The following is a 546,583-nucleotide window of genomic DNA, read 5'->3' as shown; positions in this document are numbered from 1 at the left end:
GACATCCTCATCTGGACGAGCTGGGCACTTACCAGGGGCGGACGGTCACGGCCCCCGTCACCGCCACCACCTTTACCTGTATCCTTCCACCTCCCTTCAGTCCACAGTGGCCACAGCTAGCTACAGATCCTTCAGCTGGGACAGAGTTTAGAAAACTAAGAAAATGCTAGTAGTAAATCTCACACAAAGCTAAAATAAGACCTTGTTAAAAAATAAGAACGATTGAGGAAACCCTTTGCTCTGAGCTTGCTCTTACGCCAGCCCTGGTTCTCTTTTCATAGATTCTTATTACGCATGACTGTAGTAAAGTATCTGTGGAAACAGCACTTTATCAAGTCTTCCAACTCCCTGTTTAAAGGGAGACTTTTCTTCGACATAGTAAGTGATGAGACAGGCTCTACTATGGTGGCCAAGAATGCAGGGAGATGGGTTCCCTGTGCCTTATTCAGGCTCATGCAGAGTTGGAGGTGGATGGCACTTCAACCTGCAGGATGGGGCTCCGACCCAACAAATCCCAGTTTTCCCTGGGCCTCTTCAATTCCCGTGGTGTCCAAATTTGACGTCTCTGATATGTCTACGAATACTGAGTTGGGGGTGGAATCCAGATTCTTCTCAGGAGTGCATTTGCTTTAACTTTTCAATATTACTGAAGGAGCAGGGAAGGGCTGGGTTAAAACACAGGGTCAGGTGATGCCTTAGAGAAACACCTGCATCCCTGACAGGGAAGCAGGTATTCATCCTCGTGTAGTTTCTTCAGGCTCAGGATTAAGCCCTTAGTAAATATAGGGAGGGAGGGAAGGAGGAAGTGAGAGAAAGAGGGAGAAAGGAAAAGAAGGAGATGGGAGGGAGTGGGAAGGGATGGAGAGGAAGAAGGAAGGGAGGGAGGAAAGGGAGGGGGAGGGAGGACCAGATGGAGAAGGGAGAGAAGAAAGTGGGGGCAGGGGCTTCCTCACTGGGAAGAGGGTCCACAAGTCCAGGACCACACACCCAGCTCCTGGAGAAACTGACACTTGCCTTCTCATCCATGCAGACCACATCTACCTCAGCCACCAACACACGGGAGAATAAAAGCACATCAGAATGATAAAAATTAGTTTCTGAAGTGAGCCCTGGGCCCCTGCTGGGGTTTCTAACTCCCAGTCCTATGACTAGATAGTCCAAAAATTAAAAATTTAAAGCAAGATCCTAATGCATTCACCAACTCTGAGTTGCCAAGCAGGAACAGAGAAGATCTGGAAGAACAAGTATTACTCAGGGTGACCTCATGTCTGGCCAATTCTCGCTGTGTAGCACCTGGTCAGGGACCCAGAGATATGAATGGGAAGCATTCTCCCTGAAAACAAATGACCTCAAAAAAAAAAAAAAAAAAAATCCCTGCCACTTCTCACTTCGCTTTAGAAACCTCACTCTCTTCCCATTTGTTGGCAATGCCATCTAGAAAGAAGGCTCCTTCCTCCTCTCTGGGGTGGAGTTTTATTTTGTAGCCAGAGCCCCTGAGTTGAAGTTCTCAGAGCACTGAGAGCAGGACGGGTACAGAACACCTTGGGCTCGGTCACCCGGGCGCAGCGCTGTTCACTGAAGAAATCAGGCAGAGACCAACCCACCACCCACTTCCCTGTGGACCTAATATGCTCTGGAAGGAAGCCCAATAATTCTACCTAATCTACCCAATTTGTGCCTTTGATGTAAGCTTCGGCAGTACATCTGACTCTTTGGCTAGTCGCTAAATCGTTTTGAGCACACGTTAATTACCCAGCATGACAAAGGCGCGGGTCGGCTGGTTTTCCTGGGCTGTGTGTGCCGGGAGGCGCAGGAGTTATTAGAAAAGCTCGGGCCGGCGGGTTAATATCATCCCTTCCGGCATCCATGTGTAATGCCACACCCCGTGCCTGGGCTTTAAGAACTGAAATTAAAAACAGCTCTCTCAAATACACGACAGGCTGACAGTCTTAACGGCCCTGAACTGTCCTGACCGGGGGCAATGACTCTCCTCTGCGGCTCCAAACTTCTAAATCACCCGCTCATGGTAGCTGCTCAGCAGCCCAAGAGCTACGCCAACCACGTCACATCCAGTGGCGGTCAGTGACAGGGCGGGCCAGAGACAGCGCCTTCTCTAGACGGCAGCATTCCTGAGCTAAGTGGCGTCCCGGGAGGTGGGGAGCTCTGAGTGCCGCGTGTGTTTGGTCTGCCCCGGAAAGCATTCCTAAAATCACCTGGCAACTAACTTAAGGTGCATCCGCTAAACACGAAGCGCCTCCAGTCCAGCAGCAGCCGTTGCTGCGGGGCAGCCCACGCGCTCCCCCTGAGCCGCCCCCTCCTCTCCATGTCCCTCTCTGCTTTCTTCCGTGGTGGCCAGAAGATGCTGGCACACCGCCCTCTCGGCCTCGGTCTTCTGACTCGCCTACACTTTCTCCAGCTGCTTGTCTTCCGATCCTCCTCCAACACCTGGAGAAACAAGATCCTGTTCCTAAGCAGAGGAACATCTAGGCCAACCTGGGGGGGACGTCCTCCCAATCTCCTGGCTGGCAGAAGGTCAAGGCTGGGCGTCCCAGTTCTGGGGCTTTCGAGGACTCCCCTTGTTTCTCTGGGCGCTCTGCGCTTGGACCTGCCCCGAGCTCTCCAGGGGAGACTGAGTGAGCAGCATGTCGGCAGGCGCACCGGCCCCGGCCTTTACTTTTTCTCTCTCGGAACAAGGGCCTGTGGACGAGCGATGCTGCGACAGTGTGTGTCCCGCTCAGTTCCGTTGCCTCTTCGTAGGTGGTGCCAGCAGTCTGGCAGCCGCCTCCCTCTTCCCTCTGAAGATGACTTGTTCTCAACGGCTGGTCTGCTCTTGGGAGGCCCGTGTTCTGGGCCCCCGGGCGGGGGGCATGAGCTCTGCCCAGCGCCCCTGCTTCCTGGCCTGGGTAGTCAGGCCCCAAACCTCGTCCTTGTTCCCGGTCAGCCCCCAAGAGTCTCTTCAGCACCACTCGTTATGCGCCGATAAACATTTTCTCCGCAGCTAAAACTCCTTTATGACAAGCCCCGTGGTCAGCCCTTAAAGCTTTCTTCGCAGTCACACGGCGCCCGGGTAGGCGGGCTGTCCTCTGGGAAGGGGTTTCCAGGGGCCGCTGGTGGCAGGAGGGGAGATCTGAGTCCCTTCGCTTCCTGCTCCATCCCACCGGACCCCCCCCCTCCCCAGGCTCCTCCAGCCTCCCGGCCTCAACCCCAAACCTAGCCCCTCCGCTTCCAACAGGGACGACTTCGGGCAAATCACCCACACAGGCCCGCTGTCTCCGTCTCTAAAATGGGCACAAGAACTCCCAAGTCCGCTGCTGGGAGGGTGAAATGCTGGACGCGGCAGCCAGCTCCCGAGACCCCCGGCCCGTGCTGCAGGCGCAGTGGATTTACGCTAGTGAGCCCTGACTCGCTCGCGTGTACGCCGGCCTACTCACCCCGCCGCCGCCGCCTCCGCCGCGCAGGCTCCTCCCAGGGCCTGGGCCTCCAGCTCCTGCGCACCTTCTACCCGCCACCCAGCGGGTGGGAGGCCCACGGGCCTGGGCTTCAGAGGCCACACCTGCGGGTGAGCCAGATACTGCGGGGACGGGCCCCCTTCCACCCCAGCGCAGCCCTGAGAGCTCAGGCCACTGGGCATCTAAGGGGGGGACAGAGGGAGCCTCGGTGGCCCAGGTGAGGGCGCACAGGGCCTATAGGTTCACCCCAGTGGGGAAAGGAGCGCTTCTGCACCTCGCTGCTCTGCCGAGACCGTGGTTCTCAAACAGCAATCAGCCCGAATGAGAACCACCCGCATCACTTGAGAAAACACAGGTCCCGGCCCCACCCACGGCTTCGAGTCAGCGGTCTGGGGCGGGGCCCGAGAATCTGCCTTTCTACCGAGTTCCCCGGGTCGCTGACGCCGCAGGTGCAGGGACCACAGGCTGAGAACGGCAGCCCTACTCCGTGTCTACCTCCGATGATGGCGCTCGGGACAAAAGGTGTCACAGGACAGCATCTCTGTTAAACAACCTTCTCAGGCTTCTGTGAAAGCCAGAGTTCCACACTTCCTGATTCTGCTTTCTCCCGAGTTTGAGAAATACGCCCGTCCCCTGGGCTGTCACCCTCCAAGGCCCACTCGCCACCCTCCCCTCTCTCGTCACCGCCAGTTCACTTTCCCAGGCAGGACCCTTACTCTTGTCCAGGCAGCCAGGAGGAAGGCGCACCTCCACTCCCTGACCTCGCGGAGGGGCACACGAACCCCAGAAGCGCACAGAGCCCCGCACAGGGGTTCGTTCAGAAATGAGCAGTGGGCACTGGACGCGTCTGACCTGGCTCAGTCCCCAAGCTGTTTCCTGGGCAGGGAGACAAGGTGACAGTAAACGTCAGCTTGACGAGAGTTCTTCCCCGCAGACCTGAGAGAACGGCCTGGGAGGGGCAGAGGGGAGAGCCTGCGGAGCTGGGTGGAGAGGAGCCGGGGAAGGAGGGCTCCTAGGAGGCCTGGCAGAGAGGGAAGGGAGTCTTCGTGGAAAGCCTTGGCTGACCCGTGAGAAGCTGGGATTTTACCTCTAAGCAATGGCAAGTCCATGGAGTTTTCTGAGCTGGTGACATTATGAAACTGGCATATCCTTTTTATTTTCAAGATTTATTTAGTATTTATTTATTTCTGGCTGTGTTGGGTCTTAGTTGCGGCATGTGGGATCTTTCTTTGCCGCGCGGGCTTCTCTCTGGTTGTGGCGTGCGGGTTTTCATTCTAGTTGTGGCACGAGGGCTCTGTAGTTGAGGCGCACAAGCTCAGTAGTTGTGATGTGCGGGTTTAGTTGCCCCGAGGCATGTGGGATCTTAGTTCCCTGACCAGGGAATGAACCTGCCTGCGTCCCCTGCATTGGAAGGCGGATTCTTTACCACTGGACCACTAGGGATGTCCCGGCATTTCCTTTCAATCATTCATTCATTTGAAGCACAATCATTAAGTGCCTGGTAGGTGCTGGGGGGACACGATGGTGATTAGAGAGCCCCTCCTTGAAGCACTGACAGTTTGCTGGGGACGGGGGGGAGGTTCTTTTGACCGTGAAGGATGCACTGGAGGGAGAGCCCGTGGCCTGACCCAGGGTGGCCTTTGCTCTCCCTCAGACTGGGCCCTACCCTGCACTGACAGGACCTTGCTTGCCCACACATGTGGACAACCAGATGACACCTGGTGTCCCACTAGCCGGCCCTTGCTGCTCCTCGGGCCCAGGGGTGTGAACCCCAGCAGGGCAGGCCTCTCTCGAGAGGACAGACCCTGGGAGGAGGCCAGGGCCAGGTGGGTCCCCTTTTGCAGTCCAGGTCCCCCCATCCAAGCCAGATCCTCTTGCAGCCGTGCACTGAACCTACCCCTCTACCCTCAGGCTGCAGAGCTGGACCCTCCTGTCACCTTCCCTCAGAGGCCCTCGTCATTGAGCTGCCAGGATGCTTGGCACTAAGTTTAACCTTGAGTTACAGTAGGTTTATCTCCTTCTTCACATCCTCCTCCTCCTGAATGAGTCTCCAACTTTCTAGTCCCATTTTAGCAACCCTGTTGTGCACATGTCTTTCACTGGAAGCAGCCTAAAACCCTTTTCAGAAGCGGACAGGGTATAAATTATAAAAATTAATACCGCTGAAATCTTCCCATTGTCACTCTCTTATTTCTGGACTTATCCGAAGTCCTGACTTGGAGTCTGTGATAAATTCAACAAAAAACACTTTATGCATGGAGACATTTTAAAATTTCTATTTCTGTGAAAGACCCTGGGCTGCTATAATCCTGGATTCACAACTGAGAACTTTTCCAGGGAAATCGGCTTGTAAACATTATACTTCGCACAATGACTGCTTGCACCACCTCACCTAAATCTGAACAGGTATTGCTTAAAATTGGGGGACTATTTTTAGCTAGCTGAGGACATTCCCGCCTTCTCTGGGCCCTTTGCACTTGAGGTGTGACCCCTCCCTCAGCCACAGTCCGGTTCTTCTGGCGATTACCCTGGTTATTCACCCTGGTTGGGTCTCCTGCCTCTCCTTGTGGCCTCCCCCCAAGCCCACCTGGGCTCACCTGGGGAGATGGGACTTGCCTCATCTTCTGGGCCACATGAGAAAGGCAACTGCCACTTGCAGAGGCAACACTGATCCTAATTGTGGGTCAAATTTTGAGCTAAGAATAGCCTTCTTAAAAAGAATCTACATAACTAAATTTATAAAGTGCTGGCAAAAGTCACAGCTCCAGAGAGGTTGGCCGTGTGGCATGATTCTCACCGTGAACAGCATCATCACAACCATTTACATAGATATGCATCTATTTACATGCAGTTATCACTGGCTGCTGAGGTTCCTGTGATTTTGATAATCTTCTTTACACTATTCTGCACGGATTTTTTTTTTTAAGTGACCATGGATCGCTCTTTGAACTAGAAAAAAAACAGAGCTTTTAAAATAATTTTGAGAATAAGAAAACATTGCCTACTGTATATTGGTTGATCTAAACCCCCAGACAGTCCTCAAGTCCAGTTCCCAGGAGGGGAAGCAGAAATGCCCCGACTCCCTCTCCAGAATCACAGCCCCACTTCCTGAAGCCTGTCTCCATCCTGGCTCCTGCCTGCCTGGCGCCTCTCAGATTAGATTAGGTCATCAGGATCTCTCCACATTCTCTCTGCCTCTGGAGTGAAGCCCAAGCTCCCCTCTGGACTTTCCCGCCCACACCCCAACATGAGTGATACGGGTTGAATCATGTACAGCCCCCCAAGGCACGCCCAAGTCCTAAGCCAATACCTGAGAAGGTGCCTTTATTTGGAAATAGGGACTCTGTAGACCTCATCAGATCGACTGGTGTCCTTATAAGAGGAGGAGAAGGCACGCAGGCACGTGGAGGAAGACAGCCAGGTGACCAGACGGGAGGCAGAGACTGGAGTCATGTGTCTACAAGTCGAGGGCCGCCGAGGATTTCAGGGAACCCCAGAACTTAAGAGAAAGGCCACGGACAGATTCTCCCCTGGAGCCTTCCGAGGGACTGGAGTGACCCTCTCGACACCTGGATTTTGGACTTTTGGCCTCCAGAATAAATTTCTCTGAGAGAATAAATTTCCTTTGTTCAAAGCCAACCCAGGACACTGATAGAACGCCCTTGTGTGCCCCACACTCACATGAGTCCCGCAGCCTGCTCTGAAGCCACCTGCACCGCCAGCCCCCATCCCACTGGGCTGCACGTGGCCCTACCGCTTGCCTGACCGTCCCTCTCCTGATGTGCCGGTTCCTGAGGAGCTGGGCCCACGCCCTGATCCCCTGCCAACCATGGCCCCCATGCAGCCAGCACTGTGCACGCGGTAGATGCAGGGCAAATGTCCCCATCTCGGGGACCCAGTGGGACGCAGAGGGCAGCCTCTCCCGCTCTCCCCTGATGCACCACGACGACCTTTCCTTCTAAGATCGGTCTACACTCCCACCACGTGCCCCTTTCCCAGTCTTCCCACGTTCGCGTTCTTAAGGACTCGGCGGCGTCGATTTCCGGCTGGACGGGACGGTGGGGCCCAACCTGAGGCTGCGCTTCTCGCTTCTCCCAGCAGAGGGCAGCCGAGCCCGGGCCCCGCGGCCGCCGCGTGTCGCGGTCTGTGCTGGGCCGGGAGCGGGAACAGGCCGCGGGGACACCCCGGCGCCGTCGGCGGGCGACGGCGCGGGGCTCGGCCCTTCCGGTGGCCAGGGCCGGCCCGCGCAGGGTGGGGCGGAGGAGCTACGACCGTCACCGCGGGACACGGCGACCGCGGCTCGGGCTCGTCTCATCTGGGCGGCGGGCGCCCAGCCCAGCTCGCGTCCCCGAGCCTCGCTCGCTCAGTCCCGGAGCGCTGCTTCCTTTCCTCCTTCTGCCTCCACTCCCTGACCCCGGGCCATCGGGGCTCCGGGGCCCACGCGGCACACCTCGGACCCCGCGTCCTAGAGGCGCGGCCTCAGCCACGTGGTCACGCGCGTCTCCCCTCCCCGCCCCCCCCCCGCGAGGCTGACAGACCCCGACGACGGCGACGGTCCTCAACGTCGTGCAGGGTCTGCGTCCCCAGGACCAGGCCCCCGGCTGCACCCAGACCCGGTCCACCCCGGCGCGCTCCGATTCCTTACTTGCAGGCTTCCTCTCTGGCCCCCTCCTCCGACAGGCAGCACTGCGGGCGACCCCTACCCACACACCGCGGGCGCCAAGGCTGGAGGTCGGCAGACCTGCCCTCTCACTGCCTTTTTGTGACCCCAGCAGTGTTTCTGGCGACGTGGGTTTGACGTGACTTTGCCCAAGTGTTTGCCTCTTTTGTACTTTTTTGAGTGACTTTTTCCCGCCTTGCTGCCAGTAACTACAATGTTCAAGGTACAAAACTGAGAAAACAGACAAGCAAATAAGTGAAAACCTGAAATCCCAGCCTCGGTCATAACCACATTAACATCTTGGTGTCGGTACGGCCACGTCGTGCCCTCTGCGCGCTGACAGATCTGCATTATTTTTCCCCAGTGGGGATCACACCCTGTCGGGACCTCTGTAACCGGCTCTTCCACTCAGCGACCCACAAGAGCATCTCACCACGAAGGCCGCAGCTGAAAACGCACCCGGGGGTCCCGAAGCCGGCGAGGGCTCCCTCCGGGGACCTCTGGGGGGCAGGAGCGTCACAGGCACCTGTCCCCAAGGCTGGCACTGCCCTGGGTAGGTAAGGTCTCTACTGGGAGGCAGCGGCCTGGGGTTTCGGTTCCTCCTTTTGAAGAGACGCCCCCCCCATGCCCGCCCCTTTTCTCCAGCTCCGCCCACCTTTGAGTGGAAACAATTCTGCACTTTTAGAGCACCTCTTCTCTCTCCTGTGACTATATTCGAGAAACACAAAACTAATCCATATCCACACACGAAAGAACATCATTCTTCTTTCTGCATCTGGGCTGTGAAGGATGGGCCTCCAGATCAGTGGTTCTCAACGAGGGGTGAGGGGTGAAGGGAGACGATTCTGACCCCAGGGGACGTTTGGCAACGTCTGGAGACGCCTTTGTCATGACCTCGGGGGCCGCTGCTGGCACCTAGTGGACAGAGGCCAGAGATGGTGCTGAGCAGCCCACGAAGCACCGGACAGCCCCCAGAAGTGAAGAATGAGCCACCCCAAAGGCCAACAGGGCCGAGCTCCGGACCAGAGGGTCCTCAACGCTCTCCTTGGGGCCCGAGAGCCTGGCAGCCTTGGTCGGCCTGTAGCCCCACCCAAGGGGCCATGGCCTTGACTGGTCACTGCTAGGCCCTGTCCATTCGGCCAGGACATGAAAGGGCTGCTGACAAAGAAGGCAAGAGGTTGAAGTCTCCTGAGTGAGCAGACGGAGCAGTGAGGTGGGGGAGGGTCGGGTGCAGGGGAAGGTAATTTGGTAGCCCTGCTTTGCTCATTGTCATGGTTTCCGATGTTCCCAGAGCTATTCAGGACCACCTGCAATTCACCCCTCTTGACTGCAGACTCCCAGGGTGTTAGAGCTCAAGGGAACCGGACACGTTTCTAATCTGACCGCCTCGTTTTCCAGGTGGGACACGGGGCCCCATCTGAGGTGCACTCAAAGCCTCGCACCCCAGTTTCTGCACTTACAAAGAGCAGCATCTCCCTGTGTCAGGCACCAGCTGTGCCTGGGGCTCTTTCACGCACCTCTGCACCACTCACGAGCCTGTGACGGAAGAGTCACCCCACCTCACAGGTGAGCACTCTTGAGGCGCTCAGACTCCAGGTGATTTACCTGAAGCCACAAAGCCAACAGGGGGAGAAGAACATCCACCCAGGCTCCTCCCACCCTAAACCAGACCAGGCCGCTGGCTCTCAAACTTCAGTGCTCAATAGAATCACCCAGGGCGTTTGGAAAATGCTGATGCCCAGGTCACGCCCCAGAGATCCTGATTTAACTGGTTTGGGGGGCGTCTGGGCACTGAGACTTTCAAACGTTCCCCAGGAGTGTCCAACTGCAGCAGTGTTAAGAGAGCCCTCGGGACACACGCCCTCTGACCCACACCCCAAGACCGACGTTAATGTCGGGGTATGAGGTGGGGCAGGGGAGGAGCTGTTGCAAGAAATCATGAGATCCTTGAATGGCTTCTTGGGAACAAGCCCATATTTTGTGTCTAGAAGCCTTAGGATTGGCTTCAAATGGGCTTCCTTTCCACCTGAATGTTGAGGTTCCGAAACCTGGTCAATTTGAGGCCTGTATTTTCTGGCTTCTTCTTCCTCCCTGGATGTTTGGAGAATTGAAATAACAGTTTCATATATTATTCCTGTGGTCCAGGGGCGAGGTTCACCAGCCGTCCCAGCACCAGGAGGGAGCAGACCTGGGAACTGCTGCCTGGGGGTTTAAGAGCTTCAAGGGTGCCACTCCCAGGGATATTTGCATTTTTAGCAGAGACTCGGAAAATGGAGAATCCTTCCTACTAACAACATAGGAGAAGGCGGCATTCCAGACATCAAGAGGCAGGACGGGAGGTGACTTGGCCTGGGGTGGCGGCTGGTGTTTCACCCTTGACCCCAGTCCTCCCAACACCTTCTTTTTCCAAATTTATCTGTTCACTCCTTTTTAAAAAACGAGTCTCAGGTCTGACACAAGTGAACAAACATTACTTAAAACTTTAAGCCGTCTCTTCTTCCCTTGAGTTGGATATAGCATCTGCATTTTTGTCTTTTAGTGGTAAGAGCATTTTGCACCTTACAGAGCACACGAGCACGCGGAATCTCATTAACCCTCACAGCCATCCTGCCGAACGTAGACGATGATCGGCATTTTGTAGACGAGGCTCCCAGAATCTCAGGGGGCTGCGCCGGTGCTGGCGGGCAAGAGGCTTCTGACTTGGGGCCTCGCCTCCCATGGCCTCAGCGGGCGGCCTCCTTCCTGGGGGCATTTGTTGAGTCCGGAAACAGGCGCAGGCCACAGGCATATTGTAGCGCTGCTCCCTGGCTGCCCCTGGAGCGCCTCACTCCTCGCGGCCCCTCTTTGCTGGAGCAGGAACTCCTCTCAGGCCCTCGCTCCCCCGGGGTCAGCTCAGCCACCCTTGGCCTCCCTGTGCCAGCTGTTCTTAAATTGCTGTGTCGGCCGCCCCCAACCTAGGGTAAGTTATGTTACTTTTACCTCAAGACTTCATATTTTCTATGTAAGTTCCCCCATCCACATCTCTGGGCCAATCGTATTATAACACTACTTTTCTCAGCTGGTTGGATGATCTTAATATGTCTTTAGCTCTCCATGGTATTTTATTTTTATTCACATTCTTCAAGCTCTACATAGGACAGGAATATCTACATAGAAAGGGCTGATGCATTCTGCAAGTCTGTGTTTGTGGTGTGTGTGTGTGTATGTGTGTGTGCGTGCGCGTGCCATAACAGCGTGGGTGTGTTTTCACCTACTGGACTGATTCTCAAGCGTGGTTGCAGAACTGCAGCAGCCGCGGTATCGCTGGGAACCTGTGCGAAATGCAGATCACAGAGCTGCGCCCCAGGCCTGCTGACTGGGAGACTCAGAGTCTATGTCTGAACAAGCCCTCTGGGTGATTCTCTTCCTTGGTAAGGTTTGAGAACCACTTATCTTCAGGATAAATCAGTTTTTTATAATCTGCTCCCTAAGATGGAAACTTAGGATTTGCTCTGTTAAGATCGAAACGTAAACAATGAGCCCTGACATTGTTGCAGAGACGTCAGTAGACGTTTTCTTTTTTCAAACTTATTATTTAACTGATAAGACATGCTTATGCACGCGCGCGCGCACACACACACACACACGCACACGCACACACACTCATCTTCCAGCCCTCCTATTTTGAGAGACCTCCTCTTGGCATCTGGCTCATACTCCTGGGGACATTCAGTCATTGAGAAAAGCAGGTCTGAGCCTCACTATTTCACACGAATGTAATTCAAAGAGAATGGCTGAAGAAAGCAAATGATTAAGCCAAAGAAATAAAGCTGCGATGGTGGAATTTTAGGCACCTGGGTGAGGGGTGGTGGTGATAGTAGTGGAAATGGAGGTGAAGATGGTGGTAGTGAGGGGGTATTAGTTTTGGTGGTGGTAGTGATGGAAGTGGTGGTAATGGTGGTGCTGCTGATGGAGGTGGAGGTGATGTTGGTGTCCTTGGCGGGGTAGGTGTGGGTGGTGCAGCTTACATACCAGTCTCTCAGATCATATTACCTGCCTCCCCGACTCCTCACTCAAAAAGTCTGCCCTGCAGGTGCCGTGGCGTGCCCCATGGTGCGTGTGCTTGGACTTGTGTGAGCATGTGTCTGGCCACTTTGGCTTTAGTGCCTCCAAAGTTTACAAAACACCTAAAGCTTTTAAAATAAAAACGGGGGTTAAACCATTTGGATCCTCCAAATTAGAAAGAATAAATGAACCACCCAGCTGCAGTCATAGGCAATTACTGTGCTTCTGAGAGGGCTTCGGGTTAAGAGAATGGAAGAGCTGATTATAAACGAGCCAGGAGTAATGAGGGAGGTCAGAGCAGTCCCTGAGCTCTGGGGGAGCGGCCAGCACTCCGCCCCGTCCCACGCGGGCTGGCTGGAGGCGCAGACCTCCTTCCACCCTGGCCTCCAAATCGGGCTGGGGCCGAGGCGCCCGGCCTATTTGTGCAGCTCCGGCAGCTTCAGAAAGAGAAGGCGGCTGTAAATAAACCCAGAGAAGGGCGAGGAATCGAGGGCAGGAAGGGAGAGAGCAGGAGGGAGGCTCCCCGGGAGGGCAGACAGGAATCAGGACTTCTGACCAGGAAAGACGGAGGGCGGAAGGAAGCAGGGAGCCTGCAAAGCACGTGGCCGTCAGGAGGCAGGTCGGTGCCTCTTCCCACTCCACCCTCAGGAATCTCGGGGCCGCATCTGCGGATCCACTGCGGTCCTTAAGCAGGCCCCCGGCTTGCCCATTCGCATTCTAATTTTATCCTTGTCTTGATTTTTTTTTTGCGGTACGAGGGCCTCTCACCGCTGCGGCCTCTCCCGTTGCGGAGCACAGGCTCCCGACGCGCAGGCTCAGCGGCTCACGGGCCCCACTTGAAGTCTTTTATCTCTAAATATAGTAACCCCGTGAGGGAGGTTTATTACTATCCCGCAGGTGAGGATGTTGAGGAAGAGAGGCCAAGTCAGCCACCCAGCTAGTGCAGGAGCCCAGACTCGGCCCCAGGCAGCCGAGACCCAGGTCCCAGGCCCTGCGCCACCACATGGAGCTGTCTCTTTACAAGCCGTGACGTGAATTCCCACAGACTTACTCCCAACCCAGCCACATATGCCACCAGATACAGGCCGCGACAGCCAGTGAATCGTTCTCAAGTCCAGCATGACAAGCCTAGGTTTGTAGGGGAAACAGTTGTCCTCCAGAGGTTGGGGTACCACTAGGGAGCCCAGAAGTCCCCCCCCAGGCATTGGGAGGAGGCAGGGCTCCTTGCAGCCAGACTGAGGAAGAGCATGAACCCCCCACATGTCTGCGAAACTGCAGACACTGCAGAGAGCTCCTTGGAGGGCTTCTCACTCAACAGCCCAGAGGCCCAGAGGCTTGACATAGAAAGTGCAAGGCCCCTTTAACCACAGGGCAGGTGTCCAGAGAGAGGGCACAACCAAAACTGCAGGTTCTGAAAAAAAAAAAAAAAAAAGCCTGGGTTGAAGACTATTCTAGGTCAACCCAAACCCCAGCTTGCCTAGTGAACTTGGTCAGCTCGTAACAGGAGCTCAGGGTGTAAAGTGCTACAGGCTTGTGTGTTCATCTGTTCATTGACACTCGGACTTGTTTTTAGAAAAGAATTGCAGTAGGGTAGAGAAAGCAAACATAAAAATTTCATATATATCTTTAAAAGACCCAGAAAAATGATTTTTAAAATAATCAAGGGCTTCCCTGGTGGCGCAGTGGTTGAGAGTCTGCCTGCCGATGCAGGCGACGCGGGTTCGTGCCCCGGTCCGGGAAGATCCCACATGCCGCGGAGTGGCTGGGCCCATGAGCCATGGCCGCTGAGCCTGCGCGTCCGGAGCCTGTGCTCCGCAACGGGAGAGGCCACAACTGTGAGAGGCCCGCGTACCGCAAAAAAAAAAAAAAAAAAAAAAAAGACTTCAAGCACTTGGTTCAGCGCCAGACACAATGCAAATTACAACAACGATCATTTATTATTCCTTCCCCTGGGCAGCAGTTAGGCCCTGGCCTAACAGACCATTGGGCAAGTTGCACCACTGGTGTAATTAGATTGGGGTTCGATGTGGGGTTGTTAGATGCCCTGGAACTGGACTTCTGTCTTGGATGACCCCACCCCAGACCTCAAGGTCCACAGACTGTCCAGCTGCAGCTGTCCCTGGTTTCACACGCGCCCCGTAATCTGCACCCACAGCCAGCCACTCTCTCTCCCTGCGGAGCACCGGGTTACCACCGTCACAAAGACTGATGCCAGACGGGCCTTGCACAGAGAAACCAAGGCCTTGGCTTAGGTGAGGAGTTTTCCGAGGCTTCCATTTATTTACTCACTCATTCGTTCATTCCTGTGCCAGGGCTCCCTGCTGTGTACAGCTGTCCCATCTGCAGCTACCCCTCGTCTTCCAACTAACCTTCTACGTTGAGGAAATCCCATGCTGCGAGTCCTGACTGCTCCACACAAGTCAGGACTCAGTTCCCAGCTCCCCTTGCAGCTGGGATGGAGGATCCATCAATCAGACAGGGCCGTGCGAGGCCTCGGTTCAGAGGTGAGTGGTGTGCGGAAACAGGATCGGAGGGCGGGGACGGGTTCCGTTTGGCTGGCACTTGGGAGGCAAATGCACCTGGTCTCAGGTGATGTCTGCGGGGTCGGGGGGCTACCAGGTCCAGCTCCCAGGGCAGGAGGGCCATCAGTGGAGAGAGCGGTGCTCCCCATGTCAGGGCGTGGCATGATCTGAGGCACTGATCCTGGAAGATCAGCCTTGCTCTGTTTCTCCGGCCACTCCATGTTTCTGTGTGTTCACACCTAATCCACACCAATAGTTCCCTTTCGGCCTAAACTAGTTGGGTGCATTCTGTCGTTCACAACCAGGACCGGTGCAAATTTACGGAGCGCCCACCTCATGCCAGGACTGCGTTTTCCAGCCTACTTGGCAGTTCACTGCGTCACCTCACTTAATCCTCGCAGCAGCCTGAGGACGGGCGACGGGCTGAAGAGTAACGCTGCCCTGGCTCACTTGCAGGTCAGCTTGCACGGGGCCAGCAACAGGCCTCCTCAGAGGAGACAGTAATTTTTTGTCCTCACATCTACAATCTGCTCCAGGCCTTTTCTAGAAGAGACTGGAGCACTGAGATGGGCGGTGCAGCTCACCCAGGATCTCAAGGTGCTTCTCAGGCCACCTGGAGCAAGCGGGGAGTCCTGGGCCATCTGGATCCGGCTTCCTCCCTCTCAGTCCAGAGCCTGTGGGTCTGTGGGCAGAGCCTGGGGTCTGGGGAAGAGTGCACCACGTCCAGGCCTGCCCGCCACTGCCCTGGGAGCCCATCTGAATCTGGGGCTGAGTCCATCTCCCAGCTGCCCAAAAGAGATGGACGCTGCCTTAGACTGTATGTATGTGCATATGTGTGTGTGCGTAGGTGTATGTGCATATGTGTGTGTAGGTGTGTGTATGTATATGTATACGTGGGTGTATGTATATATATGTATATGTGTAGGTGTGTGTATGTGCATGTGCGTGTAGGGGTGTATGTATATGTATATAGGGGTGTGCATATTTGTATATAGGTGTGTGTATGTGTATGGGTGTATATGTGTACGTGTGTGTATGTGTGTCTGTGAATATATAGGTATGTGTATGTGTATAGGTGTGTATGGGTGTATATGTATGCATATGTGTATACATGTGTGTATAGGTGTGTGGGGCTTGTATGTGGGTGTATGTGTATCTGTGTATGCATATGTGCATATATGTGTAGGTGTGTGTGTGTAGATGTGTGTATGGGTAGGTGTATAGATGTGTGTGTGTGTGTAAGGTGCTCTTCTTCCGGGCGCTGTCCTTTACTTCAGCTCCTAATTTTATTAAGTCATCAGAGCTCTTCACTGAGTGTTCAGAATATTCAGTTAATCGCGTCTCTATAGAAGCCAGTGCTGGCCCCACCAAAGGGGCGGCCGCACTCCCTCTCTCTCCTTCAGCTGACCCCCGTCCCAAATCAAAGTCACAGAGCACTTAACTCTTTCTGTGAGCAACACTTTTTAACTCCCACAGTTACTACCTTCAGGCCAGAAACAGAGCCTAAGTTCTGGAACTGACAGCTGCTCTTTGTCCTTCACTCACGCAGCACCTGTGTATCGAGTACTCGCTCTGTGCTGGGCGCTGTGTGAAGTGTGAGGACCCTGGTGTGACAGGGACAGGGTGAGCCTGGAGTGTAGTGGTGGGTGGATATTGGGCAGGTGGGGGGGAGTGTGGGCGGGAGTCCCCTATGAGGCCGCCCGCTGAAAAGGCAGGGGCCCTGCAAAGAGCGGGGGAAACGGCCAAGGCCCCAGAGGAGAAGCAGCCTGGGTGTTCCAGGGACCAGGAGAGCTGGAGTGTGGCCAACAGCAGGAGGATGTGAGGACAGGACACAATCTGCAGGGCCCAGTGCAAAATGAAAACGCGGGCCCTCGTTCACAAATTATTCAGGATTTCAGACGGCGACAGCAGAGGAAGAAGGAAGCGTGGGACCGGCGGGACGGCAGATGTGGTGCCTGTGAAGCCGGCCCTGTGTGAGGAAGGGGCTGAGGTGGACGGGGCCGGATCATGAGGCCTTGGGCCGAGGAAAGAGCTGGATTTTATTCTACAGGTCTTCCTCGACTTATGATGGGGTCACATCTCATAAACCCATTGTAAATTGAAAATACTGTAAGGTTGAAATGCATGTAATACACCAAACCTACCGGACATCATAGCTCAGCCTCACCCACCCTAAACGTGCTCAGAACACCTACATTAGCCTACACTGGGGCAAAATCGTCTAGCACAAAGCCTGTCTTACAATAAAGTGTTGCATATCTCTTGTGATTTTCTGAATACTGTACTGAAAGTGAAAAACAAAGTGTCCGGGTACAGAGTGGTCGCAGGTGTATTGGCCGTTGACCCTTGTGATCGCGGGACTGCTGGCGCCGCCCAGCATCATGAGAGAGATGGTCCCGCACATCCCTAACCTGGGAAGAGATCTAAATTCAAAGTTCAAAGTACAGTTTCTACCGAGTGTGTATCACTTTCACACCATCATAAACTTGAAAAATCTTAAGTCCAACCACCACAAGTCGGGGACGGTCTGTACCTGTGATGGAGGCTACAGGAAGGGCCCAGGCCTGGGGGGGTCTGCGTGGGGTCTGTCTTTGAAGCACCACTTGGTGCTGCGTGGGGAACCCAGGAGGCCGGCCTGGCCTGGGGCTGTACAAAAGGAGATGGTGGGAAGACGGCGGGCTTTAGGGAGGGCTGATGGGCCGGCTGTATGCAGCGAGGGGACAGAAGCCCTGGAGTTCTGCCTCATGTTTGCGTTTGGAGAGGCCCATTAGCCAGCCCTGTGGGAATGTGGACGACGGGGCCTCCCCCGGGGTGGCCACACCTCTCTGAACAGATGCCCTTCTCTCCCTTCACAGAAGTCCGATCCCAGCTCACAGCCGGCGACAGTGCTTGCTCGAGACGCCTCGCGGTCGGAGGCCATGCTGCCAGATGCTACATCTCCCCACTAAGAAATCCGAAGACAAAATGTGCAGCCACTGTCCAAAACTAACATGTACAAAACAGCACAGAGCCCGTTCGAGCAGCAGGTGTCACAGCAGTAAACACTGGAGCCAAACGCGTTGGCTCCGGCAATGCTCGTGCGTGTCTTGTCCTGGAAATGGAGTTCATCGAAATTGGGAACTGGGAATCGACAGCTCAGCAAAGCTGCCCTCACCGGCTGTCATCCAGAGCGCTGCCGGGAAGGGCAAGGTTACCACTGCTCGAGTGCCTGGCCCGTGCAGGGGACGGTCAAGTGTTCTGGGGCCATTCCCCACGTTGTCTGACTCAGTCCCTCCCACAGCCTGTGAAGTCAGTAGGCTTCTCCCTAATTTTCAGATGCTAAAAATGGGGCTCAGAGAAGCTGAGTGATTCGTTCAGGCTCACACAGACAATTAAATGGAGCCCAAATTTAAAACTGGGGGTGGGGGCAGATCCTATGAGCTAATGTCCCCTTTTCTGTGCTAATGGCACCTGATTTTTATGGAAACTGGCCGGCCCCAAGAGATGCATTCTGACTGGTCTTGGCCGGTCACAAGACTCCTGTCCTCCTTTGCCACTGTTAGTATGGGGCGAGCCTGGGACCCCTTCTGGCCAATGAGATGGGAGAGAAAGCGGCGGGAACAGAAACTTCTGGCAAAGATTTTCTCCCTGATAGAAAGGAGAGAAGAGTTCAAGGACAGGTCCCCTTGGCATCCTCTGCCTCTCCTTCCTGCTGGTGGACATGTTGTGGGAGGGTAAGGCGTCTGCCTGTGGCAGCCTTTTCAGATCCATGAGGCAATAAGGATAAAGCCAACCAGCTGAAGATGCAATGGAAGCCTGGCACGTGCCCAGGGCCCGGATGACACGGCTGGGCTGTCCAGCCAATCTTAGGACCTCCTACCTCCAGACTCCTGTTGAGTCAGCAGCAAACGTCCAGATGGTCGAAGCCATGGTCCGTCAGGACTTTATTAGTTATTTTCAGTTAAACACCTCCTAAGGTAAACCCTGGGTTGGTCTAACTTCAAAGCCCATGATCTTTTTCCTGTTACCCTCTGATGTTTACACGGGGTCCAGTTGTCACCCAAGGTCCGGTGTCAAACTACTGCACAATAATTACAGAAATGATCAGACTTCGAAACTGAAGAGAAAGCTGCCAGTTTAAAGAAGGACAGGGGGTCAGTTCAGCAAGGTCAGAAATCTGGCTTCTTGGTTGTGGCTTGGCGTGAATCCTAGCATCACGGGACTTCCAAGCTGGAAGAGAACGAAACGATCACCTGGTCCAACCCTGTGCTCCAGAGGACGAAGCTGAGGCTGTGAGAAGCTAAGTGACTCATGCCGAGGCCCGAGGGCAGCATCGGCCCTGGGACGGGAATCAGCACCCCGCTGGCCCCCGCTCACACGACCTCTCCTCGCTCCCCACACAAACTCTTCATCAACTTTGCCCCAAACTCTCACTGGCCAATCACCTCAAGTCAAGAAAAGACTGTCAATTTAATCATATTCTTGCGACAGGATAAACCCCGGCTTCTTTCACACGTATTCCTTGTTGAGTCAAGTCACCAGCCTGTTCCAACGCGCTCAGCAGCTCACCATGCCCAGAAAATGGAAAGAACCCAGAGACACTGGGGGGCGGAGGGGTCAAGTTCTTGGCTTTTCAGATTAAAATCGTTTCTTGAATCCCATCACAGAGATAACTGTCTTGAAGGCAAGTGCCGGGCATTCAGCCGTCAAAAGACTAAGCGCTCAAGGGATCCAGTCAGAGGCGTTGCCATAAACACCGCACTGCGAGTCAGAGGACCACACGCCACGTGAAGACGGCTCAGGCTGCGGGGGAAGGGGCTCGGGTGCGGGGACGCCCTTAGAAGGGGACTGATGTCCAGGGAGAAGGGGCGGGGAGGACAACAGGGACACGAGACAGGCTTGAGGAGATGCAGACCCCTCTCAAGGGGAGTGGGGGGCCGGCACCAGATCACTAAGACAGGACTTTGGAATCCGAGGACAGAGGGCTCGGGCCTCCTAACTGTCTGGAGCTCTGGGAGGGCCGCCCGGCGCACAAACAGAACCCACGCCACCGAGGACTGGGCCAGGAGAGTCGAGGTGTTTTCCTGGAGCAGCGGAAGAGAGGCTGGTTGATAGTCCTGAGTCTCTCTCAGCCTCAGGGAGGCGGTGGAGGTCGGCAACCCTCCCGGTGCCCTGGAAGGCAAGGCCACGGGCATTGCCATGACCAATGCGAGCCTGAGGCCACATGGAACTGTGGCCACCTTGGTGGACACCGATAACGGACAGTTCTGGCCAGGGAATCTCATTAGGAACGGATGTCGACAGTGAAACATGAGAGAAAGACGTCATACCTCCCCAAATGCCAGTGCAAGCAGGGCAGACACTTCCCCTAGGTACCACCACCTCATGTGGTCATTCATTTACTACCACTAAAATGCTACATAACAAACCACCACAAGCCTGGGTGGTGTACATCTCAGGAGCCCGTGGGGTACAGCTCACCTGAAATGTGCCTCTCACGCACCTGCAGTAGCTGTGCCCGACGGATCTAGGATGGCCTAGGTCACACCTGGGGTGAGCCAGCTCTGCTCCAAGAGTCTCATTCTTCTCCTGGGTCAGCAAACTAAGGTAGGCATTCCTAGTATTAATGGCAGAGGAAAAGATCAACAAAGTCTAATCAATGCAAGTGCTTTTGGAGCCTCTAATTGCTTCTCATTTGCTAAGATCCCATTGGTCAAAGCAAGTCACACATTCAAGGCCAGAGTCAGAGTGGGTGGGCACTCCTGATGGGGCGGGGGAGGGATTGGGCCACTCTTGCAATCTACCAACTGATTTAACTGATCTGAAGCACAAAATGGCTGCTAGATCATGAAACTGTCCACAGTTAACCTGTAATTTACCTAAATTACGTTTTCCGCCATTAGACAGAAATGGGACTCAGGATAAAAATTAAGTTTAATTGTAGAAAAGATAAAGTTACACTTTTTGCTCCTGTGATTGGTGACTGAGATTTTTTTCCCACTACATTCTTTAAGCCAACGATTCAAAAGCACCAAAGCAATCAGTAAGTTAGCCTTAAATACTATAAAAGCCAGTTTTCTGAAGACTCCAACCAAACCAGGAAATGATAGCCAAAGTTGATATGATGTTACTTCCAAAAAGCAAACAGAGAGGCAAGGGGACTCATTAAAAATTCCAATTTGGGACTTCGCTGGTGGCGCAGTGGTTAAGAATGCGCCTGCCAATGCAGGAGACACGGGTTCGAGCCATGGTCCAGGAAGATCCCACATGCCGTGGAGCAACTATGCCCGTGTGCCACAACTACTGAGCCTGTGCTCTAGATCCCATGAGCCACAACTACTGAGCCCATGTGCCACAACTACTGAAGCCCGAGCGCCTAGAGCCCATGCTTCACAAGAGAAGCCACTGCAATGAGAAGCCCATGCACTGCAACGAAGAGTGGCCCTTGCTTGCCACAACTAGAGAAAGCCTGTGCAGCAATGAAGACCCAACACAGCCATAAATAAATAATAAATTAATTAATTTTAAAAATTCCAATTTGGCTTACAACTGTGGATTCTGGAACAAAGTGTCCAGGAGCCTCTGACACTCCTCCTAGAATACCACCTTTCTAATGGCAGCCATCTCTGTAATTACAGCGATAATTGCTTCAAATGTAAAATACCACTTATCAGGCTAGAAGATCTGTCTGGGTCAAGACAAAAAATAACACTCAATTGCTTGTTGCCAAATGAATAATGTTTTCATCACTAAACCAGCCCTGGGGTATAATCTCATGTGTTATGGGTGGCTCAATTTAGGACCGACTGGAACACCAAACCCTAAAGACAACGTTCCATGTTGCCCCTCGTACCAGAGGTTCTTTCTCTGAACCTCTTTTTCGCTGAGCTATCCAGAGTAAAGGAAGGGCCACGGCCTCGGGGGGCAGGGAGTAAAACCAGAAGGGACTCAGATGCCACGGGATGAAGGAAGGGATTCCATAGGTTACAAGGTTGTGTCTGATGGGAGACGGGGTCCCCTCCATTTTCATAAAAAGCTTGCTGCACTTGTCAGTGTCTCTGCCACGTCCTGTCAGTTGCCTGTGTGTGTGTGTTTGCCCATGCACACACTGTTCTGTTCCAGTGCTTCAAAAATGTTTTCAGAAACAAAACGTTTGTGTCCCCTTTTTAATTCAAAAAACTTTATTTTTATTTAAGTATCAAGTGTGCATTATATTCCTACTTCTTATACCCTACAGCATACTCAGCAACAGAAATTTAGTTTCCATTCATCACCATACTCTTTACCTCTTTTGCCCTCCCCCCACTTCCCTTCTGGTAACTACCACTCTGTTCTCTAACTACCACTCTGTGTGTTTGCTTTTGTTTGGTTTGGTTTGTTCATTCATTTTGTTGTTTGTTTGTTTGTTTGCGGTACGCGGGCCTCTCACTGCTGTGGCCTCTCCCGTTGCGGAGCACAGGCTCTGGACGCGCAGGCTCAGCGGCCATGGCTCACGGGCCCAGCCACTCCGTGGCATGTGGGATCTTCCCAGACCGGGGCACGAACCCGTGTCCCCTGCACCGGCAGGCGGACTCTCAACTACTGCGCCACCAGGGAAGCCCCGAACCACCAGGATTTTGGCGTCAGCTGGGCCGCTGGAGCCGCGCGGTCTGGGGTCCGCCCTTCTTGGCCTCCACCTCTGATGCCCAACCTCTCCATCGCCAACCTCCGCGCCCCGCCCACACACCGGACAACGCCCACTGGGGACGGGGGGCCGTAGCTCTGGGATCGGGGTATTGGGGCCCTCCGTCTCCCTCCCGATTTCCGCCTTCACATCCTGAAAACTACCCCAGGAGCTGGAAACCCAATCGCAAGCACGGCCCCAGGAGCTGTGACTTGAACCCACGGGGCCGGCGGCCGCACGTGCAGAACTTCCCCTCGCCCTCCGGCCCCAGGAAGGTGGTGTCGAGGAAACCCAGCTCTCCCGCGGGCCTCCTTTCTAAAGCTGACGTTAGAACCGGTGTGTGGGAGGCGCAAAACACCTGAGTTCCCAGCTCTGCCGCGCCTCCAGGGGTGCAGGCTGGACGCCTCGCGATACAGCCAGCATGGGAACTCAGGGTCCCAAGACCGCCCTCCACCGAGTCCCGGCCCCCAGCAGGGTATCCGCCGCCTGAACCCCCTCCCTGTGCCCCCCGCCCACTCTCACCCGCGCCCGGGGCTGGGCTCCACACGGATCCAGTGAAAGGGAGGCATCTTCAGTTCTGGATCCTTTTGAACGACTCCTGTTGGGCCTGCAGTCCCTGTGGGCCCGGGGCGCCCCTCTGGCCGCCGCCACAAACTACTCGGGACGGACCCCTCCCCCAGCGCCGGGCCACACCCTGATTGGCCCAAGGCCAAGCTGATCTCCGTGGCAGTGATTGGTTAGGAGTGGGCACGTGATCCAGTCTGGGCCGGTTTCCTGGCTCCCAACGCAGAGACCCTGAGAGAGAACCCCGTCCTCCGGAGACTGTGATTGGATGTGCAGCTGAGGGGGATGCAGAGACCCCACGGGACAAACCTGGTGCCACCCCACCTTCAAACGCCCGGTGTGAAGTAACACATTGCCTCATCGACTCCGCCAGCTTCCGTCCTGCTCTTCCGTTCCCTCTTCTGGAAGCATCCAGATTCCCTACACAAATGCTGAAAACACCTGGGCGTTTCCAGGAGTCAAGTCCTGTTTGGCTTGTGCCTCGTCTCACCGGGGCATTTCCCTCCTTCCTCACTTGCATGCTCTTTGCTTGACCTTCTGTAGAGAGCAGCTCTTTAGGGAGCATCACAGCTGTCTCCTCTTCCACGCAAATGCCCCCACCACTTAGGGAGAGCCAGAAGCATCAAGAGGCTGCCGTCTCCTGAGCCCTGCCCTGCGTCAGGCTGTGGGCTGGGGCTCCACACGCTATCCTTATCTTCTTCTCCAGGACTGTTATTATCCGGACTTTACATACTTGGCACTGAAGCTTGGAGAAGTTAAGTGGCTTGTCCAAGGTCACAAAGCTGGCAGGTGACAGAAACAGAAATTGAGCCCTTAGTAGGCAGGGCTGCTCCACACACCTGCCTGCCTACCCGCCCCCGCAAAAGCCCTCACCCTGACCTGCCTTCACAGCAGAGGAGCGGGAGTTCGGGGGCTTCCACTGTGTGGAAGGGAGGGGAAGGCGTGTCAGGTACATTGCCACACTCACTGTGTCACAAACCACCAGGTGTCCTCGATGACGTGACAATGAGCTAGGCATCCCTGCCTCTTTGGCTCTAGGCTTGCCCATGTGGCTCGCTTCAGCTGTAGGCACCTGGGGAGAGTGATGTGATGGTTCCTAGGAGACCCTGTCCGTTCCCACTTGATTTCTTGCACTTTTGCCATGACTGTGAGAAAAAGCTTCCCTGGAGCAGCTGGTGCCCCTTGAGCCTGGGCCCGGCATGCACACCTGGAGTAGAGGCATCCAGCTGACCCCAGGCTCTGAAGGGAGAAGCTGAGGCTCCCAGCCACACCCAGCCTACAGCAGCAACTCCCGGTCAGGTGCAGACATTGCCCCAGCTAAATCTTAGCACATGTCACTGAAGTTCTTGGTTGTTGGCTATGTGCATGGGGGTGAGGGTCACATGCGCTCTGTTTGCACCTGTATTTTCATAACTTGTGCTGGTTTGCCACATCTTTGACGAAGGTGTTTTGGCCTCAGAGTGATACTTCTAGAAGACCTTGCGGGTAAGGCACCTACTAGAGCAGGGGTCCCCAACCTCTGGGCCATGGACGGTACCAGTCTGTGGTCTGATAGGAACCGGGCCGCACGACAGGAGGTGAGCGACAGGGGAGCAAGCGAAGGTTCATCTGTATTCACAGCTGCTCCCCCGTCACTCACATTACCACCTGAGCTCCGCCTCCTGTCAGATCAGCACCGCATTAGATTCTCACAGGAGCGCGAACCCTGCTGTGAACCGTGCGCAGGAGGGATCTAGGTTGCTCGCTCCTCATGAGAATCTAATGGCTGATGATCTGAGGTGGTGATGCTAGTGCTGGGGAGCGGCTGCAAATACAGATTATCCTTAGCAGAGAGGTCTGACTGCACAGAGACCATAATAGATCAATTACTTTGTATAATTATTTCATTATAGATTACAATGTAATAATAATAGAAACAAAGCGCACAATAAATGTAATGCACTTGAATCATCCCGAAACCATCTCCCCATCCCCCACCATCTGTGGAAAAACTGTCTTCCACGAAACCAGTCCCTGGTGCCTAAAAGGTTAGGGACCGCTGTACTACAGGACCTGGTATAGAGCAGACACTTGGTAAATGCAGAGACAACGATGACCGTGTTGGGGGTGATGGTAATTCTGTGATGCACTGGGTAGAACCCTGGCTGCTCGGGACCACCCCTGAGCTCCCCACTCCCCTCCACAGAAGGAGAACTTCTTTCCAGAACTTGGTGCTACAAGGAGGCTCAGGCTTTCAACCCAAGTAGCACCTGTGTATCCCAGTCCAGTTCCACAGCAGCTGGCCCAGGCCTGAGTGGCTCTCTCTAACCGTATTTACCTGCTCCAGGCCTGAGTGGCTCTCTCTAACCGTATTTACCTGCTCCAGGCCTGAGTGGCTCTCTCTAACCGTATTTACCTGCTCCAGGCCTGAGTGGTTCCTCTCTAACCGTATTTACCTGCTCCTGGCATTCTGCTGATAAACACAGAAGATACTTTCTCAAAAAAAAATTAATGAGATTATTATAGAAAATAAATAATCATCAATTAAGGAAACTCAGAGAAACGTGGACTAAAAGGAACTGATACGATGGACTTTTTCATCTTGTTATTTCTGGCAGGAGGCCAGGACCTGACAAATACTGAGGTGATATCAAGGAAAAAGAAAAGCTGTCACCCTTCTGTGACCTCCTAGGCTTTCTGGGGGTGGGTTCAGGCCTCTCCCTTCTGTCCCCACTGGGTTTCCCAGTGAGTTTTAGGCCTGGGTTCGGGGTGCTGCCACTGTCACTAGACGGGGGCGTGGGCCACAAAGAGGCACAGGTAAGAACCGGATTCACTCACTCACTCGTGTGGGTGCCAGGCCCCCAGGGGAGAGGGTTCCCCTGTTCTCAGGAAGGTTACATTCAAGTGGGAAAGATAGACCCCAATCAAATAAAGGAAATGATTGCAGGTACTAACAAACATGGGCACCGTGTTCCTGAGAGGGGGTCAGCCCCCTCCAGTGGTGATGCTGAAAGAGGGTGGGGACCCGGAGGGCGAGGTGTGTGGGGACCAGGTCTGGAGGTGGCCACATGCCTTCGGCTCACATTCTAGAACCCCCATGGCCACACCTACCTGCCAAAGAGGCTGGGAAGTGCAGTCTGGTCGTTAGGCCAGAAGAAACCTGCTCTGTGATCAGCTGACGGCCTCTGCCACGCTGCGCGACGCGAGGAAGGTCCACGAAACCGAGGAGGTTGAGCCTGAGAGGATTTGGGAGGGTCCAAGGCGCGTCTTCAAGCGTTGGAAGGGTCTTCGTGTGACAGGGACGAGGATCGTCTTTGTTTTGCGTCACTCTAAAGGGCAGAAGCAGGGCCTGTGGGTGAGCAGAAGCGCTAGGGAGATGGGAAGGGTGAACAGCCATCCCGGACTGCTGGGGTTCGGCACTGAAAGCCCAGCCCAGCCCACCCCCGCCCCAGGAAGCCTGTCGCTGGGCAGACACAGGTGTGTCTGTCCTAGGAGTCCTCTCAGGCAACACTCCCTTCCCCTTCCCCCGCCCACCCCCCCCCCCCCGCCCGCTCTTTCAGATTTGAATTATTGTGCTGTTGGCCATGAGCTCAATGTTAATGAGTCAACAATATATATCAAATAAGGTGTCTTTAAACAGAAATACCACAAAACGAGGTGATGTATTGATTCACTGATGAAAATGTTGTGGCCAGAGGCTCACAAAAACCCAACCCCGTATTTGCCCAGGAGCAATTGTGCAGTATTTGCTAGTTCAATGTTCATGGTGACTTTATAGAAAGCAACTAGCAAAAATAACAAGAATTGACTGTATAGCCACACAGTGGAGTATTTCTTGGCCATAAAAAGAAATGAGTACTGAAACAGTGTGGATGAACTTTGAAAACATTATGCGAAGTGAAAGAAGCCAGTCACAAAAGAGCATGTATTAAACGATTCAATTTTATGAAATGTCCAGAAGAGGGAAATCTATAGACAGAAAGATTAGTGGTTGCTTGGGACTGGGGGAGGGAGGGGAGATGGTGAGTAGAGGAGCGATAACTAAAGGGTACAGGGTTTCATTCTGGGTGATGAAAATTATCTAAAATTAATTCTGGTGATTGGTTGCACATATCTGTGAATACATTTTGGATTGTACACTTTACATGGGTGAATTGTTATGGTATATGAATTATATCTCAATAAAACTGTTTAAAAAATAACCCTCAAGGGTAACTCACAGGCTCACAGGAGGGAGCAAAGCTGGGGGAGGAGGGCATACCTCAGCAGCTTCCCCCTCAGCATCTCCTGCAGCCTTCCCCTGTCTGCCCCTGCCCTTCACAGCTGGGCTCAGCCCTAGCCCCAGGTCTCCAGCTCACACGCTAGCAAACTGAATGCTCTCCTCACATCAGGAAGACTTTCCAGTGGACGTGCTCCGTGGCAGCCTGGGGGCTCCAGAATGAAGCAACTACTCCTCCTCTGATCATTGAAGCACAGTTTGGAAGATCAGTTTGTGGAAATGACAGAGCAGGGGTCCAAGCAGCCTAGAGCAGTGATTCTAGACGACACGACTGTAAGGTCTCTTCCAACCCAGAGAGCCTTGCATCAGTCAGGAATGCTTCTGACCACAAGTAACAAAATACCTGACAAACAGCAGCTAAGAATAAAGAGAGGTGACTATCTCCCACGGCTGGAAGTCTGGAGGTCGGCAGGTCCGAGATGGGTGTGGGTGCAGGTGCTGGACGGCTTCCTAGGCGCCCCTCCACTACCCTCAGCACTGGGCTGTCCACCCTAGTCCTGCCACTTACGGTCACGGGATACTGCCAAGCCACAAGCAACACAAGAGCACACAAAAGCTTTCTTTGGGGCAGAAAAGAAGAAGGTACAAAAAGACCTTTTTCCTTAACTGACGTTGTCTTTACTGGGAAAAAAAAAAGTCTTTGCCAGGAGCCCCGTCAGCAGACTTGCCCTGTGCCTCACTGGCCACAACTGGGTCGCGTGCCCAGTCCTGCAGCAGTTGTGGTGCTGCGGTGATTCGCTTTGAGCTGCAGTGTACCTCGTGAGGTTGGTGTTACTGGACCCCCATCCCTCTCCTCAACCAAACCCAGCTGCTCCCGGCAGGGAAAAATGGGGAAGGAGAATGGCTGTTGGGTGGGCCATGAAGAGCACGGGGCACGTATAATGGAAGGTGGAAGAAAAACCTACCACGTCCTCTTGCAGGAATACTGTTGTGACAGGTTGAGAACCACCAGAAAAGAAAGACTTTGATGCCTGCAATTATGAGCTCTAAACCTAACCAAATTCCACCAGTGGGGCCTGCAGCTGTAGTGCGTTAAGTCCCCAGGGCTCAGGACATCGGGCCCTCGCCTGGATGGTGGCCAGAAGCACACAGCCTGCGGAAGAACGCCGGTGCAGGCACCTGCCTCCCCACAGGGCATTTCCTCGTCCTGAGAAGTTGAAACTTCACTTTATCGCCTTCTTGCCTCTGTTTGCGATGCTTCTGAAGTGGAAAGCATTTCGAAAGTGATCTGCTTGCATGGACACGGTGGAGTGATGGCTCATGCCTGGAGATGTGACGCGTCTGTGATGGGCAGTGCCTTCCACATGTGGGTGTGCGTTCGCAGACACACACCCTAAATATGCCCACCATGTCTTGTGAATACAGCAAAACAGCTGCAACCTTCTAAAAATTAATTGGTTTCTGGATCATTTGCATTTTTTAATAGTTTGCCAACAAAAAATAGCGAGAGGGGAGGGAATTTATTAATGTTCGAAGAAATTCTCCAAAAGGAGAAGAAATGAGCATTCTCAGCGAGACCCAGAGATGCTCATCTAAATCTTAGACTGCGTTGCTTTCCGCCTTTCCCGGGCAAGCCTGTGTGAGGGGGAAATTGATACGCAGCTCTAAAAGGAGACAGCTGCTGTGGACGCCCAGGAAGTGCCTGGGGCTTACATTATTTTATTCGGGGTCTGCAGTACGTTTGGTAACGGCCATTTTCAAGAAGCAACCAATTTCAGGGTCTGCCGTCACAACAGGCGCACTAAAAATAAAGTCAGCATAAACAGATTAAGAAATTGACAGAATAACAAGGCATAAAGAATTAGAATGAGCACACGTGCTCCAGATGACAGCACAGGGCGCTGTGCAGAGAGAGGGTGAGGGGACGGTGACGGCCGAGCTGCTGACTCAGGGCTTTGCACGTCTCCTGACCGCGGGAGAGCTCGGTCCAGGGGGCAGCGGCGCTTAATCTCTTTGCACGTTAGTGGCAGAGAAGGCTCTAAACTAAGGGAGGAAGCCACTGTTGTTGTAGCGATTCCATTGTTTCGTAGCTGATGCCTCCTAAGTGACAGATTGGAAGTGTTGGAAAAAATGAATTTCTTCGGAAAACTGGCATGAGAAGCAAGGAAAAAAACGGATGTGCTAGATAGCAACTTACTGTGCTAATTCAGGGAGGTGGACTTCTGACCTAGGGGGTTCCCGAGCAGTCTTAATTAATCACCTGGCTAATCGCAAAGCTCTGGTTGGGGCTTCTGCCCCCACCCTGCCCCGTGTGCCTGGAAACCTCATTGTTTCCTTCTACATCCCAAGCTGGAAATGTCAGGGAGCCCGGGAGAACCCCCGATTCCTCATTATTTCACCACTCACTAATTCTAAGAGGTTAGCTGAATAGAACAGAACAACAGACATTGCTTTCGTGGGAATATCTTACGGAATTTTTTGGAACATCATTTCCCAACCGAGTTCCCTGGTGTTAACAGGTATTATTAGGTTTGCAAAAAAAAAAGGTGTTCTTAGCTGAAGTAAGTTTGGGGAAATTGCAGGTGGATTTAGCTCAGCAAGTGAATCTGCTGCATCAGGATTCTCCAGAGTCTTTAATATGATAAAGTGTGTTGTTGAATCTTACAGGAGGGATAAAGTAGACAGGTTTCTCAAATGAATTTTATCATTAAAACTGCCCCCTTTGGGGGCTTCCCTGGTGGCGCAGTGGTTAAGAATCCACCTGCTAATGCAGGGGACATGGTTCGAGCCCTGGTCCGGGAAGATCCAACATGCAACTAAGCCCGTGCACCGCAACTACAGAGCCTGTGCTCTAGAGTCCACGAGCCACAACTACTGAGCCCACTCGCCTAGAGCCCGTGCTCCTCAACAAGAGAAGCCACCGCAATGAGAAGCCCACGCCCTGCAATGAAGAGCAGCCCCTGCTCGCCGCAACTAGAGAAAGCCCACGAGCAGCAGCAGACCCAACAACAAAATTTAAATAAATAAATTTATAAAAAGTTTTAAAAAAACCTCCCCCCTTTAAAAATATTTTTTTGTGGAACACCTTGGTAGAACTCTCTGGCCCTGTGTTTTGTCCTAGATACAAACCACATGGTTTTCTGTCAGTTGAATGTCCTAAAGCCAGTAGCACCTCATCCTTAAGCTAGAGGTGGAAACGTTGAGGAAGGAACACAGCCCCCTGCATTTCTTCCTAGCCAAGACCAGTTTTATTTGAAAAAGGAAACATTTTTATTGTTAGTTTTCCAGTTCAGTACCAATTAAGATATCTACAGGGGGTGTGCCTTAAAGAGAGGAGATGATGGCTGTGGGTTCTCCGGCTTGGGGAAGGAGGAGGAAACTACAAGGTCAGGTTAAACCCTGCCTGCTGGCAGACACTTCGCTTGTGCCTTTCCATGCTGTGCTAGAATTTTGGCAGACATTCATCAGAGGTCAATAAAAGTTAAGTAAATGAAATGGGGCTCCGTTGTGGAGACATTTAATCGTTTCATTAGCATACTATTGTGTCCAGGTGCTTTGCCAAGTGTAGAGCCAGTTCTGGATTCATCTAATTCCTAACTGCTGGGAAAATAAGCGAGAGATTCTTCTGATGTTTCCCTTCTCTCTGTGCGGCCCTCCGCAGGCAGCTGGAGGAGGAGAGGCAGGCAAGATGGTTGCCGGAAGGGCTAACCTTCCGTGTTTTCAAAAAACAGATGGGATCTTCTAATTGATCTTTCTCTTGAAGGTTCTCCAGCCTGACTGGAGTTAAGGGGAGGTGAGAATGGGAGGTGGGGTACTGGGGTGCAGGTGGGGGGAAGTGAGGGAGCTCTGGGTTCTCCAGCTTGGCCAGGGTTTCAGAGTCTCTTGGGCATCTGGATCTATGGTCCAGAGTTGGGAGGGTGCTTTTGTATAATAGGCTTCTTGGAAAACATGGTTTGGGGACCAGCCACCTCTGGGAGATCTGTGGATTCATCTGTAGCCAAGCCCCACTAGGACAAGGCTTAAGGGGCTTCAGGAATGTAGAAAAGCAGTCCATGCTGGTTGTGCTGGGGACCCAACAGCCAGCGGTGTCCATGGGGAGGGAGAGGGGCCTGTCTGGGTATCATGGGGAAGAGTTTCAGGGGCTGAAGGCCGGAAGCAGAGGATTTCAGTACAGGATTATACAATGAAAATCAAGACTCTCTCCAGAATAGATGCATACATAGATGGCCAATTAATTTTCAGCAAAGGTGCAAAGGCAATTTAATGGGGAAAGGATAATCTTTTCACTGATTATGCTGGAACAAATAGACATTCATAGTCCAAAAAATGAACCTCTAACCAAATCTCACACCACATACAAAAATTACTTCAAAATGGATCATAGACCTCAATTTAAAGCCTAAAGCTATAACACTTCCGGAAGACAACATAGGAAAAATTTTTGTGACCTAGGTTTAGGCAAAGATTTCTTAGCTACAACACCAAACACATAAAGGTGATAAATTGGACTTTATGAAGATATTTTTTGAGGTCATGGCTGAATTTTATTTATTATTATTTTAATTTTTATTGGAACATAGTTGATTTACAATATAGACTTTATCAAGATTAAAAATTTCATCTCTTCAACAGATGATGCTAAGAGAATGAAAAGACAAGCCATAGACTGGGAGAAAATGTTTGCAAAATACCTACTTGATAAAGGCCTTGTACCAAGAAAAAATTTTTGAAAACTCTCAAAACTCAATAAAAAAAGAAAATAAACAACACAACTAAAAACTAGATAGAAGATTTGAACAGATAATTTGCCAAATTGTCAGATAATGCCAAAGAAGACACACAAATGGCAAATCATCACATGAAAGATACTCAAAAACTTCATTACTAGGGAAATGCAAATTAAAACCACTGTGAGATACCACTACACCCCTATTAGAATGGCTATATTAAAAAGACTGACCATACCACATTCTGGCAAGGATGCAGACAGCAATGAGATATCAAATCTGAGTCAGAAATAATTTGGTTACTTTCTAGAAAAAGTTATTTCAGAAGAGTGCAAAATTGCAAAATAATGGTTAATTTGATGTCAGGAACCTAAAGCTCAGTGTCCTGGGTCAACAGTCCCGGGAGGAAGGGACCATTCTTCTAATCTCCATTTAACAGACAAGTGTACTGAGACCTGGAGAACCTGGATCACAAAATGAGTTAGTGTTGCAACTTCTCTGGTGGTCCAGTGGTGAAGAATTTGCCTTACAACGCAGGGGACATGGGTTTGATCCCTGGTCAGGGAACTAAGATCCCACATGCTGCGGGGGAACTAAGCCCGCACACCATAACTACTGAGCTCACAGGCCTCAACAAGAGAGCCCACGTTCCACAAACTACGGAGTCCACGTGCTCTGGACCCCGTGAGCCACAACTACAGAGCCCACACGCCCTGGAGCCTGCACGCTACAGCTAGAGAAGAGAAAACCCGCATGCTGCAACTAGAGAGAAGCCCGCACGCCGCAGAGAAAGATCCCACATGCCTCAACAAAGATCCTGTGTGCTGCAACTAAGACCCGACGTGGCCAAAAATATATAAAATAAATAAATCTTTTTTAAAAAGTGAGTTAATGTGAAAGGTTCCAGGCAGATGGGTCAATTCCCCAGCCCACGGCTTAACCCCTGCATCACCCCAGCTCCCACTCACTTAGTAGCAATGCCATAAAGACCACAAAAAAGAAACGCCACAACAGCAAGAATGGAGAGGAAGACACTCCACGGACAACCGGCATCTCACTGGGTCACTGTACAGAAATTTGGGTTAAAAAGGAAACCTTGGGAAGTTTGGAAACAGAAGGAGTATCTCTAGGAAGAAAAGTGGGATTTGTCAGTGAATCTTTTTCTGTGCATAATTTAACTTCTTTCTTTGCTACCCTGAACCAGAAAAGGAAAAGGTTAAATATAGACTCTTGAGACACTTCCAGACTTGTGCAAACAGACATTAGGAAGATCGTTGAAAGTTGCAGAAAACTACAAAGTATAATTAAAATTTTGTCCATCGATTGCTATTCGCCAGGTACTCTTATAGAAGTTTTATGTGTGACAGTTTTATTCACTCTCTAAAGGAAGGTATTATTCGCCAGATCATAGAGATGATGGCCTTCAGAGAGATTAAGTAACTTGCCTAAAGTCACACAGCTGGAAAGAGGCAGAGCCAGGATTGAAACCCAGCTTTGTCTGATATCAGTGCCTGTCTATTCCAATCTATTACTACTTCCACCAAGGGACTGACCTCTTGACATACAGGCCTCCTTGGGCAGGTATGTGTCCTGCCTCTGTCCTATTTGTCTTTCGTGCATTCTGTTTATGTGATGCTAAGAAGTACGTGTGTACGGTTTGCTCTGTAATTTCACATGGCTGCCTTGTCTTCCCCCCACTCCCCATCCAGCTGACAGTTCATAAATACTACTTCCCAGGCAGGAATTACAAGCGCAGAATCATCCTGTCTCCTCCCACACTCTTCAGCAGGTTGGCCAGTGTCACTAACCCTAGACAGAAACTTAAAACACAGTGACAACTCCAGCTCCAGACAAGGAAAGGGGCCCTGGCCCCAGCCCCCTCAAGGCTCAAGTGTTTATTACTATCACCTCGGGAAACCTCACGCCTTCCAGCATTGGGGGGTGCTTCAAAACTCTGATCAGTGGTGGAAATGAGGCCACATTTAACAAACAGCATTGTTTTCTGCCAGCGGCAAATACACTTGGCAAGAATGAAGACTTGGAACACGCGGGTGATGATTTTTAATTGGATGGGCCTTGTTGCTGTAACAAAACTCAATGTATTTCTGACGTGGCTGCAGATGCACTGATCTGCCCCGGCCCCGCGACGTGCCCGTGCCTGCGGCGAGGCGCCCCACGAGCTGTGCGGGCCTGGGGAGCAGATTCCGCGTGGGCTCCCCCTACCGGATCAGATGGGCTTGGGTGGGGGGTATGGGTGAGTGCAGGTGGGTGCAGGGCACGGGGACCAAGGGGCTGAGTGGAGCGGCCAGCCCACACTCTCTGCTTGGAGGGTCTGCTGTTTCATGGACAGAACAGACCCTGCCGAGGATCTGCCACTTTAAATCAGGGGTGGCAAGCATCCCACACACACGACAGGGCTGAGCAGGAGGTGAGGAGACAGGAGCCTTTCAATGCTTTGGTTACTGGCTGGAATCACCGTTGTGAGATATTAAAACTAAAACAACAAAACAACCTCCTGGGCGCGGGTGAAAAGCGCATCTCTTCTCCCAGGGGGCAGCTGCCCAAGGTCTCTGGGAAGATGGCACTGTTCGTTGTTTCCCGTTTGTTTTTGTGTTTTTGTTTCTGCTGGGGAGGGTGACTGTCTATGAGCAAAGTAGATGAGACAAGGGTTCTACGGAGCCTTAAATTTTGTTTTCCCTTCAAAACGATGCATTGAGGAAAGAGAAAAGTAGTCGAGTACTCACCCCATGAGGGGATCCTTGACCTAGTTTGAAGGTTTTTCTCAAGAAAAACAATGGCGGACTTCCTTGGTGGCACAGTGGTTAAGAATCCGCCTGCCAACGCAGGGGACATGGGTTCGAGCCCTGGTCCGGGAAGATCCCACGTGCCGCAGAGCAACTAAGTCCATGCACCACAACTACTGAGCCTGCGCTCTAGAGCCTGCGAGCCACAACTACTGAAGCCCATGCACCTAGAGCTCATGTTCTGCAACAAGAGAAGCCACTGTAATAAGCCCGCGCACCGCAACAAAGAGTAGCCCCTGCTCACCGCAACTAGAGAAAGCCCGCGAGAAGCAACAAAGAACACAGAAAGAAAGGAAGGAAGGAAGGAAGACAGAAAATGGCATGGTCTCTCTTGGTGTCCGGTTAAGGTAGGCAGAGTGATCCCTCCCGTGTGTGAGCCTGGAGGGGACCCGGGCCTGGAAAGCAGGTCTGGGAGCCTTGTGAGGCCCACTCTCAGGTGCCTGGCCCCAGAGCTGGGAACAGCAGAGGGAAGATCCTGGCCGAGGGCTACAGTCAGAAAATACCAGACCTCCGTGCTCACAGCTCCAAGTGCTAGGCACCCAGGAGCCCAGTGAGGGAGTAGCCACCACTACACGAGATGTGTCTTCTGAGGACTTTTAGAAGCTGCTTCTAGATCACAGTACAGCCTTACAGGAAAGAAGAGGAGAAAGTCTCTGTAGCATCTGGGGGGGTTGCTGCAATTCCCGTGAATGGTGTCAAGCAGCCATTCCACTCTTCCTCACTGAAGAAGTCCCCCTTTCACATCTGATAACATCAAAAATAATTCAAAATATTTTATGGCCAGCCCAATTACAGTTTCTAATCTTTGTACCAGGTGGTTGTTTAACACACACACACACACACACACACACACACACCTGAAGAAGAAATCTCAGACTTCGAACACCCCTAAACCCACCTGAGCCAGGTTCCCTGGAAAATACCCTTGACGTATACATTACAAGCCCGAAGAAGCTTTGCTTGTAGGCTGGGCTGCATATGCTTCAAAGCCTCTGGTTTTCACAGCCACATATGCTATTCTCTCTTAGGGCATTGCTTTTGTGTAGAAATTTATCATATTTTTTTCATCAGTCCAGAAGTGAATTATTTTTTCTAAATTGAAGAAAATCCTTTAAGCTGTTTTGGACTTACTCAAGCATGTGAAAAGGGTATTTTCCAAGCGTAGTTCAGATGCTTAGTATGTTTTCAGAGAGCCTGAATCATCTGAATTTAAAACTTTGAATTGGGCCTCTTAGCCCAATAGCTAAGCGTCTTTAAAAAGATGCCATTTATGGAGGAAAATATGGTCATGAAATAAAAGATACGGGGAGTTAGTGATCCTGCGGCTTACAGTAATAGATTGAAACTCATAAACCTTAGTTTCTATTCTTGGCTCCGGAAAGACTACGTGTTCACTGCATTTGGCACATGGAGACAACAGGGAGAGAGACTCAAGAACTTGGATATGAAGGAAATAAAGTCTTCCTGTAAAAGTTAAATTATGAAATCCACACATAAGACCAGAGCAAACACGTGCAAAGCCACCTTCAAGAAACACAACAGTTTACAAGCCGGATGCGGGTCAGCCAGGGTTGCACAGGACAGTCACAGAAGGAGCTGTGGCAGCTCATGTTCAAGCAAAGGGAAGACTGGAGCGGGAGGCGGCAGGGTACCTCTGGGCCAAGCCCTGGGGCACTCTGCCAGGTAGGAAGCAGTAGAGCGTACATGGCGACTGGGGTTTCAAACCCCTTCTTTGCCATTTACTAGCTATGTGATCTTGAGCCAGTTACTTAACCTCTCTGAACTGTCGTAGCTTTGTTTGGGAAAATGTAGATAACTGTACTTTTCCCACTGCGTTGAAGGAGGATAAAACAGTAAATGTGTCCAAATCACTTAGCAGAGGGGTGGTGGGTACTGTTGAGGTAATGGTGGACTTGATTACCACGGTGGGGTAATGGTCGGGGTGATGATGGTGACGGTAGAGCAGTGAGCCTGCCTCAATGCGGAGGTGCCAGGATGGGCTGGCAGAGCCTGATGCTGTTAGCACTGCCCACTAGCAAAACACACCAGGAACATATGGGTAGTTGAACAAAGCTGGGTTTCTTGGTACTCGTTGCCATAAGGGAGACGGCTTACCATGGAGAACCTCGGAGAATCTGAGTGAGGGGGGCTGGGGGGGAATCTACGTTAGGATTTGGGCTTGTGTTAGATGATGTTCGGGGCAGTCGCTCTGGATTGGAAACCAGAACGTTGAAACTGGGTATGACTGGGCATCACATTTTACGTAAGACTGTAATTGGTAGAGAAATGGCCGTCACACGCCAGGTGGGAGGGAGGAACATGCCGTTGCTGGTTTAAACAGTGTGCTTATTTTTTTTGTCTGTGTTCAAACATGAATATGGAGTGGCCTTGTTTTCTCTCCATCCTGGTCACAGAATGACCTTGTTCGATGTTGGTGTTCAGTGAAATTGTGTTTGTTCAACAAAAGAACACCATGGCCGAGCTACGAGGGCCAGGCCAGCTCCCAGCTGACAGCTGCCAGGGCCTGCGTTTTTGTTTCTCACCATCCAGCCCCAGAATCCTTGCTCCAGTTCATCGCTCACCAAGTACCTCTTTGATTATAATTGGGTTTCCCACATATGGGACCTGCAGGGGACAACTGTGGCCACATGGACCTGAGTATTCCAGATCCGTGCAGTAATGTTACTGTTAAACCACATGTAATTGCCACTCTTCTAGGTAGAAAGCATTCATTCGAATATTGGTAATTTCACACAGTTGAGCCTAACTATTTCTCACTGTAGCTTAATAAACTGTCATTCTGGAGCCCTTGTCTCCTGTGAGCCCGTTTTGAGAGGAAGGACTCTGGGTGTGCACCATCTGGGGTCTCTGATTCTTTAAGGCAGTGAGCTTGACCTTGAACCACACTCAGAGTTATCAAGGTCACATGAGGCTCTGGAAAGAAGACCAGATTTTCCCCCATGGCACCTTCTTTAATTTATCAGAGCGAATCTGCCTCCATATAAACTTTCGCTGTGTCGGTTGGGCAGCGAACTCACTAACGTGCAGGATGACTGAATCACGAATACACAGGCTTGGGTGCTGCCCACTCTTCAGGGGACGGGGTGGGGGCGGCGGTCAGCGGTGGTGGGCGCTTGCAGGAAACGAGAGAAACATCAAGACACACTACCTGGGCGGGGAGCCGAGAATCAGCATTGAGCTTGAGGTGGCTGCGGTCCAGGAAGGGCGACGTAAGCTGCCGGATGGAAACCACACGCCCGGATCACAGGTTCCTGTTACACGTCCCCAAGCCCGAATGTGACCTCAGTGAAATTCCAGTGGCAACTGCTGCTTTAATTGATACTTTTACCCGGCAGGAGTCGTGGAGCGCGTGAGCAGGTTAACAAATTGAGGTGTACAAAGCCACCTGCGCTTCGAAGGGTTCTATTATAAGGGCACTTGCTGAGGCCAAGAGAAGGAAAGCAGGGATGCTGAGTTCTTCCAGTGTTCTGCCAGGCTGGGCTGTCCCCACCCGTTTGAGCACTTCCGGCCAGAATCAGTTATCTCCAGAATGTAGGAGCAGTTGCTAGAAGGCCCAATGGTGAGCACCTACTTTTCTGAGCCCAAGTTTGGGGAAGAGAAGCATATTAGTCTCTGTGGTTGCCGCTACTAATTGCCACAACCCTGGTGGCTTAAGACAACAGAAACGTATTCTCTTCTGGTTTGGAGGCCAGAGTCTGGATGGAGTCAAGGTTGGGGGCCGCCGGTGGGGCGGGGCGGAATCTGTTCCATGCCTGTCTCCTCACTCTGGAGGCTGCTGGCAACCCTAGGTGTTGCTTGGCTTGTAGCCACATCAGGCCACTCTCTGCCTCTGTGGTCACAGGGCCTCCTCCTCTCCTCTGTGCCCTCCTTCTTCTGTCTCAAATCTCCCTCTGCCTCTCTCTTATAAGGACACTTGTTGGGAATTAGGGCCCACCCAGATAATTCAGAATGATCTCATTTCAAGATCCTTAACTGCATCTGCAAAGACCCTTTTTCCAAATAAAGTCATATTCACAGGTTCCAGAGATCAGGGCATGGACATATCTTTTGGGGTCCACCACCCAGCACACTACAGGAGCCTGGGGAGCAGCCTGGGCTAGCTTCCAAGTGCCCTCCTGCCCCGGCCCTTCATTAATGAATGGCCTGATGGATGTCTCTCAACTGGGCTCGTACTGCATGAACACTGCAGCCTTCTCAATGGCAGGTGTCTTTATCCCCATCCCACCCCGGTATGTGGAATTCCCTCCACTGCAGAATCCACCCCCAACACTTGCATGACCACCTTTTGAAACCTAGCTGCCTGGCCTCCTTCCCTCCTGCCCTTTTCCTCCAGCTTTTACCCTGAATGGGCCTGATGCAAGGTGCTGGGGATCCGAAGCAGAGGGACCCAGAGCACCCTCCAGGACCCAGAGTCTGTAGACAGACCCCCCCTCCTCCTTCCACACCCCGGCGGGTCCCGGGTAGCTCAGCTCACAGGTGGGGAGGCCCCGCAGCATCCCAGGTGCTCTCGCCCATCGTGCTGACACAGATGCGCACTAAGGAGGCTCCTCACCCTCTGCACCGGCTCCTAATTCCTCAGGCAGTGACTAAGCACCTTTCAGTCACAGTTCCAGCCATTAATTTAGGTGCCGGCGCAGCCTGGATGCCCTGTTCTCCTGGAGCACCAAGGCTGTCCGCACAGCCATTGATTTAAGAGACAGTATCACTTGCTTCCAAGTTTATGAGGCAATAAACAGCCCCCGCATATCGATGACGGCCGAGGTGTTTGCTCAGCACATTTGCCCTGCACGTTTATTAGGAGGGCTGCACTTTAAAGCAAATGAAACTGCAACTATTTTCATTTCCTTTGGTGGGGCCGTGCCCCTCCCCCAAAAGCTGTCTTAATCTATTTGATCCCTGGTCCCTCTTCCCGAGGCACAGGGATGCAATGTCACCCGCTGAGACCTGAGCTTGGTCGCTGTAAACTCCCCATCCCCACTCCCCTGGGTCTTGGGGAGGCTTGAAGGGCTCACACTGCTGGGAGGGCCTTGGAACAAGAGGGGGAACGGGGAGGCTCATTTTTCTGAGGGCCCCACCCATAAGGCCAGCTCTCTGGCCTTGTCTCTCCTCCCTGGAGAAGAGCACGCGCGGTACTAATAGAACCTAGCAAGCCGCCAGCATCCACTTCCCACGTAGCACGAACACACCAAATAAAATTCCTTTTCATCTTGAGAAGCTGGGACGCTACAAGGCTGGGCTGCTAGTCCGTAAAGGTGAATCTTCAGAGCATTTACTAGCTGGAATGCCCCGTGAATCCAAACTGGTTTATGTATAAAATATCAGGAGGGTTCGGAGGAGGTGGCGAGGCCGGGTGGGGAGCAGGCAGGAGAGATTGATTGCAAACTTTGTGCCAACTGAGCAGTTCCGTGCATGCCAGACAGCGAACAACACTTGAAAAATGTATTAGATTATCCAGAACACAATGCTGATTTATGGGCGCAGTAATCCCCATCTTGCCATCCATTTTCATAATAGAGAGAGATTAGGACAATGGTCGAGCTGTGTTGGGATTGCTGGCTCGATCCCCACCCCCAGAGCCCTCAAGTCCACGATGAAACACAGGGTAAAATCCAGAGTTAGCACTTTTCAGGGGACATCCTGATGTGGAGAGTTTTGAGATTTGAAGCATTTCTGCATTTGGAATGAAAACTGACTGCATGAGGAATTCGTTTTTTAAAAATCTGATAATACTGATGGTTTAACATCTAACATCACAAAGTGTTTCCTAGTGAGCAGGGGGAGGCAAGTCCCCCAGGAGCTCTCAGGCTGGGTTTAAAATGTGAGGTGCGCGTTGGGAGTGGCCAGGTGACTCACCTCCAGAGGCACCTCATGTAGTAGCTTAGCTGCCAGTGGTCCCAGCTGGACATGACTATGGCCCTGAGCACATGGCATTTGGAGCCATCTGCGTTGGGAAGGACAAGGATGGTGCCTGCCTGGAGAAGATGACATGCACCCTCACCTCTGTCAACGCCTGTCTTTCAGTAGACATTAACCAACACCCAGGATGAGCAAAGCATGGTGCTAGATTCATGGGTGATGCCAAATATGGGGGCCCCCTCTGCTGTCTACTAAGGGCTTTGTGAGACATTTGAGGAAGCAAGTCCAGCATCCTGCCCTCCAGAGCCTTACAATCCCAGCTGAACTGGGACACAGGAACCAGATGAATGACCAAATACGGAGCAAGTTCCCAAACCAAGTAGGTAAGGAACTAGCATCCTGTCGAGTCAGGGGTGGGTGAGAGGCACTGAGAACTGGGGCAGGGGGTGAAGTGTGCTCAATGGGACTTTTCTTTCTGTACAAAGGGCTCCAGGGAAGCACTGGTCATTGGAAGTTGTCTGGGTGGACCTGGCCCATCCCCAGAGCCTGCTCACCAGTATTTTCTGCCTCTCCAGAAGAACCATGACCCCTTAATCTGTCTTCCAAAACCCCTCTCTTCTAGAGAAATCTCATTCCCATGTTTATTGTTCTGAGAAATAGTTTATCTTTTTTATCTTTTCTTCCATCTCTTGCTCATGCCCAAGGCCAAGGCTGTTCAGGGACTCCTGGGCAGCTCTAGAAACTCTCCAGCAAAGTCCACTGTGCCCAAGCAGGGTGGGAGAGCCTGCCTCTCTGCATATCCACTTCATCAGCAGGTGAACCTCTTAGGCCCCTGGAAGGGATGCTCTTGGGGTTGGGGGGATGGTGTTTATTCCTCTACCCTGCAAGACCACCAGCTGCCATAGCTGGCTGGGTGAGGGTCGGCTCCTGCCCATTGGGCTGTGACCACGAGTGAGGAACAGGACGCCTGCCCTGGGGATCGACCAACAGTATAGGATGATGAGATGAGACGGGCTATGCACCGAAGCTCATGGCACAGACAACAGGCACAGACACCAGAAGAGCTGGGTGATAACACTGAGACCCAATTGCTAACAGAGAGCTTGAGGGACGTCTGCCATCACCACCATCAGCACCATCATTATCCCCATATATTCCATCAGTACCATCACTAGCAGCACCATCACCACTATCACCAACATCACCACTATCACCATTTATTCTTTTTGTTTTGGCCGTGCTGTGTGGCTTGTGGGGTTGTAGTTCCCCGACCAGGGAGCAAACCCGCACCCTTGGCAGTGAAAGTGCCAAGTCCTAACCACTGGACCGCCAAGGAATTCCCACCATTTATTCTTAAAGGTGCCTGTGGGCCAGGCCTTTGCTAAGGGCTTTTCATATATCTAGATTAATCCTCACAACAACCCAGTGACTCAGGGACCACTATGACCCCATTTTTCCAGATGAGGGCACTGAAGATTAAAGAGGTCACCCAAATAATAAGTGTCAGAGCAGCAATTCAAGCCCATGTGGCCTGACTAGCCCCATATCAAACTGTCTCTCTTCCCAGGTTAGAGCATCTGGTTGATGCTGGTATCCTGAAGGTCTGACCTGGGGAAATTGAAAAGATGAATCAGTTTAGGTCGTGGGCAAGCTGCAGGTGTAGCAAGAGTGGAGATGTGATAGCTACATGTGTTCTTTGTATAATTCATTCACCACTGATCTGGGTGGAGAAGGCATGATGAGGTCAAGACTTTCCCTGGAGGAGCTCACCTGTGGCCCTTCATGAGCCTCACATGGCCACGTCACTGCCCTTGCCTAGGAGGGACACGAAGGGCCCAGTGGGTGTGTCACTTCTCTGCTCTGAGAGCCACTGGGGGGCCAGGTGGCAGGAAGGCAGGAAGTCTCAGCATCCTTCACCTGATGCCTCCTTTCTCTTCTCTTCCCACCAACAACCTGAATACACGTTACACACGCTTAAAAAAAAAGAAATACCCACACAAGACAAAACCCCAATCCATCTTGCCAAAGCCATGTTCCCTTAGATTTAAAACCCTGTGTAATTTAAGAGATACGTAATTCATGTGTTTGCATTTAAACCATCAAAGTGCTTTCAATAAAGCTATTTGAAATCTTTGGAGCTTTATGAAACTTTAAAGTTCTTTCTTTGAAATATGGGACTCACACACTGCCAAGGATAGAGACAGTCAAATACCAAAGGCTAGGAGTGGGTTCGAAACTCTAAATCCGTGACATTTCACTTTACAAAACCGAATTTCTCATCTTTAACATCCACTTCCAACTAGGACCGCACGCCCCCGACAAGGACCGCTCACACCTTTGCGCGCCCCTCCGCACCGGCCTGCCAAGCGCCCCCTCGGGACCCCGTCGTCTTTACTCCGCCGGCAGCGCGCGGAGGCGGCGCCCAGGGCTCGACGAACCCCGCATGCGCGGACGCAGGCCACCCCGGGGGGGCGGGGGGCGCGCCTCGCAGGGGGCGCGTTTTTTAACGCCACCAAAGCGCCCGGGAGAGTGCACGAGTGTGCGGAACAGCGGCCGCCGAATTTCACGCCCAAGGCTGGTTTATAACGCGGTTTCCTGGGTCGCTCGCCCTGAGGCGCCGAAAGGTTGGCCCGGGCGGCCTGGAATCTGCGCGTGGGCAGCGGCGCCCCACCCCGCCCTGACTCCGGCACAGGTGGTGCCTGGGCTCCCACCAGTCTCCGTGCCCGCCTTCCGCTGCCCCCCCCCCGACCAGGTCCCTACAGAGCTGACCGCTCGGGAGGAGGAAGGGCGGGCGCGGGGGCACCCGTTGTTGACCTTGGCGGGAGGTGCCCGCGGTCCGCCCCGCGCTCCGGAGGCGCGGCTGCGGGGAAGCAGGCCCTGCACCGCTAGGTTTGCGTGATTTAGGGCGGTGGAACCATCCCACGCTTCAGTTTGGGGGCAGCCGTCTGAGTCGTGGGTGGGCCCCAGGGGAGGCGACCTCGCGGGGCCGAGCCCGTGGGCCCGTGGTGTGTTTCTCCCTGCGCCGCCGCCTTGCCCGCAGGCGACTCGGAGGCGCGCCCTGGACCGCGGGCCGCTGCCGCCCTGCGGCAATGGACCGGCCCCAGGCCTGCAAGGGGGCACTGGGATGGGGCCGCGACGTGCATCTGTCGTCCCAACCCCGCCGACCGCAGGGGCAGGGTAAATGCGCTCCGAGGATGTGCCCAGCCCCCTCAGGGACCCCCGCCCGCATCCCGCCCCCCTGCCCTCTCCCCTCTGGACCCCGCACGCCGCCGAGGCCCCCCACCCTCACCCCCATTCCGCCACAGTGGGAGGAGGCACCAGTGTCTCCCAAGGGCCTCCGCGCTCCTGACGCTCCGCCTTCCGCCTCCCCCTCCTCTCTGGCCCTGGGAAGCCCCCTTCGCTTCCCAGTGCTTATTGTACCTCTAAACAGGGGCGTTTTACTTCTCTCCCACCTTCTGTCCTGCTCAGGACCGGCCTGTAACCCCCCACCCCCACCCCAGGGAAGCCAGGACTCCAGGTTAGAGACGATCTGAGGAAGCCGTGCGGCCCGCAGTGTGGACTGGGCCGAAGGCAGAGGAGGGCAGCAGCCCAGGGACACATAACCGTCTTTGGCCTCAGTTCTCGGCAGAATCCTATTTGCTTCTGGTAACCGAAGGCGGGCGCACCGCAACACCCTCCCCGAAGCTGCCCGTCTGGCTTGGTTCTGTGCATCCCAGCTCTGCTCCTGGACTCCACCCCAAACCATCAGCTAGCAAATTCCAAGTGCCCAGGAATGCTTTTTTCTTTTTAATTGTTCTATTTGAGCAGCGGCTTAAGATTTTAAATGCTGGGTCTTTGGGTTCCCTTCCAGAGCAGTGAAGAAAGCCAAGGTTGATGTGACCAGGTTAAAATTGCCAGGCGAGAGGGGCCTGATCCCTGCCCACCTGGCCTGCTTTTGCGTCCCACACCCACCCTCAACCTGATTTCCCCATCCTGTGTGTTTCCCCCTCCGTCCCAGGCCTGGCCACCAGCAACCTGAGTTACTTCCAGGTCACCACACCCAGGCCTGAGTCCTCACAGAGCCCTCTCTGGGGGGCTCCAGGTGGTCTTCCATGACTGTCTCACTCACAGGGGAACTTCTCCTATCCGAAAGGAAGGAGAGCCTCTCTGCCTTCACAGACCCCCCCACTCCAGTTTCCCCACTACTTCCAATAGCCTCAACCCCCAACTACTCCAGCGTCAAATACATGTGACCCAGGTTGACACCTTCCCCTCCCTTGCTCTTTTCAACACAAATCCAGTCTGATCCAAACCCTGCCAATTCTCTCCTTGAAGTGTCACTCAAGTCCACATGATGTTCAATGAAGGCTGAGTCTCAAAGGCCAGGAGTGAGAGGAAGGGTGTTCCAGACAAGGGAACAGCAGATGTAAAGGCAAGGGGCAGCAAGCGCACCCCAGGCTGGGAGCCGGCCAGCGGTCTGGAGTTCCCTGCTGGACGGCTCACCAGGCCACCTGACCTTTGTCTCAGTGGTTTGGAAGCCAGCACATCCCTTTTAGTCCCCTGCCCTTCAAAAACCTCCTCTCTTCTCGGTTCTTAAGTCTGCCCAAGAGCCCTTGGCGTCCAGTTCCATTTCCTGTCTCCACCATTTCTTGAGGAGCAAAGAGCTTCTGAAGTGCCCTCCCCAGGGCTGAGGAGGACTTCCTGTGCACACACCAGAACAAACTCTAGCTCCTCTCGTGCGACACATGCCCGTGTCCCCTTAGCCTTTGAAGGCTGGGATCAGGCCGCTGCCTCTCACAACAGAAGAGGCCCAACCAACCTTTTCCACCTTGACCTCTTCTCAACATCTCCTCAAACGGGCAGGTTTCCCAACCCCTCCACCACCAGCCCCATGTGACCCCCATCTCTGAACCTTGATTCCTTGGAGATTGTGCTCATGGAGCAACAGGGTGTTACTCACTGTTGCTGAACCAAAGGCCGATGATCGCCGGCAGAGAGGAGAGCTCGCTCGCCTGTTTGTGGAGACCATTTGTGTTAGCGTCACGACCAGCAACAGCCCCACCCGGTACATAAACACTGCCCACTACACAAGGCAAGGCCTCTTCCTAGAGCCAGCCTGGGAAAAAGGTCTGGTCGGCACTGTACTTTCCCCTAGGCTTGTGTTTGTGCGAAATGACAGCAACTTCCAACGTAAAAGGCCACGTATGACAACTTGAGATCTAAGGATTCCCATGGCCCAGAACTCTTTACCACGTGCCTGTTAATACGCTTCCAGTTAAATACAGAGATTTTGGTAGCAGCCACCAGCCTTCTGATAAATCACCCAGAAAGGGAGAGGTTTGACCTGGGGCCTTGGGTCCTCCCATCACCAGGGAGATGCAGTCACCACTGCATGGAAGTAGAGCCTGTTCTTGACCTGGTCCAAGTGTTTGGAGGGGACGGTACTGGCTGGGCTCACTCTGCCATCAGTGCCCACCCCACCTGGCTCACTTTCTTCTTCCCCAGCCTGTGAAGTTCTGCAAGTTCTGTAGAGCTTTCTGAGGTTCCCCATGGGAGCTCCTCTCCCAGCCCCAGGGTGGAGGGCCAAATGGTTCAAAGGCTGAAACTCAGACCAGAACTTGCGTCCCACCCTTTAGAGGCTGTGTGATGCAGGGCAAGTCCAGACCCTTTGAGCCTGTTTCCTCCGAGAAGGGAGGAATAACAACCCAGCACCTTGCCTACATCATTACATGTTTAGAGGAGATAAGGTCTGTGAAAGTCATGTGTAAGTTATAAAGCGCTATACAAATCTCAGTTATTAGTGTGGTCCTTCACTTCCTAACGGTCCCCAGGGACTGAAATAGGAGCCCGTAACTTACAGAATAATAATAATAATGAACCATCATGAAATGCTTACTGCTCTGAGGAACAACACTTCACGTGAAGTACTGAATTCAATCCTCACACGGATCCTGTGGGGAGAGTACTACTGGTGTCTCCACGTACAGGTAACGAACAGAGGGGTTAACCACTTGGCCCTCATGGGAGCTCTAGGTCACCAGTTGGCCAGCACAGACATGGTCACTATTTGCAGAGAGTCCATCTTTCCAAGGCTGCATCCTCACACTACACACAGCACGTGTGTCCACACACACACACACACAACACTTCACTTGCCACTTGGGCTCTGTCGCCCCTCGAGGCCTCACTGGGCCGGGAGGTATTTCCCTGCAAGTATAGAGGCCCATCCTGTTCCAGAGGGTCGTGTTAAGAAGTCCGGCTCCACGGCCTGGTAGCAAGACCTGGTCCCAGATGGCTGAGGGGACACGTGGATGGATGAGAGGTCCCTCGGTCGGTCAGGCAGCCTGGCCTCTGAGGCATCTTTTGCCCCCGAACAAAATCGTCACCAGGAGTCACTGCCCTCCCCACCCCCCCTTTCTCACCCTGGCCTCGGAGTACAGACTCTTTGGGGCCCCTGCTGGGTTTCCAGGGCACCCCTGAGTTCACTGCCCTCAAAGGGTGGAGGTGAGGGTCACGGCGAATGCCGCATCTACTCCCCGCCCTCAATCCAGGGGTGGGACCACAGTGCTCAGCCACACGGCCACTCTCCTCACCCCCGTCTCCCCACCATCCCCTAGCCGCCCCCAGGTTCCTATACCTGGACGCCACCGTGGGCGGTCCAGGCCCCTCCAGTCAGCGCTCCTCTCCGTTTAGAGGGAGCCCGCTGCTTCCCAGTTCCAGCCCCGCCCTCCCAGGCAGAGGCCACGGACCGTAGGCCAAGGGCATTCTCCTCAGTCAGAGGACATCCAGCTCTCGGAAGCCTTCCAAGGCACACAGAAAACTCTCTGACCAAAAGGCAGCCCCGTGAGGCGCGCTGCTGTGTAGGGGGTGATATTTTTAAAGCAAAACTCCCCCGACACCTCATGCAGGCGTTAAATCGGAGACATCTCAGGGAAGAGGACGGGCTATGTTAGTAACGACCACGCAAGCACAGCGCACTTTCCGATATGAATTAATTTTTGTAGCGGATTCTGGCCGCTGAATGTCTTCGTTTAAAACATACATATACATGTATTCTGTTCAGTGTTTTAATTAAGCCCAAAGGGGTATACTTTCCAATTTTGGTACACTTCATTTGTTATATTAATGAAAAGCCACTTTAAATCAAGTTTCATGTTGATATTTCATTATGTATGCTGTTCTCACACATCTCTAAAAGAGATTTATGTTATAGGTGGTAACCACAAATACTGGCAGCGGACATGCTGTTAATTTCAGATGTAAAGTTTTCTTTTGAGGTGCAGCAAAAATAAAAGGTTGCGCTCTCCTCCCGGGTGGCTCACTTCCCTAGGAAGCGGCTGCACCTCGACCGGCAACCAGAAGCCAGCAGTGGCCCCAGCCCTCACCCCCTCTGGAGGCCCAGCCCATGTTCAGGCACGTGATGCTCACACCAAGATTCACAGGGCTGAAGGCAGAATTCAGTGCAGGGTCAGAGCCCAAACAGAGGGGATGGGCAGCTGACACTGCCTTCCAGGCGTCAGCAACGGGGCAGGAAAGGATTGGGGGACCTCTGGGACCTGCCCTGATTGTGGCTCAGGCCATCTGCACACACGAGCACACACTCACGCTCAGCAATGGTGATATTGTGCACGGCGCCTCCCCCAACAACCTGGGCGACCTCGAAGGTGGCGCTGGCTTTGCCCTTGGCTTTTGCTGAATGTTTCCAGGTTCCAGGCGCTGTGCCAAGCATGTTAGCCACATGCCATCGCATTGAACCCACGCCACCTCCCTGTGACGTAGACGGCACTGCCCCAGCCCCAAGTGGCAGAGGAGAAAACTGAGCCTCACAGGGCCAATGGGTCATGGAGTTAAGATCTGAGGCCAGCCCCGGGGCCCCTGACCACCGTGTCCCACCGAGAGCAGGTTCTGCCTGAGACAGAGACCTCCAGTCCCTACTGTTGGTGGGATTTTGTGACATAAACCTGGCTTAGCAGCTAAAGAAGAAGGCTTCTGCTGTGGCCTTCAATCATGGTTGCATGCGAGGAGGGTCAGCACTGTCCACTGACACTGAACCGTCAGAGGTTAAGCTACATTCTAGACACGCGTCCCTGCACTAAATCTCACCTCAGTGCTCACAAGCAGTTTGTTCAATCATCTCTCCCCGCCTCAGCAGGCTGAAAGTAACCTGCACAGAAAAATGAAGCAGGAAGATGACTTTTCTGGACTGCCTGGAATCCTTGGGCATGTGATTTAACTCGGACTGCCTTTCCTTCTCTTGTAGGTGAGGGAGGTGATAATTGGGACGACTATGGTATAAACAGCAGTCAGGCCACGCTTCTCTTGTGGCCTTCAATGCCTTACAAACTGACTGATATTATTTCCTGGACCCTCACGATGACCCTCTGCGTCAAGGTGTTATCCTTATTCCTGTTTTACAGATGAGCAGTTCTCGGAGAGGTCAAGTGACAAGCCCCAAGTCAGACACCAGATGTGGGCTGTCAGGGGAGTACAAAGCGGCCAGCAGAAGCCCCATGTCTCTGCTGACTGACACCTGTGATTTACAACTTCCCTAGTGTCACTGGTGGCGGGGCGGGGCGGGAGTGTCCTGGTTGACTTTCTAATGTCTTATGATGGAAAAAGGGATTTCAGAAAATATTCTGCAGCTTAATTTTTTAAGAGAACTTTTAAAGGTAAGGCAAAGATATTATGCCCGGCTGGATGGCATTCAGTACATATGCACTAAAATGGCCTCTTTATAGAAAGTTAAGTCTGGCAGTTAGGTGACTGAAAGAGTATTCCACACAATGTTTGGAATTCATATTTGACTGACTGTAAAAATCGTAATTATTAATAACTCATGATGTAATTTGTTGAGCACCTTACTCAATGTGGCCCGGTCGATCATGTCATCAAGTCGTACACACCTGCCTACCAGCCCCTCCATCCAGTCACACTGGCCTGTTGACAGAGGATCATGTCAAACTCTTTCCCACCTCAGGGCCTTTGCATTTGCTATTCCATCTGCCTGGAATGCTCACCCCTGGGCTTTGCAAACAGAGGCTCCTTCCCAGGCTGCCAAACTCCTGGAGCCCATCTTTCACCATCCAGTTGGCCCCTTGGGATGCTCTCACAGAGCACTGGCTTTTTCTTCCCAGTTATCCACCAGAATCCTGGAATTACGTTATTTCTGTATTTACTTATTTGTTTTCTTTCCATCTCACTCAGGGTTGTCAGATAAAATACGGGATGTCCAGTTAAATTTGAATTTCAGATAAGCAACAAATATTGAATTTTACACTAAAGAGAAATTCATCATTTGTCTGAAACTCAAATTTAACTGGCCATTTTGTATATTTATTGCTAAATGTGGTGACCCTATTCCCACCAGCCCAAAGGCTACAAGAAGACAGAGACTATATGATCCAAGAATGTACTCCCAGGACCTGGATCACAGTAGGTGCTTCGGAATTGTTTACTGAACACACCTAACAAGTGGCTGCTTGGAGATTCCAATCCGACTAAGCCGCCACCGCAGCCCATGCCCTTCCTGATGGCGCACAGAGCAGCCTCGCCCTCCAGTCAGGTCATCACACCCACATCCCCTGCACAGCATAGCCACACCCCTGGCCATCCTTAATCCCCAATCCCCACTGTCAAGAGACCAGGGTCCAGAGCAGATCAGGAAAGGTTCTAGTAAACCATCTTAGGGATACTTAAAACTGGGCAGAAAACAAGAGAATAGGAGGGAAAGGAATTTTAGAAGATGAAACTAGACCATCGATGTATGTGGGTGATTTGGGGGAAGAGGCGGCTGCCAGTGAGATGGGGTGTGTGTGCAGGCAGGGAGGTGACAAGAGGCCCGGGTCTGACCTCATAGGAACTGCGCATCCATTAGAGGTGCCCTTCGCCGTGGAGACCAGACAAATGGGCAGTAGGCCCAGGGAGGCAGGAAAAAAGGGTTGTAGGGATGGATTTTCAACGAGAGCCAGAGAGTTGAATACGTGTAAAGTTCCCGAACGAAGACTCAGGGGCTGCAGATAACTGGCCACGTACCCAAAGCAGAAGCGCATGGGGGAAGGAGGGGGTTGCATACCAGGAGGCCAGCAGCTGTGAAGCCGAAGGATAGGCGGAGTTAAGGGAAGGAGGACAAGGAGGAGATCCTTGTCAGGTGGCGTCTGAGCGACATCTTCCGGACGGTGGCATCTCCTGGCCCAGCGGCCTGGGGGGCTCCAGCTCTGAAGGGCATGGCGGCAGCACCCTCCTGGTGGTGACGTGGGGCAAACGCGGTACCATGTAACTGCTCTTGCAGTGGCCCTGGATGAAAAAGCAGCTACAGATAAAAAAAGCGAACGAGTGAGCATTCCCTGGTGCAGACCTCTGACCCATTTGCCCTAAGACTTTTGTCTGGACCCCCCAAGGCTTGCAGGTTCCTGAGGGGGATGATTCTCTTCTCAGGCCCATGGCCTCTCCAGCCTCGCTCCTGGCCCCTGGCCAGCTCTTGACCTGTGGTCTCTGACTGGTGAACTGCTTCCCACACGCTTGGGGCTGCTCCCCACTTGTCCCACAGTGCCCTCTGGGCTTGACTACGTCACCTCCTCAGAGAAGCCCTCTCTGATACACCGACATGGGAACCTCCTGTTTATCCTCTGTTGTGTCACCTCAGTATTTTCCCTTTACAGTATGGGCTCCCATGTGTAATTGTTTTTTCACTTACCTCCCTGTTCATTGTCTCCCCCACTTTGCTGAGCAGCCCTGAGGGCAGAGTATCTAAGTTGCTTTGTTCACACTATGAACACAGCTCCTGGTTCACAACAGACATCTTTCATCTGTCTGTCTGTCTATCATCTATCGTATTCCAGGCATATATGTATGTAATATGCAATATATAATACATATATCATAAATGCATAAATAATAAATGACTGACTCTGATTGACTCTCCTTCCTTGGACTCCCAGATCACTTTGCCTGTTAGTCTCTAATTTTGTCATGATTATCATTATTTGACTAACTGCCCTATTTCTCATTGAACACACTCTCGCTAGACCAGGAGCTGATCTCCACTCTCTGTCACCGCCCAGGGCTGCCCTGGCAGGTGTACTGTCCTGCCCTGTCCACCTGACCTCGACACTGGGCCCCCCTGGGTTTTTCCTGGTTCTGATTCCCAGGCAACAGGAGGAGAGAGTGACTGTTTACCGAGCTCTTGCCATTCCAGGCACTGAGCAAAGGACCCACAAACATCACCCCATTTAATCTGAGACCCATATGAGAGTTCCCATTCACAAACAAGCACACTGGAGGTGTGTTTAAACACTGAAAGTTTAATTTGCTCAAGGTCTTTCTGACTCCAACACCCGCCCCCTGCAATTTATCCACGTGGAACTGGAAAACTGGGTTTTCTTAAATTTAAAGAATTATTTAAAAGGGCTTAAAAAAAAGGGGGGGGCTTTCTCTGAGCCATCACAAGAATCCCAGGTGTTAACAGTTCTGAACCTTGACAGTGATGTGTGTTTGTAAAATTACCCGTCACTCTCTTCCCTGGAGGCCCGAGCTCTCCCTGCTCCCCCAGCCCCGGCCTGCAGCTCTCTTCCCACACTCTGAATTTGGGGAGCTGCCTCTTGGTGTCTGGAAGGGGCATTTTGTCTGCTATGACCCTGAGCCTGAGCTGAGGCATCCCACCACAGGTCCTGCATTAAGGAGGCTTGTCTGGGAACCGAGGCCGCAGGGCAGTGGCCACCAGCCAGCGGCGGCCAGCCCTGAGCAGACTTGCACTTGTCAGCCCTGACTCGCATACTTACAAAGGTGCTCAATCCCCACGTCTTCCGCTGAAGGCAGCCTAAAGCTGATGGATGTCTGCCAGTCCACTCCACTTCTGGGCATGCAGGAGGATGGACAGCATTGCAGGACTGCCTAGATTTTTCTCTTTCACCAGCAGCGCTCCCTCCTCGACCCAGCTGCAGCCTTGACTTCACCTGTCACAACAAAACAGCTGTTTTAGGTCCTTGGGAAACCAGCCTGGGAGAGCCAGCGAGAGACCCCAGGCCTGAGAGGTTGCCTGAGTCTGCCTAGAGAAGCATGCATGTGCACACGCGTGTGCGAGGGGGTGGGGAGAGTATGCCAGGCAGGTCAGTGGTAAATTCCCGGACCATGTTTTCCTGCTGGCCCGGGAGTGCAGGCTGAAGAGCAGGGCACTCAATTCTGCTCCCATGCCCCCGGGGACCCCCTACTACAGGGGGCTGTGGCTCCAGGCCCAGAGAGCCACAAAAGGCCAGTGGGAGAACATTCTTCCTGAAGAAAGCCCAGTCCATGTATGGGAGTGGGGCCTCTGCGGGCCAGCTTTCCGGGCCCGACAAGGCCTGACAGGACCTGGCAGACAGTGTAATGAGGTTCCACCCAGAGCCGCCTGAAGCTGATGACACACTGGCCCTGGGGATGTGACTTCAGTGGGCAGCTGCCTCAGTGTCCACTTTAGGCAACATGTGAAAGGAAAAGAGAGAGGGAGGCGTGGCCTTGCTCCCTGAGCGATATTCACATTTGTGTCGAAAAGTACAAATTAAAAGAACCAAGTAAAAACTGGTAGCCCCGGGGCTTCCCTGGTGGCGCAGTGGTTGAGAGTCCGCCTGCCGATGCAGGGGACACGGGTTCGTGCCCCGGTCCGGGAAGATCCCACATGCCGCGGAGCGGCTGGGCCCGTGGGCCATGGCCGCTGGGCCTGCGCGTCCGGAGCCTGTGCTCCGCAACGGGAGAGGCCGCGACAGTGAGAGGCCCGCGCCGCGTACTGCAAAACAAAACAAAACAAAACTGGTAGCCCCACCTCCTAGTGATGGAAATTGTTAATATACTGCAGAATATGCTTCCAGATCACGTTCTCTGAGCACGTGAGTACATATGAAAGGGCTTTCATTCTTCTGGAATCTACTTTTCTTACTTAAAAATAAATTCTTCCATGTCACAAAATTTACATCTACATCTAAGTCCCTTGCGTGGATATATCATCATTTCCTCAACCAGTAAGTGGGGGAGGTTGGCCCCCATTAGGCATTTCTGCACAAGTTCGAACTGCCCACACCCAGCTTCCTGGTGTGAAAGGCAGAGACCTCAGCCTGGTCCTTTCCTCAGGGGGGGACTGGCTCCCACTCACACCTGTGGGTCTGATTAGCCACCTGACTTGATTATTCAACTGTGAAACTCAACCCAGGCAGACATTTGAAATTCAAGTTTTCCTGGAGCTATGCTAATAGGTTTAGAGACCTGGGCAGGCTGCTGACCAGGGGAGGGTGACAGCAGAGAGGAAGATTTGAGCTCTTTGAAATAACCTTGGGGTCAAGAGGTCATTTGGTCCAAGTGATTCTTTTTGCAGATAAGGAGACTGAAGTCAGAAACAATTTTATAAAAGATTAATAATCTTGTGGAGAAACTGACAAAGGATACAAATAGAAATTTTCCAAAAGACAAAATATAAGTGAGTTAAGAACATATTTTAAAATATTCAATCTTGTTGACAAAGAAATGAAAACAAAACAATAAAAGGTCTTTTTTGTCTATCAAATTTTGGGGGGAAAAAGATAGTGCTGGCTGGGTTCAAGGAACTGGACCCTTTGTACATGTCCATTGGGATTTTCAAAGATGTGATTTCCCCGGAGTGTACCTTGGTGATGTGTCCAAATAGCTTTAAATAGCATTATCCCACTTGATACATTGTTTTTACAGGAATTTATTCTAGGAATTTATCTTAATTAATTAGAGATAGTCAAAAAGATTTATCTTCTAGGATGTTCATTGCAGCATTTTTTATGGTGGTGAAAATTTGGAAAAAGACATAAATGTCCAACAACAGGGGACTGGTGAAATAAATGGAGCCCTAGGCAGCCACTAAGATTCAAATTTTAGAAAAATTACTGACATGAAAAGGCTCATGATATAATAAATTTTAAAATTTGCTTATAAAATTCAACACTTTATTCAAGTAGATATTTCTGAGTGCCAGAATTAGAGGTAATTTTTATTTAAAATTTTTATCTCTATGCTCCCATACTTTTCAAAATTTCTACAATGGACACATTCTTTAACCTCTTATTTTAAGAAAAGGGCACGGAAGGAAGACTGGATTATGGAAGGGAGGCTGCAGGGGGCGACGGAAATCAGTATTTGTGAGGTTATGTGCTAACACTGCTGCGCCCCATTACCAGTAGCTGCGGGGTCAGGGGCTCAGTCAAGGCTGTCCTTCACGCCCGGAGCCCCACCGTGCCCAGCACCCACACAGTGGCTCTGGGTCCTGCACCCAGGAGTTCAGCCTGTCGGCAGGCACTGCAGAATAAGACAACGGTGTTCAAGGTCAAGGGCAGCCTGCAAGCCTGTTTGTACCTGGTTCAAGTAATGAATAGACCGTAAATGGATTTTCGTTCATTCGGGTGGTTTCTGGTACCTGGTGCCTCTGCCTTGTTTCCACACCTTCTTGTTCCTGGGACTATCTAGAGTTTCACTCTTCCAACATCCCAATTCCCTGCCCCAGATTCAGACGAGGGAGAACCGGGTGGGAAGTACTTTCCACTTGGTTTCCTCCTCCCCCTGCTGGGTAAGACTCGCCCTCCCTTCCTGACACCGAAGGGCCAGCTCCCAGTTCCCAGGGCCTCCCCACGAGTCTAGGTGGAAAAACCGGGCAGGAGCCCTGAGCCGGGAGCAAGGGCGGAGGATGGGCTCATGGGGCACTGGATGGGGACATGGGGCAAAGGCGGCAGCACAGAGGACCCGGGAAACCTGCGATGGCGTTACACAGCCCCAGGCCAACCGGGGCCACCTCTCTCCGAGCGGTAGGGCAGGTGGCACCGGTCCGAGGACAGGTGCAGGCCAGGCGCGTTTGAGGTAAAGAAGCGGCAGGGGTTGGCGCTTCCACATGACTCCAAGTGGTGCGGACCCCCGGCAGGTGGAGGAAGACCACACCGAGAAGAGTTAGAGAAGGAACATTCAGGGACCAAATTCTTCCTAAATGTAAACCACGTTAAAAACAGGAGGCGAGAAACCCGTCTGCCCTATGAGAAGCATGTTCCTCAAAGGAACTCCTCCCGGTTAGTCCAGCGGGGACAAAACCTGGGCCACCGCCCGCTGGAGCTGCACGCGCTCCCTGCCAGGCGCCGCCAGGCCCTGAAGTTCACAGTGAGGGGACTGTCCCCACCCTGGCCCCCCTTCCGGATACGGTCACTGACGCAAACGCACAGCTGGACTACGTGGCGAAGCCTGAGGGGTGCTGTCAGAGAGAAAGGGCAGCGGGAAGGGGAGGAAAGCCGCCTGGGAGGAAGAGGCAGCCTGTCCACCCCCGAGGGGAGCCACCGCCTCCCCGGCTTTTGCCCACGTCTAGCGGCGTCTACGTGAAGCCACCTAAGGGCTCAGTTGCTAACCAAGTTCCAGCAGAGGGCCCTTGACTGCCCTCTGGAAGGCTAATTCGTCCCCGGATGGGAGCGTCTGCGGGGCCTGCGGGACAGAGGCGCCGGCAGCGCACACAGGGCGGCCGGCACGGGGCTGCCTTCTGCCGGGTCTCTGAAGGTCGCTCTGCGTTTGATTGACAAGTGCCATATGTCCCAGTGCGCAGGGCTCTGGCCTCTCCTCTGAGCTCTCTCTTTTTCGCGTCTTTTAAAAACAGGTTCCTGTTTGCTTTGATTTCATACATGAGATTTTATCGGTCCCTGTTCTGCAGTGGGAGGAAGTGCACGAGTCCTAACCCTTCGACGGCACAAGGGCTGAAGGCCAGCGCCACCCGCCCCCTCACCCACCCAGCCCAGCTCTCACGGAGGCCCCCGCCCCCCAAAAGGGCTGCTCCCCTTGGGCGGCGGGGGTGAGAGGCCTTGCGAACGCTGTGATGGGGCCTGGAAATCCCAAGGCCTCCCCAGACTCAGCCAGCTGCAGGCCCCGATGGGACGCTGCTTTGGCCTTTAACTTGAATAGCCAAGCCCCCGGGTGGCTGCTGAGCAGCGGGCCCCTCCCGGGACGCCCATGGGAGGGCCTTTCCCCGCCTCCCCCACCCTTGCGGCCGGGATCGCTGCCCTTGCTTCCTCGTCCCTCACAGCCACCACACACTGCACCCTCGGCACCTCCGTCCCCGTCCTCACCTGGCTGGCCTTCTCTCCTCCAGGCGATTCTGGAAACTTCTAATTGCTCTGATGAGTCTTAGAGGCACGTTGAACATCCTGGCTCTCATTTCCTCACTTAGTCTGCGGGCTGGGAAGGCTCGGCTGGAGGACCAGCTTGCTCCCGAGGGGTAACTGCAGGGGCAGGATGATTAGAAGCCGTCAAAGCTGTCAGGGAACGCAAGTGACGGGCCCGTCGCCGCGCTCTAACGACTGCCTGCTTGCTTCACTTTGTCAAGAACACCCTCATACGCACGACACTCCGACACCTGTCTGTCCCCACGAGTCCTCTGGACCACGTCTTCACCCGCTGTCAGAATTCTACTCTTTAGGATTCTCTGAGTCTTCCCCAAATAACTTGCTTTCTCCCCCTTATTAGGGGGCCCCATTTGTTCTGTCATCCACGCACTCTGCCCCCACCTCGAGTCCTGAGCCCCATCCAGGAGCTCCCGAGAGCCCCCATTACCACCCACGCCGCCCTCCCAGTGAAGCACCCGCGCCCGCAGAAGCCTTGTTAACCCGAGGAGCTGCCTGACGCATCGGCAGAGAAAGAATTCCTTCTGGCCACACTTCACCTGGAGCACAGTGTGTCCCTCCCCATCCGCTGAACCGTGAGAGCCCCGTGGGCAGAGGGCCACACGGAGGGGCACACAGCTTTCACAGTCCACTCTGCCACAACGCAGCCCGTCCCCTTGCCAGTGTCCCTCCACTGCCTTGGCACGATTCCGGCAGGAAGGTCTGAGTGGGCACTCGTCCAGGGGCATGGCTGGCGTGTTCTCAGCTGCCACCCTCCTGTGGTCTCTGCCCTTTCGCGGAGCCTGGTTTTCTTTCTGTTGATTCTGTGAGCCACCTGATATCCTTCTAATAAATCGCATCTCTGCTTGAATTAGCCCATGTCGGTTTCTGCCACTGGCAACCAAGGGCCCTGGCTGGGCCCATAGCTCCCTCCCAGGGTTGCTGGAAGCATCGATGGCCTGGTGGGGGAAGCACGGAACGGTGGCAAGAGTACCCAAGGGTTAGGTGTCCCATCTCTACCCTCTCCAGTGCCGGGGCAGACTTTCCAGTTCCAGGTTCATTACTGAGGTTTTCCTGCTACTGGTATTACTAACATTTCTGGTCCCTTTGGGTTGCTGCAGACTCACGAGTCAGGGAATGCTGAGGAGACTCCGTTTACTGCACAGAGTTGCATCCATCACCTCCCTCCACGTAGCAGTGAGTGCTATTCAGAGGGGTCTCCTTGGGAAGGCTTGGAGCTGTTCATTACCTGTGGTCACTCAGACCATCCCTCTCAAAAGAAACTTCGTTGCATCATCAACGCCCTCCACGATGTCCTCCCCTGGTGACACATCTGCATTTGTGCCCTCCCGTCTCTGAGCAGGGCCTGGCCATAGTGGCCACCACATCCTCGGGCTGGGCCCAGAGATTGGTCCTTCTCGAGAAGACAGATCCTCCTCGCTTCCAGGCACTGGAAAGAGGGCTCTTTGTTCTGGGGAAAGCCAGGGAAACCCCAGCTTACCAATGGCCACAGGACACCTTTTAAGAAAGAGGAAATGTTCCTTTTTTCCCTCTGTAACAGTAAACTCAATAAACAAACAATAAGCTCATGAGAAAACATACAGCTATGAACTGGGGTCGTCCCACTCTCTTAACTATACTCCTTTTGCAGGATTTCCTTGGAGGACCTTCCTGCTTCCTCTGAGAGCTTACCTTTGATCCCCAGGGACCAGGCCTTGTGTGGCATGACTCTCAGCTCCCGCCCCTGGGACTCAGGTCTGGAGACAGGTGCCAGTGTGGTGCTGGGCGGCCTTGGGCACACTCAGGATCCGGCGTTCACTGAGGGGAGGATGAGAAAGTGGGGCCCCGGGGGCTCAGGAGAGGCCTGGGAGAGCTGGAGGAAAGCCAGGACCGCTTAGGTTTCCTATTACTAAACACCTCTAATGGACCGAGGTCATTTGTGAGGGAGGACCGTTGGGGGGCCACTGTGAGGGAGGAGTGAGGGCTGGTGCCCTGCGCTGGCTGGGGGCTCCAAACACCAAGCCTGGCCCTGGAGTGTGAGCATGTGTGGTGAAGCGAAGGTAAAGAGCCGTGAGGACAGAAAGCCGGGCCGGCTTTCAGGCTCACCACCTAGTGACACAGGAGGCAACCTCGAGCCCGGGGAGGGTTCAGAGGCCCAGCGCCCGCAGTGACTCAGGGCGCTGGGGACTGACTAAGGGGGAGGCACCTGGGGGTGAAAAGGATATTTTCATTACCTTTGAATATTTAAAAGTATGGCATATACACACACATTGTACCAACGTCAAGTTCCTGGTTTTGATACTGAATATGGTTATCTAAGATGTAACCACTGGGGAAACTGGTGAAGGGTACAGGGGACCTCTCTGTACTGTTTGTGCAACTTCCTGTAAATCTGTAATTACTGAGAAACAGAAAGTCATTTAAAAAGATATGGGATAAAACTTTTCTTAATGAAAACCTGGCCATGTCAGGTCACAGAAGTTAGCTCCCACAAATTCCAAAAGGGAAAAATAAGAGCCGGGACATAATTTTCTACCTGAGGCTGTTGGAGTGGAACCACTAGTTTCCCAGGAACTGGCCAGGGCTGGGCATGGGGGCCGATGGAAAGGCTCTAGGAAACGTTGGTGGAGAGCCCCGAGTTGGCATCCATCCCCAGGGCCAATCTGCAAGGGACACTATGATTAGTAAAACGGGGATATTTCTATAAGGGCCTCTCATGGAGGTGGCGGCAGCAGTTAGAGAAAGGTTGCAGCACTCCGGCCAATACACACAGACACACGTGCAGACACACCCAGGCACCCAGACACACATTACCACACTGCCCAGCCACCTCTATGGCTGTACCCCCTACCCCTCACCCTAGTGTAGGGTGGCAGGACAAGCCCTGAATTTACTGGCAAAAGGCCAATGTCCGCGAATGGCCTCCAGAAGCACCCTGAGTGCTGCACTTCGGAGCACAGCAGACTTTTATGGCTGTGTTCTTTCCAACATGGCTTCAACCCTCTCCTTCATGGCTCACGGAGCCTCCAGTGAAACAAAATTCAATTACAGAAAACATAAAGTTTCCTCTTTACTCCTTTGTGTGAGGCTGAAATCTTTTAATACAGTTTCTAACAAAATCCACCTCAAATCCAATAAATTATGGAGAAAAATAGTTGAACTTATAAAAAGATTCAGAAACCTACAATAAGGGGGCTTATGTGAACAAGCATTTTCCTGTGAAATTGATCTTCTCCCAGAAAGAAGAAAACTTTATATTCTCAAAGACACTAGGGAGGGGTTTTCCCTGGTGGCGCAGTGGTGGAGAGTCCGCCTGCCGATGCAGGCAGGGGACGTGGGATCGTGCCCCGGTCCGGGAAGATCCCACGTGCCGTGGAGCGGCTGGGCCCGTGACCCATGGCCGCTGAGCCTGCGTGTCTGGAGCCTGTGCTCCGCAACGGGAGAGGCCACAGCAGTGAGAGGCCCGCGTACCGCAAAAAAAAAAAAAAGACACTAGGGAGGAAATTTCATCTATGAAAAGAGAACCATCTGAAATGTTTAAAATACTGTTTCTAGAAGTAAAACATTACTCATTGTTTCTTAGCTCCACAGGAGCAGTGAACAGTGTACTGGATGTTACAGAAAGCCAAACTAATACCTCGAGAAATTCTCTGAGCCCTCAGAAGAAAATATAAAGAGGTGAAAACGACGAATAACAAGGAAGATAAAAAGGAAGATCACAGAGTATCTGTTGGGGAGATCGCACAACAGGTTTTCCAGAAGGAAATAATGGAGTAGAGAAGAATAAATAATAGAAGAAAAATGCTCCGATACAGAAATTTACATAAGCCATAGTCCCCGACAGTAATGCAAGAAAACGAAAGATCACTAGCAAAGAGAAGAACAGGGGGGTAAAAATGAAACCACTTTCAACCGAAAAGAGAGCTCCCCTCGCCCCAGAGCATCCGCGGCGGAGGGAGGAAAAGAAACAATCCTCACCACGCAGCCGTCAGGGCTGAAGGAATATTCCTGCGAGAAAATGGATAACTTGAATGTATCCTACAAAATCAAACAGAAATAAAGGTAAATATTCCAACGAAAAGGTAGGAAAATAACAAAACAACCCAGAGGGAAGAAGGGACGAGAAGCTGAGATTCACAGCGGAGCGAGCAGCCCGGGAAGGAGGGCAGGATGGCGCCCACGCGGTAAGGCAGTGGCGGGGGCTGCAGGTCCCGAGGCCAGGAGGGGCAGGAGGCGAGCAGCCCGAGTAAGGGGAGGACCTCGCGGGCTGGGAGGAGACCCGCGGGGAGAGACGCGAAGGGCGGCCCCATCTCCTGCCGTCGCGGGGCTTCTGGCGCGGAAGTGAACGCTCGCTGGGCCGAGCCAGCGGCGCGGGGCTCTCCCGGGGCCCTGGCGGGGGACGCCAGGCAGTGCACCGGGCCGGGCCCGCTGAGCAGCGTCCGCAGGCCGTTCTGGGGCGCCCTCCCCAGGTGTCTGCGCCGCACGCGGAGGAAGCAGGGGCTGTAAACCTAGGCGCTCACCTCGGAATGTTCCGGCGACTTCGAAAGGCTGGTCCTGAGGCGCTGGTGGCGAGGACCAGGGCCGGCGGGAGAAGGCGGGCCGTGGCGGGGGAGCGCCAAGTGGCGCCTCCTCGCTTGCCTCGGACCCCGGCCGTCGTCGCGGCAGCCTGAGGGCACTCCCGGACCCCAGGACGCAGGCCACTGTGGATCCGGCTTAAGTGGCCCAGCTTCTAGATCTATCCCCTGACTCAAGACCGATGTGCCAGAGCGTGCGGGGGTCCGGTTTCCACCGCCGCTGGGCCGGAGACCGTGCGGAGCGGGCGGCGCTCCGGAGCGCGTGCGGCCCCCACGTGGGCTCCACTACGCGGGACGCAGACGTCAGAGGCCACCTCCCACGGCGAGAACACTGCTGATTGGCCAGTTGGTTTCCTTGATCTGAGCATTTGCGCGGAGCGGAGTAGAATTATTTCTGCCTGCCCGCCACGAGGCCCGACTGCTGGTCAGGCAGGACTTCCCTGGTCGACAGTGACGAACTGTGCCCTCACCAGTCTTCTGGGGAGCATCTTAAACGGGGGCCCGGGCCCAGCCTTGGGAGGCTGGGGGAGGTCTGAAGGGGTGCAGCACATTCTCCTGCCGGACGGCGAAACACCCTCCCCGTGCCCTTGACCTTCCCCTCGCCGGAGCGCGTGGACACAGAGCATCTCCTCCTATTGGCGGGTGGTCTGCAGCCGGGACTCTGCCCTTGGCTCTCACACCGCCCTCCTGATGTCCTCCACCTCGGGATTCTGCTTCTCCCTGGCTTCTCCTCTTCCTCCCCAGTTTCTCCCTTCACCGCTCTCGTTCTGAATCCTGAGCCCGGCCCTCACGTCTTCCCAGTCAGCACACTCTCCCCTTCTATGCAGATGACACCTACACACCTTCACTCCAGCCTCTACTCAGGCGCTGGCTTCCAGACCTCATGTGCAACTGCCCACTAACTAGCCACCCTAGCATGCTCCATAAGCACCACAAACTCAAGAAGCCCCTGCATTAGTTTCCTGGAGCTGCTCTCACCCAGCCCTCAGCACTCCTTGCTGGAATACTGCAAAACCCCTCATGGTTTTCACCCACCGGTCTCAGATTCTAAGCTGAGGCTCTCATTACACTGTTCCCGAGTTTTAAGTCTTTCCGCAGCCCATTAAGGCCAGCTTTCTCAGGGGGATGCAGAGCTCTCGTGGTCCTGTGCTCGCTTACCTCTCTAGTCTCATCCTCGTCACTCCCACCCCTCCTCTCCCTCAGGTCTCTTCAAAACCTGCAGTTGAACAATTTTGGATTTCTTTTAGGTCCCAGAATGCCCAGGGATCTTTCATGACTCTTTCCTATATGATGAGCCCTCTGCCTGGAAAAGAACCTTTTCTTAGCCCTGCTCCAACTCAGGCAGTTTCCTACAGGAAGCCGCCTCAGGTTGCTGGCTCCAAGCCCGGCTGGGTTCTTCCGTTGTATCCTCTGCCCATGACTCTGCAACACACATCACACTGAATGGTTCTTACTTACTAACTTGTGGCCCTCTTTAGGCACGTGATGCAATGAGAAAGCGCTATGATTATTAAGTGCCTAACATGTGCTAGATGGCAGGCTCAGGCTTTGCCCACTACGTTATGTTGAAGGGAACGGCAGAGGCATGGAGGCAGATTCAGACCGGGCTGCGGCAGAACACAAGGAACCCTGCTCTTCGGTAAGACCCGCCGGGCCTGAGGCAGCACATGGCTGGCTCTGTCTCCCCCCTGGCAAGTACTGGGCTGGGTTGTGTCCACCCCCGTGCCCTTGCAGGGTGGGAGGGTCAGAAGCCCTCTGTCCTGGAGGTGAGGAGGGCTGGAGGGCGTGGGGAGCTCGTCAGCAGCCGAGCTGGGAAGGCAGGCCTCTCCCGAGGATGATGGGAGCCCTGTGAAATCCCCTGGCAGGGCTGCACCAAAGCTCGGTTTCCTATATGCTTTTGAGAACAGAGTAAACAGACTTCTCACCTCCACCTCCATAAAGGAAGCCAGGCAGGAGGCTTTGGGAGTGTTCTCCAAAAATGAAAGTTCAATTCCCTGGACAAGCGCAAGAACTCGAAAACGATCTACAGGCACTTAGGAATTTCACTATTTAACATCGGCCCTTAAAGACAGATTCTGGGTGCGTGGCAGATGCCAGTTTGTATCAAGATTTGATTGCTCAGTACTCTGAGCCCCCAAACTAATATCGAATTTAATTTCCAAAAACAAGGCCCACCAAGATGCAATTCCACTAATTAACAAAACCCTTCTTTTTCCAGATGCATTCCGATCTGTTACCCACCAAAGCAGACATCAAATGTTAAATGTGGGCAGAGGGGATTGCACATCAAGAGCTGGCTGAGAGAGGCCTTCACTCCAAGCTCCCCTTTGGAATTGAAACTCATCTCGATAAATCACCATGGCTCCTCGCCATCAGGAGTCTTCTCCCTTCAGATCTTATGGCCAAGAGAAGTACTGGCCATATGTTCACACCATTTGGTGAAAAATACACTGAACCAACAAAACAAGCATTGCACTTATTGGGTAAACTTTTTATCATGCTAAAAGTGTATTCATCTTAAATGTGCAGATGTCATGTCATTTTTCCTCCCCTTGGGAACAAATAACTGCTTGTATTAGACCAGCATTTTTAAAGCTATGATCCAAACATAAGCAGCTGGTGTCCTCCCCATATGTCCCTTGTCACTTTTCATTCCTCAGGTGTCCTCTTTTGAGTCACAACGGGTGACTGAAAAGTCAGACAGGAAAGAAAAAAATATTATGAAATTAAAACCCTCAATGTTGTCTGGCAGGGGCACCAAAAAGGTCACTGATTGGTAGAAAACTCCAACAGCCCCCCAGCCAACCTAAGAAACCACAAAGCTCAATGTTGTGCCAGTCCCTACTGGACAGGCCCATTCCCTGGATGACTGTGGATTTCGATTTAAAGCCACCTGGGGTTTGGTTCATTCTAATTTCTCATAAAGTATCATCTATGAAAAGCCCATGGGCCCAACAGTACTTTTGAGGAAATATACATTCCAAGTGTTATGATGTATTTGAAAATCTGACATGTCTTGGGAATCTGTCCTTGGCAGAGTATCTTGTGTCCAGTAGGGACGTAATCCTGAGTTTCTAACAAGAAACCTTGGAGGTGAGAAGGGAGGCCCAAGGCAGGCTTGGAGGACTGAGACCTGTAACATGGGTAGCTTACACCAGGGAGTGGGTGATAATTATGTTTGTATCTCAACACAAAACATACAGATGAAGCTCTTGAGGACGATGAAGATGACAGCAGAGAGAGGCTGTTGAAAGGACCTGTCATACAAGGACAGAGCGTTGCCCAGAAGTTGCTGATCTGGGTTTGAATTTAGACTGTGTTCCCTTGAACAGAGGCATAGATGTAAAGTGAGCATATGACATTGTGTCTTGGTCATGAGACTTTACAAAAGACACCCCCATCCCCCTGCTTCAATCTGTGGCTAACATACTTCATGGCTTCTGTTTTAAAAGTCCGTGTCTCCTCTGGATGTGGCATAAAGCTGAAAACATTCTTGAGGCAAATATACTTTCTTGGAACGGTTTTGTTCCAACTACTTTGTGTGTCAGCCTCTGATTCTGTTCTGCGAGAACGGATGTTATAATGTTCTATACTAAGGCTTCTATAAGGAACAACTAATAGCTATGAAATTCTTTCAAGTGCAAAAAACATCCAAATGTGAAGTAATTACCACTTACCAGTAAGCAGTGTTATAAATGCTGCTGGTTCCTGCCTGAAGGAATCGCTTTTGTTTGGACAAGGATATCTTCAAGGAGCTGAATCCAAGTTTAGGTTCCATAAGTCTTTGGGAAAATCTAGTTTGTTGAACATACAGATCCAGGGCCAGCTAAATACCAAATTTATGCAGAAGATCAAAGCTCAGGCTTCATTTATTTACCTGACCTTAAGCTTACACGGAAATGAAGAACACCCTTAATTCCACTTCTATATCCCACAGATATATGGCCCATCTCCAGCTAAGTGTGAAGACTGCAGTCTTTTTTCTCTAGGGAAGCTCTCTGCTGTGCACATCAGACGAAAAGGAATAGCAAAGAAAACACTGTGATTGGCCACCTGTGATATTTGACCCCTGAAATATGTTATGAGCCACTTTTCTTTTTTTTTTTTTAGAAGGACAGGACAGGACAAGTTTACTGCATGACTGCACTGTATTCCAGAGATGTGCTTCTTCCCCCAGGCCTGCAGAATGAAAGGTGAGGTCTCCTACCACCTCTGGATATCTGACAGCCAAAACTGACATTCAGTAGAGAAATTATGCAGAATCACCCTTGGCACTAAACACAGCCAATCAATAGGCTAAGCTTTTATGGCTTTTACCAGAAAACCAAAAACAAACAAGTCACACAAACTGTGTGACTATGAAAATGGAACGATTCTTAGACCAGATTTTTAAATTATGCGAAATACGCTTTCGGGCACTCACCAAACGGAAAGTGTTTTATGTATGTTTGTGATTAATATACGGTAATCGCTTAGGTTACAAGACCTTCATACAATTATCTAATTTAATCCTCACCAATCTTGAGGTGGGTGTTACACCCACATTACAGGTGAGGAAGTGAGTTTCAAAGAATCTAAGTACCTTGCTGAAGGTCACGGAGAAGCAAGAGAAGATTCCGTGACGTCTCCTTCAGTGAGGACATCTCAGTTTCAGTTTAAGAAATAAGAATACACTGAGGATAAGCAAGGAACATGGATGTTTAGAAGTCAAGCATGATCCTCGGCTGATGCAGTGATTTCCCAGAGCTCTGCAGCACGTGTATATGGATTAAAAAAAAAAATGTCCAAGGTTGGTTAAGTCAGGAAATATTGAGTACTTGGGGTAAACAGATTTCTTTTTTGTAGGATTTCTCAGTCTTTAATGTGATACTATGGATTATAGATGCCCAAGAGGGGAACATGTGAGGAGTGGTTTTTTTTTTTTTTAGATCTCCTCTGCTTCTTAGAATATACTTTAGAAAAAAGCTGGGGTAAAACTTGAAAAAGTCCTTGAAATCAGATTCAGGAAGAAAAATTAGTCTCATACTTTGGGACACATTGGATGTTCTTCCCCCACCTTCGCCTCAGGGTTTCATATATTTAAATCCCAAGTGAATGAACTTGACTTTGGCATTTGAGGGGACTGCACGACTTGGATCATCATTAAAACAAACGTACGGCTGGAAATCAGCCGATAGAAGCATGAAACAGAGTGACTGGAGATGCGCGTGGGCGCGTGTGGCGGTTTGTGGAACTTAAGAACAAAAGAGCCCTTAAATAAGGTCTTCTTGTATAGTTTTAGTCAATTCCTGAACTTCCAAGGGCTGATCACGTAAGCTGGGATCACTGGGTGCCAGGCTATTGACTCTGGCTTTTTCCCCTCCACTTGGGAACGTACAAGCACCCTCGTGTGCAGAGAATCAGGAAGGGAACCAGAAGCTTTAGAGTCACACTGTAGGGCTGGAAGGGGCCTCAGAGACCGGCTGTCCCACTGCGTTTTCTAGAGCTCACAAGCATGTGGGTCAGGCCCCAGCTGAGAGCTGACTGAGTTCTGATTTTAGTCCAGAACTCTTCTTATACCAGACCCCAATTCCCACAGCTAGATCCTCACTTCACTTCTTAGTCAACAAAATGTACTCAGTGTTCTCAACGCATAAAAGCTGTATTTGGAAGATGAGTTTATTTCTGTAATTGTCTGACAAGAACGACCAGAACATAACTGAATCAGGGTCTTGGCTCATGAATGACCCTTCAGCACCTAGAACAACAGAGCTTGGCACGCAGCATGTGGTCAGTGCATTTCTGCTGAATTAATGAATAACGTGACATCTTAGCAGGTTATATACTATCACCATGTATTGGCATTTTTAAAAGCTCATTTGACTCTGAGGTTCTCCAAGAGAGCTGACGGGATGGCAGAGTGCGGGCATATCAGGCAGCTGCGCTCAGCTCCCCAGATAAGGAAGTGAAACAAAACTCAGCAAGAAAATGGGCTGTTTGAATTGTCACTTTGGCTCATTTATAATACTTTCTTTGCTTCCTTGCAGGTGAACAGATATGGGAATCTGTACATGGTGTTTGATAAAAAATGAAATATTTCCAGCAGGTTTTAAATGGATGATTTCAGGGCTAAAGCCATTTTCTTTTCGTAAAAGAGGTAGTTAATAGCTTACATTCTTTATCACCAAACTGCTCGTACCCCCTTAAAAGAGTCGTTCTCCATTATAACTTTACAAAAACTGCCTAACTAGTTTTTGAATAGGCCACATTCACCAATAAAACCTGATTCTATTATCATTCTCAATCTCAAACAAAACACTTGAATAGTTATTTCTGCACACATGCCACCCAGTAATATCTTATGTGACATTAAAGAATTCACTCAAATACCAACAGATTCAACTTTATAGCACCATTCCAAAATACTAAACTTTCTTTGCACCTTTATTTTAATCTTTTTTTTTTTTTTTTTTTTGGTACACATTTAAAGTATGGGCATCCTGTAAATTTCTGAAAAGCCTCATAGGAAAAAAAAAAACAACTCATTTTTAGGACAAAGCAATAACTCAGTTTGTAGGCAAGATGATCTCAGGCAGGTTGTAAGTTCTTCATGGGCTTCTGTAGTCTTCATTCTGGGGTGAAAATGTAGAAAGGATGCTAAAATCTTCCTGGATTATTATAGAGATTATGCTGTGTATCGTATGTAAAATCTTGTTGCTCAGACTCTAGGTATCGATAACAACCATGACAACAACAGTCTTTTGTAATGATTTTACTCTTTTGATTGACAAACTTCAAAGTTTGTGTATACCTTTTATTCATACTCTGTAAGAGAGAAATTAGAATAATATTGAATTCCCTCTTACAAATCTCCATATTTGAAGGTTGGAGCACTAGAATCTGTTCTTAGCAAGCAGATGTATTTAAAGTAGAATTATAAATGGGTTTTAAATTCAACATATATTTGGCTGCCTTATTATATAAGAAGACTAAGTAATGTGGGAGTTGCCAGATGATGAGAATGCTTGCAGAAAAAATGTTTTCTTGTAACACTGGAGTCCTGTTTCACACTCTGATGATAACTGAGCGCTCTCGTCTAACTCTTCCATGTATTATCGTGAGTAATGTGCGCCCGGGTAACAGGTCTGGCGAATGGACTTGGAATTTCTGAGTCTGCTGAGATTGTAAGGTGGTGCGAAGAGGTAGAGTCAGAAGGGTGTCCACTAACAGCTGAACTCTGCAGCCGTTTCAAAGAAATTGATTGTTACATGATAGCAGTCAACGACCCAGGAAGAAAAAGTTTAAATTAGAAGTGACAAGTATTAAAAAGCTGCTGTGCACCGGGTAGGAAGGAATATGAGGATATTAATATGCCCTGAAATAGAAATAATCACTTTGCACTATGTACACCACATACAATATAACATATTCTTTTTAACATTGCACAATATAAATATTATACACGGTGGAGTAAACTAATGCAAAATAACTTTGAGGCACACAAGAGAAACATGGAATAGATTGAACTCTGATCGAAATTAAGATGGGGATAGAAAAAGGCAGGGTGTTAACCTGGCAGGCCAGTGAGCTCCTGGGATCTCACCTCAAGGGCCGGCAGCCACCTCCCATGCACACTGAAAATTCTCATACCTCAATGTTGTTAGAGTTGATCGCTTCAAACAAAGACTAATTAGCTAAATACTTCGAGAAAATCAAACTGTTGCTCCCCACTCTCAAGTAGGTAACCCTTAAAGGTCCCTCCCGACCTCAGGGTTTCTTAATGAGGGGCTATGTTAGTACACGGCTGTTTTCCCCCTATTTCTTGTTACTTGGTTACTATGAAACCACTTTAAGGAAACTAGAACAGTATTCAAGAACACCCATCACAGTGCTTAACAAGATTTAATGTACATTTATTCTTAACATGTGGAACATATAAAGATTTTATACTGAATAAATGATATTCATTAAGCCAGAGGAAAAGGAGGAATTTACATCAAGTTTTTTTCTTTTTTTTTAAACTACATTATCTTGAAATACAAATGTGGATTCTCTTCACTGAAAAATCTTTGAAGTTGTGTTTCTTCCTTTTAGTTGTATTTTTTTCTTTTTGTCTGTACTGGTAACCATTGTCTAAATCAATCCATATGCAACCATTTCCACACCTTGATTCATGAAGCAAATTGTGATCAGCTGCTCTCCCGAATAGAGCATGACTTTATACATACAGAAACTTGTACATTACCCTCTTTTTTTTTGTTTTTTTTTGTTTGTTTTTGTATTTTTTCTTTTTTTTTTGGAGATATGGCCCTAATGAAAAAATATATAAAATAAAAATAAAAAATTATTTAAATCTACCATCACTTCGTAGTTACCACATCATGAAAAAGAAACTAAAAACTCTGTACTAAAAAAAAAAAAAAAAAGGAAAAGAAAAAGAAAAGAAAAAATGAGGGTATGTTTAATGTACAACTTCTATATACATCACAGCCCATAGGCAGTAAAAAAAATATTTAAAAAATGATTAAAGGAATTGTGAAGAACTGTCATGTGGAAGGTCAAACAACAGACAGCAGACATGACGGTAGTGGTGAGGAAGCAATTTCTGTCAGGTATGTGTTTTCAATCTTAACTTAAAGAAACATTGTTTTTGCTCCTAGCCTAACGTAACCATTTTCCTGTGGAGAAACCAGTATCATTTCATACTTTGACTGCTGACTGACACACCTCCGTGAGCCCCTATACCTACATCTCTAGAAGTTTCTATTGCACAGAGCTTTGGGCGATGGGATGCAGTTTTTATTTTTTCATTATTTGAAGAATAACACAGCTAGGAAATTGATAATTTTTCACCTTTTTGCCTCAGTGTGGTGAAATTTTCCCATCTTAGCATCTTTTACCCTAACTTTTTTCTCTAAAGTCAATTCGCTTCCCAAAAAATGCAGTAAGACATGGAAAAGCACATTAAAAAGAAAACCGGTGAAAAACAAAAAGTGACCTTTGAATGCACTAGACAGCAACTTTGGTTAAAAAAAAAAACACAACAAAATAAAAAAAAACCCAAAAGGATGTACTTATACACACAGATGGCAAATATTAATTTCATAACTGTTCGAATTAATTATCTCTTTAATTCCCAATTGGTAAATAGTGGATGGGGCAGAGGAGCAAAGATTTTCTTTCCATCTTCCTACACTGGAGAAACAAGAACAGAAAACAGCCAGTTATACGGGAGCCTCTAGTCTTCACTCACACATGCTGCCTTCTCACTGATGTCATAACTGCCCAATCTGAAACAGTACATCACAGATGACAGACGCAACCAGAGAGTTCAGGACGGCTGATATCGAGATATCCAGCAATCGACCCTCGTGCAGAAGGAACTCTGAGCGGTTCTCGTCCACTCTGGCCATGGCCAGCAGAGCCTTGGCCGCCCTGCACATCATGTCCACGCTAGGGGGCTCTAGAGGCGGGGGCTGCATGTGCATGAGGTTATGCTGGCTCTGCTGATACTGGGCCATCGTGACCCCATCCTCTAGGAAGCTTATCAAGTTCCCGATGCTTCCTTTCTGCACAGCTATTGCCCTTGCAGCCAGCGCGTCCCCTTGGGCAAGGTTCGATAAAAGCGCCATGGACATTTCTCGACAGACTGGGTTTTTGCGATCCCCAACGTACCTAACTAACGTGGCATAGAATTTCTCCTGACGACTAAATGGAGGCGTAGCCAAGATCAGGTCCACATTGTTGTCCTGGATGCTGAGTTTACAGAGCGTCTCCAGCACAAGTCTCTGAGGCGACAGGACAGAGTTGGGTCCCACAGTGGGAAAGGGGTCTTGTGCCTCTGCTGACGGGCACACCATCCAGTGCAGCAAGCCATCCAATATTGGCAGGCAGATGCTTTCCGTGTAAGCAGACAAGTCTAGCTGCCCAGAAATGTTGGCCAAGGTGACCAACGTGTTATCCCTTAAGACCTCGAGGCAGTCCCACCACCACTCATCTTTGCTGCAGGCCACCCCTTTGTCCTCGTCTTCCTCCTTCTCATAGGTCTGCGGCGCTCGTTTTCTCTCGGGATGCTCGTGGTGAAGAAGAATCAGCTTCCCCAGGATCAGCACCAAGCCTGGATGTTTGGACATTTCAGCGTCATTCCCAGGCACAAAAGACAAGCTCCGGACAATATTCGACACGCAGATGCAGCGCTTAGCCAGCGAGTCCTGCCAGTGCGCGACGGTGCAGAGCGGAGCCTCGTCCCGGCTCCTCGGCTCGTCCTCCAGCAGCTTGATATTGCGGTGACTTTTGGCTTGATGGATTCCAAAGGGAAACTTACTGCTTTCGGTTTGGGTACCAGGGTTTGCGTCTTCAGGAAGAGCCCCTGGCCGAGCAGACAGGACGTCATCAATGGTTGCAATGATGCTCTTCTCTTGCTGCTCTTCAGGATCCCCTTTGCCTTCTTGCTCTTTCTTTCTACCTGTGGCGCTTAAAGGGGGAGGTGGACGCCTGCGAGGAGGAATTTCCATCTTGCTCTCAAAGTGAGTCTGGATGTGCTCGGTGGTGTCCCCACCACCGAGCTGCCAGTGCAGAAGTCCACTGCTGAACTCCTGAACACGACCCAGCTTGTCAGACCGGTCGACGACAAACAGGTTGTTCTTTTTGACTATCTTTATTGGCAGCTTGTCGAACTTACTGGCTTGCCTGGGCTTCTCCTTTGGATCCGCGGTGGCATCGGGGGAGGCCAAGGCCGTGCTGCTCCTGTCCTCAGTCTCCGCCTTCCCACCGTCTTCCTCCTCGTCTTCCTCCTCGTCTTCCTCCTCATCCATACATTCGGCATCTTCTTCCTCTTTCCCAGAATCGTCGGCCAAGGACTGGCTGTCATCTCTCTTTACCACATTGTGATCAAGTGCTTTTTGGCTGGGGTCTCCCACTTCATATTCCATAAGAATCCCGAAAATGTCAATCAGGCATTTCCTAAAGTACTCTACTAAAAGTTCGAGAAATCCGGACAACTAGAGAGACGAGAAAGAGAAGAGGTACCACGTCATAACCTCAGGTGCGACTGAGTGGGTGAAAATCCTGAGAGCTAGCAATGCATTTGCTATGAGTATTTTCACGTTTTGATTCCTATTTGGCTAGGCCAGGAAAGAGAAACCGTATGTCAGCTAGAACTACCTTCCTGAATTTTTCATTATTGATCAAACCAACATTTACCATCTTTCTTATTTGCTGTTTACCCTCTTACAGTATCAACATGAAAACTTACTTGTTATTTTCACATTTCTGATATTGTCAGTGAGGGAGTGCTCTGCTGTTCTGTACCTTTGTTTCTGATTTAGACACAATGCAATCATGACTAGAAGAGTGGGAACGTGGATTTTCTAGACTCATTTACCCAAACTGAGTCTGTCCTCTTATTTATCTAAAACTTTGCTTGCCTGGATTTTTATGGTTATTATTCTAGGATTTTATGGCTATTTTTGTCTTAGGTGCCATAGGTTATTCTAATTTACATTCTCCATATATTTGGGGGAGAAGATAATTTCAGCAATGTAGTAGCTCATAAACACAAATCAATTTAGTCCCTGATAAATGAATGAGAATGTTTCACAGAATGCACTTTTGTATTTTAGCTATTCACAACTCCAGCTGAAAGACAAAAGCCACTATGAGAACCATCTTTGTTTCCTTTAAGCAAATGTTTATATCAAGAAAACCAACATACTCCATGGTTGGCAACTGGCCTGATCCCCTCTCTCAACCCCATGCTGCTGCATTTAGGAATGATAAAGGGTAAGTAAGTGAACAAGGATTTCTTAATGACAGATGTTATGGAAATCAACCATAATTTCATATCCTGCTGTAAGTTTCCTGAAAGTGGGTTTGAAACAATTATTAAGAAGTAAGAGGAGGGCTTCCCTGGCGGCGCAGTGGTTGAGAGTCCGCCTGCCGATGCAGGGGACACAGGTTCGTGCCCCGGTCCGGGAAGATCCCACATGCCGCGGCGCGGCTGGGCCCGTGAGCCATGGCCGTTGAGCCTGCGCGTCCGGAGCCTGCGCTCCGCAGCGGGAGAGGCCACAACAGTGAGAGGCCCGCGTACCGCAAAAAAAAAAAAAAAAAAAGTAAGAGGAAACCCAAGGACCAACCAGACAGTACTTGCCTTTAGGGGATGAAGGCACAATTTTTCAGGTGGAGGTTTGGATGTTGCCCCCCTCCCACCCCGCCCCCAATTTAAAGCTTAGTTTCTTCCCAGGGCAAGGGAAGAGGGAAAATTGCTGACGCGATTCTGGTTATGAAAAAGTGTGCTCAAAAGCAGCTAGTTCACCCAGCGTAAGGATGAAAAGTTATTCCTCTAGCAAAGGTAGTATATATTAATACTTATTTTCTGTTAAAATGGATTTCATGCCATGTTTATAACCTTATTAATATACTTGCTATCAGCTGAGGAATTGCCTTTCAGGGCTCTAATGAGGACTTAAATGAGAGAAGAAAGAGGAAGTGGAAGATTCTGGTCCTAGTTCAGGAGAAGCAATGCAATTAGATGTTTTGGCTTTTTTCGGCAAAAGCAGAGTTGTTCATACACAGAAGGGAAAATAACCTTTTCTGATTTTTGTTTCTAAATATTTCTTAAAAAGTCTGTAGCCCAGCGGACTCTTGGGCCTTTTCCCTCATCCTCTGCTCCCTTGCTCTCTCCCAGCTATTATGCTGGAAGCTACTTGAAGACTAGAACAGAACAAAGGAGGGTTTTTTATTTTATTTTTTTAAAGTAGTAGGCTTGTAAATGACTGCTTCAAAATAGCCTTGAGGGAGGCAGAGAAGGGAGGGAATGGACCAAGAAACAAGTCTGGCCATGACCTCATTACTATTGCAGCAGAATGATGGGTACAAAGGGGTTTCTTAAACTGTTTTCTCGACTTCTCTGTAATATTGGTTTGGCCAAAAAGTTCGTTCGGGTTTCCATAACAGACAAAACCCAAACGAACTTTCTGGCCAACCCAATACTGTACATTTTCTGTAATATAAAAATTCTTTTTAAATTTTACATTTCTTTTTAATAAAAGAAAGATGTTAGGTCCCCCTGGAAAATAGGGTAATGTCTCACTGCTATCTACTGTATGGTAACGTCTCATCCAACACTGACTACAGCCATAACTTTATGTTACATTTGGATTAATTCCCACTGGCCTGCTAATATTCATTCTAAACAACAATTTAATTTTACCACTATTGTCTATTCCATATACATACACACACGTGCACACAAGGTCACTATTTTCTTATGAGAAATATAGGTATGTGTGTATTTATACTGAAGACTGAAATAAATTATTATTCCAGACAAAATTCCCAGACGACTACACATTGATTGATGTTGGTTCATAACAGCTGCAATGATAAAAAAATGTTAGCTGGTGAGTGCTAATTACCTGAGGCATTAGCTTAAGAACTATGCAGTACTTCACTTTCTTATTCTAATTTGGTCCTCAGCTGGAGTGGTGCTGGCTTACCTGGGAGAGATTGAAAGTAGCGACAGTGCTGTCATCATATAGAAGAATATTAATAGTGTCCAAAGCCCAAGTACTTTCAGCCAGAAGACCTGACTTCAGGGACATCATCACACGCCAGGCCTCAGGAGTAACTAAAAACGGGGGAAAAAAGCAAGGATATGATTAATGCTAATCTACGCATGAAAGAATAGAAAATGACAGAAGAATAAGAAAAGGAAGCAGAGTGTTAAGTTAAATACTGATTTTAAACAAATGTTCTGAGGGACAGTTAAACGTGGTCATTTCAGATTCTTAGGTGGAGGTGACAGCCGCACTAAGAAACTTCTGTGGTTGAAGAGCTTTTTGCTTCGCAGGTTAAACAGAGGTGGGAGTGAGTAAGCATGAATGAGCCTTTCTGTACGTCTTCTTTTGCTCGGTTCACAAACGTCTCAAGGTGGCGTCTTCCGAAGGCTGGTGAATACGCAGAATATAAGCAGAATTTAATTCCCAAGCAGCACCTTCTCAGATACAAAGGCTTCATTCTCCCGTGCTGTCTTCTGTCTGAGCTCCTGCCCACACAACGTGCTGCTAAGTATTAGCACTTCGACGGTTCAGGTTTTTCAGGAGGTTGGCTTGAGCCGGAGCGATAAAGAGGAAAAGATCTGTAAGATCTGTCAAAAGATGGGGCTGGGAGGAGAGGCCCATCATGTGCCTGAAATTTCAAGGGAAGCCACATCTCAGGAGACCGGCGGCAGCACGTGGTTCCAGCAGTCGGAAACCCCACAGCAGCAGCCAGCCCAGACGCCAACAGCAAGCTTCTGTGTGGGGTCGTGGGTTTCCACCTTTATTTTAATTCCATCTAGTTTTCAAATTTTCTAAGATAGGCACATAATACTTTTGCAGTAGAAAAGGCAAGCTTTCATTTTAAAATAAGGAACGTAAGTTTCCCTAGGTTGGTATAACATGGACTAAGAAATTTTTTTAAAATTTAAATATATATATATTTATTTAAACATCTATACACACACACATAAACACACAAACACAGGCGTATATTTCTACATATATATTTCCATACGTAACATGGTGCTCAGGGTCTATCTCTCTCTCGCCTCCAGTACCCTTTCTATGTAGAACTCCTTACTCCCCACCCCCCATGTACATCCTTCATGTCCAGTGATTGAAAACATCCTTAATAGCTTTCATTTTCTAATCACTGCAAATGATTTCAAGCCAAGTGATTCTGAGATTTTTGGAAAAAAATTTTTATACAACTGAACCCTATTATTTCCTTTGCTGTGTTAAAAAGTACTTCAAAAATAATGCAGAAAAACTCTGGGTACTCCCAGATACTCCGAATCTCTATTTAGTATTCAGAACGCTCCGAATAGGATGAATAAGTGACATCAGCGTTCAACGGAAGGAGTTCCTCGGCCGCTATCAGCAGTGGTGTACGGGTTACAACAATTCTATGTATCACGTCACATGAAGTTCCATACTGCACATCATGCGTCTATCTACATAGCACCGTCAGTTTTCTGTTTAGCTCCTGGGGAAACTCACTGCATGTTGTTGCCAAAATTACAGAGTGACCTGCCGTCAAGTCTTCTCAGGCCGCCCTAGTGTTCCATCAGCCTGGCAGCTGTTGTATTAGGCACACATGGCAGAGACTAAGTGTTTGGCTAAGATCAAACCTTTAAGCCCAAAACACAGTCCACAGTCACTGAGGAATCCCTGGTCCCTCACATGGAGCTCTGCCCTCTCACACAAACGACACTCACACGTAAAAATGCCATTTTAACTCTCGCTCTTCTCTGGCACTACTGCTTAACTCATATGAGCGGCTTCCAACTGTAGCTCCTGCACAAAAACACGTCCTGATGGTTTGTAGTCACAGAATGGCATCCCTTGGAGATTAAGCAACTACATCCAACCTAAAGTTAAAGTTCTAGATCACAACAGGAATTCATTTCAGGAGCAGAGCCTTGGGAGTACTTACCAATATCTTTTGAGGTAATCTTCCGCCTTTGTTTCAAGACGGGCTGTGATGCTTCCACAGAGCCAGGAGGAAAGGTAATCTCCCTTCTGACTGGGGGCGGCTGGGGGGCCGGCCCCGTGACCTGGGCCGTGGGGACGGTGGGCATGACCTTCTGCATCTTCATGGAGGGGAGGAAGGGGGACTTGCTGGGAGACATGCGGCTCTCCAGGGAGCGCTGGAAGGAGGCGGGGCTGGGTGCCCTGGAGATATGATTTGGCAGCGACGGTGGCGTCTGGTAGGATGACTGAGGCGGGCGCGTGATGGGCTGCATGGAGGCTGAAGAGGACATGTAAGGCTGACGCTGGCTGACGTGAGAAGGCCACTGGCTCTCGTGGTTTATCCTTTGATCAGGTACCATCATGTCGTCCGTGCGGTTCATGCCTGGGTAAGGAGGTGTCTGTGCAGGGCCGCCGGGGCCTTGCCTGCTCTGGTAGGGATAAGGCATATCGTTGCGTGTCGCCCACATACTCTGCTGAGGCCCTTCGCTGGAAGACGACTGCATTGGGCCGCCCATCATCTGAGGTGGGATCCCGTGAGCCTGTATCTGCCCCGGGCCTTGCATCCTCTCTCTGGTGTAGGGGTACGGGTACTGTCCCTGGATGGGCCTCCTGTCGGGTCCGGAGTAGGAACTTCCGTACTGGTTATACATCTCTTGCTGCTGGTTGCCGTACTGCATGTTGTACATGTCTCCCTCGTGGCGTTTGGCTGGAGGCCCATACATGCCATCCATATGGCGCTTGTAATTCTGAAAATTCACACAAAGACAAATCACACTGATGTGCTTTTACAGGTAAAATCACACACTTAAATCATGCAAAACAGTTATTACCTGGTGGAATGTTCATTTCAAAATGAATATGGGAAGCTCCCACAACATCTACGGACTAACAATTTACACACTAGATTCAGTATTGCATAAACCATGTCACATACTCTGAAGGAGCTTCCGCGGTTTGTTTTCACGTGCTTCAAATTCTCTGCGGGGGGGCGCGGGGGGGGAAGCCTTCTCGCCTGGTTATTTTCCAGGGCTGCAATTTGGGGAGTGTATGGTTTTGGTGACCCCCACAGAGGCAGTGCCGAACAGGGGCTTGGGGATGCACTGGGGTGACTTCCGTAGGTAGAGAGAGACCTCATCGGAAGGGACTGAGCCCTTTGAGGGCCAGCCCGAAGGGGTCCTGGGTTAAACAGATTCCTTGGGCCTAACTTTACAGAAAAACTTCCACACAGAACCTGGCTCTTCAGACGGGACCTGTGCCCCCTGACACCTGACATTCCATGGCCCCGTCCCGACTTCCAGCTTGTCTGGGTCACATTCTCCACGAAAGCCTCTGAGGACAGGGCTGGTGCAGCCCTGCTCCTAACTCTCCTCCCCAGGGATGCTGGGGGTTCCAGCACTTGATCAGGGTGGGAAGCTCCTGATGAGAGGGAGGGAGGGAGATGCTCATATGTTAATTAGCGTTCTTTCACTTTACTTGAAAACTGTTTAAGATCAGTTGGTTTGATAATACAATTCACTGTAGAAACATGCTCCAATACAATTAAATAAATGTTTAAGATCCCTTCTATTTTACAAGAGGTCTTAGACCTGAAGAGTTGTTTAGAAACAGTAAATTCCTGTGTCTGAAAAGCCATAGCATGTTGCGCAATCCTCTGCATTGGTCGTGATAACTGCAAGGTTACCTCACACACTTCACCACCATCTCTGAGCTGCAGCGCTGTGTAAACAGCATGAACCTAACACCTATCCTACAAAGTGAAAATATGCGGTCATTAATCTCTTACTCTTAAAAACAAATCAACTTTCACTATTAGTATGCAATATTTTAAGTTGTTTTCCCTACATATCCTCTTTAAAACATATCGACAAATTTCTGTGCTAAAATGAACACACACATGTCTAAACCATACTTGAACTTGGGCTTATTATTTACAAGGATGAAATGTCCTTAACTTCCTACGACATGTTATATTTTCAAGAGCTATTTCTAATTTGCTGATTTCAAAATCCTAGGAATATTTTTTAGCAAAAACAAACATAACCTGATTGTTATATGTCATTTTTGTTATACTTCCTAAAACTGTCCAGAAGTAGTACGAGTTTGAATTTTAAACAGAAAGCACAGAGATGCATGCCGCTTGCCAACTCACCGTCTGCTGTGGATACAGGCCCGGCTGGTGTCCTCCATATGCTGGCTGTCCTGAGGGAGGGCCTTGGCCTGGGTACTGTTGCCCGTAAGGTTCATGCCTAGAATGAGGCATTCAAAGAGAACTTTACTTACCATGGACCTCAGGCCAAGGGAGGAAGGAAGAGTCCATTTCTGGAAACCCCACTGCACCCTCCCGACAGGCGCTGGGAGCTGCAGCAGCAGTTCAGCTCCCAGCAGAAGGGGTGGCAGCACCCACTCTGGGGACGCTGCCGATCCCTGGCCGGTGGGTGGGAGGAGCCCCGCTGGACGGCGCCACCCTCCGCCTCTGAAGAGAGGCCCCGCCCATCCACTGAGGGACGGGGAGGGCATGGCACAGGCTGATGTGAGGTATTAACGAGGGCAAGAAATAACAGGAGGGGCTTGCCTGGTGGCGCAGTGGTTGAGAGTCCGCCTGCCAATGCAGGGGACACGGGTTCGAGCCCTGGTCTGGGAAGATCCCACATGCCGCGGAGCAACTAGGCCCGTGAGCCACAGCTGCTGAGCCTGCGCATCTGGAGCCTGTGCTCCGCAACAATAGAGGCCGCGACAGTGAGAGGCCCGCGCACCGCGATGAAGAGTGGCCTCTGCTCGACGCAACTAGAGAAAGCCCTCGCACAGAAACGAAGACCCAACACAGCCATAAATAAATAAATAAATAAATCTAAAAAAAAAAAAAAGAAATAACAGGAGAACCAAAGAATCAAAGCAGTATTTCTAGGAGTACCAGAACATTGGCATATAATGGTGGAAAATGTTTATATGTCTTACTTTCTCATCATGAATATAAAATGTGCAAGTTTTTAAAGGGATACTTCAAAATCAATCCAAATGATACTAAGTATAGACAAAACTACTCAAAATTTCAAAGTCCTATGACCCTAAAAGGCTACAAAAAAGAATAACAGGGATGATTTAAGTACTTCTATTAAATCTTAAAATGGGAATGAGCAACACATTTATTTCATATTGAGAAATTATAAATACCATAAAAATAGCATGTTTAAAGGAGCAATGAATCGAAAACTTAAAAACTAAGCTGGTGTAGTTAGTATATTGAATCTTGTAAGAAAGAGAATACTTGGACTGAATATACTCCTAAACTGGTCAAGGAGTGAGAATAAGAAGGAAAATAGATGAACTTTTAGAATATCACATGTAAAACAGGTACATGGGAAGCTTTTGCTAATGACACGGATATCTAGAAGGTCGCTTACACTTAGGAAGAGAAAAATATAATTGACATGGATAAAATTTCAGCTGAACAAGTAACACTTTTCAGAAGAGAAAACTTAATGAGGTAAATCCTAATGTGGTAGAGCCAAGATGACTATTAAACCTCGGCCATGCACTATTCCAGAAAGCATTCTAGAAGACATAGAAAAGCATACTTGCTTGGGTTCCTTTAAGAATATATGTCCCAGGGTGACTGTTCTCCGTTCAATCCCATCAGCCTACCCCTCACCCCCTACCCTCACCAAAGGCTTTTCCTGGACCCTCAAAAACAAGCCAAACCTCAGTAAAACCCTGATCCAGTACACTAGGCATCACACAATGGTAACTGAGTAAGGCAGACTTCACAAATAAACCTTCACTAGGAGGTCAGAATAAGAAGTCGAGATTCCTGAGTCACTATTAGAAAGTACCACATGGCTCTGAGCGTGTGAGGCTGTGTAACTCAAGAACCAGGCTCATAGAGAATGCTAGAAAGAAACCTTATTTGGTAAAACAGTGATTTTTCAAACCTTTTTTCCTTTGTGTTAAACCAGGGACACCTCACTACCTAACCTACAGCACGTGTACTGAGGAAAGGGGAGCAGTGTGGACGGAGGCCTCGCCACATGAGATTCCAAGGAAACGATGGAAACCATTGCCTGTCCTGAGAACTGCCCACGCAGCGACAGTTAGAAAAGGAGCCTTCTACTGCACCTCCGCTGGTTTTCTTTAAAAATGTTAAATTGAAGCCTTTGTTTCTGAGCACTTCTCCGTTAGGGAGGTAACGAACATCCCAACCAAGGGAAGGGGCTTCCGTGGTTAAGGACCAAGGTCAGGAGCCTTCTTCACACAAAGAAGTCCACCCTAAGCCACTATTTTAGGAGGCAGCTTCCTCTCAGAGACATTTCAATGACTTTCCTTCTATCTTATTAAAATAATCTGGGCCAGTAGTGCAACCTTACTTGCCATTTTAATCTCAAGATGCTGTCCTGAAAAAAAAAAAAAAAAAAGCTGCCTTGGCTTTTCTCAGAGATGTTTATTAAGGAACAAAGTATTCCCTCCCTGTTTAAAATGTTCACAGTGGGAACAACTGAAAAAACAACACCTGGAAGACCTTACCAAGAACCACTACCACTGAGCCTGCTGGCAGCCCACTGTGGCACCACTGCCTGGACCTCGGCCTCTGGGAGACAGGCTGGCGCTGAGGTCACAGGAGGAGCCAGGTGTGGAGGCTCGAGGCGGCGGTCTCGGTGTGGTGACAGCCCTGGCTCTTGCATCCTGAGAGAGGAGACTCTTGCCCTGGCCGGCCCAGCCCCAGCATGTTTCTAATTTGTGCTTTTGGGCACTCGCTAATAAAAATACAGCTGTACTTGGTGGCCCGGGGACAAGGTCCTTCTCCCCAGTCCTGTTACAGTCGTCGACTGAAGGCAGCCATCTGACGCACGCAATCCTTTGAAACTCCATCGGCTGCCCGGGCTCAGAAGTGTGTGTGTGAGGAGGGCCGTTTCTAGCGAGTCACCTCATCTTCATCTTAGGAAACACTCACCTTCGATCGTAACTGGCTCCATAGGGGAACTGCTGCCGCTGCCCCATGCCCAGACTGGACATCGCTCCAGACGGACTCTGGTTATACATGTCCTGCATGCTGCTGGCGGGCATCTGTCCTTGCGTCATAAACGGCTCACTACTTCCAGGCACTGCAATATTTTCAGTAACAGACGAAAAATTAAACACTTTCAAAAGCCAAAGGGCCCAAACATCCCTTTCTAGTCATTGCTATTATCCGTACTATGACAGACAACAATACCGATGAAAGAGCATAAGGTCTGGAGTCAAGATGGGCCCTGTTGGGGCAGGATTCTAAGATGGACCCTGAGGTCCCCCTTCCCCACCCCCGTACACACCTTGTATGAGTCTCTCCCTCTGAGTGTGGGTAGAACCTACGAATGTGATAGGATGTCACTCCCAGGATTATGCTACATCACAGGGCAAAAGGGATTTCCCAGATGTAATGAAAGTCACTAATCAGCTGGCCGAGCTAACCAAAAGGGAGAGCACCTACGTGGGCCCTTTAAATCAGCATCTAGAGGTGAGAGACGAGCAAGTCGGAGACACTCTCCCCCGCTGGCCTGAGACGCCCATGTGTTAGGAACGACGGAAGCCTCCAGGAGCAGAGAAGGCCCCAGATGACCGTCAATAAGAAAACGGGACCTCAGTCCGACAACTGCGAGGAAACAAATTCCACCAACAACCTGGACAAGCTCAGAAGAAACGGAGTCCCGGCTGACAGCTTGATTTCTGCTGTGAGCTGAGAACCCATAGAAACTGCGAGGGCATACGTGTATGTTGTTTTAAGCCACAAGTTTGTGTTATGCAGTAATACAGGAAGCAAACACAGGCCCAGATCCATACTTATTTGGGTAAGCTGCTGAACTTCTAAGTTTAATTCCTTGTCTATAAAATGTGGTTGGGAATATCATCTCATGGAATGGTTGTAAGGAAGAGATGAGATATATAGAGAGAGTTACTTCCCTTCCCTTTTAGGAAAAAAAAAAAAAAAAAAAGTGAAACCCTTAACATAACCACCCATGCGCTGACTCACTCTAAAATCAGGATGAAGAAAATCACTAGGGAGCTAAGAACAGCTCAAGGAGGGATGAGATACAACTATTTCTAACAAGGGGTAGAGTGTCAATTAGGTCAAATATGCAAATTAGCATTAGCTCAGAGCCTGAAGGAAATTGAATTGGGTCAGGCCCAGAAACTAGCCTGTAGGCAAATTAAACATTTTAATGCGAATCTTAATTGATATACAGTACTACCACCACCTGAAGGTTACTTTTATGTTCCATGGGATAAAAGCCGATTAAAATTTTGTGAGCTGATAAAATTTGTTTGGCTGGTAGAGAGGTGCAAATAATGAAGCCTGACACTGGTAGAATGTGTTTTGCTTTGTAAGGTGCTTTCACATACTTTATATCTTACTAGATCTTAAATCAACCTGCAGTAGAACCAGTTTTGAGGTTACTTTCCATTTTACAGATGTAAAAACAGACAGAAAGAAATAAGGGAGATAACTAAAGCTAAATAACTTAATTCCCTAACATAAAGAGTTCTTAAAAATTAATAAGAAAAAAGACAATCAAATTAAAAAATGGGTGAACACGTCGATGGACATTCACAGGAAAAGACAAATAAATGGCCGCTCAATATATGAAAAGATGTATGATCTCATTTATAATTAAGGAAATCCAAGTTAAAACAACTGTGAGGCTTTCCCCCTCTCCCAATCTGATTGGCAAATATTAAAACCACTGATAATAATCGTGCTTCGTATGGGAGGACCCACATGCTCATGTTAAGAGTATTAAATTGGTATAAGTCTTGCCAATACCTGCTATGATAGGCTGTATTTTGGTGAGCCCCCCAAAGCAGCATGCCTCTGGGTGTTCCGTTCGTAGCTTGTGAAGCCCCACCCACTAGGAGGCTGGGCACCGGCAAATGTGATGCAGCAGAGACTCGGGAGCGGCTGCAAGTGACGCTGCACTCTTGGAGTGCTCCTTCTGGAACCTGTCTACCATGTCACGAGGCGCCCAAGGGGCTCCACGGAGAGGCCCCGTGGAAAGGCTCCACGGAGCAGGCCCCTGCCAACAGCTCCAGGAGCTCCCAGCAGAGCCTCCAGGTGACACAGCCATTCAAATGACACCCCAGCTCAGCAGAGCTCTCCGTCAGGCTTCAGTGGACAGCGGCCCCTCAGAGCCCCAGCTGAGCACGTGTCGAGCCCAGGGCCACCCCGCCCATCACAGGCTGTGAGACAGAATCAACTGTTGTTGCTAAAGCTACTAAGTTTGGGGATAGTTTGTTACCACAGTAGAAGATACTCAGTACATGAAAAAAGAATTCTTATCCTTTGATGCGGTTATTCTCCTTCTAGGAATCTATTTCACAGAAACACTCTTACAAGTGTGAAAAAACAGCCATACTTCAATAATCACTGCATCATTATTTATAATAGCAAAATATTATGAAACAAACCATCCATTGCTAGAGCATTAAAAAGAATAAGTAGGACTGTATGCGTAGATGCTAATAAATATTCAACATACGCTGTTTGGGCTTCCCTGGTGGCGCAGTGGTTAAGAATCTGCCTGTCAAGGCAGGGGATACAGGTTCCAGCCCTGATCGGGGAAGATCCCACATGCCGCGGAACGACTAAGCCCGTGCGCCACGACTACTGAGCCTGTGCTCCAGAGCCCACGAGCCACAACTACAGAGCTTGTGCTCTAGAGCCCACGAGCCACAACTACTGAGCCCACGAGCCACAACTACTGAGCCCGCGAGCCACAACTACTGAAGCCCACGCACCTATAGCCCATGCTCTGCAACAAAAGAAGCCACTGCAGTGAGAAGCCCGCGCACCACAACGAAGAACAGCCCCCGCTGGCCTCTCTCCGCAACTAGAGAAAGCCTGCGTGCAGCAACGAAGACCCAACGCAGCCAAATAAAAATAAAAATAAAAACACGGTTAAGTTAAACAATATATAAATATTCACTTATTGTTCACTTACAAGCAGTTAATCAATCAATCCCTCAATCAGTGATGAATTAAGTGAGTAGGTGGGGAAGGCAGGCAGGTGGACAGGCGGGGCCGAGGCTACTCAGGGCTGCTGAGTCTTAGACTGGGCTCTTTCATCTACTCCACCAGCACACTACAGGTCGGCAGCAGGAGCGACAATACCAACACCAACGACAGGAAGCGTGATGGCCACTGATGTTGGTCGTTCAGCAAAAAATCAGAGCGCCACCAAGCTCGCCGCCACGGTACGGTGAACCGAGGAATGGAAAACTTTATTATACAGGGGGTAGGGCTGTGAGAAAATATGTTTCCTGTGGGTTTTCTGCTTATCTGCTTTAATTTGATACTAAATATACCAGTACCGTAAGGTAGCAGGTGAGCTGAAATAGACTGGGGAAATGCGAGGCAGAGCTTCCCGCTGAACCACCGTACCATTCACACAGTTGATGAAAACACATTGTAGAGCTACCTAGTATCTAGCCAGGTAAGCCAGTCACCCCCCACTCCCATGTTTATTTTCATTATAAAACAATTAGCGGCGTACGGAAACAAAAGAAATAGAACTCTTGCTGTCTGACATAGCATATGGGTAGGATACTGGAATACTTCACAATAACTTTTGAAACCACATTCCAAAACTTAATTATTTTTTCCATGTTATTGTCATATTTTCAGAGTCTAAAAATGTTATACATCCACCAACAGCACTAACAACATGTTCCTTCTAGTGTCTCATACCACTAAGGAAGACAGCTAACGCCAACACTCACAAAGCTTTCGAATTTCTGAGCTTATGGATTTACTGCATGTTCTGCAAAATCTTTACTTGGAATAAGCAGCTCGTAAACCTTTTGAAAGGAAAAATTATAGATTACCTCGCTTTGTATAACAGATATCTGAAATACATATGAAATACAATCTCATTTGTTAATTAAATGGTAATATGCCCAACATCTAAAAATTTGAGATTATTCATTTTTATTTTGCATTGCTCTGTAATACCTGTGAAAGCCAAGGCTTCGGGCTTTATGTTTCTCTCTACTCAAGACAGTATCAAGAAATTCATGTACCCCAAACATCTAAATACAGCAAAAGTACTATTATTTAAGGGATCCCAGAATAAGTACTTCCATAAAAATATTATTCACCATTTTTCTGTACGCTTTTCAAAAAATATTCATATCGTGCCTCAATTTCACAGGACTCAACTGCATCTGGAAGAGTGCCAACAACACTTGGCACGTGGATGCCACTGGAGGAGCTGAAACGGGCTTAGATGGCTACAGTCTCGGGGCTACGGGAGTGCTGGGGGCTGATACCCACCGAAGGAGAAACCCACCCTGCGTGTTTGCTAATGTCAGTGAGAACTCTCGGTGACCTCGTCCATCCTACAGCTGTCGATACCACTTCTCTGCTTAGTTCTCCAAGATTATACCTAATTCCAACGCTCTGCCCAGCTCCAGACATACACTCCACAACTTATCGCCCTGACTTATCCACAAGTCAACTCGGGATTTCCTTCTCTAGCTTGTTCATTTCCCAGATGTCCACACCACAGGTAGTAACAGCCAACCTGATTTCCCTCTCTCTCCCAACTGCCCACACTCAGGTGGTAACATCTTCACCCTCTCAGTCACCATCACTTGGTTCTTCTCCCCACGTTCAGTCCATCAGCACATCCTGTTGTTTCTACCCCCCAACATATACACCGGGTGGTTCCACTTCTCAAGCTCCCTGCTGGGGTCTGACTCCAACCCATCACCTCTCCCTGGATTATGACAGTGGTCTCCCCATCTCCGCCCTCACCTCTCTCCAATATGTTCTCCATAAATATCCAGTTATTTACTTATTTATTTTTAACAAAAAACCCAGTCACCTCACTTCCTGCATAAAACCCCAAACTCGTCAACATGCCTAGGAAGGCACAAAGGCTCTGCCCCGTCGGCCTCGACGTGCTCAGCTTGCCCCCTGCTCTCTGTGCCCCAGGAGCCTTGCACCTCCTCAAACACACCAGCCCCGCTCCTGCCTCGGCCTCCCCAACTCCTGGCTCCTCCCCGACTCACTCCCGCTCCCCAGGTCTCAGCAGATAACCGACAGCTCCTCTGAGCCCTCTCCTCCCCGCCACCCTCCTTAGGAGATGCCCCTCCTTCCATGACCTGCACCCAACGTCATTGCTCTTTGTGTCCTTTCTTGCCTGTTTGTTTCCTTCCTTCCATCAACCACCATCCTTAATCATATATATGTAGTTTAACTTACTTTTTGTTTCTTGTTTGTAGACCGTCTGGTTTACCAACCTGGCACTCAGCCCCATGCCCAGGTCATGCCATGACGACCATGACACCAAGTCCAGGCTGCACTGGGAGCACGTCTGCTTACAGTACATACCAGTCACTCTTCTAAGGGCTGTGTTTATGTGCATTAACTCAATTAATCCTTGTGGCCCATTATTATCCCCATTTCTAGATGAGGAAACAGATGTACAGAGATGCTAAGTACTGTGCCCAAGGCCAGAAATTTAGTAGGCTGGGGAGCTGGGACTCAAATATGTCTCGAATGGATCAGTGAATCAGTCATGGGATGGCAGACAGAAGAACACCCTCTGGACCAGCTCTGCACAGAGGCCCCTCGGCACTTACCTTTTCTCATTCCTCCAAAGGGGTCCTTGTTGGGCTCGTAGGGCATCCTGCCCATCACTTCTGGCATGCTCATGCCCTGCTGGTATGGGGCGCTCGGAGTCATGGAGTTGCGTTTTGGGAATGATGAATCACTTGCGTCTGAGAATGGGTCGTGCACACTGACTGTACTGCTTCTGATAAGATGAGAGACACGAAAGCTTAACGACAGAGCATTAGTCACCTCCAAACACTTACTGAGAAAATAAGCCAACCTTGAAATCTGTACCTGCAAAAACCATCCAAAGTAAATCATATGAATAAAACACTATAGTGGTAGTCAACATTTACAAAACTCACTAGAGAACACCATTGCCTCTCTCTATAAAAACTTTGCTCCAGAAAAATGAAAATAGACAAATCTGATTTTGTATGGCTCTCCGAGATGTTTCAACATACCTTGCACCTTGCATTGGGGTAATCTGTCCATGAGGGGTGGAGGCCGGAGTAGGTGGCTTCAGGTCACCTGGAACCTCTGCCATGGAATTACTGCCAGTTGACTGGGGAGTCTGCGGACCTTGCAAGGATCCTGAGTTAGCTGATAGTAGTAGTACCAAGAGAAAATGGGGGAAAATCTAGAGGTTATCAAGTAAGCTCATCCTTGATAGTTATTGAAAAAAAAAAAGGAAAGAAAATAAGACATCACCTTATGTAGAGGTAGTAACAATATCCATTGCTGGTAACAATGTAGCAAAATTAATTGCTCTTACATTGTTTACAGTGAAAATTAGTAAAAGCTTTTTTTTGGTAAACTATTTGGCAACACACTTCAGATGTGAGCCATAAAATATATTTATACCTTTTGACTGGGTAATTGCTTTATCCCAAGAAAATGATCTAATATAAAGAAGGCTTTTGGCAGAAAAATGTTTATTTCAGTGTTGTTTATAATGGAGATAATCTGAATATCTGAGAATAAGGAAAAATGGGATGAAAAGTTTGGTATATCGATTTGATGGACTATTGGAAAAATTATCTGGGTCTTAGGCAATGAGAAGTGTTTACGTTGTAAAGCAATGATACAAATTAATACAGAGCTTTATATCATTTCAATGCCTTCTCAATGTCTGGATATGTCTATGCTGTCATTAACAGTCATCTTTAGAGCTATGAAATCATATTTGTTATTTACAGAACACAAGTCATATTGGTTTGGAGTTCTTTAATGTCAGTATCAGAGTTACAAGACTTGGCTTTAACTATAATTACATTATAATAACAGAGCTCAGAACTGAGCAGATCTTTTAAAAACTTAAGTGGGATTCTTGCAGATAATTAACCCCACCTGAAAACATAATATTTTAAGGGCTCTTGCTTTATCATTGATCACAGTCTTTAGCATGTTAGATGTTCAATAGATACTGGTTTCACTTATTAATTAAACAACTACTAATTGAATGAATAAAGTGCTTGCTATATTGTAGGCTGTTTTCTACAGCTGGATGCAGCACCGAAGACGGAAAAAGACAAGAATTCCTGCCCCCATACAGTTTACATTGACTACTTTCAGAACGGTAACCCTAACAAACAGAATTAATGGCTGCTTGTAAACAATAATATTGCGTATATTACTCTCCATAGCTCCTCTCCTATGAAGTTCCAAAGGCTCACCACAGCTACCACCACCCACACTTTAGAGGAAATGGAGTTGAACAAATCACTGGAGACTACGGAGTGTGCTACAAAGGCGTAAGAAACAGCAATGAGCCTGTTGCTTCTCCTCAGAAAGCCTCAGCTGAGCCCAGACTTTGCTAGCGAGGCCAGGTCTGCCCGGTCCTGGGTCCTGGCCGTGTCGAGAATGAACACTGACGACTACGCTAGCCAACGGGGAGCTTGTTCCGTAATATCTCCCCTGGGTGCCCAGGGCTGGAGTGACTCAGGGACGTTCTCACAGGTGCCAGGAAGACTAACTTCAAAAGTAGGTATCTTCTTAGATGTAGATACCTTAAAATAAAAACTTACCAACTCATGCTTACAAACGAAATTTTGGTAAACCCCTGGAAATGCATATTTAAAAAGGAGATATAATAAAAGAAAAAAGTAGAGTCTTTTACAAACGTATAAGGATAATCCTACACATATGACTGCACCGTAGAGCTGGCAGGAGGAGTAACTGGTTTCTTAAATCAAGAAGCAGATTGTACAGCAGTTTGTACATCTTCCGTGGAACACGGCTCACAAGGCTGTGATCTCAGAATGACCCTTATTTACAAGTATTCACATCTACAGCTAATGAGGAAAAAAAAACAGGAAAAGTTCTCCCCTCTTGCCAGTGTTTTCCTTTCCTTTTAGGAAAAAAAAAAAAAAAGAGAAGGCAGCCAGGAGGCTGGCTCTCCAGGATATCCCTACCTTGTGCCAGAAGTTACAGATGTATACTCGAGAGTAAACAGTGCAAAGGTTACTGAAGGTTAAGTGCACCCACACACTTGAGACTGTACAGCCAGACTCCTAGCTGGGAAGATAATTTACACAGCATGAACCCGGTGCCCCAGCTCTGGCTGGGGTTACGGGAAGTAGGGTGGGGAGAAGAGCAATAGCTGATATGTCCCAGGTCTACAGCGACCAGAGGTCACCCAGAGGGCACCTCTGTTTATAACCCGAGCCCCTTTCTCATTTATCTTCCCACTGAGGATTCCCTAGTTGGATCCATGACAATCCATGACAAGTTCTGTGACATCACCCGTCAGCTAATAATAGAAATGCAGTCAGCCACCTGCCAGCAAAGATGGATGGGTTTTTGGTTACAGACTTACTAACTGAAAGTGGAGCTTCCTGCCACCTCCCCGCACTCCTCCCAGGCGGGTCCCCTCCCCGCCCCTCCCCGACTCTAGCTTACAGGCGGGCCCAGGCCACCTGGGGAGGCGATTCCCGTGACTGTTCATTAGATCTCCACAAACTTTTACAGTCTGTTATAACAAGAGCCCCGCCGGCACCTCAGAGATGCAACCACACCCCCAGTCCTTGCTCAGGCTTCATTCAGGAGCCTTCCTTTGGCTGACTTACTCTAGTCCCCGGAAGACACAACCTGGATCTCTGGCATGAGAAACCACACAGCCACTCAACAGTGAAGATCCTGGTGCAGCCCCCAGGGCTAAGGGGTGATACCCCTCAGGGGCTGACAGGATTGAATTTCAGATCAGTAGCAGCTGCATCAAATCAAAACTAGAATACAGAGGGATGACTTAGAATGCTAAGTCATTAGCATTTAGGATTTAAGTTGGTTCAGAATGACCATTTGAAAAAAACCGTCTAGAACGTTTCTTAGGAATCTTTTAGTTGTTTGCCTGGATGTACTGGTAAGGAATAAACTACAGTTATGTTCTTATGGGAAAAACCGACTTCAAAGAACACAAACGTTGGTTGAAAATTAGTTAAAAAAATTTTGTAGTATATGAGGCCCTGACATGGCAAATACCTGGGAATAATTTGTTTCCCTTCTCTGACAATAAAAATGTTTCAGAGGCATCTTCCTTAATGATAGATCTGGAATCAAAGAGGCCACAGTGCACAGATGCTGGAGGAGATGCCCGGTCTTTGGTTGAGAGGCTGATGTGACTCACTGCCCTACTGCCCAGTCCGTGTGTCCGTCTCTCTTGCTGAGCAGTGTGCAGAACACGTGAGCCAAGCAGACTGGCCCCGTGCACCCTGCACGATGCCTTCCAGGCCTTGCACCGGCTGAATGGCTAAACTCAGGAAGCTTTCCTCCCCTGCCTCCTGTTTCACAGGACTTGGGCTCCATCTGGACCACTAAGAAGAACGTATTCTCAGAAGTACATCTGCAATCCAAGCTCCTTTGTGCAGTTAAAGCGATAATGTTGCCATAAAAACGGTAGTTTAAAAAAAAAAAGGGGGGGGAAAGGAAAGAGCTGACTGTTCAGAGAACAGGCCCTGTACTTTCTGAACCATCTATACCTCAGCAGGATCTCTTGTACCGAAGCTGGTGCACACTGGGAGAGCTATTCTCCATACAGAAGTGCAGACCATTCAGTGACATGAGTTCTTTCCCGGCAAATAAAATATACTTTTAGATCTGTGCAGACATTGCCACTTTGGTCCCTACACCCCACCGGGTTTTTATTTTGGAAAAATAGTTTCAGAGCTGTTCATAGGCAGCTTGTTAATGTTGTGAGATTTTCGAAATTAGATTTCACAGTTTTTAAAGTACACCATAACTGGCAAAGGCTGTGAATCTTTAAGGGTGGGGTTAGAGAGGAGGACTTCTCTATTTGTATTTAGAACCAACAGATCTATAACTAGATATGCTCATTACAAGTGCACCTTGGGCCTAAAAAGTATTTATTTGAGATCTCTAAGTGGCCTTAGATATTGGCATCGCCATCCAGATATCAGCTAGAGGGAATAATTAAAGGAGAAACAACTCCTTTCTTTGGCTCACAGATACCACGTCCTATGTGTAAACAGTTTACCTATTACAGTGCTACTTTAAACACAGGTGTAGTAGGTACATCTACCTCTCTAATGCTAGAGCCAGATGTCTGAGATCAAGGCCCGGTTCTTCCACTCACTAGCAATAATGGGCCAGTCTGCTTAGATTATTTATTTATCGAATTTTTGAATTTTATTTATTTTTTTATACGGCAAGTTCTTATTAGTTATCTATTTCATACAAATTAGTGTATATCAGTCTGTTTAGATTTTATGTGCCTCAGTTTTCTCAGGGATTTTAGAACAGTATCTTTATCACAGGGCTAACATGAAGATTAAATGATAAAGCACTTAGAAGAGCGTCTGGCACACTGTCAGCGCTCAAGAAATACTGGCGATGAGCTATGATCATTTGACTGCAGAGCAAGCCTCTTCTGGGGGAAGTGGCAGGTACAATCAGCCCCATCTTGTATGCAGGGCAGTGTGACTAAGCGTGGACCACCCCAGGGCTTGGACACGGCCAGAGACAGACAACAGAATGATCAAATTTAACTTGAGCGAGGTCACCACCCAGAACTAAGGATGATGCAAGTTTCTTCCCATCTCTAATATCGTATTTATCAGAATATAATGATTCAGTAATATCAGATTTGAAACACTAACAGGCAGAACAAAAGCTAGCGGGAGAGCTGAAAGAACGGCAGGGTCTCCAACAGCTGAGTGAAGAGATAGGAGAGAAGGCAGGTATCATCAATATGATTTTGCTTATGAGAATTTAAGTGAATCACCATTATTCCTAAGCGGTATTTTAAGATTCCTGACCTTGGGGTCAAAGCTAACTGGACCACTCTTTCTCAGAAATAGGGCTGTATAGACCTTTATCATGACAGTTTGCTGAATTCCCTACAAGCAGAAACTTGCTTGGCAGGGAACATTAAAAACTAAGTCCAAATTCCATTTTGTTAACGTACAAATCGGAGTGTCTCTGACAGAGGCAGAGCTGGTAGAAGCTGACTGTTAAATCTGCAGAGTGGCGTTTCCAGTATCAGCACAGGTTACTGGGGAGACTTATTTTGACGGTTAGATGGAATATTTTAAAATAATTGTATAAGGAATAAAGGTATAAAACTCAGAATTCCAAAGCCTACTTTGACTAAAAAAGGTAAAGCAAAAGAACCGTGCCTTCGAAGTGCTGACCAGAAACGACAATACCCCAAATTTTATTCTTTCTTCCCTTAAGCACTGCCAACGGGGTCTAATTAAATAGACAAGCCAGAAGAGAACACCCCTGGCTCTCTAAGATCCCAGTTTGCTCTGCTTGCTTTACTCTGAGCGGCCTTCTTAGAGCCTGGGAGGGGCTCCATGGGGGCGGGGTCCCCGGCTCGCCCGCCGCTACAGCTGCAGCACCACCACTTACCAGGAGAGGGCGGCTGGAGCTTGGGCTGCTTCTTGGTGTCTCCCGTGCTGAAGACTTCCGGCGGGGGCTCCTCCCCTCGCTCAGTCTTGCACTCAAAGGCAAACAGGTACTGAATATACTGCTTTTTCAGGGAGCTCGCTGCACTGCTTGAAGTGCCAACATTTAGGTTGGTTGCCAGCTCACGCCACTTCTTGTTTTTATTAACCTGGCAAAAAAAAAAAAAAAAAAAAAAAAAAAAGGCAGGATCATTGGTTTGCAGCAAAGTGGCTTGTTTAAAGCCAGGAGACAAAAGAAAAGCACTTAATGTCCTGTTTTACTTCTTTTGTTCTTCACTTGCCTCTTTTAACTAATCCTCGTTATTCCCACTCAGTAGTGCATAGACAGCATTTACAGTTATAAAACCATTAAGGAACCTGCTGATAGCTACATAAAAAGCATTGCTCGTGGAGATTCTTCTGCCTGGTGCATCTTCTAATGCCTCACACTCTTCCAGAGCTGGTGCTGTCCGGCCCAGCGATTTACTCTGAGCAAACGTACGCCCTCACTCACACTCATCCCCATACCGCCTCTTATTTTTTTTTTTTTAAAAAAAAGAAGGGTGTCTAAAAAACTAACATAAGAAGCAATAACAGAACTATTTTGCAAGTTAAGTGTCTGAGCCTTAATATGAAAAACAATATCTTCTTCCAACAGCCGCAAGCTTCCGGAAAGACGAGCCTATAATTTTGGTCCGCGCCCAGCCTCTCACGAGGCTTTCTTGTGGTGTTGGGTGAATAAGGCCCCAACCAAATGACCCCAACTTAAAAGCCCGGCCGAAGCCATCAGCCCTGTCTGAGCTGTGGAGGCACCAGGTCGCTGACATGGTAGCACCTGTGGGCTTGGGAAGGGGTGCACAGGACTACCCAGGGTTCCCAGTCACACTTCGGATGGAGGGAACACAGCTGCAAAAAGAGAAGAGAAAAAAGGAAGGAAATCCTCAAATGTTACAAAAGAATTTGAGGAATTACTTTAACCTTTTGATTCCCACATGGGAACACAGTTACATGACACTGAAACACGAAGGACACGTGAAGGCCTGCAAATACTTGGGGAATATTTTGCCTTTAGACGTTTCCTGTGTTAAGTAGCACAGGTTAAGGGGACAGTGAGTTTTAATGAAATGTTCAATTTTTGGATTCAAACTTTTTCACAAAGCTCTTTATGTCCATTTACTTAGTACTAAATGGTGCACGATAAACCACGGAATACTCCTGGGAATGCTTAATGCCATTTTTGTTACTTAACGCCAGGCTGCAACAAGCAGGCTTGCAATTGCTTCCCAAACAGTAAGCAGAGCGCTGCCTGATATACCCTGAATGAGCTGATCTATCTGTGGCTGCAGCACCTATTCCAACCACATCTGATGGCCACCAGGTAGAGCGCAAGACAGGGTGTGAGCAGCAATGCTGCCAAGGAGCTCATCACCACTGTGAATCACTGCTACGTTCAAGCAGCTTCATTAGCTAAGCCAGCAGAGTCCTGCTCACAGACCCAACATGGGAATACACACTACTGACAGAGTGAGGTGTCTAGACAATCCCTACGCTGCTGCGATGGGTGACACCCAATTGTTTAGCGTCCTGGGGATTCTAAAAAAATCTGTCAGGGGGTCTAGGTGTAAAGAAAGAACGGTCAGGGGAGTCTATGCCCATAGGAGAAATGTCCGGGGTGTCTAGAGAGGAAAGGTTGGGGGGGGTCTATGCTCAGAAGGGAAAGGTCAGGGGTGTCCAGGTACAGAGGGGAAAGGTCAGAGGGTTTAAGTGCAAGAGAGAGGTGTGTATCCTGACCTCTCCCTTCACTGACCGCCACTCACACCTGGTCTGCATCCTATGATTTACCATCTGATCAGGCAGTCTGGAGTCAAGCTCTGATTGCTTCAGTTGTAGGCCTCAGGTCTCAGGTGGGAGGAGGCACCTCAGAGAGGGCTGAGAACAAAGGCCTCTCCTGCATCCCCAAGAGCTGTGTGGCACCGAGACCAGGGTGGGCCCTCGGTGATACCTGTGGATTACATGACCCGCCTTTGGATAGCGAGGCCCCGCACCACCTGAGGCCCGAGCAGCTACTTTCATTGATCTGGGTGGGAGCCCAGGTATTGACAGGTTTTAAATTCTCCCAGGTGATGCTAATGAACAGCTAGGTCTGAGAACTACGGGCAGAAATAAGGGCTTGCGTTTTGCAATCAGACAGACCTGGCCTCACCACCTAGCCTGAGAATCCCTGGGCCACAACATTGTACAGTCGGCCTTCCGTGTCCCTGGATGATGCATTTGTGAATTCAGCCAACTTCAGATTCAAAGTATCAAAAAAAAAAAAAAAATTCCAGAAAGTTCCAAAAATCAAAACTTGCATTTGTACCAGCAAATATTTAGGCAGCATTACATTTTATTGGATATTGTAAGTAATCTAGAGATGATTTAAAGTATACGGAAGGTTGTGTGTAGGTTATATAAATAAGGGACTCGAGCTCTGAGGATTTTGGTATTCGTCGGGGTCCTGGAACCAATCCCCCATGGATTCCAAGGGACAACTGTACTTCATCTTGTTACATCTCTTCTTCAGGGCTGATGACCTTGCATTTCACGGGTATTGAGAAAAAAAGTGACAAGAAAAAGCACAGTGCCCAGGACGCAGTGGGCACTCACCCCTTAGGACACTTTCCCCCATTCTACTTCGGGACATGGATACACAAACCAGACCCAATGCTAAAAACTGGGCTGAGACTGGTGAGGAAAGTGTGGCCTCTAGGGTACAAAATTGAAAGGGGAATTGCAGGGGAGGCATCTGCACAACCCCAAAACGAGCGCCTCCTGGAGTTCTGCACTCCGGGTGCCACTTCTGCCCATGCCAGTCCCAGCCCTGTGAAAAAGGGACAGCACTGCTCTTCTTGTCGCCCAGGTATAGTGGACGTGGTCTTAGAAGGATGACTTAGTTTTCTTGCTAAATTGCTCTGGATAGAGGGAAACAGTGAATTTTTGATTTATATCTAATCTAGACAACTTAGTCATCTGCAAAACATTTTTATTTACTATGAAATTCTGACAGATTCAGTAGAATTCTGGAGCTGTCAGGGACCCGAAAGCAAAATCTAGCCCAAATGTCTCATCTTACAGATGAGGACTGAGATCCATATAAATGACTGAGGTCACTCTGCGAGTGGGCAGCGGATCCAGGTCCCTGGCCCCGGCACTCTCCCCCTGCAGCACATGAACACGGATCCCAGTAAAGGTGACCTTCCCAGGGGCTTCGCTTTTTCTTTGTGAGAAAAAAATTCGAGTCTGTATATTCAAAGAAAGCTGCTGTAAGAGCTTATCTATAGCATCTCCTCATTCATTCATTCATTCTCACCTGTGCCAAACCTCCAATCTCTTTAACGCAGACATAGAGTCGGAACAGGTCCAAGGGCTTCTTGCCCACCGCAGGCAGACTTGAGACCGGGGAGCCTCTCTCCTCCATGAAGGTGAGGTATCGGTCTACCCACAGCTTTCTCTCTGGCTCATTCCCCAATTCATACACCTTTGTGATCTTTTCGCCAGTGGTGGTGGATGAGCTGGACTTCTAGAGCCCAGAAGGAGCATTTGGAGATGGGGCATGGGTGGGCAGAGGGAAAGGGAAGAAGGTGAGAAAAAAGTAATGAGCTACCAAATACAAGAAGAGAAGAAATTTTAAAACTACTGCTATCACACAACAATTAGGAATGAAGGCTACTAGTTCAGGCACAAAGTATACATTGTCTTAATTAAGAATTTACTTTGACTTTAAATAAAGGGCCCAAACTCCCCCTTTTATATACTTGAAAAACAAAAAGGAACAAAAACTTTCTTTTACTTTATCGATATAAGCGTTGAATCCCAGAAGGCAAGATTCCAATGACGCCTCGCGTCATGTTTAAAAACAAAAGGGTGCTAGCTCATTGAACGATCACAGTGAATTTAACATTTCACACCTAATGTTATAGAGCCCTAGAAAACTACATGGACTCCTACATTTCCTTGCCAAAATGTGGATGGCCGACGTGTGTCTTCATTAAAACTAAATCATATGGAGGAAGAGCAAACACGTGGTACTTGCTGAAAAATATAAGGTAGGTCACATGTCACAGGACCCAGTGGTGTGTGGGCTCTTTGTAGACTAATGACCAGCTGAAGCTCTGGCGTTCGCTCGTAACCACCTGCTTTCCCGACTTAAGATTCCTTGAACTTCTCTGCCAAGGTCAAGGGGCTGTTTAGATAGTTTAATACATTTCTTAAGCAGCCACGTGTTAATCACAAAGACATGTGCTGTTTCATACTCCCAGCATATCTATGGATAAATACACACGTTTACTTTCATGTGCCCATTTGGTTTATACTGATGCTCTAATTCTTGGTCTTTTATTTTTCTAACTATGTATTTGATTCTAAAATGTCAAAAGTTGCTGTTTCATAAAGAGCCCAACTGTATATTTTTCCTTTCTTTTATGTCTGTATTTGTAACGCTATTTGTGCACTTGTAATATCTGCAACTCCGGGATCATCGTGCAAAACCACTTGTAAAGTCTCGATAATATACTTCATTTAGTCATGTTTATTTACTAGGTCGTCATTTGCAGTGTATAGCTCTTATTTTAGATGGAGTTTTTCTTAACTCTTTTCCACTATATTTAGCTCAAGATAATTTTAAACATACTGCTGAAATGGGGGCAGTGGTGGTGGTAGGGCCTGAGAAAGGATGCTTGAGAATGAAACTAATCAAGCTGGTGAGTGGCAGAGGTCCCTCCAATTAACATGTAATTTTCCCAAGCTGTTCTGGCTAAAATTTTAAGCCTTCAGCTTTAGAATTATTGAAGCATGAAATCTTTACGTAAAATATATAAAACTGGGTAATACAGTTGATGTAAATAAAGAAAGTAGAGTGGTAGGATAAAAAAAATAATGTGATCTTTTAGAATTTGACGCTGAAGCTAAAGAAAGTTACTTTAGATAAGAACTTAAAGTATGTATACATGTTCCTATATATGTCTATAAACTCATGTACATACCAGATCATGGAACATACTCCATAACCAAATAAGCTTTTAAAATTTATTTACCATATTCTCACACCCAAGGAATATCTGACTCGGAAAAGAAACTGTTCTAACACATTTTACGCCACGTTCTCATACTGGGAACGTTTCAGAAACTTCGTCATCATTAATGAGGTAGTTAAGAACAGAGGTTTCCAAATCATAGTTTTGAAACTTTGTCTTTATTGGGAGGTACACTGAAAACAATGGACCCAACCTTTTTTTAAAAAAATAAAAATTTGAAAGAAGAACCAGAGGAAAAAAACATTATCACCTAAAATCAATTAAAACCACCACCATGAACCTCCCCCTTGCATTTCATCTGTGAAGAACTGAGAGGAAAAGTCTGAGATTCCATTTAAAAATAAGAGATATAAAATCAGTCGTTTCAGTTTACAGTCACTCTAGGTGCTCCGCCAACATCCCGAGTAAAAAGATCCAGCTGCTGTTCCCGGCCAGGTCCTCTCTAAACCCAAACTGTGGAAGGGCTCCAGGAGAAAGTTAATCGTGGCCCAAGCAATGAGACTGTGAAGTGTTTGTTCCTATCTATGAAAGAAGGGGATTCTCGTAACCTGAAACCGGCCTAAAGTAATGATTTACTTAGTTTGACTATCCATATTTTAACTTTTCTTACCTTTCTTTGTTAAGTGAACTTAAGTTTAATTAACTTCTACATATCTCAATTTGTTCTCATAAAATTAGAAAACCTTAATGAAGATAACAGTTTTTAATAACTGTTTTACTTTTCATAGTTTTTAGATCTTCAAAAATGCATTTTATGGTGCCATAATGTAAAAAAATGCATCTGTGTGAAAAGAAAGTGGTCAAGCCTCAGTTTTATGTTAGGTCCTAGAAGAGGCCTCCCCTGATGCCGGCTCCCTGGTCTGAATCATCATCGCAAGCTTTATTTGTCCTTGGTGGCACCTGGCCTCACAGTGCACAGAGGCCTATGTTTTGCGTGGGATTAGCTGTCTGCCCTCCACTCTCCTGACTAGACTTTAAGTTCCACAAGGCAGGAAGTGGGTTGATCTTGAATCACCAACAGTGACAGCACACTGAAGGTACTCAGTGCATTATTTGCTCTGAGTGAATACTCAAATGGACAAGAAAGGTCTGAAAAGTCTAGCACCATCCAAGTAAGAATTAACAGCTGATTAAAATATTCTATAAACAGGTTTTCGGTGAGTGAAGTGCTAAGTGAATGTGGACACAATCTAATAAGACTGAGAGCTGAGAAGGGATTGGTGGGCAAGTAACATCTCCATTCCCAGCTTCCTGGGCTGCACACTGGCCCATTCCCAAAGTTAGTATTTGGGTGCCCAAACAGAGAAAAAGGACATTAAGAGAAACAAAAGCCCTAGGAAATAAAGACTATACACTTTATCCCTGATCAGGCTCAAAACATACTTTTTTTGGTATGTTATCATTAACATACATTAATTATGATGTGACCTTTGAATAAACGTCATTTACACTCTACCCATTGAACAATGGGCAAGAAAACTAGCCCCAAAGAACGCTGGTTAACTTTTTCAGGCCACTAGCACCACCTCATATTGCTCTGGTGTTGTAAAAATTGTATCCTACTGCATGAAACAGTCGTGGAGGCAAGAAAAAGAAATGGAGATAGCTGAAAAATTACAGCAAGACATTATTATGGTGCCACAAATGTTTTCCTTGCATATAACTTAATTAAGTCTATAAGTACACTTTTCCTCAAGTCTTCGAAGCAGATTTACATTTCAGCAGTCTTTACCATATGCCTGGTAATATGTGTATATGCATGTGTATGTGCAAATGTTTATTTTTATTTTAGAATGTTTTGTAACAAAACAGCGCTGGTCCATGGCACACTGTCAAAGCACAGAACATCTCTGTTATTTAGTCCATTTCAGGCCTGCTATTAGATAGGCTTTATTAGAAACACTGTTAGGAGCAATTTTAAGTACAAATTAAAGTTGTATCTCAGAAAGAGAAGTTAAATACTCTTCAATATATATCTGCAGTGATTTGATAGCAGAGATAAGTTTAGGTCCTGCATAACAAGCTCCTTTAGTTCCTTTCTTGAATGAACATCTCATTAGAGGGTGGTGCTGTTTTTTCAACACAGAGCAATCTCTAACACCTCCCACTACCTCAAACCACATCTTCTGCTGTTCCCTTGTTCTAAGACTGGAGCCAGAAGTTTGCTTGTAAATTCTTAAACAAAAAAATGGCTATGGTACAGGGAGAGATAATGTATGTAGAAATATTAATGAAATCAACAATTCAGTTTTCTTTTTTTTTTCATATTTAAGTAGAAAGGAGGGTTTTGATAATAGTTTCCTACAGGACTTATTGGATAGAGATAATGTGACTAGTAACTTAAAATAAATATCTCAATCATTCTTTATAATTCAGAAATCAGCAAGATGGAAATTTTAAACCTATAATATGGTCTATTAGTAGCCTTTAATAAGTTATTATTCTTAATTATTATCTTAAGGTTTTAAAGATATTTTCAACCTCTGAAATCTTCCCCTCTGAGCCAATAAACAAATGTTTTTGAAAAGTTATAGCTGGGGTTCTACCTGTTAACTTGATAGTATCACTGATTCAAAAACACTTTTTCTATGATTAAAACAAAACACCAGAGTAGATCATGGGACCGCCCCCCCCCCCCCCAATGTTGGCTGCCTTCTGAGACTCAAAGCAAATAACACAAAGATATCAGAATTAAGGAGCTGCACTCTCTCTTCCATTAGCTCTGCTTAATCCATATTAGAAGCATTTTTCATTTCATCTCGGTGGTTGAAAAAGCGAAACATATGTCTACAAAGGAGGTAACAGCGAATATTGCCCTCTCTTCTTCTGAAAAGGAAAATGCTGGTTATACTAGAGCTCCACATGAATTTTACAAACATTTACTGGAACTAACAAGTCTTCAAACCTTCAGCTCTATCTGCTTAAACCAGAGAATGGATAATTAATAGCAGCCTCCTTTGGGGGTTTTGACTAGATTGCCAGATTCTGCAGTCAGGGTCTTCTTCCCTCCAACTTGCTTTTCCTGAGCTGTGCTCTTCAATACATTGTCTTGCAAAAATTAGCGCATTAATTAAGCCTGCTTGGCAAGTAATTGCATGTTAAGATTTTTTTTTTTAAAGATCTTTTGATTCCTTATATGAATGTAAAATAAAGGTTACGACAGTGCCATTCTTCTTTTTTTTTAATGGCACAGAATTAATTTCTTTAGTAGGAAAATAAAGGCCTAGCTCTACAGACAGAAGAATATTAAGGCTAAAAAAATTCCCCTATGTGCACATTTCCATTTTTGTTTTTTAAAATATCGTATGAAATCAACACTTAATATCAAGATTATGAGCAGGCTTGTGCAGGATATAATTTTTCTATCTCAACTGATTCTAATGTAGGCACACATTAATCTAAGAGTAGCATTCCAAATATTCACATGCACTAACATTTCTACAACTTTTCTGTTAATTTCTGACAAGCAGATTGAAACAAGGCCTGGCTGATGATATGCTAAACTGTGCCCAGAGTGTAATATTTATATTTTCAAGATAGGCAGTTTTGAAATAAGATGTTTCAGACACAATAGCCCATGAAAGATTTAGGCCAAAGGCCAAACTTATCATATACTCCATGGCTGCTATTAGTTCCCATGTAAATGGACAGTTAACTCATTTTAAAGATCTTCTATAAGCGCACAACGGATTCGACATTTAAACAAAGTCATTGCGTGAAGGAGTTTGGACCCAGTAACACAATCACATGCTTCGTATAGAGACGCTTCTTTGTATCAGTGGTTTCATTACCAGCAATCGACTTATGTACGATGCGCATAAACTCTACTCACTTTGTTACTACTATAAAGAAAAGCCTTTCATGGATAAATTATGAAGAAAAAGTCTTATAAAACAAATAAATAAGCAAGCATTAAAATAGAATTAATTATCAAAAAACCCCCAAAAAAACAAAAAAAACAAAAAACCAGAGCCACTTACAGGGCTTGATGGAGTCTTTGGCCAGCCTGGGCTGCTAATGCTATCACTTTCATCTCCATGAAATGAGGAGATGCTAGCAGAGCTGGGGGACATTGGGGAAGGGACTGGCAGGTTGCCGGGGGTTGGGGGCTGAGAAATACCCTGAGAGCTGTAGCTATCCTGTGGTAGAGGAATAAAAAAAAAAAAAAAAAGACAAAGGTAGGGCAAACTTTATTTAAAATAACAAAAAGCACATCCAGTTTAACAGACTAATTTTTATATATAATAGATATATATATATATATATAAAGACATGTACAAACAAACACACAAAACCACACACATATAAAAGTATTAAAACAACATTCTTAATTAGTATAACTTGGTAAGTTTGCTGGATGCTGGATAAGACCACTGAGCCACCATGCTTACTTCAAGCTTACATGGAATGCTAAGCATGGGTTACCCCTTATGAAAGAAAGAAAGGAAAAAAAAAAAAAAAAGCTGTTCACCTTATTTATCAAATAAGGTAGGAAAGCAAAATATTAAGTATGTTGTTGTTGCTAAGGCGGCCAAAACAGGAAGCTACAAACTGAAGGCAGAGAAAATGGCTTCAAGTACCAACCAGGCAAGATCCCTTCCTTCTCCCCACCCCCGAAGCATTTCTCTGGGTGGGTCCTGTCCCTCCACCCCTCTCCCCCAGCCACGAGTTAAATGCCATAAGAACTAGTAACTTTCAGATCCACACCATGAGGGGGGCGGGGAAAGAAGACTGCAAACGTTTCGCACAAGATGGAGGCATGCGGAAGAGAAGAGACCAAATGAAAAAAAGTGAGGAGAGAGCCACACGGCAGCTGCAGCGAGCAGACCCCACACCGCGTGCAGAGGAGAGAGGAATACCTTCGACTTGCTCTCCGGCTGTGCAGTGCCTTCTTCTTTACCATCTGCTTTGAGAGGCAGGGGCAGTTTGGATTCACCAGGAGACATCATATCTGCAAGACCCATAGATGCTAATCGAAAACAGGAGAAAAGAGTTTGGGATTATACATGATGTGTCAGGCTGTGCTCCCGCTAACACAAGCTACTGAGTGATGGGGCACCCGAATTTCCCTCCAAGGAAGGAAAGAAAAAAGGAAAAAGAAACTGTAACTCAGAGAATACTCATTTCTGAAATCTAAGTAGCATGACATTCTGGCAATCCTTTTTTATCTTAGGGGGAAAAAAAGCAATCATTTACTCAAGACCTAAGCCACTGAAAGTCAACTTTTATCAATATTATTTTTTCAAAATTATTACAGCTTTAATAGAGTAGGTGCAAGTAGAAATATGCCCAATGTCTAAATTGCTCATGGGGGATTCAAATGCTGGATATGTCTATTTTCACTGGTGGACTAGAGGATTTACTGCTTTCTTAACTTCCTAAATTCACATAATCCATAGTCTGTAAAATCATTTACCACTTTGTATTGTTTCATTTGAAAACCGCATCTATTACATATGGCATAGGCTACAATAACGGAAGGTGGTTGTAACAGATGACTTCAAAAACAATAATCAAAAGTAATTTTTGAAGGAGAGGATTTCTAATTATTTTGCAATGGGGCTGGTTTCCTTTCATTCTGGTGCAGTGCACACATGGATCAGTCCTCAGCCTCAGCTCAAATGCCCAGGTTAGACACCCACACCAGCTCAAGTCAACCCTACGATCCCAGGCAAAACTCATTTCCTAGCTCCTGGCTCAGAAATTCAATCAAGTTCATTTAGGCTTTAGAATGAAAGGTTCACCAAAGAACAACGGATTTACACGCATTTATTGCAAACACTACTAGATATTTCCAAGTCAAAAATATGGATTTAGATTTCCTTTTAAAGGAAGAACAAGGCTACAGTAGGGAATCAGTGCAGATATCCGGGGAATAACAGCTGAATTTCTACAGAACCCCACTGTGCAAACCATCTGCACAGCACTGGGCTGTGAGTGTCACACCACACAGCTGTGTGAGGAGGCAGAGTGAGGAGAGGTGGAAGGAGAAAAGGGAGAGGGGAGAGAATCACGAGCCTTGGAAATGAGTGAAAAACCGAAAACATTCCCATTTCAAAATAAAATAAACCTTGAGGTTTTGTGAACAGGACCCATTTTACATTCTGCAAATCAACGCGCTGGCCTAACCACGGCAGTGCACATGCAGCATAATGTGGGAAAAAAAAAAAAAAAGCTTTAAAAAAAGGCTCCACAGATTGCCCACTACAAAATGATTATTGCACATATTCATGTATTACTATGTTTTAGAAAATAATTAGTTTTAATTACAGCAGTGAGAGAGTGAGCAGGGCTCTGGCGAATTAGCTGGCAAGCTTTGTGGTGCTAATTTGCTAATATCGTTAGCATCACTGCAGGTTGAGACCAGAGGTCCTGCCAAAAAAGCCTACCCAGGCACGTGCCTGTGAGTTTACATCAGCACACTCAATGATGCGCTCTGAAATGCCTGTATTTTCCATGGGCACATTGGCTTGTTTTTCAAAGCCCATTTGCAGCTCAGTCAGCCCTTGAAGTCATCACCACACACACAAATCATAATTGGGATGTTTTTCTTTTCCTTTTTTTTTTCCAAATTACTTTCAATACTTAGACTTTAAGAACTGGAACAAAAAGCTTTTTCAAGTGATGCAGCTGCAGAGAAAAATCTATTGGGATCAGCTAAAAATGCTGTTATTTTTGTGAACGTGTGAAACCTCAAAAAAGCAGCTGAGAGATATTACACCAAGAAGACAGCCTCGTGCAAAGTAGCGGATTGCTTTCGTGCAGTTTTACCCCTTGCGTCTAGTGAGATAGGAACCAGTAAATCTATACATTAAGAAACCCCCTTTGTAGAAGAAGAGATGGGGAAAGAAAGCAGGATGAGTATGGAAAGAGGGGCTTCTTTATGAAAGCCCACAGGTCCTTGCTAGGTATTCCCAGAGTGGGTTCAAAGGGACGACAGCCACACAATTTCAGAGAAACTGGCAAAGCCATGGACACACGGCTTAAGTCCTGCTCCTCCTAAGGTTGTAACAGATAGTTTGGTAGCATTTATAATAGATTATGCCTGAATATTATTTTTGAAAAATAGTAATTTCTTTCTAATTCCTTCTTCATGCATGAAATGTGTTAATGTACATAAAAAGCGGGTTTTTTAGCATAAAGAACTAGGCCAATATTGTATTATGATAATTAATGACAATTTACAGTGATTTAAAAATCACACTTAGATGAATATAAGCATGTATATTGGTTTGAAATTCCCCAAACTTCTTCATTTCCTATTATATATTTTAAAATGGGCATTCGGGGGATGCAAACATATTTCGAAAATTACATTGCTGGGACTTCCCTGGTGGCGCAGTGGTTAAGAATCCGCCTGCCAAAGCAGGGGACACGGGTTCGAGCCCTGGTCCGGGAGGATCCCACATGCTGCGGAGCGACTAAGCCCGTGTGCCACAGCTACTGAGCCTGCGCTCTAGAGCCCGTGCTCGTGCTCCGCAACAAGAAGCCCACGCACCGCAATGAAGAGTAGCCCCTGCTTGCTGCAACTAGAGAAAGCCCGCGCGCAGCAATGAAGACCCAACACAGCCAAAAATAAACAAACAAATAAAATTTTAAAATTACAATGCCATATTATTTTGAGAGATAAATAAGTATAGAATATAGGGTAATAGCTTTACTTACGATGTAAGTTTTATTTTACTAGATGGATCATAAGGTCTTTCCTTACTGTGGCTTTTACTATTCCTTTTGTTAAAATGCTTACTTTTGACTTCTTACCAGAATTCTCAATGAATACTGCAAAGAGCCATATGCTTTCCAGGGCACTGTTACTCCAGGGGCACTATTTTTTTCTTCTTTCCCAGAAGAGAAAGACCACCAATATTATAAGGATTTGTTAAATTTGTTAAATCAAGTCACTGTTCTTCCTCCTCTTGACATCAGTAATCCAGCATGTAAAGTTCAGACATAAAAAGGGGCAGGAGAGAACTTTCTGACTGCACAAAGTGCTGTGTGAGTACTGCAAATACATTTCGACTAGTAGCCTCTGGCTTTACCATTGGAATTTAAGAGCTAGAATGACTTCTTGGAGTAAGTGCGGGTCAAGGTCCTAAGGCAGTTATTCCACCTGGATTTAATATATTCAAAAAGAACATAAAGAACATATGGTGCAAGTAAAACGGGCCTTAAACATCCATTCCTACTCTCCCAGCTTCCTTTCCTTAGTCTCCCTGCCAGGCTGCAAAATCATTCCCAGAAGATGGTAAAACAGGACCGGAAACACACAAACAGATCTTTTCTGTTCATGGTAAATAACATACCATACTCCGTAAAATATCTTATTCCTTGTTTTTGAAAACACAAAGGGTCTACCTACGTGTATACATTTGTAGATAGTCATGACTATTTTTATATGTGGCAAATATATAAAGAATACTCTTAACACATACAAAGGGTATGAGAAAAGCTCAGGAGAAACACTTGTCTCTGGCTGGATCAGCAAGGCCTTGAAAGAATCCCCCGAAATTTCCCTATGCTGACATACCTCCAAGGGGACAGTGCATGGCCACAGTGCTGCTCATTTACTATTTGTAAGTTATTCAGATGGAAATGCCGTATACTTTGTACAGTGACTTCTGGTGAGGCAAACTTAGAATCACAGACAGTAGATATGTTTTCTAGCATTTAGATTTCTTCTTGAAGGCGACAGTTTACATGCAGATAATTATACGACTAATGGATATTATAAAATGAAACATAACTAAGTACAATGTAACAACACAAGTATTATATAAGGGTATACTTAACAAGGTTATACATAATTTATAATTTTTCCCATAGTAATACATAATTCTAATCTTTTAGTCTAACTACATATTTTTTAAAAGCTTCTTTAGAGGGAAACAATCCCCACTGCTCACCATCCCACTTCTCCCCACATCTGAAGTGAAGAAAGAGGTGCCACCTTCACAGTCACACTGACTCCATTTAAATAATTACTTGCTCACTGAGGCTTGTAACAATTTGTCACTACACAGGAGGACTGTTTTTGGCCCTGCACACTGCCTACAGCACAACCATCTGAACTCAGCAAAGGGGATGCTGGAATGCCGGCTGCACAAAGCTGCTAACTGAGGTTCATAAAACCCCACTGGCCATCATTTGTATTATCTGCACTTTCTCCAAAAGTGTCCTTTGTTGGAGAAAACGCTTTGCTGTTGTCACTGGGAATTTATCTCCATGAGCCCAAACCAAGTAATCTGAGGTGGTGATGATCCAAGCCATTTCTGGCCCATCTCTAGAAAAGTCAAGTGTATGCCTTCAGACCAAAACTCCTATCAGGAGCCACAACTGTAACAGTCTGGGTTCCTTTGTCATTCCTGTTTCCCTCAGAGATTGTAACACAGTTATAGCAGATTCACATGTATCTATCAATAGAGACACAGTAAATGCTAAATCATCAATATTCCTTGGAGATGCTAGATGATTACTTTCTATCAGGTAGTGTTTTTGACTTAATAAAACTGGAATCAAATCACATAAATGGGTAGAGGAAAATTTGGTAAATTATTAAAAATTCAATACTTCAAAACGCACAATGCAATAAAAAAAATATATATACTACTAGTAGCCCATACAAAAGACTGTGAGGATAGACGGCCTTTCACTGAACATTTCCTCTGTATGAAATAACAAACAGCTGAATTATCTGAATAATAATAATAAAAAGAAACCCTCTCTGTGAATCTCCATTAAACTGGTTATTCCTCAGGAATACATAAATCTTCTTAGGCAGGGTATCTATTTGTTGTTGGTTATTTTTTGTGGTTCTGGGGTCCAAAGGAAAAAAGGGAAAAATGAGTATTGCTAATAGTGGGTGAAAATTTATTGTGTAGTTTCAATGCTCTGAAGTAATTTTATTTCAGCAAGTCAGACAAAACACATCATGGAATAACCCCAATACACCATTACCTCGGACAGTGCTGGGAAGGGAAGGGGAAGCTTCTAGCTAATAATTCAAGCTTTTTATCTTTCATTTCAAATGTAAAAACATCCACCTCGGGGCTTCCCTGGTGGCGCAATGGTTGGGAGTCCATCTGCCAATGCAGGGGACGCGGGTTCGAGCCCTGGTCTGGGAGGATCCCACGTGCTGCAGAGCAACTAAGCCTGTGCGCCCCAGCTGCTGAGCCTGCATTCTAGAGCCCGCGAGCTACAACTGCTGAGCCCGTGAGCCACAACTGCTGGGCCCGTGTGCCACAACTGCTGAGGCCCGCGTGCCTGGAGCCCATGCTCCGCAACAGGGTTGGGATGGCGGGGACGCTGCAGTGAGAAGCCCGCGCACCGCAGGTGGGAGTGGCCCCTGCTTGCCGCAGCTGGAGAAGCCCGCCCGCAGCAACAAAGACCCAATGCAGCCAAAAATAAAGAAAATAAATAAATTTAAAACAACAAAAACAAAAACATGCACCTGCTGGGATGAACGCCTGCTTAACATCAGGAAGGGCTGTTGGATTTATTTATTTAAAAAGCTTCATTTTCACCAGTACTATCTATTTTTTCCTCTTCCATAAACTTTTAAAGAGAAGTAATCAGGAAATGGCACTATTAAATTAGACCCTAGAAACCAACAACCCTAGAAGCTCAGATGGGATGCAAGCCCAGCCTCTAGCTGACTGTCGTTCCTGACAAAGAAAGAACAGCTCCTGGGGCGTCTTTCAAAGATGGAGAGGTCAGAAAGGCGGCGAAAGGCAGAGGAAATGAAAAAAGGTAATAAGAGGGAGCCCAGCCTCTGACTCCACAGTGTTTTTCTAACACATCATAAAGCACTGCTGGACGCACAGCTGGCTATGCAAAGCTCTGTAGTAACTAAAGGAGGGAATCCTACCCAAAACATCGGTGCCAGAAAAAGTTAACAGGTCAGGTGAGATACGGCATCGTTTTCTCATTTGAAGAGCAGTGCTCAGCATCACTAGATAGGGGGCTTGTAAAGGGTGGTTCGGGACCTTGGGGGCCTAAGAACGTGGAGCATTTGCACAGTCTTAGACATTTTTGTTATTTCCACAAACTGACAGCATACTCTTACTCCACTAATCAGATGGGATTTGGTAAGAATGCAATTGTTGAGATCATAAAGTGTGCTGAAAAAGTTAAACATCATGAAAAATTTAAAACAATTCATTTAAAAATGTATAATTTCTCAACAGCGACAGTAAACAACTATTTTCATGTGTAAATTTAAAGGTGAGTTTTCCTAAATGAAAAAAAACTGTTTCAAACACCCCCTTGTCCTGCCCTTCAATCATTTCCTCTGAAATATGAATTTTAAATGCTTATCTCTACCACTATCAAATGGAGATAGACTTTGTCACGGAATCTTCCAAGACTCCTAATAATGCCCAAAGACAAAAAGAGCTTAGTGTATATACTTTGCAAGCAATCTCCAATGACACTTGAAATATGTCCACATATTGCACAAACACAGAATGAATAAAAACAATTTACATAAAATGTAATGTAATCCTCAAGTCTTAATAGATGGAGCAAGTACCCAAGCAGCAGAGAAGTAGTATTTTCCCCCTTTTCACCCAATGATCCGACTGCTTGAGTTGCTTTTATACTCTCAGTGGTACCAGCCTAAGAGGAGAAGAGGGAAGGGGGAGGACAGCCCTCAGAAGCACAGAGCTGCCAAGGTTACCTGTGGAGCTGTTCACCATATTGGGCGTCATGCTGTAGGGGGGCGCCTGCGTGTTCATCAGCCCAGAGCTGTTGCTCATGGGCTGGCTGTAGGGAGAGCTGGAAGCCATGAGTCCGCTCTGATTCACGCCGGGAAAGCCGCCTTGCCTATATGAAGAGAAAGCACACGCATACGTATCCTGACCACGCACAGCAGCAGCAGTTTACCCCAGCAGTCATTTCTCATAATGGCAGTCATTTATGCAAGGGGTTGCTCCCTTAAAGTAATTTATTTCCTGGACCAAGAGGCTGAACTCTACTGCTAAGTAATTATTTAATATACTATGTAAAGATTCCAAACAATGTAAGTTCCACAGATAATCATGTCTGGTGTTCCAGGTTATAATTTATATAGAGGAGTATAAGCAGGAAAGGGGGAACTTGAAATAAGAACAGGAATTACAAAAGCAAGCAAAATTAATTTCTAACATTTAAAAAGATCTGACTCTTTGTTAACACTACTTAATATCCTCGCATCGAAAACCAAAAGTCGAGAAACAAAAAAACGAATGGGCAGTGTGAAAATGTTGTTTAAAAACTTTTTTCTTTGACCTAACTTTTCTGATATAATGAATCCTGGAGAAAGCATTTCCAAAGCTCCCTTCAACATTCTGCGATTAGGTACTGTTAAAAACACATCAATTTCCCTATATTAAAATTACACAGTAAACATCAGACTTCCACTTCTTTTGCAGGACGTCTCCTGTGACAGAAGGGAAGGGGAGCTTTTAGACTGGCTGTACGTGTCCCAGTAGGCTCCAAGGCACCCCTCCCCCACTGCTGTGCAGACTCATTTTTCTGGTGACTTAGTTTTGTTAGTTTTGTGCCTACGCTCTGCTCTGGGAAAGACAAACTTCTCTTCACTCTTGCAAAGAGGAAAAGGGTATTCTTTGATCTGAAGGAGACAACTGTCACATAATGTCATGTCTCTAACGGCTGGAATGAGACAGGGAAAGGTGGGGAGAAGAGGTTTAATTGTCCCAGGAAAATTACAATGCAAAAAGAAAGATGATGGCAATGTGGCAAAATCCTGAAAAGACTCCACTGTTGTCGTCAAGCTTTTCTTATGTAAATAGTATACATTTAAAAACTTATCAAACTTTCCGCGACTAACGTTTACTCTTAGGAGTAGAGCTGATAGGAGAGGTAAAAATCCCCCGACACGTTGTTTATCTGTTCCAAACTAATTGTAATTACAACCCCTCCACCTCCATTAAACTGTCATTTGGTGGCTCTTAATGCATAAGAGTACAAAAAAAAAAATTTTAAGAGATCCTTTAAGAAATTAACATAAGTCATTAAAAAAATACTATTCTTTTTGTGTAGCTATTTTCAGTGGATTTAACTTTCTGCTTGGTAGAAGAAGTTCCAACATGGTCTATCTGAAAATTCAAAGTACTAAAGATTTGAGTGGTCTTTTCTTTCTTTTACATATTTTACCAAACATTCAGAGAAGTTCTGTACAAACTAACACTTATGATGGTTTGGAAAGAATGTTCCAGAAGTCTGAGAGGCTACTGTTGTGAGTGAAGCTCTGGGAGGGGGGGAGTCTTACTTCTGCCCTGAACCGCAGCTCACCTACCCCCCCTTCGAATAACTAATGCTGGTGGGACTAGACGGCAGTTCATCAGGGTGAGCCCAAGATCACCCAATGGCTTCCGATTAACCCCTAGGTCATCAAATACTTATAACACGCTGCCCAGCAGCTATGAACATACCCCTATATGGTTAGGGTCTTAAACATCAGCAATGTAGACTGTTGGCATTGACTTCACTATCTTAGGTTCTCTTCTGAGGAGTTTCATTCAAAAAGACGATTTAGCATTCGTGTCACTGTTTCAAAGGAGAACAAGTAGCACCTGTTGGGACTGTCCTCTTAACTTCCTTAGCTGATAAATCACATGAAGAGCATCCTTAACTTAGGAACAGGCTGTGTTTTGTGGAGACTACTTCCAAGTCAGTGACTGCTTTGACCTGTCCTTCAAGATCCAGTTTTAGGGGCAGCCTCCTCCAAGAAGGCCGCCCTTATTCTCTGACCTGGAAGCTCTGCCTTCTCCAGACTCTGTGCCTATATAGCTTTTTATAGCTTTATAGCTTCTGCATTTTCCTTTGTATATTAAAATAATTTATGTTCATGTTTTGGCTCTTATAGGTGTATATGCCTCCTGAGAAGTACAAATGAGCACATCACAGCTACTAAAAAGTCTCTGTTAAATGAATGAATTGATGGAGAACATTATCATCGTGAATAGGCATTTTGAAAGATGGCCCCCTTTTCAAACTTCCACCAAATTCAGTTTCACACGTGGTGAAACTAACGTGTGCATGAAACTAACAGTTCCTTAAGCACACTTGTTTATAACTAAGGCGGAAAAAGAGAATCAGAGTATAAAATCCATCAGGCAGATGGTTCCATTAAGTAACCTCAAAGGCCCAACTCTAATCTACTATTTCTCCCCCAAGTCTGCACAGTTCATCCTCAATCACCGTAAGATGGTGCAAGTGCACATAGCAGAGGTTTTAAAAAATATACTTACAATAACAAAAAGTTAAAGATTTAAAGGTCCATGTGGTGGATGTCAGCTGCTGGTTACAACGGTCCTCAATTAAACTATGCCTATGGTTTCAAGAGTCTGGTTGGAAAGCCAGGGCTCTTGACTCTGTCACTAGTGACACCTTCCACTGTCACTGGGATCCAGGGGGAAAGTCACTTGGGCTCTCTTAGCCTCAGTTTTTACATCTGAACATGGAGGAACTGATAATGATAATAACATCAATAACTTATCAAGTACTTACACATATGTGTGGCATGATTTCTAGGTACTTTACACATTTAATTTTTTAAGTTCCTGGAGGAAGGGAGGTGGCATTATGTTCACAGACAGAGAAAGAAAATAAGGATCAGAGAGACTAAATAACTTGCCTGAAGATACACAGTAAGTGGCAGAAAGAGAAGTCCCCAAGCCTGCTTTCAGCCCAGTATGCTGTACACTGCCTCTCTAAGGGCCCTGTAACGACGCTAACTCTCGATGAGACAAAGCAGGCTGTTGTGCTCCTTCCTTTTGTCTACCATACTCCTCTTTTGATGTAGAAAGTGACAAATCACAGCGGTGCTTTCCTCTGGGCTTCCTGGAGGGCTCACACAGTGAGAGGTAGTGGAAGTGGACAGACCAGCCCCCCGGACACCGGCCTTGAGGAGGGAGTTTATCCTGGGTACTACGGGCCTCTTGGGTAGTATCCAAGCAAGGAAGGAGCTGAGAGGGAAACGGGCCTTCCCAGGAGAGCAGGGCACGTGCGGCCACGAGCATAGCACTTGGCCACCTGTCTAAACGGGGGAGAGAGCCAGTCTGTCATCATCACAGAAGAAATCCTATTCATTACTGCTTTGGAAATGACTGCCAAGACTATTGGTAATTTTGAACAAGCAAAATGGGCTTGATACTAAAAAAGAGCTTTCAATGCCCTCTGTTGAATTTTGGAAATCGAGACAATTTGTTTTTTGGAAGGACACATCAGATGGTTGCCTCTCTGACTAGGCCGAGCGCTCCAGCTCACTGTGGTGTCGCTGACAGAAGAGCACTTCCAGGGCTCACAACACAAAGCTGATTTGGTTGGGGCGACTCTACCATTACCAGGACCACAGCCGCCTCAGAGGATGCTGGTCCCTTTCCAGAGGCAGCGCTCACCGACGACCAGCTCTCTTTCTGACCACAGCAACATTTGGAATGCTCCAAATGGAATTAGGAGAGCAAAGAAACAAGTCACTAGTTTCCTGTTTTCAAAGGGAAACAAGAGCGACAAAACAAAAACAGGCAAAAATACAAACTGACATGAGGGAAGTATTTTCAACGTAAAACCCTACCAAGACGTACAACGTAAGTTGTACCTGGAAGAGCAAAGTGCCCTACCTCGATCTTTGGGTCTGTGAACTGCTGGGATGTTGTTTCTAGCGGGTCTATGGGCTCAGATGGTTTTTGTTACGAATGACCGCTCTCCTGATGGCACGGATTCCTAACCCGCAATGGCTGTGGCAATGAATGCCCAATAATGTCTGGGGGGAGGGGGGACAAACATTGGAAAATAACGGTTTGTTGCTGTTATGCTGCTGAGGCAGCTACTGAACTGTGCCCCGTGGAACCGACCGTGTTGGGTGGTGCCACAGATCACAAGGCGCTTACTACCACGCGGCCCTGCGCTGGCCGGGGGCCAGGGGGCCGGGCACAGCCCGGCAGGACTCCCCCAGCTCAGGAGTGCCGAGGTGTGACGTAGGCGGTTGCTACGTAAATGTGCGGACTTGCAGAGGAACCAGAGGCACTTGAATTGGTCTTCAGTTGGGACTAGACCTAAGTGTTTAAGATCTGTCATTCCATGACAAAAAGCAGGTTATTCCAACGAGAATGATTCAGAAGTGGAGCTGGCAGGCGCCCTTCCCTCTAGCACTCCTCGGTCTACACACAAACAAGTGGTTTCTCATAGCTCGTCCTTTTATTCACTTTGGAGATTTCTCAAACATTACATATTAATCTGCCAATAAAGGGCTGGCTTTGGGGGAAAAAAACCCAGAAGCAAATACCAATTTTAAAGTGACCATTTCCAATGCTTCACCGTGAAAACAGAAAGGAGAATACAGCTTCCCACCACAGTTTGAATTTAGCAGGTAAAAATGTCAGTATGAAATCCAATACAGAGTAACCACACATTTCTAAATATCGTGTTTTTAAGTCAACTACGATAAAATTTAAAGTAAAATAAAGTCTGCATACGATTTTCGTGCTTTAAAAGAATACTTAGGCCATATTGTTTTAGCAATCACCACTACTTTTTCTCAATAGGGATAGACTGGAAAGTGTGAAATGTTTATTTTGAAAATGAATGGATTTCTGATACAGCTCTTTGGAGGAGGGTAGGGACAGACAGAAGAAACGCTCTGGAAATAGACACCAGGTGAGTGAAGCCACTTTATATAAAGTCTAGTGGCAAAGACACACGGAGAGAAGCTCCACTCTGAAGAATCCTAGCACTGAAAATATCATTATTGAATTATGCTCAAAAGGAAGATAAAGCAGTGCATGCTTTATTGGACAACGGCATGACTGCCAAACATATGTATCTTTCTCTATACGGACTGTCACTATGGATGTAGTTTAAGTTATGAAGCCAGAAAAGGCTGCTTACTGACAAAATAAATGACACTAACACTAAAACTTGGGGTACTTTCCCACTTCAGCCCAGTAGTTATCAGAACCAGGAACTTGAAACTTTGAAAAGCCCGATTCCAGCAGTTCAACCTCGGAGAGCTCCAATCGTATACACAACATTACATAGGATGCTCTATTTTAATAAACGCAAATAATCGGGTTTATAAACAAATAATTTGCACGTACGTGTCCAGATCACTGGTGAAACAGGCTTTCAACCTAAGTTACACAGCAGCTCTTCCAAAGCAGTACCAAGAGGGACATTCAGTCAAGATTATTTAAAATCTAATATCTGAAGAATGAAAATCACTAGCTTTGCCCCCAAAACAACACAATCAAAACAGAAGTGAAAGCTGTCCGAACTGCAGCCCATTTTCGGTGTGGCTAATCCATCAGTACACCTGTGACAGCAAATGCAACTGCCGTTCTAGTGGGGAAATAATGTTATAATCTCAACAAGCCAGTTGCTTTGGCTAGAAATCAACCCTGTGAAGGTAAAGTGGCACTTATATCATTAAACCAAAGACAAAGAACAAATCCAAGTGCCAATGACTTAAAAATCTGTAGATTCCTAGAAAGATGCACAGCCCACACACTACTTTTTTAAAAAACTGTTGCACCCCTTTCACTCAGGAAGGCGTGCTATAATAACAAAATTAGTCAGAAATACCTTCTGTGTAGCTGACAGTTACAGACATGTGTGCATGATGGGTGTGGGAGGGGAAGGGGAGGAAGGAGCCCACCGGCAGGCCCAGACAAAAGCAAACACGAGTCAAGTAACCAGAGCAGGGAGTGTCCAACTGCAACCACGCCGTGCGGATAAAGGAGAGGTGCACGCACTGGGGGTGCTTATAATGAGGAGGTCAGGGCACGTTCCCTGAGGAAGGGATGCTGGCCCCTCTGAACCCCCTCCTCAGGTGAGATCTGAGGGATGGAAAGGGACTCAATCAGGTGAGGAGGAGAGAAGAGGAGAGGAGAGATTAAGAGATGACAGGGAGAGGGCGGGGGCCAGGTCACATGAGGCTTACGGTTCTCTGGGGTTTCGCCTGTCCCCTAAGAGGAGCTGGCAGAGACTAGAGGTTTAAGCAGGAGAAATGGCAGAAAAGGATGTGTATTTCAAAGGCATGGTCCTCTGGCTGGGGGGCGGCGGGGAGGACGCAGCAGAGGCAGGAAGGACGAACGCAGGGCAACAGGTGTGTGGCTGTCACGCGAGTCCAGATGAGAGAAGGCGGCGCGCGGAACCGGGGTGCGAGTGACGGGGAGCTGAGCGCTCCCTCAGAGGTAGACCGGCAGCACTCGGTGATGAGTCAGACATTGTGGGGTAAGAAAAGGTGGCCCGACGTCCCCTGGCTGCCCGGCTGCACAAGGGACAGGTAAGGGGCCGCTGCTGTGCGGAAAGACCAGCAAGAGACGTGAGCTGCGCTCTGGACACGTGGGGTCTGAGCGGCCAGGAGGCCACGTCGCGGAGGCGGCTGGAGACCCAAGTCTGGGAAGCGGAGGGCGAGTCCTTTCCGTCAGCCTTCCTCCCTAGGCAGGAACGCCCTTTACAATACTTCTTGGTCTGTTTTCTAAGATCTTCCCTGTGTGAACATCACCTCTTTTCAAGGCAGCCTGTTCCCTTAAGGAGAGCTGAAGTGGGTATGACGACAGCAACAAATTAGCTAGAGCAACAATTATCAGTCACTTCCCAGCTATAAATTAATAACTCCCCAAACCCTTTGGTAATCGATACGTTTAAGTTTTTTTTTTTTTCTTCCTTTAAGCATGGACAAAGAGGAATGTAATAACATTCAACGTCTCTATGAAAAAGTCCCTTTCAATAGAGGGGAGTAATGACTTTCTTAGCAAATCCTCCAGAGCCGTCTTTAGTGAGTGTATATTTGCAGATGACTCTTCAGAGCATAGCTTCTCCCACGCGTGTCTCTGCCATGGGCCTATATAACGTGGCGCTGCCCACTGGGCCTCTCTGCGCCTAAAGCACTCTGGTTGTCTCCACCTTTCTCCAGAGAGCTGTATTTTCACCCCTGCATCTCAGTGAAGCTGTTTCCACCAAGCACGGAGGAATCCTGCATATTCCACGCTGAATTTCCTGAAACCCTGTAACATCAGAAACCTTGTTTCCCTTTCTGTTAACTATTTCCTGCAGATTCCTCAAAGGGCTCCAACCTGCTCCCAGCTCTGCTCCTGGCACTCACTCTAAAATGGCACCTGTCGTGCAATTTCAAGATTCAGTACTTCCTTTTCGCTTCAGTGCAGGTAACCTGTTTTAGTTGTTCCTAAAGCAGCTGACTGATCTTCACCTTCTCTCTCAAAGCACAGGAGAACAAATAGAGCTCTAGGCTTCTGAAGCGAGACGCTTCCTTGTCGGAGTGTGAAGAAAGTACAAAAACTATCTGGCTCCTTGAATTTTGGTAATTGCTAACTAAGGATGTTCTCTTCATCTCAAAGTTGATTTTGGTTTGTTAAACCCATTGTTCTGTTCTTACGAACTGTTTACTGACAATCCTACGAAAATGAACTAAAGTACTCCCTTTTGAAGATGCTACATTCAGAGGTTTTGACATCAGCACTTCCTTCAAGGGCAGGGCGTTAGGAAAGCCACAGGGCCAACACCGGGCCCCAAACCTCTCTTTTCCCTGCAAGAGGTGAGCCCGGCACTTTGGTGGGTGGGTGCTGGCACCCGTGGCTTCTGACTGGCCTCTAACAAGACGTAACTGGCACAGTTCCCTTGTCTGGTAAAAATGAGATCTGTTGAACCTTGTGAAAGAGAAACTGGTTGCCTCTGATGTCCCCCTTAGAAAGAAAAAAGTGCCCCTTTCTAACTGCATTATATTAAAGATCTTTAAGAAAGTTTATCTTGAGATCATAATGCCATTAAGACCTCGAATGATTTACAAAGAAGGCTATTCCTTCTCTGCGATAGGAGTTCCCACCTTTGCACCAGGACACTCCCTTCCTGGGTACAAGCCGTTAAGGGAGAGCGAACTGACACGGGGGTGGGTCTCCTTGGAGGTCTGGACACTTGGGACGCAGGCAGCAAATGGGCGTGGCAGCTACCGAGGAGCCAGGTAGCAGGTAGCAACGAGCTGACCCCAGTGCTGCTTTAGGAGGGGACAACTGAGAGGGCACAGGTCTCACATGCATTCAGACTTCTTGTACCTTAATGGACCAGGCTGTCGGCTAAAAAAATAAAATGGAATTTGGGTCCTGAGATCCGCATCTCATACACTTTACCACAGCAACATTCTGTCAGACCCTCTAACAAGGAATGCACTTGTCCAGGGCCGCAGTGCCAGGAAATATATCAATATGGTTATTTCCAACTTACGAAAAAAAATCCTCCTAAAATTCTTACAGATTTTCTGAGCTAAAGGTGGCCTTGGGCCACAAAGTTACTTAATTTATTTCAGCAAAACACCGTTCAAAATTAGGGTAAAAAATGTTGCAAGAAAGGCCTGATAGCTGAGCAGAACTATAGTTCTTTACGTCCACGGCAGGTGCTCTGGCCCGAGAAGCTGGAGGGGCAGGACCCGGCAAGTTCGTACCGGTAGGTATTTAACAATCAAAGGCAATTTAGTAAGAGTTAACTTTTAAAGCAAGGGACGAAACCTTGTGGTTTGGTTTTGCTTTTTAATCTACGTGATGGAAATGGAGTTCAAAATAAGAATGAAGGTCAAGATTAGAAGAGCCTCAGGGAGTTGCTGCCACAGGCTTAACGCTACCAGCTAAGAGGCCCTCTGGGCAGTCGGACAATGCAGCCCCCCACCTATGATCTTCACTCGGTCACCCATGACACCTCCCCAACCACAGACTGGGATAGACCAAGACCCGGATCACAGCCTCTTCATCGCTTACAAACTCTTCTTGTTGCCTTCGGCCCCAAACCCTGCTGAGGTTATGAGATTTCAGACTGAGAACAACTTGACACTTCCTGGTTTCAACCTGAAAGCCTTGCAGGTTGGTGCTGAGGCCAATGGTACTACCTGAGACAAATGTGATCTCAGCACTCCTACCTTTAACAACTCCGAGCAGCTGGGATTGGCTGGGCTGTGTTGCTGATTTTTTTCCAGTGACGGGTGGACTGTAATGCTGATTCTAGATGTGATATTCCCAGTTTGTCCGGTGTGAACATGTGGTATGTGGGGGAAGAGATGTTAGTGGGCCCATGAGGTTAGAAAGGAAGACAAGTGGCCTGGGTGAGTAAACCTGGGCACACACTCCACTGATGGAGGACTGGCCCGGTTAATCAGAGCCCCAACCCAATACACACATCATTGCGAGCTCCCTTAGACGTAAGGACAGCACCCAGCTGTGAGAGGTGCAGACTGGGACGTGGATAGAAGACATTCTGAATTAAGAAGGCAGTTCTAGGAATGGAGGAGAACTTGGAATATCTCAGAGTATCAGGAAGACACTGATATCTGAGAGGATGCTCAGAGGTAGAAAGTGAGACAAAAGATCGCCAAAGCCTGAGTCACGGTATCAGGTCTGTTTAAACGTCAGTTCCTTCTAATTCTATCCAGTGTCCCCAGCTCTAGTCCAGTATTTTCTTCCGTCAGCGTCTATCAGGTACAAAGCACGGGCTCTCCGAGCTTGGGCTTTCCTGCCTCTTCCCTCTGTGTTTTTCACTAGTGCACCTCAGCAGCAGGAATCCCTAATGCAATCCCCAGATTTGTGCTGGTCTTCTACCCCAGGATCACCCAGCAGGTTTATAAAAGATACAGGCTCACAAGCCTCACCTGGCGTGAGGCTGGGGTGAGGGTGTGTGTGTATATTTAAAAATCTCTCTAGATAACAACCAGTGGTTTAAGGAACTTCAGAGACTCGAGTCCATTAAAGGTTTGCTGTACATTTCATACTTCGATTCCTTGGATCTCATTAAACTTTTAAAAAAAAAATCTCTCTTGGTATTTTAAAAATTAGTGTTTTACGACTTTTTGATTTGAAGACTAATAAATGGACCTTATGGCTGCTATAATAATTCTGGAACTCTGAAAGATTTGATTGAAATCATAATCTTAAAATACCAACACAGCAATATGCATTCCAATTCTAAATTTTGAAGGCAAAAAAGGAGCTAAAAATTAAAGCATAGTGTTTAGATGTTAAAACAAAGGCTAACATTTAACTGTAAAAATTAAAACTCTATTTAAGCCTTTGAAATCTTTTCGCTTTGTCTTTCAATAACATGACTTCTCAAATCATAGCTATATTTTAATACCTAATTGTCCAAAATCCAAAGGGCTAAATTCTTAGTTAACACAGATCACTCACAGCTCTTTAAGCCCATGGACCCACTATAACGGAGGTTGCACACACATGCGTTTTCGCCCCTTCTCTTTGATGTGTTAATGCACTATCTCCATTACTGTGTTTCCACATCAGTGCCTCCTAGCCCATCAGCAGACTGAGTCATACTGGCTTCAGAGGAAAAAAATAGAGAAAAAGTGCCTTGCTGGCAAATAGCAACAGGTGAAATGAATTATAAAAACACACCCCCCCCCCCCCCTCCACTAAAGAAGAGTTGCTGGAAGCTGGGGCGGGGGGGGGCGGGGGAAGATGACGATGGTGCATATAAGACACAGGTATAAGCGTCTACGTAGGCCCAATCCACCAGGGTCTGTACGTGCAGCTAGCTGTTCCCAAGCAGAGGAACCACTGCTCAGATTCTCACAAAACATTCAGCCATGTCAACACCAATTGTTAGACTGCTACCGATCAAGCTACCTTATGGTTAAGACTTCATGAAATTTATTCAGTCTGTTAAAGAGTGGCTAAGATTGGAAAATAGTATTAATTAAAATCCCTAATCTCCTACTTTACTAAAAACAAAAATATTTGAAAGCTAATTTCAGTTATCCTAGCCTTTGGTATGGCTTAAGAATTAAGATGTAAGTCTCCAGACTCAGGGTTGTGATATTCAGTATAAAAATTCCCTCCTCAGCAGGAGAAATGAGACTTTTCAAATTGACTCGTTTTTGTTCTTTCTTTTTTTTTTTTTTTAAAAAAACTAAGAAGTCTGAGAGTCGTCCTCTGTCTGATATTAAGTTGGCTCAATGGGGAGTCTTTAAAGGGACAGAAGAGGATGACAGATATTGCTTGTATCAGCATCACGTAGCTGTATGCATTTATCTGGGTAAAAATGCCGACTTCTGTTTCTACTCTTGCACGACTCAGAATCCTTATTTTAACAGCTACACTCCAGTCTCAAGAATGCAACATGTTAAAGCGCCACTGGTGGGCAATCGAAGGGTGAAAAGGACAGAAATTCAAACCCAACTGTGTGCCATCAAGTAAACTGTCACTTCACTTCATAAGGTGTGTGGTTCCAGAAACAAACTACTCACGATGTGCAGGTAGTCTGAGTGGAAACAGCAAAGCGCTCCCTTCCTTTCAGATACAACAAAGGCTGAGCTAAAGAAAAACAATTCAGACTTCGATGCAAGAGATAGGATCTCCAATAAGACACTGATTAATGTTTGCTTTCTACTAGTATCAATAGATTTGCCTTTAGACATGAGGGAGAAGTAAAATTAAGAGATTTTTTAAAAAAGAAAATCTACAGAGACAGCACTAAGTAGAAGGAAGAGCCACAGGCCTAGGAGACAGGGCCCTGGGGTCGACTTTGCCCTGCCTGTAACTAACTAAGTAACCCATGGCAGGTAACTTTGTAGATCTTGGTTTCCTTCATCATAGAATTGAGGGGTACAGACTGGATGCCATCTAAAATCTTTCCAGCTCTAAAATTCTGTTATTGTACAACTGAAATTCTATATCCTCTTGGAACCTATCCTGGTGAAAATATTATCCTAAAGATCTGTGCCAGGACTTTGACACAAACCATCTCAAGTCACCGAAGACTTGATTAAAGTTGAGATATAGGAGGTGCTGGGGATGGCTGACTTCAAGGAATCAAAATCTACCATGGCTTAAAGGTCTAGGGCTTGCCAGGCCTTCTGTAAGTTCACTGAAGTCATGCATCACCCTGGGAGCTCATTTCCAAGAAAAAAAAAAACTCTGGATAACGCTGAAATATCCAAATCCACAGATCAGCTATATTGGGCAGAGATGTCAACTGTCGGACGGTACCAGGTGGGTGCCACCTAGAATGAAAGAATGAATGCAAAACACACTAAATGACCGAGGGAAATTTATTTTACGTGTGTGTGTGTTAAGCATAGAGGTCAATCATTCAAAAAATATGAAGGATTATGTTATAGCCTGGGATTCATGGAAATGCTTCTTTAGAAGCAGTAGGCCAAAGTCTTTCCTAAACTTCTGGCCAACCTTGGCTCGTCTGTACTTGGACAATGTCTCAGAGTCCCTCCGACATGACGCTGCAGAATTGGACTGACGATGAACGTCATCCGCCAGCCCCGACTAGGCTTTTAGTAAGACAACTAGTATTTCCCACTGTCTGTTTCTCGTTACTTCAAAAGAATAGAACATCATCTAGAAATGCTTTAAAACTGAACACAGAAAGGTATCTTCTGAGTAAAAAAGTATATCAAATGTGTATGGGGGGAGGTCCTGGACAGATATTACATATAAATTGCTAACTTCAAATTATCGTATAGTATTACTCAGCTAATCTAGTACCGGAACAGTACGATTCATCACATTCTATTGTAAATTGTCTGAAAATCAAAATGAGGGAGTCCTTTACTCAAAAGGTGACAAAGAAAAAACAATTCATCCATATGATCCTTAACTTATTCACTGCAGCAGCTTTACTCTCACAATGTCACTCTTAAAAAAGGAATTAGTAAAACAGCTTCTAACAAGTTTAATCTGTGTGTTTTTTCCTCTATATTATTTTACATCCAACTAGCTGAAAAAGCCTGAAGCATAATTGCCATAATCCTTCATTTCTGCAGTTAGCTTTCTGTCTCTAATTGTGCGCGCGTGCGCGCGCGCGCGCGCGCGCACGCGCACGCACACACACACACACACACACACACACACACTCTCTCGCTCCCTCCCTTCGTCACTAATTTGTCTTTTTCAGATTCTTTCTTAGGCTCTAGGCCCTTTGGGATTCTGACTTGAGAAAGAAGTCATTATAACCAACTCTGTGAATATTGTGTTTCTGAAAGGCTTGGGCCACTTCTTCCTGACAGTCTGCCATTTAGTGGACTGGCTTTTCAAGTTGCCAGCCTAACTTTACCCTGACAGAGCTATCAATGGGGAAAGAAAACAAGAACAAAAGCAAAAACACAAGCCTGCTGCAATGAGCTGTTAAGTATAAAGCAAAAACATGTTGAAAATCAAATTTCCTAACCCATAGCACTGAAACATGTACTATACATGTCTTCTCACATTCAAGCTTCTACTTTAAAAAAAAAAAAAGGGGGCACAACAGGTTATGTATATTGCAAAGTGCAAAGGAAGGAAGATTTAAAATAGAAATAAAACTTTTTCTTTCTTTTTTAGAAAGAATAGTGTAAACGCAAACGGCAAAATTCAGAGCTAACACAGATGGGGCTGCAAAGATGAGCCTTTGCCAACTGTGCTTCATATGACTTACAAAGAATCCCTCCAACATCTTCCTTTTTCTTAGTTTTAATTAAGGAGGAGGTGTTGTAGTCTAAGGAAGCTCTCTGGATGCTGCTGGCTGAAATGCAGATTTGATCTTCCCGTGCTGGTTAGCTAACATTGATTTTCTGCCCCAGTGAAAGACATTTTACTCTGATGCATGCCATTTAAATTCATTTTACACAGCTGCTTGATGTGGCTTGGCAAGGCACAGCCGAACCGGCTTTGTGGGTCTAAATAGGACCCCTGAGTTGGTAAAGGACAGACCCCACGGATCAGCAGCTGACGCCCTTCTCCCCCCACTGCCACCTTCCTACTAACTCATGAAGTGGCCCTGAGAGTAGCACAAGAAAGGAAAAAAGAGGAAAGACGAGTTCTCCAAAATAAGTATGTTTACCTCATTCTATGCTTAGTTCACTTTTAGGATTATGTTTACAGAATTCTTTATTTGTTGGTCCACATTTAGGGCCATGTTTACAGGATTTAGAACTCTCAATTGCAAAATTATCATGTGCTCTTGTTGCCTAAATAAATGTATATTGAATATAAAGCTATTAAAAAAGCCCTCTGTGTCATGCATTCATAACAAGTAGTGAACACACAGTCCTGTAAGTTTAGTCTTTAAACAAAGCTAGTTGGTTGTTTCCGGTTTTATTTTACAAAATTGTCGTATCTTCCTGCTGAAGCTAACCCCTTAACACTCTTCAGTCTCCATGAGATAATCTTATTATTACTATATGCTAAACGATACTGGTAAAAATAATAATATACTTTAAGAGTATTTACTAACCTAAAGACAGTGACAGCCTGATATTATAGTTTTGTAGTAGGAAAGAAGAGAGACACTTTTTGTTGCTGTATGTAATTCCTGTGTCGAAATTGAAAATAATATGGCAACACTGTGTTTAGAAAAAAAAATTCTGTGTTGCATTATTTGGTTGTATTCTCCTGGTGACTTTAATATTCTAAACCTCCTTGGGAGAAGGAAATAATAGAAATCGTTGGCGCAGATGTCTGCTCAGTGATGATGGCGCGAGGCCCCTCGCAAGTCCTATTAAGAACCTAAGCCCTGCCTCCTGCAGTGGGGCTCCATGGGGCCACCGCACTCTGAATTCAGGGCGAGTGTGGAAGCAGGTCCCTGTAGTGGCAGGAATGACAATAACACAGTCATGATAACAGTGCTACACAAGTCCTAGACGACACAACGACAACAGTGGGGGGACATGACGCCGGAGTAGGTGACTTCATTACTTTTACGTAGATAAAAGTTTTTGTTTCCCTCTCAGGCACGAAGGAAAGAAGCCATGCCGAAGCCATGCAAAGACAGGATCTGGGGGACGGCATGCAGGTCTCCACCAAACTACCACAGTACTGCTGGTGAGAATGAAAAACGAAACGGAACAAAACAAACAAAAAACCCAAAACAAACAAAAATAAACAAAAGACAGCCCCCTCTGAGATGGATTTCCTATTAGGTCTTTCACTCTCTTACTTTGGGTGTTCCTTTCGCAGCCAGATGGCATGTTCATTAACAGTTTAAAAAAATGCCCAGGACCCGCAGCAAGTCAGGGCATGTTGCTACCTACCCGTACTGGTCAGGCTGGTTCATCATGGGAGCCTGAGAGTTGCCATAGTTGGGGTGCTGGGAAGAAAACATGGGGCGTCCGCCAGCCCCAGACTGGCTGGGATAAGCAGGCGACCTAATGTATGGTGGCCTAAAGTAGAACAGAAGAACAACTTCTTTGGATTTGTTCTGTAGACAAGTAGGAATCCCCCTGTCCATTATGTTATTTCCACACATAGGTGTGGAGGTTACAGAATGTGGCATAAAATACTCTGTACCATGCAGCTACCTGGCAGTGGAGCTGGAGAACAATCCTTCAAAAAAAGGGTGGGGGACAGGGCAAAGGAGAGAGAGAAGCAAGATTCTCAGATCCAATCTCAGTTTTACAGTTCTGAAGCATAGCTTTGACTTTGGTAAAAGCCAAAAAATAAACAGTCTCCATTCAAACTCCTGGAGAGCTCTGATGGGTGGAATGTGAAGGTGAGGCTTTGGAATGGTCTACCGATTAGAAATAGAAAATGAAAATGCATGGATGTATACTTATACAGTAACTTATATAAAATTATATATAAACTGATTCAGAAAGGGAGCACAGCAAGGCTTTTTAATCAAACAATTATGCCTTAATCTCTACAGTTATCTTCTTCCCAGATCACTACCCAAGGCTTCATGTCAAATGCAATCAAGTACTTTCTCCTTAAAAAGGAAATAACTTGTGCTTTTTGAGTTGTGACAATGGACAATTCATTTAAACCTAAATTAAAACTTCAACTGGACCAGCCAAACCAGTCCTCACGGACAGGTTTATTAAAACATTCTCTCTACAGCCTGCATAGGTTCAGTTCAGAGGTATAGCGCTGGGGTTCAGAAGATCCTAAGTAATTGTAACGCGGAGGAGAGGGTGGGGGGTGGGGCGGAGGGAGAGGGAGAGAGGGGGAGAGAGAATGTGACTGACTTTCATTTTATTATGTGGAGCAAACAGTGAGACTGGAAGGGTCCCTAACATTCCCGAATAGCAACTTCAGAGGAAAAGCAACAAAGGGATACATTTAAACACACACACACACACACACACACACACACACACACACACAAAAGCTCTTATTTCCCTTTGACAAACTCAGAATCCTCTCTCTTTTCTTCTGAAGATACCGTATGTTCATACATATCTGTCAGTGTCCATTGTTTTAAAACATACCTTGACATATGTTAAACATAATTCAAACATTTTTACATGTGAGTCTTTTAAAACATATTCACTTTGCCTCCTAAATTTTTAATTCAGTTATTTTTATACAGGTCAAGTATTTACTTCAAGAATTAATTTTAAAATTCAGGATTAAAAACAAGTAAGTAGTTGAGGCTAGAGCCTTTGCTCTAGCAACTTAAAGTTTCAGAAATATAATCCTTGTTTTATTAACCACCTTTTGGTTTGGACAGAGAGAGAGCTATGCCCAGAAAAATAAAATACAACATAAGAACGTGACGTAATAAATCTCACACATATACATTTAGACAAACACACACAATACACATATGTACACATACAAAGTTTCTATTTTAATAAAGACTTTTATGGTGAGGTAAAAAAAAAAAAAAAAGGGAGAAGTTCTTTTTGAATGTTTTAGATTTTAGCCAGTTTTTAGGCTCTAGACTTTCCCGCCTAAACCTCACTGTGTTAAGTGGAACCACAAAGACACTCGCCGTGCCACTGGCTCTAGGTTGCTTGGTGCAGTGACTATTCACAGCTGTTTCAAATAACCTCCCACAGCTGACTTGCCCACCAGTGATTCCTTCTTCCATGTCTCATACAACATGATCTATTGTTTACTTCTCTGACCTTTAGGGTACAGAATATATTTAACACAAAAGGAATGGCCAAGCCAAGGGACCCTCTGCTGCTCTCCACCCCCGTGTGAGCCAGGGATGATGCAGCTCTGGGCTCCGCATGTGTGCACACATCCACACACAGACCGCCCTCCCGACGGCATACCTGCTTTGTGCCGAGCTCGCAGCGGCCTGCATCACTGCGGCAGCTGCCTCCTGTGCCTTACGGTTCACGGTTGGCATTGGTGGCCCCATTCCTGGCCCTCCCTGCTGAGACATGCCAGGAGAACTAGGGGTCATGCTGCTCATATTTCCAGGAAAGGGTCTGTTCTGCATCCCAGCTGATGGCATTCGTCCCAGGGGCATAGCACCACACGGCTGGCTTGGCCCTTGTCCATGCATCTGGCTGTTGGCATTGATGCCCATGCCGGGCCCTGGGCCGCTGTAGCTTGCACTGGGCACCCCACTATATGTTGGGGGTCTGGAGTAGTTACCTAAACAAAAATCAAACACAAATTAAAGCCTTTTACTTAATATTTGAACTTGTGAAAACATTCACTGGAAACACTTGGTGTCCAACAGTGTCATCAACACAGAACATTAGTCATTTTCCTCATTAACCCTTTCCCCTATTGGCGCTGATGAGGTTGGCAGTCAAAATACGCGCTCTCTGCACATTCCAAAGGCAAAGAGCCACACAGGACCACTGTAACATGGAGGGAGACCCAGGCTGATCACTGAAACCATCTGTGAATGGACACGGGATGCTAGTGCTGCGTGGTGCTTTAGCTCATCCAGCACCTCGTACTCTTAGCAAAATTTAACTGAAATAAGTATTTCAGCCCCCAGTCCGCAGGTGAACACCAATCTGAGACTGCACCACTACATCGCGACCACACTGGACAGTTATGATAAAGCGTTCAGAAGGTGTAAGAAAACATGCACATGTGGTCAAAATCACCCTTCAAAACCCCACAGGAGGTGTCATGTGGAAATGCGACATTAATCCAGCACAGTTGGCTTTTCTCTGGTGTCTGGAAGACTTCTTTTGTTTGAGCACCAGATAAAGTGGCTGGTTTGCACTTGATGCCACGTCTCATGAAATAAGTTTCAAGCACTGGCATGGCACTCAGCCCAGCGAGATGGTGGCACTATGGGAAGCAGGCAGGGTCCCAGACTGAGATAAGCGTCCAGAGTCTCACCTCCCATCTCTGCTCACATGGGGCACGTGCTCACGGAGTAGAATGGCCTGGACTAGTGCAGTAGTTTTGTTTTCTCTCTCCTTCACACCTTTTCTTTTGATTGAGTGCACATAAACTACATTCAAGTAAATTGAAGGCATATATAATGCCACTTCAATAATAATAATTGCTGAACCATACTATGTGTGAGACATTGGGCTAAGTGCTTTGCATCAATGATTTCATTCTTTTCTCCAATAATTATATGAAATGTAGATACGACCATGACTCCACTTACAAATGAAGAAAGTCAACAGCTAGTAGGTTAGGATTCAAGCTCAAGCAAAATGATTATGGAACCCATGTAATAAACCAATAAAATATGCTGCCTCCCAGTAAGTGACTGTTGAAATGAAATATGTGCAAAAGGATAAGTGTCTGTAGAATATGGATTAGTGTTTCTCCACCTGTCCTTACTACTTTCTGGAAGGATCTCCTCATCTATATAACATAACTGTTCTAGGCACAGGGAATGTAAAGTTAAATACAATGCAATTCCTGTACTCGAGAAGCTCACGACCTAAGTGTGTGTGTGTGTGTGTGTGTGTGTGTGTGTGTGTGTGTGTGTGTGTGTTAGGTGGAGTAGCAGGGGTAAGATGAGAAAAAATACAAAAACAAAAAGATAACGCACTGTGAAAAGCATAAGAGAAAGAAGAATAAGTCTGTGTCGGGTGGGAATATGGGGGGTTGTCCATGGTCGGGCGTTGAGTGAAAGGTTTTGAAAAACCACCTTGGGTCGCAACCCAGGCGTCCGTGTGGGGCAGGCTTTGGGATCTGGGAGAACTGGGGCTGAGGGAAGACTCCCTATATATACTGACCATGTGACCTTATAGCTAAGTCGTTTTAACCTTTCTTTGTTTCATTCTCTTCTCTGTAAAACAGAGATAAGCCTCTTCCATATTGTCTACTTGAAGAGTTGCTGTTAGGATTAAATGACGTAACATGTAAAGTATCTCAAACGTTGAGTGCAAAAATGCTAGGGGGTTACTGTCGGATGGTGATTGAGGCAGTAGAGGGCAGAGGGAGCGCCTATGGAAGAGGTCGTGGACGACGGCACAGACAGCGAAGCGGCAAACTCAAGAGCAAGTCACTGCTGAGCTTCATGGGGCCGCGAGAAGGGGACAGAGGGAAGAGGCCCCCATATACCAGGCTTCCAAGCCCGGGACCTATTCTGAAGGTGAGAAGGAGCTTCTCCAGGTTTTCCAGCAGAAACTGGGTTGGATTAGTAACAATAAAAGCCAGCAACTGCTATTTCCTGTGTGCTAAGCTCAGTTTCGAGCTCTTTGCATTACCTCCTTTAACGCTTACATCAAGCCTAAGAGGTCCCGGTCATTATCACCCTCACTTTAGGGAGGAGCCTGAGGTGCGGGATGTTGAGTGGCCTGTCCCAAGGTCACGTGGCTAAAATGCCTCAGAGCCACAGTCTGCACCCGGGCTGTCCACTAGCCACACCCCTGACTGGCCTCTCAAATACTTAAGGAAAACCACACTTACATCACATTATCATCACAGTCGTGAGAGCAGGTTTTCTCAAGTGCAGACCACCTACAAATCTGCAAGAAGCCCAGACTATTCAGCACTGACTGGTATTTGCTCTGTTAGGTGCCTCACGTGAGCTCTCTTACGTGGCTGTCTATCAAGTGTATTACTCACTGGAGATGGTGTGAAGGTCACTGTTCACACAGACCACGGGCTGGGCACACTTTCTGTAAAGGGCTGGAGACTAAATACTTTAGGTTTTGTGGGCTAGATGGTGTCTGTCAAAACTAAACTGCCGGGCTTCCCTGGTGGCGCAGTGGTTGAGAGTCCGCCCGCCGATGCAAGGCACACAGGTTCGTGCCCTGGTCCGGGAAGATCCCACATGCCACAGAGCGGCTGGGCCCGTGAGCCATGGCCGCTGAGTCTGCGTGTCCGGAGCCTGTGCTCCGCAACCGGAGAGGCCACAACAGTGAGAGGCCCGCGTACCGCAAAAAAACCAACCAAACAGACAAAAGCTAAACTGCCACTGCAGCCCTGACGTGGCTGGGAGCAACACACACACAAACGGGAGCCCCTGCGTTACAAACATGACGGCCGGCCAGAGTGGCCCTAATCTGCTGAGCCCCGCCACAGACCGGTCTTGGGACAAGCTTCTTAAGAAAATGCTCCAGCAACACAGAAAGTGACTTGTTACAGCCAGCAGCTACTTTCCCCTGAATATCCCTGGAAGCCAAAGAAAGGCTGGAGAGGAACAACCGAGCGAGGCACTGGCCGTCCGAGGAGGTGGAATGGATAGGAAAACAAAAGGGAAGGGAAGGAAGGGACAGGAGAGGTTCAACATACATCACCTCAGGTGCCCCCGAATTGCATTGTGAGTTAGTCTTTTATGCCAGCACCTCAAATTTAAACTGCCTTTGCATGAAGATACTCTGCCTTTGCAGATGTAATCAAACTGATACTGTTTTCAAGTAAAAGGTGACCGTTCACTGTTTATCAAAGTTCTTTATAAAAAGTTCTGAGGTTGCTCTGAATTTCCCGTCCCACGGGACCACACAGAAGGTCCCCGTCGGTTTTCCCATCACACTGTCTCCGCGGAAAGGGCCCCTTATGCTCATCCTGGTTGGGAGGGACGCAGAACAATGGGCAGGATGCTGTGTCCTGCCTCTTCCCACGCCTTCTCTGAGCACAGTCCTCGAAACTCTTCTCTGCAGCAGGTTGGAGACTCCCCCCCCACCACCCATCCCACTGACCTCACAGCCCTTCACTTCCAGATTATCTGATAACATCAGTGAGATCCAGCGGTGCCTTTCTGGCTCTTGCTTTTATTAAAAAGAAACAAACTCATTTACACTTTGAACACAAATGATATCAATTCACATATTCTTGCTATTGCTCTGCAGCTAGTTTCCACCCCCCTCAATACCTGATAAGCGACTCATTTGGTAAGAAACTTTATTCAGTGAAAACATACGTACCTTTTGCTTTTGAAGGAAATGAAATGACACTTTCATCTTATCTTACAAAACAAGCATTCACCTGGTTGTTGCAGACTATGCCCACAGTGCATATGAGAGTAAGGTCCCTGATTCTGTGGAATTCTGCTTAGAGGTGAAGTAGAATGCCGTTCATACTTGGAACAGAGAAATACTGTCACTCTGGGTTCCTGCACCTTGGGTTTAACTGGCAGTCAGGGGCTGTATTTTAATGAACACAAAGAAACAACTGAGATGTTCAGTAATCCTCTACTTGACTTCTAGCTTTTTCATTCATTTTATGTACTAAGAAGACAAGAGCTGGGTTTCAATCGCTTTGCTCAATTCAGCAGCTGGTCTTCGTTGCACAGCAGGAAGCATTCTGTAATCGGGTGGAGTATGCGTCAGAGCACAACCACCATGCACACCCATACACGCACGCGTGCACTTGTCCTTAGAAAGGCCCATTGAGTGCTGGGCCCCCAATCTTATTTTTCCTCAATCAGTTAGGCTGATTTCACGAACTGGCACTCAAAAGCACATGTCAAGGGAATATGTTCTAATTATAGAGGCCTCTATTTGGTAGAAGAAATACAAAGTCCCCTTTTCTTCTCCTTGAAACTTTCAAGACTTTCCTCATTAAACTCACATGCCTGGATAAAAATGGTTTCTAAAGGCTTTAAATGGCTTAAGAGGCAGCAACGGATAAAGCGTAGGCTCTAGAAACTGGGTTTGAATACTGGTCTGACACTTCATAGGGGCATGACCTTGGACGAGTTACTTAACCTCTCGGAACATCAGTTTTGCCAGGTAAAGTAACAATAATAACGGGGAATAGGTAGAAAGTGACTAGCTCAGTGCCAAGCATAGAACTACCTAAAAAATGATAGCTATCACCATGATCATCAACAATAATACTATTATTATCAATAAGCATGAATATGATGTTTTCTCCATCATCTTTTGAAAATGTGTGGAAGGAGTGAAAAATGATTCACACCCCCCCACTTTGCCTACTCGATAACATATCTTTCTCCCCAAAATAAACAAAAACCAAATACGTAAGCCAAGCAAAATATGAGAGAAAAAGCCAGGAATGAGAAGCGCAATCTTATTTCCATGTTTCTCTAATAGATTAGTAATTTGTTGGCACTAGCTCTGACAGAAAACAGATGGTTCCAGCATTAAGCACAATGAAGCCTGCAGATGCTGGGCCAGCCCACCTCAGCTGGACGGGTCTTGCAGCCAAGTACGAGAGCCCACAGTTTTCAAGTGGGTTCATCTTGGCACACCAGCTTTGGAAAATTGGTCACCAAATGAATTCAGATTTCAACCCACCAGGAGTTGTATTCAAGCACCAGACAGAGGAAGCCGGAGCTAGACTCTATTCAAGTCACCATCATTATTTTAGAGGATCACAAATAATTCTGTACCTGGCTCTAAATTTTCAAATTTGCTAGTTACAATTAATATTCCAAGCTTACTGCTTTTATTGAATCATTAAATGCTTCCGTTCATTTTACTTCTCAGTTTCAACCATACAACAATTACTTATGAACAACTACTACACGTAAAGTCCTGTATTATTCCCCTTTGCTGTGGAGGGTAAAATGGTGCACAAATCATAGAATAGACAGCTGACCCTGAGTGGGAAAAGAAATAAATGGATAATTAGCTATATACTATGATAAACATATTTGTGAATTAGGGCTAAATTTGGCCAGTAATCATCACTTCACATAGCCATCTACTATATAATATTGTCATGTGTATTGAGGTAGAATTTATATGCATTAGCAATCATATATGCCCTATAACCACCAGCACAGTTGAGACATGGGATATTTCTATCATGACAAAAAGCTGCCATTTTGTGGTCAATCTCATCCCTACCCCTGGCAACCGCTGATCTGATTTCTCTTCCTACAGTTTTGCCTTCCCCAGGATGTCACATAAATAGAGTCACAGTGTACTGTGTCTGGCTCCTTCCACTCAGCACCATGCTCTCCAAATTCATCCGTGATGTTGTACATCCTCCGTAGTTTGTTCTCTTTTGTTGCTGAGCAGTATTCTATTCTGTGAACGCTCGGGCTGTTTCCAGTGTCCGGCAATCACGAATAAAGCTGTTGACATTTGCACACAGGTCTCTGAGTGGATATATGTTTCATCTCTCTTGGTAAACTCTAGGGATGAGAGCGCTAGGTTGTATGATAAGTGCATTTTTAACTTTGTCAGAAACTCCACTACAACACATATGAGAGTTCTCATTGCTCTACCATACATCCTGGATGTTGCCAATTTTTAAAAAATATGAGCCGTTCCAGTAGGTGTGTAGCGGATACTGTTCTGGCTTTACTTTTCATTCCTCTAATGACAAATGATTTTGAGAGTATTTTTCATGGATGTAAGATCCTTGCTGTGCAAAAAAAAGTTACATTTAAAAAACCTTCTTCCCACGCTACCTTTCTCTCAGACTGATCTCACAATGCTGTACTTTCAGCCACTGCTTTAGGAGAGAAACAGACTGAGTGAAGAAGACCACAGATGCAGATTCAAAATGAAAGTGAACTTACCCCAAGTTGCGTTAAATCCTACTATTTGTGGGAATAGCGATAATTTATCTTTTGAACTGATATATGACACCATATTTTTCCTAGGTCAACATGCATTTTAAAAAGTCTTCAAAATGTAAAAATAATATTACATAAAGCTTGTAAAAGAGGAGAAAAGACCTATTACCTTACAGTATGACTTCAGTAGTTTGGGTTTTTTTTTGGTAGTTTTGGTAGTTTTCTTCCCACATATGTTACTTTTGGTGTTTTTTCCCATATATGTTACAGTTTAACTCCTTTAAAAATTTAATTATACAGTGATGCAAGCACAATATAGAAAATATAAAAGCACAGAGAAAAACAGACAACCATGGGCTTCCCTGGTGGCACAGTGGTTGGGAGTCTGCCTGTCGATGCAGGGGACACGGGTTCGTGCCCCGGTCCGGGAAGATCCCACATGCCGCGGAGCGGCTGGGCCCGTGAGCCACGGCCGCTGAGCTTGCGCGTCCGGAGCCTGTGCTCCGCAACGGGATAGGCCACAACAGTGAGAGGACCACATACCGCAAAACAAACAAACAAACAAACAAACAAAAAAACCAGACCACCATGATCCTTAGTGCCATCTCCCAAAGATAATTCTTAAGCATTGAGTAGTCAACCCAATACCCATCAACCATCAACGCAGGGTCAAGAAGGTATACCAGTGTCTCTGGAACACTCTGTCTTCATCCATTTAGGAAACAGTTCTTAAGAGCCTCTAATATGCCAGCTCTGTGCTAACAGATGGGGATTCAGCAACGAGCAAAGCCAAAGAGCTTACATTCTGGTGGCAGGAGACAGGCTAATAAACAAATCTAGAGCATGTTGTGTGGTGTCAAGCGCTCTGAAGGAGAACAAAGCAGGGAGAACTTACACAGAGTGGAGAGGGCAGGTCCCTGAGCCAGTGACAGAGGAGAGCCACGCGGGGAAGGGAGCTGTGTGCGTGCTGGCTGCCTCTGTGTAGAAGCGCATCTTTGGAGAAACCACCGCCGCCAAGGCTGACGTCACACACAGGCTTGGGGGGACATATGGTAAGTCCGATGCCACTATCTAATTTCAGAGCACTGAGTCTTGAGAGCACAGGCCCTCAAGGAGCAGGGGCATAAATGTCTGCGTGTGTGTGGCCTTCAGAAAGGCCACACACACGCAGACATTTCACACACAATGCTCAGTTTCCCCTTCTGCAAAAAGGGCGTGATACGAGATTCTCTATCTCGTGTGATTGCTGTGAGGAAAAAAATATTAACAGTAACTATTGTTGGACACTGACAATGGTTAGAATCTGTCAAGGAATAGAAAGAAACTGTTCCAATATTAATGTAAGATAACTTTTCAATCAGTGAAATTCTTTCTATTATATATTGCATCATATGCCTAATTTTACTTTCAAGATGCACAGATATTAAATTTATTTCTCAAAGTATAAGAAAAAGTAAGTACTCACCTAAAAAATGTAAAATTGTATTATCTTAATTCAATAGCCAAATTTGGCATAAAACAGTAACATCCCTACGGTAAGGAACGAAGGATTCTCAGTCACTGTCGTCACAGGTGCCTGAGCACCTGCGTCCTCCCTAGGCTCAGAGCCGCTGTGCCCTGTGCACACCCACAGACTGCCTGGGAACGGCGCCCCCTGGAGGGAGAGCTCTGATCTGCTTCACCTGACGGCAGGTGCAGGAAGCCTTCTGAAAGGACCCGTGGTACCAACTCTTAAAGATTTGAAAACCGGTCATTTCTTTTCAAACAAACATTTGAAAAAAATGGCAGAGCTGTGAGCCTCAGGAAAAGGCACCTTGCTAAGATGTAAAGTAAAGCTGCACGTCCACATCCTGCGTTTCTACACTGCCATCCACAATTGTCATGATCCAGGCCTGTGGTACAAGTCCACCGGATGACCACGCCCCGCGGGGTGCTTAGTCATTCAGTGAGGGGAGGGGATGCTGGCACTCTGTGTGCTGTTGATTTCAATAAGCAACGTAAAATAATTAGCTTCACACTAGTCAAAATCAGTGTTGCTTTACGTTTTTTCTTTTTCTTTCTTAAAGTTGATTGGTACTTTGTTTTCCTTACTTCTTCCCTAATTCCCAGGTTTTGATAAAATCACGATGATTATCAGTCTGCTAAGAAAAATTCATGCTTAAACCTTTTAACTTGAAGGCTAAATTTGAGCATCAAAAGAACATGGCATTAACCACCTTCTGCTGTAAAATGATCTACTACAATCTGTTTTTGCTACTGTGGGCAAGATAAAGATTTAGAATTTTTTAACAAAGCCGTATAGAACATGGAATTAATACTTTTGTCTAGCAATGTCCATTTAACCATAAAATAAAGGTAACAGGAAGCAGTGAACATATCAGGTGTATTACAAACTGTTTTAAGAAAAAAAAAATGAGTGAAACCGAAGGGGGAGTGATCTGCACAGAAACCAGCCTTTGGAAAAAGCCAAAGAACAAGATCTCCAATTTGCAGCACTGTCCGGGGAGAAAACATGAATCCACGTGGCAGACACATCTCACTTCTGTAGAAGAGAGGCTGAATCTAGTTTAATTTGAGAGTAAGAGCAGAGACTGAAATCTTGGGGTCATGGTGACACCAAGGTTGCCATGGGCCTGCAAGGCACTCTTCAAGTAGCCAGTGGGCTGCCAACTGGTAACATTTATATGTTGTTCCTCTGAACTGGAACAGCTGTAAGATTATTAATGTGCAATTCACTATTTTGGAACTGCATTCATTTCAACTAGGTATCGTTTGAAGTTTGCCTTTGCTGAATCTGTGAGAAACATTTTAATGAATGAAGGAGAAGGAAGAGTTCCGATGGCATCTTATTTATTTTAGAGAAAAACACGTTAAACCCTTCTGAAAAGCCTCTTTGACCAAGTAATTTAGGAATAAAACGTTCTTCAGACTCACCTACTTAGAAGTTCCCTGCTTCCTAAGACACACTATACAAATTAAGGCATAAAACCAAGGCTGAGTCAGTGTACAACGTGTGTAGCTGTAAGGGGTGGCCCAGACACTAACATACAAGGGAGTGATAGGTGGAGGGGAATCTAGGCTCAGAATCCCTGTTAGTTGCCCAAGGTAATACTCCTAATTCCTTGCAAAACTAAGGCTAGACCCTCACTTTTTGCAATTAGTGACAAACATGCCAAAAATACTTGTGGACAGTCTGTGACAGACACTGTTCTAGAGAACACACAAACAAGACAGTGTCTGTCCTTAGGAAATAGAAAGGCTGTGAAGATGAAATTGATTTCCGCTCCCTTTTTCCCATACAAAGGCATTTATTAATAATTAACATGTCAATTACATAATTGCTTTCTATTTATTAGAGCAAGTCTCTATGGCCCTTTCTACTGCAAACTGTTTGTAAGGGTAGTTACTTTACACGTGTCTGCTTGAAGGTAGGAAAGTACTATTTCATCAAGTATACTGCAATTAAACACTTTTACACATTTAGATTGGCTTCATCCCATTAGGGTATTTTGATATCTGTCCGAAACTGACTGGGTGTTTCCTGTTACCGGCGCTCAGGGTCGCCTTTTGTATGGGAGGGGGCATCGCAGCCTCGATGATGGCCTAGCAGCTGTTGGGAGACCGTCGAGGAGCCAACGCACTTCGGGGCGAGGAAAGCCGCCGCTCTTCGGCGCATCCTTTCCGGAGGTGCTTTGGGGCCTCGGGGATTCCGTGGGTGCCGAGAGGGCCGGCCGGGTGGCCGAGTCGCGGGTAGAAAATGCCGGCGGCGGCGCCTTTGTCACCCAGCCCGGCGGAGGAGCTCAAAATAGCAGCGTCGAGAAAACGCGGCGCAGAGAAACGGGAGCCGAAGGGGGAACCCCCGTTAGTACGTTTAATAATTCAGATTTTACAGTATCATATACACTTCTAAAAATTTCTTTTTAATAGTTATGTTTTTCCTTAATCTCTAGTATTTCTGAGGTATTTCCACACCTGCATTCCCCAAATGTTCCTTTGCTCCTTGAAGGCCAGTGGTTTGCCTTTCGCCTCCTTCTCTCTCGGCTCACTGAAGGAACGGCAGGGAAGGAGTACATCTCAGGCCTGGGAAGCGATGCACCAGTGGCTCTGTGAGTGGCCTCTGAAGTCTCCCTCCGTGTGAACCCTGGCTCTGCCCTTAACAGCTGTGGGACTGTGCGTAAATTACTTAACCTGCTCCTTTGCAAAATGGGATAACGTCAAGGGCTTCCTGTTAATTAATAAAAATGGGAAAGTATGTCTGAATTTGAATCCTGGCGTCCCACCGTGTGCCCGGGGCAAAGGTGTGTATGTGGTGCACGCCTCAGTCTCTTGCTCTGTCAAGTGGAGCAATAACAGTACCTGTAACACAGCATGTTGTGAGGACTAAATGAGTTAATAGACAAAAAACACCGAGACCAGGACCCAGTAGTGTTTAATAAACGTTGCTGGTTGTTACTAATACTTTTGAAGAAGCTGCTCCTGACAGCAAAAAGGTTATAGCAAAAAGAGACTGTAAACTCTTTTCCCCTGAGATCTCTTAAAAACGAAACCAGCCCAGAAGAAAGCCATCTAGTTAGTACCAGACATAGAAGATGTGGACTGATGACCCTGTGGGTCGCTGCACAAGCCATTCTTTCCAGACATCAAAACGTGTAACGCGAAGATGTAAGCTGAATATTTTACTAATAATTTGAGTAGTTAATTAAGAGAGAGAGAGAAAAAATACTTCATTCGGGTCTCTGTTTAAAATGATCAACCAAGAGAAATGTAAAGGTAAGAACATTTACTGAACTGAGTGATACAGGTCACAAGCATAATTTCCTGTCATTCAGTGTTTGCCGAGGAGAGGATAATGCAAGGAGGAACACAAACAATTCTGATTTGCACACAGAGCACTGGGACACTGACTGGCAGCCCACAGCACTGGGAGCCAGTCGAGGAACCCAGGAGGGGACACGCCTCAAGGTGGAATGTGCTAGAATGTGCTAGAGATGCCTCTTGGAAGGAGAACATTGCCGAGAGCACAGATGTGCAGGCACTTTTTTTCAAAGTTAGAAAGTGCTGTGTATGGAAATTATCGGCCTTATTTTCAATTATCTCTAATGTCAACCTAAACTCAGCGTTTATGCCTTAAAAAAAAACCCCAAACAAAAACCTTCTTGTCTACATAACCAAAATGTTACGCAGTGGATCCAGTGGGCCGTGTTAACATAAAAGGCCCTGGAGTTGAAGCAAAATTTAGACTCAGAATATGAGAAGTAGAAGCAACTTCCAAGGTAACACCGTCTAATTTTCCCATTTTCTATAGGAAAAGTAAATCCCAGAGAGTAAGCAACTTTCCAAGGGCACACAAGTTTGGGTGAGAACCCTCACAGGTGCAGTTTTCCTAAATCAAGAATCTTGGGACTTCCCTGGTGGTCCTCTGGTTAAGAATCCACCTCCCTAAAGCAGGGGCGGTGGGTTCGATCCCAGGTTGGGGAACTAAGATCCCACGTGCCGCGGGGCAACTAAGCCAGCACGCTGCAACTGAGCCCGTGCTCTAGAGCCCACACGCCACAACTAGAGAGAAGCCTGCGCGGTGCAACGAAGAGCCCGTGCGTGCCACAACGCAGATCCTGTGTGCTGCAACTAAGACCCAATGCAGCCAAATAAATTAGAAAAAAAGAATCTTAACATTCAACGATTCCAAAAAACTGAGGGTTTTTTTTTTCAGAAAATAAATCCATTCTATAGAAATTACCTTTTGTGTTATTACCTAACTCCTAAAGCATAAGTGTTTTCACAGCCGTTCACAAGAGACTCATCAGATAGTCCAAGGCTCCACTTTCCCCTTATTTGAGAGCAGCAGAGGACGAGACTTCAAGAGTGAATTATTTAAGAGTAGAGAAACCAGTTTTGAAGATTACAGGAAGCCCTAGTGAGTGGTAGTGGTTAAATCCCAGGCCTCCAGCCACCCCTAATTCTGAGAATAAGGTCCTGACTTCCAGGATTCTCCAGTTACATTCTGAACAGAAGTCCATATTTTCTGTGCGTACCACAACTTATAAACTGCCTTTCCAACCTTCACTGAAGTTTTCTTCCTTTCCTGATAGCCGAAGGCCCCCCAGTTTTGAAGATACCCACTGAGTGGGTCCAGCGGGCAAGTAGGCGCTTTCACAGCTGAGTGACACGCCCTGCCTTAGCTCCGCAACAAACTACCACATGTCACAACTACCCGGGGGCTGATGGGGAACCGGGAAGACACTGTCAACTGGGACCTTAAATTCCTAGAGCTTACTGGAATTCACAACACGGAACTCCATTTATGACACGGTGTGAAGGGAATCAAGCAAAACCCACGTCTGTATCCACTCCGACTACGTGCACATGGACAGAGGCAGGAAGGGGCCACGGAAAACTTTTGTTTTGGGTGTCTTAATATCGTTTTCCCGACAAGAGAAATAGCTGGAATGTAAAATGACAGAGCAGCATAAGGCAAGGCGACGGTGCTACACTGATAGTACTGAAGGTGTTTAAAATCCTCCCGAAAGAGATCTTCAGAAAACAAGACAATTTTCAAACCGTGAAGCAAGGAACGCTTTTCTGAGAAACACCTGGTAAGAAGCCGAGAAGGTGCCTGGCCTCCTCAAAGAATCGTCCGGCCTGCCAGGCACTTATTTGATGGCCGGAGAAGCTCAGAGGTCCTCAACGCAGCACGTTTTCCAGACGGACAGAAAAGCTCTCAGAAATGTTAAGGCTTTATTAAGTCAGGGGATCCGACTTTGTTGTGGAGGTAGCGAACATTTTACTACGGTTTCCTACCGGGCATTGTCTTCACTCAGAATATTCTGGTATTTTCAGAAAGGAGGAAGCTCTGGGAATTGTGCCAGGTTAGCTCATTCTCTCTAAATTATCCATTAATGTCTAATTTAAAGAAACAAAATATAAAGAAGGTGCTAATTTCAAATGCCTTACTGCCAAAAGTGACTTAGAAAAAAATATATATATATATATCAGGTTAAAAACCCTGATAAAAGGATTCTGCATGTGTAAGACAAAACAGACGCCAACGTCCAGGAAGGCAGAATGAAAATGGTGTATTTGGGGCAAGTTCCACTTATTTTTCTACTCTTTCCTTTTTGAAAGACATGTCCATTTCAGGCTTTGTCCTGCCTTCTAAGAGTAAAACTGGTAATGACTGTGAAAATCAGAACCATTATTTACCTGATAGAGCACTTTGGAGACAGATTAGATGAAGAGAGATGAGAGATTTCATCTGGAGACACATGAAAATCCTTCTGAGTAGTGAGAATATTGTTACAAACATAATTACAGAGAGGGAGGGGACAAAGTTAGAATACAACATAATGAAACCTAGGTTTTAAATCAGAAACTTTTTGAGGACAAGCATTTAGAGCTACGTTGCAGAAACAGGCTTTACTCCTTCATTATTAACAGCACACGTATGAAGGGCACTTACCGCAGTGTCTGATGCATGAATGCTTAATGAATAGTTGCTATAATTATTCTTCCCATCACTACGGGCAACTGAAGGACTGTGGGTTTGCATTAACCTCACAAATCTGTCAGGTAACAAATAACTGGATCTTAAGAGATGTTTATAATGTTAAGGTCTTGAAGGACTAACATATTAACAAAATTTCTACAACCTACTGCAGTGCATTTTGGAGAAACTTTTTTACCTTGTGGTCCATACTGGCTCATCTGTGGACCGTAAGTCCCACTTGAGTTACTCTGCTGAAAGCTACTGATTCCAGGATGCATCTGGCCTCCAGGAGAAGGATGAGGCGACATGGATGGTCCTGTCTGTTGAGGTCCATATTGAGACATCTGAGGGTTTCTTTGTGTGCCTGCCATAAAACCTAAGTGAGAAATAAATGGAAATATATAAATGCAGGTGACAAAAGTGAACATGGAATTGTGTCAAAGGTAGATGGGAGAAGACTGGTGCTGTGGGATTCCCCTAAAGAACATCTAAAGACATCTCAAACCCAGTGTGGAGGACGTGAGAGGGCCCAGGGGGCTACCCTAGTCCTCACTCTGAGCTCTCACTAGAGTTCCTGGGAACCCAATGGACTGTGGACATGAACTAGGGAAGAGGAGAAGAGGGTGAACAGGCCAATAACCTTGACCTCTCCTAACCTCCATTCTTGCCTGGCGGGACATATGCACGCCCCTCAGAGCCTCGGCTCACTCCCCGATCTCTGGGCCACGTGTCCCCGCTCACTCAAACATCCCACCCCTCTCTCAAGCCCAGGCCAGCACCCAGCTCTCCCCTGCACATAACCATTTTTCTCCCCTCTGATCTCCTGGGGCCACAATTGTTCACCGTGACTCCTATAGTCCTGCCGACTTACCACCTGATTCATACTACCCCTCGGGGGGGAACTGCACACAAGTGGAGGGTCTGAAGTGTCCTCTGCTTTCCAAACAGACCCTGACTTCCTTCCAGTGTGCCACCCACGATTCCTTCCTCCCGCCCTGATGTCCTACGGTGTGATGGATCCATTGGCACGTCTGTTGCCTCTACTTCCGAAATGTATCTTGGGTCACTCCTCTTCTCCATTTCCTCATCTACAAAAGCCAAGCCGCCCAGCTACCATCTTCTCTCCCACGACCAGACATGGTCATGGCCTGGCTCACCCCTCTCAGCCCTGCCCCGTTTTTGTGCCTTTTGGTTCACTTTCACAAAGCCGCCAGAATGACTTTTCAGGAATAAAAAAGGAAATCAGAGCGTATCTTCTCTGTATAACCATCCTGCCACCAGGCTTCTCATTAGACCTGGAACAAAATGCCCCCATCTGACTACGGTCTGTGGGCTCTTTTGTGGTCTGGGGTTGCCTTTCTCACTTTAACCCCACTTCCTATAGTTTTCTCTCCTTCTCACTACCCTGAAGTCCACTAGCCTTCTCATGCTTCCTAGAAGATAACATCAAGCTCTTTCCCTTGATAGAGCCTACTCTCTCCCGGTGCCTCTTCCGAGAGCGTCCTACTGCCGGTTCCTTCCTGTCCTCCAGGTCCACCTTCCCTGACTGCCCTGGCGGCGCCATCCTTTCTCCTCACGTGCTTTTCATAACATGTAATCATCTTTATTTCTGACTCACTTAAGCTCTCTCTTCCCCACTAAAACATAAGCCCCATGAAGGCAAGGATCACGTATGTGCTGTCTGCTGTATTCTCAGTGCCCAGCAGGGCGTCTGGCACATAGTAGGTATCAGAAACTATGTGCTGAAAGAATGAGTATTAAACGCCTCCCGTGCTCAGAGTGCCGAGCACAGCACAGTAGGTGCTTAGCAGGTAGTTGGACAAATGGGTAAAGAAAATACACCTTTCGGTTGTGCAGGACTTTTTATAAAGTCAAGGTACATCGCCATCATCAGTAGTTCAGCCAAACGTAAGCAAGTACATAGAATGAGCTGGGAAAACGCATTTAGACCAAGAATACCCCACATCAAGACAGATATCTAAGAAAAAGACAAATCATCAAACCAGAAAACTAACAAAGGGCAGTTTGAAAAAAAACCTCCCAGAACCCAGGAGCTGGAGTTGCTGAGAGTTCACAGGTGTCAGCTGAAGGCTTTAGTACAGGGTGAGTGCAGAGAGGGGGCAGGTTTCCACCTACTCCAGAGGAGAACTGAGAACAGTGGCTTGAGAAAGTCTCCTGAGGCAGCCGGAGGGGAAGATGATGCCTGCCTCCAAGGTCAGCTTAAACTTAGGGGGTTAAACAGAGTAGGGCATTTACAAAGGCCACGGTTTACATTTCAGTAAGAAAAAGAAGAGATCTTCTAACACTGCTTCTGTCTAAAGAGATAGACATAAAATACAAGTAAGTAGAGCTCTTCCTTATTATCCTATTTCATTTATTTATAAAGATAAAGTCATGTGAAATTGGGCTCAATTGGCAGCTCCCAGATATAAATCATCATAGAAAATGTTTGCTTTTTCAAATCTGAAAACAAACAGAAATCAGAGTGCTAAAATTACTATAAATGATTGCATCTTAAGATGTAACATGAAATATTTATCTAAGCCTGACTATAAAATTCTCAAGAGTTTCATATAGAGTCCTGTTTAATAAAAAAAAGTGTTTAAATTCCATACAGATTGTATACGTTTTTCTTCCTTTCTTTCTTTTGAGAATGGCTGCTTTCTTCTTCATTAGTTAAGGAAAATAATACATGTCCGTTTTTTAGCATTAAATTTCACTTCAACCGAGAAAGTGTCCATGCTGAAGGATTTAGAACTGCTGGTAACACAGCACATCCTTAAGTTACTGCTGCCTCTTGAACACTTACTATAAACTTAAGGTTTGTTCAAATGACTTCTAAGAAGAATTCTTATCTGGGCAAGTTATTTATTTCTGACTCTTTATTCAATCCTTAAAAATATGTATATATATATGCCACGATCCACTTCAACTGTCTCACTCATTACTGGAATTTTGCAGAAAATCAAGTTTGTCAAAAGGCTCATGAAGAGGTAGAATGTTAAAGCTAATCCAAATGGAATGCGTAGCAACATCAAATTCCAACAACAAGGTTCTGTGGAGTATGGAATCCACCTCCTTCCACAGAAATTAAAATTGGAAAGCTATTTTTTTCTCTGTATGCTTTTGCAATGGCACCACTTACAAGAGGTTTCTGAAACCTTGTTTTATATTTTTGGTGAGACTCATCCCTTTCACGTATTCCCCAAGACAATGAAAGGAGGTGACATAATTTCACTGACTCTTTTCTGAACTACAAGCATCGAAAGGCGGTCAACTGGGAATAGAAGGCCTACATTATAGCTTTGTTTGTGTCGCTAGCTCAGAATCTGGTAGAGTAGACAGATATGTAAATAAATATACTGCAGTGTGTGAACTGATCAAAACTAGCTCTGTGACCTTAGGTGAATCATAATTTATCTGAGGCTCAGTTTCCTCACCTTCAAATGCAGGTGAGGTTGCTGCAAGAACAACTGAGACCGCACATGAAGATGTTCTATAATCTGAAATGTATACACAAAAGGAAGACAGTATGGTGATAACTTTCTGGTTTATAAACTGCCACGAGTATCTTTTAACTCCTGAATACCCCACGTATTCAGGTGTAGTTTCCAACTAGCAATGAACAAGCTGGTTTTTATTTCTACATTTGTTTTTTTATTTAAATATGTGGGATCCACAGTACTCCAGTACTTGTGTAACTGTCTACAAATTCCAAAAGCTTAAAAAAAATATACCCCATCTCCTACCACTGAGTTCCCCTGGTCAAAGACAAATGGTTTTTTAATGTATCCTTTCAGGGATATTTTATAATTGGATTGTGTTAGATTGTGTATTCCTTTTATCATGAGTAAGGCTGAACATTTTGTTTTACAGCAGTTTTGACTCCTTTTCTACAACTATTTATATCATTTGCCCATTTTTCTGTTGGCCCCTCTACGTCTTGACTAGGGGAGCATTGCATCTTGCAGATTCAGCTGTTATTACCAAATAGCTGTACGGTTCACCAAAACTCTTGCACCTGCAATCCTATGAAAATCTGGTCCTTCGGTGTGATTAACACTGGCAAAGGCCATACGCAGTCTTAGCAGGAAAGCCATATGATCTGACTTGCATTCTCAAAAGCTAATTCTGCCATAATATGCAGCAAGAAGAAAGGACTGAAGGAGAGTAAGGCTAAAAGTTAGGAGACCAGTTAGGAGGTAGGTAAAGTGATACACAATATATAATCACAATGAAATGCCAGCAATAATCCTACTAAAAAGGCTTCCGTTATGGATATAACCATATTTTTAAGAGGTTATTGAATATCATCATCATCTAAACAAACTAATGAAAAATTAGAAGACAGAAGTTAATGAAAAAAGAAGTATTTCTACTTTTCATCCTAAAGATAGAGACCTACATGTGCATTCTTTGTTTCCTCATCTATATAATAGGGACAATTGTATCTACCTCATAGGGTTGCTGTGGGGATTAAATGAGATGATACATGTAAAAAAATTTATAGTAGTGCCCGGCACAGAGTGAACTTTCACTAATCACTAGCTATTACTATCATTATATATTCAGAAAAGGAAAGCAAGAGAGGCAGCATGCTGTGACAGCAAGGGAACTGACTAGGATGTCAGTCGTGGGCCTTCCACATTTGCTGTGCAGAATGCAGCAATTAACCTAGCCTCTTGGCCCTCAGTTTCCTCACCTGTTAAATGGTGAGAGGGAAGACATACGATATTTGTAACGGCACTTCTATCTCCAGTTCTCTATGATTCTGGCTTAAACTTTTTTTGTGTGAAAAATCTAATTCAGGTCTCAAATTTGCATGTATATTTATTTGTGGGATATTCTTCATTTCGTTTTATTTTAACCTTAATTTTGAATGAAATAAATGCTAAAATGTTTCCAAATATCAAAGTTCAAACAATAATTTTCTATTTATGGTGACATATTTGATTGTATTTTGCTTCCTTTAGAAAGTTATTATAAAATGGCAGCTTGTAACACCGTTTATGAACAGAAAAACTGAAAGCTGAGAGAATGAAGCTGTTTTTCTCTTTTTTTTAAAGTTGTGAAATTTTTCTAGTTATAAACCATCTGAGTTTAGAAAACCTAACTATCTAGTAAGGAAAATTTAGAAAGTATAAAGTGAATTTCCCATATATTATAAAAGTATGTTGAATTTCTAGATGTATTATGGAGTTATATGCCCTAGGTAAATAATCTAACGTGGAAAATTCAAACTTTGGAAAAAAGTACTAATTTAGATAATTATTATTTACATTATATAAAAGAACTTACTGAAAAAAAATCTTAGAAACTACATGAAAATGATTTGTACATTTCATCCATAAAATAAATGCATAGAAGGCTTATATAAATGGATTTACTATTTTTGAGTCCTTCATTACATGTGTATGCAATCACGAACACTTGTACAACCAAACTCCAGATGAAGAGGCGCAAGCTCTATTCTGAGAGAGAAGGTAATGTAGTAATAGGACACACACACACACACACACACAAACATACACACACGCACACACCATCTGTTTGAAATCACGTGTGGGTTAGAGGCTGCCTCCACCATCCACTGTGTGGACTCACGGGTTCTCTTGTATGAAACAGTGAATGCACTTCCTGTCCTGGCTTCCAAGATCATTCTGAGAGTCAAATAAGAAAAATGTATGTGACTGTGCTTTTCTAAACTGAAAAACACCATGAAAATGCTATACAAAGGCATTACTATTGCCTTTTTAGTGATGCTACAAGCTCTTCATTCACTGTGTGAGTTCTGATCTAAGCTATCATACTGGTAACTCAATCCACAATAATGATACACAAATCTTCTATCAGCATGCCCTAATTTTACTCTGGCATTCATGGAGCTGTGGTAAGAATAAGAGAGCATTAAAAAAAAAAAAGTAAAAGATATGATCCTTGTCCTTGAAGAATTACCATTTAGTTGAGTAGAAAATAAAACCTGGGGACTTCCCTGGTAGTCCAGTGGTTAAGACTTCGCCTTCTAATGCAAGGGGTGCAGGTTCGATCCCTGGTTGAGAAGCTAAGATCCCACATGCCTCGTGGCCAAAAAACCAAAATATAAAACAGAAGCAATATTGTAACAAATTCAATAAAGACTTAAAAAAATGGTCCACATCAAAAAACAAAAATCTTTAAAAAAAAAAGAGAGAAAGAAAGAGAAGAAAACCTATCAACAGGGAAAAATGATAAACTAAAGTCACAGAGCAACCGAACGAGATTCCAGGCAGCATCCTCGGTGCTGAGGATGTAAACCATGAGCAAAACAGTGTCTGCCCTCGTGGACCTCAAATCCTAGTGGCAGAGACGGCCATCTAATAAACAACTAAAAGTTAAGTATGAGTATAAAAAAACAGAAGTACAGGAACTCTGAGGGTATAAGAGGAGGACCCAACTTAGACTAGGGACAGTGAAGTTTCCCCAAAGAAGTCCTATTTAAGCTGAGACCTTAGCTGAAGTTAGGATGCAGGTAAATCAAACTAGATCCGAATAAGACTAAGACTATGTCTGACTGGTGAAGTGGATGCCACAACGTATATTCTTGGAAGCCAAAGTTCCTGCCTTCAGCTGAATCCTAGTGGTCACTGGGCACCCTTTTGTTTGGTCAGGTCTTGTGAATGGTTAGTTTAGCATTTACAATCCCTTTCTTGAAGGCTTCCCCTAATTCTGCTGCTAAATGTAAAGAAACCACAGGAAAAGGCAGCATCACCCCTCTACAACGGCCTGCCCTCTCACCTACGGACACTGACATCCATGTCCCATCTTTATGGACTTTCCTACTTTCAGAAGGAAATCTCTTCCTTGCATCCAAGGCAGGGCCTCCACTTTATGCTCTGAATTCCGACCTTTCTCATCTCTCCAGGGATGTTCAACAGTGTCTGTTCAAAAACACTAGTCAATGACTCTTGATTGTGAAGCCAAACTTATCAGCCCAGCAATCAAGTCTCTTCAAAATGTGACCTGACCTATTTCCCCATCATGGCTACATGGTCATCATGGCGACCCCACTCTGATTCGATCACTCCCACTTTTACCTCCCTGCAGGCACCAGGTTGCTTTCGACCTGTAAATATTCACACATTCACTCAGTTAACAATTATTTATTGACTACCTCTCATGTTCCTGGTAATGGGCTATTCACTGATCTAATAACAACAGTTGACATTTAATGAGCAGATATTATGTGCTAATGGCTTTGTTCATTACTTGTCCTTTTAAACTTCAAAACAACTATGAAGACACTGAGGCTCACAGAGCTTAATTCGCTGAAACCACTTTCAAACTTTTTTTTTTAACCACAATCCATAGTAAAGAAATATATCGTATACCATGATTCAATGTGTATATGTGAGTATGCACGTGTTTATATATTCACATTCAGTATTCACACACACACTGTACCCTTCACAAAACAACTTCTACCCTGATTATGTGCAACGTTCTCTGATATTTTATATTTTTTTTCACTGAAAAAACGCACGACTGAGCGGCGCAGTTTGGGAACAGAATGCTAGATTGTGTCCTCTACCGAACACTGGTTCACAGTGTGCCCAGGGGGCCGTCTGCCTCCACGACACTGACGTGCTCCTATCCTTCCTGGCTCTGTCTCCTGCTGCTTCCATGGCATTCCCTGGCCTTCCAGAAAAGCAGACACTTTCATATGCTGTATGTTAGCTGAGACAGAGAAGTTGTCACACTGCCATCATTTGCTGGGGTGACTATCTTCCCCCAGATTGTGAGCACCGAGGCTTTAAACAACACACTCTCTTCGTGTCTGACTCCTCAGGACCATGCAAAGTGACTGGCAGAGAACTGGAACCAAATAGTACAGGTTTTTAATGAATAAGAAAACATCTTCATTCAGAACCCATTTACTGTTACTTTGGGAAAACAGCTTAATAACTGTGATGGTCTGGCTCCTTGTTTCAGAGTGAGTATATTCAAGTAATCATTTCTGGGGAAAGGAGGACAGCTATTCAAAAAAAGAACAACTGAGGGCTTCCCTGGTGGCGCAGTGGTTAAGAATCCGCCTGTCAATGCCGGGGACATGGATTCGAGCCCTGGTTCGGGAAGATCCCACATGCCGCGGAGCAACTAAGCCTGTGAGCCAAAACTGCTGAGCCCGCGTGCCTAGAGCCCGTGCTCCACAAGAGAAGCCACCGCAATGAGAAGCCCGCGCACCGCAATGAACAGTAGCCCCCGCTCGCCTCAACTAGACAAAGCCTGCGGGCAGCAATGAAGACCCAATGCAGCCAAAAGTAAATAAATAAAATAAATAAATTAAAAAAATAAAAAGAAAATAAGGGGAGAGATCCCCCTTCCCTCAAAAAAAGAACCACTGACAGCTGATGGCCCAGAAGCACTGTTATTTCTATCACCTAAATACCTGCCATGTGCATTCGCTCTGTCCGTCTCCACGGTCACTGCAAATTCAAATTTTAGCTTCACCACTTATGGTTAGGTGACTTCAGGCAAGTTAGTTAACAGCGAAGCCTCAATTTCCTTCTCTGAGAAAGATGGATGACAACGGAGCCCACCTCATAAGAGTAAATGAGAAAACGTTATGGAAAGCGTACAGCTCAGTGCCTGCACACAGAGCAGAGGCTCAGTAAGTGACAGGTATTATTATTCATATTATTTTTAATACAATCCACCATTTATTTCCCAGCTGAATGACTCCAAGTTTTCAAACTAGCCTCCCTTGCCAGGCTCCCCTTCAAACCATTCACTGCGGCTAAGTCAGGAAGTGCCGCACATCCCTGGACCGTGCTGAATTCACCGAGTAATAAATGCCGCACCCTGTGGCCTCCTGGCAAATGGCTTGGTGCCTTTCCCCAGGTAGCACACAGCTCGGTGTCGCTGTGCTGGCCTGCCAGCTCTGCACCTCCTCCACCAGAGCCAGTTACAGCTGATGGGTAGCGTTCCCCACTCAGCGGACTATCCAGAAACCAGTGTCCTTTCCCTGACAGCTAGTTCCAGAAATAACTGGCTGCCCATGTTACTCGGCTCAGAGGACTGAAGCTTGTCAGTTTCAGGCCACTTAACCAACAACTCTAGTACTGCTTAGCTCTGAGCGGCGTAAGACTCAGTGTACATCCTTCCCAATCCTGCAGAGTCCCTGGAGTTTGCCTATTAAGAGAGGGAGAGTGGGACTGGGGAGCAGAAGGAGCAGGGAGAAGGAAGAGAAGAAAGGTAGACAGATACACAGAAATAGATATGAGTCCTATCAAGTGCCTGAATAGACTCGATATAAAGAGCAAGGATCTTGATTTCTGTTTGTTACTGGATCACGAGCACGTATGATAATCACTGGCTTGATAAACATTTATGCAAGGATGAATCAATCCATTAGGGTTTTTTGTGGCGTTTGAAGGGAGACCAGAGTCTGAAATAAGACTTTTCTCTTTCTGGTTATAAAGGAAAACCCCCGAGACCTCGCCCAAGCATCAGGGCGTACTGCTCTTCTGCTGGGGGCTTGTCAAGGAGCTCTGGAGCTCATGTGAGACAGGCCCCATCTTGGCCAGGCTCGTTTCCACCACCTAGTAAGAGATTTACAACTTGTCCTAAAGTTTATTGCAAAGGCACATGGGTTCACTTAGATATTTAATTACAACTTGATAATTTTTTTTTTAACTTTCTGGCTATGCCACACAGCACGTGGGATCCTAGTTCCCTGACCAAGGATCAAACCCGCGCTCCCTACACTGGAAGCACGGAGTCTTAACCACTGGACCACCAGGGAAGTCCCCACGGTTTGATAATTTTCTGAATGCCATTTTCCATGTATCCAATAGCTGAAGGCAGGACCTCATCTGGAGTTATTCAGTCTGCAGGTTGAGAATGGTTTTCATTAGGGTCATTCCCCTACAAATATTTATATTATTAATCAATGGAAAATTCCTAGACAAACAATCTGTTCTAAAGATTGCATGGCAGTATAAGTCATGTTAAGTCTAGGGAAAATGCTACTTCAATCTTTATACAGAGGCCAGCATTAAAGACTAATTAAGCCAAAGGTGCTTTTCTTTTTCTTAATGTGTTTTTAAGGAAACACATTGCTATTTTGAAATCTTAGAAAACTGGCCTAACAGAGAATTGGCATTTCTAAAATGTCTATCTATGTTATTATCAGATAAGTGGGTTTTCAAGACCTTTTAAATATTTTCTTCAACACCATACTATCTGTGGTTTATTAAGTGGGTATTTTTCCACTTAATATCTTTAAAAATGCTATATGATTCTCTTATTTGAAAAAAAGAAAATTCTTAGAGAAAAGAAAACTCCACTGTGACTATCTAAACCTCAGCAGATCAAACAGAGTTTGATAGCAACTGATTCATGTAGTCCTTATAAACAAATCACATTTTCCATATAAGGGACGAAACGAATACAGAATGCTTTTACACAGTATGAATGAAGAAAAACTCTTCACTGGAGAGACAGAGATACAGCTTATCTTTAGAAGTACTTTAAAAATTCTCAAAAATAGAATGAAATTATACTCAGGCCTTAAGGCCTATCTGGAGGAGATGCTACATAGTAAAATACAGAGGAAAGCTCCATGAATCCAAATAAGCAATGACAGGTTATCACAACTCCACAAGAGTCACTGATGGGTCAAAGGACCATCCAATGAAAATGCATCCCTAAGTTGAAGGCTGTTACAAAACTGATTCAGAAAGGAAGTCACATAAATAATGGAGCAAACACAGGGAATTTCAGAAAATTAAACTGGAAGGCATTTTAACATGGACCTGAGCCTCCAGCTGTACATCCTTTCCCTCTTGGTGCAAGACAACAAACTCTGCAACGTAATCACTGGAGACCTTAAATCCTGTTAGAAAAAGCAACGTTAAGCACAAGGCCCAAATCATGGTTCATGCCACCCATGGAAGAGAGCACAGCACAGGAAGAGCCAGAGTGCTCAGGCTACTGCAGGAGAGCAATCGTGCGCAGTACCAACTACACGCAAATGTGATTCCTTCGTCAGAGGTGCCTCTTCGGCTGGCAGAGCTCCAGCGCCGTCAGGACACCCACAAAACACCCAGGGTTCCATAAGCCACCAAAAAGCCAGGCGCGTTTTCCTTTGGCACGTGGACGATTTATTGTCATGTTGGCATCTGTTAAAAATTCACAGAATAACTGCCTTGTTTCTTCAAGGCAGTTCAATAAAAGATGTTTCTCCACATGTGTGAAATAATGGTCACACGCTGTACCACCTTAGCAGGGAGCCTCCGACTATAAACACAGAGTGATTTCTCATCACAAATCGGTGTCAGATTCCCATTTGGAGAGAAAAATAGATTTTAAAGAATATTCTTGTTACATTTTAATATCTTCGGTGTTTATTTGCCTGCCTGCTTCTCTTCACAACATGAACTGCTCTGAGCAAGACAGAAACTAATGACCCATTCAAGGCTGTAACCCGGGCCCCCCAGTGTTCTCCCAGCTGTGCTCTCAGGTTAACTGGCAGAATCGCTCCCTCTTCCTTCCCTGCCACTACAGCGCCCTATATTCGGAGGCACAGACGACAGCATCTAAGTTCTCCCCATCCACGCCCACAAAGCCCTCTCGGCTACTGACATCATCCATCATCAGGAAAATGAGAGTCAGGGGAGGGATCAGACTAATTACCCAGATGGTAGATGGGGGCAAAATACCCGGCCTTCCCTCGTACAATTCTTTGGAGTTTTAGCTGCAAAAGTCCGCTTCAGTGCTGAGGGCAAAGCCAACTGTGTGTGTCACTATGTGCTGGAAGAAGCAAAGAAACCACCTTTTAAGGCTTTCAACCCAGGTCTCACCTGAGTCATCCGTGCCTGATGCTTAGGCTTATTATCAATATTTGCACAGTGCTTTGCAATACATAACTTTTGGATACGAGGTTGCATTTGATCCATACAACATATCCACGGGATGCTCTGATCCCCATTTTACAAATGAGGAAGCAGAGATTTAATTAACCGTCCAAGGTCACAAAACCAGGTAGTGATAAGTCTGCACCTAAACGCAAATCTTTGCCTAAAGATTAAGATGAGGAAAAGAATGTACTGTAAGAGGCACTGGAGCTCTGACACTGAACAAGGCCACATGGTCCTCACAGAGCTCTCGCTGGGAGAGAACTCCACTGGTAACCCCAGCAAGGGGTCCTGAGTACCACCTGCCTGGGTGGGACGGTGCCCGGCCTGTGGGGCAGGCCTTTGTTCTTTGTTCTCTCAGTAAACGCGGACTGGACTCAGGGACCTAACAGGTGCCAGGCTGTTCGGAGGACATGAAGGGTGAGTAAAGATGGGCAAGGGATGGGGTGGGGTGGGGGTTGAGGAGTGGGTGGGTGGCAAAAGCGTCGGAGAGGAGCTTACGTGAAGATCCCAGAAGGGACTCAGTGTAGCCGGAGACTGTGAGGCAGTGGTGTGATGGGAGCGAAACCAGACAGGGAGGCTGAAAGGGATGAGAAGGGGCCTAGTAACCAAGTGCATCAGTAAAGCCTTTCTCCGAAGGCAACGGCAAGCTCTTCAAGGCTTTTATGAAGGGAATGACATGGTCTCACCAGTCTTCTGGAAAGATCATTCTGGATGCAGCATGGAAGTGGAACGGACGGGAGCAAAGCTGAGACAGGAAGAGTGGTTGGGAGGATGCCCCGGTGGCCCGGGCAGGGGTCGTGACAGTGAACGCCAAGAAGGGGGGGCCTGTGAGAAACAAGCCAGGGGTGGGGGTCGCAGAATGGGATGACTAGTGTAGGGCAGATGGGAGAGAAAAAGACATCAAGGATGCCTTCTAGCTTTCCGGCTTGAGAAACGAGGCAGACAGCAGTGTTTCACTGAGGTCACAGACCCAAAAAGCACAGGAGAAAACATGTTCTTAGAAATAAGTGCACGCAATACACAGTGCTGAATTTACCTAAGATCCAGATATTCTCAAACACTTTCACTGAAGAATAATGAGCCAATTACAAATGAGTGTTAACCATTAAAAGCAAGCTTTAACTGGCAATTTAAAAAAATTACTGCACATACAAAAGTAACAAAACTTTGCTTCTTTTAAAGTATTCTGAAATTGAGACTGATGATTCTTCAATGAATATACATCGACTTTTATTGTACGTGATACTTGTTTTCTGAGCTCTTTGGTGAACAGATCTCTGGATAGTAGACTTAATAGGAATTCAACACTAACCCTAATACAATTCCTAGACTGTTATTCCCTTCATTACTGACTAGTTTGGCTTGGTCCACAATCCAGCCCAGAGGTAGAGTTCTGGGGCTGAAGAAATTAGAAACAGCTTTGTAGATATTCTCTCTTGTATAGTACCTCCCACTTGAGTTTATTTTCATCTGTCACTGATTATATAAAAGGATCCTCAATTAAGAGCAGAGGCTAAATTAATTGCATCTGGGGGTGGGGGCAGACTATCATTAATGCCTTAACACGTTGATCTACTATGTTTACTCGACAATGCTTGAGGAAAGCTCTATTTTCTCTTTGCCAATACCCTTGTCCTGAAAGGCAGCATCTTTTTATATTTAGTATGCTCATGATATAAAGGATAAGAACACCTTTATATGCAAGAACAATTAGAAAGGTAGATTAGGAGATCATTTTCGGACAAGCAGTATACCTACTACCCTGTGAGACATCTCAGCACCTGCGACTCACTGTCATACTTGAAACTGAGACTCTCATAGAAAGAGCAACAAAATAATCTCTGTAGTTTGCAGAAACAGAAAAAAAAAAATCCTACTTCCAAGTCCTGAACAATTATCTCGGTGGTCTCCTTCATTTCTATACTTACTTGGCTAATCTGTCCTCAACAATTGAGTTAGGTCAATTAAGATGATCAAAAATAATTTTTAAAATTTCAAAACTGGTTTTTGGTGTAGATATCACTAGGAAATAAGCTAGTAGCGTTAAAATTTTTTCCCGAAGTTTTACTTATTTCCATCTAAATATTCCTGGGTTATAAAGAGCATGGCTGGCCCCTGGACAATTCACTTAGTGCAAGGCTCCAGGTGCGAGCACCCCAGCTCAGACTGACATCGGGTCTGTATGGTTGTAGAAATATGCCTGGGAAGAATGGAAGACAGAAGTGGTAGCTTTAATCTGGTGCAAGAGAGAGAAACGCCCTATGCTACAGCAAATGACCTATAATGGGAAAACTGAAAGAAGACATATCAATATGGTAAGCTTTCTTAATTTCAGAATGAGAAATATTTTGTTCTATGGTTGTCCTGTGCTCTGAAAAGATTTGACAGTTCTGAATGGCTGTGAAGGCTGAATTACTTTCTGTTGTCCAGCTCAATCTTTGCTGAACCTCTATTATATAGGAGGTGCTGCTGTAGACACAGGGATGCAGAGCATAAACGAGATTCAGTTCTGGCCCTCAAGAGTTCAGTCTAAGCTACAGTAAGACACTGGATTTATTTTAAGAGATCTCTTTCTTGCCCTTGGCATTAAAAAGGAAGAGACAGACTTGCCCTCAGCAAATAGAATGTGCCTAGAAATTTAATAAGGAATTCTATTCAGATGCTGAAAAGAAGCTAACATACCTCATTAAAGAGGGAATAAAATTATGCCAAGGCAGTTAACATTTGGGATTAATAACAGAATAAAAATATATAAGAATAATGAAGACATATTCTATTCAATCAATCTACATAAAATATGTAAGTTTGAAACCTTATACTTTTGAAGTACACAGATTCTGATTCACCTTCTCATGGTAGCACACAAAAAGAACATCTAAATGCCTGAGCTCACCCCATCTGCTACACACTTTTTCTGGATAATGGCACTGTTTGTATTTATCAAACTGGAGCTACTGATAACTATCACTGTGAATATCAGATTCCAAGGATGAGAATTTTGTGATTCACTTGACGTACAGCTGTCAAGGACTAAGTTTGGCTGGATTAAATACTTGAGATATGTGAAACTGCAAAATTTTGTTATTTTTTCCTTGTCCTGCAACTATAGAGTAAATACACAACTTGTCTAGCTTGTCTAATTTGGGCACCACTGATACAGTAACAGTTGATTCTCAATTAGCTACAGGAAGCCTGTATACTTTGACTACTGCTCTGTTTAAACAGTTGAGAGGAAGAAAAGGTTGTCATGTGGCTGGACAAGAATAAAGGCCGGGGGTTGGGGAACTCAGTAATTCTGGAAGATTTCACCCAGGATGCCCTCCGTACAGATCGGACGGTCACGGAATGGTGCCAAAGAAGTGCCTCCAGTGATAGAATACGTTTTCTAGCACATCACAGTCCGGTAGCAGCATCAGTTCTGCTTGCAATCCATGTCCAAAAGGGAAAGTTCTTAGTGGTTCTGCTTTCAGCATATCTCAAGGACTAATTAAATCCTCATTACTACCTTCTAATTATTCAAATACTATGGGATTACACTAAGGAAGTCCCTGCTGGCACACTAGATGAAAAGGGTTAAATAACCTATGTTGATTTTGAGAATCCAGATCTAGTTCAGACCTTCAGAAAACCACTAGCATTAAAATGAATATTTAACTAGACACCACTGTGAAAATTAAAAGGGAATTCAATTAAAAGCTTTTCAAAAAATTAATTCTGAACCTCTCTACATCTGTCCAAATAAATAAGCCTTCTTGAAACATTTTCACCTAATTGCTAATCCAATAAACTAGAAGGGCATTTGCTAGTTTCATGAAGCTTAACATTTTACAGGGGTTAAAAATGTGATCATTTTGATGTTAATAATAATTATGCTTATTTATCTACTCAGATAATTATTCCACACTCCCTCCAAGTCCTCTTGGAAAACAGGACAACCCACTAATAAGCCATTTCCTATTGCTCTTTTCAAATTTTAAGATATATATGCTAAAGAATAAGAAGGATAAAGCTAATCTAAACATGTTAGCTACAATTTTCTTGTAAAACGTATTTCAGTATTTTAGGGTTATCCTAACTGTTCCTCCATTGCCTTAGTTCATATAATTCACAGTACTGTATTTGATTTTCTGCGTGAGATGCTTTAATAGCAATTCTGTATGTTGTTATATGAGGTCTACAGAGAAAAGATGTGGTTTAAAATAAAAACCAAAGGCAAATGTGTTACAGAATACTAAACTGACGTTTTAAAAAAAAAGCAACCCAAAACTTATATCAGTAATGAAGAAGTTAAAACCAAAGAATCTGAACTAATTTTCTTTATTCAGTTAGTAAGAAGCACCACATACTATGCAAACAGGAGAGTACTAAATCAAGTTTTATAGTGGAAAGTACATGAAATGTAGTGACAATACTACAGAAGAATAAAGCGGCCAGTAAACATCCCAAGTGTCTCCCTCCCTTTTGTAACTTATGAAGGCCATATCCACATGTACCTTCATAGATGGAGAAAACTACAGAAACTCAGTTATTTTCACCTACGTACAATGTGGGGAAATGAATTTGTGACTGATGTCCTTTGACACACTCGACACCAGAACCACCAGGTGAAGAGGGTATTGAGCTGAAGAGGGGGATGGGCACTGCAGGGCCTGGGATCTGGACAGGGCACGGACTCTGCGCTCAACCTCGGGGAGACGGCATGGCCTTGCTGTTGTCAGTGCTCTTCAGACCCCAGGACAGCCTCCGATTTGCAAACTTCTCCTAAACAGGGTATGTAGTTTATTAATAAATGTTCTTCCTGAATGGGGATACAAAGACCAAACACAAAGGAATGAGAGCAGAGCAAGAGATCAGCTTCTTGGGCCTGCAGGAACCTAGCTCCAGGGCAGTTTGTCAGCACTGCTGTCCCCCACGAGGACTTTGGAGACGACCCAGAAAACTGCACCTCCCAAGGAAAGTAGGCTGCATCTCTTGTTCTGTGCAGTTGTCTCTGGGCAAGTGTGTTTCTAGATTCTCTGCCATTAAAGAAAATCTATCTCCTGTGGGTACATTAAAGAAAATGTGTATAATTGTGGACTCTTACTCTCTTATAATCTTACTTGTTAAAACAAAGTAAGTGTAAAAGGAAGTGTTTAACTTGGTTATTTTAGCACTCAGCAGTACAGAAGCTATGTTCTTATCTTGTCTATCAAGGTCCATGGTTTCTGAGAAAGAATACATTTTTTAAAATAAGATGCTAACTCACCAATGTATTTTTTTTCCTCTCTGCTTCTTTCATTACTTCCTTAAATAAGGGGAGGGGGCAGATATACAAACTGTAAAGGTATAAATGAAGTTAAATTACTTTTCAATACATGGGAATCAACACCGGGGAATTTTCTAGCAACGGTTTTCTTAGATTTATTTTGCACTATATATACTGTTGGTACATACCAAATGATGGTAAAACAAGGAAAAGGTTTTCATTATCGTATCAAATCATTAAAATGTGTCATTTGCCATTAAAATATCTGATCAAGTGTCATTAGGTAGGAACTAACGTTTCTTCCTAGATTTTAACAAATAACAAAGCCATTTTTAAAAAAAGTACTTGCTACCCAATTGTAGAGGAAATTTAACTCACGCGTGGCAAAGTATCATCCAACAGTCATTTTTAAATAAGTTTTCCTTCTCAGGGGTTGTCCGACCAAAAAAAGGCGCACAAGGGATGCACATGGTGCAGACAGCACAGTCTCAGGGGAAGTTGGAGGAATACGTTCATAAAAATCAATTCAGACTTAGCAAATCATAAAACTCATTTTTGCTATTTGAAGGAAACGGTCATTATATTAGCCAGATTGTTATGTATCCACTACTAGTTACCAAAACCGCACTATACATAAGAGGGGGGAAAAAACCCCAAACATATCAACATAGTGGTTTCCATACAGTGACACCAGAGGAACATCCTCAATTTTGCCTTGCAAATGTATGAAGTTAAAAGCTTGATTTAACTACATTTCTTGTCATCTCGTCCTTCATATTTGGTTTTCTACATTTTAAAATTCCTTAAACATTTATCAGGAGGAAGGGGTTGGAAAGACACTGGAGGATGTGGAGGGGGGGGGTTCTCTTTTTTAGTTCTTAGCAGTAAAGGTTAGAACTGTAGGGCTTCCAAATAAGGTATCTCTTATCTTTTGATCCTTGCAAAATTAGCAGAATTCTCGCAGTAGGAATGATGTTTCAGGGATATGGTGAAGATTAAATAACAAAAATCTTCATTTTAGCCCTGGGTCTGGCCTGAGTGGGCTTTCAGTGTAGGATAATTTCTTTTATCCTTTTTTCTTCACTTCCTTGACCAAGCCACACAAGGTAGGTACAACCCACAGCCAAGAAAAGGAGTTTGGGGAGAATTCCCCCTGGCTTGGCTTTAGTGCTCTCTCCATGAACGTCTGTAATGTCTTCTAGACAACCAGAGCCATATGAGGAGTTAACACAGAACAAGCAATTGATAGAGAGGATGTGAGATGCAAGACTGATTTACAGGAGGCCACAGTGGAAAGTTTAGAGAAACAAATACACACATCACACAACTATTTAAACATATTATAGCATCGTTATAAGGCAGGGGCTGCCCAAGTATGGTCCTCAGATCAGCAGCATCAGCAATACCTGGGAACTTGTCAGAAATGCAGACTGTGAGCGCTCCACACCTCAGACCTACTGAATCAGAAACCTGCGGGTGTGGCCTAGCAATCGAGTGTGACAAGTTCTCCAGACGATTCTTGTGCACCCCAAAGTTTAAAAACCATGAACTATTCCATTATTAAGACATATTGCAGTATTTTGATAAGGGAATTAAAGTATTAATTATACATTAAATTATAATAAAAAAGTTAAATATGTAAAGGTATTAGAAATGAAAATTTCATTTTATTCTTACTAAACATTCATTTTAACGTGAATGATAGATAGATAAGGCTAATTCATCTTTTCACTGGTATTACTTTCTAAATAACACATTGCTGAGTTTTTAATATGTAAAATAACTGAAACTTTATACTTATAATTCTAATTAGGAACAAATCGTCGTCTTTACAACCCATACAGTAACAATTATAAACATCAGGGGTCAGGAGCCTTTAAGTATCAGCTACCAAGCCAGCAATTCCTGTCTTCTGGGCGGGTGTGAGAGAGGAAGGGGAGTGAAGGAAAGTGGCGTCTCCATGGGGTGGGGCAGATGAGCCTTGACCCACAGGCAGTGGGAAGCGATTTGGCAAAGCACTAGACGGTGCGGCAGGCTTCTAAGGCCCAGTCTACGCTAATCTGGATTAAAATCACCACCTCCACCATCAACAAAAGTAGCTTTACTTCTGAAGGGGAGAGAGAAGACAGAAGCAAACAAAGGGAGGCCTAAGGCTTCAATCAAGGCAATAACGTGGGGGTCCACACGCAGAACTGAGTGAAAGGTCAGAGAGTTTGCAGATGTGGGACAACCTGATTGTCCAAGGGCTTCAGGAGTAGCTCACATTCTTTTCTCTGGCTCTGGCACTAACGTGCTTCTGAGGATGGGAAGGTCATACAGAACCTCTGCGGTCCTCATGTTCTTTATCCATAAATTGAGGTGAACAGACTCTATAATCTTTCAGGTCAGCTCCAGTTCTAAGATCCTATAATCCTACAGTACAAGGTCTTACTATGTGTTTAAAATTTTACTGTTAAATATCATGGGACAAGTAACTAATCCAACCAGCTAAACAGACACACATACTCAACAATACTTTTTTACCTCATTAGGACCAATATCCAAATTGAATCATTAACAGTCATTTTTACACAGCTAGATCATTTAAATATCAGACTATAGTCATGTATGAAGTATACTTCATGGTTCTATGTGGACATATATATTCTTTGGGTCTTGAGCTGCACTTTGGTAAAACCACCCAATCTGCAAGAAAGCATCCTTCTTTTCAATATTTATTGTTACATGTAGGTTCTTATTTATTACTTTCATCTGATAAGGAAACATAATATCCTTTTAAAAATTATTTATAAGGAGGTGCATAGGTAAGCAAATTCATATAAGCCTTATATACTCAAAACACAAAGGTATGTAAGATATGAATTGAAGACCAACCTCTTTCCTGTGGCATTGGTGACTGGCTCAAGGCAGGATGAGAACTGGATTCTGACTGGCTCCCAGGTGGCTGAGGAGGCATCTGACTGCCTGTAAAACACAGGAGGGGAAGTGGGGATACAGAACCCTCTGCATTAACATTGCAATTGTGCAAAACCAAGACACGGTTAAATTTAATCTTCCTGTTCACAAAAGTATGGCTTCACAAAGAAAATTATATAGCTCGAAGAGTGATATTTTTACACATTTTTGGTAAAACAATGAGGAAACAGGCATAAACATATTTATCGAATTACCTCCTGAAAAGTTCAGTTTCTTACTGTATGAGTCCCCAAATTCACAGACAAGTCAATCTGTAGCTGAAATCTCCTGACACACACTTCGACAATGCATTTAACAAAATCCAAGATTGATGAATTAAACTCATCCTCCTGAGTTTAGACTAGTCTCTAAGTGGGAAGGCATGAATAGTGGCCAACAATTTTTCATTGGTAATATTTATTCAATATAGTAATATCAAGTGACTTCTAAAAAATCTTTATAAGTCAGAGATTTAACAAAAACTTAGAGGAAAATCTCAATTAAAAAACACTACTATAAAATATAGTGTACGTTATCACTGAAGAAGAAATATTATTCTGTATCTCTTTTGATCTTTATTGCTAATAAAGCAATATTTACCATCTATTTGATTTCCATTTATTTAATTTTTGCTGTTTGTCTCTTCAAATTATAATGTAAGCTCCTCGAGCCAGGAATCATGTCTTTTACTCCTTTAATCCCTCCATTAGCATAACAAATATTTAATAAATCTTTGTTATTGAATGGTCCTTAATCTGAGAATATGAATTAAAGCAAAGGATATTTACTATTTTATTAATTAAAGAGAGACAGTGAATCATGTGAAGGCTAGAGACAGGATTTTGAAAGTTAAGAATCATCAGAGCCACCTGACAATCTCAACTCACTTTCTGCCTCAGAAGTTTAGATACATTTCTGAGACTAAAAGTATTATAGAATAAAAATGGCAGTTGAATTTAGCATAATCCTCAAAGCACTGTTTAACCATTCATTTACTCTTGGACACCTGTAGTAAATTAGTATTAGTACCAAATAAATAACTATAAAGTAAAAAACACCTACATTCTGGGTGACAGCTTGAAGGGTAAACACTGCCATCAACATGGCTACAGATACACAAAGCATATGAGGACCATGCTATTTTTATCTTCTAACCTCCCCCTTTGCTAAAATAAATTGGAAAGACAGAAATACACACAGACACAGACACACACACATATACATACATATCCATATATACTTGCATATATATATCCCTACATAGCCCTCTGGTATGGCAGTCTGTGATCATGCTAGATCAGGTGAACTGCTCTGACACCATAGGACCCACTTCTTGCATAGTTCTGTATATTGCTAAGAGGAATCACAGTTATTGAGTAGAGAGGGAAATTAATGTACTGAAGATTACCACCAATTCACCTCAGCAAAGGTCGTGATGCAGAGCCTGGTGTTTTACACACAAAAAAACCCCTTCTTGTGTTTTTACCTGATGACGTATCTATTAGGCCAGGCAGCCTGAGTACAGACCAGGAAGAGAATGGTCTCTGAGGACCACCCCTCATTAACTGACTCTAATAACAGCTGTATCTGTGACAGCCAGAGAGGCAGGAAGATGATTTTCTATCTAGATAATAGGTATAAAGGGTTGTTAAAATACAACTATAAAAAATTCTCAAACTGTTTTTGGGAGTTTAGTTTCTCACTTTTAGAAAAGAATGTAAAACTTATGAATGTACTTGAATGCTGCTGGGTACAACTGCCACTTTCATTTTCAGATAAAGTGAAAATCAAGAGCTGAATTTATAGACACTGGAAAATGTGCTGTGAAACCAGTAGGAGTTAGAGCCACAACTAGATGATAAAAGACCTAGACAAACAGCAAAGAATTTGTTTACCCATTCATCATTTACTCTTAGACATCTGTAATAAATTAGTATTAGTACCAAATAATTAAATATAAAGTAAAAAACACTTACATTTTGGGTGAAAACAACTTCAAGGGTAAACACTGCCATCAGCTTGGCTACAGATACACAAAAGTTGCTGTATGTCCACTCAGGGTCATGTGGTTCCTATGAAATACCCTAAGGCCCCCAAGCTCCAGTCCATTTAGAAACTTAAAGGACTCTGCAGCCAAATACTGACTTTCTAAAATGTCACTGGGGAATCAGCTGCAGTAAGACAGTAAGCGCTTACATTATAATGATTGTTTCTGCATGACAGACTGGATTCATAGACTCATGACAGTAAAAACAAACAGTAATTCTACGTTAATACTGGACACCACTACTTACACTATGCACGCCCCAGGCACTGCTCTTATATACAATATTTCAAGTAAAAATAAAAAAGGCTGTAAGAACTCTCATGAATTCCCAAAATACTTCCATATCCAAGCAGCACTACTGGTTGTCTGGTGCAATTCTAAGAGAGATCTCTCTAAAGCAATGAGCTATCTACTCATTTACTAAATCCACCCTTTAAAGAAACAAACGAGAGCCTTTTCATGGTAAAGCCAGACTTGCCCAAACTGTTTAAAATTCTCCATTTGCTTTCAACCCCTATCTTTCCATCAGTAGCTGCATAGTTACTAAGAAATAACTTCATCCACCATTAGCACAGGTATAACCACCGTCACAGCAGGGGATGAATCAGAAAACATGTCTGAGAGACATAATACAGAAGGCTCATTTCTGTCCACTGTCCATATAAAGAAGAAAATTTAGAGCCCTTTGAACCAACTGAATTGACTGAACACCTCCAAAACCATGGATTTTTATGATACATGTTTGACGTAAGTAAAACCTCTTGGTAATTATTTTAAAAGAGAATGTTGCCATATATAGTAAATAAACCAAATTCACAAGAAGGCTTTAACATTAAAACTGAGTTTTTAAAGAAAGCCCCGGGCTTCCCTGGTGGCGCAGTGGTTGAGAGTCCACCTGCCAATGCGGGGGACACGGGTTCAAGCCCCGGTCCGGGAAGATCCCACATGCCGCGGAGCGGCTGGGCCCGTGAGCCACGGCTGCTGAGCCTGCGCGTCCAGAGCCTGTGCTCCGCAACGGGAGAGGCCACAACAGCGAGAGGCCCGCGTACCGCAAAAAATAAAAAAATAAAGAAAGCCCCATTTTCCCCTTAGTCTGTGTCTATAACGATGTAAGCACAATGGGGGGAAAAAACTGGAAAACTATCCTGTGAGATAGAATAAATTCCACCACTTCACACTGATGTATTCACTCTCCAGTGACTATGTACACAATATTGTCCTAAATTTTGGTGCAACAAACTAAGAAATGAAACATCAATAAGTCACCTGAATTTCTACTTTTGCTGACTTAATACTGTGAGCACAAGTCTATACTATAATTTTTTACAAAAAAGCTCTATGTTTAATGAATTTTAGACTTAGAGAAAAGTTATAAAGCTACACAAGGAGCTGCCTTATATTCCTTAATCCACCTCCCCTGTGTTCATATCTTATAGAACCTTTATATAATTATCAAGAGGAACAAGATGGTACAAGCTCATTAATTAAAGATATTTGAATTTCACCAATTTTTCCACTTCACGTCTCTTTTTCCATTCTAGGGTCTCATATCGCATTTAGTTGTTATTTCTCCCTAGTCTCCTTCAGTCTAATCAGTCTTTCCTTATATTTTATGACCTTGATGCTTTTGAAGAGTACTGACCAGTCATTTTGTAGAATGTTCTTCAATTTGGCTTAGTCTGTTATTGTGTCATGATTGAAACTAGGTAGCGCACTTTGGTACCACAAAAGTGTCACGCCCTTCCCAGTTCATTCTACCAAGGGGTTCATGACATTGATGTTTCATTGTGGTAACCTTTACCTTGATTACTAGGCAAAGCTGTTGTCCACCAAGCTCCAATAAAAAGTTACTATTCTGCCCTTGGTAATTGATAAGTATCTTAGGAGGTATTTGAGACTATGCAAATCCTGTGTCTCCTCAAACCTGCATCCACTAATTTTAGCATCCATTAGAGAATCTTGTCTGCAACATTTATTACAGTGGTGTTTGCTAACAGTGATTCTTTATTTCCCTCTTTCCTTCCACATTTGTTAATGGGAATCTATTACAAGGAAGAACTATCTCTTCTTCTCTACTTGTTTATGAATTTATTAGACTGTTTGTATCCAGACTCAGTGTGTTAGACACACTACAGAATGACTTCCAATGAGTCACACTCTTCTGTAATCTCCACCTCTTCACTGAGGGCAGAACCTGTGACTTGGCTTCTAGCCAAAGAATATAACAAAAGCGATGGGCTATCATTCCTAAAATTATTTTATATGGCAAAGTTAAAGCGATTTTACAGATGTAATTAAAGTCCCTAACCGGTTGACTTTGAAAAAATCAAAAGGGAGATAACCCTGTGTAGGCCTGATGTTAAAAGAGGACTTAGGGCTTCTCTGAGCTGAAGGAGGCTCCTGATGGCCTTGAAGAAGTAAGCTTCTATGATGTGAACTGAGCCACATGGCAAGGACAGGCAGCCTCTGGAACCTGAGGGCCTCACTTCTGCAACCACTGGAAATGAATTCTTCTAACCATCTGAATGAGATTGGAAGCAGACTATTCCCTAGGTGAGCCTCCAGATGAAAACGAGACCATCCAACACTCTGACTACAGCCTTGTGACCCTGAGAGGCTGTGACTGGACTCCTGGCTAGAGAAAATGTGAGATAATAAATGTGTGCTGTTTTAAGCTGCAAAATTTGTGATAATTCGTCAGAAACCCACACACTTGTGGATTAAAACCCAAACTTGCCATTATTTTGTTGCTCAAATTGTTCCAAATTCTTATTTTAGTTTTTTCAAATCCTTATTTTTGGAATCACAAGATTTTCCAGGCTCATCTCTTTTATTGGAGGATGGTGTTCAGAGGCTAAGATCTGGGCATTGGGTCTGCGCATTATTCCTGGGGACTTATTGCTTCTAGGCCCTCTCAGTGAACAGAGGTAGGAAATGTGTATGTACACTAATGCATACATATATACTCTGTATCTTAGTATTTATTTGTGTGTGTATATAATCCTGAGTTTATGCAAATACCTCTAACTCCAATCCAAAACTAGAGGGTACATTTTACCCTTCTCCCTGTCCTTATTTATAAGTCCTTTCTCCAACATTAAGAAAAGCAGCTCTCATTATCTAAATCAATTTACATATTGTTCAATTCTGTTCTATACGCAAAGTAATTTCAGAATTACTAGACTATATCCTTATGAAAAACACCGAGTCATTTGTTAGGGCTTGTATTTCATTTTGAGTTCCCTTCGCATACTGATTGGTTTTAACTGTTTTCAAATTTAGGGGGTATGTGAAATACTTTTATGGTTCTAAGAGTCAGAGCTACACAAAAAGACATATGCCCAGGAGTCACTCCCTCCTCGTCCCTGCTACCTTCTTCCCATTTCTCCTTCTTCCTACCCCTTTTCCCATCTGCCCTCTATAAATAACCAATCCCTTTAGTTTTTGGTTTATCTTTATCTTTCACATATTTTTTTTGCATAAATGAGAAGACAGCTGTATATTCCCTTATATTATCTTCTTCCTTATGTGAAAAGTTGCATATCCTAGGTTATCTTTCAAGCTTTGCTTTTTCACTTAACAGCATGTCCTGAGAGTACTTCCTATCAATTTATAGCATTTTCCTTATTTAAAAAATAGGTACATAGCTCTCCTTTTTGTGAGTGTTCCATAGTTTACTCAACCACTTTCCTATGTATAGGCATTTAGGTTGTTTCCAATCTTTTGCATATGCAATTCTGTACTGTTGGAGGCCTATCTTTAGGGTAAATTCCTTGTAGAGGGATCGCTGGGTCAAGAGGTTCTGTATTTTCCAATTTCCCTCCATGACGCTTTAATTGTTTTGCTATTTGTTGGTCTGTGAAATATTTCTATGGTTCGAAGAGTCAGTTATATAAAAAGACATATGTACCTATGTACAAAAAGACTTACATTCTCACCAGCAATGTCTGAAGGGCCTGTCTCTCCGTAACTTCGCTAACAATATGCTGTCATTTAAAAAATGTTTGCCAGTCTTTATGTGAGAAATGGTATCTGAGATTTTTGAATCTGCATTTCTCTAATTCTGAGTTTGACCACTTTTTCATGTTTGGGGGCTATTTTTATATTTTGTGAATCTGTTGTTCCTGTCGTCCCCCCATTTTTCTACCTGGGTTTTTAGTCCTTTGTCCTGAAATTTTTAATAGTTCTTTATATGTCAGGGATGTTAGCCCTTTGTCTGTGGTATAAGTTGTGAATATTGTCTTCGAGTCTGTCAGCTGTCTTTTGTTTATGGTATATTTTATAATGGGATTTTAAAAAAGGTAATCAAAGTCATCCTTTTTTTTTAATAATTTATGTCCCTCCTCTTTTTTTTTTTAATTAATTTATTTATCTTTGGCTGCACTGGGTCTTCGTTGCTGCATGTGGGCTTTCGCTAGTTGTGGCAAGCAGGGGCTACTCTTCGTTGCAGGGCGCGGGCTTCTCATTGCAGCGGCTTCTCTTGTTGTGGAGCACGGGCTCTAGGCACGCGGGCTCAGTAGTTGTGGCGCACGGGCTTAGTTGCTCCGCGGCATGTGGGATCTTCCCGGACCAGGGCTCGAACCCGTGTCCCCTGCATTGGCAGGCGGATTCTTAACCATTGCGCCACGAGGGAAGTGCCTCATCCATTTTTATTTTTATTGTCTTTGGGTTCTAAGTCATAGTGAGAAAGCTTTTCTCTGTGCCAAAGTTAAAGAGGAACTCAGTTTTTTTCACGTACACATGTGTTTTCATCTTAATATACTGGGGACTTTTTTGTTTGAGTGGTAAGAGGTATGGATCTAATTTTATCTTTTGTGATGAGAACCTTTTAAAGTCTACTCTTACAGCATGTTTTAATGTCTAGTGAGGCTGGTCCTCCCCCAACTCCCATCCCTGCTTTTCCTTTTTCAATGTTTTTTTAGCATGTTTGTTTTTTCTATCTGAAGTTTAGTATCAACCTATCTAACTATATAAAATAACTTGTTGATATGTTTACTGGGATTACACCAATATTATAAATTAACAGAAGGAGAACTGATGACTGTTGGGTTCATCGTATTCAACAACAGGAGATGGCTTTCATTTGTTCAAGTCTTCTTTAGTTTCTTTCAGGTACAAAGAAGTTTTGCAGCACATTTTATGTTAAATTTATTCCTGTGCATTTCACCTTCTTTGTTGCTATTACAAATAGGATTTTTTTTTCCTACCAGTAGGTCTTCTGTTTATTGCTTGTGTATAGGCTACTGCTTTTTGTATGTTAACTTTATATCCTGCTACTGCACTGAATTCTTTAATAGTTTGAGTTAATTTATCATTGATTCTCTGGGGTTTTCTAGGTTTACTATTGTATCATCTGTATAGAGGACAGTTTTACTTCTTCTATGCTCATTCTTATGCCTTTGAGTTCTCTTGTCTAACTGCACTGGCTAATGTCTCTAGAACACTGTTGAATAGCTGTGGAGACAGTGGTCATCGTTGCCTTGTTTCTATCTTAGTGGAAATGTCTCTAATGATTCCCCTCACTACATAAGATATTGGCTTTAAAACTAAGGCATGTGCATTTTACCATGTTGAGAAAGTGTCCTTCAATTGCTATTTCCTTGAGTGTTTTTTTTATCATGATTGGGTATTGAATTTTATTAAAGGAAATAATATTTTTCTTTATATTTGTTTATATGGCATATCATATTAATGGAGCTGTTAATATTGAACCAATCTTGCATTCCTGGAATAAATCTCATTTAGTCGTGGGGCATTATTTTCCTAATGTACTACTGTATTTTCTTTGCTAATATTTTCCTTAGAATTTTAACACTAGGATAGGGTTTGAGGGAAATTATTCTAATTAAAAATAGCTTTTAAGAACTGAATCAAGATAATCATCAATTAAACAATTTTATGAACAAAACATTACCATTTTAGTATGTAACAAATTGGGAGAACAGGCTAATATGTATAATTTTGGTAAATTAGCACACATCTAGTAATGTGTAACTTACAGTGGATGGAATGAGACATGAATATATTACAGGTTCATATACTTCATAGACCAAGATGGTGGGGCAGTCAGTACTCACAAGTGCTAAGTTCTGTTTCTTACAGGCAACACAGTCTTGACAATCCCCATAGTTCTTATTTTACTTCTCTGTATTGTTTGTCTCATCTCACCAGAATGTAAATTCCACGAGTATGGAGAATTCTATTTTTTCCCTACTATATCCCCTGAACCAGACATATAGTAAGCATTCAATAAATATTTGTTGGGCTTCCCTGGTGGCGCAGTGGTTGAGAGTCCGCCTGCCAACGCAGGGGACACGGGTTCGTGCCCCGGTCCGGGAGGATCCCACATGCCGCGGAGCGGCTGGGCCCGTGAGCCATGGCCGCTGAGCCTGCGCGTCCAGAGCCTGTGCTCCGTGATGGGAGAGGCCGCGACAGTGAGAGGTCCACGTACCGCAAAAACAAAAACAAAAACAATAAATATTTGTTGAATAAATAAATGTGTGGTTGATTACTCCAGAAACCAAGTGCAGACTAACAGTTAATTAGATCTTTATAAGCTCTCAGTAATCATGTAGTTTTATCTTATTATTCTAGATCAGGAATAGGCAAACTTTTTCCTGTAGATTGCCAGATAGTATAAATTCTAGGTTTTGCAGGCTATACGTTCTCTGTCTCAACTATGCAACTCAGCTGTTGTAGTACAAAAGCAGCCATAGACAACATATAAACAGAGGAGCATAAATAAATCTTTACATACAAAAACAGGTGGCGAGCTGGATTTGGCCCGAAGGTGGTAGTTGCTGACCCCTATTCTAAACAGTAATATCATTAAAAAAACATTCAGGAACACCTGCTCAGAAAGTCAGTAAATATCGAATGGTATTTATTAACAACAGCAATGACTTAAAAAGCTGGTACACTCTCCATACTTAGTAAAGAGGCCTCCATAAATAAATGTCAGTAACAGAATTTGATTTATGTCCTCTTCAAATTAGATCTAGTATAGGATGCACTGGATTCCCCAGCACTTAATGCAAATGCAGGTCTAAGACTTAAATGGCAAGTACATTTAGCAGATATATTTTTAGAGAAGTGGTTCCTTGTAGTTTTTTTCTTCCAACTTTTTTTGGCCAGACCAAAACCAATAAACAAATCAGAGCTATTGATCAGATGTAATCATGTTTAAGTTATACTCCACCACTGTTGTGTTGGGGTAGCAGAGAATAAACATGAGATGAGTAGGATTTCTACATTAATCATTTACTTACACTAAAATTTCCCTTGGTTAATTCCTTTCTAAATTACTACAGCATACAACTATAGAAACTCAATAAGAACAAACACACTAACTCTGAACTACAACAGCCTCTAGCAAACAAATCATTCACCCTTTTAAAAGTAACATTGTGCTATCTCTAAATAATACTAACTGACAAAGAAATACCCAGAAATCCTATTTTTCAAAAGTTGTACTGGCCGGAGAAAAAGCATTTCTTCCCTTCTCACTGTTGTAGCTAAAAAAAAAAAAAAAAAAAAAAAAAAAAATCAACCAACCTAAGATGGATTTAGTTATCCAAGATGGAATAGTGATATAACTAATCAACATGGCAAATCTGGAGTTTTAATGACAGGCACTAGTTGATCTCAAATTTACTCCCAGGAATCCATTCTCCCCCTCCAATTTTACTACATTAGCTGACATTGGGCAAAAGTGGATAAAGACAGAGCAACATCTGGAATGCATATTTATTTGTCTTATCAAGTTCTTATATAAATTGGAGATGGTTTTACTTGAATGTAAAAAATGACATAAAAAACCACTCTGTACTTCCCATATATAAGGCAATGTCCTAAATGATATTCCTCCATTAGTAGTTCAAGAGGATTGGCGTCTTAAAATTAATATGAAACGACACATTGAATCATAGAAACCTGAAGGACTTTGTTGGCCAATCCTCCTCAGTAAGGGTCTTTAGGGTATGTGGGGATCATGAGGCGTTCAGTGACAAAGTCTTGGATCCTATTCATAAATTTCTTGAAATTAACAAGGGTAAGACAGGCTTGTTAGAATACGTAGGGCAGCTGTGGCCATTGTCGAATATTGAGAAGAAACGAGGACTGTTTCCAGTCACTTTGCGAACAATTCTACTATGACTAAGTTCTTTCCCTGGAATGCTGCTACAGAAATCAATATATATTACATAGTTTTTAGCAATTAGCAACTGAATTATTCTTCTGCTCTTCAAGAATTCTTGGTGGTGTCACTAACTTTAGTGAGGAGCTTAAAAATAAAAAGCAACACATTGTAGAAACTACTGCTACCCGTCACCAATACATCACAGCCCTGACCAACTTTCATTTTGCACTTCCCTCTATTGCTCAGTTCTGCGCATCCCAAACTAAGACACTGGGTTGCTTTTTTCTAATATATCCTCATACTTTCTTCATGTTATGGAAGTCAGCTCTCTCTCAAGCAGAACATGAGACTCTCTCCCACGGTCTGACTTTACAGGTTTTCTGTATGATATATTTCTTTTCTTCTTTTTTCTAATTCTTATTTATTTTTATTTTCTGCTGCACTGGGTCTTCGATGCTGTGTGCGGGCTTTCTCTAGTTGCGGCGAGCAAGGGCTACCCTTCGTTGTGGTGCATGGGCTTCTCATTGCGGTGGCTTCTCCTGTTGCCGAGCACGGGGTCTAGGCATGTGGGCTTCAGTAGTTGTGGCATGCGGGCTCAGTAGTTGTGGCACATGGGCTTAGTTGCTCCGCGGCATGTGGGATCTTCCCGGACCAGGGCTTGAACTCGTGTCCCCTGCGTTGGCAGGCAGATTCTTAACCACTGCGCCACCAGGGAAGCCCTGGATGATATATTTCTTATATTCTGCCAGTCCCTGGTAAGAACACTGTAACTTCTTTCCACAGTAGAAGCTATTCCTTTCATTTCTAAAACACAAAGTACTGGTTAGGATCTTCTCTTCTGCCATGGTAAAAGACAAACATGATTTTGTTAAGAGATGGCAATGGTGGATTGCACGGTGGGCTCCATATCTATGGAAATCACTGAACATCTTATCTAAGACAGTATCCAAACCAGAGTGTGATTAGATAGTGCAGCTCTGCAATGCAAGCAGCAAGGATTTCACTGGTCATTTCTTTAGTAAACTTAAATACCTGCATAATGCCTAAGAGCAATGGTGTAAGTGAAAAATGAGTTTTCAATAATCCATAAATTCATCGAATGTCCTAGTCTTAGGCATTTATTTAGATAAGTTAGAAAATCCACAAATTATTTTGAGTATAGCATCGCTCTGCCAGTGCCTTCTATTTCATTTGCTTCAATAAAGGGAAAAAAATCTTTCTTACTCAGATTCACAAAGCCAGCTGACTGCCATCAACTCCAGTGTGCTCCAAAGCAGACATTAAAAATATGGAATCTGGGGCTTCCCTGGTGGCGCAGTGGTTGAGAGTCCGCCTGCCAAGGCAGGGGACGCGGGTTCGTGCCCCGGTCCGGGAAGATGCCACGTGCCGCGGAGTGGCTGGGCCCGTGAGCCACGGCCGCTGAGCCTGCGCGTCCGGAGCCTGTGCTCCGCAACGGGAGAGGCCACAATAGTGAGAGGCCCGCGTACCGCAAAAAACAAAACAAATGAAAAAAAAATATGGAATCTGCTCAGGGTGCAACTTAGAGTGAAGGGTTTACTGAAGGGCTTGACTGTGGACTCACAGCACTTACTCTTGTTTGGTGTGTTTTAAATAGGATCTCGCTCTTATCAGGAGGTGCTGTATCAGGGTACGGAAGGTGGGAAGGCAGCTGTGAACAGGCTGTCAGCACAATTCTTTACTGTGAACCAACTCAATCTCAGATTACAGCAGTATAAACCAGAAAGTGACGTTTTCACCTACCTGTACCCTCCAAATGGAAGCAGAGAACCACAGCAACCTGGTCCCCCGACTTTAAAGAGTTAGCGTGAACCTTGGATGACAAACCTTTCTATGTCTTACGGCTCAAAAGTTCATTCAAAACAGGGTTAGATTTTCATCAGTCCTTACCCAAGATACTGCAAACTGTTGATGTGTCACTGGGTCCTAAAAATATAAATTAGTACTGCAAAGGCATACTCAACTTGTATACTTCTAAGGCATTAAGGTAATGAGGAAATTCCCAAGATGCCCCGAACATGACAGAACCCTTACGAGAGCCAGATCTTCACTCTAAGCAAGCAAACCCCAGCTGGATCACGTTTCCAACTATTTCCCCCACTGTAGTCTGAGGGTTATGAGTCTTCCTGTTAACCTTACTGCTGAAGTCCAACTTAGAGTAGCTGACAAGTGAAAAACAAAGCAAATATGATGCATTCTACGTAAGAATTATGCCTTTACAGGGCTGTACTACAAACTCTTTGGGGTTTTTGTTTGTCTGCTTGTTTTTATTTTGTAAACTTGTTATAAGACATTATTATCTCACCTAGCCGACTGGATTCAAACCAGAATTTTCCCATTTGCCCTCTGTTAGTAAGTACTAAAGTTACCTAACGTCTTTTCACACGGAAGCCAGTCGGATAGCCTCATCACCTGACACTCATTAAAGTCCTTTTGGGTAGACACTTTTCTCCAGAGAACTTGAGGCAAGAAACTCACTCTCTCACAAGGTGCACGACAAGTCAGGGAATACAAGGCAGAACAGACTTCTAAACTCTGCTCTTTGGATCTCTAAAATCTTTGATTCAAGATAAACCAGAGCCCTAAAACACTTAGCTACAGGAGGAGATTTGCAGCCTTAAAATATACCATTCTTAGTTTGGACTGTTCCTAAGAGACCTAGAAGGGGTGGGAGAGGTGTGGTGCCTGATTTTACGGCGGTATGACTCTCAGTCCTGTCCTACAGCTGGCGAGGGCCCGAGCAATGTGGCTTAATCCGGCTGCCCCCCGTTCCCAGTGCTGTTCAGTTCAGACCTTCTTTACTCCCCTACCAACTCTGGTGACGTGAGTCAACAACCGTTCTTTTGCGAGACAAGAAAAAAAGCCACCAAATGAAAGACAAAACCTTAGAGAAAGTTTATCAACTTTAGTTAACTTTCAGTGTGAAGACATGTATAGGAAATAGGTAATATGACCAAAGATGTGATTTGGTTGAAAGCGGGAGCCACTTCCATCTTTGGGAAACTTGAGGATCTCAGGAGGTATCCCTTATGAACGTCAGAAATGCACGAAAATATATAAACGCCCATACTGAAAATCTGCTCAGTGTCTGTGTTCAAGCACCCTCATAAATATACATCCTCCGCAACAGCTTTGGAGCTAAGGTACACAATCCAAAAGTCTCTGCGTACAGAAAAATCTCGGAGGAAAGAGAAGTAGATTTGTGTTCAGATATAACATAGCTGGTCTGTCCTCCACCAGGAAGCCTAGATCCATAGCGCTCTGTCACCTGTAAGAAACAGGCAGCTTCTGAATCATGCGAAACACCAGACATAAAATGCAGGATGGCTACCAGCCACATCTGTTCTAATCCCTGCTTTGACGTAAGGTACGAGGCAGGGGAGGGGTTAATAAAAACCAAACTGAATTTCCCCCTACTCTGACCCATTCTTATGCCTCCTCAATATTTTTCCTCTTTCTAAGACTCCTTTTCTGTTTGAGAAGCTTACTGTTTGGCTGCCTTCTGAAGAAATGGGTATAGTGACGGATGAAAGACTTGTATTCATCGTATAATTCAGAATAAGGGAAAAAACTGACTGCTGTGCATTTAAGATTCTAACAACCTGGCAATTTTGTATAGTCGTTTCCCCCACCCGTTCTTTTGAAGAAATCTGCTTTTATTTCGTTAATAACTAACCACAGTTGCAGCAGCATGGATCCGATTAGCAGTTCTTACGGTACAAAGGGGAGAGGGAAAAAAAGCTGTGAACAGGGTTGCCAATTTGTCCACCTGGGCCCCCAGGAGAAAGATTAGATGAGGCGCCTGCCTGCTCCCTTTTCTCCTACTTGATCGCTGCTCTATACTGCCTGATAGACACAAGCCTTTTTAAAGCCAAGGCACTTTCTTTCCTTAAATAACAGTTTCACTTGCCTCCATCCCCTCTTGTCACAAATTTCTCATCCTGGGTCCCAACAAGTCAGGACACCTCTCAAGTGTAAACATAAGTAGCTGTGGAAAGTACCACACACGGATGCTCACCAGCGCGGAGCTGTTGTGCAGCTACCATAGAGACCCACAGAGGAGTGTCCTTACGCCCTGCAGGGAGGGGGCCCCCGCTCGCATTACCACCTGAACCATCCCCCCGCCCCCGCCCCCGTCTGTGGAAGAACTGTCTTCCATGAGACCGGCCCCTGGTGCCAAAAAGGTTGGGACCGGTTCTAAGAGGCATAGCCAACACTTTACACTACTTTATTATTTTAATTTAAAGGTCCTAGGGGTAGCCAAGTGGGGGAGGCAGCAGTGATGTGCTCAGGGCTACGCCTCTTAGGAACAAAGGATGGCCAGGGCTGCCGGCAAAGCAACACTCTAGAGGTGACTGCAAAGGGGCCTCGTGGGCAAGCCCAGGTCACGCAGAGCCTGATACAGGGGCCATTCTGAGAGGGCAGGATGTCCATCGACTGTGGCAACACAGAGACAAAGGAAGGCGTTCTGGATCATATCCTCATGTATTTTTAAAATGTATTAATTTACTTATTTTTGGCTGCGATGGGTCTTCGTTGCTGTGCGTGGGCTTTCTCTAGTTGTGGCGGGCAGGGCCTACTCTTCTGTGGTGCGTGGGCTTCTCTTGCTGTGGAGCACGGGCTCTAGGCGCGCGGGCTTCAGCAGCTGTGGTGCACGGAGTTAGTTGCTCCACGGCATGTGGCATCTTCCCGGACCAGGGCTCGAACCCGTGTCCCCTGCACCACCAGGGAAGCCCTCCTCATGTATTTTTTAATCTTTCTTTTATTTCAGATTTTAAGTAAATGTTCAGATATGCTTTGGAAATGTATCTTTTTCACGAATAGACTTTTTTTTTTTTTTTTGCGAATGCGGGCCTCTCATTGCTGTGGCCTCTCCCGTTGCGGAGCACAGGCTCCGGACGCGCAGGCTCAGCGGCCATGGCTCACGGGCCCAGCCGCTCCGCGGCACGTGGGATCCTCCCAGACCGGGGCACGAATCCGTGTGTCCCCTGCATTGGCAGGTGGACTCCCAACCACTGCGCCACCAGGGAAGCCCTAGACATTTTTTTTTATCTTCTTCTACTTGTCACTTTCAAATATCTGGAGCCTATTACTCATGTGTTGCTGAAGGCCAAATTCTAGTCACTAGCTAATATTTCAAACTCCATGTTTATCCAGCCAATGCTGATAATGGCTACTTGGGAAACGGGAGTATTATCTGGGTAATGACAAAACTCTCCCTGTAGCCAATCTAATTGGCCATTTTCTTGGAAGATACGGTTAGTTATTAATAATAGATATTTATTAAAAACAATGAGATAATGAATAAAACTGGATATCAGAGAATCCCAGAAATTTGCTACAATACTTATGTGACACAATTTCTGTGTATGATGGATTAGAATCAGGCAGGGTCTACATATGTAGAGGTCTGGTTTAAACTGACAAATCTTGGGACCACTAATTCATGTTCTGTTTTTGAGGGGAAAGAAAGTAGAATAATCTTATCATAGTGGAATCTCTTTCCAGAGGGAGGGAAATAGAATGATTCCATAAACTGTGAAACACAGATGCAGAAAGATGGTTCCCAGCGTATAGGAGGAAAGGTTATATAAGTTATAAATTTTAGTACTTTCTTTTCTTGAATTCCTGTTTATTCCAAGACAACTGTGAGCTCTTTGATTTGGCCAACATTTTTGGAGTGCCTCTTACTTGTCAGGCACTGTTCTTGGCACGGAGGATAAAAAGGAAGCAATGATCACTGCCCTCAAGAGGCTCTGGGGCTATTTGGAGGACCCTAGACAGTAGGACAGAGAGTAGGACTCTCTTTGGCATGGAGGGATAGGTATGACTTTGCAAAGGGAAAGACAATGAAGTTGGGTCTTGAAGGATAAGTAGGAGTTTGCCAGCTGGTAAGGGGCAGGATGGATATTCCAGGCAAAAGGAATTCAATTCTAGGAACAAAGATCTGACACAAAATCACTCTTAGTAGAATTGAAACAGGGACTAACCTAGTTCCCTCTGTCCACTTCCAGTAAAAAGCAATGATGCAACATAAAAAAAGTATGCACTTGGGTTCAGCTCTCTAAAAATACATGTTTCGCCTTTTTTTTTTTTTTTTTTTACAATACGCGGGCCTCTCACTGTTGTGGCCTCTCCCGTTGCGGAGCACAGACTCCGGACGCGCAGCCTCAGCGGCCGTGGCTCATGGGGCCTAGCCGCTATGCGGCATGTGGGATCCTCCCGTACCGGGGCACGAACCCGTGTCCCCTGCATCGGCAGGCGGACTCTCAACCACTGCGCCACCAGGGAAGCCCTTGCCTTTTTTTCAAGTAGAATTTAAATGACATGATTCTTGGATTTTGTGTGAAACAGAATTAGGAGAACAACTGTGAAAATAAGGGATTCTATTACTAACGGAATTAGGCCTGAGAATATAACAATTATTTTATCACAATAATTTTTTCCCATGACATTACAATTTCAGCTGAATCAGACCCTAGTTATAGAAAGAAAAAAAAAAAGCAATACGCAGCCCTCAAAAAATGAGCTATTTATCCCTAAGCTTTTCTATGACCAATACATACATGATCATAACTGGGAATACTAGCTTCCTTTTAAAACATGCCTTTGGAACACTTCAAGGGAAGTGTTAGGCTGTAATGGACACAGTTGGTCTCTTCCACGTTCCAGAAACTCTTTCTTTGCATTGCTTCTAGAGCACCACACTCTCCCTATTTTCCAGTTCTGCCACTGGCTGTTCCTTTTCCTATTCATGGTCTCTACATTTTGGAGTGCCCTAGGATTCAGTCCTCAGAATTCTTCTCTCAGTATTTCTCAAGCCTTGGCTGCACGTAATAATCACCTGGAGAGCTTTAAAAAAAGTACCTGGAGTATTCCAGTCAGAACAACTAAGTTGGCATCTCTGGGGTCTGGCCTACCACCAGCCTCTCCCAGGATGTCCTGTATAGCCAGAGTTGAGAACCACTGACCTTTACTCATTCCCCAGGTCAGCAGTTCCCAGACCGCAACTTCAGCTTCAGTTAGGAACGTGGTGGAAACGCCAATTCTCCAGGTCCACCCCAAACCTACTGACTCAGAAACTCGGTGTGGGGTCCGGTCATCTGTGCTTACACAAGCCCTCCAGGTGATTGTGATGTAGGCCAGGTGTCCTAGGTGATCTCATCTAGAATTCTAATGACTCACAAACTGTTCTCTCCGGCCTAGATCTCTCCTCTGAATCCAGAGTCTTCGTATAACCAGCTGCCTATTCAAAATCTCCCTTCGGACGCCTAACAGGCGTGTCAAAGGTAACACCTTCAAAATCAAACTCTAGATCTCCCTACAAACACCTGTTCCTTCCTTTGTCTTCCACCATACAGAACCACCATTTACCAATCTCTTGGGCCAAAATCCTTCTGCCCCCGCTACTGCTACCCACACATCCAGCCATGACCAAGCTTCCCCTAGACTACTGCAGTGGGGTCTCCTAACCAGTCCAGCGGCTTCTACCCGTCCCCTCTACAGGTCACTCGGCAGCCACAATGATCCTTTTACAGCCTGCAATGGATCACGCCAACCTCTCTGCCTTCTCTACCATCACACTTAAATTCCTAAATTCCAATCATAACCTACAAAGCCCGATATAAGCCGGTCCTGGGTCACTCTCTAATCTAACTGCCTACCTTTCTGTGTCCCCTGCCCAGCACACCAAACACATTACTGACTCAGGGCCTCTGTACTTGCTCTTTGCTCTGCCTGGATACCTCACTCCCAGATATTCACATGGCTTGCTTTTCACCTTCATTCACTGAGCCTCTTGTTCGAATATTAATTTTTTTTAAAAAATTATTTATTTATTTTTGGCTGCCGTGGATCTTCGTGGCTGCGCACAGGCTTTCTCTAGTTGCGGGAGCAGGGGCTACTCTTCATTGCGGTGCGCGGGCTTCTCATTGTGGTGGCTTCTCTTGTTGTGGAGCACAGGCTCTAGGCACAAGGGCTTCAGTAGTTGTGGCTCACAGGCTCTAGAGTGCAGGCTCAGTAGTTGTGGCACACGGGCTTAGTTACTCCGTGGCATGTGGGATCTTCCCTGATCAGGGCTTGAAAACATGTCCCTTGCATTGGCAGGTGGATTCTTAACCACTGCGCCACCAGGGAAGCCCTCAAATATTAATTTCTTAGAGATACATTCCCTAATTATTGTCATCTAAAGAAGCAATCTGATTTTTCCCCCTAACAATAAGCTATATATTGGATTGGCCAAAAAGTGCCTTCGGTTTTTAAGTAAAAATAAAGGACACATTTTTCATTTTCACCAAGAACTGTACTGAACAAAGTATTCACTGTTTCGTTCCACTACCTTCTGCCACTTTTCAGTCAACTTCACAATTCCATCTTCCCCAAACTTTTTATCTTTTTGAGCAAAGAACTCTTCCAGGTGCCTTTTACAGTCTTCCAGGGTATGGAAATTTTTTCTATTAAGAGAATTTTGTAAAGACCGAAATAAATGGAAATCTGTAGGTACAATGTCTGGTGAATGTGGTGGAGGAATCAGAACTTCCCAGCCAAGCTGTAACAGTTGTTGTCTGGTCATCAGAGAAACATGTGGTCTTGCATTGTCCTGATGGAAGATTATGCATTTTCTGTTGACTAATTCTGGGCGCTTTTCATCACGTGCTGCTTTCAGTTGGTCTAACTGGGAGCAGTACATGTTGGAATTAAACGTTTGGTTTTCCGGAAGGAGCTCATAATAGAGGACTTCCTTCCAATCCCAACATATACACAACATCAACTTCTCTGGATGAAGACTGGCCTTTGGTGTGCTTGGTGGTGGTTCACGTCACCTGCCCCACGATCTCTTCTGTTCCACATTATGGTACAGTATCCACTTTTCATCGCCTGTCACAATTTGTTTTAAAAACGGAACGTTTTCATTACGATATCCTTTGCTCTTTGTAAGACCTTATGCCAGAGAGAATTATGTCCCAACCTCCAACAAAAATCCCCATGCCTAAATCCCCAGGACGATTTTGAATACACTACCTTACATGACAAAGGGAGCTTTGCAGTTCCTAAATTAGGTTAACAATCAACAGGTCTTAAAATAGGCAGATTATCCTGAATTTCTGCATAGACAAAGTGTAGTCACATGAGCCCTTAAAAGCTGAAGAGCAAGGCAGAGGGAAAATCAGAGAAATCTGAAGAGTGAGAACGATTTAATGTTGCTGGCCAGCTGATGGCTGGGGCCATGTGTCAAGGAAACAGGGACCTCAGTCCTACAACCACAAGAAACTGAATTCTGACAACCTTAGTGAACTTAGAAGCAGATTCTTCCCCAGAGCTTCTGGAAAGCTACACAGCCCTGTCAACACTTTGATGTTGTAAGACCCTCAGCGGAGAATCCAACCACACAGTGCCAGACTTACAACCTACAGATCTGTGAGATAATAAATGGGTGATGTTTCAAGTCAAAAAAAAAAAAAAAAGGAATGTTTTCATTACATTTAAGTAGAGAATCGCATGCTGAAATACAGTCAAGAGGTTTTTTTTTTTGCTTAACTTACACTTAACCCAAACATCAAAGCAATGAACATAACCAAGCTAGAGCAAATGGTTTTCAACGCTTCATTTGTATATTTTGAGTATGTCGGCTATCTCCTGCGTGGTATAGCGTTGATTGTTCTCAATTAATGTCTCAATTTGATCGCTATCAACTTCAACTTGTCTACCCGACAGTGGAGCATCGTCCAGCGAGAAATCTCCAGCATGAAACTTTGCAAACCACTTTTGACATTTGATCAGTCACAGCATCTTCTCCATACACTGCACAAATCTTTTTTTGCGTTTCAGTTGCATTTTTACCTTTCTTGAAATAATAAAGCATAATATGCCAAAAATGTTGCTTTTTTCTTCCAACTTCAATATTAAAATGGCTACACAAAAAGTCACCAATTTTGATAAGTTTTTTTAAATTCACGCTGATATGACAGCTGTCACATACAATCTAACAAAACTGCTTCGAATGAAGTTAAAGACAATTGAGTGCTACTACAGCCATCTTACAGAAAAAAACGAACGAACCTTTTGGCCAACCCAACACTGTTTTGTGTATTTCCTGTCTTTCTCATTAGAACTTAAGTTTCATGAGGACAGGTCCCTTTGTCACTCATATTCAGTGTATTTTCTCCAGTTCTAGAAACATGCCCACAGCATAGGATGCATTCAGCACTTTGCTGAATTAATGAATGAAAGAAGAAAATGAGCAGTTGGGCTAATGGGCTTTCCTCAGGATATCACCTGATGACCCAATAGTGAAAGTGCAACATGCTACTTAAAAAAAAAAAAAAAAAATTCAATGAATTAATCCATTTGGCATCCTCAGCACGGCCACATTCTTGGCATTCAGCTATACACATTTACTGTAGTTTCCAAGTACAAACTCCTATGTCACTTTCTGTTTGGAAGGGAGAGTATCAACGCTAACAACCCCTGGTTATAGCATTTATAAACAAGCAGATGTGGGTTATTGAAGATTAATGCACTTTAGGATTGGTGTCAGCATTCTGTTTGTCTCTTGCCGAAACCAATTCTGTTCTTCATTAGTCAATACCAACCTGTATCGCCCTGTTATGGAAGAGAAATCAAAGGTGCAAGGGTGTGAGCTGAGAATAAGTGATGAAACTGACTAGCAGGAGACATAACGGCTATAATCAATCAACACATCATAATAATCCTGGCTCCAGGGTTATCAGAAAATAGGTAAATAAGCATGACACTCCTTGTAAAATGGTTTTGTTCCTTTCACAACTACTATTTCTTCCCTTTAGAAAATTGAGTAACACATCAAAAGTTTGTGGAATCAACTTTAGGAACATCTTGACTGTGAGAACTATTTGCTTTATCACCGTTTTCCAAAATGTAGCTAAATGACTTTTGAAACTTTTACTTCTAGGCTAAAGTTAGTCCCTAAAAGCTTTTGTGCCCCTTCCTTCCGATTCCTCATTCCCAGTGAAGACAGAAAATACAGCAGTTCGATGCCAATAGCGTTCCAACAGCGGCAGCGCAATGCTGGTTCAAGAAGCAACAGGGCTTCCCTGGTGGCGCAGTGGTTGAGAGTCCGCCTGCCGATGCAGGGGACACGGGTTTGTGCCCCGGTCCGGGAAGATCCCACATGCCACGGAGCGGCTGGGCCCGTGAGCCACGGCCGCTGAGCCTGCGCGTCCGGAGCCTGTGCTCCGCAACGGGAGAGGCCACAGCAGTGAGAGGCCCGTGCGTCGCAAAAAAAAAAAGAAGCAACAATACTTAGTTAAGCACAAGTCGAGAACAGTGACAGTCCATTTAGCTCAAGAAATGAAAACAAACAGTAAACAAGGTGTCTGAAGTGCTTCTTCAGTGAATAACGTAAAAAAAGAAATCGTGGAGAAGTGGGAGTGGACTGCTGGATCCAGCACGTCAGCACATTCATTACTGCGGATCTTACAGAGCAGGATGAGGCACAAAATATGACCTTGATGACACAGGCTTTCCTACATTTTCATATGCAGAAGATCAAAGAAAGGGAATGGAAAATGAGAGGAGAGTTTAAACTGAACTGCCTGACTTAATTTTAACTAAGAGGGGGAGCAAAACCAAGTGGGACTGTGTATTTTGAGAAAATCCCCGTGCTCTCATTTCTGAATGTGAGAGGAGGATAAAAGGCTTACTTTGAAATTTGTTGGGATGGAAGAACTGGAACGATTTCTACTTTTGGAAAAGAAGGAGCCATACTCATTCCCCAGTTTATCAGGATACCTGCCTTGGGTCAGGAGGGACCTCTAAAGGGCAGGGTAGCTAAGAATCCTGGAGCAGCTGCTGCAAATGCAAGGGTCTGGCTGCAGGTCAGCAGTGGGGAACCTGCCCTTTAGAAACAGCAGGAGACCAAGGTACAGCCAGGATCCTGGCTGAATTTTAAATTAGTATCTTAAAGGGGGAGGCTCTAATAACCAGTAACCAAGCCACAGAGAGCTGCAATGGCATCTCTCTAAAAGACAAAATATATTGTTGCTTTTTTTAAGTATTGCTAAGCATCATTTGGAAAGGATCTGAAATTACTGCTTTGTATAACACACAAATATTTTACTTTGTAAGGGAAAAAAAATACTGGCTGAAGTTCTCTTTGGTTTGTAGAAGTGCTGAATCGATGTTTTCTGGGCTGCCACAGATTAAAAACACGAATATATCAATGGCATTTTGTGTTTAAGAATTTTTTTTTTTCCTGCACAGCTTGCCAATAAGCAGCATGCATCTTCCTTGCAACAAGCTGTTGCAGGATTTCTACTTCGAGTGAAGCCAAAAAAGAACACTTGATAGATGTTTCAAAACAAGATTACCAGGTAGGGTGACTGTGCAGACTTTCAATAAAAAATTTTAGAGATTCTACTGTTATCATGAAAGGAAACTGGTTTAGAACCCCTTACATATAGAAATTAGCTCATAATTTGACCCTGAGTTTTATTAAGCAAGGATAAATTAAAAAGTGAAAATTTTACTTATTTAGGATGGGTTGGGCTTGAGCCCTAAGAGTTCTAAAAATCCCAGGGGAATGGATTAAAAAAGAGAGAGACACTGATTTACACCCTCCGGTGTTCATTTTTTAGGTACTAATCTTGACAAATTAGACCAGGAACTATCATTTCCTCTCACTAAAATCCTTCCTGTTCACTCCAGCCTATGACTAACTCCTAACTGCAATTCATTTTTCTCTTTCCCATTATAGCATCCTTCCAGAATTTGCTTGTCTGAATGTCAAATTAAGCAAGAAAATTAGCTTTTTTGACCAGAATATCTTCTTGTTTGTATCTGCAGCTATACCAGCTCCTACAGGAATCTACTTAGGTCTCACTTTCAAAGCAGAGGGTAAACCAGGTGAGCACTTATACAGAAGAACTCTAAACAAACCACAACGCTGTCCGAAGAGTTATTTTCCATATTTAATCTAATATGTGCTACCTTTTTTGGAATTCATTCTTTTAGTGTCTAAGATTTTCCTGAGGGGCACAAATTCATTATGGTTAGTTGGTACGCTGGATGTATCGCTCACCATCTGGGAACTGACATGATAAAGCTTCAGAGAATCAGGCTTAACCATAAAGTAACTGGTGCTTTATGAAAGTGGAAGGGCTATCTCTGGCAAAGCCATTTCTGCAGGCTCTTAAAACCTGTGGTCCTTTTCAAACTTATTTGCCAGGTATGAGTCTATGTTAAGTAAAGAGGGACAGAGCAGTTCCACCTGGGGAGGCACATGGGCAGAGATGCTCATGGGGGAGGCTCCAGCTGGCTGGAGAGGGAGGGAAAGGAGAGCTTCTGGGGTTGGGAGGCATGAATGGAAAAAGACTGGAGCAAGGAGGGCAGCTCTTAAAAGACTGATGAAAGACCACTCTTCCCTTGCCCTTCTTCTTCCTTTACATCTCTCAGCTCTTAGAACACCCTGACCCACGGCCTCGTGCTCTCCTTTGGCCAGCAGTCAATCTGGGGAGGGGCAAGGCGGGAGGTGAGACACCTCCAACAGCAAAGCACATAAAACTTAAAAGGAGGGAGTTTTACTCTCATATTTGATGAAACTTTATTTTATTTCTGTCCATGACAGCTAGGAAAATGTTGACTTTGATTGGTCTTCTCATAATAAACACCTAATACTATGCCAGAAAAAGAACGGTTGGAAAGAAATGTCTCCTCATCACGACACTACTGTGAACACCTAATTTTCTATCTGGGGTCCTAGCCTACAATAATCAATAGCCCTTCAGCTGTCAGATGAAAGTGACTTAGCTCCGCCTAAAACTGGACTTGGCACAAATGCCAAATGCTAAAAAACAGAGTGGGGAAAAATCTATTCAGGAATTTACAGGTTCTATCCTTACTTAGATCTTTGATAATAAAACCGATGGACTAACCTCAACAGTCTGAACATTTAAAGTTTTTATAGACAAAACTGTTTATTAGGCCATGAACAGTTACTATCCGCCTGCCTAGCAGCACCCCCACCGGACGTTCACCTTTCTGAATATCTAAACACTGTTGCTGCTTAGAGCAGGTGGAGGAAAAAGCTGACAAAAGCCTTCGGCCAATAAAATAAAAATAAAAACCGTTCAGCTTATTTACATTTTTGCTTTGTTAGTAAACTGCAGTGGTTGGTTCTGGAGGCAAGACAAGTGAAATTAACATCCACTAAATCTTTTGGCAACAGCAATGCATTCTGCCGTTGTGCTGTGTCAGCCTCCACTATGTGTTAGGACGAATCAGGCCCAGTGTAAGACCTACACAATACACTCAAGACCCAATAGTTTATTCTCCTTAAATCAAGGTCAATAACTCTCGGCTGTAACCCAGGAAGCAATGCAATGGGATCATTTATTAGAAGGGAAACAAAATGTTTAATATCATACATTTCGGAATCAACTGCGCCCTACGTGAGATTTGCTTTATTTAAATGTGTACATACATGCACACTAACAATTAGAAAGATGGGGATATTTCATTTCTGTTTCTAAATATAAATATATCAAGAGGAGAGAGAAATGAAACATTAAGTAAAAACCCGGAAAATGTACAATGGCATTGAACGTACAACGTATACATTTCTGTTCTCAAATGCTTGTTTAGATTAAACAACCAGGCTGAATCCTTTCCCTTCTAACCATAGACAGCTGCAATGCTGGAGCCCAGTAATGTGCAAACAAAGGGAGAGAATCCATGTGGCTACTTACCACAGAAAATCTCCATCCTGCTTTTCAAAAGAACGCAGGAAGGAAAAGCCCCACTGAGTTAGGGAGGGATGTACCAGGGCTGATGTGCCGGTGTATCACAGTAGTTGTTCCCATGACACTCACAATGTTTGTGAGGCAGCATGATAGGAGGGCAAATTTGCAGTGGGTGGAGGCAAGAAACAGATTCAGCCGTTCGGGATGCTTTAGTGGGCTTTTGTTCATCTACCTCTGGGATACTTCTCATTATCTGTCAATTTTATTTACCAGAGTAGAGATGGAGAAAGACGGTTGCACTTTTTCAAAAAACCCTGGGAAAGCAACACCAGGAAGAGGCCGCACAACATTTTGGCTTTGCCTCACCCCAGCTGTCAGCTACACAACAGCTGCTCATTTTAACAGTGCCTTGCTGGAAAGACAATGAGTGAACGAGCCAATCTGTGTGACGCATGGAGAGGCACTAGCAAGATATAACAGGAGTTAACGGGAGAGAAGTAAGGGCAGGAAAATCAAGTCAGTGCTGGGAATGAGAGGAAGGAAGGGGGAGAAAAGAAAGCAAAAGGCTACAGACAGAAAAATAAAGGGAAATTCCAAACAGATGTTCCCCCGAAAAAGCAGTCTGAGTATCATGCCCTGGGTGAGAAACCATGTAATCTTTACCGGACATTTGTATTTCATTGGTTCAGACTCAGAAGCAAACGTAGGTAGATCGGAAATGATCTCAGACTCTAAGGTACAGACCGACGAAATTTAACATAAGGGCTAGAGATGGGAAAAGGAGGAGGTGAGACTACTCAATCAGCCTAAGGGCTCCTTTATTCTCTAAGGAAGGGTGTCTGCATTTAGTTAAATAACAACCCCCCAAATAATCAACGTTACGATCGTCTCTAAAGTGTGGTTTCATTATTTATGACAAAGTTCACAAAAATGTATTTAAAAGAACTTTTTAAAAGAAGGGCATATAGGCTAAACGGAGGGAAAGAGAAGACCAAAATGTTTTTCAATAAAACCTGCATGGTTTTTAACAAATCCCCGTAAAATAACACCACATAAAATGTTTGATGAGCGTCTACCAAAAATGTATGTTTGAGTGTCCCTGAGCTTAGCTGGGGAACAGAGTAGAGAAACAGGTGGTATCTGTACTCAAGCCACGAGGATGACTACCAAGAGGTCCAGGACAAGAGTGCTGATAGCTCTGCGGCTCCGCTGTATGAATTACAAAGGGTGCCCCTTCCCCCAGGAGAGCAGCCGGCACTTCACTGCCATTTACTCTCCCGGCCCATATCCCTGGTCCAGTGAGCAATCTGCTCAAGTGCATGTGGCAGCCCTGGCTGGGAACACGGAGCGGGTGGGACTCATGTCGTCTCAATACATGCAGAAAGTGTGAGAAATAACCCAGGATTCTGAACTGCAGCTATTGGTAAATTTTATGCTACACTGCCTGCCTATCACCTCACGCAGAAGTCTACCTGCCTACGATCTGAGCGAAGCAGGGGTTTCAACGCTTGTCTTCTGTCCCTTCTTAACCTTCTCAGACCCAGCCTCCCAGAAGAGCGACCGCTGACCTATCTGTTTTTTTCAGGTCAGGAGAAAAATGGTTTCAACTTTGCGAGAAAATACATCGCGCTTCCATGGCTAGTTCTAGCGGTCCTATCGAATAACCTCAGTACACACAGCAAATCATCACTGGAAACTTTATATACGTGTCTTCTGAATGGTACAAGAACACTACCGGATTAACAACCAGAAGACTTGTAGCCAAAACCACCTGTGCTGTTCCGGACAGTAATGATCGTGGACAAGTCTCTACATCTCAGCGTGAATAATAACAATAACCGAAATCACAACAATCATTACCGTGCACTGAATGCTTACCATGTGCCTGCTTTATATGTATTAACACATTTAATCTTTACAGTAATCCTATGAGATGTGGTTATTATCTTTACAGATGCAGAAACTGAGGCATAAGGAGGCTCAGAGGCTTGTCCAAGGTTACACAGCTGGTAAGTGGCAATAAAACGACGAGGTGGGATCAGATGATTAAGAGAGTCCATCCAGCTCAAATGTTATCTGTCATTCCACACCTGGGAGAAAGGTGAATAAATGCCAAAACTGCTCACCAGATTTTCTAAGAGTTTATTCCCCTTAGAGTAACACTGACATTAAAGAAATGTTCTATTTGCCACGTTTTATATAACTCTATTACTCTTCAGCTTTACACTCAGCAAAGATAATTCTGGATTTATCTGAATAGCGTGCCTCTGAACACAAGTGGAACTTTTACTATGTAATTTTATCCCTGTACTAAATTTCACTGAATAGTTTTATCAAGCATCGTGTAGAGTAATATAGGCTGCAATGTGATGAAATGAAACGTAGGCCCCGGCCCTGGGCAGTCAGAATTTCTGACACAAGTTTACAAAACAAACTATTAGCCTTAAACATCATTTCCAAGAAAGCTGAAAGCTTTCTATTAAAAACTCACTTCCCCAGGAAGTCAGCAGAGAAAAATCACATTCAGGTCCTCCCCTGAAGGTACTGTGAAGGATAGGCCTCATTTGTGACAGGGCTAATAGAGGTCATCAGAATCGTAATCCACTGACCAACCTTACCCTGTGCAAAACACAACTAAGTACCAGGCTCTTAGACCAATTACATCTACCTCTAATGTGATATCACGTACCCAAATTGAGCTCTTTTGTTGGGTTTTGTGTGTTCTATACAGCACCAAAATCCAGAAAGTGAAATAAAAGTTTCAAAATCCCCACCTGGAATGATAAGTATATGTATGAAAATCATCAGATGGTGAACTACCCATGCTAGGAATTTTAAATGGAAAACTAAAATATCTTGATGCCTCAGAAAAGTTTTCATTTAAGTTATTAAGAAAAGTCCTTTGGATGCAATTCAGAAAAATGGAGTGGGTTCTTTGACAAACTTAGTATTTTACATATAACTTTCCAGTGTTAATTAGGTAGGCGATACCTCAAAAACCATCTCAATATCAAAAACTGCCTAAGGAATTCTGAAATACATAGTAGTCATAGCTTTAAAAATATTAAAAGCAGGTAAATCCAGGTTTTATTACAATCATTATGAGGACAAATATTTTTGAAAGAAAGGTAACATCAAGATGCCGTCAATAAAGTGTATCAAAATTATAGGTAGTTTAAAATATGGATCCTAGGCACATCACATTTAGTCAAAAAAGCTAAGTGGAGAAGGCCACATATTGTATTACTGGGGTGACCATACTTCATGATTTGCCCAGAATCTTCCTGGTTTATACCTGTTCTACTTCAATTATTAATAGCAACCCTTAAAAGCTCAAAGGTGTCTCAGCTTGGTTGATAAATTATATAGTCACTTTAATATGATACATTTCTATAAAGCTCAAAACTAAATAAAACTAACAATACGTACTCTATGAATGTTTGTAATAAAATTCTTTAAAAACTCCAAATAATCCAAAAAGAATGATTTAAAATACATTCAGAGAATATCTGAGGCTGGGGAGAGTTATAGGGCTGAAGAAAAGGAAGGAATACACAGGTAGAAACAACACTGGCAATACTCCAATTCTTAAATTGGATCGTGAGTCATGAGTACTCATTTGAGTTACGTTTCATAATTAGCATTTTTCATATGTTCACACATATGTTTATACACATACAACATGTATTTAAAATATAAAAGGAGCAAAATAGTAAAAAGGGTTAAAACTGCCACCCATGTTTTTAAGATAACAGAACAAACTAACAGGAAATTTATCAGCAATTCAATATCAATTCTGATTAGTAAAAAGTACTTTTCTGGCAGCCACCTGCATCACGCTAGCAAAATTTACACAGAAAAAAGATTACACCTACTTTGCAGATAAAGGAAAGCTAGTTGCTTGGTGGGTTTGAATGAATGATGTTTGATATAAGAAAGACAGCTGGGATAGGATGAGGCAACTTACAAATAAGTAAACAAATACATAACCCCAAGCACATAATAAAGGAAGCAAAAGATACAGAAGTAGTATGACTACTGAAATAGCTGAATGCAAGAGGTTAATTGGAACATGCACCTCTTATATAAAAATTAGAAGGCAAGAATTTGTATAAATAACAAGGCCTTGAATGTGTGCTGGCAAATTAAGACAAGACGTATAAACACTAAAAATATTTTAGAAAATAACTGCCATGGTATAAATTAAATAGAACCCTAAAAACTAAGGCTAGTACTACCAATAATCTCACTTTCGTGGCACTTATCAACAGAGGAGCTTATTTAACAGAATCATCACAAAACATATGCTAAGAGAATAAATAATTTTCTGGCATAAGCTAAGGAAAATGTGCAAACTGAAAATATCAAAGTAATTGCTGATTTTATTAATTAGGTGTTTACAGTCATTAGTCAAGTATATTTAGGAACTGGGATGCTTGTATACTTTGGTGATAATTCATAGCTATGCTCCTAACATGTGGTCCCATCATTAGGTTTTTAAATAGTAAAAAGAATAATGGTATGCATGTTGTTATTGATGAACACTAGGTCTGTATTTACTACAGAGTAAAATAATAATCATTTAGAAATGAGTACCTGGAATACTTGCAGGAGAAATTGGGCCAGATCGTGACTGGTTGCTTCCTACAGGAGAGCCGACAGGAGAAGGCGATGGGCCCCCAGGGATGCTGGAGAGATGGGGAGATGCGTGTGGAGAGAAAGGCGACTGAGCTGGGTTGCTCTGATCCCCTTGGCTGCTCGTGGACCCGGATGCACTGACTGCTGAGCTCAAAGTTGCTTCCGTTCCCGTGGGGAGGTCATCAATGGAGCCAGACAGGTCCTAAGAAAGAAAGACATAGCATGCATTTATAGAATAACACATATTTGGACCAATACCTGTTCAAAATACTATTTGAAAATCATAACAATGCCCCCTTCAAAGTTTTTCTAGATAACGCCCAAAATTCAGAGCATGGCCACTGGTTATTAGAAGACTTTAATGAGGTCTCTTGTAAGTTGAACCCATAGGATCTGATCTATCGCTAAAAAGTGAGTAAAGTTGTACCTCCCTTTCATTAAACTATCCTATAGCTTTCCTTTAAGCTGTCAGCATCTAGTCCAACAAACCTGTCAAAGAGTCACAGGAAAAGCACTTTATGTGGTGATGTACCATCCGAATGGAATGCCTGATTCGTAAATGATTACTTCAGTAAGCTGAAAACTATAGGCTTTGGATCCTCCTATTTAGAAATCAACATTGGAGGACTGTCTGAATTTCAAACTATGATCTTCTAACGTAATAGTCAAAATTGTAACCAAACCTTGTGGTGAGAAATTCTTACATTTTAGGTAATTGCAAAAGTGCTCTTATAGTAAAAGAGTGATGTGTATTTTTATCTCATATTGTGACAATAAATCCCTTTGAAGTTATGTTGGCAGAAATGAGTCCTAATGTTATAACTTACTTTTTATACAGCTTTAAGCTAAACAAACAATCTTTAAGGTCCTGTAATTTTATCATAACAACCTCTAGGCAGTTATTAAAATCCTCATTTGACAGACACAGAAACCAAAGATCAGAGAGTCAAGGTTATTGTTACTCGTTACACCACTGAGGACAGGCGACATCTGCTAAAGATTATGAAGGGAGGTTGAGAGAAGAGGAAGGAGGAAACTGTCTTCCACACTCTCATCAGAGTGAGAGGACAGAGTCTTTACTCCGTCTTCCTCATGGCTGTGGCACTAGGGCATGTGCCATGGCCCCCACCAGCAGGAGTCAGTACATCAGTGCAGGCCTGCCGCAGTGGCTGGGCTCCCAGATCACTAAGTCTGCAAACCCAGGTGAGACCCGGAGCTAGGTGCTGAATGAGCTCTAAAGACTGAGAGGCAGGATAAAAGATACCTGTCTTGATAATCTAGGACTAAATACTGCAGAATGGGATCAGAAATACCAGGTTATGCTACTGTCTGCAAAGCATATTCAACACTAATTGACATCTTCCACTCATGCAATTTTATTAATGTTTAATTTTACCTCACTGCTTACTACTGGGACTGCTAAAACTAGGGCTTTGGAAACTGGTGGAGGAAGATGCTTAGGATCCGAAGAATGAATCTAGACCAGGAAGTACAAAGGGGGCCAGGTAAAGCAGAGCTGGTTAGAGCTCTTCAGGGTACCCCAAAATGTCACAAAGCAAACTCAGAATCAGGATCCTAGGCTCCTGGAAAGTTTATCTGTTAACCATCTGTTATATAATTAACTTCTTTTATTAACAGCAAAATTGCCAATGATTAAAAAACACGTTCTAAAGAAGAGCTGATGAAAATCTCACAAAGAAATGAATGTTACAGAAAAACAAAAATTTCTTATGCTAAGAAGAATAACATTTAAGTAAAACAGAGTAATCTTCAATGTCATATAACTGAGCTTATAAGTAAGAAACATTAATAGTAGCAGGTGATTGAAAATATCACCTCCTAGAAAAAGTATCATCTCCAAAATAAAATGGGGCAAACTGAACCACATTTTCGGAATTCAGAGAAAAAATATATAAACATCTCTACTTAGGGCGCATGAGATGCATGATTTTGCACATGTTCAGCTGGTAAAACATTGTATTCAGCTTGATTACTGGGTTCAACAATAGTTCGATTCAGACTTTCAGAATTTTTTGTGAAGCCAGGTAGAAACAGAGGAAGATTATTAAGCAAGTAATATGCTACATACAATGTAGAAAGTATTCACACTTCAGCAATCAAGGCAATTATCTGAGTTCCTGGAAACAAAACGTAAGCTAATAGATGTGTGCACGTGCACACATGCAGAGGTGCTGAATGCTGAAAGGGACAACAGGACAGGATTCCACCCATTCCTCCCACCCCAGGCTGAATGCTGAGTTGCCTGACATCTGCCCCCCACCCCACCCCCACCGTCTCAGAGCCAGGGAGGGCGGGGGGTCTAGAAGAGTGGCTGGGTCCTGGGTAATTCTTAAAGTACCTGCCCCTAAAGCTATTCCCTTCCTAACCTGATATAACCAATTCACACAAGTGCGAAGGGACACACCTGTGGGCTCCAGGACAAGGCAAGCTATGGCCTGAGGGCTAAAATCAGACCCTACCTATTCCGGCTCCACCTGTAAGCCAAACATTTTTAAATGACTGAAAAAAAATCAAGAGTAATATTTTGTGGGGCTTCCCTGGTGGCGCAGTGGTTGAGAGTCCGCCTGCCGATGCAGGGGACACGGGTTCGTGCCCCAGTCCGGGAGGATCCCACATGCCGCGGAGCGGCTGGGCCCGTGAGCCATGGCCACTGAGCCTGCGCATCCGGAGCCTGTGCTCCGCAATGGGAGAGGCCACAACGGTGAGAGGCCCTCGTACCGCAAAATAAACAAACAAACAAATAAATAAATAAAAAGAGTAATATTTTGTGATATATTAAAAATATTTGAAGTTCACATTTCGGTGTATGTAACATCTTACCGGAACACAGTCACAGCCATTCCTTTTATGTATTGTCTATGGCTCCTTTTGGGCCACAATGGAGACCTTGACAGAGATGGTAGCCCTCAAAGCCTAAAACGATTTACTATCCGGCCCTTACAGAAAAAGTGTGCCGACCTGCGGTATCTAGTATAGCCTCTAATGTCTTTGCCTCTTCCTTGGGGGAAACAAAAGAAGGACAGGTCTCAGCTGAAATGCATGGTGACCCGTGTGTCAGGAACTATACAAGCTTCACCAAGAACAGGGACCGACTCCACATCTACACCCGCCTGGAAAACCTGAGTGGGAGCCACATAGAATTTTCCTCTTTAACGGTATCAGCCCCTGGTTAAGAAGGGGTGGTGGGCTCCGTGTACAGATATACTCTCTAATACCTAACAAATGTATATCATGCATAAATAAGGGTCTATCACATAAGAATCAGTTGGGAGGAAATATGCTTTTCATGATTTCTTTAAAGAAAAAAGATTGGTGGATAACTAGATATAAAATCTTTATCTTCTATTATACTACAATACAGAATTCAACAGAAAAGACAACATAGATTCAGTTTTTAAAGAAATCACTATTTGAAGTTAAATAATTTTATGCAAATCTTTCTTCATTAAAAAAACAGTTACTTTGAAAATTTTAAAATTCTCTGCACTACCTATAAATTCCTTCCCTGTCCTCCCTTAAAATTCCATGTCATGGTTGAAAAAGTGACACGGATGGGTGTTAAGAGAGCTTCATTCAAACTGCAAAGGCATGAAAAACATTTCTGTTGTTCAACAAGCTGATCGAAGAAATATCAAGAGAAAAATATAAAAATGGTGGCTTTCTTAGTGTTCACAAGTCATCAGAATTTCAGTGCTGACTACACCTCAGTGTAACAGAAGAGTAATAAGAAGATATAATTTCTACGTTACTGTTACACACACACACGTAACTTTTATATGTAAATTACAGAGAAATATTCCCGCCCTGCAGACACTTAGGGTACCTTAAAACGTTAATAAAGAAGTTCAACAGTGGTTTAAACATTCAGCCTAGTTAACAAAGAAGCTCTGTAGCGAATACCCCTCTAGAGGACAATTTAGTCAGCAGGGCACCAACTCTATTCTTCTTTTATAAGTACTATCAGATCTATGATGCCTGTGAAGAACAGAGAGACCTTACTGCATCTCATTCTAACCAAGCCACCTTCAAGCTACAGTGCTTCCATTTATCTTGCTGGAAAGCTGGCAGGTAAGGTAATTGCAGGGAGGACCCTTTTAAGGGGCTGGAGTCCCCCTGCCCCACAGCATTCCTTACATCCTTCCTCTTTATTGAGGGAATGACTGCTAAGGCAATGACTTCATGGGCTCATGCATAGTAAATTCAATATTTTGCCATGACAATTAGATTTGGCAAAATCTTGCAATCAAGTTGGGTTTTCAATATCTGACATCACTCAGAATGCCGAATACTTTCCAGCACACCCAAAATAATACAACCCCTACTATCAGTGGTTAGTTTATATTTAGAAAATCAATGCCGCTTTTTGGAAAAGCTTGTTTTACTTTACAATTTAATTTAAATGCAAGTTCCCTGCAAAGACTTTGCCCTCTGTAACCATCATCCTTCCACCCTCCGCCCATGTAAAATTTTCATTCTAACCCAAGTGACAAGTACAAGAGATTTCACTGTGCTTAGAACGAAATGCCACCGGGGAGCAATAACAATCCTATCAGACTCCGACAAGAGAAACACTTTTGAATTAAAATAGAGCACAAATATGTTCCTGATTGACATGATGGGATAGGGTGGGGGAGGGCAGTGACAGAGGAACGTATATAAGAACATGCCAGGAAGGAGCACAGGAGGAATTTTTAGAGATCTGCAAATATATAAAATAGACATACAACATTAAGTATAAATATGTCTGCATACTATATATGATCCTCCCTAAAAATACTTGATGTTCATATATTATGACTTACTACCTCTAGAGACATCTTTGGTTTTGATGGTAATCAATTTATCTGATAAGTTAGTTTACTAAAGGATAAATTCAGTCAATGCTGGTGATGTCTTACTGTCTTGAACTGGGAATAAGTTAGAAAATTTTACTCCCTTGTTTAATTAAATAAGTGGCTTTTTTAAAAAAGCAAATCAACTCCAAAATACTCTCAGCTATGGTTCTCAATACAATTAGTTGACGGTATTAGATCAGCCACTGGTAGAAAACTGCAAAGCGTCACACACACTGGGCATCTCTTGCTCAGAAGTGCCCCAAGAGAGGACGAGGATAAACACTGAATTAGAAACAGAGAAGATATTTCAATCAATGAGACGAGTTCAGGTCTCTTGTTTAAGGATTTTTATACGATACAGCTAATGATTTCTCATTGTGACTTCCCATGGGCTTGAAGCACAGGTTAAAATGGCAGCTCGATGGTCTTTCAAAAAGTCTCTCATGATCTTCAAAAGCAGAAACGGTGTCTCTTCTCCTTTTTAGAATATTGACTATCAAATCCTAGCGTGCGGTTTTTCTTTTTCTCTCTCCAACTAGGCCCTAACTTTCTTAAGGGCAGTGACTCCTCGTGCCAGGTCTGGTGTTAGAGAGGAGCATTTGACTGGTCACTGGTCAATGTCACTGAATTTATAAGCTCTACAGTAAAATACAGCTGCAAATACTGTACAAAGTAAGCCAGCATGTGCACACATTTCTGAATATTCACCATAAACGCTCTAGTGAAAACGACTGAGATCGCCATTAAAATTTAACAATGAATTCTCGGCCCTCTGTTTCCAATTAGCATCCTGGAGGCCAAGCATCCAGCCTCATTAGATGCTTAGCTCTTTGGAAACACACTGTAAAATCACTTCATACCCTCCAACCTTATTTTAGAACTATCATTTCAGACATGGGATACAAATACACCTTGAAGTTGATATTAGAATTGAGCCAATAATTTGACTGACATATGTACACAAAAGGAAAAACCTCACAGTGACTGTTTAATTTCTATGATGTTTGTAGGCTTCTTTTCAGCACAAACCCATGTAACAGTGTATTTCAAAGACGCCCACCAAAGTCCCTGCTGCTTTCATTTGTCTAGACAGCAAATGAGTTAAAAGCTTAGACTTCCTGTCTAAATGAATTAAAAAATGCAAAGGCACAGAAAGGCAGAATCCACAAAGAAAATCCTTCCAAGCACTAATTTTTAGGCCTGCAAAGCATCTTCTTACAAAGTTATATATATCTCCCTTTCTTCTCAAACATGTCCAATAACAAATATTTATCTCTTCGTTATATGTGACAATATATACAATCCTTAGCCTTAATATGTAGAAGGTCAACTGGAAAAAAAATAGTTGATCTTAATTTAAAAAGAGTCACAAGCTCAACAAATGACAAATTCATATCCAAAGCCAGGGATAACACAAGGAAAATTAATGAGTCAGAATTCATTTTAAGGGAGGTAGCCAAGAACCATTTTGGGGGGAAATTACTTTCACCTGATTCATTTGTATTCTTTCTCAAGCAAAGATTCCATTACGGGTAACTCTCATTTTAAAGGGACATATATAAGGATAATCGGCTAATCTGATACTTTACAAAAGCAGGCCTCAGAGTTAAGCATACTATCATAAGCAAAAATTTTTATAATGGTTATGTTTCCTTTGATTTTAAAAAAATTCACACCTAAAATAAAAGCTATCCTCAAAGGTCCTTGGGTTAGAAACCCCTGATATGAGATGTGCTGCCATTCTAAATTTAGAAGTGGTGAACAATGTAAGTATGAAATATGCATCATGTAAGGGAATTTTTCTCCATTGCACAGGCCTCAGGGGGATCCTAAATTATTCTGTTTTTGAACTCTGCCCAGGAAGAGTCTCTGCTCTTCCACTATTAACAGCAGACATTATGTAGACCAGGAATAACAACACATAGACCCGTAACCACAGTATGGGCAGTCTTAAACTTAAAAATAATTTGGTAAGAAAATTTATTTTACAGTTATCTTTTGGTTGTATGGAATTTGGGATTAACACTGTCCTCTTGGTTACGATCCTAGGCTACCCTTTCAGGTGATAATGATGACGTTCATGATCACGATGATTTGATGTTTAGCGATAACAACTGTGACTACCATTCTCCATAGCAGAGATATTATGTACATTTTCTTTCATGAGGAGACTACAGCACCTTGTGAGCTCCAGTCCATTGTTCCTACCAGGCAAAATGTTTTTTAACTGATTTCATTGTCCAAAATAGCCAGGACCCTTCCCGACCTCAAGTCAAGGCCCAAATCAGTGCTGAAAACACTAAAAAAGACTCACATATGAATAAGTGCTGGCCCTTTGTTATTCTAAGGGCAATGGCATCTTAAAGAATATACTAATTAATACAAATGACAGACTACTGGGGGAAAATAAAACTATATAATAAAGTGAGAATACTGAATAATTTTGGGAGAGATATTTGTACTGAGTCTTACCCTTAGGCAGGCATGCCCTCTCTAAGGTTAGCAGATGGAGCTGCGGGGTGGGTAGGTGGGAGGCAGTAGGGGAAAAAAAGGTGGAAGACAGTTTTTACATGTGGATGACATTTTATGTTTAAGTTGGCCTGTATAGGTTGATCGTGTACACTTAAATGTCCTCCTTTCATGGAGTCTCAATGAAAAGAGACAAACAGCTAAACAGAAATTCTAAGGAAAAGCGAACTAACAAGTGTGGAATAAAGAATGGTACGTCTTCAGCCAGCGTACATCTGCCCAGGGGCTGCTGTCTGACACAGGTCCAGACTAGAAGTGAAGGTGTGCCCTGTGGACAGATGGAGGGCAGAGAGAACAATGTGTGAAGGCAACAAACACTAAGGGAGGCCATGCCCCTTGGGAAGGGTGAGGAGATCAGAGAGGCTGGAAAAGCAGAGCGAGAGAGGATGAGGCTGAAGAGGCACTTGTGAGTGACTTCATGTGCCCACGCCAAGGAATATGGGCTTACAGTTTTAGGAACTAGGGGGCCAACAGAGGTCTGAAAGGTGAGTTTTAATATTATCAAACAGACAAAAAAAATACAGTGGGTGCCAAATGAGAATTGTTAAACGTTTTAAGCCAAAAAAAAAAAACCCTTGTTTTCAAATGTTTATGAACAAAGAATGCTTTAAATGTGATTAAAATGACAGGTACCATTCAAAAATAAATTTGTAAAACTTAAAAAAGAATCTATATATTTTTAGCACTGTATAACATTTAACAAGTAAATGAACAAAAAGTGCCTCAATAACTACAGTCCAGGTTAAATATTAGCGTGCTTTCTAACTGCAATAATTTCACGAGTCTACAGTCATCCTATTCCTTTCATTTATATGTAAGAATTAACGGATAAAATGAACTGAAGGGTAATAGCCTTTACCCTTAAAACAGCACAACAGTGTCTAAAAACTAATTATGAGTAACATAATTTAACAGATTATGTTCTTTAACTATATATTCTATTCCAAATCGGTGACTCTGATGACATTTAGTTACAAAGGAGGAAAATCCGCTCATGACATGTAGGGGCAGGGATGTGGGTTTATGGGTTGGTGCTTTACAAATATCAATGCCAGGTATGAAACTATAAGTATGAATGACCCACGTGCTTTGAAAGCAAATGGACAAACTAACAAGATCCGTAAATATGTAAGATTTAGAGTTTGTCTACTGATATGAGGTCTTATTGCTAAAAGTACATCATAAATTTTTATGGCAGAAAAGCAATCAACACCAACTTTTTTGCATCTCTCATGGTAAAAAACAAAAAAAACACGACTATTGTTTACCTAGAAGTACAATGCTTAGCACATAGAAATTCTGAAAATAAAACTTAAAAACAAAAAGGCATGAACCCTCAGGAGACATCTATTTCTTCAGTATATAGCAATGAAATACTTTAAAATAGTAAGACGTATAGGAACTGCAAATAAATTAGCAACTTAAAAAAACAAAAACAAAAAAAACTCACAAATTGTACCAAGTCTACATGGAATAAAGGGAAGTTCTGTCATAGAATAATACTAAAACTTCGGTTTTTTGTTTTTTTTTTTCTTTTTTGCGGTACGCGGGCCTCTCACTGCCGTGGCCTCTCCCGTTGCGGAGCACAGGCTTCGGGCACGCAGGCTCAGCGGCCATGGCTCACGGGCCCAGCCGCTCTGCGGCATGTGGGATCTTCCCGGACCGGGGCATGAACCCGTGTCCCCTGCATCGGCAGGCGGACTCTCAACCACTGCGCCACCAGGGAAGCCCTAAAACTTCATTTTTTGACATTTTCTGCAGTCACGTTGAGCCCTATGAACATACATACTTGTTCTACATCCTTCACTGGATTTTTAAAACCTTTTGTTTTGAAGTGACTTTAGACTTACCCCAAAGTGGCAAAGACAGTACTGACTGTTCTTTCACTCAGTTTCCCTTAACGTTAACATTTTACATAGCAACCATGGCATGTTTATCAAAACTATGAACTTGACATCGGTACAATACTATTAATGAAACACAGACTTAATTTGCATTTTACCAGCCTTGCCAGTAATGTCCGTCTTCTGTTCCAGGACCCAATCCAGGATACATGTCACATTTATTCACCTTGTCTCCTTAGTCTCCTCCAGTCTGTGACAATTTCTCAAATCTTTCCTTATTTTTCACAACCACGACACATTTGAAGAGCACTGCTGAGGTATTTTGTAGAATGTCCTTCAATTTGCGTCTGTTTAATGCTTTCTCATGGTTAGGCTGGGGTTATAGATTTTGGGGAAGAATACCACAGAAGTGAAACCTCCTTCGCAAAGCAACATATAGGGGTATGATATCAACACGACTTAGTACAGGTGATGTTGACTTGGATCACCTGGTTAAGGTGCTGTGCGCCAGGTCCCTCCACTGTCAAGTTGCTCTTTTGCCCTTTCCACACTCTGTTCATGAGGAGGGAGTCACTGAACCCAGCCACACCCAAGGGAGGGCAATTAAGTTCCACCTCTTGGAGGAGGCTTATCAAAGAATTAGTGCATGTATGTTAAAACCACACAGTAATTAGTACATATTTGCGGGGATATATTTGCAACTATGCACGTATCTGTTTCACCTTCAAGTTTTGCCTAATTTTAGTATTTATCTGTCGATCTTGCCTGCAGCACTACTCTAGTGTTCTAATAGTGTTGATTTTCTATTTCCTTCATTCCTTTTACATTTATTATCTGGAATTCTTATGTAGGAGGAGATGTCCTGTCTCCATTCATTTTTACATGGTCAAGACAATTGTCTTATATATTTTTTTGGTGCAACTTAAGTTCCTTTATGATGATTAGGTGATACTCTTATCAACACTAAATGGTAGTAGTACCTCCAATCGAGATTTCATGATCATAAAATATGGGAGAGAGAAAAATATGCACTCTTTGCTTTTCCAGACACAGCTAGAAGCATATAACTTAGTATAATCACTTCGGACAACAATTCGTAAGCATCTTGTAAAGCTAAAGATGCATCTATCTTATGACCCAAAATGTCCACTCCTAGGTTTATACACTGGCACATGCGTATATATACAAGCACAGTAGCACTGTTTCAGTATTGTAATAGTAAAGAAAAAAAATGGAGACAATCTGATTTTCCAGCAATATAAAATCAAGAGATATATTCAGAAAATGGGATACCATACAGCAATGAAACTGAATGAGCTAGAACTAAAAATGTTAATAGGGGGCTTCCCTGGTGGCACGGTGGTTGAGAGTCCGCCCGCCGATTCAGGGGACACGGGTTCGTGCCCCGGTCCGGGAAGATCCCACATCCGCGGAGCGGCTGGGCCCGTGAGCCATGGCTGCTGAGCTTGCGTGTCCGGAGCCTGTGCTCCGCAACGGGAGAGGCCACAACAGTGAGAGGCCCGCGTACCGCAAAAACAAACCAACAAAAATGTTAATAGGAAGCTCACAAACAATACTGATAGAAAACTGACCAAAAATCTCAACGTAGCAATACTGAACTAATACAGAAGAGATGGAACAAAAAGAAAGTAGTGGACTGTTAACCTGGTAGTGGAAATTCAAAGTCTAGAGCAGCAGCAGTTAAGCAAAGCTCAGAAGAGGTAACGAGAGTGGGAGTAGCATTGTCTACGGATTAGAGGGGAGAACAAAACAAACCTCTGCACTGTCCACTCAATTAAGCCTCACTTCCCTCCAAGAGCCGTCCGTTACTATCCTGGTAAAGTCTCCCCCGACATCTACAGCGCCAGAATGAGCTACACAGCTCCTTCCTCTATTATCCCACATCGTGTTTATCAACTACAGAACTTCCCGTGTTGAGTTTTAATGAATTGTTAGCATCTGCTACAATGCAAACTCTGGAGTAGGACCACTTACCTTAAACTTCGGCTTTGACACTGACCCTGACCGTGGGCAACATACTTAACCTTTCTGTGCCTCACTCTCCTCATCTATAAAATGGGGGAAATACTAGTATCTGTCAAAAAGAGTTGTTGTGAGAATTAAATGAGAAGTTATATGTAAAAGAATTAGCCCAGTAGGATCTCCGTTAAGTGTAAGCTATTATCATTATTAACCATAAGGGAGAGGCAGTGGGTTAGAGAGCCCGAACCGTGTGTCACTGGGGATACAGTGCAAGACAACAGTGTTACCGGAAGGAAGTGGCTGAAGAGTGAAGAAGAGGCAGGGAAATGTGCCCTCCCCATGTTTCCTGATCCCAGGGGGTACCGGTGAAGGCTCTGCAGGCTCTAGGAGAACCAAGTTGAGCAAGAGTTAGGAATCTGGTTAAAAAAAATGGAAACCCAGACAGTAGCAACCAAAGAGAAGGGGAATTATGTGTAGAAGAGGTAGGTTTTTTTGTTTTGCTTTTGTTTTTCAGGTGTCCGCTCCATCATTCATAAGCTCTTTAATGAGTAAGACAAAGATGGCCTGCACTGTTTATGAACACAGGTTTTGAACAATAATCCTATCAATGAAGTTATAACAAATATTTGAGTACTGGAAAGTGGTTAAGAAAAACACCCATCATGACTCACTATTTAAGAATCACAAATGCAAAAGTATTACCACAGAGAGACCATTATGCTGTAGAAGAAAGAGTGCTGGCTGTAAGAGGAGTTTAAAGCTTGGTGCCACCACTGATCAGCTATGAACAAGACAATCTAAACTTTTATTCAGTTGTAAAATGGGGATTATAATGTTTATTATCTCAATCACTCAATATAATGAATAAAGCAAATGATATGGAAATTGTGAAGAATATCACTTTTAAAACATAAGATAGGGCTTCCCTGGTAGTGCAGTGGTTGAGAGTCCGCCTGCCGATGCAGGGGACACGGGTTCGTGCCCCGGTCCGGGAAGATCCCACATGCCGTGGAGCGGCTGGGCCCGTGAGCCATGGCCACTGAGCCTGCGCGTCCGGAGCCTGTGCTCCGCAACGGGAGAGACCACAACAGTGAGAGGCCCGCGTACCGCAAGAGAAAAACCAAAACGTTAAGATATTATTTCCTGAGGCTAACTTATATATTAGATACAAGATTCAAATCACTTGTTTTAAAGAATAAGTCAGAAATATAATAACAATGAAATAAATACTAAGGCCATATCAATTCAAATCACAATCTCCTTCCTTAAATTCATATCACCCTTTGTATTAATGCCAAAAAATGTAAAAACAAGAGTTGTTTCATTTCTTCAGTGTTAAAAATTTGAAGGAAGTTTTAAATTATCTTGTTAGGGGCTTCCCTGGTGGCACAGTGATTGAGAGTCCGCCTGCCGATACAGGGGACATGGGTTCGTGCCCCGGTCCAGGAAGATCCCACGTGCCGCGGAGCAGCTGGGCCCGTGAGCCATGGCCGCTGAGCCTGCGCGTCCGGAGCCCCGCAACGGGAGAGACCACAGCAGTGAGAGGCCCGCGTACCACGCAAAAAAAAAAAAAAAAAAAATTATCTTGTTAAACATGGAAAGAGTCTAATAACTTCAATAACAGAAAGTGTTTTTATATTTCCATTGGAATCATTTTTAAGATGCCTGAAGTTTTTAGAAAAAAGTAGAGAATCCAGAATTTTTTTTTTACATGATTAGCCTGACTAGATTACAGATGGAAATGCTGTGTAAAGGCTATTTTTATATTTTAAAGTGAAATTCAATACATGCAACACTCCCCCCAAAGTCAAACTTAAAAACATGCATTTTTCTCATTTTCAGTTATGATTTACAGACTCACTCAGATGAGAGGTTGTTTTCAACTTTGTACAGGGGCAGCTGGTCACTCAACACCTCAAGTGCTAGCACTAAAGGACAGTTTTACATAACAAATCTTCCTAAGAGCATATAACCATTTTATAATATATTACTTCAAAACTACTTCTTGAAAGGCGCTGGTTATAAACCTATTCAGGGTTTCAGACAGAAACTTCTAATACCAATAATAACAACGATGATGGGGATCATAGTATCAGTAAAGAAGGGCCTGAGTTAGGTCTTGAAGTCCAGCATGTTTCACACTCAACCACACTACCTCCCAACAGAGCCATTTGTATGCTAGGCAAGGGTATGAGGTACTGTACCTCACACGTACAGGTTAATTATCCTGTTGCTTGGAGCATGTTCCCAGGCCAACAAGAAGAATAGTTTTCTCTGATGACCACTCTAAGTGGTCTCAGAGACGGCATAAACAAATTAAGATACAGGATTCTGAAAGGCAGAAGGGTAAAATTCACATTTCCTTAGCCTTCTAAAACCTTTGAACAAGGGAGACACCCAAATAACCTGACTCGCAAGCCCATCACATTGCTGAATTGCTCTTTATCCCAGTAAATCATAAGTTTTGAAATAAAATTGGACTTAAATTCTTCATCAACCTAAAAATCCCTGGAAAGTGCTATGAAGCCTCCTTCTGAATCTCTACATCTTACTCCCCTCCTCTAATGACTTACTTTTAAAATGCGTTTATTAGATGTTAGTTTTCTCTTGAATATTTGTATTGTATTGGGGGTGGGAGCTTGCAAGGAATCGGGCTCTGGAACCACAAAGCTGCCCCCAACGCTAGCTGCTCTCTCACTGACTCAGAGGACTCAGGCAAGCGACTGAGTCCCATCAGCCACCACCTCTCATCCGCACGCAGTACAGGGACGACAGAAGTAATGACCTCACAGTGCTGGGTGGGGTTAAATGAGGTAAATGCTCTGCATAAAGCACGAAGCGTGCTGCCTGGCGCCAGATAAGTGCTCATTAAATATTTACTGTAATGTAGGTACACAGTAATAGTGTAGCGGTTAAAAGCATAAATTCTGGAGTAAGAGCAGTTTGAAATCAAGTCCCGGCTCCATCGTTTCTTCACCTAATCCTGGGTAAGTTACTTAATTTCACTGAACCTCAGATCCACCATCTAAAATAGGGGGGAAATATTAATAATGCCATGGTGAAGATTAAATATAATTATGAAAAATAAGTATTAAGCATATAGTAAATGTTCAATAAATAGTTGCTATGTATATAAATGCATATGTACACATATAACCATACACACATTTCAAATATGTATGTTTTTTAAAAAGCCCTGTTTATAATGTAAAATGCATTTTGAATACAGAATAAAGAATTTACAAATGACTTCTAGAAAAATATCTCACTTATAATAAGATGGATGAGTAAACAGCAGTGGCATGAAGGTATCCTTCTGTTCTTTAACAAATACTTAACAGATAATAAAATGTGTGTTAGGAAAATAGTATAATATTAATTGTTAACATAACTAAGTAAAATAGCCTTTGGCATTTCTATAAAATGTAGTGTCACCAATTATAAACACTGCACAAGAAGGAGGGCACTGATTGGAAAAGGTAACCAGCCCAGGTTGTGAAGTCTTGGTTCAAATCTGCGCCATCAGTTCTTAGTGGTGTGAATTCGGCAAGTGAATTAATATCCCAAAGCCTCAGTTTCTTCACCTATAAAATGGATCTGACTCAAAGAGGCGGAAAGAACTAAATGAGTTTAATCAAGAATCCATTTAATAAATATTAGCCATCATGAGTTTGATTTTTATTATGTCACATAGTATCCAGATAAACTTAAAACAATATTTCTTGTTCACATCTAGAAAACTACATGTTAAAATGGCAAAAAACTAGAAACCACTTAAATATAAATTTACTAGTGGGCTATCTAAAACTACATACTAATTATTAGAAATATATATTTTAAGTAATGTAATTTTTATTGAGTGAAAATCAGTAGTAACAGCAGAAAAACAACTACTAGTATCTAATTTATGTAAAACAGTAGAAAATATTTCACGAACATATACATTTTTAACCCTTGATGCTCAACAAAATTTTAACAGTGGTTATTCTATGTGATTGGATCTGGGAGGATTTTCTCTTTCTTCCTTGTACTTGAGCAGTTATTTTAATAAATGCTGAAGTTTTTTGTGAAAGAAATAAAACAAAAGGCAAACCTACAGATTTCAACAGTCTTTAACAAAAGTCCATTTAAATGATGGGAAATAGCTGCAGTAGTAGCATTAAATCATATTAGTATTTTCAGAATAGATGTTAAAACTTAATGCCAAAGTATATGGTAATGAAATAACGAGAGGAAGTTGGACAAATACAAATTATCCTCACATGCATACTTTTCACATTCTTTCAGGCTAAGGTATTTTAATAAAATTTTCCTCATGGTCTTCATTAGCATGTACATGTACATACATGTACATACTTCATGTACATACTTGAGTAGGATGACGGAGGAAAACTTTAAAAATCAAATTTTAGGCAAACGGAATAAAGCAAAAATATAAATATTGGTTTTAATAGTATGGCCTTATGATACAGCAGGCCCCAGCCTGACAACGCAACCGCTAAAAGTGATGAACACTCAACATACACAGACACAGGCACTTTTAGTTAAATGGGTTTCACAGAGCTGGTTCCCCACAGAGGCTGGCATCTTGAACCCAAGGAGTCTCAGAAGAAACAGAAGTCACATGTCTATCAATATTTTAGACAGAATCTAATACAACTGTAAATCTGTCATTGTTGGCAACACTGAAGAAGTAGGACCAGTTAATAGGAAACACTGAATACCACTGCTTCAGGTTTCTCTGTCTTCTATGGTCTAAATAACTCCATACAGAACACTGCCGTCAAAGGTCTCGCTGTAAGAGTTACATGTTCAAAATTATTGATTTCCTTTTACTTCCAAAGAAAACTACAGTTGTAAACACAATTCTCTTTGTGAATTGATGCTTTTAAATCTATTTCATTTGGAAATTGTAAAAGAAAGCAAGCAACCTAAACACTTAAAAGTATCAAAATGGAGTTTAAATAGTAAGCGAAGTATAAAATTATAAGCGGAGGTAAATTTGTTCTACTGAGCTCACTTTAACTTCTAGAATGAGTAACCATACGTGACTGTTTAGGAGTGCCACAGTGGTCCACCAGTCTGTAGAATGTGATATGACTTTCTATGGTTTGTCCTAGTGTTGAATATACCTGTCTCTTCTTGCCTTTCTGTATGCTGTTCTCTTCCGAGTTTTCTTCAACACTGCTAAGTAGATAAGACATCGTATTAAGGAAAAGATGGATTTTGGCTCTGAGGATAAAAGCAATATATTTTTAAAGCATGTATATAAAGATTGGTGAAAACTACCTATGAATTAAATAAAAGAGGAGTGAAGGAAAAATGTAAAACTACAACAAGCATAGCAATCTGTTATGAGCTGAATGAGTGCCAGTTTGTGGGCCTCGGGGCTCGGTAGGATTTCTCTGTACAGTGCCAAACTCCAACAATATTGTTATGGTTAGAAAGGAATTTCTCACAAGAGCTAACAAAGGCAGAAGGTCATAAATAAACCCAGCAGGATTGCCTTGTCAGTTCTCATTATTAGCGCTGCAGGCACTTGCTTTTCTGTGGGCTTCTTGCAGGTTCATTTAAGTGTAAGAGTTCCTCCTTGAAAATTCAGATACTCATAAATAAAATGGTTCTTAATCCAGCAAAGAAAAATACTTGAAAAGTAAGAAGTAAGCAAGTAAATAAATATAGAAAGGACAGAAGCACGGCCAACGGCAGAGCTTAGCCTGGCGTTTACGAAAGCTGGAGCACCTTCAGTCCTGGCCTTCGCAGCCCAGCAGTGACCGACAGGATGCTCTGCTTTCTCACCACAATAACAGTCTGCAGAATTCTATCTGGGCAGGAAGTGAAGCTGAGCTCCTAAACTGATGCTGACATGTGTTATAAACTGAGGGAAGCACAGCTGTGTGATCATTACTGCAATTATGAAGTGACATTTAGTATTAACTTTATTTTACTGAGGATTTTTAACTAGTAACAAAAAAAGAAGGTACAAATCTACTAATGACAGAGATGTTGATTTTTAGCAATTAAAAAATAGGAATGTATTATTGGGTCTCTAAAGATAAACATTACCTTTTGCATAAGGCAAATCTACATCTTAAGAGCTCTTATCAATGCCTCTTAATAGAACAGAAGATTTAGTTTTGTAATATTTAAAACGTGAGCTGCAAACCTCAATTCTTTCTTAATTTTAAGTCCTTGTATTCTAAGAAGGGCTGAGAACAAACTTCCAATTATCCCAATACACATATTAATTCAACAGAGAAAAAACCTGATAAACTTGATTCCATTTACTAAGTCAAAACGAAGACATATTTTTCTTCAGCAACAACAACATATTTCATGGTGTCATTCATTTTCTTTAAAAGGAAAAATAAGATAAGTATCTTTAAGTAATATAAACAAAGGAGAAATATATCAGAAAACTAAATAGAAAATAAAAATCCTCAGTAGTGCCACTATTTAGAGCTAACCAAATTCTAATATTTTGCCGTATTTCCTTCTAGTCTTTTTTCTTAAGAAGAGCAAAACAGCATATCTTTTTTTCCTTTTTATTTATTTTTGGCTGCATCGGGTCTTTGTTGCTGCACGAGAGCTTTCTCTGGTTGCGGCGAGTGGGGGCTACTCTTCGTTGCAGTGTGCGGGCTTCTCATTGCGGCGGCTTCCCTTGTTGTGGAGCACGGGCTCTAGGCGTGCGGGCTTCAGTAGTTCCAGCGCTTGGGCTCAGTAGTTGTGGCTCACGGGCTCTAGAGAGCAGGCTCAGCAGTTGTGGTGCACGGGCTTAATTGCTCCGCGGCATGTGGGATCTTCCCGGACCAGGGCTCGAACACGTGTCCCCTGCATTGGCAGGTGGATTCTTAACCACTGTGCCACCAAGGAAGCCCCAAAACAGCATATCTCTAAGCACAATGTGTATACAAAAATAAATAAGGCACCAACTGACCTGTCATCCTCTATCAAAAAAATGAACATTTTTCCCCAGCTGTTCAGTTTTATAATTTGTGACGTTTTTATGTAATTGTAAATTTTAAAAATTCTAAGTGTCCCACATCACCCCCTTTAAGAGAATAATGAAAGTTTCCAAGAGTAGAAAGTTGTTCTCAGAGGCTAGGATGCTGGAATACCAACTTGTACAGTTACTTAGTCAGTTATAGAAACTCGGCTGTTAAGTGCGGGTGTGTTATAAAGAAAGGTATGTTTGCAGAATTACTTTTCACTGGCTTGCAGCCTCTCATTACCTACCACTCAGGATTATTAGTGTCAAGCTGACGTTGAATTCTTCACAGAGAAAATTCTCCATGTTTGCTTTAGATACTGGCAATTGGTCTATGTCCTCAGCATTCACAGAGGACTGCCCTTGACTAGCATAACATCACTGGTACAAGGCACATGAATAAATGCTGAGAAGAGTAGTTTAAATGTCCAACAGTGGTAAGAAACTAAAACAGGCCTTACTTTACATTGGTGGGGAAAGGTGGGCTTTTCTAGAGAATATTTCTGAAGCAGCTAAGTTACTACGTTAACTGTAGCCTGTATAAGAAATCTGTGCTGTTAAACTTGCAGTGGACTGCAAACGTCATATTACATTTTTCGATTAGTAGCTTTATAACCACGTAGCCCATGGTTGACGATATTAGGCCATAAAGAGTTCTCAGGAACTTACTACTGAATATTCTGTCAACTAATAAATAGTAAAAACAAGGGTCCCAAATCTGACACACTTAGGACATGAATAGTATATAAAAAAATAAAAGGACCTATTTTTAGACTTCAACAGCTAACTCATGCTAGTATTAACCAAACTAGACTTCACCAATTCTTAAGAGTTGTTAGGGCTCATACCCAGTATTTCAGGTACAAATGTGTTATTAGATAAATAATAAAACGTGGGGAGAGCGAAGTTTGACTCCCTTGGAAGAGAAACACTTAAGATGGATTGTTATGAGCTGCACAGGATTTTCAGAACTAAACAAAGCCACAGTAAACATTTACTCCTATCCTGCGTTTTTAAAATGTGAAACTGAGGTCCAGAGAGGCTAAATTATTTATATCAAAACTATGCACAGGTTCTATAGACACAGACTACATTAGAATGCAGGTTTCTAGGTATCTTCGTTAAAACATTACGGCTGACATTGTTAACCTCACTCAAGATTTCAAAGGACAGAGTGTGTGCGCGCGCACGCGTTACTGCTCACGAGAGCGCGCGTACATCTACTTAAGCGTATTTTCTAAGTTATTATTTCACGCTATGTATCTAGGTACCTGCCTCTATCTCAAAATCTCGTTTCACTTAGTGATAAGGATATGACTTTGTCAGTGATAAAAGGAAGAACAACATGCAAAACCATGTAGCAGAGATGTCCCAGGATGTACAACAGTAGGACAGTTTAATAGATCCTTCGGTGATTTAAAACAAATCTTTCATTTTCTAATTTGTACCCTTTGGTGAGCCTCACAGAATGTTTTCTCTCGTTCTCTAATTTCTTGTTCACTCCATCTCCTTGTGGGTGAATCACACTGACACGCACACGCCCATAAACCAAGAGGCTATAAAGTGGCACCTCAGAGGGCAAGAGCCTCCCATGGCCACAGAAAGAATATACACATCCTCTTACCTTGCGACCTGACCTGGGCAGGATGCCCGCCTCCAACACAGCAAAGGAACTCATGACTACATTCAGAGGGGATCCAAACAGTAAGAAGGTAAATGTATTTTAATCACTGAAACTGATAAAGCATCCGATTTTTTCATTCTGTCTGGCGACTACACCCACAGGATTCACAAGAGTGAAACAGAAGAGAAGCAAACTGTGAAGACAGACTGTTTTGTGAAATCATAATCCATGAAGTATACCATCTGTGATCTAGCACAGTTCTCAACCTGCAATGGATCCCCACTGCAATCTGATATGGTAAATATTTTATAGAGTTCTGAGTTCTGAAGTATCTATAATTGTTTTAGGTCTTAAACGTGTGGGGTACAGTGCAAACGGAATTTAAATTCCTGAGAACAGTGGAATTAACTGAACTTTTGGAAAAGCTGGCCCCATGTGATACACGATTACATCTAGCAGAACAGAAGGACAGGAAGAAAAGGGCGAAGGAGAGACCAAAAGAAAATGGGAGAAAGTAACAAAGGGCAGGAGAATATAAAGCACAGTATAATACGCATAGTAAGCGTTGAAGTAGTTCCTGGATGAGTGAATGAATAGAACGACGACTACATGTGCAAAATAAGGCAAACGAAGTAGAGAAAGCTTTGGGCAGACCCGGCTAATCATAAATACTGTTTAAGATTTTCACCTTAAATTGGTAGGCTAAACAGCGGGGCAAACTCTACATATACATTTGGACACGAAGCACCTTTGTGAGAAGCAAAAAATTAAAAAGTAGCCTTCTGGGCAGATGCAGCCCCACAGAACCATGGTGCCTTAGTGGAAGAAAACTGTAGCCCTTTCTCAGGGCTCAGGGGAGCAGGGAGACTCTGTCTCAGCAAAGTGCATCAGCCCGATTTCAACCCTATTATTTCCCTCCAGAAGTGAGTGCTAGGTGCACCACCATGGCGACCTTGCTGGCACCACAGACGGCCACGACTTATCTGGTAAAAGACGAGCCGGGAAGAACCAGCAGTTAGGAGCTTGGGACTTGTGGTCTGACCCTGGTTTGCTTCTTATTTCTAATTACTAGTCATTCAGCCTTACGCATATTACTTAGACTCTCAAACTGAGGCCTCAGTTTCTTCGCTAATAAACTGGTAAAAGTCTTAAATTTATGGTTATAATGATACAAAAGAAAGCACACAGAATAGTGCTTGGCATATAGTGGGAATGTGATAAACTACAGCTATTTTTATCATATATTTTTATCCAAACCCTTTTGTCATTTAATCCTGACAGCAGTCAAATTAGGCGGGGACAACCAACTGCATTTTACACACGAGGAAACAGGCTCCGAGGGTGAGCTGCCTGGGCCATGAGTCCAGCCCAGCTCTCTGACTTCAAAGCCCAAGGTATGCCCACGTTTCCATGTTTCTCTCCTCGTTCCTCCTCCTGGTTATTCCTATTACGATGTCAAACAAAGGAAAAGAAAAAAGCCAGAGTAGAAGAATAAACGTACTCTTAGCAGTGTTTCTAGGATGAAAATCCTTTAACAATCCAAGTGCATCTTCTCCCTCTCCCAGCAAAAACCTCTTAGTTTTGCTTTGATGGAAAATGAAAATCTTCCCCGCTGCAATTAGCTCCCGGACCCTCTACTGGACTAAGGGAGTGGCAAAACACCACCACCAGTGTTCTAACAAGTGGACTAAATGTGATTCATTTTTTGGAATAAAAGATGACCCTGAATCCAGACATAAGCTACCTGTTAAAGACCATAATAACATCATGCAAACAGGATGGTCTTCTGGCCTAAAAATGTCGTTAGAATTAAGACTTTCTTCATTTAGATATTTAATAGAAGCTATTTTAAAACTAATATGCATTATTTGTCAGGGGACAATTTAAAATTCTGATATTATCTACAGTCCTCAGAAAATGTATATATACAAGAAAATATATAAGGAAGAATAGTAAAAATAAAACTGAAACGAGTTGAACTATAATTTCCCTTTTCTCTGACATTCTTACAGGGTAACTGTTGAACTACTGATTTTTCAGTGCGAAGGAAAGAATACTCTTCCATGACACCCATCATTTCTAAAATTTCCTTTAATAGTCATATGAAAAAGTAAAAACGGATGTTGATATAAACTCCTTGAATAAGGTTTGTGTTTTCTTCACACAAAACTTTTAACATTTTAAAGTGGAGAAATAAGATCAGTTTCTGTAGTGAAACTAAGTAAAGAATGGATTACCATTAGCGCCACAGACTCTGAGATATCACCGACTTTCATTCAGACGGGGTCCGCCTTGGTGGGTGCTCAGGGATGGAAGAGCATTTCCAGGGTTCTGGCAGGTTTTTTTGCACGGGGTATCGATTGTACGCGTGCGTTCACTTAGGAAACACATCAAGCTGCACACCTGTAATTTTGTACTTCCTTGTACTTATATTTACATCGAAAAAACTGACTTCTAGACAACAACCACGCAGTCATTTGTCATGACACAGGAGAAAAAAAGCAACAAACCAAAACAAACCCAAACCACCCATCTCTGGAGTCCTGTCTCATCCTGATAGGTCAGCACTGATATGTGCTGAGCTCTTTTTTCAGTATTCTCCCTGAATATATGATCTGCTATCAGGAAAGCAAGAGTCCAATTTAAATGGAAGTTCCGATGGGTAGGTAATGGTTTGACCCCTGACCCCATCACCACAATTGTTCCACTTCTCTAATGACTTCCCTGCAGGGTTCATTTACCAGTTCTGGGTCAAAGACCAACATGCCCACAAGTCAAGGATTGACACAAGCAGCGCTCGAAGTATTTGTTAATAACTGCACCATAAAGACACATTTCATCAATTAAAGACGGTTTTTGAATTTAAATGAAAGTATAAACCAAAAATCACCACAATTTACATTAACCAATTCACAGGTATACAGGTATGGAAGGATACATCCCAATTAAGGTACAGAATCAGTAACACCCAAAGCCAAAGCAGTTCTACCTTAAAAGAACTGTTTTATCTTTATTGCCTTTAGTAGTAGTATATTTGAGAGCACTGTCCACTTGTCTGAGATTTTCCTTTAAGTTTTAATTAATTTGAACTTCTTTTAACTTATACTCCTCATGACTTTAACTAGCATGCTTACAATGGATTAGATAGTGACTCAGAGACGTAAATTTCCCCAAATATGACAAAATCCTGCTTCAATAATCTTTCTGCTTAAACACTACTTTATACTTTTCACATATGTAAACAGAACTACCTGCAAATAATAATTTCTTTGTTAGTTTAAACAAACTTCCTCAGTCAGTAGAGAATATGTTAAAGTTGGTGCAAAAGCTGTAGTTGGACTTGATGATAGAGTACTTATTCAGGATTGAATTCAGTTCTCAATAAAAAAAAAAAAAGACATGTAATTCCTTCTAATGTTTATTTGTACAGAACAGGAAGGAAAGGGAGAAGACACCAAAAAAGCAGGGGGTGGGGTGGGAGAGAGAAGGAGAGTGAGGCCTCAAGATAAAAGAGGAAGAATAGGAGAGGGAAGAAGAGAAAGACAAGGTTCTAAAGAAAGATCGGGGATTGCACTCAAAAGGCAGAGACTTGACCTCAGAGGCTGGATTATGCCAGGGTCATATCTCTCAAGTACGTTTCTTTGGGACTAGTCAGGTGAGGATGTAGGGACAGTGGAGCATGACCCTCTTCAGGCCAACAGTAGCTAAGGAAGCATCTGGAAGACTCTGCTATGATTCCAGCCAGCATTGAACATTTTCCACTTGACTAACTTTGGATTGGGTTACAAGGACTCACGAATGAGAGGTCTGGAAGAGTAAAAATTAAGACAAAAGTCTCCACTGTGAACAACAATATATTCAAAACACAGAAGAAACGCTACAAAGAACATTTCTACATCATTAGAAAAACAATACAGACTCTAAATGTTTTATTTTGCCCTTTAGTATTACAAATGGACACTGCTAAGCAAGCGTTCTTAAGAAATGGGCTTTAGATTCACAGTGTTATAAATACAAGAAGAACAGTTAATACTGTTGAGCATATATACATATAAAGTTACCTTAAAGAGAAAGGTAAACGTCTAGGCTTAGAGTTACCTTCCTTTAATCAGACAAGTTAAACTGATCTAACTCAAAAGAAACTTTACTGATCCAATGAGAGGCTGACAAGCAGTAGAAGCACAGAAAAAGAAAAATCACAGAGGTTCTACAAGAAAAAGCTGACAATGGGAGAAGGAATCCAGACCAACAGATAACGAAGATTATTATGTAATAATGAAGCATGGAAAACAGCATGGAATGCCTATTGTGGAAATGGATGTATCTGGCTAACCTAGTCTGATACTACAAAACCTTCAAATTATTTAACCATCTCACATTCTGATGCCATACTCACAAAGTGACATCTTTCTGTGTAGATCTGCCACCAGGTAGACCACTGCCTTGCCAACTAGGGTGGTCAGTGTCTTCTCCAGAGAGACAGTTCAACCATCTCTTGGTATCCTCCTGATAAAACTGCTTTCTGAGCCTTGCAGAATAGAGAATCAGACCTGGACTTAAGCACATTTGCTAAAGTAATGTCACCCTGTGATGAATCATGAACTACAATTCTCTGGTTAACACCCTGGTCATTTGAAAGTTCTACAAGGAATAGATTGTTAGGCCTACCCACTAGCATTAATTCCGTACATAAACAACCATTATAAATTAGGAAATTTGACTTATTAGAAGTACATTTAATGAAGGTTTTACATTTTTTACACATTTTATTTTAACTCACTAACATCTGATAAGTTAATATATTGTTCTTTCACAGACTCAACTCTCACAGTAGTAATACAGAATTAAATCCAGTTTGTATAGACCAATCATCTAAAAAAATCTCCGACAGAGAACAAAACGGCCCTGAAGATAAGCATCTTGGTGGCATGGAAAAAGTACTGGCTTTTTATTACATGTCCGCTGGTATCAGCTACCTAACCTCTGAGCCTATTTCTTCATTTGTAAAAGTGGCATTATACCACCTGCCTCTTAAGGTACTGTATTAAAAGAAGAAGTACATGTAAAGTACTTTTCAGAGCATCTCGTATTTACTTGTTGTTCAGTAAATGGTAGATATTCTGTCTTGGAGCGTTTGAGTGTAATCTGTTAAGATTGAAAAAAGGAAGAGCCGCCATACGGAAAATTCTCTATATCCTTCAAACCCTAGAGCAACAATGGTCTGGTTGGTCCCATCCACTCTCCTTCTGAAATGAGACTTATTTCTTTAAAATGTATTTTAAAACATTATCAGATTAACAGATGCTTTGTATAAAACCACAAACATCACAGAAGGAACAGGATGAGAGAGTCCTGACCAGACCACTGTTACCAATTTCTTACCGTACCCTCACTTCACATACTTTTTATGAGAAGTTTTAAAAGCTTTAAAACCAAACGCATGTCTACAGTAATTCACAACCATTAGCAGAAGGGAAAACAGAAATGGAGGTTAAGCACAATAGCAATGGAAAGCAAGAGCAACCATCTAATGCTGTAGTGATGTATTTGGAAAAGGAGATTCAGCTTATCACGACTGCTTTGTCAAACCTTTGGATATCTCCAGAAAATGACAGTAAACAGGGACTATCTTTAGCTCCTTTCATATTTACTGTCTTTCTCTCCCCACTGCAAACTCAGTGTTTATTAGCTGCTGGAAACATTTACTATGGTGTCTCTCTCATAAAAATATTTTTCCACCTACAACATGATGCTGGCTTGGGAAGACTATAGCATAGACACTTCAATTTAATTGTCCTTAACTGGACTGTGTGGAAACCAAATACAAATTTTATATGTTATGAAAAAGTACAGAAAGGGTTTAATCAACTATCCTTTAAATTTCTAGACTATCATTTAAGGACTGGCACAGAGTTGACACTCTGGATGAATTAGGATCACCAGATAAGATACAGAAACCAAGTTAAATTTGTATTTCAGATAAACAACAAATAATTTGTTAGTATTAAGTATGTACCCTGCAATATTTGGGACATACTTATACTAAAATTTTATCCATTCAACTGTGTGATCTGTACTTTTTTTTTTTTTTTTAATCTGGAAACCCTCAATAGATGGATGGAAAAAGTCATAATAACTAGGAGATAAAATACATGAGCCCAGTGCCCAGGTCCACCACCAGCTGTGTGATGTTAAGCAGGTGACTTAACCCCTTAGCGCTGTCCTGTTATTCACTACGAAACGGAGACCTGCCACAGCTCCCTTGCAGGGTTGATGTGAGACTCAGATAATAGCAGCAGCAAACACACAGCGCTTATATGTGCCAGGCAGTACTGCAAGTGCCTTTCGTGACTAATTCACTCAATCTTTTGAGGTATTTGCTATTATAATTCCCATTTAACATTTTACTATTATATATTCTTATTATTCAAAGAGCTAACAATGTAAATTCAAATGCAGCCAGGCTCCGGAGTCTATGCTCTTAATTTACTGCTGCAAAAATAAAAATGATAAAATGTATGCAAAAAGATACAAAATAGGAGATGTTCTTAATATTGTTAAATAATTAGAAGGAATTAAACTATGGTAAAAATAAATACGATGATCTCAGCTGGGGAACAGCCTGAGTAAAGAGCCATGGGAGGAGAGACGCAGCCCCCACCCCTCTGCTGTCCAGAGGCTGCCACAGCACAGGGGCAGGGGTGCTCCCCCCTGTAACATTGTTCAAGAAGGCTAAGAATGAAAAAGACCAGCAGCTCCATGGGGAAGAAGCTGTGAAACATCATTTATGAGTTAACTAACCATAGATGGACAAAATTAACCTTGGTGTGGACAAGGGATTTGTTGAGATGGAAAGGAAGGACATAGCTCAGAGAAGCCGAGAAGAGCAAATTAGCAGGGGGTTAAGGACTGAATCAAAAATGCGTACAATAAGCAGTAAGTAGATATTTATTACCAACTCAAGATTGTGAATCTGTGCTAAGGCAGCATGTTGGGGCCACTGAAAGTGATGAGAAAATGAGAGAAATGGAAGAAATAAATATTTCAGATTTTGCTTTAAAGATAATAAAGTGCTTTTAAAATAAAGTTAAATCTGTGTTTGTAACCAGGTTGAAACTTTTGTGTGTGCAAATTTGTTTTTAATGAGAAGTATTAAGAAAAATTACTATTGAAGCCACTAAATATTGGAAAATGATTTTTTTCTTCCAATGACCACAGACCTTGGGGTTTTACATTTATTAATCAAAGTATGTAACGCCTGTGTTCTTATAGAAATAGAGCATTCGGTAAATAATTCTTTTCCTCCAGATGCTTACTTACCCAATCTTAAAAGATATACATACACATGCATACTCTACACTAATATAAAGCAAAAATTGAATATTCTCTGCTTTGACATCACATTTGTTTCTGAATCCAAAGCTGAGATGTACTATACATAATTTACTTTAAGAACTGTTTTCATCAACTGATGGGTTGTCTTTACAGATGTGAACTTATCAGTGTTCTGTTTAGTGTTAGTATCTAGACAAGGAGTTGGCAGCAAAGTTCCTGTTTCACTAATTACATTCTTTTCCAAAAGTTCACCCTGCCTGGGTGTCCAGGTAATTGCAATTAAGTCAGGAATCTGGTAATTAGAAATTCAAGTGCCCTGCCAGGAATAATACACATCGTCTTGACGTGCTGCCCACAAGACCTAATTCACTTGGAAAGGACAGACGCTGATGTGAAGTGGCAGTGTAGATGTTGATTAAGCAACAAGCACTGAAATAAATTTCTCCCCTCACTGTTCTCCCTAAAACCAAATGCATTATATCTCATTTAAACTCCTACAAAGCATTGTGTGAATTTGGAAATAGGTAGTCAAATTCAGAATCACTAATACTCGAAAGAGGTTGCTCTCTCTCATAAAATCTTTCCAAGATAGGAAGCAGATTTCAAGGCCACCACTTCCAGCCAGGCAGCAGTTGGGGTGGAAGGAAACCAACGGTCACTTGTATCTTGCTCTTCAGTATATACCCCAGGCTCTCCACAGGGCCCGGTCCACTGAAAGCAATTCATAAACGTTGAGTAAATGAGCCTCAGAGCCTGCCAACACTCTAATCACGTAAAACTTTTTGTAAAATTCAAGAATAAAGATTTATTTCACTTACCAATTGACTAATTTCCATTACATTAATCAGACTCTATCTTCAACAAATCTCACATTTTATAGTACACGACTGAACATTTGCAAACAGATTCACTATGTGATGAAGGTTTTAGGAAGTAAAGCAAAGAACAAATATGTATCCCAAACTATTTCTTTAAAAAGCAATGACTTAGCTGGGCTGATTATTCTATCCAAACCATTTTCTAGCTAATGGAGTCATTTTACTAGTTTCTTTTATTCCTGACACCACGTAAATGTATTATATAACAAGCTGCTATAAATGATAATGTAAAACTTTCATTTATACAGCAATTTACTATTTTCCAAGCTCTTTCATATTTTCTTATTTGATTCTGAAAAGCTAAAGATATAAAATTAATCAATACATCTTCTCCAAATCCGGTCTTTCTTACACCAAAAGATACTGTTGACAAATGAACCTCTCTCTCTCTCTTTTTTTTTTTTTTAAAAACCCAAAACCCCATTTCCAAGCTGTAGCACGTTTGGTTATCTCATTATGCTGAAACATGATGAAACATCTAGGCAAGATACTCAACGCCCTCCAACTTCTCTCCTACAAAAGTCATTAGCCCCAGCCAAATCTGTCTATTCATTCCTGCCTGTCTGTGATGCTTCCCCAATGGCACCAAGTCAAATGTCCTTCAAGGCCATAGCATCCTCAATCACACTGTACTTTCCCACTCACGGAGCCCTGTCGTGTCAAAACCAGTTAGCACTTGTCATGTGCTTTACCACCCCATTTCTCCAACTGCTGCTCGGGAGAGTCAATGAAGGTTGGAACCAACTCTCACATCCTGGATGCCCAACAAAGAGGTAATGAGACAAGAATCCATGTGCCACAGCTTCTCCTCTCTGATCACAAGGCCTGCTCCTATTAAATATCATGCCATCAAAATGGGTGGCCTTCAGAGTGGTGGGAAATGAACAGCCTAGCACAGGGATCAGCATAAAGTAGTCCAAGGAACAGTTGTTGACAAAACTTTAGAGAAAAGCTTGGTGTCATTCAGGGAGGCATCAAGTGTATCTTAACTCCCTAACCCTACTGGAGGGGATGTAAAGGGGCTGGTGTACAGGGATCCCTGGGAATACATGGAACAATGGTTTCGCCACTTGAGCTTATCTTTAAGTAGTACCTGTCTTGTCATGCTACGTCACTGCTTTTCTTAAGTGCTGTATAACTCATCTTGTGGCCACGCATATTCCCAGAAAGGTATGAATCCATAAAATACTTCACTAAAATTCAAAAAGTTCTGTAAAAGAAGCAAAATTAGTAATTTTTACGCCAACATTAGTAATTTCTCTGTAATATTAGAAAATAATCCTATTCTAGGTATGGAGTACGTTGTTGGCATCATCAACCCCATCTAAAATTAATCCTTCTAAACTTTTGATTCTAGAATTAAGTGCAGTAAATATTTGTTACTTTTTAAAACTAAAGTATTTGTTACATTTTCAAAGTAACTTTAAAGTAACGTTGAAACATCATTAGATTTGCTTCACATCTGCCAGTTTAAATTTCTGGCTCAAGGAAATTCCATTATCAAAAGGACTCTAATCAAATGAAAAGAATTCCTATTTAAAATATACTACTTTTCTCTAAAGTAATTCTGAAAGGAGGCGCGTATGGCCAAAGATAAATTCAAAATATCTTTATGTGGGTATATAATTTTAAGAGGATAAGATGGAATTTTTTTAAAAAGAAAAAAGGTAGTCTGTATTTTTTTATACATTATATCTGGGCCTGATCCACAGAATTTGTAGGAAAAAATACAATAATTCTTTAAAAATTAAAATAAAACTTGATTTTCATAAGCCAAGTTTCTCCTTATATACTCCAAAAATGATTAGTCAAATTTGAATGTCAAAATGTTTTGTTTTTTGCGGTACGCGGGCCTCTCACTGTTGTGGCCTCTCCCGTTGCGGAGCACAGTCTCCGGACGCTCAGGCTCAGCGGCCATGGCTCACGGGCCCAGCCGCTCCGCGGCATGTGGGATCTTCCCGGACCCCCCCCAGGGCACGAACCCATGTCCCCTGCATGGGCAGGCGGACTCTCAACCACTGGGCCACCAGGGAAGCCCCCAAAATATTTTTTTTAATAGCAAGAGAATTTTTTTCTTAGCATTGCAAGTCTATAAAACTAACCAGAATCACCAGCCTTGGTTTTCTGTAACTGGCACACCTGTGAAGATCCCGAAGATCAGAACCAAACATGTTCACTGGAAGAAGAAACTGAAATAATCAAAACCTTGCGACAGAAGCACTGGAAACAGCAATGCAGAGCGTTCTCCACCTGCCCCAGAAGTACACCAACTGAACAGAGTAAGAGTCCAGAGTAAGAAATTACTTCTCTGGCTGTAGAGCAAAGCCTCAGGAGCTAACAATACGAGAAATAAAACTGCTGTTATGATGGCTCACTCTGTTAAAGGTGCTTATCATTTATTTTCAATGTTGTCAGTCAAATATGTTCTATTATACCCCACTTTCACTTCCTCAGAACTGCATTTTTTGAAATTCAAGGTAAGGATACTTTGAGTACATGCAGACAAAACCTTTTCATCCCTAAAATCTGACAGCGTATGTGAGTCAGGTACCTGTGGCAGGCAGAATTCTAGGACGGCCCCCAAGATTCCTAGCTCCTAGTGTACGTACTGTGCAATAATTTCCTCCCTTGGAGTGCAAGTGAGACTGTGAATGTGAAAAATAACACTCCAGTGACTATGTTACTTTATAGGGCAGAAGGGATTTTGCAGACGTAACTAAGGCCCCTAAGCAGTTGACTGTGAATTACTAAAGAAGATTACCCTCAGTGGGCCTGACTTAATCAGGTGACCCCTTACCTTAAGAGAGGTGGGAGAGATTTGAAGCAACTCTCCTGCCAGTAAAATGTTGCGGAGAGGGCCATGTGATGGGGAAATGGCTCATGACTGATGTCCAGCAAGAAACCGGGGACCTCAGAACTAGAGCCACAAGGAAGTGAATTCTGTCAACAACCAGTGGGCCTGGAGGAGGACCTGTACCTCAGATGAGACCTCAGCCCCAACAATACCTCAACCTCCACCTTGTGAGACCCCGAGCGGAGGACCCCAGAACTGGACTGCTGACCCATGAAAACTGTGAGATAAGTCAATGGGTGTGGTTGTCTTAAACTGCTAAATCTGTGGTAATTTGTTACTCAGCAGTAGAAAAGGAATACGTTAGCAATTTTCCTTTCCTTTCCAATCTAACCAGAGGGCACATGTAAGAATTTTTGAATTTTGCCTTTTTTAAAGGTTAGTTTTCTATCCTCATCAAGAGTAGTATAATAAATCTAAGGAAGACAAAAAATTGCAAGGAGATATTACATTGAGCACTAAAGGCTTGAAACTTAAGGTAATTATTCACATTTATATTTTCTTTTTAAAGCAAAAATTTTGACCATTTATTCTCAAGGGTACTTTGCGCAAGTTCTGCAGGTGAATTTACACGACAAAGACAGAAACAAAAAAACACTACCTTACTGGCAAGAAAAAAATCAAAACCATAAAATAAGATAGGTAAACTCACGATTATTCTCTAGTAAATTGATTAATGACCTCTATCTTTTCTAGTGGCACATTATCGAGGACCTGGCTGGATGCAGAAGGAAAAGTAATTACTTGTTACTTCTTAAGGAAATGAGTTGTAGGAGTTGTAAAAAAAGACAGCAAAGGGGAAGCAGTGTACGGCCTGCAGGTTCACACAGCGGAAACTTGACATACTCGCTGGGTACACTAACAAAGGCTTCACTGCCTCCTGACATCTGCTCCACGTCAGAGAGGAGGACGCTACTCTCTAGAAGGCCCTCCTGCTTCCCTACTCATGGCAGCTGAGGGGCCTGCTTCCCAGCAGTTACCTGTGCTTCCTCCTATAAGCATACTTATGTTACACGCTCCTCTAGTTGTGAAACTTAATGAAAAATGGAATCAAGTAATGGACGAATGTGAAAAGAAGGGAGTTGGAAAAATCCTACTCTACTAAAGCTGAACAAACTGCTAAAAAATAGCTGTAGAATTAGGTATGGCTGAGACAACTGTAAGATGTAAGATGGATGCAGAGGGAGGTACATATAAATACATTTTGTGTTAAAATAAAATGTATAACGTATGTATCATTTTTCAATGATTTGTTTTAACCAACTTGAGCACCCATACCTGAACTGGTAACGTCTAGTAAGTAGGCTTATGTGGTGGTTCTTTTCCCTTGCACAGCTCAGTGTGTACAACTATTTTCCACATACCTTGCTCATTAGGCAGGAACCAATTCCACAGGTATAAAAGAAAAAGCCCCAGATTAGGAGCAAAGAGATACTAGGTCTAGTGGATCTGTTGTCCTTGCATGAGCTTCACTTGCTACCTTTATAACATGAGAGAAATGAACTATATAATAATGTCCCCTGTGGCAATAATTTTATAATCATATTTTAAATTTTATAAAATAATATAACCACATTACTTAAAAAAAATTATAACTCATCACCATTAAAAAAAAAAACCAAAAACGGGCTTCCCTGGTGGCGCAGTGGTTGAGAGCCCGCCTGCCAAGGCAGGGGACGCGGGTTCGTGCCCCGGTCCCGGAAGATCCCACATGCCGCGGAGCGGCTGGGCCCGTGAGCCACGGCCGCTGAGCCTGCGCGTCCGGAGCCTGTGCTCCGCAGCAGGAGAGGCCACAGCGGTGAGAGGCCCGCGTACCGCAAAAAAGAAAACCAAAACAACCTTCTATTGGGCAGTAAGTGTATTAAAGGATGCTAAGGAAATTTAAGAAAGCTTTATGTTGTCTCATGTTACAATTCTGTTTCAAGACAGAGCATTTCCAAGGGGAAGAACTTAAATCTAAGGTAAAGAATGGTGACATCACAGTTCCCAGACATCCAACTGTGTAAAAAAGAACAATTTCATGCTATCAACAAATTTACAGTGAGACACTTTACATCAAGTAAACAGCAACAACAAAAGCCACAAACATGATTTGGTTTTTTCTGACCACATTAAACAAAGCAAAACCTTTCAAACTGAGGACCTTGAAAGAATCATTTTCACATTCAAGTGATGATAATTATAGTCAAGATTCAGGCACAATGTCTCAGGATTGAATAATTGCCTACCAGGAAGGAAAAATACTAAACTGCTAGTAATGTTTTTAAAAAGACGTACAAAATTAAATAGGTTTGTATACTACTTTTTATACTACTGACAAGGAAAAAACCCAAGACACCACATCTCCAAAGTGCTGCTGTCATCCTTCATTACGGAGTCAGCTAAAGGTGATATTAACTAAAACATGCAATTTTAAATTAGTGTAACTAAAGCTTGTAAAAACTGTGCTTCGCTGCTGCTGTTTGTTCATAAGTTGCTGTGTTTGTCCTACCTTTGTCCATTTAATTTTAAGCTCTTTGATGCTAACTGCATCTTTTCCTTTACAACTTCCACTTAGCCTTACAAGATGTTCTATAGAAGCAGCCCTTAAATATTATATCTGTCTGAAAGAGTTAGGTAGTTACAAGAGTCTACTTGGGAATTCCAAGGACACTGATTAAAAACATCCATAAGGAAACTTCACTGAGTTTCAGAAGGAATGTGCAAAAGAGGTGTCAATTACACTGGGGGAAAGCCATCAGCTCCAACAAAACTTACTGGAGTAGCAGAGTGTAGCATCTCTCTACAGCTGACATCCATTCCAACAGGCATGCTTTGTTCTAGACAGATCCATTACCATTCAATAACCTGGTTGAAAGCTATTCCCTGATAAATTCTGCTCTATTAGCCGAGTCACACGGGCTCTGAGAAGCTGGACGGTCTGGAGATAATTCAACAATATATAAGGGTCATTTTCTTCATTTTACAAAAAACACAACTTCTGCGATTCAACCTGTATTCTCATTGCTTCATCTACAAGACAAAATAGGACAGCTGGGGACAACAACACTCTCCTACATCATTATCTGGTACAGTAGAATGTGCCTGAAAGCCGACAATGTGGGCAAGGCCTCAGCCTTCAGCTTCTAACAGTCCGTTTCCACAAACTGCTAGCCTGACTGCATTCTTAAAATAATTACCTACTTATTAAATGCACAAAAATAAAATAACGCAAAACGCTAACATCAAATCGTATAAATGACCATGCAGATTACAATGGAGTATTTTAAAATACTTTTGTGAAATACAGATACAAGATTAGACATGGGTGTGACAAAAGGAAACAATACGAAAGGGAAAATACCACACTTTCATGAATTTATTTGCCATAAAAATACCAATAATACCTAAGTGTGCAGCATGTAAAAACTGTACCACTGGCTGCCTTCAATCCTGTCACTTAAGAATTAACTATACACTCTCTCTCACCAATTATATCATTACATTTTCCTGATATATATATAAACATTCTTTTTTTTTTTCTTGCCTTCCTCTGCCTGCATTTACTGAAAGATACACAGGCACAAGAAATCTAGATACCTCTAAGCTAACATTCAAAAGACACAAAGCATGCAATTCAGAATAGTTGCATATTACATTTCAGTATAATCTAACATACAGTATGAATTTAAGAGGTTACAAATCACAAATAAAAACAATTCCTTTAACAATTTTTTTTTTTGCTTAATATGAGAATCTATTGTATATTCTCCTTCCAATTATTATTTACTGAACTCTAAACATTTTTCGTTAATATTTAAATTGATAAAGCAAGCTGCCTGGATCTAGTTTCGTTGTGCTCACTTCTATCTGCTGCTTTAGTGTAAGGCACATTTTCCTTTATTTCACTTTTCCACAAGCCATAAAAAAACTCATTTCTAATTCATCCGTTCGTTCAGCTTAACCTCTCTTCTCAGCAATTAAAGCGCTCTGCGCATCCCTCATCTATCACACAGCCAGCTAAATAATGCATTGCGTCCCCCGCTCATCTTTTATCATCCCAAATGACAGGTATTAGCATATCTCCCCAGTCAATTACAGTGCAGCAGAATAATCACAGCATAATTGGGCGAAAGCCACTCTAATCACCAACCCTGCAAACTCGCAGAATAAAAACTGAGTGGCAGTTCAGACAGGCCTTGCTCTTGTCCATGACTCTAGCCAACAAGCCTGGCAGATCTCCATTTCCTTCCTTTTCAAACCTATCCTTTAGGGAGGTCAACTTCTCCATACATTCTATGTAAAAGAAAAGAATGTACACATACATGTGCACAAGCGGGAACTATTTACAACATGCACCTGCATGTCTTTATAATACTTGTGATTCCAGATGTTTGCACATACTATTAAATAGCACAAAATGAAAAATTCTACTGTCAATCAAAAAAAGTCATTTCATGAATGATGTCATTAGTTCTACTTCATGACTCATATAAGGTAAAACAAAATATTAAATTTTTTATAAATTTTTTATTTACTTTCAAAATTGAAGCCCTTCAAATGTCTACATGGTGAAGATTATCTTCTTCATCCTAAAAATCAGGATTTCCCAGCTTCTTTCCAAAATACTCATTTGTCACAGGAAATACTTTTTAATTGAATATCTGTTGTTATTCTTATACTGCAACTGTATATAATAACTTTTTTAAAACTATGACAATATTAAATACAGGTTAACACATTACCACGAATAAAGAAACTATGCTTACATCTTGAGAAGGGGATTAAAAATTAAATGAGACAAAAATAGGAATATAATGTGAGAAACTTAGAAGAACATAATCACAAATTTAAGATACAATAAATAAACACACATATTTTAAAATTCTGACAAATGTTCAGGAAATTTGTTTGAATACTTTTTATAAGCTTATTGATTTTACCATGATATTTAATGTGTAATATCCAATCTAGGCCTATACCCAATTCTCATTTTATTTTATTTATTTACTTATTGGCTGCGTTGGGTCTTCGTTGCTGTGCGCGAGCTTTCTCTAGTTGCAGCGATCGGGGACTACTCTTCATTGCGGTGCGTGGGCTTCTCACTGCGGTAGCTTCTCTTGTTGCGGAGCACAGGCTCTAGGCGCACAGGCTCAGTAGTCGTGGCACATGGGCTTAGTTGTTCCGTGGCATGTGGGATCTTCACGGACCAGGGCTCGAACCTGTGTCCCCTGCATTGGCAGGCGGATTCTTATCCACTGTGCCACCAGGGAAGTCCTGAATTCTCATTTTAAATAATATGTATTCATTTGCTACTCCATTCTTCACCTCCTCTCCCCCCCTTCAGTGAGACACAAAAAAGTCATCCTGAAATGAAAATTTAATTTGGGAAGAGTGGAGGGAAGTTAAGTGGAATTTCTTATAAAAATGTACATAGCTTCTCAGGAAGCAGCCAATTGAGCGCCTTAAATTGCAATGTGTAGCTAGAAGTAAATGAAATTTTCTGTAGGATTTAATTTACTCTATCTTGATCACATAGAGCATGAGACCTACTATTTCTTGTACTTTTCCCTTCCTCACCTTCATCACTCCTTTTCACATTTCCATCTAAGATCAAAGGAAATCCACACCTGAGGTACGCTCTGGCCTGGAGAGAAGGCTTCCCCTTTCATCTGGAGGCCAGTGCCCACTCGCTGGGCAAAGTGGGCAGTGAATCTCAGCAGCAAGTCTCGGTGACCTGGCACACAGGGCCACACAATCACTGCACACTGCACGGATGCTTTGGCTGTGCACAAATGAATAAATTATACATGGCAAAACCCTCTACTTTGTGATTCAATGGTAACCACACCAGCAGAATTCAGGAAAGTACGAAAATAGGCAATTATTGCAATGAAGCAAACAAGATATACTTATTACTTTTATTATTTAGAATTTGTACGATTTTCAACCACAACTCTGTCAGATAATTCAGTCCTTCAGTACACACAAAGACACTAAGGCAATTATACAATATCAAAAAGCCAACTGTCAAAAGACCAGAGTAAAAGGAGAATTTAGACACAACAAATAGTCTCCCAGACTTTTTGTTTCCTAATCCTGTTGTTTTAAAATTATAATACGAAATGTTTTATTTGCATTATTACTTCAAGAACTCTGCATGTATTTTCGTTGGCATATCTTTGCAAATGTACCCACAGGATAGATTACTTCAGTTGTAAAATGGTAATTTTATTGCTTATTGGGGAATATCTGTTACAAGTATGTATCAGTGACACATCTGGTATGCAAGTATTAATTCAACAGGTTTTTTTTTCAAATCTGATTTTTAAAAATCATATCTTAATATATTCTTTAATTCATATAAATGTTCTACTTGGCTTTAAACAGCTTCCAACATATTGGCTCTTTCAACACCAGTCACTTTGACATTCTCAACTGACTTGCAAAAATTGACATGGCTTGGGTAAAAGCCAGATTTAAGGGAGGAGGAGGGTTTTCACCATCTGAAGAAACAAAACTGGCTTTAAAATTTGGCATAGGAGAGAACTTAAAACACATGCAATCAAAATCATCCCCCATCTCCCCTAGAATAACTTCTTTGCTTCTTCCCAACAAAATCTTAAGCAGCTTGATGATTATTAATATGGTCACAGTAACTCTATGCTAAGGAATTTTCTAGGCAAGCCCAGAGACATGTCTCTAATTATTTGTACACATCCCAATGAACAGGTGTTTCAGGGTGGGGGTAAGGAGAATATATGCACATTTTGATTATTACCAGAAATTAAGTCCTCAAATAAGAGTGCCAAAATAATGTCCCAGCAGAAAAACAGAGTCAGTCAAATGCCAGAATATGCAAGTAAATAAGCTTTCATTCAAGCATAACTCTTCCCTCCCTTAAAAAGATCACTTTTGAGATCCACAGCACCTGAGGCCGTGCTTAATTCCTACCATCTTTTCTTAAAAACCAATGTAAGTCTGACAAAAGCAGAAATGAATTCTGCTAGCCTCCACTCACATTCCTTTATTCACCACCATCAGGGCGAACATTTTTGTACAAATATACTTAGTAGATCTAGCGACCCACGCCATACAGTCAGGAAGTCCATCCAAAGAGTCTGCCCTCTACCATCACCTGACAGAGCATTTGGTCTAGAAGAAGTGGAGCTCCTACCACACTAAGAACCCACGTGGTCATGATGAATATTTCTGATTTTTTATATACTGTCAGAGCCTATTCTGGAAACATCACACATTCTTCATTGGGCTTGTGTGGCTTAGAGTCCTTTCATGCCAATTAAATTCCACAAACACCTGTGATCACCTGATATTTCAACGAGTATGCACATACACACTGCAACTGGGGTAAAGAGCTTTTAAAGAAAAACAGTGTTTTCACTGCTGAATGCAGATCTAAAATGATATAGGAGAGCCCTAATACACTGGATTGAGTCACATGAAATTGCCAACACTGTTGGCAATTTAAGCTGTAAAAATGTCAATACTGTAAGATTCAATCTAATCTACAGCTCCAGTACTGGGAAGACTAAAAATAAGCATTGCTGTAATTCTGTATAAAGGGCACTGGCCTGGGAGGCAGAAACTTGAATGTTTTTTCCTATTTTGTCATTAAATAGGGCTTAAAATCGGTCCCGTCACCTCCCTCAGCCTTAGTCATTGTGAAAGTAAATTGAGATGAATATTTTGGAGTACTTTTCCTCTTTGAGAAAATGATGAACAAATAACTGACCCATGAATCTAAGGCTCTAGAATTAGTCAAGGAGGCTCCAAAGGAAGTTAGGACAGGAGATTAAAGATGGCAGAAAATAAAATTCCTATACTTTGTTTCTCTTTTTTAAATCTTTGCCTGGCTTTATTTCATTGGGAATGTTTGTTTATGGACAAAAAATATTTATATTTCCCCCAACACAATGAGAATAGCTTAAACTAGTAAGCACTCGCAGGGAGAAATCAGAAGAAGAATAAATGAGCACAGAATTGAAGGTTTGACCTAATGAATACAGAAGACCTGTGGCACTTTAGGGCTGAAAAGAACCTTAGTGAGAGCAAGGAATCAATTTTCCAATCTTATACTATGACTTAAAGTAAACTCTAGGTCTGCTCACTTCCACTTAAGTAGTCTTAATTACAAAAGAGCAGAGAAGGGCTGCTGTTCCATATTTCATCCGAATTCAGAAATTAGGGAAGACCTTCCTGCCCCCCACAACAACTGTCAAGTAACCCCTTTCATGGCACTCAAGACCTCAAGACCTTTATAAGTCTGTCTTTATCTCTTAGTGGTATATGCTTTGGCCTTCATAATGTTCTGTATTTTCTAAATTTTATATTTACATAATCCTCTAAAGACAGAGCTGAAAAAGAAGCTAAAATAGCTTTTAAAAATGTAATTAAACATGACAAGTAAAACTGTACCAAAATATTTCAGGTGAGTATAAACAGAACATTTCCCCCAAATCTTTCCTAAAGAAGAAAAAAGCAGATTTATTTAAAAATCAAACATGTAAGTGTTTGAACCACCAGCAGGTGGCAGACTGAGAGGCTGGGAAATTCTCTAACAAAAGAAGGGAAGGACTCAACATGGGTTCCCAAATCCAGACTTGAGAATTGCTATGGATTTTGTTTTTCCTCCTCCAGTCTTTCTTCTACAGAGAAACAGAAAATTCTTTTGCTTTACCAATATATATATATTCTCATTTTAACTTATATTCAATGGATGAAACAGTAAAGAATAAGCTTGGTCCCTTATTCCTCTAAGGATTTCTAGTAGATTTTCATTAAATAAAAAATTGTAAATGCAAAAATAAATCCTTTATATTATGAAAAGTAATATGAGTTGATATGATTATGAACTTCAAAAAGAAAATATTTGCTGGTTTCACTTCAACGACATTGTTACCCTAAATATACTTTTACACCTAACTTATATTCACACCCCTCTTAGAGAGTTAGCCAAGTAAATGCACTAGAAAACACATCCTGGTAAGAAGATGGAAAGAGTTTAGAAGAACCGAAGTTAACATGGCTTCACAAGAAGAAAAAAAAAAAAAAACACAAACATATTAATGTATGCTTTCATGTGGTTACATTAATAAAGAAAGGATATCTGAACAGGTAGAATCTCTTATTACGTGAAGCTAAACATTCTAAATCTGAACTACTATACTCCTAGCCCCCAGGCATAACCCCAGGTAAATCAATGAATTAATGATGCATCACAACAGTCAGAACCAGAAGGATGCCTAACTTCATGACCCAGTTTAAAACTACTCTCAAAATCCAATGGGAAATGCCAACTTTATTTATTTTTTATATATATTTTTTACTGAACAGAACATCCCCTCTGCTTTATGCTACTTTACCAAAAGAGCAAATTCCTTCTGTTCTCTACGAATCTGCTCTAATCCTCAGGATTTTTTATCAATTAAAAAAATTTCTATTCTAATTGTGAAATGTATTATGTTACAATGTCTCTGTCTTACGAATACTTGGAACTTTTATTTTCTAGACCAGCTCTGGCCAACAGAACTTTCTTTCAAGTTGGAAATGCACTTCAGGTACATGCACTATGCCAATATGGTAGCTGCTAACAACATGTAGCTATTGAAATGTAGCTAGCTAGCGCAATTGAAGAAATAAATTTTAAATTTAATTTGAATTAACGTAAATTTAAATAGCCACACAGGGTAGTAACTACCATTATTAGACAGCACAGTTCTAGATGACCAGAATATGCAGTGAGCACTGATTAGGCTTGACTCCTGTCAGATGAACTGATCAGAAAAAAAAACCAGCAAGTGAGCCTCCTCCCACTTTTCCCCAAGGTCACTTTTTTGGTTATTTAGTAAAGGGAGCCCATTCAGAGATGCGCTACCAATTTTGTGTTCTATTTCCCTCTTAGACCTTATGACAAGCAGTTATGACAAGCAGTTAAGACTGCAACATAACCTTTACTTTTATATGAAGGAGGAAAGGAGGAAAATACAGACGATTTTTATAATGGCCAGATGTCAAAATAAAGGAATAAGTCCAAAGGTAACTGAAGTCACTGCCTAATATGATCCTCCACCCAGACAACGGTCCACAATTAAAAGTACCTTATTTTTAAAAAGACAAAATAAATTTCACTTTTATTTTGAAATTTTGTTTACAGATGACTAATCCTTTTGTCATTTATAAGTTTTATAAGTCAAACTGGAATTCTATTCCATTTTGTAGAATACAACAAATAGATTCAATTAAAGCAATTATACCATAGAGTAGCAAACAATTATATACAAAAGGAGAATATAAATTTGCATCTCTTCTAGAATTTCTGCCTGGAATAAGATCATTCCAAAAGTTGTGTCAAGAATATAAGGTCTGGGACTTCCCTGGTGGCGCAGTGGTTAAGAATCCGCCTGCTGCCAATACAGGGGACACGGGTTCCAGCCCTGGTCCAGGAAGATCCCACATGCTGCGGAGCAAACTAAGCCCGTGTGCCACAACTACTGAGCCTGTGCTCTAGAGCCCGCGAGACATGACTACTGAGCCTACGTGCTACAACTACTGAACTTGTGCTCTAGAGCCCGTGAGCCACAACTACTGAGCCCGTGTGCCACAACTACTGAGTTTGTGCTCTAGAGCCCGCGAGCCACAACTACTGAAGCCTGACCGCGCGCTTGGAGCCCGTGCTCGGCAACAAGAGAAGACACCGCAACGAGAAGCCCACACAACTCAACCAAGAGTAGTCCCCACTCGCCGCAACTAGAGAAAGCCTATGCGCAGCAATGAAGACCCAACGCTGCCCCCCCAAAAATAAATAAATTAAAAAAAAAAAAAGGATGTAAGGTCCACAGAAGCAAGGGTTTATTATTCTTACCACTGCATTCCCAGCACATAAATAAACATGTATGTTTATTCCACAGGTATTTGTTTAAATGAAATGCATTAGAATGACAGAATGAATTCAATGAGTGTAACTGCAGAACTAAGATTAGCAAAGATATTTAAGTTAATAGTGAAATAAATCTTGCTTCTTTATAACTGTTGACTTAGCTATATACAACAAATGAGAGGACAAAAGATTTGTGGTCATGAAATTTTTAAGTGATTTATTTAGATTTTGATTAAGATCTCTTAAGAAATTTACGGAAAAGTTATGTTTACATAGTTTTTCTTTTTTAACAACCCAGAGATATTTCATTCATTTCTCTTTTACTTCCCTACTATAAATTTCTTTGTAGAACTCACAAGCAACAAAGTCAAATTTTTAGCCTCTTTCTATGTTTAACAATATAATTATATATATATTTGCTTAGCTGATTTATCGTCTCATTATCACTACCAGCTTTACCTAGTATATTAACGACACAGAAGGCGTACTTCTCTTGTAAAAAGAACCAACCCATGTTGGCTGCCTCGGAGATTCCTGATTTATTATTCTATAGAATTATAAGCTTTTTAATATCTTCAAGTCCTGAGCACAGCTGACGTCAAGATCAGCAGTTTATAGTTTGCAGAACTTTCCTTTCCAAATATCTTTGCTCATTTTTTTATTTTCAAACACCTCTTCTATTCACTGAAATTCTTGTTTGTGAGAAGTATACATAATTTTAAATTAATTAAGCATCTTACTAGACCTGGATAGAAACAACCGCCAAAGTTACACAACTCAGAACCACTAGAAATCAGTTGAAATGTTCAAATTCTAAGTTACCTTTGACTGAGATAAGCCTAATAAAACAATGAATCAGGATTCGTGCAAAATTAAGATTTGTGGAGAAGAAGAAAGAGCGCAGATACTTCCTTCTTATTAGATTAGCTTTAAAAAATTAAGGTTAAAACAGCCACAATAGGCATGACAGTTCTGAATGACTGCAAAATTGTATTCCTGGGTTATAGTTTCACCACACTCATAAACAGAAATAGGTCGTTTGCACCTCTGGGTCCCAACACAGTTAAGTCATTTTCCACTGAGACTAATTCATGCTTATAGACATTAAGTAAATATTAAGTTTGTAGATTTTAGTTCGACTTGGGAGAAAACGAAGCATACAGGAAACAAGTAATTAGATAGTGTCCTAAAGAAAAAGTAAAGAAAGATCAAAGGCACATTAAAGATCACTAAAAGGATCAGAGACGTATATGGGATATAGACACACACGCCACATCCACCAAGACGATGCCGTTAATGTGTTACCAGTGAGTCAGATTTCAGTTATTTTTCCCAGTGTATATAGAAACAGGAGAAAAGATCAATTGCGATTAAGTGTTCAAAAACCTGACCAATACTGAATACCTAGACCTTTTAAGAAACAAGATAAAAATATATTTGCTGACTTACAGATAATAGTTACATGTATGAACACTTTTGAGTAGATATGCAAAAGTGAAAAGCATCTAATTCTTTAAAAATCATTCAATCATGGGAAAAAAATTTCAGATTGTGTTCCCACAAGTTGAATTTAAGGCTACAAAAGCAATCTGCTAGTTTAGCCATAAAACAAATGCAAAGCCTTTACACAGTGGGGCAAGCCATGAGAGCTGCTGGTACAATAACCTTCCACAATCCTGCTGCATACTCAGTATAAGCATGAAGGATTGTGGAGATGAGTTCACAAGAACTGACCCCACAGGTTTATTAAATATGCAGTGAATACTCTGCATGCATGCTGGGTATTTAATAAACAATGAAAAATGCAGAAGACGACCATATGTTAAATACTGCAAATACCGAATTAGCTCTATTTATAATTAGTTTTCTTTTAGTAATTTTTGGTAGATATAGAGGCAAAAAAAACAAACTAAGGATATAAAACTTGAGTTAGTTTACCAAATATTTATAAAGTGTTGATGTCTTTTTAATTTTAATTTATATTTATTTATAATGTAATACCTTGCTAAGCTTATAACCTCTAAACAGTTTTGATTTTGGTAGTATTACAACGTCATTCCACCTGTACTTGCAGCACAACTAGTTTGACTGCACTAACAAAATGCCAAGCATCTAGAAGGGAAAGTAGGAGTCAGGTAGGAGTACCCGTACCTTACGCTCTCAAGTTTTCACCAACTACCCTCCGAAACTTGTGATTTCCAAAGTAATTGATGGCACCTAGGCTGTCCTTCTATACAGCTATATGGGAGGAAAGTCAGGCTCCCCTAGTAAGTACTTCTCACCAGTTTAGTTACGTGGTTTAAGAATTACTAGCAAATACGTACACAAGGCAAGTAAACCTAATAAAAAGAACTACAGGTCTGGAAGACTACGATTCTAAAAATCTGTGACTCCTCCGTCTGTGCTCTATATTTCAGGGCAGCCAATCTATTCCTTGATCTCACCCTCAGCTCCTCTGCCTTCCTTACCCTGCGTATCTGTGATCTTCAGGTCCTGCAGACTTACTTCTTAAGGATCTCTTTCCTCTTCCACTATGCCAACTCTGGCCCACATCATCTTTTCACCTGACCTAGTCAAACCCTTCACTGGTCTCTGGCAAACCCATCCTCCACAAAGTGGCCCAAATCATCTACCTAGGTTGCAAATCTCACCACTACTTGACTTTAAATCTTGTAATAGCTACGCATTTTCTGTAGGATAAAATTCAAATCTTTAACCTTTTCAACCCTAGAGCTTGCCACAGAGGCAGAATTTAACTACTTTTAGTTCCCTCTGAGTTTTTTCATGGATCTCCTCTGACCTGAAAACAGCTCTCATCTCTCCTGTCCTCTCTTGCCTAAATACAAGCCAAGCCCTCAAGCTCTGCCCAGGGATCAACCTCCGAGAATGCCTTCCCACTCAACTCCACCACACTCCACATCCTTGGCATAACTCAGCATGGGGACAACCACACCACAGGATAAACTGTCTGTCTATAGGCCTGTACCTACAAACTGACTGAGTAGCTCAAGGGCAGGAGCTGAGATTTAACCTAGCTGTGATTGGAACATAAGGGTCCAATAAATATTTGAAGCAGGGATAAGAAAGAAATGAATGAAGTTAGAATTATGAACTAAACACAGCATTCTGATACCATTCAGTGGTTGAATTTCACAGCCCCCAACCTGGGGGCGTGGGAATTTCAGTAAATTCTATTCCATGGCTAACTCAAATTTAAAAGTCATTTACTACTAAATACAACTCTTGGTCTCCTATACTATTTCTCATATTCTCCACGACAAAGAAAGAAGGAAAAGAAAATACTACCATAACCTGATCTTAATCCCAATAACAGGGAAATCTGAAACTTTGGAAGACTTTAGGACCTCTCCATTTGATTAAAAAAACACAAGTCCTCTCTGTTGAGCCTTCCAATCCACTTAGGGGAGCTGATGAAACCTACACAACAAGCTACATCAGACTACACACCTTGAGTCCAAAGGCAGTATCCTCCGAGGTCAAGACTTCAACCTGAAATCATAAGGAAAAAAATAATTTAGGCACTATCAAAAGCCTTCTTGGAGTCTAACCGCAGACACCAGAGCACAGGCATGGCTCAGAACTGAGAATTTTGAGAAAGCTGGCGTTCAACTTATGTCAGGTGTCAAGAAAGAGAGATCTGTGAGTCTCTTCATGAGTGGGTATAAATCCAGGTCACTGCCCTGGCTTCCAGTTTTATAACAGGGTGAGCACCTATCAAATTAATATATTTGCTATCACGTTGAAGTGGTGGTAGAAGTTCCTCAAAATGATCTGGGAAGTTAGGAGAATCATGCTTCTCACTTAGATCACAAGATGTCGCGTATACTTTTTGAACTTTTACTGTCGGTGAGGGGAAAGTTATGCTCCATAAAGCAATTTCATCATGCTTGTAAAGCTGCTAGTAATTTCTTGTCTCGTTCACATCAGAGTGGGTAGTCCTGAATCTCGGGAATGCTGCAGAGCAAGACTTCCTGAAAGCAATACTCAGGAAGAGGCAGGCAGAGTCTAAGCAACAAGTTGTGAAATGATGGCAAAACTTCAAAATTGCCTGTCAGTCTTATGCATTAGAAGACAGAGCTCATTAACATGAATTTTAAAAGCTGTGTGGAACAAGACGTGTATTGATAATTACTGTTTTTTAAACCTAATTATTCAGTCTGGTGTATAAAGCGTTTAAGTTTGACTACTACAAAGTACCAGTATATGATGGAAAAGAGCAAGGAAAGAAAGCAACAGAACAAATAGGAATATTTTTTAAGTGTCTGGGGAAGACAGTCGAGGTGGGGGAGTAATATCAGACTACCTGGCTTCACTGTTAGTGGGGTTTTTTGTTTTTGTTTTTTTTTTAATGTGGACCATTTTCTAAGTCTCTATTGAATTTGTTACAATATTGCCTCTGCTCCACATCTTGGCTTCTTGGCTTCTAGGCATGCGGGAACCCAGCTCCCTGACCAGGGATCAAACCTGCACCCCCTGCATTGGAAGGCAAAGTCCCAATCACTGGACCATCAGGGAATTCTCTCACTGTTAGTTTTAAACACCTTAAAATCAGGCATTTGTGGTAGACACTTAAATAGAAAACATACAGGCTATCCAATGTATCTTGCTATAAAAAAACACTGGATTTTTCCCTTGGGGGGGAGAAAATACAGAAAGGAAGATCACTGCAATAAGACTGTCATCCAGTATGAAAGTAAACGGGTCACAGAAGAAATGAGGAAACAAATTGTACTCTCCAACTGCTCTACTGAAAGTGACGCTCACCCACCACCTGGTACCTGACAGAGGTTGGTGCACAAAGCAAGAGAAACGCATGAATGATATTGAGAAGATGAGCAGCCTAGTTTTGATGAAAACCATATGTTGCTGATACCAAATGTGATTTTAGGCTAAAGACTGAAATGTTGGATAACTACAGCACAAGATCATTATAAGATTCACTGACAGCATTTGTGTTTACACTTAGATTTCCAAAGCTAACTGTTAGACTTAGAAACAAGATCTTCTTATAGTTTTTAAGGAAGAAAAAAAAGAACTCAGTTATTTGCAGTTTACATATGTTTGAATTTCCTAAGTCCTGCCTTTCACAACACTAGGTTACTAGCCTCAAATATTTTTACATTAAAACTTCTAATCGACATTGGAAACTTTGGTTAAGGAAAAGCACAAGCAACAAATTCACCAAATCTTAGCTACTATAAACACAATATGACATTTACTCTTGAATGATACACATACTTCATATCTGCATACCTCAGTGTTAGGTACATTCACCCTTGATATGATATTTTAATATGTATAGAATTGTTTTTAGAACATATTGTATGTTTAAATCTGCAAAGATCATCTCCAGAGTGAGTTCTGCATTTGCTTAACACAGTACGAAAAGTCAAAGTAGTAAGAAAATTCAATGGCAAATAGAAATCTATTTAAAGATATGGCTTTAATATATTGGACAACTTGAGATGATAGCAAACCAAAACTTTCAAGTGAAATTTAGGAACTCTCCATGTGGTATGTCAGCAGACAGAGACGAAGACAGACTTTGGGGATTGGAGTAAGGAGGTGGATCTCAAAAGGTCAGCCTCATCTTCTACCCTAGATTTTATCTCCAGGAGGGCTCAAAGTGATGTTTTGAAATTCCCAAGTATTAACCAGTTTAATTAAAGCAACTTTTAAAAATTTATGGTTTGTTCAAAAGCACTATGGTTTAAATACATGTGCACTCTAGTTCAGTATCCTTTATAATTTCTATTCCTGTAAGATTTTAATTGAAATACCTACAGAAGGACCTCTGATTTTTAAAACATGAGATTAACTTCAATTTAATAAAAAAGAAAGATCAATGTCACACAGAGGTTTTCATGTTGTATCTAATAGCATTTTTACCTAAGTTGGAAGGAATCCCCCTCTAGTGGGAGTAAGGGAGTATTTCAACTGTCACACATGATTTTCAGGTGGTAGTCATTAAACTTAACTAGCAACAGAAATCAGCTAAGCTTTTTTGTTCTTTTATCATAAATTTGAATCTTTTGAAAACAGAAGGAGGATAAGTATTTTCTATTTCATAAGCCCAACATCTATAATTCCTATAAATAAGCTAGAAGTAGATTTGTGCTTATCTGATGGGATTTTAGTTATTAGACAACCACCATCAGCAAATTGAGACTACTATGATGTAGAGTCTCAATTTTAAGTTAAAACAAGAATTTACAACTGGAAAAAATCAGTACATTCTAAGTGTAAAGATTTAATAATGTAGTGGGAGGATAAAGTGCTGGTAGTCTGCATTTACTTGACTCATTAACAAAGACTTTCTGGATATTTACTACATGTAAGACATGTGCTCAGTACTGTATGAGATAAAAAGTGGTGAGTTTCACTAAATTATTATTAATTGGGTACAATGTATTTAAACATTCATTTAAAAAATAAATTCAATCCAGAAATGAACAGACGAGATTACTCATGGTGTCATTTTTCTTTTTAATCTTCAGTTTAGGGAGATTTAAAACTGGCAGTATTATAAAATCATCCAGAAAAAAGGTCACAGGTTTATCTAAATTAAAATTAGGACATGATACCCAATGTTCTCCTTCTCCACACAGATGCTGTAACAAATGCCAAAGATGACTCTGAATATACTGATGAGAAGCATACCTGACATCACTGGGAGAGAGAACCTGTCACGGGGTCCTGAGGTATAAGGTGTGAAGGGATTTGTGTGGGCTAACAAAGCAGAGACTTCCTAAGTCCAGGATAAGTCCAGCCCTTACCGTTAAACCATGCTTCTTTCAAATGATGCTACAATCAACACTTCACATGCCTAAAAGGGTTCCATTTGTAGAGAATTTCTAAAACCACTGTGGAAATTCAATCCGCCAAGTTCAGAAGCAGCTACACCATTCACAGTTCTTTCATTCTAATCAAGCAAAAAACCTTCAGTTGGCTTCTCTCTCTCCCAATTACCCTAACAAGCCCTCCCTCTGCCAAAATTAAAATAAAACACTTTAATTTCCAATCATTCTATTAAGAAAATTGGGAAAATGTGAATTCATGAATTTGGAAGTAACAGTGGTTGTACCTTCTCCTTTCTTGAATCACTTTCAAAGCCTTTTTTACTTTCATCTCTAAAGCAGAAAACACAAATATCCAGCAGCATTTTCATGTACACACTGCTATATTTAAAACAGATAACCAACAAGGACCTACTATATAGCACAGGGAACTCTGCTCAGTATTCTGTAACAACCTAAATGGGAAAAGAATTTGAAAAAGCATAAAAACATATATGTAAAAAAAATTGACAAACCTATGTCCCATTTTAATAAAGATTCTAAAATCGGGATCACACTGTCACAAAAAGAAATAAAGTAACAAATAATGATGATTTATAATTACGAGCACAGATTCTTACTCATAATTAAAAGAATGCAAGTCAAAACTTCCAACATTATTCTATTTTTCTCACCATGGATTACCAAAGATTAAAAACTTAGGTAATTATAATATCGACAAAGATGTGGGAAATCACTCAAATCATGGTCTTGCACTGGTAAGAACGTATATTGGAATAAAATGCAATTTGGCAGTATCCACCAAAATGTATACACATGTGATTAGGCGTAAACCCAACAATTCCACTGATATTCAAGTGCAAAAATAAAGATTTACAAAGTTGTTTACTAGAGTTGTTTGCAACACTAAAAAGCTGAAAACCACCACCAACCAAATGTCCATCATCAAGGGGGTGTTTAATAAGTTCTCATACAGCTAAGCAGTAGAATGTTATAATACTGTTAAAAAGGAGGTGTGTCTATCTGTGTAGATAAGGAAAAATTTCTACGATATCACATGAAGTGAAAAGAATCAGAATAGTGTACATAGTAAGCTAACATCTGTGTTAAAAGTAAAAGTGGGAGTCGATTAATATGATTGATACACTTAGACTATTTTGTAAAGATATGTAAGAAATACATCAGTGATTGCCTCAAGGGAGAGACTTATTTTTCATTGTATTTTGTCTCACAATGTAAGGATTTTTTCACCAACGCATGTGTTTTTCTTGTTCAATTAAAAGTAATTAGTTAACAAAATAAGCCAATGATAACATTATAAATTGTTCAATGTCAATAATAATCATAGAAATGTAAGTAAAAGTCTTATGTTTCAAGTTGGCAAAGCTTAAAAGTATAGTAGTCAGCGCTTGTGTGTACAACCAGACCCCTCAACACTTGTGATGGGTATGTAAATAAGAACAGCCCTCCCAGAAAACAGTTTTCCATTATATATCAATAGCCTCAAACATATTCATACCCATTTACCCAGCAATCTATTTGCTAGAGAAATCTTTGTGATCTGATTTGTGATCAAGTGTTTATACATTAAGTGTGAATACTACATCATTATTTGAAATGATGACAAATTAGAAAAAAGTATAAAAATAGGGAATGGTTAAACAAAGTATTATATATGATTGACCATTGCATAACCATGAAAAACTCAACTTTTCAAGAAATATTTTATAAATTAGGGAAATGCTTCTGACATGTTAAAATTTTAAAGTTGGATTAAAAACAGAAAGTTGACATTATAAGTAATCAAATCTATCCATTTGTTCCCTCCATGCCTTCTAGAATATGTGCCACGCTGGAAATTGTCTTGCCCACTCCTGGATTTTATAATATTCATTCATGTTTTCTTTTAGTACGTTTCACTTTTTATTTTTTACATTTAAATATTTGATCCATCTATAATTTATTTTGAAATAACAAGGGGAGGAGGACACGCAGTTTTAATTTGCCATTTGAATAACTGTGATGCAAAATGATCCATTATTTTCTCTAGTGACCATACATACCATACCTTCACCATAATAAAACATTAAAATGATATCAAGTTTGCCTCCAATTCCAGGTAGGGATGGGAAAAGCAAAATTATCTGTGAGGTGTTCAACCCAAAGGCAGATGGGAGTGAGAGGAGGAGAAGAATCTGATGGAATCTGCAATCACAATATTTGTCCACAAGTAAATTACTAAGAATTCAATGATTTTAGAAAAAATGATTTTTGCCTAGATTGATGTTCAAGGGATAAAGATACTATTCTACTTACAAAGATTGCTGTGTCTCTTTTTTGGTTGGTCCGAAAAGACCAATACACCAACTACAACGATTATGCATACGTTTACCTATTATACATTAAGGAGAAGCAGACGTTAATAGATAAATTGTTCTCCAAAACCATGTCACAGGATTTATGAAATGTAGACTGTAGGAAGAAAAGCTCTCCGTCCCCCACCTCTCTTCCTCTCTCTCTCCCTCTCACATAAGCACACAGACAGCTCACCTTGGGTTGCAAAGTTTTAATTTTAGCAAGCAAGGAACTTGTTTTGTCTTTTTAATATTACTATTGTTTATTATTACCACTGCTATCATTATTATTTACTTTTTTGTAATCCATTTAAAAAACGAACACTTAAAAAAAACCATGTAAAACCCTGGCAGCATTCTTCTCTTACTTATTATTCTCCTCATTCTTCTTCTCAGCATGTACGGGCCACACGACAGCTCAAGGACACAGCTTGCAGAAACTGCTAGGTGTTTGGTTAGCTGGTAATAGAACACACAGTGATGCCTTCTACTGTTAAGTGCTCTGAGTAGAACATCCATTCTCTGAATGTATTTAAAATTAACTAAAAACTTGTACCTATATAGGGAACGGATAAATATTAATAAGTTTTAATTATTATCTATACACCAAACACCATTTCTGTTATACTTAATATAGCGTAATACAATTTCAAGACAAACAATGGATATGTTATAATTACACTTTTCAGTGCAAGTGTTATGCTCACATCATCTTCTATACTAGAGTGCTAGCTGTGTCTTCATAACCTGGGCTGTTAAATTTAAAACAAAGGTTGTGAGCATTGTGGTCACACTCCTCTTTCTAATTATGTTCTGTAACTGGGTGAGGATACCTTCACTTAAGATTCACAAAGCAATCACAAACTCACGATATGGCTCAGAGAAGACAGACCTTGAGTATAGAACAGTATGCAAAAATAGCCCCACTCTGCACGTGGAGTCTGTTTCTCTAACCCTTTAATCTGGGCTGGACATGTGATTTGCCTGGATCAACAGAATGCAGCAAGAGAAAGTACAGTGTACCACCTCCAAGTCTAAGACTCAAGAGGCAATGCACCCTTTTAACCATACTCTTGAAAGTCAACCAGCCACCATGTGAACAAGGCCATACTAGTTTGCTGGAGGATAAGAGACGTATGGTTCCGTTACCACATCATCCTAGCCAAGAGCCTGTCAACTTCAAGAAGCGGAGCCATTTAGCAGATCAGTATAGCTAACTGAAGGCGGGAGAATGAGCCCGGCAGAAACCAGGAAAAACACCCGGGCCAGACTGTCAAAATGAAGCATCACATGGCCATCTCTTACCTCATAGCCTTTGCACTTGCTGTCCTCTCCTCCTGGAACACTCTGCTACCAGATCTTTCTATTTACTGGTCCCTTCAAATCACTCACACCTCAGTTTAAAGGTCGCCTCCTCAAAGAGCCCCTCTACCTTGCTGGTATTAACACCTGAAGTTTGCTTATTTATCCCTTTACTAAAATGTAAACTTCACAAGAGTAGGGACCTTGCAAGTGTCATTCACTGTTGTGTGTTTCTTACTTAGAAAAGTGCCTGACATGGAGTAGGAGCCCCATAAATAATTGTTGAACAAATAAATGAGTAGGTATGAATGAATGTGTTGAGGAGTCGTAACACAATGAAAATATGAATACATGTTTATAAACCACAATTTGACACAGCTGTAGATCTAACAAGATTTTAAAACATGCTCCACCTAATGTAAATATATTAAAGTCTTCAAGTTTTCAAGGCAACTAACTGATAGCACACCACTATTCCAGTCTGCCCAGTCTTCCTCTCTCCAAAATAAGCATGTTGTCTAAAAAAAACTGTACAAGAAAAAGAGGAAGCCTTCAAAAATGGGTATTAGTTGTGTGAAAAAGCTTTGCTACTGAGTTTAAAACCTTTTTGAGTTCAAAATTGTTCAATATTAATCTTCTATAATAAAGGGCCATACAGGCCTTGTCTCTAAAGAATCTCTAGTTGTGAACAATCGAAAAATACTGGTAATTCAGGACATGGGCATTTCAGTACAGAAAAATGTCAGGGAGATAATTACAAACCTTCATCTGCTCACTGAAGAGCTGGATGCCTGGGGACACATGAGGCTCAGGTCAGACTGGAAACAACTAACAGAAACCTGAAAAGGCACCTCTTCGGAACAAAGACTGACCCAAAGGAGAAGGAAGGCACCACACTTGTTAGTGACACTCACGTCGCTACTTCGTGTCAAGGGGCACACCTTGACATGAAATAATAGTCACTTTCTGAAACAGTGCTGATGGATGATTACAGAGCTCCCCTGAAGAGTAAATTATCAAGGAGGAACCCTCTGGTTCCACCACAGACAGCAGTACCATATGGCAAAAGAAAATATGAGTAATTTGTTTAAAAACATGGGATTCGAACACGAGAACTGATTTTTTTCAAGTAATCTACTGTGACAAGATAATAAAATAAAAGTAGCCTTACCACATGATCCAGACATCTCACTTCTATGTATTTACTCAAGAGAAATGAAAACATGTTCACCTGAAAACCTGTATGAAAATGTTTATAGAGGTTTTACTCAAAATTGTCAAAAACTGCAAACAATCCAAATGTCTATCAATTGGTGAACGGAGACACAAAACAATGGACTACATCCATACAGCGGAAAACTACTCACCAATGAAAAAGGAATTGATTACTGATATAAGCAACAACACGAATGCATCTCAAATGTATTGTGCTCAGTAAAAGAAGCTAAAGCCAGACTCAAAAGGCTACTGACTGTATGATTCCATTTCTAAGACATTCCAGAAAAGGCAAAACTGTCAGGAAAGACAACAGATCAGTGGTTGCTAGGAGCTGGGTGTGGAGGGAGGAGCTGACTACAAAGGGGCAAAGGAAACGGGGTGATGGGAAAGTTCTATTAAAAAGGTTCTAAGGTTCTACTGGAATACTATTCTTCGCATATCATTGGGTTTTGCATTTCACAAAACAGTAATCCACGGTACTCAGCGAATATTATCATTTCCAAATACACAGACAAGAACTAAAGTAAAACAATATTCCAGTTTGTCATCCTCAAAACGCCTTTGATTTTTATTGTAGAGTGCGCCTTTTTTCTTTTTTGATAACGTGTTCTAGATCATAGGACTGAAATTTTCAGGCGATAATTTCTAGAGATTTCTGAATTATTTGGGAATTGCTAGATTTTTCTTCTGGAAGGGGGGATTTGAGGTTTCTGAAATTTTTTGGTAAGGTAGAAAACAACTTTAGGGTCTTTTTTGAAACTAAAAAGGGATCGTGTCTAATGAAAATCTTTGATATTTAATACGCATAAAATTGCACATAAAATTGAATTTCAACATGAAAACCAGCAAAATCAACTTAAAAATCAAAACTACAGCCAACACTAAAGTTAAATTAGTATGTACAAGTTCAGACAAGAAAATACAATACAACCTTCAGATATGAAGTATGACACTTACCTCTTCATAAGCTATAGCTCAGAAATTTTGAAGTTGTTTTTAAAATTCAAATCTTAAAAAAGAAACCTGTTAAAGGACCACATATTTACATTTATTTGGTAATCCAGCCGTAATAACTCTAAGAGATGTATGAGAAAATTCAGAGTTACTGAGCTTATACCGTGAAAGTGAAACTATTTTCTACATATAAAGTAGCAAAAAGCTTGAAATACAGTCTCAAGGTTGAAAAACTTGGTTTTTAATGTATGAAATATTTACTCTCAGTAGGCCCTTTCAACACTGTTATATTAAGTAGACTCAGTTTTGTTCATACAAAGTCTTTACAGCTTTTTTTTTTTTTTAAATTTAATTTTGGCTACATTGGGTCTTCGTTGCTGCCCATGGGCTTTCTCTACTTGCAGCAAGCGGGGGCTATTCTTTGTTGAGGTGAGTGGGCTTCTCATTGCGGTGGCTTCCCTTGTTGCGGAGCATGGGCTCTAGGCGTGCGGGCTCAGTAGTTGTGGCTCGCGGGCTCTAGAGCGCAGGCTCAGTAGTTGTGGCGCACGGGCTTAGTTGCTCCGCGGCATGTGGGATCTCCCCGGACCAGGAATCGAACCCGCATCCCCTGCATTGGCAGGCGGATTCTTAACCACTGCGCCACCAGGAAAGTCCCTCTTTACAGCTTTTTAAGCAAAAGTGAGTTTTCTGAAATTAAAAATGTACAACCAAACTTAAAATAAAATTTAAAAAAACTAGTTACTTGGCAGTAACATTCATGTCATGTTTCACCAAGAGTTTATAAACAATTTTGGCCAAGGATCTTCAATGGATTTAATTTTTGTCTAGACCAGTGATTCTCAACCAGGAAAAATGTTGTGCCCCTCCCCCCCTCCAATAAGTCAGGGGATGTATGACAATGTCTAGTGACATTTTTAGTCATCACAGTTGGGGGTTAGGCTGGGGTTTGCTCCTGGTATCTTGTGTGTACTACAAAGCACAGAGTAGCCTTTTTACAACAATGACTTATCAGGTCCCAAACTGTCAATGGTACCAAGGTTAGAAACTCTGGTCCAGACATGGGAAATCCCAGCTACTGATATTAAGCACAGGAAGAAAAGCCTTGATTCAAATCTTGATTTTATTAACAGGAAGAAAAACAGTGTTTGGAATGAAAGCTGCCTCAGGTGCTGAAACAGTTACACTGCATTATCATCATGTTCATGGTGGAAGGGCTACAGAACCAAGGTTCCACAAAGCAGTGGTTTAGTACTGTTGAAGTAAAATGCTGTAAGACAAATTTTTCTTCCAGAAAGAAGCTCTCAAGCTCAGTCACAACTCTGCACAGGGAGATAAGCCTACTCATACAAAATGTGAGCTCAATGCCATATTTTATTTTACTTTTTAAAAGGGAGAGTTGTTACCAATTATAATTAATACAAATTCACTTATTTTACAAAATGGGGGAATGGGTAAAAGCCAAAAGTAAAAATAACCTCTGAGATAGCTAAAGCCTGTTAACATATATAGATGCAGGTGTATGCATGTTCATATGTGTATACCTTAGCCTTATCTATTACCTAATTGCAAGATTAGTCAAATCAGACTCACTGCTGTGGCCTCTTCCGCGATGGAGCACAGGCTCCCGACGCACAGGCTCAGCCGCCATGGCTCACGGGCCCAGCCGCTCCGCGCGGCATGTGGGAGCCTCCCGGACCGGGGCACGAACCCGCGTCCCCCGCATTGGCAGGGGACTCTCAACCACTGCGCCACCAGGGAAGCCCCAAATCAGACATTTGATTGAAATCTCACTGAAATCTATTATTTACTTCAAGACTCCCTTTGAAAAACCTGGGGGAGTGTAGGAATTGCATAGTCACTAGGACTATTAGGTAGGCAAAGTATAATTTCACAATTTGCTGTAAACCAGGCAAATGCTTGGAGCAAACAGAAACGGCTCTTGGAGACAGTGGGCATAAATGACTATTCAAATAGGTATGTCTTTTGTGCTGACACTTATTTGGGTTAGGGTTTCTGAATCTAAGACTTTATGATCAACAAGAGAATACTGACTCCTAAATAAAGTTTGATGTACCTATAATTTCAGATTTCTTTTCACCAATGGGATTAGGGGGTATTCACGTAACCATGGAATATGGTGCTGGGAGGACGTGAAAGAAGTGAAATTGTTTTTTATTCAATTTATGTTATACTTTTCTCAAATTCCATCAACTTCTGTGAAAAGTTTGTTTTCTTTTGCAATTATGTATCATTTCTGACATACACAGAAAATTAAGCCTTTCCATTAATTCAGTACTCAGAAAGCTAGAGAGTTAAAAAGCTTGTCAACCCAAAACTCACTTACCAGAACCAACTTAACCACTATTACACAAGACGGTAGCTCAAAATCTAAAAAGAGCTGCTATCTTGGCCCACTGATGATCACCAACGAAGGCTTATGCTAACACTGCATTTGCTCTTCATACTCACTAAAACGTGAAGAGGTGTACAATACCATAAACTGGTACATGACCCTCCCCTTTTAACAAAACACTCAAATAATATTTGATTTGACTTAATTTAAAAGGGAACTGGCAAGTGTCCTACGCAAGCAACTATGATCAAGGTTAGGAACGTCCCTGCTAGAATCTATTATTTTCTACAAAATCTCTTGTTTGTATACACATCACAAGTGAAAATATTGTGCATATTCATCTGCCACAATAAACATAATAACATTATAACCCATAAAAGCAAATAGAAGGATGTTAATATTCAGAACTCCTATTCAAGGCCATTTCTCTTATATTCTTCACGACACATTTCCTAGATTCTGCCTCTACATCAGTATTGATAAACTAACTCAAAATGACATTCCCATAATAGATCATCAAGTTTCCAGAATTCCAAGATTAAGCTGACTTGAATAGGATAGAAGAAACATACCACATAGTAAGCTATTTATGTAAACAGTATCAAAGTAAATAAACTTTAGAAATTACATAGTCCATGGAGTAGAATAAAAAATTTTAAAACCAATTGGCCACAGTTGATTACTACTAGTTGGATTAAATGCATATCTTAATCTATTGTACTATAGTTTTATGTGTCGTTTAGCTTACTTGAAAACGTCAAAGATGTCTAAATTGCAACATTCTACTTAAGACTCCTAGAGAAGGTGACCAATGAGAACACTGAACGATCCCTAAGTCTTCACAACAGAGAAAGGCTAAACAGCAGAAAGGGAATATTCCAAAAAGCCTATGAGCAGGAAAACACAGGCAGGAGATAAAACTTTACAAGCTTAGAGTCTTCTCAGCTTTTTCTTTTCTGTTTTGAATTTGATTTTATTTATTTTTTATACAGCAGGTTTTTATTATCTATTCTATACGTTAGTATATATATGTCAGGAGTTTCCTCAGCTTTAAAAAAAATTTATTTTATTGACGTATATTTGATTTACAAAGTTGTGTTAATTTCTGCTATACAGCAAAGTGACTCAGTTACACACATATATACATTCTTTTTTATATAGTTTTCCATTATGGTTTATCTCAGAATATTGAATACAGTTCCTTGCGCTCTACAGCAGGACCTTGTTGCTTATCCATTCTATACATAATAGGCTGCATCCACTAACCCCAAACTCCCAGTCCATCCCTCCCCCACCCCTCTCCCGGCTTTTAAATAAATGCTGAGTTGGTTTTCCCGCCAAAGAAGGTGGACGAGCATGTACTTGGCCCCAAATAGCCGTTATTACACAAATGGAAACCAAGCGCAGTCTAAGCAGCCCCAGCCTGGGTCAGCCTGACTCCGGGCAGCAGCGGAGCAGCCAACGGCGGCGGCCGCCCCGCCCCTCACCCGCCGGCCCAGCTGAGTTCTCATAGGCCTGGGCTTCAGGCTCCACCCCGCGGCTGTCCTCTGGCACGGGCCCCGCCCAACGTTCGGCAGCCTGGGCTCCGAGCTCTGACCCCGCCCCTCGCCTGCCAGCCCCGCCCTGTTTTTGTCAAGTGGGTTTTGAACACCGGCCCCACCCTGCGTTTAGAGGCCTGGGCAGTGCTCGGACCTTCCTCCTCAGCGCCTTCAGTGCTTTTCCACCATCAGACACTCGTTTTAATCATGCAAAACGAGCTGCAACTCATCCAGTCCTGGAAGTTGGGTGGTGGTGTTCCTTTTGGGGCGGGGGAAGGAAAAGAGTGAAGAGAGACACGCCAGAGTAGGGGAAAAATTAAAGCACACCGATTTTGGCAAGCCGAACTGGAGGAGGAAGAGGAGGTTAGGGAGCAAAGGAAGCAATTTCGTGTGGAACTGTGGCTAGAACTGGCACGGAAAAAACGCTCTTCTGCCTGCGTCAGTCCGGCCGGTGCGTTTCGTTTAAATGTTAAGCTGTGTCAGCAGAAACTTTACAGAACTACGTTGGACAGGGCACTAGGCACCTCCTGCCTAGGTGCCAATTTTCCGGCTTGCAGAAAGCTCCACAGGAGGCGCCACGGGCTCCCCCTCCCAGCGCCCCCCAAGAAAGTACCCGGGGCCGTGCAGTCCCAGGCAACATGGCCACAGAGGCAGGGGCCCTGGCTAGTCAAGCTGGAAGACACCCCCCACTCCCACTCCGCCCCCGCCCCCGCCCAACACACAGGCTCACAGGCTACGTGCGGGGGAGGGGTGGCGGGGAGGGCGGGGCGAAGGCTGCCTGCCGGGAAACCTGGAGTGGTGGGCGGGGCGCGGTGCCTGCTGGGAGCTCGCCTCCGAGAGCTTTGTTGCACAACCTCGCCCCATCGCCCCATCGCCCCAGCCGCCCTGCCCGCTCCCTCACCGGCTCCGCCGCAGCGCCTCGGAGCGGAGACTCGGGGTTCCTGGGGCTCCAGGCACCAAGGGAATTTCTGAACTGGCTTAAATCACTCATCTCCCCCGCCCCCACCTCGTCACCCTTTCGGATTCCTTTTTACTTTCTTCCTAAACGTTTGTCTGTTTTTGTTTTTTTTTCCCCTAATTGATGGCCGAAGCAAACCTCTTGATGTGTCAACTGTTCAACGTATCTTGGTTATGAAAGCGAAAGAAACAAACGCAGAGTTGTTAATTTTTAATGCATAGAAAAATGAAAACAGTAATATTGGGGCTAGTGGCTAGAAAGAGGTTCTCGCTGCTTCAAGTATCTGATACTCTCCAAAGCCAGTCTCTGGCAATGAATAAAAAGAGGTAGATTATTAGAGTGGTGAATGATGAACTCTGAAGCCGACAGGCAAGGCAGGAGGAGCAGCAGGCGGAGGCACGCTAGGGCCGGAGGCGGGAGCGCCGCGGAGGGAGCGGGCTCGAACAAGGGCCGCGCAGGAAGCGGCTCCCGCAGGAAGCGGCTCCCGCTCAGCGGTTGCCAGTGGTCGCCGCGTCTGAAACATCAGCCGTAACATCCTTGCCTTTGAGGGCCAATGTTTAAAGTTTTAGTTTTCCGAATGTATATGTGATTTAATTATCAAATTCTGCAAGTAAGCAGCATTCTGTCACTCATTAAGGTTATGTATAATTTATAGCCACAAATGCCATATTATTTCTTTTTGGAAGAAAATAAAGGAATCACGTAGATCATTAAAGGAAAATATATACAGCATAAACTCACATACCATTAGTGGGAAGAAAATTCTTGAGCTATAAACAAGAGTTATGTGGCGGGAGGTAACAATGGTTTGAGGAAAAAAGAAAACAAAATTAGAGGAACAAGATTAATTTTGAGGAAACTGTTTAAATAGAGTTTTAAATCCCTACTGTGAAGGATTATGAATTTCAATTTGAGTAAGAGAAATGGCTAAAATTAGATTTCATTGTTGTTTATATGAAACCATTTCTCATTTAACCCTACCTAGAAACAGTAACAGAAGAACACGCATGGTGGCACATAGCTAAGACTTAAAGCACTTATAAGCCCTCATTCAAATTTTAAAGTTTGGGGTAATAAAAAAAAGATGATGCTCATTAAATTTATTTTGGATTCCATATTTTTTAGGTCTCAATTTACAATTACATGGTTATAACAACATTTTACCAATAAAAAAGATGTGCCCATGAACATTTTTTAACTTTATATCCCTTATGAAGTGCTGAACTTTTAGCAGGGTGTAAAAGAGTAACATATAAAACACTGCTATCTACAAGGATAAAAGACAAGAATACAGAGAACTATTCTAACCCATTTTAGGTAAATTTCTCATCAGAGAGGGAATGTTCAAAACATTTATATTCATTCCATTTATTTTCTGAATATTATTCATTTTCCTAAAACATACTTTGCTAAATGGTTTTCAATTTTATTTCAAGGTTTTTTAAAACTATAAATAGTTGACATTTCCTTAGTTATACATGCACTATTCCCTTCTTCCTGAAATTTCTCTCTCCTCCTGTCCCCCCTTTCACAGCTACTTTTTGCTCTTTGGCTGCTTTTTAGTTTTCTAAATTATGTCAGTTGGTTGGTAGGTAGGAAGGTATTTATGTATATACGTACTTCTGCTTGCCTGCACGCACATCAGAAGAAAAAGGCAGGAAAAAAATGCTTAAAGGGACATAATGAGATTTTCAGAGAGTTCTAATGAGATACGATGGTTATGTGTGACGGTAGTCAACATGACACCCCAGTTTTCAACTTGCTGGGCTGAAGGATAGCAAGGCTATGTCATTAACTAGCGACTAATGAGTCTGGTTTGGCGCTGTTTATTTTCACATGCTTGTGGTACACCCCGGGAGGAGAGAGCCAGCCAGCTGGCAGCAGGAAGTACAGGTCAGGGTACCTGCACTGAAGACTAAAGAACTTGAAGTCATGGGCAACTGGATGATAGCTGAGTTCATGGGAGCAGATGACTGAGCTTATTATATATAGAAAAGCATGCAGAAATGAGAACAGAGCAGCCTAAACAGAACCTTTATGGGCATCGACATGTAAAAGACAAGTTCCTCCCTCCGCTGATGGAAGTATAACAGCCATAGGCTAGAAATGTTAGGACTTCAGAGTTGCTTTTTCCTCCACAACCAGGGAGAAATAGAAATTAAGAGTTTGGGCTCAGGCAAGACTACCCGGGACTGATTTTAATTCCTCCAAGCACTGGCTTTGTATCCTTAGGCATGTTTCTCAGCGTCTCTGTGCCTCAGCTTCCTCCTGTGTAAAGTGAGTATAATAATGACAGCAGATAGCTGTTATGAGAATTAAATAGCACCTGACTAAAAGTTCGCTTTGATCATCATCCAATCACTCCCCACATCCGGATTTTCAAATCCATCCTAGCCTCTATTCCTGTTACCACTGCCTTAGTTGAGTGCCTCATCTCTCCCTTTAAAACCTAGAATACTGTGAAACTGGTTTCCTTGACACCAGGCTCTTTCCCACCCATCACCGTGCACAGTGCCCCAGTGCTGTCTTCAGCAAACACAGATTTGAATTATGTCACTCTGCTCAAAACCCTTCAGAATATCAAGAGAATTGGGTCTAGACTCCTTACCTTGGGATAAGGGCCCTGGGTAGTCTGTTTCTTATCTGCCATTCAGTTTCATCTCCCTGTACTCGTTCCTTTAATCACCTTTGGTAACTTGCGTGCTGAACCTACCATATTTTTTTTTTCCAGGCCTGTATTCATACTGAACCCTTTACCTTCCCTATAATTTTGCCCTTTTGAAATCGCCATGCTTTCTTCCAATAAGACCTTATTGATCCCCTTCATTAGAATTACTGCACTTTGTACAGTACTGGATTGGATTTATATAATTTTATATGTAATCATACAAGTCTATTTTCCTCTAGATCTCGGAAGGCAAGGTCCATCCATTGTGTACCTATGTATGTTCTACTACCCATAAAACCCCTAAAAAGTGTGCTACCTGTAAAACTCCTAGGAAGTGTGCTACACACATTTAGATAACTAAATTAAGCAAAAACTTAAAAAGAGAGATAAAAGCTAGAAATCAGACATTCTCATACTCTAGCTATACAAATCCTCAGATTAGTAAACAGGAGTAAGGTTGAGACCTGAAGGTTCTCTTTCTCATACGCAGACAGGCAATCATTAAATAACTATATTGGGGTAAGTATGTCCAGGAAGTAGACAGTCTTCTTTACCATCATAAAAAGGGGTCATTTTTTAAATTTACAGCTTATTTTTGACCATTTTTTCCCTACTAAAAAAAGGAAGTTTCCATTTTACAAGTTTAGGCTATAGACATTTGCACCACACAGAAGGAGCTGGGGCTATGTTTACTTTCAGTTTACTTCAGTTTCATAGCATAATCTGAGAAGGTGAGGTGCTCTTTACCTATGGATTGTCCTCTGTCAGATTGATAGAGCTTTGTTTCCAGATGAATGAGGTCTGGTTTCAGGAGAGAGACCAAAAAAGGAGTAAGAAGCAATCACCTAGAGGAAATTTTTATTTTACTGGAGTTTCAGCTAGCATGAGAAATTCCTAAAATAAATACCATCTTTCTACTGACGGATTCCTAAAATGGTGCTAACCAATTACTTACTTTATAAAATTGACTAAATCCCTTTTGGAACAAAAAAGGAAGTAAAAACATACTTTATAAAATCCAATAGTTATAGAAATTACAGCCCAAACAAACAAAAAACAACTTCTGTGGTCCCCAATAGACGGTTTTTCTGGTTGCAGGTATTATTTTTCAGTAGCTCAATAAATGTAAATTATTTCCCCAATTTGCCCTTTGCAAAATTCTCTGTAATCAACAAATGTGGTTTTAAAAATCACCAGAATTGTTGCTAGACTACCATAGGCTTCCACACTAGGCAGTGACAGTAGAAACAAGAGCAATCAACCACTAACAAATCCACAAGCCGGAGCAATTCCTTTGGGGTATGTGCAGGGGTGGGGTGGGGTGGAGGTTGTATCTGGTGTAGATTAGTCTAGAGTCACACTGTCCAGTAGAAATATAACGCAACCACATACGTAATTTAAAGTTTTTGAGGAGCCACATTAAGAAGAGAAAAATGGTGAAAGTAGTTTAATAATATATTTTGTCTGACTCAATAAATCCAAAATATTATCATTTCAACATGTGCTCAATATAAAAATACGTGAGCTGTTTTACCTTTTTTATATTGTCTTCAAAACCTGATGCATAATTTACAGTTGCGGCACATATCATTTTGGACTAGCCCCAGTTCAAGGGCTCAACAGCCATACTGGATAGGTCTAATTATCTTGGAAAAATAACAACAAAACTATCTGGGATTGGATGATGTAGTTTAAATTTATACTGAGGTGGACTTCTTTTTTTAAACTAAAGACATCACTGCATAAAGCGTATCAGTGATTCCTTTACTGATATGGAAACACAGGACAAAACATTCAAGGAGGATCTATAAAGATTAACACTGAAATGTTTCTAATAATGTAAAAACAGCAGCCAAGTGCTCAAGTATATAAATTAGTCAAATGTCTTATGAGAGACAGAAATGAAGAAACCATTTCTAGTGACCCTTCCCTATATCAAACTAGAAAACTGTTTCCATCTGTGAGAAGTCTCCAGTGAATGTCTCTTACAGCTCTATCAAGAGGCTTGGATCAGCCTGAGATCATTTTTGCTGTGTTTAAGGGCAATAAAGATGCAGGAATCCTGTCGTAATCTGCCTTTCTTTCTGAGGGGTGGGACGTATGTAGTGGTAGGACGGGGGTTATGCTGTGACTGGCACAATAAGGACAGGGCATTTCCTACAATTTTACTATCATGACAGGGATGAAAGGAGTGAAGGGAAGACAGAATGACAGCAAATGCAACGTTAGATAGTCAGCACTTGCTAAATTCTAAACCCAGAGAACCAAATGCTTCCATTAGAAAGAGGCTGTTGAGGTGCTTGGTTCTACCAAGGGTGGGTCCCTTTTAAAATAAATCTAATCAGCTCCAGAAATGTCAATTTGAAAATACTCTCTTCCTCATACATCTATCACAGACATTCTTATCACTTTCCCTGAGCAATCTCACTCACTCCGATGGCTTCCAATATCAAACATTGTGATGAATCCTAAATCTTCATTTTTTCTACTTGAGCTCCAGGACTGACCAGACCTCTCCAACTGCACACGGAACAGTCTTGTGAGAATGTCACTCAAAAACCCTGAATTTAGCCAGTCAAAAGCTAAACTAATTTTCTCTTATCATACCACTGATCTCAAACCAACTTCTGTATTTTCTTTGTTCAATGACAAATGACTACCACTTTGCCTGAGCTCAAAACTTTGGAATTCATCCGTGTCTCCTGAGACTGTTCCAATCGGAAATCATCCTGTCATCTTTCTCTTTAATCCAGGCTCTCACCAGCTCTTTATTCTTCAGGGCACAGTTCAAACTTAATTCAACAAACATTTTCTAAGTGCCTCCCAGGTATGTAGCAAGCACTGTGTGAAATATGCTGGATATATAAGAGGTACTTGATATCAAATGTCGCCTCTTCTTTCCCAGTCCTATATCTCAGTCAGGTTAGCCAACTCCTTCTCAAAATACTGAATTACAACGATCTGATTATTTGTTTTCTATAAATTATTTGTTTGTATCTGATTATTTGTTTTCTGCGCAGGCTAAAGCCTGCGAAAGTCCCTAGAAGATACAGAATAACATACTTTGCTATTTATCTTTTTATTCCTGGAATAATACGGAAACAGCACAGTATTTAGTATACAGAAGGTAACTGATAAATTCTAATGAATAAAAATAAATGAAATAAACATTTGGTTTATCACCCTTTAGTTTACAAAGGAGACTTAATGGTTACACTTGTGATACCACCTAAAGGTTCCTATTTAACTAAAAGCTAGGTGATCACCCTTCTATCAAAAAGCTGTTTATTTCAATGGAGTTGATAACATCATCCCACACTGTATTGTTAGAAATCTAGAAGCTCTCATAGGAAGTTTTACATCTATAAAGCCCAGTAGCTGTAACTGGTAAGACAAAAAAAAAAAAAAGCTTATGCTCCGTAACAGTGCAATTACAAGTAAATTTTAATCCATGTAAGTATAGAAAGACCACCACTTATCACTTAGTCTAGCAGGACCCAAGTTACCAGTGATTCATAGCATACCTCCCCTTAGTTTAAAACTTATACAGTAGCTAGTTTACTAACTATAGTAATCAAACTTCTTAAAAAGAAATGAAACTGAGTTTATGCAATTTATCCCAGGAGGGAATTTCACGAAATAATGTTAGGGTAGCTAACAGAATTGACTGTGGAGGACCAGGACTGGAAAAGAGGTAAGAAACGAGGGAGACAGGTCAACAGAAATTACTTGCCCAGAACGCCACCACCAGCATTTACAATAATGGACGCACAACGCTTCCAATATTGCTGGACTCTCAACTTCTGTGTGGTTTAATCAAGCAGGAGCTTATGACTGGCCAAGGCTTAGTCACACGTTCTCTCAACAGCTTGTAAGATCTGGTCTCCTTTGGATTCAGTAGTGAAAAAAACAAAGTTGTTTTTTACTAAGTCTCATCCTTGGAGGAATGACCCCAAAAGAAAGTAGCCTTCAAAAACAAACCAAAACACCCAGCAAATATTCAGTATCATCAAAAATATCATGATGCCCATAGGTTTTCTGTAGGTGTGTCAGCAATGCACAAAGTCAAAGCACTGCTCTCAAGCAAGGTGTTGAGTATAAGATTCCTACAGTGCTGGCCATATACCCATGTGGCTGGCTCCTTTAACTGATTTTCGCCTGTCACTTCTACTCTGTTCAGGTATGCCTCTGAGTTGCCTTTGTGCTGACATCTAATTTTGCTACGGTGCAATCAGTTCCCAGGAAGCACAGAAGAAAATAAGTTCGTGAGATTGTATGCAAGTGCCCCTCAACCTTCGATTCACTCTCACCCAAAAACTTCACATGGTATTTAATGTGAGTGTTGGACACACCAAGCTCACTTTGAGCAAAACACACACTGCAGTTCTTGGCTCATGACGGATCCTGTCTTCAGTGTTAGTTACATAATCCGGTAAATACCTTTTGCCCAACCAAATGAAGCGGATATAAAGCAGTAATAGTACTCCTAGCATTTATTTTCTATCATTAGGCTCAACTGAGGCCTCAATTCAGGGTGCAATAGTTCTGATATTGAATTCTTTTTCTGCCATCATTCCTACGAAATGAATAATGCTGAGTCAATATACTGCAGAAAGTATGGAATCTAAATATTAGGGACTAGAGTTGCTAGTGCCTGGGATCATCTCAGAAGACAAGTAACTTAAGCTGAGATCAAGCTTTGGAGGCACTGACTGCCTCTACAAGGTATAGTGTGCTGTAGGCAATGTCAGACCCATGAGATGACTATCTCAAAAACTTCATACCCTATTTGAAAACACAATCTTTCTACCGTACACATCACCTGAGCACATTCATTGCGTTCGTTGGTAGTTTGCAGGGATATTCGCAGATCTGAAAGAAATACTGGATACTAAGCGAATATTTATTTCATAGATGAGGCAAAGTGGAAGCCCAACAGGTTAAATGACTTGTCTAAGGCCACAAACATAGTCGTTTGAGAAAATCAGACTAAAATCCAGGTCTCTTGACCCTGTCAGCGCTCTTTGTACTACACTGTACTATACCATTCCAATAATGCCTCGATATTTGGTGAGAGCCAGCTACAAACTGAAGAATCTTTAGGTTAGAGTCAACCAATGACCACCAAGACCAGTTGTGTGTCAGCAGCTTGTCCATACAGGTTGCCCTTAGCCTCCTAAATACCTTTCTATCTACCAAAATGTAGGTGGCATCCCTAGCATGTATTCTCTATGTAAGTGACTTTGTTCTGGTTTCTATTCCGCTTGTCTGCTGAAAGTGGAGCCCTTCTAATCTACTTCATTATGCCACTCCCGTATTCCCATAACTGCCTGTCTAGAGTTTTTCAACCTGGACCAACTCCCTCTGGGAATCAAGAAATGACCGGGAGCTGCTGACAAGGAAAACCTCTGTCAGGTGGTGCTGGTACACACCACTACCCAACATGGAATGCCCCACATTCTTGAAAGCTTACTTCTTGAAAAGTTTACTTCTGGACGCATTTTTCTGGAGGCTAACTCTAAACTAAATTAACTAGCCTCTTTCCAGCCCACCTTAGCTTACGACCCTTTCCCCTAGAACCTGCTTTCTACAGAATAACTTGAAACCCTGCATCTCTCACAGCTTTCACTTCTTAGAATTAAATACTTTGTCTCTTTCAAATATATTAATGTATTATTTCTTACTCCATAGAACACACAAACAAGAAGAAATAAAGATAAATTGTAACACAATGAGCATAAGTTAAATATGAGAAAAACAGCAAGGGTTGTTCAATTAATGAATTTAACTAAAAGTGTTAAAAATTGGATTTTTAGGAGCCATGGATTTATAGGAGCCTTTAAAAGTTACACGATATACTTTACTGATGTCTGGATCTCATTTCCAGTGATTCCACTGTTAACTGACTGGAGGGTGACCTGGGTTTGATGAGTTTTTAAAGCTTCCAGGTCATTTTAATTTTCAACTAAGGTTTGAGAATCACTGCCAAAGATAAAGATATTTATTTGTCTTTTTGTTTTTTTGTTTTTTTTGCAGTACGTGGGCCTCTCACTGTTGTGGTCTCTCCCGTTGCGGAGCACAGGCTCCGGACGCACAGGCTCAGCGGCCATGGCTCACGGGCCCAGCCGCTCCGTGGCATGTGGGATCTTCCCGGACCGGGGCACGAACCCGTGTCCCCTGCATCTGCAGGCGGACTCTCAACCACTGCGCCACCAGGGAAGCCCATGTATTTATGAGATACCTTGTATTCTTTTTTTCATACCAATGTGGTATCACCAGACCTATGATTACTGGGAGCTTTTACAAAATTAAACCTTTGCACTTGTACGCAAAGCAGTGAAGAGAAACAAGTGGGCACAGAAAGCAGTTCATTCTGAGTGTGAGGCTGTGGCTCCAAGGGCAACCACGGGCCTAATAAGGCTGTGGGGATCTTACACTACAGTGTCCTCAGATTTCGTAGGTTCGGATTACCGGAATTTTTGATGTTTCAGATGCCACTGCCTTCCCTTCACCCCAAATTCTAGCTCTTTGAGAATCAGTATCCTGATGAACAGTATCCTCCTTCAAACAAAGCAACACAGTGGCTATATAGACCCAATATTTTTGTCCCCTAGATGGGAAACCAATCAGTGGCATCTCATGTGGGCACTGACGGTACAGCTTAAAGGATCAGAAGTAAAAGTGCATCTCACGAATGCTTCAGGTCTGAACACAAGTGATGGTGACTGAAAGACACCTGGGTCACATTTCTCCATGGCAGGGAAATATAACTCCTACGAGTTCTGCTAGCCAGGGCTTCTAAGTCTCTGGGGCAAAGCTCTTTGGTTGTTCTGCCATAAAATGCAAGATCTAGGAATCTGGCTCTACCACAGCATACATGAGGGCACTCAAAACATCTCTCCGTACAGCCTTCCCCTATTGTTCTTTTTAACAGAACAACTGCCTCTCAGAAAGAGAGACAATCCACAGGTTAACAAAAACGACAATCTGAAAGCATTACTGCTATTCATTTATTTAAAAACACATGAAGAGTTAGGGGGACCTGCTGTATAAAGAGTATCAAGACTTTAAAGTGAAGCCAACTTGGCTTTGGATTCTGCCTCTGCCGCTGGTCAGCTGTGGAGCCCTGGTCAGGGTAACTGCTTGCAACATCTAGTCTTTAATGTCTGAAATGGATAAAATAACACCTGTCTTTGCAGAGCTACCATAAGGACTACAAATGATAAATAAGTAAAACAAGTAGCAAGATGCCCAGACCAAAATGGTGCTCAATAAATGAGAGCAATTATTAGATTTTCAAAGTAGGAGACAGAGAGAATAAACAGAAAGACGTAAGTGGCGTCTGCAGTCACAATTACTGAACACTGACATAACGTATAAGCTACCTGCATGCCTATTTTCATCTAAAATACTCATTTCATAAGCTAAGCACCTAGCAATCCCATGAACGTCAGCAATCCCTTTAGGACTCATAATTACATCTCATATAGAATAGTAAAGCCTCAGTAACGTCAGTCTCTCTGGAATGAGCTTGGATGGGTTTCCTAAACTGATCAATACTGTAAACAAATTTAAGATTAAAAAATGACTGCATTGTTTATAGATTTGCATAATCAGGAATAAGGCTAATGATCTTTTTAAAAGCCCTGAGTCGCTCTAGTTGAAAACGGTTTATTTTGTTTTTGTAAGATTACTATCAGGCTAGTAGGACCCCATCTTCCCCACCCCCACCCCAGTGCACTGTTTTGTAATATTTTTCACTCTCTTTATTCTTTCAGTGGTTTCCCTCAACATTTTACCACATAGTTAACTACACACAATCTCTTTACGCTCTGGAGAGTAAAAGGACTGTAGTTGCCATCTTCCTCTTTCCAGCTTACATTCTCTTGTTGAATAACATTTCAGTTCTTTTACTTTTAATTCCATAAATTATACGATCATTATTCGGCTCTATATTTGTGCCTTCTATCTGTTTATTATTCCACCTTGTGTCTCAGGCATTCCTTCTGGGACAATTTTTCTTTCTTTTGAATTACATCCTACAGAAGTCCCTTAGAGGAACTGTAATAAACTCAGTTCAGGGATAAACTCCCTCAGTTGTTGTCTATCTCTAAATATTTTCATTTTTATCACAATTCTTGAATAGTACTTAAAATAATTTAGCTAAATTCACAGTTTGTAGACATTTTCCTACTTCTTCTGGATTCCACAGAACTACAGAAATTTGCTACCATTCTATTTCTTTATAGGTGGCCTGTTCTTTTCTCCAGCTGCTTGTAAGGCATTCTCTATGTCTTTGGTGTTCTACAGTTCAGACAGGCATATATTTCTTATTTAAACTTGGAAATACACTGAGCTTCCTGGATCTGTGGATTCCTTATTTTCATAAATTCTGAGGAATAACAATGCCCTTTGAAATATGCAACAGAGCTATCGATCAAGACAGGGCAATAGAGAAAGACAATAAATAAACTTTTTGGTACTGATGCATTTAAATTCACTTGTAATAAAACACAAATTCTTTGATAACACGCATATTAACATCTCTTTTCCATTTTCTGAAATAAAAACATTCCATCTAGAAACTGCGGCTGTGTGCTTTAAAAGGCTCTTCATGGAAGAGATAACAGCGCAGGCTCCTCTTTAGTCTATTAAAAACATTATAGCTGCTCTGAGAATTTTGAACAAATTAAAATATTTTTCATTCTGATTACGCTTTTTTTTTTTTCGGTACGCGGGCCTCTCACTGTTGTGGCCTCTCCCGTTGCGGAGCACAGGCTCCGGACGCGCAGGCTCAGCGGCCATGGCTCACGGGACCAGCCGCTCCGCGGCATGTGGGATCTTCCCGGACCGGGTCACGAACCCGTGTGCCCTGCATCGGCAGGCGGACTCTCAACCACTGCACCACCAGGGAAGCCCTGATTACACACTTCTTGTTGATATCTTTCCAATGTTAAAAAAAAAAACAAAACTTGAAGACATTTCTTAACAATTAATAACTGAAATAAATAAAAACTGTGTATTTGCTGGTAACGAGCTTAGTTTCTAAGAATGCTCTCCTAGTCATATCCAAAGGACTGCTTAATCAGAACTGAAACTGGTACTTCTTTCCAATGACATACTACCTCTATACTACAGTAGTATTTTTATAAAATAACATAAATTTGACCTTATGCTACAATTCCTTAAATATATTTTTTTCTGTTCAGAATGACAACTTTAATGCCAGGGGGTGGAGGTGGGGTATGGGTGGAGAAGAGACTTATTAGACAATATTCCACATCAGCCACATTACATGGAGCTACTCTCCCCACCAGCATTTGTTTTAATAAAATGGCTTGCAATACACTGAGTTTCTGACATAACATTAATGAAGTGATGGTGTAAAACTGCATATCAATGGTAGAGCGCAGAGATGGTTCCAAATGGTCTTCAAATCAGGTCTTTGAAGTAAGAACCTTTTTTGAGCTAATATGTGCTATGAATTTCTATAATAGTAACACAATGTATCTGTGAACTTTCTATAGAATACCAAGGGCAAAGGACTCTCTTTTGTTTGGATCTTTTGGGGTGGGGCAGAGGTGGTGGGGGAGGGCACAAGGGGGAAGGGAGAATAGAAGAAGGAAAAGGAAGGGGAGACAGGAGGACCAGAGAGGGGAAACCTCAGTAAGTAAGCCTCCTAAAGTAGCAGTGTAGCTATAACACTTAGATCCATGGCATAAGAAACAAAGTTAAAGCTAGCGACGTAAAAACAAGCCCAGAGCTCAATTCTCAGAGTTAGGAAGTAGCACAGGAGAGAGAATTGGGGAAAAGGTTGAAATGCTGGCCACACTTTTAAAAAGCAATTTAAAATATTTGAAATTATTTTGCTAGTCTATGAACTCAGAATACATTATGTTAAAGTCATCTGCTCATAAAACATAGGGTGTTGGGATTTCATCTTTATGGTTAAATTAACTAATTATTGATTCTTCTTGGAAGCTGGTAAAGTGGACTTCCTTGAGAATCAAGACTTTTCAAATGCCATTTTTGGTGAAAATGAATCTTGTGTCAAAAATGACCCTGAATTTTAAAAATATACAGGAAAAATAGGTAAGGAGAAATGTTACTGTTCTAAAGATATTTCTTTCCTATTCTGAGAAACAATTAGATTCTTTTCAGTATCCACTGATGAAGATTAACAAAATTAGTATGCAATATAGTACAAAAGTGTGTGCCTTCTCAAAGACTGCTCCTAACTCAACCACACAGAATTATTCTGACATTAATACAAAGGTGCTTAGTGCACAAAGCCAAATTCATCTTTACAACTATTCTGAATACATTTCTAAATTTAAGGTAACTATCATCTGTGGGTTTATAAAAGAAACAATTTTTAACTTTTAAATTACAACTTATGTTTTAAAATTACAAAATCCTTACTTGGTCTCAGTGTTCCTTTGAGCCTTTATGTCAAGAAATTACATTTCATGAAGTCAAGCAAAATTGGAGTATTTTATCACTTAGATCTCTGTTTCTAATATTTGCTCACAAGAGAAACAAAATGGCTTCACTTAACATTCTAGGAGCTGTAAAATCATCACACCTAATAAACACTTTGCAAACATATAATTGACAGAACAATACAGCACTTTAAGCTCTTTTTGGAGGGGTGGTATATATTTAGTTTTCCAAGCTTGAGACATTTCAATGAAGACCATCATGGGATGTGCCCAAATGTTGATCAACAGCCCTTAGATGAATTTGGGCTATAAAAGGCAGAGAGCCAAAGAAGCTGCAAGGTTATTTACTGCAGGATGGTCGATTCCTTTGTGAAAAGGGGTAGAAACAATAAATGGATGTGCTCCTTCCCTTATCCACTCAGATAAGCCAAGTCTGAAAACTAGGTATCTTCCTAACTTGTCCCCCTCCTTCGCCTTTACAGCCAATCCATTCTAAGACCTGTGGCTCTTCTTCCTCAAGAACCCCTAATTCTGTTTTTCTTCAACTCCAAGGTCACTGCCTAAACCCAGACCACCAGAGTCTCCATTCCAAATGTCTACAACTTCTCCAGAGCTGTTGTGTAACATCGCCTGGGTTGTGCACTAAAAACAGAGGATGGGACCGCAACATTACGCTCCCTAAAATTCAATGCCGCGTAACCTGCAAGGCCATGATGGCCATACACAGACAGTCCCTCTAATCCATGCTCTACACTGCGGTCAGAAATTCAAGTGTACTCAGGTTGTGTCCCAGAGTAAGATAAAATCCCTTGTCAACAGTTTCCCATTGCTCTCTGGATCAAGGCTAAACTAACATGAATTTAAAAGCCCCTTGTGGGGTTGTCCTAGTTTATCTCCCCAGCCTTGACATTTAGTACCAGGCTTCCACTTCCTAGCTTCTTTCCCCAGTGGACACTGTACTACTTGGAATTCCTAGATCAACCCAGACTCCCACGTACCTGGTCTCAGCTGCTCCCTCTTGCTAGAATCCTCTTCTCATTCTGGTGCTTGGCTACTCGTCCTTCAGTTCTTCGTTTACATACATGCCTTCTCTGAGTAATAAAAGATTAACACCCTGTTTCTAGGTAATCCCATGTTTCTTCCTAATGCAACATTTTATCAATTTGCATTTTACCTGCAAATTGTTCTGCCCCACTAAATTATACAGTAACAGACTTGTTTCCTGTTCATTACTGTTTTCTCTACTTGTAGCAGGTGGACTAGATGAATGATCAAATGAACATTTTCACGCAGACCAAATTAAAATATTCCAACAACTATTTCACAATTCTAACAAATGAGTTTAATATTTTTCAAAGTATTTCCAAAAGACAAATTTAACACAACCATAGAAAGTATCAAGGGCTTCCCTGGTGGCGCAGTGGTTGAGAGTCCGCCTGCCGATGCAGGGAACACGGGTTCATGCCACGGTCCGGGAAGATCCCACATGCCGCGGAGCGGCTGGTCCCGTGAGCCATGGCCGCTGAGCCTGTGCGTCCGGAGCCTGTGCTCCACAACGGGAGAGGCCACAACAGTGAGAGGCCCGCGTTCCACACACACACACACACAAAAAAGTATCAACAATGAGGAGCCAGCAAATTGCTTCTGGTTAGATAGCAATATGGTGGATTAATAGAGTACATCTGTATCCTTCTTATAAATGCAAAGATTTGTTCATTACAAGTGCCAACTTTGTATAATAAACTTAACGTATGGAATTTTTTAGCCCTCCTAGAGATTAGGAGGTTTCAGAATCTAAGGTTAAAGGAGAAGCCTCTGAACAATTTTTTTAAGTAGAAGGAATAAAGAATATAAAGATGCCTTTGGCTGAAGTTTCCTTCAAAAATAGAAGTACAGAGATCTTCAAAAGGAACATAAAATACTAAAATTTCAAAAAGTTACACATCTAACTTTTCAAAGTTAAACATTTGCCCCAAGGTATTAAGTGTATCACAATTATGAAATCTATTTCTCATTCTGACTTGGCAGTCAGGAAACTAAAATGGAGCTTTTCTAAGTTCTAGCTATAAATAAAAGCTAACATTTCTGCTGTACCATCACAGCTGATATACAGCAGAGCAGGAATTCTATGGACACAGTTTCATTCATGTGAACCCCCCGTAAATACTTAGAGACACCCTTCCCATCCTCAGACACTCCAGGAGACAGGTCTCTGTTGGTAAGGTGTACTGCTACCCGGCGCCAAACCTCCTCTCCCTTCAGGAGGAATTCAAGAGGGACCCCGGGAGCCAGCGTCATCTCACCCAATTGTCCCTACCTTTTGCAGGATCCACCTTCTTAGAATAGAGGTGCTAATGTAATGAGTCAACCGGCCAAGGACAGTAGCAGTGTCCTGTTCACAGCTAGCATTTAGGTGCTCATAAACCCAGAAATACAAATACTTCCACCTTCCCTGTTTGTTTGTCAATCTAAATAAAAATCCAAATATACTTTAGATTTAGTACTGCATAAAATATCAAACAAGGCTTCCTGGCTTTAATACTCAAGATTATTAAATTGTTAAATACTCAAGAATACAAATTTCAATAACCTTCAAAAACTTAAAACAGGGATCATAAGGTAGCTGGTTCTCATGGTCAGTCTCTTAGGCTACTCGACACCAGAAAGAAGACCTGATCTTTCTAGAGAAGCATAAGCAACCTCAGATAAAATGTGCAAAATTAAAAAAAAAAAAATTTTTTTTACCATCTTTATTGGAGAATAAGTGCTTTACAAAAAAAAAATTTTTTTTAATGTGCAAAATAATCCAGAACCTCATAGCCATCTGCAGCTGGTTAAAACATGGTTCACATGGAACCTGGAGCACCTATCATTTATCCATGTAGACTGGGAGGGACCCTGAACTCTGATTTCAAATCCTGGCTCTGCTACTGTGAGATGTATGAACAGGGCCCTAAGCCTCTGAGCAGCAGTTTCTTCACCTGAAAAAGGACGTAATTTCAACCTGCTTTGCTAGGCTGCTGCAATGAGATCTTTTTAAAATAACCTAGAATATAGTAGGTGCTCAGCCAAGTTTTTAACCCCTACACTCTGTTTCCTTATTATATGGCATTAAGAAAATACCCTTAGAAATTAAATGTGTGCTAAGTTCTGAAGGACTATAAAGAGAGCTATAAAAACGTGTTCTTGCTAATTTAAAATGCCATGGAATGGTGCCGTACCACTCATCCCTAGCCTGGGCGTGCCTTACTAAACATAGGTGTTTGGAAAGAGTGCAAATCCAACATAATTACTGGAGAGATCACCCTTCTCCCCAATATGTTTACAATGGTGGGAAAACTTAAGACCATCATTCCGTATCTATATAGAGTGCTAAATACCAAGAAAATAATCATACACAAAAGCAAAATTAGGACAAAAATTCTGAAATTATTTTACTACTCTAAAGTATGACGTTGCACTCTACTTTCAATGTGTATTTGGTTCACAGTACCTTGGAACATTTTTCATGCACTTTAATATACTCATATCCCCATCACAAAGAGACACAAACATATCTCCATGTGATAACTAAGAAAAGTTTTCAGGGGCAAAGCAGCCGAACGTTCTGGTTCACAGTGGCTTTTCTGGAGTCCTATTCAGCAACATAATATAGAAAATCTCAAACTCCGACTCTGTAAGAACTAGTTAAAGCACATGATTCTGGCTCTGCCTCTCCCTCCGTTCCCCTATGACTTGTCTCCAGTTATGTCCCACCCATTCCAGTGTCACAGCCTTCTCCTTAGCTACTTACTCCCTCTTCCTGAAATGCTGTCATTTTGTATCTTTGCACGGCTAGCTCCTTGTCCTTTGGATTTTTAGCTTAAAGGCTTATTTCCTCTGAGAGGTCTTCCCTGACCATGCAACATAACTTAGCCACCTGCTCACTCACTTTCACATGGTCACATCTAATTCTATGCACAGCAGTCATCACCCTCTGCCATTTTCTGTACATCTATTTGTTTACTGACCACCATCTTCCACTAAAACAGGCTCCCTGAGAGCAGCAACTGCGCTGGTCTTTGCCTGACTCTGTTCCTAGCACCGCACTGAAAAGCAGGTCATAAACGTTTGCTGAAGAGACAGGCCTCTGATGTGGCTCAGGGGCACCTGTACGCTCACAACCTCAGACAACACAGCACCCAACACACGAACATCACCACCAGATGTCCTGGTGCCTGTGCGCTTCCTCCGGCGTTTTGCTTTCCAGCATCAGCGTGTGAAACCAGTGGCAGAAACAAAAGACAGAGTAGCAGCGTTCTGCACCTCCACAAGGGAGCAACTCTGTAGTATTCGTAACTGAGCCAAGAATGATGGTGACGACAGTGATGAGAATCACAGTGTAACAGAAACTACTGGGCTCTTGGTGACCAGGCTCAGACATGGGCTCCTCTGATACAAAAGCACTATTAGACAGGTATGGTTACTTTTACTTTATAGATGAGGAAATTATAACTTAGAGAAATCAAAAGTCCTCTCCAAGGTCACACAACTAGTTGGTTGCATGGCTGGGCTTTACCTGTCCTGGGACATGATTACATGTCCCAAGGGTAAACGGATAAAATGAAGCTCCTTATGGCAACCCTAATGCACTGATGAAGACAGCAGCTTCCTACATCCGAACAGCACACGCACGGTACATGTAAACACAGAGTTCACTATGCATTTGGTCTCCACACAACTGCATACTTTGGGGCCTCCGTGCTACCTCTGGGGCCTCCTGGGTTGGAAGTTACTGGCCCAGGAACATTGTGGATGTGCCACACGAGGTTGAGGGCATCACCGAAGACCGGACATATAAACATTTTTCCTTCTCCCACTCCAAATTTCTTCTGACAGCTCTGCTGAATAACTTAGAACATATTCTCACAACACTCAAAGCCTGCTGAAAGCACACAGAAATCTTTGAAGAGCCACAGACAATCACAGTTGAAGGAAAAGAATGTCTTTTTTCTCTTTACCAAGCAGACTAAATATGGCTTGGAGTTAACCATTTTATCACAGAACCAGAGAAAACGCAGTGGTTACTTTTTTACCTTAGTGTTACACAGACCAAATTTTCACATGCAGTGTTGCTTCTACCATGTTTTCTGACTCAACAACTGAGAACGGGAAAGCAACCCACTATGCTCAGGATGAGGGGAAGCTGGGTATAAGTACTGACTCTGGGGCTGGACAGCTCTGCACCCCTACATTCCAAACTCCCTCAACCTCTCTGAACTTTTCCTACCTTCTTTCAAAAGAGAAAAAAACAGGGAGAGGGAGTCAAAAGAGAAAAGCTACGTCCAGTAAACTACACGCTCACATCACAAGCACATTCAGAGCTTTCTGTCCACAGCGAGAAGAAGAGTTGTAACAATTACACTACAATGGACCTATAATCCACACTCTCTCTGTTTTGAGACCAACAGGATTACCAAAGTAACAACTTCCAAGACGACATGGCTGCTTTAAGCATTAGACTAAAAAAGTAGGAATATACCCCCAAATGTTTTCCCATATATGAATTTACTCACACCCATTATACTAAAATTATGGTGACTTTACTCATTTAAATAAATAAAATGAATAAATCTGAAAATTTATTCATTTTCAGATAAATGATTTCCTGGGATGATGATGTTTTGGCTTACAGTTTATTTGGTATAATTTCAGTCTTCTAAATCTTTCAGAAATAATATATTTAGAATCAAATAACTCCATATCAATTTTCAATAAGAGAATCTTTAGATATTAAAATGCATTCCTTTACGCTAATGTAAACTTAAACGTAAATTTCTAGAAATGATGGGGGAGAGGTTCTTGTGGGAGTACTTGGTACATTGAAAATAACAGTAAAAAAAGAAGTTAAAATACATGTGTTTAACTCTCAGCTCTTCCAATTACCACCTGAACTTTGTAATAAAATATTTTCTACATCCGTTACCTCTTACATAGAATGAGGATAAAAATGCTTGCCATATTTACCTCTTGGTAATTGTGAATATTTAATCAGATAACAAGGCAAAACTTCTAAATGCTATACAAAGGTAAGAGTTAGTGACAATGACAACAATAAAGAACTGTATCTTCATAATAAAGTAAAAGGCATGCCAAATGTATCATTACAATCCCCAGACGTATACAGAACAGGAAATAGATTAAAGTGCTGTAAGACAGATTGTAGGATTCTTAACACAGAACATTAGAGGAAGCTGTAATACAAACATAAACCTCTAAGATTTTGAGGTGTATGTCAAATTCAACCCCTAAATTTTGTCAAAAAGGGAAAAAAATCATGTTTATATAAATGACTGGTATAATATACATAGTAAATCACATCTCTTAAGAACATCAATTTACATGTGCTTGTGAAAACAACAGATTCAAAAATAATTCCCTGGGGGCTTCCCTGGTGGCGCAGTGGTTTAGAGTCCTCCTGCCAAGGCAGCGGACACGGGTTCGAGCCCTGGTCCGGGAAGATCCCACATGCCACGGAGCGGCTAAGCCTGTGCACCACAACTACTGAGCCTGCGCTCTAGAGCCTGCAAGCCACAACTACTAAGCCCGCATACCACAACTACTGAAGCCTGCACGCCTAGAGCCCCTGCTCCACAACAAGAGAAGCCACCGCAACGAGAAGCCCGCGCACCACAACAAAGAGTAGCCCCCGCTCGCCGCAACAAGAGAAAGCCTGCGCGCAGCAACAAAGACCCAACCCAGCCATAAATTAATTAATTTTTTAAAAATTCCCTGGAGACTGAGATTATTGAAAATTTATCTCCCTTAAGTAATGCTAATGACCACGTCTGCTGGGCCAACGTTACCATGTTGCATGCTCTCTATTAAGGACACGTTGCTTTCTGCCCCCAGCATCACATGCCACCATATTTTCACTGTGATTTTTAAGTCGTCATAATAAATTATCAGGGTTATATACTAACATGGCCACTTCAAGTAGAAGTGTGGATTAAAACACACACACACACACACACACACACACACACACACACACACCAGGAAGCCACTGTGAAACCACAGTTCCAATTCAAAAAATTTATTAACAATCATGCAGGAAAAAAACTAATTCAACATGAAGCACTGCTACGGCTTAAAATTCACAGTTGCTAAAAAACTCATAGCCTTAATACCCTCTATCTGTAAAATACACTACAACTTATAAAACACTTTCAATACTTTATTTTGATTTATCATCATTTACTTTGACTCCCCAAACAATCCTTGGAGGGCAGATACTACCCCATTTTATAGTGAACAAACTGAGGGCCAGAGAAATAAAAAATTAAGTCCAGCTCTGACGGTGAAGGCTTGGGCGTTGGCTCCTGAAGTTCAGCATTCTTTCATTTTATCGTCCTGTCTCTAACCAGGTACCATGAAGGTGGTGGGCTGTCGGTGATGGGTTTGTAAGATCACCTTTCTGAGGCTTTGGGGAATGCTCAGAACACTCAGCCCCTTCTGCTTGTCCCAGAATCTCAGCAGGACACTTCTCTCCGCAGGAAAAGGAGATCTGTACCTGGGTTACGGCTCGGCCGTGCAGATGCTCCTCGTGGGTTTTGTGCCACTAGCAGGGAACAGTAATGGCATCCAGATTCTCGTTAGACTACTCGTCATCAACCAAGCTCCTGGACAAAATTAATGTAAATTAAGATTTCTGTGGATGGAAGGTATTCCTATTATTCACGCAGTACTTGAGTCTGATGCAGGGTTAAAGGGTTTAGTCCTGACTTTTGAAAGGCTTAAAGATGCAGGGGAGCTTAAAATGAAGAATCCCAACTGATGTGTGGTCCAGAGGTTTTTAGCAGCTGAACTCATGGAGAGGCCTCTTCTCATTGCCAGAGTGAATTCTTCTTCCGTACAGGATTGCCAGACGTAATAGTATGTTCTGTGTAAATGTGTCCCACGCAATATACAGTACCTACTTACGCTAAAAAAATTATTCATTGCTTATCTGAAATTCAAATCTGTCCTGTGTTTTATCTGGCAACTCTACTTACACATCCGTGACACGGTAACACATTACTAGACTGCAAGCAGGTTGTCCAGCTAATCTGGCGACAGCTTGATAGTAGCTAGTGCAGCATTAGCTATAATTTCATCCTCCAGCACTCTGTCACTGAGCACACTTTCACAAGAACTATGCACTAGCCACAAAAGTGAAAACTGAGGCTCAGAAAGGTTATTATAAAGGGGACTCCCAAGCTGTTCAGTTCCTAGCACAGTGCCCTAGGCTCAGCACAAGGCAGACGCACCACACTACAGGACCATATACTACTTAGCAACAAATACTTAACCCTTGTAGTGCAGCCTGTGCGAAGAGTTACCAAAACTCTGCTGCTTAATTTAAGACAATCTCTGCCCGTAAAGCACCTCATCAGCTGGTTCCTAAATCCATTGGCAGAACAGGATTTAGGTTAGCTATTTACAATCTCTTCCTTTTTCTTGGCCCTTTTTGTACCTTAGGTGCACCCAGAGTTCTTTGTGGTAAGAAAAAATTAAAGGAGAAAGGAAAATGATTAATTTTTCAGGAACTTTTTTGTAAAACATCTCAGCCCAGGGCTTCCCTGGTGGCACAGTGGTTGAGAGTCCGCCTGCCGATGCAGGGGACACGGGTTCGTGGCCCGGTCCGGGAAGATCCCACATGCCGCGGAGCGGCTGGGCCCGTGAGCCATGGCCGCTGAGCCTGCGCGTCCGGAGCCTGTGCTCCACAACGGGAGAGGCCACAGCAGTGAGAGGCCCGTGTACCACAAAAAAAACAAAAACAAAAACATCTCAGCCCATCCTGGGAGGCACTGGCTTCCTACTACCTCAGTAGACAACACGTGCACTTAGAAGCCCCAAGCCCAGGAGAACAGGGTACAGCCACCTCCTCTGGTACTTCCTGGGCTCTCTTTGGAGAGCGACTCAACTGAGAAGTTCAGCGACCTCCTGTTCACCATCCTGCACAGCAGAGGGGTGCCTCAGAGAGCACTCACTGAAAAGTCCATGTGCCCTGACTTCTCTGCCGCTTGGTTCACCCACACATGGCTGGCCAGGTGGGGGCTTGGTGCTCAGGGTAAAGAACCCCGCCAAGGAGACACAGAGACAGAGACAGGGAGAGAGAAATCCAGGGCACAGAGAGGAGAGGGTAGCAATGTCTTGTAACAAGAGGAAACGGTGGAGGACAAATCCTGGAAGCAATTTTCTGTCTCTCAACGGCTGTATGGTCTTGGTCAGGTCACTAAACTTCACTGAAGTGTGATGGACTGGTTTGAGGATTAGAGATAGAGCACGTAAGGTGACCCCAAATAGCTAACAATGACAGTAGCTGTTAGAAATAACAGGCATGTAGCTATCTTTACTTAATGACTCTAAACAACTTTAAAGGACAACAACAACAAAAGCTGTTTCTGATTATCCAAGTATGAGTGTGAGTTTTTACTTGGGAAAAGCATTTTATTAATATAGTTTTGTTTGCGTGTTTGTTTAAATATCATTTCCTCCTTTGGAGGGAGTAAATCAATAAATGTACCTCGCAATCAAATGGCATTCTTTGGAGTCAAACTGCTATTATCACATGTATAAAAGCCATTGGAGCATTCTGCATTAAGCCCACCTATCACCTATGTGTAAATCAGATTTGTTATTAAAAGAGAACGTGGTTAAGAATCCACCTGCCAATGCAGGGTACATGGGTTTGAGCCCTGGTCCAGGAAGATCCCACATGCCGCAGAGCAACTAAGCCCGTGCGCCACAACTACTGAGCCTGTGCTCTAGAGCCCGCGAGCCACAACTACTGAGCCCGTGTGCCACAACTACTGAAGCCTGCGTGCCTAGAGCCCATGCTCTGCAACAAGAGAAGCCACTGCAATGAGAAGCCCGCTCGCCGCAACTAGAGAAAGCCTGCGTGCAGCAACGAAGACCCAACGCAGCCATAAATAAATAAATAAATAGCTATAAAAGAGAACGTGGACCAACATACATGATGAGCAGAGTGCCGGTATTGACGTTACTTTAAACACACGAGCCGTTCAATCCCTTAAGTCGAATGACTCATAAAGGAAAAAAATAAGTCACTACTTCCACTGTCACTGTGTCAAATATTATCAAATAATACTTCTGGAAAAAGCAAACACAGAAATCCATGAACAAAAATTTCCCCAAAGTGGAAATGTGTATCTCTTTTTCTACACAACAAACTTCACGTTCCTTCGTTATCTTTGTTATCATGGTACAGTGGCCTTTTGTTAGCCTGGGACATTCAATAAATATTGATTTTATAATTTGAATAAGTGTCATTCAATAATAACATTAGCTATTCAGTAACGATTTGGTACAGGAAATATTTAACAAAGAGATAACTTTCAAAATTTGCATTTGATTTTTATAAATTTTAGAATGCATTGTCCATATGTTTATCAACAGAAATTCAAAAGTTAATCATGACAAGTCACTAGACTGTTTCAAAAAAAAAAAAAACAACACTTTTTGTTTCTACCCTTTATGAAACAGCAATGGTTCCAATCAGTGCTTGTCAACAGAACAAGTATTATTTCTACCGCACTCAGAAAATTTTGTAAGTTAAGACAGTTGTACAAAAGCAGCCTTGGTACTGTCATTAGATATACAACTTCCTGATGGCCACTTGGAAGAAAAAATATTTTAGAGAATTTTTAAAAATATAATATTAAGACCTTAAAGGTCTAAAATATTTTATATCCAAGCAACATGCCTATCAACAAACTAATATAAAATGGAGTAACACAAACATCTCACAAAATAGGAAATGTTTGTGCGCTAGAGTCACTACACTGTGTGTCTAACAGAATACTTCTGCTAAAAATCTGATAAAAAGAAATTTCCCTTATCTCTTGTAACAGTTAGAATACCCACCACTGAGTAAATCTCAATCCTCTACAGGAGGCATTTGAATTTTAGACCTATTAATAAGGTGTGTCTTTTAGTTCACTGAATACTGTTTTCTTAATCATGGTTAGTTTTCTTTTTAAATCCAAAACATAAACTTGGTCCCCAGAAGAAAGACACTGCGTCGCTGCTCCCACAATCCTTTCTGTAGCTGGTGGCTCACTCAAGTCCCATGCCTGCTTGCCAACCTTCGTGCCACTGCATCACTGTGGTGCCTAGAAGCCTAATGGGGCTTCTCTACAGCTGAGCCGACTCTCCAAGGCCCAGTGGCCTGTGAGCAGAACATGACACGTCTGGGGAGCCAGGACAGCTCCTGCAAGCTTTATCAGTGAACAGGCCCAACAGATGGGAGCCCACGCTGAAAACCTCCCGCTCCAGAAGGCAAGGCCCTGGTGCTGGCCTTCTGTCCTTCTGTTCACTGGGCTCGTTTTCTGATACGGAAAACAAACAGAGGAAGCACAAAGAGGCACACACCAAAATGGAAAACATATTTAGAACATAGCTGGAGAATAGCTGAAAACAAACTAACCATATTCTATATTCTATGGCTGTGAAAATGAAACGAAAGTCATTGGATTTTCAATTTTTATAATTATGACTATGATCTTTTAATGATTTTGAACAAGTTGGAAGGAGCATTTAAAACATGATGAGATGTTAATAGATAACATTTTTGTTTAGTCAGATATTTTTCCCTTGAACCTGCAAACTTAGAAAGGGGCAACAGGAGCTGCCACTGTACCAAATGGCTTTCCCAAATGAAGTCCTGCACAAACACACACAAGCACACTTGTGTCTATATCTGTAACTATTTACCTCTGAAAATCATAAACCCAAAGCTAAAATGTAAGCTTAGTGCAATTAACATTTATATGTTATCTTGTATAGTTATATGTTAAAATATTACATCCCATACTAAACACTACATATGGAATATTTCTGTTGTGAAAAAAATTAAAATTAAGCAACTATGTTTTGGTTATTGTTCAGAACAAGAGATGTATCTTTGTAACTTTGTTGACCATTCTTAAGATACTGTTTTGTTAGGATTACAATTTTGTTACCCGTGTTTGGACAATTTTCAATATTAAGAATTTAAAAACCTATACTTGAACAAACATATATATGAGGAGCAAATTAAGGTAAAAATAAAGAGCAATTTTTACAAGTTTTTGCATCCAATTTCAGTTGGATGCAAATTAGTTTGCATCCAACTGAACTTTTTACCAAAAAAATTCCATTACTGCATCCAATTTCAATAGAAGTTTTGAAGTACCAAAAATGTTTGTGGGAGTGGGAATCAGGACATTTAGAGTAATTACTTTTTATGTTGATGAACACATTAAGTTCCAATTATTCTTAATTAAAGTAAATTGAGAGTCAATATCCTGACACTGTATTCATGAAAATGTCCTTTAAATTTCTGAAATTCAAGATGTATACAAGAAATATAGATTTCCAATTCTAAATTGGTGCAATATTGTCAGCAATCCTCGATTAATATATAGATGGACCCCATTTTCTAATGAATATCACTACAGGCCAGCACAGTAGGGTCTGTGGGGCCTCACCGTCAGGGTTCCAATTCTAACCCTGCCATTTATGTCAGCTGTGCAATCATGGCCAAGTTACTGCTCCTGAGAGCATGAAGGTAAAACAGGACAAATAAGAGTCCTCGTAGGAGTGCTGTGAAAATTAAATTAGTTAATACTTGTAAAACGCTTGCAAAAGTGCCCGGCTCACAAGTTAACCCTCAATCAATGTTACTTATTGTTACCAGTACAGTTTTAATTATTAATCATCTTGACTATGAAACATTATTGGCCACGAAAAGCCATTTATGACACCTAATTATTAAGCACAATAGAGCAAAAACATAAAATAAAAGAAAAATTTATGGAAATCCTCCTTGGCTCTCTATCCAGTTCACTGACTCTATGATTCACCAGACTCCTAAGTTCTTGAAGGACCAAAGCCACATCCTGTTCACGTTTGCACTCCCAGGACGGTAAGCCCAGTGCCTGGCAAGACAGCACATGCTCCTTAAGGGCTCACTGAATCAAAGTTAAGTAAATGCTATTTGTGTAAGAAATTTTACATTACTCACTGTAAAGTTAAAAACCAAATTAATTGGCAAGAATTACACTAAAGGGATAAACTACAAGCTTAGATGTCTCTGATTAAATATTAGATCACTATTTCTTATCACCACCCCACATGGCAGCAGCAGAGAAGGTTCTCAACATATGCGAAATAACAAGAAATACTATTACATCTGCAGCTACAGCCACCACCTCCCTGACTGAGCGTCTTATCTGTGTGCACGCTAATAAGCGAACGGCAAACATGATCTCACCGACTCCTCAGAGCAGCCCTGTGAATGTGTCACCATCTCCATTTTACAGACAAGGTAACGTAGGTTTAGAGATGTTTAGACACAGATGTTCAGTAAATTGGCCATAGTCACACAGCCATCAAGTGGGCCAACTGGGATTAAAACCCAAATGTGTGTGACCCAACAGTCCTTACTAAATGACAATCCACTAGCAGTAAAAATTTAGAATTTCTTCAATTTATGCACTGGCTTTGTGTAGTGCAGCTATGAGAGCTTCCAACAACTTGTAGTCACTGAAGTTTAACATTCAGGAAATAGATAAAAACATTAGCTGTAATTAACTCTCTCTCTGGAATGGAAGAAAGCCAAGTATCCACTACCGCTTTTATATTTTCTAGTGTTGTACAAATTACTTATAATGAGTGGACAGTTTGTGGGGTTTTATTTTGTTTTGCTTTATATTTTGTTTTGGGGGGCGGGGTTTAGCTGTACCATGCTGCTTGTGGGATCTTTGTACCCTGACCAGGGATCGAACCCGGGCCCGCAGCAGTGAAAGCGAGGAGTCTTGGGTTTTAATCTTGTTTAATCACTTTTTTTTTTTTTTTTTTTTTGTGGTACGCGGGCCTCTCACTGCCGTGGCCTCTCCCGTCGCGGAGCAAAGGCTCCGGACGCGCAGGCTCAGCGGCCATGGCTCACGGGCCCAGCCGCTCCGCGGCATGTGGGATCTTCCCGGACCGGGGCACGAACCCGCGTCCCCCGCATGGGCAGGTGGACCCCCAACCACTGCGCCACCAGGGAAGCCCTGTTTAATCACTTTTACTACTGTTATGCTAAGAGTTGTTTCCTTAAAAAAATGGTAGCACTAGCTTTTAAGAAAAGTTGACTGTAGTCTGTGTAAAAGGACCTATGGGTCTTTAATAATAATAGTTAGTTAACAGCTAGTTAACAGCTAGTTAATTACTGAGTAACTGCTATGTGCCAGGCAGTGTTCTAATTGCATTACATGTTAATCTTAGGCAAAGACGAACGTATTATTGTCCCATTTGACAGGCAAGGAAACTAAAGCATAAAGAAATCAGACAATTTGCACAAGTGAGTGGCAGAGCCACATTCAAACCTAAGAGTCTAACCGTCAGTCCTGGCTAACTTGTCTGTAATGTTTAGTCGGCAGAAGGTCTATACTTTGAATAATGCTTAGAAATCATTAGTCAACCAAACTTGGAAACTTAAAATCTTTTTACTAAACAGAAATTAGAATTGAAACAAAATTCTCTCTTTAATAAACATTAGTCATGAACTTGTTTGAGAGGTGCTGCTCACTTAACTAGTTAAGGGGATGAGAGGAAGGTGAGGGTGGCTAACAAAAATCCACCCTGAAATCATGACACCTGAGGGTAGACGAGTAATTCAAACGGGAATTAAGTAACTCTGAAATGAAGGGCTGAGAGCCTCCCTGCTCTCCTCCCTCACTAGTGTGAATCTTGACAGATCAAAGACAAAAGCCTTCCGAGCTTCCCTGCTGGCACAGTAGTTGGGAGTTCACCTGCTAATGCAGGGGACACAGGTTCGAGCCCTGCTCCGGGAAGATCCCACACAACATGGAGCAGCTAAGGCCGTGTGCCACAACTACTGAGCCTGCGCTCGCAACGAAGAGTTGCCCCCGCTCGCCTCAACTAGAGAAAGCCTGCGTGCAGCAATGAAGACCCAATGAAGCCAAAAATAAGTTAATTAATTAATTTTAAAAAAGACAAAAGCCTTCCAAGCAAAGGAAATTTGGTAGAAATTGATAAAAATTGACAGAAAAATAGAAGGAGGTAAGAATACTAGTGAAAATTACCTCGTACAATGGAACATCTCCTCTCAAAATGAAAGTTGTAAAGGTTCTGTTTTGGCTTTGCTGCAGTGAGCCTATCAGTTCCTGCAGGCTGATGCAAGGTGAAAGGCAGGGCACAGTCGACTTTCTAAAGATGATCTGGACGGTATCATGACACTTCGGGGTGAGTTTTCTCGCAGAATTAAGTTTTGCAACAATGTGCAGGTGTTTAAGCTTTATTATCAATATGGTCCTCGGACTATATAAAAAGCATATGCAATTAAACCCAGTATCTGTATAGAAGTTTTAATAAAAAGAGAAAGATTCAAGACACAGTAGTTTTTTATACTTATAAAAAGAAAAACTTTTGTCTATAGGAAGCGGAATACTAAAGTAAATTAACAAAAAATAAACAGCCAATGTAATATAAAAACAGGAGTTAGCTGAGGTCGTTAATGCCCGTTAAATAACAAATGATCCGCTGCAACCCATGTTTAAACATGGGCCAATTAAATATGAGCAGACAGCCTTACAATTCAAAGATTTCCTTCTTCCAGATTCATGTACTGTCTTTTGAACGTGAACATTTACTCTGAATTAAAAACCTTTCTTTACGCTCTATACACAAACACTAAATAAGACTTTGCCAGCTAAGTTTCTCAAAGCTGGGGATATTATTACATTGATTTTAGAAAGGGACAATCCAAAGACTACTATCGATTTAAAATCATTTTAGTAATTTTTACAGAACACAATATTCTCACTGCTCTTTACTCTTTTTTCTTTCAAAGTCTGCTAACCAATAAAATATGTCATGGGCTGCCCTTAAGAGCCACAGCCTGAAAGCATCTCAAAATGTTTAAAATACACCGAAGCTTTCTTTCCATAAGAACTTTTTAAAAAATAAAGCAGTGTTTAACAATAATCTACCGTGTTTATCTGGAAATGAAGGTCTTTACTCGCAAAAACAGTTTCTGAAATACACTCTGTTTAGCTGAGCGAAATCTTCTGATTCCTTTCCAGATCTGTGCTGGAGATGCAGCCAGACAGCAGCTTCCACCTAGCACCTGCACCACCCACAGCTTCCCTCCCTGGAACCTTCTCCAAAGCATTCAGAGAGAGCTGCTTTTCCTCACTTTACTTTCCAGTAACATCACATCATTATGACACACCCCTCGAAAATTCCTAAAATGCCAGCAGACACCAAACAGGTCCAAGGAGATCCAAATCCCAATTTGGAAAATAACTGCTTTGGCGCATTTCTCATGTATCCAGAGTGTCCTTTTCTTCCACAGTCATGTTCAGGTTCCCTTAAAACAGCAGAATAAGAGCCCCGTGGGACAAAAATAAGGATCTGAAAATTGTATTTTGAGAAAAGATTTAAGTAGAAATTTGAAAAGAAAAGACCCAAGGGAAAGCTGAAAAGAGAATTAGTTCCAATGATTATTCAGCTAATGGGTCCATCTCCCATGGCTCACTCCTATTTCTGGAGCTAGGCCGCACTACCGCGGCAGCACAACCGTGCTACACTGTTTTCTGTCTCTAAGCTTTTGCTCTGATACATCATGAAGAGATGACCGGCCAATTGCGAGCTGCTCTGCGCCCTCCTCCCAACTCCAGCCAATGTCTTGTCTGCAACCATGTGAGAGATGGCTGGCCAAAACCTCACCTTTCCTGAATTCCTGACCCAAAGAAACAGGGAGAGATCATCAAATGATTGCTTTCATAAAATGAGGTTTTGAGGTTATCTGTTAACCGAAGCAATATTACTAACAATATATGCAGATGTAAAAGGAAATGGAAGGATGAGAAACAACTCAGAGAGAAGGAAGGCCAATCCTAAACGTCTGAGGGGCACAAGACATAGGGTATCAATAAGGAACAAACCAAGATAGCCTGCATAACCTGGAAAACTCAAGAGCTGGGGATCTCCAGACTAAAATCAAAGGAATTAAATGAAAGTCTGCAAATCCAAAGCATCAGACCACTACCATCCCTATTAGATAAGGGGGGTTCTCTGTAGACATGGAACCAGAAATGTTCAGGGCTCCCAGGGAGGAGACAGCCCAGGAGATGGCAACAGGCTGTAATGAGATAAGGACTGAGCACTGAGACCTGAAACCCCCTTCCCTAATCCAGCTCCAGGATGTCAGCAGCCAAGCGTAGACATCACTCACCATCTCTCCAAGCAGAAGACTTACAGGTACCTCCTCCGGAAAAAAATAAACTATGAACTCCAGAGAAAAAGATTTTCAGACATCAACCTGACGAAGTCCCCAGTGAGAAAGCTGGCTGATAACATGATGGCCCTAAAGAAACGCCTGCCAGTCCACAAGTCCAGCTCACGTGGAGAGCTTCCCAACAGTAGTTCAGTACTTCACACTCGTATAAGAACACTCTTGAGCAAAGCCTCTGGCATAAGAGAGATTATAAAAAGTAAAAAGAATAACTCAGAAGAAACAGAGACGATGCAAGAAATAGAAGAAACATTTTTTTAAATAACATTCTGTTTCAAAGGGAAAAAAAGATATTGCATTTATTGCATGAAACAAATAAAGGATGCTATTAAAAAGCAACAGAGTATAAACACTTTGAAATAAAAAATATAAAAAGAAAAATAAAATAATAATCAGGTTGTAAGATAAAGTCAACATTATCTCTTAGAAAATAATAAAGGAATGGAAAAATTAGTAGAGGGAAGAAAAGATCAATCCAGTTTCCAAATCCAACCAACAGGAGTTTCAGAATTAGAGTAGATAAAGGGAGAGAGAGAAATTATCAAATAAATCTCGTAATTGCCCAGAAATGAAGACTAGTATAAACTTAGTGCCCAGCACACAATTCAACAACTGTGTTGCTGAAGAACAACAGCAACAACAAAAATCCAAAGAAACCCACTTCATTATTTTAGAACATGGGTGAAAAATCCTAACAGCTCCTAGAAGGGATGGGGGAGTAGGTCACATACTAAGAAAGGACCACTCAGCAAAACGGCATCTAATTTCTCAACAGCGACACGAGATGTCTGAAGGCAAGAATGTCAGAAGTTAGAAGGTTTTATTTTTTTAATTCTTAGAGAAAATTATTTCCATCATAGATTATTCTGTCTAGCCTAGCCAAGCTATTTAAATGTGAGCGTATACTGAAGGTATCTTAAAAATACAAGGTCAAAAAATTTATCTCCCAAAAGCACACTTTCTCATGAAGCTACTGAAAACTGTGCACAATCAAATAAGTGATTTAGGAAACAGAAGATCCATAAATAAGAGGCTAAGAGTCAGAAAAATAATGAAGGGACACCCCAGGATACAGCTGTATACACCTAAAAATAACAACCACTCCAAATTGGGATAGGAGACTCTGGCAATTCAGAAAGTATGTCTCTTAAGAGGAAAAAAATAGCGTTGAAAACAAGTATCTGATAGGTAACGACAGGATGAAAAACTGTCTTATTGCTGAGCTGGTGAAGGGTGTGGGAAGAGTTAGTTGGATGTTCAAAGAAAACCAACCATGAGAAAAAAATGAGGCAAATTTTAACTCCAGACAAAACTAAAAGTTACCCAAGAAAAGAAGTGTAATTATAGTAGTGTATACTATGTACATTAATATGAACAATACTTTAAATGATACAATAATGAAAATAGTAATATAGGCTTAACCAAAAGTTGAGATGTAATTACATTGGGAGGATGGTGAAGAGTGGGAAAGAGAGGGTGGAAAGCAAGCTATAATCCTCATCTACGCAAAGGTCATCAAAAAATACCGAATTTAAAAAATAGCATATATTAACGATTGTATGAATGCGCATTTAAGGATATATAGACATATCAATATTTTATATTAAAAAGACAGTTTCGTTTGATTTTTTTGTATCACCGATGAATTACACTTTTCTAAATTTTATCTAGTTTTGAAAACTTAAAAAGGGACATATGTGCCTTTAAGCCATTTTTGTTTTCCCATGTTTGATTCTATACACTAGACATGAAGAAAGGCAGACACTCTCCATTTCCCAATTTCAGTTAAGTAGGCCATTAATTACCTCCCATTCCCTGCTTTACTACCACCCCTCAATAAAACCAAACCAAACCTCATCTGCCCTGTGCATCCACAGCTAATGTGAGTGTGTGGGCAGTCTTAGAGAAAAGAGACTCGCGGTGCCTTCTCACAGTCGGGATAGCTCTGGCATCACACACAGAAGTAGATAAGGGAGGATGCTTGCTAGAAGTCTCAAGAAATTAGACACCTTTTGTTTTTCTAGCCAAGTCATGAATTAAACAAGAACAGTGGGGCTTCCCTGGTGGCTCAGTGGTTAAGAATCCGCCTGCTAATGCAGGGTTCACAGGTTCGAGCCCTGGTCTGGGAAGATCCCACATGCCGCGGAGCAACTAAGCCCGTGTGCCACAACTACTGAAGCCCATGCACCTAGAGCCCGTGCTCTGCAACAAGAAAAACGACCGCAATGAAAAGCCCACGCACCGCAACGAATAGTAGCCCGAGCACCACAACTAGAGAAAGCCCACATGCAGCAACGAAGACCCAGTGCAGCCAAAAATAAAAACAAACAAATAAATAAATGTATTAAAAAAAAAAAAGAACAGTGGTTTCACACAACTGCCAGGATGACAGAGATCTATACCAAAATGTAAGTATCAAAATAAATACTGAGTAGATTTACCATGAAATTGTTTCTTGCAGTGAATGAAAATGACTGAAAGGGGTTATCTCCAAAAACATCCACCAAGATCTATGCACTACTTTGTATGTCGAAGGCTCTTCGATGCTTCAAGCTAAAATCTCAGCTCCTGGCACATGGAAAACGACTGCCCCCTCCGCAATGTACAGTCTCCACACTGCTGCACAGGACAGACCCTCTCCACAGTCTGAAAGGTCTTCCCTCAGCTGCAGAGTAACCCTCCCTGGGTCTCCTACAGGGCCTCAGCTGACAACACAGAGTTCATTCCATGGCACCGCTTCACGGAGTGCCTCTGCCACTCGACCGGACACCCCCCTCAGGGGAAGCCACCATGAATTTCAACTCCGTATCCCCAATAGTCAGCACACTGCCTGGCACAGAGAAAGGAGCTCAATTCTTTTCCAGATATACTAATCAAATTATAACACTATAATTATGGATCTAAGCCTTATTAAAAATTTTGATGATTGTTTAATGAGAAATACTAAACTTTTAAAGATACTTTCTTTAGAGTCTTTTAAATTGGGTGGTTTTAAAAAAAAGAAAGAAAGAAAGAAAAGCCACATTGCATTCAGCATTTAAAAGGAAGAAGGAACTGACTAAAAATAATTCATGTGTGTATTTCATGCAAATCTCTAATGTTCCTGGACCATTACCAAGTGCAAATTCAGGTAGAGCAAGTAGTAATTTCTAATACCCTCAGCAGCAAAGAAAATGAGCAGCAGCGTCCTGTCCTCCCAGCCTCCCATACCTGTCACTGGGGTGGGTAATTTCTCCCCATGGCAGGATATGGAGAGTTTACAGCTGAGTCCGTTTGCCTTATCCTGTATAAGGGAAACACGGGAACTTGACCTAGAAAGGGTAAAAGTTTCCAACTAGGCATTTCAGCAGTTACTTTAGATAGGTACTTTATTATAACATGATATACTATATACTTATCTTTGCAAAGGTGGGATCTCTGTAAATTGAGAATTTTCAATGATACCATAAGCAGAAAAATATGCAAACTAATGACAGAAAGTAAAATTCTTAAATCACAATCAGGTAGGCATTATCAACACTACTAGTACTTTCAGGATTATTCATTTTACAAACTGAGACATAAGCACCGAAGACATTTAAATCTTCTTTCGTTCATCAAGCAATTCAACAGCTAAAAACAAAACCAAACCAGAAAACACCAACAAAACAAAACAAAACAAAAAACAAACAAAAAAACAGGTTTATTACTTTTAACTCAAAAATGTAAATGTACTATCATGTACACTTGAGTCAGCTGCCATCTGGATAAAAAATGGAAAGAGATTTGGAACAAACAGAATAACAGTTTGATTCTGCTATAATAAGGAAGCCTGGAAAAAGATATGTAGCTGGAAAAAGTAATATTATCACATTTAAATATATCCTACTGCAAGGTAGAACTTATGATTCTCCAAAGGAAACAGTTCTTTTTTAAACTAACAAAAGTCTCAAATTAAATTCTTTTTTGGATTATATTAATGAAGATACTCCTACCATGGAACTAAATAGGTTTTTAAGTAAAGATCCATCTAATAAAGTAGCACAGTGAAAATAACTTTTTACATAACGACACACGACAGTCTTTAATAATTTGTATTGCAGAAGAACGAAGATTTTTCATGGTGAAGAAATGGATTCTGTACCATATACTGGGACTTCCATGTTTCTTTCAAAACAACACTAAAATGATGTCTAGCACATGTTTACACAGTAAAACTCAAAGGCAATAACAAAATTTTGCAAGAAATAATATTCTCTCAATATCAGTTTTGAAGGAAAAAAATGGCTGAAAATTTTCCAAATTTGATGATCTGTAAATACACAGATCCACAACAGTCAATGAACTCCAAGGAAAAGACAAAGAAAACTACAGCCACACAGCTATACATATGACTACAGGCATATAATGATCAAACTGCCTAAAACCAGTGATAATTTTAAGGGGGGTGGGTGCACATAACACATTACACAAAGGACAAGAAGACAGACTTCTTGTCAGAAACAGAAAACCAGAAGACAACGGAGCAATATGTTTAAAGTACTGAAAGAAAAATACGGTCAAACTAAAATTCTATATTCAGTGAAAATATCTTTCAAAAATGAAGCAATCATACACTTCACAGAAAAATCGGATGTGGTTTTAGAAATGATAAACTGAACTTCAGTAAAGGCTTGGGGGAGTGAGCCTTCAGTAAAGGCTTTGGGGGAGTGAGCCTTCAAAAGATACCTTTGAGAAAGTGAAAAGATAAGCCACAGACTGTGAGAAAATATCTGCCAATTATATCTGATAAAGAACTTGTAGCCAGGATATATAAAGAACCCTTAAAAACTCAATAAGAAGAAGAGAAAATAATTCAATTTAAAAATGGACAAAAGGGGCTTCCCTGGTGGCGCAGTGGTTGAGAGTCCGCCTGCCGATGCAGGGGACACGGGTTCGTGCCCCAGTCCAGGAAGATCCCACATGCCGCAGAGTGGCTGGGCCCGTGAGCCATGGCCGCTGAGCCTGCGCGTCCAGAGCCTGTGCTCCGCAACGGGAGAGGCCACAACAGTGAGAGGCCCTCGTACCGCCAAAAAAAAGGGACAAAAGATTTGAATAGACATTTCCCCTAAACAAGGTACACAAATGGTGAATGCCACATGAAGAGATGTTCAGTATCGCTAGCTATTAGGGAAATGCAAATTAAAACCCCAGTCACATCCACAAGAATGGCTAACAAAGAAGAGAAAGAAGATAAATATTGGTGAGGATGTGGGGAGGCACATCGCTGGCAGGAATGTAAAATGGTACAGACACTGTGGAAAGCAGCTTAGCACTTTCTTAAGTTGTTAAACAGAAATTTACCACATGTCCTAGCAAAATTCCACTAGTAGGTAACTACTCAAGAGAAATGAAAACATTACGATGTCTACAGAAAGACTCAAAACATGACTGTTCCTGGCAGAAGTATTCATGGTAACCAAAAAGTGAAACAACCCAAATATCCATCAAAAGGTGGGTAAATAAAATGTATAAGTGGTTAATTAAACCTGTGATAATAATAGCAAAAAGGCCCAAGGGGAGAAAACAGTACATTGCTGTAAGGTTCTTACACTACCTGTGAAGTGGTATAATAAACGTTGAAGATAGGCTGTGATAAGTAAAAATGTATATTTGAAACGCTGACGCTACAGATAAAACAACACAACAAAACACAGCCAATACATTCTACGTTCCGGGTGATGCTACCCACTGAGTTGTAACAAACCTGCCAATATCTAACAAAAGGTAAACTAAAAGATAGGAGACTTTTATACCTGCTTTCACTTGGCTTTTTAGTTATCTGAATTTCACTGACATAATATGTCTTGTGTGAAGATGGCAGAGGACGGTACTGAGGGTTGTTTTCTGTTCTGCGTTTTCACGTTTTCAAGGAACAATTTAACCTTTACCCTCTCCAATCTTAGGCAAAATTGCAACACTTTGCTCTCTATCTCCACACAATTAGCCTTTCATGTCCATTAACCAAACAAGAGTATTTACTATACAACATTATTTGATAACCATAATTCACTGTGTTTTAAAATGAGGTATGCTCTGCAGAAAGAAGAGTCAATAATGCTTCCCTTGTGAGAAACTAAAAAGTATGAATAATGATTGCAGGACTCATATGACTTTGTTATTACAAGGTTTATAAAACTAAAGCTCCCCAAAGAGTTTACATGCTTTAAAACCCTGAACTGTAGTCAATCTGAACTTGTTTAGACTGCACATCTTTATCCAGAGTATTAAAAGTAAAATGTACATAGATAGCTTTGAAATATACCCACAGTGAAAACTCGAAATTCAAAACTACAGTTTTTACTTCACTCCTCCCCACACTCTCTGGGGTTTTTTTGTTCTCCTAAAACCTGGGCATTGTCAATCCCTGAATGAATAAAATAACTTTTTTAAGTTAGGTGCCCTTCGGGAAATCACATCTAAATTAATCGAGCAAAATGTTGTAGAAAAACGTTCCATAAGGAAAACTTTTGAGATACACAGAAAACCTCTGTTTAAGCCATGTAAAAAATAACCAGAATGGCCAAGAAGTTCGGGAGTTGGAAATAAAACAAAAAGACACAGACCACAACACATGTTTTCATTATAACCACAAATACACATCTCAATATTTTCCTGTTTTCTATTCATAATCAGAGTAAAGAACTGTCACTAAATGGTTATGAAGGAATTTTAAAATAAATCTGATGTTATAGCTATTGAGGTAAGTTAGTAAATCAAACTGAATCAAGAATAAATGTGTTCATGGGGGCAGGGGGCAGGCTCATTCAACGCATGGTTTTGGAGAGTTAAAAATATAAACTAAATGGAATATTCTTTATGAATTTCATGTGCCTCTAGCTTCTTTATTTAATAGTGGGAACTCTGTGATGCTTAAAAAAACTAAGGTCCTTTTAAAACAACAAAAATTGGTTTCACTGCATAAAAGTAAAACTACGTATGCAGGAAGATGAGCAACTTAGACACTCACTAATAAAATAAACCTACATATCCCAATAAAATGCATTTTAAAGTAATTTATAGGGAACAATAAAGCACAGAATTTGAGAACCAGAATGGATATTAAAACTCATTTAGTTGGCTCTTTATTACATGAACTTATAAACTACATTCACTTACACCAGCACTGCTCAAATGAACTTGCTATGCCAAGAGAAACGTTCTATATTCTGTGCTGTCATTATGACAACCACTAACCACATGCATCTATTTAGCTTTAAATTCATTAAAATTAAATAAAATTTCAAATTCAGCTCAATTGTACCAGCCTCACTTCAAGTGCTCAACAGCCACATGTACCCAAAGGCTACTGTGCCGCACAGCACGCGCCAGACTGGCGCTTCTCACTTATATAACGTGAGGCTACAACAACGCCATACGAAGAGATGCCAACCACATAAACTATGACCCGTTGCCATGATTTTTCTATTTATTTCCTTCAAAGCAATCAAAACACCGAAAAACTCCTGTAAGTTTGAAGTGTCTTTTAAACAGAATTACTTTTACCAGAATTCCTAGGATAACCTCTTGGGTGGGTGGTTTGATAGAAGGTTGTTTTAAAGAGAAGTATCTCTGAACCACAGCCAATTCCATGTCTGATTTCTATAGGTTCCTCTGGGTAGATCCAGTTGAACATGAAGAGACTGCTATAATTCAATTGCTCACCTGAGTCCTAAAGGATTACTAAGGAGAGAGCAAGGGTCTACCTGAAAAGATGTGGCAGAGACAGCCTCCTATTTTAACAAACAGTGGGTAAGCCTCTCTGCTTAGGGGACTGATTTCAAACTACAGTACTCAAGTTTAGGTTCACCTGCTTATTAAATGTTCATCTTCCACTGGTTACTAAGGAAAAATTCTTAATCATGTAGATTTGTATAATTTTATACTCAGAGAGACAAAGGTGAGGCACCAGGTGGAATGGGCAGCTCACTGCCAGCCCTCACTCACTGGTGCTGTGACACTGAGCAAACCACCGGGCTCCCCTGGACCGTTAACTTCTTATTTCTGGTGGTCAGTCCCTAAGAGACTGTTAAGCGCTCAATAAAATTTGAGACCTGCTATTGTTGACTTCATAGATATGAGCTAAAACTCCTTCTAGAATTTCAATTTCATAATTTTTACTCAGAAGTTCTGGAGGCACTCTCCTGTCAAGTGAACTCTAAAAAATTGTCTTGGGCTTTTGAATTGTTACTATTTAAAAATTTTTAAAGTTCAGAGCTCTACGAACTAAGGAATGTAAATCTTTCCCAATCCATTCCCACTCTGTGGTAGGCAGAATTCTCAGATGGCTCCCAAGATGCCTGGCCCCTGATGTACATAGCCTGTATAATCCTCTCCCCATGAGCACAGCAAGGGCCTGTGAATATGTTGGGATGTTAAACCCATGATTAAGTTACATTATATGGCAAAGGTCAGGGACTTTGCAGATGAAATTAAGGTCACTAACTGACTGACTTTGAGTTAATCAAAAGGGAGATTATCTTGGGTGGGCCTGACCTAATCTGGAGAGCCCTTTTAATAGGGTCAGCGACTCCCTCCAGCTGGCCTTGAAGAAGCAAGCTGCCCTAAGTTCTACAGCTGCAGGAAATAAATTCTGCCAACAACCACATGAGCCTGGAAGAGAACCCCACACCTCAGATGATACCCTGGCCCCAACTGACACCCTGAGCAGAGGACTTGGCTACACGGTGCCCAGATTGCTGACCCACGGAAACCATGACATAATAAAAGGCATTGTTTTAAGCCTCTAAATTAGCGGTAATTTATTACATGGTAATAGGAAACTAACACATTCCCAAGCTCTTCCACTGTTTACTGATTGATATATCTCATCCAGAAATTTTCTATGAATACACACCCCCTTTTCTCAATTAACTCTGTGTTAATTTGTGCTACGTGTTATTATTCCCGTTTTAAAGATAAGGAGCTTCCAACAAACACATGAAAGAATGCTCAACATCATTAATCATGAGAGAAATGCAAATCAAAACCACAATGAGATATAATCTCACACCGGTCAGAATGGCCATCATCAAAAAATCTAGAGGGCTTCCCTGGTGGCGCAGTGGTTGAGAGTCCGCCTGCCGATGCAGGGGACACGGGTTCGTGCCCCGGTCTGGTAAGATCCCACATGCCGCGGAGCAGCTAGGCCCGTGAGCCATGGCCGCTGAGCCTGTGCGTCCGGAGCCTGTGCTCCGTAATGGGAGAGGCCACAACAGCGAGAGGCCCGCGTACCGCAAAAAAAAAAAAAAAAAAAAATCTAGAAACAATAAATGCTGGAGAGGGTGTGGAGAAAAGGGAACCCTCTTGCACTGTTGGTGGGAATGTAAACTGATACAGCCACTATGGAGAACAGTATGGAGGTTCCTTAAAAAACTAAAAATAGAACTACCATACGACCCAGCAATCCCACTACTGGGCATATACCCTAAGAAATCCATAATTCAAAAATAGTCATGTACCAAAATGTTCACTGCAGCTCTATTTACAATAGTCAGGACATGGAAGCAACCTAAGTGTCCATCGACAGATGAATGGATAAAGAAGATGTGGCACATATATACAATGGAATATTACTCAGCCATAAAAAGAAACAAAATTGAGTTATTTGTAGTGAGGTGGATGGACCTAGAGTCTGTCATACAGAGTGAAGTAAGTCAGAAAGAGAAAAACAAATACCGTATACTAACACATATATATGGAATCTAAGAAGAAAAAAAAAAAGGTCATGAAGAACCTAGGGGTAAGACGGGAATAAAGACACAGACTTACTAGAGAATGGACTTGACGATATGAGGAGGGGGAAGGGTAAGCTGGGACAAAGTGAGAGAGTGGCATGGACATATATACACTACCAAACGTAAGGTAGATAGCTAGTGGGAAGCAGCCGCATAGCACAGGGAGATGAGCTCGGTGCTTTGTGACCACCTAGAGGGGTGGGATAGAGTGTGGGAGGGAAGGAGATGCAAGAGGGAAGAGATATGGGAACATATGTATATGTATAGCTGATTCATTTTGTTATAAAGCAGAAACTAACACACCACTGTAAAGCAATTATACTCCAATAAAGATGTTAAAAATTTTTTTTAAATAAATAAAAAAATAAAGATAAGGAGCTTGAGGCTAAATGACATGGGAATAAACTAAGTCCTACTGTATGTAGGAAGGAATTTGTTAGCTCTTTACATTAGGCAGCTTATGTAATCTACTCTCAATAAGGATAGGAGGCTCATTTTACCGAAGACATTGCAATTTCAGAGAAGTCATAATTTTTTCAAGATCACAGGCAAGTAGAAGCAAAAACAGGAATGTCTGAATTCAAACTATTTGAATCCTAAGCCCAAAAACCCCCCCCAAATTTCTGTTTTTACTCTGTGATAATTCTTAAATAGAAATAAATTTCTACAAATGTCATCCACAGTGAATTTTAGGATACATGAGGATGAATGAGGACACAGCAGTCTGTCGTTTATACGTATGACTAGCATCAGAGCTTCCCCAGCTAAGGAAACCAGCAGCAGAGAGAAAAGTCAGCACCCAGAGAAAATCAACCATCTACACTTCCACACAAGACACACACTGGGGCAAAATTATCTTTCTCCGCTAGAGATCCAGGAATAGGTAGGATGGTCAACACAAGGCTGAGAGAGAACCAGGTCCAACATATGACAGGCAGGCAGCTTGAGCAAGACATAAACAGTACAAATCTAACCACCACCCACCCTTGGGCCGGAACGGGATACAGTTTTAGCCTAGACCAACAAACTTATTTTGAATAGAGATTTACATTCATCTTGAATATTTTCTGGATGATTTTGTTGACACACGCACACACAAACACAAATAAAATCAACTGAGATATTAATAGCAGGGTATGTTTTTACTTGGTGACCGTTATTGAAATAATTTACAAATAAGTTACACTAAAGTTCATCTCTAAGTCAAGTTGTTTGGAACCTGGAATGCATTCCAGAAGCACACTGAACTGAAGTTAAATTTCTCAGCCCAAGAAAAATTTCAACTCACAAACAGAACCAGTGTTACCAGAAGCTAACCATTCTTTACAACAGTGCTTCCCTCTGGAGCAAAAGTCAGCTGGATGCAGGCTGAGAGCCCTGCTCTGTGTGTCCGGGTTCTACTCACAAGTTGTAAGAGATCTGTTCCCATTCCTTCACTCCAAGCAGGCAGCAAAGAACCTCAAGCCAGAATTAACCATTAACAACAAAAATGAGCCACCACTTACTGAGGTGCTGTACTTACATGATCTTAAGTAACCCTGAGAATAACCTTGTGAAAAAGAACTTTTATTCCCATTTTCAGCAAAACAAACAGGTGAGAAGTCAAAGAAATTGTTCGGATCACAGGGCCAGAAGTGGTAGCAGTGAGATTCAAATGCAGATCCAACTAACAGCAGCAGACTCTATTCTTATAACCACTGGAGGTGACAAGAATTTTGAGATTAGAGGTAATCCTACACTCACACAGGAGATTTCTAAAAACATGTACAAAACCCAAGAGCAAAGGTAATCCCAGTGGTGCTTCTACACCAGACAGAGTTATGGTGATGAAGATGAGGATAAGCATGAAAATGACGTGGGAGAAGAGAAGAGATGATTAATTTATACTTTTCCTTCTAAAACATAATCTCCAAGGAGGATTTACATTTTTGCTAAGGGGCAATGAATAATCAGTTAGGACAAAATATTCTCTACATTTATCCTCTCCAAATGTTTCACATCTTTGTATTATATTTTTCAGACACATTTCTCATCACTAATATTCATTCTCAATTTCCCATTTTACCCTCATTTTTGTAAAATGTTTGTACTGTAAGGGCAAAATGAGCAAAATATTCAAATATTTGTTTCAACTTATAATATGCAATAACTAAAATTAAAATACTGGCTACCAAGCAGCATTACCAATATCAACAGTTTAACAGAATCATTTCCAGGTTATGGACAACATCCAGATACGGTGTTTAAGGGCGTCTAGCTAACAACACGGGAAAGACGGGCTCTGTGGCACACGGGCAGTCCCGCACTCTGACCCAGCGGGCAAAGAGCATGAACAGACAGGGACTGGGAAAGGTCACTGGTGACCTAAGGTGAAAGAAAGGACAATCCTTTCCTAGGACATAATGAAGAGGAAACAAATTCAGTGTGCAAAAATCTACACGCATCTGAATTCTGCATATATCTACTGCAAAGATTTACTTAACTGAAAAATAAATTTTGTAACTGAGCTCCCCATTAAATGAATCAAAGTTCTTTTTGAATCTTACCTCCATCATTGTCAAAATAACCGCAAGTCCCCCAAAACGAGGTTCATACAATATTTACGTTTCAGATACAATTGTAAGTTGATGTTATAAGAAAAGATAATTTCAACTCACTGATCAATTCAAATAATATTAAAATACATTCAGAAAAGTCTAAAATTTAGATTTTCACTATGATAATAATCACAAATACAACATATGCTTTAACCCATACTGGCAGATTAGAAATTTTTACTTCAAATGGAATACATAAGGTAAATTAATATTACTATATTTTAAAGCATTAAAACAAATTGTATGCACCAACTGCACAAATATACACATTCTTTCTCTCCTCCTCTCTCTTTCTTTTTCTTATTCATCATTCAGAGAGCAGTGAAAACCAATCAAAAGAGGGAAGCATCAAGAGGAAGAAAAAGAAAAATCCCATTTTTCCAAATTAATCATTAACCTCACTGATGACAGCTGACTTATCTTCATGACTTTTTCATACCTATTTAATGATATTTCCTATGGTGACTCTTGTCTTAATACTGTGACTGTTTTTATCTAAAAAGTGTATGCGTATATACATGTACATATGTATGTACGAAACTAATTTGTATTCAGTAATGCTTATCTTCAAATGTTCAAATGTAAGATATATTTTGAAAAACAGCAAGAATACTATGACCCTGGGCTTCCCTGGTGGTGCAGTGGTTAAGAATCCGCCTGCCAATGCAGGGGACACGGGTTCGAGCCCTGGTCCGGGAAGATCCCACATGCCACAGAGCAACTAAGTCCGTGCTCCACAACTACTGAGCCTGTGGCTCTAGAGCCAGCGAGCCACAACTACTAACCCACGTGTCACAATTACTGAAGCCTGCGCGCCTAGAGCCCGTGCACCTCAACGGAGAGCAGCCCCCGCTTGCCGCAACTAGAGAAAGCCCGCACACAGCATCAAAGACCTAATGCAGCCAAAAATTAATTAATTAATTTTTAAAAAAAGAATACTATGACCCTTTCAAAGTCCCGCAAAATAATAGGTTTATATATCTCTAATGATGGTTGAGATAAAATCTCTAATCAAGGCAATTTAAAAGTAGCAGGACAACATCATCACCATTAACAAAGAGCAAATACAGAGAAAAAGGAAATGGACTAAGTTATTAAAAGAGCTAGAAAAAGAGGCTATTAAAAGTTACCTATATTTGTGCTCTAATAACTTTTTCCACAAGTTGAAACTACTCCTTCTAAGCATTTACACTATCAAAATAAGAAGACTAACACGATTTTAGAGTCTTGGTGTATTGTGGACAGCAAAATACCAATAAATAACAAAGTATTATTTGCCCACTCTAAAGTCTTAACATGAATTTCCAGTTAAGCAAGAAATGGTTAGCTACAATTTGTTTGGCTGTAGGTCTACCTTGTTGAATATTAACAGTATATACAAATGGAGACTCATTCCATTTACTGGACAGAAAATGGGCAGCATACCCTAAATATCTCAGATACTATGAGAAGTTGTGGTCTCTCTGCTGAGGCCAATCAGAGGTACCATCTAGTTCTGCTAGTACTGCATCAGCAAGCAGTAAATAAAATAAAAACAAAGCATGTAAATATACAAAGAATACATCTCAGTAATTAAAACACAAAAGCTATATACCACCTACATCTTAAAGACGAAATTAAATAAGTCTAATCTGAAAATTCTCAGACCTTAGTAAAGATTACTGAATTTTTGCATAATCTGCAATAAACCCCAAATGTACATTTAAATATGACTTCTGGATAATCAAGGTAACAACAAAAAATTTTTTTTTACTGTTCACAAATTCCCCCCAAAGATAATTAGCAAGCTATAAAGTTATCCATATTTATATAACAAAGCTTTTTGCCTACATTGAAACCACTAAGTTTTTAAACTTAATGTAAGTATTCTAAGCTTTCTACAACTATTAATATATATTCATGAATAGAAGTGCAAATTTAGCTTATTCCTAGAAAAACAGGGAATAATCAACAGTAATTTTTCTTAAATGACAAACACTTTCCACACGGCTAAGATAAAGTAGAAGTGAGACTGAGTAAGAAAGATAGCCTCATCGAGATGAACAGGAGTGCCTGTGTGAAGGTGGAAAACACCGGTGGGTGTCATATTCTTAACAGGGACAAGCCTAGATAAAATTTAGAAAATAAACCATACACTCACATTCAACGTGTGAAAGCACTGCTAAATTTTATTACTTTGAACCATAATTTTCTTTTTTTAAATAAGAAACTCAATCACAGCTGCTCCATGGAAAAAACAAAGGCGGGGGGTGGTGGATAACTGAATTTCAAACTGCTGCTAACCAATGTCTACCACATGGGGAATAGAATACGTATGTAGATGTATATTCAATGACAAAATAACTGTAATGAAATATTCATTTGAAAAGTAATTAAGTATTGCAATTTAAAAGCTAACCTTTCACAACACAAAAATCATCACGCAGCTTTGAGATTAATACATTCTTATGTCCTCTGGTGCTTATTACTATTTAGCACCTCATCCATGTTAATATTTTGATTGTTCGTGTATTTTTCAATTCCTACAAGCTAAATAAAAAAGAATTAAAGAATTAAATATCTGAAACAAAACATTTACAGACCACATAAACCTTAGTAAGTTTTCCTAAAATATGAAAAATAAACCTTTTCAAATAAGAGAATCATACTTCAATTGAAGTTAAGCTGTTTAAAAACATATCTTCTTTCCTGCAAAATCATTAACTCCAAATTTACAGTTTTTACAAGCACAGAAACACACAAACACATACACACAACCCTCTATGACCTGAGTATACATATATGATTACGCTATCAAAAAAGAATTTAAAACCATAAATCACACAAATAATCCTATCCTAATTTTCCCTACACAAAGTATCAAATGAGCCAGCCTGCAGTCTCAGCATAAAAGCATGAAGAGATTTTTTTTGTCAGGGGAAGAAATTAGTAGGATTTTAAGCTTTAATGGTCAAAACAGACTATTAGCTTCCATTTGGTTATTAGTCAAATAAGCAGAGTGGTCTCTAAAGTGTCCCCAACAGATAGAAATAAATTCTCAAAATGAGACTTAGCGCCTGCTTTTCTCATTGGGAAGGGACCAAAAAACAAAAACAAAAACAAAAACAAAAACAAAAACAGCCGATTCAGCATATGCAGTACATCCGTGCAAGTCGCATACTACTGATGTCACAGGGAGCCTTGACAGCTCCTAGCCCTGAGGGGCCAAAGGGTACAAGATGCGGTAACAAGGCATACAGCTGGGCCCAAGGCAAGGCCAGGCGTGGAGGGAGACAATGGGACACAGGGCTCCCACAACAGTAAGCCAGAATGCAGAATCGCTATGACTTCTCCCCAAGACAGAAGAGATTCTGAAATGGCAACAAAAACGTGGTATGCAAGAAGTTCTCATTCAAGTGTTAACGAGAGCTTCTTTCCCCACTTGGCAAGCACCAGTTCATTCTGAAGACAGAGGGAACAGAAAACTGTCCCAGAACCCAGACTTACGTCATGCGTAGTTCATGCTATAGATTATCTGTCATCCCTCTCAGACTGTTAACCTCATAAGCACATTAAATTTCTCTCTTTTCAAAATAAACATGATACAATTCCTGTAAACAAGGAGAATCTCAAATAAATATGTCGAAAGGAAAAGTCTGTTTTGAGGAATTCTGTTTGTTTATACAACAAACTCTTCCATGGTCTTGATGTAATTTAAAGTAGCATCTGATCACTGTTAGTAAATACCGCTCAGAATGTTTTTTTTTAAGTGTTTCTTTATTTTTACTTGTTGACAGTTTGCTTTATTTATTTATTTATGGCTGTGCTGGGTCTTCGTTTCTGTGCGAGGGCTTTCTCTAGTTGTGGCAAGCGGGGGCCACTCTTAATCGCGGTGCACGGGCCTCTCACTGTCGCGGCCTCTCTTGCTGCGGAGCACAGGCTCCAGGCGCGCAGGCTCAGTAATTGTGGCTCACGGGCCCAGTTGCTCCGCGGCATGTGGGATCTTCCCAGACCAGGGCTCGAACCCGTGTCCCCTGCATTGGCAGGTGGATTCTCAACCACTGCGCAACCAGGGAAGCCCCCGCTCAGCACTTCTGTGCAGTACGCGGGACTCTCACTGTTGTGGCCTCTCCCGTTGTGGGACACAGGCTCCGGACGCGCAGGCTCAGCGGCCATGGCTCACGGGCCCAGCCGCTCCGCGGCATGTGGGGTCTTCCCGGACCGGGTCACGAACCCGTGTCCCCTGCATCGGCAGGCGGACTCTCAACCACTGCGCCACCAGGGAAGCCCTGCATTTTTTAAAGAGTCTAAGTATCATTTTAAACACTAAAGATCAATATAACAAGGAAGACTACTCAAATATGCAATGCTTAATTATACAGTATATTTAGGCTTCATATTTTTTTAAACATCTTTATTGGAGTATAACTGCTTTATAATAGTGTGTTAGTTTCTGCTTTATAACAAAGTGAATCAGTTATACATATACATATGACCCCATATCTCTTCCCACTTGCGTCTCCCTCCCTCCCACCCTCCTTATCCCACCCCTCTAGGTGGTCACAAAGCACCGAGCTGATCTATCTCCCTGTGCTATGCGGCTGCTTCCCACTAGCTATCTATTTTACGTTTGGTAGTGCATATATGTCCATGCCACTCTCTCGCTTTGTCCCAGCTTACCTTTCCCCCTCCTCGTATTCTCAAGTCCATTCTCTAGTAGGTCTGTGTCTTTATTCCCGTCTTGCCCCTAGGTTCTTCATGACTTTTTTTATTTTGATTCCATATATGTTAGCATATGGTATTCGTTTTTCTCTTCCTGACTTACTTCACTCTGTATGACAGACTCTAGGTCCATCCACCTCACTACAAATAACTCAATTTCGTTTCTTTTTATGGCTGAGTAATATTCCATTGTATATACGTGCCACATCTTCTTTACCCATTCATCTGTCGATGGGCACTTAGGTTGCTTCCATGACCTGGCTATTGTTAATAGTGCTGCAATGGACATTGTGGTACATGACTCTTTTTGAATTATGGTTTTCTCAGGGTATATGCCCAGCAGTGGGATTGCTGGGTCATATGGTAGTTCTATTTGTAGTTTTTTAAGGAACCTCCACACTGTTCTCCATAGTGGCTGTATCAATTTACATTCCCACCAACAGTGCAAGAGGGTTCCCTTTTCTCCACAGCCTCTCCAGCATTTCTTGTTTGTAGATTTTTTGATGATGGCCATTCTGACCAGTGTGAGATGATATCTCATTGTAATTTTGATTTGCATTTCTCTAATGATTAATGATGTTGAGCATTCTTTCATGTGTTTGGTGGCAACCTGTATATCTTCTTTGGAGAAATGTTTATTTAGGTCTTCTGCCCATTTTTGGATTGGGTTGTTTGTTTTTTTGGTATTGAGCTGCATGAGCTGCTTGTATATTCTGGAGATTAATCCTTTGTCAGTTGCTTCGTTTGCAAGTATTTTCTCCCATTCTGAGGGCTGTCTTTTTGTCTTATGGTTTCTTTTGCTGTGCAAAAGCTTTTCAGTTTCATTAGGTCCCATTTGTTTATTTTTGTTTTTATTTTCATTTCTCTAGGAGGTGGGTCAAAAAGGATCTTGCTGTGATTTATGTCATAGAGTGTTCTGCCTATGTTTTTCTCTAAGAGTTTGATAGTGCCTGGCCTTACATTTAGGTCTTTAATCGATTTTGAATTTATTTTTGTGTATGGTGTTTGGGAGTGTTCTAATTTCATTCTTTTACATATAGCTGTCCAGTTTTCCCAGCACCACTTATTGAAGAGGCTGTCTTTTCTCCACTGTATATTCTTGCCTCCTTTATCAAAGATAAGGTGACCATATGTGTGTGGGTTTATCTCTGGACTTTCTATCCTGTTCCACTGATCTATATTTCTGTTTTTGTGCCAGTACCATACCGTCTTGATGACTGTAGCTTTGTGGTATAGTCTGAAATCCAGGAGCCTGATTCCTCCAGCTCTGCTTTTCTTTCTCAAGATTGCTTTGGCTATTTGGGGTCTTTTGTGTTTCCTTACAAATTGTGAAGTTTTTTGTTCTAGTTCTGTGAAAAATGACAGTGGTAGTTTGATAGGGATTGCACTGAATCTGTAGATTGCTTTGGGTAGTAGAGTCATTTTCACAATGTCGATTCTTCCAATCCAAGAACATGGCATATCTCTCCATCTATCTGTATCATCTTTAATTTCTTTCATCAGTGTCTTATAATTTTCTGCATACATGTCTTTTGTCTCCTTAGGTAGGTTTATTCCTAGATATTTTATTCTTTTTGTTACAATGGTAAATGGGAGTGTTTTCTTAATTTCACTTTCAGATTTTTCATCATTAGTGTATGGGAATTAGGCTTCATATTTTCTTAAATGTGCTCATTCATCATTCCATATGGATGCTATGCAATCATTTAAAATGATGGTACACAACTATATGTGACAAGAAATTATGTTACGTTTTCTAAGCAGGTTATAAGACAGTACATAGATGATAGGACCCTGTTTTTCTAAAAGAAATTAATTACCATGAATGTACACAGAGAAAAAAAATCTAAGATATAGAAAATAGTAATCTCAACTTTATAATGAATATATATATCACCTACATCATTAAAATAACGAGTAAAGCTATTTTTAAACAAAGAAAACTTTCATCACTGAGCTGTAGGCTTCTATCTTATTTTCTAATCTAACTCTACATTCCTTTTTTCATGCAAGAATTTAACACAGTTAAATAAACTGTAAGTAAAACAAAGAGTGGTTTTTAAACACACTAAGACAAACAGAACCTATCAAAATAAGTTATGCCAACTATAAACTAAAGAAACTGACACAGGCACAGATTTCTGAAACACTACCTTCTAAAACTAAAAAATAAAAACAAAATTAAGAAACAATGAGGTGCATTTTACCCTGGTTTTATTTTGAAATGTTAGAAAGAACTGTTTAATTAAGTGGGGGAAAGGAAATTTGCATTTACTGCTGAATTGTCATTTACCCTTTTGTAGTATTTTGAAAAGAGTATATATATATATATATATATATATATATGCGTGTGTGTGTGTGTGTGTGTGTGTATAAAATGACTCTAGGAAATAAATCAGTATATCCATTCCTTTTAGTAAAAACAGTTGACTTATTTTTTATAAGGAAAAAAACTGGCAGGCTGCTCCCCCCACATGATGTTTCTTACTTCATTTTGGAATATATAGAAATAAAATAAATTTTCTTTTCAAAAATGTATTCCTCAGGTAACAAAACCTCAGCCACGTAAGATCAGACAGGGAGCTGTTCTTTAGCCTCGCGTGCCCATTTATTTCTAGTTCAACAAACAACCAGCGAATATTACCTGTGTATGGATTTCACATTCAACGGGAGATAAGAGCTATGCATACAGTGACCTTGCCCTTCACGCCTAATTTCAAGTATTCCCAGTAACACTGCTGATCACCAGGCTTCTATCAAGAGGCCGCTCCAATGGTGACCCTGAGATAGGGAGCAGCGGCAGGCGAAGGGCCCGGCACATGTGCTCCTGGAACAGCTCCAAACCCGTTACCCCAGATGAGGACACAGGCTCGGAGGTGCAGTACTTGTCACCTGGCAACAGCCAGCAAGCAGCTGAAGGGCTGGGCCTGATGCCGCGCGAAGAAGTCACCTCAGCTCCACATGGAAGAGCCAAAGTCACAGTTTTCTAAGTCAGCGTTCACCACCTCCCAAAGGTCCTTACTGGTCACTTCTTTCATTTCACTCTGTATGTTGTATGGAATAGCATCACGTTTTCAAAATGTGGTTTGGCTTGAAATCTGACAGTGAAAGAAAGTTGACTGAACGTAAAAAGTTCTTGGTTTCGATGAAGCCGCCCCAAGGCAGGGGGTGCCCAGCCACGGAGCGTGCACAGGTCCACACGCCTCCTGCGCTGGGCTCTGTTCTCTCTTAGAGACCAAGACATCTCTGCAAGAGCTGTGGGGCTTGGGGCTTCTTTCTGTGACTTCTAGGAGGGCGATTTCTTACCTTTCCTGTGAGAACACAGAAAACTTCAAATTTAGAAATCAACGTTCCATTTTACAACTCTTTGTTCCTCTTTAACAAAGTAAAAAGGTGGCCCATTTTGCAATGGTTTTTCGGAGTGGCACCCCATACTACATACAAGAAAACACAGTGAGGTCTGCTCTCTAGACTTCCTGGTGCTTTTTCATAAAATGCTCAGGGAATAATTCTGCTTTTTCACTGAACAGAATCACCTCTCTAAATTCAAGCCTTAAAAAATACAGGAAAAGTGTTGTGTGCCTATAATTCTAAAACCCTGTAACTTTGCTAAATCCAAATGCTATCCTAGTTTACCAGGCTTTTTTTTTTTTTTCCCCCGAGAGTAATTTGGGGTTCTCTGCCCTGGAAGTACATAAAAATAAATGCAAAGACTAGAAGTGAAATTGTTGCTCTAATTTTTAAGGCTTTAGTCAATAACTGCCCTATGGGCACCGACTCAAAGGAATGGACACCAAACCCACACAAACGAAACACAATTGCTCATAAACAAAAATAGTACTTTTAAGGGCAACATTTTGCCAATAAAACAAGGTTTATGCATATTATTTCTTGCTGACTGAATATAATTACCAAATGAAAATTTTTGTTTACTATAAATTAGGATAAATTATTTTAAGAACAATAATTCCATTATATCCATGCACAAGGGAACTTACAGCGAGTCAATAACGGACCTCGGTCACACAAACAGATGCCACATCACACATGTAGAAGGCCCAACTCCTCATCAGAAAACAAAAAAATTACTGTTTTATTGTTAAGCAAAGAAATTTAGGAATGGTAAAGTTAAATGAAACACTGCTTTTAAAAAAATCTCAACGGTAGTTTAAGACGAACATAATGTTCTCCGTTAAATCAAGAAGTGGATGATCTTCAAAGACAATTCTGAATGAAAATTTAACCGGGAAACATGGGCAGCTACAGAGCAAACCAGAGAAAGAGGCGTGGTGTGCAGACTTCTCACGTGCCAGTAACGGATTAAAGGAGGACCCGGGTGGGGGCAAGGAAGTCAAAAGGTAGACTGTTTCCATCCTGATTTGAGAAAACAAAATGCTCTTCTACCGACTAGAGTGACCTAGCTCTCTTTAAATGCCCTTTAGATCAACAAAGAGCTATCACAAGCAGAAAGCATTATTCACACTCTCCCCACCCCATTCTAAACTCATACCTTGCTTTCTCAGCAGAAACAAAACCTTAATAGCCAAATGCCTCATAGATACCCGTTGAATCACTTCTCACTTTGAGCAGTGCTCTTACAGATTTCACCCAACTAAACTATATACAAAGAAAACTACAGCAGGAGAAATCTAAAGCTTTAAATATTATTTATTTACTGGGGGAATGTGAGGAAGGATCCGTATTTTTAAAACTGATGATATATTTAAAAGGACTGACTCAATGTAGTCAACAACTCTACAACTGTTACAGTTTCTTTTGAAAGACTTCTTGTAAAATTTCAGTAAATTGCTAAAATTTTAGTGAAAATGTCTTGATAATAAGACAATATACATCCACCCTTTGAAGAGGTTTTAAGAATGAAACCCTACACACTGTAACAACAAACAACTCAAATTAGGTAAGACCTTTCCAGCAGAGTGAAGTAATGGTCACTTTCTTGCTTTCACCCTTCACAGACTAGACTCAAAAAGCAGAATATTACACTCAACCATTAAAAAAGAACACAAGCCGGGCTTCCCTGGTGGCGCAGTGGTTGAGAGTCCGCCTGCCGATGCAGGGGACGCGGGTTTGTGCCCCGGTCCGGGAAGATCCCACATGCCGCGGAGCGGCTGGGCCCGTGAGCCATGGCCGCTGAGCCTGCGCGTCCGGAGCCTGTGCTCCGCAACGGGAGAGGCCACAACAGTGAGAGGCCCGCGTACCGCAAAAAAAAAAAAAGAAAAAAGAATACAAGCCAAGAATTCTTATTAATAGAAGAAAGAATTCCATCTTTGCAGAGCATCTTTCCTATGCAAGTCTCACAGACTTGTTTAATAACCTTCCCATAATCTTATTAACAAAAATTTGATAATTAAACTGTGTTTGGGGTTTTGTGTTTAGTTTGAGGCACATATAAGTAGTTCATGATTTTATCTAAGTAAAAATTCCAGATAACAACCAGGCTGGAAGAAAGGCAAGGGGGCTTCTTTATATTTCCTTACCCTTCAAAGTACTTTGCTTCATTAGTGAACTAACTCCCTATGGCTCCTGTCCTCATCTTCTTTCGTGCTTTGCTTCATTAACTGGACTGCAATCACTCCTTGGCTTTAAGAGAACTTCCTTAATAGAAATTACCCAGATTACTGACTTTTCCAAAAGGCGGGGAGCGGGGGGAGAGAGAACTATTATTTGTCAAAACAGGAAAGAGAAATCCAAACTGTAATAAAAAAAATACTGATTATTCAAAAGAAATACTGAAGACATCTGGAGAACATTTAAATACCCCACAACAAGATGGGTAAATGCACGTATATCACAACAAAACATGCTTGCCGAAAGGTGCTTCATAATCTCAGGGACTCTGTATTTCTTCATTTTTCTTCAAAACAGGAATGTATCCATCATAATGGCATACTACAAAGACTCAAGAATTGCTTAGTAAAATGAATTCATAAATTCCCCTTCTCCCATCATAAATAAAACAAATTAGGTTTATAGACTGAATGAGTAAGAACAACTAGCAATAATAATCCATCCAGCGACTTCTGATGCTGAAGTGTACAGTATGCCACAGAATCAAACGAATATTGAGAAATTATTATTATTCATTCCTAGTGTTTTCCTCCTCTTGGTGGAGGGTGGGGGGAGGTAAACAGTTTAAAAATAAAAAGATGCTCCCAGGTGTCAGATAACAGGGTGATGATGAAAAAAAATGAAATGAAAAAAAAAAAAAACAAGTCGATATTTAACCCTTTGATATCAGGAAAAAGACACACCACATTGACAGTGCCATGACCGTTAAAATGCAGTGTTTAGTGAAATGAATGTAGACAACAAGCAAAAGTTGAATTCTGAAGGCGGTGACAAGTGAATTGGAAATCCTGGAACATATTATTCAAACTACTCAACTACATTATTTTGAATGTGAAATACAGTCCTTATGAAAGTTCTCAACATGCAGACCACTTAAAAAGTGAAGGAAGTAGCTGCTTTTAAATCTAAGGCGAAGGCATTGCTACACACAAATTCTCTAACAGAATAAAAAAATCCAGTTGTTTGGGGGACTTGGAAGTGGCTGTGATATGGGCTCAACATCCAGGTTTCACTGGCACCATCGTCTCCATCATCACCTGGCAAATGAGGAAGTCAGAGTTAAAAAGTCAAGAGTCTGAAAATTTCCTATCCTACCCTGAAGTTGTCACCTACTCTCATGCTCTAAATATATAAAATTATCCAAGACTCATGGAAGAAAACACCTCATTGCCCTTTACAATGAAACAGAAGGTAGACAATCCTAAGAATCAGTAGACACTATCTGTACACATTCAAGGGAAATTATTTCCAACACCACAGGCTCAATCCTAACCTATCTGTCACACAGGACATCCAAGTTATGAGAAAGATGCCAAGTGACAGGCCTTAAGATATTTTACACTCCACATCCCAGCTTAGACCTGCACAATGGTGCGTGCAGGCACCCAGAATCCTGGAACTCCACGTGATATGCTCTGCTCCCCGTGGGTCACACCACTGCTCGACCTGAAGTCTGTGCCCAGGGGCCCAGACTCCTCACAGCCGAAGCTAACCTTGATACTGGTGTGTATGTGGGAGGGAGGAGGGGGTACCCAGAAAACATCCTTAATGTAACCACCTCTGTAATAACTATTTCCAGTAAATATAGATCATTGAAAACTCAGAGAAACAGGCAAGTCGAAAGACAGGCAGGCACTTCAGCTTCCTAACTTCTAAAACAGTACTCAAGGGCACAGCATTCATTCACTAATGTACGATTGTCCTTACTCCTGAAATCTTGATTTTCAACCTATATGCCAAAACCATGCAACAGATAAACTGTACATCTAAAATATATTTGTACCTGTGATCTCCTATACACATGTATGAATGAGTTAAGTTTACATGCTAGTTCGGAATGCACTGCACATCAATGATTTATATGCCAAGAACGTGAAAGGCTTAATGTAAATAAGCACATTGTTATTTTCATCAAAATCCACTTTGTAGTAAAAACATGACTACACAGCATCCATAATCTAAAACTGCCCTGCCTAATATGGTAGCTATTAGCCACGTGTGGTTATTTAAATGTAATTAAAATTTAAAATTCAATTACTCACACTAGCCGTATTTCAAGTGCTGCATAGCAACATATGCCTAGTGGCTAACCTACTGGACAGCACAGATACGGAATACTTCCAACACTGCAGAAAGTTCTACTGGACAGTGCTGATCTAGAATACCTAAAAGTTCTTATAACTTTCTGCTACAAATGCTGTAAAGAGGGCAATATTCAGACCCAAAACGCACTCATACTTTTCCTTTTGGGGGAGATTCATTTAATGAAAATCTCATCAAGAGGTTCAGTGGAGTGACAATCTGCCCATCCCTCACCCCAGATTCAAGCCCAAACTGCCGGTCAGTTAGAGAAGCTTAAATGGTCACCAGTCACGTAGTGCCTACTGAACGATGAAGGACAGATGCTGTCCCTAGAGACCACCTCCAGAGGATCACTTCCCACCAGTGAACCAGCACTGGTCTGGAGCAACTTGTGTTTTCCAGCCTATGAAGCTTACTGTCAGACTTTTCATTTGTAAGCGTTCTGCCTCCCAGGTGCCTATCTCCAGAATTTGAGCACTGGCTTCGGCAGAGACAGAAGGTGTGGGTGTGAGTTGGGGAGGGAGCAGATGGCTTATTACAAGTCTACGCAGAAACTGTGTACCTAGCCTCCACGAGTACATGAAAGGGCCTGGGACACATTCAAAAAACAACGTCTTTTTTGTTAATCACCCACTAGGCTCACCCTTCCCTCTCCCCTTGCACAGGCAGTGGTGAGCAAGGAGGCAAAGCCCTCTGTACTACAGAAGTGGGTGCCCTGGTCTCTTCCCCAATACCAGGCTCTCAGCGCATGTCTTCCCCAAGGTTTTGGATGCTTGGAAAAGACTACACCAGTTTTAACTTCCCTAGTACCCAGAACCTCCTCGGTCCTGGACAGCTGCTGATGAAACGTAAAGCATGAGGCATGTGTCAGATACACAGTTGAATATGAAGAAATATGGAAGAAGCAGAGGAGGCCCTTGCATCCGCTACCTGCTCTTTCCAGTTACCATCCCGACGGGATAGGCCATGGCTTCTGTGTCTCATTACCTGAAATCTTAGGCCCCTCAAATGGGACGGCTTCATTTCTAAGATCCCAAGACCGGGGGGGCCTATCTTCTGCCTTGGACGCATGACATTCAGGGCTCTGTTTCTAGGCCCTTCTGGGGATGAACACAGGTTGTTCTACCTTTTCTTCATGTTTATCTTGAATATTCCTCCTGGATATAGAGAAGAAGCCAATGCATATAATCGGATGCAGCAATATTAACTGGTTTACGAAGTATAGATAGATTTTCTTCTCTCATACAGAAAACTTAGGTTTGATGAAAATAAAATTATCTCAGTAGCAAATTATGTATAAATTTCAATATTATAAAGCTTTTATATGTATTATTTCATTGTAAAAGTCATGTATAATCCACAGTAATTTTGAAAAATAGTCCTAGAGCATACATAATAGGAGAAGAGTCCTAATTGTTCTGGATACCCACCCAGCCACTGACCAAGTCTCTTAGGATAGTATTGTGGTTAACATGTAGAGTATGACCTAGAACATAGAGCAGCTCCAGATTTATTATACTTGGATGAATGGCAAAACCAGAATGTCAGAAAGTTCTGCATTTGGTCTATTTAACTTTTTATATTAAGAGCTGCCATGAGATAAAATTCACAGGTGACCAAAAAAAAGTAGGAATTACACTAAATACAATGGATGATAACAGGATCCAAACACCCATTAGCAGGCTTGAACAATGGACCCAAACAAGACCACATTCAGAAAGGGTAAATGTGAAAACTGTACTTGGGTTCAGGTACAGGATAGATGAGACATATGCCTTAGAGGTCGTTCACACCAGAGTGCTGGAATGGGATGCAGCTGTTATAAAACCTGGCCCTCGTAGTATCATGACAGTCCAGAATAAAGCGGGTGGCAGGCTGGGGCTATGCCAGCCATCACTTCGGAGTATTCAGTTTAGTTGTGGATTCGTGTTTGAAGGTGCTTCCACAAAAATGAAGTTTATCAAAGAGTTAAGAACATGGTAGTAGAGGGACTTGAAACCACATAATTGGTGAAATACTTAAAGCAATTAGTTAGTCTCGTGAAAACTCAGGTAAAGTAAAAACTATCTTCAAATATTTGAATAGCCGTGACATAGAAGACAGATTTAGATCTAAGAACGCAGAAGTAGAATACAAATCCAAGAAAACGTTTCAAGTTAATATAAGGAAGAATTTCCTAACAACTTAAATGACCAGAAATAAAATACTTTATGGAGTGGTAAGTTCCACTGCAAAAGGCATTCAAAATTACATTTTAGAAGCAATTCGTATATCAGATAGGGAGGGACATGTATATATATATTATGTGAACTTTTAAGATTCACCATTATTCTAAAGACAAAATAATCAAGAATCAACAAATCATATGTAACTATAAGTAGCTGGTTTCAGACCAAACACATTTAATAAGCGAGAGAATATTACTTATTAAAACTTCAAAAGTTACATTCACTAAAACCTTTACAAAATGTCCTACAGTTCCCCACAACTGTGAAGAGTCTCTCCTTTAATATCACTATGTGAGGGTATAGTATAAGAGAGGGACTAAACAGAAACCTGAAACAAAAGAAACATTTAAAAATAAAGTTACTGCTGCAATTCACAGGAAAAGACTGACCAATTATCACTGTCATATTCAGAGTTTTAAAAAATATGTCATTCATTTTTAATATTTTAAAAGCTTAGTTCCTTCTTAGAACTTTGTCTCCTCTGAAATCTTGCAAGGTCAGTACCACAATGGGTTAAGTCCAAAAAATAAAGAAGCAACAGAGCAAATCTGACTGCATGTTTGAAAAAGCCTATAAAAATGTTACAAGCAAAACAGGAAAGCCTGTGTTAATAATGCATAAACCAAAAGAGAAAAAAAGCTACCCATTTAATGGAATAATGCTTTTATCCTTGCAGTTAAAACGAAATAAACCATGACTATTAATCTAGTAAGACCATGTAAAAATGTAATTTTTAAACATTTACTAAAAGGGGATAGTTCAGTAACCACTCTAAAAATCAAGGCCTTGTGTACAGCAGCATTTAAACGCTAAATACCAATCTCCTGTCTGTGGACGCCATTACCCACCCTGTCGCCATAGCAACGCTAACAGTATGCCTGACTTCAAAGACAAAGATGTAATTTCAGACTTCCAGCAGCCAGAGGGAGTGGTAAGAATATTCTACCCAGGCGGTGTCAGCTGATGATAAATTATAAAAATATCCAGGAAGGTTATGAGGCGGACTGTACCATATATTCTCATATTCCCGGGGGAAGACTTACATTAGTCAAACACACTGGGAGATAGCAAGAGTAAAACAAAAAGTAAACAAGAAAGAATCTCAATGGAATTTGGTTTTTTTCTTTTTTAAAATTACATGGTACAGACTTCTGCCTTCCTTTTCTCTTGCTCCCATGAGAAAATAAAAATAGCTTCTACCATCCCCTTTCTCATTCAAATTAAGAGTGACTGAAGATGTGCATGGCTGTTCCAAGGGACTTGCAAAACCACCTCCATAACTGCTACTCCTACGTTTGTGAAACTCCAGCATTTGTCAAAAATTGTTTTAAGCACAAGCAGCCAGCTAAGGGAGCAAAACTGATTTGTGCACTTCAGCTACTGGAGAACAGCTACCCTAACTCTTGGAGCTTTTTTCCAGCCACCCAATCTAATCCCAGCATGCTCAGGATATTTTTTTAAGCCCTCTGAAGGGAAAATCCTGAAAAACAATTTGCCAATTTACAGGTTTTTGTGTCGTAAAAAGAAAAATACCATAAATAAAGCTGACATACAGTGTTGTTTCATGATTTTGCAGCCGAACAGTTTTTAAAAGCACAAGCCCTTACAGTTGAGAGAGCCACAAAATCCTGAGCGAGTAATTTTCCTACCGGTAATGAAATACCAACGCTGGAGTTAAAAGTCTTTGAAGATTCTCTACAAGGAGGAACTACCAAACTAGTAGGACTTGCTTTTACTTGAAGGAAGTTGTAAATGACTAGACTGGCCAACAGATGAACAGAGGTAGTTATATTATAATGCTATTGTTGTTTTATAAGAATAAATATATGTTAAATTTTCTTTTTGTTAAATTCCGTTGTATGGTTTAGGGCTCAGAAAAGCCCCATTCCCTACCAACAACAGGAGCGCAACACAGCTGCCCCTTTTCAACAGATCTGAAGGACACACCCTGTTCCCCTTCCCTGAAAAGGCTGATGAATGGCCAAAAGGGAAAGATAACTGTGGACTCAAATCAGGGCTGGTGTCAAGATCCTTACCCCCATTGGGTCACTGGCCCACACCCACTCTCTCTAAAGCATAAGGTACAACCACCAAAATATAGCTTAAGTCTAAGTTTTTTCCATGGCTAGTCCTGAGAGCTCGGGGTGGGATATATAGATATATCACGCCGGCTTTAGCGTTCCTCCCCACTAACACTCTGAAGGAACTAGACAGATTATGGATTTATCCTTTTTCTCCTGAAAAACACATCTCCAACTTTATAATGTACTCAAGCCAAGAGGTACAAGAAAAACAAATCATATAAATTTTGCCACAAGAGATAAATTGGAGTGGCTATAATTATTAAGTCATTTATTGTAATGTTTGTATTGTAAAATTTAAGCCATCATCAATCTCACCAATTAACCTTAAGTCCAAATCTTATACCCCAAAGATTAGCAATCTTCTCCCATAAAAACAAACAACAGGAAAACGCCAAATTACAAAACAAAATGTCATTTATTCCTCAAAACAAAATAATAAATTGATAAAATATACTCTCTTTACAACTGAACTATTTGCTTTACTAAATGGCTTTCATCCTACAATATATAATATGCTTACAAAATAATTACTTTTAAAAATTACTGCAAAATGAAGATGGTTCAATAAGCTACTCATTTGGACAAAACTGCTGAATTTATAATTGTGACATTTGAGCAAGTTATAGAAAAAAATAGCCAATCATTCATTTGTGTAACAGGATGCCTAATTTAGGCCCTGGATAATCATCCCAAGTAACATGAAAAAACTTAACATTATAAAAACCCAGAAAACCCATATTTTGGCATCATTATTCATTATTTTCTCAGGAGTATATGTTCATTTATAGAATATTTCCTTTTACAAAATAATAGGGGAAAAGTGATATTCCTTCTTTAATAAATGTTTTCTGCATTATTTAATAATTACATAACCTCATTTCTCCCTCCAATCTTGATAGTAAGGAATGCAGCCTTAAATTTAATCATTATTTCTGGTACTGCATTATCATCGTTTGCTTGTGTCTACCTTTTAAAAACATTTTTTGAAACTTTGTATTCTGCTTTGAGTAGTCTCAGTTTATACAAATGTTTTACTGCAGGTCAGCTCAAACCCTTTTTAGAAGCAGCCAGGTTATAAATTCTATATAAAAATATCATAGGAAATGAAAACCTTCTGTCACAACAGGACTCTTTGAGTTAAAAGTGGCCATGGGTATATTTAAAAGTAAACAAATTTATTTATAATTCATAGGGACACATGTTGAAAGACATCCAAGCTCTTTTTTTAAACACTTTTGTAGATGAAAAAAATCCATATTCTTAAATTTGGCCATTAAGTTATACAGTATCTGGGTCATATTTTATATCGGAATGCCACAGTATAAAAACATTCAGTCCAAGGCCAAAAAATGTATTAATTACATTAAACTTTATATATTTTAATAAGAAACAATGTTTGTAATGTTTATAGGTAAAGTCAGAAGTAAAACTGGCGATGGTCAGTATAATACACAAAGGATATGACAAGATAGTCAATAAAATGTTGGAAAAAGGAAAATATCGAATCTATTTACAACTGTAAAGTCATATTCATTTCCTCTATGATTTGTCCAGGTACCTTTTCACTAGCTTCCATTGCTGGCTAAATATGGTTGACTTATGAATTAACCATTTGCTGAAGTGCCCTATTTAGGATATATACTTTAAACATCAATTAATACAACTGTCTAAAAGAGCAACACTAAAAAACCGGGTGTTTCTCCCCTACAAAATACCACCTGACTCACAACAACATATATTTATTTAACATCACTGAAATCAGTTGAGATGAAAAAAGGCAGAATTCAAAAAGGTATTATTTCCTACATCGATATAATTATTTAGGCATGTCTAGATAGATAGACAGATAGATAGATAGATAGGGTGTGTGTATGTATTTGACTTAAAAGGATATCTTGTTATTTTACCTGCAGTCACGCACTAGAGATGTGTCATCAGTCACACCTGCTTTTTCCTGGATGACTACTAGGGTTCACACAGTTCTCTCAGAAATCTGAAAATCCTTTGTGAAATCTAAGGAGTTCTAAAAAGCAGACTTCACTGCTAGCAAAGTAGATTTCTACCCATGCCTTTGCTTATGCCTTCTTTTTCTTTTCTCTCTCTTCTTTTAGGTGATTTTATTTCTCACTGATAGTACACAAGCTGGAAGGAGCAAGGAAAAAGTAAACTCCAATCACTGCAGCTGTTTAGTTAACTACATTGTTATAGTTAACTAAAAAAACCCATATAAAACCAGTGACCACCATTACATTTTTGAATTATCAATATATTTCAATTGTCTAAACTATTCATCTGTAATTTTTCCTTAGTAGTTAGCCATGAGATGAACCCTAGAGGATTTTGCCTCTTCATCCCCATCCTAGCCCTCCCCCAATAATTCAGTCTGCAGTACTTAAACCAAAAATTACCCGCAGTCATGCACTAAAGATGTGCGAAATGCAATTTCAAAGCAGCAGGAGGGCAAACAAAGGCTAAGAAGTTGACATTTATTGAGCACCTACATAGGTCACAATTACTACACAAGAGGTTTTATATGTGTTATATCTCTGGTGATGCAGAGGGGTCAAGGGAAGTACCAAGCAGTCACACTGAATTGATGGCAAGTGTGAACGTGCTGTGTCAACCATAATATGCATAATTAGGTACACTTTTCAAAATCTGATATCTCAAAACAGGGCCAAAGTCTAGTCAAAGATGACTAGAACTTTATTATTTTGTCTTCATCCCTATAAAAATAGAAAGTGCAAATTAAGTCAGGAAAAAAGTAGTAAAAATAATAAAATTCCTCACGAAGCCACTCAAGAAAGCCAGCATGATCGTTACTCTATCAAGCCAAGTGATCACAAAAGTGCTGGCAAACAGTGTTCTCCTTTTTCTAAAACCACTAGCGCTGATAATATGTGATTAAAAGCCACTTGAATGTCTTGTATAAAAGGTGAATATAATTTTGATATAGCCATCACTGCTCTTATACTTTCAAATATTTAAGACTTCCAGAAAATGACAAATCATTTCCTTGAAATAACACATACTGAAAGTATGAATTCTTCAGATTCTATAGATGGTTCTCTGAAGGTAAAATGAGATAATATGTTAAAATACTTTAAATAACAGGCATCCTGAACACAGACCTGTTTTCTTGTTGATCTCTTATTGCTGAATTGTTATAGGAAAGAACAAACACTAATAAGCTAGTGAAATAATTAAAATTTTATTTTTATTTCATTACAGCTAAAATTTTAAACAAAGGAGGTAATCAATAAATGATTGTTAAATGTAATTGAAATTTTCTGTATAAAGTGAAATCTTGTGCCTTTATAGTGGATATCAACGTTTAGGCATGCTAGCTCAGAAAAGCCTAAATGTAGTAACTATGAAAAGTAAGAACACTTGGGGAAATTTGCACACATTCATATTTATTCAAGGACACTCATGATTTTAATCAAAATTGGTAGAACGGTTTTATTTTTAAAAAAAAGAAGGACTTTAGGTTTAACAACCAAAGTTTACAAGGACACTGAGGTGTACGCAGGAACAGGTATATGCAGACAGCTGCTATAACGGAATGAGCTACAGACTCACTGTAACTCCACTGCTGTCGAACTTTGAGGCAAGTTTCCTGCCATTTTTGAGTCTCTATTTTCACATCTGGGAAACAGAATTTTTAAAAATCTGAATCAAATTAAATACGTAAAAATACACACTTTTTTTTTTTTTTTTTTTTGTGGTACGCGGGCCTCTCACTGTCGTGGGCTCTCCTGTTGCGGAGCACAGGCTCCGGACGCGCAGGCTCAGCGGCCATGGCGCACGGGCACAGCCGCTCCGCGGCATGTGGGATCCTCCCGGACCGGGGCACGAACCCGCGTCCCCTGCATCGGCAGGCGGACTCTCAACCACTGCGCCACCAGGGAAGCCCAAAAATACACACATTTTAAGAACTCATTTATATTAAACTTTTGCTCTGCATGTAGGAAGTGAAATGACTACGCTTTAAAAATGGAAGAAAAAAGTGGGGAGGGCCTTGATTTAAAAACAAACAAACAAGAGAATATCCCTTCAGAGTGCACAGTTATCTCCCTGAGGTCCCATTTCCTCTGCTGGGATTCAAATGTATCACAGAAATTCATGGTGCTTAAAGGGGTAAACCATTTCTAAAATAGAACATCTTTCAAAAACAGCATGTTAAAACTAGATTCCCTGCCCCCTCCCACAGTCACCCTAAAAGAAGGAAAAAAACAACAACACACACACACACACACACAAAGACATAAATTTGTATACTAGTCTCACAAACCCATATACTCAAAATAAGTTTCAGAAAAGAAGAAATTATGAGATAACTAAGGAATGTTCCTCCAAAACGAATTGGTACAACAAGAACAAAGTCTAAATCATTCAAAAGTAAACCAAACAACACAATATAAAGTAACCCGTCCCTACCCAAGGAAAGGAACATTTTAGGATATAAACTTACCGCACTGCCTTAAAAGCAGACATGGTGAGACCAGCCACGAATGCCAATCGAAAAAAAATAATAATAAAGTTTCTTCTATTTCTTGAGACTGTACTCTTGTCTTATTCCAATTAGAGTTAGAAACTCTCTGGAATGATCTGCTGCGTTGTTTATACAAACTCTGCTATGATATTCTTCAAATCATCTCCAAGAATTTAAATGAAATGTAAAGTTATAGCCAATGCAATCATTCTTTTAACATCAATTCCTATTTATGACAGTATTTTAACCCATGTAAAGAACGATACAAAAAATTAAGGCTTTGGTAGCAAAGATGAATTGCTTCCTTTTGGGAGTTTTAGAATTCCAGCACAGTTATTCAGGACTTGCCTTTTAATCTCATAAAATCTCTGGGTATTCTTTTCTCCGCAAACCAACTCCCCACCACCATTTCCCTGTGTTTGTCACCAACACCACCATACCTCCTGGTCATTTAGTTTAAAAACTTAAAAGCATCTACCATTCATCCCTCCCTTTATTTCCACAACTTTCTCCCTCTGTGTTCTCACCGCTATCATTTTTTAATAATCTGACTCAACCTCATTACTGAGATAATACAGTAGCTCTAAACTTGTCTCCCTGTCTCCAGCAGTAATAAAGGCATTTTGAAAAATGAACGCTTTTCATAACTAAAAGGCATGGTACAATTCACTTGTCTTGGTAACCTAAAAGTCCCAGACGTTCAAAAATAGAAGAATGGGGTGGGATGTGGCTTTGAGCAGGCAAAACAGATGTCAGGAAGTCCTGTCTTTAAAGTTCATGTGCTCTACCTAGGATATTCACTAAAAATCGTACTCTGGGCATATTTATTCTTCTTTTACTAGCAGTTTCTAGTAACAACTGAAAATTTTATTTATATAAAACACGACATTTTATAATGGTACCAAATAAATTATTTTATATATATAATAAATATATTATTATTTTGAAGCCAAATTTTCTCCAGATACAGATACTTACAAAAGACCAGCCACATATTTTTAGTGTCAGAAGGTACTAAGTGGCTCACTGCACTCAACCACCCAAACCCAGGGGAAAAATAAAGACTAATGAAGATCCCTACTTACATTAGAAAATGTTGGAAAAGAACAAAGAGTATCAGTATCAGGGCAGGTTTCAGATGGGGGCAGGATAATGCTGTACTGTCCTGTCACTCAATGGCCTCCAGGTTCACTCATTCTAGCCTACTTTGAGAGAAGACATTTACCTGTGGATCAGGTATAGTCTATGCCACCGCCTCAATGAACACCATTTTGTGCTTTGATAGAAAGAGAAGTAGGGACTTCCCTGGAGGTCCAGCGGTTGAGACTCCCCACTCCCAACGCAGGGGGCCTGGGTTCGTTCCCTGGTCAGGGAGCTGGATTGCGCATGCCACAACTAAGGATCCCGCACACCACAATGAAGATCCCGAGTGCCGAAACTAAGATTCAGTGCAGCCAAATAAATATTAAAAAAAAAAAAAGAAAGAAAGAGAAGTAAAATAACAAGTAAAAGTAAGACTTGTCACATAGCATTCTACCCAAATCAAGACAGCAAGCTCCAAAGACTTAAAAGGCACACAGAAACAAACTATAGAAATGCAGGGGGCATTAAAACTGGTTTGGGTTCATTAAAAAGAAATGGTGGTTTTTATGTCCCTGGGTTGCTAATATTTCCACTGGTGGTATATTTCAGTTTAAAAAGCAAAGAGTTATTATGCAATTACTTTACAATATACAAATGTAAACCTGGAGGGTCAGAAGTAAATAGAGACCTCAGGTGTAGGCCATCAGGACCTTCCTTCCACCAGCATAAAATTAAAATCCACTCACACCTGATCATCTTGGTTCAGAAAACTGTCCCTGCTGGGTTCCCACTGGTGCAGTAGGAAAAGGCATTAGACTGTGCATTACAAAGCCAAGATTTCATTGTCCTGCAGCTTCCTTATGTGTCTTTTCTACCCCCCACTTTAGCAGGAGGCCATAATGTTACCTGGAATATGTACTTTTCAACTTCTCACATGGACTTTTCTTCTCCCCAGGCTTCCCCGACTCATATACATCAGACTCCCAAACTGATCCCATGGGGAGAGAGGGGAACCTCTGCAATCCCTGAGATGTTGGAGACGGAGTCCACAAGAAGGCCCACGGCTCCCGCATGACCTAAAGAATAAGGCTAGGCGCTCACCTAGGCAACCCCAAATCCTTAAATATGTTCAAAGGCAAATGGCTCCTAAGAATATGGGAGAGGGGCCACCAAGGGCATACACAAGCTGTTAGTGAAGATTTCAAGATGGCTGCACTTCTCTCATTCAACTTCTCCCTGAAAGCAAAGAGTTCATTTTGTCAGTGCTTTTCTTATATACTAACAAACAAAGCCTTTAACGTAAAATCTAGGAGTCGGAACATGCCCTTTCATTTTTCAGACAAGGACACACACGTCCTGAGAAGTGACATGAATTGCTCAAGACCAGAACCCTGGCTGAGACTTAATCCTGCCTCTGCCATACAGCATCATCATTACAACAGGTCTCCAGGTCAATACATATCATTTTATCAAAACAAAGTCATCATTCCTTCCATACAAGTCATTATAAGCCGTTCACTTTCATTTCTGTGAGAAGGGGGAAAAAAAGGCAAGTGATATAAAATGCTTCTAATGAATCATTTTTATAATGATCTGATAGTAAAAAATGTTACAGTTAACTATTTCTATCAGTCCAGTCTAATAATCAGGTACTATTTAAAACAAGAGAACTCTAGAAAATTAGCTATCAATAAATGAATACTAAAAACTATGGGTTTAATTTTAGAATTAATGTTCTCACACACGCTGAATGGGGACAACATGCACAGAGGCACACAGCACGCAGATCCCACTGCAAACGAACACTACTCTGAACACTTGAAAAAGTCAATGACAGCCCGGTAATGAAATAAAGGGAAAAAACGCACACACCACAATCTAACATTGTATAAAAATGCAGGTCGTATGGGAAGAGACAACAATAGTACCTGGAAACTTTTTTTTTTTTTGAATAGAATGCATTATGAAGAGAAGTGGTTGAGAAAGCTTAGTCACTTTTTTGTGGCTTAAAGCTTTTTTCCCCTCTTTTATTCCGGGCTTAAACAAAGTTCAGTGGGGCATCAAACCGCCTGTTTTAAATTACAGTCTGTATTTTAAAATAGAATGCATGCACGGCATGTTCCTGAAGCTAGGGGGTGGGAGTGTTATTCACGGAAAATTGAAGGCTTGTTGAGTCAATAATCTTCTTTCACACAGTAACAATTTTCAGCTAAAATTTCTTGACCCAAACAAAGGAAAACGAGACCATTCAGTTATTTTACAATTTAGCAAAGGCAAAGAAAAAAGATGAGAAAGAGGGAGACACCTCTAAAATTTTACATTGTGAAGGAAAAATAGAAATTTTTGCTCTCAGGTAAGAACCTTCTCTACATGTATTTATTTCCTCTCCTAAACTGACAGTTAATATTCAAAATAGTTCCTTCCCGTTCAAAAGAAAAATAAAAGCAATCAACCAGTCCACAAATGCTACTCTGAGCTCCTGTTGGTTATGTATCTCTTGTTACATGCTCAGATGTGTGCCTTCAGTTACATACAAAGTGGAAATCTGCAAACTAAAATTTACTTCCCAGCTAACTTGGATAATGTAAAGTAAAATGCATTCAACTCAACATCTTACAATGTCCATGCCTGTATAATCTGGAGGAAGCCCGCTACCCCTTCTAGATGCCAGTGAACAGGAGAAGCACCAGGAAGAAAAGGAGGCGGCTTTCTGGCTCAACATGCCAAGAACTGCCATCTGTGGAAACTGAAACGGCAGGTTAAAATATGAAAAGGTACCTCTTGAATATCACTCGTTTTTTCGTTCTAGCATAAAAAATTAAAATTAAAACTCGAAGGAGCTACGCTGCTGATAACTGTCCTACTGGAGCCCCCATGCCCACATGTGAGAATCCCTCACACACACGGCTCTTTGTGGTTTGTACTAAAGCCCAACACTGCTGCTCACCCCCTTGTGCTCAGAGACGGCCCTCTGGTAAAAGAGGCTTACGTCCAGGTATGGTTCTGCGGCTATTTGCATTCAGACCTGACAGTTACGTGCACCCCAGCCTGTGAGGCCACAGAGGAGTCTCCATGGCCTCTCACAGGTCATCTGAAGAGCCGAAAGGCTGGTCAAAACCTTCCAGTCTCCCATTTGTTACAGCAAAATTTGTATGCTGACTTTCCTATTAGCCAGGAATATCTGCATTTATCATCGCTTACTTAATGAGCCTCATTTATCAACTACAGATCATAGTTATCCTTCTATTATCAAAACCAATATCCTGAAAATCAGTTATGCTTCAGTCTCTCTTCATCTCCAGTTTTGTCTAGTGTCTATTTTTTACAGTACTCCTTCATTATTTTTTTTTTGGGAATTGACAGTCCCATAAAATGGGTTAAAATTCATTTCCCCCATATTTTAAATGGAAAGCTTCAGAATATTATGTACAAAGGTCTACAGGAGGTGCTTAGTTCAAATGTGTTTTTAAAAATTAAATGAATTTCTGAAAATAATGCATCACCACTAAGCAAATACCTCAGCTATAATGAATTTAGAATTATCCATCTATTTCAAGAGGACTGAAAGATCTCAAATTAGAAACACTTTGCACACAAACATTCGAGTTATTTAAAAACAAACTATAGTTCTTTTTAAATATTAATTTATTCAAGATTTCCATATATTTAGCCTGCTGTAACCTGGAAGAAATCCAAACTGGTAAGGTTTTATTGAACATCCATTTACAGAACAAATATTTACGTGGAAGATGGTTCTGAAAGAGAGAGAAACATACCTTCCCACTTCCTACGACTTCTTACCTTGCTCAAGGTTTGAGTATTTCCCCTATTTTCAAAATATCACAAAAATACTCTGGGGGATAAAATTACAGAATATCACATCTTAAAGAAATAATCCATGTGGGAAAATAAACACCTGTCAGAGTCACTATCACTTTTCCTAAATTAGGACTTTCAAGTAAGGTCTTTTCATATTTCTCTCAAACTGAATCCAAAAAGAACTGTCGTCTCCATATAGGATAGACCAGAGACTAAAATTACATTTGCAAATTATGGTAAATCCTAGGTAAGAAACGGAATGTTGTACGCTCCATTTAACACTTCTCCAAGATATCAAAATGTGTCTGTATCTTCAGTTTCAAAGTTATGCAAATGGTTAACTGTGTCTGCAGATGCTCTCGCTGACAAGACACACCCTTCAGAGAACCTCCTGCTCCATTCACCAGGTGCCCACTTTTTAAGACTTCCATGACTTCAAGACTCAACATACCCTGACAACATTTAGGAAACACTGATAACAGACAGCTGATGTCTTCAGCTGCACGCAGGGATTATCACTGCTTGAACACTGAGAGAAGAGGGACAACAGTTTAAATTTCTCTTTTTATTAACTTAGAATTTTTTAAATGTTCAGGACGATTTGAGAACGATCAATCAACAGAAGACAGTTACACTCTTAACCTTTTAATGACAACCACTTAATTCAAGCTCAAGATACAAATTTTAAAAAGTTTGGAAAAAGTTCATTCAGCAGCCAAACATCTAATTCTTACCTGGTAGATTTTAACTTTTGCAAAAACCTGACAACTAACAGGTTAAGATCATCTTAACAATTTGTATTCTTAGATGGATTGAGAACTTGGTAAAGGCAAAACCCAGTTAAAAACTGCTCCGCCTAGCTTTTCCAATAGTTGCTAATTGTTCATAGGAACTCTATTATCAAATCCACACACTTAAAATGTCCCTATTAACATATCATCTTTCATACATGCTTCCAAAGTACATGACCATTTACCCCTAACCCAACATGTGTCATTAAAGATTTATAAAACAAACACACACACAGAAGTATTCTTTTTCAATAAAGGGAAATCATTGCATGCCCTGTTGCTAATACCTAACTCCCAAAGAATATTCTTGGTAATAACAGTTTTTCAACCATTCTCTTTCAGGCTTCCAATATCCTGTTTAACACCCTCTATTTCAAAGAACAACCAGCATATACCACCTCCTTCCTTTCACAAAGGGGAAAAAGAATACGTTTTATCTAAACCTCAATACTTCCTTCTAATTGCAAGCTCAACAAAAGTGCCATAAGCACTGTTCCACAGGACATTTAGGGTTTTTACTAAACTTGGACAGATCAAACCCTTTTCATGTCAACCTCTTTAAATGCTTCCTATTTAAGAAAGAAAGGGTCAGAAAGAGGTTTTCAATGACCTGATGGGCCTTCGCAAAGGCCTTTAGAATATGACTGATCATACTCTGTATCTCAGGTAAACAGAATAACGGACCTGCTATCTGAAATACAAACCGGTGGCAGGTCTCTCTGAAGAAAAAAACAAATAAGTTATTTCTAAACTGAGGAGTATCAGCAACTCTTCAGATCCCTGGAGGAGAAAGCACTATTTGCTTAGAACAAGGAAATTACGGTAAATCCTAGGAAAGAAACGGAATGTTGTACGCTCCATTTAACACTTCTCCAAGTTATCAAAGTGTGTCTGTACCTTCAGTTTCAAAGTTATGCAAATGGTTAACTGTGTCTGCAGATGCTCTATAATAATAGTATAAACATGTATTTACTGTGTTCACTGAAATCATGATTACTGTTTGTCAATTTATTCACTTTTACAATTAAAAATATATATTATGGTGTTCCAGCGCATAAGACTCTGTGCTCCCAATACAGGGGGCCCAGGTTCGACCCCTGGTTGCGAAACTAGATCCCACACGCATGCCACAACTATGAGCATACATGTCGCAACTAAAAGATCCCGCATGCCACAGCGAAGAGCCTGCGTGCCACAACTAAGACCCAGCGCAGCCTAAATAAATAAATAAATATTTTCCTTAAAAAATATACATTACTAAGAAAAGAATGTTTCACACTACTTTTAGATTAATTATACAAAAGTGCCCACTTTTTCTTCTCTTGAAGGTTAAGGTTACCAAAGTAAAACTCAAATGTCATTTTATAATAAAAGAAAATAGTTTTAGGAATAAAACCACCCTGCCAATACAGATACCACATTCATATAATCCTTTAGTATCAGTAGCATATGGAGAACATAGGCTCTCCTGATGTCAATTCAATACCTTGGAAAAGATCCTGTAAGCAATTAAAAGAAAATTCTGCAACTTGGGGAAGAATGTACTGAAAAATTCTTACATAAATTCTATTAGGAAAATACTTACTGAATAAAACATAATAAATACTGTGAAAAGATTCTAGTCTGTTGAGGGTGAGAGGGAGAGGCAAGACAATTATAAAAGTAACTGCAATAGGGCTTCCCTGGTGGTGCAGTGGTTGAGAGTCCACCTGCCGATGCAGGGGACACGGGTTTGTGCCCCGGTCCGGGAAGATCCCACATGCTGTGGAGCGGCTGGGCCTGTGAGCCGTGGCCACTGAGCCTGCGCGTCCGGAGCCTGTGCTCCGCAACGGGAGAGCCCACAACAGTGAGAGGCCCGCGTACCGCAAAAAAAAAAAAAAAAAAAAAAAAAGTAACTGCAATAAAAGGATGACTAGTAAATGCCATAAGAGATGAAAAAGTTTAAAAAAGACTCAACAAAAAGTGTATTAAATCATAGTTTGGGGGTCAGAGTGTAAATTGAGATATACTCAATGTTTATAAAATAAAGGAGTTGATAAGCTATAGCATTTCTTTAGACCTTCCACTGTATATTTTACTTAATGATGGCTTCACTTCGTATCAATATTAGAGGTAGAAAAAAACTACAGAATGTGCTCAAATTTTAAGTGATAATATTCCAAGGAGATAGAGTCAGTTCTTCAAGCTAATTTTTATGTCACATGCTATATGTTAAAATTTGTTAGTAATGGTAACACCAGTGATATGTAAGCTAATGAACCTCAACAGGGAGAAGGCTATATGATTAAGAGGTATAGAAAGCAGTAGACATTATTAAGGAAGATTTGTTCAGAGCTTAGGTCTGAGTGCATTAAGTGAAAAGCAAATATTACTGGTCACGGCACCAAGACAACAAGACGACAAATATTAAGTTATCAGTCATTGGCTTCATGTGGATGAGCTGAAGAACTCGGTCAGATGGAAAACACAACTGCATTAGCTGCTGAAGATCACCAAGAACTTAATGAAATGCAAATACAGACAAATACCAATTTAAACAATGGTGAGAGGACAACTTGCTGAGAGAAGCAAATTCTAGATCTAGCGTAAGAAAATGCCTTGATTTCTTGTAATGGAAAGTTAACTGTATAACAAAAACACACTACAGAAAATACCCCACATGCAGAAAAACATTACAAACTCTATCAATCTAACTCAACTTAAGCAAAAATTTAAGAAACAACTACTTAAGAAGCTTCCTTCTTATAGTCACATACATAATGGATAAAGATTTGATTATACATTAGAATCATTTTTACCACATATTTTTAAACATACAGATAAGACCCACAATTTCCTTGGTTCAAAATTACAAAACAAGAGATTACAAATATGATGGATGGCCTTTAACCTTAAGTAAAAAGACAAAATTTGCATCACTAACACTTGAAAAGGAAAAAACACAGCAGAAATCTACAAAAGACCTAATAAATTCAGACGTGATAACAAATACAGTTTCATGGTACTTATAGAATCAATTTATCCAAGTTAGAGTAAAAATACATATTAGAGCCATACAGAATACCAACAAATCTCTCCCCAAAACTGTAATTACCTTTGTTTTATATAACATATTGATGCAGTGTCTATACCAATAAAAATATATTTCTAAATTCTATATAGAAAAACTTTCTACACAAACAAAACCTGTTGAAAGGAAAGTGGAACACCAAAATTCATTTAAATAAAGCCAATTTTCATCTTAAGAGGTTGGGGGCAGGAGGTTCAGTTAGGTACAACCAACCAATCTACAATTTGTCCTTTATTCAGTAACTGATGCTTCTATGTACTCAGCATAAAACCTGGAAACTTTCCTCTCTAAAAAAAGATTATTGAAATGTTACTGAGTATATGGGTATGGTATGCGCCAAATGTCATGTATAACATTCTTTACAAATGCCGGTTCTCAAATGTTTAGAAGTAACATAATAAATCTTACTTAATGTAAACATGTTTGAAATTCAAATTAAAATCAAAATTAAAATCAGCATGCTATTTATCTGTGAGTTACAAAAACAAAAAGAAACCACCAATTAGGGCGTTTCTTTTTTTAATAGCTTCGTAAGAAAATTTATATTATGAGCAACCTTAAATCCCCTAGGGAAGGAAGTAAGATAAACATTAAAGAATAAAGTTAGCCATTATATGTATACAAATAGAACCATCCAAAAGACTTAAACTGTTGAAGAATATATTGGTTCACTTCCTAAAATACTCTGAGCTCCTTTTCCAGTAATCAACTTTGTACCATCCCAAAACAGAACTCTTCAGTTTTCTGGGACTACCACACTTCATTCTCCCCCAATTATGCTGTACAGTTAGCTGAAAGTCAACCATTGATTCCAAAGCAGAGCAATGAAAAGAAGCATAGCCTAGTAGGTGACACAGAAGTTCAAATGGATATGAAGAAAGCAGTACGCTGCAAACTATTCTTATAGCTACGTAGAAAATCGGTATCAATCTTTAACAAATTCTCCAACCTGTAAAACAGTACACATCACCAGCCAATGACAAACCTAAAAAGTTGGGCTTATCTAAAACACTAAAAATCCTGTGGTAAAAAAGTAGAATTCACTGTCAACCACTGCTCACCTTCCCATGAGTCAATTTAAATTTCCAAATGTTCGGCAAATGTTGCATTTATCAACAGCATTCACGTGCATTTGCGGATGCAGGTGTGCGCGCACGCACACGCACACACACACACACCCCATGCTCACCAAGCTCTGAATTATCTGCTGAATAAAAAAGCTTACAGCTTAGAACACAAGAGTCCATTACCTTTTTCATTCCTTCAAAAACCAAATAACTAGATAATAAATATTCCAATGTGACTAAAAAATGACCACAGTAAATTTTACCCACTTCCCACCATGGAAATAAAAGCTGTAAAAATTAGGGTTTCAAATACATGGGCATCAGATTCAAAGATATTACACATCCTGTAGCCATCACTTACCTTCTACTCTACGGCTACATATAACTTAAAAATGGGTATGGTATGTGCCAAATGTCACGCATAACATTCTTTACAAATGCTGGCTCTCAAATGTTTAGAAGTAACATAATAAATCTTACTTAATGTAAACATGTTTAAGATTCAAATTAAAATCACGGCTAGTCTGAGTTCCTGTCTTAAATATGACTTCTTAATAGAGATTAAGCAATAACAATGTCTTCACATCAAAATATTTTAACAAGGAAATATATATAAAAATTTGTTTGCACAAATATATTCTTTGAATTTTTAAGGAATATCTCATTTAAATGAGGTTGCCCATGGGGGGATAAAAAAAAGAAAATTAAGCACAGGTGAACTACTTAAGGGCATTAACATGTAACCTATAATTTAGCTACTACTCTAGTCAATATATACCCAATAATTTGCTAATGGAAATACTTATAAGCTGTATTTTCCAATTTTAAACTAAAATACTTTCTTTTGGGTGAAAAAAGATTGGGTGACTTCTCGTTACATGAAGTCCCAGAAGAAATTCAAACTACCACTGGATGCTTTATCTCATTCTTTGCCAAATGGGAATTTCCTTTACATATAACTCCTATATAGATACCTCTGTTCTGAATCACTACCAGAAAGCAACAGGCTATGCAAAGCACAACTGTACAAAAGAAACACCTTTCTGCCACAAAACCTATCAGCCAAATATAAGCTTCCAATTGGACTTAGAGATACCTACAACACTGGACTCGGAGACACCTACAAATGAAATAGACTTATTCAGGACTACACAGCTCCTTTGAGAAGGAAACTGTAAAATAAAAATTAATAAATCACAAATATACCTGAAATCCATAAGCTTCTCCCCCAAGTCTCAATATAAAGTAGAATAAACAAAAACCAATGCTCTTTTTAGAAATCTGTAACTCAATGAATTTCCAAATCAGTACATTAATAGTCTTACTGGTAAACTTGATGGTCTTTCTTGTTGTATTAAGTTCAAGTCTTCATGGTTGGGTTTTCCAGGAGCCAGAGGAGGTTGAGACCTAGTTCCATAGCCTTCCTGAGACATATCCTAAACAAACACAAATATAAAGATACATCTCAGTGAGTTACAAGCTTCTTTGGTAATCAAGATGAAGCAAAGGCTTATCACAAAGTATCAACTCATCTTACATTTAAGCAGACATCTATGTTATAATTATCATTTCTGTAACACTTTCTCAAAAGCAAAAATAAAATACAAAAAGGCAGTGAATCATCAAGAGCAAAAATACATATAATTAACAATTAAATTTATTATGCAACCATACAACCTAAAGACCATATTTGAGTTCTGCAGGAAGGTGACAGTCAGTAATAGAAGGGAAAGAAAGCCAGCTATAACCAAACTCTCTTAAACCATAGCAAACCAAAAGCTCATGTTATTATTTAATTCTGATTTTGGCTGAACCGTCTTTAATATTACCTTGAAAATGTAAAATAATTAATGAAAACTTTATTATCAACTGGCTTTTAATATGCCCTCTCAGCAACCCAAAAAACAACACAGTTATTAAGCTGACAGTATCCTGGGGTTTCTACAAAACCAATAAACACTCACGTATAGAATTTCATGTTCACGTGGCACAGTTACCAAAGAACCACAATAAAGAATAAAACGGCAGTGGGGAACAAAACACACTAAAAAAACCTACTGAAGTAGAGAAACTTATCAGTAACATGGCCTTTCTGGCATCCTGTTGAACACTTTTCCAGGAGGAATTCTGCATGGTTTCAGTATTATGCTGAAATATAAACCAAATACCACACCAAACTTACTGTATGTCAGATCTCTAGCTGTTTAACTATGCATGCTCAGTTACTAAACATTCTACCCCCATTTACACCTGAAGTCAAACAGCAGGACAGAGTGTAAAATGCTTATTATAGCATGTCTTAATTGGCACTGAAAGTTGAAGAACCAGTTTCTGATTGGGAAGAAAAAAAAAGAATGGAAAATATCACTTAAAAATAAAATTCTCTCCTTCTTCCCTGTCAGTTTAAGTATGTGTTAGAATTAAAGAAACACAATATACAAGTTCTATTTCCCCTGTTAAATTCTCAAAATATTACTTTAAAAATTAATGTTAATGAGTTGAAACCCTATAAAAAGCTTCTGCTGCCCCACCCCTTTCTCATACAGTATACACTTAAAATGACACAGCTTCTTAAGCCAAGAAACTTTGGACCAATAGCTGGTACTGAAAGTACACAAGCTGTACAAACTAGACTTAACTAGCCAAGTGTTGGTGCAACCTGCCTTTAAACAGGCTCTGAAGCAAAGAGCATGCCAACAATCCAGCATTTCCCAAGCAACTCTTCTTCCTTTTACATAAACCCCCCAAACAACCAAGCAAGATATCTAACCTCTAACAGCAGTGCAGAATGCCCAGTCAGTACTATACTTTAGTAAGAGAATTACACTCAGTTGTCCAGGTTTCTATCTGATAACATTTAGTGAGGTCTCCGAGCACAGGCAGCCCAAGGATATTTAAAAGGGCAGCTCCTCAGTCTGGCTGCTGGCAGAGGTTAACAATTAGAGTGGTGGTGGTTGGGGGGGGGGGGGGGCGGCGGCAAAATCTCTCTCTCTCTCTCTCTCTCCCACACACACACACACTACTTGCTCTGGATCCCAGACTTTCACTTGTCACACGGACTTCCAGCTGCATGTCCTGCAGGTCCCTTTAGATTAACAGCGAGGACTTCAAAATCAAGCCAGGAACAAGGCCTCCGTTCAGGGACCTTCACCCTGTTACAAAAAAACCCCCACGAAGGGGCAGAACAGCCACGCAATGGGCAAACAAACTAGCAGATCCCCACCTGTGCCTCAAACACACACATGTGCACACAAGGTTTACGGGCAGTGCTTAGACACTTGTTTTAGTAAACTGTTAAGAAACAGGAACAGGCTCATATGCCCTATGCTTACAAGCCTTTTACATTTCCTTTTGTTTTCTCTTTGTGGCTAAATGAACTGATTTTTAAACGAGCTGAAAAAGACCGTTACAACTACAGTAAATACACATTTTAATGTGGATACTGTCCCCTCTAAAATAAGCAACACTGAACGAACAGACTATGAAAGCCATCAGGAAATTTTACTATGACTTTACATTTCATTTTTTAAGGCTTAAAATTTTTAAATAATTAGATTCCACCAAAATCTCAAACACTATTCTTAACCACAAGAGGCTTTCCGTTATTAAATACAGCTGGAAATAAAACCAAAACAAAATTTAGTGAGAATCACTGAAAATGGAACTTGTTCTGCTTCAATTTATGTTTGAACATAAGGATTAATTTAACTGAGAGAACATCCAGCAAAGGTACCAGGTTTTAACCTAAAACAACCATCATCTACATATAACTTACACTGGGACTATAAAGGCTACATTTGGCAGCTGTAATAAAGATATAAAAGTTATATATCATAACAAACCTGAGGTTTTTCCCCTTCAGAGCTATACTTATTTTCTGGTAGATACTTATTTTCATCTCAGGAAACGTAAGTAGGAATAAGTAATTTAACAGACAAGAAGAGGCCAATGTCTATTAGAAAATAAGAAATACGTTCAACACCATATTTTATAAACAACAACTAAGCACAGCCTTCATGTTTAACACATCACTGCAGTCTCTGATATTCAAAAGTTTAAACCAGTGCGCACTAGTTTGCACACTAGTTCACACACACAGATTGTCACTGTGACAAATACACAGCTGTGACCATGTAAGAGAGCATCACACTGTGATAATGCTACAACGCAAAGGAGCCACACAAGGGAAGTGTGGTTTATCCTTTCAGAGTCCTTTATCAGTATTATTTTTCTTCATCTCACTCACAAGCTTTTCACCACTGACTGATTCTGGTTTTAACCATCTTTATGCTATAGATCAAAGGTAAAACAGAGACTGACTCACAAAACAAAAAAAGTGTGAAAAGAGCTTGAGATAGGGGCATGTACACATTTGTTTCAGAAGTTTTCACTTAGATGTTACTTTTAACAAATGCCTAGGGACTTCCCTGGTGGCACAGTGGTTAAGAATCCGCCTGCCAATGCAGGGTACACCGGTTTGATCCCTGGTCCGGGAAGATCGCACATGCCGCGGAGCAACTAAGCCCGCGTGCCACAGCTACTGAGTCCGTGAGCCACATGTACTGAGCCTGCGCTCTAGAGCCTGCAAGTCACAACTACTGAGCCCACGAGCCACAACTACTGAGCCCGTGTGCCACAACTACTGAAGCCCGCGTGCCTAGAGCCCGTGCCCCGCAACAAGAGAAGCCACCGCAATGAGAAGCCCGCACACCACAACAAAGAGTAGCCCCCACTCGCGGCAACTAGAGAAAGCCCGCACACAGCAACGAAGACCCAACGCAGCCAAAAATAAATATAAATAAATAAATTTATTTTTTAAAATGTCTAAACATTTATTGAACACCTTGTATGGACCAGTCCCTTCACTGGGTGCTTAACATCTTACGGTGTAAAGGATGACCAGGAAGGAAACACTAGTTATACTGTGCTATTGTGAGGAAGGATAAGATCAAAACTATGTCCTGGCTCTAGTGTAGAGGCCAAGAGCAGGAGTACTTCTGTTTTCTTTTATAATGAAATGAATTAAGTACTAATGGGAACATGGGACTATGAAGAAAATGTAGAATAAAATGTCAAGAACAGGGCTTCCTTGGTGGCACAGTGGTTAAGACTCCGCCTGCCAATGCAGGGGACATGGGTTCGAGCCCTGGTCCAGGAAGATGCCACATGTGGCAGAACAACTAAGCCCGTGTGCCACAGCTACTGAGCCTGCACTCTAGAGCCCGTGCTCCGCAACAAGAGAAGCCACCGCAATGAGAAGCCCGCGCACCACAACAAAGAGTAGCCCCCGCTCGCCTCAACTAGAGAAAGCCCACGCGCAGCAACAAAGACCCAACGCAGCCAAAATAAATAAACAAGTAAGTAAGTAACATCAAGGACACATAAAATATTTGAGGGGCTTCCCTGGTGGCGCAGTGGTTTGAGAGTCTGCCTGCCGATGCAGGGGACACGGGTTCGTGCCCCGGTCCGGGAAGATCCCACATGCTGCGGAGTGGCTGGGCCCGTGAGCCATGGCCGCTGAGCCTGCGCGTCCGGAGGCTGTGCTCCGCGACGGGAGAGGCCACAGCAGTGAGAGGCCCGCGTACCGCAAAAAAAAATTGAAAAGGAAAAATATTCCCATGGTATGAGTTCAAAAGATACAAAGAGATAAACAATGAAAAGAAAGACTGTCTCCTACTTCCCAGGATCCCCTCCACAAAGCTTACTGCTAATAGGTTATTTATCTTTCCACAATCATTCAATGCACAACCAAGTATAAATGTGAATTTAAATCCTTTTTCCTTTAAAAACAACTGGAGCGTATTTGCTATACACAGTCTATTCTGTGGTCCCTTAACAATACATTATATATCCCCTTCTATATCTGCACCTAAACATCTACGTTATTCTCTTGTTTTTTGCTATGCAGTATTGTATTAGTCAGTTCTGTGACTTATTTAACCAGTCCCCCACTGATAGACATTTAGGTTGTTCCCAGGCTCTCCCTACTTCATACAGCACTATAATACACATCCTTGTGCATACATCTTCAGCTGAAATACTTCTGTAGCGTTACTCTCCACAAGGGGAACTTCTGCCAAAGGGTTGGTACATTTAAAATTTTGATGGAGGCTGGCAAAGTGCTTTCAGCAAAAGGAGTGTCAATTAACACTCACAGTCTATCACCTGGCTAAAGATGTTTACCTTAGCGTCAGGGTATTCCCAACCACAGTACAAAAGGCAGCAAACTCAGACCAGGGGAGAGGTGGGAGGACTGGTAGATAGTAACAGAAGAAAACAATTTAGACAAACAAACAGTTGTGGTACTAAGAGGTTGGGGAGGCTAAGCCAAGAAGCTAGCAAACACTGGTTGTCTTTAGAGTCCTGCACAGAGAGCTTCAGATCTGAAACAAAGGCAACAGGGAGCCACTATGGCTTCTAGATCTAGAATGTGATGATTCTCACGTTATTTAAGAAAGGTTTTTCCAATAATCACATGAAGTACAGATGTACCAGAAAGAGAATGATGATGGTACTTATTACTACTGCAATAATCTAAAGTGAGGTGACGAGGATCTGAGTAGCCTCATAGCATCTCACAATATCTAGGTCAGAATAATTTCTCGCTCCTTCTCTCTTCCTGCTTTGGAAACTCCTATCATCATCCCAAACCCTAATGGGAAACAGATAGGGTCCTGGCACGTAAGACACTGTAGTGGAGAGGAGGGTGCAATCAACTCCACAGAGAAAATGCCTGCTGGCCACACAGGGCTGCCAGTCACATGAACTCGTCACTCTGCCCATGAAACTTCCCGTGCTACTGACCTATTTTAGTTTGTAGATACATAAATTTAAAATATCCTTTCCAAAAAGAAAACAATATAAACCTATAAAGTATCCACTTCGAGAATGGACCAAATCACCCCCCTGCCTCCTCAGGAACGCCCTAATGGAAAGAGTACGATCTAGGACAGCTGACGCTGCAGGCAGGGCTCCGTGACAGGTGCTGTGCACACTCCACCTTTATAATAACCCCAGGAGATGGTCCCTATTATCTATCACCTTGTTTTTTACCACGAGGAAACAAAATCTTAAGCAATTTGCATAGCTAGTGTCTGAGCACATTGCTAGCATCTCTACGTGATGGACAAATCTTCATTTCCACCCTAACTGTACTCTACGGACAACTGTAAGCGTTAAGCACTATCATAAGGATTTGATGTAATTTTAACTTTTTAAGGTATTATCCTAGCTTCCACCTATTCTCCTAAATTCCCTTTCCAAAAATTACGAATCTTAAGTATTTTGTATGTGGGATACTTCCAAAACATTCAATTATAATATTATGAATTAAAAAGTATTCAAACTCCCACAAATCTGAATACAAGGCCACTCTACCTACTACTCGTTATCATCAAATAGTCGTTTAAGGTCCACAGGCTGATGGAAAACAAGATAAAGAGACCCATCTTGCCTCCTCAGATTATGTTCGCTTAAGGATCCTCTGCTGGTTCCTCTCTTTCCCTCCAAGGACTCCACGCAGACTCCTGGATGGTGATGATTCCCGAATCTCTCTACTTCAAGTCCCATATATCTTAACTGCATTATGAAGGAGTTCCTTGTACTCAAGGAGTCCCTTGTATGTCAAGAAATGACTCTCTTAACTGTCCTCCTCAAATCTGATCCCCTTCCTTCAAGGGCCACCTGGTCAAGGGCATCACCATCCACATGGACTTCTCAGAGCCATTCCACACCCCTTACCTCTCTCACCATCCATATAGACCTGACACATGACCAGACCTAAAATCACTGTCAAGTCCACCCCCTTCATCTTCCCTGCAGCTGTCAGCTCCTTTACACTACAGCGTCTTGCCCGCCACGCCACCAGAGCAGACTTGCTAAAACACAAATGGCCATGGTGCGCTACTGCCTGGTAAGGCCTCCTCCGTGGTGCCTACAGAATGAGGCCCACAGTCCTTGCTCCGGCACAGAAAAGCTCATCAAACAACCTCCAGCTGCCACCCCAGCTTCATCTTGGCCTTCCCCCGGGCCCACTGCAAGTCCTCAGCTTCACGCACTTGACTGCTCAGAGGCTTCCGCAGGGCCACCTGCCTGCACGTGCAACTCTCTCAGTCCAGGTGGGTGCCCTTCCTTCTGTGTCTGCGAAGCATCACTGTCTTCAAGATCCTGCTAGAAATTAACTCCTCCATTCCCCCAAACAACTACCTCACAACTTCAGATGTATTCTTAAAATACAGCATTATAAATTCTTAAACTATTTGTTTGTGTATCTCCTGAACTGGACTCTTACTTCCTCTTGGGTTCCCAGCGCTGAGCACCGACAGGTACTCAAAAGCCTGGTGCATTACTGACTGAATGCCTTCCAAGAGCTTACACTTAGAATTAGACACAGCAATACAAAATAAATGTATGAGGACAAACATAAAACTGAACAAAACTTGGGCTCATGTCCAAGAATATTTATCATGTTAACAGCTACACTGCCTGGTAGCAATATGCTACAAAACACATTTTGCTGTTTGTTACTGGCAGTCTTACGGCAAAAAGATGACTATAAAAGAATGTAGTAAAAAAACAAACAAAAAAAACTGGAAATTAAGAGGCAGGGAAAAGACTATCGTGATCATCAGTGGTGTCATCAAAAACGAGAAAAATCAAGACATCCTTTACCTCCTAATGATCAGAACAGCAATGAGATATTCTTGCAGGAAAAAAAAAAATCTGATAATGAGTTTGATAAAGCCTGTATATCTAACTACCAATTTATAGGAAATTAAAAAGGGCTGAGGAATACATTAAACCATAGCAAATCAATCAGCAAATCTCAAACTGTGGGAACCTCTACTAGAAAAATGACCTAGTTTCTTCAACAAGTAAGTTGTAACAGCAAAAAGGAAAGGAGAGAGGAAGAGAGGGAGAGATGAAGAGATGAAGAAAGAGGAAAACTATAGAGATGAAAAGGTATCAACCAATTATGAGAGTGGATTTTATCTGGACCTTGCCTCAAACTACCACACAATGTAAATTAAACAGAAACATTTAATCCATTTATGAAACTACTGGAAATTTGAACACTGGATAATTGGTATGAAAAAATATTCTTTAAATGTGATAACTGTATTATGTTTGTGTTTCTTTTTTCAAGCCCTTTATTTTTTACAGCTATATACTGAAATATTGACAGATTAAATGATACAATAGCTGGGATTTACTTCAAAATAATATTGAGGGCGGGGATTGGGGGGGTGAAGGAAGAGCAAATGTACACACAACAACACTGGCCATATAATCGTTGAAGGCTGAGTGATAGGTGTGTGGGGCTCGTTATATTTTTGTCTACTTCTGTTCATTGTTTGAAAATGTCCATTTAAAGTAAAATGGAGTTAATGGTATAAAAGACGAATTCAGGAATCCAGAACTGGGACTGAGGCTGTGGTACTGACTCCGGCTTACACCTGCAAGACCACAAAGCTTCTGAATTGGTCCCTTGCCTGCAATCCTCAATCTCCCAAGAAAGCCCACTATGCGTTGACCATTTACTCTTTCACAGTTTCTTAACCTCTCCCCATTTTATCTTTAACATGTTTGCTGTACTATTTAATCCTAACACTTAACAGTCTTAAAAAAAAAAAAAAATCGGACTTCGCTGGTGGCGCAGTGGTTAAGAATCGGCCTGCCAATGCAGGGGACACGGGTTCGAGCCCTGGTCTGGGAAGTTCCTGGCGCAGGAACTAAGCTGTTGCTCCACAACTACCGAGCCTGTGCTCTGGAGCCCGCGAGCCACAACTATTGAGCCCGTGTACCACAACTCCTGAAGCCCGCGTGCCTAGAGCCCATGCTCCGCAACAAGAGAAGCCACTGCAATGAGAAGACCATGCACCGCAACGAAGAGTAGCCCCCGCTCGCCGCAACTAGAGAAAGCCCGCGTGCAGCAATGAAGACCCAACGCAGCCAAAAATAAATAAAATTTTTAAAAATTAATAAATAAATAAAAATAAATCCTTAAAAGCATTAAAAAAAATCCCTCCATAATCGTAACCAAATTAACCTTCCCAGTTTCATTTTCCCCTAGATCCCCAGGTAAAACCTCCTTATACTGACTCTGACCCTTTCTGGAGCTCATCTCCTGATCAAGATGCCCTCCTTGCCTAAATATGACACTCTTACACTTACTTTGGCTCAGCCTCTTAAAGGCCCAGTGTCCAATTTCACTGACTCCGAAATGCCTTTTCCAGCCACAGATCTCGCCAGAGACCACAAACACTTGAGTCAAACCAACCCAAGCTCAAATTCCAACTTCTGGACTATTCACTAGCTGTGCAACCCTGAACAAATTTTCCTGAGTTGTTTCCTGCTCTGGAAACGATATCAGATTGAGCGGCGCTGAGAAGGCTCAGGGGACAGTGCCTCCTTCCCTCCCAGTGCCTCTGCAGCTCAGGTACATGGTACTTCAAGAACAGGGGCTGAATGGGGTTTCTTCTATATCACGACTGCTATCTTTTAGGATAATGGTAAGTCACTTTAATTCTAAGTCCATATCAATACTTTCCCCTGCATCTTCCTTCACCCTTGCTCCAAAAATCTTTTACATCAGATTAAAAAAATCACAGGACCAAAGCTCATATGGTTTTTTTTTACTGCTACTGGTTCCACAGGCAGACTCTAAGCTTATATTAAAGCCTTATTATCTGTAATACACTAGATATACTGATAAGTCCAAAGGCTAGATTCAGAATATTGTTAATTTTCTATTAACTGAAAGGAATAATTATTTCCATTAAAAAAGAACCATTCTAGAAAAAGAACAGGCTTATCCAAACTACTTTGTTATTTTCTTTCTGATGAGTCTCATTAATATTGATAATAGATCCCTCGCTACCACTGTAGCCTGCCATCAACAAGAATGTCACTATGACACAGGACTTACCTGAGTATACCTGAGGCTGCAGCTGCCCCTACGCCTGCAGTAAAGAGAAACCATGAGAGGACTGGAGATTAGAGAGAGGAGCCAGCAAGAGCAGCTGCCTCTCCTACGTTAATCAAGTTAGGACCCTGGAGGCCACTACTCTGGCATTCAAGACTTAAGAAAATCCTTTATTTTATTTCGGTTTTTGCAAGAACTTCTTCCCAAACTAACAAGGGGTCCAGAGTGAGAAGGGAAGCTACACGGTTACCTAAATTTCACTTCTCCTAAAATACTAAAGAGAAATATGAAGATACTCAAGAGCTAAAGTAATTAAGATTTTTAATAGATTAATTAATTTTATTAAACTCACAAAGCAAATGAGCCACAGTAAATGTTCAGCTGTACTTTTTATAGGGAAAAATAGTGTATGTAATTAATAATAATAATAATAATACACAGAGCAAAAAGAAAACCCAGCTCTGTAACTTATCACTTAAAGAATTTCCTCATCCATAAAAACAAGATAACAGGAACTTATCTGCAAAAGTTATATTAATGATTAAAGGAGGGACTAAGCAATGAGCACTGTGCTTGACACATTTAAATGTTCAATAAATGTCAGCTATTGTTATTTACATTATCTAAAACCACATTTAAGAATAAGAATCAAAATTTTCACTGAACCACTGGAACTTCATCCTGTGACCACGATGCTGCTGACAGCAGCAGCTAACAATTATTAACATTTACTCTTCACCAGGCACTCTTGAGAGTACTTTACTCACTGAATAAACGCTTATGGTCTCGACATCAACTCCACGAAATAAGTACTATTTTCAGATGAAGAAACTGAGGCACAGAGGTTGAGAAACTCGCCCAAAGTCCAAACTACAGAGTCAGAAACTCTGGGTGTACAGTTCAACAATGTGTGTTTTAACAGGCCTTCCAGGAGATTCTAGTGCTCACTAAAATTGGAAAAACCCTGGGTGAACAATTGCAAAGGCCCGTAACAGTGGCCTTAAGACCTGAATTTCAGCCTATCTCTGAAACAAAATGCATCTCTACTGTAAACAACAATAAAGAAGACAGTAAACCCTAGGGAACTATATTCAACCTCCTGTGATAAGCCATAATGGAAAAGAATATGAAAAAGAATGTATATATTTGTATAACTGAGTCACTTTGCTGTACAGCAGTAATTAACACACTGTAATTCAACTATACTTCAAAAATAAATAAATAAAATAAAATAAAACAGAGTTGGGATCAAAACCAAGCCCCACCACATTCAGGCATAACTTGCTGCAGGACCTCTGAGGGTCATTGTTAACATAATATAGGAGGTAACATCCATCTGCCATGCTAGAGTGCAAGATTGGAAAGCTCTGGTTAGTATTTCTGCTCTCCACGGCTCTCAAACTTTGGAAGGCATCAGAATTGCCCGCTGGAGTTAAATGCAGATCCCCAGCTACTCCCCACCCCCCCAAACAGTTTTGGAGTAAGAGAACTTACTTGAGCAAACACTCCAGGTGACTGTGATGCAGACAGTCCCTTTTTTTCTTTTTAGGAAACCACAGGTGTACACGTATCCAACGGCTCCGCCTTACCCTACTTCGAGCTCTATCTTTCCTTCACCTCCCAAGGCTAAATAATGCAAAGAGATATGCATCCACTCCTCTCCTCAAAGTCTAGCACTCTAAGGAAAATCAGTCAGTGGACTGGAGCTAGTTCTGCTATCCTTCCAGGAAAAAAGGTGGTCACTGCCCACACTAGCAATGCAGTTCTAAAAGTAACCCTATGTTTCAAACATCTGCAGATAATCGTCTTCTGGAATACATATACATAGAGCTTGTTACCCTAAGAACTTTTAAAAATCAAAGAAATTGATGAAGGAAGAATTTTACTGTTATATATGTAAGTTATGTTTTACTTTATTTTCTATACTTCAACAAATTGAAATGAGCATTTAAAGACAAATGAAGACAGCTGAGAGTAGCAAAAAACAATCCAGGAAAAATAAAAATTCCTCAATCTCCCTAGTGTCAGAATGTAAATATCAAAGAGAATTGTATGAACAAATATAATGAGCCTCGATGATGCTTCTAACTGCATAACCTATTCTATCCTCAACTTCATCCCTCAGTCCCAATGGGGCGTCAGAGGAGAGAGAAAGTTGAAGGGGTATGAAGAGAACCACATCAGGTGTGAGTGCCAGTTCCTCGCGATATCCCCATCTACAGAGGAGGCGCTTCCTCCCCCACCTGCTCGCCGAGTCTGGGCAACTAGGATAAAGAGCTAGAGAACAAGTCCCGAGTGTTCCCAAGTGTCCAGGCATCCGGTTCAATCCCATGGCTCCATCTCTATTGGAGACGGAGACGGAGCTGGGGGAGAGGGGAAAGAAAAAAGTGAGGAAAAGAACTTTAAAAAGCTCACTCACTACTACAGCTACGTTAGAAACAGGGAATGGTGTGGAGCTTAAATGATTTTTAGACCAAATCCTGCTCTCGTGTTTGAGATTTTTCTTCAGCTTTTCATAAAACGTATCTTAAACAATGTAAGGTTTTCCTCTTCTATCACCACAGCAGACAGTCACAGCCAGCTGATTTGATCTTCTGCACATTTCTAAGGGAGCCTGATGCTCTGACGAGCAGCCTGCGGGACAGGTCGGAGCACAGCCTAACCCGGGGCCAGGCTGCACACACATCCCAGGCCTGTCTGGGGCCTTCCTCTTCTCAGGAGGGAGCTTCCATCACCTTTCCAAAAGTAAATTAAGTACTGAAAATATGGTTATTGCTATATAATTCCTCACTTCCTGGCTTTGTTTTCCTTTAATTCTGGTACTTGAAAGGAAGAAAATTATTTTTAAAATATTCTGAACATGAATATGAATAGCATTATCAAATTATAGTTCAATGCAGTTAAGAGTCCCAGGTACAATCCAAAACATAAAAAGAATAACTACTGAAAGTTTTCCATCAGAGAGCCAAAAATGCTTTATTACTGGAAACAATCTGTGCAAGATGTGAGAATTTTCTCTTCCTTTTCTCCACTTTTAATAAAACAAAAGCAAAGACCCAGGCAAGCATGGTTGCATAGGACCACCCTGATTTTTATAGCAATTAAAAACAAAACATTCATAGCAAATTTTAACATTATCAAAAAGTTTTTCTTCGTTCTCCAGTAGTTTTTCCTATTTGCTTATTTAAGAAGCTTTCAGGAATAACAAGAACCAAAACAAAACACACACACGAATATACACACGGAACTGACCATTCTACATAAACTGAAACTTTTATGGCAGCAAGTTACATCTATAGTATATTCAAAATTAGTGCTACATTTTTAATATACTGCTCTGTCTCCCACGGGACAAAAAAGTAGGAGAGAGGGGAAAAGTTGCCACTTTCTCATTCCTGTCCTCCTAACCTCTGACCCCTACTCTCCCCCCCCAGCCAAGAGCCTTGCCAAGCAGGCCCTGAGCGCCACGTGAGCTCCCAGGAACGTCTCCAACCTGAGTCTAGAAGCAGTTATGCGGTTGGTTACCCAAGCGAACAAGCAGAAATCAGTCTAGGAGTGGGCCTTGCTCCGACCTGAAAGCAACTCAAAAGTTTTCTCCTCAGATGCTCACAAGCTCTTTAAACATAAAAGGAAATCCCCAGCCCTGGTTCAAAGCCTAGGACAACTGCGAGCCTGGTCAGCAAGAAGGAAAGAGAGTCAAATGCAAAGGAAACCCCAGGCTTCACTAGCAATCTCCTTTAAAACAAATAATACCTTTATCAACTGACATCCCAAAAGTTTTTATTATCAAGTTAATTAACAGACTCCTGTGTTAATATCTAAATGCTGGGCAATTAATGGCAGCAAGCTATAAACGTCCTTGTCTTTGCTCTGACAACAAAATCTTATAAAGCAAACGATATGAGTGCTTCAGTAATGTAACACAGGCCTTCTATGCCTAATTTCCTCCAAAAGCTGCAGAATACAAGTGGCTTATAAATTAACATCCTGTTATATAAATAATAAGAAACAAAGATTAGAATAAATAATTAACAATAAAGAAATGTCTGTGCCACAATGCATCACCGTCAATACACTTAATGTAACATCTGAACTCCTTCAGAGACTTCAGTGGCAAGTTATTAATTCTGAAGTATTTTACCCTCATTTCCAATGCTATCACCTTCTTTTCAAAATGATGCCCATTTTCCAAATACTTTGTTTACTGCATCTCCTTTTGAAAAATTCTGTCCACAAAGATGTCCAAATAAAGTGGTATTTTAGAAAATATAATTTAAACACTCGTTTCTACCGACGCACATGTAAGCAGACTTAGACTTCCAGTTGGCTTAACTACTGAGCGATGATCCACTGTTACAAGTGAACTGCTGAGCTAGAACTATTTTCTGCTTTAAAAAAATTATTGAAAAATAACCTTTTACTTCATTCTTAATCATTGAGGAAAAGCAATGAAATTCACCAGTTCCAAGCATAATTAATATGTTCCTTCTAAATGACCTTGACTACTGAACCAAACTTAGAGTCTAGTTCAGTATCATTCAGGGTTGGGCATTACCTCTGTTCTCACTAACAAAGAGTTAGTCCTACCCCAAGATCATTTTTTCTCTCACCAGCAAACTCTTACTCATTCTTCAAGACCTCCTCTGGGACACTTTTACTAGTATCTAGTCATAGCTCGAAAACACACCTCTCCTACTGTACTGTCTGTCATCTGCCCATGTTGACCCTTCTATTCAGCTGGGAATTCCTTCACTTCAGATACAATGTCTTATTAATCACTGGATTCCCAGCATAGAGAACATTCCCAAGCACAAAGGGATTCAATGAACAGTTTATGTTTTGCTTTTCCTGTCTTCTGCAACTTTTCCAATAAGCCTGAGGTTAAAAAAATATATTAAAAAGATAAAAGTTGTACCTTGAGAAGTATACACATTCATAATACCCAGTATTTCTCTCAAGAATCTGAGATAATTCTATCGGCTGGAAAAAAACTATACCTAAAAAGGCAAAGTTTGAAATACTCTCACTGCTTTAAACTAGAGTTTTGTTATTGCTGTTGCAAGACCCTGATATATCCTCTTTAAACTGAGACTTACTTGAATGGAGTTACCTCCTACAAATTTTCTCTAAGGAAAGAAAGATTTTTTTCTAGCTATGGAAACAACAGTGTAGTTTAAAGCCATGAAAAGTGTTCTGCAAGGCTGCCAACTGTCACAGTCCTGGAAAGGAAGCTGAATCAGCACAAGACCAATGTCAAAGGAAAGGGTATTGACAGACAGTCTGGTTTCCATACCAGGCAACTCCCTTCAGGTTACTGGATTCTTGGAACACTGCCCTTGACACCTAGCAGCTGCTTCCGTTAGGAGCAGTGGGTAGAAGGTCTGGGAGAAACGTGTGCCACGAGAGAAACATGATCTCTTCTCCAGCATCTCACGAGAGTGGAACTGAACTAGGACAGGAGTTGAGAGGCAAAAGGAAAAAGACGACGAGTCTATAGGTACAAGGAGGAGAGAGGAAGGTAACGAGAGTTTGCTCTCGTTACAGTGAACCAGGAAACAAACCTACCTATAATACTTTATGACCCAAGAATGACAAAATGGAAACTTTGAAACAAAAAATAAAACCATGAACTTACGGCATTAAGGGAGGTTTTCTCTACTGTACCGAATTATTAAATCTCAGGTGAAGGAGTTTGAGCAAGTAAGCTAGGATAAAAAAATGCTTCCAAATGGAAGCAACCTCTTCAAATAGCTTTTTTTTTTTAAACAAGAATTAAATTTTAAAAGAATCTTAAAATTAACACCTTTTAAAAGCAGGAAATGTCAGCATGCTGAGTAAATAAAATGTTTGGTGACTGGACAGTTCATGTCCCTGTTGTATTAGTTCATCTCTTGGACTACAACAGGAAGAATAAACCAGGCCTACTGTTACTTACTGATTTTTACTGTGTGTGTGTGTGTGTGTACACTTTATTTGCAAACTTAGGATATCTCCACACTTTGGGGTACCTTACTTTTTCTGTTAAACAATTCTGTGAGCATGTTATTTAAAATGTTCGATATTTTCATTGTATATAATGCTGTTATATGGTAATAAATTGCATGGATTCAAACCCTGTTCACAATTTTGAGCTGTTCATACAATATAACTCTATCACTCTCATTTGTACCAGTGGAGTTCATTGTTATTACACACATAGATGCAAGCCTCTGACTATTTCACAAGTCTTCTAATGTAGACACATCTGAGCAATATTTTATTATAAACTTTCTGTCCTTTCCATTACATTTATGGCATTATACTGATGTTTGAAACTTTGTATATAGGTAACTCATTATGTATGAACTTTATTTCAGAAAAAAATAAGGGAGCCTAAGTTATTCATATTGATAAGATTTCAAGGGGGCGGTTAGTTGTCACAAGGATAAGGAAATGCAATGAAATTTAAGGGTGTAAGGTAGGAATGCTAGATTGTCCTATGATGTACAAGAGATTGATCCAACAGATCATCATACCACATCACACATTCATTTCACAAGTCCCAGCATTCATTTAGATTTAAAAACAAACAAAAAGCTAACTATTTGTCTAAGCCTAGAACCCAACTCCATTCTGCATATAAGAACAAACTATTGTTAAAACAACTTTATTGATATACTGAATTTTCTAGGAATAAAACTACCATATATACTGAGGGAAGATTATATTTTGTTTTGGTCGGACTCTGACCAAGAGCTGCTCATCATCTTAAAAGATGACATCTCCACTGACAACCCTGCCTAAGACATCTGAGAGGCTGATACCACACTCCTGCATCAGCCTCATTGTGTAGCTGTCAGGCCCACACTGATCCCACATATACACGCAAGCTTTCATTTCACAAACCTTCAATGTAGTCATGCCCGAGCATTTATTTAGTTAAACACACAATATTTTATTATACACCACTTTCTTTTCACTTTTCCATGTACAGTTAGTGCATTATTGAGAACTGTTTAAAAATTTTGGGTAGTAACATACAGTATCTATGAATTTTGTGTAGGTAACATATTATCTATGAATTTATTTCAAAAGAATAAAGGAGGCAGTAGAAAAGTTTCATTATAGGGACTTCCCTGGTGGCGCAGGGGTTAAGAATCAGCCTGCCAATGCAGGAGACACAGGTTTGAGTCCTGGTCCGGGAAGAGCCCACATGCCGCAGAGCAACTAAGCCAATGCGCCACAACTACTGAGCCTGTGTTATAGAGACCATGAGCCACAACTACTGAGCCCGCGTGCCACAGCTACTGAAGCCTGCACGCCTAGAGCCCGTGCTCCACAACAAAGAGAAGCCACTGCAATGAGAAGCCCACACACTGCAACGAAGAGTAGCCCCCTCTCGCTGCGACGAGAGAAAGCCCGCACGCAGCAATGAAGACCCAACACAGCCAAAAATATAAGCAAATAAATTTATTTTAAAAAAGCTTCATTATAAAATAGGAATGTACTGTCTGTATGTTCTAAATTATTATATTACATGTTTATATGGTTTTAAACTGTATACAAGATATCAAATAAACAACTAGAAAATAGAAGACAGTACCAGTTCCAGGAGTATGGCAGATTGGATACTCTAAGTGCCTATAATTGAAATATCTAAAATACTTGATAACATGCCTTTTTAAATGGATCACAAACTTGGCATGAATGTGACTGAAACGAAGAACACAGAAAGTAAACCAAGAACATGGAAAGTAAGAGAGCAATAGAAACTGACTTCTGTTTTGGGTTTTAACTTTCCATTTGATGACTATATAGGGAACAGGGGAAAGGAGGAATCTAGGGCCCCCCAAAAGGGAGTAAAATATGAGACAATACCTCTCAAATAACTTAGGGACTAAAAAGGGCTACATCCATCATTTAAGAGCATGAAAACTCACTAAAGAGAAAGGAAAAATACCTGTCTTGAACTTGATACTGAGAGGTAGGAGGAATTAAGAAATGACTCCTTTGAGAATTAGCAACCACAGGCTAACCATCACCAGAGTTTCTGGTCAAAATTAACACTTAATGGTGTGCTCTGTAAAACCTCAAGAAGAGAATTCCATTTAAAATGGTCCCAGAGGCCATATGACCTGAACCCACTGATCAATCTTAATACCAGTTGTGGTAGGACAACGAAATATTAGGATGTTAACATCCTGATGTAACACCCTCACTTCATCACCTATGAAGTATACAAACCATGTCAGTCAGTAAGGATGTGTAACAAGCCACCCCAAACTTAGTGGCCTAAAGCCACCAGCATGTATTATGCTCACAGATTCTGTGGGTGAGGAATTCGGACAGAGTACAAAAGGGAGAGCCTATCCTCATCACAATGTCTCTACAGCCTCAGCTGGAAGACAGTTGATAGTCACCAGAAGGCCTGGGGCTGGAACCATTTGGAGGCTTCTTCACTCAAAGGGAGGGTCACAGACCCCTCCACTAAACAGAAGCAGTGACCTAAACACAATCACAAACGAAAATGTTTAACTTCAAGCCTTTGGATCTAACTTGCAATTTACAGGAAACAGAGGGGCTAGATGAACAAATTAAGCCACATCAAGGGAAAACAATCAGACAAAGCCATTTCATAGGACAACTGACTCAGTTTTTTCAACATGCCAAAGGCATGAATGGGGGTGGGGTAAAAGAGAACTGTTCCAGATAAAAAGACTTAAGGACCAAATCAATGTAGTAACCTTGTATGAATTCTGCTTGAAACAAATTAACTATAAATAAGGCATTCTGATGACAACTGGGGATATCCGAATATGGCTAGGTTAGTAAATGAAAAGAACTTATGGTGGCATGTGAATGCTCATTCTATCATCCTGTTTGTCAGGCTATTAAGAACTTTCTAAGCAATAAAACTACAAACTAAAATATGAAATATGATTCCTGATGACTAGTGCCCACAAGCAACTGGCAAAAGCATACAACAATCCTTCTGAGGGAACAGGACACAAACCCAAGCCTCAATAAAACTATTTAAAAAAATGAATGAAGGGAAGTCAGAAAATTCTTAGAACTAAAAGAGAACAAAAATAATGCACATCAAAATTTGAGAGATTTGGGCTTCCCTGGTGGCACAGTGGTTGAGAGTCCACCAGCCGATGCAGGGGACACGGGTTCGTGCCCCGGTCCGGGAAGATCCCACATGCCGCGGAGCATGCGTGTGCTCCGCAACGGGAGAGGCCACAACAGTGAGAGGCTCACGTACCGCAAAAAAAAAAAAAATTTGAGAGATTTAGCCAAAGTAGTACTTAGGAGGAAATTTTTTAGTCATATTTATTTGGCTTTATCAGACAAAAAGCAAGATATAATCAAAGTAAGAACAGAGTTTAATTAAACTTATAAAAAAGAACATGTAATAACGAGGACAGTGACCAAACTTGTTTTGGAAAGACAAACCACTGGCAAGATTAATCAAGATTAATAAAAGAAGGAATAACATTATTAATTAAAATGCTTAACTCTGGATGTTATAAAAATTAAAGAAATAAAGACTATTATGAACTTCAGGTTAATAAACTTGAAAACCTTGATGAAATGGATACGTATATAGGAATATATATAAGTAAAAAGCTGACTCAAGAAGAATTCGATAACTTGATATGCCTATATTCACAAAAGAAATAAGATCAAAAATCAGGAATGGGACAAAAGTTAAAACATCAAGGGCTACACAATCCTTTATGACTTTACAGATGCTTCTACCAAACACTCCAAAAGCAGGTAATTCCAGACTTTAAAGTCTTCCCGTAAGTTTAAAAAGGGGGCTTCCCTGGTGGCGCAGTGGTTGAGAGTCCGCCTGCCGATGCAGGGGACGCGGGTCCGTGCCCTGGTCCGGGAAGATCCCACGTGCCACGGCGTGGCTGGGCCCGTGAGCCACGGCCGCTGAGCCTGCGCTCCATAACGGGAGAGGCCACAACAGTGAGAGGCCTGCGTACTGCAAAAAATAAAAAAGGGACTAGTTTGGGAGTTCCCTGGTGGCCTAGTGGTTAGGATTCTGGGCTTTCACTGCCATGGTCTGGGTTCAATCCCTGGTAGGGAAACTGAGATCCCGCAAGTCACGCAGCAGTGTGGCCAAAAATTTAAAAAAGGGTGGGGGGGGGCGGGGAGAGGGGGCGAGACTAGTGTCTAGCTCATTCTGCAAAACTTCGTAATACAGATAACAAAGCCGCACGAGGATAATTACAGTCCAATCCCTTTTATGAACAGTGATTCAAGAAACCTAAATAAATGTCAGCAGACTGAATTCAGTGATGTGCAAAAAATATGTCACAAGGCTAGGTTTATTCCAGAATGCGTGTTTGGCATAATACTTAAAAAAATGTAATATACCCCAATAACAGATTATAAGAGGGAAAACAAAGTGATCATCCCAAAAGACACACAAAAAAAAACACATAAAATTCAGCATCCATTCATGATAAATTCTTAGCAACCTAGAAAAAGAAGGGAACTTCCTTATCCAACAATGGGCAGCTACAAAGAAAAGAAAAGAAAAAGAGAGTAAACATTATATTTAATGATGAAACGCTGAAAGCCTTCTTTTAGATCGGAGATAATACAAAAACAGACAGTCCTTTCAAATAATGCATTGAAGAAGCTGTCTGAGGAAGGACAAAAGAAGGGGAGATGGGAGTGTTTTTTTTTAAGCAATTAAAAAAATAAAATTTGGAAAACATAAGAGAATCTATAAATGATTAGAGTTAGTAGAATTCACAAGAACTTAAAAGGGTCAATGTACAATAAAATTTAATATACCAAGTTCATTATATTTGTATATACCTGAAACAATGAGAAAATGTAATATAAAAAAAATATAAAATCTATGTTTACAATACCAAGAAAAATATAACGTATATAGGAATAATTCTAACCAAAAAGTACGACAGTTCTTTTTGAAGAATATTATAAAAGAAATTTAAAACTGTCTAAACAAATGAAGAAATGGAGAGAGAAGTCATTCAGGAAGAGGAGGGACAGTGGGGTAGGAATGTGAGAAGAAAAGGAAAATCAGCCCTGAGAACAAGCAGACCGGAGCACCACCCCATAGCACATAAGCAGTGCTGAAAGCAGATTTGGGCAAGGCCACTTTTTGACAACAAAAATGACTACACATCTGCCTCTTCTTACTAACACTGTCTTTCTCTAAGTGACTGGTGCTTCTTTACCAATGACAAAGCCCGGACACACTTAAGTCCTGCCTCATGGCTCAAAATTAAGACACCTAACCACCAAATGCTCACAGCTGCTTTGAAGTAGCCAGTCCAGACTGACCCTCACTCCCCTGATACCTCTTAGAACCATCCAGCACACACCCCAACCCCTACCCTATAAACCTCCCAACCCCACACCTTCCGTGAGGCTCCGCAGGGGTGTGTTCTCCCTGGCCCCTAGTAACCCAAGCCAGGTAAACCCAGCTCGTTCTATTACGTGTGTTGCTAATTGTTCAAATGAGGTACATTTTTTAACTCTTATTATTTTATAAGTATCACCTATTTCACATAAAACAAAAAAGGTACAATGAAAAAAAATCCCATTATAATAACAACAAAAAAGACAAAATTCTTAGGAAAAAGCACAGTAAAAAATGAAAAGTTTATATGAAAAATAAGCAAACACAAATTGCCAAGAGAGCTCTGAAAAGAGTAATGAAGATGTACTAACCCTACCAGATATTAAAACATGATAAAAACAGTACAGTACTGGCGCACTAACAGAAGGACCAGTGGAAAAGAATAAAAGTCCCAGAATAACCTCAAACACTGTACATAAAGGAAAATTTTAAGTTTAAAAGGAAAGATAACAGTAATGGTTAATCTTATGTGTCAAGTTGAAGAGTATTTGGGGATGAAATTAGCATTTAAATCAGTGACCTTGAGTAAAGCAGATTACCCTCCATAATGTGGGTGGGCCTCATCCAATCAGTTGAAGGCCTAAATAGAACAAAAAGACCAGCCCCCCAAGCAAGAGGGAGTTCTCCAGCAGACTGCCTTCAGGCTTCATCTTTACCATCAGCTCTCCTGGGTCTCAGCCTGCTGGTCCACGCTAGATTTTGGACTTTCCAGCTTCCATAACTGTCTGAGTCAATTCCTTAAAATAAAATATCTTCATCCTAACCAACAGGCTAGTTCTCTGGCGAGACCTAATACAAGAAAAGTTACTTAACCAAGTGGTCATCTAGAGAAAAAAAAATTATGTTGGATCACACCTCTCTCCATAGATTAGGATAAGTGAAATGTAGAAATTACTCTATGAAAATACTACAAAATAACAGGGGACAGTTCCTTTGTAACTTCAGAGTATGGAAGGTTCATAATCTCACTAAAAATAAAATCCAGATATCATAAAAGAAAACACTGCTAATTCTGACTACATACACATTTTTTTAAATTCAAAAAACCCTTCTGCATGACAAAAAAAATGTACCACAATTAATGTCAAAAGACAAATGATAAGATGCGGAAGTGAGTAATTCATATCACGGACAGAGGTCTAGTCTCCCTAATATACCTAGTTTTTATTATATAAATCAATTTTTAAGAGACAAACAACTGAATAGAAAAATTCAAGATAAAAAGATATGAACTGACAGTCCAGGAAAAAAGGAAATGTAAACATTTTTACATATATAAAATGTTCAAAATCACTCATAACAAGAAAAATGTAAATTAAAACTACATTATCAGATTGGTAAAAAGCCAGAAGCTTCTTAAAACCATGCTACTGGCACATGGTAGGTACTCTCACACGTCGATGGTGGGAGTATAAACTGGCACAACCCCTAAGAGGAACAATCTAGCAATATTTACCAGAATTACAACTGCATATACCCACTGATACAGCCAGGAATTTATCCTACAGATACACTTGGACATTTGTGAAATGACACATATACAGAGCATCATGGCAGTATTGTTTGAATTGCAAATAACTAAAAATAATCTAAATGCCCATCAAAAGAGAACTGGTTAAGTACTCTTATGATATGTTCATAAAATGGAATGAAGCTATAAAAAAGAATGGAGGATTGCTTTATGTACTCCTTTGGAAAGAACCACAGAAAATATATTTAAGTGGGTAGGGAAGGGGGAATGACAAAGAACAGAAGAATGTTTACAGTATGTTACAGTGTACCAACATTTGTGTAAAAATAGAGCTAACAATTAAAATATGGTATTTTGCTTCTTTATATAAAGAAACATACAATAAACTAATGAAGTGGTTATCTAGCAAAGGGTGAGGAGGGTGGTGAGCTAGGCAAGAGGAACTATGGTGGAGACTGGAATCTGTACCCTTTCCTTGTACTTGTTAATTTTTGAACCATATGAATGTACTGATTATCCAAAACATTACACATTAAAAAATGTTAAAGACACAAAGTGAGGTATCTTAATGGAACCCTAAAATTACCTTTTGTATCAACCACATTAACAAAAGACACAAAGTCATACTTGCTGATTATCTCCTAATACAAAAATCAACAGACTGTGTATGCTATATCTGGGAACAAAAGGAAAGTCTACAGGAAGGAATGTTCTGTCTGTTAGGAAACACTGGCTTCTTACATTAAATACAGTTGAGCTCCTTTGTTTTTTAAATGCATGTGAATTCAGCATTCTAAATTCTTATTAAAATTTGGCTTGATTTTGAAAATATTCTAGTGGTTATTTTTACTTTGTTTTGGGATAGATTTGGGGGGATTATTCTGGTTTTGGAGGTGCTAACTTATCTAAAATGCTAGATCTCATTTCCTAGATAAGCTTTCCAAATCTATCTGAACATCAAATTCCCTAAAAAGTAAAACTGTTCCTGTCAAACCAGACCCTCTGATTAGACTACCTAAATGTCTCTGATTTCCATTTCTTTGTCCCAGAAGAGTTTACTGAAACTTAAACTTAAAAAATATTTAGACATTCTATAGTTAGGGAGTATGAAAACAAGAAAAAATTTCCAATATACTTTGAGAAATATTTGTTTTTCCTCAGAATATACCAAAAAAATGACAGTATTTACATTAAGGAATCATTTTTATATAGTATTTCCTGACATATAATTTACTGAATTCAAGTCAATAAAATAACAGCAGTATCGTTCAAAGCATAAAAGAGGCCTAAACTAAGCACATTAAAATAGTATTCATTAAAATAAGATTTGACCTGTAGTATGCTTTAAATATTTAAATATGAAGGATATTAAATAACTAATTGCCATGTGGAAGAAGTCATCAGTGAATGCTTCATAAAGGAAGTAAATTTTGAACTTGGTCTTGAAGGAAATGACAGGCACTCAGAATCCTTAATCAAATTGGTTTTACAATCAGAGATTCATTTTAGCTCACTGAAGGAAAATGAGTAATATAATCTCTCTATTGAGTCCTCCTTAAACTCTGATGACATGACAAAACATTCTGTCTACAGAGAAGCTCAATAAGGCTCTGAAAGCCCAGGAAAAGCCTGTAACTTTATATATCATAAACCCAGACACCAGTCTCTCTCACTTAAAAAGAAACGGTATTGAAAGGTTATTTAATTTTCCCACATTTTAATAAAAGACCAGACTGAATAACTTTGAAATAATGTACATTCCTACCTCTATAAATTGCTTTATATAAAACCAAAATTTTGAAAACATATGCAAAAAACAAGATTCTACAGATCTTCAATCTCAGCTGTTGTTTTAACATGTTTTCTTTGAAGTCATAAACTCTTTTTGGAGCTCAAATAAAAGTCACATGGGAAAAGACTCCAAAGAACCCAAGAAAATACTTAAGAAATTGGCTGAATTTATTAAAATTAAGCTTCATATATTTATATATGTTGCTTAGCATCAACAACCTCTCCAAGCTGTGTAAGTAGCACTTTAAAAACTGAAGAGTCAATGTCACTGTCTTCCCCTCTCTTCACCACCCCCAACCCACAAAAATGAAAGAAAAGAGGAAAATATAAAATGCAAAGTTACATTTTGACGCTTATGACTGAAAGTGCTATGAAAGCTCTATTTGAATTCAGAGTACAGGTCCTGAGCTCATGATACCTTTTAATATCACTCAGCGACAATCTCTAAAACAAGATGAAACTGAATCACTGTACCAAATGTATATGTACTATTTTTCTACAAATCATGTAAGCTGAAATGCATAGCCCAATAACCTGAAGGAGTATTTAATGAGGCTGATTTAAACTAGAAGGTGTTTAACATACTTAAAAGTACATGATTCCCTTTAGTATTTTAATATATTGTAATTGAAGTGATTATCTGTCTATAAGCTAGTTTAGGAAGAATAACACTGCCAAAGGCAACAATGTTTTGACCCAGTAGCACGTACCATTAAAACAAGAACAAATCAAAAGAAGGCTCAACATAAAAACACCATGTATGTGCCAACTAGATAGATTAAATGATCAATAAAACCATTTTCCTGAATAAGCCTCAACCGAGTGACAGAGTACTTTCTGGAAAGATTCAGAACACAAATGACAAAGAACATGAAATGACTGACATTTTCTGCTGTCACTAACCAGTAATGTAAGAAGCGATTAAACTAGTCATTCTTCTTCCCACCCTTCAATCTCAAACATCCATTCGTAAACAAAGAGTTCAGGTTATAGTTCTGCATTTTCTCAAAACTTCAATTTTTCCCACTGAGAACAGAAATGTTTTCAGTGGGCCGGGAAGACACCTCAGAACAGGGGCCTGGGGACCAGGACTGTGCTCACCTGCTGCGGCTGGTACCTCTGCTGGGGCTGGGACGGCAGATACTGCGCCTGCGGCTGCTGGCTGTAGTAAGGCTGCTGGCCCTGCTGGCAGTAACCGCTCACACCTGGCTGGCCATACTGAGGCGGCACCTGTCACGAAGTCAAGCGGGGCAAGTGAGAAAGTCAAGACGTGCCATTCAGCGAAATCAAATATGGTTTCAATTCAGCAACAGGAAGTGGGTTCTTTGCTAAGCAACTGAATTCGATATTTTTAATATTCTCCCCACTAGATAAATTGGCATACTGCTTTCTACTCACATACTATCAATGAAGACAAAAGACAAAGTATTTTTTGAAGCAGAGTTAAATTATCAGACATCAAAAATTGATAATTTCACAGAAATCCAGTGGCAGGGTCGGGGGGAGTTCCTAATACTGACGTCAAAAAATTGTTTCTGCTAGGGCTTCCCTGGTGGCGCAGTGGTTGAGAGTCCGCCTGCCGACGCAGGGGACACGGGTTCGTGCCCCGGTCCGGGAACATCCCACGTGCCGCGGAGCGGCTGGGCCCGTGAGCCATGGCCGCTGAGCCTGCGCGTCCGGAGCCTGTGCTCCGCAATGGGAGAGGCCACAACAGTGAGAGGCCCGCGTAACGCCAAAAAAAAAAAAAAAAAAAAAAAAAAAATTGTTTCTGCTAGAAAGTCAAAGCAGCATTATGCTAATCCATTCTCATGCAACACTTAGATGAAAATGAACTCCAGTCCAAGCTCACTAATACTTTGTAGGATGCTTGTGGTTTGGGGACATGTTTGTTTCAACTAAGGTCAGAATGCCTCAATGACATTTTAGCAGATACCAGTTACAGCAGCAATTCCGTTACCCGATACTATTTTGGCTAAAAAGAAACAACACTGCTTTATAATAAAATGAAACCCATTTAGAAAACAATACTATGTATATCAAACAATATAGCTATCAATATGAGTTCTTGATGGAAAGATATTCATAGCTATACAAGGATAGTATTTTCCTAGTTGATAAAACGGTTCCTGATATAAAGCAAAGCGCACTGTGCTGCAAATATCCGAGTTACAGACAGAATGACCTAACATCAGTCTTCTCCATTCCTAGTTTACATGAGCCTAAAAAATCCTGAAATCACTGTTCAAACAAAAGTCCTTCCTCATTCAGTAAATACACCACTGATGATATTTTCTGATGTTCTTTCAAATGAGAAATCTATTGACATTTTTTTTTCCCCTAATTGAGAGAAAGAACAGGAGAGGAAAAGAAAAACAAGATATCAGGACGGCAAAAAGCACTCCTGGAATGAGAATGGTGAAGTCACTGTTAACACCACAATAGGGTCCATTTGAGAACTGCAAGAACATGATCCCCATAAGCACACATACTTAAGAATTCAGTCATCAGTCGCAGATATACACTTAAAAAACAAACTGACTATAGGATACTGAATGAGGAAAAGAAGAGAGTGAGGAGGAAAATATTAAACACTCTGCCTCTAAGACCAATTAGCACAGTAATTGGCAACATATTCAATGAAGTAAAAGGGAAAAAATGCAGAAAGCTAAAGTTCATATTCCTTTTGACCCGATCTAGATTATTTTCAAGCTGCTAGCAACGCTGACAAAACATTTGGCCACAATGGCTTACAAATGCCTCTCATTTCGCAGACCCCAAGTTAGTAGAACAGACAAGTTTGTATTGAAAACCATTCAACAGCACAGTTGAATTTTTGCTTTTATTTATTTTACAGCTTGATATCTCATAATGAATGTATGTCCCTGACATAAGCCAAGCCAAAGAATTTCCATAAAATACAACTCCACATGCTAGAATACCATATACTACCACAACACATACCCTTCCGTTCAACACCCATATGTTTGATTTGATATCTAATACTGCATTTCACACAAGCATCTTTGCAGTTTGATTTGAAGCAGTTAGGGTAACACTTTGCCAGTGTTAAAATGACTGTAAAGCTCAGTCAACACAGCCAGCAACTCCCCTGTGAATTGCACTTTAATATGTTGACTTTCTGGTTTACAGAAACCCTTACGCACAATATGGAAGTGTGGGGGGGGGGGCTCTATTTTCTAAGCAAGACAACAAGAGGACATATTGCAGGAGTCTCCTAACACTAGAGAAGCCACGAACTTACTAGATTCTTTTACTATCTATTCCAACTCCGAAAAGTGGGGAAGCAAGCCGGATGCAGGGGAGGCAGGTAGGATGGGTGGGAGTGTAAGCAAATCTCCAATGGATCCATAGCAACAATCTGCAGAACAGAGCAAACGTCAGAGGGGGAACCATCAAAAGCATCTGCTTGGGAGACTTCATCACTGTCTTCCACAATTAAAAACCTGCTTGCTATCCTTTTAAATACATGGTCTAATTATTTGGTACTAACTAACTGGCTAACTAACCTTCTGAGACCCTGGGATAACTGATAGGGCCTAGAGCCAATCAACTGCATTTGGCTTATTGTCCTTACGTGGGAGCCACGACCAAACAGAGATTACTAAGTTCTAGTCTACCTAAAGAATCTCTGTACTAGAAACGTATGAAATCTAAATCCAAGCCCTCCTGTACCTCAGTTGTGTGAATACGATCAATCACATAATGATATGCCTTACATCTCCATCTGCAAAATGGGGCTACCTCCTCTCTGAATTCCTATTAATATTATAACCAGCAATGTTATCATCCTATCTGGAATTCTACACAATGATTATTACTTACTGAACTAAGTTGTAGTGCTACCTCTAAAACATTGTTAACTAAGTGTTATCTTTAAAAAGCAATTTCTAAATATAATACACCTCAGCTGTCAGGAACTACTGTCAATTCTTTAATGGTCAATAATGTTTTTGCTTTAATCAATTTATATGTAGGGCTTTCAAAGTTCTATTATATGATTTTCTGACATCTTAAACCAAACAATCATTATTAAGAAACATAAATGGAAGGGTGGAGCCATAATACATGTAATGCCCCAGAGCCTACTGCCAGAAGTTGTCTGCACAAACCCCAGAGAAACCGTGGTCTCGCACTGCCGGCTTCTCACACGCCATCAAGGCCTTCAGCCACACCGCTCCTCACTCAGACCTCCCATCTTTCACAGCATCTGCTGAGGACCGAGAAACCCACCACACTGTTGTGAAGACCCAAAGGACTAAGTCATGAGGGAAGCATATGAGCTTTTATCGTCTCAAGTTTTGCGAAATCAATTTTGGCTACTAAGAGTCCTTTTGTTTATCTCTTAGTTCTTAACCATATTCAGGGTAAATAAGATTACCAAACTGTTGAATTCAACTGTTCAACAGTTACCAAACTGTTGAAATTTAACCAAGAGTTACTGAGTTTCAGGAACCAAGTGCTGAGAATTGAGGAAACAAAGCACTTCTGTCTCAGATACCACCCATCCCCTAACCGGCCTAACCCACCATCATTTTCATGCCACTTGTGATTTGATTTTACCACAGGGGAGATTATTAGATTTCGTCAGTTACCCCTTTAATTATGTGTTCATGTGTTTACCGTTTGTCCTCATCACTAGACTACACACTCCTACACCCATGGTATGCCTCCTGGAAGGGGGCCTGCCACTGAAATGTTTGTTGGATGACTAATGAATGTTGTTCAATGGATTATTATAACAAGTTATTATTATATAAAACTTTAGTACTCGCTTCGGCAGCACATATATTATATAAAACTTTAATGATGGAACACATTATAAAACTGAAATGACTTATACCATCTAAGTCTTTGATTCAGCTTCATCCAATAGACAAAAACCTCAAATCTCACATTGACAGCAGCAGAGGACCCTCGGCTATTACCGGCTAACCCTCGAGGTCATTACTGCCCAGCCAACGCGCTGGACATTTATCACTAAACTAAACCAAATGGAAATCTCCAGAAAATGCCTAAGATCAGGGATTTTCTATTTGTTATGTAAAAATAAGAAAAACAGAAATTTCTCTCATTTCTAAATAAAGAGGATCTTCAAGTGGAACATGCGCACACACAGTAACAAAATGTTTTATTCCAATTTTCAAAGAAATGTGAATGCTTTCAAACATTATCGGAGAGGGAAAGTATAGCTAAAAATGATTCATTTACTTTAAGTATTTATTTTACGAAACTACTCTGATAAAGGACATGAGTATTAACTTTCAAATCTCTGTGTCATGTTAAATGTGCAGAATTCCAGGCCCCATTTTTCATTTTATTTTACCTTGAACTCTTTGCTCATACTTCAACAATGAAGAAATGATCAGGTTTATATTCTCATCCTTTTCCTATCTAACGAAGTTTGAGAAAGCAGTTTCTCCACTAAGTTTCAAGGTGCACTGCCCTATGACCCAGCAATTCCCCTATGAATACATACCCATGAAACACTCACACGTGTCCCAGGAAGGATATTCCATCCAATACTATTTACAAGAGCCAGAAAGAGGAAGCAATCTAATTCCAACACAGTAAGTAAATGGGAAAAATAGATTTTGCTGGAGTCATACGTGGAATTCTAACCATAAAGTGTACAGTTTAGTGGCATTAAGTAGATTCACATTGTTGTGTGACCATCACAACTATCCATCTTCAGAACCTCACCATCCCAAAATGAAATTCTATTTCCATTGAACAGTAACTCCCCATTTCTATCCCCCACCCCAGCCCCTGGGAACGACTATTCTGCTTTCTGTCCCCATGAATATGGTTATTCCTTTTGAGTCGGGCTTATTTCACTTAGCCTAATGCCTTCAAGGTTCATCCATGTTCCAGCATGAATCAGAGTTTCATTCCTTTCTAAGGCTAAAAATATTTCCATTTTAAGTATATACAATATTTTGTCCCATCGTGGGCAACGGGTGGGTTGTTTCTACCTTTTGGTTATTGTGAATAATACTGCTACGAAAACAGGCATACAAATACCTGCTCAAGCCTTTTCTTTCACTTCTTTTGGAAATATACCCAGCCCATAAGTGGAACTGCTGGATCATACGGTAGTTCTATGTTTAATTTTTTGAGAAACCGCCATACTGTTTTTCACAGCAGCAATACCATTTTTTAATTCCTGCCAGCTGTGCACAAGGGTTCTAATTTCTCCACATCCTTGACAACACCTGCTATTTTCTGTTTGTTTTTGTAATAGCCATCCTAATGGGTGTGAAGTGGTATCACACTCATTATGGGTTTGATTTTCATTTCCCTAATGATTAGTGATTTGAGCATCTTTTGCATGCTTATCAGTCATTTGTTTATCTTACTTGGAAAAATGTATTAAAGTCTTTTGCCCATTTTTTGATTGGGTTGTTAGGTTTTTGTTGTTGAGTTGTAGGAATGCTTTATATATTCTGTGTATTAATCCCTTATATGATACATGATTTGCAAATATTTTCTCCTCTTTTGTGGGTGGCCTTTTTGTTCTCGTGATAGTGTCCTTTGATGCACAAAAGTTTTAAATTTTGATATACTCCAATTTATCTATCTTTTCTTTTGTTGTCTGCGCATTTGGTTTCCATGTCCAATAAATCACCGCCAAATTTAATGTCATGAAGCTTTCCCCTAGGTTTTCTTCTAAGAGCTTTAGAGCTTTAGCTCTTATGTTTTTAGGTCTGACCCATTTTGAGTTAATTTTTGCACATAGTGTAAGGTAAGGGTCCAACTTCCTTCTTTTGAAAGACCTGTTGTTCTTACTCTAGTATATAATTTTCGTATCAGCTTCAGATCCTTTTGCTCTAAGAACAGTTTGGTTTGGTATCTACACTTCCCTCTAGAACTATATTAAACGAATACAACACACATTCAACGAACTGTATAATCTGTTTATATGAAGTTCAAAAACAAACTTTATAGCAAAACTAATTTATAGTGATAGTAATCAAAACAGTGCTTGTGGGATATGGGGGCTGGTGAGAAAGAGGGGTGAGGAAACTTCTGGGGTGATGAAAATATTCTGTATCTTAACTGGGATGGTTGGTTCATAGGTGTACCTTATTTGTCAAAACTCATCGAACTGTACACTTAAGGTCTGAGCATTTCATTGTATGTATATTATAACTTTAAAAGTATGTATATACACTTAATAACGAAGAAGGTATCTAAACTTTTGACCTCACGTTTTTTCTAATGTATTTATGTCAAACCATTCCGGCCTTACTTAAACCTAGATGTAAGTTTCCTATTGGATAATAAAATAGTAACCGTTTCTAGGAGCTTAACAGGGAGTTTTCATACTTTCAATTTACATAATTCCAAAATATTACACAGCAATTAATACTGCAACAATCATAATGAGTATGTAAATTCAAATATTTAACGGAAGTCACAATATGTATAGGAACAATATCCCTTCAACCCAGAATTCTGCTTTTGGGAATTTACCTTAAGGAAAAATATAAAACAAGTGTGCGAAGATATGTGTAGCAAGGAGGTCACTGCACGCCCCTGATACCACCCCCACTCAAAAGCAGGGAAGCAGCCTAAATGGTTAAATGTGCCTCCATAGAGACTGGTTTAAAAGGGGAGGGTAATGATATTTTATTCAATAAAATATTACAGAGTCATTAAAATGAATGATTCTAATTGTAGATAATATGTATTGAATAGCAAGAAAGTCTGTCCCTGGATTTTTGAGGTGGGACTTAAAGGGTAGCAGGTTACAAAACCATATATATATTTTTTTAGTATGAAAATCTGTGTATGTGTGGTGAGTAAAGAATTAATAGCCCAGAAGAATATACATCAAATGTTATGTATCATTTCTTAAACCAACTCTGAGTTTTTCATGAATCTAAAACTAAATGCAATTTATTTTGGATTAATTATTGCTGTCTTTCTAAGAATTATCAAAAAGTATAACTTTAACAGCAGAAAGCTTCTTAATTTTTATTTGTTTGTTTTTCATCATAAATGTGAGTCCTTCCATATAAATTCTACAAAAAAAGGAAGGCAAAAAGCATAGGAAAAATGAGTTCACAACAGCTACATTTTAGTCACTACTGTGGCATATTCTGCTGGCTTCTGATTTTACAGAAAGAGTAAATGCTATTTTCCATGCATAAGAGACAGACTGAAAATTCCCCACAGCAAGGAATTGAGATGCTAAGTCTATGTGTGGCTGAACCAACTGCAGGAGGAAATTTTATTATGTCAACATGTCCAGTCAAAAATAATGTGTTAGAAGGTAATAAATAAAGTTTACATGGTCAAAATCCTACAAATGCTCCACAATCTATAGTCCCTTAAGCTAAGTTCCCAACTGAGACTTTTAAACAATTTAGGTGCTTTTTAAATTCACTTTCTTATTTTAAAAAGAGAAATAAATCTTGTCCTTAAGCTTGTCTAAGGGGGGAAAAAATACTCTGTAACTTCCTGAAATTACTCCTTCATGCTTGAAAACTGAGAAACAATCAACGAATGTATACTGAGTGCTTATTGTATGCACTGTATAGTAAAGCCATAAGTTCCTTCAAATTTTGTCCAGCTTCCCTTGAGTAACAGAAAAAAGACAACGTGGGCTTGGAGGAGTCAGCAAAGAAGTCAAGGGTCAAGCAGTGTCTAAACTCCAGAACAGGCTTGATGACCAACCACACAAACAAGCTAGTTACTCAGCTCTCGTTGCTATGGAGCCCACTTCCATTTTTGTCTATGCCCTTGTACCTAACAGATAACTTCCGGGCCATAAACACTGCTGTTGTTTAACAGACGGAAAAACAACCAACATATCTGGGCTACTTTAGCCCACTCCCTTAGCTTAAAATTTTTTTTTTAATTCGTATCAGAAAATAGCTTTACTTTTTGATTTGTGAAACTAAATTAAAAAGTTCTCATTTGTCATCAGCAATAAATTTTTTCTCATGACAAATTTTGCTTTCTAAAACTTCCTTATCAGGTAACACACTTTACGTTTATAAGATCATAAACAGTGAAAATAATATATATATAATCTCTCTTGGATTTCTTTATAATTATTAATTGCCTACAAAATTTCACTGCTTATTCTAAGTCCAACTGCTCTATATTTAGCAAATCACAGCTTAAGCGAATACTATGTCAGACCAATGTTCTGCAGGAGTGAATACGCTACGTGGCTGTGGGAACTAAATGGTAGTGCCTTTCATGACCTCAATTTCCAAAAGCCGACGATATGTCCTGAACAGCCTTTATTTCCTCTTCATAATCACTGTCATTCTATTACCCACAAATTTATTTATACCCTTCTTAAATTAATTTATATTTCTAGTCTCTTGAGGGTAACAAGTTCTGGAACATTAGTCTCTTGAGGGTAACAAGTTCTGGAACATTACTATCCATTTTGTAAAGTGGTACATCCTTTAGTTTCCATAAAATTAACTCCAAACTTCAAGGAGTGCCCCCTAACGCTAGTACATGGAACTTGATTAACAAATGCATGGTCAATCAATGCCAGCCAAAGCCTTTATTGTACTAGATCAGAGATTCCTTGTCAACTGCTTTCTGCCCCCCTCAGTCCCTTGATTATTTTCACTGCCTTATCTAAACTGCTTTCACTGTTACTCTTTATTGTGGAATAGCAACTAAAATAGCATAAGTGATTCCAAAGGCACAGCAACCATGGCTGTACACAAAAGTAAAATCACTTTTCTACTTACTTTTAAAAAGAAACCTCTAGTACACATTTTGTATTCTCCTCTACCTCTTAACTGCAGATGTTTCCACCTTTTTTTCCAGGTCAGCCAATTAGAGAAGATTTTGTTTAAGTATTCATAAAATGCAGGCATTCACTGGCAGCAAAACGCTTCCTCTCATTTACAACCAGTGTTGAACGAAAGTCTTACTGTACACAAAATTAACACACAAGTGTATAATTGTAGTTTTATGCTCAAGTGCCCTAATTATGCACTTTAAAACACTTTCTTCCCAAGGATCCATCGAAGGCATTTGGTATCACAGATCTGTGAGGTCTACAGTGCACTTTTTTGACAAAAGAGAAGCATAACAAGAAAAAAACCTGCAGCTTCGGAAAGAAAGTATGCATGCAATGTACATGATGATAAATCTCATTCTAAAAATTTTAGCTAGAAAAAGAGTATATTTCCAATGTATATGAATGGGTGAGGGGTCTACTACCTAAGAGTAAAAGATGAATTCTTACTACCTGTTCTTGAAGCAACCAGAACCAGCATACCAAAGCAAGTGGTCTAAAATCTTTCATAAATCATCATGGGGAGAAAAATTCACCTATGAGTCTGCGAGCCTTACTAATATAATAATACAAGCAGAAAAAAACTTAACAGTAAAAGGAGCCTTGCTCGTTTCTAACACAGAAGCTTTGACATCTAGGTTACTAGTATTTACATTTAAAACAAAATGAAAAATAAGTATTTTCCATACCAAACACACGCAGTCATTTTTCAATTAGAGAATCGTAACTATGGAAATGCATCAACATGGTTTGCATGAAGCCCTGCTTCTGTGGAGCTCACGGTATGTACAGAAAGAAAAGAAGGGCTCTGATGGCCATCTATAGAAATAAATAGGTCAACTCTGCTACAGAAGCAACATTTTCTTAGAAAAAGTGACTTAAAAATAAAAACATTTTTTAAAAAGGAAGGAAGGAAAGAGGGAGGGAGGGAGGGAGGGAGGAAGAAAAGGCCTGAGCTGCCTCACAGGGACTCAGTTGTCTCCATTCAAGAAAGCACTTTACCAAGAAACCAGGCACGTGATGTTGTATGTAATGAATACATCTCACTGAAAAGCAACTTGGAGTTTCCATCTTTCTTGTTATATTACTGGCCAAACTGCAACAGGTAGTTGTAACTGGTGAATATAATCTTTGAGTTGTTTCAATTTTTAAAAATATATATAAAAAGATTACAAAATCAAAAGTCAAAACAGTACAACAGTACCTCACACACATATTAGAACAACAGTTTTCTAATAGGACTTTAAGTGTGAGGCTACAGTACGTTCATGTTTTTAAAAACCACCCACTTGGTCTACTCACACGTGGTAAGAACACTGTTGTTTACTACAGGTAAAAAATGGAAAATACTCAGCAGTGCAACTGATGGGAACTTCTTGCCTAGCTGCCCTTCTGGCCAGATTTCATAAAGCACAGAAAGAGAGGCCAAGAGCTTTGCCAACTCTCCCACATAAACCCAGCTGCCAAAATGGATGTGCCGAAAGGGCGTTTCAGAGAATTTTGAAGAGATAACCTTTGCTGAGGCTGCAGGGTCAACTCTGTAACCGCATGACTGGAACATGTGCAGTGAATGCTAGATTGAAAAGACTGTTCTACTGCAGATAACTATGGAGTGGGGGAAAACAGAGAAAACAGGGATTTACCAGAATCAGACTAGAATTTTAAACCAGCCAATGGAGAGACAAGCAACTGGTATCTTCTATGGAGGGGAACTTGATGGTGGGGGGACATGAGGAGAGAGACCGTTCACAGCAGGGTCTTTCTACCTTGGGGATTTTATACCATGCAGTTAAAAACTCCGTGTGTGTGCGCGCGCACACGCGCGAGTGTGTGTGTGAGGTTTGTTAATGCAGTTTTGAAGTTGTTTCTTTTTTCTTTTTTTAATTAAAGAGTCAAAGCAGGGAACTATGTGATTACACTTTTCCAAGAGTCTAAAGTTCATCCATGGAGGGTAAGGGGGCTAGTTGCTTCTATATCCTCTCTCTCCTGCTCACAAAAAAAAGAGAGGGAGGGAGGGAATGATTTTAGTAACTGAGTTTATAAAAATGTGAGTAAAGAAACCACCAAGCCCCTCAAAAACGGATATTTCAAAAATGTGATCCTTTAAAAATATACAGTCTAAGTGTTCTATAAGATACCTTTTAAAGGAGAAACTTGTACTCATTTATCTATCCACCCCTAAACGTAAATAATGTATATGGTGAAAACCATATGAATGAAGAAAAGTAAGAGCGATGGTAATGCAAAAGGGTCAGACTTCTCCATGTAACACGGCCAAAACCCAAACCTGGCTTCCTCTGAGACTTTGAGAATTCAGTAGACTGAAGAATCTAAGAATAGACAGTCCCAGGGGACGAACCAGTATGGGGACCTTTACTGGCATCCCCTCTGAGTAGAGGCACTGACACTGGCTCGGAGGGTGGGGAGACAGCTGCAGGCTTTGTCCTTTGCTACCCAGGGACACAACAGCCTTCAAATTACCATAATTAGCTGGTCATTTGATTTTTTGCCCTTTCAGAATGAACTCATAACAAATAATGAGTGAAAATAAAGGAGTCCTTTTGCACTGGGAGGTGTTCCTACCACTAACCCACCCTCTCTCACAAATCAGTGATATCTCTCCTGAACCCTACCTGCAAAGGTAAGACTAAAGGAAATATATATATGCACATTAGTGGCTGAAAAACTGACTCCTTGCATTTTATTCCCTGGATCATAGTCTGAGTTGGGGGGCCGGGTGGAAATGCTCAAAAATACATGCAACACACAGAATCACATATTTGGATCAATAAGCTATTGTTTTAAACTGAAAATACACACTCATTCCCCCATCCTCAGAAGGCTAAGCCTAATTACACTTTATTGTAAATTATTTTATCATGCGCTATTAGAACTGGTAGAGATTTCAGAGATCACTGGTTCAACCCTCTCCTTATTAAGATCAAGAAGGTAGGGTCAAGGGTTAGGAAACCTGCACAATTTCACCCAGCTGGAGTCTCAATCGGAATTCAACTCTCTGCACACACCCCCTCCCCACCCAGGGCTCATTCCACTCTCCCAGGGTGCTCAGTCATTGAATGGAAGGACTGGGGAGTAGCATGTTAAGCTAAGCATGGAAGACACTCAGGCTGGGGCAGGAAGAGCAAAGGACACTCTGGACACCCTGCTCTGTTCTAGCAGAGAGCAGTCTAAGAACAGACAAGAGTACTGGGGAGCCCAGAGAACCTAAGGGAAGCAGCTGGAGTGGGAAGGGGTTGAAAAAAGGGAGCTCGGTGAGTAAAAACAAAATGGCTACAAATGAGAAATGGACACACATTTTTTTAAGTTTTAAACACTGAAATTAGAAAGGATTAGGATATAAAATTTCTACCAACACAGATATCATATACTCAAGGCAAAAGAGAGGAGGGGGGGAGGCCCTTCATTTTTAGTCATTTGGCACATAAATTTAACCTATATGATAAACTTGTGATATTGGGTAATAGTTTAAAGAGGAGTTTCATTTTGAGGTTGAGACAGTATGAGGAAATGATGCTTTAGATAAAAATATCAAAGCCCTTGAAGTATAAATATATTTCAAAGCAAATGTTTATATAAGAAGAGAAAATCATTTAATTATTTCCCTTGAGATCTGCAATTTTTTTTTATTTCATCAGATGGAACACACGTGCCAAATAGTCCCAAAAGATTGGTCAGGAAAAAATATAGGATGTTGATATTTTAAAATCATTAACAGAAAGACACTTGGGGGTGGAGAGAGGAAGCTTTACCTAATGTAGAATTATCAACAAATTAAATGTTTCACTTCTTTCTCTACCGTCTCTTCTATTTATATTTAATAATTTATTTTAAATCATTAAAATTAGACATTCTATAACCCATTCATTTTGAAACACAACAAATAATCAAAATTACAATTATCCCCCACAAAACTATACTTGAACACAGATGTGTTCTCAGACTGTCCATTCTAAGCACCTCTGCAGGGAAGTCAGTAGACTTTGGGATAATACAAAAGTCATTTAACTATTCTGCTAAAACATGAAGGGGGTACAAAATAATTGTCCTAAGATACAGTCCTCCAATCCAATGGCAAATAAAGATAACAGGGTCAAAATGTTTCTCATTAGACCATATTCTAATCCTACTTTAACTACAAAAAACCAATTTCTTCATTACCTTTAGAAGGAAAAAGCCACACTTCAAACAGTATACCAAAATAATTTTCATTTTAATAACTCCTTTAAATTTAAAAGATGCGTTACACATATTATTGGGGGAGGGGGACGATTTCCAACTATTCATTTGACATATTTAGTTTCCTTTCAAGAACGTTGCTTACAAGACCAGTGGAAGTCCATTAGAGTAGCAAGGTAACACTGAGGTCACGGAGTCTCCCCGAATCAAGACCAGGTATGAGGAACTAGTGAAGAATGGTCATTTTCTAACCAGAGATATTACATTCAATAATCATCACAATCACTTAAAACCTATAGCTATTTCTTACTGCCAGAGAAAAGAAGTAACAACACTAGTATCTAGCCATTTGGTGTTTCCTAAAATCTCTTTCCAATATCCTCCACTCCCCACACTGGTGGGAGCCTAATAAATCTAGAAATCCCTGCCACCCCCTTAGCAGACTATGATTACCCCATACGTCCCAGACAAATCAATTGTTAGGGTCTGGGCGTGCCACCCTGAACAGGTTCTAATCCTCCTGAATGAAACTCTCCATCTGCAGGACAGCCTCCAGGTGGTGCGCCTTCACTGCAGGCTTCTTCAGGGGGCTTCTGCTGGGACACAGGCTGCTTAGCTGGCCACGCCCTGACATGGAGCTGATGTGGAGGCTAAGTGACCTGCCCTGCAACTGGTAAATCAAGTAACTGTGCTTTCAATTTTCCATCAAGTTGTCCTGCAAATAGGCCATATTCTAATTCTACTTTATCTCAACTATTAAAAAAAAAAAATCTTAAATTTCCATTAGAAAGAAAAGGGGTGAGGAATCAAAGGAGCTAAAAAGACTGAAGGGTAAGCGGAGCAACGGCTTTCCAATGTTTTGATTCCAAATCAAAAGAAGAATTATGTTTTATATCACAACCTTGAACACACACGACATCCTTACTACATGTGATGCGTTCATATTTTGTTTATATTCAAATTCCCTTTTTAAAAATTTCTGGTTGCAGTTTAATACACTGCTTTCATGCTCCCACTAACAGATTACAATGAATAGTTTAAAAACACTGCACTCAAGGATGATTTCTTTCAGAGCATCTCAGGGAAAGCTGTTCCCAGTGATATTGTATCAGAATCAATCAGGGTCCATGGATATTGGTTCCTAAAGTTCCTTTCCCCTGACCTGCAGCTGCCATCGATACTCAATGCCACTGCCAGAGAACAAAACCACTGCTGATTTGATTTGAGTAGGTTGAACAGCTGGAGCAGTTCAATAGGAGACAACCAGCAAAGAGAGAGAAGGCAAACTCCAACAGCGCGGGGTAGCAAGCCACGCATGGCGCCTACTGCTCAGAGAGGAGGAGACAGCAGCTCCTGGAAGGATTCAGGAGTCACAGCAAGAACGGGTGAAGGAGAGACAGGAGGCTGAGCAGAGAATCTGGAGAATGAGGGCGTGCCATGTTGAACAACAGGCCAGTGCCAGAGATGGTACATATCAAACGTATTACCGCTGGAGGAAAGAAATGAGATTAAAAGCATGGAATGGATTGAATTCCGGAGGAGGCGAAGAAAGGAAAATGAGTAAATTTTTAAAAATAAAGAGTAAAGAGAAAGGGCTATGACTTCTTTTGATTTTCCACATAGATCCCAAAAGAAGAAACGTGAAACCTCATAGGGAGAAGGCAATATATTTGTCTAGGGGTGGGGAGGGCAGGGAGGACCTTAACTGTGGAAATCCTGACCACTGTGTCCCTGGGGCAATTGAGGCTCCCTAGCAATAAGTGTTTTGTCAGGTTTACATGAATATTCAGGCAAATAATCTCTCTGGGAGAAATACCTGGAAAAAAATTGTAACCATGGGACTTCCCTGGTAGCGCAGTGGTTAAGAATCCGCCTGCCAGTGCAGGGGACACAGGTTCGAGCCCTGGTCTGGGAAGATCCCACATGCCATGGAGCAACTAAGCCCGACAGCCACAACTACTGAGCCTGCGCTCTACAGCCCACGAGCCACAACTACTGAGCCTGCACTCTAGAGCGCGAGTGCCACAACCACTGAGCCCACGAGCCACAACTACTGAAGCCCACATGCCTAGAGCCCCTGCTCCGCAATAAGAGAAGCCACCACAATGAGAAGCCCGTGCACTGCAACGAAGAGTAGCCCCTGCTCGCAGCAACTAGAGAAAGCCCGCGTGCAGCAATGAAGACCCAACACAGACAAAAATAAATTAATTAAAAATAAAATAAATTAAAAAAAAATTATGACTATGACTACCTGAAATTTGCAGTAATGCTCCTAAGAAGAATAAGGAAAGTTAACATATAATCGAAAAAGTGAATGTTCACAAGCAAGACTATTATAGGTAGAGAGGCACTGGGTAAGACGCTACAAGAACAGGGAGCCTGAAGGTGTCTCACAAATGTTCCCTGAACAACCAACGCTGGAAAACAAAAGAAACTGAAGGCAGTTGTATCGAGTTTGCACCTTTAGAAAATACAGAAATTAAGCTATGGAACTCTCCCTCTTGTCACGTTTCCCTGGTACTCTTTTATCATAACCTTCCTTTGTTCTCTACCCCGAGACCTCAATATGAAATCCCCTCTACCACAAATTAGGGTATAAGAGTAATCAGCTCTGATTCTTTTCTCCAAATGACTGACCACAGGAACTACCAGAAAGATGTCATCATAAAAACTGTTCATTGTTATCAGCTAACCACCCCCCAATTCATGACAATATCAATACTTCATAGGTACAAAGCGCTTTTAAACTTCTTTCACACAGATGATCTCATTTAACTCTGTGATAATTCTATGAAAAAGGGTAGAGTTAGTCTCCTTTCACAGAGAACCTTCTCTGTGAAGGTTCTGAGTATGTGGCCAATTGGTGACAGAATCAGTGATAGATGGCTGGTCTCCTGATTCAAACAGACTGCAGTGTTGAAAGAGAAAGATATGGCAAGGCTCCCTTAAAGTCGGTATCTGTGCTTTGTTTTCACAAATGGATTTTGAACTTCTCTATACATTCCATTATATCACATGTACTGATTCAACATTTTATTAAACAATAAAGTACCAAAAGAATCATCCTAGTCTCTATAGAAGACAGAAATACGAATAAGACAAAACCCCTGCACACAGCAGCTTACAAGCAGAAAAGAGAGGTAATACATGTTTACAGTTCAGAATAAACAGGAAGATTTTGAGCAGTAACAGAAGGACAGGAGAGAAGGAAGCAGGTAAATTACACTTGAAGAGTTGCGGAAATGAGTCCTAGAGCATTAGGAAATGCTGCTCAGACCAGAAGTACTGGCCCTAGGCCTGGAGGGAAGACTTGACTCTCAACTGGCAGAGAAGAGAAAAAAGAGGAATCCCTGTTGAGTAACAGAAACCCAGGTGGGGAAGACAGGAACACATTAAGGGTATGAGGAATAAACAGTTCAGTGCAGTGTGAGGTAATGATAGAGAAGAATTTTGATTAATGCCCAGGCCACATTATGCACACTGCAGATCCTTAAACAAAGAAACAAACAAACAAACCAAAAAAAAAAAAACCAAAAAAAAACCAACACTGGCTGTATGAATGGCTGACTCTGTAATAAATTAGTACATTTCATTTTAAAACATAAACTTATGAGTTACCACCCAAGATAATGACTTACAGTTAACTCTCAAATATCAATTGCGAATTGTCCTTGGAAAAATTTTAAGCCCATTAAGGCTTTCCACCTTGTCACAGACACCTTTAGGACGCCTCCTTACATTACTGGCCAAGAACACATCTTTTTCATGGTAACCCAAATAAGCCATTGGTAAGGAGGTAAACTTTCTGCTCTCTGAAATCAAATATTGCATTCCAAAACCATGCAATAATTTTTAAAGAATACCTACCATTTGGAAATTATGGCTGTAATTGTTCCCCTTTAATCAACATGAACAAACACTGAGCATGCCCCAATGGGTACTACTTAGACTAAAATTCCAATAATGGGTGATGAAAGTAGTCAAATAAATACTGAGGTCCACAAACCCATGCAATCCTCAGACTCCCTGAAAAGTGAGTGATACCGAGCTGAAGACAATATATCACATGTGCACACAGTAAGAGAATGCACCTGAATACGGTATAGGTGACACTACCTATATACATACATATTTGTTTATTTGAAAAATAAAACTACTAAAAATTATCTAATTTATTCCAATTTCTTTTGGCATATCATGAATTTCAAATCTGATACATCCAAATTTTCAAATACCATATATCAGACCTCAATCTGGGTCCACGTAAACAACTATAGGGTTACCCTGGTACTAAATAACTGAAATCGGCCTGCGGCGGTCACAGGAGGGCCCACAGAGAGGCTGTTCCAGACCTCACAGCCAAGGTGAGGGTTGGGAGGGAGGCGAGAGGGGAGCAGCTGGGCGTTAGGGGTGGCTCACTTGGGCCCAGTTACAAGTTAGTCACCTGGCAGAGCTGTGGAAAGTCCGGCAGGCCCAGGGCAACACACTGCAACAGTGCAGCTGCACAGACACACGGGCTCCTGCATTTTAAATCCCTTCTAACCTCTACCAAGCCAACAAGACCTCCTGTATCTATCAAGCTTCCAAATTCTTCTCTTTGGCCTTTTTCTCTACGTTAGAAATATGAGAAAACAACCACACAAACTGTTGTCAAAGTAAAATATGTTTCCTGAACAAAATTTACAAGTATTTTCTAAAATAATAAAAGCTTAGTAACTACCATCCGCCAAAAGCCATCAGTATTTTTTCTTATGCAAATTTTACACAAGGTATTTATCAAATAATTACAAAATTTTCTTATTCTCTATAAAGCATTACGTTTGACAATTTAAACACTACACCAACTTATCAGCTCCCCTGCAAAGGCTCTGGAGTAAGCTTCTAACACAATCATACGACATTCTCCCTGGTTTTCTCCCATTATCCTTCATTACCAGCAGTCCAGTTTCTACCCCCTCCCTTCTCTCTCCAATCACATCCCTCTTTCCCTCTGATTCTCCTGACTAATGATAGGGTTATTCTTCACTTTATGATGTCCCCCTCCCCAGAAAATATACTTCTTCTAATTCCCAGACTTGCCCTCGCAGCCTCCTCTCCCCTTGGCGACAATAACCTGCACTCTCTTACCACCTGGCCCCCACCTCACGCCTCAAATACACCAAGGGGGACCTTCCAATGTTGGAAGGGTTCTTCCACTCTGGTGATACTTTGCCAGCTACTGACGCAGAGAGGGTTTGAGATTTTTGTTGTTGCTGTTTTTGCTTTGTTTTCCTCCCATCATTGTGAAAGAGTTGACTCAGCTTTTCCTGCAAGATATGAGAGATTCCCTAGTCTAAAACACAGGAACGTTAAGCTTAACATATATACCCTCCACCTCGCATGCGTATACACGCGTGTGTCAAGTTAATATCTTAACTCACAGCAAGAATCGATGTCCTACTTTATAAGAAACAGTAAGATACAAACCCTCTGTCCCTATAACAGAAAAATTACCTAATATCTTTAAATTCTTAAGAATTTAAGAAGTGTTTAATATGATGTAAGCAGAAGTATTTAATATGATATGAAAAAAAATCAACTTGAACACTTCTCATACTACTTGTTTTGAGGTAGTCATTCCCCAAATATATTTGCCAATGTTATAATCCTTTAAAGTGCTCATCCACCTGGCTTCTACAACAATCCACAAAAGGGGAGCAAATACACGATTCACAGATTGGAAAAAGAGTGTGAAGGCTTAACCTGCTGTACTCTCATCTGGCAGAGTGCACAGGTGTGGGGCACAGCCACAGAAGTGCCTGTAAATTCCACTGGCCTAAGGAACAGATACCGTGTTCATAATTTCTACTGCTGTACTCCACAGCCAAGGGTTTGCCAGGCCAATGCCAAAGTCCAGGTTCCATTTGGATGACATATGGCTTCAGTCAACCAGAGAGATGTTACAACACTGAACAACACAAGCAGACAGAACGAGGATACAAAATGCTAAATTGGCCCTCGCAGAACCAGATTAGCGCGCATTGCTGTCCTCGGAAGAGGATCCGTGTGAGCGTGCCTGTGTGAACACACCTTCCTGAGCCCCTCTCGGCACTGTACCAGGGCACTGTGTCTTGCAGGCTGGTGCACTGGGAACAGGCTGCGCGGACTCTGAAGTCGGAAGCGCAAGGTCAAGCTCCAGCTCTGCCCTGAACGGCTGCGTATCCTTTGTCAGACTGCATTACTTCTTTGCCCACCAGGTTCCTTATGTGATAGTACTACAACACTCCCCCCACCTCACTGAATGAGATGCTGACGTGAAAACTTCCCAAATGGTCAGCCACTCTGTAAACAGTCACAAGATAATAACACGTATCTCACCAATAAAAACTCCCCGAAGTACATCTAGCCCGAGTGGTAAACATCTGTCCGTCCGTTTGGTTGCCCAGGCTAGGAACACTTCTGGTATTTGGATAATTCCTCACTGAGTGTGATAGGAGGCTGTGATGTGGTGATTTAGAGTGAGAAGTACATATTTGGTCTTTGTCCCCATTTCTGGCACTGAGCTCCGAAATCCCTTGGAATTTCCTAAATGTTGAGAGCCTAAAAGGTGTCTTTTGTTATGTTAATGACACTTTCAAAACTCACCTAAGGATGGGGGCTGGTTGCCAGGAGGACCAACCAAGTGATTAGAGGGTCGAACCTTTCAGTCCTAGCCCTTGATTTCTGGGGAGGGGACAGTGTTTGGAGGTTGAATCAATCGCCAGGGGGCAAAGATGTAATCAATCGTGCTTATGTAATGAAGCCTCCCTACAACTCAAAAGGGCAGGTGCAGAGAGCTTCCAGGTGGCTGAACACGCGGAAGTGCTGCGAGAGTGGTGTGCACTCAGAGAGCAGGGAAGCTCCCGCCCTTGCCCTACTCATCTCTTCCATCCGGCTATTCCTGAGTTACATCTTTTTATAACAAACCAGTAATCTGGTACGTGAAACGCTTCTCTGAGTTCTGTGAGCTGCGCTAGCAAATTAATGGAACCCGAGGAAAGGGCTGGTGGAACTTCTGGATCTACAGCCAGCCAATTAAAGCACAGATGACGACCTGGATTTGTGACTGCCATCGGAAGTGGGGATTGGGGGCTGTATTGTAGGACTGAGCCCTTAATCTGTGGGATCTAATGCTATTTCCAGGTAGACAGCATCAGAATTGAGTTAAACTGTACGACACCCAACGGGTATCTGAGAACTGCTTAGTGGTGTGGGAAAAAAAGAGACGCTGTAATTAGTCAGGACTGTAGAGATAGACTCTGCCTCCTAATAGGCTGAAAATACCACACTTGCTTTACCAAACTCACTGGCAACTAGGGTATTGGCATGTGACCCAGGATCAGCCAATCAGATGCACATGCTCTGCTCTTTGACTCAATAGCTAGGAACACAAACAAAGAAGGAGAGCAATACTCAATTTCAGGTGTGTGTCACAGGTGCATGTTTCCAAGATACCAACGGGGGTGACGGTGGAGGACAGGCTGTGCTGCCGTCTACTAAGTGACTGTGGGTGCCTTTTCTGTCCTCATGACCTGGCCTTGGCATTGTCCTCACAGCGTGGTGGCCCATGTGCTTTCCCTTCTTGCTGGCCCAGTTCTTCATCCTTCCTGGCAATTCTGCAGCTTCCCACTAGCCTGTCGATACTTCCTTTTCTGCGTGGATATGCCAAACTTGGTTTTCACTGCTAACAACCAAGAATTCTGGCTGATAGAAGCAATTTCGGAAATGGTAGAAAAGACAGGTAGAGAAGGTAAAGGAGAACTTCGAAGTGTGTAGCACAGCAGAGCAAAAAGGGGAGACACAACATGATACACAGCTGTCATGATACACATGATGAAGGGCAGTCGCTTAAGTCAAGAACAAGAAAAGAACCAAGTCCTTCGTAAGATCTTAGCTAACTCATCAAAAGTCAAAAATAAATATGGTTATGTGAGAAGGTTCACAAGTCACACGTAATGAGATTTCAGAGGCAGGAAGTTCTGATGTACTACATGAAGATCACAAGTTCAGTAGTGGACATGTTCAATATAAACCAGTAATTTTAATATACAGAAAGAAGTTTTAATTGAAACAGAAGTTGCCTAAATGTAGTTGGGGGCCAGTGAGCAAGGAAGACTTCACTCACAGAGAAAGTGACACCTAAAGCAAACAGGGAAGGGGGAAGGTGGAATGGGTAACCTCGGACAGAAGGAACAGTGAGAAACAAAGCATGGTATATACTCAAACTGCAAATACTTCAGTAGACTGATACGCAGACAGAGGAGGGAGGGCTGGTAGAAGATAAGGTGGGAAAGTTCAGAAGGGCCATGCCATTAGGCTAACAAGTCTGGATTTTACATAAAACAGGATTTCACTAAAGAACCGTAAGCAGGAGAGCAACTTATCAGATTTACATTTTATATGAGCGAGATGACTGTGAAGATGCCACATGAAGAACTAACTACACAAAAACTGTTCTTAACCATTCCGGATTCATAGATCCTTTGAGAATATGAGGACCAGGAATTGCACCTACACACATACACAGAAATCTTAATATTGAATTTCAAAGAACCCACAGCCTTCTGAAGTCCATCTGTGAACACTCAGGGGTCCCGGGACCTCAAAGTGAGAATGACCTAGAAGCAGGAGAGAGACAACTGGCAAAGACGCTGGGTGACAGGCAAGAGCAACTGCCCACACCGGTGATGGTAAAGAACTCAACTTCAGAGATTACTGTGAAGAAGGCCACGAACAGAGAGAGCAGAAAAGGTCTGACGTAATTTGCAGGAATTAGTGATCAGCTGGATGTGGGGTGTGAGGGAGGAACACCAAGCATGACTTCTAGAGGGATGACTTAAATGAATGAGCTGTACCATGATTTTATGGGACAAATGGACTCAGGAAAAGACAAGCCAATGGGATACTCAGCACGGAGTTTCCAGGGATACATCCAGGTGGAGATGCCCACCTGCCAATCAGAAATCAGAGCCTCAAACTGAGGAGCCCATAGTCCAGGGTAGAGTCACTGGACCAACATGGAACACCAGAAGCTACATGAAACAGCTACATGCGGCTGGGTCTGGAGGATACGAGGCAGGCCAGAGACCACAAAGGGAAGGCTCCTAGGGTTCAGCATGAAGCCCACAGAAGCGTGAGGCTAGGAGGGCCTCGGTTCAGAGTCAGACCGCCACCACAATGTCATTTTATAAACAGAAACACAAATGTACCAGTTTGTGCATGTGATTTGTCTGCACGGTCACATGAGTGCTATCTACTCCAAAAAAATATACACCCTTTAAATAACTCCATTCAGTGGCCCGTAGGTACAGTAAGAAAATCAACATTATTATCCAGAGATAACAATTCTCAAGTTTTTCAGAGCCCTGACTTCAAAAAGGATAGTGTGTGCAAATAAAAATTTTAAGGATGTCTTTTAAATATCCATATAATTCGGAATAGTCAGTGATACACTTCAGTAACACCAAAAATCTAAAAAGGATCTGCAACCTCCTTTCAGAAAAGCAATTTTTTCAACAGAAGTATTTAGCATGTTATATAAACATGTTATTCGGAGAAACACACAAAATAGGGGATTTTCATCACATTTACTCTATTTGTTAGCCAAAATGTAGCACTCTTGTAATCACCAACAGAGCTGCAGTAAAACCTCTATAATATTAAACAACAACAAAATGTGGCAGTAAGCCATCCTTCTACTAAGAAAAAGAAAACATTCTCAATAAGTACAGCATTCTTCGTGATTTTTTTTTCCCCCTAAGGAAATCATTTTAAACAATAGCTTCCTGGCAAAAGCATGATACTGTTAAAATTTGGGCAAAGTCTGGTATCTCTACTTTGTGAGGAGAAGTTGGCAGGAGAAAAACTATAATAATTTTACAGGTTCCATTATTCTCACACTAAAACGCAGGGTATGAAATAGAAATAACAAAAACATTAATCCAGAATATAGCTCTGAATGGTCATATATCTCTTTATCACTTTGCTCAGCTTTTATCATGGAGAATTATAAACACAATTAATTTTGAAGAAATGGCAAATGGTTCTATACTTTCCTAGGGAATAAAGTATAGATGTCACTAGACTGAAAGATGGACACAGATATGAAGAAAGTTTATGGCACTCAATTAACAATTTCTAAAGTTCTGAAATCTGATCATGCAGTACATACATACTCACAATCATTTCCTAAAAGACTAAAGAATTCTTTCCTTCTACATAATGCGTTTTCTGCTACATGACATACTGAAGCGCAATGGTACTTAATGTCAACGCAATGATGGAATGAGGGAACAATAACAATGAATAAATGCTTATACACTCAAACAGGTAATTTAAAGATGGTCTTTCAAAGTACATGGTCAATTTTAGCAGGTAAAATAAAATATTATATGTCAATTAAATTCAAATATTTAATTGACCAGTTACTACACGCAGGCTACTATACGTTACGCCACAGCAATTAAGTCAAGATGTGGCTCCTGCTCTTAAGGAAACAAAGGAGAAAGGACCAGTACTCAAAGTACTGTACGTCAAGATTCAGTATCTATGACCATGATGAAGCACACTTATGGCATATTCTGGAAACAAAGACATGCTCCACAAAGGAGAATGAAACTGAACTTTGGGGAATGGCCCAAGGTTCAGCAGACAGAGATAAAGAGGTAAAGAAATCAGGACTTCCAAATCAAAAATAATGGCACAGACAACGAAAACTTGATGATCCAAAACCTCTGAGATGCAGCAAAAGCAGTTCTAAGAGGGAAGTTTACAGCAATTCAATCCTACCTCAAGAAACAAGAAAAATTTCAAATAATCAATCTAACCTTGCATGTAAAGGAACTAGAGAAAGAAGAACAAACAAAACCCGAAGTTAGTAGAAGGAAAGAAATCATAAAGATCAGAGCAGAAGTAAATGAAATAGAAACAAAGGAAACAATAGCAAACATCAATAAAACTAAAAGCTGGCTCTTTGAGAACATAAACGAAATTGATAAACCTTTAGCCAGACTCATCAAGAAAAAGAGGGAGAGGACTCAAATCAATAAAATTAGAAATGAAAAAGGAGAAGTTACAACAGACACTGCAGAAATACAAAGCATAAGAGACTACTACAGGCAACTATATGCCAATAAAATGGACAACCTGGAGGAAATGGACAAATTCTTAGAAAGGTGTAACTTTCCAAAACTGAACCAGGAAGAAGTAGAAAATATGAACAGACCACTCACACGTAATGAAATTGAAACTCCGATTGAAAATCTTCCAACAAGCAAAAGTCCAGGACCAGAAGGCTTCACAGGTGAATTCTATCAAACATTTAGACAAAAGCTAACACCCATCCTTCTCAAACTCTTCCAAAAAACTGCAGAGGAAAGAACACTCCCAAACTCATTCTATGAGGCCACCATCACCCTGACACCAAAACCAGAAAAACGTACTACAGAAAAAGAAAATTACAGACCAATATCACTGATGAATATAGATGCAATAATCCTCAACAAAACACTAGCAAACAAAATCCAACAAAAGAATCATACACCATGATCAAGTGGGATTTATTCCAGGGATGCAAGGATTCTTCAATATACGCAAATCAATCAATGTGATACACCATATTAACAAACTGAAGAATAAAAACCGTATGATCAACTCAATAGATGCAGAAAAGCTTTTGACAAAATTCAACACCCATTTATGATAAAAAACTCTTCAGAAAGTGGGCACAGAGAGAACCTACCTCAACATAATAAAGGCCATATACGACAAACCCACAGCAAACATCATTCTCAATGGTGAAAAACTGAAAGCATCTCCTCTAAGATCAAGAACAAGACAAGGATGTCCACTGTCACCACTATTATTCAACATAGTTTTGGAAGTCCTAGCCACGGCAATCAGAGAAGAAATAAGAGGAATACAAATTGGAAAAGAAGAAGCAAAACTGTCACTGTTTGCAGATAGCATGATATTATACAGAGAATCCTAAAGATGCCACCAGAAAACTACTAGAGTTAATCAATGAATTTGGTTAAGTTGCAGGATACAAAATTAATGCACAGAAATCTCTTTCATTCCTATACACTGACAACGAAAGATCAGAAAGAGAAATTAAGGAAACAATCCCATTCAGCAATGCAACACAAAGAATAAAATACCTAGGAATAAACCTGCCTAAGGAGGTAAAAGACCTGTACTCAGAAAACTGTAAGACACTAATGAAAGAAATCAAAGATGACACAAACAGATGGAGGGATATACCATGTTCTTGGATTGGAAGAAACAATATTGTGAAAATGACCATACTACCCAAAACAATCTACAGGTTCAATGCAATCCCTATCAAATTACCAATGGCATTTTTTACAGAACTAGAACCAAAAACTTTTTAAATGTGTATGGAGACACAAAAGACCCTGAATAGCTACAGCAATCTTGAGAAAGAAAAACGGAGTTGGAGGAATCAGGCTCCCTGACTTCAGACTACACTACAAAGCTACAGTAATCAAGACAATATGGTACTGGCACAAAAACAGAAAATACAGAAAAATGGAACAGGATAGAAAGCCCAGAGATAAACTCATGCACCTATGGTCAACTAACCTATAACAAAAGAGGCAAGGATATACAATGGAGAAAAGACAACCTCTTCAATAAGTGGTGCTGGGAAAACTGGACAGTTACAGTTGAAAGAATGAAATTAGAACACTCCCTAACACCATACACAAAAATAAACTCAAAATGGATTAAAGACCTAAATGTAAGGCCAGACACTACAAAACTCTTAGCGGAAAACATAGGAAGAACACTGACATAAATCACAGCAAGATCTTTTTTGACCCACCTCCTAGAGTAATGGAAAGAAAAACAAAAATAAACGAATGGGACTTAATGAAACTCAAAAGCTTTTGCACAGCAAAGGAAACTATAAACAAGACAAAAAGACCCTCAGAATGGGAGAAAATATACACAAATGAATCAACAGACAAAGGATTAATCTCCAAAATATATAAACAGCTCATGCAGCTCAATATTAAAAAAACAAACAACCCAAGCAAGAAATGGGCAGAAGACCTAAATAGACATTTCTCCAAAGAAGACATACAGATGGCCAAGGGGCACACGAAAAGCTGCTCAACATCACTAATTATTAAAGAAATGCAAATCAAAACTACAATGAGGTATCACCTCACACCGGTTAAAATGAACTTCCTCAGAAAATCTACAAACAACAAATGCTGGAGATGGTGTGGAGAAAAGGGAACCCTCTTGCACTGCTGGTAGGAATGTAAATTGATACAGCCACTATGGAGAACAATATGGAGGTTCCTTAAAAAACTAAAAATAGAATTACCAGACCCAACAATCCCACTACTGGGCATATACCCTGAGAAAACCATAATTCAGAAAGACACATGCACCCCAATGTTCATTGCAGCTCTATTTACAATAGCCAGGTTATGGAAGCAACCTAAATGCCCATCGACAGATGAATGGATAAAAAAGATGTGGTACATATACACAATGGAATATTACTCAGCCATAAAAAGGAACGAAATTGGGTCATTTGTAGAGATGTGGATGGACCTAGAGACTGTCATACAGAGTGAAGTAAGTCAGAAAGAGAAAAACAAATATCGTATATTAACGCATATATGTGGAATCTAGAAAAATGGTACAGATGAACTGGTCTGCAAGGCAGAAATGGAGACACAGATGTAGAGAACAAACGTATGGACACCAAGGGGGGAAAACGGGGTGGGTGGGGCGTGGGATGAACTGGGAGATTGGGATTGACATGTATACACTAAAGAGAACCTGCTGTGTAAAAAATAAAGAAAGAAATTAAAAAATAATACTAATGGCACAATAAAAGGTATGGGGCAGGGACTTCCCTGTTGGTCCAGTGGTTAAGGCTCCCAATGCAGGGGGCCGAGGTTCAATCCCTGGTCAGGAAACTAGATCCTGCATGCTGCAACTAAGCATCCCACGGGCCACAACTAAGACCCAGTGCAGCCAAATAAATAAATAATAAATAAATAAAGTGTGGGGCATATTTAAGAAGGCAGGGTGTGTGTAAGAAGGGGAAAGAGAGACAAGGATGGAAGATGATGAAGGGATGGGCTAGCACACAGAGTTCCTGTGCGTGGAATAACTCTCAAAGAATTATCTAACAAGTGACAGGAGTGGGAGATGGAATTCCAATCTGAAGGTCTACTATATGCTGGTCACTGGACCTATATGCTAGGCCCTGGGCCATGTCGCTTCACTCTCGCAACAACCTAATGAGGTAGAGGGCATCATCCTTACTTTATAGATAAGGAGACCAAGGCTACCTAGGTGAGTGATTTGAACATCACACACCTAATAAATAAATAAGTCAGACTAGAAATCTAGAATACCTGGGGCCAGGGCCCCTACCGTAATACATTAAAATGAACTCAACTTGAGAAGTTAACCAATATAGGAATCCAGGGCAAAATGAAATATGACTCTTTGGTATCGCCCCCATGGGACTGAGAATACCATGGTTTTGTTAGAGAAATAGATAAACAGGGGGAGGAATAGCTGTTTCTGAGGAGACTTGGGCAACTTCTTAGCAGGCAGTTGAAAAGGCAAGCCTGGAGATGGGAGTAGGTGAGAGCTAGGAGTCATGGCCTCAAGGGGATAGCTGAAGCTAACTGAGGCCTAAGACTATCAACAAAGGGGCTGTACAGAGACAAGAGGATGGAAAACCAGGCTTATCCTTCAGGATACAATCAGGCAAACACATCTAAATTAAGAAAAATCCTCGGGCTTCCCTGGTGGCGCAGTGGTTAAGAATCCGCCTGCCAATGCAGGGGACTCGGGTTCAAGCCCTGGGCCGGGAAGATCCCACATGCCAGGGAGCAACTAAGCCCGTGTGCCACAACTACTGAGTCTGGGCTCTAGAGCCCACAAGCCACAACTACTGAAGCCCATGCGCCTAGAGCCCGTGTTCCACAACAAGAGAAGCCACCGCAATGAGAAGCCCGCACACTGCAACAAAGAGTAGCCCCCGCTCGCTGCAACTAGAGAAAGCCTGTGCAGCAACGAAGACCCAACAGAGCCAAAATAAATTAAATAAATAAATAAATTTATTTTTAAAGAAAGAAAAGAAAGAAAAATCCTCAAAGTGCTTGAAGTATTACCGTAAAAGCACTGTACAAGATTCCAGTTCATCTGCTAAATAATTTGCATTGTATATTATAGATCTAACCCACGAACCAACTGTAAAGACACAGACTCTACCAAAGCAGATGGTTTATAGATTTCAAATAAATGGTTCTGGATCTTCAATGACATATATTCATATTTTCACCTACCCTAGGAAATACTGTTTCCCCCTTTCAAAAATCAGTCTCTAAATTTTACACCAAAGGTCACAAAAATATACATGCCTAAATTTACGTTTAAAGCAGTAAAAATAGACTAGTATTAGTTACCTTCCCCTCAAAGTATAATTTCTTCACAAGAAGGATGTTTTCTAAGAGATAAGAAACTACTTACCTTGAACTTATATATCAGTATCGTGAGTTGAACCATTATACAATTATAGTGATAGAAAATTTTATACGAGTGGCCTAACCCAGAATTTTCTAATCATTAATCTACAAGTTAATTTTACATGAATACCAAAATTTGTGCCCTGGCCCCATTTATTCAAACACTTTCCCTGAAGCCCTCCTATTTGTAAGGCATTGTGTGAGGTGTCAGGAACAAAAACAAGAAAAGCCATGCACTCTGGCTTCTGATGCAGTTAGACGGAAACAAAATTTCAATGGCATTTTCCACAGAAATAGAAAAAAATACCCTAAACTTTGTATGCAACCACAAAACACCTCAAACAGCCAAAGCAATCTTGAGAAAGAGAAACGAAGCTGGAAGCATCATATTTCCTGATTTCAAACTATGCTGCAAAGCTGTAGTAATCAAAACAGCATGGTACTGCCATAAAAACAGGCCCATAGACCAGCGGAATAGAATATAGAGCCCAGAAATAAACCCATGCATATACAGTCAATTAATTTTTGACAAGAATGTCAAGAACACACAATGGGTAAAGGATAGTTTCTTCAGTAAATGGTGTTGGCCAAACTGGATATCCATGTGCAAAAGATGAAAGTGGACCCATACCTTATAACAAACACAAAAATTAACTCAAAATGGATTAGACTTAAATGTAAAACCTGATACCATGAAACTCCTTGAAGAAAACAAAGGGGGAAAAGCTTCTTGACACTGGTTTTGACAATGATTTCTTGCCTAAGACACCAAAAGCAAAGGCAACAAAGTCAAAAATAAATAAGTGAGACTCCATCAAACTAAAGGGCTTCTGCAGAGCAAAAAAGCAAAATAAAACAATAAATTGGAAAGGCAACCTACAAAATTTGAGAAAACATTTGCAAACCATATATTTGATAAGGGGTTAATATCCAAAATATGTAAAGGCCTCATTCAACTCAACAGCAAAAAAGCAAATAATCCAATTTTTAAAAGGTGCAAAGGACCTGAATAGGCATTTTCCCAAAGAAGACAAGACATACAAATGGCAAGTAGGTAAAAAGGTGCTCAACATCACCAATCATCAGGGAAATGCAAATCAAAACCACAATATCACCTCACAATTGTTAGGACGGCTATTATTTGAAGAAAAAAAAAAAGATATCAAATGTTGGCAAGGATATTCAGAAAAGGGAACCCTGGTAACTGCTGGCAGGAATGTAAATTAGTACAGCCATTATGGAAAACGGTATGGAGTTTTCCTCAAAAAGTTAAAAAGAGAACTACCATATAATCCAGCAATTCCTCTGCTGGGTACACATCTGAAGAAAATGAAATCAGGATCTTGAAGAGGATCTGCACCCCCACGTCCACTGAAGCTTTATTCACAACAGCCGAGATACGGAAACAGCCTAAATGTCCTTTGATGAATGAACGGATAAAGAAAATCACACACACACAGAGGAATATTATTCAGCCATTAAAAAGAAGGAAATCCTGCCATTTGTGACAACATGGATGAACCTGGAAGACAAAGACAAATACTATATGATATCACTTATGTGGAACCTTAAAAAAAAGAAAAAACAAAAAAAGCCAACTTCACAGAAACAGAAGGGAATGGTGACTGCCGGGGGTTAGGGTAGGGGGAAATGAGGAAATATACAAAGTGTGCACACTTTCAGTTATAAGAAAGAATTCTGAGGAGCTAATGTTCAGTACGGTGACTACAGTTAATAATATGGTTTTGTAGAGCTGAAAGCTGCTGAGAAGAGATCTTAAATGTCCTCAAGGAAAAAAAAAAAAGTTAACTATGTGAGAGTGATGAACGTGTTAATTATTTTGATCTTGGTAATTATTCCACAACGTATATGTATACCAAACCATCATACTGAACACTTTTGATAAATACAATTCTATGTGTCAATTATTCCTCAATAAAGTTGGGGGTGGGAAATAAAGTACCACAGAGGGAGGAGGAAAAAAAAGAAACACTAACTGCCAACTGTGAACATGGCCACACTGGAGCTCAGGCTGCAGTCATGGAAAGAGTGGCAGAAGAAGGGAAAGTAAAGGCTTCACTGAGCAGAGAAGTCTTGGAGCAGGAGGAACCACCCATCACACAGTATAACTGGGTAGATGGGTGGGAGCTCCAGTCAAGACACAGCATGTAGGGCTTCCCTGGCGGCGCAGTGGTTGAGAGTCCACCTGCCGATGCAGGGGACGCGGGTTCGTGCCCCGGTCCGGGAAGATCCCACATGCCGCGGAGCAGCTGGGCCGGTGAGCCATGGCCGCTGAGCCTGCGCGTCCGGAGCCTGTGCTCCGCAACGGGAGAGGCCACAACAGTGAGAGGTCCGCGTACCGTAAAAAAAAAAAAAAGAAACAGCATGTAGGAAAACAAAGAGCTGAGACACAAGAGAATGTGTAAGGACAACCACAGCAGCAGGTTCATGGAACATCAACAGTGAGACTGTCACAGTTAGGGAGGAAGCATTCAGTGGTCTTGTTATTTCCTAAATACCTATTTCCCCTTACCAGTCTCTGAGAAGGCTCTATCTTGCTGAATGAAAATGATCAAGGAGTGTTTATCAAGCCATGAAACAAGACAGACTAAGAAATGATGTGTTAATCAGATCAGCTATGACTCCAAGAAAGGATGAAATGGAGGAAGGAACGTTTCTTAGGCCCTTAGTGCTGGGTCCGAGACTACCGGCTTTTTCACACAAAATCTCATTTAGTAATTACAACTCTCTTTTAATAAGGAGGGCATTGACTATTTAAGCAGCTTGCTCTAGATCACGCACCTGTTGCTTAAATCCAGGTTTATTTTATTCCACAGACTCCACCCCACCCTCCCCCTAATACAGCACTCTGGGATCATATGTCTTGATACCATATTATATAAGCATTTATTCATTCGTTATTTTTTCAAATCTAAAAACATGAATAAAAACAGAAAGAAAAACTTAAGCCTTCAAGAATACATAAACCATTCAAACACCAAGAAGCCATCAGAAAAAAAGCACACAGTGATTCCTCAAGAGTGGAAAAAAGAAGTGACTGCTCCTGTAACCCCTACTGAGTCCAGTCAGTCTCAAGTGGCCCTGGAAGGTACTGGCATCGTCATACATAGGACACTACACCCCCGTGGTGAAGCTCCCATAACCTCACGCCACAGAGGGAAGACTGCAGACATGCTGGCTCTCCCTACAGAGAGAGCATGTAAGAAGAAAAAGATACTCTCAAACCAGAATACGTCCTTCCACACAGCGCTTACAAATTCACAAAAGTAGGATAAAGTAGTTACGGACAACAGTGTGGTTGGAGTCAGTCAGAGCAGGACTCTAACGGTGGCTCTGTCCCGTAATCAGGTGACCTTGAGCAACTTACCCACTCTAAGAAAATCTTAGTTCCCCATCTCTATCAGGCCTTCTCCACTACACGCTATACAGTGTTCAAGAGGATTATGCAAGAAATTTGATTTCTAGTCTATCGAGGACCATTTTTTATACTGTCCATTACATAAGTAAGCAAGACCATTCAGTGGGGTTCCCTCAACATTCTGTTACAGCTTCACTTAACAAACATTTATCATCTCCTACATGTCGGGCACTACACCAGCTAGGTGCTGATAAACACAGGAGGTGACTAAGCCCTGCTCTCCAGAAGTTTCACTTTTCTACACCACAGACTATAGTTTATATGGGTATTTATAAGAAACAAAGACTGCACAATACAGAAGAAACTATGAAAGCGGGTTTCGTTTCAAATCTGCTTATACCTCTTCATCAACGGGTGTCTTTCTTTTTTCCAGATTAATGACAAGTGAAAAAAACCACTTAAATTAGAGTTACAGAACTTAATGAGATAAGCACTAAAGCCCTTTCAGATATAATGCTAGGAAACCCAAAGGTCCTAGGTATCACAAAACAAGAATGAAAATCACAAATATAAAACAGGTTCAGACTTATTACGGTTGTTTGTGAGATGTTATTAGGGAATTTTTGAATAGAGAATCATCACTAAATACTGTCACAAGAAAGTGAGGTTTAGTAAAATATTCTAACTCTGGGTCTAGAGTCCAATGTGACACAATTTTTTAAAACATTTAAACATATGTAAAGTGTTCAAATATAATATCCTTAGCAGCTCTTTTCCCAGTTTATGAAGATATACGCTACCATTTTAAGTACTGCTTGAAAAGTACTTCTATTTTTCCCGGCAAAACACGGAATCCACACTTTTCCCATCGTAAGTTACCACACAGTCTTTGACAGGATTTAGTTCAAAGCAAGCTCTTCAATATGTAGCCACTAAAGCACAAGAAACCTTTTAAACTACCGATATATAAAAGACAATGAATGAAATTTAACCTAGATAATTTATTTAATGGCAAATATGTTTACTCCACGTTATCCTAAGCCCTGAAGTTAGGACGTTTCCAGGTGTCCTTGGCCTCTGGCACCAGGCTGGATGCACTGCGTTCAGGGTCAGGCAGGGTCTAGCTATAAACAACCATCAGAATGCCAGCTGGAACTCCCTGCCACAGTCCTGTCTCTTAACGCAAGCCAGGAGTGGGGCTCAGAATGGGGACTTGCTATCATATGATAAATGCATGTAGTTGGGAGAAAGAAGGGAGATTTACTGAAATTCCCAGTGAGACCGGCAGCCCTCTCCAGCCTCTCCCATTATCACCCAACAGAATGCAGGATGGTCATCTCCATTTACAAGGCAAGGCCACGAGTAGGCATTTCAGCCACTGGCTTTTCAACTTCTTCAGACACTGTAATCCAGGATGTTACAGAGCTAGAACTGTCTGGAATGAAGAAAGCAAGTAGGAATGACAGGAGAAGCAGAGTCCTGACCCAACCGGACCAGCAAGAAGACGAAAAAGCAGACAACAACCAGACTGGCTGCCCTCCGCCGCTGTCCCACTCCCCTTGGTCCCTGCTATGTAGGGAACATTCACCAGGGAAATCAGTAATATCTATAATTATCAACTGCTCTATCTTGTACAATGAATATTGGAAAAGATATTTAAATATGCATTTTTAACAGATGTCTAAAGTTCTTAAGTATGAGTTTCCCACTAGTTCTCAGAACCAATTTTCCCCCATAGGAATGCATCACTTTTTTTTTTTTTAAAGAATTTCAATGGGCACATAAAATTTAATACAAAGAAATTCACTTTATAGTTCACTCTAGACAAATCCATCTCTTCACATATTATCTGACTCTTGGCATGCCTGCAAGCCTACTAAATAAAGGCAATGAAAAATAGCATAAAATTAGATCTTTATATGCCCCAACCCCTTGGAGTAGTTAATATACATCACTTTCCTTCTTTAATTTTCTATTTTCAGATAAATCAAATTCGTGCAGAGTAACAGCTTAAAAATTAATTTGAGTATAAAATTTCATTAATATTTATAGGACAGTTGTGCTCCTCAATGTTTATCTTCTAATAATAGAGATTTTTCGTCCAAAAATGTAGTACAAATTTCAAATAAATACTATTATTCACTTTTTATAGCCAGATGCTGAAGCAATGGAAGATGAATGAATTATACCAAAGGAAGAAGATGACCTATAAGAAAAACGCAAAGATTTTTTTTCAGTCTCTTGTCTTTGTAAGAATTATCATTCAGAAAAAAAGCTAAAATTATTAAATCTGAGAATTTGGCCACTCTGAAACAAATTTGAATATGGATTTCCAAATCTTCAAATTCTTCTTGAAAAAAATACATACACAGTATATACAAAGTACATCAATTAAAATGAAATTAAAAATCTCAATTGATAACATAGATAATTTAATGCATTCAAGGAGAAAAGGCTAAATTTATTGTTTAAATCAGAAAAGTTTTATAAACCATCATATGTCTCTCCCTCAACCAGTTAAAATTAGATACCCTGAGTAAAATTTGATATTCCAATAATCACTAGTCTTCACCAGTCTGTCATCTCTTTTATAATGATTTTGCTGAATTCCTCTTCAAAAACCTTTCAATTTCACACTGATAAAACAGAAAATACCATATTTAAAAAGTGAAATTAAAAGTTTTCTCTAGATTCTATTTCTAAAGAGACATCATTTACAGTCCTGAATGGTTTGGTGTGTGAATACTTATTATTTTGCTTTGCTTTGTCTTAAAGCTTTGCAGCATTTCTGCTCTCTAAAGTCAATTCTTCATCATATTATGTTTAGATCCTAAATATTTATCCTAATGTTATAATGATACAATGGTAGCACCCAGGTACATCAGAAACAAATATCATTATAGCAAGTGAGCACTGTGCCAGGCCACACTGAATGGGCTATTCATGTACAGGGGAAGACCATGGTCACAAGTCATTTTCAGATGTCTGTACAGAAAATAAAATGCACGAAACCACATTTAAATGAAGTGACTTCCATGATGCTTGCAAAATCAACTGCATTTAACTTGCAAATAGTATAAACCACTCACAAGAGATCACAGAGTGTAGACAGTTCTTGTAGCTGTTAATTACATTTTAATGTCTATGACAATCCTGTTTATGTATTGGACATACTGTAACCCACAGTTATGTACATATTCACATAAATTACAAAGATATTTATAAAGTAGCACACTTGGGTCAGACCTACAAATTAAATGTACATATTTATAACCTACAGAGAGATTCTGGATAAACATGGCAGATTCAATGCTAACATCTAGTGTCATCCTCTCCTAAAAACAAAATCAACAGTACAGTTTGCTTTTCATTTGTTTTTTTGTTCGTTTGTTTTTATAAAACAAACTCACAAGAATAGGAACAGCAACAAAATTGTGAATGCAAAAACAGATGGACAAGTAGTAACTAACTTAGCCAACACAGTCGACAAGGCAGGATCTTCACAAGACTCAGAAACTGGTGGTACCAGATACCTCTGAGAGCAAAGGGGTGGTGTGCTGGGGGGGGGGGGGGGACGGGGGCAGGGCAAGAGGCGGAGTAAGCCGGTGCCTAAAACAAGGAGGAATAGTTAAAAGTTGACTAAGAAGCAGCACCTCTCCCAATAAGCACAGCACTTCCCTCAACCTAACAGAAGCCCAGAGTACTCCCAGAAGAGGACAAAGAGTGGTTCCAGAACCATTGTTGGAGCAGTACTACAGCAATATCTACTGAACGTTGAGATACCCTCATACAACCCTGCCAAACAGTACCCTTCCCTTGGTAAATCTGAGGCCAGACCAATAGGAAAGATCTAACTATGTACTGGGGTAGGAGAAGGGGTGTCCCAAATTCCCCTCAACAGCCTACCAGGTGCCCCACAGTAGAACTGATGGTCAGCAAGCCCTGCCAAGGCATTCAGACAACCAAGGATTACTGATAGCTGAGGAAAACCTTCAACATGAACTAGAGACCAAAACAAGCCAAAAAAAAAAAAAAAAAAACAACGAACTGGAAGACAATGAAATGCTGCAAAACAGAGTACAATCATTAATATCTCAAAGAGATAAAAGAAAACACCATGAAACAAAAACAGAATTCTATTAAAACAAAACAAAAAAGAATTAGGAAATGAAAAGGAAGAAATGGGAAACAGGAGGAAAAAGGGAGGGAGGAAGGGAGGGACTCTGAGAGGACTAGAAAGAGCCTTAGAAATTAAAAATATAAAGGAATGAAGAACTCTTCCAGAAATGGTAACAAAAAGAAAATGATATAGAAAATAGTAGGAAAGATAAGAAAGTAAGAAGTCCAATAAGTCCAATATCAGATGAAAAAAGTTCTAGAAAGGGAGAAGAGTAAAAAGGAGGGAAGGGAGATCAAAGAAGTAATTCAACTTTCCATGACTGAAAGGAATGCACAGGGCAGTGGAATAAAAAGGGACCCAGGTGAAACTTAAGGACACTGGGGGAAAAGAAGGCCCCACAGACATTAGGGAGTGGAGAGAGTATCTACAGAGAATCAGGAAGCAAGAAGAATGGCTTCAGACTTCAGAACCACAGCACTGGGAGCTAAATGACAGGTGAGCAACTGTTTCAAAATTCTGAAGGAAAATGACTTCCAGAATTCTATTCTCAGTCAATCTTTAAGTCATGTATGAGGGTAAAATGAAGACGTTTTCAGAATGCAAGATCTTAAATTTTACTTCCCTGAAACATCTCGAGAAAGCTGCTGGAGGATGGGCTTCACCAAAATGAAAAAGATGCAGAATCTAGGAAGCCAAAGATCCAAAGAGGTGGAGGGAAACTCCACGATGACAGTAAAGGGAGATCCTGGATAACAAGTGTGCATTAGACACAGAGAGTACCCTGAGAGATTGGTATAAGGTAGAGGTTCTAGCAGAGATATCTCTAGAAGATAAAATTGATAATATACCTGTTGGATCTGAACATCTTACAACAAAAATGGACAATTGTTACTGATAAAAACTTTTAAATGGAGTGATAAGTACATGTAGAAAATTAAAGAAAAATCGATTATTAACTCTAAGAAAAACAAAGAACTGTGTAGAAAAGGAAAATAGTAGTTTACTACACAGCTCATTTCTGAACAGTTTCCCCAGTCTCAGTAACGTAAACAGAACAGTGATCAAATCAAAATCATAACACATCCATACTGGCAGGATGAGCTGATATGAAGGATTCACGCTTGTGGTGAGGACATGGTAAGAAAAGGGAATTAAAAGGTCATCTTGCAGGAGAAATCAACAGATAAATCTTAAAACTGAAAGTAGTAATTCAAGCACATTATTCAAAAATATGGAGGCATCCTGGAAGAATCAGCTAGCAGAGCTCAAAGTAGCTGCCTCTGGGGAAGGGAAATGGGGGAAGGACGGCAGCTACTACTGCTTTTGATGGCAAATATTGTAGAACCACTGACTTTGTAAACCATTTACATCTGTAACCCTGATACAAATAAAAACTTTTTAAAAACTAGGCTAAAAGATTAAAGACACCAGTGGAAAAGATGTACAGTATCATACGCCAAACAAATTTAAAAGCCATCCTTTCTATATTACCATTACTTAGAATTAAGCTAAAAGCCCAGGGGAGGCGTTGAGGGTATACTCACTGCTCAGAGCACACTTCTGAAAGACAAGATAACAATTTGTCAGAGAGCGTCCTCTCCTTATCTCCCTCAGAGGGCTGCAAGATTATTAATCTTCAGAACACAAAGAAGTGGAAAACTACAATTCCCAGTATACCCTGCAGCCCTTTCAATTACTTTAAAGTACATGAGGCTTTGCTATGAGGGAAAAGACTAATTTTAAGAAAATATGGAACTAGTTCTCACAGGACATTTCTAGACTACTGTGTTCTACAGACATAATTTTTCCACTCTCTACTTGAAGAAAAAGAGGATAGAAAATAAATCATCTGTTGGGGTGGAACACTATTTTTTTAGTTACTTCAAAGAAAAATTCAAGATGATGGCAATGAAAGTCTAGAAACACAGAATGTTTGAGCTTGAAAGGATCTAAGAGGTCACAGAATCTCTTCTCCCGTCTTCACGCCCCATCCGCATCCAGTTCTGCAGATGAGGGGCCCAGGGCTCAGAGAGGTTCAGTGACCAACCAAAACGCTCAGGGGCTGTGTGCAGAAAGGTCAAAATGATTCACTTATCCATTGACAATTTAAAACACATTTTTGGTAATTACTATATGTAATTATATCACGAAACTGGGGTATTCATAAACCTAGGTTCCACTTCCTATTTTATACTTTTGGTTAAGTCACTTAATATTTTAATTGCTTCAACTTTCCCATCTGTAAAATATATTTCAGAGGAAAGTTTATGAAAGTGGAATGAATACATTTAAGATTCTTAAAGGAAAAAAGAAATCCAATATAATCTCTCTGCTATCCTCACTATATACAATGAATACAATCACCCCAAACTCAATATATCCAAAATCGGACTCATCGTCCACCTTCTCAAAACTTGACTCTCCTTCTGTACTCAGGCTCTGGGTTAACGGCCCCAAAATCTTCTCTTCCACTCAAACCAGGGAATCTGGATCATCTAACACTCCTCCTCTCCCATCCTACACCTTTGTACCTCAATATAATCAATCTCCATGCCCTACCTAGTTTACCTTCCATATAGATTTTGTCTTAACCTCTTCAAGCTATAACAGGAATACCATAAACCAGGTGGCTTATAAACAACAGTAAGTTATTTCTCACAGTCAAGCCAAAGCACCGGTAGATTTGATATCTGGTGAGAGCCCACTTCCTGGTTCACAGACAACCATATTTTCGCTGTGTTCTCGCGTGGTAAAAAGGAAAAAGGAGCTCTCTGGGGTCTTTTTTTTTTTTTTTTTTTAACTAGATCTTTATTGGAGTATAATTGCTTCACAATGCTGTGTTAGTTTCTGTTGTACAACAAACTGAATCAGCCATATGCATACACATGTCCCCATATCCCCTCCCGCTTGAGCCTCCCTCCCACCCTCCCTATCCCACCCCTCTAGGTCATCACAAAGCACCGAGCTGATCTCCCTGTGCTATGTGGCTGCTTCCCACTAGCTATTTTACATTTGGTAGCGTATATATGTCCATGCCACTCTCTCACTTCGTCCCAGCTTACCCCCTTCCCCATCCCCGTGTCAACTCCATTCTCTATGTCTGCATCTTTATTCCTGTCCTGCCCCTACGTTTTTCAGAACGTTTTTTTTTTTTTTGATTCCATGTGTATGTGTTGCCATACGGTATTTGTTTTTCTCTTTCTGACTTACTTCACTCTGTATGACAGACTCTAGGTCCATCCACCTCACTACAAATAACTCAATTTCGTTGCTTTTTATGGCTGAGTAATATTCCATTGTATATATGTGCCACATCTTCTTTATCCATTCATATGTCGATGGACATTTAATTTGGTTCCATGTCCTGGGTATTGCAAATAGTGCTGCAATGAACATTGTGGTACATGACTATTTTTGAATTATGGTTTTCTCAGGGTATATGCCCAGTAGTGGGATTGCTGGGCCATATGGTAGTTCTATTTTTAGTTTTTTAAGGAATCTCCATACTGCTCTCCATAGTGGCTGTATCAATTTGCATTCCCACCAACAGTGCTGGAGGCTTCCCTTTTCACCACACCCTTGCCAGCATTTATTGTTTCTAGATTTTTTGATAGTGGCCATTCTGACTGGTGTGAGGTGGTACCTCACTGTAGTTTTGATTTGCATTTCTCTAATGATTAGTGATGTTGAGCATCTTTTCATGTGCCTCTTGGCCATCTGTATGTCTTCCCTGGTGAAATGTCTATTTCGGTCTTCTGCCCATTTTTTAACTGGATTGTTTGGGTTTTTTTGATATTGAGCTGCATAAGCTATTTGTATATTTTGGAGATTAATCCTTTGTCTTGTTTCATTTGCAAATGTTTTCTCCCATTCTGAGGGTTGTCTTTTTGTCTGGTTTACGGTTTCCTTTGCTGGTCCCATCTGTTTATCTTGGCTTTTATTTCCATTACCCTAGGAGGTGGGTCAAAAAGATCTTGCTGTAGTTTATGTCAAAGAGTGTTTCTCCTATGTTTTGCTCTAAGAGTTTTATAGTGTCTGGTCTTACATTTAGGTCTTTAATCCATTTGGAGTTTATTTTTGCATATGGTGTTAGAGAGTGTTAATTTCATTCTTTTAAATGCAGCTGTCCAGTTTTCCCAGCACCACTTACTGAAGACACTGTCTTTTCTCCACTGTATGCTCTTGCCTCCTTTGTGGTAAATTAGGTGACCATATGTGTGTGAGTTTATCTCTGGGCTTTCTATCCTGTTCCACTGGTCTATATTTCTGTTTTTGCGCCAGTACTATACTGTCCCGACTACTGTAGCTTTGTGGTATAGTTTGAAGTCGGGTAGCCTGATTCCTCCAGCTCCATTTTTCTTTCTCAAGATTGCTTTGGCTATTCGGGGTCTTTTGCGTTTTCATACGAATTGTAAAATTTTTGTTCTAATGCTGTGAAGAATGCCATTGGTAGTCTGATAGGGATTGCATTGAATGTGTAGATTGCTTTGGGTAGTAGAGTCATTTTCACAATATTGATTCTTCCAATCCAAGAACATGGTATATTTCTCCATCTGTTTATGTCACCTTTGATTTCTTTCATCAGTGTTTTATAGTTTTCTGAGTACAAGCCTTTCGCCTCCTTAGGCAGGTTTATTCCTAGGTATTTTTATTCTTTTTTTGCAATGGTAAATGGGACTGTTTCCTTAATTTCTCTTTCAGATTTTTCATCATTAGTGTATAGGAATGCCAGAGATTTCTGTGCATTAATTTTGTATCCTGCAACTTTACCGAATTTCTTAATTAGCTCTAGTAGTTTTCTGGTGGCACATTAGGAATTCTCTATGTATAGTATCATGTCATCTGCAAACAGTGACAGTTTTACTTCTTTTCCAACTTGTACTACTTTTATTTCTTTTTCTTCTCTGATTGCCATGGCTAGGACTTCCAAAACTATGATGAATAGTAGTGGTGAAAGTGGACCTCCTTCTCTTGTTCCTGATCTTAGTGGAAATGCTTTCAGTTTTTCACCACTGAGCATGATGCTTGCTGTGGGTTTGTCATATATGGCATTTATTATGTTGAGGTAGGTTCCCTCTATGACCCTTATCTGGAGTGTTTTTATGATAAATCGGTGTTGAATTTTGTCAAAAGCTTTTTCTGCATCTATTGAGATGATCATATGGTTCTTATTCCTTAATTTGTTAGTGTGGTGTGTCACATTGATTGATTTGCATATACTGAAGAATCCTTACATCTCTGGGATAAATACCACTTGATCATGGTGTATGATCCTTTTAATGTGCTTTTGGATTCTGTTTGCTAGTATTTTGTTCAGGATTTTTGCATCTATGTTCATCAGTGATATAGGTCCATAATTTTCTTTTTTTGTGATATCTTTTTCTGGTTTTGGTATCAGGGTGATAGTGGCTTCGTAGAATGAATTTGGGAGTGTTTCTCCCTCTGCAATTTTTTGGAAGAGTTTGAGAAGGATCGGTGTTAGCTCTCCTCTAAATGTTTGATAGAATTCACCTGTGAAGCCATCTGGTCCTGGACTTTTGTTTGTTGGAAGATTTTTAATTACGGCTTCAATTTCATTACTTGTGATAGGTCTGTTTATATTTTCTAATTCTTCCTGGTTCAGTCTTGGGAAATTGTACTTTTCCAAGAATTTGTCCATTTCTTCGTGGTTGTCCATTTTATTGGCATATAGTTGTTTGTAGTACTCTCTTATAATCCTTTGTATTTCTGCAATGTCAGTTGTGATTTCTCCTTTTTCATTTCTAATTTTATTGATTTGTGACCTCTCCCTTTTTTTCTTGATGAGTCTGGTTAAGGGTTTATCTATTTTGTTTATCTTCTCAAAGAACCAGCTTTTAGTTTTATTGACCTTTGCTATTGTTTTCTTCGTTTCTATTTCATTTATTTCTGCCCTGATCTTTATGATTTCTTTCCTTCTACTGACTTTGGGTTTTCTTTGTTCTTCTTTCTCTAGTTTTAAGTGTAGTGTTAGATTGTTTATTTGAGATTTTTCTTGTTTCTTGAGGTGAGACTGAATTGCTATAAACTTCCCTCTCAGAACTGCTTTTGCTGCATCCCATAGGTTTTCGGTCTTCGTGTTTTCACTTCAGTTATTTCTAGGTATTTTTTTATTTCTACTTTGATTTCTTCAGTGATCTCTTGGTTATTTAGTAGCACACTGTTTAGCCTCCATATACTTGTGTTTTTTACATTCTTTTCCTGTAACTGATTTCCAATCTCATAGCGCTGTGGTCAGAAGAGATGCTTGATATGATTTCAACTTTCTTAAATGTACTGAGGCTTGATTTGTGACCCAAGATGTGATCTATCCTGGAGGATGTTCCATGTGTACTTGAGAAGTATATTCTACTACGTTTGGATGGAATGTTCTACAAATATGAATTAAATCTATCTATTGGGTCTATTGTGTCATTTAAAGCTTGTGTTTCCTTATTTATTTTCTGTTTGGATGATCTGTCCATTGGTGTAAGTGGGGTGCTAAAGTCCCCTACTATGATTGTGTTACTGTTGATTTCTCCTTTCATGACCTTATGTATTGAGGTGCTCCTATGCTGGGTGCATAAACATTTATAATTGTTATATCTTCTTGGATTGATCCTTTGATCGTTATGCAGTGTCTGTCCCTCCTTATCTCTTGTAACAGTCTTTATTTCAAAGTCTATTTTATCTGATACAAGTATTGCTACTCCAGCTTTCTTTTGATTTCCATTTGCAAGGAGTATCTTTTTCCACCCCTTCACTTTCAGTCTTTATGTGTCCCTAGGTCTGACGTGGGTCTCTTGTAGACAGCATATATATGGGTCTTGTTTTTTTATCCATTCAGCCAGTCTGTGTCTTTTGGTTGGGGCATTTAATCCATCTACATTCAAGGTTATTATCAATATGTATGTTCCTATTACCATTTTCTTAATGGTTTGAGGGCTTGTTTTCGTTGGTCTTTTTCTTTTGTTGTGCTTCCCGCCTAGAGAAGTTTCTTTAGCATTTGTTGTAAAGCTGGTTTGGTGGTACTGAATTCTCTTAGCTTTTGCCTGTCTGAAAAGCTTTTGATTTCTCCGTCAAATATGAAGGAGATCCTTGCTGGGAAGAGTAATCTTGGTTGTAGGTTTTTCTCTTTCATCACTTCAAGTATATCCTGCCACTCCCTTCTGACCTGCAGAGCTTCTGTTGAAAAAATCAGCTGATAACCTTATGGGGATTCCCTTGTATGTTATTTTTTGTTTTTCCCTTGCTGCTTTTAATATTTTTTCTTTGAATTTCTTTTTTGTTAATTTGATTAATATGTGTCTTGGTGTGTTTTTCCTAGCGTTTATCCTGTATGCGACTCTCTGTGCTTCCTTGACTTGGGTGACTATTTCCTTTCCCATATTAGGCAAGTTTTTGACTATAATCTCTCTTCAAATATTTTCTCAGACTCTTTCTTTTTCTCTTTTCCTTCTGGGACCCCTATAATTCGAATGTTGGTGCGTTTAGTGTTGTCCCAGAGGTCTCTGAGATTGTTTTCATTCTTTTTTCTTTATTCTCCTCCTCAGCAGTTATTTCCACCATTTTGTCTTCCGGCTCACTTATTCGTTCTTCTGCCTCAGTTATTCTGTTACTGATTCCTTCTAGTGTATTTTTCATTTCAGTTATTGTGTTGTTCATCTCTGTTTGTTTGTTCTTTAGTTCTTCTAGATCTTTGTTAAACATTTCTTGTATTTTCTCACTCCGTGCCTCCATTCTATTCCCAAGATTCTGGATCATCTTTACTATCATTACTCCGAATTCTTTTTCAGGTAGATTGCCTATTTCCTCTTCATTTATTTGGTCTTATAGGCTTTTACCTTTCTCCTTCATCTGTGACATAATTTTTTGCTGTCTCAAATTTGTTTTTTTCTTTTTATGAGTGGGATTGTGTTTCTGTCTTACTGGTTGTTTGGCCTCAGGCTTCCAACGCTGGAGTTTGTAGGCTGTTGGGTAGAGATGAGGACCTCTGTGAGACCTCACTCCGATGAATATTCCCTGGCGTCTGAGGTTCTCTCTTAGTCCAGTGGTTCAGACTTGGAGCTCCCACCACAGGAGCTTCGGCCCGACCCCCAGCTCGTGAACCAAGATCCCACAAGCTGCGTGGGGTGGCGGTTCACTTGGGGGTTCCTCCCGCCTCCTTGGGCGTCAGTGTCCCCTACCAGTGGCTGGCAGGTACCCTAGTTGTGGGGAGACGCTAACTCGGTGTCTTCCCACATGGCCATGTTGACTCTGCCCTTCTGGGGTCTTTTTTTATAAGGGCACTAACCCCATTCGTGAGGGCTCTGCCCTCATGACCTAATCACCTCCCAAAGGTCCCACCTCCTAATAACATCACAGTGGTTTCAACATGTGAATTATGGGGAGACAAAAACAGTCCCACGCCTTTCCTTTTTATCTTTACCACCACTATACTAATCCACTGGGACCCTACTTTATTTTTGGTCTTTGTGTGGCAAAACTCAGAACAGATCATTCCCTGTCTACAGGTTTTTTCCCTTTAAATCCCTCTTCCCTACCAAGCAGCAGGCAGAAAATGGCCTACCTAAAACGCTAACTTCAAAGGGCCACCCCCTCCTCCTCCTTGGAACTAGAAAGTCTCCATATTGCTTTACAGGATCAAGTCAAGCTTCCCAACTTGGCATTAAGATTTCTCCATGACCCAGCACCCCTCCAGTATCATCCCAAGCAAGCTACCCACAAGCAACTAAGCAAAGGTCCCTATAGCAAGCAAGACTGGCTGGCACCACACACCACTTCCCACCCACCCGTATGCTATTCTTTCTGCCTGAGACACAAGTCTCACCTTTCTTTTTTTTTTGATGACTCTTATTCATCTTATAAAACTTGGCTGATGATCTGATTAAAAATCATCACCTTACAAGACTACAAGCTCATCAAGGTTGGGAAGTAATTTAGTCACAACTTCACCCTGCCAGGGTCCAGCACCCAGGTAGACACACAGTGGGCCTGCAATAATGCAGAAGCACTCATCAATCTTACAAAACAAAAGATGCCAACTCAAAGAACAGTCTACATTCACTGCCCCTTTCTTCATTCACTCCTCAAACCACCGCAATTTAGCTTTTACTAAATCACAGGAAAAAGTCCCTATAGCCACTTCATAATCCTTGTTTCTTCTTGGCCCTTCTGCAGCATGTGGTATTGCTGGCCACTCTGTACTACTCTCTAACAGATACCCATCTCTTTCATAACACTGATACTCCTCTCACCACTTTGTCTTCTGTACTGTACCTTCGGTCTCCTCTTTTGCCACTCACCTCTGAAGTGCTTGTTTTCCCCTTGGTTTGTCCTCAGTCCCCTTCCTTCTATTCCTTTGGCAATGCACCTCCTTTCTTATGGTTTCTACAATGGACCTACCATTGCAATTCTCAACCCAGGTTACACAGGGTCTAGGACCCACTACAGATCAAGTAAAATAAACTCTCTGGGGAAGTATTCACCATGGACACTTGTTAAAATTCCCCACTTGATTCTAAAGGAATGCCAGGGCTCAGAAGCACTGAGCCACACATTAACTTCAGAATGGAACCTCAAACTTCTTCAACACCCACAACCCCCTGACCCATATTTCCAAATGCCCACTGAACACTTCTGTTTCCTGCACACTCCTTTCATAAAACCAAAGTTGATATCCTCCCTCAGATCTGCTCCTCCTCCTGGATTCCTTTATCTCTAAACTGACACCTACATGGGCGCCCAAGCTACACACTGCGGAACCTTTCCCTTGCCTTACTTACCTGATACTCAGTTACTAAGATCCATGTGTTCGACCTATTAAATACATCTTAGGCAGCCCCTACCCCTCAAGCCCTAAGTAGGGTAACTTCCTTATCATTCACCCTTCTTCCAGGCTCCCTGTTCAGTCTACCCTCCACACCACCAGCAATCACCTATCTAGACACAGATTTATAGTTACTCCCCAGGTAAAACTTCCTACAAAAAGAGAAAAGCTCTCCTACTTAGACATGGTAAAGTTCAAATTCCTTGGAATGGTGTATAATACCACTCATATTCACAGCCTTTCTCTAATCTACTTTCCCAATCCAAACTTCTGTCACATTCTCCAACATCTTTAGCCCTGTGAGAATCAGATTACTCTTCATCAACATACCAATCAAGTTTAGGATTATAAAACATTTCCACTGTCAAGAATATGAAACACATACACACACACACTCCTGTTATTCTCATTAAACCTGCTTCAAATGTTACCTTCCTTTCTTGTAAAGCCTTCCCACTCTAGCTTTCACAGAATCAATATCTCCCTCACCTCTGATTCCCACAGCTCTTTTTATAAACCTCTATGATACTAATTACCACACTATATGAGGTTGTTGACATACCTGCTCTATGGCTCTTCAAGTGTTCTCTAAGGGCCTAGAATGTATATCTTTTTCAAAACCAAGTTTTTGTTACATTAGAGAAATTATAAAATGTTGGTTGCACAAAAGGCAAATTACCTTGGCACAAAGGGGGTGCCTTAAATAGACCCAAGGCTTTTTTCTAAAAAGACTCAGACTGTCACAGTCTAGAAACAAAATAGCAGGGGAAAAAAAGCGGATTTCTGTTTTAAGTTCTCTATTCTAATTATGAGAAATACAGAATGCTGTTCCTCAAAAATCAGTTATTGACATCTTAACTAAATATGTTTTGTGGGAGTGACTGAAGACTCCATTAAATGGAAGTTAAAACTATCATTTTGCCAACTGAAGACTGAAATTCTTTTTTTCCCTTACAATAATTCCCAAGAAAATGAAAGGGTAAAACTACTGTCTTCATCTTGGTATAGATGTTAGATAATTAACTTGCAGGAAGAGCAAAATTTACAGCTCTGGACTACAGTAATACTATCATTTTATCTTACTACCTTTTTATTGGCATAAATCCCATTTTTTTAATGGTCTTCTGGTTCCTCTTAGAAATTATTGGCAGTTTACACTAACAGGCTTCCGCCATGTTTCACTTCCAAATCCTACTGTGGCTGTTCATCCCAATCAAAACCAAAATCGATCAATTTTTAAGATTAAGAAAAGGGACATTAAAAAATAAATTATGCAAGTAATCTAAAATCCTTCCAATATTATCTACAATAAACTCTGAGCATTAAATAAGATTATAAAGAACTATTAAGTCATTAAATCTATGCTATACCAACTTTAGAAAATGAAATTTGAGAATATAGCATTAAAAATTGGTAAGAAAGCAAATTCTGCATAAGAAAATGTATCCATAAGTATAAGTGTTTTTATTCACATTCATCTCACTTATGCAATCCACTTAGCCACTAACTCGATGAGCAGAGGTTAAATTCTCAGTCCTTTTACGGTTTATCAGATTCTCAAATCTGCATCAGTACTGTGTTAAAAGCACAGTCTTTCCCTGTGCCCCCCCAACCCTTTAAAAGGTAGAATAGCACCAAACGGTTGAAACAACAACTCCTGCTGCATGCAATTACACAACTAGACAAGAAGGGTGCGAAAGTTTGAATGAAAATATTAGAAGTGACAGCTTTCCACCTTAGTCTTTCTGTGCCCTCTCCAAACTGCAGGGAGCAGATGGTAATTTTCAAGTACATTTAGACCAGGCTTGGAAGGACGACTCAGCGATAAAGAAATAACTGCACATGGAAAAAACCACATGTTTTGCAACCTACAGTTTTTAATCTAGAAAAGCTTTAGTCCCAGTTAACACAAACAGAAAAGCTGCCATACGCATGGCTCCATATAAAACGCTGGTGTATAAATTATAAAATACATTTTCAACAGTTTCCTTTTCACATTTGTACTACAACATGCCAGTTAAACACTGGAATGTTTAAGAAAAAACAACCGAAAAACTAAAATCTAAACATTATTTAAGTCACCAAAGAATACTAACTCTTAAGGGAAGGAGAGCGCTTCCCTGCTCTGAATCCCATTACGGCCAAAATAAATCAGGCAATGGGTGGCAATGCCAATGGCATCAATAGCAGTACTGATCTCCAGCACATCATCACATCAGGTTTACGGCCAAAAGTTTAAAGGATAACAGAGAAGGAATAAATTAGACATTGTTGATTCATTTATATTTCAAATGCAAAACTGACTACAGTAATGATTAAGGATTAGAAAGCTATTTGCCTCTTTTCCTCTTTAAGCCAAATTAAAAAAGAAAAATGAAAATGAAAGCAGTTCCAGAACAGGCGACCAGCACCTTGGTCATGGCTCTTTAGCCCCTCGCTCATCTCCAGCTCCACCTTCAATTTCCAGTTAAACAGAAATTTCAGAAAAAAGCCCTCCCTAACGCTAAGCCCAGGGACGCAAATAAGTAACAGCGCTCACGAGCAGGAGAGCCTGTTGGAGCCATACACCAGAAATCTGGACCCAGGCCATGGCCACACCAGGGCCTCTCCTTCTATCCACTGGGCCACCTGTCCTTTAATTTCAAGTGGCTTATGCCTGGTATTTAAGCTTCAGAGGGCCTACAAACTGCCTCTACATGGGGAGGACAGGGTTCTGACATTCTCCAAAATGTGGGTGGCAGGAAAACAACATACTTTTGTCTTCAGAAAACCTAGGTTCACCTTTTTTTTTTTTTTTTTTTTGCGGTACGCGGGCCTCTCACTGTTGTGGCTTCTCCCGTTGCTGAGCACAGGCCCCGGACGCGCAGGCCCAGCGGCCATGGCCCAGCGGCCCAGCCGCTCCGCGGCATGTGGGATCCCCCCGGACCGAGGCACGAACCCGTGTCCCCTGCATCGGTAGGCGGACTCCCAATCACTGCGCCACCAAGGAAGCCCCCTAGGTTCACCTTTTGACACTTCAAAACTGTATAACCTTGGGAATGTTACTTAACCTAAACCTCCATTTCCTCATCTGGAGAATAGTAATACTCCAGGTACTACTTAACAAGGCTATTATGAGGTTCAAGTGAGATTACTGGTTTAAAAGCACTTAACAAGCTGTACGAACCTTACTAAGTTGATGTTCTAGTTGTTGTAATACTTTTCCATAGTGGGAAATATAAGTTTCCCTCAATCACAGCTGTCACCACAGGATACCCGTAAATTCAACCATAGGCCTTTCTGGGTCATTACAACCTTGGAATGAATTAGTGAAGCCAGAGACGCCATCCTAACCTTACATCACCAGTACTTCAGTCTCTCAACTGCTCAATTTAGATACTGCATCAATCATTTTTCTAGCTTTTCCCCCAAGCGTCTTCCCTTCACATTTTATGCCATAGTTTCCACAAAATGATTGATACATTTTTCATTTAAGCAAAGCAGTGTATTTTTAAGCAGTGGGGTTTACTAGACCTAAGCATTTTGAAGAGCTGACATTTATTTTCGTGTGTGAGAATACACACACACACATAGAAACACACACACACATATATATATATACACAATGCAACAAATGAGCTATGATATAGATATGTGTATGTGCATATATATGTACATATGGGCTATGATGTGTGTGTGTACACACACACATACACACACACACCTATGGCTATAAGAGAGTGAGCCAAATATAAGAATCCAATCTACACACAAAACCCAGTGTGTGATGCTGAGGGGGCAGCACGGCTTAGTGGTTAAGAGTCTAGAGTAGCGCTGACCGGAATGAATTCCAGCTTCTTCACTACAAGTACGGGGAAAGTTACTTATTAATCTCTCCGTGCCTTAGTTTCGTCATCTGTAAAATGAGATAGTATATATCTCATAGAATTGCTGTGAAGTTTAATGAGTTATGTATTGATAAAATGATAGAAACCGCATATGGCATATACTGGGGGATGTTAAGTGTTTATATTAACATCATTCAATGTGTCCTGAAAAGCGTAGGTTATAAGATCATCATATACACATGTATTTGCATTCTATGCATTCAGATTCAGGTTCTATGCATTCAGATACAGGTGACCTTTGAGCAACACGAGGGTTGGTGCATCAAAACTCCATGTGTAACTTACAGTCAGCCCTCTGAATCCGCAGCTCTGCATCCAAGGGTTCAACACCAACCGTGAAGCGCGCAGTACCATAGTACATATTTAGTGAAAAACATCTGAATGTACGTGGACCTGGGATTTCAAATCCGTATTGTTCAAGGGTCAACTGAATATGAATGGATTTGTTTAAGCATACACACATCTTTCCATATGGTATCTACAGAAAGTTCATTTGGGTTAACATTAGGTTAACACATACTGAGTGTTTACCCTATGCCGAGCACTGTTCTAAGAACTCAATAATATATGAACATGTTTAATCCTCATAACAACCCTACAAGGAAACTGAGGTGCAGAATGACTCCTGAACCCACTATCTTACCCACTACTGGCCACCAGTTTACATGAACACGGTTAATCACAGTACATGAAAACAGCAGGTTACATAACCAAAATTTTTCCTTATGAATTTGATAACAGAGAACAAACCACTACAGTCTTTACTTTCATACTGGTATTTTCAACAACTCTTTTTCATAAGAGTACTACGGCATCTCTAAGGATCCCATGAATAAGAGAGCAGTCAGCTACTTCCTATATTATAGAGTCAATTTTAATTTCTCTGATATAAATCAGTGGATTACATACTCCCATCTCTAACTGTGGTATTTTAAACAATACACACACACACACACACACACACACACCCCAGATTTAGGGCTCCATTCAAAATAATGAACTGTTTTGATGAACTTAAAGCTTCATTGTTTTCATCAGTCTTCATATAGCTAACTTATTGCTTGGCTTGATTATTAATACTTCATCTTAATAGAATTATAAAAGATTATTTTACAACTTTTATCAGAAACACTGCCTAAAATATGTGATATCTGTCAAAACAGAGAAACTAAAAATAAACGTAAACTCGTAGCTCGATCAAATGATTATTCATTTGTGAAATAAATACCAGTTAAACCAGGACAAATGAAACACAGAAGTGAAGCTACAGGTCTGTTATACTTTGCGTGCTACAATCTCATGCTTCTATTTTAACATACACTTCCACAAAAGAAATAGCCTAGGGCTTCCCTGGTGGCGCAGTGGTTGAGAGTCCGTCTGCCGATGCAGGGGACACGGGTTTGTGTCCCAGTCCGGGAAGATCCCACATGCCGCAGAGCGGCTGGGCCCGTGAGCCATGGTCGCTGAGCCTGCACGTCCGGAGCCTGTGCTCCGCAATGGGAGAGACCACAACAGTGAGAGGCCCACGTACCGCAAAAAAAAAAAAAAAAATAGCCTATATTCTACAGAAGGTAAACTTGGATGCATTTGTATACATTAATGTTTTTGTAGCTAAAGTTCACTCTCAGTGTAAATTCTGTTGAATCCCCAGCTTTGGAAAATCAAAGATCAATTTCCTCATTAACTTGCTTTTAAAGTGTCATGCACTCCATTTGAAAACTTACTGCTAATTCTTAATATAACTTAGATAATATTATAAACTTGTTCTTCCAAAATTGAACATTATTCCCAGTCTCTCTGACCTATATTCATTCATCCCTTCGTGTTAAATTAAGCTGACACTGGTAGTGTTATTACAGCATGGATTTTTTTAATATAAATTTATTTACTATTATTTTTGGCTGCACTGGGTCTTTGTTGCTGTGCGCAGCTTTCTCTAGTTGCGGCGAGCGGGGGCTACTCTTCGCTGCAGTGTGCGGGCTTCTCACTGCGGTGGCTTCTCTTGTTGCGGAGCATGGGTTCTAGGCACACGGGCTTCAGTAGTTGTGGCACGTGGGCTCAGTAGTTATGGCTTGCAGGCTCTAGAGCGCAGACTTAGTAGTTGTGGCACACGGGCTTAGCTGCTCTGCAGCATGTGGGATCTTCCAGGACCAGGGCTCGAACCCGTGTCCCCTGCATTGGCAGGCAGACTCCTAACCACTGCGCCACCAGGGAAGCCCCTACAGCATGGATTTCAACTTTAACACATAATTCCATTCAATATGAGAAGCATCCACCTAACCCCCTCCCGCCCTGAGCTAGTAGTTTATCACAAAAGCCTTATCAAAGTGGCCCAAATGGACAAAAACTGCCTAGCGGTTAACTGGAAGTTAACAGGACAAAGCAATGAAAGGAACAGAAGCCCATGTTACCATCTAACACATTTTGTTCATTTATTCTAGTGATCCTGTTTTTGTTTTAATTATTTATGGTAATTATAGCAGTTAATGTGTTGTAACATTTTCACAAAAGAAATGAACTCTCAATATAATAAAACCTTCCCAAATCTTTCAATATTTCATCCATGCCCAACACACTCAACACAACAACCAGACTGCACTGCATTAGCTGATTTCCAGAGTCTGAAAGCACTCCACATTAACCAGATCGGGGCGGGGGGGGTGACTCCTCAGTCATTTACATCCGTAAGATCTAAAGCACGGGGAATAGCATAGCCTAGAGTTTCTCAATCCTGAGACAGTTTGCTCCATTCTGACATCTCTCCCAACAGCTGCCTTGGGTCTGGAGCGGCTACTTAATAAGCCTGGACAAATGAACCAGACACTCAAATCTTCAGCGCGCTCTGCTGCTCCATCACCCCCGACCCCTGCCTCCTACCCTCTCAAAGGGTCCTTAAACTGCCTCAGGTATGGGTGGTAAGGATTCTTAATTTTCTGAATTCCATGGAAAATCCCCAAATAAAAATCAATAATGACTCAAACCCAAAGAAAACAGCCGTTTCAAGTTCATTTTAGCTCATTATGGCAATCGTGTTCAATCCTTAGCCGGAAAAAAAAAGAAAGAAAAGAAGAAAGAGGGAGAATAGGGTACTAGTTATAAGCTGGCTTTAGTTCATAAAAGAAAACTGTTAACGTCACAATTCAAAACTCAACGAAGAACCATACGTTTTGTGAAAACATTCATAACAGCGTTTTTCACCAAAAAAAGAAAAAAAAAGTTTTTCAGTGAGCTCTACTGGTAAATTCTTTACAAGTTATCACCTCGTTTAACCGTAAAAACCTATGGAGGCAGATTGATATTATCACACCCATTTTACAAATGCAGAAACCATCTCCCAGAGGTTAAGGGTGAGCCTGAGAGCTCAAAAGCAAACAGGAAGGAGTCCATGTGTCACAAAAGTGACACAATATAAAACAAGCACAACTGTGCTGGCAAATCAGAAGTAACAAGAAGTCAGACATTCCTTCCACCACAAAATGCCCAGGTGGAAGAAGAAAGAAGCAGGCTTCCAACAGGCTCCAGCTGTGCCCTACCTCAACCCACAGGGTGACCTGGAGGTAAACCAAGGCCTCCCTGGAAAGGAAGATTGGGCCCCAAACTGACCAGCTCAGGGATCTACCATCAAGGCCCATTATTATGCCCAGGGCAGAAATAAAGGTCATCCTTAGACACTCCCAGGACTCTGAATTTTAAAATGACAAGACTGTCTTAAAGAATATAGCAAAGTATTTCAAATCACTTTCACACAGACTTTCATCTAGTCTCACAACACCATTACAACACAGGCTGATTTAAGGACTATAATTCCAGTGGGTTAATTAGGACTTAAAGCACAGAGCTAAGCCTGGAATTCTGAAGTTCTTAATTCCTAATCCAGTCCTTAAACTCTGTAAGATTATAAAGTACCACTCTATACCATGGTCCTGGTAATTCCACCTGTCAAACAGATTGCCTACGTGCAAATGATGTGCATGGTACATTCCTCAAGGTAACACTAAAAGTTTCTGGACACTATCCCTCCTATCAGCATTGTAACAGCATCCCCTGCATTTTACAGCAACCTCACAACGGCATAAGGAGGTTTGGGTTTTCAAGCCTAACTCTGTTTGGCAAACTTCTCTTCCTCTGCCTCCCCAATTAAATGGGGAGGAAGAAACATTAAGTATAAAAACTAAATCATAAATGAAAAGGAAGAATCTCATGTCTGGGAAGTCTTGTCTCTGGGTACACTAATGATTGTATCCGAAAGCTCTATAACACAGTAAAGCATAGCTCACAGGCACAGGAAAATATAAGTCATTAGCTATTAATAGAGCCAGAGAGTCAACTGTTGTAATTAAATCATAGTGTAATCTTCTGTATAATCCTGAGTTAGTCTTTGACAAGTTTCCTTGTGGTCAGTTTTGGAAAAACATCTGCTAATGGTAAAATTTTCGGTTCTGAGAGGGAAAAATTACATCCTTCTGGGTGGAAAAGAGTCACAGTCTTAGGAGACTAATTTTTATGAAAACTTTATATTAACGAAGTCCAATTACTGGCTCTCAATTTCTTTTTAAGTTAAAAGAGGCAGAAACAAACTTATGAAAGCTACTACGGACTGAACAAACAAAACATTCTGATTCAAAGTCCCTATATGCTTATTCCAGAGATAAAGAGCAGAAATACAACTTTCCCCAATTAGAAAGGAAATACGTAAATAACAAGTATCTGTACAACTGAAAATGTCCCTTTTCTAGACCGACCTAATACTAAAAGATAACAATACCTCTGTAATACCCTCAAAGAATAAGCAGCTGATCCCAGACCACAGGGATCCATGTACTGACAATTTTGCTAAAGATCATTTAGATAGCTATATTCAAGCCCAGACTTTTCTTAAAAAGCCAGATCAGCTCTGAACATGTGCTGGGGTTATTTTCATTATTTCAGTATTCTGCATGAAGCACTCAATCAATAAATATTCAAATAAATTAACTGTGTAAGAAGTTTACTGTACTTGGTCATTTGAATGCTGAAATAGTAATTTTTAGCAATCTTTGCAAAATTTCATGTTACACTGTGCAGGCCCAATTCAAATGCACTCCTGACACCCTACAGCTATAAATTATCTCTGGAGCTTGAAAGTGAGAGATGGGCCAGGTCTGAAACAGCCTAACAGTTGGACAGTTCCAGCTTAGAAAAGGCAAACCCTGCAATAACCTAGATCCAGAGCCTCAGAGGGAGTCTAATTCACTGTCAAAAGAAGAAAAATCCAGGGGCTTTCCTGGTGGCACAGTGGTTGGGGGTCCGCCTGCCGATGCAGGGGGCGTGGGTTCGTGCCCCGGTCCGGGAAGATCCCACATGCCGCGGAGCCGCTGGACCCGTGAGCCATGGCCGCTGAGCCTGCGCATCCAGAGCCTGTGCTCCGCAACGGAAGAGGCCGCAACAGTGAGAGGCCTGCGTACCGCAAAAAAAAAAAAAAAGAAGAAGAAGAAGAAGAAAAATCCCTTCCAAAATATATTCTTCTTTAAAAAACAGACTCTTTATTGTTATTTCTTATATATACTATTGAAATATGGGAGTGCCAAAAGCAAACCGGAAAACAGAAACTGCAAAATAACAAAGAACAAGCTGAACCCTTAATAACAAAGAGGGGACAACTCCTCCTCCTCAGAGGCAAAAGCTCTGTATCCCCATTCCAGGTTCTGAAGACCTGGGAACAGCCCCTACCTGCTGGGCTCTAGCAGACACAGAGCCCAAAGCAACTGACTCTTTCCGTGTGTAACAGGAGAACTCAAACACCAGGGCCTGTCCATTCCAACTCCAACATGCTAATAAACTATATGACCACACAGAATGTGTACAAAATAGTGCCCACTGTTGTTAATAAATATTTGTTAAACAAATATGCAAAGCTGTAGAGATTCATACAACGCCTTGTTAACCCGTTATCTGTGGGTGGAAGGATTACTGCAGAATTGTTATGTCTTTATATTTTTCACATTACCTGGACATGCTACAGAAGACACCTATCATTTCTCCTGTCAGAAAAAAAATAAATAACCATTTTCCTTTTTTAATTTTTAATTCAGTGTGGCTTCAAAGAAGGGATGATAAGCAAGTTTAACATCTTCAACCAGGTCAGTGGCTTTCAAACATGTCTATTCAGCCCCAGATCATTTAAAAAAAAAAAAACAGAAAGAACAGTTGCAACGACCAGCAAAACTACTTATCTGTCATGTGCCTTAAGGGGTAAATGAACTACACAATTCTTTCTACACAGAAGAATTGTGAAATACTAGGTCTAACTTTAATTTTCAGAGAGAAAAAAAAAGTCACTTAAACTTCTTGTATGTTAAGTATTTATCTGTGGAATTATACTAATTACAATGGGGAGCCACTTTGTGATTATTAAAAATGCTATACGCTTAGTCTAAGGGTTTATTACTAAGGGTTTCCATCTCGCCTATTCTGCCTCACATTACTTTTCATCCTTTTAGGCTTTTATGTCTTGTAACTCCAATCAAATCCCCACCTGCCTGAGGACAGAAACTTTCTCACACTTGGTTGAACACTTTGCACAGAACAGTGTTCAATAAATTACTGACCAATAAACATTATCCACTTTCTAGACTTTAGCTATCATTTTGACTACAAAATCAAAAAAAGAACTCAAAGGCAACAAATAAGCTCAAAGAAGTTTCCTAACATTACAGTATTTGGTGCAGATCATAAAACAGGAGGAAACAATGTTCACACCAAACAGACTATACGTATCATTTTACGAATCATCTGTTATAAAATGCAAGCAAAATTTAAATATTCTAAAACTCATTTCCTGTAAAGAAAGGCTGTTGAATTGCAGATCAAAAACTATCTGAGAAAGTTAAATAACAAAAATTCCACTTCCAAACAAAAATTAATCCTGAGAGATTTTCCCCTTCAAAATGCAGTTTACCTAGAGTCCTAATTTTTGATGATATAGTAAAAGAATACTTTTTTAAAAAGCAGATGACCAGCCAAAGTTGAATTCTTGGGTTTTGACTGTTATCCTATTACAAGAAAAGTAACCCTGACTCTCTGACCCTCCAATTTTACTTCTAGAAATTTATCTTAAAGAAATAATCTCACAAGCATACAACTGTAAGATAGCATTCTTTGCAACATCATTTGTCATAGCTAAATATTGGAATCAACCCAAATATTCCTCAATCAGAAATTTGGTTAAATAAATAAAGATATATCTATTCTAAGGAATACGGTGCAGCATTATCTAAATATGGATAACGGAAACAGGTAGAAAATGTCTAAGATATATTAGGCAAGGCAAGCAAGTGGTAGAAGAATATGTATAATATTCTACCATTTTAAAACTTTATTTAGAAGTACATATACCAGGGACTTCCCTGGTGGCGCAGTGGTTAAGAATCCACCTGCCAATGCAGGGGACACGGGTTCGAGCCCTGGTCCGGGAACATCCCATGTGCCGCGGAGCAACTAAGCCCATGTGCCAGAATGACTGAGCCTGTGCTCTAGAGCCCACGAGCCACAGCTACTGAGCCCGCGCACCTAGAGCCCATGCTCCACAACAAGAGGAGCCACCGCAGTGAGAAGCCCACGCACCTCAATGAAGAATAGCCCCCGCTCGCTGCAACTAGAGAAAAGCCCGTGCGCAGCAACGAAGACTCAACGCAGCCAAAAATAAATAAATTAAAAAATTAAAAAAAAAAATAGAAGTATATATACCAGACTGACCTCCGAGAAGTGAGATTTCAGAGGATTTTTAGCCATTTATTTTCTGCAGTAAGCATTTCAAAAAATGTTTTAATCTTCTACAAAAGTAATTTGTAGTCAGGAAATTAAAACTAGTGCCCCATTCACCCCAAATTTGAAGTCTGTCGTTTCCCCGGAAATAAAACATATCCATTTGCAGCTATATGTACCTCATTTACTGAAAACTAATACCACATGCAGCAACAAGACTGGAAATGGTCTTAATTCATTCAGCCTACTAAACCTCTTGAAATTATGAATATAGAGGACATTAAAAATAGGATTGCTTTTATGGATTTCCCATCCTACAAAATTAAGAATTCACGATATGAATTTACAAAAGCCACTTGTACTTTAGAAACAGTTCCTCCAAAAGAAAAATATTTATGCAGTGTCTTGTGGTGAAAATTCAGTCCTGAATAAGAATGTTGGAGTTCAAAATCACCAAAACTGTCACAATCAAAATACCTAAGTTCATACTGACCAGCAAAAACAAGCCTCTCCAATCTAATCATAAATTGTTCCAGCATTCTGAAGGTTTTCCACCACTGTGTCCCATTTTTTTCTATTTTCAAAAAAAGAAATGATTCGAAATGGGAACGTGGCAGTTATGTACAGTGAGTATGTAAACTGGCAGAGTTCTCTGCCCCTCAACTCAGAGACATGCAAGCAAGAATTCTCTCCCAGTGATAGGCAGCCCTGTGTCGAGGAACTAGGTAGGTGCTAAAATAAAACCTGTTCTGTGCTACCTGTTCAAAAACAGCTCTGCAAGGATACTTCAAGTTCTGACAGACGCCACTTTGTACAAAAACATCCACAGGAGTATTACAAAAAAGACAGCAGTGGACTTCCCTGGTGGCGCAGTGGTTGAGAGTCCGCCTGCCGATGCAGGGGACACGGGTTCATGCCCCGGTCCGGAGAGATCCCACATGCCGCGGAGCGGCTGGGCCCGTGAGCCATGGCCGCTGAGCCTGCGCGTCCGGAGCCTGTGCTCCGCAACGGGAGAGGCCACAACAGTGAGAGGCCCACGTACCGCAAAAAAAAAAAAAAAAAAAGACAGCAGTGATATTTTAGCAAACTCAGCGTCAAAAAGTACTCTAATGCATTTTTAATCCACAAGAGAAAGTGAACAACTGTCCTTCAATCATCAGCGTCAGGGCCAATGACACGGTTTCCCTTCCTCGGGGTCCACACAAACTGTTACAATTGGCTTACCAATCACGCTCCTTAAGAGCTTTAAAAAAAAAAAAACAAGACAAAAAACCTCGTCCCTCCCCACACCCACACCAATATTTGTCTTCTTCTTTTCCCCCTTCCATCAAGTGGTAAGAAAGGAGGGAGAGAATCAATGTGACTGTCCGCTCTTCAGGACAGAAGAGCATACAAAGAAAATAAGAGTTTACGCAAAGAGGAGTTTAAATTTGACTCTTCCAAGCTATGTAAATGCAGAAGGTTCTATGAATTAAAAATATGAAATAGCAGAATGTTAACTGAAGTCTTAGCAGTGGGTCACAGGTAATGCCCGACTGAAGTGCATGGCTTGAAAATTATTTCTAATGAAAATTCTGTATCGTCACACCTCACTTCACCAAATTTAGTAACAAGACAGTGTGAATGACATTTTTTTACTTTAATCCTATGGTTTTCGTGTATGAAACGGGACCCAGGAAAGATGGGAGGGGGAAAAGAAGATAAAAATAATTTTCTAGGTATTGTTGGGAGGAAGGGGAAGAACCACGGAAACCAATGAAAACTTCAGAAAAAAACAAAGCAACAATTTGGAATAAAAAGCAGCATGCATAATCCCAAGGAAATTCTGGACGTAATTCAGGAAAAATGCTTCTGGACACAGAAGACCAAAAATGAAGACTAAATGTCCCCAAGTTGTTGACATTTAATAAACATGTTTCGCTAGGAACCTGGTGCTCAATTAATTAGTACAAGTATATGTACTTAGGCAGCAAAGTTTCTCCCTAGCAGATGGTACAACAGGCTTCAAAAATAAGGGGAAAACTTACTTCAAGTTGTCTCCTTGGTTAGTTTAACAAACATCTTACCAAAAGATACAGGGGAGTGGGGATTGGCATCAGATTACTCTTGTATTTTATTTAGGATGACAGAGTTAGGACAGGGTGGCAGCAGGGCCCCCCAAGCCAGAGAAGACACTACCCACAGGGCCACTCCTGCACCTCCGCTTAGTGCTAAGTTCCATTCCCAAGCCAGACAAGGCTATAAAAAGCCTGGCCTCTGGCCAGCTGGCAAGACCACACACCAGGTATTTTTAACTTAAGGGGGCCTGAGGATGAGGCCAACACCAGTGCACCAAAATGTTCAGGGAAGAATAACAACCACCTCCAGCCAGGATGGTGGTCGATACATCAGATTTTTTTCCTGAAGTATTCTGATTACCAATCAGTGTTTTAATGGTGATGGAGACATAAAAAGATAACATTTGTGAGAGCTGATAAAAGTGGGCAGATACTTCATTGTGAAAAAGCACAATCACTTTGAAAGACCATATGTACAGTTACGTAAACGGCAATGTGAACATCAAACACTGGCCAAATAAATTGGACTCTTATTTTTTATTCCTGACACGTAAGACTACAATCTTGACTTTTGTTGTAATTACTCTAACAGTTTGCTGTTGTTGTTCTTAGTTTCCCACTGGTCTTGGCACTGGGCCACACATACAGATACCATGAAGCTGCTCTCTCAGACAGAACTCCAATGCAGCAAGATCACACAAAGCTGAATGCTGAAGGGCTCAAGGATGATGCTACTATGGTTAATGTAATTTTCTGGATAAATAAGTATTAATCAGAACTTTCTTTTTAGTTTCAGCCTTTATTGTTAAAAATTCCATGTGAACATCGACATTAGTAAAAATTTTCTGCCGTAAATGAGTATCATTTCCTCTTTCTTGGAGAACTTTCAGATATCTCTGTCATGATTCTTACTCTCAACCTTGAAAGCAGAGGTGTGCGGTGACAGGACGAGGCGGAGGCAGGTAAGTGTGGCCGGAAGCACAGCCGCTGCTCTCTGACTGCTGGATGGACTGGGTCCTCCGGAAGCTCCCAGGGTGCGTGCAGGTGGGGGACAGCAGGCCCAGAGCTGTAGTCAGGAACTCCTTTCTATTTAAAGGTAAGCTTACAAAATTTTATGTAACCTGCCTTTTTTTTTCCTCTTAAGAGCAAAAGGCAACCAGAAAAATGTTATCTACTTGTAGATTTGCATTAAATAATTTTATCACAGAATGTAGCCACATTCAGTATATCCTTAAAACTGAAAACACTAGGATCATCTTCGACCTAAATGTCATTAAAATGTCTGCTCTCATATGCCATTAACCTCCAGCCTTTTTTTCCCCCCGTTGTATCACCTCTCTCAACTAGACTCTCCCTCCCGGTTCCCCTTCAGTGGGGAACTTTTATCCTGACGGCACAGATCTCTCCTCTGGCTGGTAGGAGAGCCTTACTGGCCTTCCTACTTCCGACCTCCCCTTGGCTCCTTCCTAAACACAGCTGGGGAGGTCATTTTCCCCTGAGCACCACTTCCTGAATTCCAGGAGGCTTTTCCTGGCTACTCTAAACAAAGGCCACCCCCGCCTCACACAGCCTCCTCAGGCCAGGCGCCCTGCCAACCAGAGGACACTCCAGTTGTGCTGTTCAGTTCATTTATTCATAGGCTGACTCTGGGTCTTCAAATTCCTTGAGCCACTGGAAAGTCTAGGGTATTACCAGGTAGCACACTGTGCAAGCCTCTTGAGTTCCCAACAGATTGGTAAGAAAAAAAAACTGCTTTATTAAAGATGTCTTTGTAGAGATTTCCAGTAAACATGTCAGATTAAATTATCATGTTTATCTCTACTCCCTCATAGAACCCCATTAAAATAAAAGTAAAGGAACTGTTTTAAACTATAAACCCACAAGGACAAAGAAAACCGAAGATGAGATGACAGCAGATAAGAGAGGTCAAAAATGTTTGGAAGGAGTAAAGCAGACAGACAAGTGATAATTAAAGTTTTAATTTGTTCTAGGTGAGAGGATAAGAAGCAAACTAATTAAAGCTCAGAACCCCAAAGACTCAGGAATCAGAGGGTGGCAGGGGGCTGGGTGAAATGTGTTAGTAGTTATTCAGAGCTCCCCTCCCTAATCCCCACCCCAGTCCTGTCAGAAGTCAAGAGGATTCCCATCTGGAGGGGTTGGCAGTAGAGAGGGGCTGGAAAAGAGAGCGTTAAATGGAAATACACACACACACGCACACATACATATGCACATACACGTACACACACATATTCAGCTTCCAGATGCCCTGACTTCCTCTCTGGATGAGTAACTGTGGGGAAGGGAGAACACAGATAACATCTGAGGGGTCTCAGGCAAAATGGTCTGATCCCCTCCCCATTAACCAGGCCCAGCAGTGGGCATGCCTGTCGGAGTACACAGAGCTTTCTATCAGCTTTTAGCTTTCTGTCCATGTGCACCAAACTGTTACAACAGACGTTTCAAGAAAGCCTTCAAGAGAACACTGTGGAGCAAATCTCCAAAAACAAAGATCCTAAGATGATCATCGGCGAGATAAACTACCGCATCCATCAGAAAAAGAGTAAGATGGCATTTTTAAAAAGGCAATTTAGACAAAAACAAGTTCATGGAAAGTGAAACTATGAAAGCAGAAACCAAAATTTCACCAGAAGAGCTGGAAAACAAACTAAGACTATCTACCAGGAAACAGAATAAAAAACACAAAGGGATGAAAAAAGGATAGAACAAAAGGTTTAAAACATAAAGAATTAGGGCTTCCCTGGTGGCGCAGTGGTTGAGAGTCCGCCTGCCGATGGAGCGGACACGGGTTCGTGCCCTGGTCCGGGAAGATCCCACGTGCCACAGAGCGGCTGGGCCCGTGAGCCATGGCCGCTGACCCTGCGCGTCCAGAGCCTGTGCTCTGCAACGGGAGAGGCCGCAACAGTGAGAGGCCCACGTACAGCAAAAATAAATAAATAAACAATAAACAAGTCCAGAATTTCTAACATCTGACTAATAATAGTTCCAGGTAGTAAGAGAGGAGAAAAATCAAGATGAGGAAATTATCAAAGAAATGACAGCCCTCCCTTCCAAAAAATTCCCTGAATTGAAGAGTTTCACACTGGATTGGCCCAGCAAAATGAACATAAAAATACCACCTGCAAGGTTCATCAATATTTTAGAATCAGAGAAATAAAAAGCATCTAAAGTCACCAGAGAGGAAAAAAATAGGTGGCATAAAAAAGATGAGGCACTGTATTTCTCAACAGAAGCTTAGAGAACAATCGAACAGTAACTTCTGAAGGAAAATTATTTCCAATCTAGAATTCTATACTCAACCAAACAACTAATCAAGTGTAATGGCAGAAATGACATCTTTCTGACATGCAGGGAAACTTTCCTCTCCTGCACCCTTCTTAAGGAGCTACTGGAGAATTTACCCCACTAAAATGAGGGAATACATGAAGACACAGATTCAGAAAATTGAGTTTGAAGCCAAAGTAATTCTAAGAATGATGGTTAAGGGAAATTTTACTACACATACGCAGCAAGACATGAGAGGAACGGAGTTCAGAATGCAGAAAAAGAGGAAGAGGGATTCCAGTTCTGACTGGGGACTCAACCACTGCCTGCTGAAAGCCACAGAAATCTGGAAACATGCAACACGCTTCATTCCAGATCAAAATCTGCCGTGGTCAGTCTAACTGAAAGAATTTAAGTCATCTGAATGCATCCTAGCTGCAAAGGAGCCTATGAATTTGAGTTCTGAACTGTAGAGGCAGAGCTCTTAAACGTGGGCATTTCTCCAAACATAAAACAGCTATTCAACAGAGGGTGGGCATCCAAGAACATGAAAAACATTGAATACAGCTGATTAATTGATGGGTCCCACCTGTACAGTTCTATCAGAGGATGAAGACGAATTGGTGATATTTACATTTTTCAAAAGTAAAACAGGGAGGCAATTACCAACACCAAGATAACAGAAAGTTGTATACTAAAGAAATATATTCATAGTTCATGTCTCAACTAAAGACAGTTACTTTATACAGCCCTATTAATGTAAACACTGAATGCTGATTTAGCCTTAACGGGACGAGAAAGGGAAAAGGAACTGTAAGGCAGGACAGTGTAAAAAGAGTTAACTTTTACATAGTAGAATAGATAAAATCTAAATTTGAAAAAAAAAATAGCAACATAATCATGTCATTTAGAAATGGATTTAAGTACCAGAATAAATTATTATGAGTTGAAAATGGCTGCCTCCAGGAAATGGAACTCATGGGCAAGGAAAGATGGAGCAGGAATTGGTATTTTTCTCCAGAAGCCTTGTAATACTATTTTTTAAACTGCGTACACACACTGAGGAAACTGTTTTTTAACTTTTCAATTTACATGTCTCCTCCACTAGACTGTGAGCCTCTCGATGGCAAGTCCTTTCTACCGAGTGAGGAGCATACCGCAGACCCTCTTTAACACTGGTCATCTGTAGCCAGATGTCCAACCAACATTAAATAGCTGTGATATTTTTTAAGGTACGCTCTCGTTTTCAAATACAAATAGGAAAGATCCCTCAGAATGAATATGATAATTCATTAAGAGACTGTTGTGGGGCTTCCCTGGTGGCGCAGTGGTTGACAGTCCGCCTGCCGGTGCAGGGGACGCGGGTTCGTGCCCCGGTTCAGGAAGATCCCACATGCCACGGAGCAGCTGGGCCCGTGAGCCATGGCCGCTGAGCCTGTGCGTCCGGAGCCTTTGCTCTGCAACGGGAGAGGCCACAACAGTGAGAGGCCCGCGTACCGCAAAAAAAAATAATAATAAAACAAAAAAAAGAAGAGACTGTTGGGCTCAGCTGCATTGCCCAGCCAATCAGACTGACCCTGTGGTCCATGCACCAGAAGCAAACTAAGCCAAGTGTAACAGTAATGGCAACAAGGGAAAATTTGCCAATACTGACACTGACACTGGTGTCCTTTTTAATCTAATCTTTATAATTAACTTGCTGGATATTGCAACCATATGTTATCTGTAGGAATGATTCAAGTGCGCATATTCGGCAAAGCAATCAAAACGTAAGTTCAAATGCAGGTTTCCAAATGGCAGGTGAGCCACTAGTAACGAAGGATTTGCGACCTTCCTTACTCATATTCGAATTATAAGAATAAGGTAATCAACTTAAAACAAGATAAGTCATCCCTTACATCTTTACCTTGAAAAGAAATCATCTGACTTAATTCGTGTGTGACTCTGGATTTCCATGTAACTAATGTTTAATAATCATATAATGCCAGGCTTACATCTTGTCATTAATATTAAAAACAATGTAATGAATACTAATAAAAAAAAACAAGAAAAGATGCCCTAAAATATGTTATCAGGGGCAATAATAACAGATAAAACTGGCAATAATCAGAAAAAGTGATGAGAGGTGCAGTTTTTTACATTCCTATTTATAAAAGCAGAGGTCAGAGATGAACATAAAAGTCAACTAGTAAACTCGTTTAAGGGGGAAATGAACAATGTTTACATTTTTATTCAGAACTTAGCTTCTTTATGTATTTCCATATCACAATAGCTAAAAAGTGGAAATGACCCAACATCCATCAACAGATGAATGGATAAATAAAATGTGGTATTATCCACATAATGGAATAATGTTCAAACAAAAGAAGGAATGAAGCACTGATACATGCTACCACAGGGGTGAACCCTGAAATCAGCCAGACACAAAAGGTCCCATATTATATGATTCCATTTATATGAAGTGTCCAGAATAGGCAAATCTATAGAGACAGAAAGCGGATTAGTGGTTGCCAGGGGGAGGGGACCTAGGGGGAGGAGGAACCAGGAAGTGAGTGCTTAATGGACACAGAGGTCTCATTTGGTGGTGACAAAAAAATTTTGGAACTAGACAGAGGTGATAGTTATGCAATACTGTGAATGTACTAAATGTCACTGAATTGTACACTTTAAAGTGGTTATTTCTACGTTATGTGAATTTCACCTCAATAAAAAAAAACTAAGTGTGATAGACATGGTAACATTCGGTTTTCAACTTGGTAAAAGTCACAAAGGACTTTCCATGAAGCTAATATGCAATGTCAAAATGAGGCTACCTTAATTATAATCAGTCTTATTATTTAAGAACTCAAATGAATCCTAGTCTCAGTGATGAGAAGCGTTCCAGTTTTACCAGAATCATAAAACGTAGTGCTAGCACGGGCCCAGACTTAAAGCGCCAAGAATCTGAAGTCCTTGCTCTGCCACTTAGTAAGCATGTAAATTTGAACCACCCGATCAACCTCTCTCGCCTCACTTTCCTCATCTGTAAACTGAGGATCCTAACACCTACCTCAGAAGGCCATCGTGAGGACTGAGTTAATCGACGTAAAGCAAGAAAAACAGTGCCTGACAGAGAATAAGCCCTAACAAACGCTAGCTATTATTATTAATAATAATTTAAAATGGAGATAAATCGTGTGGCAAGAATTAAATGAGTGTAATGTAAAAGTACTTATTAGTATAATACCTGGCACCACGACTGTACTTTGTCATCTAGTAACCGCCTCTCAAGAGTACTAGGAAAACGGGCCCAGGAAGAAGACAAGGACACTGTGGGGGGAGGAGGGGGCCGGTAATTCCTGTCCTTCCTGGAAAGTGAGAATTACTTACCTGCCATACATCCTCAACGGGAATAAACCACACGGCAGTAATTTTTAAAGATTCAGGCTAAATCACCTTTCTCTACTCCTAGGTGTAGCCGCAACCTCCACTTCCGGAAACAAGCTACAGTGCAGTGTGGGTGTAAAGGCTACAGCTCCAAATCTCTGTCCGCAATATACCCTTTCTAAAAGCTAAGCGTCTGCGAAGTGCTCTGGCCCCATAAAGCATGTCTACTCAGAATAGTGAGCTCAACTTATCAATTCCACTTACGGAGAACTAAAATGTCAAACTTCACGGTTTTCTCCATAAATAAACACTGACTTTTACACAATTCCAGTATAAGCATGGATGTAAAATGTTCCCCCATCATTTCACAGCCTCCATACTTCCACCACACAGGACAGAGCTCTGCCTCCACTGGGAAGGAATTCTCTGCCCTCTGGCAGTAAATCCCTACCAGAAAACTGTCTTTCTATAAACGGCCTCCTAACTGTTTGGGGGTGGAGGGCAGGGGTGGTCCACAGCAGACAACGTCAGATGGCCGGTGTTCGGACGAAGAGCTGAGCTCGCAGCGCACCGGCACCAAATCTGAGTCAGCTCTGAGCTAGAATCTTAGCTCCTCTCCCTCCTGAGAGCACTACACTAAACACAGGCAAACGCAGAGGAACATCACCGGCCAGGCAGTCATGGAGCAGCTGTCTCCAGCCCAGTCAATGGGGTTAGTCCCAGCCAGAAGGAATACAGGGCCCTGCACTGCACACACTGAAATAAGCGACAGAAAACCAGCTGCTATAACTAGCTCAGGCATCAGAAACTCCTCAGGGGTCTAAAAACAGGGTTAAAAGTACAGCTCAGAGACGTCAGCAGGCTTCCTACAGGTCAGCAAAGGAGCTGGTCGCTGAGTTCAACTGGAATCTAAGGAGGCAACGGGGAAAGAGCCTGCCCGCGGCCGAGCACAGGTGCCAGACGCGCCGCTACCACACTCAGACCTCTCTGCACTGGGGTCCACGGATCTCACTGGCCAGAGGCTACAATTCTGCAAATTCTTTCCTTCGCTTGTTTGAAAATGTTCGTGAAGTGTCACGTACTGCTCTAGATGATGGGCTACAGCGGGGCAAAACCAAGTGCCTGCTGCCCGGAGCTTCTGCCCGAACAGGAGCAAGCACACGCAGGTGGTTAAGCGCGGCGGAGGAAGGACGAGTGCCCGGGCGGGAGGAGTGTGTGCTTCTACTCTAGCGAGTCGGAGACGGCACCTCAAGTTAACATTCCTTTGAACAGAAAGATAGAATTAATAAGACAGCAAGACTCACACAGACCTGGCCAAAGCCTGAGAGGCACAGGAAGGACAAACACGAAGGCACAGAGGAAGAAAGATGGTATTCTGAGGGGTGAGGGTCAGTGGTGGAGGCTCGGGGACCCTCAGTGAAGGGGGGACTCCCAGAGGCAAGGCCAGGGCCTGACGTACGCCCTCTAAAAGGACCATTCTGGAGTCCGCTGTGATAATCCACATGGGAGATGGGGGCTTGGCCACAGGGTGGCATCTGTCAAGGTGGTGAGAAGTACTCAGTTTCGGGATCTATCTTGAAAAAAAGGGGCAATGGGATTATTTAACAGATTGAAAGGCTGAGAAAGAGAGGATGACTGTGAGGTTTGGGCCTGGACAAGCAAAGCAGAAGCAGAAAGCTGCCATTTATGGAGTGAGGAAAACTGTAGGAGGAAATGGAGCAGGTGTTTTTTTACACAGGAGAAACTTGGGAACCGTCAAGTGTTCTCTACAAAGATTTAGTAACCCAAAGCACCCCACCCTGCCCCCCGCCAGTTATGAATTCAGAACTCAAATTCATAGCCTCCCTTGCAGCTAGGATGCATTCAGATGACTTAAATTCTTCCAGTTAGACTGACCATAGCCGAATCTGACTTGGAACTACACACGCTGCACGTTGCTCGTTGCCCCATTTCTGCAGTTTTTAGCAGCTGTGGTCAGAACTGGAATCCCCCAAGATCCCCCTGCTTCACTGTTCACTCTGTACTTTATTACTCTTGTGATGTGCTGCATGTGTGGAGTAAAATGTCCTTTAACTGTCATTCTGGGACGTTCTCTACATGTGCTGTGATACACCTGATGTCGTGAAGACAGGGCCAGTGATGTCATATGTTATCACTCCTTCCATCCTTTATTTTTTAAGTCAACGAGGAAGAAGAATGGGGGAGAACTCAGCCGCAGACAACAGTGGACAAGGGAGAGAGCTCTCCCTCCGACAGCCCAGGGCACTTGGAAGGGAACTCTGGTCTCTCCTCTTCTCTCCAACTATGAGAATTTGGCCAACTACCGGGGAATAAGATCCTCTCATCTCTGAGACCCTGACAAGTGGCAAGGGACATACAGGTAGGAAGTAGAGAAGGAAAGTCGTATTTCTGTATGAAGCCCACAACACTGAGGAGACCCTCCAAAGATGTAAAACGCCTATATACCCAGGCGTAGATACTCAGATATCTAGATAATCTATATACCTAGATTACTGGGCTATCTCAAAATCTTACTGGAAATTTCAAGGTAACATAGTAACTAAAGGAAAGGGAAGTCTCCTTTCTGGCTGACTGTTTTGCAGTACGCGGGCCTCTCACTGTTGTGGCGTCTCCCGTTGCGGAGCACAAGCTCTGGAGGCGCAGGCTCAGCAGCCATGGCTCACGGGCCCAGCCGCTCCGCGGCATGTGGGATCTTCCCGGACCGGGGCACGAACCCGTGTGCCCTGCATCGGCAGGCAGACTCCCAACCACTGCGCCACCAGGGAAGCCCCTTGGCTGACTGTTTTAAGGAATATTCTGAAGCCCACAGACCAACAATTATTCAGACCCGCAGCTCTTCCGCAGTTCTCTCTGGCAGCAATGATGATCATGATATTGATTAAAAAGGAACTTTTTACTTTTAGTGTTGGGAAACCGTCCCTGCTTGGCTGTCTTTTCTGTGGAAAGATCTCAAATTGGTGTTCCCTTCCCAGCAGACATCTCCCCAGCCCTCCTTGGGACCAGCTCCTACAACCATCCAGGTAGAACTAGATTTTTTCAGTCTCAGGACCATTAAGTAAAACTTAATTACCTCAGCAATGATAGATTTTTTTGCATTTTTATTCCAGTACTTTCTGAGTTTGTTTGTTTTCTGGTGTTTTTTTTTTGCTATTCATCTTACTTTTTGTTTCTGAATGTTTGATGTTGTCTAGAACAAAGGCAGTGCCTTTGACTAACCCTGACGAGCCAATTCCATTGGTCTGTTTGGTAGTTAATTTAAAAAAAAAGTATACTCTTAATGATTTAATACCAATAAAGGGAGACCAATTTGCTTAAATCTTTGGAACAATCTGTTTTCTAGATTAAACACACTTTTTTGTAGGAAATGGGAAGCTGCGTAACGCCTGCTGCTGTAGACAGTTACTAATCTTGGGTTTCGGACTTTGTTAGTAGGCAAGGGATGTCCATGTCATACACACACACTAACCACACTCAAGTCTCAGCTCCAGAATTTCCAGGAACTTTCTAACACCTGGCTCCACGTAGGGAGTTCCTCTTGAGGTCAGAGAAACCTGGACTGAGCAAGGTCCCCAGTGGTAGTGAGGCATCCACACAGTCCCACTGAGAAAAGCAAGGCTGCTGTGGCTTCCTGCTTTTTCTCCTTGTAATCCCCTCTTCCCTTCATGCTTCCACCCACCTTCTTTCTCTTCTCCCTCTCTACTAAAGTGTTTTTCTAATTCCATTCACAACTACAGTTTTAACTTTTATAGCTATTTTCAAAACTGTAAGGGCAAATGGCCTTAATAGATATGTTGCATATAAAAATAATCAAACTGCCATAAACAACTTTTTACCAGAAAGAATTTAACTTTCTTCCACTAATATAAAAGAAGAGACTTCCTTTACCCTTAGGAAAAAACCTGTTTTTAAAATACAAAAACAAAGCCATCCAACTCTTCTTTGTGGAGGTGAAAGAGGAGTTGAGGTAACGGCACAGGACAAATCTTTTAAAACTCATTATTTCCATTAAGAATTCACTGTACACAGTTTATCCCAATGTTGTACAGTATACACGATTTTCAGAACTACTTAGAAAGTAATAGTGTGTAAAATGTGTAAGTAATTACTGGCTCTCTTTGATTCTTTTTGTGACTCCAAGTAAAGTTAGCACCTCAAACTTAAGATTTTCTACATATTAAAAAAAAATAACATTCTACATATCTAACACACACCAGGTATTCAGAAGGAAGAGGTTCTCTGAGAAAATTTTCACTTTAAAAATAATAAATTAGGAGACTTCCCTGGTGGCCCAGTGGTTAAGAATCGCCTGCCAGCGCAGGGGACACGGGTTCGAGCCCTGGGCCAGGAAGATCCCACATGCCGCAGAGCAACTAAGCCCGTGCACCACAACTACTGAGCCTGTGCTCTAGAGCCCGTGAGCCACAACTACTGGGCCCACATGCCACAACTACTGAGCCCGCGCACCTAGAGCCCGTGCTCTGCAACAAGAGAAGCCACCACAATGAGAAGCCCGCACACCACCATGAAGAGTAGCCCCCACTCGCCGCAACTAGAGAAAACCCACGCTCAGCAACGAAGACCCAACGCAGCCAAAAATAAATAAATAAATGTATTGGAAAAAAAGTTAGAAGATAATTTATTGTACTGATTACAACAATCTGCTAATCTTTGAGCTAATCTCTTTCCCCTTTAGAAAGAATTTTAAAGAATCTGGGTTAGTAGCTGTACTAATACAACTTGTCAAGCGTTACCCTTAAATTTCACCAGACTATATTTGAAATGACAAGACTCTAAACTCTAAAGCTAAAATAAAAAGACACTAACTTACTACTATCTTAAAGGGAAAATCCAAGCTGGGAGACCTTACAGTCAAACTCATTTAGCAGATGAGCAGAGTGAGATACAGATTTTTCCAGTATTGCACATGGATTAAGCATTAACCGACAAGGACTGAACTGTCCCAACTCCTGGTTCTGGCCACATTTCTTCCCTTTAAGCAGTGGTGAGTTTCTGACTCACTGGAGGAGGGCTGGAGAGCAAGCACCCAGGGCGTACACCTGCAGGTCAGGAAGCTGCTTCTGTGTCTATCTCTGACACCTGGTTGTTAACCCTAGCTGCACAGGAGAGTCACCTGTGGAGCTTAGAAAGAGGGAAGCTTTTACATTCAGATGCCATTGATATGGGCATCCATCTGGGAGGTATCAAAGCACTGTAGGAGAGTCTAACCTTCGGCAAAGTTTGAGAACCACTGGCCTAAGCTAAGCCACTTAGTTTAACTTTCAATTTATCTTCTGGTATTTTTGTTTTTACCGTTTGCTTTTCAGGGAGCTGTGGAACGTGGTTGGTTGATTTTACTGTTATCAACTGTTAGCTTTAACTGAATTGTTTAAATTTTAACATAAATATCACACTAAATATTTCTTTGATGAAAGCAAATAAACCAAATTTATTTAAATATCCAGGTGATTATAACGCTGCCTAAAACGTATACTTGAGTTTTACATTTCAAAACTAAAAATATAATAGAAAAGCTTAACAGATATTTTAGGTTGAATGTCTAGATATGTAAAATACATAGAACTCATATGTAAATGAAAGAACAGAATAAGCTACCAGCAGAGAACAGGCACTGTACACTGTATGTAACCTTTAAAATTTCTAGGGCAATGTAAATATCCAGGTTAAAAAATAATAATAATAATAAATACACACACACACATCCGTAATAAACTTCCTAATATAAAAGTAGCTTTCCAGGACTTCCCTGGTGGCACAGTGGTTAAGAATCCGCCTGCCAATGCAGGAGATGCGGGTTCGAGCCCTGGTCTGGGAAGGTCCCACATGCCGCGGAGCAAGTAAGTGCCTGCGCCACAATTACTGAGCCTGCGCTCTAGAGCCCACGTGCCACAGCTACTGAAGCCCGTGTGCCACAGCTACTGAAGCCCACATGCCTAGAGCCCATGCTCCGCAACAAGAGAAGCCACTGCAATGAGAAGCCCGCGCACCACAACAAAGAGTAGCCCCCGCTTGCCACAACTAGAGAAAGCCCGTACTCAGCAACGAAGACCCAATGCAGCCAAAAATAAAATTAATTAATTAATTTTTTTAAAAAAGTAGTTTTCCAAACTACAAGAGAAATCATTTCACATTTTCTCATTAAACTTTCAAGTATAAAACCTGGTCTTACCTCATTTTTAAGAAAAAAGGCTAAAGATTTAAAACTTTATATTTAACCTAAAATTTAACCTCTTCTAACACACCTCTGTTAAGAATGTCACACTGAATGCTTCAAAATATGTTGAAATTCAACTACAATATAAGAAGTAAATAAAACAGTTAAATAGTCCAGAAATTTAAATTTTAAAGTACAACTAAAAATTACCATATCTAGAGATATTTTCAAAACTATTTTCTTGGTACAAAACTCCATCTACAGGGAACTTTGGCATCAAAGACAGTAGCATCTGCTATCTAGTTGGAAGCAGAAATGTTAGGTGTAAAGCTTATATACCTTCATATTCACTGATGAAGAACAAGTGAGGAAATCAAGACAAGATGTGGCCAACAAAAGGCCATTATTTATACAATCTGCAACCCGCTAAAAAAAACTCCAAACGTTTCAGGTATACAAGCAAAGCAGCTTGGCTCCAACTCTCTTAGAACAGAACATGCGTATATAAAAATGCTGTGAATAACACAGCAAAAGAAATCTCAAAGCATTCACTATTTTACTGGCCAAAAAGTTTACCTTCATCTTATTGATTTGTTTGTTTATATGTGTATATATCTATATACATGTAAAATACATGTTTAATATATTATTTAGTACAGGTAGATGTCTCTGAGTGAATACAAACTATCAAAAAATTAAGACTCTGAAGGTAAAACAGACACTAGGCACCCATTCCTCTCCATTATGTTAAGCCTTCCTTTATTTCACTAAGTCCAGCCTTCCTTTCTCATCCTATCACACCCTATTATGCTCCTTAAATAGGAAGTCTCAGCTCTGTTTTAGAGAAAACTAAAATTAAGCCCTGACTATCGAATTCACACTTAGGGTTCAGAGAGTAAGTCTAAATAAACATTTCATGTCAAAAAACTCTTTTAGGGCTTCCCTGGTGGCGCAGTGGTTGAGAGTCCGCCCGCCGATGCAGGGGACACGGGTTCGTGCCCCGGTCCGGGAAGATCCCACATGCCGCGGAGCGGCTGGGCCCGTGGGCCATGGCCGCTCAGCCTGCGCGTCCGGAGCCTGTGCTCCGCAACGGGAGAGGCCACAACAGTGAGAGGCCCGCGTACCGCCATAAAAAAAAAAAAAACTCTTTTAACCAGTCCTTCTCACTCCATTCTTCCTTACTTTTCAGAAACATTGTTAAAACTATATCGAAACATAATTTTAACTGTATTTTAAAAAGCAATTTTTTTTCCAGAATAGATTAACAATATAAAGTAACACAGGTGGGGATCCTAGAATTCACCTGGCTCCTTAATAACCCCAAAGAAAACATTTATTTTAGCCAAACAATTGTAATGTTTGTCTCCTTTTAGAAACATCTGCTGCCAAAATAAATATGTGCATTGGAAGAAGTGTTTTGGCTGTTAAGATGGTACCAAATAAAATGCTTATGTTCTGAAATAAATATTCTACTCAAAAAACACACAGCAAAACAGACACATCCAAAGGGTGTAGAGGATAAAGGCACAAATTAAAACACCTATTCATTTTTAAAGCCTTTTTCAAAACAACCTTGGTGTTTAATTCAGTTGTTATTTAGACTGAAAGTGATAAGTTCACATGGGTCACCTTAACAAAAATAACAAGTTCTATTTAATTTTGCCACGATATCTTTCAAAGCAATAATTATATTCCATATTCTTGTTGTAAAGGTCTTCGCAATACAGATGTGTTTAAAAACTAGAAAGTCATGTTTTCCCATTGCAAAAGCACTCATGAACTTACACATCTCTCACTTTGCCCTTTTTCTCCTTCCCTGGTTTTATAATTCCAACAGGTATCAGGTTATACAAACATCTGCAACAAGATATGGAGAGTTAAAATACCAGTCCAATAACACTTGATAACTCGAGAAAAATCTCAGACCACATAATTGAAATCAGCTTGACACAAATAAATATAACTTCGCTTCTGTAACCTATTTCTTCTCGGTGTTATTTCTTTTATATGACAAATCTTTTTTAAAGCAAGTCAGCATAGGCCTATGTATACAATTATGATCACAAAGGACAAGAAAAATGAAATAAAACATTTGCTCACCCACATCCCCGATCAAGCAAAGGATACATTGGTGTCTAAGTTTAAAAAAACAATATCTAAAAAACTGAGTCAGATTCTAGTAACCTTAAAGATTATACATCCTCTGTGTAGCTCCGTATTAGATGAAATCAACCAGTGTACTTCTGTTAACCATCCCCAGGTTTGAATTCCAGGAGCTTAGAGGCAGAACATTCTCCACAGAGGCACAGAAAATTCATTTCCCCTCTCAGCTCAATAAAAACCCAAGTAGACTAGTTTTTAGGACACGGTGCAAAACTAATCTGTTTACCATGTATTTGTCTGATGATGTGAGAGAATCAGCAAGTGAAAGACCGCAAGTCTAGTTCCAGTTAATAAATACCAAAACGATGTACTATTATCACATCATGCTTCAAAGGCCCAGTCATGAGTATAGTTCAAAAATAAAATTATCACCATACAAATCAAGAATCCCCAGGTTAATACTAAAATCCAACACTCAGTGGCCAGTTCCCCCTAACTCTCCGAGACAAAAAGTAGGCAGTGATACTATGCATGTTAAATTTCATATAAGCACTGTGGTTCTTTCTAACAGAATACTCATGTAAAATTCCTGTCACAGGAGTAGAACGCCAGCCAGGGATCAAACTGTGACCCCTGAGCCAAAGACAACTTACCACTCAGCTAGTAAGTGGGCAACTCAACATACAAACTTGAATTCCTACATTTTAATCCTTTGCAGAAATATATGAGCAATATTAAATGAACTGGATTCAGCTCATTAGAGGTTCACAAACCAAGCACAGAAAGCTTTGGAGGCCGTCCAAAGTAAAGTCATGCCTAGGTGGTGATGTCCACTCAATAAAAACTCAATGTCATCATTATCTTCCAGTTTTTTCCCTGAAGAACATTACCAGCCATGACCACAACAATGCTTAGCCAATTACATCAGCACTAAGAGAAGACGGATAGGACTGGCAGCCAATCACTGTGCCAGGACCTTGTTTGTGGACCAAGTTTATAATTATCCAAAATTCGCAAATAAAGCAACTCACCGAAATTTCCTCACCAAAGGACACAGACTAAAGCTAAAAAAATAAATGTGTTCTAATAACCTTTACCAAAACCCACATTATTTTTTTTCCTTTCCAAAGCTATTAATTAGCCTACACCTAACTGATCACATGAACTTGGTACTATGCTGTGTGTCCCCTTTAAAATGTTACACACATTCAAAAATGCATTAGCAGTTCTTTTTAGCCTTTTAGGTTTCAAAACAAAAAAACAATACTTCAAGGTTGTATTATAACTAAATGAAAAAGTAAAAAAGCAATAAAGATTACTTAGAACGTCCCATTATGATTAACTCAATATGGAAGTGTGACAGCCAGGGCATTCCATTTCTTACCAGATACCCTACTTTTCTTTCATTATCAGAAAGATCTGTGCTTAATCAGAATTAGGCATTTTTTTGGGTTAGTAGTAAAATACCTAATCTAAAACCTTAATTAAAAATTTGCTAAAATACTTGGTGGGTAACCTTTATCAATTTGTCCCTTCAAATAAATCCGAGAGTTACTGGATTTTGAAAGCATGTAAATGCACCAGGATGAAATAAAACTAAGAAAACTAAGGTTATTCTATGTAACTGTGTATGTCCTCTAGTTTTAGCCTTACATATGTGGGAAGAAAATAATGAAAAAAATATTCCTAGGTAATCATTCTTCACACCTCTCCATTTGTTAGATTCCCACTTTGGGATTGCAAAATAAACCAACGTCTTAAACTTCGAATAAGACTTTAACTCATTCAGAGAAAAAGGTAAAGGTTCATCCAGTAGCTTGCCATGAACAGCTCCTTTTGAAATGACTCTCAAATTTCCCTTCAGGAAAACATGGTGGAAAGGAAGGTGCAGGAACAGGGAGTGGCGGCATCTACTTCCCTCCACCCGTCCTGCTATTTCTCACTGCCCTTCTGTCTCTACTCTCTTCCTGTGGCCAGAGTATCATACAGAACTGTCAGAGCCCAAAAGAAATCAGCTGTAGAGCAGAATCAGGACTTTATTCGGCTGGCTGCCCGGGCCTTCTTCCCCTCAACTAAGGGAAAATTAGCTTTAAAACGTAAAAATAAACAAAATAAAATAAAAGGAAGAGAGAAAGAGAGAGGAAAAAAAAAAATCACAACTCTCATCTTACTTTTCAATCATTTACAAATTAACTCCCTCTCATAATTAGCAGCCTCAACTAAAGAATTTTACTCTAGGCAGCAAAGTATTACTGGAAGAAAGGAGTAATGTTGAATCAAATTACAATACAATTAAGTATGCAACTGACTGCTAAAATTCTGAGTGGCCAATCTTTAATAAACAAGGGGTGAGAACTTCTGACAATAACGAAGGCCATTTAAAGAACCAACAGCTGGGATTCAAAGGCTGAGCTGCTTCTATCTTTCCTTACAACTGCCTTAACATAAAAATATCGCCAAAGGACAAACTAAAATAAAGAGGAAAGACAATTTTCAGTCTCTAAAAAGACAGGGCTGAAGTGCCATTTATCTGTGAACTTTTAGGACACAGCTATGGAGCATATAAAGTATATCATTCTCCACATTCACTTTAGAGAGAACAAAAGTTCTATCCAACCTTTTTTCCACAGTGATTTTTGGTCAAACATGGGGAAGAATTTCCTGAGAGGAAGTACTGTGAAACTCTGGAACGGGTTGCTTGGCAACACTGTGGAATAACCTATCTGGAGGCAGGAAAACAAGCAGGGCATCAACCCGATGCACCACCAGGTTAAAGGCATGGTGCGGGAATTTATAAATCAGCCTTTCTGGTGCTCCTAGAAACGAAATACCCTAAAACAAGTCTGAATCTCCTCATGGCAACATTACAAGGATATACTCTCCAGTATCCAAGAGACTGTAGGCTTACTACTGCCAGAAGGTAGATGGTCATTTAAGGTAACTCCAACTATTTGATTCTAGAGAAAAAGGAGAAGAATATTTTTTTTTTTAAAGAAGAAAACCTCTTTTTTGTCTATGTAAAAACACAAAACCCATCAAACCTACGAAAACTGATACACATCAAATTCTCTTATAAGAAATACAGAAATCTTTTTTCAAAAGATACAGAAGAAATACGTCAAGAAATAAAAGCAAAATAACTTCTGGGGAGACTAAAAAAATTTTAAGCTGATGCCATTTTTATGAGAAAGACCTTTAAATAACTTAAAACTTCACCCTAAGAAGTTTATTCACAGCTCAAAATTTGACACTGTCTGACATCAGAAATATTAGAAAGCCAAGTTCACTTTGGGGCTTAGATCTATATAATTTGCTGCAAAATGAGGACACAGTCAATCTTTCAAATATAGCTGGTAACACAGGCTTTCTACCAAACAGGAATTCTGTCCACTTTGCTCTAAGAAGGTCACTTTTCTTTCTTTAGAAGAGAGGGGAGAAATATTGTACCTGTGATTATTTCAAGAAACTATGAAATTTTTTAAAAAGTAGAGAAAAATCAGTGAAATGTCTCCTCTCAAAACTAATCTTCGGTAGACAGTAAAACACAAAGACAAAACTAGGACCAACTGTGCGGGGAAGTGGAGTAAAAACTAGCACAAACCTGCTGCTGTGGGTACTGCATTCCTCCCATGGCCCCTGGGGTCCGACCTTGAATGCCAATCGGATACCGCTGTGGGCCTGGGGGGCCGTAGGAACCTGCCGGGTAAGGGCTGCTCTGCTGTGGCTGAGAATGAGGGTTACTGCCCATCCCATACAGCTGAGGTCTCTTCATCACCATGGGATCCATTGGGCTGCCCTGTGAAGAAATACACGAAGAAGTAGGCTTATTAAGTCATTATTACAAAGGCAGAAAGTGTGCTATGCTAACGTATACATTATAAACGCAACTATCCTTTCTTTTGAAAATATTGAAAACGATGACCTGACAAATAAAACCCAGAAAAACATTAAGAAACAAACCTAGGTGGATATAAGACATTTAATTTTTTTACTTTTAGCAAGGCTTTAATAATTAAGAGGGGTCTGGAGCAAACAATATAAGGAAAGATTTCGCGTTCATCTAAAATTCTACTCTGCGTACAGGAAACGGGCATGAGTTAATCTCACCCAGCTCCTTTTAGCTTACTAGTAACAAAGGCAAAGCACAGCGAGTGGTTAGGAACCCTTTCTGACTTCAAAGTATTCTTAGAACAATTACTTTATTTTAGACCTGAGTCTGCAAGTCCTGATCAAACATTAATGCATCTGAGTGTTCATTAGAAAGTGAAAGGAGAGATTTCAGATAACACAGAATGTCTAGGGTAAAAATTTTCAAAGATCACTAGTGCACATGAATAAGCACCCAGACTATGAGTCACAAGCCACCTTCTCTATGCAAGTAAGCGTCTTACCAAACATAACCAGTTCAAAACTAGACTTTGAGTTTTATTTTTGGCTTGGTGAGTCAGCCCATGGGCCTCAGGGCCAAGGCCATTCAGGAGAGCCGAACTGGAGCCTCAGTCTGCGCTTTCATGCCCTGGGTGCTTCAAAGGAGCAAAGCGGTGGTGGCGGAAGTCCCTCACCGCGGTGCTACAAAGGCCTACAGATCCCTCCTTCCTTCCTTCCAAAACCATATACTGATGCCTACTGTGTGCCAGACTCTATGTTCACACTGAGTACACGGGGACTCTCAGGAAGGCTTGAAGATTAGCAGGGTAAATGGAAGAAGCCACGTTCAAGGTGGGGAGGGCCAGGGCACAGAGTACCACGGAGCAGAAGAAACGGCATAAAGCACAGGCTCAAGGGAGCTGAGCTGCCTGGCATGTGTGAGGAAACATAAGCAGTTTAGATCCAAGAAGCAAAGCGGCAGCTGGGGCAGGCAGAAGCCAGTAGATGGGTGAGCCTTACGTGCCATTTTAAAGGCTTCAGATTGTACCTTGGGGATAAACCACCGGGTGCTTTTAACAGAGAACTATAGAGTCAGATCCGCCTTCCGCAAGGACCACTCTCTTGGCAGCTGCCTGGAGCCAGGGTGGGCTGCCACAGAGGCAGGTGAGCTGAGGTCCTGGGCTGGTAGCAGCGCTGGGCAAAAGCAAGCCCAGATTCAAGTGAGAGAATGGAAACACAGCACGACTTGTGAGTGATGGAAGACAGGTGTCAAGTGTGGCTTAACAGATGATAAGACACCAGGTGAGACAGCATGCAGTAGTAGAAGCAGATCAACCCTCCCCAGGGGGCGGGAGCCTTCACTATTCTGCATATTAAAACTGAGGTTCCTATAAGGAAATCCAGGTGAAAATATCCAGAAGGAAGAGCCACCATGAGTTTCCAACTTGGGGAGGAAGGCCTGACCCAGAATCATAAATAGGGAAGTCAGCATACAGAGAATACATGCTCCTGGAGGGCGGTGATTTCTGTTTTACTCACTCACATTATACCTCCAGGACACAAGTCAAACAGTGCACCTGGCACACAGTAACTCCTCGGTAAATACTGGATGAATTCATTAATATGAAGCACATAAAACTCAAGGACTCTACCCAGGAAGAATATATGAAAAGAGAACAGGTAGAAGGGAAAAGGGGGCCACAACTAGGCCAAAAGAATGGTCAGAAAATGTAGTTAGAGGCTGTAGAGAGCACGGTGCTATGGAGGAGAAGGGAGCAGGTGTCGCAACATGCCAACTGCAGCCCAGGAGTCCGACAGGTGAGGGCTGAAGCTCTGGCTACGCCTCGTGACTGGGAGGTAACTGCTGAGCTGGGCGAGGGCAGTCTCGTTGCAGAGGTGAGGGCAGCTCTTGAAAGACCGGGAGCTGGGCATGAATAGGAGGTGAGGGGGAGCCAGGAGTGTAGACCCCAAACCCAAGGTGGGAAAGCTACAAGAAGCCCCAGTCAAGCAATTATACTCCAATAAAGATGTAAAAAAAAGAAGCCCCAGTCCTACACATCCCCCAAGGCTGCCCGCAGGCTCTGCCCTCCCTCCTTCTTAGGGGTACCCTGGTGCTCATTTCAATGACTTGAGTAACCCACTCATCACACATTTACTAAGCGTCTACCGTGTGCACCACGCAGGGCACTGGAAGCAAAAAGTGGACAAGTGTCGGTGGCTGTCCTGGAGAGGTGAATAGGCTGAACAAAGATGACAGTGCAGCCCAGCAGACATCCTGAAGGGGCCGTGAGGAGAGAGCACGCCAGTGGGTCTGAGTTCTCACAAAGCCCACCTATAGAAATACCTGAGCTTAGTCCTGAGGGATTCATAGGAATTTGCCAGGAACTGATCTCACCTGAATGAAGATATGTGTAGGCCAAACAGCTCTGCTCAAAATTCACAATTTCATGTAATTTCAACTGTGCTACTTTCACCAGCCAAGAAAAACGTTTACTTGCTGTGACAGAAATTGCTCAGACAATATACTGATGTTACACAAACTGTGCTGACTTCACAATCAACATACAAACATACATGGTGACCTCATGTAATGAAACTAAAATTGAAAACTAAGAATTAAGTTTTCTCAGAATGATTTAAATTAGAATTTATACCTAAGAAAAGCAAAATGTAATGATTTTCCACACTTTCTTTCAAAAGATAAAATAAAACTTTCTATGAAAGTGTGAAAATCAAGGCTGAGCTGGTGATGCTAGAATCCGCAGAGTGAATGAATGGCCCACAGAGAGTAAATCAGATTTCAGGCTAAATTTCCAAAATGGGGCCCGAGGCAGCCCTATCTTCACATTCAGTCTGAATTAGCCGGGGCATAGGAAAGGTCTGCTTACTTGACTTTAAATAGTGCACGACCCAAACTGGCTTAATTAAAGCAGAAATTTAAAATGGGAGAATGATTGGAATGTCTATATTTTAATGCTATAGATAACAGTGCAGCAAATTCATCTTACCAGTGACTGAAACTGTTTTGTAATATCTTTCTCATCACTGCCATAAACTCTCACAGCCCTACTTAAAATTCAGTTAATTTGCACCCATGTCAAAATGTTAGCTTAACCCTGAGATTTCTGAAAATCGAAAGCATGAAATACACAGATTATCTCTACCTCTCAAAATGCATCAAATGCCTTTCAGTGAGATTCAGATATGAAAACAAGATACTTACACAGTGCAAATTATTTACTTTTAACCTTCTCTCCTTATGGCCTATTATTAAATAATCAACCACAATCCAAATTCATCCCACTGTGTACTCTTGCTATTTTTAACACTAAATATGTACCACTGCAGGATCTCAACCCCTGCTTTTTACAACTCTCTCCTTAAAGGAAACAAAACCCAGATCAAATCTAAGACTTTTCCAAAAATCAATTCACTTCTCATAGTCACATCTAACCCAAAACAACTTTGTATTTTTATCATCTACCCTTCTATTGATTCTACAGTATCACCATTTTCAATTCTCACGTATCATTTATGTTATATTAGAGACCACCACATTAAGAATAGTCCTCAAATATTTCTCTAAATATGTTATTCCAAGCACATTTTTCCTTTCTAGTTACCATTCCACAACTGCTGCAATTTGGACTTCAATTCCATAAAATAAGACAAGTGCTTTTAGAGTCACAGTGTGTCCAGCCCATTTTCAAAGAAGTCTTAACATAACTAGTCTATGTTTAGTTACTCAGCTTCTAATGAATTTTATTACTTGATAAGACTTTCTTGTAACTCTTCCTTATTCAAGTAAGTTTTTAGATATGTATGTATTTAAATATGTAGTTATGGGAGTTCCCTGGTGGCACAGTGGTTGAGAGTCCGCCTGCCGATGCAGGGGACACGGGTTCGTGCCCCGGTCCGGGAAGATACCACATGCCGTGGAGCGGCTGGGCCCGTGAGCCATGGCCACTGAGAGCCTGTGCGTCCGGAGCCTGTGCTCCGCAACGGGAGAGGCCACAACAGTGAGAGGCCAGCGTACCGCAAAAAAAAAAAAAAAAAAAAAAAAAAAGTAGTTATGTATGTATGAGTTATAACTCTCTCTCCTTCCCCCCTCCCTCCCCCCCCCCACACACACCCTTTCCTGGATCTCCTTCTGGCAAGCTGCCACTGCTGCCTACATCCTCCAAAGTCTCAGAAGGTTTCCCATCCCTGGGACTATTAAATAAGAAGGAATACGAAGTATATTTTTTAAATATATATTTGAATATAGATTCTAGACATATTAGGCAGCACAGTTAGGCTGTATTATAGGTTAAATAGGGTTTCAGAGGCTGGCCTGGAAATCCACCTACCCTTTAAAGAGTATCCAAGTTAAAGAACAAGTCCCTATATATTTTTAGCATCCTTCAGCTACACTTGATGCTTTTTATACTTAGATATTCCCTCATTATCCCTCTTTCAGAGTATACGTACACAAGTATTTATAATAAAGATATCTACGTAACCGTATTCACTCCTAAATGTCAAGTTAAGGGGATATCTTATTAGTAGTTTCTTTATGAATATAATATTTCACAATTTTTTCAGCCAAATTCCTTAAACCACAAATTGAAGAAAGGCATTGAAAAACCCACAGAAAGAAGAACTATCACATCTTCTTGATCTATAATCATATCTATATAACTGGATTAAACAAGAGCTCAAGGAAAGAAAAACTCTCCCCCTTTTGAATCATTATTTGGGAAAATGTTCTGTCTTACCAGCAACCAAAGAAAACTTTTGAAGTAATATTCCATTACGTATGAAATGACAAAAATAATAAAACCCAATGTGAGTAAACGAGTATTTGAACTAGTATGTATAAAGCAGTGGTAAACTCTTTCTGAAGGATAATATGACAAGAAGCTTTTTTTTATTATTTTTATTTTATTTATTTTTTGGCTCTGTTGGGTCTTCATTGCTGCACTCGGGTTTTCTCTAGTTGTGGCGAGCGGGGGCTACTCTTTGTTGCGGTGTGCAGGCTTCTCATTGCAGTGGCTTCTCTTGTTGCAGAGCACGGGCTCTAGGCGCGTGGGCTTCAGCAGTTGTGGCACGTGGGCTCACTGTCTGTGGCTCACAGGCTCTAGAGCACAGGCTCAGTAGTTGTGGCGCATGGGCTTAGTCGCTCCGTGGCATGGGGGATCTTCCCAGACTAGGGATTGAACCCGTGTCCCCTGCATTGGAGGGCGGATTCTTAACCACTGCGCCGCCAGGGAAGCCCATTATGACAAGAAGCTTTAAACAAAAGCTTCAAAAATTATTATCTTGTTCCAACTATAATACCCTCTCGAACGGGGCAGGGGTGCTATTTATCCAAATGTGTCTGCAGCTACACAATTTCTAATACTGAAGGGAGAAAGCATGGTCTGTCCTGTGGGGGAAAGCATGGACTTTGGACTCGGAGAGGGTCCACACCCTTATCCCAACACTTAATACCACTGTGTGACTCTGAATATTGGTGCCTATTTCTTAGTTTTCTCACTCACTAAATGCGAGAAATACCTGCCTCATAATTATGATGAAAATTGAATTAGTGAGAACTAAAAGGATCTCAGAGCAACTAGTTGTTCAAAGAAGAAAACTGAAGCAACCCAACTATTCAACAATTATAGAATATGAGAATGAGCCATAATATATCAGCATAGTGGAATGGACAGGGACATGGAAAAGTACATCTAAAACAATGTCAAATGTTTAAGAGTGATGTGCATGAATTACAGCTGTGTGAAAACTCAGTTGATAACGATCAGGGCCAGCCAGAGTGACCTGTAAGTAGTGGCTGTCATATCACGAGGCAATCTATGTTGACTTTTCTGTGATGATGTCTAAATATAACTATAAAATGCCTGTTTTTTCCCAGGCATCCTGGGAACACTACCATGGCTTGCTGGGGGATGGGGGTGGGCAGGACACAGCTGCCCCACATTCGGCCGCCTCCGTCCCCGCACCTACACCTACACCTACACCCACACCCTCACTCACAGCACACACAAGCAGGAGGATGCTGCTGCTCTGCTCTTTGCCTGTCTAAACCCAAGCTCACTCAAGCCCTGGATCAAGGACCACACCCCAGTAACACTATCTGTGGGACCTGCTAGAATCTCTCCTATGCAGGCTGTAACCGAATTCTGGGTTGCCTTATATTGATATTTAACTCATGTACCGTTTTTTTCATTTTTATGTGTTACTTCTTAACTCCCAAGGAGACTAAAATGGCAATGTCCATGCTTTGTACTTTTTTATGTCTCACTCAGCATACAGCACAAATGACTTAGGAGGATCACGGTGCCTCATAACTGCCTGGGAATGAGGACTGATCACATAAAGTGTTCTCGAAAATAAAAAGTAAAACTCACTAAGCAATTTCTGTACACACATGCAGAAGATGCACGTAAAGTCAATGATAATATATAATGCAACATTAGTAGTCAAGTTCTTCTCCTAATGGCATTAAAATCAGTTTAAGTGGGCTTCCCTGGTGGCGCAGTGGTTGAGAGTCCGCCTGCCGATGGAGGCGACACGGGTTCGTGCCCCGGTCCGGGAAGATCCCACATGCCGCGGAGCGGCTGCGCCTGTGAGCCATGGCCGCTGGGCCTGCGCGTCCAGAGCCTGTGCTCCGCAACGGGAGAGGCCACAACAGTGAGAGGCCCGCGTACCGCAAAAAAAAAAAAAAAAAAAAATCAGTTTAAGTCAAAAACAAGCACGGGGCACTAAATATTCTCCCCTCACTTCATTCATATTCCCTTCAAGCCAGAAAATACCAAGATTCTCAGTTACCACTGTCACTACTACCACAGAATCCAATTACCGAAGATGACGTAATGGAGGCTTGGAGCTGCAGGGACTGGCCCAGGGCTGCAGTACTAGTGCAGGTCTCCTGACTCAGGTCCACATTTCCTTCTTCTGTATCACGCCTCTGTGTACGATCATGAGAATCAGGTAGAAAAAAAAATGCAACCCAGCATCTAAAACCACTTTTTTTTTTTTCACTTCTATTAATGGCAAAATAGTGCCTGTTTAATTAAGGCTCGAACTAAAACACTGAAACTTCAACTTTGGTTATCAATACACTGTAGGTTCTCCTCTGGTCAGTCAGGAATATTTGCCACATTCTACAACGGTACAGGAAGGATCAAGAACTGGAATTCTAAGACATCAGACAAGGCAGGAAAGACTGTTTTGTTCTTGGCTCTAAGAACCATCAAATTACTGATGCCCTCTAACTATGATGCCATTCACAACGTGAGAGGAGGGGCAGGGAGGAACCGAAATACTCACATACTGACTTGGAAAGAGGACCATTGTCAATATTTTTGTTTTTCGTTTGGTTTCCTTAAGGCAAGTTACAGGGAACATACATATTTGTGGAGCCACAAAATGAAATCTGAAGGAAGGGGGCAAGGGGATGACAAAAAAATTTTTTTTGTAAAGGTGGGATTATAGACAACTTTTATTTGAGCAGCTTTTCTCTGAAATAAACATGTTTTGATTTACAGTTTTAAATAAAGAAGTTTGTTTTTCACATATATATCATTAAACAAAACAGGAGTAGAAGGCACAGTATTTTTTCCTAACCACATTTTAAATTTTATCCCTAATCTAAAAATCTAAACTATCACTGGATTTTTACTTTTCAGAATTATTAAGATTAGAAATAAAATATTAATAGGTTGTTACCTATGTATATAAACTAACTTCCATCAACTACCCATAAAAAGTAACAATCAGAAGCTGTGATTCTTAACTCTTAGGGACACTCTTTTTTAAAAAAAAATACATCCAGGATGTATATACATCTCAAATTTAGCATATAGTGTCAGAGGTTCGTATAATATCCTCTAGAAACCCATCCAAAGACCCTCCTGACCTGCATAATCATATAATGACCAACATCTACCATGCATTTCCAAAGCACTTTAATACATTATCATTTGATCACACAATTCTTAAGGCACCCTGATAAAGGATTTATCAATGAAACACAGAATCTGAGAACTGAAAAGAACCTCATTGGTCCATACATGATGTACGTATGAATCCCCTAAAAGTGTCTGCAACCATGAATGTTATGAATTTCTTCCTTCTATATAACAAAAATCTGTTCCTTGTAATTTACACCCATTGGTTTTGTTACTTTGATCCTTTCGTAGAATATTTGAAGATAGCTATATCTATTTCCCTTTTCTGAGCAAAATATGCCAGTTCTTAGTCCTCTTAACACAAAACATATCATGGGGAGGACTTTGCTTCTCCTCCTACATTAGTACAAATCCTACATTAGTACAAATCTGGCCTCAGGTACCTGTATTATTTGACAGACTCATCACGCCCTTGATCCGTCCCATCAGCTGTGACAGAACCCTACCTCCCCCATCTCCTATTATACAGTTGGTTAGCTGACTCAAGTGGCAAAAATTTTTATCTCTGCTTATTTTCATTTTGCTTGTTTCTGGTCACTATTCTGGCCTGACATCAACATACTGACTGCATTTCCTATCTTGACGTCAACCACCAATTAAATCAGCATGCCATTTCATTCATACCTCCCTCCACGGCACTGATAAAAATACTGAAGAGGTCAAGGGAGAGGACAGAGCCTTAGCTAACTACTAGTGCCATTCATAAGGCCTGACACAAATCCAGGCATCAGAGCTCTCGGAAGAAGGTCTTCATCAGAAACCTTAGGAAAATCCTTTCCACTCCACTCATCCACAGCACTCTTCCGATTCACTCATTACGCTCATGACGCACGCCCAAGTCCGTATCTACCTTTGGATGACAACCTCCTGCCCACTTCAAATTCCTCCATCTTTCCTAATATATAAAATAGATAGTCCAAAGTTTAGAAAAACACTTAGAACTTGAGACAAAAAGGTACAACGGAAAGGGAGGTGGCTTAGACTCAGACAAACCTGGGTGTGAATCCTGCCTATACTACTTATTAGCTACGTAAAATTAGACTCACATTTGATACAGCACAGTTGTGTTCACCTCTGGTGTTGCTGGGGGGCTGATTAAATGAGGTACCACAGGATTTATCACACAGTGGGAGGTTCCTAAATCTTTTTTCTTTTCCTCTCAACAAATTAGCAAGTTGAAGTCAGAGCAAACAATCACTCAATAATTTAATCCATTTACTTTCTTGTCTCACCCGCATACTGTTAATTAAAGGTGGACATTTTGCCTTATTCATCTTTGCATACCTAGCACTCAGTAGAATGCCTGGCATGATTAACATTTGCTGAACAGAAAGGGCAATGACTTCCTCAACACCGCAATGCTGGTTAAACAGCAGGGCTCTATCAGACTGTAGGCCTCTGATGGCCAAGGGGTACAAGAGGCAAAGAATCATGCATCACTGCAGACAAAGCTTCACTTTTCCCAAGTTCACATAAGCCACAGCTTCCATTACCTCCTCATGTCTGTGACCCCCAAAGGTGTCACCCTTGGCTGGTTTCTCTCAGCTTCAGAGTTCTATTTCCAACTGCCACCCAACATTCCTGCCTGGATACCCAGGATCCTCCCCTTCTGTTTGTGATCTCAGTGAAAGACGCCCCCATCCAGATGTACAAAACAGGGTCCAGGGGTGCTCCTGACTCCCCTCTCTCCTCTCCACCACAGCCAACCACTCACCAAGTCTGGTCAGCTGGACACGTCATTGAGGCCAACAGGAAATCTCCCCCTCCAACCATACTGGCCTCTGTGGGCCTCTAGAAAATCCACACACTTTCCCACCACTGGGCCTTCAACGACACTGTTCCCGCCATGAAGAAGGAGCTCTGCTCTCCTGCAGAACTCAGCGCTACAGCCCTGTCCTCAGAGAAACCCTCCCTGAGCTCCAGACTGAGGCAGGATCCTCTCCAAAACCACTGTGCTTTTCCTTAATAGCACTCATCAGAGTCCGTAAGAATATTTGTGACTACTTGATAAATATCCCCAACTAGATTGTCCCGCAGGAAAAGGAACAGGAAGTGAAGAAGACAAATATTAAACCCATTTGTAGCTATCGTCTAGGTACAACAGAATATAAGGCTGTTCTGGTTTCCTGGTTTTTACCTGATTTTTATAAATTGGCAAAACCTACTATTTGCCTAATCCCCCAAGCTCAGCAACTTGTAAGTCAATTCAATGAGTAAATTACTGTCTGACTAAACTACACCTTTTTTTTGGGGTGGGGGGGCTGTTGGGTCTTCGTTGCTGTGCGCAGGCTTTCTCTAGTTGCGGCGAGCAAGGGCTACTCTTCGTTGAGGTGCGCGGGCTTCTCATTGCGGTGGCTTCTCTTGTTGCGGAGCACGGGCTCTAGGCGCATGGGCTTCAGTAGATGTGGCTCACAGGCTCAGTAGTTGTGGCGCACAGACTTAGTTGCTCCGCGGCATGTAGAATCTTCCCGGACCAGGGCTCGAACCCATGTCCCCTGCATTGGCAGGCAACTCCCAACCACTGTGCCACCAGGGAAGCCCTAAACTATACTTTTAAATGTAATTTAGCAAACAGAGTAATTTTATGAACAAATCAAAGTGTATACATATTTTTTTTGTTTCAAGAGTAAATTAGATCTAAAAGGAATATCAAAATAATAATTGAATATATTTCTGTTTTCCTCAGATTTGTTATTCTCACCATCCAAAACAACTGTAAAACTATTATCATGGTGTTGACAATTTCTAAAATTTATATCTCTAAGTACGCAATATTGTTCATATCCATGTATATCACTACTGACAACCTAGTAGCAGGCTCTTATTTAAGAAATGGAAATAATATGGTATATTTCCCATATAAATACAGATTTAAATCAACAAAGGAAGCTTTTGTGAGAATAAGTCAAATTTCAACCCTACCACTTTTAAAGCTGTGTGATGCTAAAAAAATTCACCTCTTGGGGCTTCCCTGGTGGCACAGTGGTTGAGAGTCCGCCTGCCGATGCAGGGGACATGGGTTCGTGCCCCGGTCCGGGAAGATTCCACATGCCACAGAGGGGCTGGGCCCGTGAGCCATGGCCGCTGAGCCTGCGCGTCCGGAGCCTGTGCTCCGCAACGGGAGAGGCCACAACAGTGAGAGGCCCGCATACCACAAAAAAAAAAAAAAAAAAATTCACCTCTTAACTTCTCTGCATCTCAGTTAACTCAGCTACATACCAAGAATACTACCACTATCACTATAGAGTTGTTAGAGAATTAGAGATAATAGTCAAGTTTCGACACGACAGCCTTTTAATAGGGATAGATTTTATCATCATCATTATTATATGGAGGTATAACTCCAGAATAATCACTATGAGGCATGGATACCCTCTACTCCTCCACTAATGTGCATAAGACAGGCATTGCTTATCAATCCTAGCATTCATATTCCCAAAGTCCAGTAAGCCTCAGAATCTTTCACCCTGTGGAGTGGCATGCAGCCACTACGAATTATCAGATTTTGCAATCAGAATCCAATTTGCTCTCTGTAGTACAATGGAAATACATAAAGTTTGACATTGGGTAGACCTGAATTCATATCCCTCTCCTGCTTCTGACTGGCCATGAAATATGCTGGGTGAATTAGCCAGTGCCCAAAGCCTTCGTTTTCCCATCTTTCAAGTGAAGATAATACTGCCCTGAAAAAGACAATCATTCTAAAGATATCTGATGTGTGGTTTGTGTGGGTAAACAATTCCAGACATGTCAGAGCCGAACCTAAAGACAGACAGACAAGGTACTGATTTCTCCAGCAATCTCCATGGTTGCCATCGTGCCTCTTTCAAAGTATTTTATTAATTTTTGTAAAGTAACAACTTTAAACTGGCATTAAAGAAAATGCACTAAAATATGATGAATGTTAGCAACTGACTTACCTACCGCTGGACAAAGAATGCCTGCTGTGCAGATACACAGGCTACAGCCCCCTGGTGCTTTTCAGAGACGTGGCCCTATTTAAGATCTACTTTATCAGAACCATAATGAAGTGAAAGCATATACTGACTCTTACTGTAATGTGATTATTCAAAAGAAAAAAGGTAACATGACATATATAGTCAAATCTTATATACTGAAAAAGACAAGGCAGCTAAACACAACATATAAGGCCTAGACAGGGTACTATAACAAAGGAAAGAAGATTACTATACAGATGCTATCAGGAGAGTAGACAAAATTAAAATATGGACTGTAGGTTAAAGCACTGCTTCTAAGTTAAGCATCTGGACGGTGATGATTGCACTGGGGTATATAAAAGAAAAACCTTGTTCCTAGGAAATACACAGGGCGCAGAGACACTGAGGAGTAAAGGGACACTATGTATGCAACCTACTCTCAAATGATTCTGGGAAAATACACTGCAGATAGGGAGGTGGGTAGATTAACAGATAAAATAAACAGCAAAATGCTGAAATTTGATGTATAAGAGTAAAAGGCATATGGGATTTCTCTGTACTATTCTTGTAACTTTCCTATAAATTTGAAATTGCTTCAAAATAAAAGCTAAAACAGGAGAGGGGGCAAAAAGGAAAGGATAACTGAAAACCAAACAAAATAATCACTACTCCTCACAAGGGGTCTGCAGGGAGGTCTGCAGCTGCTCAGAACCAAGAGACACCAATGAATGCGCAATGTCAGGGGTCTCTGGCAGGCTGAGGGGCGGGCGGTGTGGGGAGGACTACAGGGCAAAGGAAACGTCAAAAAACTAGGAGAGAGAGCAAAAAACTAGGAGAGAGAGCACGACGGATGGAAGAAAGAAGTGGGCGTGATAAGGTGGAGCTGGGAAGGGGTAGAGGTTGCTGCACTATTCCTAAAAGTACTCAAGTTGGCAAAACACATAATGAATGTAAACTTTGAAATACTTTTTTCTAAAAATTCTTAGGAAGCTTCCGTTCCACAAAAACTTAATCTAAAGAAAAAAAAAAAAAGGATCCCCCAGGTTAAAACCCTGCTCTGGTAGAGACCCTTTCTCACAAATCGCCTTTGCAGGTCATCAGCCTCAATCCTCAAGATGTAATGAGGCTTCTGCCCCCTCAGGTTTCTTACAAGGCTTTTTCAAAGATCTCAACCCAACCCTGAAAGATGCGAGATGTGCCATCTTTTAACCCAGAACCCTTCCTTGTTTGTTTTTATAAGTTTCAAAAAGTGCTTTTATAACCACCACTTTTCACATGTCACCCTGCTCCTGCCTCTTCTCTACAAAGGGTATAAGCAGACCAGCTCCCCTAGCAGTGCCTCCATCAAGTTCTCAGGTTTAAAATAAGGAAAACAACTACCCAAATGAAAACATATCTGGGATTTTTAAATCTTAGTATAAATAAAAAAGAGAAATATCCCAAAACTGTGGTTGACAAAGGTTTCAGTTGCAGGAAACAGGGTTCAGAGACTGCCAACTAATTAACAGTTTAAGTGCTCACTCTGCAGAGGGAGCCTAACTCTCCAACTATCCAGCCTTAGGACCTTAAGAAGCTTTGGTACAGTGGAGCGAGGTCAAGCACACAGACTCCGGAGTTAAGGCCGCCTGGCTCACCACTTACTGTGTGACCTTAGGCAGATCTCATAAATTCTCTGAACTTCAGCTTCCTCCTCTGGAAAGTTAGGATAATAGGAGTACCCACCTCAGAGCATGGTTGTTAAGCCTTAAATAACACAGTAGATACAAAACACACAGAACAGTGGCTGGCACATAGTAAGTGCTCAATTATAACGTCAGAGATGATTACTACTGGATAACTTCACTCCTCTGAGCCTCATGACTCCTCACATGTAAAGTGAGGGATTGAGAAATGAACTCTTACAGTAAGTCTCTTCCCGTACTAGCATGCTCTAATTCTAGAATCATCCACCAGAACTTCCAATGTCATGGTAAAATGTCAAAAGGAATGTGAACCGCTAGGGATATTTCTCCTTTCTGTCTCATTCTTTGACCAGAAATCTTATCAATAAACTGCCCTGAAGGTCAAAGAGAGAGGGCTATAAAGGGCTCTAAAGAATTCAAACCCGAGAAGTTCAACATCCAAGCAACCAACACTCGCCTTAAGGTGACACGCCTGCCACCTGTCAAGTCTTCACCACACTAAACCTGGACAGCCCTCTTGTACACCCCCGGGCCCGTGCACTAAGGAACACCCCCATGTGGAAAGCCCTATCGCCGCACGTGCTGTGGCCACCTGTGAACTGGAGAAACTCTTCCGACTCCACAAAGTGCCATCAGATAAAGCATTCTGCCTTCTCAGGGCTCCCGCCGTCTATTGAGACTCTCCTGCTTAATAGACGGTCAACATTTATTACAACCAACGGCAACTCTTTGCTTATGTCAGTCTCCCTCCTCAACAAACTCCTTAAGGGCAGAAATGGTGTCTTCCTCATCCTAATTCTCCTCATAGACCCAACTTATACACGGTGGACAATTACTGCTGCTGTTATTTTATTAATAAAAAACCAAAATAAAAGAATTCAAGTGCACCTTAACCCTTACCTCTCCGAGCTATCCTCTCCTAAATAATATTGTACTGCCTTCCTAGATGTGTCAATGACAAGTAATAAAAACCATGAAACCTGGGCTTCCCTGGTGGCGCAGTGGTTGAGAGTCCGCCTGCCGATGCAGGGGACACGGGTTCGTGCCCCGGTCCGGGAGGATCCCACATGCCGCGGAGCGGCTGGGCCCGTGAGCCATGGCCACTGAGCCTGCGCGTCCAGAGCCTGTGCTCCGCAGCGGGAGAGGCCACAACGGTGAGAGGCCCGCGGACCGCAAACAATAAAAAAAAAAACTATGAAACCCGATCCCGAGTCTGGCTTGTAACAGGCACTTAATAAATGTTTGGTACACGAATGTGAGAAAGACATCCAACTGTATCTCCTATTCCAGGTGCGACTTCTCCTGGATTCAGATTATAATGCTCCAAACAGGCATTTTTATTTCCAGGCTACACTGTCACCATTCTTAACATCCTTAGAACATCATTTCCCAAACTATGTTTATAGCTGTTACTGTAATTAAGAGTGAAAGATGTCTATAAAGTACATACCACTCTTTAAGAGACATAATATATGTCAGCATAAGAAAAGTCTAAAGCATCCTACACAGAAAAAAACCTATTTAATTTGGTCATACCCAAAGCTGTCCGGGCAAGTTTTCTGTTTTGTTTTGTTTCATTTGGTTAAGTAGAACACAGCAAAACATAAACTAGCATGATATAAAAAATGTAATAATGCATTCCATTTTCGTTGTTAGCTGGGTCTATGTAGGTAGAAAGCCAAAGAGCGTGTGTGTGTGTGTGCATGCAAGCCTTCCATCCTAGGAAGTGTGAGAGGACAACACAGTGCTTAGCTTACCTGTAGACATTTATATACAGTCGGGCAGTCAGAGCAACTACAAGATATTTTTATATATAGCTGGATAGTAAGAGTAACAACAAGGTATGCTGGTCATATATCCTTAGCATTTACGGCAAATTATTAATCAAGCCCCACCTGAAACAATCTGCTAAATTGATTTTAATCACTGGGCCTCTCATGTGAAGCTCTGTATAATCAGCATTTCATTTACAAGATTAATTGCCTGATTGATTCTCAGGAGGTAGTTGCTGTCATTACCCTGCTGTCATAACTTCTGAGTAGGGTGTCACAACATGAAATTCTGACAGTATGAAAAGCACTGCTATTTTAAAAATGGGTGAGGGGAGAAAGGGATAAAAGAGGAAAACCAAAGAAGTTACATTACCCCCTTCAGCCTGAAAGAAAGTTGAAAGTGTTTCATGCTAATTACACTATATCAATACCCTTCTGCTAAATTAATTAACATACAAATCTAGGGTTCAGGGCATGAAGGATTTTTACTATCTTAAAATAATAACTAGAATGTAAAAGCACAGATTCACCACTAGAGTTAAATTTTAACCTATGTTATAAAATATGTAACTTGATATAGACAGACAGATAAAGGGCAGCACTAATTAGTCTGGCAGACTACTGGTCTACTGCTCACCATTTCAATTTCCCATACTCTGCCTTTCTCACACTTTCTAATAAAAAAGGCATGACCAGGGTGTTTCCCTGGTGGCGCGGTGGTTGAGAGTCCGCCCGCAGATGCAGGGGACACGTGTTCATGTCCCGGTCCGGGAAGACCCCACGTGCCGCAGAGCGGCTGGGCCCGTGGGCCATGGCCGCTGAGCCTGTGCGTCCGGAGCCTGTGCTCCGCAACGGGAGAGGCCGCAGCAGTGAGAGGCCGCGTACTGCAAAAAAAAAGGAAAAACCAAAAAAAAAACAAAACAAAAAAGGCATGACCAGAAATTTTAGGAGTTTATGACTAATACCAAAATATATTTTAAGCATATGCAAAACACACAAAAGCATACATTCATCGGTCTTTCAAAAACAGTATCTAGTGTATTGTTACACACTTTTTGTATCTAATTTCTTGCTCACTATTTAATATTTAGCAGTCTATTGGTAATTGATGGGTCTTCACCTAAAAACCTGTCATCACAATTAATTAATAAAAATTAGGCTAAAAAATACTTCCCCTGTAAAAGAAAAGGAAATGACAAGTACAGAACAAGGGAGGAAAGAGGGAATTTTTAAGTTACTGAGTATCATTAAAAGTGAGACCACATTACCTTTGTCATATTTTCAAACGGACCCATGTGAGCATGAAACCTGCCAAAGATTCTATTTTTCTTTACCACTAACTTTCCTTTTCAGAAAGAATGCCCAGTTCTGCAAAAGCACCCTAAATCGTGCACCCTCCAAGCTCACAGGTACATCTCCCACATCCTCAATATTCCATAAAAGCAAGGTGGACTGCGTGGCATCAAGTTGTTTTCAAAGGCATAAAATAATTTCCACAGTATAGATGGGGACTCATTTAAAACAATCCCCATTCAATGCAATCCAATTCCAAATAAGGCCTCTTTAAAAGGGTCACTTTGAATTTAAAAGAGGCCTCCTCAGGAGACCAGAGGTAATTTACTTTCCTTTCAGTACAGTGAATTTTGATTCCTATGTACAGCCACAGATATCCTTTCAAAAGGAAGATCACCTCATAAATTTGCTCTATTATCTTGTGACCGACGTGTTTTATTTGCTGGCTTGGTAAAGAGAGCTAATTGGCACACTGTACCCACTCCCCCATTGCCGGCTGAAAGAACAAATTCATGGTTGGAGAACGTAAAGGCAAAGTCTTTCCAGCACACATACCAGGGGAGGGGCAGGGGGCCTTAGAAGGGCAGGCCCCTCCTTGACCTCTCGGCCACATTTTACTCCCTGGCAGAATAAGAGCAACGGTCTCTAATTTTTACTTAGCTCTTAGGGATGCCCTAAGTGTTGCCAAGGTCATGTCTACAATGTGCTTTAATTCTGGAAAGAAAGGCATCATGAAAGCATAATGGATGCCTAGAATCACTCCTTAAGCTGCACACAATGTAACTGTTTTGGAAAATACAATTCACAAATTCAAATACATATCTGTTTAACACCCTTCATTACAAAAGAACTGAATGGGGTGGGAGATGGGGGATGACACAGAGAATCTCTTAAGCCTGTGCAAGGAGGGTGGAGACTTCACCTAAACATTTAATGCTAGCATCACTACTACCTATGACAGGATTCTACAGTATGTCAGAAACGGTTTAGAGCAGTAACTCACAGAAGTGAAAATGGATGAATGCTATATAAACAAGAATGAAGCTGACAGGAAGGTGCAGTTGAAAATGTATATTCAGGATTATAATGTTCCATTTGGAAAGGGAGGGAAGTATTACCTATATAACATACTATGCAAAAGTAAAGTTGATAAAAATAATATTAATCGTTGGGGCTTCCCTGGTGGCGCAGTGGTTGAGAATCTGCCTGCCAATGCAGGGGACACGGGTTCGAGCCCTCGTCTGGGAAGATCCCACATGCTGTGGAGCAACTGGGCCCGTGAGCCACAACTACTGAGCCTGCACATCTGGAGCCTGTGCTCCGCGACAAGAGAGACCGCGACAGTGAGAGGCCCGCGCACCGCAATGAAGAGTGGCCCCCGCTTGCCACAACTAGAGAAAGCCCTAGCACAGAAACGAAGACCCAACGCAGCCAAAAATAAATTAATTAATTAATTTTAAAAAATTAATCGTTGAAGATTTGCAGGAAAAATCTAGCTCTTTCCAAGGGAGGTAGGGAGTAGGGACTTGGTCTTTTGAGAGGATATATCTGAATGCTGGAAGAGGTGTCAGGAAATTTATGCTTATCAAAAGGAGGCATGAGTTAGAAACGGTTAAGAAACAAACATTTAGATAAAAGAGGCAAGAAGTTAGTCAGAGACCATATCCACTCATTCATTTAACATTATTTAAACTGAAAAAACACTAATGTGTAAGGCACCATAAAAGATAAGTAGATGTGTAAGATAGTCCTTGACTTTAAGAAACATACATCATAATAGAGATAAGAGATGTATATAAATAATACAAGGTATAAATACACTTGTAAACGCCACAAGACAGAGAAAAAGAAAGTCCTATGAGAGTTCAGCTGAGGGTTCTAACCTCCAGTTGCAAGAAATGGAAGGATTCATGGGAAATTTATCATTTAAGGTAGATAATAAAAGACGAAGAAGATATACAGAAATATCAAGGCACAAATGTGATAATAACAGCCACCATTTAATGAGTGCCTACTATGAGCTGAGCACTGTGCTAGGTGCTTTACAAATGACATGACCAATCCTAACGAAAATCCTGCAAAGTAGTTAATACTACAAACCAATTTTAGTTGAAGGAAACCAACTCCTAGATTAGGGAACTTGCCCAAGATCACCCTACAATAATGATGGAGCCAGGATTTCCCCAGGTCTGACCGGTGCTCTTTGGGGAAGAAGACTAGAACAGCCATTAGATTCCCCTCCAAGCTACTCCGATTAATATTTCTTGATATGAAAGAACTGTGAATAGAAAACTCTTTTAACCTGAATTGTGTCCCCCCAAATTGTGCTGAAGCTCTAACCCCCTAGAGTAACTATCTGGAGATGGGGCCTTTAAGCAGGTAACAAAGGTTAAATGAGGTCATATGGGTAGGTCCCAACCTCACAGAATCGGTGTCCTCGTAACAAGATGAAAGCCCAGGGCATTCTGTCTCTGTCCCCAGGCACACACACAGAGGTCGTGAGAGCACACAGCAAGGTGTACAAGCAAAGAGAAGACACCTCAGAATGGAACCTATGTTGCTGGAACCTTGATCTTAGACATCAGAACTCCAGAACCGTGAGAAATAAATTTCTGTTGTTTAAGCCACTCACTCTACAGTAGTTTAGTACCACAGACTAAGACGCACCACTGCTACTTTTATTGATTTTTAGCATACAACCTGAATTCTGAGAGGGCTCCCTGGGATTCCTGCCCCCCACCCCCCAATATCCATACTCCTGTGCAATCCCCTCCTCTGGAGTACGGGCAAGGCCAGAGATTATAGCAAAGGTGAAGGGATTTTGCAGAGGTAATTAAAATCCCTAATCAGTTGACTTTGAGTTAATCAAAATTGAGAATATCCCCATGGGCCTGACAGGATGATCATATGGACCCTTTAAAAGAAGGTCCAGGCCTCCCCAGAAGTGAGAGACTCCCAGGAGCAGAGACACTCTCTGTGGTGGCACTGGGAAGCAAGCTGCTCTGAATTCCATAGCCACGAGGAAATGAATTCTGCCAACAGTCTGAAGGAGCCTTCCCCAGCCAAGCCTCCAGATGAGAATGCAGCCCAGCTGACTACCTGAGACCCTGAAGAGAGGACACAGCTAAGTCATGCCTGGACTCCCTACCCACAGAAACTCTGAGATAATCAATGTGTTGTTTTAAGCCATTCAATTTGTTACGCAGAAAAAGAAAACTAATCCACAGCTTAGGGAAAAGAATGTTTTCCACATATCTCCTCCTCACTTCCATGTTCAAGCAGACTGCTGCTCCTAACCTACGCCCAGGCAGGACCTGCTACTGCTCAAAATATTTGTGTTGGCGCTCTATGACTTCACTGACAGGAAGCCCTAAAACATACAGTCCTGGAAGTTATTGGGGGCTCTTTACTTTCCCGATTTCTGGGCAAACTCCTACTCATCCTTCAAACCTGGATTCAAGGATCAACTTCCCCATCGAGTTTGTTATGAAATCATCAGAAAGAATTAGAAGTCTCTCCTTTTTTTTTTTTTGTTTTATAATTCTACAGCATTTCTACTGATTGATTGATTGGCTGTGTTGGGTCTTCGTTTCTGCGCGAGGGCTTTCTCTAGTCGCGGCGAGCGAGGGCCACTCTTCACCGCGGTGCGCGGGCCTCTCACTGTTGCGGCCTCCCTTGTTGCGCAGCACAGGCTCCAGGCGCGCAGACTCAGCAGGTGTGACTCACGGGCCCAGTTGCTCCATGGCATGTGGGATCTTCCCAGACCAGGGCTCGAACCCGCGTCCCCTGCACCGGCAGGCAGACTCTCAACCAACGGCGCCACCAGGGAAGCCCTAGTCTCTTCTGTAGTGTAAGAGTACTTTGAGTTTACAAAGATAAAAGAAAACGCCCCTCACATTGTAATCTAGACAGAACTGGAACAGGAATCCAATTCTCGTTCACCAGCGAGAGGACCTGAAATGAGGCAAGTCACTCAATTTCTCTAGGCCTCAATTTCCTCATCTATAAAACAAAATAGTTTGCAAGTAGGTACTAAATTTTTAGGCCCAGAGCCCAGCACAATACATGTCTGTAGACTGAATGAGACAATTAAAATATGATTGAAAGGTCAACGTAAAGTCTAACTCAAAAAACACGTACTAGCAGTGATACCAATGTATGAAAATGTGGACAAAATTGTGAATTAAAAATAAGTGGTTAGGGCTTCCCTGGTGGCGCAGTGGTTGAGAGTCCGCCTGCCGATGCAGGGGACACGGGTTCGTGCCCCGGTCCAGGAAGATCCCACATGCCGCGGAGCGGCTGGGCCCGTGAGCCATGGCCGCTGAGCCTGCGCGTCCGGAGCCTGTGCTCCGCAACGGGAGAGGCCACAACAGTGAGAGGCCCGCGTACAGAAAAAAAAAAAAAAAAAAGTGGTTAAAACTAATGGCAACTATTAATAGTATATACATATATGCTGACAAGGGATGTAAATGATCTAAAATGGGAGTTGTTTACTCCTCATTGCCTATACCTCATATGTAAGGTTAGCCAAATGTCTCTGGGTTAGAGCCTGTGGCACCTGCCAGTCTTCACCTCACTCTTAAAGCTGATTCCTTGGCTTTGAGCCACAGAGGTTTCCCGGCTGATTACTTAAATCCTCAGGTTTAGGATTGTATCCCTTTATCTTTTTCATGTTACCTTACCACATAATACACCCTGCCCAACTCCAAACAGCAAGTCTTGCCCAGCACGCTGAACTTAATTTTAGAGACCGTGTCACAGCTGTAGCCAGATGTATTGTCTGGTTGGCCTCAGCCCAAGTGATCTGAGATGGTTATTTGTGAATCATTTTTGAATGAACCAATAAATTTAGGGGAAAGGGGAGTTCTCCTCCTCCCTCTTTTTTTAAGTGAGAGGCAAAATTTTAAATGCTCTTGACAATGGTGGTACAGAAGCCTCAGATTTGCCCACACTTATCTAAAAGCTGCATCTAACCCAGTAATTCTGTATAATGCAATTGATTCGCTAGTATCATTTTACAATTCTGATTAGGTTTCTCTAAAATCCTGTTTATTAAATTGCTTCCTTTAAGCATGCATAGTTACTAATTTGTTTCCAACTAAATCAGGTATCATATGAAAAGATTATACTGCAACAATGAAAGAGCACTCCAGGGATTATGTTTCATCTAGATTCCAAAATTAAAATAGGGCTAAAATTTTACAACTGTGAAATTTCATTTTAAAAAGAAAGGCAGCTGAATTTATACCCAGGTTTCTGGGTCAATAAAATGTCAATACCCCATTATAACATCTTGCGTACAAAACGACCACATCTTTCACAAAGCATATGAAGCAAAGACCAAAAGACTCACTGTGGGTCTCGTGCTGATTTCTCTACAGTCAGGAGGTCAGTCATGACATGACTCTATTCAGCAGTCCAGAGCCAAAACACACTGAGCCTTTATGCACCAGCTTGGTGCACAGAATAAACAACGTAAAGGAGCCCAAAAATAAGATGGCCAATGCTTTCTTACATTAGGTTACTGGTGTTCTACTTTTAACAGAATAACAGCAAATCAACTGAGTAAATCAGATACAATGAATAAAAATCTCCAAAAAGTAATAGTTCAGAGATCTGCTCAGCCATGTGACTTTGATTAACTTTAATTAGAGTCACACAGATAAAACAAACTTCTGTGTACAAACTTTAAAACAGTCTCCCCAAAGGAAATTAAAATCATTCACACTTTTTTTAATCAGAGATTTTAGTAGCTCTAAATTTTTTTTTCAAGTTTCTTTTATCAAGCAAAAACAAGAGGGATATTCATTTATATTTTAAAACCAGATCAACAAATAAAGAATTGGCACAACTAATGAATAAATCCTTATTAATAAACAACACAGATGTTTTTATTTTCAATTTTCATTAACTACGGAGATTCAGCGTACTTCAGTGTTATTTTTTAATTTCAGCTAAACTGAAAAAAAATCAAGTATGAAAGAGAATGAAAGGGGAAAAGGTATGACTCCACGGCAATCTGTGGTACGGGGACTACAGAGAATTACAAGTATTTACTTCAGCACCAGGGCTGCTCTGGGTCACAGTCAATTTTGGCCAGAGCCCACACTCACAAGAACACCACGTGATAGCCTGCCAAGAACACAATGAAGGCTCCCTTTTTTTTCTAGAGATTTTAATTACAAAGTTATGACCTACATCTGAGTAGGATATCTATTTAGTATTGTACCTGAAAAGGAATGAGAACTTCGAGGTATTCCAAGATCCATGGTACACACCACTCCACGTTCTGCTTTCTGTTCTCCCCACTCTTATTTCTGAAGCTAACTAGATACAATGAAAATAACTTAAGGAAAAAAATCCAGCTGATGCCTTCCAAATAGGAAATGCTCTCATCTTCTCTCAATTACTTTTGAAATTTCAATTACTAAATTCTATTACTTTGAAATGTCTCCCTCTGCCTCAGCTTTGGAATACAATAGAGTTAAAGCATCAAGGGTTAACACAGCGATGAAGAGGTTGCATTTTTATAACACACTCTTTGTACGAAACTTTTGTTATGGACAGCACACAGCGACACAGGAGGCTTAGGACAGCATCTGAGGGTATCAGAAGAGAAAGTGACGCGGGGCTGCTGCCTAAAGACCCTTCGTGGTCCTTCCAGGCAAATCCTCCTGGCCAACTCCCTCAGCAGACAGCGACAGTCCAAAACGGCTCAGGGGCCCACAGGAGAAATGATATTGTGTTTTTTTCAGTGACTGCTTAGACAATAATAAGAGAACCTCTACACACACATACACATACACACACACACACACACACACACACACACACACAAATTACCCAGACGTGCTGTGATGTGTCTGAAAGAGGCTTCAATGGGGCAAAAGGCCGCCAGTCCAAGAATATGTATAGTATGATTTATACATGGATGTTTATGTTTATATAATTGTATATGGTCATATGCAGTATTTTTAAAGAAAAAATAGATCAGAAAAAATACATTGAACTTACGAGTGTATACTTTTGGGAAGTAGAAGCAGTAAAAGGAAATTTAAATATTCAATGTACTTGTTGCCAGTGTCTGAATCTTCTACGTAAGAATGTATTCATGCACTACACTTCAGTAATTTAAAAAAAAACAAAAAAACTTCAGACTAAAACTCAAAATGTTGGGGGGGAAAATTAAGGAATGGACAGACTGCCTAGAACACGAAGAAACACAATTAAATCACAGCCAGTAAAAAATAAAACAAAATAAACCGCTGCATGGAGAATCAAGAACCCTGGTTTAACACGGCAGGCTCTACTGCTAATGGGATTTCCAGCCCTGGGTGATCCCTTTACTCCCTCTAGACCTCAGTCTCATCTGAAAGACAGAAAATCTTCCCAGCTCCATGCCAGCTAAGCGCTGCTGCCTGAGCCAAAATCCCAGGGAATAGAGAGTTGTGTAAATAAAGACGGCTAACTGGGGGGAAGGTGACGGATCTGGATGGAATCTGAAATGGAAAAGTGTATCCTGTCCTTATCATGATCTAAACCGGAGGTTGGCAAACTACAGCCCGTGGGCCAAATCTGGTCCACCACCTGTTTTTGCAGGACCAGTGCGCTAAGAATGCTTTTTACATTTTTAAACAGTTGGGAAAAAAATCAAAAGAAGTATATTTTACAACAAGTAAAATTACGTGAATTCAAATGTCTGTGTCCATACTGTTATGGACACGCAACCTCCCCCTTCATTCACAGACTGTCTGTGCCTACTTTAGAGGGACCTCAGCAGAAAGTCAAAGACCATGCCCATAAAGCCAAAAATAGCTACTACCTGGCGCTTTATAGGAAAAGTTTGCCCACCCCTGCTCTAAACGCTGAGTGTGTCCATAAGTCGAACGGATACCATACACACCACGGAGATGGTGTGCAGTGCCAAAGCTAGGTTTGGGGCACAAAATCTAGCTGAGATCCAAGTGCGTCCTTAACCAAGTCACTGTGCTTCAGCTTCTACATATATAAAACAGGGATGTTAACCAAACCTCACAAGATTACTGTCAGAACTAGGTTAAGAAAAGCACTTTGGAAATTAAGTGATCCACAAAGTTGTTATTAATAAAATCAAGCAATCCACATTTAAACTTTGGTTGAAAATGTGATGCAGAAAAACTTGTGAAATATATTTTTATGGGAAATGTGTTTTTAGAACAAAGGACAAATGGAGAGCAGGAACACCTCTAAGCCAGCTCTGGTGAAATCATGAAAGCCATAGACGGGGCCTATTCATCAGCTGAGTGGCATACTAAGGCACAGTGTCTCAACTTCAGAAACTAAAAGCACTTTTATTTACTTATTTATTTTTTTTGCGGTACACGGGCCTCTCACTGCCGTGGCCTCTGCCGTTGCAGAGCACAGGCTCCGGACGCGCAGGCTCAGCGGCCATGGCTCACGGGCCCAGCCGCTCCGCGGCATGTGGGATCCTCCCGGACCAGGGCACGAACCCATGTCCCCTGCATCGGCAGGCGGACTCTCAACCACTGCGCCACCAGGGAAGCCCTTAAAAGCACTTTTTGAAGACCATAATCTTTAAAAACAAAAAAACAAAAACGCTTTAAAGGTTTATTTAGATACACTGTACATGCGTTTATCATTTACCAAGGACCTCACAGCAGTTCACACAATCCCCATTCTACTGATAAGGACACAGAAGGTTTATGGTTAAGATTTTGGGGTGCAGCATCAAAGTTAATTTAGTGAATGTGATAGAGGAAAAGTAGCCATTATATAAATTAGGAATGAGCTTTCCAACTGGAAAACAATCACATCACAAGGTTTCAAAGTCGCAAAATGTATGTAACTCTTTTTCCTACTTTATTCTTCCATCCAGGTGTGGAAAAGAAAGAAAATAAAACCAAAGGTGGCCTGTGGATAGAAAAAAACTTTTTCTATGCAAAGGTGTCCACTGGATAGATAAAAAGTTTTCTGCTAAGAGCCCTAAGAGCAGAGAGTATTCCTACAGGCAAATCAACGCTCGATCTTCGATTAAGTGTAGACCTGCTTCCTCCATAATGGCAACGGTAATAAGGAACACTTAAGGACACTTTCTACATGCTTTATGTATAATACCTCATTTAACCACCCAGCACTCAGGTACTTTATCACCTAATATGCGGCAGAGCTCAAACCGAATCCCTTACTTGCTGGACTATTCTATCCACTCCCTTCCTCGCTAAGCATACTGCCCAGCAAGAGACAGGAGAGAGTCAAGTGTTTATGCTAAATCTGCCTTCAGATTCAAATCCAAGGAGCCAACACCACACCCCAGAAAAAGCAACTAAGACGTAGCCAGGCTCAGGGTAAGTTGAGGGATGTTGGTTCCAAAAGCAAACAAATACAGTCATAATATGCAATTATTGGTTAAACAGTCAAAAGGTCAGCGAGTAGAGAACTTTAGCAAGATGTTTGCATTTGTTAAACTCTTGTTCTAATTGCATGCCTCTTTATAAATATTGGCAATTAGTAATATTGCCTAATCTTAAATTTACAGTTTTAGGAGGAAAAAAACCAGGGACATTAAGAAATAAAAAGGGCCAGATCTTTAATACACACTGGCAAAAAGTAACAACAGTCACAGGAAAAATTTTACATGAATGCCCACTCAAGGCAGGATATGGAATTTGAAGCTTATAACGTGAGGAGCTGAGGAGGGACAGGAAGAACTGGATCAAGAAAAGGAAAAGGAAAAAAAAAGAAAAAGACAAAATGAAAGCAAGAAAGAGCACGCTGTGAAAGCAACCGGAGAATTCACTTGACGTGGGAGGTGGACAGGTCATAAAGAAATGCAAAAACAAAAGCAAAGATAAGTCTAGGTAAATACGAGACAGATATGACACAGAGGGATGAAGATGACAGATGACAGTAGATATAGATAAACAGGTAGATAGACAGACAGACAGATGGCTAGTTAGCTCAAAGATGAAAGTCAATCAAAGGGAAGGGAAAGGAAAATATTTTGGTTCCCTCTTAAAAAGGTAAGTTGCATCCACTACAATCTTTGAAGACCTGCTACTCCTTTATATGTGAAAACCCACAGGAAATATACGTGCATTTCTATTACATAAATTTATAAAGGTGGACTACATTGCATAAATAAAATGCTGGCTCTTACATCTTCACTGAAAGACTCTTAATAAACGGACAAAATCACACGCAAAAAAACTCAATCATCTCTACATATTGGAGTTAGCCTGATAAAAGGAAACACGGTTGCTTGGAAGCTGCATAATCAATTGATAATACCCCTTACATATATGTACTACTACGGCAGTAAGTAAAAAAGAGGATGAAAATAGTGGTCGTACTCAAATATACATCCATCAGAAGGAACAAGCAGAGGGAAAGATGCCAAAGTACCATCAGCTGTGCCAGTGTGAGAGGATTATACTTTTCACTGTTGTCCGTATTTGTAGTTATACTGGGTTGGCCAAAAAGTTCATTCGGTTTCAAGTAAAAAAATAAGAGACCTTTTCCATTTTCACCAAGAACTTTATTGAACAACGTATTCCTTAACCGAATGAACTTTTGGGCCAACCCAATATCAAATACATACACACATACATAAATATACCTAAGACACGTACTCATGAACATATATGTACACATATATTCATATACCCCTTTGCTTATAAGATGCTAAAAATACTTAAAAATATAAAAATAACTTATACTTGGCCACAGAAAAACAAGGCCAATGCATGACCTTTCTCTTAATTTAATACTTCTCCCCTCACTTTGTATGAAACATCTATTGTAGCCACTCTATGATCTGTGTTCAAAATTAAGAGCCCCAGTAGGCTAGGAGAGCTGTAACCTTCTATTTGCTATCTCTTAATAAATTCTAAGAACCTAAAGAGGAGCTTCAAAATGAAAAGTGAAGGAGTAGCAGAGCCAAAACTCTAAAGTGCCCCCTAGTAAACTAAACCTCCAGCCATTCCTTAAATTAACACTTGATATTCTAAAAGTAAAAAGTCCACGATTTAAACACTTCATTATCTTTCCGTTCAAGCATCATTATTCAAACAACTAAATCCTAAAATCCTAAATCCTAGAAAGGGTGTTATTCTGAGTACAGCAATGCACAACAAATGAAGAGCGAAGTATATGGGCATAGAGAACCACTGACATACTTTACACACCATCAAGCTTTCAGAGACACTAAAAACTTATTCTTGCTTCATCTAATGATGACGTGAAGTCAAATGTTTGCAAACAGGAAGTGTATTTCTTCTAATCCACAGCCTATAGTACTTCTTAATTATTCCTCCTAGCAACACTAATCTAACACTTCCAGAAGGGCTGTGATTTTTCTGACACAGATTTAGGTCCTTTAGTGAAGACAAGCTGCGAGAAATCGGGTAGGAGAAAAAGAGAAAGGTGCCGTTTACACATTTATCTGCCCAGCTCACACCTTCAGTGGAGCATCACCAGCCAGTTAAACACTCGGTACTGCGATAATTTTGTCTCCATCCTTTTGACAATTTGTTTCACGCCTCATTTGCTACGAAGAGTTAAAACATTTCAGTCAACCTTGAGAAAGCAATTTGATTTTTTTCCACGGCAAAATGCATAACCTATTCCAACTACCAGGCCACTGGTTAAAGTTCAAACTGCGACACAGACAGAAATCAAGTACTTCCCTTCAAATGTTGCAGAAGAAAAAAACACTAACTAGTCTTACATTTATTTGCAGTGGATATAAAACAAAATCAAGTTAAAAGGCCTCCCGCATGCCTGGGTACAAACAGCAGCCACATCTTCTCTCCTGTTAAAAACAGTGGATGACACAGATGCCCTCCCTGTGTCTATGGTCCTCAGGAAACTTGGTAGAAGCCTGGGCAGAACACTCCAAAGCAGAGAAAGAAATTCTTTCTTATAATATTGTTTCATCGGATTTTTCATTATTCCTTCTAATTTTGGATCATCACAATACATCTGTACCGTTGATGACAAAGAGTTTCAAAAATGATTATACAGACCCTTTCCTATATATAGCCATCCAAAATTCAAATAGCTCACGTTTTGTACTTACTAAGAGCAGTGCACAGTGAACATATGTTTAAATTGTTTTAAAAATTACAAGATGCAACCAGGCTCTAGAGCAGCAGTGGCCAATAAAACTTTCTGCAATGTTCTATTCTGTGCTGTATTTGCTTTTAAGCACTTAAATTGTGACTAGTCCAGCTGCAGAACTGAATTTTTAATTTTATTTAATTTTAACTAATTTTAATAGCCACATGTGGCTACTGGCTACAAAACTGGACAGCGCAGTTCTAGAGAGTACTTTTAATGCTAAAAAGGCTATCTGCTGGAAAAAAGATCCTTCAGTCATGTTATGTATCCTGATGCTGAGTTTTCTCTTTTGGAAGGGGGAATGGTAATGAAAGCTAAACCAAGTATAAAGATCCCCTTCACATTCTCATCAAAAAAGAAATACACTTGAGTTCAAATCTGCTTCCTTACTGATGGGGCAGAAGGGACATGCATAAGAAAAACGTCTGCCACAGGGAAAGGAGGGAGAGTCCCAGTCTCGGACACCAAGGACACAACTCATCCTGTCTTACCCGGTGGCTGGGACTCCTACCACTTACTGTGCAGCTTCTTGGAAGATTCTATTTTCGCTATCTCTCTAACAAAATAATATCCGATCTATGGAAAGGAGGTATCTTTCTTCATCAACTTTTTCAATATCCTCATAGAATATCAAATGATGTGAATGCAAAAAGCAAGAAAAAAATTGCTACTATAATGACAGCTTCCAAAATATAAATTCAGGTCACTCACCTAAATCTACGCATGCCAGTAACTGCTGAGCGCAAATACAGACAGCACAGTATCTGAGAAGGCAATGGAGACAGATGTACGGGTTCGCGCTGAGCCTCCGCCACTTCCTAGATATGTGCCTTAAGCTTATCTAGATTGTGCCTTCGTTTACGCATTTGTAAAATGTATACAATAATACTACCAAATTCAAAGATAATGCATATATGGTTCTTAGCACAGTGCTTGATACCTAGTAACTCTTCAACAAAGCATATGTTACTAATTATTCAATACGTAATATTTCAGTACAATGGAAAAACAAATGAGGTTCCCTTTGAGGTTTTAGGCACCAGGTGGGACTTTGACCTATAATCTGTAATACTCAAAAGGGGATGTGTATGTGAGTTGCAATTTAAAGAACGGTGTCACAAGTAGGTGGTAGAAAACATATACCTGTCTTACAGTAACAATTTTAACATCAGAGAATAACTCACACACACAGAGCAAACTGTTTCAGAATTTTTAGTGGCCAATCCTGAATGCCAGCTCTCAAACACAAGTTTTCAGAGGGAAAAACGAGAAAACGATGAACAACTTATACTCCTTCTGACCACTGCCTTAGCCTAAGATGACTGCCAAAGCCACAGCTAATTTCCCAAATGCAATCACCTCTGTTTTAAGAGGTCTCTCCACACATCAAAGATGTCTCCATCATACCAGCTGACTCACTACTTCATGTTCACAGTCCGGCTTACCAAAGGTAGCAAAAGCACCCAAAATACACTGGCAACTCAATATATCACAAAACTTATTTTCTGAAAATGTCTGTAAATAATCGTTATAAAAATGTGGCTCCTTCCCTTCAGCCTACAACTCTAATGAAATACCCTCCACCCTTAACAAAGACCAGGGCAGCATGGGCTTCGCGTGAACCTGACTCAGGTTCAACTCCTGGGCCAACACTTGATGCCCTTGGTCAAAGTACACGTGCCCCTCTGATCCTACGTTTCCTTAGAATCTATAAAATGAGGATGGCAAAACCTGTCACGTAGTCATGTTGCAAGGATTAAATCCGAGGCCTTGTGCAACATGTGTGGCCCTCAATAAGCAAACACTGAGTCCCGCCAGTGCGGATGCATCGGGCACTGGGGATACAAGGAAGAGGACAGCCCTCCTGTCCCCAGCAGAGCAGTGCCCGGTCCACTGGGAGAGGCAAAAGGTCACCTGACATTTCAGGATCACCCAGCACAGCTCCTGGGCACAAAGAAGGCAGCAGAGCAAATGCGACTTCTCTACCTCTCTTCCAGTTAACTTTTTTTCCAATTTTTAAACAAACAAAACAACCCCAGCCATCTCGAAGCCTCTCTCTCATTTCCTATTCATTGCTCAGCCTCCTGCTTGCCCCTTTCCTCACTGCTCTTCCAAAGGCCACCAATGACCAAATGACCCAGATGCCAACTCCCACTCTTACCTAACCATTCCTCAGTGCTTACCACAGCTGTGCAGGTCTTTCTTCCAGAAACCTCTGTCCTCCGTGGCTTCTGTGGAGCTTGCCCCACATCTTCCACCTCCTTTTACAACTCTTTGGCTGGCTCCTTTCACTCCTTCAACGCTAATGCCCCCTGAAAGTCCTTAGCACCCCTCTCTTCACACACGTGCTCCCAAGGGCAATCTCATGAACCCCACTCTCAAGTGACACCCCATGCTGAGAACCCACATTTATATTCTGGGCCCAGATCACCCTCCTCTACTCCAGATCCCTACTTTCTATCTGCCTACAAGCATCTCCATTTAGCTGTTTGGAACACATCTCAAACCCAACATGTTCAAAACCACAGCCTGTTACTAAATATACAGGATGACTCAAAAGCAACTGAACACCTTCAAAAGGTTACCATCCCATGGGATTTCTCCCTGTGGAGTCAGATCCAGAACTCTGGGTTTGCACCACCTCTTCCTCCCAGCTTGGAGGGAATGAAGACAGCACTGGGGCTGCCCTGGGCCATTTCAACCACTGACAGTCAAAGTGCTACGTCTGATCACTGCCCCGTGACACAAGGGGTGCGTGCCAAGCATTTGTAAGAGACTACAGAAGTAACCACGATGGCTCCTTTACAGACTGATTTTTATATATATTCTTACATAGCCTCATTCCTATGAAAATGTTCGATTCTTCTGCATTCCCCTGTGTGCTGGTCTTCCTACCATAAAAGCTACCACGGCCCTGCAGACGCGTGGTTCCGCCATCTCTAGGATTAAATTTCACTGGAAGGTAGACCCTATGAAAGCAGGGCCTGGGTTTTATTCACTGTTTTATCCCTAGCACCTAACACTATTGTCACACAGTAGGTGCTAAATAGATACCAGTATCTAGATAGATAGCAATAGCTATTTGCCGAATGAGTCATGTATGCACATAAGGTAGCACAGTTAGCTGGCGATCAACAGGTCTTCCACCTGCTCCAACGCTGGCTTCCCACTCTTCTTTCGCAGGGTCTTCTGGGGTACAGAAAGTACCCCTCAAAATGTCCCCATATCACTGACTCACTGTCTCTCCTGCAGACAGGAGGTGTCCGAGGCTCTCAAAGACGCAAGGCATGTAAGGCTTGACCTGCTTCTCCCCCGATGCCCTCAGAAGGTCACAAGGGACCAGCCAGCACAGCTTGTTTCCTCCCTGTGTTTTGGCAGAACTTATGGCATCTCACCTGTCTGCTTCCACGGGTGCCTCACTTCGAACCTGCTCCCCAGAGCTGCTCAACTAACTTCTCCACTTTGTACTTATAATATGGCCAAAAGGAAAGTTACCACGGGGAACAAAGTAACTATCATCTAAGCCTGAAAAAGGAGGCAACGGCTTTATTCTTCTCTGACAGAGTTAAGTTCATGAGCATTTTGACAGGTATTTTCTTAGGGCTTTCTCAGCTGTTTCAGAATGTTAAGGCTGCACTGTTGAAAACCATAGCACTAGGTGAATGATAACATTCCTGCAGAAATTCTCTGAAAGGACTAGCACAGGTAGACAGGCGTTAGCTTTCTAGGCAAGACATACCTTATATCATAACAAACAAGATTAAAATGTGGCTGCACCCATCCCTTCAGAAGTTTGAAGAACCAAACAAAATTAAAGGTCGGGTCTTAGAGAAAAGGACGTGCCTGTAACACATGGCAACAGGCCTAAACAACAGGCTACCAGTTTTGCTTTGTTTTTTTTCCTTCTGTGGGTTCCTACAAATAGGCTGTTAATTCATTTGCTTGAGATGGATTAGGTACAGTCAGCATTAACTTCAAAAACTGTAAATCCATGATTACTCTAGTAGTGATGTATTATTATAAAGAGTAAAACGAAATCAAATATCATTAGAAAATAGGAAACAAGAGACAGGAAAGCCTTCATTTAATTCTAAGCTACAAAACAGCACTGTGGAGGTAGGTCATTTGTAAATATTCTCAGCCTCAAATTTAGGATCAAGCAGGAGGTGAGGAAAACACAAGCTCAAAACCCAGGAAATAGACATGAACAGAGCCCGTACTGTGAACCTTCCTAACGCTCAAACACTTCTGCAGCATTGGTTAAGTGGAATTTGACTTGCATCACTTGTCTAAAACAAGGTTATGAGCCAAACTGATTTCTTTTTCAAAGCTGTGAGATTTGGTTTAACTGACAAATTTTAGAAGAGAAAAATAGGTGGGGACATAAAAGGGAAATTTCCCAGTACTGTACCTTACCACTAGACATAATTAGCAAGAGAAAAGACTAAAAGGGTCTCAGGACCCATCCCGACATCCTTTGGCCCCGGCCAGCCTAGAAGTTCCTCAGCTAAGTAGGCAGCAAATTAAAATGAGGAGTTTGACTAGTTCCAGAGATGGAGTGCTCTTCACATCTTCCCAACACCACTGACAACTCCAGAAGCGCCATGTGGCAACAGCAAAAAAGGAAATAATCATGACTATAATGTCATGAAATGACCTCACCAAGAATTAGAGGATTTTTCTGCCTTACATTTGTTCTTTTAACTGTACATTAACACCCTGATTAAGATATGCTAATTTGGGGGTTTGTCTTACAACTTTTACCACCACAGGAGTTCGCTCTGGGCACATAATGACATTCGCTTTTATTTTGCTGATTTTTCACTCTGAAATTCTCTCTTCCAGTTGCCCGTATCCTCCCTTCTCTCCAATCTTCTGGTCCCTGACTGCCACTTGTCCTCTCCTCTACGTTCTTGGACTTACAGGTTTCTGGACTCCTGACACCAAGTGACCTTGAGATGCTGTCCAGTACGTTCATCTATTCTCTCATCCGAAAATATTTATTAAGCACATATTAGTAGACACTGTTCTACATGCTGGTCCATCGCCTCCCCATCCCAGAAACTTCAGTTACAGCCACATGCAAATAATAACCCCAAACAGAAGAGAACCTGTGCTCCTCTTGAAACATCAACAGACTGTTTGCCTCCCCTGACAACTCAACTTAAAGCAGTGACCCAGATCATGGGACAGTTTCCCCCAACAGGCGGATGTAAATTAATGCTCAGTGACACTATCAGAAAAATCCAATAGCCACTTCATGCCCTTGGAGCAGATTCTTTCCTCTCCTTTGTCTGGTATGACTATGGGGCTAAAATACACCAAAAGCTCAATTACAAGAACGTAATTCTACATGTCTTAATGGTTACACGAAGTCTATTTATTTAAACTTTACCTCTAGCTTGTCCACGACCTCTGTGGGTGGCAGAAAGGTGGGCATACAGGCCATTCCACAGCCTGAGCATCTGAATCCTGGGGGAGGGGCCTGGGGACCCCGCCCACCTCTCTGGGTGAATCTGACAGGCAACCAGGTTTGAGAACCACTCCTTTAGCGGAGAGGATGTAGGCTTGAGCATCAGACAGAACTGGGTATTGAAGAACTTTCTTATTTCTACCAGTTTACTTGTCTAGGAAACAGGGACACTTGTCTGGCAAGACTGCTGCGAGGGCTGCAGTTACTCCGTGCAGTGTGCCTGGCCTGGCACACGGAGTCCGTGTTCAGTAAAAGGAGCGATCTTAGTGGCTCACTATTATTTAGGACTCTTTTAAAAATTTTTCTCTGAATCTGCACTTCTCTATTCGGGAGGCGGAGAATGGAAAGCAGTTTATATGTAAGAGCTTCATATGTCGCCACGCTACAGTCTTACACAGGTCGCCCTTTAAAAAAAGGAGAAATCGGGCTTCCCTGGTGGCGCAGCGATTGAGAGTCCGCCTGCCAATGAGGGGGATGCGGGTTCGTGCCACGGAGCGGCTGGGCCCGTGAGCCATGGCCGCTGAGCCTGCGCGTCCGGAGCCTGTGCTCCGCAACGGGAGAGGCCACAACAGTGAGAGGCCCACGTACCGCAAAAAAAAAAAAGGAAAAAATCACTCAAGATCTGGTTGCCGACTCACTACCACCTTGCCGTTTTTCCTGCCTCGTCTGCACCCAGCTGGCCGCTCCCCAGGAAGGCCGCTCGCACTTGGCCGCTCTGACCTCAGTCACGTGCCTGCCCTGCTCCTCCTCCAATGGCAGAATGACCCTGTCTTCGGGGGGCGGGCCATTCCTCCTCACCTCCACCCTTGAATTAATGTAATTTTGCGGGTGCACCTGCTGCTCCATCTTCCCAACTGCACGTGAAGATGTCGGTCAGACATCAGTCCTGCCACCTATGGACCATCACTCCTAACGTCTGCTACGTTACCAGAAATCCAGGAAAGGCCCCATGTTCTGCATGATCATGACCAGGTACTTTTTCCTATTTTTCTGTTAATCCTCATATGGTAAAGAAACAAGTCTTCCTCAAGTTAAGGATAATTTTCCTTCCCTCTTAGTCTGCTGTATCCATTAAGCATGTTCCCCACACAGACGTCCTCTTCTGCACCCCACAGAGAGAGCTGGGCACCAACAAGGCCTCCCACAGAGCCCGTAACGGATGCTCTGACCCATAATATTTCACAAGCCCTAATGTACACAGGGAAGTCTGGGCTCTGAAAGCCACTCAAAAGCGCTCATAAATTTCAGACTGCCCTCATCATTCCCTCCTTCTAAGAAACTGGCTGGAGTGCCACTTCAGTTGCAGGATTCTTATAAGAACTTTCCTTCTCAACACTCTATCACAGCAACCTAATCAAGTGTCACAACTATTATTTAGACTGAATTTTACTTTAATTTCAAGTATGTTTACTAACAGAGCAAAGGTAAACATTCTTTAAATCTAGTTTTGTCTCATAAAAATCCCCTAATTCACTGTTCATTACTTTTACTAATCATTACAAAACTGAGTAAGGACTCTCACGTGAGTAAAGCTATGTCCATGACTATCAATTCATTTCAAGATTCTGTAACGCAAAGACAAACACGCTGATTCCTCCAGACACGGGTGATACATTCATCTCCCCAACCTTTTAGTGACTTCTACTTTTGAAAGACTCGTCTAAATTAAATGTATTTAAGCCCATGATTGCCCACAATATTAAAATTATTTAATTCTCGAGTAGTATTAAGGAATAAACAAAAATTGAAAAAGATTTCAAAAATTTAGGTTAGGAGAAAAAGAGTGGAGTCAAAACTAATTAGAAATGCCCATAATGACACTTTCCCATTTTAAAAGGACATTGTTCCGGAACTCCTACACTGATTTCTCTCTCCCTACCCCGTTGCCCCCGCCCCGTGTACCTATTGCTTCTCAGATCCTTCACATCAACACATTATCCACACCACAGATAGTTTCATGCTCAACAAGGAGGTAAGCTTGCCTGCCTCTCTGCGTTATCTGTCCACGTTCCATTTAAATCCAATTTCCTTGCATTACCTCTGCCCAGGTCAGGGATGAATGGCTGTCAAATTCCCAGTGGAATAAAAAGAAAAACCCTTTCTTCCTGAGGCAGCAAGTTTCAATTCACAGAGCACATGGCTAATCTACATATGTGAAGGTCACGGCACTTCAGTCAAAGAAGTTAAGAATGGAACAGCTCACGTAAGGGGTTGTCTTAAACATCTTGGCATGATGCCCAACAAGTAAGATTGTTGAAAAGCAATAGATAGCTTCTGGCAGCAGCAAGGGGAAAAATATTTTGATCACGTGATGCCATACACACTACCTAGTTTATTTCATGTGCGAAACTTTGCGAGTCCCTAAAAAATACCACATATGCAAATCAAATTCAGATTTCAGCTTTACCAGTTTAGCCAGGCTGGCACATCTCCCTCTTCACAAAATGCGCTTATATGAAATTTCTAGATCCACCGAGAATAAAACTTCAACATGTTGACAACCAGTTGCCTCAAATATCTTAATAGCTGATTACAAGTTTTTTGCATTAGTTTTTCAAAGAACCGTGAAACACCAAGAAAAGGGTATTTACACTAAAAAAGCACATTCCTTCAAGTTATCTGAGTATAACTGCCTTAAATAAAATTCATCTTCTCCCTCCATTCTCCTCTCTCTCTTCTCTAATAATATAGCAATATGGAAAATTACAGGAACTTAATGCATGGTAAAAGACAAAACACAAAATTGCTTTTCACATCCTATTTTCACTAATGAATGGTTGAATAAAAGTAAAACACTCCTGCTTTAAAGTGCTCATACTTCTGACAAACATCTCAATGGAGGAGAAAGGACAGTCTTGCCACACATAATGGATACCAGGGGAGAAACCAAGCCATTCATGAAGCACGCCTCTGCCTGCTGGTGGCATGGCATTTCCTGAGTTGTCTCTATCCAGACAAATGAAGTGAAAGGGAGTTGGCACCAAGAGTGGGGAAAAGGATGGGTTTCAAACCCAGCAACATCGTTACAAACATTACTACAATTTTAAAAACTTTCAGCAGTTAACAATAATAAACTACTTGTTTAGTATACGGCAAAAATTAATTGGAAGCAAAAGATCCATTTCATCAACTTGCAAACTGTCTGCCTACCACCAATTTCCTTCAACTCAAATTTTAGATTGCTTATGAGGTCAGAGTTATTCAATCCATATTCCTAATTAAATGGAGCGGTAAGTAAAATAAAAATATCCCACAAACTGTCTATATTTATTTTAATTGCCAATGTTCACTTAGCAATCTAAGAATATTCCTCTACACTAAACAATGAACACCACGATGTTTAACAATTTTCCAATATTCTCTGGATATCTTTTTATCTAATACCGTGTCCCTGTAGGTCACTACACCAAGGTCACTACACACCAAGGTCACTAAATGTTTGTTGATGGTGGTGAAATTAAATGTTCTAATTATCGATCTTCTGAATTTATTTTTCCTTACCAGTTAAAAAACATGACTGTTAAAAAAAAAAAATTGGAAAACACAGGAGACATTTTAGAAATGTGATAAATTGCTCCATAACTTTTCCTAAACACCTGGCAAGATAAAGACATACCGGGCAATAAAAACTGACACTGTCTGGATTCGAAATAAGCTTTGAATATTAACCTATTTGTTCTGAGAGGAAAGACTAATAGGCTGTTAAATTAACTTGTTAAATTAACTAATACAGAATCACACCTAACTAATTTCAATTCCTTATCACACATCCCTTTCCTTGCCAGGTAGTATACCAGTACTTACCAAATCTACTTCTCACAAGAATTCCATGAGTTAAGTATTCTTTCCCATTCCTTTGAAATGAGGAAGCTACAAACCTCAGAGAGGGGAAGCGACTTGCCCAGGGTCACACAGGTAGTAAATGCCCAGCCTTCAGGTTCTCTAACCTCCACACCTTCAGCTCTTGCCTTTGCCCTTGCTTTAATCCCCAAGCCTCTTCACGTGGTCAACTTCTGCTCCTCAGCCAGGTCTTAGCTTATTCGACCTGCTGTACTACACAGTCTTCCTACTCCTACCCCACCCCGGTCTCTGTGAGGTGTCCCTCTAACATCTAAATTTGTCCCACCTAAACTGTTTACACTGTATCGTGCAGCATGCCTACCTGTCCTTAGTCTCTGCACCGTCAATCAGCCAAAGGGCAGGACTTCTCATCAAGGGATCCCTCATGCAACAAATGGCCAAGCACACAGTAGGCTCTCCACAAACATCTGCCTGATGCCCCAGGTCTCGCTACACTGACATAAGCCTATAGTCCCAAAGCCCTGGCATTTCGAAGGCTGTTCAATACAGTGAAGGTAAATGAACTGAATTTTAAGTCCTTCATGATACTGATATTATAAAGTCATTTCTTTAGGAGAAAAATCACTGTATGATACCCAAAATAAAATCCAAATTAAGATCATTTTCTCATCAATGTCACAGCACCTAAAAACAACCTTCAAGTACACTGACCTTCCACGTAAATTAGTGAAATGTATAATAACACTCATCAGGAAATTTTCAGTTTACATACATTATCATCTACTCTTCAGATTGTTAGATGATGCACTTTGATGGATATAGTCTTTCTGCATAGAACTGCAGAAGAAATAATGTAGCCATTCATTTTAATTTCCACTTTGTAAAAACACCAGGAGTCTATGATAATTCAACAGGGAAAATTACGGATCATATGTTATATTTACTCTTTGTATCTTAGCACCAAGCGGCGCTCAGTAAGTATTTGTTCATAACAGAATTAAATTTTGTCCCTGATACTTTTAAAAATCTTAGCATAAAAAAGAAAAACTGTTCTTCTCTACATATTTGAGACAAGCCCTTGGCACGCTCAGGTTTTACATTCCCTGTTTTGCCGGTTTGAGAGCAGACCTAAATTTCCATGATATGTAAATTATAATCTTGCTATGGACCAAATCTGAACCATATATTCAGTGAAGTTGAAGCAGATACAGAAGTTACTTAACTAATGAGAGACCAAAGTCTACCACCCAGAAGCTCAAAGAAGCCTATTTTTAAAGTTTTTAAACTTTGTTCCTTTGCAAAAAATACTTCCCCTAAAAAGCCAGTCGTTTTTACAGACCATAAAAGTGGAAAGGTCTAAGAGGCCGAAGAAAGGAATGAGTCTTGGCCCGAAAACAGAACTTACTAATATATAGGATGGAATATTGAATGGGTCAGTGGCTTAGTTCCCATGGCATCAGTCCCCCATAGGCTCTATTGGTAAACCAAAACCAATTCATGTAACTGTTTACAAGAGTCCCAATCAGTACATAACTACATTTCTGAGGGAAATTACAGTGGAATTCACAAAATCTATACATCTGCACAGGTCTCAGTTGATATTCTCGGAACGCGTCTGGGACCTAGTGTAGTTTAATAAGATATTCAGTGGCGCATAAGTGATTAAGCAGTGTATTTTCTTTTAAATTCAAAGCTGCACAGAACTCTGCAGCTGGGAGGGACCAGGGGTCACTATCTGATGGAGGCAGGGACTTGTCCTCAACCACACCCTGAAGCGCAGCAGGGCCAGGCAGAGAACAAGAACCCAGGCCCGCTTCACTACACCAGTGGACAGACAGGTGGGGAAAGAAGAGGTGCCACGTAAGGATGCTACAGGATTTACAGAGATGACCTCAGTGACAACCCCGCCCAGCAGGCTACAGTACAGATAAGAAAGCTGAGCCCCTGCCAGATCTCAGAGAAAATGAGCACTGAAGCCTACAAATCAATCAAAAGGTCTGCCCAACTCCAAGCCCACAATCTTTCCCTTACATCAGGAAACCTGGCAATATATTCATATTCTCTCATAAATCCTCATAATCACAGAAATAAACTAATATACAACAAGCATGTCGGCTCCCTCAGGAATTTGTCTGCTTCTTCAGAAAGATACTTACTCAGCAGTAGCAATGTTTTACATTTCCGTTTCCAAGGTCAGTTATAATTCATTGGGTAAAGTAAACTTATTATTAAAAATACAAACAGGTAGCAGATACGTTAAAGGATAGTAAAATGGGTTTACAGCTTGTATATATAAATACATGATCACTGAATCTTAAAATCTGCTTCTTAAAATTTCAGAAATTATATGCCAAATTCTAGACAAATTCTAGAATTACCAAGCATTTCAAAATTAGACTATGAAGTATGGTGAGTGGTTTCATTTCTCAGATACTCATCACAAAAAGAAACAGGAGATACTAAGGATTCTGGAACATCCTCCACTAATCACCAATGCCTTGCTTTCTGAAAGGTTTATTTCAGGACCCAGAAGCAGTAGCTGAATTTACTCCTCAGCCAGCATACATTATTTAAACAGTTACCAAAAATACTCCAGCAATCTAAGTTTCTTCCTAAATCTGAGCAGACTGTTTTAACTTTTTTCCCAAGAGCCTGTATAATGTGGAAAACTGAGAAAAAGAAAAAGAACCACTCTACATAAATTTCAAAGACATCATATTTTCCTTCTTTTAGTTATCATTTTCTGTAGTAGATCGCTATCGTGCTCTGGCACCAAGCCAGCGATTGGTAGCAACGGAAGAGTCATTAGCTCACCTCAACTACATCACAACAATCTACAATTATTTGTTTTGCCAAAATCTACTCCCTTACCCAAGAAGACGGCTGACCCACATGGTTGCTGTTTGCACTTTGTTTAAATGAGCCAGTTCTAAGTCAATGACCATGCCAAAAATACCAAGCCCAGGTACAGGGAGAGCAGGCTTTGTTTGGCAGGATGTCTCTGGCCTGAACTGCACACAGGAGCAGCAATGATCCCCACACCCTGGCTATCATCTGGGTCTGGCACACGGCTGATTAAGAAAATGGCTGCTCAATAAATATTTGCCAATTGATAGTCTGTAGTAGATATTTACCTAACATACACCTCACAGCACACACAAATGGTAAATGCGTACACCTTAAGAAGTAATTGTTGCTTCCCAGCACAAGCTCTTTAATCACAGTTCATTTTCTCTGTGCCCTCTATGGAATCTGGTGTTAAAGTACGTAACTGGTCATATAAAGATGTGACTGCATATCAGCATCAATAGTAACTAAAATACGATCCCAGTATTTTACACACAAAAAGCCTGTTCACGGGAAAGACTAACCAGATTCCAAGAAGTATCCCTTTGCAGCTGCCTCGAAAATTTAATTAAGAGACCAATCATCTTAATTTAGGAATTTTTCCACCTGCAAAGAATTTCTGCAGTTTTGCAGAGGACTACAAATTAAAAACATGAGGGGGGAAGCATAAATTTGGGACACAGAACACTATGAAAAAGGACACAGCATCACGTGGATTGGTTGTTTGCTCTAGGTTGGGAGGGTGAGATGCCCCAAAACTTAAAATACCCTTTTTAAAAAAATTATCATTACAATTGATTTCCGCTAGTAGTAGAAAGATAAAACCAATAATTTTTTAAAGAGGCTAAAAATGCAAAAGATGACAAATAAGGGGAAAATGATCATGCTAACAGTTCATTTCCATATCCTATTATTTAACAAAGTCCCAGACTTCTCTCAACAAAGTACCTCAAACCTTTAAACAGAAAGCCTTCAAAAAGCTGCTTTTCAGCTGTTAATGACATAACTGACAATGAAACAACTAACCTACACAATGCACATTTCCAAATTGACAAAACCTGGGAAGACGAACCTAAAGTTAGAATTGGAAGTAATGAACTAAAAACAAACAAACCAAAAACACCATTAGTGTTCCTCTGAGGAAGGATTTACTCATAAACTATGAAGTGGCAAGATTAATGGTTATAAAAATACGCTTATTTCACTTACATGTTAATAACTAACGATTTTAAATTCTGACATGAAGAAAGGGAAGAAAAACTTTTTTTATTTCAATTTGGGAGGATGAAAATGTCCTGGAAATGGATGGGGTGCACAACGATGTGAATGTACTTAACGCCACTGAACTTTACACCTAAACTGGTAAATTTTATGTTATGTATATTTTGCCACAATCCAAAAAATACACATATATACAACTTTTTTAGCATCCCATACAGAAGGAAAAAAAACATGGCCTAGAATTTTCTCCTGGATTTCATCAAATATGGCTTCCCTTCCAGAGTCATCTAATAAGGAATGACTTCTCCTCTGATTCTCAAGTTTCATCTTTCATCAAGGCCCAAGGAGACACTGAGAAGTGCATCCTACAGAATGTAGTTAAAGAGGCCAAATCTAGTTCAATTCAAAAGGACTGCCTTGCTGTGACAGATGTACTCCAGATTCTGCTGCCATCTACCAAAAATAAGAGTCTATGGGTAAATCAGATATGCTTAAGATTTTAAGGTTTTCCTCTCTTTCCTAGCAATAAATATCATTCAAGAAACAAATCAATTTCATCATTAGTTCACCTGTCAAACTCAGTAGCCTTCTAATATCCTTGGCATTGACCCATTCAGAAGTGGTTTAAAAAAAACCGGCTACTGGATCCTTCCTATTCAATTAAGTAAATCTAAGGAAACAGTTTTCTTAGAATTACTCCAAGTTAAAGACTTTGAAAATAGAACATATTTGTTGAAAATTTACTGTGGAAACACATATTTTACTTTGATAAACTCAGTCATTCAATTAACGTGAATTGTTAAAACTATTATATACATATATCAACAATTCCATTCATTCCAATGGCATAAAGCAAAATAAGTGGACAATAAATGATACTTAGGTAATTATACCTAAGTCATTTTCATCAGATTTCTAAGAGAAAAAGTCACTAACATATACCAAGATTTTAGATCAAAATTAATTCACTCAACCACTGAATTAAACCAAAAAGGGCCACTTAAGTCTTACATAAACAGCCTCCAAACTGGAAAAAGCAATACTGTGTAATAGTTCTACATCTACATAAATGTACCCTTGGTGGATGAGCAGTTGTGCCTGGTAGTTTCCCCCAACACTAGGGAACTAGGACCTGGGATTCCTCTGCCTCAAGCATGCATACACAGCAACTGTGCAACTCTCCTTTACATAGCCACAGAGAATCTGCACCGATATCCTGATAAAGAAAGGACACCTCTGAAAAGGCATATGATCAAAATCTACTCAATTCCAACAAGGCCTAGGATGTGGATGTGGTCCTTAAGTATAAAGAAGATTGTAAAATGTCATAAATTTTTGTAATATCCATTTTGAAAATCTAAATATTGCAAAAATATTCATGGAACTTGAGTTTTTTTAATACTTGTTTTGAGCCTCCATAAATCTGTTGTTTTAAAGTAACACACAAGAGTTCTTTCAAACACAAATATAAGACTCAAATTTATACATCTACACACAGCCCAAAATGAAAGTGACACAAGTGAAATTCTAGTTCCTTTTCCTCAAATACGGATCAAAGCACACAGATCCATTAACTGAGCAGTATCAGTGTCCTGGAGAGTAGGAAGAAAAGGCTCTCAATTGAGGACACTAGGCAAAAAGCTAATATATTTTCCTATGCCAATACATCCAAAATTTACATTTCCAAGTCAGTTTTCAACATAAGTAGCAAAATTTCATAGAACCCCCAAAAACTTTAAACGAAACTACTTTCTCCCTAGGAGAGGATAGGGTTAAATAAATGAAATGATCATCTTTTTGGTTTGCCTGTCACACTGGTATTTATCCTAGGGAAATAAGTAAGTTCCTACTACATCAGAAGTCATTGTTTTAGATACACCCTGCTCCAAATTATAAAGTAATAAAGTCCATTAATAAGAAATAGAACTGAAAATTCAACCACATTCTGTTACACCTGTTTTCTTTAAAATGTGTCTATGTCTAATAAAACTACCAAGTGAGTTTTATATTAAGAGACTTCCTCTACCTTGTCTTACATTTTTTAAATCGGTTCTCAAGCCAGAATTAATACTGTTTTTATACCAGAGTGAAGATGTTACTCTCTTAGTTCTAATGAAAGAAAACGATATTTAGAGGCTTGTTCATTACTACAAGTGTCTAAGTGTGATTTGGAATATTTCCATATCCACAACACAATTCTAATACTTCTGATACAACATGGCATGGGAAAAATGGAACAAGTATAAAAAGCTTTGCCAAAAATTCATTCCTAAATATAGATAAATAACAAAACCAAAGAAAAACGAGGGAATAGGGTTTCTCTTCATAGATGCAAGGTAAGAATATGTTGCTCCCCGGAATATACTTATTGATTTTGTGTTAATATAAACGTAAATTTAAGTGACAGCTGTCTTACAGAGTAGTTGCCATTAAAAAACAACAAATTGCCAAAAGTACACAGAAGTCAAGATCACCAATGAAAACAATTTTAAGCTATGCATAATTTCACTCCAAATAATACAGAAAATCAGACAACTATAGACATTTTTGTTATATTTTCTTTGTTTTTTAAATGGTAAACCTTTTCTATGAAACACATTTGTCAATTCCACCTCTTCTGACGATGGAGCAGCTGGCCAGTCATACCTTGGCAAATATATCAATTTAGGCCACAAATATTTGTTTACAAGATTTAACATATCACATAGGGTAACACTGCACTGAGCGGGGAAAGTGGGAAGTGCTATAATGTACCTTATACAAATTTTAAGGTAATCAGGAACCAGCCTGTAACTTCCTGCTTTGTAAGTCAGCTAATCACTTTTTTTTAATGGTAGGTAAAGCTTTCTTTTAATTACATTGTATTACATTATATAAAACCAAATTTAAAATAGCATTAATGAAATTCAGCACAAATGTGGACATCATAAAATCTTAGTTACGTGAGCAGACCTCAGTATTTCTTTTGAGATTGCTTTATCTGAATACTTTATCTCACAGAAACCTACTAACAAACTGTATCGTAAAATGCCTTATTTCACTTTTTAAAAAGACCCTCCCGTTACAATATACGCACATGTTTTGTTCTCAATTACAAAAACATTTGCCACCCAATGTAAACCATTCCTAAAATCAAAAATGAAACTAAATGTGTTAAAGGCCACAAGAAAATTTAATAGTACTTCATGACCTATAGTTATGCAGTAATTTAATATTCTGGACAAACGACTGTTCCTTAGGATAACTGTCACAACAAATATTAAGTAATACCAGCCTTCCAAAAAGAAAAAATATAAAAAAGAGACACATTCCACATGTTAAACGGTGGTACCTAAAAGAAATCTGTGAATCTAGGTCACATGCCCATCATTTTTCTTCCCCCTCAAAAATAAAAAAGCTATTCCCAAGGGTCATACTGGGGACATAATGGATTCACTCTCATTCCAAGAAAACAAAATACTTAAAATAATTGGTTCCATTACGAAAAAATAGCGTAAAGCAACACCGACCTACATCTGCCTCTATCATCCTGGTTTCTAGTTTACAGAGATGTGAATTCTAAACTGTCCCTTTAAAAGGAAGTTGACAAAGCAAATCTTTTTAAAATTACATGGGTTTATTTACACAAGGTTTTTCTATGTTATTACCTGTACAAATCAAAAAAATAAAAATTGAAATTCCAAGTTTTCTATGAAGAATAGGAAAACACATTATTATTAAAAGTAAAATTCCACTAACTAAAGATTAGAAAGGAGTGGACACCAACGTCCTCAGCCTGGGATTCACATGATTATCTGTTAAATTCAGTACTGCATTCACTCTGACAGGTCTCTCATCTAAGATACGGTTATTATTAAAATACACCTTCCTAAAATAAATGAGCTGAGTAAAAATATATATTACAACCGCCATTATTCCTTTCTGACATATCTTAATGCTCTGAAAGTTTAAAAAATTGTAATGTCTATGAAAGAAAAATTATTTGGAAGAAACATACCCAACACAACTTGCATGTAATATAGTTTCCCTAAAACATTGTGTGAGCAGTTCAAATAAGGTTCACATTACCTAACCTAGCAAAATAATCAAGGGGGAAAATGGGGCATTTGCTTCCAAAGCAGAAGCAAATGTAAAATGATTTTTTAAATTTCGCAAGAACATCCATTTCTTCCCTTTTAACTAACTGTTGTCTGCAAAAATTATTATACAGCTTCCTCACTTCGTGTTTTCTTAAACATAATGTCAATTCTAACTAAAACTCCTCATCCATCAACAGCTTAAAACAATCAGAACTGTTAAAACACAACTTACTAGAAATATAGATTTAATCTTGTTATAAAGCTAATTAAATACTACTAAAAGATATTGTTGAATATCAGAATCTTGACATTTTTAATGATATAAATTTTAATTTTACATTAAACCACATGTGATGACATAATTCAAGTTTTTTCCATGGTTTAATCCATAAAGGGTACTTTTATAAAAGCTTTACAAATCCAAAAATTAGGAAAATTCTTGGTTTAATTATTTTTCAATTGCCATATCCTCACCCTACAATTGAAGTGAATGGCCCTGCTGAGACTGTCAAAGAGCTGAATTTTGTAAATGCCCAATCCTGGGCACCAGCATAATGTTTTTATGTATTTAAACCTCTTATTAGTAACTATGATGTATAATAATTTAAGCTTTAAATAATATTCAACCTTACATCTGCTTGTAATAGAGCTCAGTTATTATTTGTGGCAAGAATTTTTGTGACTGTGCCGCTCAGCACTTCTATTTACATCAGCAGTGCTAAATGCCCAATGGTGAGAGGGGAGCCAATCAGATGGCAGATTAGATGTCAACTCAGAGGCAGCTGTCTGGAGACTATTACAGCCAGTTTACCTCCACAATTCAAATTCCAAACCTTGCAAAGGAGATCAAGTCAAGTCTTTAGGCTCAGCCTACGAGCAAGAAACAGCAAGAGTGCAGGACACTTCCTAACAACGCTGCAAGACTTGGGTGACAGGAAATTAAAAATCCAAATAAATCCGATCCAAAAAGATCAATTTGCACTGGTCTGCTACTTCCCTGGGTTCGCTGAATAAAATGTACGCCTAATCCACGATCAAAATAAGTTCAATTCAACCGGAATGTGTTCCTTTAACACAGCCTATCTGTTGAAGGTGACTCCTTTCAAGGAGCCTGCAAGCCAAATAATGGATTTCCCAGCTATTCTTAGGAATGGATCGATGTATTTTTGGATTTTTTGAGCTCCACATCGTTGTAAATGTGGGTACGACTGCTGCTACCAAACGCTTAAACTCAAAGCCCGCATCGAATATCCCCGAATGCCTAGGCACAACTACGAAACACGCACCAGGCTGCCACAAAGCTAACCTATTTTTTCTGCCTTCACCTTGTGAGCTAAGAGGCAACGCAGTGTGGCCGGAGGGAGGACAAAGTTCCTCATTCTTTTCCCAGTTCTCGCTCATTGTTGGCGCTAACCGAGACGAGGGGGTCAATATTCCTCCCCCAGACCCTACTGGCCGGGAGCGCCTATTTTGTTGAAAGAACTGCCCGAACGGTCCCCAGCGCCCACGCGGCTTCCCCGCGGCGCGGGCCCCGACTCCCGCACGCGCGGCTCGACGCCCGGGGTGGGGTGGCGAGGCGGGTGCCCGGCGACCGGCAATCGCGGCGCGCGTCCCGGGCCTCGGAGAGACCCCCTCCCCAGGCCCCGGCCCCCGCGCCGCGCAGTCCGACCCTGTGCGCCGCCCGGCCTCGGAGGGAGGCAGCCGCGAGTTAAAATGGCTTTGGGCGCCTCGCCCCCGCCTCCCCCGGCAGAAGACGCAGAAAAAGTACGCGGAAAGAAAGAAACTAGGGCTCGCGGCGCGCGGCGAGGCTGCCGCGGCGGAAGCAGGCCCGGCCGGCGCGGGGGTTACCTGGGATCTGCCCATGGTCGGGCCGGGGGTGCCGGGGCTCATCGCCGGGTGGCTCCTTTGTTGCGCGGCCGCCCAGGCCGGGCTGGCAGCGGCGTACTGGGCGCCCATGTCCTTGCCCAAGCCCATGCCCGCGGCCGCCTGCTGGCCGCCCGCCGCCGCCCCCGCCGCCGCCGCCGCCTGGGACTGGGGCTGCGACGGCGGCGGCGGCGGCGGCGCGCTGGGGCTGCTGTAGTCCGGGTAGCTGCCGCCGTAGCTCCTCATCATGGGGCTGGGCGAGGTGAGCAGCTGGTTGAGGGTCGGAGTGGCCCCCGACGGGTGCTGGTTCTGCCCGGCGAAGCGCTGGAAGCCCCCCGCCGCCGCGCCGGCGGCCGCCTTGCTGAGGCTTGCGGCCCCGCCGCCCCCGGGGCCCATCATCATGCCGCCGCCCTGCTGCCGGGGGGAGCTCAGCACCCCGTACCCCGAGGACGAGCCCCCATAGCCGCCGCCGCCGCCGCCGCCGCCTCCTGCTGCTGCTGCCGCCGCCGCCGCGGCCGCCGCCGCCGCCACAGCTCCCGCTCCTGCTCCTCCTCCTCCTCCTCCTCCTCCTCCGCTGCCTCCTCCTCCTCCGCCGCCGCCGCCGCCGCCGCCGCCGCCGCGCGCTGGGCCGGCTGTAGCCCGGATAATGGTTGTACTGGCTGTTGGGGTACCCTTCGTGGGAGTTCTGCAGGGGGTCCATGCTGTTGGGGGCTCCGGCGGCAGTTGAGGCAGAGTGCATCATCCCCATCCCGGGGCTTTGTTGTCCGCCATGTTGATCAAAGCAAGGCCCAGCGCGGCCGCCGGGGCCGCCGCTAGCTGGGGCAGCGCTGCCATAGTAATTATTAAACTCCGAGACGGCCGCCGGGCCGCCGACGCCGCCGCCGCCGACGCCGCCGCCGCCGACGCCGCCGACGCCCCCGGGCACGGCGACCGGCTGCTGCTGAGCGCCCAGGGCGCCCAGGCCCGGCTGCTCGTAGCGGCCGCCCGCCGGCTCCCCCATCTTGGGCGGCGCGTCGTCCTCGTCGCCCGGCTTGCTCGGCAGAGGCTGGCCCGGGGGCTCGGCCTGGCTGCCCCCGGCACTGTCCTTGGCCCCTCCATGTTGCGGCTGCTCCATGTCGGGACCGGGCTGAGCCGTGCCACTGCCCGCGCCGCTGAGACTGTTGTTGGAAATGGGATGCTGCTGCCGCTGCTGCTGCTGCTGCTGCTGCTGGAACTGGCTTAGCTGCTGTTGTAGTGCGTGGTGGTGGCGGTGGAGGTGGTGGGCATGGTGGTGCAGGTGGTGGGCATGGTGGTGGTGGTGGTGCTGCTGGTGGGGCGGTGCGGCGGGGGCTTCGCCAACGGTTTTCAGTTTGTGGTTGGGGAGCAGCCCCGTCTCCATGGCCGAGCCCGGGCCCGCCGAGGAGGAAGAGGAGGACGCCGCCGCGGAGGAGGAGGAGGAGGAGGAGGACAGCGCGGCGGCGCTTCCACCCTCCTTGAGAGCCGCCTCGGAGCCGCCGCTCTTGGCGCTGTTAGCGCTGGCGGCGGCGGCCGCCGCGCTCGCGTTATGGGCCATGTTCAGTTCGTGACGGGGGTGCGGGGGGTGGTGGTGCATGTTATTCAGGCCGCTGCCGTCGCCGCCGCCCCCCGGCATGGGTCCCGGTGCCGCCGCCGCCGCCGCCGCGCCGCGCGCCCCCGCCTCTAGGTCCCGGGCCCCGGGCGCCGGCCGCGGCCCGGGGGGCGCCCGCCGCTCGCCGCTGCCAGCCCGCGCCCGCGCCGCCGCCGCCGCCGCTGCTGCCCGCGCGGCCATGATCGCCGCGGCGTGGCGAGGCCGGGCGGGGGGCGGGGGGGGGAGACAATAAAACCCACTTTTTAGTCAGCAGCCCCTCCTGTGCGCATCCACACGCCCCGACGGGAATCGAGCGAGCCCCCTCCCCCTCCACAGGCCCCACCGGAGCCGAACCGGGAGTCACGCCTTACGGTCTGGGCCTGTTCTCGCTGTGTGATTTCATGGTGAAAGTTTTTAGTTCAGGTTTAAATGAAACTTTTCTCTTTTCCTCTCTAACCCGGATATGGGTAAATACACGACTGACTGAGCCTATCGGGCCCAGCATGGCATGAGAGGGAGCCGAGCGAGCCCGAGCAACTATTATCCACTTCTCTCTGATTACTCGCGCGCACTCGCAAAACGCGGACTGGACTCGGCCCGGGCCGCCGCCGCCGCCGCCCGCCCGCCGGGCCCTGCGCCCGCCCGGGCGCACCCTCGCGGGCACCGGCGGCCCCGGGCCGGGGGCTCGGGAGGCGCCGCAGGCGCCCGGAGCGCGGCGGCGGCGTGGGGCAACTGGAGCCTGCACTTTCCCCTCGTGCCTCCGTCTCCTTGCCAACCGGGCGTTCGCGTGTTTGTTTTCACGTCTAAAAGGCCCGATACAAAGGTGGAAAACGAGTCTGACGAGCAGACAAAAGAGGGAGAAGGGCTGAGGAGCAAAGTTGTCCGCTGGCCCCAAAGGTTACGAGGAGACGGCGGAGAAAGAAAATATTTGGGCAATCTGTGCAAAAGTACTGCCTCTCCAAAGAGTTATGTAATTTTTCAGAATGTTAGCCTCTCTCCCTTGATTTCGGGCCATCAGCGTATTTCCCACAACTTCTTCAAACTGCAAAATTAGTAAAGAGTTTAAGTGAAGGTTAGCACATTCCCGGAGCGCTGTGCCCTGTACACAGCAGGTACTCAATATATGCTTATTATTGACTGCACCTGCCCAAAGATAACGTCGATATAACTTTTTTTTAAGGCATCTTATGTGTGTACGTAGGCTTATCAACACGAAAACACGAAGTAGTCCCAAAGGAGCATTTTTCCTGCAATGCACTTGTCTGTCTTCTCTCTGAAGGGAACGTCCTCAAATATGTAGAGTGGTGCCTTATGCTCCCAACAGCTTGCACGTGGAAATTTAACTATTGGCAGCATAATAGCTAAGGTTTATCTCTTGTCTTCATAAATCTGTATGATGCCTTTCCCCCTATTTCAGAGGTTATGTGCACAATTAACCCTCTTGATATGGGTTCATTTCTAAGTGATGTGAAACAAAACTAAAAGAAATACATGTTATATTTAATAAACATAAGATCAGTAATGATATAAATCCGTCAAATCTAATCCTAGAGCAAAAACGTTTCACGCTTTGTTTTTTTTAAAAAAATACTATCCATTATTCTATCACTTTTTGATGCTTTAAATGTTTTTATTATTGTGAATTTGTCACCTGGTAACATCTTGAATATCTTCAAAAGCAGGACTTCTTAACCTGAACAATAGCTCAGTTGTACTAGTGTATTAGTGTGGACTCAGTTTTCATGGAGAGAAAGCACTTGAAACCAGAGCTTTCAAGAAGTCCTGCTAGCTGAAATGATACATATGATTTTGGTAGAATGTAGCTTTCTAAAATCATCTCATTCTTTAGCTTTCCATAAAGGGTATTTTAGTTTATTTCAACTGCAGTGGTTATTTTTGTTTGCTTGACCGAGTGTAAATATGTTACATGACTAAATAGAAAATGATAGATGTGAAAAACTGGTGACTGATTGGGGGAAGGGGAATCAGGTGCACACCCAAGGGTCATTACAGAGTGTAGAAACCACAAATTTGCATTCAACAAATTGCAAACAACTGGAAAACAGGAGTTATATCATCATGTGTAAGAGAGAATAACAGAACCGTAAGGTAAATTCATGCCAAATCATTCATCAGTTTTTGCCAAGAGAATATTACATCTTTGTTAGTGTGCCTCTTTGACACTTTGTCCTGGATTTTCTCCCTCTATATATTCAAATACTAATTACATGATTATACCACATAAGTTGAATTTTTAAAGTTTTTCATATGCAAATATAAATATGTCTGTTTTGTGTATATGTGTTTATACATATATTCTAAAATCCATTACATATGTATGCTTTTAAACATAGTCAAACTAAATATATACATATAATCATAAAAATGCATTTTTTCAAACTGATAAAATACATCAAAGTCAGTTTGTACAAGTGTAGCCATATTTTGTGGCTTATTTTCACAACTAACCCTAAAAAGGGAAAATGAGTCACCAAGTTCACCTCTGGCCCTTTAAAAAAAATTTTTTTCATATAGAAAAATCATGAAACTTGAAAAAAAATTAGGTATGTAGGTCGAAATCTCTTTTAATTCCTTTTGCTTCAGCAAGTCAACTAGAAGATTGGAGCCAAGAGGCTATGAAATAGAGGCCCCCAGCACAATGAAATCAGTCTGCTATAAAAGGCGACACATGCCAGTTTCTCCTCCCCAATGGCAGATGCCACACCCTAAAGCAGACAGAAGGCACTGCAGTCTGTAAGAGAAGCACAACACACAAAGCCAGCAGGACTTGGTTTTGTCTCTTAAACCACAGAGAATGCTAAAATACCTTTTTTAAAAGCGTCTTGCTGAAGATAAGTAGTGGGCTCCTATTTATTCAACTTGGGCTTCTCAAACACACCTTCTCGGGAAAACAAAAGCCTCTTAACAGTTTCATTTAAAAATCCAGGACTTAAATGAAATCACAGTTGTCAGGGGTCTGTTAGAAAGTGATGAAATAGGTTCACAATTTCACAAAAGCACGACTTGAACTATAAATTATGGTTTCTACTGTGTCAGTTGCCTCAATTATCCTATATGGCAATTCTACAGTATTTTTTAATGTAAAATAAAATACTAGAAATCACCGCGTACTCTTTTCCTAACGAATTTTTTATTTTTACACCTCTTGCCTAAATTTCAAACCATGGTGACAACTTTAATAAGTTACTCCAGCCACGAAGGAGCCCAGGAAGTGAAGGCCCAAAAGCTGCAGAGTGGCCTCTCCACGCCTGTAGCCAAGGTTGCCCCACGCCTTCATGTTTAGCCAGAGGGTCACCCATTACTTTGTTAAACATTACTTTTTGGCTACAAAAATGGGGTTGGGTTTGGTGAGGTTTTTTTAACTATATGAAAAATTAATATTCAAATACAATTCCCTTTGAATAAGTTTTAGGGCAGTGAATAAAAGGCTCTTCAAACTTGCCCACTTAAAGAGGATTGAGCCAGATGGTAGTTTAAGAATGCCACGGTTCTGTTCTTTTTGCCTCATCATAGCCCATCATCCTGTTTGCTTTAAGATTAGTCCCCTTTTAGTGTTCTGGTTATTTATTCGACAACTGAAACTATCACAATTCACTACCCATCATATTTCTCAGTATTCTTTGCATCATTTGGAAGCAATTTAGAATAAAGCCCTGTCAAGGTTTTACAAGTAAGAACTATTAAAGAATAAGGCTTTGGATACTTGCTTTCCTTTTAGATTTATGAGAAATGCAATGAATGGAGCTAATGGGATTTCCCTACTAATCTTGGTCAGCGACTTTAAAGAGCACTAAACAATTGTCCTTTTCACGTCTCTGATTTAGACGTTGGCAGTGAATAACTAAGTAAACGCAAGATACGGGATGTAGCATTTGGCTTGAAACAACTATGCAAATTTAATAGTGGCCCATAAGTTTAGGACACAAAACAATTAGGATTTGAAAAAAATCTAGGCAAGAAAAAATTTAAATAAATCTGGGGACTCTGACTAACAATAGCGCTACTATATTTACTAAGAATATTATAGTGGGGATAATAAACCTCGATGGGGATAGGGATAAACTACACTTTTTTTTTTCCAACAAACTTATCTAGAATCTACTTTGTGACATTCTCTGAGAATAAAAAGATAAATATTACCTTCGTCCTGTCCTCAACAGGAGAGATAAACTATTACCTAAAACATACTTAGGGCTGCCCTGAAACATCATGGAGGATCAGGCCAGGAAAGAAGTAAGTTCAGGCTTCCCCACGTAACAACCTTCCCTGCAGGTCTGCCCTGTTGGCTGCCATCAGCCGGGCACCTCACCCTAATACTCAGTCTGGCACGGCTTTGACATGATGCTGGGAACCCACCAATGTTGGAGCTAGACTTCCAGAACCCTAAGTCAGGTTTACCATTAGGCTACTACAGTTTCTCTCCAAAGTCCCTAGAAACATAGTAACAGCAGTGAAATAAATTACATTTATTTCCTTAATACATTTTGGAACACTGTACTATGTATCTTATACTGGACTGTCCACATTTTGAATGATGTGTAATAAAATTTTTTTATTACAGCCTAGTTTAGAAATGTTCTATAACTTTTAGACAAATGTGTGTTCAATGGCATTTCTTTCACTTTATTCCCAAGATTGTCCTCATTTTGCCATCGTCAGAATCACTTATTGAGCACCTATGATTACATCGTGACATATACTCATCTATATGGCTTCTGTCACTGATAACCTGCTGCTTGCATAAAGGCACTTTATTGATAACACCACTCTAGTTCTCATAAATAAATACTTGGGAAGTAAACATATTTGAGGTCATTTTGTAATAATCAAGAATATAAGGGAAATCATTTGGAGAGTTAATACCTCAATTTTATGGAAAGATTTTAGCGACCTATCTGAAGGCCTGCGTCTTTGTCATATGTGATTAATTGCTTCATAGTACATATAAACTTCTAAAATAAAACTACTTATCAAGCACAATAAATTCCAAACAATACCTCATGTGCATTAATGTAGTGCATTCGAGATATTTATTTCACCCTCCTTATCTTCGATTGCTTTGTCCCTAATTCATTAAGGGAATCAGTAAGCATCTTTAAGGGCAAATTACTGACAGCCATCTGATTGTTCTAAGGGCCAAAGGGCTTGGTGATATGCTGCTGTTATACCAAATGATATAATTTCATTGGGGAATTTGCTTATCAATGCATTCCTCTAGAAATGCCCAAGTGGTTAAGCATAAATTTTTTTTCTCTCCCTTACTTAAAGGAAATTTCCACATTGTAGTATGTTACTATAGGACTTAAAATTCAGGGGCCTATACCTGGCCCCTTCTCTGACCCTCAGACGTCTCCTCTCAAGCTGTACATCTCTCTGTGGTGCTGTGACCTGCTTTCTCAGGGACCATGTGAGATATAGGTTTCCCTCCCAAAGCATAACCCACAAGGAGCTGCTGAGAAGGTAGCTTCTTGGCTCAACCCCATTCATTCATTCATTCATCCATCCATCCAGCCAGCCAGCAAATCATTGCCGAGCCCTGCCTAAGTCTGCACCAGCCCTGTGCTAGGCTCTGCGGCCACTACACTGAGGGGGGCGGGGGGTGGGGTGGGTGTAAGGAACTTCCTGCACCGTCTACCAGCTCGACATTAATCAAATGATCCCACTAATAAGTGTCAAATTGCACAGAGATAACGTGCTCGGAAGGAAAGATGCCAGGGTTCTATGAGGGAAATAAACGAAGAAGCTGACGTAGACTGGGGCTCGAGGGAAGCCTTCCCAGAGGAAACGTGGCTGGGACTGACAACCGAAAAGTGAGGAGAAATGAACCCGGGAAGGAAGGGAAAGGGCGTCGCAGACAGCAGGAGGCCAGCGGGGCTGGGGGCGGAGAGGGGCAGGAGCGCCGCCGCGGCCGCGGAGGAGGGTCCCCCGCGCTGGGCTCGCGCTTCGAGAGCCACGCGAGGAAGATGCAGCGTCCGAGCCGGGGGCCGAGCCGGGGCCCTGGGTGGTCACGGGACCCGCGGGCTGCTGGGAAGAGAGGCGGGGCCAGGGCGGCTGGGCGTGAGCGTGGGGCCGGTCCCGGGAGTCCAGGCTCCCGCGGCTCGGCCCCGGCCGGGCGCGCTCATGCGGGGAGCCTCCCGGTACTCTGCGATACTAAGGGATAATAAAAGAGCATCGTAAGATGAGTCTATTTGAATGTTCACGGGTTTCTTTAAAACATACTTGGCCTCAAAAATAGAAGGTGATACAAGTGTGTTTTTCACAGAATAACTAAGATTCATTTATGTTTGATTAATTTACAGTGCCGTGCCCCACAGGCCGGGCGGTCTGTTAAATCGATCACAAGTCTAAAAACAAGTAATAGGATGAACACCTTTTCGTTTAGTCCTTGTATGAATAACCTTACTTGGCAACCACACCAAGCCTGAATCTGAGACCCTCTGTACACCCTCTCCCAGTTACCTGTCATGACGGAGCATCGTCCACGTGAGAGATGAGAGATGATGGAGCCAGGAAGGAGGCAGGAGGGACCATGGGGATGGAGGTAAGTGAACTGATTCCACCACTTAAGTCCACCACTTAAGAATCTGCGGATTCTTCACTGAGCAAGGGCTTCCAACCAAGGATGTGAATGGGGGTTGCAGTTCAGCCAGAGCCTTACTTGCTGCCCATTGAGTCCTGGCACAGGACTGAGTCTGCTGGAGGATGGGGTGTCTTTTTCTAATTTGCACAAATCATCGTGCATGCTTGCAGTGGCCCTCCATGGCAGGGAGGGCAAGGAAATAACATGGAACTTGGTAATAGATTAGATATGGGGGTGAGCAAATAGAAGGATCAAGTTCCTACCTCTCACTTCTTTTTCCATACCCCCCTTCCTGGTCCAAACCAATGATGAAACAGCTGGAGACTCCAGCTTTTATCCCTACCATCCTGTCCACTTCACCCTATCCATCGATCCTACCCAGTTTTCTCTGTACCACACCCCAACCGTTATGATAAGCCAGCTCTGTCCGTCATAGAATCTTAAACCTAAAAACAACTTAGAAGTTTTAAGAAACTGAGGGAAACTCCTCAGATCCACACGGTGCAAATATTTTGCGATGTGAGAGCCTTCTCTCTTGCCTAGGAATCTGTGAGATTGAGATGATCCATGGAAAACTCTTTGAAACCAATAAACCAAATGAGTTGACACTCAACCCATAAGTTACAATTTGCCCCCTTCCCAGAGCCTCCTGTTTGCACAGCACCAAGGAATGCCATGCTTGTTGTCACTGATCTAAAGGACATCTCTGTCCAGTGTGGCTGCTTATCCCCTGGAGTTAATGCAGTGTGACTGCCCTGCTCCTTCTGCATTTGCGAGAGGCCAGAGCTGTCATTTGCAGTCCCTGAAAGTGGGCATGGGAAGAAAGCAGGAGCCCAGGTTGGGAAATGCGCAGGCCTGGGCATTGTCCTTATTTTGTGTCATGACCTGGCTTTCTGCCACCTTTCCACAGGTGCAAACGTTGGGGCAAACCACCTCTAATGTCTGGAGGAGGAAATGGAGAGGCCAGGCCTGGGAGTCGGTGCTCCCAGGAGGCAGCGTTTGGAGCACCCAGCACGCACTCCCTTCCTCTCACTCACATGCCTATTTAGGGATAGGGCAGGAGTCTGGAAAAGGGAAAACCTCGGGCAGACATAGTTGTACTTAATCAATAAACCAAGCCACTCCCGGGCTGCTTTGAGTTTTCTAATTATTATCACTTAACCTTTGTTGTGTCTGTCCTGTGCCCAGCACTCTGCAAACATGTGGCAGAGATGCAAGTTGCCTAACCTAATATCTGTTCTCCTCACCTGTAGTAAGAGAAGCCCCACTTTTTAACAGGGCACATGACCACTTGTAAGAAAAAAATGTCTGCACATTTCCCAGATGCCTTGGAGGTAGGTGTGTCCCTGTGTTGAAGGAGAGCTGTGGTGCTGGTTTAGTTACTGTCTACCTCTGGACTTGGTTTATGAGAGAGAAAAATAAACCTCTGTTTAAGCTACTGATTTTTTTTTGCTTTGTTTTGTTTGGGGTTTTTTTCTTTTCTTTTTTTTTCAGTAGGAAACAAAATCTACACCGAACTGATATAGTGCATTATGGTTTCTCATATAATTCTTACAACTCTTTGAGAGTTCAGTTAACCTCTTAAGCCTTGATTTCCTCCTGTGTAAAATAATAGTATCTACTTCTCTGGGCTTCTGAGGATTAGATGAAATAATCCCTGCAGATCTCTGAGCACAGTGCCTGGCACAAGGGAAGTGTTTGATACTCTTCTTTATTTTATTAAGGACCTAACATCTCTGTAGCTGGATCATCAATTCCTGAAGGATAAAGTCCCTATCTTCAGGATCTCTTCCATCTTCCACAATGCTCAGAACAATCCTGGACCCACAGTGGGCTCTGCACTTAATTGCTGAGAGAACTTTGTGGCTGAACACAAATGTGCCAATAAAATTATTTACCTGCATTTTCAAGTTACTTGTTTCTTTCAGTGCTGAGAACTGATGTAGTTTAAGCAACAATGACTTTTTATGTAGTTACGCTTTTAAAATAAAGACAGGATTCCTAAATTCATTTTTTATTTGCCTCAAGGTATAGGAAGTTCTTCTTAAAAGGTCAGGTCTACCTATTTGTCTGATGTCCCATCTTATTCTCTAGGTAAGACTTCATTATTCTTGTTGGCTAAAGAAGCATTGTGTTGGCATGAGATTTATAACTGGAGAGAGAGTTACAGTGTTGCTTTGAGTGTGTTTAATGCTGGAGCACATCACAGTAGTCTTGGTCTGTACTAGTTTAGCGTGGCACTTGTTTATAAACAACATGATTATTAGTGCCGATTCTATGAGATTGGTTTTCCACTGACCCCAATAGAAACAATGCAAATATTCACGCTTTTCTAAAGCATAGTAAAACTCCTGTGGTTTTTGAAACCAAACCAAGAACCCATGTAGAAAAGCCCATGGATTATTTTAAATGAAGTTATTTTTTTTTAATCACATGAACTTTTCACCATATGCTGTTTATTTTTTATATCCTGCACAGGCTGAAAAATGAAAATAGAACAGGCCACTATGTTTTATTCGGGGCACATCATTATGAGGATGACATACACAAAGTCTGGGGAGTTCAGAGAAAAACAAAGATGATTAAGGGTGCTTTTTAAGATGACTTATTGGAAAAGATTTTTAAAGCTCTATATGTTCATTAACTCAGCAACCCCCAGGAGGCAAGCAGGAAGACTGCTTCCCACCACATGAAAAGAGTGTTACCTCGAGGGGCTTCCTGATCCGTAGAAAGAAGCTGGATTCACATCCCAGGTCCTCATTTATGGGCTGTGCATGTTCGGCAATTTACTTAACCTTGTTGTGCAGGAGAATGTATGTGAAACACTAAATGTCTACTTTGCAGGATTTGGGGTGCAAGAATTAAATGAGAGAGTATTTGTAAAGCATTTAACATATTACCTGGAATTAAACAGGTAAGTAGGGTATGTGTGTGTATATGTATTTTAATTTCTAAATAGAATAGTTGTCTGGCATGTGATTTCAGGAAAACCAGGTATACTCCACTCAACCCCAAACATTCCTCCTGTTGCCTAATTAAAATTTCTCCATTAAATCTTTATGGATTTGTTCCTTTCTCTAAAGGCTTTGAGCCCTGTCAAAATACAACTATGCTTATAACGAGGAATACCTTAAGCTTCTATCAGTCATTTACACCTTATGGTGAATATACTCCGGATCTATGCCTGAAGGTCTGCTTTGATGCAGAAGACGGGATGAGAAGCAGGATGTGGGTACAAGAGAGACGGTGAGAGGAAGAGGAGTGACTGCGGCGAATGGGAGGCTGAAATGGCAGAGGGACAAATTCTGTTTACTGGAGAATTCCGTTACCCTCAGAAACAGTGTAACATATTAATGGGCTGAAAGTATGAAAAGGAAAGCATATCTAAATATTGAAGAAGTTTTGCTTTCCATCCTAAGAGCTCAGGCTTGCGGATCGTCAAGCATTTCCTAAGGCTGGAATCCCAGGATTTGTCATTGCTGTGTTACGGTTGACCTTTGGCAGATCAAGGTGGGCACTGATGGGGAGAGGCAGAATGGGGGTGTGTTTCCAGGCCAAAGATCATTCCATGATTCTGTGGCTAGAGAGGACAGTGGATGATGTGGAACACTTTTACTTTGGAGGAGATAATGAAGCACAGTGAACCAGCTCCACTACAGAAGAACACTGGTATCAAAGCCAGAGGGAAGGGAGAAGCTCAGGGAACGGTGACCCGGGGACAGCCCTGCCCTGGCCAAGATGGCACCCTCTCTGCCCTGATACACTTTTGCTGATTCCTCTCTCTGTGCACTTAATTCCTCTGGATGTCCAGCCACTTCCTCCAGAGTCTGGCTCACTGCTCACCTGCTCTGAGATGTTGTCCCTGATGGATTACATTTCTAATCACTTGCCGCACCAGACTCTCTCACACCTCTATGCCTTTACATTTGCTACTTTCTATTCTCTTTCCCATTGCTTGGTCAAGAGCTTTGGTCTTCCAAAGTTCAGCCCAAGTGTCACTCCCGTTGTGAAGTCTTCCTGATCACAGTTCCCACACACCTAGTGGAATAGTCACCTGTGAGCTATGAAACCAGCTGTGGACATCACTGTTTTAGCCCTTATTATATTATACTTTAAATTTTTGTGAATTTTTATATCTCCACCCCTAGACTGAGTACTCCAGGAAGGCACCCCATATTTTTTTTTAATATCCAGGGCCTAATGTAGGACCTGGTCTTCCATTAGTGTTTGTTGAATGAATGAATGACCTCTGCAACCTGTCAGTGTGATAAGAGGGCAACATCACCTCTTCCCTCAGCATGGTACCAGTGTGACTGATATACCTGAGCTCCTCTGACACTTCCTGAACAGTCACAAAGTCCCTACGCATGAGAATGTATCCTTAGTAATCAATTCATTATTCTAAGGAAATTAAGCAGAATCCTTCCCATGTCAGGATATGGGCAGCAATTTCAGAAGATCACCCAGTAGAATCATATTATGGCAAGACAAGTGCCAGCCACTCTGCTCATCCAGATGCACTTCATGGTGGTTGGTGCAGGAAAAAGAAAGTGAGACAACCTCCCTCCTGCAACAAGACACAGCATCAGCATTCTCTCCTGGAGCTGGAGAACTTCCCACAGCATGGCCTCCTCGGGGTCCCTACTTAACAAATGGGGAGTTTTGCCTTGGGACAATATGAAAGAAAAATTCCCCACTTCATGTAACAAGAGTCAAAGACTGAGGAACAGCTATCATGGATGTTTCAATAATTTTCAGTCGGCAGTATCGGAGGAGATATCTGGAAGAACATGGGGGAAAAAAGATCTTCGTGGAGAGGACCATACATATAACTTCTAACTAGCATGAAAAAAGACTTTTTGGCCACCTATAGACTTAGCATTTTTTTTAAAGGTGCTATAACTAAAATATACTGTTGCAAAATCTTTGTCAGTATAATTCCAAAGAGCTCAAGATTATTACAATTATTGGATACAGATACTAGATATTTCTTTGTACTACAAAAAATAAAATTATTAGCATGACTGATCTAAAACTAGGCTAATCATAGCTGAGTGATGTTTTTTCCAGATACTTTGGTTTAACTTCTAATTTTTTTCGTCCCAGTATAAGATGCTAGCTATGATATGATGTGCAATCTTGGCCTCGTATTATTCTGGCAGAATCTGATTTTATTTCTTTGTTTTGAATAGTTTTATGTTCCAGAGTTTGGGGGGAAATATATTGATCTGTTTCGCAGTCTCAGAAGAGTGTTAATTTGGCTTCTGGCAGCCTCCGTATGAAAATTCCCCAGTGAAAGTGGCCCCGCATTTGGCAGCAGGGGCCTTGCAGAAGTGGGAGCATCTCCTCCAGGACGGAGAGGCAGGTGTGCCAGCACACCCAGGACCCTCTGTTGGCATCTGTTCTTCCAGCCCTGGGCACCAAGAGTGTCCCCTTTGTCCATAAAACCCCTTAGGCCTGCTCCAGAAGTTTACTCAAAGCCATTCTTAATGCCTAGAGTCCAAATTAGAAAAATACAAGGTAGAAAAAGATGTATCTTTCCAGACCCACACTCACTGAAAATAAAACGTATTGGAAATAACATGTGCTCCTCCACAAACCTGTTACCCTGGCTGAGGCCTCTGTGTCACAACTCTCAAGGTTATTCTTGTTCTTAGTCTGCTAATTGTACTGCATGCAAGGCTTCCAGAATTCTTCCCACTGTCTCCTACGTGCCACAGGGACTAGTATGTGTGAGGCGGTAGCCAGAGGGCTGCAGGCTGTGAGAGAATGCATGCAGAGATGCCACTCAGCCAAGGCTGGGAGGTCAGCCCAGTGTTGGGGGGACCTAGCTTGTATTGGTGTGCAGCGGTGGGAGGGTGGCCAGGAGCTAGGATGACCCAAGGGGAGGGAGAAGTTCACGTGCTGTTCAGGACCCAGACATCAGTCAGGAGTTCTGTTCTGTTTTTCCGTGCTGTGCAGCTTTCGGGATCTTAGTTCCCTGACCAGGGATTGAACCCATGCCCTCAGCAGTGAAAGCACGGAGTCCCAACCACTGGACCACCAGGGAATTCCCCAGTCAGGATTTTAAATTCTTCATCTTTCTCACCTGCGCCAGCCAGTCTAATTCATCATAGACAGAACACTTCAGGTTTTGGAATACATAACTAAGCCCACATAACTAAACACAAAATATTTGGGTCTATGGCATTTAAAGGAAAAAGGAGAAGAAGGAAGGAAGAAGGACCACTCCAAATAATAAACCATTACTTACTGTGGCTTTTATGAAAGTACAATTCACCTTTCATTAGACTCCAAAATCACAATCTTCCCACCAGCTTGGCAACAGTCTAAAAGTTTGACCACATAATATGTTGATGAGGCTGTGGAGAAACAGGAATTCTCATATATTGCCAGTATTAGTGAAAAATGGAACAGTTCTTTTGGAAAGACTTGGTAATAATGAGCAAAATTACCAATGAACTTATCTGTGAGCAGCCACTGCACTTCTAAGCAGCTATCCTACTGATACCTTGTAAAAGTACAAAATAACATGTAGCCAGGATCATGCCTTGTGACATTGTTTCTAATAGCAAAAGCTTAGAAACAACCCAAGTACTCAGCAGTGATAGGAAATTTGTTCAAAATAACTATGGTGCATCCACACAGTGGAGTACTATGCAGCCATAAAATAGAACAAAGTTTTCCATCTTCCAGTGTGGAGAAGTCTACAAGGTATTTTGTTAAGTAAAAAAACCCAAGGTCGGGCTTCCCTGGTGGCGCAGTGGTTGAGAGTCCGCCTGCCGATACAGGGGTCGCGGGTTCGTGCCCAGGTCCGGGAAGATCCCACATGCCGCGGAGCGGCTGGGCCCGTGAGCCATGGCTGCTGAGCCTGCGGGTCCGGAACCTGTGCTCCGCAACGGGAGAGGCCACAACAGTGAGAGGCCCACGTACCGCAAAAAAAAAAAAAAAAAAAAACACAAAAAAAACCCCAAGGTTATACAGTGTGCTACCTTTTGTGTAACAGGCAAGGGGAGTAAGAATATGTACGCATATTTGTTTATATTTATAAAAAGTAACACTGAAAGGATAACTATCTATCTGTAGGGGTTGGTTATCTGTAGGGGGTGGAAGAGAACGGAATGGAGAAGACAGTGGAAGTGAGACTTCCTGTGTGTACCTTTCTATACAGTTTTGACTTCCAAATCATAAATATATGTTCACAAATAAGTAAAACTAAAGCTGAAAAAGTGCTATGTGGTGACCTAAATGGGAAATAAATCCAAAAAAGAGGGGATTATATGTATATGTATAGCTGATTCACTTTGCTGTACAGTAGAAACACAACATTGTAAAGCAGCTATACTCCAATAAAAACAAATAAACAAAAGCAAGCCAATAAAAAATAATTAATTAATAAAGCTGAAAAAATTCCATTAATCTTCTCCAGCAGGTATAGCCCCCTCTGGCTCAAGGACCAGTCATTAGCTAATTGGGGCGGGGTGAGGGGTCTGGCAGGTTTCAAAAGCTATGGACAGAACTTTTAGACTGGACATCCATTCCCCTTTAATCCTGGTCCTCCAGGGCTATGCTGTGCTTTGTAGCTGAGATCAGTCTTCATTTCGTCCATCAGTTTTGCTAACCACATCCTTGTCTTGTTTCCTGGGATTGGGTCCCAGCCATTGAATCCTGCCTGTTATTCTATCCTGAGCTGGGAGCTCTGCTTTGCTCCTACCACTATGGCAGTTTTATCCTTCCATCCTCCCTTGGCACTGAAGTCTGATCCCTTCACTCTTGGCTCATGGCTGTGGGCTTGGTATCCGTCGACAACTGTATCTGATGCTGTCTGACTGCCTGGATTGCGAAATATAGCTTCCTCCTTACTGAACACTCCCTGACACCTACTGCTTACCAGAAGTACTAGAGTAACTGTACAAACAGTGACAATGAGTGCTTGCTGTGTGACAGGGCATGGTGCAAAGGGCTCCACAGGCATCATCTCCTTTGATCTTCATGAAGATCCTAGGACGTAGGTACATGGATAAGGATCCTGAAAAAAAAAGGTGAAGTAAAATAACTTGCTTAAACTCATGAAACCAGTAAAGGGAGAATCTGGGATTGGGCACAGGTATGTCTGACTCTAAACTGGAGAAGTCTTCAGCTAGTTTAGCTAGTTAGGGAAGTCCTATGGCCAGTGGCCATGCTCTCCGGACCTAGGGGAAGCCTGAACTGCTGCACCTCTCCCAGTTTCCTGGGCTGAATTCGGTTCTGTAGTTTCTATCCAACTTGACAGATGGGTCACAATAGACATTGCCTAGCTGTTCTAGTCTCCCGTAGTTAGCCCTTCCATGCACACCTAACCCACAACATAGGAACCATTTTCCTTACTTCTTCTAGCCCAGGACCACCAATAATTTGGAATGGGAAATGCTACAATTATAAACAAATATATTTATATTTGGTAAAACTTTATTAGGTTTTCATCGTTCTCTTCCTCCCCCCCCTTCATTCCTTCCTTGCTTCCTCTCTTCCTTCTTTTTTCTTTCCTTCTCTAAGAAAACTTTAAAATTTTTCTAAGGTCTTAGGAAAGCTATAACATCTAGAGGTTTATATTCCATTGAAAGTCTGTTGTGAGAAACTGTCTAACACATTTTGTTATACTGGCAATCTTTTGTTCTATACAGAATTTGTTTTAATAAAATTCTTTGTAAAGGCTTTCTGAAGGAAGCAGGGGCCGTGAACAAAATGTTCAGATATTATACTGTGTGATGTGTTGATAAGCTATTTGTGGAGGATATTTTATATTTTCCACTCCTTTAGGATTTAGGTTTTTAAAAACCCTTGAATTAAGACAATTTCTGTACATACATATTGGAAAATAATTTAGAGAAAAACACTATTTGAGCCTCAATAACTTAGAATTAGAGATCACTTGAATAGGGACAAGGTTAAAAGTAAGTGTATTCATTGAAAGAGTAAGGGAAATTAAAAATCATCAGGCACAGACACCCCCAACAGTCTCCCTCAAACATACGTACATGCCCTCACACCCTGGGACACATCCCACATCCCCAGATATACCCAGAAACAAACATACAAAAATATCATTAGGAAATTGAAACCATAGGCATTTAAAAAGTTATCAGTCCAACAACCTCAAGGATACATGACTTTAATGGAAACTAGTAAATACAAGGATTGAGGAGTAGAGATGGGAGTGGGAAATATTTTTCTACTTAAAAGCATAAAACAACTAATATTTGTTTGTTATAAAACATAGAACCTTTCCTAATAACACCATTTCTTGTTCCATTTATTGCATTTACTTGAATAAATTTAAAAAGCATTAAAAATATTCAGGCTTTAGACTTAGATTCATTTTCCTCATTTAGCCTGAAATAGTGATGTTTCATTTGTAATGTATTCTGAAGTCAAACATAAAATAATTTTAGAAATTTGTGTGACTTCTCTCCCTGCTTCACATAAAGAGCAAAATAATTTATGAACTATACAGTAATATGATACCCTAATCTAGCTTTCATTAAACTTTCTTTTCAAAATTGAAATCATTTAATAATATTTTCAACTAATAAAACTATTGCATAGTCATTGTATAAAGTCTAGACAATAAAAGACTTTAATAGAAGATCAGAATCACCTGTAATCCCATTCAACAGAGACTATTTATTTAAATATGATGTAAATTTGGGTGTAAATCGAGCCTTTTTTTCGACTTCCGGTTCAGCAACCTGAGGCACTGATGCAGACACACTCCTGTAATAAACACATAGATATTTGGGGTAAACATAATCAATACAATAAATTACTGATAAATAAATTGTGTTTCTAAAAGTAGATAATTGGGCCAGGAAGGAAGAAAGGAAAATCCTCTAGTAGCTCAAGCTGTAAGGTTGGACTGATAGAACCAGCACCTAGAGAATGGAGTTGGAGTATAAACCTCACATGGAGACAAGAGACATGGCCTTGGGTCCACTTAAGATGAATATCTGGAATTAAAAGTCTGAATTAAGGACAGGCTCTTGCAAAGTTGCTTAGTCCATAAAAATGGCACTAAAAAGAACTCCAGCAAGGAAAAAGAGCAAGGAATCTTGTACTATTCAAGTGTGAGTATGAATGAAAAAGAAACATCTAAGAAATTAAAACCCCAAACCTGAGTGTAGGATCTAATTTTATTCTGGTCTTACAGCATGAGAATTCTCAGCTGATTAGTGAAAAAGTTGGGAAAAACCCCACAAATTTGGTCCACGAAAACTCCAGGAACCAAATGTAAATCCTCATTACAGGGGGCAAATCCATAATTTGGGATATGTAGGACTCACACAGAAGAACCATCACTGCTTAAGATGAGCTCACAATATAAAATTATAAACCATATGAGGAAATGAGGATCGACCAAAAGTCTCAATAATTAACAAAATTAGTACCCAAAGAACCACAGAAAATTGAACACTCTGAAAGGGACTATAAACATTGCTATGTTTAAAATGATTAAACAAGTAAAAGAAGGAATTGAAATAATGAAACAAAGGAACAATATGAGCAGAGAATAAGCAGATTTCAAACAGAACAAAATTGGACTCCTGGAAATAAAAGATTAGTTCATTCAAATTAAAAACTCAATGAATAATCATGTAAAATAGTCAACTGAAAAATAGATCTGAATAAATCACCCATAATGCAACACAGAGATAACAAGATGGAAATATAAAGAGAGGTTATGAGACATGGAAGATAGAATGAGAAGTTTCAATATACTTCTAAGAGGCATCCCAGAGAAAAAGTTGTAGAGACATTCAGAGATAGTGGGAGAAGAAAAATACTGTTACAATTTACATGTTGTATGATTGTTTTATGTAAAAAACCCAGAATTATCCACACAGAAATTATTAAAATTACTAAGAGAGTTTAGCAAGATAGATGCAAAATTAATATACATTTTTTCCTGGAAATTTGCATGTTTTCTTCTAAATTTTCAATTTTATTAGCATGAAGTTAATTAAAAGCATTTCCTTATCTTTTAAATTTGTTACATCTGAATTTATGATGTTATCAATTTAATGATTTTTAATGAAGTACAGTTCATTTATAATATTATATTATTTTCAGGTGTACAATATAGAGATTCAATATTTTTATAGATTATACTCCATTTAAAATAATTACAAAATAACGGCTATATTTCTCTGTGCTGTATGATATATCCTTGTTGCTTATCTCTTTTCTGCATAATAGTTTGTACTTCTTGATGTCATACCCCTAACTTGCCTCTCCTCCCATCCCTCTCCCCACTGGTAACCACTAGCTTGTTCTCTATATCTGTGAGTCTGTTTCTGTTTTGTTATATACATTCATTTTATTTTTTAGATTTCACATGTAAGTGATAACATACAGTATTTGTCTTTCTCTGACTTATTTCACTAAGCATGATACTCTCTAGGTCCATCCACATTGTTGCAAATGGAAGAATTTTATTCTCTTTTATGACTGAGCAGTCCATTGTATATATATATCGTGTCTTCTTTATCCATTCATCTATTGATGGACACTTAGGTTGCTTCCATAACTCTTTACTATTGTAAATAATGCTGTTATGAATGCTGGGGTGCATGTCTCTTTTCAAATTAGTGTTTTCTTTTTCTTTGGATATGTACCCAGGAGTGGAATTGCTGGATCATACGGTAGTTCTATTTTTAGCTTTTTTGAGGAACCTCCATACTGTTTTCCATAGTGGCTACACACATTTACATTCCCACCAACAATGCATTAGGATTCCCTTTTCTCTACAACCTCACCGATATGTGTTATTTGTGATCTTTTTGATGATAACCATTCTGACAGGCATAAGGTGAGGTGATATCTCATTGTAGAATCTAATGACATTTATCTGTGCCTTTTCTTTTTTTCTTGAGTAGTCACACCTTAGTTTATTTTGTTAGTCTTTTCAAAAAACAATATTTTGGCTTTGTTGCGCCTCTCTGTTACTTAATATGATTTCTGTTTGATTGATATTGTTTATATGATAGTTATTTAATTTGTTTCTGCTCTTTATAGTGTTTTTTATTCCACTTCCTTTGTGTTTTTTTTCTGCTATACTTTCCTTGACTTTCAAATCTGGAAACACAGACACCTAATTTTTAAATTTTAAGTATTAAGGCTATGAATTTCTCTCAGAATAACATTTTCCTGCATCCCACAATGTATCTTCTGCATAACAAATGAGATGAGCGATAATAACATATACAAATAAAAACAAACACTTGGGCTTCCCTGGTGGCGCAGTGGTTGAGAGTCCACCTGCCAATACAGGGGACACGGGTTCATGCCTCGGTCCGGGAAGATCCCACGTGCTGCGGAGCGGCTGGGCCCGTGAGCCATGGCCGCTGAGCCTGCGCGTCTGGAGCCTGTGCCCCGCAACGGGAGAGGCCACAACAGTGAGAGGCCCGCGTACCACAAAAAAAAAACCAAACACTGATAAGATACATAAGATAATTAGGATTTACATCCCTTTATCACATCATATAAAAAAATCAGCTCCTGGTGAATTAATGAGCTACATGTGAAATATAAAACTATAAAAATTTTAGAATTCAATATAGGAGAATACTTTTATGATCTAATTTTAAGCAAGTAATAAAAATGAAAACCACAGAGGAAAAATTGACAAATTAGCTACATTAAAAATAATAATATCAGTTTATCAAAAGATACCATAATGAGAATGAAGTGACCAGCCACAGACTGGGAGGAAATAGTTGCTAATATATAACTGTCAAGGTATTAGTATCCTGAATATGTAAAGAGTTATTACAAATCAATACAAAAAAGGCAAAGCAACTTTTAAAGGGTCTAAAGAATTACACAAGCCTTTTTTGGAAAAGAAAACATAAATGGCCAATAAACATATAAAGTGTCACTCAGTCTCATCACCAGTCAGGAAAATACAAGTTAATTCTACCATGAAGTACCATTACATATTCACAAAATTGGCAAATATGAAAGTCTGAAACTATCATGCATTGGCAGGGACGTGGAACAAGGCAATCTCTTATATAGCACCGTTGGGAGTGTAAATTAGTACAATCACTTTGGAAAGCAATTTTGCTTTATGAAGATGCCCATACTTTATGACCTAGCAATTCCTCTCCTAGGTGTAAACTCTAGAGAAACTATCCTTTTCCAGGAGGCATTTATGAAATGCTTAAAGTAGCATTATGCCTACTAGTAAAAAGCTAGAAACAAGCCAATATCCATTAACAGTAGAATGGATAGAACATGGGAGATATACAGTAATGACTAGGAATAAACTACACTTATACTCAACGACATAGTAGAATCTCAGGAACACAATTTTGAGTGGAAAAAACAAATTGAATAACATATATAGCATCAGTCCCTTGATGTAATGTTTAAAAACATGCATCACAACATATTTTCATTGTGGAACTGCAAAGAAAAGAAAGAAATGATAAATACTAAGTTTAGGATAATAGCCTCTGAAGGGAGAGGGGAAAGGTGGTGTGGCAGGGGGAGGGAGCACAGGGGAACTGAAGAATAATGGTGATGCTCTTTTTGTTCTTTTCACACATTGGATGGTGTGCACCTAAGTGTTGTATTCTTATTCTTTTAAATTTTTTCCATATTCTTTATACTTTACACATATCTTAAGATATTGTTTTGGATCTGCTCAGTATTTGTTAAAAACAATTTAAAAATAGAATGCTAAAGAGTCATACATTTCCAGGATTGAAAAAGGACATCAGTACTCCCCAGCCCTTGTAAGTTAAATAAAAACAAATTCAAACCTAGATGATGGATGAGAGTGACGCTGAAGAGCACAAAAGACAGAAAGAAAACTCAAGGAGAAAAGACAGATTGCCTTTTCTCAGAGGAAAAAGTACATTTCTCTGCAACAATGACAAACTCCAGAAATGAAATAACAACTCTAAGTACTGAAAGGGGAAAAAAATCTTGAATAGAATTCTTTACCCAGCTAAGTTTAATTCATGACTGAGGGCTAAATAATGACTTTATCAAAAAGTTTGGCCATAACAGACCTTCACTAGAAGAACTACTAAAAGATGTACTTGATTAAGAAGGAAAATTACCCAGAAAAAAAGATGTGGGAAACAAGGAGAAAAAAAATTGGCAAACATTTTTGTAAAATTGAAAAAAAACAGGGGTGGATCCATGTTTCCTGGGACTTAAAGTTTCCATAATTCAAGGAACACTTTTTAAGAAAAGAATACCAAAGTATTAATAGAGGGCTTCCCTAGTGGCGCAGTGGTTGAGAGTCCGCCTGCCGATGCAGGGGACACGGGTTCGTGCCCCGGTCCGGGAGGATCCCACATGCCACGGAGCGGCTAGGCCCGTGAGCCATGGCCGCTGGGCCTGCGTGTCCGGACCCTGTGCTCCGCAACGGGAGGGGCCACAACAGTGACAGGCCCGCGTACCGTAAAAAAAAAAAAAAAAAAAAAAAGTATTAATAGAAAATTAGGTACAAAGGTTTGTATTTCCTTGGAATAAAAATTTAAATTGCAGCTAAATGTTACAAAGCCTCAAAAAATCCAGGAATGTAATATAATCTTTAATTATTTTTATTATAATTTCATTTCCTCTATGGAAGTGAAATTTGGTTTCTGTTTTTTGGCTGCATACTCCTTGCTCACCTCTTAATGTGATAATTACCTTTAAATATCACCTATACAAAGAAGTAGAAAGATAAACCAGTCTTCTGACACAGTTGGTCAAAATTTGTTCTTTAAAAAAAAATCATAGTTTAGAAAAGTTTATTTTAGCTTCACATTCATTAGTAGTGGTCGGAGAGTCGTCAGATAAGTCCAGTCCTTTGATCCCACTGTCACAGCAGGCTGACCAAAGTCGGCTGGGTTTCACCACGCCCAGCAACCCTCCCACCCCCTACTGTGCCAGGGCAGTTCTCAGCAGTGCCGTGTGCCAAGGTGACCACAAAGCCAAGTCACATGGCCCTCAGGCTGAGAGTGGAACAGTGTCTCAGTCAGATTCTTCTCCTTGGGGAAGATGCTGATGCTGCATGGGGTCCATAGAGTGTAGGCTGTCACCAGGAATGGTGCCCAATGCCCGCCCCCCTCCTGCAGCTCCAAGACCACCACCAGGGCAACCTCCAGGCTAGCAGGACTTCATTTCTTCAACTTTCTTGGAGCTGCTGCTATCTCCTGGGATCAGGGCCTCGGGAGCGTCTGTCAAGTTAAGGGCCCTGAAGCGGAACCATTAGCTTCATGGGAAATCAGCCTGAAGCAGGGACTATAGAAAACACTATTGACAAGAACAATTACTTCCCACTCATACATCCATAGAAAAGAAATTCTGCTCCAATCTTCATAAGGAGTAGTATAAGAACACTCTCAACTTCTCTCTGCTCCCTTAACCATTCCTCCCCAAAAGCAGGAGGTTTGGAGAGTTTAGGAGGAAGACCCAAGCAAGATGCTTGGCTCAGCCCCTGTTGTTCTCTCTCCTTCAGAACTGCCTGCCTCACTGAAGGAAAGCTGCCTGTGTCCAGGTGGTGCATGACCGGCCTTATTAGGGAAACCTGCTGGTGCTTCACTGTGCCATCGGGGCCTCAGTCCATCTAATTCAGGAATAAAGTACAGTATCAGCAAGCCCATCTGGCCACAGACCTTAAGTAACTTTCTCCAATCAGCTTTATCTGAAATAAAGCTAATATTGTATTTTGATTTTCCATCTCTTATTCCTGCCTCTCTCCTTCCTTCTTCCTCCATATTGGTTCTGAATTCCAGAGAAGTGCTATGTGTGGGATTCCCTATGGCCCTAATAATAAATGCTAATTTGGAGAGATCTTTAAAAACAGGTGAAACTAATAAACTAGACAACGATAACAGAGAAGAGAGATCAGAGCTGTTGATGAACTTCAGTCTTTCTTAAGTCAAGTGCAACATATTCAAAATTCAAGGGTAATAACCTCTGAAAGAAATAGAATATGTATCTTCCAAAACACTGGAGGGGGAAAAAGGGAACAAGTTCAATCAGTCCAATAGAAAGAAAAAAACCCAAAATAGTGAAGAAAGATATGGTAAATAGAAAACACAAAATGAGATGTATAAATAAATCCAACTATCAGCAATCCTAATAAATGTAAATATTAAATTCACCTGTTAAAAAGCAGAAATCATCTGAATTGAAATACAAATACTATATGTATGCCCTTTGCAAGCATAAAAGACAATGAACCTCAAAATCTGAAGTAAAATTATGGGAAAAATAGTCCACGTAAATACTAAAATAAAAGTAGAAAAGCAATATTAGATGAAACAGAATTTAAGGCAATAATATTAGCTAAAAAGGACTGTTCTTTAATGATAAAAAAAAAAATTACCAAGAAAATAAGATAATCCTGAACTTGCATGCACCCAAAACCCTAGCCTCAAAATATGTAAAGACACATAGTGATATATACTAAAATAATTGTTAAATTCCCCAGTCATGGTGGTTTTTTTTTTTTTTTTTTTTTGCGGTACGCGGGCCTCTCACTGTTGTGGCCTCTCCCGTTGCGGAGCACAGGCTCCGGACGCGCAGGCTCAGCGGCCATGGCTCACGGGCCCAGCTGCTCCGCGGCATGTGGGATCTTCCCGGACCGGGACACGAACCCGCATCCCCTGCATCGGCAGGCGGACTCTCAACCACTGCACCACCAGGGAAGTCCCATGATGGGTATTTTTAACACACATCTCTCAGAAACTGATATAGAAAGCCCACAAATAATTAGGAAGTATAAAATGTCTTGAACAACACAATAAGCTTGGTATAATGGACATATACAGAATCCTGCTCCCAATAATTAAAGAAAACAGATAATTATCAGAGAGTGACCACAGTCCAGTCACACAAATACCAAAGTATTCATTTCATACAGAGCACATTACATATCACAATGCAATACAGTCAGAAGTTAAAAAACGAACAAGACAATTTAAAGATTCTATTATTTTAGAAACTAAAAGGTACTTCAACACAGATAGAAAACATATATGAAAGGGCAACTAGATAGATCAATAAGAGATAAGTAGATAAATAATTCATTGTCTCAATGTACCATACTTTATTTGCTGTTGAACCATTTATGAGTCAACATTTTGGTTATGTGTTAGAGACTGCAGGTTATCTCCTAATATCCCTTCTTCCCTTCTTCCTTAGTAACAAGACTCCTAGTTTTTAGCTGGAAGGTGTTGTTTGGAATAAGAACGTATTTCCCAGTTTCCTTTCCAGTTTGTTGTGGCCATGTGACCAAATGGAAGTGTCATGTTCAACTTCCAGGAAGTATCCTTAAAGAGAAGAACTGTGTCTTTTCTGCCCTCATTTCTTCCTCGTGTATCTTCATATATGACTTCTGATGTGTATGGATGAGATGCTTGGAGATCAAATAACTATCCTGGACCATAAGGTAGAACTCTCATAGAGAAAAGGTTGTAGACACAAGATAGAAGGAACCTGGGTCACTGTTGTTTGCAGATTGCTTATCTTAGGACTTTATTTACATGGCAGGAAAACAAATTTCTACCTTCTTTAAACTATTATTATTTGGGATTTTCCTGAATAACGCATGTTTTCCCAAGCATTTTGCTGCAATGATAGGCTGCAGTAAGCATTCCTTTATGCATATATTTCCCCACTTCTAATGGAATGTATAAGTCATGTGATATATCCTTTTAAAGTCTTTTGAGATGTATTGCCAGATTTCACTCCATAAGATTGTACAACTTTACTCTTCCACCAGCAGTGAATAAAAGTGCTCCATTATCCCATACCCATTCCAACAGCAGGTATCATTCTTGCCAATCTTTGACAATCAGATAGGCTAAGAATATGATTGCATTTTTTGATTACTGGGATGGTTAAACATTTTTAAAAATTTGTTTGCTATTTGTGTTTTTTTAATTGAAGTATAGTTGATTTAAAAATGTGTTAATTTCTGCAATACAGCATAGTGATTCAGTTGTATATATATATATATACATACATATATATACACATATATATATATATATATCTTTTTTATATTCTTTCCCATTATGGTTTATCTCAGGATATTGAGCATAGTTTCCTGTGCTATACAGTAGGAAGTGTTTATTCTTTTATATGTTGCTTTTTGAAGTTCCTTGATCATTTTTCTATTAAGGCATTCTTTTTCATATTGATTTTAAAAGACTCTTTATATATTGAGTATTTAACCCTTTGTCTTACATAGCATTAATTTTTTTTCAGACAGTTCATTGCTGTTACACATTGTTTATGGTATTTTTATGCAGGATTTTAAAACTTTATCAGGATTTCTCTTTTTATTTTCTCTTTGGTATCATTTTTCAGAAAGTTCTCTCTTCTTACATATTATAGAAATATTTGCCTACAATATCCACTAATACTTTTATGTGTTATTTTGTTTTTATTAAACTTACTTTGAAACTGTTAATCCATCTGGCACTTATTTTGCTATATGATAGAGATCTAAGTTTTTACTTTTCCAAGAGGATAACCAAATATTTTAACAGTTGTTGACTAAGTCATTCTTTATCCCCTGATACAAAATATTATCTCCAGGGAAAACTAAATTCCCCTTATGTACATGGATCATTTTGATCCCTCAGTTATGTTCTACTGATCTATATATCTATTTCTCTACCAGTGCCATAGCTTTAATCATTCTAGCTTTTAAATATTTGCAAATAACTGATGTGGTATATTCTCCCTAATAAATTTTTTAAAATTTCTCATGATGAATTTTAGAATGCTTTAAAAAATGTATTCCAACAAAACAAAACAAAAAATCCATAGATCTACCACAGCTGGGACTTTGTTTGGAATTTCATTATAGTTTTAGATTGATTTGCAAATATTTGACACTTTTTTTTTTTACTACTGACTCATCAATATGATATTTCCTTTTATTTTCAAATGAAGTCACTATGACCTTTTTCTGAGATGCTATCAGATGCTTCACATTAGGCTATAAAGCCTCTCGTATATGTTAGACATTTTGATAAGAGTAAGAAAGTCATGAAAGCAGACTTTGCCTCCAATGTGCTCATATTCCACTAAAGATAAATAAGACTGCATTGAGTTGACACGAAGCTGTATAAAACAGAAATAAAATGCTCCTTAACTTTATTATTGTAAATACACTGCTCTGTACTTATACCCTGCAAATCTGGCTGCAATGACAAATGGCAATAAGAGCAGAATAGAATTGATCTGTAATGGTAAAGGAGAGGGTGAAAGGCATTGCAGATGGCAAAAGTAGCATTTGGGCTGAAGAAAGCAATTTATGAGGCAGATTCACGTGTGTTCTAGGCTAGCAAAGATAATATAAATATACAATAATTTTTAAAAAGGGAAATTAGGGAGAAGATAACTAATTGTTAAAAAACATTTCAACATGGGTCAGCAAAATGGATTTTATGAGAGCAAAAATTTGGACCTATTATAGTTTCTGAAAATGAGTCTGAAAAATCAAAATGGCGCTTAAGGAAGATACTTCTTGCAGCAATGAGCACACAAATTTGGAGTAAGAAAGTAACTAATAGTTTGTTTAGGAAATTGGTGCAATAATTTATTTTACAATTTTATTTATTAATTCAGTAATTTTTATAGAATATTATTATGTGCCTATAATTGTGTTAGCATTGAAATGACTTTGTTTGCATCCCAAAATCTATTTTCACAAGGCCTTCATGACAGATGTCTAATGATACCACTTACAAAGAGGGAGACATTCCCCAGGTACTTCTGTACTTTGTTCAACAGAAATTTAACTGCCCAAGCGGATGCTTGATTGATGTTATTCAATGATTAATGCAGCAAACTCCCTACTTTACCCTCTGCAGCAGAAATCTCCATTTAACCCCTTGGGATATGTAAGTGCCTCATTTCTTGAGAAAATACAGTGAGATTAGGGAGAAGGGAAGGCTTCACAAAGCAATTAGGAAGAGGACAGATTCATCCATCCTCCTCCTTTGAAAAGCAGCTTCAACCAAGGTACTGCCTACTAAAATAAACTTTTACCTGCAAAGGAGTTTGCAAGAAAATTTGAGAAAAGAAGAGAAATAAATAAAACAGCTATTAGGACAGCCTATTTCTCTCCTTCCATTTTTTTCACCCCTGTGCACTGAGTCCAATGGCAGAAAGTCTCACTGAAATAAGCATTTGTAAGTGTATCACAGTTGCTTTTCAGTCTGCAAAAGTCACTCTCCTGTAGCACGAATATTTTATTTTTTTTCTCCACACATAACTGATGTCTACATGAGGTGAAGCAATCCTGGTTCTTGTGCTACTATTTAGAATTGGAAGAGTTATTTGGAATTGGAATATCTCCTACCAAAGAGAGCTTCAAAATATTTGCTTCATTTCGTGCCTTTAATTCCTCTCCACTTTCCCTTACTTGTAATTAATAGCTGCTAAGTGACACAGTATGAGAGGAGGTGAAGAAGGGCCACACATAAATATAGGTTCTTTACAAAAGCACATTTAACTCTTGTTTTTAAAGCCCACTTTCCCCTTCGACCTGGTGTGCACATGTCCCTAAGCATCTTCTGGCCTCAGAGGCACCTTTTTCTCTGTAGTCAACAATTAAAGAAGAGTCTCTCCACCAGGGATGCTATGAGGGAGACAAGAGGAAAAGGGGCTGATAACATTCTTAATCTTGTTCCTGTTCTTGGAAAAAATCCAGATATTGTGGCTCCCAGCCGATTTAGGGACATTCAATAAAATATTTAATATAGGTAAAAATGACTTTCACCATTAGCTGTATGTTTTTATAAAAATCATACATGCTCATGGCAACAAACAAGCAAACAAATAGAACAACAAGAAAACAAAAAAGAAAGAAAATAAAAGACATGGTACAGTACAGAATAACGTACAAAGAAAAAGTACTTTTCACACTCCTACTTCCCAGTGTTTTTTCCAGAGTATATACATAAAATATTTACTTCAGACAAATGGGATTACAATATATGTTCTCCAACTTGCCTTTTTTTTTCTACATGAAACAATGTATCTTGGACTTCTTTCTAGTAGCATATATAGCTCTATTTCCTTCCTTTAAACGTCTGCATGCAAGCACAGATGTGCCATAATTTTTAAGAGAACTAGGTCCTTATTGATGGATCTCCAGCTTTTTGTTTTTTTGGGTTTTTTTTGGCTATTTACAAATAACATGACAACGATTATTGTTGTACATCTGTGTAAAAAACTATAGGGTAAATTTCTAAATGGAATTGTAAGATCAAAGGATGTGTTATTTAAATTTAAAAGTAAAACTCATGTGTTAAAATTTAACACATCCTGCCAAATTGCTCTCTAAAAAGTTTGTATCAATTTACACTCCTACTGATGGATCTGAGACTGCAGTTTCCCACACTCACAACGAATATTTTCATCCCTGGCGATATGAAAAAAGGAAATTCACTTTTCAATTTTAGAAATTTTCATTTCTTCAACTATAACTGAACTTGAACTTTGTATACGTTTATCAATCCGTTTTTTCCCTGCAAACAAACTGTTTATCTATTGTTTTAAAGTTAACTTGTTTACTTTTTATTAATATGTAAGAATATTTAGATATTAAGGAAATTAACACATTGTCATATGGATTAAAAATGTTTTTCCAAGAATGTATAATAAACATTCTGCTTTAAAAGGATATTCCTAATTTTACCAGTAGATGCCTTATCCAGAGTGAATTTGATTTAAAATCATTTCTATTTATATCTCTCACTAGGGAGCCTTGATTTAAGCAATTTTCCAAAGAAAATGCATTCTTCTATTTGATTTAATCTACAGATAGTTGTTTGATGTAACTTTAATACATAATCATTACCTCAAAGTAGATTTATGTTTCAGAAAGAAGGAAAACATTAGGAAAGAACAATGAAGAGCCAAAGAATAATGATGACCATCTTCATTTTCATAAAATCTTTAGAATAAAATAAATTAAGAATATAAAGCATAGAACATTCATGAGGATTTCAAGCCCGGCTCAGAACTTTCTCCTTAATTACTCTGCCAAATTTTTTCTTTATCATTTCTATTGCAATTCCCTCTTTGGGGAACATATTTCAAACTCCTTCTTATTATCCATACTCTCTTTCCCAAATTATCTTACATATCTTCTGAAATTTTATATATTTTGAGGGAAATAGGATTGATCTAAAAGTTAATCACTGTTAGATTCCATACACAATTTTACAGAAAGATCATTGTCTAAAGCTCAGATCACTGGGCTTATGGTTTATCAGTAGCAGTGTTTTAACCTGCTTCATTTAACTAATGCTCCTCAAAGTGTTATTGCTGGAAAATTAGAACATCGATGCTAGATGAAGTAACCTAAATGCTAAAGGCAGATTTATGTAAATGAAATTCTTTAATATTTCTAAATCTCTGAGAATCATATTATTCTACAGTTTAACCTCTAAAATTCTATGAACTCACGATTCTAGGATTTTATGTGGAAGTAACTATTTACCTATGTTTGCAAACCATTGTTTCAGGTTCCAGATTGTTTCTGATGCCCAATGGTTTATTTTTTTAATCAACTGACTAATGTTAAGAAATGAATTATCCCTTGTACTAAAGAGCCTATAAAATTGCAGGCATTGTAATGAAGTGACTAAATTAAAATCTGATATAATTAAAACATGTTGGTAGGTAAGCATTTTTAGTTTACTTTTAAATATGGATGAAGTAAGGGTTATTTAAAAATTATTTTATTTACTATCTTAAGAATATTTGTTATAACATTTAATTATTTTATTCTAATTTATTAATATTTATTTTTCCTTTTTTTGTTTCATTTTTGGTTTGGGCAAGGGAGACTAATGTATTTTGTTTTTGTTTTTGACTCAGTAAGGGAAAAAAGAGAAGACATATCAGAAGACAGGCAGAGTTTTGACCCAAGGAATCTGGAAGTTGTAGTATTTACAGTCCCTTCCATTCATTAAACCAATATTTACTGAGCACCTGTTGAGATTAATTTGGATGAGAACTGAATTAAAAGCATTTGAAGTCTGAGTCAAGGGCTATCTAGACTTTGTAAAAGCCTTTGTAAAAGCCGAGTCCATGTGGTTTTAATCCAGAAGTGTCTGTCTACCCCAAAATAAACTCAAAGTTTAGTTATGGTATATTAGTAATAATGTGGAAATATAACCAACCTGTTGTTAGATGATTGCATTTCTTTAAAAATGACTTTATATTGAATTTTAATTTATTCATAAGACAAACGTGTTTTGGGGGAAAAAATGTCAGTACTGCTAGTTTAATAAAGCATTTACGTTTATACGTAACGGAATTCTTGTTGGTTGTATCCCTCATTTCTCTCTGAGGATAAATTCTTGTAGCTGTCAGTTTACTAGGTTCTGGATAAGCTAGGGGACTTGGGCTTGATGACTGAATTACCCTGCTTACTAGGCAGCGGGGGTGGGGTGGGGTGGGCAGGTGGCAAAGGAGTTTACATTGAGAAAATCCTGGAGGAAAGAGCGAGGCTCCAGTGGAGGCTGTGCTGGAGAGTGTGTGAGGAAACGGGACTTCTGATGGCTGGGGACCCAGGGTCAGGGATGGGGTAGGACTTGGTCATGGGGTTGTGGGGTGAAGGTGAGCACAGTGTGGGATGTAACTCCTCGCTATGCCACCACAAATCTTCAGTAAATATTTTAGACTATTGGACTGATAGGATTTCATGTGGAAGCCAGTGAATAGAAAGAGTTCATGTCAAAGTGAACGGTCAGCACAACATAGCTGAAAAGGAGAGCAGACATCTTAGTAACATATACCAAAAATAAATAAATAAGCACCGAGAGAATTTTACGTCAAATGCTTTGCCATTTGGTTGTGTCTGGGGTTCTGAATGCTACTGGGCCTATGCAACGTTGCTCAAGACTCAGTGCCCTGCCCCTCTGGAATAGCAATCAAAATTCACTAGCAACACATTCAGAGACAAGAACCTCCCAAAGCAGGCCTCTATGGGTGATTTATTAAAGAAATTACATGAACATAATCTTCAACAGAATTTTAGGTCTTAAGGGAGCCTAAAGTCAAAGCGGTCATGTTTTAAAAGTCAGTCAAAAATTTTTTTTCCAAAAATGATCTATTTAATTTTCATAGTCAGGTTTTAAATGAAAAATAAGTTTTTCTATTTACACTGTCTCTGCTCCATTATAAAATATTTTAAGGCTATTTTGAATTAGATCAATTAAACAACAAACCTATTATAACTTGTATCTAATATTTACTATTGGTGGGAGAGTACTGTCTTCAAGCTCCTCAGTCCTTAATGTCAGTAATTTTCCTCTGTAAAGCTCTACTCACTGGGCATACTTCATGAGGTCTCTATGTGCTGTGAAAGGAAGTAAAATCACTTGGCAAGAAATTTCTGACTGCAGTAGTATTTGTTCATTTGCATATTGGTAAGTGATTTGCATGCTAGTTAAGGATGTTGCAAATACATCTCTGACTTGTATCACCAAGAAGGAGAGATTAGATGCTGATAGGATGTATGTGAAAGTACTTTGTAAAGTTCCAACAAAATATAGTCCTCTAATATCAGGGTCAAACAGAGGCTAACACAATAGTCTCAGGAATAGCCATGAGGCAAAGGAAAATTACTTGCTCATGAAACCAGAATTGTAAATAATCAGGCACAAGTATATACCAAATACCTTAAAAACTTGTTTTCTTCTATGTATTGAGGTAATGAAATCGTTTAAAAGATTCAGTTCATGTTTTAATATAGTTTGTGTTATCCAGACCCTTTTTATTGATACTATGGTCATTTTCATTTTCCTAGCAGCTATTATTTTGTTACTAATTTCTAATTTTACTGCATTATGATCAGAGAATATGTTCTATATGAAACCAATTTTTTGTTATTTATTGAGATTTCCTTCATGGGAAACTTTAGAATTGTTGGATTTTTCTCCAACTAGATATATACTTGCTTTTGTTTTTCCTCCTTGGGAATCAGTGTGCTTCCATTTTTAGACCCTTGCATTCCATTATAGAAAATTTTATTGTCTTTCTTTCCGAATGTTACCTGTCTACCATTTCTTACTCTCTCCCTATGTCTCATGAGACATTTTCATTGGACCTTCTCATTTTATCTTCCACATCTCTGAACCATCCATCTCTTTCTCTCTGTACTTCATTCTAAGTGGTTTCCTCAAATATATCTTCCAGTTGGTTAATTTTCTCTTTGGATGTGTCTAATATGCTGTTTAACTTATCTGGTGAGATTTTAATGACTATAATTTCCATTTCTAGACATTCTATTTGTTTCATTTCAAATTTGCCTATTCTTTATTTTCATGGTGTCCTATTGTTTCATGATGTTTTCAATTCTTTTTTTAAAATTTCTTTGCTCTTTTATTTATTTTAGAGTGTCTTTGATTTCATTCTGCCATCTATAGTTGTTTTGGTGCTTCTTCTCTTGATTTTTGCCTCTGATGGCTCTCCTTTAGAGTAGTATTCCTTGTGTACTTTATAACATTTTGTTGTTGTTGTGAATTCATCTCCAGTGGGTTCAGTTGTTTTTCAGAGAGGCTTCTGTTATGAAATGAATTCTGTACCCACCCTTAAATGCATACATTATAGCCCTAACCCCCAGTGGGACTATATTTGGACATAGGATCTTTAAAAAGCTAATTAACGTTAAATAAGGTCATAAGGATGGGGTCCTAATCCAATATGACTAGTTTCCTTATAGGAATTGGAAGAGACACCAAGGATGTCATACACGGAGTAAAGGCCATGTGAAGATGCAGCAAGAAGGCAGCTGTCTGCAAGCCAAGGTGAAAGGCCTCAGGAAAAACCAAACCTGCCAACACCTTGATCTTGGACTTCCAGCCTCCAGAACTGTGAGAAAAAAAATATATATATATATTCTGTTATTTAAACCACCCAGTCTGTGGTATTTTGTTACGGCACCTGCACAGACTAAGACAGTTTGTGAACCCTAGGTTGTGAATGTAACCTCACAGAGTGCTTTTACACTTGCTTCTATCAGATTCCTAGGTGTTCAAGGTTCTGGCCCTATTTTTATGTTAATTTACTGGCTTAGAGAGTCCATTCCAAGATAATGGACTTAGGGCTAGGATTCTATGCAAATAGTATAAATTCACACCTCTCAATATGTGACCCAGGCTGGTGTTAGTTTCTTTCAAAAGATATCCCTTCCTTGACCTGTGCTCACTCTAGGGATCAATAACAGCAAACTTCCTTGCTCCTTCTACAGGCCAAGTGGTATGTTTTGCTAGCTCTCTTTCTGAGGCTCTGGACTTTCTGCAGGGGACTGGCTTCAGCCTTCCAACCCAGTAAATCTAAGGCCTTATTTCCTGTCCCATCCTCATTTCTAAGAGTCTTTATCCAGGACTAAAACCCCATAGGTCCCTGTAGCATCAGCTTGTACTTATTGCTTTGGCTTTTGTTTCTTGTTTATTTCTGACATCTGGGGAGTTTTGTTGCTTCATTCTATCCATCACGTCCATGAATCTGTACTAGGAAGGGAGTCTTTCCATGTCCCATTTGTCCACCACGCTCACTTTCTAATTGCATATACTAGAAAGTGTAAGATATTTTTTCTAACACCCTAGAAGTATATTTGCCCTCATAGAGTTGTATCAAATTTGTCCTTGTAGGGTAGGATTATGTGAGTTAGTAGTCAGTAAATTTGTCACAACTATATTTTTAAAAGGTTCTATGTGGGGAGGAGAATAAATTAATTTTAGAACAAATAAGCTTCAATACTGTGATGAAACTATCATCAGGAACCTTATTTCCAGACTTGATATCAGTATGATATAAACTTAAGGTTTTTGAGACAATTGTAAAGAATATATATATAATTATAAGGTGAAAAGCAAGAATAAAAGTCTTCATCTTTGTGCTTGTATTATAACTGCAAAGTGACTATCTTCATTGGCCTTTAATGCACTGCTGTGGACCAAACTTATATGTTGAAGCTCTATTCTAATGTGAGGGTATTTGGAGAAGAGGCCTTCCGGAGATAATTGAGATTAGATGAAGTCATGAGGGTGGGGTACTCATGATGGGATTAGTAGCTGTCTGCACACTAGGATCTGAGTTGGTAGCACCTTGATCTTAGACTAAATGTCTGTTGTTTATGGTATATTTTTATAACAGCCTGAGCAGACTAATACATGTACACACTGTTCAGAGAGCTGTAATCTGCTTTCCTACCATCTGTTTTTTAGATTTGTGCTGTCCCTACATACTTACTAGATAAGTAATAAATGAAAGTTTGTGATCACCCAAAATTAAGTGTATTTAACAGGCAGTCAAGTTTCTGAAACTCATTTTCCCCATTTAAAGCTCTCCTGACCCAAATGCACTCTTAGTTATTCAAAGTAATTCTGTGCTCTCCCTCTTATTCAGCTATTTGAGGTTTGATTAAGATTAATGCATTCAAGAGCCTACAACACTAGACTTCAAGCTGGGGGGTGTCAGATGATCTTACCAGAACATAACCAGCAGTAAACTGCATATCCTCGGCACAGACTGCAGGGGTGAAATGTGCATGATGTGAGACCCTCGCGGTGTTCTCTTAACACCTTGGTTTGCAGGAGGATGAAAGGAAGAAATGCATAATGCTCTCAGTAAGGCATCATGAATTCAAGCAGTGAAGTCTATACTTTAGCGGGAATACTTCTGCATTTCCTGTAGCCGTCTAATGACTATGACCATGGGAAAGGAGGGATTGAAGGAGGCAACGAATGAAGCTCCAGTAGGAACCAGGAGACGTTCTGCCTTTCCAGACTGTTCCATTATAGCTTCAACTTTACCAGTAATTCAGATTGTCCTTAAAAGAGTCCTTGATGCTTTGCATTGGCCCTTTCTCTCCATTTCCATTTACAAAGCAAGTGGTTTGGGGCTTGTTATCTCAATGCCTTCAATTTCCTGAAATGATGACAAAGCAAGTTAAACTGTACTTCTTTTTAAAATAGTTTTCTGGAGCCTGACTTCTGCAAGAGTGGTCCTGATCCGCTCCATGGGAGTCTCCTGGGAGCTTCTACGATGTAGCATCTTGGACACGGAGCTGCTGAATCAGAATCTGCACTTTATCAAGATCCCAGATGATGCAAATGCACATTCATGTCTGGGAAGCAATGGTTTAGAGTACTGCGCTCTCCACCTAAGAGTTACCTCTTCTAACTCATTAGTAACTAAGGAACAAGGTGAAGGTTTTCCCATAAACCTACCTAATGTGGCATTTTGATATTCTATTAACAACTCAGAATCACAGTAGGGTCTCTTTTTCCACATATAAGGAAACCTAGCATTTAAGTCTATGAATGAATCAGAAAAATTGTTTTCACTTTGATTTAGTATGAATGTGGTCTTGTTCACAACTGCTAAATTGGAAGCAAAGCACTGTTTCCTTTCAGGTTAATGGGTTTCCCCTCATCAAGCTGTCCTTCTTTCATGTAATCTAGACTTGCCTCCACTTATTTATTTTTTTATAACTGTTCTTCTTTTTAATAGGATTATTCATCCTTCCAATATTAACAGCAATTAGACTTACCTCATGGTGCGTCACGCTGACTCAATCTGCGGCTGTCAGAGTAGGATGATCTTAGTCTTGTCTCAGTAACAAATTCTGACAAGCAAAACAAAGCAGCAGGCAAAATACATGAAGAGAATTAACAATAAAGGATCATAGATGACAAGAACTTCTTGAACACGATGGCTGCCTCTGCCTAGTCTGTCCTTGTGGAAACAATGATGTTCACCCTGCTCGGACTGATGACACTGTGACATAGTCTTAACTTGTATTTTTCAGGAAAGTTTTAAAAGAAGACTTTAAAAGGCTTAGCAACATTAACATTTGCTTTCCAAATCTGATCTATTTAATTTTATTGGAAAACATTTACAGAGCTCATCAGCAGACCCTCTAGTATTGAGTAATTAGCATGCTGTAATCATGGGAAGGGGGGATCTAGAGTAAATGCTGCTTTGCATTACTATTTAGTCATCGTAAGTTGATCCACTTTTTATCCTTCTAGTCAACAGATATCAAAGGTGGGAAAATATCTTCGTTTGCAGACATACCTGTATTTATCTCCTATTATATTTTTCATTAGCGTCTACATAGGATTTATTCCTGGTGATTCCCAACAAAGTAAATGTGAATCTCTTAAAACCAGAGGCTAATAATAAAGACAAATGAACCTGATCTCTTAGACATGTTATGAGAATAAATTAGATAATATTTACAGGGGGATTGGACCTCACTAGAGATAGTATATAAGTGAAATGTGAAAAAAAAAACTTTAAAGATAAAAAATTCCATTCATTTGTAGCTAGATTGACTTGACAGTACCAAATTATGTTCTGAGTAAAGAAAACAGGCCTACTAACAGTGGTTCCGCTGGTTGTGGATAAATGCCAAGTACTGACAATGAATTCCAGGTCTGGGCTGAAACCTCAGGCATCAGTTTGAATATGCACAAAATGAGCTCTTTGTCTTTTTCTATATGTCTACATTTATTCTACTTGGAATAGTGGTAAAGCCTTGCATACGCTGGGTTAAATTATCAAAGTTATTTTAAACCCCTTTCCACATTTAATAACATATAAAGATTGTTAATAAAGCCGTGATGTGAACAAATTTTAAGGACATATGTAACCCATATACCTCTAGAAAAACTGTTTTTAAATTTTTATTATCTAGAACGAAAAAGGAGCTTTCACCAGGACAATGGGCAAAGAGGGAATCATAGTCATTGTAGACTGAAAGGCAAAGTTGTCCTTACGGGTATGGGGAAGCTGTCAATTATATTCTTAGTATTATTTTTGGGACACAGGAAAGTCCCCCAACCCCACATATTTTTCAAACATCCTGGCACACTGCTCCAGATTCTACCATTTAAAATTCTTCTGAGTTAAGGGAAGTGGTTGCATATTCATGGAAAAAGGTGAGATTAAAAATTGTAGGATGATGAAGACATTCACCAATATAATAAACGAACACTTACTTCATACTTACTACATGCCAGGCACTATTTTAAGTGCTTTACCAGAACTATCTTCAACCCCATGAAATAGATACTATTATTAACCCAGTGACACAGATGTGGAAACAGGCAAAGAGAGGTTCAGAAGCCTGCCCAAGATCACACAGGCTACAAATGGCGTACCTGGATGCCCACCCTAGCAGTCTGGCTCTAGAATCCATACTCTGAACCAACATGTTTTCCTACAAGTGTAGGAGTTAGCATCATACAATATATTACTTTTAAAACATGAAACAATACTTTGCAATCTTTGATACAAAGAAAAATGTGAAAGCTGAACATTTTTGTATTGCTTAAGCAATGTTGCTTTTTTTCTAGAAAAGCCAAGATTTTAATACTAGAGCAGCCTTCACCTTTCCATTTTGAACAGGAGACTCACAGACAGTGAGTGTTCATGGTACAATCTTACCATGTTGAAACTGTTCACCAAGAACGAAGCACTAGATAACCGGCTAAAAGGAGAGCTGTCTTGTGGACCCAACAGCAGATATTCAGGTAGAAATGAGAAATGCCACAAGGAAATGAATTTAGAGATGGAAACATCAGAGGAGATTAGATAATATACTGCGAGCAATTGCCACGTATAACATTATTTATTACTAACTTCCGTAGCAAGAGGCTCCTATGGATCTTAGGATGCAGAATAACTTCTTGATACACACAATGTAAAGAAAGCCTTTAAAATTGTTCTCTAATGTCAGAAGTACGTGCTGTGCACGTTTTTGTTTTATTTTGTTTTATCCCATAAAACATAAGGTTTTTAAAAAGAGATGAACTGATATCCCAGTTTCCCTGCTCCTAACAGAACACTGTAATATGATTAAGTACAAACCTTTCCATAGCAACAGACATTGTGTATCAGGCATGAACCCTACGTATCTCCCTTGAAGAAAGCTTTAAGGTTATAACAGACAAATTCAAAATAAAGCCTATGATCCCGCCACCGTGAAGTCTGCTTCCCCAATGAGCTCAAGAAAGGATACATTGACAAACAACTCACCATGGCTTCGTTTAGCTCATTTCTTTGCCTTTCTTTTTCTTTAAATGGCACTTTAGCCTTAATAGTTAACAAAGGTTTCAAGAGACAGGACTAGAGCCACCTGAAAAAGAAAGGCCAAAAATCCAATAAAATCATGGTTTGCAGAGGTTCAGCATTGGACTTACTGAATAGCCTTGGGGGGTAATGGTTTCTCTACTTTGAGACCAAAGGCGTTCATTCTTGTCACCCTTTGCTGTGTTATTTAGTGTTTTCCACTCCACAACCACTATGTGAACCCTGGTGACCTGTTAACTGTAATTCCAAAATAGGTATTCTATATAGGGGAAAAGGTAGCTTTGGGGGCATCTTGAAATGTTTTCATAAATACATATAAAAAAACATGTTATTAGGCAATTGGAAGTAGTGGCTAAAACAGGGGCAAAACTGATACGCCCCTTATGCATATAGTTGCATACGCAAACTGTAATTAGGTTCCCCAAACACTTGACTGTGCAGAGTGGATGTCTCCCTCTGCACACCCCAATTAGGCAGGGGGCGCTGAGTAGGGCCGGAGAGTAACCTACTCACTATAGTCTTGGTGTGGGGAGAAGTGAACCTCTGTGCAGCTAACACTGTACTTTGCTTTTAACGTGCAGAGCTAGGCTTGCAGACGCTATTGATTATACTTAGGAGAGAGGTTAATGATATGTTGCGAGTGTACGCACGATATTTCATCCCTATTCAGGTTTTAAACAGCATCCTCCTGCAAATATTCTACTCTAAAGGTTGCATGCTAAAAAGTGAAACAGATGGTCCAGTTTTATACTTCTTTTCCTTTAGAATTTCTTATGCAGCTCAAGGACTTCCGTCTTCTGGGATCTCAAATTATATTTCAGCCCATTATATGTATTCAGTTTTGATACTAAGATGGTACGTAAGAATTATTCAAAATCCACATGGCCGCAGCCTTTTCTGCTTCTTAGTGTGCCATGTGCTGTTCATTTTAATTGAAAATATTCTAAAAGCAAGATTGATGTGTTTTCTATCCCCCTAAAATAGAAACAGGTTCTGGGCTCATAATTGAGCACTCATAAGCCCCCTTTCCTTATTAACATGCCCTCTCTAATTTGTGCCTCTGTTTGCACAATATAAATGGCCTTTAACAGCCCTTCATTCATACAATGGTCTCACTAACCCAAAGAAAATTAGTAGCAGGCAAAAGCCTATTTTTACTGACACAGAGACAAAAATGCTAATTACCTTAAAATATTCTCAAGTGTATATCTTTGGCATCCTTCCAGGCAAGGCTCAAAAGTTTCTTTTTTCCCCTGTTATTTACCAGTTATAGGGGAAGTTGTTTTTGTTTTACATTCAGGCTTACACATAAGTAAATTTATATTTATAATTTGAAATCTTTTATTTTGGGTCCACAGTACTGGCAATAGTTGAGGTATTTGGTTGCTTTCTACTTACTTGTGGGTACACTTGAGAGCACTGGCTATTTGTGATTAAATATGTTTTTGCTACTTTTGTTAAGGTACTTAGGGACATTTGCAGAAAAAAATACCTAAAATTTTGGGTTTATTTTATTTAAACATATTAATTACCGTAAAATTTTAATGTTTCCTCAGAATCCCTTTTAATTTTTCTGATAATTAAATTTGTTTGTCTAAGTTTATACTCTGAAGCACTCCTTCCTTTCAAAAATGGTTTTAAAACTGAAACCTCTGATGTGCAAAACAAGTAATAAAGAAACAAAATTCAATTCGACTTATTACTAAATTATGATACCACATATGTTGATGCTATTTCTATAAAGATGATGAGCTTTTTATCATATATGTTAGAAATACTTATTAAGGATATATTATTTTCAGAGTATTTTGCTAGGCCTGGTTTGTGGAAAAAAAAAAAAAAGTACAGAAGGTGAAAGTGCTCATCTCCTTGAGAGTTTAAAAATCAAGTTTGGAGAAACTGTCCATTGATGGATGAATAGATAAAGAAAGTGTGTATGTATACATACAAAAGAATATTATTCAGCCATATAAAGGAAATCTTGACATTTGTGACAACATGGATGGACCTTGAGGGCATTATGCTAACTGAAATAAGTCAGAGAAAGACAAATACCATATGATCTCACTTATATGTGGAATCTAAAAAAAAAAAAAAGCTCATTCATATGAACAACAGGTTGGTGGTTGCCAGAGGCTGGGGGTGGGAGGTGGTAAAATGAAGGAGGTCAAAAAATACAAACTTTCACTTATAAGTAAGTCCTGGGGATGTAATGTACAGTATGGTGGCTATAGTTAATAATACTGTAGTGCATATTTGAAAGTTGCTAAAAGAGTAAATCTTAAAAGTTCTCATCACAAGAAAAAAGATTTTTCTAACTATGTATGGCAACAGGTGTTAACTAGACTTACTGTGGTGACCATTTTGCAATATATACAAATATCGAATCATTATGTTGTACATCTGAAACTAAAATGATGTTACATGTCAATTACACCTCAATTTAAAAATTGAAAGGGCTTCTCTGGTGGCACAGCGGTTGAGAGTCCGCCTGCCGATGCGGGGGACACGGGTTCGTGCCCCGGTCCGGGAGGATCCCACATGCCGCTGAGCCTGCGCGTCTGGAGCCTGTGCTCTGCAACGGGAGAGGCCACGGCAGTGAGAGGCCTGCGTACCGCAAAAAAAAAAAAAAAAAAATTGAAAAATTGAAAAATAAACAAGTTTGGAGAAAAAAAATGCATTAACATGAAAAGTTAAATAGCAGTATAGAAGTTTAGTAACAGTGGAAGACAGCAGAATACAAGAGCCACAAATGAGTGTAAGATGAAGTGGTAATTAATGGTAACAAAACAAGTGGTATCCAACTCAATAGTAAGCCAATCAACCTAGTTTTTAAAAATGGGCAAAAGATTTGAATAGACATTTCAACAAGGAAGATGTACTAATGTCTAATAAGCACACAGAAAGATGATCAACATCATTAGTAATTAGGGAAATGCAAATCCAAACTGCAATGAGATATCACTACACACCCACTAGGATGACTATAATAAAAAAGAAGACAATATAAAGTGCTGACAAGGATGTGGAGAACCTGAAACCCCCATACATTGCTGATGGAAAAATAAAATGATATAGCCACTTTGGATAACAGATTGGCATTTTCCTAACAAGTTAAGTACAAACTTACCAGGAAATACAACAATTCACTTGTATAAATCCACTCAGGAGAAATGAAAACATATGTCCAAAGGTATATATGTGAATGTTCATAGTGGTATTTTCCATAATAGCCCCAAACTTTGAAACAACCCAAATGTCTGTCAGCTGATGAATGGATAAATAAAATGTGGTATACCCATACAATGGAATTCTACTCAGCAATAAAAAGGAGCCAAGTACTGATACATGTTACAACATGGATGAATCTCAAAAACATATGCTAAATGAAAGAAGCCAGTTGGAAAAGACTATATTTGTATGACTCCATTTATATAAAATATCCAGAAAAGGCAAATTTACAGAGACAGTAAGCACACCAATGATTTCTTGGGGCTGGGAGTTAGAAAAGGGATTAACTGCTAATGGGCAGGAGGGAACGTTTTGGGGTCATGGAAATGTTCTAAAACTGGGTTCTAGTGATGGCTGCACAACTGCATCCATTGACTAAAATTCAGTAAGCTGTATACTTACAGTGAGTGGGTTCTACGGTATGTAAATTATACTTCAGTAAAGCTGTTAAAGGAAAGCCCAGTAAGTGTCATATGTTTTTATAGGAGTGGGTCGAAGTGGTCATCTGAACTTTTTATCTTTACTTCAGTGCTGAGATGTAATTCAAATATGTATCTATATCAACAGATGTGAATAATTCTTCACGGTTTGCAACGTCCCTTGCAGTTTTCAAATTTATTTGCTTTTCACACTAATCCTGTGAGAGAGGGTGCGTAAGTATTGAATCATAGACAACAAGCACTTTTTCCTTTTAGCTTTGCTCTGAGGAAACTTTAAATACTGAATAGAGCATATGATTTAAAAATCAAGGCCGACCTGGATAATGTAATCTGAATAAACTAGATAACAAACATTATCATTGCCTCAAGTACCCCAGATGCTTTTGAAAAGACAAGAATCTTCCATTTACCAAACTATTCTAAACAACAAGTAAGCCCCCAGCTGGAGACTCATTATGGATTGCCTTCGATAGACTTGGCTGAACAACCTCACCTACAGACCTGACCCCTTGTCCAGCTGCCCCATTGAAGCCTATGGTAGTTGTTTACTCTAAAGCATTTGCACTTATAAATACTGAAATGCATGTAATATAATTGCATATACAATTAGGCACACAATAGCTAACATTACAGGAGCTAATATTCACTGGCAGAAACAAAGCTGCCAAAAAACAAGAATGGAACCTAGTGTATTTATTTGGTTCATAGCAAATCTGTCTCTACTATTTCTCTTGAAAGCTCAAAAGGAACTTAAACAATTCCAACTTAGCCTGAAGCAGAGAATGGCATGTTTAAAGAAATGTGACTTCTAAATAAAGTGTCCAATTATGTAATTTGAAAATGTAGGTGGCATATGCACAAATACCCCTAGACTAGTTAAAAACCACACGAACCTCACTTATTTTGATAGTACGTACACAAGACAGGCCAAAAATCACAGACTTTCTCATCTAGCCCCAAATTTCACGCTCTGGGTTTATGAGAAGGTCAGCCTCTGGATCAATCTTTCCCCACTTCCTGCTCAAGGAGTTAGGTGTGAAAGGAGATCTCAATGGTGGAAAAGGACCAGACTCTTCCAAACCAAAGTTTCAGCCTTCCACCCTCAGCCTCAGATTTGCTAATCTGTCTCCGTAACATGCTTATGCAACCTCTGCTTTCCAAGGAAGGCATGAATGCTTTGTGTATGTTAGTATGCTTTGTCTCCCTGTACGACCTCCTGAAATCCTTTTGCAGGAGACGTGTGTTGCTTAAGGATATTTCCACGATCTTCGATCTAACACAAGCTGTGTTTCTTGACTGTGACTGAATGTGAACCAGACTGGATTAGTCTAAACAAATGTAGAAATATTCAACTGATTTCAGTCAACAGTTAATTCTGATATTTTCAAATTGTAAAAGTTCCATATTAATTTATATAATGCAGCTCATAGAGTAGTTAAAAAACCATGTGACTCAAGGGCAAGAAGATCGTGTTTGGATCTGGAATTTACCCCTGTAACCATGGTGAGGTCTCTCAACTTCGAGGACCTCAGTCCTCTCAACTGAAAAAAAAAAAAAATTAGAATCTTGGGGTGAAATAGTCTCTAAAGTCCTAATCATAATTTGACAATCATTTCTTGAGATGTTACTGTTATTCTATAAAATAGAAATATTTATCTAAATAATTTCATGGAGGTCATATATATTTTGCCGTAACATATCCTCTGACCTTTTCTGTACTGCTAGGATTAAAAAAAAAAGTAAGAATTTGAAACTCATAGACACAGAATCCAATTGCACTATCATAAAATGTCACTAAAGTTGCAGCCTGAGAGCAAGAATGATAAATACAGGAGCCAGATATTAATTGAGTGAGATTTCACAAACACATATACAGACACAGACACACATACATACAGCTGCAAGGAAGAGGTATGTCATCTCCAACAGTGCCCTTTATTTTTTTCTTTTTTATAAGTCTACTTATATTGCACTGGCGTTCGCACTTCCCTAGAGCTCCAGTGTTCCTCAAAGGTGCTTCTATGGTCCTTGAAAAGGTTAAAATTATTAAAACCTGTTTCTCCACTGCCTGCCCCCCAACACTCTGTTTTTATCTGTTTTATTTATTTGGCTTCTATTTAATATATACATACATATATATTTTTTTCAAAGAGTCCTTGGGTAAATGCAGCTGAAAAACCACTGCATTACATAATGTAAAAGATTTTGCTCAAATGCTGTACTTTTTAAAAGTGTTTCATTATTATATATACTACTTAAAGTATAAATCATCCTACAAGTTGTTCCAGCAGAGACAAAGGTTAGAAAATAATTTCCTAAGGAAAGACTATAAATGACATGTTATATTTAATTTGAGAGTCCCTGTACAAGTCATCAAATACTTTAATAACTATACAAATATTAATATTTGATATGAGGGATCTCCCAAGTTACAGCATAATCATAACTCTGGATTGATAGGGAGCTAAATGGGCAAAGCCTGTTTAGACAGTTGTAAGAGAAGGCAGAGTGTTTAATGAAACAAGTTTGATAGTCTTATCATCAAAAAACTGATTGATGGGCTTCCCTGGTGGTGCAGTGGCTGAGAGTCCGCCTGCCGATGCAGGGCACTCGGGTTCGTGCCCCGGTCCGGGAAGATCCCACATGCCGCGGAGTGGCTGGGCCCGTGAGCCATGGCCGCTGAGCCTGCGCGTCCGGAGCCTGTGCTCCGCAACGGGAGAGGCCACAACAGTGAGAGGCCCGCGTACCGCCATAAAAACAAAAAAAAAAAAACAAAAAAAAAACGGATTGATATTTGGTATAATTTAACTTTTTTTTTTTTTTTTTTTTGCAGGCGGACTCTCAACCACTGCGCCACCAGGGAAGCCCTGGTATAATTTAATCTTTGCCAAAAAGAATTTTGAGAAAAGGAACAATCAGTAACTTAGGTTAATCCTCCATACTTCCCCTTCGGTCTAATTCATCTACCTTTTACTCTATAAATGGTCCTTTGGTCTGCTGGTTATAACAAGCTCTTTTTTGCACCATGATTTAAATGATTAGTAGTTGTTTTTTAATTTTATTTAAGGACATGTGTCAATGTTGATTTGTAAATGTGTAAGTAAAAGACTACCCCACTTTGAAAATCGTTAACTTTCTAAATTGACTCAAAGAATGTAACAAAAGAGTAAAAACAAAAAAATAATCTTTGGGTCATTTTCTCTATGACTTTGAATCTATTTACTGCATAGATAGGTTCTATGTTACTGAGAGCCTGTATGAAATAAAGGAAAAGTTATTCTAGCCAAAGGGTTTTCTCATTTCAGTTCCTCAAAAGTCTGTATTTTCCCCATAATAATAGATTTAGATTCCTCTGTAAAATACTTTGGGGACCACGGAGATAAAGGGCTATACAAATGACCACTACATTGGAATAAAGTAGAAAGGGGTCCTTTTTCTCCATGCAGAACACCCTCTAGTAAATAACCAGAGGTAGAGAAGCAGCTGGTATCACCGTGAAGATCACTGGAGAATGTCCTGGAGGACCCTGAGGAATGGAATCACTTCTCAGCTTTTTTCAAACCCCATGGAGTTGACAGCATGATATTCTTGCCAATTGGGGGTTGTAGCTCTTTTGGGTCTGACTTCCAGTAGGTTTAGATCACAGTACAAAGCAGAGTGAAAAAGATTTCCTTTATCTTTGATAAGGAGTTCATTTTCTCTTTTTGTTTTCTTCCTGCAAGAGAGCCTCTGTTTTTCTAAGTTCCACTCTATTCGAAAGGAAGGCATTTGTAAGATCAGCAAGCTCATTCCATGGGGGGCTGATTCTTCCACAGTTCCCACTCCCACCTACTTTTGTCAGTTGTTTTTGTTGGGAACCGGATTTGAGCGGGGCAGATCTTCCAGAACAGGATTTTGGCGTGATTGAGGGGGCATCCTAGGGGCTTGGAATGGAGCCACCTTATGCCACATTCCTTCTGCTGCTCTAAGTTCCCGTCCTGTCTCAACATACATACATGTCGCAGGCTCTCTGAGTTTTCCCTGAGGAAACAGCACAACCTGGAAAATTATAGCAAATGGCATCTCTGCAGGCTTGGATTCAAAAAGCACGTTAGTCGCTGCAGCAGGAGGAGATTTGCAGGTACACATGCTCAGAGAAGAAACAGGAATTGCTGACTACCCCGACACTATAATTTTTAAAAGAGCCTTAGAATCAACTATTTTGCTGGAAATGTAAAAACATTAGACAGCGAGGACAAAATATGATTCCACATAAAGATAAGGGAAACAGTGAGAATTAATTGCTTCCTTTAGGATCAACTTAGATTTGTACAGAATGTTCATTTTGACTGTATTATATCATTTTAACCCTCAGAACTCGAGTCAAGTTGGTGGCAGAGCTCTGAAGCATTACTTCTCTTTGAATATTAGCAAACTAGGCTTCTAAAGACGATGGGGGAGAAGGTAAGGGGGTGGAGGGCGTGAAGAGATGTACTGAATCTGCAGCCCAGAATTCAGTGACCCCTTTCCTCTCTCTTGTGTCCGCCACGACTGCACCACGTAGCGATGGCGGCCAGCTCGCAGGATCACTCCGGAAAGACTCTGGCATATGCCACAGAAGAGGAGAAAGTTCCACAAACAACCCCCAGATCCCTCCGCCCAGGTCTCGTTACACCTGGTTTCTCAAGAGCATATTGCTTAGCCAACCTTAATAATCCCAGAGGAACGCCAAGGCAGGAGGGTGGATTCCAAACTACCTTTGCCCTAATTTATTGAGGGCTTTAAAAGGAGAAAATAAAACTTTGAACTCAACTCATCTGAAGCTTTATGATTCAGGTGTGCTACTTGCCTTCAGGGGCACCAAAGATCACTGAAGTTGAAGTCACAAAAAAAATTCTGTGAGCTGCAGAACAGAAAAGCGTGTCCAGACCCGACCCAGCTGGTTCTCGTACCATATTAACTTGGCAGCAGGAGCAGAAGTCCCCGGCTCTGCCTCCATCCTCTTCTGATGGATAGGATTTCCTCTGCTTACAGCCCTTTAATCCTCCTCCTCTCCAGCCATCCAGAGTCTAGAAAAAAGTGACCATGGTGGGGACGGGAGAAGAAAGACAAGGATGAGAAAAGGAGGAAAGGAGGAAATAAAGATAGCTCGTGAGAGATGGTTGTAGAGAAAAATAATAGGTCAAGGATGAAGTCACTTCTAAGTTACGTAGTATTGAAACTTGGAGTTTAAAAAGCTAGGCCTGCAAGTCTGAACTAGTCTGTATGACTTTATACAAATCGCACGACCTACTAAACCCTTTTTCCTTATGTTACTAGACAGATATTAATAGCAACCCCATACCCTTGCATAAGGACAAGGTGAGTTGACTTCCGTGCAGGTGCCTAGCGTGGTGCCATGTCATGACAGGGGATGAATTTAACTCTGAACCTAAGATCCCACTATTCCCAAAAAAAGAAGGCAATTGAGTGATAGTTCACGTTAGATGTAGCCCTTTTAGTTACAGGAGAAGCCAGGCCCAAAAAGGAAGGAACGATTTTTGGCCAGCTAAAGGTGAAGTGGACTTTTCTCCCTCGCCCTGGGAAGTCGAAGCTTCCAGGGTTTTCTAGAGGCGACTTCTCGCACTTCTTTAGGGAGGGCCTGGAGCAAGGGCTGCCTTGGGATGATTCCTTCCCGCTGAATTCGGCTACGAAGCACCTTTCATAGAAAGAAGGGGCCCCTATTGGCAATACCTACCTGCGCAGTGGGTGCGTGTGTGAGTGCGCTTGCGCAGGTGAGTGCGTGGGTGTGAGTGTGCGCGCAGGTGTGTGTGTGTGTGTGTGTGTCCGCGCGCCCAAGCCGGGCTTTGGGCAGGGTTTGGGTCGGAGACTGCCTCTGTTCTCAGAGGCCCTCATCAGCAGTGCAGAATGAGTCGGTGCGCTGGGAGGGAGGCCCTGGGACGTGCCAGGCAGATGCCCGGTGTTTTCATAGACTCGTCCCGAGCACCGCCCGGCCCTCCTCTGCCAGATCCTGGGTAGGCTGGCGCGGGAACCGGTTTTCCTCCTCCCCAGCGAGTGGGGACCGGGTGGGGAGAGCCCCGCCTTCCCAGCGCTCCGCCTCGCCCCGCGCAGGCCGCTCCTTTCCAGAGGAAGCATCTAGAACAGAACGCAGGCACCGGCTTGCGAACGCTGGACGACGACTCCCCGAGGCCGTGTGGTGTGTAAACAGAACTGTTGTCAATCAAGTCGGGTCTGTGAGTTAGAGGCACCGCGCGGTGGATTCTTTGGTACAAGGAAAGCCTCTTTGCTGGGAGCATACTCCCTCCTCCCCCCATTTATATCACTGTTAATTTTTGGTGGTCGTCACCTTTTCCAGCTTGGCTCTGCTTCTTCCATCCTCTCTTTTGATGAACCTTTCCACCCTTGTAACCCTCCGTTTCCCACCTGCTGGAACTGCTGAGAGCGTGTCGTCAGGAGGTAGAATTTACCAGCTTTAAACACATGAGCTTTTAACCCAAAGACTGTGGTGGATGCGGAACAGAAAAAATGAGAACTTCCCCGAGGCTCTCCAGCCTTCCAGGCAGGCAGCGCCTCCCTTCAAGTCACCTGCCTTTGATTCTCTTTGAGCTGGGCTCCTCCGCCCCCGCCCCCCCCCCCGGGGTGTAGCCACTTGGGACCGGTCGCCCCGGAGTTCTCTTGCAGGAGACAGCTATATTTCACAAGGGATGGAGTGATTTATGTGCAAAGTTTAAATAGCTTTTTGGGGCTCTGAGGAATGCAAAATGCAGCATGACTGGAAGGTACAGTATACTTAAGGGAAAACGTGGAATGCACCGAATGTTTTCTTTTCCTTCTCTTAAAGCTAGTTTAAATCTGTCTCGCTGACGAAACTGTGTAACCATGTGCAAATGTGTAATTCTGCCTCCTGACGAAATTGGCCAGGATTGGGATCACCGGCCATGCCAAGGCTGGAAGCCCGGCTTAGACACCGAGGGTCTACTCTGAGCATAGAGTTCCCCCTAACTTTAGAATATGCAGAAAGAATCGAAGGACTGCTACTTTTTTCAGATTCAATGCCTGTCTCTAAACCCCCTCTTTTAAATACGTATTTTTAAGGGAGGGAGTCGTATGTTTTAATTTTTACCCCAGTGAAGATAGTTTGCGTTTTGAACAAAATTGGGTAATGATTATAATCAAATACGCTCATTAAAAGCCATTTCTATTTTAGCAGGAAAATAAATATTCTGGTTTGGAAATGTCGGTTTTGCCAAAAATAAAGATGTAAAAATACTTTAAGAAATTAGTGCAAAAGTCCATCATTGCACCTTCCAGAAATGAACTTAATTTCATTTCTAGAGATACACTCGACTTTAAATTTTTACTTCATTATACATTTCAGGCATACAACAAACCCAAAGAGAATTATATAACAAACATCTGTATTCTATTACTCAGCCCAAGAGATAAAGCATTTCAGGTGTAATTGAAGTCCCCTCATACCACGTGTCCCCCTTCTTAATCTCAGTACCCTTACATTCCTCATATAAACTATTTATCATAACCATGCATTAAAAATCTTTTTTGCCACATAATGTATATACACATAAATAAGACATTATATAGTGTGATTTTGCATGTTCTTAATCTTTATATAAACGGTATCATACTGCACCTACATTTCTGCAATTTGCAGATAAGCACTCCACATTGTATTTTTGTGATATACCCAGCTTGAGTACAGTACCTCTGCTTCCTTCCTTTTAACTGCTGCCTAGATATCCACGTCTAGATACCTGTGCTTCTGCTGATTGATGTCCGTTGTTTCTACTTTTTCTCTGTCGTAAACAATGTTGCTATGGACCTTCTTATATATGTCTCCTTGTGCACATGTGAAGAGCTTCACCCGGGAGGGGAAATGTTTCAGGATTCTAGGGGCAAAGTCCATGACTTTATTAGATGCTGCCTAATTACTCTCTTGAGTCACCACTTTTACATTGTCACTGTAGAAATAAAAGAAAATCAAGATTACAGATGAGAACAAAAAGGAAAAACCATTCCCATCTCTCCATCCAAAGAAACCCACTTTTAACTTCAAAAACTTCGTTTTGGTGCATAAACCTCCAGGTTTATTCTTCTGTGAGATACATGTATTTTTATATGTCATATGTGAATATATATATATGGTATACATATACATTATTATATACATACAAATATATATGTATATATATTTGACCCTTGAATAATATGAGTGTGAACTGCATGTGTCCACTTATATGCAGATTTTTTTCAATAAATACTACAGTGCTAGGCAATCTGTAGTTGGTTGAATCCATGGATGTGGAACTGAGGATACAGAGGGCCAACTATAAAGTTATATGGATTTTTGACTGCAGGGGGTTGATGGTCAGGTCGTCTCCCTAACCCCAGAGTTGTTCAAGGGTCAATTGTATATTTATATTTAATGTTTGGGATTCTACATATATATATATTTTTTAAGACCCACGTGAAATGTAACTTCCTTTTTATAAATTTTATTTCATTTTATTTTTATACAGCAGGTTATTAGTTATCCATTTTATACATATTAGTGTATATATGTCAATCCCAATCTCCCAGCTCATCACACCACCCCTATCCCCCCAACCCCTCCACTTTCCCCCTTGGTGTCCATATGTTTGTTCTCTACATCTGTGCCTCAATTTGTGCCCTGCAAACTGGTTATCTTTACCATTTTTCTAGGTTCCACATATATGCGTTAATATACGATATTTGTATTTCTCTTTCTGACTTACTTCACTCTGTATGACAGTCTCTAGATCCATCCACGTCTCTACAAATGACCCAATTTCGTTCCTTTTAATGGCTGAGTAATATTCCATTGTATATATGTACTACATCTTCTTTATCCATTTGTCTGTCGATGGGCATTTAGCATGCTTCCATGACCTGGCTATTGTAAATGCTGCTGCAATGAACATTGGGGTGCATGTGTCTTTTCTTTTTTTTTTTTTTTGCAGTACGTGGGCCTCTCACTGCTGTGGCCTCTCCTGCTGCGGACCACAGGCTCTGGACGTGCAGGCTCAGCAACCATGGCTCACGGGCCCAGCCGCTCCGTGGCATGCGGGATCCTCCCGGACCGGGGCATGAATCCAGGTCCCCTGCACTGGCAGGCGGACTCTCAGCCACTGCGTCACCAGGGAAACCCCGCATGTGTCTTTTTGAATTATCGTTTTCTCTGGGTATATGCCCAGTAGTGGGATTGCTGGGTCATATGGTAATTCTATTTTTAGTTTTTTAAGGAACCTCCATACTGTTCTCCATAGTGGCTGTATCAATTTACATTCCCACCAACAGTGCAAGAGGGTTCCCTTTTCTCCACACACTCTCTAGCATTTGTTGTTTGTAGATTTTCTGATGATGCCCATTCTAACTGGTGTGAGGTGATACCTCATTGTAGCTTTGATTTGCATTTCTGTAATAATTAGCGATGTTGAGCAGCTTTTCATGTGCTTCTTGGCCATTTGTATGTCTTCTTTGGAGAAATGTCTATTTAGGTCTTCTGCCCATTTCTTGATTGGGTTGTTTTTTTAATATTGAGGTGCATGAGCTGTTTATATATTTTGGAGATTAATCCTTTGTCTGTTGATTCATTTGCAAATATTTTATCCCATTCTGAGGGTTGTCTTTTCGTCTTGTTTGTGTTTCCTTTGCTTTGCAAAAGGTTTTAAGTTTCATTAGGTCCCATTTGTTTATTTTTGTTTTTATTTCCATTACTCTAGGAAGTGTCAAAAAAGATCTTGCTGTGATTTATGTCAAAGAGTGTTTTTCCTATGTTTTCCTCTAAGAGTTTTATAGTGTCTGGCCTTACATTTAGGTCTCTAATCCATTTTGAGTTTCTTTTTGTGTATGGTGTTAGGGAGTGTTCTGATTTCATTCTTTTACATGTAGCTGTCCAGTTTTCCCAGCACCACTTATTGAAGAGGTTGTCTTTTCTCCATTGTATATCCTTGCCTCTTTTGTCATAGATTAGTTGACCATAGGTGCATGAGTTTATCTCTGGGCTTTCTATCCTGTTCCATTTTTCTGTATTTCTGTTTTTGTGCCAGTACCACATTGTCTTGATTACTGTAGCTTGTAGTATAGTCTGAAGTCAGGGAGTCTGATTCCTCCAGCTCCGTTTTTTTCCCTCAAGACTGCTTTGACTATTTGGGGTTTTTTTTGTCTCCATACAAATTTTAAGGTTTTTTTTGTTCTAGTTCCATAAAAAATGCCATTGGTAAATTGATAGGTATTGCATTGAATCTGTAGATTGCTTTGGGTAGTATAGTCATTTTCACAATATTGATTCTTCTAATCCAAGAACATGGTATATCTCTCCATCTGTTTGTATCATCTTTAATTTCTTTCATCAGTGTCTTACAGTCTTCTGCATACAGGTCTTTTGTCTCCCTACTTAGGTTTATTCCTAGGTATTTTATTCTTTTTGTTGCAGTGGTAAAAGGGAGTGTTTCCTTAATTTCTCTTTCAGATGTTTCATCATTAGTGTATAGGAATGCAAGAGACTTCTGTGCATTAATTTTGTATCCTGCAACTTTACCGAATTCATTGATTAGCTCTAGTAGTTTTCTGGTGGCATCTTTAGGATTCTCTATGTATAGTATCATGTCATCTGCAAACAGTGACAGTTTTACTTCTTCTTCTCCAATTCGTATTCCTTTTATTTCTTTTTCTACTCTGATTGCCATGGCTAGGACTTCCAAAACTATGTTGAACAACAGTGGTGAGAGTGGACATCCTTGTCTTGTTCCTGATCTTAGAGGAAATGCTTTCAGTTTTTCACCATTGAGAATGATGTTGCTCTGGGTTTGTCGTATATGGCCTTTATTATGTTGAGGTAGGTTTCCTCTATGCCCACTTTCTGGAGAGTATTTATCATAAATGCGTGTTGAATTTTGTCAAAAGCTTTTTCTGCATCTATTGAGATGATCATATGGTTTTTATTCCTCAATTTGTGAATATGGTGTATCACATTGATCGATTTGCATATATTGAAGAATCCTTGCATCCCTGAGATAAATCCCACTTGATCACGGTGTATGATCCTTTTAATGTGTTATTGGATTCTGTTTGCTATTATTTGGCTGAGGATTTTTTCATCTATATTCATCAGTGATATTGGTCTGTAATTTCCTTTTTTTGTAGTATCTTTGTCTGGTTTTGGTATCAGGGTGATGGTGGCCTCATAGAATGAGTTTGCGAGTGTTCCTTCCTCTGCAATATTTTGGAAGAGTTTGAGAAGGATGGGTGTTAGTACTTCTCTAAATGTTTGACAGAATTCACCTGTGAAGCCATCTGGTCCTGGACCTTTGTTTGCTGGAAGATTTTAAATCACAGTTTCAATTTCATTACTTGTGATTGATCTGTTTATATTTTCTATTTCTTCCTGGTTCAGTCTTGGAAGGTTATAACTGCTTAAGAGTTTGTCCATTTTATTGGCATAGAGTTGCTTGTAGTAGTCTCTTATGATGTTTTGTATTTCTGCATTGTCTGTTGTAACATCTCCTTTTTCATTTCTAATTTTATTGATTTGAGTCCTCTCCCTCTTTTTCTTGATGAGTCTGGTTTATCAATTTTGTTTATCTTCTCAAAGACCCAGCAATTAGTTTTATTGATCATTGCTATTGTTTTCTTTGTTTCTATTTCATTTATTTCTGCTCTGATCTTTATCATTTCTTTGATTCTCCTAAGTTTGGGTTTGTTTGTTGTTCTTTCTCCAGTTCCTTTAGGTGTACGTTAGATTGTTTGAGATTTTTTGTTTTTCTTGAGGTAGGCTTGTATGGCTCTAAAATTCCCTCTTAGAACTGCTTTTGCTGTATCCCATAGGTTTGGGATCGTCCTGTTTTCAAGGTCATTTGTCTCTAGGTGCTTTTTGATTTCCTCTTTGATTTCTTCATTGATCTCTTGGTTATTTAGTAACGTATTGTTTAGCCTCCATGTGTTTGTGTTTTTTACGTTTTTTTTCCCTTTAATTGATTTCTAATCCCACAGCGTTGTGGTCAGAAAAGATGCCTGATATGATTTCAGTTTTCCTAAATTTACTGAGGCTTGATTTGTGACCCAAGATGTGATCTATCCTGGAGAATGTTTCATGTGCAGTTGAGAAGAAAGTGTAATCTGCTGTTTTTGGATGGAATGCCCTATAAATATCAATTAAATCTATCTGGTCTGTTGTGTCATTTAAAGCTTGTGTTTCCTTATTAATTTTCTGTTTGGATGATCTGTCCATTGGTGTAAGTGAGGTGTTAAAGTCCCCCACTGTTACTGTGTTACTGTCAATTTTCTCTTTTATAGCTGTTAGCAGTTGCCTTATGTATTGAGGTGATCCTATGTTGGGTGCATATAGTATTTGTAATTGTTATATCTTCTTCTTGGATTGATCCCTTGATCATTATGTGATGTCCTTCCTTGTCTCTTGTAACATTCTTTATTTTAAAGTCTATTTTATCTGATATGAGTATTGCTACTCCAGCTTTCTTTTGATTTCCATTTGCATGGAATATCTTTTTCCATCCCCTCACTTTCAGTCTGTATGTGTCTCTAGGTCTGAAGTGGGTCTCTTGTAGACAGCATATAGATGGGTCTTGTTTTTGTATCCATTCAGCGAACCTGCGTCTTTTGGTTGGAGCATTTAATCCATTCACATTTAAGGTAATTATCGATATGTATGTTCCTATTACCATTTTCTTAATTGTTTTGGGTTTGTTTTTGTAGGTCCTTTTCTTCTCTTGTGTTTCCCACTTAGAGAAGTTCCTTTAGCATTTGTTGTAGAGCTGGTTTGGTGGTGCTGAATTCTCTTAGCTTTTGCTTGTCTGTAAAGCTTTTGATTTCTCCATCGAATCTGAATGAGATTCTTGCCAGGTAGAGTAATCTTGGTTGTAGGTTCTTCCCTTTCATCACTTTAAATATATCGTGCCACTGCCTTCTGGCTGGTAGTGTTTCTGCTGAGAAATCAGCTGTTAATGTTATGGGAGTTCCCTTGTATGTTATTTGTTGTTTTTCCCTTGTTGCTTTCATTAATTTTTCTTTGTCTTTAATTTTTGTCAATTTGATTACTATGTGTCTTGGCATGTTTCTCCTTGGGTTTATCCTGCCTGGGACTCTCTGTGCTTCCTGGACTTGGGTGGCTATTTTGTTTCCCATGTTAGGGAAGTTTTTGACTATAATTTCTTCAATTATTTTCTCGGGTCCTTTCTCTCTCTCTTCTCCTTCTGGGACCCCTATAATGCGAATGTTGTTGCATTTAATGTTGTCCCAGAGGTCTCTTAGGCTGTCTTCATTTATTTTCATTCTTTTTTCTTTATTCTGTTCCATGGCAGTGAATTCCACCATTCTGTCTTCCAGGTCACTTATCCGTTTTTCTGTCTCAATTATTCTGCTATTGATTCCTTCTAGTGTATTTTTCATTTCAGTTATTGTATTGTTCATCTCTGTTTGTTATTTAATTCTTCTAGGTGTTTGCTCTTTAATTCTTCTAAGTCTTTGTTAAACATTTCTTGCATCTTCTCGGTCTTTGCTTCCATTCTTTTTCCGAGGTCCTGGATCATCTTCACTGTCATTCTTCTGAATTCTTTTTCTGGAAGGTTTTCTATCTCCACTTTATTTAGTTGTTTTTCTGGTGTTTTATCTTGTTCCTTCATCTGGTACATAGCCCTCTGCCTTTTCATCTTGTCTGTCTTTCTGTGATTGTGTTTTTTGTTCCACAGGCTGCAGGACTGTAGTTCTTCTTGCTTCTGCTGTCTGCCCTTTGCAGTTCTATATTTTTTAATTCAACATTATATAGTGAGCATTCCACCATATCACTAAATATTCATTTAAAGACACAACTTTAATGGCTGCAAATTAGTTCATTGTAGGAGTAATTCTTTGGTTTATATAACTACTCACCTGTTAAACATTTAGATAACAATTTCTTGCTCTTACAGAAAATGCTGTGATGAAGTACAAAGTGTTTCTAAACCAAAGCATTTTTTGATTTATTTTCTTCATGGTAGGTTTTTTTTTTTTTTTTTTTTGCGGTACGTGGGCCTCTCACTGTTGTGGCCTCTCCCGTTGCGGAGCACAGCTTCCGGACGCACAGGCTCAGTGGCCATGGCTCACGGGCCTAGCTGCTCCGTGGCATGTGGGATCTTCCCGGACCGGGGCACGAACCCGTGTCCCCTGCATCGGCAGGCGGACTCTCAACCACTGCGCCACCAGGGAAGCCCTTCATGGTAGTTTTAGTGGGTTAATCAGTCCTTTTGTTGCTAGAGCAGCTAAAATCTTTAAGGATAAAATAAAAGCTTTTAACTTATTTCAATTTTTTGATACTCTTCATGTTAATTTGTCTTATTCCTTTCCCTGGCTGTATAGGGTTCTAGTAGGGAAATGTAACACAATTTAGCAATCCATTCTACAGTAGATGGGCACTTGGGTTGTCTCAAATATTTGCTCTTGTAAACAGGGCTGCTGTGTGTGTGTTGCTGTTTACTAGTAGCAGAGCTTCCTGACAGCTCCAGCTCTTTTAGCTCCAACCACCAATAGCCAGTTATGTGACTGAACAAGTTACATCACCTTTCTGAGTCTCAACTTACATCAACTACAAAGTGGAGCCAACAGAGGTAATAACATTTATTGAAGGCTTATGACAAAGCAGTGACCGCTGTAAGTACTTTACGTGAAATACCTCATTTAATGCTCACAACATCTCTATTGAATATATACCACCATTACTTCCATTTCACAGATAATTAAGCTGAGGTAGAGAGAGATTAATTACCCAAACTACAATCAATAAGTGGGCAAGACACAATTCAGACTTACAGACTCTGCCCCCAGAGCCTGCCCCCTACTTGCTTTCTCTCTGCTCATCCTTTATGCTGAACCATTTTACAGTTGTAGACATCTTGACATTTCACTCCCAAATACTTCAGAATTACCATACCTAAGAAAAGTAACACTTATTTAATATCATCTAACATACAGTCACATGACATACAGTCATATAACATCCACATAATATAAATATAATGTGCTTAGGATGTAGTTTTACATCCTCATCAACACTTGGTATTGTCTGACTACAGATTTTTGCTGCTCTGAAGGGGTGTTGAAATGTCTCACTGTGGTTTTAATTTGCATTTTCCTGATTATTTACGAGGTTGAACTTATGAGACCATTCATTTTCCCCTCTCTTATGTGAAAATGCCTGTTCATTTCTTTTACCCATTTTTAAAAAATTGGTTTGTTTGTCTGAAAAGCTTTTCTTTTTACGATGGAAACTGGCATCACAAATTCTTACTGTAAGTTCAAGTTACTCAGTGGCTCGGCATCACAAATAAATGGCCCATGGAGAATGAAGCTGGAAATAGAGGAGTGCTTTCCTAAAAGTGATTACTTGGAAATTTGGATCTCAAAGGTAGAAATGAGGCATACAGCTTCATGCTGAATAGCAAAATATACCAATACTTATAAAATTTCCCAAGATAAGTAACAGAAATAGCAGCAGTGCTATATTTAAGTAAGAGAGATGAGTTGAATTCTGTGTCCTATTTCCCACCTGTCCTATTTCCAGGCGTTGAAATCTAAGTTATGAGGATGCTTGCAGGAATGAGCTCCAGCCTTTGTGATTGTCCTTCAGACGATGAGTGGACTTCAGTCATTAGTGGTCCAAGTCACTCCATTTTCACCAGGACTGAGGCACGGAAAATCAATAGTAGGATCATTTAATAATGCTTCAAAGACTTGAAAAAAGCCTGTGAAGAGAGGTTTAAACCCAAATAAAGAAACTCCAGAGTAAGGTGTTCCTGTACTTGTTCTTATTTTCCTTTGACTTAAAGAGAACCATTTGTAGCTCTGTATCCTCGTTTCTAGCATGGAATTCAGCCTAGACTGTTAATCCAGATTGTTCCAGATAGGAAATAAGATAAGGTATATCAGCTTATTCATGTGGCAGTATAATAAAATATGAAAAGAATATAAAGTATGATTAGTCATTTTTCAGCATACGAATGTTAAGATTTGTACTTTAAAGTACAAATCACTTTACAGTGATTTATAGCATTTTCTGTTTCTTATCTAAATGACTATGGAAAATCGAACTATTCTTATAGATGGGGTAAAGTGTACTATTTACTACACTGTATCTCATTATCGTCAAGTCTTGGGTACTATTTCTAAAATTGCAAATGTAAGATTTGGAAATAGAAGCTATTGTGTTTCATTGCTATTGGCTTCATCCAGAAAATAATTTTCCTTTAAAAGTGATTTTATGCTGTACCTTGATTGGGATGGGAACATAATTTTATCAAAATTAATAGAATTAATTTAAAATATGTGCATTTCATAATATATAAATTATACCTCAATGAAAAAAAGAGAATTGTTGGGGAAATGACATTTCAGAGTCATCCTTCTGGCTGGGGTGGCAGAGATTATATCACCTGGTAGTCCTCAAAGTATTCATGGGACCCTCCAAGAAGCAGTGAAGGGTCTGCAGGACTGACCCAGGATGTCATGTCTGGTGGTCTTGGTGTCTGGGTGAAAATCTTTGCCATCACTGTGAGAAAAGACAAAAGGGCAGGGCCTGTATTTTTAGCTGCCATAAACTTAACAATAAAACCCATGAACAAATGTTCCCACTGATACTGTCCCCATGGCCAGCTTGAATTGGAAGAGATGTAATTAGACCCCACTTTCTCTCCACTCTGGCTGAGGTAAGGGAGGCCAGCTGTCTGGAAAATTGTAGGAAGAGGAAATGTAGAAAGTGATCACATTTGGAGTTTATTCCAGTTCTCTTTGCATCCAACCCTTTGCCCGAGTGAGAAACAGGGAACAAGTAGGTAAAAGTAGGTGAGTCGTTTATGCAGTTTTACCTCTGATCTCCCCACCTCCTCCTCCCCTTCCCCTTCCCTTTCCCTGTCCCTCTCTTCTTCTCCTCTTCAGAATTGTGGCAAACAGCAGTGGGTGCAGGAACTTCCTTAGTTTGAGACTTTATGAATTGGAAGCATCCCAAGGAGGGCGTTTACCATTCGCAGTTCTTTTACCCAGATGTTTGCACATCAACACGTTGGAGAACAGTGATCTAGTGTACCATTTTGCCTTCAGAAAGAGATTTTTATAAGTCAAATCATTCTTACTTGTAAATATTTTAAGGAAACAAGACTTTTCTAAAATGGATATAGTAACATCTATTAAAGGTTGAAACAGTCTTAGAGTCACATAATCCTTCCTGCACTCTAATATCAATCTTTTCTTCTGCAAATTAAATTCATTTTCTCTCCCAGAAACCTTTGCAGATAGAACACTAATGCCAATACCAGTAACCGAAGACAAGCTGTTATCCAATCAACCTGCACAGGTTTTATTTCCTATTTATTCATGCTATATCTGTTCTCTCTACTTTTTAATTTGTTAAGGGGTCAGTTTTCATGTGTTGCTTATTTGTGTAGAATTACCCTTGGATTGAATGGCTCATCATTTTTCCTCCCCACTCCCTCCCTCCCTCCCTCCTTCCTTCCTTTACAGTATAGGGAAAAAATGTGAACATACATTTAAACCTTTGTACCCGTTTTCAGTCCCAGTTTCCTCCCTTCCCCTCCAAAGGTAGCCACTATTCTGAAATTGGTGACTGTCTTTCCTAGCCTTGTTTTTATATTTTTTCTTCATGTATCTGTCCGTTAGCAATATTTTATATTGATTCATGTTTTAAAATATATTATATTAATATAATGTATGTATCACTCAGCATTATGTTTTTAGATTTTCTATTTAGAATTCATTTAGATTTTGTATTTCTGGATTTTTCCCCATCCCCTTCATTTCTTACCTTTTATTGGATTGTCAATATCTCAAGTTCTCTTTTCTTTTAATTTCCTTCTTTGTCCTCTTTGGTTTAAAAGTTGTATTTCTATTTCTTTACTGTTTATTCTTAGAAATTCTTAACCGACTGTAAAGTTAATCAATATGTCTGCTCTTCTTCAAACGCATACAGGGCTTTATGACCATTTAACTCAGATCTTCCTTTACAATGTCTTGTGTAATTGTTGACTGGTATCTTAGTATTACCTTATTTTTAAAGTCTTCTCACATTAGCCCTCAGTTTTATTATTTACAGTAAATCATTACTTAATTTTGACAATGTGTTTACCAAATTCTTTATTCATCCTTATGTTTTGCTCTCCGCCTCTTCCTTCTGGATTCAGCTGTTTATCTTACTGAAGTAAACCCCACAGTAGATCTTTTAGGAAGAGTCATTGAGTGGTAAACTCCCAATATTTGTTGGTTTGAAATGTCTGTTTTACTCTCAGTCTGAAATAAAAATTTAGCTGGGTATAGAATTCTAGGATGAGGATTATTTCTCTTAGCAGCATAAAGATGCCATTTATTTCCCATAGACATCTATGATGACTGATGACAACTTTGATGAAGGTCTAATTGGACTTTTTTTTGCTTTTTGTTTTTAGGATATCTGCTTTGGTTGCTTTTAAGATTTTTCTCCTCATCATTGACATTCTGAAGTTTCACCATAGTATTGTATATCAAATTGTGAATTTTAAAAATTATACTGCTGGGATGTTTGCATGCTTCTGAAATCTGAAGACTCATTTATGTTTTAGTTTATTTCCAGAAAATTCTCAGGTGTTATTTTCTTAAATATTATCTCTTCCCCCCTTTCTTTATTCTTTGTTCTGTCTGGAATGTCTACTTGATATATATTGAAACTTCTTGAGGCTCTTAGCCACAATTTCATAGTTTTTCTGTCCCACATTCTGAGAAATTTCCTCAAATCTATCTTCTGGTTTATGGATTCTTTCTTCATTTTTGTCTCAAATATTCATTACCCTTTTCATTGAGTTTTTAATTATAGTGACTATGTTTTTCATTTATAGAGACTCAATTTGGTTCTTTTTCAGAGTTGTTTATTCTGTTTTCATGTTGTCTTCTTTTTCTCATTATGGTTCCTGTGCCTTTGTTTACATCTTTGGTCATGTTGTAGGCATTTCATAGTCTCTTTCAGAGTGTTCTTTTAGATGCAGTTCTCTGAATGCTGATTCTTCCCTTTGCTATATTTGTTGACTCACCCATGGTAGTTTATTCTTTCACAGACCTTGTAATTTTTGACTATGAACTTATATCTAATTTTTTTTCCTTCCCAGGAGATGTGAAAGTGTTCCCATGGAGTGAATGTACTTTTTTTTTTTTTTTTTTTTTTTGCAGTATGCGGGCCTCTCACTGCTGTGGCCTCTCCCATTGCGGAACACAGGCTCCGGACGTGCAGGCTCAGCAGCCATGGCTCACGGGCCCAGCCGCTCCGCGGCATGTGGGATCCTCCTGCACCGGGGCGTGAACCCGTGTCCCCTGCATGGGCAGGCGACTCTCAACCACTGTGCCACCAGGGGAGCCCTGAATGTACATTTTTACTGCTAGGGCTCTAGAGGTTTCAGATGCCCTGGCTTGATTTTTAAATTTAATTTCTCAATTTGGGATTCCTGAGTCAAGCAAGTAGTATAAATTCAGCTCCCATGCACACACATAGCTCAGGTCTGGGGTTTCCATGTCTCAAAGGTGTTTTTCTCCCATCCAAGATCCCAGACATACAAGACACCATTTAGGGATGCAACCAAACTTTACTATATTGGCCTAACTCGGAAGGGCTTTATTTTTCTAACATAATAAGAAGGTTGGAAATAGGCAGAGCAGGGAAGCAATACTGTAATCCATGTCCTTTTCCTCAAGCTCCTTGTATCTTCCTGCCCCTCCATCCTTAAAGAGTAGCTTTTATCCTTCTGCTTGTTTTATGGTGGCAAGCTGGCTATTCCACTCCTGGCCTCATGACCACAGTTCAGGTAGGAGAAGGGAGAAGAAAGCAACAAGGAGGAAGGAATGGTTCCCAGATCAGGAAAACCAAACTTTCCCTGAAATCCCTAGCCCACTTCTGCTTACGTCTTGTTGGCTGGATCTGTATCACATGGTCACCTCCAGCTGCAAGGGAGGTGGGCCACACAGCTTGTACTTAACGCCTTGCCTTTGATGTTTCTCTTCATTTGTGCCACTTGGAGATTTCCTTCCCCTTCCTCTACAGCTTGGCCATTAAAACACATTTTTATTTATTATACCCAGTTTTTCCCTCGAGTCTTTTTGAAGGTCAGAGACCTCAGAGGCTCTGCTCTTAATTTCTTCAGCCTCAAATATCCACATTGTGGAGTGGCGGGGCGGGGAGGGGGGTGGGTCCTTCCCAGAGAAACGTTGTACTTGGTTTTAAAAGCAATTCTGAGACCTGTAGTTGGGGACAAAATGCTCACAATATGTACAAGAGGCAGTGGGCAGACTGACTCAGGTATTCCTTAGCCTTTAAATGAATTGCCCTGATTATTTGCTCCACTGTCTACTTAAGCTATCCGTAACTGCTGAGCTACAGTCCTCCTGGGAAGAATGGTTCCAATCTCCATAGCAGCCTCACTGGTGCTGGTTTCAATTTGTGGTTTCCTTTGGCTTATCCATCAATAGGAATCCATCTGCTTTCTTGTCTTTCATAAATTTGTCAAATTTTCTAATTGACTATTGGCACCTTTTCTTGTTTAAGCACTATTATGGAAGTATTAGTTTTTGTGTATCATCATTTCAATGGGATTTTGGGAAGTGGGCCCGAGTAAATGTTTATATGCAATTTGCAGCCTTGAACCAGAAGCTCCAAATATGCGGTCATGCATCCTATTTGCTCAGCACCAAGCTTGGCACTAAGCAAAACAAGAGAATACAGTACAATATCTAATCCTTTGTACCAGTGGTATGCCGTAGCCAGCTTTCACCAATTTGCAGGAGCCAATTGTTAAACTTGCAAGAATTTTATGACCTGGTTAACTTCGCTTTGGCATCTTTCAGTTGACCATTGTAGCAGTATTTATACCACTGAAATCAGCAAATAGTATGCATCAGCCCCTTCCCCTCCTTGAGAGCTGATTGGTAGACATTTGTCCGCACACCACTAGTCTTTACTCTAGTAAACATAAGACACATCTTTATGTCTTGAGATAAGACATATACTGAAGGAAAAGTGAAAGTCCAAGTAAGACAGCCATCAAGTGCAAACCAGCCTAGTACAGATATTCCAACTGCTAGGGAATTCAGGCAGCAGAAATCACTGTTGACTGTAACAGTTGAAGAAGGTTGGCAAGGCAGCAGCAGTGCAGAGTATTGCTGCTCTTGTCAAAGTAAGAGTGGGCTGTGAAGCCAGAGTTTGAGTTCTAGCTCTTTCACTTACTGCTGTGTGACCTGGAAGAATTACTAAATCTCTCTAGTAGGCATAATGACAGTCAGCATTTACCGAATCCTTATCATGGGGAGACACTGTGCCAAGTGCTTTTCCACGGATGAACTTAATCCCTACTTTCATCATATGCAAGATGTTGTCTATCTCAAGGGGCTATTCTGAGTACTCCATGACGTAATCCATGTAAAGAGCATAGTAAAATCTCCATAAAATTCACTTTTTTACTACCAAATTTCTTGTAGAAGGTAAGCAATTTCTACCTGCAGATTTTTCCTACAGGGCCTCGAAAGATGGGTCAGATCTGGTTATGTGAAGGGACTAGCAGAGGGCATTTCAGCCAAAGGGGAGGTCGGTCCCAAAGTACAGTGAAAAGGCAAATAGGAGTGTGAGCCCTGGTTCTGATGAGCCTTAGCGGAGCAGAATTTGTACCTGGGGGGGGGGGTAGTCAGATTGTGTTCTAAGCGGAGAACTTTACATTTCATGTGATGTAAAGTTTCAGAGACTTTACATTTCTCTGATGGCAGGGAAATGATTAAAATATGGGATTTTAAGAATAGGATTCTGGCAGGTAGGCACTTATGCAAAATGAATTGAGGGGGGTGGGCAAAGATAGAAGTGGCAGAAATGGGTGAGAAAAGAAAAGGCCGGGCCTGAGGGACAGTTCAAAAGACAAAAAAAAAAAAAAAAGATTATTGTATAAATGAATAAGCTAGAAGTATGTAGTCACAATATTTGTAGGAGCAATCTGGACCAGAAATTAAGAAAAATAAGAAATGGTTACCAAAGGGGAAGAGGGTTGGGGGGAAGGATAAATTAGGAGTTTGGGATTAACAGATACACACTACTATATATATATAAAATAGATAATCAACAGGGTCCTACTGATTAGCATAGGAAACTGTATGTAATACCTTGTAATAACCTATAATGGAAAAGAATCTGACAAAGAATAGATATATATGTATAACTGAATCGCTTTGCTGCATACCTGAAACTAACACAACACTGTAAATTAACTATACTTCAATAAAAAATAAATTTAAATAAATTTAAATAAAAGAAAATAAGAAGGGAGGATTCTTTCTTTATCCCCACCTCCTACACCCTCCCCCTGCCAAAAAAGAAAAACTACTGTAATTCAAAAGAACATATGTATTTTTTAATCAGCAGAAAAGTTTTTTGTTTTAACACTGCATGTGGGTTTTGGTATTTTCTTTTAATTACATTAAATTAATGTGAATAAACTTTTTAAGAGTACGTTTAATTTTGTAACTGAACATCATGGCGTGTGTAGTTAATCCTGTTTTCCAAAATACCCACAAAATGATGTTAAATAATGGTTTTATCATGGTTTGGAGCTATACTTTTTTCTTAAACTCTGCAGAGGGTGGAGAAAGGGGGCAGGACACACTACTGGGTAGCACAGGGAGCGTGTCAGTGAATGTTCGTGAGACCCTGTCAGCAGGACTGATACATAGAGACTGACCCTCCTGTAGGGATGCTGGCCTCACTCATGTCCTTGTGCGACAGCCAGCAGGGACACTGTGTGGCACCTCACCATTTTGGTGACAACTGGCTGTGGCAAAGGCCCCTGGTGACCTTCATGCTGCTCAACCCAGTGGAGATTCCTTGGTCTCATCTTTCTTGAGTTCTGAGCAGCCTTGACACTGCATCACTCTCTCCTTTTTGAAAAACACTCTTTCCTTTTGGCTTCTGAGGCACCATATCCTCCTGATTCTCTTCCCTCCTCTCTGGTTAATCCTTCTTAATAAGCGTAAGTTTGTCACCCAGATGTTAAGTTTTGGAGCTTCTCAACATTTCTCAACTTCCAGCTTCTGCCTGGAAGGGACGCATGTCATTGCTGCCCATACTTCATTGGCCAAAGCAGGTCACAGAGTCTCTTCTGAGTTCAATATGGAGGGATGCATAATCTTCTCACGGGGAGAAACACTGGAGGAAGTGAAGCCAGAATATTTGGTGATCAAGAATGCAATTTACCACACTCTTCAGTGACTTCCTATGTTTTGAGGAGAAAACTTATCAGGCCTCCAAGGCTTCTGGTGGTGTCTGAACTCTCCAACTTTACCTCTTACTTCCCTACCCCTCATTGCCTGTACTTTAACCACATTATTCTTTCATCCTTTGAACCTTCTCCAAAAGAGACACATTTACAAAACAGATATAGAGTCACAGACATAGAAAACAAACTTATGGTTACCAAAGGGGATAGTGGGGCAGGTTTGGGGGAGAGATAAATTAGGAGTTTGGGATTAACATATACACACTACTATATATAAAAGAGATAAACAACAAGGACCCACTATATAGCATAGGGAGCTATAGTCAATGTTTTATAATAACTTATAATGGAAAAGACTCTGAATCACTTTGCTGTACATCTGAAACTAACACAACATTGTAAATCAACTATACTTCAATAAAAAAAGGAAGTGAGAGGCAACGAATCAGATTTCAGTTCACTGTAAGAATAACCTTTCTGATAAAGTGAGTATCAGTATTAGAAATGGTACGTTCATTGTATTCGTTCAAGTAAACACCAGATGACCAGGTGTAGAAAATGTCACAGACAATCTCGATAGCAGCGGTAATGGAAGAGAGGCAGGTATTTGGTCCCCAAACTCCAAAGTTGCATAGTTCTATTAGAAAAAACAGAGTTAGTAAACAAGGAGGCAAGAAAATAAAATACAAGGCATCAATTATAAGCTAATATAACTGTGCCTCTAGAGTGGCACAGGCAATAGGTGCAGTACTAGTGTTCCTATCTCGGCTTGAGATTTCTAAGACTTGTCACAGAGGATCTTTAGGTAGGTCCTCCCCAATCTATGCCTTCACCTATAATTGCTTAAATAAATTGATTATAAATGTGTCTCTTTTGGAGGGCCAAGGGAGTAGGCAAAGTAGTTTATAAACAGAAACAGCCTTAGAAAACGAAAAATTCCAACACTATATAGCATGCCATGCTTGAATAGTGCTTAAAAAATGGTTAACATTTATACATAACATGAAAGCTACGTGTTAATTGCCTTTTCTAATGATATTATATATATAAAACATACATGTAGCATACTTTATTTTTAAAAATTATTTATTTTTCGCTGTGTTGGGTCTTTGTTGCTGTGCGAGACCTTTCTCTAGTTGTGGTGAGCAGGGGCTACTCTTCCTTGCAGTGTGCGGGCTTCTCATTGTGGTGACTTCTCTTGCTGCGGAGCACAGGCTCTAGGTACGTGGTCTTCAGTAGTTGTGGCACACGGGCTCAGTAGTTGTGGCCTGTGGGCTCTAGAGCGCAGGCTCAGTAGTTGTGGTGCATGGGCTCAGTTGCTCCGTGGCATGTGAGATCTTCCCAGACCAGGGCTTGAGCCCGTGTACCCTGCGTTGGCAGGTGGGTTCTTAACCCCTGTGCCACCAGGGAAGCCCACATGTAGCATACTTAAAAAAAAAAACTCCCCTCTTTTACATTTTTATCAGAATAACAGATGCATGGCTTATATTACATGTTTTAAAAAAGTATGGATGAGGTTATAATGTTATAATATATTCTATAGATGTAAATCACCATTGTAATAAATATAAGGCAACATTTTACAAACTATTAATTCAGAAGGAGTCACATTACATTAGAATAGTTTAAAAAAAAGTTTTTTTGAACGAGGAGCACTTAAATGAGCCCTAATAAATGGGGTAGATTTTTATAGATGGATGAACTGGAAGAAATGCAGTGGATATGATCATCTCATGGTCTAGATCTTCTGAGACAGTTTTTATTTCAAACCTGACCATGGTCCTGCAAGTATGGTCATAATTGCTAGAGCTGGTGCCCCACTTTGGGGTTTGAAATATGGTCAGTGTGGGCATGAACAAGTGCATGGAAATGAAATAGGGGATGCCTAAGCGATGAGTCAAGTGAATCAGTGCCTGATCAGAGCACGGAATGGGGGTGGGTGGAACAGCAAGTATGCGTCATCTTCCATCATCCAATTGACAGCTATCTCTCCATGCTCTAAGGTCCTCCCCTATCCCCCACCCCCCTAGTAAACCAATATGACATCCTGACAGTCCCAGGGGAAGAAACATTTGCAACTGTTGGAAATGTGGTAGAACAAGAAACATGCAATCAGTACGTGCAATTGGCTGCATAGATTGTGAAACAATAGTCATGGTTCTTTTTGTTCTGTGACAGTATAAAAATTTCAAATCTTTTATAAGATAGAAACTCTAGCCTAAGAGAGACCCTGAGCACCATTTCCCAGCAGTGTGCTGCCAGGTCACATTTTGCCATTCTCCTCTCCCCGGCGCCACCTCCCCAGCCCCATTTTCCAGCTGGTGTCTGCCCCTGGGGCACAGGACACAGGTTTTGGAGGGCAAAGCAGTTTGGTGAGGTTTTGCTCAAACACTGTAGGCTTTTTGTTTTCCTTCACTATTATAATGACAAGGCACTAGAAATAAGGTAGAAAAATGGAGGGTGGGACTCAGAGTAGGTAGAACTAAAACCAGATTGGGCTGTCAGGGTTTTGTTGTTGTTGTTGCTTTTTGTTTTTTGTCTTTCCAGGCTATGAATAAAATGTTTATGAACAAAGAGAAAGGTGCCTATGAAATACATGAAATATAAAAACATGAATCCATTCAGAGGAAGCATCTCCTTAGAATGAGAAGAACATTTTATCGTTTTTAACTTTTCTTCGGTCTTGGGTCCAAAATTCATCCTAATAGTTGAAAATTGCTGTACTTTTTATACAATAGGAGTGTTTATGAGGAGCTACATAAAAATATGAATAGTAAGGCAAGGTTCATTGTTTTAGTGTCATTTTTCTTTTGTTGATTCTTACTTGAATCTCTTCATTTTACTGTTTTCACTTAACAAGAGTCTTGCTTTAATTAAGAAAATCCAGTGTCTGGCGACTACATGGTGAAATCACAGGGCCAAAGAGATGGAACTGTGGGGCATAACAGAAGGATACTGATTCCTGTTATCCTCATTACACTAGAAAACACTATGCACTTAACTTTATTCATAAATATGAAGTTTTCTTCTTGATAGTGTGTGTAATCTCACTTACACCTCCCTTTAAAATTGTCCAGGTTCCTATAGTCCTGCTAAGTCTGAAATATTATCACTATATTCATACCAAATAAAGATCTGTAAAAGATAAAAGTAGCTTCTTTTCTTGTCTCCTGTCACTGCTGTTCCTTTCAGTTGACTCAGCTGTCAACTGTGGGCCAGAGCAGCTCTGAACACATGGTCACATAATTCATTAGCGTTTAGACAGGGCCTGCATCTCAGCCATTAACACATTCAAACATGTTTCTGAAAAATGGTTAAAAACCACCTTGTAGGGTTTGTGCTCATAGA

General features: G+C 41.7%; 1 protein-coding gene and 2 long non-coding RNA genes across 3 annotated transcripts; 1 reads left to right on the top strand and 2 right to left on the bottom strand.

Moving 5' to 3' along the window:
• Positions 1 to 69,003: 69,003 nt before the first annotated feature.
• On the bottom strand, positions 69,004 to 478,769 carry ARID1B (AT-rich interaction domain 1B). Its single transcript, XM_089922181.1, is given in 20 exon segments — positions 69,004 to 72,134; positions 74,631 to 74,761; positions 76,609 to 77,392; positions 78,796 to 78,892; positions 81,592 to 81,742; positions 87,258 to 87,430; positions 87,693 to 87,831; positions 93,097 to 93,301; positions 96,481 to 96,690; positions 102,184 to 102,342; positions 103,063 to 103,172; positions 109,878 to 110,023; positions 127,206 to 127,533; positions 141,481 to 141,660; positions 190,897 to 191,140; positions 325,320 to 325,430; positions 350,671 to 350,799; positions 428,662 to 428,856; positions 476,954 to 477,586; positions 477,588 to 478,769. Coding segments are annotated over 20 exon segments (7,017 nt in total). The 5' UTR covers positions 478,755 to 478,769; the 3' UTR covers positions 69,004 to 70,409.
• A 12,644-nt stretch (positions 478,770 to 491,413) lies between these two features.
• On the bottom strand, positions 491,414 to 526,526 carry LOC149747919 (uncharacterized). Its single transcript, XR_016395265.1, has 6 exons — positions 525,664 to 526,526; positions 524,879 to 524,995; positions 516,223 to 516,322; positions 513,731 to 513,805; positions 494,792 to 494,907; positions 491,414 to 493,183 (listed from the first exon to the last, which is right to left on the bottom strand). It is a non-coding gene; the product is annotated as an uncharacterized LOC149747919 (long non-coding RNA).
• LOC149747918 (uncharacterized) lies at positions 525,018 to 542,088 on the top strand. The gene is made up of 2 exons (XR_016395266.1): positions 525,018 to 529,182; positions 539,163 to 542,088. It is a non-coding gene; the product is annotated as an uncharacterized LOC149747918 (long non-coding RNA).
• The last annotated feature ends 4,495 nt before the right edge of the window (positions 542,089 to 546,583 follow it).

The sequence above is a fragment of the Delphinapterus leucas genome, chromosome 12 (genome assembly GCF_059928025.1).
Source record: "Delphinapterus leucas isolate spDelLeu-1000000601 "Yukka" chromosome 12, BTC_Dleu_Yukka2, whole genome shotgun sequence".
Lineage (NCBI taxonomy): Eukaryota > Metazoa > Chordata > Mammalia > Artiodactyla > Monodontidae > Delphinapterus > Delphinapterus leucas.
The sequence above is the reverse complement of the archived record's forward strand: the minus strand, read 5'-3'. Positions and strand labels throughout refer to the sequence as shown.